Here is a 492,500-nt window from a genome sequence, read left to right on the forward strand (position 1 = left end):
TTGTTGGCTTTTTTTTCCTCCTTGTGCTTGTGTAGTTTTTCTCTGGGTCCTCCGGTTCCAATTAGCTAAACCTACCAGCTCATGCCAATTTCCTTGTTTAGCACTCTCAAATTATTCCTTTTTTTCTTGTATTAGACGTTTGCTCCCAGTGCCCACGGGCCATATTCCTCAGTTTGTTCTATGTTATTTGTCCATGTTAAATGTACTGGATGTTATGTGTATATACCACATGTTTTACCTTGTGGGCATGCTCTTGATGCAAACCATCACTTCATCTTGTGTTTTCCTTTTCAAATGTATTTTAAACTGCATTTCCTATGGATTGGATTTGGATTGGATATGCCTTTATTAGTCTCACAGTGGAGAAATTTACATTTCACAGCAGCAAAGTTATGAAAGAAATGAAAGTAGAAAAGCAAAACATAGGAGCTGCTGGAAAGGCAGCCACTCCCGCGGCGCCGTCTTGAAGTCAAAAGAACCAAAAAAAACTAAATAACAAATAACATGACAACACAAAGACACAGAGAGACATTCATTCTTAAGCACTTTCCGTTCCCTCTTTGTTACATAAAGCAGTTCCAGATGAAAGAGGAGAGGATCAAAGCGTCTCTTCACCAGTGGATCAGGGACATCATGGTGGAATGTGCACGTCGACTACAAGCTAAATGTTTAAAGCAAACGCAGCTGTAGCATCCATTGACGAAAAGAGAGCGGCTCACATCTCCTGTGTATATTGGATTGGATATTGGATTGGATATGCCTTTATTAGTCTCACAGTGGAGAAATTTACATTTCACAGCAGCAAAGTGATGAAAGGAATGAAAGTAGAAAAGCAAAATACACAAACGACTGCACCTCAACGCACCCAGCTGTCAAATTCATAAAGTTCGCAGACGACACCACGGTCATCGGTCTCATCAAAGACGGCGACGATTCTGCGTACCGACAACAAGTGGAGCAGCTGGAGCTCTGGTGCAGCCGTCACAACCTGGAGCTGAACACGCTCAAGACAGTTGAGATGATCGTGGACTTCAGGAAACATCCATCACCACAGCTACCCCTCACACTATCCAACTCCCTGGTGTCAACCGTTGAGACCTTCAAGTTCCTGGGAATCACAGTCTCCCAGGACATGAAGTGGGAGGTCAACACCAACTCTATCCTGAAAAAGGCCCAACAGATAATGTACTTCCTGAGGCTGCTAAAGAAGCATGGCCTGCCACAGGAGGTGCTGCAACATTTCTACATGGCTGTCATCGAATCCATCCTGTGTTCTTCCATCACCGTTTGGTTCGGGGCCGCCACAAAAATGGACAAAATCCGACTTCAACGGACAGTTAGGACGGCGGAAAAAATCATTGGCACCGCCCTACCCACTCTCGAGGACTTGCATACTGCAAGAATCCAAACTAGGGCGCGGAAAATCCTACTGGACCCTCCGCACCCTGCCCACTACCTTTTCCAGCTACTCCCCTCAGGCAGGCGCTACCGATCCATGCGCACCAAATCCAGCAGACATTTAAACAGCTTCTTCCCCCAAGCCATTAACTCTTTGAACTCTTTCAACAGTAGCCAAAATGGAACTGTATAGTGCCACTTAGCAGTTTTTTTTGACAACGATACTAGTGCAGCGTGTTCTACCGGAAACAAATTCCTTGTGTGTTCTACATACTTGGCAATAAAGATGATTCTGATTCTGATTCTGATTCTGATGAGCTGCTGGAAAGGCAGCCACTCTCGCGGCGCCGTCTTGAAATCAAAAGAACAACAAAAAAAACCCTAAATAACAAATAATATGACAGCATAGAGACAATATGACAAAACAAAGACACAGAGAGACATTCATTCTTCAGGACTTGCTGTACCCTCTTTGTGATGACATGAAGCAGTTCTAGATGAAAGAGGAGAGGATCAAAGCGTCTTTCCACCAGTGGATCAGGGACATCATAGTGGAATGTGCACGTCGACTACAAGCTAAATGTTAAAAGCAAACACGCAGCTGTAGCATCCATTGACAAAAAGAGATTGTCTCACATCTCCTGTTCCACATAAATCTGCTTCAATTCCAAGCCGCAACAGTTCCACATACGCATCGGAGCTCTGCGCTGACGCTCCTATCTTCTTATCGCGGGTTCCTCAAGCCATGCATCCATCCAGCCGCAGACTGTCCAACAGCACTGACCTTTCCGCTAAACAAAGCGGGGCTGTGAAGATGCTGCCCATTACAGGCGCAAAAAAAAGCACAATGGCCCCTTTGGTGTCCAGCGATGGCAGTCGAATTGCTCCGACATTCCTCCCATTCCAAAACAGTACTGGCATATTCATGCTGCCGAAAAGGCACAACCGCTCAGCACAGTCTCGTCTTTGATGAATGTCGTGGTCAAAAATGCTGAAAAACAATCTGTATCCGTTCCACACGATGCACAACAACACAAAGTGACAAAAGAAAACACAAAACAAGACAAAAACAACCAAAAAAAGCAAGGCTCATGAGAGCACTTGCTGAGGCTGCCTACTCGGGCGCCATCTTGGACTTCTTTTTTTTTTATGGGTGAACGTTTTTAGAAAAACACAGAATTGCATTTATTTTCTTCGAGATATTGTGATTTTGATTCGCTTCACCAGTTTATCCAAATCAATCTCAAGTGCAATATTCACGCTGCACAATCATATCAACGTAGACTTTGAAGTCCTGTTTGTGATGTAATATAGGGAAAGAGATGCCCATTTCATGGTAAGATCAGAGCATTGTCATCAAATGGTGAGTATAGTTTTGCTTTTTTGATTGTTGCTGTGCTGATGACCATTTTGTGTTTGGGAGCCTTTTACTGAGCGAATTGCTTGTTCTGTAGCCACAAAGGGACATAAGTCTTCTTGTGCCGGTCCCAAGCCCGGATATATACAGAAGGTTGTGTCAGGAAGGGCATCCGACGTAAAAGCTGGACCAAAACAAACATGCGTATCATACCTCTGAAGATGGAGGTTACTGATTCGCTGTGGCGACCCCTTGAAGGGAAAAGCCGAAAGGAAAAGAAAATTTATTTATGTATTTATTTTTTATTTACTTATTTTAGTACCTATGCTTGTCTGTGACTGTAAAGTGTCCTTGAGAGCTTTGAAAGGCGCTTAAAATAAAATCTATGACTACTCATTCATCGGGAAGAGCTGCACACCGCCAACCACATCCACTTTGTTGCCAGCGGGCATCTTGTTCAGCATTCCGTCAGTATCGATGAAGCTGCCCATCTCAACACCGGCGCTGGGGGAGGTATAAACAGACGTATTCATGATGATTGAATGCACAATGAATTATACTGACCTGCACTGAATATTGGAAATTCACCTCCCTCCAGCAATGGGTCAAACATGCCGTATGCCCGCAGCCAGCATTAACGTGCTCCTGGAACATCAAGAAAAACAGGACGTCGGTCATCAGGTTTGGATATTCCCTGGTTTCAGGGGTTTGCAGATTAAGAGTTCGGTGGCGTTACTCAATCATCAGGAAGAGCTCCACACCACCAACCACGTCCACTTTCTGTCGCCGGTGGGCATATTGTTTAGCATTCCGTCGGTCTTGATGAAGCTGTCCATCTGACCACCGTCGCTGGAGGAGGCATAAACGTCAGTCATGTCAACATTCATTTAATAAACTACGGGGGTTAACATTGTAGATATTTATTTTGATTTCTAGGGGTTATACAGACCTGTGCCTAATGTAGGTATGTCATCTCAGCAGGAGTGGTGCTCAGCTCTTTCTGATGAATGCGAGTAGAGCTCAAGACCTCTACGTACATGAAACTGACAGATCCATCGGTGTTCTTAATTTCCATGCTGCGTACCACAGCAACCGAGCTGCCTAACAGTCAAACCGGTTAACCGGCTTCCTAATCAAACCTCGAACCCCTTAACTTTACCCAATCATGATATTATTGTTGTATAAAAGCACAGTGGCCAATGAGGGGCAAGCTTTGACATGCCCTGGTTTCTGGGGTTCGCGGATTCCGAGATAGGTGGCCTAACTACCCACCTATTTAAAATTGAATTTTCTGTGTAGCTCTCTTGTTACAATTTATACTTTTATTTATTATCACGTCGCTCGAGGCTAAAAGGCAGGACTCGAGTGACGGGTGGGGGGGGGGGGGGTTGGGGGGGCAAGAAGGTAGGATCCGAAATACACGGCGAGACAGGTGTTGAGGAGCAACAGTCTTTACTGAGACATGTGATCAAAAAATAAACGGGGGATGGCGAGTGAAGACAAAATAATGGCAGACCTGACAGCAAGGTAATGGCGTGGGTAACTTCCAGAATACTCAGACGGAGACGGTAGTGTGCGATCGGCAAATATAGTCAGAAGGCACAATCAAAGGAATGACAAACAGCTGTGGGAACCCAGGTGAGTGATGATAGGAGGGGCCGTCTCCAGGGAGCAGCGGAGGAGGTGACAGGAGGAGAAGGGCGCGCCCAGGACGGCGACGAGATGTGACAGTGCCCCCCCTCAACGGACGCCTCTTGGCGGCCCACCAGGTTTGGATGGGTGAGCCGCATGGAACGCCCGGATGAGAGACGGGTCGAGGATCCAGGCATGTGGGACCCACTGTCGTTCCTCCGGTCCATTGCCCTCCCAGTCGACCAGGTACTGCACTCCCCTGCCCATGCGCCTGGAGTCCAGTATCTCCTGCACGGTGTAGACCGGTCCGTCGGCCAACATCCGGGGGTTGGGGGTGGGCGTGGGGGCTAAGGAGCTGGTTTCCACTGGCTTGAGGAGGGAAACGTGGAATACGGGGTGGATCCGCATGGTGGGTCGCAGCCGGAGCCTCACCGAGACCGGGCTGAGGATGGCCTCGATGGGGAAGGGACCCGTGAAGCGTGGGCCCAGTTTGGCTGAAGTCCCTGCTAGCCGAAGGTCCCTCGTGGACAGGCAAACCTCCTGCCCGACCTGGTAGCTGGGTGCTTGTCGCCGATGACGGTCTGCCACCCACCGGTTCCGGGATGCGGTGCATGACAGGGCGTCCCTGGTCTCCTTCCAGACTCTGTGGGCTCGTCTGAGGTGATGATCGATAGACGGGACCTCCACCTGGCCCTCCTGGGTGGGAAACACGGGCGGCTGATAGCCACAGACGGACATGAATGGGGACCGACATGTGGCTGCGGAGACCAGGGAGTTGTGGGCGTACTCCACCCAGGGAAGGTGTAGGGCCCACGACGCCGGGTTGTGGTGGCACACGCACCGGAGGGCCGCCTCCAGGTCCTGGTTCTTCCTCTCCGTCTGTCTGTTGGTCTGGGGATGGTATCCAGACGACAGGTTCGCCGACGCCCCTAGGGACCGACAGAAACGCTTCCATACCATGGACACAAACTGCGGTCCCCGGTCCGACACGATGTTTGTCGAAATCCCGTGGAGACGGACGATGTGGTTAACCAGGAGTTGAGCTGTCTCGATGGCGGACGGAAACCTGGTTAACGGGACGAAGTGGGCCGACTTGGAGAATCGATCCACTACGGTGAGGACGACCGTCTTGCCACGGATGGGGGGGAGGCCTGTCACGAAGTCGACGGAGATGTGGGACCAGGGTCTGGACGGTACCGGTAGGGCTGGGGGAGTCCTGCCGGGGGCTGGTGGGAGGCTTTCCCACGGCCGCAGGTCGGGCAGGCCTTCACAAAAAGGGTGATGTCCCTACTGAACCCCGGCCACCAGAACCGTTGAGCGATGAGTTGAATCGTCCTGTTGACCCCCGGGTGACACACTATCTTGGAGGTGTGCCCCCAGGTGAGCACCTCCGAGCGTAGAGGGGGGGGGATGAACAGGCGATCCGTGGGACAGCCCCTGGGGATGGGGGTCATCCCCTGGGCTTGCTGAACTTTCCTCTCAACCTCCCACCTCAGGGCACCCAGGATACGCTGGGCCGGCAAGAAGTTGGTGGTGGTCTCCTCCCTTTCTGCCAGCTCATGGATGCGGGATAGGGCATCGGGCTCGGTGTTCTGTGACCCTGGGCAGTAGGTGAGAGAAAAGTTAAAAGGGGTGAGGAAGAGTGACCATCGGGCCTGTCGTGAGTTAAGTCTCTTGGCAGACTGGATGGCCGTCAGGTTCTTATGATCCGTGTAAACGGTGAAGGGGTGTTTCGCTCCCTCAAGCCAGTGTCTCCATTCCTGCAGAGCCAGGACGACCGCCAGCAGTTCCCGGTTGCCGACGTCATAGTTAGCCTCGGCGGGGCTGAGCCGCCGGGAGAAGGCGCATGGGCGTAGCTTCTGTTCAGTGGGAGAGAGCTGGGACAGGACGGCCCCTACTCCGGACTCTGATGCGTCAACCTCGACCGTGAACGGGAGGTCCGGGTCGGGATGACGCAGGACAGGGGGATTGTTGAAGGCCAGACGGAGGCGGTTGAATGCCCCCTCAGCGTCGGGCGTCCACCTGAAGGGAATTTTGGTGGACGTGAGTTTAGTGAGGGGGAGTGCCTTCTGACTATAGCCGCGAATGAAGCAGCGGTAGAGGTTGGCAAACCCCAAAAACCGCTGGAGCTGCTTACACGTCTTCGGTATCGGCCATTCTACCACCGCTTTAGTTTTGGCGGGGTCGGTCCTGAGCTGCCCCTGCTCATACGACGAACCCTAGAAAAGACAGAGAGCGGACATGGAACTCGCACTTCTCTGCCTTCACGTAGAGCCGATTTTGCAGGAGCCGTGCCAGGACCCGATGGACCTGTTGCCGGTGTTCTTCTGCAGAATGAGAAAAAATGAAAATGTCATCTAGGTAAACGAAAACAAAAACATTGAGGAAGTCCCTGAGCACGTCATTGATCAGATTTTGAGAGACTGCGGGCGCGTTCGTGAGTCCGAACGGCATCACCAGATACTCAAAATGCCCTAATGGCGTCTTGAATGCTGTTTTCCATTCATCCCCCTCACGGATACGGACCAGATGGTAAGCGCTACGGAGGTCCAATTTTGAAAAAATGGTAGCTGACTGGAGGGGCGCGAAGGCTGAGTCCATGAGGGGGAGAGGGTATTTATTGCGGATGGTGATGTCTTTCAGACTCCGGTAGTCGACACACGGGCGCAGGGATCCGTCCTTCTTATCAATAAAAAAGAACCCTGCGCCCAGCGGAGAACGTGACGGGCGAATGAGTCCCGCTGCAAGGGAGGAGTCTATATAGGTGCTCAGGGCTTCCCGTTCAGTTTGTGAAATATGAAAAAGTCTGTAGTCCGGTAATGGAGCCCCTGGCTGCAGTTCAATCGCAGTCATACGGTCGGTGGGGCGGCAGGGATTGGGCGTTGTCCTTGCTGAACACCTCCCGCAGGTCGTGGTAACACTGTGGCACATCGTTGAGGCAGATGGCCTCGGGCGGGCCACCGCGGGAGGGGTCTCGCCCTGCCGTTGCCGACCGCAGGCAGTTGGCGCAGCAGTAGGGGCTCCAGCCCTGAATGGTGGGGCCCTCCCAGGAAATGGACGGGTCGTGGGTATTGAGCCAGGGGAGACCCTATACCAACGGCGTGTTCCGGGAGGGCATAAATAAGAATTGGCGGTGCTCAACGTGATTGCCCGCCACCCTGGGTTTAAGCGGGGCCGTGAGGTGGGTGACTCGGGCTAACAGTCGACCGTCCAGATCGACGATCTGCTTGGGGGGAAGGAAATCGATGAATTGGCAGCCCAATGAGTCAGCCAGATGGGGGTCGATGATGCACCCGTCGGCCCCCGAGTCAACTAGTGCCCGCACGGTTTGGGAGTGGGAGGGGCCAATTAGTTCGCTGTCCAGCTCCAACCGCATAACCGGGGTCGTGGACTTGGAATCCATAGGTTTCTGCTTGGCCGGGGACTTACAGGGTCCGGAGGTCCTTGGCTGGGGGCCTCGGGCGAGACGAGCCCCGGGGTTGGTGTGGTCGTTCCCCCCCCCCCGATCAGCATGGGTTCGGGGGATCCCTCCAGGCGCCGCACGCGCTCGCTGCCGGGTGTGGTCATCCTAGGCCGACTCCGGGAATCCTCGGGCCGTCGGTCGCTCTGCTCCTTCTGCCGCTCCCGAAGACGGTGATCCAGGCCAATGACTATCTTGACCAGGTCGTCGAAGGTGGTGCCAGCGTCACGGGTAGCCAATTCGTCCTTGAGATCGGCGTTCAAGCCGCGACGAAACACCCCCCTCAATGCTCGGTCGCCGTAGCCACCGCCAGCGGCCTGGATCCGGAAAGCGACGGAGTATTCCGCGGCCGAACGGGCCCCTTGGACGCAGTCAAGGATTCTCCCCTTCGCTTCGACCTCCGTCACCGGACGATGAAAAACCTGGCGTAGCTCGGCCATGAAGTCCTGGTACGAGGCGCACAGCTCCGGTCGTGACTCCCGGACGGCCAGCACCCAGGTCTCGGCTTCTCCCGTGAGCAGGCTGGTGATGAAGGCTACCTTCGCCTCCTCGCTCACGTAGGCGTACGGTTTTTGCTCAAACACGAGCGCGCATTGCATTAGAAACTGCGCGCAATGCCCGGTTTCACCTGTGTAGCGTGAGGGATGAGGTAGCTGACGATCGCGCCTACCCACGGGCGGGGAGGAAGGGGCTGTGAGGGTGGCGATGCATGTCTCCAACTCCTTAAGCCGTTGAGCAAGGAAGTAACCTGGCGGACTTCCTCGATAGCTTGGGCCAGCTGGCTCGAATGCTCCGCCTCTTGGACAAGGGCGGCGAGGTACCTGTCTTCGCCGGCGGGATCCATGGGTCCGTCGGAGTATTATATCACGTCGCTCGAGGCTAAAAGGCAGGACTCGAGTGACAGGGGGGAAAGGCGAGAAGGTAGGATCCGAAATACACGGCGAGACAGGTGTTGAGGAGCAAGAGTCTTTACTGAGACATGTGATCAAAAAATAACAAACGGGGGATGGCGAGTGAAGACAAAATAATGGCAGACCTGAGGGCAAGGTAATGGCGTGGGTAACTTGGCGCGCCATTACTTGGCGTAATGGCGTGGGTAACCAGAATACTCTGACGGAGACGGTAGTGTGCGATCGGCAAATATAGTCAGAAGGCACAATCAAAGGAATGACAAACAGCTGTGGGAACCCAGGTGAGTGATGATGGGAGGGGCCGTCTCCAGGGAGCAGCGGAGGAGGTGACAGGAGGGGCGGGGCGCACCCAGGACGGCAACAAGATGTGACATTTATTGAGTTATTTATTGAGTTATTCATTTATTGAGTTATTTATTGAGTTATTTATTGAATGTAGCCACAAGGGGGCACAAGCCAGTGTCTTATTGTGCCGGTCCCAAGCCCGGATAAATACAGAGGCTTGTGTCAGGAAGGGCATCCGGCGTAAAACATTTTTGCCAAAACAAATATGCGAATCAAATCTCTGAATCCCATACCGGATCGGTCGAGGCCCGGGTTAACAACGGCCGCCATTGGTACTGTTGACCTTCAGGGTACCAGTGGAAAATGGACTACTGTTGGTTGAAGAAGGAGAGGAGGGAGGTGTGCCCGGAGGAAAAGAGAGAAATGGAACGCCAAGAGTATAGAACTAAGAGTATGAACTTTGAATGTAGGAACAATGACAGGTAAAGGTCGAGAGCTGGTTGACATGATGCAGAGAAGGAAGGTAGACATACGGTGTGTACAGGAGACCAGGTGGAAAGGGAGCAAGGCTAGAAGCTTAGGGTCAGGGTTTAAGTTGTTCTATCAAGGTGAAGACAGAAAGAGAAATGGAGTTGGGGTTATCTTAAAAGAGGACTTTGTTAGGAATGTCATAGAAGTAAAAAGACTATCAGATAGAATGATGAGTCTGAAGCTAGAAATTGAAGGCATGATGTTCAATGTTGTTTGTGGGTATGCCCCACAAGTAGGATGTGAGCTGGCGGAGAAGGAGACATTTTGGTTGTTCTTTGATGAAGTCATACAGAACATCCCGAGAAGTGAGAGGGTTGTAATTGGTGGAGACTTCAATGGATATGTTGGCGCAACGGCGCATCTAAAGGAAATCAGTGACTGCAAAGTAGTGGTTGGTTAGAGTGTAGCCAGACAGCATAGGTTGGTGGTGTGTAAGATGACGCTGGCAGAGAGGAAGATGAAGAAACCAAAGGCTGAAGTGAGAACAAAATGGTAGAAGTTGAAAAAGGAAGGGTGTTGCATGACATTTAGGAAGGAGGTAAGACAAGCACTGGGTGGGCAAGAGGTCCTTCCAGATGACTGGCAAACTACAGCGAACATAATCAGAGACAATGGTCGGAAAGTGCTTTGTGTATCGAGTGGAATAAAGGTAGATAAGGAGACTTGGTGGTGGAATGGGGAGGTGCAGGAGTGTATACAGAGAAAGAGGTTAGCAAAGAAGAAGTGGGACACTGAGAGGACGGGCGAGAGTAGACAGCAGTACAAGGAGATGCGGCGCACGGTTAAAGTAAAGGTGGCAAAGGCCAAACAACAGGCCTATGATGACTTGTATGCTCGTCTGGACAGCAAAGAAGGAGAGACTGATCTTTACAGGCTGGCGAGACAGAGAGACAAAGATGGTAAGGACCTGCAGCAGGTTCGGGTTATTAAGGATAGAGATGACAATGTATTAACAGGTGCCAGTAATGTGATGGCAAGATGGAAAGAGTACTTTGAAGAATTGATGAATGAGGAAAATGAGAAGGAACAAAGAGTAGAAGACGTGACTGTTGTGGACCAAGACGTAGCAAGCATTAGCAAGGATGAAGTGAGCAGGGCGCTGAAGAGGATGAAGGGGGGAAAGGCACTCGGGCCTGATGATTTACCAATCGAGGTATGGAAGTGTCTTGGAGAGGTGGCGGTGGTGTTCCTGACTGGGTTATTCAACAAGATCTTAGATGGTGAACAGATGCCTGAAGATAGGAGACAAAGTGTACTCGTGCCCATTTTTAAGAACAAAGATGTGCTGAGTTGTACTAATTACAGAGGAATAAAGTTGATGAGCCATACAATGAAACTCTGGGAAAGCGTAGTTGAAGCTAGACTAAGAGCAAAAGTCAACATTTGTGAGCAGCAGTATGGCTTCATGTCAAAAAAAGAGTACGACAGATGCAGTGTTTGCTTTAAGAATGCTGATACAGGGTGCCCAGAGAAGAGCTGTGGCATTGCATGAGGAAGTCTGGAGTGACGGAAAAGTATGTCAGAGCGGTGCAAGACATGTATCATGACTGTGAGACAGTTGTGAGGTGTGCTGTCGGTGTGACGGAGGAATTCAAGGTGGAGGTGGGACTCCACCAGGGGTCAGCTCTGAGCCCCTTCTTGTTTGCTATGGTGATGGACAGGCTGACAGACGATATTAGACAAGAATCTCCTTGGACCGTGATGTTTGCAGATGACATTGTGATCTGTAGCGAGAACAGGGAACAGGTGGCGGAGAAACTAGAGATGTGGAGATGTGCCCTGGAAAGGAGAGGAATGAAGATCAGTCGCAGCAAGACGGAATATGTGTGTGAATGAGAGGGATCCAAGTGCAAGCGTGATGCTACAGGGGGAAGAGATAAAGAAGGTGGATGATTTTAAATACTTGGGGTCAACTGTCCAGAGCAATGGAGAGTGTGGAAAAGAGGTGAAGAAGCGTGTCCAGGCAGGCTGGAGCGGCTGGAGAAAAATGTCAGGTGTGATGTGTGATAGAAGGGTTTCAGCTAGGATGAAAGGAAAAGTGTATAAAACCGTGGTCAGACCAGCCATGATGTTTGGACTGGAGACGGTGCCACTGAAGAAATGACAGGAAGCAGAGCTGGAGGTAGCAGAACTGAAGATGTTGAGGTTTTTCTTTAGGAGTGACCAGGTTGGATAGGATCAGGAATGAGTACATTAGAGGGACAACTCATGTTAGAGACTTTGCAGAGAAAGTCAGAGAGGCCAGACTGAGATGGTTTGGACATGTCCAGAGGAGAAAGAGTGACTATATAGGGACAAGGATGCTGAGCCTTGAACTGCCAGGCAGGAGACCGAGAGGAAGACCGAAGATGAGGTTTATGGATGTGGTCAAAGAGGACATGAAGGTAGCTGGTGTGAGAGAAGAGGATGCACAAAACCGGGATAGATGGAGGAAACTGATTCGCTGTAGCGACCCCTGAGGGGAAAAGCCGAAAGGAAAAGAAGAAGATAAGTGTATACTTGATTGAATACCAGGGAATATATACTCGCTATACAGCAGGGGTCTCAACTTCACGGCCCCCCGAAATAATATTTTGCGGCCCGCCTTGATATGAAAGATGAATGTTAGTGCGGCCCGCATGATTGATACGAATGAAACTTGTGTGTGAAGTTGAACAAGTCGGCAAGAGAAGCCATGTTTAGGACACTTCATGTTCAATATTTTCTTTATGTTTAGAAAGCTAAAGGTTTAAGAAATGTTAATACAGACATTTGAAACTTTATTAAAATAATTAGTTTTCCTGTGTTTTTTTTTTTTCAGTCGTCTGTATCTGCTTTATAATCATTATCATTATTTTATTGTATTTATTTATTTTGTATTCATTTTTCCATTTATTCATTTAATTCATTTTTTGTGTGTTAAAAATAAATATTTTAGAACATTGTAATGTTCTATCTGTGCTTTTCTTGTGGAAATCATGATGCGGCCCAGCCTCACCCAGACTCTGCCTCCAGCGACCCCCGGGTCAATTCAGTTTGAGACCCCTGCTATAGATGGCGCCGACAGGTCACCTTGCCGTGTCTGTTTCACTCAGATTGACTGTGGCCATCTGCGCTTTGACTGTGGGCTTATTGTTTAGTTTGTCAACTAAGCACGTCACTTTTAAACATGACAACTTCTTATTCTTTATCACTCACAGTCACAAAAGTGATTTTCGACAGATTAAGCCTCATTTTGAATGTTGATTTAGCTTGAAACAATATGAATTTCTGTGTGATATTATTTTATTGCTGTTCTATTTATGTCTGTAGCCCATCCATATTTGTTTTCTCTTTTTACAAAGCGATTGTTCGCATTTTGTACATTTTTTGTTGTTTTATGTTAAACTCTCCCAAGTTTTTCACTCACTAATCTTCTGTAGGCTTCATCATAACTTGCTGAAACTTCCTTATCCTCTTCCTCCCTCCACCTCTGTATGCCCCCCCCCCTTGCCCGTCTCAGCACGATGGGGGACAGGGCTTTCAGCTGCTCTGCCCCCAAACTCTGGAAATCACTTCCTCCCAACATTTGTAACATCGATTCTCTTCCCACCTTCAAATCCCATCTCAAAACCCACCTATTTAAAATGGCATTTTCTGTGTAGCTCTTTCTCTTGTTTCTATTTATAACTGTATTTTATTTATTGCATTCTATTTGTGATTGCATTTTATTTATTATAGTACCTATCCTTGTCTGTGACTGTCAAGTGTCAACTGTCAAGCTCTGAAAGGCGCTCAAGATGAAATGTATTATTATTATTATTATTATTATTATTATTATTATTATTATTGTCATCAAATGGTGAGTATAGTTTTTGCTTTTTTGAATGTTGACCATTTTGTGTTTAGGAGCCTTTTACTGAGCGAGTTGCTTGTTCTGTAGCCACAAAGGGATATATGTCTTCTTGTGCCGGTCCCAAGCCCTGATAAATACAGAGGGTTGTGTCAAGAAGGGCATCCGACGTAAAAACTTGGCCAAAACAAACATGCGGATCAAACCTCTAACGATGGAGGACACTGATTTGCTGTGGCGACCCCTTGAAGGGAAAAGCCCAAAGGAAAAGAAGAAGAGGTACAGATTGCTCAGAGGGAGACCCATGACTTGCTGATGACTGTTGTGATCACAGTACTGCGTGTGAGAGAGAAAGGGAGATGCATCATTTTTCTTTTTTTGTATAGAAATCAACAATGACTGACAAGACCTGTGGAGGCCAAAAACCAAAAATTGGGTATGTGTGTGAGAGAAAATGACCATGAAAATGCACAGCTGTGGATACAATACCGGTAGTTACAGAGGGTTTCCACGGATCCTTAAAAATCCTTCAAGATCACCCCTCCCCCATTTAGAGCTGATGTGTTTTCAAAGTGTTCCCCTAATTTTTTAGAGCAGTGTATTTTGTTGAATTAATCTGTTCGGCTGTTATCGTGGACATAAACGATGCAGCTAGTTGCAGAGTCGCCAGGCGAATTGGACGGTGTTGGCTATCACTGTGCGGCAGGTTTCACGGTGGGGGCGGGGCGCCCCAGGGATGGTGGCGACCCATCAGGAGCTCGGCTTGAGGGGTCTTGCTGTGAAGATGCCGGTTTCATGGGCGGCTGGGAAATATTGCCCTTTGCATTTGGAGAGTTGATTGGGCTGAGAAGAGACAAAATCCTCCTGGCTGGCTCGCGACAACAAATGTATTTCAATTGACAGTGCACTTGTAATTGTTTTTGATGTTTGGAAGAGAATGATTTGTGTTGTATTTGATGTTAAATATGAGCAAGGATCAACTTCATTTTACTTCAATAAATGTTCAAAAAAGAACCAAAACACCATGTTTGCCTCATGATAAATACATTTTGCATTAATTTGTGTGACCAGTAGTACTAACTGCTCCTAATTAAGTCATAATTTCATTATAGTGAGCGAGTAGAAATGACAGACTGTTGGGTAAATAGAGTAGTCTTACATGTCACTGGTTAAAAAATTTTCTGTACTACTTTGTGAGTTTTTGTGAAATTTTAGAGAATACCCACTTCTAAAGGGACAATTACACCACTGCTTAGCGGCCGCAAGAGGGAGCCAGGGGACGGGGGCCTATCCTCCGCGTTTGGTATTTTCTGAGGTTATCCAAATACCGGCTGGAGTCAATCAACAGTACCCACGATCGGTTTATTTGCCGAATATTCCGCACACCAATGATTCAGACAGTGGCTGTTTGACATACATTTATTTGATCATAAAGGCGGTAGGTACCAAGACTATGGTGCAACATCAAGGCTTCAGTCTCCCAAAACAATGCTTAGCTTTGATCAATCTGTTTCCACAAAAATATCCGTATCAAGGCTAACAGGTAACTTCAGCATCTAGGACGCACTTGGTTGACTCAAAATTCTACTATATATAAGATACAAGACAGAGTAAATATGGCATCAGACACACTTCATTGCATGATTAATATTTAGAAACATGGTTTACTAAAAATTCTACTGTATATCAGATAGATTATACAAGAGACTAAATATAGCATTAGACACACTTCACTGCTTGATTAATATTGAGAAAAATCAAAAGACCGTGGCCGAGACTTCACCAGGTCAAAAATAAGGAGTAATAATACGGCAGAAGATACACTTAATTGCGTGATTTACATAAACTAATTTGAGAAAAACCAAAAGAACGTGGCCGAGGCTTCACCAGGTCAAATCATAATTCAATAAGTCTTCAGTTATTCTTGCCATCTGTCCCTCCCAGTTGTGGACCAGTCTTTTGTCCGAGGAGCGTTGACGACATATGAGCTGAAAATGAAATCGAGATTGTAGCTACATGTATGTGCAACGATGGGAATGTCGCATTTTACCTCTTTGCTTGCAGATGTACCCTCTCTTGTTAGCACAGTTATCGTTAGTCCAGTAGCCGTTAGTCGCGATGGAAAGACAGTTGTCTTGCTTGTGGCCATTTGGGTTCCCTGTAAGGAAATAAAGATCTTTAAGCGCTGCGTTTTGTAACATTGTCACCTAAAAATATGACAGCATGTTGAAATGCACCTGCTCTCCAGTGTTTGTATTCAAAAGTGGAGCCGTCAGTCCACGCCCAATCCTCTCCACGGCGGCCACCCGTCCACAAGGAGATCCCGGTTGGGCTCGACTTAATCACATCTAACAGGGGAATGTCATTTAGGATTCCGCCGGGATACAAAAACATGCAAACTGGGCACCAGAAAGCAAGACAGTTGAGAATTGAACCCAGAACTTTCTAGCCGAGATGCTAAACACTTGTTGTACCTTGTATGAAAGCCTGTGTGTAGGGCTCTGTGATGCTGACTAAGTCTCCACCATGTTTGAGGCAGTCGACTCGCGCATCATCCCAGGGACTCGCCAGCAGGTAACGGATCAGGTAGCAAAAGTCATCAAAGGGATCCTCCATCCACCAGCCGCATTTTTGATTCCAGCCTGCAACAAAAAGGCTTCTTGACAACCAATTGCTTTGTGGAAGGACGAGCAGTGTTTGCGAAATCCACCTGGTCCTGATGTTGGCAGCTGCATAAGCTGCCCGTGAGCCTTGGCTGCAAGAATGGGTGAATTGTGAAATCTCAGAGAGCTTATTACAAGACAAGCAAAGAAAGGGTGAAGACATTTTGGACCTTTTTTACAGATGAAACCATATCTGGCTGTGCAGTTGTCGGAACCGATTTGACCCGAAGCCTTCATGACACCGCAGTTCCCGGTCCTTTCGACATTTTCCCACTGGATAAAACCCTGTGCATCGCAGTTGCAATGTCGTTTACTTTTAATTGTATGATTATTTGATGATGATTATGAGTTTTCTGAAATTCTTTCAACAAAACTAATTGTAGGCGTTTCACTTACTTGAGATGTTCTGTCACTGAACCCATATGTGTTCTTCCCAATGTCATTGAGTCCCACCCACAGAGGTGACGCGTCGCTTACTTTGGCTTCAGAATGAAAAAAAGGATGTTACATTTTGTTCTCTGACTTTTTCTTCCTTTCACAACTTTGCTGCTGTGAATTGTGAATTTCTGCACTGCGAGACGAAGGTTGCTCTCATGTAATCTCATCTAATCCAATGATGTACGTTGCAACAAATCCCTGAGTGACAGTCTCGATGCTCACCCTTCAAGAAGTCCACCTCGTTCTGCGTGCGAAAGCTGACGAGGTGACCTTGATCTGCCACGCAATAAGCCTCTGCATCCTTCCATGATTGTGTCCAACCATCTTGGAATTGGTAGCAAAAATCGCCATTCGGAAGATAGTCGGGGTCGCAGTAGGAAGCTAAGTGGAGAAATATTGATCAGAAAATCTTGAAGCTATCAAGATTGTTGTGGGAGGAGCATCTGTGAGACTCACTTGGCGCCAGAGTCTGTTTGGGCTTTTGACTTCCTGTCTTCTCACAAATGTAACCGTGCTTCCAGGTGCAGGCCATAGTTTCCCATTTTCCTTCATCGTTTCCTTTTGGCGTCAACAACAGAGACGTTTTGGCTTTTGTCATTGAATTTGGTCAGCATTTGGTTAACGCGAACGTTACCTGTGAAGATGAATCCGCAGTTCACTTTATTTGCAGTGTTTTTGTGCCATCCGGTTCTGTAGTTTGTGTAGTCAACGGGGGTTTTGTCCACCCACTGGATTGTCGCATCTTGGCCCCCATCTGGAACACCAATGATGGTGAAATGTTTAGTATACGTGATTCATTGGCAAAGCCAATGCATCCAAATTTTTAAAGCACTATTTGTTCCAAAAACTGAAAGGAGCCCATTTTGCTGGGCGTTTGCAATCTATTATCCAAAAATGGACAGATGGAGAAAAGTAAATCCTGTACCTGATAAACCAATCCACATCTCCAAGACATTATTTTGTCGAAAGTCACGAAGTTTGCCATTAATGAAGGATTGTTCAGATTGGCTGCAGGAAAACAAATGGACAGCTTAAAATCAGAACAAATGAGGAACCTCAACGTTCTTTCATTCATTCATTCATTTTCCAGACCGAGAGCCACAGGGGATGCAAAGGCCAATTCCAGCAGTCTCTGGGCACTAGGCGGGGGACACCCTGAATAGGTCGCCAGCCAATTGCAGGGCACACAGACAAATGACCACTCGCTCTCACACTCGCACCCGGGAATCATTTTCAGCGTTCAATCAGCCTGCCGTGCATGTTTTTCAAATGTGGGTGGAAACCCTGGTGGGCCCGGGGGGGAATGGAGTGGGATGTTAACTCACGGCGTCACACTGTGAAGTGGCTAACGGCTAACCCCTCGACGACCGGGCCGTCCACATTCAAAGTTGTCGAGGTTAAAGGATGACTGTCGGAAGTCTACACCCGACCCGACACCCACTAAGTATTATTGTTGCATACCAAGAGTATGAACAACAACATTTGTTCCGTTCGAAGACCTTGCATACTTTGGAGCGAGGAAGCTTAAGAGGATGAAGCCATCCTACCCCCAAGGTGCCCAGAGTGTACCTGTTGATGACGAGCAGGTGAGCCCCCTCTTTGGAGCATCTGGCGGAGGCATCGGACCAGCTTAGGAGCTGGTCGGTGTTGCTTCCCAGCAAGTAGCAGCTTCCGGAAAATCCCAGCCATCCGTCAGGGCAGACTGAGGCGGGACGTGATGAGTGCGCATTTCTGGGTTTCTAAAGTGCGGATAAATAGCGGCGTCGCTTACTGTTCAGTGGCCGTTTGCATATATACGGACGCTTGGAACGGCATGACTGTGACCTCCACTTGCCATACATATCGGACAGACTGTTGACGACTGTTGTGCAGGAGCCCACTTTGCCCGTGCTGTTCGGAGAAAGAGGAAAGCGGCTCGGACGTATTCGGCTAAGCAGGCATGAGGCAACAATAAGATCTTACATTGAGGGTTCACCTTGTACCCAGTTGGTGTAGGTGAGCGACAGGGCGTCAGACCAGTTCGTGTCGTTCCCCTCTCGGAGCTGACACGAGGTCTGATGGCATTCCTGCGGAAAAACCATCCTGCTCTCCATCCACTACCTTGTACAACTGCCACGGTTGCTAGCGAGCCATTGTGTCTTACCAGATTGGAGAGTCCGATCCAGGTGTCGATCTGGAGAGGAGTCAACATTTTAGTCACGTACCAATCCTCCCAATCAGAGGCGATGGAGACGAGGTCACCGCCCTCTAGGATGCAGTCATCACGGGCAGTGGACCAGCTCTTTGGGGTTTCCCACTTCAGCTTGTAGCAGTGGGAGCTGTACTGGTTCCATCCATTGTTCAGATCACACCGTTGCGCCACCGGATTGGCTGAGGGAAAACATTGTGAGTTGTGTGCGGCTAAGCGGTGGCGGTTCAGTAATCAAAAAAGGCCTTTTGATGCCACTCAATAAACGACAAAAAGCACCGGGCTACTTTTACAGCCATCATTTTTAAATGTGTTCTTGAAAATCAGTCATGCTAATCAAAGGAAGGTTTCGCAGGCCCGCCCTCAGAGTAGTCGCTGATTATTGTCACGCCGCAGATGGATTGCAACAAAATGCAAAAAAACCAATGCCGTATGTACTCACGGTTTCGTTGCTCGCAGATGTAGTAGTGCTTATTGATACAGAAGTCATCATACAAGCCGTCCTTTGACACATAACCACAATTCTCATTGGGCCGGTTGTTAGGCTGAGCTTCCCCCCATTTCCTGGTGAAAAAGAAAACAATTCTCAAATCTGATTGTATTTTTCATTCACTGTTGGAATAGTCTGCTGTGGAGAACTGCTTTGCAGCCTATCGCCTCATGGCACATGCTACCCAATCACTGGTCCAACAGACTTCCCCAATTTTGGACTGTTGCGGGTCGTCCCGGTCCCCATGAGCCGCGGAAAACAAGGGAGGATTGTTGTATTGCTCCACTCAAGCACCCAAGCAGACATGGCAAGCTTGCAATGATGTTACGGAAGGAAATAACATACATTCTTTCTGAGTTTAAAGGACTGCCGTGCAGCCAAATCCACGCGCCCTCGTTGATTGCATCTGTCAGACCAAGCCAGTAGAAGTTTCCGCCGGATTGCGTCTTCAGCCACTCCTACAAGATATGGTACATGAACATAATTACATAACATATGATTGAGCGGCAGATGTGATGAAGCCACGCGCTATTTGTTAACTTGTGCTCGATAAAATCAAAGTATTTGGCGGAAAAAAAGCTGGTGAAATGACGAGACAATGCATCTGTGTCAGCTCTCAGTCGTACGGAAATGGTCCATCGAATACAAGGTTTCTTTGGCATTCAACTGTGCTTTGAAGGTTGGAGGAGCAGCGGATTACTCCCTGAAGCTAATCTGATGATTGCCCCCCTGAAAGGGGGCTTCCACTGCCACCCCCACCTTGGAGCAGGGACCTATCAGAGCAGTGTGCAAAATGTGAAATTCTGCATTGGTGATGACCCAATACCAATGCTGTCTGAGGAACCGGTCAAAAGCCTGGGCAGGTGGTACAATGCCTCAGAGACAAAGATCAAGTGCAGCAACTAAAGCAGGACATCACCAATAGTCTGGAAAACATCAACAAGACTCAGCTGCCAGGAAAGCTCAAGCTCTGGTGTCTGCAGTTTGGACTTCTCCCTCGGGTAATGTGGCCACTCACAATCTATGAGGTCCCACTCTCAACTGTGGAGAAGATGGAGCGAGCCATCACTAGATATGTGAAACGCTGGCTTGGTGTTCCACGCTGTCTGTCCCACATCGGCCTTTATGGCAAAGGGGTCCTTGAGCTTCCAATCACAAGCCTCACCGAAGAGTACAAGTGCGCTAAAGTGAGACTTCAGATGACCCTCACAAATTCCAGAGACAGGAAGATCAGTCAAACTGCACCCCTCCTATCAACTGGACGGAAATGGACGCCATCCATTGCAGTGCATCAGGCCACAGCAGCCCGAAGGCACAGCGACATTGTGGGACACGTTCAGCTAGGAAGAGGGGGGTTTGGCCTTACAAACAAACCTTCTTGGCGATGACCAAGATGGCGCCCACCTGTGTGGCTGCCTCCACAGCAGCTCTTTCCTTTTCTTGTCTACTTTTTCATTTATTTACTTTTCCGTTTTTGCTTTGTCTAATTTCGTTCCCTAAACCTACGGAGAGGAGATGGGCATCTTCTCTTTTGCTCATCTCCGTTATTTTTTACTTTTTCACCGCTCATGTTAACGGGGAAACCACTCGCACTCGGAATCCCATTGTGTACAGTCAAGACCAGCTACTAGCATGGCGGGCTAATAGCGGACTAGAGGCCGCAGCACCGGACATCCCCGACGAATTGAAGAGGAGGAAACGAGGATGTCGGGCCGGGAAAGATTGCCGCAAAAGAACGAGGAAATATCGACACGTTCTCCCGTCCGTCATCATAGGGAATGTGAGATCGCTCCCGAATAAAATGGACGAGCTGGCGGCGCTAACGCGGCACCAGAGGGAGTACCGGGAAGCCAGCTTGCTACTCGTCATAGCGACATGGCTATCGGCAATCACTCCGGACGCCCACGCAGAGTTGGAGGGTTTCCAACTCGTACGAGCGGACAGAAATGAAGGCAGCGGTAAGCAGAAAGGAGGATTGCTGTATTTGTGAATGACAAATGGTGCAACCCTGGGCACATCACGGTCAAGGAAAAACTCGCGACATCGAGCTGCTAGCCGTTAGCCTCCGGCCGCATTACCTGCCGGGGGAATTCTCACACGACATAGCCGTGATGGCGTACATTCCCCCTACGGCAAATGGCGGCGCTGCCTCTGATGCCCTCATGACTGTTATAAACAAGGTGCAAACCCAGTCCCCCAACGCCTTGTTCATCATCTCAGGGGATTTCAATCACATTTCCCTGGAATCCAACCTCCCAACATTCACACAGTATGTAACTTGTGCCACCAGAGACAATAACATATTGGACCTATTTTATTCAAACGCCAAGGATGCATACAAACCCTCCCCCCTCCCCCCTTTCGTTAGAGCAGACCACAATATGGTTTATCTCCAGCCTGTGTACAATCCCCTTGTCCAGAGGCAACCAGCTGTGACCCGCACGGTCAGAAGATGGTCCACAGAAGCTGAAGAAGCTCTGCGGGACTGTTTTGAGTCAACCAGGTGGGAGCTCTTCACTGAGATCCATGGGGAGGACATTGATTCACTCACCGACACCATCACAGACTACATAAACTTTTGTGAACAAAACACCGTACCCACCAGGACTGTGCCGTGTTTTTCCAACAACAAACCATGGATTAAGCCCGACATAAAAGCCCTCCTGAAGGAAAAGAAAAGGGCTTTTGTATCGGGCAACAGAGAGGAACTGTAGGCCGTGCAGATCCAACTGAGGAGGAAGATCAGAGAGGGAAAGAAGGCCTACAGGATGAAAATGGAGGAGCAGCTGCAAGCCAGCAATGTCACTGGCGTCTGGAAGGGCTTGAAAAACATCTCAGGCCACAAAAGCCCAGTGACATTGAACGAAAAAGACAAGGACTGGGCAGATGAACTCAACCGCTTTTTCAATCGGTTTGACAAGACGCCTATCGACCCCGGCCCACCGTCAACTTCACGTGTAGCTGCTCCTGCACCAACTCTCACTGTGGCCTTACCTTCCCTGCCTCTTCTCACGACCAGCTTCCCGCAACCAACAACTGCCCTCCCAACCGTTGCCACACCCTCAGCCGCCACTCTGCCTCCCGGTTCCTACCTGTCTGTCACATCTGCGCAGGTGAGGAACCAACTGAGGAGGATGGAAGTGAGGAAGGCAGCAGGTCCGGATGACATCAGTTCCCGACTCCTTAAGACCTGCTCCGACCCGCTGTGTGTCATTGTCCAGCACTTGTTCGACCTGAGTCTGAAGCTGGGCAGAGTTCCAAAGCTGTGGAAAATGTCATGCCTGGTCCCAGTGCCGAAGATTGCCAACCCAAAGGAGCTCAACAGCTCAACAGACGTCTCACCTGATGAAGACGCTGGAGCGACTCGTCCTCGCCCACCTGCGACCGCTGGCAAGCTCATCGCTGGACCCGCTACAGTTTGCCTACCAGCCCAGCATCGGTCTGGAGGATGCCATCATCTACCTCCTCCATACGGCGTTGCTGCACCTGGAGAATGCTGGGAGCACGGTGAGGATCACGTTCTTCGATTTCTCCAGTGCCTTCAACACCATCCAGCCAAATCTACTGGGGGACAAGATGCAGCATGCCGGAGTCGACCAGCACCTCACATCCTGGATTACAGATTACCTCACAAACAGGCCAGAGTACGTGAGGGTAAAGAACTGTGAGTCGGACAGGCTTCTCTGCAGCACAGGCGCGCCGCAGGGGACAATCCTGGCTCCATTCCTGTTCACCCTCTACACCTCGGACTTCAACTACAACACTCCAACGTGCCACCTTCAGAAGTTCTCTGACGACTCAGCTATTGTCGGCCTCATTACAGAGGGAGACGATAGGGAGTACAGGGGACTGACAAAGGACTTTGTGGACTGGTGCCAGCAGAATCACCTCCAGATCAACACCGGGAAAACCAAGGAGCTGGTGGTGGACTTCTGCAGGAAACAATCCTCACCTGCACCGTTGAACATCCAGGGTCGGACATTGAGAGGGTGACCTCCTACAAGTACCTGGGTTTTACTCTCAACAAAAAACTGGACTGGTCTACAAACACGGATGCTCTAATCAAAAAGGGACAGAGTCGCCTCTTCCTACTCAGGAAACTGAGGTCTTTTGGAGTTCAGGCGTTACTCCTTAAGACTTTCTATGACTGTGTGGTGGCTTCAGCCATCCACTAAGGAATTGTCTGCTGGTCAGGCAGCATCACCACCCGGGACAGGCAAAGGCTATGATGGACAGCCCCTCTCACGCCATACTGCCCACCCTGACAGCACTGGGTAGCTCCTTCAGCCAGAGACTATTACACCCGCGCTGCAAGAAGGAGAGGTACCGCCGCTCGTTCCTACCGACTGCTGTCAGGCTTTGCAACTCTCAATGATCACGTGATTTTAAAAAAATGGACACTTGTAAATATGGGTTGATGCAATATATCAAAATGCATCTTATTCCTGCACTATGTACAGTTTTTATGGAACGGTTTTGCACATTTACATTTGCACAGTATACAGTTGACATTCTTATTTTGTTATGCTAAGAATATCTTGTTTTCTATCCTTTCACCCCCACCCCAACCCTATCCCTTTTCAATTGCTGCTGTGGACTGCAAATTTCCCCATTGTGGGACGAATAAAGGTTTTCTGATTCGGATTCTGAAAATGGTGATGGCAGAGGTGCGCCGCCAAGAGGAAGCTGAAAGAACTGCACAGGCTCTCTTGCCAAGCAGGGACAATGGATGAGGTGGGAAGGCCTGGAGAAGAGAAAGCTCAGCTGGAGGGATCTCTGGGAAATGGCAGCAAGCAACATCAGCTTCATCATCAGAGCTATCAATGATGTGCTCCCATCTCCAAAAAACCTCCACCAATGGCATGGCGAAGATCCAACCTGTGACCAGTCGAACCGACAGCGCCCCCCCGTTGGTCGCCAACCAGATCATGACACACACTACTGACGATGTGTCCCAAATTCACAACCTCCCATCCCTAAGGCACAGCTCCCACACCACTCTCAACATCAAGGCTAATCTCACGTGAGGACCATCCATTGGCACAAATGGACAGAGTAACATCACGTCCAGTTTCATGATTCTCTTCTCTCTATCCCTCTCTATATCTCTCTCTCTATCAGTGACGTGCGGTGAGGTTCATGACTGATGAGGCACTGACGTCATCATAGTCAGATTTACAAACATATGAACTCTACAGAGTAGCTTATTCACCATTTGATTGGCAACAGTTAACTTGTTTTGTTTAAAATGTCATGTCAGCATTCTTATATATATACAAACTGTAGCATCAAAAAAAAAAAAATAAAAAAACTTTATTATCGTGTTACCTTTACTTGTAAATGAAGTCCATGCGCCGCTCCTTCTGAAGAAAGGCATCAATAACATCTTTGTAGAAGCCTTCCTTATCTTTCTTCAGTTTTAAAAGTCTCTCTGTCTCAATAGAGATCACTGCCAGTGAAGAAAGTCGTCCTTGACCAGTCCTCTTGCGACTGTATGTTTCAGTCTTTTCAGTGCTGAGAATGACAATCTCATCTACTTCTACAGCAACAAATGGGGCTGCACCGATCTCTTTTTTAATGTCAATTCTAATGACATCACCAACTGCTTCAATTAAATCGTTCTGTATTCTGTTTGACAGGCCAGAAAATACAGTGGATGTCTCCAAATGTCTCGCTAGCCTTACTTTCATCATTTCCACGAAATGCCAGCTGTTGTTTGGCAAGGAAGCAGGTGGCATTGATGAGATATTTTAAAATCTCCCGGTTCTCCTTTACCTTAGCATTGTGGATGCTGATGTTGAGTCTTCGCTGTTCATCCAAAGCCAACCTGGACATCCCGAATGTTTTTAGGCGATTTGACTTTGAATGTGCGCTCATGTTTGATGAGGCTCCGTTTTAAAAATTTTAGGTTGCAATATCCCATTTGAGTCCGGACATCGTCATAAGTTGAGAACAGAAGGCAGGAGAAGCAGAAAAGGCGGTTTCTTGCTCGACATCACACAGCCAGCCTTTTCGTGTGTACCGGTCCGTCTGAAAAGAGCGAGTATTCTGTCCCGTTGTCTGAAGCAAACCTTTTAGCTCCGGTGTTGGTCTTCCTTTAATTATTACCTCCTGCTTCGATTGAAAGTCCAGTTTATAAAATTCTTTCAATTTATATATGTAATCCTCCATTCTGAAAATGAGGCCAAGCAACACGAAAAAATGACTGGAGAGTTGCACTTTACTTGCTAACTGTTTACTGTAGCTTTCTGTCTCTAATTCGATTATTCTGCAGCCATGGAGTTGCAAGTATCTCTGGAATCACAAGCGCCCCCTGTCATGAGGCGGGAGAACTGTGTGCCTCACCTACGCAATGTTGCTGTGCCCATGAGCATTTTGGGTTTGGGAGCCTTTTATTGAGCGAGTTGCTTGTTCTGTAGCCCCAAAGGGACATAAGTCTTCTTGTGCCGGTCCTAAGCCCGGATAAATACAGAGGGTTGTGTCAGGAAGAGCATCCGACGTAAAAGCCTGGCCAAAACAAACATGCGGATCAAACCTCTAAAGATGGAGGACACTGATTTGCTGTGGCGACCCCGTCGAGGGAAAAGCCGAAAGGAAAAGAAGAAACACTGTAGTACAGTGTTTATAATGTACGGTGACTGTACATTATATACACCAGCTAAACTGTAGAAATTTAGTTCATATACTAAACATGTTTGAACGCTTTAACAGCGATATGCAGAGGGACAGCAATGTGGTCTCACTGCAGAGCAAGCCAGCAGTTAGCATAGTGATTGCGCAATCCATGGTAAGGCTCAGCCGGCTGCTGCCTCACCGCTCGTCTCTACTTAGTATTTGAACGGTAAATGTGAAAATTCAGCGATTTTGAAAAAAATCCAAAAACGGTGAAGTTAAATGGACAAGAACTTTAAAGTACAAATCACTAAATACATATAACAGTTTAATTTATTTTTTCATTTGATGTTTCCATGACAGGTTTCCATGATGACAGGTGAGGCACTGCCTCACCTGCCTCCCTTGACTGCACGTCACTGCTCTCTCTTTCTCTCTCTCTCTATATATATATATCCCTCTCTCTCTCTCTCTCTCTCTCTCTCTCTCTCTCTCTCTCTCTCTCTCTCTCTCTCTCTCTCTCTCTCTCTCTCTCTCTCTCTCTCTCTCTCTCTCTCTCTCTCTCTCTCTCTCTCTCTCTCTCTCTCTCTCTATATATATATATATATATATATATATATCCTACTTCTCTACCTCCCTCTCTACCTACCTCTCTATCTCTCTACCTCTCTCTCTACCTTTCTCATCTCAATCTCTATCTCTCTCTATATCTCTCTCACTACTGACGATGGCACACTACTGACGATGTGTCCCAAATTCACAACCTCCCATCCCTGAGGCACAGCTCCCACACCACTCTCAACATCAAGGCTAATCTCATGTGAGGACCATCCATTGGCACAAATGGACAGAATAACATCACGTCCAATGTTTCATGATTCTTCTGGCACTGCCACCTGTCCATTAAGGATATATATATATATATATATATATATATATATAAAGGGCCAGAGTGACCAGCACAACTTTAGTTCACTGACGAAGCTTTTCGGATGACAGGCCAAACGTCCGTCACCTTCAAATAAGTACAGATGGCGGAATATATATTTTTTTCATCGAGAAGACAATACAGTAACAAAATGGTTGACAGATTTAGTTGGCTTTTATGGCGCCTCACCCCTTCATGGATGTTGTCAATGGTCACCAAGTTGCTTTTCATCGATAAACAGAAGGTGTGAGCATCGTTCCATGACAGTTGGTCTTGAGAGAAGTAGTAACATCTGTACATGTACAATCGCCAGCCTGTTTGGCACGGAGATTGTGCTGGAAAAACACAGATCCACAAAATGTGTTTAGACAACCAACTTTAATATGGGACGCTTGCTCTCAACACGTACAATACTTAGAACTCCAGAACCTGCGAAATGCAAAGTGCATCAAGTACAAAATACTCATTTTAGCTTTGAACCTTTCCATTTTAAAAGCCTCCACCAAAGAGATCAAACACAAGAAAGCAGAAACCTGCTCATCAGATACTGTCAACTGGAAGGATAGAATGAACGATATAAACTGACTTTTGTGTCGTGTTCTGGTTCAGTTTGAGTGTCTTTCAGCAACACAAAACACAGGTCGCCTGACTCCGAATTGACAATATTTTGAAAAGGCAATGTTTCACTGAGGCAATTGAACCGATCATAAAACAAGCATAAGATTGATTGAAGTGCAAATCCTGTCACACTCTTGGATGTTGGCCTGAAACAGACAAAAGGTGATCCTTCATTACTGCCCTAACACATATAAGTACCAGTAACTTTGTTTGTTGTCGTGTCCTCATCGCTGGCTGCGTGAATACTTCTATCCTCTACAAACACATTCCTTATCTGCGTGGAACATTTGGTGCTTTTGAGATCACATGAACCATTCATCGCACAATTGACAAACACCAAACAAAACAACTGTGGCTGAAGAATTTCTACAGTCCCAACACCGATTTTGTTCTTCAGTCTAAGCTAAGAACTTTGGGGGGGAAGCTTTTCCCCATCCATTGCCACGAGAACCAAAACTAATGAAAGATGTGATATTTTGGTTATTTATAGCACGTATGGGGTCATTTGAATGGTCCTTGACAGCTACCGAGAACCTTCATGGCCCACAATGTGAAATGAGTTTGACAACAGCTGTTAATGAAAAAAGTAAATTGCACAGTTGATCACAAAACAAACGGTTGTGTCAAAGAAATGCTCATTCAATGTCATCGTTTCCTAATGTTTTGTGCTTCTTTACACCAACACTAATGAAAGACGTGATGTTTTTGGTTATTTATAGCACATTTGGGATCATTTGAATGGTTCTTGACATCTACCGAGCACGTACGCGGCCCACGATGTGAAATGAGTTTGACACCCCTGATTTACACGACTCGAAAACAAAGATGACATCAAGAAAGCATTCGAGTGAACCAAAGGTCTATTTTTTTGAGGTTCAACGTGATCAGCAAATACTTGAGTTTATGGTGCGAGGCTGCCCGCCTCTGGTGCTTGCAAGGCGACTTGAGACCTGAGTAAACGGTCGCTCTCACTTACGGGGGCGTAGCATTTTTTTTTACAATATAACTCTTTAATGTAGTATAAATTATGTATCTTAGAAAACTGTATTTACAGGCAATATGGGTTCACCTGAATTTAGTAGGAAATCACAGGAAAGTATTTACGGAAGAGGATTAGGGCCACTGAAGAAAACAAAATATGGTTGGCAAGATTCTGACTTCAAAGTCAGAACTCTGACTTTAGTCTCAGAATTCTGACCCCAATGTCAGAACTCTGACCCCATCCTCAGAACTCTGAGTTGTATTTTTTTTATTTAAATGGCATGTAAACAACGTAAAAGAAACAAACACTGCAAACAAAACCACTGGTTTTAAATAGCTCGTGGAGCTTCTAGAAGTAAATAAATAAAAGTGTGTCTCAATAAATCTTTCTGCAACGTTAACATTTTGTAAACAGTTGGCAACATACATTAGGTGGCATCAGAGACAATACCTGATCGCACAGGAAACAAGAGTTCCTGACAGATAATCATTATACAAAAAGGAAAAAGAGGAGAAAAGTCGGGGGGGAGTGCCAGGGGTTTTATCAACATTTGATTGAATCTGGACAACATACTGAAGTTGACAAGGAGGAGGGAGGGGAACACCAGATGATTCGTCCTAGGGCCTAAGACAGGGGTGGGCAATTAATTTTTATCAGGGGCCGCATGAGAAACCTGAATTGTGTCAGAGGGTCACCAACTTTCTTTCATTGTATATTCTCAAATTAAATATTTTGAATAGCTGGTATTGATAATCAGAAGAATAAATCACTCTGTAAATATTTATATTAGGTGATGTGAAATTGTGGTGTATTGTTTAAATAAGAAAAACAATTATTGAACCAGTGCAATTTATTTTTAAACTTGTTAATCTCCATAAACAATAACTTGTAATGTTTTCCACCTCATGTTAACTCTTCAGTGAGAATAATCCAGTCTGTTCTGGGCTTGAACAAGGGCATTGAAATCTGAAGTCCAGCAGTGAGACTGACTTGACTGAAGTGATCTGCCAGAAGTGTGTCAGACTTCAGATCAATGAGTTCCATCTGAACTTCACTTGGTGCATCATCCACACTGCAGTTGAAGGGAGAAGAAACCATGTGCATTTCACTATCAAGAGTTTTGAAATCTTGAAATCGCTTTGAAAACTCTGCATGCAATGCTTCTAACGTGGTTGAGTGAGTACTTTTGGAGGTGATCACCTGATCTTTTGGCTTCCTTAAGTGTTGGCAAGTGGGTCAGAATGTTGACCTTCACTTGGCTTGAGAGAGGCTGCAGTTTTCTCATGAAAGCCTTCACTGCACTGTACATCTCATGCACAAAAAGGTACTTGCTTTGCATTTTGACATTTACAGTAAAGTCTCGTCATATCGATATCGGATATATCGATAGTCCCGGTTATATCGATACTATTTCTATGCACGCACGGAGAAAATTACATGCAAACAGGGTCGGATATATCTATAGTCCCGGTTATATCGATATTTTTTCGGACTCCCTTGAATATCGATATAACGAGACTTTACTGTAGTTCGTTCATTAGTGCAGTCACATCCACAGCGAATCCGAGGTCTGCCAACCAGTCGTTATCTGAAAGTTCTGGGACGTCATGACCTTTCTGAATACAGAACTCCTGAATCTGGTCTCTCAGGTCCCAGACACTTTTCAGAACCTTGCCCAGGCTGAGCCACCTAACAGTGCAGTGATAGCTTATGTCACCATGTTAAGCCTCATTTTCCTCCAAAGCAACAAACTGTCTGTGATTTAAAGCTCTCGCTCTGATGAAATTAACTATTTTAGTGACAGCATCAACGACATGTTTCATTTTTAACACTGTCTTACACAACACTTCCTGGTGTATGATACAATGCAAAAATGTCAATTTCTGATCAGGGTTCATTTCTGTCACTTTATCCTGCATTCTCTTTAAAAGTCCAACATTTTTCCCGGTTAGATTTGGACAACCATCTGTTGTCACACCTGCAAGCTTGTCCCATTTCAGTCCTAACATGGCCATACATGCATTTACCTCTCTGACCAAGTCATTACCAGTGGTTGTCCCTTTATTGACTGCATGGCTGCCAACTCCTCCGTGATTTGAAAGTCTGCGGTTATCCCACGTAAGAAGATGAGCAGCTGGGCGGTGTCACGTACATCGCAGCTCTCATCCAAAGCCAGAGAAAAAAAGTCAAAGTCGGCCGCTCTGTTCTTCAGCTGAAGCTCTAAATTTCCCGCGATGTCCTCAATCCGCCTCGTTACAGTGCGTCGGGAGAGTGAAACGTTCTCAAACGCGCCCTTTTTCTCTGGGCACATCAGCGCAGCAGAGTCCAATAAACACTCCTTAATAAACTCTCCGTAGGAAAATGCCCGACTTTTTCTGGCGATTTTGTGAGAAATGACACAACTTGTCCTGACGGCTGCATCTCTGGGAGTGTGAAGTTTAGTGAAACATCCTTGTTGGGTTTGTAGTTTTGCAAGCAATGCATCAGACACTCTTGCACGCTCTTCACCAGACATATTTCTGTATTTATCTTCATGCTTGGTCGTGTAGTGGTGATTCAAATTATATTCTTTAAACACAGCAACCTGTGTACCACAGACTAAGCACACTGCTTTACCTTTAATTTCTGTAAAGAAATATTTGGCAGTCCATGTCTTGTTGAAAATACGGCATTCGTTATCAACTTTTCTTTTCTTGGGGTCTGCCGACATCTTGAGCCTCGAGGGTAACCTGGCGAACAGAATCGCCTTCACTCACTTCCGTATACACACGTAAGACGTAGACGCTACGTCGTGCATACGTAATGACCTAAAGATTTTCAAAATAAAAGTTAAATCATTTTTTTGTTTAATTTATGGCGTTGGCCTCACGCGGGCCGGACAGGGACGTAAAAAGGCTGGATGTGGCCCGCGGGCCGTAATTTGCCCAGGTATGGCCTAGGATGATGTGCTTGCCGAATCATCTGGACCTATGCCATATTTCATCAACAAATCATGTGTTTTGATAGTGTTTGGGTCGGCAGATGGCTGAATTGTTTTCTGATGTAGTTTCATTTCATTTTGAAATATGGTATTACAAATCGGGGGTTTCCTCCCACAAAATTTAGATGGATGAATATGTTTGGCAAGAAAAAACGAATACATGAATCATAAAATATGTATCGTTGGTCTTGTTGTAATATCCAAACAGCATGATTTTGTAGTGAAAGATGAACGGAGAAGTGATTTTACATTGAACCTATTTGACAAAGAGTTTCCAGAAGAGAGTAGTTTCGGGGCAAGCCCTGAAGAGGTGAGTTGCAGTTTCAGGCTCAGCTTCACAAAATGTACAAGAGATATCCTGGACGGACCGTATCTTATGTTGAACAGGATAGCAACGCTGCAAAAGTTTGTAGGTTATTTCTCTTTGTTTGTTTGTGATGAAAAATTTATATGAGAGGGTCCAAACCTTTTCCCATGGGATATTTGGGACATACGTTCTCCAATGATTAACAACGTAGGGAACCGTCACAAAAGATTTTTGAAACAAATGTCTAATTGCAAGGTTCCGATTTCGAGCAATTGATGACAAACAGAGTTTCCCCAGGGCACTATCTGTCACTGGAATTGGCGGTGGTCTGTCAGGAATTACGGGGGCGTAGCTAAGCCCCAAGGGTATCCCACCGTGACGCAGCAACCTGGGCGGCGTTGGGGTCCTGTCGCCCCCCCCCCCCCCCCCCCCCCTGCCGGAGCTCAAACACTGGGAAATATTCATAAAAAAGAGGCCGAGATCCAACCGGGGCTGCCCGCATTCGGTGCTTGAAAGCAGCTACTGTACTGTGAGGGGGGTTTCACTTTAGTTCCATATCTACTCATTATGCCAAAAACTGAAAATGTTGGCCGAATCGAGAAAAAAAATTTCGGCTGGCGAAGTCATTTTGAGAGATTACCCAAATGAAAGGCGGTGCACCTTATAATCAGGATAATACGGTAAACTGATTTCTCACCTTTATCTCGACAATATACCCATTTTCTATCGTCGTCGTAGCTTGCCGTGGTGGCGCACCACAGTCTGCCGTCCTGGCGCCCGTCGCGGGTGCACGCGGCGTATTGCTGACGCCGGTAGGTGAAGGGAAAGTGGCATGGCTCCTCCTCGGTGTACTGTCCGTGCAGCGCTGTATCTGCTCGGGTGCAGGCAAAAACATCATTCAGAAGCGACGGGCAGAGTGAAGCTTTGCCAAACAGGGAGACGTTTTTTGCTTGTGTATATGATCAGCTTCTCGTCTCTAAATGATGAATGAAATGAAAGTTGATGAGTTTTATAAGGGATTAGTTCCAAATGTGATGTAATGTAGGGAAAGAGATGCCCATTTTACGGTAAGATCAGAGCATTGTCATCAAATGGTGAGTATAGTTTTTGCTTTTTTGAATGTTGCTGTGCCGATGACCATTTGGTGTTTGGGAGCCTTTTACGAACGAGTTGCTTGTTCTGTAGCCACAAAGGGACATAAGTCTTCCTGTGCTGGTCCCAAGCCCGGATAAAAACAGAGGGTTGTGTCAGGAAGGGAATTCGACGTAAAAGCTTGGCCAAAACAAACATGCGGATCAAACCTCTAAAGATGGAGGACACTGATTTGGCTGTGGCGACCACGTGAAGGGAAAAGCCGAAAGGAAAAGAAGATCAGACAGCGGTTCATTCATTTTAACTCTCTCATGCCCCCTGCTGTACAGTGAGGGTTTTTTTTTACTTTAGTTCCATTTCTATTCATTGTGCCAAAAACTGAAAATGTGGGCCGAATCGAGAAAAAAAATTTCGGCTGGCGAAGTCATTTTGAGAGATTACCCAAATGAAAGGCGGTGCACCTTAAAATCAGGATAATAAGGTAAACTTTGATTTCTCACCCTTATCTCGACAATATACCCATTTGTTATCGTCGTCGTAGCTTGCCGTGGTGGCGCACCACAGCCTGCCGTCCTGGCGGCCGTCGGGGGTGCACGCGGCGTATTGCCGACGCCGGTAGGTGAAGGGAAAGTGGCATGGCTCCCCCTCGGTGTACTCTATGTCCAGAGCCGTATCTGCTCGGGTGCAGGCAAAAACATCATTCAGAAACGACGGGCAGAGTGAAGCTTTGCCAAACAGGGAGACATTTTTTGCTTGTGTATCAGACAGCGGTTCATTCATTTTAACTCTCTCATGCCCCCTGCTGTACAGTGAGGTTTTTTTCATTTTAGTTCCATTTCTATTCATTGTGCCAAAAACTGAAAATGTTGGACGAATCGAGAAAAAAAATTCGGCTGGCGAAGTCATTTTGAGAGATTACCCAAATAAAAGGCGGTGCAGCTTATAATCAGGATAATACGGTAAACTTTGATTTCTCACCGTTATCTCGACAATATACCCATTTTTGATCGTCGTCGTAGCTTGCCGTGGTGGCGCACCACAGCCTGCCGTCCTGGCGCCCGTCGCGGGTGCACGCGGCGTGTTGCTGATGCCGGTAGGTGAAGGGAAAGTGACATGGCTCCCCCTCGGTGTACTGTCCGTGCAGCTCCGTTTCTGCTCGGGTGCAGGCAAAAACATCATTCAGAAGCGACGGGCAGAGTGAAGCTTTGCCAAACAGGGAGACATTTTTTGCTTGTGTATCAGACAGCGGTTCATTCATTTTAACTCTCTCATGCCCCCTGCTGTACAGTGAGGTTTTTTTCACGTTAGTTCCATTTCTATTCATTGTGCCAAAAACTGAAAATGTGGGCCGAATCGAGAAAAAAAATTTCGGCTGGCGAAGTCATTTTGAGAGATTACCCAAATGAAAGGCGGTGCACCTTATAATCAGGATAATAAGGTAAACTTTGATTTCTCACCGTTATCTCGACAATATACCCATTTTTGATCGTCGTCGTAGCTTGCCGTGGTGGCGCACCACAGCCTGCCGTCCTGGCGCCCGTCGCGGGTGCACGCGGTGTATTGCTGATGCCGGTAGGTGAAGGGAAAGTGGCATGGCTCCCCCTCGGTGTACTGTCCGTGCAGCGCCGTATCTGCTCGGGTGCAGGCAAAAACATCATTCAGAAGCGACGGGCAGAGTGAAGCTTTGCCAAACAGGGAGACATTTTTTGCTTGTGTATCAGACAGCGGTTCATTCTGATAGAGTGTTTATGCACATTAGTAAACATATTACGTTATTTCATGTTTAGATTAAGTAAACATATGTTTTTTCATGTTTAGCTTAGTATATATTATGAATTGTGCACGTTTAATTTCAGTCTAATTTAGTTAAATAAAACTATCAGTCTTATTAGTTCAATAGCCGTTGGAAGGAAAAGGCAGCGGCTCCAACTTCAATCTGAGACCCGCCCAACACTGAGTTGTTCGTAACCGATTGGACGGGAAAGGTCGACTTGTTCGCAACTGATTGGACAACAGATCGCCACTCTGTATGTTTAAAAACTTGTCAGAGCGGGAGCTCGGTCTTTTTTGCTCTTTTGCTCTTTCTCTTTGTTTTTCTGTGCTCATGTCTTCGTCCCACCGAGACGAGAAGTGCCTTTTCTGTCTCATTAGAATAAAGTAGTTTTTTGTTCACCATCTATTGTACTTGCTGATATTTTTATCAAGTGAACTCCAGACAATGCGCGAACCAGGAAAGACAAACGAAGTTTTAACCGGACACATTCATTTTAACTCTCTCATGCCCCCTGCTGTACAGTGAGGTTTTTTTCACTTTAGTTCCATTTCTATTCATTGTGCCAAAAACTGTGGGCGACCCAATCAAGGCGAGACGGGAACTAAAGAAGCTCCTGGTGGTTGACCCGTTTTATAATTTTGACGGGAGAGGCACTTAGAGAGGCGCGTCGAACCTGCTCCTTGGCTGCGACCTACGGAAGAAACGAAGATTTTTTTCGTTCTTCACTGAAGCCTGCTCGTGCAATCCTCCACGCGAGAGACGGAAAGAATCACAACTTTCTGGTGGCATTGTGGCTCCTCGCGTTCTGGCTGAACGACTACACGGCAGTACTCAAAAGTTCACTAAGTAAGTAGCGCGCTAGCTAGCAGCCATTGTTTGAATGCATTGTGAGACCTCTCCCGGCCAGAGACGGTCCTATTCCACTTGACTCACGTACGAACCGGTGTGAAGCGATTTTCGTTAGGCAAGGTGGCCAAATGAGAATACGTATGCCAGTGGAGGAGTGCATATTAATGTGCACGAAATATCCACACGCCGAATTGTGAATCGGAAGTTTTCCAGCGAAAGAATATTGTTCACAAGGTGGTGATAGCTGGGATTCAGTTTGTGTGGTGGACCGCTTTTATTCTGAAGAGCGGAAGTGTTTTAGGGCAGCTGCTATAGTACTGAGTCGAGAGGAAAGAAATAAGATCAAAAAATACATTCTTAACTTGGTTTGTCTATGCTAGCATAGTGGCACAGAGAAAGTTCTTTGTCTCGGAGAGAAAAAAGGGTGGGGGCGAAGTCATTTGAGCCGTTGGTGTGTGTGTGTGTGCGTGTGTGCGTAAGAGCATTCCTTGTGTGTGTGCGTGAACGCGCATCCTGGCTGAGGATTGGCGCGAATCACGCCCTTTGTTCTTGGGTTTGAATCAACATCGCGAGGTGTGCTTCCTTTCTGGTGATAGTTAAAGAAGGAATTTGTTGTTGCAATCGTGAAAATGGGTGCTATTTTTTCTAAAAAGACCCCAATTCATAGGGACGTAGAGTTTATGTCCAAAAAGTTCCCAGGTAGCGAACTTTATTGCAAGAAGTGGATGGACTGTAGTACGTTCTCTGGTGCGTTGCAACTACAACCTTTGAAGGAAATCATGTTTCGATTGAAACTTCAGGAAGCATCCGCGATGAAAAAATCTCTTGGAAAGATACGTGCCGAGATAATTGCCTGCGAAGCTTGGATTGCGCAAGCAAAAATCAGGGAAAGGGAAATGGAAGCCAAACGAATGAAAAAAGAGGAGAAAGCGATAGTTGCAATGTCTTCCAAAGTGGGCTCTGACGATGAGACTGTGGCTTCGTCTGTTGCACGTCCCAATGAAAAGTTGGTGGAAAATGGAAAGCAGCCATTGTTTCAATCCCCAGAGCTCCCCCACGGGAGGCGAGGAAAAGAGGCGGGGGGCTGCGCCGCCGGGCAGGCGCCACAACCTCCCTCCTACCACTCCTTCTCTTCCCCCTCCTCCTTCTACCCCTCCTCCGCGGGGCTGAAGAAAGGGGAGGACGCCATTTGTTCAACCCCTGTGGGGCGGGTGGGCCCCCCTGGGTGGGCCCCCCCGGTGGTGACTCCAAATGTCTGTTGGGCAGACCAGCAGAATGGAGCGCTTATGCCCCCTACTGGAGGAATACGAGGATTGCAACCTGATATTAAAAATCAGATTGCTGCTGATTGTGTCTCTTCGCGTACGAGGAGCAAAGCAAATTGTTCTGGACAATTGTATCCGTTTGAAGAGTTGAATGGAATTGAAATGAATAATGGAAGCGACTGTGACGTTTTGCCACTCATTCAGGTAGCAAATCCTAATTCTTCAAGCATACATGATCAAACTATCTTGGTTTATCGGCCATGGGGCGACAGTGATGTTGCAGAGGCGTGTAAAGGACTAGGTAATGTTGTTGAAAATGCAGAAAGTTGGACTGAGAATTTTGAGGAATTATGTGCTTCTTATCAGTTGAATGGACAAGAAACACTTAAGGTTCTCAGGAGATGCTTGGGACACCATTGGAATCGGGTGAAAGGTGACTTTACTGGGAAAACATCGATGGGAACGACCATGACGTATGAGGAAGCGACAACCCAACGAAGATTGATTTGTGAAAACATCCGAACATTATGGAAGAAAACACCAAACTTTGGCTTGATTCAGAATTGTAGACAGTTACGTGGGGAAGATATTAACATTTTTCGGGGACGCTTGGAAAATGTTTTTCGAAACCATTGCTGTATTCCTGAATCTGCTGATGAGAATTCCATATATGTCAACCAATTCAAGCAAACATTTTTGCAGAATTTGACGCCGGAAATTGGAGATTTCATTCGCAAACATTATGTCCAACACCGGACTGGAAGGTTGGTTGATCTCATGGAGTGGGCAATACACGCCCAAGAAGTGGTGAGAAAAAAGTGGGGAAATGGTGCAGATTCGCCGATGGAACATGTGATGGCATCTACCATGGGTAACATAATGGAGAAAGTGTTATACCAGGATCGGATGAAGAGACGGATGCCGCACAATGATCGATGCTACAGTTGTGGCAGTGTAGGGCATATTGCTCGCCACTGCAAAAAGAAACCTATACCGAAAAGGAAACATGGGAAATCTTACAGACCTCCACCATATAATACGCGATATGGTGAAGGACAGAAAACAAAACATTCAGATTGACGCGAGGAACCCCATTTCAACACTGATGACAACAATCACAACAGTGAGAAATGGGAATCAATAAAACCAGTTGAAATCTTGGATTTGACTAATGTGTTTGCCTTAACCTTACCGGAAAACGAAAAACCTTATTATTGGCTAAAAATCGGGAAAAAGGATGTCAAATTTCTTTGCGATAGTGGTGCATGCAGATCAGTGTTAAGAGACACCATTCCAGGTGTCACTCCGAGTCGACAACAAATTTCTGTGGTATCTGCAGATGGGAAAGTGACATTGTTACCGATTTCCAAACCAATAAAAATTTTAGATGAGGGACTAAGTCCATACAAGGTCACTATGGTCTTGAGTGGAGAGTGTCCTATAAATTTGTTGGGGAGAGACCTGTTACAAAAATTGCAAATAGCTTTAATACCAACAGAAGAAGGGTATAAACCCAAAAAAGTGAATTTTCTGGAGTCCTTCGTAGTTGACGCTATGGGGGACCCAGTAAAGGTCGATTCACTAGAATTATGACTGATGGCCACTTTAGGGGCGGAGGACTTTCCAGACGTCCCTGCCACCCTTTGGTCATCGGGAAAAGCTGATGTGGGCTTACTTAAAACAGCGAAACCAGTTGAAGTATTGCCTAAAACGACTTATCGACCAAGACTTAAACAATATCCATTAAAACAGAACGCTATTATTGGCATCACCCCTGTAATACGGGATATGGTGAAAGCTGGTATTTTGATTGAAGACCCAACTTGTGAATGTAATACACCGATATTTCCTGTTAAAAAAGTGGAATCTGGAGTTTGGAGAATGGTGCATGATTTACGACAGGTAAATAAATCCATACAATCACGTGCTCCGTGTGTGCCAGACCCGCACACATTATTGAACAGTTTAAAACCTGACAAAAAATGGTTTACAGTGATTGATTTGAGCAATGCCTTTTTCTCCATTCCGTTACACAAAAATTCACGTCATTGGTTCCGATTTACATTTAATGGGAAAAAATATACATATACAAGATTACCACAAGGGTTTACAGATAGTCCTACAATTTTTTCACAGGAAATGTCTTCGTGTATTGCTGATTTTAAACATCCTGAATCTTCTCAGATTCTTTTGTATGTTGACGACATCTTAATTGCTTCACCGACTGAAGATGAGAACAAGACTGTATCAATAGCTTTGTTCCAATATTTAGCGAATACAGGTAACAAAGCTTCTTTGGATAAATTGCAGTTCTGTCAAGAAGAAGTAGTTTTCTTAGGACATCTTTTGTCAAGAAAGGGAAGAGAGTTGACAACTAAGAGAAAACAGACAATTTTGCAGGTTCCTCGACCTAAGACGAAAAAACAGATGATGACGTTTTTGGGACTGTGCAATTATTGCAGAACTTGGATTCCGCATTATGCACAAGTTACCCAACCATTATTGACACTTATATACCAAGACGAAATGGCACTGAAAGACTCTATTCAGTGGACCGAAGAGGGCAGTAAAGCATTTACAGAATTAAAAAATTTGATAGCAAACACTAGCGTCTTAGCTTTACCTGACTATGACAAACCTTTTGTTCAAACAGTTGACTGCAAAGACAAATACATGACTTCAGTCCTGTTACAAAAGCATGGACAAAAGCTGAGACCAGTTGCATTTTATTCTAAAAGACTGGATCCAGTAGCTGCAGCTCTTCCAGCATGTGTTAGAGCAGTGTGTGCCGCAGCGTTGGCAGTTCAGTCGTCAGCTGAACTAGTACTTTTTCATCCCACAACGCTGATGGTACCACACTCAGTTGACTTATTGATTACAGGCACAAAAATGACCTTCTTGTCACCAGCACGACATTTGTCTATCATGACAACCCTGCTGGAACAACCACATATAACTGTTGAGAGGTGCAATAGCATTAACCCAGCGACACTTATACCTCTACCTGTGGACGGAGAACCACATTCATGCGTTGACAGAATAAATGAGAACTGCAAACCACGACCAGACTTAAAAGACATACCTTTACCTGACAGCATCTACCTGTACGTTGATGGCTCTGCGTCTAGGTCAGACGCAGGGGCTAACAGGGTAGGCTATGCTGTTGTGACCGATGTTGAAATTGTTGCTGATGGCTCATTACCAAACACGTATTCAGCACAAGCAGCAGAAATTGTTGCATTGACTGAAGCGTGTAAATGGGCGGAAGGGAGAACGGTGACGATTTTTACGGACAGTCAATATGCGTTTTCCACACTTCACTGCTTTGCAGCTCAGTGGAACCGCAGAGGAATGACTACATCGAACGGAAAATCTGTCGAACATGCAGATTTATTGAGAGGCTTATTGAAAGCTATCCTCCTTCCAAAAAGTGTAGCTGTATGCAAATGTGCAGCGCACACGAGAGCTAAAGACAGAATTAGCTCAGGCAATGCGAGAGCGGACACAGCAGCCAAGAACGCCGCTCAGACTACTTTCAATTTGGTCAATCAAGAAATGCGTGAATTAGTGCCTACACAAGTTTTAAAGGACATGCAAGCGTTAGCTACAAAGTCCGAAAAAGATTTGTGGCTTGCCGATGGTGCTAAGCTCGTTGATGAGTTGTATAAAATAGACAACAAACCATGTTTACCGAGAAACATGTTCCCTATGGTGGCTCGATTGAGCCATGGTAGTTCACATATATCAACAGGGGGCATGGTGTTTATAGCAGGGAAAGTATTCCATTTAAGCAGAGGTTTCAATTCGTATGCAAAAAACTTTTGTCGGAGTTGTTTGATTTGCTGTAAACACAATCCACAAGGTAACATGCGACCAAAAAGAGGAACATTTCCACAAGGGTCACACCCCTTTGAAGTGGTCCACATGGATTTCATTGAACTAAGCACAAGTAATTCTTATAAATACTGTTTGGTGTTAATTGATTTATTCACCAAATGGGTGGAAATTGTGCCTTCAAAGAAATCCGATGCATTATCCGTTGCAAAAGCATTATGCAAACATATTATTCCAGAACATGGCATACCAAGAATAATTTGGAGTGATAATGGACCACATTTTGTTAATGACGTAATCACCAAAATTTCTGAACATTTAGGTATTAAATTAAAAAACCACTGTGCATATCATCCACAGAGTGCAGGATTGGTTGAAAGAACGAATGGCACAATAAAAAATCGACTCAGAAAAACCATGGAGGCAACAGGCAAACCTTGGCCTGAATGTCTGTTTTTGGTTAAATTATATATGAGAATAACACCCACTAATAATGGCTTAACGCCTTTTGAGATCTTGCATGGCAGACCTTTCATCCTCCCATTATGGGAAGGTGTGCCCTGGCAAGAAAATGAATCAGATCCAGGCGCTTTGTTGGCAAAATGGTTGTGTGAAATGTTTACAACAAAAGAGGTTCAGTCAGCCTGTGTACTGCCGCAGTCTGCCCTGTTGTCTCCACAGGAGCAGAAGCTGCTTCGCCCCGGAGACCACGTGCTGATCAGAGCAATTAAACGGAAGTCCTGGTCGGCGCCAAAGTGGGAGGGGCCATTCACCGTGCTGATAACAACGCCAACTGCCATCAAAATCGCCGAGAGGTCCACCTGGGTGCATCAAAGCCACTGCAAAATCGTTCACCAACCAGATCCGGAGCAGGTGGAAGAGAGACGGAGCCAAACCACTCAATAGCCATGGGTTTGGTCCACATCATCTTGCTGTATGAATTAGTGGAGGCAATCCAGATGACGCACGTAAAGCCTCCCATTCCATCAGCCTGCCAAACTCCACCATTGCAACCAACGATGACAGAAAAGTGCCCTAGCATGGCACATCCTGTAGCCTGCTTGCCACTACAAGATGCAGGAATCATCTCATTTCCTCTTAACATCCTCAGGAACGAAGCACGACAAACGGGAAGTGATTACCCTCATGGTTCTTGGTACGCTCGTATCAAGTCAGGGAAGACTTGGACCACTGGTTGGGACTCCGTTGTGGTCCATTCTGAGCCCAAAACAAAATGGGTTCAAAATAGCTGTGCCCAAGAAGCAAAACGAATTGTCAGAAAGATAACTCGAGGGAACTGGTTAGGAACTGGAACTGGCACAATGACAGATATCCAACTCGTTATCGTAACCCACAAGGTTGCAGGATGCATGGACTTGAGACTCTGTCCTGATTTTCGTGAACATCACACTGGTTTTCCTGTAACTATATGCATGATGTCATCTTTGACAACACCAGTCGTGACATCGCCTTTCCAGCGCAAACCACACATCAAACCGACAGCCTGGATGGAAACACCTGACAAAAAAGCCCAAAATTCAGATGTCATGGATGCATTATATCAACCATTTGCAGGAGAAACACATGACTGGAATCCGTTGTTATCAAACACGTGGTATCGTTATGCTACAGTCATTGCTAAACAAAATAGGAAAAGTAATTGCTTTGTTTGTTCTTTTATGCCACATTCTGTAACGCAACAAAGAGTGCATTCAAAGGTATTTGGAGATAAAATGGCTCGAGCTGCGTATATGTTAATATCTTCGCATAAACCTGATCAACATTTTCCAGTTCTTCGCAATGCTTCGAGAGGAGAGATTGTTCCAAGTTTGGATACCATTTTGGAAACTGAAAATCAGGTTATGACCGAGAGCGGATTGCGATTACCAGTATGCGTTGCAATGTACGGTACAGGTCAAAATCTAGGTTTTATAGATGAGAATAGATGTTTATACGTGCTACCGTTAAACACCAATGTCACCATTTTACCTGTATCTTCACATCTTTGGTGGTTATGTGGTTGGAAAGTGTATTCTTTTATTCCTCCGAAAGCCTACGGTATGTGCGCACCTGTTACTGTAACTGACAATACTTTCATCGTTACCAGTCGTCCAGCACACCATCATGTGAAAAGAAGAGTGTCGTTTAAGCCCCACGATTCGATCTGGGGAACTGATGTTCCAGAACAATTCAAACACCATAGCACGGGAAGTAAGGTAATGTTAGCTCTTTTTCCACAAATTGGAGTAGCTAAAAACATGCTACGAATTGAAACAATTGACTACAGGTTTCAAGTGTTTGTAAACGCCAGTTTGGAAGTAGATGAAATGCAAAACACTGAAATTGCAGCAATTAGACAAATGGTGCTGCAAAATAGAATGGTTTTGGACCTTTTGACAGCGCCACAAGGGGGCGTCTGTGCTATGGTGGGTGATACTTGTTGTACGTACATACCCGAAGAAGCGAATTCCATAAACATGACTGATGCTCTGTCTGTTGTCAGGGATCTCAGAGATGCCATGGCCAAAGATCACCGGCCTGATCAACCGTGGATCTTTGACGGGCTCTTTGGGGGCTCTTGGTATAAGACTTTGCTCAGAATGTTTATCCCATTCGCAATTGTGATTGTACTTATTTTCTTAGTCATTGGTTGTATTATTCCATGCTTAAGAACAATGCTAATGAAAATGATAACTAATTCCCAGGTGAATTACGCAAAGGTTTTGTATCAACAAATGCGTGAAGGGGACCCAGTGTTGTAGCTAGGGATAGTACACCATGGCCAGAGAGTGGTTGCTCCAAAGAACAAAAGCAAAAAAAGAAAACGGAGAGCCGAGAAGGAGTTTTCCTCATTAAAAACCCTCAAAGATGGAGAGGTTATATATCACAGCAGCAAAATTGTGATAGAGGTTTTTCGCCTTCTCCATGGTAAGTTAAATAATATTAGACGTTGGATAGATGAGATTAGAATGGTTCCCTGTGCAATTAGTATGACGTGCATGCATGAAATCTTTTGGAAATGTATGAACTGATGTTTAAATGTACAACAGGAGGGAATGATAGAGTGTTTATGCACATTAGTAAACATATTACGTTATTTCATGTTTAGATTAAGTAAACATATGTTTTTTCATGTTTAGCTTAGTATATATTATGAATTGTGCACGTTTAATTTCAGTCTAATTTAGTTAAATAAAACTATCAGTCTTATTAGTTCAATAGCCGTTGGAAGGAAAAGGCAGCGGCTCCAACTTCAATCTGAGACCCGCCCAACACTGAGTTGTTCGTAACCGATTGGACGGGAAAGGTCGACTTGTTCGCAACTGATTGGACAACAGATCGCCACTCTGTATGTTTAAAAACTTGTCAGAGCGGGAGCTCGGTCTTTTTTGCTCTTTTGCTCTTTCTCTTTGTTTTTCTGTGCTCATGTCTTCGTCCCACCGAGACGAGAAGTGCCTTTTCTGTCTCATTAGAATAAAGTAGTTTTTTGTTCACCATCTATTGTACTTGCTGATATTTTTATCAAGTGAACTCCAGACAATGCGCGAACCAGGAAAGACAAACGAAGTTTTAACCGGACACATTCATTTTAACTCTCTCATGCCCCCTGCTGGACAGTGAGGTTTTTTTCACTTTAGTTCCATTTCTATTCATTGTGCCAAAAACTGAAAATGTGGGCCGAATTGAGAAAAAAAATTTCGACTGGCGAAGTCATTTTGAGAGATTACCCAAATGAAAGGCGGTGCACCTTATAATCAGGATAATAAGGTAAACTTTGATTTCTCACCCTTATCTCGACAATATACCCATTTTTCATCGTCGTCGAAGCTTGCCGTGGTGGCGCACCACAGCCTGCCGCTTGGGATCCCGTCGCGGGTGCACGCGGCGTATTGCTGACGCTTGAAGGTGAAGGGAAAGTGGCATGTCCCCTCCTCGACGTACTTTCCGAACACCGCCGCATCTGCTCGGGTGCAGGCAAAAACATTGGTCAGAAGAGACGGCAGAGTGAAGCTTTGCCAAACAGGGAGACATTTTTTGCTTGTGTATCAGACAGCGGTTCATTCATTTTGACTCTCTCGTGCCCCCTGCTGCACAGTGAGGGGGTTTTCACTCTAGCTACAAATCAATGAATCCGACCTGACTGACAAATGGACTCAATTAAAGAACGAATTGCGGATTCAAACAGATTTCAACCGCCCTCCCCGTCCACATGACAATAACCAGTGTCTGAAATGGCTCTGCCCGAATGCCCGGGGCGTGCAACTTTTCCGTCGGGCGTACAACTTACAAAACGTCTCAGCCCTAGTGGCCGACTTCAAGGAAAATAACACATAAAAAAATGTCTGAATTTCGGTTTGTTTGGCAATTTGCATACTCGGCACGACAGCCAATCAGAAGCCTGCTAAGTGCTTCCGTCTTTCCCGAGAAGTTATAAGGGGCATTTGGATCTCATTTTCCAAAGTAGACGGACAGAACCTCAGCCCCAGAAGATTCAAAAGAAGGTAATAAATAAAATTAAATTATAAATAGAAACAAGAGATAAAGTTACACAGAAAATGACACCCTTCACATTGCTTAAAAAAAGAAAAAAAAGATTGACCCAAAAAAGAATATTCATATAATGCAAAACCAAAAACATGATTGCAATTTTTAGGAAAACACATTCCGTTTCTAGGCAAAGCAGCGGCGGCGGCGGTGGCGGGCAAGATTTGCCAAGAAGGCAGGCAACATTTGCCGGTCTGGTGTGTCGTTCGCGCACGAAGTGGCTTGTTGAGGTGATCGACTGGAGACGGCTCCTATTTGGGAGCCGCCCAGAGCAGCCGACTGCTCCCTTTCACTTGAAGTCGCACCTCAAAATCCGTAGTCGAAATCACGCACGCATGCAATAAGCCACGTCAATTGAAAAATACATACATTATATAATGTCAGGGTTAAACCCAAAACATTATCACCAATTGTGAAAGAAGACACAAAGACATGAGATATAACTTGCAAGGAGAGTGTTCAGAGATAGTTCAGTAACATCCATCCGACCCACTCTGAAAACAGTCTCTGGCCTCCTTGCTTTTATTGAAAGTTTGGGAATGTCTGATTACAAAAATCTCAACCGTCTAAAGGGAAGGGGAGCAGTTTATACCGGTTGAGACTGGTGCAAACACAAGCATATCTTGAGAAAAGCAGAAACAGACTGTTCAAGGAGACATTCTGTTATTGAATGTCTTAAGAGAAAGTCATAACAAAAATACATGAGCTATGTGCGAGTGTTAGTAACTTGGATAATACAAAGCAAACTAGTTTACGAATATAATGTGACTACATGATATGCAGTTTTATTCCAACATATAATAATAATAATAATAATAATAAGAAGAAGAAGAAGAAGAAGAAGAAGAAGAAGAAGAAGAAGAAGAAGAAGAAGAAGAAGAAGAAGAAGAAGAAAAAGAAGAATCAGAATTATAAAAATCTTTATTCGTCCCACAATGGGGAAATTTGCAATAATAATAATAATAATAATAATAATAATAATAATAATAATAATAATAATAATAATAATAATATAATAATAATACATTCCATTTATAAGCGCCTTTCAAAACTATAATTATTATGTTTTTGCATTTGTAAGTGGTTGTAGACTGTACAATCATTATTTTTGGTAGTAAATTAATTTGGATCGGATACTCTTATTTTTTTCAGCAACAAGTTAGTTTTTGCTTGTTTTTCATCTTTCACTCCACATTTCAAATTTGGATCGGATTGGATACTCTTCTTATTTTTTTTCAGCAACAAGTTAGTTTTTGCTTGTTTTTCATCTTTCACTTCGTATTTCAAATTGCTGTCAAATTCTGACAAATGACCCCATTGTGGGAGTATTAAAGGCTTTCTGATTCTGATTCTTCAAAAAAATACATCCAAAAAAGGGAGGAATCTCACCGATTGTAAGCAGGGGAGCAACACCACAGAGTATCAGCACAAGCCATCGGAGGGCTTTGTCCTTCTTCATCTTTGACCTCGAGGAAAAAAAGACTTCTTGTCTCAAATGAGACAACAAGCAACTACTCAGGAGTTGCGCTGCATGGTATTTATATGCCCACAAGGGGAGGTGCGAGACCTCTGTCATCCAATTTACTTTGTCAGAGAGGGCGTGGCTTTATGATGACCCCCGGCGCGTCATGACGACTCATACTCGCTACTCCGTGAGAGAGAGAAAAAAATATATATCATAAAGCCCCACGTGGAGTCTTGAATTGTAAAGATCACAGCCACCCTATAGTCATAACAGTTGTGTAAGTAAATCACGTCTGCTTGCTTCTCTGTACGGCCCTACATACTCATCGTCCTCTTTTCAGTGAAACAGTGTGGTTGTTTTATCTCGCTCTCTACATTCTTGTTCCTGTTTTCCATCTCTTTCCTGTTGCTGCCTCTCCTGTTCCTCTTTTTCTATTTTCGCTTGCCTTGCTCTTTTGTTCACCTGCCTCTCTCTATCCTGCTATTTTCATCCATACGTAAGTATGCTGAATACCTTCTTTGTTCATTTGTTTTTCCTTACAGTTCGTTTTGTTTCTGATTTTTTTGCTGTAAGTCTTTTGTTCCCGCCGTCGAAAGTTTGCCGTTAAAATCATACTTTTTTTATCCAATACGGTAACAGTTTTAGTGCTTCTGGATCTTATTTTTCTACCACTGTCCAATCTTTACATTCTAGGTTGTCTATTTCTTTTTTACGTTGTTTACTTTGCCCTTTTCCTATTTTGGCAATTTGGTCCCAACTATGGTGAGTGCTCCTAGGGAGTCCTAATAGTTGGGGATGTTGTTAGTGAGGTGGTGATCAATGCCTTATTGTGGTAATTGTCAAGCTTCTACCCTGGTGAGGGCGGACAATTCTTCCCTCTTCATCCACAACAAGTCACCACTTACAATCTCACTGTTTGGTATGGAGTTCCAAACCGAGTGGTAATCTTACTCCCATTCACACACACATGTTCACACACCTTTAACGTGTTTTCTTATTTTGCCAGAGGACACCGCCGCCCCTTGCAGAATTTAACTGTATCCTTTTCAACAGGCGAGTCTGCCCTCGCGCTAACTTTAACTGGTCTTTACTTTTACCTGATAGAGTCTAGAATTGTCAGGGTTTTACACTTCGTCGCCTAACTCGTCTCCCCCTGAATACCGGTATTTTTATTTCACTTGTCACACATCATCGAGGAAAAGTTGTCACTCATAATCGCCTGGATCTGGGAAAAGATCAAAAATGTTAAAAGATATTTCATTGTCATAGTCAACATCATCTTTATTAACATTAACACTGTTTTCGTCGTCGTCATGTTGTGGGATCGCTGACCGCTTTTGGTATTGAAGTGAAACCATGTGTCAGTGAGCTGAGCTGTTTCCTAAATCTGAATCACGCTTCCTTCGTAACAGCAGGGGGTACACCCCATTCACTTTAAACGTCGTGGGCGCAACAGTAGTAACAAATTGGACAAGCAGAACTTGGATACAGGGAATGCAGCAACCCCCACACAATGTCCAGAGAGCTGAAAAATAAAATGTAAGCGAAATTAAGACAGACACTAAATTTGTACGTGACAAAGGTATTCCTCCACAATTCTGATGACAAGGGCGGGTTCACGCTGGAATGATCCATCCAGTTCAGTGTGCGGAGCCTTCCGGGCGAGGTTGAACGTCACTGTTCACCAAACATCGCACACGCTCCATTGGCCTCAACCAAGAGCACATCGACCGCCAATCAGTCCCAGAACGCCATCAGAGATGTGACTGTCACTCGTTTTGCTTCCAATAACCCAATAGGTCAGTGCCGTTGGACGGTCTGCGGCTGGATGGATGCATGGCTTGAGGAACCCGCAATAAGAAGAAAGGAGCGTCAGCGCAGAGCGCCGATGCGTATGTGGAACTGTTGCGGCTTGGAATTGAAGCAGATTTATGTGGAACAGGAGATGTGAGACAATCTCTTTTCGTCAATGGATGCTACAGCTGCGTGTTTGCTTTCAACATTTAGCTTGTAGTTGACATGCACATTCCACCATGATGTCCCTCATCCACTGGTGGAAAGACGCTTTGATCCTCTCCTCTTTCAGAACTGTTTCATCATTCTGTGTCATCACAAAGAGGGTACAGCAAGTCCTGAAGAATGAATGTCTCTCTGTGTCTTTGTTTTGTCATATTGTCTCTATGCTGTCATATTATTTGTTATTTAGTTTTTTTTTGTTCTTTTGACTTCAAGACGGCGCCGCGAGAGTGGCTGCCTTTCCAGCAGCTCATGTATTTCGTTTTTCTACTTTCATTCCTTTCATCACTTTGCTGCTGTGAAATGTAAATTTCTCCACTGTGAGACTAATAAAGGCATATCCAATCCAATCCAATCCAATCCAATAGGCTCCTTCCGTATAATTTGCATGCTCGTGGACACTGTAGTGGAGATGGTGGATCCCGGCAACACGTGTCATTCATTTCCATCTGATTCCAAATAAAAATGGATCACTAACGTGCAGCAATATGGTTAACCAATTCATACTCATCTGGTACGCCACGAGGAACTCCAAATGCACCAATGTTAGTGAAATCTCAAACTCACAGGGACGTGCCACGTCGGAAACGGAGAAGCCCTTTTTCCGTCATCGACAATAGCGCATGTGTATCCTCTGCTGCGAACGGAAGCATAGTCATTGGAAAGCTCTCAATTATTTTCTATATCATTCTAACTCTTATTACATGATAACTCCCCATTTAATAATTAAAATAATACCACAATAAACTCCTTATCTGCCAATAAAATTGTCAAAAATAAACTTGCACATGACACATCACATCAAAACTTGATTAACACTAAAAAATAAAAGAAATAAAAAATAATAAACAGTCTAACTTATGGTGACTGAAACACAATAACCTGTGGTATTGAATGGTAACTTATCATAAATGGCATTTTTACCACACCACCACCATATGTCACTACGTGATAAGGGTGTAAAACGTTCATCAACAGTTTCAATTTCAAAACACTGAGAAACATTCAATGAACCCAATATTGTACCAGTTCCAATCCTGTTGATACACGTGAAATTTCCCATTGCAACTTTGTTAGAAAACAGTGGTTTCTTCTTCTGTGGACCTGTAAGGGGGAATGCTTTATCTAATATGGCACAACTTCTCGTGGGGTTAGTCTTGGTCATAACCTGTAAAAGACAACTTTTATTCAAAACAGAAGGAACTATTTGCAGTAGTGGTCATGGTCCCACGGAGACCACACAGTCTTGATCAGTGGTGTTTTCAGCCTGTTCCGCCATGAGGAGCCAGTTGTTGTTTTGGCCAGAGACGCCAGTAAAAACTTGGAACCAATCGTCAGTAGTTTGAAGCACTGTTGCTTTAACTCCTGCTCTAATTGTTGCCTTAGTTAATTCTGGTTTCTTTAATTGTACTGAGTAAGTCTGGCACAACCGGATTGGGTAACATGTGTCATATCCTGTCCTCCATTGGCACAACAGAAATTCCCAACAGGTGCATCCTAGCCACATTCACGAAGTAGTTTGGGGCATTTCTGGGTTTAAGAGCTGTCCTGACTTCAGATCTACGGTTAAAATTAAGGTTCTGCCATTGTTTTTCTCTATCAGTGATATGAGTGGCCTTTGATGTTTAGCATATTTGGTTGTAGTATATGTTGACCAATCATAACCCTGAGGATCTGCCACTAGTGTTTCCCAACCCCCTTTTCTATCGTTAATCATGTACCAAAAACTCCTATCTGTTGTGACGTATACTCCCTTGTGTCGTAACTGAGTAACTGTTAGGGTGATTACTGTGGTTTTATTTTGTGGAATGCATACTCTGAGTAGACTAAAATGTTGGTGTTGGCCACAGGCAGGATCTGTGATGTTTTGTTTTATGTTCAAATCAGAGTACCGTTTGTCAGGTTGTTGTAACTGTACCTGTGCATGAAATAGTAAACTTGTTCCTGTGATAATCAGTCCAATTGCGGTTATTATTATTATTATCGTTACTCCTGATTTCATTTTAATTTGAGCCATGTTTTCAAGTATCCCCTGGTTCCCTCTAAAGTCTCACAAGGCTGTGGACAATCTTCACCGGGTTTGAGATGACTACACACTAAAAGTGCAGCCCCCTTTGTAGTCGGACTTTACCTTGCAAGACGGTAGGAAACCCGAGAACCCTTCCAACAAGCCCTTTTATTAATGTTAAGCAGATTCCTTACTTACAGACAGTGTATTGTAGGTGTTCAAATACCTGACATGTTTCGGCGACTACTTCCGCCTTCGTCAGAGTGTCACGGATGTTGCTGTGACGCGCCATTTTCAGCTGGTGTTGCTATGAGGGCGTGTGGATGTGGCTATGAATTGAAGTAGATGGGTTCTGTCTTGTGCTGTAAGATTTGTGCGTTTTTTGAGTGTCCTGTCTGTTTTGAGTCTGTCCTGTACTATCTGAATGGTGGCTTTGGTGGGTGTTTTTGTGAAAAGTGAGGTGACGTCATGTGATATGAACATTTCGTCTTTCTGTAATTTTATGGTGGCGAGTTCTGTGGCGAGTTGCTTTGAGTTCTCGCAGTGTTGGTCCGTGTGTCCCAGTAGCGGTTTTATTATTTCCGATGGTGCTTTAGAGAGGTTGTATGTGACTGATCCAATGCTGTCTACTATGGGGCGGAGGGGTGTATCGGGTTTATGTATTTTTGGCGTGCCGTAAATCCTGGGGATGATGTTTGCTGTAGGTACTAGGTGGTTGTACGACTCTTTGTTTATTTTATTTTCGTTTAATAGGGGTTTGAGAAGTGCTTTAAGTTTGTTTTTCTTTTCTTCTGTTGGGTCTTTCTTTAATATTTCATAGGCGTCGTCCTGTAATAATTGCTGCATCTGTTTTTCGTATTTTTCTGTGTCCATAATAACTGTTGTTCTGCCTTTGTCTGCGGGGGGTATTGTGATGTCTTTGTTTTTTGATAGTGTTATCATGGCTCTTGCTTCCTCTTTGGTAATATTGCTGGGTGGTGGTTTGGCCGTTTTTAAAATGCCTGCTATTTCATTGCGTAGTGCTGCTTTTTGTCCTGGGTTCTGTATTTTTTCACACGCTAATTCCGTTGCGAGAATGAAATCGTCGTATGGTATTTTTTTGGGGTGACTGCGTAGTTGAGACCTTTTGATAATATGCTGCGTTCTGCTTGTGTGAGGTTGTGGCGTGACATGTTATGTATCCATTTGTCGTTTGTCTGAAATGTGTTTGATTCGGCCTTTTTCTGTTGCGTGATGAGTTTGTCTAATTTCCGGATGTGTCGGTTTTTGGTCGCGGTGAATTCCTGTTCGTGTATGTTGTGAAGTTGTCCGTGTAGCGTTGTTTTTGTGTTATTGTCCATGGGGAACCGGAGTTCGAATTGCTCCGTTTGCCGCTGTAGATCACTGCTAATGTTATTGAGTTTGTTTGCTGTGCATCGTATTCGTTCTTTTATCAGAGTCATCCGCACCTTTTTGATGATTCTTTCCGCGTTCCTGGTTGGGATCGGGTTTTTAATCCTCAGACTGGCCTGTTAGTTCTGACAGGTAGGTCACGCCCTCATAGCAACACCAGCTGAAAATGGCGCGTCACAGCAACATCCGTGACACTCTGACGAAGGCGGAAGTAGTCGCTGAAACATGTCAGGTATTTGAACACCTACAATACACTGTCTGTAAGTAAGGAATCTGCTTAACATTAGTTATCAAGTAGACAGGATGAAATTAGTACAACGAAGCCCTTTTATTTATTGTCTTTTATCTCTATTACAATAAATACCACAATGCTATGGTAATGACGCACATAAAAACTACTACACTGAAAATCACGATAAAAGCAGTTAATTTAATCATATTTTAAAATCTTTTTGCAATGAATTAAATGAATCCAAGTGTTTCATTCTGCTATTTTTAAGGCTGTCGGTGTAGTCAACAGTACTTGGTAAAGACCTTCCCACTTTGGTGAATACCAATGCTTCTTCTTGATGCTTTTAATCAGCACCCAATCTCCTGGTTCTATCAGTTGGTCTTTTTGTGGAGAAATGGATGATGTTTGCTCATCATTATTTGGGTTGTCTAATTTGTTGATATTTTGCAACATCTTTGTCATGTAATCTGCTAAATTACTATCTTCATTTGTTTCCCATTCATTTTTAAAATATGGTAATTGGTATGGTCGCCCAAACATAATTTATAATAATAATAATAATAAGGTGTTAACCCGTTAGTACTAGTTATGTTAATGTGTAATTTAAACAAGTCTAGGCATTGAGTCCATTGTCTGCCTGTTTCTTCCATGCATTTCTTTAATCTGTTTTTTATTGTTCCATTCATTCTTTCTACTAGTCCTGCGCTCTGTGGGAGATAACCACAATGTCGTTTTAAATCAATATGAAATGCTCTGCCTATGTTGTCTATTATCTGGTTACCAAAATGTGAACCATTATCACTGTATATCTTTTCTGGAATACCATATCTTGGTATAATGTCTTTACATAACGCTTTTGCTACGGTAAGTGCTTCTGGATGTTTGGTTGGAAATAATTCAATCCATTTTAGAAAATGAATCTATGATTACCAAACAATTTTTTTTACCTTCACTTTGATTCAATTCAATGAAATCCATGTGTATACATGTATGTATCAGTAAGCGCGCGTGAGTAACAGGTTTACCAACGGACATAACCATACCTTTATTATTCCAATATTGAGCAAATGTGTGTGTAATTGCAAACGCATATTGACTATCTGTATAGATGGTAACACTTTGACCCGTCATCAATTTATAAGCTTCAATAAACGCAGTAATTTCAGCTGCTTGTGCAAAATAATGTTGGGGTAAAGCATCAGCTTTTAAAATTTGATCATACGTAACTACAGCATAACCAGTTCTTGTCTTTCCCAGATCATCCTTTCGTGATGAACCATCCACAAACAAAGTATAGCCTTCAGTTAAAGGCGTGTCCTGTAAGTCTGGCCTACTCTTAGCAGTTAATTTGGTAATAATAATAGTCTAATTTGGTTGAATAATATACTACGGTACGTAAGTTACTACCATGCATTTGGGTTAGGACAAATGTCCTAAAATGTCCTTTGCAATCGACCATTTGGTAAAAGGTTTTATTATAGTCAGGCAGAGCTAGTGTAGAAGTGCTGACCAATGCTCGTTTGAGATCACAAAAGGCCTTTTCTGCCTCAGGAGTCATTTTTTTTTTCCATTTCTAAATTATCTCGCGTGCCTGATCCAACCTACTTGGGGGCCGATTCTGGCCCGCGCGCCGTATGTTTGACATACCTGGTCTATATCGACCAATGTTTTTTTTTTTTTTTTTTTTCACAAATTAAACCCTCAATCTTCTGATGTTGACATTTATCACACATTCCAATGGTAGTTTTCACAACATCAATTTTCAAATGCAACAAATTAATTCAAATTTCAAAACATCATTATTTTTACACTTTATTTTTTGTCTCTCTCTTTCCTGATATAAAATGTAAATTTTAACTCACGTTACCCTCTGAAATCTAAAAATTGATACTTTGGGACTTTTCCGGACCCAACCCGCATTTCCCTCTGTTTGAAAATGCGGTTTGTGTCAAATAATGTTGGCAATTTTCTTGCCTTCCGGCACTTCCCTTGCTTACAACCACACGGCCATAATATGCTAAATTTGCCCTTTGCCCAATCGTTATATTTTAATAACGTTTTAATTCAGCCAACATCTCTTTCAGAATAAGGTTATTCACCTCTTTTAATCAACGTCACTTCGGCACCTCAGATCGAAGGCAGTTTGATTTTGAATGTCCGAGTAGGACTGACCACATTCCAACACTTCGTCCATCAGAAACAAGTGTGTTGTCAACTTTTATACATTCGGGACGCCCCTAAATACTGCCTGAGAGCTATGGCTCGAAACGCGCATCGCGCTACCTTTTTTCCCCCTTTTATTGCTTCTATGAATTTGGTCCAGTTCTTCAACGCACAGGGCGGACTCTGTAACTGGGTTCGTTCAGTAGGACAGCAATTCAAATTTACATTTGTGGTTTCTCCTTCTTCAACCCCCAATCGGGGGAGGAGAACTTGCATATTGCATCCACAAAAGTCTGCTGTTTGAATCCCACTGTATATTACATGAATTACGACACGTTATCGCAATTCCAATCACACTCAGACGCACTCACGGCCGAAACAGCTGGCGCTTCACTCACAGACAGTCAAGCTCACACAGGTGCACAAAGGCACCGACACACAGACCCACAGACACAAGGGTGATCAGTCCTTGTGTATTTTCACTTCATCGCCCCTGAGATTTTCCTCTTTTGGTGGCTTTCTGTCTAACATTTCTCTTGCTTCTCTGTACGGCCCTACATACTCATCCTCCTCTTTTCTGTGAAACAACATAGTTGTTTTATCTCACTCCCTACATTCTTGTTCCTGTTTTCTATCTCTTTCCTGTTGCTGCCTCTCCTGTTCCTCTTTTTCTATGTTAACTTGCCTTGCTCTTTTTTCACCTGCCTCTCTGTCCTTCCATTTCTTTTTTTTACGTTGTGTTACTTTGCCCTTTTCCCATTTTGGCAATTTGGTCCCAACTATGATGAGTGCTCCTAGGGAGTCCTAATAGTTGGGGATGTTCTTAGTGAGGTGGTGATCAATGCCTTATTGTGGTAATTGTCAAGCTTCTACCCCGGTGAGGGCGGACAATTCTTGCCTCTGCATCCACAATAAGTCACCACTTACAATCTCACTGTTTAATATGGAGTTTGAAACCTAGTGGTAATCTTACTCCCATTCACACACACACACATGTTCACACACTTAACGCGTTTTCACTTCGCCTAACTCTCTCCCAAAATGCGTCGCCTAACTCTCTCCCTGAATACCGGTATTTTTATTTCACTTCGCCTAACTCGCTCCCAAAATGCCGGTATTTTTATTTCGCCTAACTCTCTCCCAAAATGCATCGCCTAACTCTCTCCCTGAATACCGGTATTTTTATTTCACTTCGCCTAACTCTCTCCCAAAATGCCTGTATTTTTATGTCGCCTAACTCTCTCCCAAAATGCCAGAGGATGCCGCCGCCCTTGCAGAATTTAACTGTATCAACAGGCGAGTCTGCCCTCGCGCGGACTTTAACTGGTCTTTACTTTACCTGATAGAGTCTAGAATTGTCAGGGTTTTACACTTCGTCGCCTAACTCTCTCCCTGAATACCGGTATTTTTATTTCGCCTAACTGACTCCCAAAATGCAGATTTTTTTTATTACTAGTATTTTTATTTCACTTGTCACACATTCATTCTTTAAGTGAAATATTTTACTCACGTCTCCGTGTGCCTGGGTCTCCGTCAACCTTCGGATCCCAGCCCGAGAGGGAGGAACCAGTCCCGAAAAGGGTATTAGTTGCTGTGGCCAGAGACTTGCCTGGATGTCTCTCCCATGCTGGGATCGTCAGGTTTGTTGGAATCCGGCTCGAAGGACAAATTCAATGTTAGGGTTAAACCCAAACCTTTTCACCAATTGTGAAAGAAAAACACAAAGACGTGAGAACTGGACTTGCAAGGAGAGTGTTCAGAGACTGTTCCGTAACATTCATCCGACCCACTCTGAAAACAATCTCTGGTCCCCTTGCTTTTATTGAAAGTTTGGGAGTGCCTGGTTACAAGGTCTCAACCGTCTATAGGGAGGGGGAGCACACCGGTTGAGACTGGTGCAAAACACAAGCATATTTTGAGATAAGCAGGACACTGTTCAAGGAGACATTCTGTTATTGTGTCTGTGTAGGGGGTTAGAAACTACCTCTGTTATTGTATGTTAGTCGATTAGACTACCAAGTCAGGAGAGGGCGCTACGCGCCTGTGAATGGAACAGAGGAAGGCGATGTAGGCTCAGCTCACGCATGCCCATTTGTCATAAATGCCGTTGTGTGAATCTGATTAACACGGTTGTCTCGTGTCGTCTTTCCTCGTTGTTCACAGGTATTCAAAATAATAAGTGTTAGACATTCTCAAGATGTTAAAGTAATTGGGGACTTATTGGGCGATGCAATATATGAAACCTTGTTTTGTGGCTTTGCTGAATATTTTGTGGCTTTGATGAATTTGGATTTTTGGATGTCAATTGTAGTTCCCAGTACAACACACACGAGCGGGCAGACGTGCATAAGCATGTGCGAATGTGGAGGATATATACAATGTATAGATGTTGAATGTATAGATCTACACATGAATGTATTCTGATATTGAAATTGCTGAATTAATGTTTTGATGAGTAAATGGTGATAAATGCCGTTGTGTGAAGCTGATTAACACGCTTGTCTCGTGTCGTCTTTCCTCGTCGTTCACAGTGCTACCTGCCTGTGACGCATTTGGACCGACCCTGGTATCCCCTAGGCCTGAGGCCAGTTACAATTGGGGGCTCGTCCGGGATACGTGCCGCTAGTGGGCAGAGTGGGAGGTGCTGCGAAGAGAACCTGTGCCTAAAGCTTCAGGGAAGACTGTAGTGCTGTCCGTTCTCCAGAGAGTAGAGGCTTCAGGGACTAACGATGGCTCCCACAACTCCACGACGGGTATTGATTTTCAAGATCCAAAAGAGACTATTAGCTTTGAATGTCAATCAGCTACTAACTGTTGCCGGCGCAGTGGATGAGAGTGATACTGAGGACCTTGCGGCCCTTAGTGAACCAGAACTGTTTGATGTGATTATTGACTATGTCAGAGGTGACAAATTAAGACACATAGAAGATGAAGGCATGTCTCAACTCCTTCACCTCGATGACATGATCAGCGAGCTCCTAGATGCCCCGGAGGAACCTACTGGGGAAGGAGCTGACCTGAGAGGAGAAGTTGAGGTTCCATATCTTCCACTGAGAGACATCCACACACCGGGCAGGAACGTCACCACTCCATCGCCATTCAGGATCATCGCCAACAGTTCAGGTGGTGCTCCTCCTGAACATGCCGGCTTATCCTCCGGTATGGGGGAGAAGGTGGTGAAGTACACAGATGTAGCTGCTCTGTTTCCACGGAGGGAGTTCAAAATTTATGGTGGTCAGATTTCTGACACCGGGTCTGAACTGTCATACCGTAGCCTGTGTAGACAAATGGATGAGGGACTACAAGAAGGGTTTAGCGAGTCTGAGGTTATCCGCACTGTGTCGAAGATAACTAAACCTGGAACATTCCGAGACATGCTAAGTGATACAGAGGGTCTTACAATGTCACAGTTAAAAACAATTTTACGATCACATATCAGAGATAAGAGCAGCTCTGAGCTCTTCAACGAACTCAGTACCGCTCAGCAGCGAGTCCCCACAGCAATTTTTATATAGACTAATGGGTTTGAAGCAAAGAATTATGTTTGAGTCACAACAACCAGGTGCAGATTTTGGTTACGATCAAAAACTTGTCCAAGGTACATTTCTGCACACACTCTATCAAGGGCTAAATGAGAAGAATTATCATGTCAGATGTGATCTCAAACCATTCCTTACCGATTTACAGGTTCGTGATGATGTCCTGTTAGAACAACTTACCAAGTCCACAAGTGAAGAGGCTGAGAGGGTGAAACGTCTCAGTACTGTGACTAAAAATCGATCTGTGAATGTCCATGCTGCTCAAACTAATCAAACTGACCAGATTAACCAGACCAAAGTTGACTCTGAATTACAGGCTAACCGTGCTGCCATTCTCGAGCTGACTGCACAAGTGACCGCACTAACCAAACACTTTGCCCAAGTTGTTAAACCTACAGAATCGGCGCCTCAGGTAGATCCAGGTCCGTCTCTGACTCGATCCTCGACGCGCGACCCCAGACACCAACGAATGAGACTAGGGGCAGGTGTCAGGCCTGTGTGCGGAAGAACATTAAGAGCTGCCCTCACTGTTTCATTTGTGGTCAGGAAGGACATAGAGCTGTGGGCTGTCTGCGAAGAAAGGCACTGGGAAACGGGGAAAGATCACTGGAGTGAGGCTTCCAGTGATCAATGCCAATGATAACCCTCCAGTACAAATCAACTTGGTTGAACCAGTAGCATCCATAAGTCTGACGACGCAGTGTCAGTCAACATCAAAAAAACATGTAGCACAACTAATTGGCAAGCAATGTATGGTCTCATGTGCACTCAATGGGGTCCCACTCCAAATGCTGCTTGACTCAGGGTCTCAAGTGACCGTGGTGAGTAGGGCGTGGGTAGAGGAAGCACTGCCCAACGTAACCATTCAGCCACTTTCATCCCTATTTCCGGACCAACCGTTTGAGGTATCTGCAGCGAATGGCACAGCGGTTCCCTTTGATGGGTGGGTAAATGTGGGGTTGCAGATACGGAGTTGAAGCCATGGACATGCTGACATACAAGTGCCCATACTAATCAGTACGAGTTGTGTGAACTGTCCTCTCTTAGGAAGCAATGTGATTGCAGAAATGATCAAAGAGAATAATGAACAGGTGGACATTGGAGCCATACTGAAAGAAGCCATGAGTGTCAGTGAACGCACAGTAGAGACCTTGATTTCTGTGCTTCAGAAATTGGGCCCTGATCAGACATTCCTCCAGTACCCTGTGTGTGTTGGGAAGAAGGGACTCATTATTCCTGCGGGCAAGGTATGGGAGGTGAAGTGCAGAGTCAGAGCATGGGCCAAGGGGGGAACAATGCTATTTGAGCCCAGGATAGGGAACAGCTGCCCTGAGGGGCTAGAGCCGTTCTCCTCGTTAGTACATGTACCCAGTGGGCCGACAAAAATGGTAAAAATTCCCATTCAGAATGTTAGTAAACATGACATTCATCTTCCACAGAGAACTGTTCTCGGCTCAATTGAGGAAGTTACTGGGGTCATGCCCTTTAAGGAGTGCTCCGACAATCCAAAGCCGCTAAACAGTCCCACCGTTCAAATCTGCTCGGCTCTGACCACAGACAAGTGGCATCCTCCGGTTGACTTGTCACATCTTAAAGAGGAAGAACAGGGGATTGCCAGGGACATGTTGTATGAAGAGTCAGATGTCTTTGCAAGAGGTGATGCTGATATAGGTTGCATTCCAAACCTGCAACTCAAGATCCAACTCACTGACAACACGCCGGTGCAAAAGCGTTACAATGCCATTCCAAAACCCCTTTATCAGGAGGTGAAAGACTATGTGCAAAACCTACTTCACCATGGTTGGATAAGAAAATCCACTTCAGCATACTCATCTCCTGTCGTCTGTGTTAGAAAAAAAGATAAAAGCTTGCGCCTGTGCGTTGACTTTAGGGAACTAAATCGCAAAACTGTCCCTGATCGTCATCCACTCCCACGCATTCAAGATCTGCTAGATAACCTGGGGGGCTACTCTTGGTTCTCAATACTTGACCAAGGCAGCGCTTACCACCAGGGCTTTGTTGATGACAGTTCCAGGCATCTAACGGCTTTCAGCACCCCTTGGGGGCTGTACGAGTGGCTCCGCCTCCCATTTGGCCTAACTAATGCGCCAGCAGCCTTTCAAAGATGTATGGAGGACGTTCTTGATGGCCTGAGGGACGAATGCTGCTCTCCTTATCTGGATGACGTGCTCTGCTTTTCAAAATCATTTCACGAACACATAGAGGACCTGAGGAAAGTGCTTAACCGGCTGCGGGAGCATGGCATAAAGCTACGTCCGAATAAATGTGAACTGTTCAGACGACAAGTGAGGTACTTGGGTCGTCTCGTGTCAAGTGATGGTGTCCGCATAGACCCTAAAGACCTGGAAGCCGTTTTGCAGTTAAAAGAGAGACAACCACGCAATGTAGGGGAAGTCAGAGCTCTATTGGGGTTCTTGGGCTACTATAGATCCTTCGTACAGGACTTTGCCAGGATTGCACGGCCGCTGTTTAAACTGGTAGAGGGGGCCACTCAGCCTGACCAGAGGCCAGTTCACAACACCGCTGCACGCCAAAGGAAAGTCACCAAGTTAGGCCAGCTTCCCTCTGGTAACCCTGTTCAGTGGGGCCCCGAACACAGTGCTGTGGTCTCCCGCCTGGTAGATGTATTGACTGGTCCACCTATTTTAGCCTACCCAGACTTTAATCTGCCCTTTGTGTTAAATACGGACGCATCCAATGAAGGTCTGGGGGCTGTGCTTTATCAGCAGCAGGGAGGATTTCCACTTCACAATAAAGTACAGGCCAGGCAAGGCGAATGCTGATGCCGACACACTGTCGCGTTATCCAGTTAAGCTGGAGGGACACACAGAGGAGTACACTGAAACTTTGCCCCCAGACGTGGTTTCCACCATATGGCAGGGGGACAAGGCTGTGGCTGTGGAGGATGTGCCATGGATGGCGGTGTTGCAACTCACCTCTGATGGTGAGGATTTTCTTCCGGTGACAGTCCCCGTTATCACTCCAGATGATATCAGAGCTGCTCAGGAAGAGGATGCGTCAATCTCTGAGGTAATGACACTGAAGAGGAGGGGATGGAACCCCAATGACAAAGATAAAAGACAAATGGGACCAGAGGCAAGGAGACTAGTACACGAATGGAATAGACTGAAACTGGACAAGGGGATTTTATACAGACAGGCCGGGAAATGGAAACAGCTCGTTCTCCCTAGTAAGCTGAAGTCGACGGTGCTTAAACACCTGCATGATGACATGGGTCATGTTGGAGCTGACAAGGTGATCAACCTTGCAAGGCAGAGGTTCTATTGGCCATTCATGCAGCACGAAATAGAAAACTACATCATTCGCCAGTGTTCCTGCATTAAACAGAAACGACCCACCATTCCGGAAAAAGCACCCATGGGCAACATCACTACTAGTGCCCCATTTGAGCTCATTTCTATTGATTATCTCCATCTGGAGCCAAGTAAAGGAGGCCATGAGTATATTCTAGTCCTGGTAGACCACTTTACTCGTTTTGCACAAGCCTACCCGACTAAGAATAAGTCAGGCAAGGTTGCTGCTGAGAAAATCTTTACTGATTTTATTCCACGGTTCGCTTATCCAGAGACTACATCATGATCAAGGTCGGGAGTTTGAAAACAGTCTATTCCAGTGGCTTCAACAGTTGTCTGGCATTGCGCATTCCCGAACCACCCCATACCATCCGCAGAGCAACCCTGTAGAACGTATGAATAGAACATTGTTGCAGATGCTACGCACTCTCCAAGAAGAAAGGAAAGCTGAGTGGAAAGACTATTTGCCTCATGTAGTTCATGCGTACAACTGTACAAGACATGAGTCCACTGGCTATTCACCGTTCTTCCTCCTCTATGGAAGGTCTCCCCGGTTGCCCATCGACTTAGATCTTGGTCTGACAGCGGACGAAGAAGTAAAAAGCCGACAGGAATATGCACGTAAGTGGGCCTGTCGAATGCAAGATGCTTACAGAATTGCCTCCGAGAACAGTCAAAAGAGCGCTAAAAAAAGGAAGAAATACTATGACCGTGGTGTTAAAGGCATTGCACTCCAGCCAGGGGATCGTGTACTTGTCAGGAACCTATCTGAGAGGGGTGGACCTGGCAAGCTCCGGGCTTACTGGGAGGAAAAAGTCCACAGGGTCACTGAAAGAATGGGAGATGGGCCAGTGTACAAGGTACAGGCAGAAAACGGAGACAAAACTACCTATGTGTTGCACCGTAATCTCTGAATGTCTGTCAATGATTTGCCAGTTGAACAGCCAAATAAAAAGAAAAAACAGCTAGACAGACGGGCAAATAAACAGAAAAAACAGCTAGACAGACAGGCTTATAGCAGGGAAGCAGTTGGGCAGGAGTCTGGATATTCAGATGAAGAGGAGGGATGTTCATACAATCTCCGACGGTTACCTGTGTATACAAGGAAGACAGGCAGTCATCAGGTGTCTCAACCTGAACCGCACAATTTAAGAGCTGTGGCATCAGAATTCCACCCCCAGGCACAAACTACGGAACCAGAGGATGGGCAGCAGCTAGAGGAAGCGTTTCCATTGGTCGTACCAGCATCATTACCAAAACCAACACCAGCTGACAGCCTGCCTGCTGAGGGAAGCCCGGAACAACTTGTAATGGATGATAATGAGGGTGATGCAGGAGCGCCGGCGGAGTTGGTGGAATCGGACAACGCGTCACAAAGTGGAATGGAATCGCTGCCACGAAGGTCTACTCGTACTCTAAGACCCAGAGAGATATTCACATATGAACAATTGGGTCATCCATCATACCAGGCCTGGAGACCTGGGGCAAATGTGTTGTTTACTTCAGAATCAGAATACCTTTATTCGTCCCGCAATGGGGAAATTTGCAGTCCACAGCAGCAATTGAAGAGGGATGGGGTTGGGGTGGGAGTGAAAGGATAGAAAACAAGATATTCTAAGCATAACAAAATAAAAATGTCAACTGTATACTGTGCAAATGTAGATGTGCAAAAACCGTTCTATAAACAAGACTGTACATAGTGCAGAATCAAGAAATGCATTTAGATATATTGCAACAACCCATAAGTGTCCAGTTTTTTTTTTTTTTTTTTCACATGTGATCATTGTATATCTTTCACTCCCACCCCAACCCCATCCCTCTTCAATTGCTGCTGTGGACTGTAAATTTCCCCATTGCGGGACGAATAAAGGTATTCTGATTCTGATTCTGATTGGGAATTGTGAAGCCTGACAGCAGTCGGTAGGAACGAGCGGCGGTACCTCTCCTTCTTGCAGCGCGGGTGTAATAGTCTCTGGCTAAAGGAGCTACCCAGAGCTGTCAGGATGGGCAGGAGGGGGTGGGAGGGGCTGTCCGTCATAGCTTTTAGTTTAGCTAGCGTCCGTCTGTTGCCCACCTCCTCTAGAGAGTCCAGCGAGCAGCCCACGACAGAACTGGCCCGCTTGACAAAGCGCTCCAGTCTTTTTCTGTCCCGGGTGGTGATGCTGCCTGACCAGCAGACAATGCCATAGTGGATGGCTGATGCCACCACAGAGTCATAGAAGGTCTTTAGGAGTGACCCCTGAACTCCAAAAGACCTCAGTTTCCTGAGGAGGAAGAGGCGACTCTGTCCCTTTTTGATTAGGGCATCCGTGTTTGTTGTCCAGTCCAGTTTATTGTTGAGAGTAACACCCAGGTACTTGTAGGAGGTCACCCTCTCAATGTCCGAACCCTGGATGTTCAATGGTGCAGGTGACGATTGTTTCCTGCAGAAGTCCATCACCAGCTCCTTGGTTTTGCCGGTGTTGATCTGGAGGTGATTCTGCTGGCACCAGTCCACAAAGTCCTTTGTCAGTCCCCTGTACTCCCTATCATCTCCCTCTGTAATGAGGCCGACAATAGCTGAATCGTCAGAGAACTTCTGAAGGTGGCAGGTTGGGGTGTTGTAATTGAAGTCCGAGGTGTAGAGGGTGAAGAGGAATGGAGCCAGGACTGTTCCCTGCGGCGCTCCGGTGCTGCAGAGAAGCCTGCCCGACTCACAGTTCTTTACTCTCACGTACTGTGGCCTGTTTGTGAGGTAATCTGTAATCCAGGATGTGAGGTGATGGTCGACTCCGGCATGCCGCAGCTTGTCCCCCAGTAGACTTGGCTGGATGGTGTTGAAGGCACTGGAGAAATCGAAGAATGTGATCCTCACCGTGCTCCCAGCATTCTCCAGGTGCAGCAATGGAGGAGGTAGATGATGGCATCCTCCACACCGATGCTGGGCTGGTAGGCAAACTGTAGCGGGTCCAGCGATGAGCTTGCCAGCGGCCGCAGGTGGGCGAGGACGAGTCTCTCCAGCGTCTTCATCAGGTGAGACGTCAGCGCCACCGGTCTGTAGCTGTTGAGCTCTTTGGGGTTGGCAATCTTGGGCACTGGGACCAGGCATGACGTTTTCCACAGCTGTGGAACTCTGCCCAGCTTCAGGCTCAGGTTGAACAAGTGCTGGACAATGACACACAGCTGGTCGGAGCAGGTCTTGAGGAGTCGGGAACTGAAATCATCCGGACCTGCTGCCTTCCTCACCTGCATCCTCCTCAGTTGGTTCCTCACCTGCGCAGTTGTGACAGACAGGCAGGAACCAGGAGGCAGAGTGGCGGCTGAGGGTGTGGCAACGGTTGGGAGCGCAGATGTTGGTTGTGGAAAGCTGGTCGTGAGAGGGGGCAGGGAGGGTAAGGCCACAGTGAGAGTTGGTGCAGGTGCAGCTACAGGTGAAGTTGACGGTGGGCCGGGGGCGGCTGGCGTCTTGTCAAACCGATTGAAAAAGCGGTTGAGTTCATCTGCCCAGTCCTTGTCTTTTTCGTTCAATGTCACTGGGCTTTTGTGGCCTGAGATGTTTTTCAGGCCCTTCCAGACACCAGCGACATTGCTGGCTTGCAGCTGCTCCTCCATTTTCATCCTGTAGCCCTTCTTCCCCTCTCTGATCTTCCTCCTCAGTTGGATCTGCACGGCCTTCAGTTCCTCTCTGTTGCCCGACACAAAAGCCCTTTTCTTCTCCTTCAGGAGGACTTTTATGTCGGGATTAATCCATGGTTTGTTGTTGGCAAAACACCGCACAGTCCTGGTGGGTACGGTGTTTTGTTCACAAAAGTTAATGTAGTCTGTGATGGTGTTGGTGAGTGAGTCAATGTCCTCCCCATGAATCTCAGTAAAGAGCTCCCACCTGGTTGAATCAAAACAGTCCCGCAGAGCTTCTTCAGCTTCTGTGGACCATCTTTTGATCGTGCGGGTCACAGCAGGTTGCCTCTGCACAAGGGGTTTGTACACAGGCTGGAGATAAACCATATTGTGGTCTGCTCTTCCGAGAGGGGGGGGGGGGGAGGGTTTGTATGCATCCTTGGCGTTTGAATAAAATAGGTCCAATATGTTATTGTCTCTGGTGGCACAAGTTACATACTGTGTGAATGTTGGGAGGGAGAATTTCAGGGAAATGTGATTGAAGTCCCCTGAGATGATAAACAAGGCGTTGGGGGACTGGGTTTGCAGCTTATTTACAACAGATATGAGGGCATCGGAGGCAGCGCCGCCATTTGCCGTAGGGGGAATGTACGTCGTCACGGCTATGACGTGTGAGAATTCCCGTGGCAGGTAATGCGGCCGGAGGCTAACGGCTAGCAGCTCGATGTCCCGAGTGCAAATTTTTTCCTTCACCGTGATGTGCCCAGGATTGCACCATTTGTCATTCACAAATACAGCAATCCCTTACTTGCATGCCTTACCCCACGACTCATTATCTAGTGCGACCTGAACACTATTGCTACCCTACCCCGACGGTATGGACTTGAATGTAGTTGCATTTGAATGTGATTGACACCACCCGAGGGAGACCAGACGGATGACTGTGCTTCTACTGGTACTGGACTACTTGTTGGTATAGTCAAGATGTCGGGGGACATCTTTTGAAACAGGGGAGAGTGTAGGGGGTTAGAAACGACCTCTGTTATTGTATGTTAGTCGATTAGACTACCAAGTCAGGAGAGGGCGCTACGCGCCTGTGAATGGAACAGAGGAAGGCGATGTAGGCTCAGCTCACGCATGCGCAGTTGTCATAAATGCCGTTGTGTGAAGCTGATTAACACGGTTGTCTCGTGTCGTCTTTCCTCGTCGTTCACAGGTATTCAAAATAATAAGTGTTAGACATTCTCAAGATGTTAAAGTAATTGGGGACTTATTGGGCGATGCTATATATGAAACCTTGTTTTGTGGCTTTGATGAATATTTTGTGGCTTTGATGAATTTGGATTTTTGGATGTCAATTGTAGTTCCCAGTACAACACACACGAGCGGGCAGACGTGCATAAGCATGTGCGAATGTGGAGGATATATACAATGTATAGATGTTGAATGTATAGATCTACACATGAATGTATTCTGATATTGAAATTGCTGAATTGATGTTTTGATGAGTAAATGGTGATAAATGCCGTTGTGTGAAGCTGATTAACACGGTTGTCTCGTGTCGTCTTTCCTCGTCGTTCACAGTGCTACCTGCCTGTGACGCATTTGGACCGACCCAGGTATCCCCTAGGCCTGAGGCCGGTTACATCTGCACATTCTGTTATTGAGAGTCAACATGGCTAGAGATAAAGATAAAAAGCTATGTGCATGTGCAAGTAACTTGGATAATACTAAGCAAACTAATTTACGAATATAATGTGACTACATGATATACAATTTTACTCCAACACTGTGACCTTTACAATTCAAGAGATTCGACATGTTTAGTTTGATCAATGATCAATCGGGAGATTTTCATCGTTGCATGATTTTCGTCATTGCGCGGCTCCGCGGTGCGTGCTCCAATTACGGGAGCGTTACAAAAGTGTCATTTAGAAGTCAATAAAAGACACGTCCTATACTTTCAAATACCGCCTCAAAAGACATCTGTGTAAAATGGCAATCAGGTTTCTAGTTGAATCGGCTATTTTATTGATTTCTCATTTTATTGTTGGTTTTATGGCTCTGTGTATTGTTCTTTAATGGTAAAGTGCCATGTTAAATGTATCCTGATTAAACGTGCTTTCATTCTTGATACCTTGAATGAGTCAAAAAAGAAAAGTCTTTTATTTTGTCTTTCCACATGTTCTTTAGTTTCAGCTTCCAAATGAAGTGTCTGCATTTGGGTCAACAGTCGCTCCAAATCGGGAGTCTCCCGACACAAATGGTCAGACGTCACGTGTTCTTGACGACTTGGATGAGTACCAGGATGTCCAGGATACGCTTGGCCGTCGTCGCTGGAACGTGCTCTACCTTCAACTCTTTGTACTTGCATGAAAAATACCGCCATCGTCATCATGATGCGTGAAATACTCTCATCGTCATCATCGCAATACCTGTCAAAACTCTCCAGCACACTTTCAGTCAAGGGACACGGGTTTTCTTTCCTCAAATAATAATACATTTCATTTCAAGCGCCTTTCAAAACACCCAAGGACACTTTACAATAAAAACAATAAAACAAAGCACATAACAATAAAACCATAAGTAAAATGATACATAATAAAATAGCGGATAGAACTAGACATTAAAGCAATTTTAAACAAGTGGGTTTTGAGGTGAGCCTTGAAATTAGGGAGGGAGTCAATATTACGGATGTTGGGTGGAAGTGAATTCCAGAGTTTGGGAGCAGAGCGGCTGAAAGCTCTGCATCCCATCGTGGTGAGACGGGCAGAGGGCACATAGAGGTGAAGGGAGGATGAGGATCTGAGGGACCGAGAGGGAACAGAGATATGAAGCAGGTCAGAAAGTTAGGGAGGGGTAAAGGTTATGGATGGCTTTGAATGTAAACAGAAGTATTTTGAATTCGATACGATGTTTAACAGGTAGCCAGTGGAGTTGCTGGAGGACAGGGGTGATGTGGTGAAAGGAGGGGGTTCTAGTGATGATCCGGGCTGAAGAATTTTGGACGAGTTGGAGTTTATGGAGAAATTTCTGATTGATACCGAAGAGAAGTGCGTTGCAATAATCGATGCGGGAGGTGACGAGACTGTGGATAAGGATAGCAGTGGTGTGAGGGGTGAGCGAGGGACGGAGACGGTTAATATTACGGAGGTGGAAATAAGCAGACCGAGTTATGTTATTTATATGGGACTGAAAAGATAGTGAGCTATCGAGGATGACACCCAGGCTCTTGACCTGAGGGGAGGGGGACACGGTTGAACTGTCAATGGTGAGAGAGAAACTGTTTTGTGGAGGGTGAATTTGGTACCGACAAGGAGAAGTTCGGTTTTTTCACTGTTAAGCTTGAGAAAGTTATGGGAAAGCCAGGATTTAATTTCTGAGAGGCAAAGTGAGAGGGATGAAGGTGGAAGAGAGGCGTCGGGTTTGCTGGAGAGGTAGAGTTGGGTGTCATCCGCGAAGCAGTGAAAGTGAATGCCAAACTTACGGAAAATATTGCCAAGAGGAAGTAGGTAGATAATAAAAAGAAGTGGCCGCAGGACAGACCCTTGAGGCACACCAGAGGACACAGGAGAGGACCGTGAGGTGAACGAGTTGATTTGGATGAATTGTGAGCGATCAGAGAGATAGGAATGAAACCAGCGGAGTGGGGTATGTGTGATGCCTAGGGTGGAAAGTCTGTCGAGCAGGATAGGGTGGGAAATGGTGTCAAAAGCTGAGGTCAGGTCGAGAAGGATGAGGATGGAGAGTGAACCGGGATCGGCTGCCATAAAAAGATCATTCGTGATTTTTATGAGAGCCGATTCAGTACTGTGGCGGGGGCGGAAACCAGACTGGAATTGTTCGTACAGGTTGTTGTGAGTGAGGTGTGAGTGAAGCTGGGACACAACTGTCTTTTCAAGAATTTTGGCGATGAATGGGAGATGGGAAATTGGACGTAACTTATTGAAATCATTTGGGTCTGAGCCAGGTTTTTTCAGGATTGGAGTGACAGCTGCGGTTTTGAGTGGGATAGGAACAATTCCAGTTGATAATGAGGAGTGAATAATGGTAGAAATAAATGGGAGAAGAGAGGGTAGGCAGGACTTTATAAGGATAGTAGGGAGGGGGTCGAGTTGACAGGAGGAGTTCTTGGATTTGGTGATAATGTCTGAGATTATAGAGGAATGGGGGAGTTCAAAGGCAGAAAGTCGTTGGGAAGGAGTAGAAAGGATGGGAGAGGGGGGGGGACAGAGGACCCGAGGTGCTGATGGATTTTGTTGATCTTTTCACAAAAAAAACATAAGCAGAGTGTTGCAAGTCTCAGAGGAATAGAAGTGTGAGGGGAGAGAGATAGGAGGTTGTGTGATTTTGTTATAGAGGGAAAAAGTCAAAGTCAGCTTTATTGTCAAATATGCTAATATGCATGACATACAGCACAGATGAAATTACTGTCCTCTCAGACCCAACATGCAAGGCACTTATAATTAAAAAAGAGGGGCCGTGAGTTTCCAGGATTAGAGTCAATGAGTCCAGAGTAATATTGCGATTTTGCACAAGTGATAGAGTCCTTGTAATGGGTAAGGTGAGTTGCGTACATGTCCTTGTAAGTAGTGAGCCCAGACTTCCTGTAAAGTCTTTCAAGAGATTTTGCCTTGATGGAGCGGAGATGGGCGGTGAACCAGGGTTCAGACCGGGTGAATTGGACCGACCGGGACTTTACAGGAGCCAGGGCGTTGAGGGTGTTCGTGAGGTCCGCGTTGTACTGGGAAACAAGTTCATCAGGGTATGAGTTGCAGTCCGGAGTCAGGGTGGCGATCATCTCAGCGAGGGTGGCAACGTTGATGTCCTTGATGTTGCGATATGTGATGACATGGGGGGGTTTGGGGAGAGAGAGGGGGATGGAAACAGTGAAAGAAACCAGGAAATGGTCTGTTATGGGGAGTTCATTAGCTGTGCAATTCTTAGGGATAAGGCCAGACATGCAAATGAGGTCCAGGGTGTGGCCTTTTATGTGGGTGGGAAAGTCCGAGAATTGTTGCAGACCAAAGCTGTTGAGTGAGGAGGTGAAGTCTTTAGTAAGGGGAAGAGTGGAATTGTCCATGTGGATGTTGAAGTCCCCGAGAATAATTACATTTGGTGACAGGGTGGAGAGGTGTGTGAGGACATCAGAGAATTCTTTTAGAAAGTCACAATGTGGTTTTGGTGCACGGTATACAGTGGCTATGATGGTGGGTGAGGGTCCAGAAATTTTACAAGCAAGGCATTCAAACGATAGGGTTTCCTGGAGTGAAACTTGAAGGACTTTCCAGTTCTTGCGGTAAATTATCGCGAGACCACCTCCGCGGCCTGAGAACCGGGGCTTAGAAATGTAAACAAAGCCTGGCGGAGTAGCGCCATTGAGCTCGGAGAAGTCTCCCGCCATTTGCCAAGTCTCATTTATACAAAAAAAGTCAAGCTTACGGTCAATTACAATGTCTTGGATAAGACACCCCTTTCCCGTAAGCGAGCGGACGTTGAGGAGGCCGAAGTTGACGCTGGTGGCGTCCCCACTACGATGCGCATTAGCCGACCTAACATACGGTGATCGACCGAGCGGCTGCTCCTTCTGCGCGGCTGGCGGACGGATGACCACAGGGAGGTGATATCCTTGGAGCCATCGAGGTGAAAGCCTCGACGTGATCCGCGGTGGATATACCTCCGGGAAGGGCGACAAGCGTTTTCCGGGAACCGGAGAATCGCCGGTGGCACGCTCGTCCATCCGGAGCGGAACTTCAGCAGCTCCGCCGCAGAGTACTGTAGCCGTCCAAGAGGTCGATGGAGAAGCGACATGATATTCGCCAGCAACACCGAGAGAGAGGCAGCGGCCAGGTTAGCCCTCGACAGCGGGAACAGGTGGGTGGAGATGATAACGCGGCTTCGTCTGTGATCCGGATAAGCGACCGGGATCAAGAGATGGATCGATAACCAACGTTCGTAGGTGATTGTCTGGTATTTCCAGAGGCTCATGAACCATAAAAAAAGCTAAAAAGAGGTTAAAAGGCTAAAAGAAGGTAAAAACATTTCGCGGGAAAGCAGCGGCAGCGAAAGTGCGCCAGCGTCCGCTCGTCCCGGAAGCGGAGTGGAAATATGTAGAAGAGCCCAAATTGACTCCACCCCTTGAGTGTAGCCTCAAAAATGTCAAAATGTCAAAACGCGGGACTAAATCCGCTGGCGAGCCGTCGTTGACGGCAACGGCCGCACCTGACACATCCGGTCGATGTTCTCCTCCGACAGCATCACAAAGTAGATGGCCGACACGTCGGGGATGGGGTCTCGATCCAAGTGGAGCAACCTGAACGCAAGCCAGGGATGACAATGACAAATGAGAAATAAGGCGGGGGGCACATGCATATAATAATAAGAATTCATTTCATTTCCAAGCGCCTTTCAAACCTCTCAAGGTCACTTTAGTCACGGGATAAAGTTTTTCTGTGGGTGAGCAGCGGCAGCCACATGCTCCAGCGTTCACTTAACCCCAAACTGTATATCAAGGCTAGCCATGGATGGTTCCAGAACTTTAAGCCTCGTACAGGGATTCATAGTGTCATTCGTCATGGTGAGCCGGCCAGTTCTGCCAATAAAGCTGCCGAAGCTTACAAGGAATCATGTCTCAAGATGGTAGAAGAACAAGGTTACGTTCCTCATCAAGTGTTTCATGCTGCTGAAAGCGGACACTCCATTCCATCAAGCCATCAACGGCCATGGCAAAAATAAAACCACTTTATTATACAGTGTAGTGTATTTCTTTTATTACAATACAATAGCACATTTATTATACATAAAATAAGCTATTTAAAATTGCATTTTCTGTGTCGCTCTCTCTCTTGTTTCTATTTATAATTGTATTTTATTTATGGCATTGTATTTGTGATTATATTTTATTTATTCTAGTACCTATGCTTGTCTGTGACTGTAAAGTGTTCTTGAGAACTTTGAAAGGTTTAAAATAAAATGTATTACAGTAAAGTCTCGTTATATCGATATTCTCGGGAGTTCGAAAAAATGTCGATCTAACCGTACTGTCGATATATCCGTCCTGCGCCGAACTGCATTAACAAAAGCCGCCAAAAGAGGGCATCCAAGCGCCATATAAGAAACAGAGCTGGCCATGAGCTTGCCATTTTGTGCCTTTTTTTGGGTGAGAGATGTTCCCCCAATGTTGCCTCAAAATGGCACATTCTTTATTCGATTGCAAACATGTATGCTTTCCTCTTCAGAACTACAGTGTATTTGAATCATATTCATAACTGGATGTGTAACAAGAAAGCATATTCTCCAAATCTGAAGCCATTGTTTGGATTCACAAGCAATGCAAGACGTCTTGGCGTTAAGTCATTTTATTGGTGTTTTGCATTTGAATAAAAAGTGACATCGGTTGTCCTTTAATACACAGTATGGAATGTATGGTAATTTTCAAAATCATCACGCTTCAGCAGACAAAACAAGAAACATTGTTGCAAAAAACGATTGCGTTCATATACAGTACAGCAGTCATGTTACATAACACAACAGTGAAACTGCAACACTTACATCTTACTGTATTATGGATGCAATTTAAAAAAGTCATCAATCTTCTTCTGCTTCCCATTTTTACCTTTTAACACAAACACTTCAATCTCGTCTGCTACACACGAGCTAGCGTCTGAAAATGGAAATGGCTCTGCTACATGGGAGCTGGTCACGTAACAAACTCACGTTGTCATGATCTGGTTGGCGACCAACGGGGGGCGCTGTCGGCACCGCCTGCACCTGCACAGGTGCTGGTCGTCCCGATCAAATTGGCGACCAACGGGTAGCGACGCCAGCCCTGCCGGCAGCCTCGCAGGTGCTGGTCGTTATCACTGTCACTTAAAAGGACACCCGGCACGACCATCCGTTGTCGGTTCATTGTTTGTCTGCTGCTCGTTTGCTGCATGCATTGTGTATGTGTTTGTTTAACCTTGGCGGACTTTTACTTTTGGTCTTCTTTTGCTACTTTGTATTTTTTCCATTCAGATGATTTTGATGTTTTACATTTTGTTCCTGCTGACTTTATTTTAATACAATTTGTCAAACAACCTCCTGCTCCCTCCTGCCTGCTTTTTGGGATCCGCACCCGCCATCACCACCTTGCAAAACGTGACACACGTGACCAAGTCGACCAATGGCGCGACCGATTGCGTGTATCGATCTAAACATCGCGAAATGGCCGGCGGGAGATGAAAAAGAGCACCGTAGTAACCGGATTATCGTAATAACCATGAATCGTACTAAACGGAACTAATTATACATAAAAAGACTAGAAATGTGCACGGGAAATGAAAATAGTGTTGTAATAAGCATTATTATCAATATAAACGATATCGATATAACGAGACTTTACTGTATTATTGTTCTTTAGTAGAAAATCATGTTTTATGGGGACGTGGGAACAGATTATTCTCATTCTAATGGTTTCCTATGGGAAATTATTTTTGGGGATACACACTTTTCTCATTACACACTCAAACTAATTAAGTCCGTAAGCCAAGGTATCACTGTATATATATATAACTAAATACAGTATGTGATTTCAACCAAATGTCCGAATGTATTACAAAGAACTTTGGGACAATACTCCGCATGAATATGAATGGTTTTCTGTTCCTCATGGTTGGTAAGAATCCAGCCAAACTATGGGAATAAAAGTCAACTTGCCGGGTACATATGCAAGGTTACCGCTAGCTAGCCTGCACACAGCTCATTAGCTTGCACGCTTCTGCTGCCTCTCACAGAAGTATATTGATGCTAACATTAACATGGGACTTGTCATAGCCACTGACAATCGACTGTTTCATCCATGCTATTGTTTCATTGCAAATTAGAATTGATGAAATGAGAAGCTGTTCTCTCCACAAAGGCCAATCAACTCGATTGTTTTTTTACTCGCTTTTTCAAAACGGTACGTTTACCTGTTTCGACATCAACGGCCCCTAAATCAAGATCATCCAATCAAAACGGCGCTTTCCACCAACTGGCGTCAGTATCATCCAATCAAAATGGCACACAAGTCCAAACAGAAAATGAACAGCGAAAAAGCCAGAATCCATATTTAGTTCGATCTGTTCATTTCGGTCTGAAAAAGTGGGAAATTTGCGGATCGGCGGAAAATTCTCATCCCTGACGCAAGCACATTTGGTCAAACTAGTTATTGACGAATTTGGGGTGTGCTCTACCCTGGAATATGTGGAGGGGATTGGACATTCTAATAGCTTCCCCAAATTCAGAACGGCCCATGAGAGGAAACCACGACTACAATGTGGCCCGCGGCAAAAAAATACTTTGACACCCCTGCCTTCGACTCTCTTTCATCAGAAAAATAGTTAATTCCTAAATGATATGGCTCTAGAGTTATATGAGCTTGAAATGAGGGCAACTGTCCAAAATACAATCAATACGTACATATTGATGAGGGACATCATGGTGGAATGTGCACGTCGACTACAAGCTAAATGTTGTAAGCAAACACGCAGCTGTAGCATCCATTGACGAAAAGAGATCGTCTCACATCTCCTGTCCCCCATAAATCAGCTTCAATTCCATCCCGCAACAGTTCCACATACGCATCGGCGCTCTGCGCTGACGCTCCTTCCTTCTTATCGCGGGCTCCTCAAGCCATGCATCCATCCAGCCGCAGACTGTCCAACAGCACCGACCTTTGTGAAGATGCTGCCCATTACAGGCGCAGAAAAGCACAATGGTGCCAGCGATGGCAGTCGAATGGCTCCGACATTCCTCCCATTCAAAAACAGTACTGGCATATCCTTGCTGCCGAAAAGGCGCAACCACTCAGCACAGTCTCCTCCTTGATGAATGTCGTGGTCAAAAATGCTGAAAAACAATCCGTATCCGTTCGCACAACAACACAAAGTGACAAAAGAAAACACAAAAACAAGACAAAAACAAGCAAAAAAAGCAAGGCTCATCAGAGCACTTGCTGACGGCTGCCTACTCGCGCGCCATCTTGGACTTCCATATTTGGATGACATTTGATTTCTTGTGTCATTGTTGACCGACTTGAATGACTTATCGAGTCGTCCGTTAAACTGAAAAGAAGAAGTAAGAGACTCACACAGGCAGACTTGAGATTCTAAACATAAAACCTTCCATTTTGATACAAATATAAAATCATAGAAACCTATCCTAGTTCAAATAAGGGTGACTTCCGGGGGGAGTGAACGCTGGTGCGTGTGGCTGCCGCTGCTCACCCGCAGAAAAAAATATCCAGTGACTTTAAAGTGTCCTTGAAACTTTTGAAAGGCGCTTCAAAATCAAATGCATTATTATTATTATTATTATTATGATGATTATTATAATACATGCGCTGAACCCGCCCAGCGTGATGCCCATGTCTCGGAGCTCTTTGACGGAACAGCAGAGGCGAGATGAGGTCCTGGCCCAAGCGGCTGTAGATAAACACCTACGACAAACACAAACTCAAGAAAGAACGACCAATGGGAAACACTTTGCCTTGAATATTCTGAGGAAGGTGACAAAGTCAAGCCCGCCACCTCATTTTATCTGATAGCTATCTAGCCGGCCATTTAGCTGTCTGGTTATCTAGCTAGCTATCTATTAACTTGCTAGCTTTCTATGTACAGTAAAGTCTCGTTATATCGATATTCAAGGGAGTCCAAAAAAATATCGATATAACCGGGACTATCGATATATCCGATCCTGCGCCGAACTGCATTAAACAAAAGCCGCCAAAAGAGGGCAGCCAAGCGCCATATAAGAAACGGAGCTGGCCATTACTTTTTTTTTTCGGTGAGAGATGTTCCCCCAATGTTGCCTCAAAATGGCACATATAATTCTTTAATGATTGTAAACCTGTATGCTTTAATCTTCAGAACTACAGTGTATTTGAAACATATTCATAACTGGATGTGTAACAAGAAAGCATATTATCCGAATCTGAAGCCATTGTTTGGATTCACAAGCAATGCAAGACGTCTTGCCGTGAAGTCATTTTTATTTGCATTTGAATAAAAAGTGACATCGGCTGTCCTTTAATACACAGTATGGAATGTTAATAATTTTCAAAATCATCGCGCTTCAGCAGACAAAACAAGAAACATTGTTGCAAAAAACAATTGCATTCATATACAGTACAGTGGGCATGTACATAAGACAACAGGGAAACTGCAACGCTTACATCTTACTGTATTATGTATACAATTTAAAAAAGTCATCAATCTTCTTCTGCTTCCCATTTTTACCTTTTAACACAAACACTTCAATCTCGTCTGCTACACACGAGCTAGCGTCTGAAAATGAAAATGGCTCTGCTACACGGGTGCTGGGCACGTAACCAAGTCACGTGACCAAGTCGACCAATGGCGCGACTGATGGCGGGACACGTAACCAAGACACGTGACCAAGTTGACCAACGGCGCGATCGATGGCGTGTCACGTGACAAAGTCACACGGCCAAGTCGACCAATAGCGCGACCGATGGCGGCTCATGTAACCAAGTCGACCAATGGCGCGACCGATGGCGGCTCACGTAACAAGACACGTGACCAAGTTGACCAATGGCGCGACGGATATATCGATATAAACAACAAAAATGGCCGGCGGGGGATGAAAAGGAGCACCGTAATAACCGGATTATCGTAATAACCGGGTATCGTACTAAACGGTACTAAGTATACATAAAAAGACTAGAAATGTGCAAGGGAAATCAAAATAGTATCGTAATAAGCGGTACTATCGATATAACCGATATCGATATAACGAGACTTTACTGTATTTAGGTTACTTCCGGGTTGAGTGAACACTGGCTCGTATTGCTACCTATGAGCTATCTAGCTCGCTAACTTTCTATCTATTTGGGTTACTTCCAGGTTGAGTGAACGCTGGCACGTGTGGCGACCACTGCTCACCCACAGAAAAACTTGGGACTGTAAAGTGACCTTTTAAAAGGTGCATAGAAATGAATTTTATTATTATACATACATACAAACCCTCCCCCCTCCCCCCTCTCGGAAGAGCAGACCACAATATGGTTTATCTCCAGCCTGTGTACAAACCCCTTGTCCAGAGGCAACCAGCTGTGACCCGCACAATCAAAAGATGGTCCACAGAAGCTGAAGAAGCTCTGCGGGACTGTTTTGATTCAACCAGGTGGGAGCTCTTTACTGAGATTCATGGGGAAGACATTGACTCACTCACCAACACCATCACAGACTACATTAACTTTTGTGAACAAAACACCGTACCCACCAGGACTGTGCGGTGTTTTGCCAACAACAAACCATGGATTAATCCCGACATAAAAGTCCTCCTGAAGGAGAAGAAAAGGGCTTTTGTGTCGGGCAACAGAGAGGAACTGAAGGCCGTGCAGATCCAACTGAGGAGGAAGATCAGAGAGGGGAAGAAGGCCTACAGGATGAAAATGGAGGAGCAGCTGCAAGCCAGCAATGTCGCTGGTGTCTGGAAGGGCCTGAAAAACATCTCAGGCCACAAAAGCCCAGTGACATTGAACGAAAAAGACAAGGACTGGGCAGATGAACTCAACCGCTTTTTCAATCGGTTTGACAAGACGCCAGCCGCCCCCGGCCCACCGTCAACTTCACCTGTAGCTGCACCTGCACCAACTCTCACTGTGGCCTTACCCTCCCTGCCCCCTCTCACGACCAGCTTTCCACAACCAACATCTGCCCTCCCAACCGTTGCCACACCCTCAGCCGCCACTCTGCCTCCTGGTTCCTGCCTGTCTGTCACAACTGCGCAGGTGAGGAACCAACTGAGGAGGATGCAGGTGAGGAAGGCAGCAGGTCCGGATGACATCAGTTCCCGACTCCTCAAGACCTGCTCCGACCAGCTGTGTGACATTGTCCAGCACTTGTTCAACCTGAGCCTGAAGCTGGGCAGAGTTCCACAGCTGTGGAAAACGTCATGCCTGGTCCCAGTGCCCAAGATTGCCAACCCCAAAGAGCTCAACAGCTACAGACCGGTGGCGCTGACGTCTCACCTGATGAAGACGCTGGAGAGACTCGTCCTCGCCCACCTGCGACCGCTGGCAAGCTCATCGCTGGACCCGCTGCAGTTTGCCTACCAGCCCAGCATCGGTGTGGAGGATGCCATCATCTACCTCCTCCATACGGCGTTGCTGCACCTGGAGAATGCTGGGAGCACGGTGAGGATCACATTCTTCGATTTCTCCAGTGCCTTCAACACCATCCAGCCAAGTCTACTGGGGGACAAGCTGCAGCATGCCGGAGTCGACCATCACCTCACATCCTGGATTACAGACTACCTCACAAACAGGCCACAGTACGTGAGGGTAAAGAACTGTGAGTCGGACAGGCTTCTCTGCAGCACCGGAGCGCCGCAGGGAACAGTCCTGGCTCCATTCCTCTTCACCCTCTACACCTCGGACTTCAACTACAACACCCCAACCTGCCACCTTCAGAAGTTCTCTGACGACTCAGCTATTGTCGGCCTCATTACAGAGGGAGACGATAGGGAGTACAGGGGACTGACAAAGGACTTTGTGGACTGGTGCCAGCAGAATCACCTCCAGATCAACACCGGCAAAACCAAGGAGCTGGTGGTGGACTTCTGCAGGAAACAATCCTCTCCTGCACCATTGAACATCCAGGGTTCGGACATTGAGAGGGTGACCTCCTACAAGTACCTGGGTGTTACTCTCAACAATAAACTGGACTGGACAACAAACACGGATGCCCTAATCAAAAAGGGACAGAGTCGCCTCTTCCTCCTCAGGAAACTGAGGTCTTTTGGAGTTCAGGGGTCACTCCTAAAGACTTTCTATGACTCTGTGGTGGCATCAGCCATCCACTATGGCATTGTCTGCTGGTCAGGCAGCATCACCACCCGGGACAGAAAAAGACTGGAGCGCTTTGTCAAGCGGGCCAGTTCTGTCGTGGGCTGCTCGCTGGACTCTCTAGAGGAGGTGGGCAACAGACGGACGCTAGCTAAACTAAAAGCTATGACGGACAGCCCCTCCCACCCCCTCCTGCCCATCCTGACAGCTCTGGGTAGCTCCTTTAGCCAGAGACTATTACACCCGCGCTGCAAGAAGGAGAGGTACCGCCGCTCGTTCCTACCGACTGCTGTCAGGCTTCACAATTCCCAATGATCACATGTGAAAAAAAAAAAAAAAAAAAAAAAAAAAACTGGACACTTGTAAATATGGGTTGTTGCAATATATCTAAATGCATTTCTTGATTCTGCACTATGTACAGTCTTGTTTATAGAACGGTTTTTGCACATCTACATTTGCACAGTATACAGTTGACATTTTTATTTTGTTATGCTTAGAATATCTTGTTTTCTATCCTTTCACTCCCACCCCAACCCCATCCCTCTTCAATTGCTGCTGTGGACTGCAAATTTCCCCATTGCGGGACGAATAAAGGTATTCTGATTCTGATTCTGATTCTGATTATTATTCGTAACAATGGGGGGCGTGTTTACCTTCCATACTTCACAGGAATGTTCACCCCTATTATGCCACGGAGTACTAGAGAGCTGGTTAATCGACACTTCTGTTTGATAGCACAGTGAGATGGAAACAAGAAGACCCAATGAGCCCTGATGTGTATAATTAAAACGGAATATATGAAAACAGTTCCAGTCTGTGAACTGTTGATTGTTATAATGTAAATAGAATGTATGACAAGAGTTCCAGTCTGTAAACTGTTCATTATTATAGTTCATATTTGGATGCAGTTCATAATACCGTGCGTAATTGTTTTGGGCATGTCGTCCGGCGCATTTATGTATTTACTAGTACATATGTTGGAGACAACATCTATTTTGAGGGGGAGTATGTGACTGGTTGTAAAGTATCTTATTTCATATTTTGGTTACATTCGCGTAGTTCTATTGGTTTACAAATGATATATATCGAAAATGTTTATTTAAACAAGGAACGCCTGCTTCGGTTAGTGTTTCGTGTCGGACCGATTTAGATCTAGAAATTGTTGTGCGCATACGTTTGCATTACATCTGGGCATTCGAAGTAAACCACTGTTGAGTCAAGACGTTTGCTTGTCTGCTTGTCTTGTGGTTTTTTTCTGGATTCCACAACACCGTATCTCCCTTACCATAGTGGAGAGCGCAACACCGCCTTTTTTCTCCCCTCTATTCCCTGCCCCCAGTCCTCAGTTAAAGCTACACATGATTGGTCAAGATCCATTGTAGAGGAGGGAGGGGACACACGCAGCAGTGAGCGGGGGAGGAGTTACAGTTACAGAAACACACACACACACACACACACACACACACACACACACACACACACACACACGGAAAAGGGAGACGAGAGCTTGAAACAAAAAAAAAAAAAAAAGTGAAATGTTGAGAAAATGGAGAGAAAACAGTGAAATGTGGACTCGTTTCAACTTCATTGATAATTCAAAGGCGGAGTGTAGAATGCAAAGTTAAAATATCCCATCAATCAGGCTCCACAAATAACCCGCACAAGACATCTGTACAATTTGAAGAGAACATACAAGCAAGGGAACCAGCTATTAATGAAGTTTCTAGTGTCTGCCTGCATCTGTTCCTGTTGCAATATCACAACTTCTAAGATGTACAACCCAGAGCTCCTGGAGACACTTTATGCAAAAAGAGTCCATCAAGCCATCAACGACCATCACAAAGGTCAATAAAACGACTTGATTGTACAGTACTTTGAACATGCAGTACCGGGATTAGCCAGTAGGGAACGGACATAATAAAATGAATCTTCTTTTCCTTTGGGCTTTTCCCTTCAAGGGGTCGCCACAGTGAATCAGTGTCCTCCATCTTCAGGGGTTTAATCCGCATGTTTGTTATAGCCAAGCTTTTACGTCGAATGTCCTTCCTGACACAACCCTCTGTATTTATCCGGGCTTGGGACCAGCACAAGAAGACTTATGTCCCTTTGTGGCTACAGAACAAGCAACTCACACAGTAAAATCAGAATCAGAATCAGAATCATCTTTATTGCCAAGTATGTAGAACACACAAGGAATTTGTTTCCGGTAGAACACGCTGCACTAGTATCGTCGTCAAAGAAACTGCTAAGTGGCACTATACAGTTCCATTTTGGCTCCTAAAAGGCTCCCAAACACAAAATGGTCATCAGCACAGCAACATTCAAAAAAAGCAAAAACTTGACATAATAATAAGAAGAATACATTGAATTTCTAAGCGCCTTTCAAAACTCTCTAGGTCACTTGACTGTCACAGGATAAAGTTGTTCTGTGTGTGACCAGCGGCAGCCACACACGCCAGCATACACTTAGGAACCGACTCTCTTTGTTCACTTCAGAACCGGCTCATTCGCGAACGACACATCACTCATTGTGGCGCTGCGTGTGGTTCCCGAAAAATAGTTCGTATGCCAAGATTATACAGTGGGGCCTCAGTTTACGAACACCTTGCCTTACGAACTTTTCGGTTTACAAACGTTAAATTTATGAAAATTAAACCTTGGATTTGTCACGTTCCGGCGGCGACAGTGGCAGCTGACGAGGGGGAACGTTAGGGATTGGTGGTGGATCGCTAAGCAGGGCAGAGGCGTTGGCACAGGCAGTAGATTTATTAACAGAAAGCGCGGGTCCGAAAAGACGCGGACCCGGTAAAAAGTTTGTAGAACAAAAAGAATGACTAAATAACAATGCTAGTGGGTGAGCGGCGGCAATCCACCCAACCACACTAACTAACAAAACAAAGAGGGACACAGGGGTGCAAAACAGCCTACTGTAAAACAAACGCGATCGTGGCTAGATCCACTCCTCAGGCGAAGCAACTCACGTACTGACTACACGATCAAAGGGCGCGAGGCGAAGTATCTTCCGACCGTGGGTGAGTGCCAGCGTCGGGTTTAAATGTCCAACAGTCAGTGATGAGGAAATTGACAGCAGCTGGCGGACGGCGGGAGCGGAGGCCCCGCCCAGCTGTCAACTGGCTCATGACAGGATTAAGCACTACTTTTCGCGATACACACCCTCCACCACGGCTGGCGGAGTAATCTTCAGCGGAAGAATACCAAAGCACACGACCGAACAGCGCCGCGGCCGGCCTACCTTTCCACACCCCCTTTGTATGAGTGCACACGTCGATCGTCTTCAACGATACTTTTGCTGTTATGGGACCGAAAAAGACCCCACCACGGGCTCGTGTTCAGCCGAAGAAGACACAAAACAAAATTACAGTCGAGGACAAGAAGGAGATCATTGAGAAACACGAACGAGGTGTGCGTTTGTGACGTCACAGGTGCGCACCGCGGCTTTCATGTGAATCTCAGTCTGACACATTTCCCACGCTGTGTGTCACTTCCCTGATAGTAACTTTCTACGACCATTCTACAAATAAAGAGCCCGGTACCGATATGCTCAGTCCACCATTACTACACAAAGGAAATGCTTTCACGTGACTAATGACACGGAACTTGTCACCACGTGGGAGTTGACAGCTGGGGCAGGGTCGGCGCTCCTGACCTCCGCCAGCTGCAGTCAATCCCCTGATCACCGATATTGGGACATTTCAATGAGTCGCTGTCACCTCACCAGTGACATGATTACGACGCCTCGCGCCTCGCCAGTGTCTTGGACTTGCCCGGACAAGAGTTTGCTTCGCCCGAGGTGATTGTTAGCCGTGATCACATACGTTTGTTGCTTTCCGGGATCGCGGGTTTTTGCACCCCCGCGTGGCATTTTATTTTGCCTAGCTTGATAGGCTGGACGGATCGCCCCCACCCGCCTCTTTTGTCGCGACATTCCAGGTCCGTGGAATCATCGGACTCACGCCTTTTGTTGTAATAAAATCTCAGCCAGCACCTACGTCTCTGCCGCCTGCTTAGGGATCCAATCCTTTTGATTAACGTTCCGACGAGTCAGCTATCCCTAACGTTACAGTATCATTGTGTTCCGCTGATAGAAAAGGCTTGGCATGTTACCCTTTGATCCTTGAAAGCAGCATGGAAGAATTTGTGATGTGCAGGCTTTTATTGAACACTTCCACCCAGAAAAGACTATGAGAACCATCAACATGATGAATGATAATGTGATACCTCAGTTTTGTAAGACCTTACAAGTCAGAAAGCAACAGGTGTCAATTAAGAGCCATCAACGACCATCACAAATGTAAATAAAGTGACTTGATTATATAGTGCAGTGTATTTCTTTCATTACAATACAATAGCACATTTATGATACATAGAATGCGGTATGTTGTGTGTAGTTTTAAGGCTTATTTAGTAGAAACTATTTTTTGGAGACCAGGGAATGGATTATTATTGCAAATTTCCCCATTGTGGGACGAATAAAGGTATTCTGATTCTCATTTTAATGGTTTCCTATGGGAAATTCATTTTTGGGATACACACTTTTCGCCTTACACACGCTGTCTGGGAACCAATTAAGTTTGTAAGCCAAGGCCCCACTGTATTCTCTCGAATTTAACGTTCGTAAGGCGAAAAGTTCTTTACCTAAAGCGTTTGTAATTTATTGAAGCAACAAAATAACTGAGGAGCCATTTGGCTCTCCCAAGAGTCGCAATTCCCATCACCATTTTGTTTGTGTGGCGGCGACGGCGACGACGACGACGACAGCGGCGACAACGCGTACCTCTCGGGGATGTAGATCCCCATGCGGAGCATCTCCTGCTGATACTGCTCCTTATTGTTGCATAACGTGCATTTGAAGAAGAAGAGGCCGGTGCTGTGCGCTTGCCGCTAACACGTAGCAGGCGGAGAGCGTGAGAAGGGGTCCGGACGGGGGCGCGATAGTTTGATGGGCGCAAATTGTTACCAGCGTGCAATCCCTGTGGAACCAGCTGCTGCGGCAGGACGGACACTTGAGGACGGCGTAGGACAGGTCGCCGTCGATGGCGTCCAAGCAGACGGAGCACAAATGGGGCAGGCTCAGGTCGCCGCTGACCTACGCAGACTGAAAGGGGCTGTGCTCGGGACAGTAAGACCTGCGCACCACAAAAACATCACCAGGGCTCAAATCATAAGAAGAATCCATTTAATTTCTAAGCGCCTTTCAAAACTCAGTTTTTCCTGTGGGTGAGCAGCAGCAGCCACACGCGCCAGCGTTCACTCACCCCGGAAGTAACTCAAATAAATAGAAAGCTAGGGACCTAATATATACCTAGATAGCTAATAGCTACCAAATAATTTTTCGAACTCAAATAGCTGGCTAGCTCGCTAAATAGCTAATAGGATCGGTCTTTCTTAGTGGGGATGATTAGCCGCTAAGCTAAATTTAGGTTCCATTTCCTCCCTTCTTTTTTTTAATTGCTTTCCTGTTGAGGTTTTATCCTTCAATAATAATAAAAAAATAATAATAATCTATTTAGCTAAAAAGCCAGCCAGCGAGCCAGCTATATAGCGAGCTAGGCAGCTAATAAATAGCTAATGGTTAGCTTGACAACTAGAAAGCCAGCCAGCTATATAGTGAATATACAGGTAGATAGCTTGCTAGCCAGCTAGAAAGCCAACCAGAGAGCCAGCTATATAGCTAGCTAGCCAGCTAATAAATAGCAAATAGCTAGCTAACTTTTAGTCTTTTTCAACCAAACATCAAGTAGACCCTCTTATGATCTTATTTCATCTCATCATTGGAGGACAATTCCCCCACCTCCTGATATCGGCGTTAAATACAGTGAGACCTTGGCTCACGAACTTAATTGGTTCCCAGACAGAATACATACATCATTTACATCCGTCACTACCTCACTTTCCAGACGACACTACCTCACTTTACATTCAGAAATTACATGTATTGTCTGTTGTCAATTGTATGTCTTTTTAGCCACATTATACGTGCCTTGCATGCCTTGCACGCTGGGTCCGAGAGGACATTAATTTCATCTGTGCTGTATGTCATGCATATTAGCATATTTGACAATAAAGCTGACCTTGACTTGAGTGTGTAAGGCGAAAAAGTAATTTCCCATAGGAAACCATTAAAATGAGAATAATCCGTTCCCAGGTCTCCATAAAATATAATTTTCAACTAAGCCTTAAAACTACACACAACATACCTTATTCTACGTATCATAAATGTGCTATTGTATTGTAATGAACGAAAAACAGCTTCTGCTTGTCCTCTTGAAGGCAAATCAAATCCTCTGTGTTGAGGACCTCATTATGGTCAGCAACAAGCTCCTCGATGTCATCTGCATCCACTTCAAGTCCCGTAGGTGCTGGCAGAGCTTTTATTACAACAAAGGCGCGAGTCCGATGATTCCACGGACGCGGAATAAAACGCAAGAAAAGAAGGTGGGCTGGGCGATCCGTCCAGCCTGTCAAGCTAGGCAAAATAAAATGGCACACTCGCGATCCCGGAAAGCAACAAACTTAGGCGATCGCGGCTAACAATTATCTCGGGCGAAGCAAACTCTGGGACTTGCCAGCACAAGACACAGCGAGGCACGGCGTCGTAATCATGTCACTAGTGAGGTGACTGCGACTCGTTGGAATGTCCCACTATCGGTGATTAGGGGATCAACACGCACACCTCGTTCGTGTTTAATAGTAGTAGGACCCTTTCCAGTCACAGGATATTTTCTTGTGCGGGTGAGCAGCGGCAGCCACACGCGCCAACGTTCACTCCTCCCGGAAAGAGATGCATGGCCATTTCATGGTAAGATGAAAGCATTGTCATCAAAGGGTGAGAATAGTTTTGCTTTGTTTGAATGTTGCAGTGCCGATGTCCATTTTGTGTTTGGGCGCCTTTTAGCTTCACGTTCATCGACTTAAAAATTAGTCCGCTAGTCATTATGGCACTCCGAGTGTTTCCCGAAAAGTAGTTTGTATGCCAAGGTGATATTCTCACGAATGTAACGTTCGTAAGGCGAAAAGTTGGTTAGCTAAAGCGTTGCTAAGCCGAGGTATCACTGGATGTCCAATCCAAAAGTCACTAAAAAACAAAACAAAACAAAAGTCCACTGGGATACTTTGCGCTTTCTTGCCTGTGGCCATACTCACGTTGGCGCAGAGCGCTTCTTGCGAGCGCCTGATTTTCTTCTTCATGCTGCTCTACTCGGAGGACCTGGAGGTCACACATTGGTTGGAAAAACACAAGCCTGATACTGGAGACCAAAAACAACCAAACCACATTCAGACAAGAAGAATCCATTTCATTTATAAGCCCCTTTCAAAAATCTCAAGGTCACAGGAGATGTTTTTTTTTTAATGTGAGTAGCGGCAGCCACACGCGCCAGCGTTCACTCAACCCAGAAGTAACTCAAAGAGATAGAAAGCTTGCTAGCTAATAGATAGCCAGCTATACAGCTAGCTATATAACTAATAGATAGCCAGCCAGTTAGCTAATAGATCGCAAATAGATAGCTAATAGATAGCCAATAGATAGCGAGCTAGACAGCTACTAGCTGAGCTACACAACTAGCTAAATAACTAATAGATAGCCAGTCAGATAGCTAGCTAGCCGGCCAGTTAGCTATTAGATAGAAAATAGATAGCACATAGATAGCTAGTAGAAAGCTAATAGATAGCCAGCTATACAGCGAGCTATATAACTAATAGATAGCCAGCCAGGTAGCTAATAGATCGCAAATACATAGCTAATAGAAAGCTAATGGATAGCGAGCTAGACAACTACTAGCTGAGCTACACAACTAGCTACATAACTAATAGATAGCCAGTCAGATAGCTAGCTAGCCGGCCAGTTAGCTAATAGATAGCAAATAGATAGCTAGTAGAAAGCTAATAGATAGCCAGCTATACAGATAGCTATATAAATAATAGATAGCCAGCCAGTTAGCTAATAGATCGCAAATAGATAGCTAATAGAAAGCTAATAGACAGCCAATAGATAGCGAGCGAGACAGCTACTAGCTGTGCTACACAACTAGTTACGTAACTAATAGATAGCCAGTCAGATAGCTAGCTAGCCGCCCAGTTAGCTAATAGATAGCTAATAGATAGCCAATTGATAGCCAGCTAGAAAGCTAGCTATATAACTAATGGATAACCAGCCAGTTAGCTAATAGATAGCAAATAGGTAGCGAATAGATAGCTAATAGATAGCAAAGAGATCGCAAATAGAAAGCTAATAGGTAGCCAATAGAAAGAGAGCTAGACAGCTACTAGCTGAGCTACACAACTAGCTACATAACTAATAGATAGCCAGCCAGATAGCTAGCTAGCCGGCCAGTTAGCTAATAGATAGCTAATAGATAGCCAATAGATAACCAGCTAGACCGCCAGAAAGCTAGCTATATAACTAATGGATAACCAGCCAGTTAGCTAAGAGATAGCAAATAGGTAGCTGATAGACAGCTAATAGATAGCAAAGAGATAGCAAATAGATAGCCAGCTAAATGAACTATATACAGTAAAGTCTCGTTACATCGATATCGGTTATATCGATAGTACTGCTTATTACAATACTATTTCTATGAACGCAAGGAGAAAATTTACATGCCGCAGGATCGGATATATCGATAGTCCGGTTATATCGATATTTTTTCCGACTCCCGAGAATATCGATATAACGAGACTTTACTGTATATGAATATATGAAAAAAAAACGTATAAATAGGAGGCACAACAACAACAATAAATAATAATAAATAATAATAATAATAATAATAATAGGGGCGGCCCGGTAGTCGAGTGGTTAGTACACCGGCTTCACAACGCAGGTCGCCGGTTCGTGTCCCGGTACGGCCTCCCTGTGTGGAGTTTGCATGCTCTCCCCGGACCCGCGTGGGTTTTCTCCGGGTCCTCCGGTTTCCTCCCACACTCCAAAAACATGCATGGCAGGCAGATTGACCACTCCAAATTGTCCCTAGGTGTGATTGTGAGAGTGACTGTTGTATGTCTTTGTGTGCCCTGCGATTGGCTGGCAACCAATTCAGGGTGTCTCCCGCCTCGAGCCCGAAGACAACTGAGATAGGCTGCAGCAAAACCCCGCGAAATAATAGATGCAGGAGGGAGACAGACGAACATGGCGGCACAATCAAGAGCTTCTGCTCTCATTCCTCCGACACAACAAGACCACTCCTTCAAACTAACTCAGTGCAAAGCGCCGACAAAAGTCAAGAACGAACGTGGAATATTCATTTGTAAAAACAACAACAAGACAACATGCACCATTGGAGACGAAAACGCGACTTGGGAGCGCGAAACATGCCAAACAAATCAAAGTAGTCACTGTCACGGCATCCAACGTTCCTTCGAACGGGAGTAAAGGTGCAAAAGTCGCAGTCTCCGAAAGCGAGATCAAAGCGTCCGTCCGCGGAACAATTGCAAGTGGACTTACTTGAAAGCTCAGGGCGCTTGTTGCAAGTTTGGAGAGCCGACTCGTTTAAATTGGCGCTCTATCAAGATAAGAACCTGTCATTTCCGCTTCCGCAGCTTTGCCTTGTGGCGTTATTTCTAGTACAGTACTTCGCGAGCGCCACATCTTCCTGTTAAATATATTGGCCATATTTCCAGTAAAAGTACACATTACTTGACAAATAATCTCTTCATCTGGCCACTAGGGTTCACGCGACATTTTTTCACGTTTGACGTATTTTATTGTGAAACGAATAAAATAGGAAATACATTTCAACTTCCTCTCTGAGGAAAATGGACCATAACAAATAATTGAACGACTTATAATACGTCACTTGGCAATGTTTGCAGGACAGCAAAAAAAAAAAAAAAACATTTTGGAACTTTCCGATGGTAAATAATTTCAATGATCTGAAAACGAGTACGTGTCGCGTTGTCGCGAAAGTTCACCACCGGATGACGCCATAGCGTCTCAAATAAATGACGTCGATTCACAGCCACCAAAGCATCGGGGTGATTGATGAGAAAAAACGATGTGATCAACCAATCGATCTAATTGAAGTGCAGGATGCAATTAAGCAGCTCAAGATGAATAAATCTCCTAGAAACGATGGGCTTACTTCAGAATTGTATCAAACCTTTTCTGACCCTTTGGCTCCTTTCCTGCTCAATTTTTTTTCTGAAAGCATCTCAAAAGGCTCCCTCCCCTGTTCACTCTCTCAAGGTCTTATATCTCTCATTCCAAAACCAAAAAAAGACACATCATCTCTTGAAAATTAAATACAGACTATATAATTTTAGCCTCCATCCTTGCAAACCGAATTAGAAAATCCTTAGCGCATATAATTAGTGAAACACAGTCAGGCTTCTTGAGTAAAAGTCACATTGCTAATAATGTTCGTCTTGTATTGGATATTCTTGATTATCAGGAACTTATTAACCACAATAGTTTTGTTTTATTTTATTTCTCGATGATTTTTACAAAGCTTTTGACACTTTGGAACACCATTTTATTTTTCAATCACTTAATAAGTTTGGTTTTGGAAACTACTTTACTCGGGCTGTTAAGACACTGTACACCAACTGCAACTCCTCAATACTGCTTAAATATGGTACGTCCCCTCGCTTCAACGTCTCCCGTGGCATCCGTCAAGGTTGTCCTATTTCTCCCTATTTATTCTTACTTTCAGCACAAATCTTATCACTGTTGGTCACTGAAAGCGAGGTCCAAGGTATTGAAGTAGCGGGCAGGCAGGTTGTGATTAGCCAGTTGGCAGATGACGCCACACTCTTCCTGAAAAATCCTGAGCAAATTCCAAAGGCCATAGCTCTGGTTAAAGAGTTTTCCAAAGTGTCAGGTCTCTCGCTAAATATAAATAAATGTGAGTTGTTAGCTGTGAAGTCATGTAATGAGTCTATGCTATACAATACACCTGTAAAGAATCAAGTGACGTACCTAGGTGTTGTTATTACCAAAGAAGACGAAGAGCGTTGTCATCTGAACCTCGATCCAATAATTGATAAAACCAAGAAGCGCTTTAATCACTGGTTACAAAGGGATCTATCACTAAACGGAAGAATACTGCTAGCAAAAAGTGAGGGAATCGCTCGGTTTGTATATCCTACAATGGCTTTAAATGTGGATCCAAGCACATGTAAGACAATGGACAAAATAATGTATAACTTTGTATGGAAAAATAAAACTCATTATATAAGGAACTCAGTCATATCCAGGACGTTAAAGGAGGGAGGCCGACATTTTTTGGACTTTACTTCTTTAAACTATACGTTTAAGATTAACTGGCTGCGTAATTATCTGTGTAGCCCTGATGCAATCTGGAATTTCATTCCAAAATCCATGTTTTCCCGACTTTCTTGCTGAAATGTAATTATAAGGTTGAAAAATTGCCTGTTAACTTATCAAAATTCCATCAACAAGTTTTATTAGCCTGGTGCCTAATATATAAGCATTCTTTCTCTCCGCATTCATGTATGATCTGGAATAACTGTCATATTTTGTACAAAAACAAATCACTGTTTTTGTAGAGATGGATTGACTTGGGTATCATTTATGTCAAGCAACTTTTTAACACAAACAATGATTTAATGAACTATGCTGAGTTTCTCAATACGCATTAAATCCCTGTGACCCCTAAGGACTTTGCCATCGTTATGGATGCCATCCCAAGTGGTATCATAAGCCTGTTCAAGGGTCACTCCGTTACTCCCGACAGACCACCGCCAATTCCAAATTCCAGTGACAGAAAGCGCCCTGGGGAAACTCTGTTTCTCATCAATTGCTCGAAATCGGAACCGTTCAATTAGATATTTGTTTCAAAAATCCTTTGTGACGGTTCCCTACATTGTTCATCACTGGAGAACGTATGTCCCAAATATCCCATGGGAAAAGGTTTGGACCCTCTCATATAAATTTTTCATCACAAACAAACAAAGATAAATAACCTACAAACTCTTGCAGCGTTGCTATCCTGTTCAACATAAGATACGGTCCTTCCAGGATATCTCTTGTACATTTTGAAACTGCAACTCACCTCTTCTGGGCTTGTCCCGAAACTACTCGCTTCTGGAAACACTTTGTCAAATATGTTCAATGTAAAATAACTTCTCCGTTCATATTTCATTACAAAGACATGCTGTTTGGATATTACAACAAGACCAACGATAAATATTTTATTATTAATTTATTAGTTTTTCTTGCCAAACATCATATTCATAAATCTAAATTTTGTGGGAGGGAACCCCTATTTGTAATATTTCAAAATGAAATGAAACTCTATCAGAAAACAATTCAACCATCTGCCGACCCAAACGCTATCAAAACACATGATTTGTTGATGAAATATGGCATAGGATGACGTGCTTGCCGAATCATCTGGTGTTCCCCCCTTCTTTTTTGTCAATTTCACTATGTTGTGCAGACTCAATGAAATATTAAGACCCCTGGCACCCCCCGTCCCCCGCTCTTTCTCTCTCTCTTCTTTCTTCCATTTTTTACTTCTCTCCTCTTTTTCCTTTTTGTATAATGATTATCTGTCAGGAACTCTTATTTCTTGTGCGATCAGCTACTGTCTCTTACGCGATTATGTCACCTAATGTATGTTGCCAACTGTTTACAAAATGTTAAGTATGCAGAAAGATTTGTTGAGACACACCTCTGATGTACTTCTAGAACAGGGATGGGCAAACTACGGCCCGCGGGCCGTATGTGGCCCGTTAGGCTTTTTAATCCGGCCCGCCGAATTTGTCCAAATTATAGTAAAAACAGTGTCTGAAACTCGTGACAAAAAGGTAGCGGACAAAAGGGCAGACAACTCTGAAAAGTTGCCTGCCCCGTTTTTCACAACTAGAAACACAATGAGACAAGAAATCACAAAAAAAAAACATCATGACAAAGTATTAAGTTTATTTTATATAAATTAAGGCTGTACCTACCACAAATATTACCTTGCTTAATGTACGGTAAATGTCCAAGGCTGCAGATTGCGCTGCAGTAGTCATTTGTCACCATGGGGCACAATGCAATGTTTGCATTGCTAGCCAAAGGCCACTAAGCCCCTGTCATAACTCTCACGTACACTTTACAGTCACGGTTTGATATAAATTTACGTTTTTTAGCGTCACATATGTTGTTAGCTTCTTTTGAATCTTTCTTCTGGGCTGAGGTTCTGTGCATTTTCTATTTTCGAAAATGATATGCAAATAACCTTATAACGCTTGCGAAAGTCCGGAGGAAAGAAGCAGGCTTCTGATTGGCTGCCGTGCCGAGTATGCAAATTTCAACTGCAGGTAGCCTATGTCTGTGTGCTTGGCAATGGTACACGTGTACTGTTTGCGCGTGATGGCGAGGGCGTCCGTGGAGAGTTTGTAGAGCGCGCGGTCAGGACAATCCATCCATGATTTAGCGGAGGTTAACACAAGTAGGTATTATTGAGCTTGAATATTTCGTTGTGGAATGTTTTGAATGTTGAAAGTGATTCAATTTTTCAATAAATGTTGATTTCTTAACTTTGCACCGTCGACTGAAACTTATTAAAAACAGACCCAATCTTGATAAATCACAGTGCATATGTTATTTTAATCTATTTCCATTTCCCCCTCCCAGTATCTGCGAAATAGTCTGTAAATGCCATATCTTGCATATTCCTTGAGACAAATTTATTAATTGATCAGGGATATGTTGCACATTTGAAAGACAGTTAATAAATTGGGTTGTAGTGTTTTTACTGTGCTATGAGGTTTGTACACACTACATTTAAAGGACAACCGGCAACATTTTTTTTTGTTTCCTACTGACATCAGAAAAACATTTTATAGCACCTAAAATACCCAAAACACGCAGGCTGATATTTTTAGTTAAATGAAAAACACCAATAAGAATGACTACAAAATGAATCCGGAAATGGCGCGTTTCAGAAGGTCCCACCCCCTTCTTCGTGACGTCACGCCAAGACGTCTTGCCTTGCTCGAGAATCAAAACAATGGCTTCAGATTCAGAGAAGATGCTTTCTTGTTACTCATCCAGTTATGAATATGATTCAAATAGTTCTGAAGAGGAAAGTATAAATGTTTGCAATCGATTAAAGAAGTCTTTCCGGATCTACTCGAGCTGTCAATGACAACAATGTAGCATCCAGAAAATGCACAAGATGGCGCCCAAGCTCTGTTGGAAATGGGCTGATTTGTCAGCTGGGAATTTGTGTCAGCGAATATCAAATAGTTGTCTTGGTGCAACACACCATGGCGATTCACCATGGCGTTATTTATGTGTTTTCCTTCTAATTTCGCCATCAACACGGATCAACACAAAGTTTTCAGACCAAACAAAGTACCGCAAAATGCATTGTGTGACGCTTTCTCGGTCAGGGGCGGTCCAAACGTGACGTCACATGGGGATCGTCATCAACTCGAAAAAAAGACTTCATGAATAATCAGCGCGAGTCTTAAAACGTAAACTGTAGCTTTATGCTGAGGACTCTTTGTAAAATACGCTCAGTCGAAGTCATTTGAAGTGATTTTATAAATTATGACATAACTTGTTCGGAGGCGTCGGTTGTCCTTTAATTCTTTAGGTTTAGTATTTCCGTCCCAAACACTCCCTCCAAATGCTCCTGGCCTGGCCCCTCTATCAAATTTTAGAACCCATTGCGGCCCGCTAGTCAAAAAGTTTGCCCACCCCTGTTCTAGAAGCTCCACGAGCTATTCAAAACCAGTGGTTTGGTTTACTTTTGTTTGCAGTGGTGTTTGCAGTGGTGTTTGTTTGTTTCTATTACTTTGTTTGTTGTAGAGCCTGAGAGAGAGCATGCATGACTGCGCGTGAGTTGTGGCGTAACAACAACTCCGGTATGATTGTGCTAACTCAGGGGTCGGGAACCTATGGCTCGCGAGCCATATATGGCTCTTTTGATGATTGCATATGGCTCGCCGATAAAACTAAAATATGTATTTACTTTTTTGTTTCGTCGTTTTTTTTCGCCGTTCATTTCCCGTTGGGGCTGCAGTTGGCCGAAAGCGCCATGTTGATTGGATGATATTGGCCGTCATGTTGAAACAGGTAAACGCCCCTTTAACTGAGCCCAACGAGTGCACTTCAGCGTGAATGCACCGGTGTGTGTGCGGGGAACCGCATCGGGTGGGAGTGAGCTGGGGGGTGACGCAGCCTCCCTGGAAGTGTGACAGCGGGCGTCTGCGGAGGTCTTCAAGCCGGCTTTCGATCACCGAATGCGGGCGTGCACAGGGGAATCTTAGCCTGTTCCTTTTTAAATATTTTCAAAGTGTTTGAGCTCCAGCAAGACGGCGAGGAGAGAAAATGTTCTGATTCTAATTTGCAATGAAACAATACCATCGATGAAACAGTCGAATGTCAGTGACATTTTAACAAGCCCCATGTTAACGTTAGCATCGACATACTTCTGCGAGAAGTAGATTGCAGATAGCAAGTGTGGAAGCTTATGAGCCGTGTGCAGACTAGCTAGCAGTAACTTCGCCTCTGGACCGGCAAATTGAATTTCATTCCGATCGTTTTCCTGGAATTTTACCAAACACGAGAAACGGAAAACCATTCATGTTAACGGTGAGTACTATCACAAAGTTATTTTAAATAATGCATTCTGATATTTTCTTGAAAAGTGTCCGCGCGTGCGCGCGTGCGCGTTTGTATGTGCGCGCGCGCGTGCGTGCGGCTCTCGCTGAAAAACATTTCTAAATATTTTACTTTTATGGCTCTCTTAGTCAAAAAGGTTCCCGACCCCTGTGCTAACTGCTACGTTTGCTTAATAAAAGCCCGAGCAGCTGTGCCAGCGACTGTGCGCATCCTTTATCACGCCGAGGGGCATTACAGTACATTAAAGTTCACGTGATAATCTGAATATTAACAGCAATCTGAGAGTGAAATGATGTGATCATTGGTAGTCTTTTTGGCGTTTTGCCAAAGTGATAAAATAACCACTTATTTTGTATGCGTCGGTGAGCGTTGTTTTTTGGCGGATGCCTTGACGTTTGATGTACAAGATCATTTTTAAATTGTGTTTTATTTGCCGATTTATAAAACGGCATATAGTACTGTACAGATCATTTTGGGCTATTTTCTAATAGGTTCGTGGAGTTATTGTTACTCTTTGGACTTTTCAATTGCCAATAGAGAATTTGCTTGATTATTGTCATCGTTGGCGTAATTTGTTCATATTGGAAAATAGAAACTCCGAGTCAATATCAGACGTTGAACGCCTCAAACCGGCACACAAACTGATACCGAATCTACCCAATCAACGATTCAAATACTCTCCTAATCCACCAATAATGCTATGTTAAAGGCGGGCTCGCGATGACCTCATGATTGTTGCTCGGTCTCCAAGAGTCGTTTGCTGTCGTCCCATTGGCGCAGGTGATCCGTCTCGCGATGAGGGAGCAGAGTGGCGGCGAGGGCAACAGAGGGGAATGCTCTGATGGGGAAGTGTCCAGGGCTAGGTTTGAATAAAAAAAGGACAGCGGCCACTTTCAGCATCCACGACAACGCTCGGCGATGTGAGCTTCGCCGAAAGGGGCACTTTGTGATGTGATCAGCTTTATTTCCGGCAGGGAATAGTACTATGATTTGGTATGTGGCCACTTTGATAGCAAGTGTATTCAGCACCCGAGGAACGGCAGCTCAAGGTGAGTCGAAGCAATTCCATTTTAAGTACCGGCCACTTCTGCCCAAAGTTTAACCCTCGAATTGCTTTTAGGTTATAACAGATTTATTTGACAATGTCTGGAATACACATTGTGTTTACTTTACAAAGCAAATTTGCTTCATTGCTGTAGTTGTGTTGAGAGGACCCATTCACATTAGCGATGCATCGTAAAAGATGCTCCTCAAGCTGTGTAATGCGAAAAAGCTTTTTGCTGACGACAATTTACAAGTGAGCTACGCTAATCGCTGTATGATGGAGTTGGTCGGGTTGAGGTGGAGCATTTCGCATTTTGGGGGGCGGTTGCAGCACGCACCTACGTTCGTCGTCTTCCGCTGGAACACAATTGCTTGTTGGGTTGCCCCAAGTCTTACCACTTTTGGCCGCCAGAGAGAGCACTGCCTGTGTGAGTGTGTGCGGATGTACGAATATTGGGCTTGACGTCATACACCCACTCCTTGCCCCCATTTCCTTCTACGTGGCTTCTGCTTAAGTTTGGGATGGATCACTTGATCTTATGTTGTCTATTTTAATGTGAAAGCTAAATAATAACCACGCTGGTTCTGGTAATGGTGCAATGAAATGGTTGAAGGACCTTTCAATCAAGCGGTTAGCCTTGACCTCTGACCTTGCGTTTACACTGTGATTGACAAAAACAATCTGCTTAAGATGAGCTGTTTAAATGAAAGTAACACAAGTGTGGCTTGTCATTGTCACTCAGAAGCACCGGTAAGTAATATTTATCTAGCACATTTATGGGATGTCAATCAATTTATAAATCTGGCCAGAACAGACACCAGCTGTCAAAATTCAAAATGCAATCCAGCCAGTCTGCACCAGACACCACATGTTTTCTTGTGCCACTGCACAACAGACTCCTACTTGGGGATTAACATTGTAAAAACGTAGTGTGAATTAAATTGTAATTTATTTTAATGAAGTTTATTAGTAGCACCAATGCCAAGGAACTATTGGTCTTAATATGCCATCTACTATCCACCCTTCCACCCATCCAGATCTTCAAGAGCGCTTACCCTCACTGAGTTGGTGATTGTATGACCTTAACATCTTAAACTGGTTGCCATCCATTTTTAGGCATATACAGTAAAGTCTCGTTATACCGATATTCAAGGGAGTCCGAAAAAATATCGATATAACCGGGACTATCGATATATCCGACCCTGTTTGCATGTAATTTTCTCCGTGCGTGCATAGAAATAGTATCGATATAACCGGGACTATCGATATATCCGATATCGATATAACGAGACTTTACTGTATATTTTTTTTTTGGTTGAAAATGTTGGACTTTTTATAATAATAGTAATAATAATACATTTTATTTCAAGTGCCTTTCAAAGCTCTCAAGGAAACTTTACAGTCACAGACAAGCATAGATATAATAATAAATAAAATACAATTATCAATAGAATACAATAAATAAAATAACAACAACAGACAGAGCTACATAGAAAATTCTATTTTAAATAGATGGGTTTTGAGATGGGATTTGAAGGTGGGAAGAGAATCGATGTTACAAATGTTGGGAGGAAGTGAGTTCCAGAGTTTGGGGGCAGAGCAGCTGAAAGCTCTGTCCCCTGTTGTGCTGAGATGGGCAGGGGGGGGCACACAGAGGTGGAGGGAGGAAGAGGATCTGAGGGAACGAGAGGGAATAGAAATTTGAAGAAGGTCAGATAGGTATGGTGGGGCAAGGTTATGGATAGCTTTAAATGTATAAAGGAAAATTTTGAAGTATTCTATATTTGACCGGGAGCCTGTGGCGCTCTTGTACGACGGACGGGGGTGATGTGGTGAAAGGATGAGGTTTTGGTGATGATACGGGCTGAAGAATTCTGGACTAGTTGAAGTTTGTGGAGACGTTTCTGAGGGACACAATGGAGAAGTGAATTGCAATAGTCAATCCGGGAGGTGACAAGACTATGAACAAGGATAGCAGTGGTGTGAGGAGTGAGAGACGGGCGAAGACGATTGATATTGCGTAGGTGGAAGTACGCAGATCAGGTTAAGTTATTTATATGGGAGTGGAACGATAGTGTGCTGTCAAGGATGACACCAAGGCTTTTGACCTGATGGGAGGCAGAAACGGTCGAATTGTCAAGAGTGAGAAAGAAACTGTTAGCTTTGCTTAAGGTGGATTTTTTTTAGAAGACCATTCACCAGAGTTTCAGCTTTTTCTATCAATTTTTAGGCTTTCCCAAGATGTGTTCCAAATGTCCACCATTTCGTTGCAAGCACACCTGTACTCGTTTTACAAAGTTGTCAATCACTACTAATTACACACTCCGCTTTCGTGAAGGTGACCCAAAAAGATGCGTCCGACTGAGTCCCTCACTGCAGTAATGTTTTCTCTCGAAAGAGAACTGTGTAAAAGTGACTGGTCTTCCATAAACTGAATAATGTGTGGTTGCAATTTGAAATAAATAGCTTTTTAATCAAAGCCACAATTGAAATTTTTATGGGTACGCATCTTGTTGGGTCACCCTGTATGAACCAATTTTCTCTGTCTTTCTGTATAGCAATCAAGCTCTCTGTCTGTCTGTCTGTCTCTCTCTCTCTCTCTCTCTCTCTCTCTCTCTCTCTCTCTCTCTCTCTCTCTCTCTCTCTCTCTCTCTCTCTCTCTCTCTCTCTCTCTCTCTCTCTCTCTCTCTCTCTCTCTCTCTCTCTCTCTCTGTCTCTCTGTCTCTTTCGCCAAGTCTCTTTCAGTGTAATAATAATATTAATAGTGTATTGGTGATATACCCTAGCTGTTAGCTCAGACACAGTTGTGAAATTCGAGTTTTCAGTCAATCCGAACTGTCTTCAAATAGTTTGCGGTGTGCTTCCACCAATAATTGAAAAAAAGCATGTTCAGTAAATTGAATAATTAAAATTGGTATCTAGAAATCTAGAAAACTGGTATCTAGAAATCGTACATAAGCACGGACACTTACTTTATTGCATGCATTTTGTGTAGCAGTTGCATACAGTAGTGCCCAGCTACGTCTCTCTCTCTGTCATCATCTGATTGGCGACCAACGGGTGTCGCTGTCGGCTCCGCCTGCACCTGCACAGGTGCTGGTCTGAGCCTTGGCGGACTGCCACGTTCGGATTGGCGACCAATGGGTAGTGCTGTCAGCCCTGCCTGCTGCCTCGCAGGTGCTGGTCGTTACAATCAGTGACACTCAAAAAGACTCCCGGCACGACCATTCACTGTCGGGTCATTGTTGAATGCAATTGAATGCAATTGAATGCAATTGTATGTTGTATGCTTTGTATTCAATTGTATCCATTGTATGCTGTGCATGTGTTTGTTTAACCTTGGCAGACTTTTACTCTTTCTTTTGATACTTTGTATTTTCCCGTTCAAATGGTTTTAACGTTTTAGATTTTTTTCCTGTTGACTTTATTTTAATACAATTTCTCAAACACAACCTGCTGCTCCCTCCTGCCTGCTTTTTGGGATCCACATCTGCCATCACCACCTTGCAAACAGTGACACTCTCCCACAATATTTGATATTCTCCAGAGTGGCAAGCGGATTGAAGGAATACATACATAAATAATTCAATGAATACATCAATAAACAAATGAATTAATGTTTAAATGCATGAAATACATTTATGCACTCGCTGAGTGGCACGCATAAAAAGACCCAAGTGCCATGAAAAGCCTTCCGTTGATGGAAGTGGATGACAAATTTAATCGACATTTAAAGTGACACAGCACATACCCCTTACACCGGGTCTTTGGTTTTCAGTGGTACTGTGTTTTTTGAATTATTATTCACTCCGAAATAAAAATACAAATTTTTGAGGTATATTTATTTCACAAAAACCGAGTCCAATAATGATATTGGTGAGATTTGAACCTAAAATCACAGTTCCTAATCGTGGGTTCAGTTACAAGATCAGAACATATACTCACCATTAGGGAAGTGGGAACCTTGTTCAAATGTGCCGTTCTATTATTGAAAGTACCCCTACGAAGGGGTGCCCGATCCCAATGCATCATTCAGCACAGATGGAAACAAGTGCGAACTGCTGATTGGTTTTTAACATTGGCCGTTTTCTGCAATTGATGAGAGAGGAGTGCATTTTCACATTCACATCCACATAAAAACACATGCGGCCCAGTAGTTGAGTGGTGAGCACAGTGCAGAGGTCGTGAAACTCGAGCTACATTGTAGTTATGGTTTCCTCTCGAGGGCTGTTATGAATTTGGGGAATCCATTACAATGTTTCATCCCCTCCACATATTAAATACAGAGCACACAGAAATTTGATGAATGACCAGTTTTCAAATCTGAATTTAAGAAATATTCCTGTTATTGTGGTTTACATATTACAGTTTGAAAATTTGTATCGAACTTTAGCAAGCATCATGGAACGGCATAGATACACACACACACACACATATATATATATATATATATATATATATATATATATATATATATATGTGTGTATGTGTGTATGTATGTATGTATGTATGTAAAAATAATCAATGTAAAAAGTCGATGTAAAAATAATTTCTCAATTTGTTGCATGCAACTGAGCTTGACAGGCTACACTGCAAATGTTTTACAATGCCTTCCCTGAAGAGGATAGAGTTGAATATCGTTTGCCAAAAAAAGACTTAAGAAGTCATTCATAAGCGGCTTCCCTCATCTTCACATCTTCCATGTGTTAGGAAACTGAAAGTAAGACATAATCTCAACATGTCAGCGGGTTTATTTTGCAGTGATAGAGCCTCAGGCCTTCCCACTGGTTTTGCATTTTGTCATGGGCCTGATCATGTAAATGGTGCCCTCAGGTTGACTCAGCTTCATTGAATGCGCTCATAGACACGGCTGCGGCATCCCTCTGTCACGCTTTTGCGAGGTGGTGATGGCGGGTGCGGATCCCAAAAAGCAGGCAGGAGGGAGCAGGACGTTGTTTGACGAATTGTATTAAAATAAAGGTCAGCAGGAACAAAATGTAAAACATCAAAATCATCTGAACAAAAAAAAGTATCAAAAGAAAACCAAGTGTAAAAGTCCGCCAGGGTTAAACAAACGCATGCACAGCATACAATGCATGCAATTGCAGACAAAGCATGCAACAAATAATGAACCGACACCGGATGGTCGTGCCGGGAGTCCTTTTAAGTGTCACTGATTAAAACGACCAGCACCTGCGAGGCTGCAGGCAGGGCTGACGTCGCTACCCGTTGGTTGCCAATCCGAACGTGGCAGTGCGCCACTGATCGGGACGACCAGCACCTGTGCAGGTGCAGGCGGGGCCGACAGCGCCACCCGTTGGTCGCCAATCAGATCATGACACCCTCAAGCTGATGTCTGATGTCCCGAGTTGGCAGCTGGCAAATCCAACTGCATTTGCCCGTGATAACCCTGGACTGCAGCCCGATTGCCCCCCGCCTTGCAAACAGATCTGACTCAGCCTCTCCTTCACTGACTGTAGACTGAGGTAAACTCACTCATAGTCAGTGATCAAGTGGCCACACAGTCATCGCCATGCGAAGCAGTGTTTATGTGATCAGGATGTTGCCATAGACCGCCTGACCCTGAAACACAGTAACAAAGAGTGTGGTGAAAGTCACACAAGGTGGCCCAACATGTCACTCTTAGGGTGCTGCTACACTCCATTTGTTCATTTTTAAAGGAATGCAGAATTGCTTTCCAACTGGTTGTGGCTTTATAAGTGTGAAGATGTCAGCAAAAATTGGATTTTTAGCACTTAAAATTATTCAATTTATCCAAAACCGACAGTGCCCCCGAAAATCAGACACTATTTACATACGATGTTAGAAGTGACATGCAGTCAGGTGAGGCAGTGCCTCACCTGTCATCATGGAAATATCGAATGACAAAATAAATTAAACAGTTATATTTATTTAGTGATTTGTACTTTAACATTCTTTTCCATTTAACTTCACCATTTTTTGGATTTTTTTTTCTCAAAATCGGTGAATATTCACATTTACTGTTCAAATCCTAAGTGGAGGCGAGTGGTGAGGCAGCAGTCGGCTGAGCCTCACCATGGATTGCGCAATCACTATGCTAACTATGCTGGCTTGCTCTGCACTGAGACTGCATTTATGTCCCTCTGCATATCGCTATTAAAGTGTTCAAAAGCTTTGAGTATATGAACTAAATTTCTACAGTTTAGCTGGTGCGTCTGTGTAAGCTCTCAGTCGTACAGGAGTGGTCCATCGATGAGAAGGTTTCTTCAGCCGTCATCTGTACTTTTTGAAGGTGTCGGACGTTTCGCCTCCTATCCAAGAGGCTTCGTCAGCGAACTAAAGTCTGACTGGTCGTATCGGCCCTATTTATATATCCCTAATGTCCAGACATGGCGGCGCCGAACACAGCTATGATAGGGCCTTACTCTCAGGTTGGGGGGAGCAGAGGACCACTCCGTGTGGCCCCACTGATTGTTCCTACATTCCTGACTAACAACTGGCCTATTTGCCCCACTCCCACCGGGATCACCTCATCAGCATTATGAATGTTGCCTAACCTGTGTTGCTTAAGCAGGCTATTGTATGAACGATCCAAATTGAACCTCACCCCACCAGACCGGTTAAATTTAACAAATCCTGATTTTGTTGTTTTAGGAGAATGGCTTCTTTTACCCCCTTTCAAACCATCTATGTTATTTCGCTAAGATTTTAACCTCATTGTCGTCAAATGAGTGGTTGCTAGCTCGTGCTCACTGTTCTAGCTACTACAGCATCAGTGGAGCGCTCATTCTCAGCACTGAAAAGACTGAAAACATACAGTCGGAACAGGACTGATCAAGGACGACTCTTCACTGGCAGTGATCTCCATTGAGACAGAGAGACTTGGACTTCATTTACAAGGAAAGGTAACACGAAAATAACATTTTTTTTAAATTATTTTATTGTATGCTACGGTTTGTATACAGTATATAAAGAATGCTAACATGATATTTTAAGCGAAAGACATTAACTCTTCAGAAAATCAGACCTTTATTCGTCCCACAATGGGGAAATTTGCAACTGTTGCCAATCAAATGGTGAATAAGCTACTCTGCGGAGTTCATATGTTTGTAAATCTGACTGTGATGACGTCAGTGTCTCACCAGCCATGAACCTCACCGCACGCCACTGGGTGTTACACTGTACGTACACGCCGGTACGACGCGTGAGTGCGAATGCGAGAGTGGGATGCTGAGCGGCGTACGGGTGTATCGCCCACTTTGTGACCAACTGTTGTCGCTTGCGGACGTGCTGCATTCTGCTCTGGCATTTTAATGTAGGGGTACGAAGAGTTTTAGCCCCTAATCATGCCTCCAAAGAAAGTAAGTGCTGCTACAAGTAAAAAAAGAAAAGTAGTGCGTACAACTATTGCATTTAAGAAAGAAATAATAGCAAAATATGAAGGAGGAGGAGGAAGTGTCTGATCTGGCTAGGGCAGTGGTGCTCACACTTTTTTCAGCAAGGGAGCTACTTTTGAAATGACCAAGTCAAAATGATCTACTCATTATATTTATTGAGAAATATAGTGAAGATTATTGCAATTTATGTTGATGTATATCGGCATATGTTGCACAACACAACATAATTATGTCAATTGTTTGCCATTACCTGAGTTCACTCTGATAACTGGCAGACGAGACAACCGCACTTGAAAATGTCATCGTGAAAAAAAGTCATCCTCTCATTCCGTATGAAAGTGATACGTTTTTTCTTCGTACTTGGTCCAGCTCTTCCACTTTTTTTATACTCTATCTTATGTTTAAGGGGAAAAACCGAGTGAAAAATTAAGATGTAACTAACAACATCCTTGTTCACTTTGCAACAAATGGGCGTTGTTTGAGCTCGCAGTGAGTCTCTCAATGAGATTTCATTTGATTGGTTCTCCGGTGTATCAATCAAATAAAAGGATGGCTGATTGGCTGACGTCGAGTTTTTCAAGCATTTCAATGTACAATTTCATGCATAAAATAATGTATAAAATACTGTACTAAAAAAGGTAAACATTCAGGGTGTTGGAACGGATTAAAACGATTTACATTATTTGTAATGGGAAAAATGGTTTCGGTTTTCGAACAAATCGCTTTTCGAACAGGGTTCTGGAACGGATTATTGTCGAGAACCGAGGTACCACTGCATATTCCCCACTGAGTTGCATCCCTGTTGGTGTTCCTATACAATCTAATGGTGATTATTATTAGCAGGAAGCAATCGTAACCGCAAAGGATTCTAATTGACATGTGCATTCCCAGACACATTGTCAGACAACGACTGTACCTTGTGAGCTTTCTGCAGCCATAATAAAATAAGGATAATCCCAAAAATCCACAAAAATGGACAAAATCCGACTTCAACGGACAGTTAGGACGGCGGAAAAAATCATTGGCACCGCCCTACCCACTCTCGAGGACTTGCACACTGCAAGAATCCAAACTAGGGCGCGGAAAATCCTACTGGACCCTCCGCACCCTGCCCACCACCTTTTCCAGCTACTCCCCTCAGACAGGCGCTACCGATCCATGCGCACCAAATCCAGCAGACATTTAAACAGCTTCTTCCCCCAAGCCATTAACTCTTTGAACTCTTTCAACAGTAGCCAAAATGGAACTGTATAGTGCCACTTAGCAGTTTTTTTGACGACGATACTAGTGCAGCGTGTTCTACCAGAAACAAATTCCTTGTGTGTTCTCCATACTTGGCAATAAAGATGATTCTGATTCTGAAATGCAGAGTTAACAATGGATGAAGGAGACAAGCCCGACTTCTATGGATACCGAGCACTTTGTCTATGTGAGCCCACAAGGTTTGTGTATCTATTGAAGATAATCTTCATACATTTTGTTTCTTTCATATATTGTTTTGTAATACCATTTGTATTTATATGTTTCTGCCTATTGTCTATTCCCTTGGAAGGAGCGGCTCTTAGATTGTAAATGAACAAAATTCTATTTGGAATGGTGAAGGGGCGGGACAGAAAAATTCACCCTGGTTTACGTCTCGATTCTCTGCCCCCACCCCACCCCCTCTGCGCTTTCACCATCAACGGTGAAGTCATAGCACTAAAGGCTGGTGTGCAATCTAAAATGATGTCACCAGCAGCCAATCAACACATTGTAAAGCTTGAAATAGTCAGTGTGTGTCCTCCCTCTACTACTGGGAATAGCAGGGGCACATTTATTATCTGGTTCTGCTGGTGAGCATGAGAACCGTTCTATTCGTGAAAATGAGTGTTTCTTTTTCAAGTGAAAATGGTTCTGTCTGTCTGTCTCTCTCTCTCTCTCTCTCCCCCTCTCTCTCTCTCTCTCTCTCTCCCCCCTCTCTCTCTCTCTCTCTCTCTCTCTCTCTCTCTCTCACACACACACACACACTTTCTCACTCTCTCCCCCCCCCCCTCTCTCTCTCACACACACACACACTTTCTCACCCCCCCCCCTCTCTCTCTCTCTCCCCCCCTCTCTCTCTCTCTCTCTCTCTCACACACTTTCTCACTCTCTCCCCCCCCCCTCTCTCTCTCATACACACTTTCTCACCCCCCCCCCCTCTCTCTCTCTTCAGAATCAGAATCATCTTTTTTTGGCCAAGTGTGTTGAATACAAAATAAATTTGTCTCTGGTAGAACACGCTGCTCCAGTATCATAAAAAAGGTCTGTCTGTCTGTCTGTCTGTCTGTCTGTCTGTCTGTCTGTCTGTCTGTCTGTCTGTCTGTCTGTCTGTCTCTCTCTCTCTCTCTCTCTCTCTCTCTCTCTCTCTCTCTCTCTCTCTCTCTCTCTCTCTCTCTCTCTCTCTCTCTCTCTCTCTCTCTTTCTCTCCAGCATCAGAATCATCTTTTTTGGCGCGTGTGTGTTGAATACAAAAGCAATTTGTCTCCTGTAGAACATGCTGCTCCATTATCATCATATTGTGCAAATAATATGACAAGTAAGTATGGAAGGGTATTCCTAAATGTAAGTGGTACTACACAGTAACAACTGTGAGACAATATGCAAGGTATCAAGCAGAGATAAAGTGATCAGTGGTAGAATAAAAAACAACAATTGTACAGTTGGTGCAGAAAATCCTGAGCATTCTCATCTTTATTAATTTCTTGTTCTGTTGCCACAAGGGGACACAAGCCAGTGTCTTATTGTGCCGGTCCCAAGCCTGGATAAATACAGAGGGTTGTGTTAGGAAGGGCATCTGACGTAAAAGCTTGGCCAAAACAAACATGCGAATCAAACCTCTGAAGATGGAAGACACTGATTCGCTGTGGCGACCCATTAAAGGGAACAGCCGGAAGGGGAGGAAGGAAGAAGAAGTTGGTGCAGAAAATCAGTGAACAATTTTGAAGTGATCAGTCGCTGTATTTGTAGTACAAGTGTGCAATTATGCAGATGTCTTTGAGTCCCTTAAAGTGGCTGGTGCTGGAGATTATATAGTTCAGTTACAGTGGTTCAAGTGAGTACAGAGCTAGAGCTAAAATAATGCTGTTCCACATGTGTGTGCACAATTGTAAAGAGTCATTATACAGTTATATTAGCGTTACTGTTTTGAAAGTTCGTGACGAGGGGGAAGAAGCTGTTTAAATGTCTGCTGGAGCACATGGATCGGTAGCGCCTCCCTTAAAGGAGTAGCTGGAAAAGGTGGTGGGCCGGGTGCGGTGGGTCTAGTGGGATTTTCCGTCCCGTTGTCTTGGTTCTTGCAGTGTGCAAGTCCTCAAGAGTGTCACGATCTGGTTGGCGACCAACGGGTGGCGCTGTCGGCCCCGCCTGCACCTGCACAGGTGTTGGTCGTTCCAGTCAATGGCAGACTGTCACGTTCTGGTTGCCGAACAACGGATAGCGCTGCCGCCCCCGCCTGCAGCTGCACATGTGTTGGTCGTTCCAATCAGTGGCAGTTAAAAGGGCTCCCGGCACGACCATGCCGTGTCGGGTCATTGTATGTGTTGTGATGTCATGAGAGGCTAGCTCTAAGCGGGACAGGACAAGGAGCGCAATGGGCGAAAGGTTTGAATGCAAACAAAGGTTTTAATAAAGGGTTTCAGGGGGAATTCACAAACAACAAAGCCAAGAGTGGCGTCTCTTCCAATACTTATAATATATAATAATATAATAAAGTCTCTTCTGAGGTGAAACTGAAGACGGAGTTCTTTTCCATGTGTTTCTAGGCCTCACCCCTCTTGATGTCCTTCCTAGGTAGCCTAGCCACCTTTAGCAAGGTCCAAATCCAGTGTTCTGTCGTATGGTCCCAACTGGTGATGACTTTCATGCAGCAATCTGTTTCTCCACAGAGCACAGCAATGGAGATTGGATTGGATTGGATTGGATTGGATTGGATTGGATATGCCTTTATTAGTCTCACAGTGGAGAAATTTACATTTCACAGCAGCAAAGTGATGAAAGGAATGAAAGTAGAAAAACGAAATACATGAGCTACTGGAAAGGCAGCCACTCTCGCGGCGCCGTCTTGAAGTCAAAAGAACAAAAAAAAACTAAATAACAAATAATATGACAGCATAGAGACAATATGAGAAAAGAAAGACACAGAGAGACATTCATTCTTCCCCCGGCCTCCACACTCAGAGGCTCTCTGCCTTAAAAGCCTTGCTTGCCAATCAAGCCGTGATCAGCCACAGGTGTGGGGTTTGAATTTCCGCCTTCCACCAGATGGGGCCGAAACTCTCTCTGGGTGAAGCCATCTTAGGGGAATGTATTTGCCCGCCAGGACCCAGCCTCTCGTGACATCACAGTGTTTGCTTCACCCTGTCAGGTTTGTTTCATTTCATCAGATTTTTACTCATGGTTTTCTTTGATACTTTGTACTTTTCTGTTCGCAGGACTTTGATGTTTTAGATTTTGTTCCTGCTGAATTTATTTTAATACAATTTGTCAAATACAACCTGCTGCTCCTTCCCGCTTGCTTATTTGGGATCCACAACCATCACCACCTCGCAAACCGTGACAGAGAGTGGGTAGGACGGCACCGATGATTTTTTCCGCCATCCTAACTGTCCATTGAAGTCGTATTTTGTTCATTTTTGTGGCGGCCCCGAACCAAATCATGATGGAAGAACACATGATTTATTCGATAACTGCCGTGTAGAACTGTCGTAGCACCTCCTGTGGCAGGCCATGCTTCTTCAGCAGCCCCAGGAAGTAAATCCTCTGTTGGGCCTTTCTCAGGATGGAGTTGGTGTTGACCTCCCACTTCATGTCCCGGGAGACTGTGATTCCCAGGAACTTGAAGGTCTCGACTGTTGACACGGGGCAGGTGGATAGTGTGAGGGGCAGCTGTGGTGATGAATGTTTCCTCTTTACCTTTCCTAAACTGCCCAAGTTTAGGGTGACTCATGGCTTGTTATTGTTGAAGGAGAGGAAGGACTTTGTTGGTTCACACATGTTCTCCCAGAAACTAATGTATGATGGGTCAGTGTCTGTGTATTCATCCAGTGTGCCCGTTGAAGGTTCAAATACACCTCAATCGGTGCAGTCCAAGCATTCTTGTTGCGCTAACTTTGCTTCATCTGTCCATTTCTTTACAGTCTTTAACAACCACTTTTACACATTTGAGTTTTGGTCTGTATGTAGGAATTAAGCGTATTTGATAGTGGTCAGAAAGACTCAATGCGGCATGTGCAACCGATCAGTCTGCTCTTTTGATTGTTGTGTAGTAATTATCTAGAATATTGCCTCCGCTGGTGAAACAGTCAATGTTGGGAAGTTCTCGTTTAATAGGATTGGATTAGCCTTTATTAGTCCCGCAGTGGAAAAATTTACATTTCACAGCGGCAAAGTGATGAAAGTAAAAGGAAAGGAAAAGTAAAAAAAAAAAGACTTTCTGTAAGGGCAGCCACTCTCGCGGCACCATCTTGAAGTAACAAATAATGTGACACAGCACAAAACACATCCACAGTCATTCAATCTCAAGCACTTTCTACACCCTTTTTGTTGTATGAAGCAGTTCTAGATGAAAGAGGAGAGAATCAAAGTGTTCTTTTCACCAGTGGATCTGGTACAACATGGTGAAATGTTCACCTCTTCTCCAAGCTAAAGGTTGAAGCAAACACAAAGCAGTAGCATCCATTGACAAAAAGAGATTGTCTGACATCTCCTGTCCCACGTAAATCCGCTTCAATTCGAAGTCGCGACAGTTCCACATACGCATTGGTGCTCTGCGCTGACGCTCTTTTCTTCTCATCGTGGGCTCCTCAAGCCATACATTTATCCAGCTGCAGACTGTCTAACAGCATTGGGAGAAATGTCAGTGCCATTTGACTGTCATCGCTGGACAGCTCTGGGGACATTGTGCTTTTTTGCACCTGTAATGGGCAGCATCTTCACAGCCCCGCTTTGTTCAGCGGAAAGGTCAGTGCCGTTGGACGGTCTGCGGCTGGATGGATGCATGGCTTGAGGAACCCGCGATAAGAAGAAAGGAGCGTCAGCGCAGAGCGCCGATGCGTATGTGGAACTGTCGCGGCTTGGAATTGAAGCAGATTTATGGGGGACAGGAGATGTGAGACAATCTCTTTTCGTCAATGGATGCTACAGCTGCGAGTTTGCTTTCAACATTTAGCTTGTAGTCGACGTGCACATTCCACCATGATGTCCCTGATCCACTGGTGGAAAGACGCTTTGATCCTCTTCCTCTTTCATCTAGAACTGCTTCATGTCATCACAAAGAGGGTAAGGCAAGTCCTGAAGAATGAATGTCTCTCTGTGTCTTTGTGTTGTCATGTTTTTTTTTGTTCTTTTGACTTCAAGACGGCGCCGCGAGAGTGGCTGCCTTTCCAGCAGCTCATGTATTTTGTTTTTCCACTTTCATTCCTTTCATCACTTTGCTGCTGTGTAATGTAAATTTCTCCACTGTGAGAATAATAAAGGCAAATCCAATCCAATCCAATACTTGGGAGCGCGTAACCAAGGCTGCCACTCATGTTGGCGCCATCTTGGAATCATCTTTCTTTCTTGCAAATGTATACCTTGGTTAGACTGCAGAGGTGTCTCTCTCTCCATGTCTCTCTCTCTCTCTCTCTCTCTCTCTCTCTCTCTCTCTCTCTCTCTCTCTCTCTCTCTCTCTCTCTCTCTCTCTTTCTTCTTTCTTCTTTCTTTCTTCTCTGTCTTTATTTTTCAAGACTAGTTTTCTCTTCAACATCTGTTTTTTCTAAGTCACAGGTGTCAAACATAAGACCAGATCTGGCCTTATGTGGATCGCCAAAGCAAAGTATTTGCATCCACTTCGTGTTTCTTCTTAAAATACCAACAGATTTTGAGTTGTTGTTCGCACTTTTGTTCACAATCCCACTTAAAAAATAACAGCACAAAATATTAAAAAAAAATGTTTTTATTGTCCTCTGAATTGAAAACCATGTATTGGCGAATTTGTTGTGTACCCCACATGTAATATGAGATGGATCTACAATAATTTGGGTTGATAGTTATAATGGTTTTGATGTGGCCTGTGACAAAAATTACCTTTTCGACCTTTTCTTGCTGTGTCGATTGTGCATGGTGTCTCACTCGCTCCAGTGGGAACTTTGACCTGCATGGGTGTGATTGGGAGGTGGCCAAAAATTGTGCCGAAAAAAAACAAGACTCAAGTAAGAGGAACATGTAGTCCTCCAAATAATTGAGTATAGAGTATTATAGTATAGAGTATTGTAGGTCATACTCATGCATTGAGTGTCCATTCAGGAACTTCTGATGAATATGTTTTTTCTTCAGAGTAAAAAAATAAAAACTAAATGCAACTGTAACATCAACACAATGTGTTTTTCAGACACACACGATCTACTGATCATTTGTACTGACAGCTAAAATTTTAGCACATCAGGCACATGCCTTCCAACACAAGCTACCACCATTCGGTGTGAACGTCCACTGCACACCCAATTTGCAGTGGATGTGTTGAAGCGGTTCTGTTCAACAAGGACAACATATCCTTCAGTACAAAGCACTTTCTTTTCTCATCACCTCGTATCATCATATTTCCTACTTTCCAAGATTAAAACAAACGGATAAAGGCAAGACAAGATGAAAATATTCTGTTGTGATAGATCACATTCAAGTGTTGTAATCTTTCTGCCCTCAGGCATTCAGCTTGGCTCTTTATTTTATCACTACAAAGCCTATCCTGACTGATGGAATTGAAAAAATATGTTTTTTTTGAGCAGGTATAAATAATCTCCCAAAAACCACAACTTTCAATATCCCAATCCTCTCCTGCCTATTGATACTGCTTATAGTTGATAAACTTGAATGATTTGTCAGACCCTTGTACTACTTTTATATTCATTTTGGTGGTTGGATTAGATTTTTCAAAAGCAGACAACTAATAGAACCTCAAACTAGGGACACACAAAAAAAACAAAAAAAAAACATTAGATTTGGAACATGAAAACATATTTTTCCTGAATCAAACCAAAATCCAATCATTTCATTTTAGAATACCCTCCTTGAATTGTATTGTGCCCCATATATCGAGATAAACACATCAGGAAAATTATTGGTTGGATGTTGCTGATAGCAGGCCAATGATTCATTGGTTAGCGCGCTGGCCTGACAGTGCAGACATGCCGTTGAATTCCATCTCCAGTCTCCCTTTGTGGAGTTGGCATGTTCTCCCCGGGTCCGAGTGGGTCTTCTCCGGGTACTCCTGTTTCCTGCCACAGTCCAAAAACATGCATGGCAGATTGAACACTCAAAGTTGTCCTTTGGTATGAATGCGAGAGTGGATGGTTTTTCATCTCTAATCTACAATTAGCTGGAGACCAGTTCAAGGTGTCCCCTGCCAACTGCCCTTGAGATACAGTAACTGCGTACGATGTGCACCTCCTTGTGATGAGAAGCGGTTTGGAAAATGGATGGGTGGGTGTTGCTGATGATTTCTTCCTTTTATTGTGATTTGTTGTCACAGTACAGCCCTGAGTTTTGATGTTTACTTTTGAGAACTGCACAGTAAATATTCTAAATTTACTGGACAGATTTAATTACCTAATAAAGCCCATCTTTTTATGTTATATATTTTTTTAATAAATATGTTTTATCTCTCTTATTTAATTGATACCTACCTTTGTGCAATGATGCATGAAGATATGTATAATGAATTGTCTTTAATTAGAGAGCTGCACAACTTTACCTTCATCCTAATAACATCCATCAAACACACACTGAAATTACTGTGAGTAGAGCCAGGCATGCTGTACGGTTACTTGTGGGAATTGTGTGCAATAAATATGAATTTGACTTGGTTTGCTTGTTGGATAGTATATCATCATTTAACCCTTCCACAGACAGCAGTTACTACTTGTCATGTAATCAGGTATCAGGGTGCATCTCTTCTTTTTCATCTTTTCCTTTGGTCTTTTCCCTTTAAGGGGTCGCCACAAAATGCATGAAAAAGTTAAATGTCAGCTTTGAATAAAAGTACATTTATATTGCCTTTTTTTGTACGCCAGTGACCTCTCCATTCTGTTACTGCAGGTGCCCACGGACTGCGAGAGGAGCCCCAGTTTCTGACGGCACGTGCAGGAGAAAACATCATCCTGGGGTGCGATGTGTCCCAGCCTCTGAACGGCCAACCATACGTAGTGGAGTGGTTCAAATATGGAATGCCAATCCCTTTCTTCATCAACTTTCGCTTTTATCCTCCTCACGTGGACCCAGAGTATGCTGGTAAGATGTGTTCATTTTATGATTTTAAGGTTGAAGCAATCCAAAACATATTCCATGGTTAAATTTTAAGAGATACCTTTAGTAAAAAAGGGTAGAATAATCTTGTTTCTCTGTCAATTCTCCATAAGGCTTTGCTTGAAAGAACACTCTGAAAACAGCTTCCGTAATGATAGAAGTCCACTCAAACACACACCACGTCCGCACTCAAAGAAAAGGGGTGACAAACTGGGACGCCGTGAGCGAGCGCCAGCTTCTCGTGGCCGCCACCGTGGCGCTGTTCGACTGCGTGGTTTGGTTTGTCTGCCGAAAAGTAGTTCGTCAGCAGAGACTGGATGCTCGCAAATTTAATGTTCTTTAGGCAAAAAGTTTGTGAGCTGAAGCCTTCGTCAGCGGAGGTTTTACTGTATTAGTTTAGATGAGCCTTTATTAATCTGCATTGACAGCAGCAATGTTATGAAATGAAGAGCAAAGGCAAGGAAGAAGAAAAAACAAAAGACAGGAGCTGCTGTAAAAGCAGCCTCTCTCCCGTCACCACCTAGAAGTCAAAACAACAACCAAAAAAAACAAAACAAATAAATGTGACACAGCACTAATCAAAGCGTCTTTTTCACCAGCGGATCAGGGACGTCATGGTGAAATGTGCATGTCTGCTACAGACAAGTTAGGAAACAAACACGAAGCTGCAGCATCCATTGACGAAAACAGATTCCTCACATCACCGGTCCCATGTAATCCGCTTGAATTCCAACTCATACGCGACAGTTACTCATACGCATCGGTGCTCTGCGCTGACAAAATTATGGCTCCTCTAGCCATGCATGCGTTAGCCGCAGACTGTCCAACAGCACCGACCTTTCCGCTGAACAAAGCGGGCTGTGAAAATGCTCCCCATTATGTCCCAGAGCTGTGACAGTCAAATGGCGATGACAGTCAAATGGCACAGCAATTCCTCCCAATCGAAAACAGTGTTGGCCTATTCATGATGCTGAAAAGGCGCAAACGCTCAGCACAGTCATATCCTTGATGAATATCGTGGCTAAAAATGCTGAAAACTAATCAGCGCATCACACCTTGTGTTTTATCCGTACACTTCATTTTTTTGCTCAAGCTTGTCAAGCTTTGACATCTGAGGTCCTACGATACTATATTATGTTTAAATTGACAATATAATGATGTATACATATTGAAGAATGAAAATTCATTCACAAGTGTGGCAAATGAGGAAACTCTTACATAAACTTTACAAGGGAACAAATGTAATATTTGAAGCATGGCCAAATGTGAAGCTGATGTGACAATTTTGCCATACTGGCAGCCCACCAAACAAGGGACTTTATTTTCACAAATACAGTTGAATTTCAGTGATGAAATAAATGGTTGTGTGCTTATTAAATTGCTAAAATCGCTGAGCTTCCGGGGGCATCGCCCCTTGGGCCCCCAACGGGTCCTTGCCCCTGCAACCCTTCAAGTCCCCGCCTTTTTTTGCAGACTTTTTTCTCATTTGTCATTCTCATTCCTGGTGCCTGATATTGCCTGTAAATTAACTAGCTTTCCCCAGCCTCACCTGCTTTTTCCCGCCTGTCAGGAAAATGTGTATCCACTGGCAGATGGTAGGAGAGCTGCTGAGAAGGGGAAGCTTATTGGAGGGGAGTTCAGTGAGGAGAATGTTGAACACAAATTTCGACACCACTCCAGCAAGCATGAGCGAATATAAACCATTAATCAAACCATATATTATGCAAGAAACCAATTCATCGTTATTTTGAAGCTGTTATGCTAAACAAACTGTATATACATGTCCACCTCCTCACACTTGTACCGTTTTTCCGCTGTATAAGGCACACCCCAAGGCCTTCATTTTATTGTCAAGATGATCCTGCGCCTTATATGTGAAGTAATATTGAGCCACAACAGGTCTCACAATTACTGTCAGCTGCCACAATCCATTTCACCCTGTAGAAGAAGTCGCGCACGGTCCATGTTGGGATATATAAAACCTAACCCCAGCCTCTACTGTAGCACATTACAATATCAGTGTATGAATATATGTATATATATATGTATGTATATCAGTGTCTGAAACTCATGACAAAAAGTTAGCGGACACCCGGGAAGACAACCCATTTTTCACAACTTGAAACACAATAAGACGACTAATCGCAAAAACAAACAAACATTGTTGCAAACTATAAAAGATTTTTTGAAGTTAAGGAAGTACCGACCACAAATGCTCCCTTGCTTAATTTATGGTAAATATCCCTTGCTGAAGATTTTGCTCCAGTTGTCATTTGTCATCATGGTGCACAATGCAATGTTTGCGTCACGTTGTCTACTCAAAGCCACGTGGCCTCCTCTTTCTAAGCGGCTTTGAAAACTTTTAAGCACATTTGCATACTGGCAATTTGCACACTCGGCACGGCAGCCAATCAGAAGCCTGTTTTGTGCTTCGGACTATACCGTGACTGAAAAGTGTACTTGAGAGTTTTAAGAGCCGCTTAGAAAGAGGTGGATTGTAGCGGTTTGCTTGTAGCTTTTGCTTCATTGAATAAAAAAAAAAAAAAACGTTTGATTTGAAAAAAAAAATGTTTTTTTTTTTTCATGAAGAAGTTGTCGGCCACCTGGGCCGAGATGTTTTGAAAGTTGTACGCCCGACGTAAAAGTTGTACGCACCGGGCCTCCGGGCAGACATTATTTCAAACACTGCTTATATATGGAAACGTTTTCAAACATGTCATTCATTGAGGGTGCGTCTTATAGTCCGGTGCGCCAAATATATGGACAAAGTTTGAAAATACACCGTTAATTGGGGTGCGCCTTATAGTCCGGTGCGCCTAATACACTGGAAACAACAGTATATACATGTGAAGTGAATTTCACTGCTAATTTAACATCAATATACTTTCATCCATCCATCCATCTTCTGCCGCTTATCCGGGGTCGGGTCGCGGGGGCAGCAGCTTCAGTAGGGAAGCCCAGACTTCCCTCTCCCCAGCCACTTCTTCCAGCTCGTCCTGGCGGATCCCGAGGCGTTCCCATGCCAGCTGGGAGACATAGTCTCTCCAGCGTGTTCTGGGTCGTCCCTGGGGTCTCCTGCCAGTGGGGCATGCCCGGAACACCTCACGAGGGAGACGTCCCGGGGGCATCCTAATCAGATGCCCGAGCCACCTCATCTGACTCCTCTCGATGTGGAGGAGAAGCGGCTCGACTTTGAGCCCCTCCCGGATGACCGAGCTTCTCACCTTATCTCTAAGGGAGAGCCCGGACACCCGACGGAGAAAGCTCATTTCGGCCGCTTGCATCCGGGATCTCGTTCTTTCGGACACAACCCATAGCTCGTGACCATAGATGAGGGTTGGGACGTAGATCGACCGGTAGATTGAGAGCTTGGCTTTTTGGCTCAGCTCCTTCTTCACCACGACAGATCGGTACAAAGTCCGCATCACGGCAGACGCCGCACCGATCCGCCTGTCGACCTCTCGATCCCTTTCACCCTCACTCGTGAACAAGACACCCAGATACTTAAACTCCTCTACTTGAGGCAAAATCTCCTCCCCGACCCGGAGAGGGCACTCCACCCTTTTCCGACTGAGAACCATTGTCTCAGATTTGGAGGTGCTGATTCTCATCCCAGCCGCTTCACATTCGGCTGCGAAACGCTCCAGCGAGAGTTGGAGAGCTCCATTTGAAGGCCCCAACAGTACAACATCATCTGCAAAAAGCAGAGATGCTATACTGAGGCTACCAAAACGGAAACCTTCAACGCTTCGGCTGCGCCTAGAAATTCTGTCCATAAAGGTTATGAACAGAATCGGTGACAAAGGGCAGCCTTGGCGGAGCCCAACCCTCACTGGAAACGGTTCCGACTTACTGCCGGCAATGCGAACCAGACTCTGACATCGGTCATATAGGGACCGAACGGCCCGTATCAGCCGCTCCTGTACCCCATACTCCCGAAGTACCCTCCACAGAACTCCACGAGGGACACAGTCAAACGCTTTCTCCAAGTCTACAAAACACATGTAGAGTGGTTGGGCGAATTCCCATGCGCCCTCGAGGACCCTGCTAAGGGTGTAGAGCTGGTCCACTGTTCCGCGGCTGGGACGAAAACCACACTGTTCCTCCTCAATCTGAGGCTCGACTTTCCGACGGACCCGCCTCTCTAGGACCCCTGAATAGACCTTTCCAGGGAGGCTGAGGAGTGTGATCCCTCTGTAGTTGGAACACACCCTCCGGTCCCCCTTTTTAAAAAGGGGGACCACCACCCCGGTCTGCCAATCCAGAGGCACTCTCCCCGATGACCACGCAATGTTGCAGAGGCGTGTCAGCCAGGACAGCCCCACAACATCCAGAGCCTTTAGGAACTCCGGTCGGATCTCATCCACCCCCGGGGCCTTGCCACCGAGGACCTTTTTAACCACCTCGGTGACTTCAGTCACAAGGATCGGAGGGCCCACCTCGGGGTCCCCAGACACTGCTTCCTCCAAGGAAGGCGTGTTGGTGGAGTTGAGGAGGTCTTCGAAGTACTCTGCCCACCGGTTCACGACGTCTCGAGTCGAAGTCAGCAGCGCCCCACCCTCACTGTACACAGTGTTAGTGGTGCACTGCTTTCCCCTCCCGAGACGCCGGATGGTGGACCAGAATTTCCTCGAAGCGGTCCGGAAGTCGGCTTCCATGGCCTCACCGAACTCTTCCCATGCCCGTGTTTTTGCCTCGGCGACCACCGAGGCTGCATTCCGCTTGGCTCAGGAGTCTCACAGGCCATATAGGCCCGATAGGACTCCTTCTTCAGCTTTACGGCATCCCTTGCTACTGGTGTCCACCAGCGAGTACGGGGGTTGCCGCCACGACAGGCACCAACCACCTTACGGCCACAACTCCGATTTGCCGCCTCAGCAAGGGAGGTACGGAACATGGTCCATTCGGACTCAATGGCCCCCACCTCCCCCCGGACATGTGTAAAGTTCTGCCGGAGGTGGGAGTTGAAACTCCTTCTGACAGGGGATTCAGCCAGACGTTCCCAACAAACCCTCACAACACGTTTGGGTCTTCCAGGTCGGACTGGCATCTTCCCATACTTTCAAAAACTGGCAAATAGCTATATCTATCTTCAATCAGCAGTCTTCCATGCGATACACTTGATTTACTCTGTGTTCTTCACAGGAGATTTAGAAAGCTATCCAAAATTAGTCGGAAATATTCACTAATTCGAAAAGATAGAGGAGGGCAATGGGGATTATTGCGGGCTAGATTTGCTTTGATAATGCGGATGTTTTAGAGCTGGCATACATACCCAGAAATCCTTTGTTGAACCCTTATTGCCCAAAGACCATCTGCTGTGATCTACTTACTAACTGACTTTGAGCCGATGCCATTTCCGCTAACTCTGCCTTCGTCTGGCTCGAATTGATATCTGCTGGTTCAGAATATCTTGCAACACGGAGTGCTGTCAGTTGCCATTTATTGGCTATTTGCCACTCATGATGGGGATGTTCAGTCCTGCCCTTGCTACAATGCATCTTCAACACTGTGCCGTGCTCATGATGAGAACATCCCAAACCCACCGAGGCTGACACTTTGTATTTATGTCTCATGTCAGTTTTGCACTTTGAAGTTGTGTTTGCATTGCGTTGTTGTTGAGAAAAAGGTGACACACACTGATGCTGCACATCCACCCGCAGTGCACATACTTGAATCCTCGACTATTTATATCGGAGCTATTTGACGTTTGAGTCGCTTCTTCATATTCACTTGCCATCTTGTATCCTTCTATTTTTTTTAGTTGGTACAATTCTCTCCCTGACTTTCCACGTGACATGACACACCTGTCCCGCTGATCTCATTTCTTTCCCCCCCTCTCTAGGCCGGGCCAGTCTATATGGCAAGTCCTCCCTGCGGATAGAAAATGTTCGTTCAGATGACCAAGGCTGGTATGAGTGCAAGGTGCTGATGCTGGAGCAGCAGTATGATACTTTCTACAATGGCAGTTGGGTGCATCTAACTGTCAATGGTGAGAGAAATATGTGCTATCGATTGAGAAACGTGGCGAACTCAATCCTTTATCTAATTAAATCGTTTGGATGAAAAAAAAAAGAATGCATGTTGTGTTTTAATCATGGATTTGAGACTGGCAAAGAAAAGACAATGTACAATAATATACACTAATATAAAAAGACTACTAAATGCTCTGTGCCAAGGCAAAATGATTGAGTCGGCCCCATGTTTTGGCAAAAATCTCGAAGCAGGATAGATTTTGGTAATGGTAAAGCTGCACCTTTCTTGTCATCTCCATTTTTTAAAATCCAAAATGTCATAACCCAAATTGTACTTTGCGATGGGAGTGGCACTACGTTTCATCGCATGTGAGTGCTTGATTCCAAAATGTACGTCTTGTAAGTGGCTTGCTTCCTGAAGTTGTTTTATTTACCTATCCACCTTTAATGAAACCAATAAAGTTAATGATCCCATTGGTGGTGATGGGGTGGGGATAGTTAAAATCTTCTTCTCGCTCCGCCATGGTGACGATGAGATGCTCCAACGTCCAGCCAAGAGTTAGGCATTCAGAATCAGAATCATCTTTATTGTCCAAGTATGTAGAACACAAAGGAAATTTTAAAGGACAACCAACACCATTTTTTTGTTTCCTAACTGACATCAGAAAAACGTATAATAGCATCTAAAATACCCAAAACACACACAGGCTGATATTTTTAGTCAAATGCAAAACACCAATAAAAATGACTTAAAGTGTCCCAAAACTGCCACAAATGAGCTCAAAACTCCCGCCCTCTTGTTCGTGACATCACTATGGGTCACACACTGCCTTGCTCCAGAATCAAAACAATGGCTTCAGAGAGATCAGATTCTGAGAAAATGCTTTCTTGTTACTCATACAGTTAGGAATATGATTCAAATAGTTCTGAAGATGAAAGCATAAATGTTTGCAATCGATTAAAGAAGTCCTTCCGTATCAATTCGAGTCGTCTGCAAGCGATGAAACCGGTGAAGATCTGGACTCTAATGTAGCGCCCAGAAACTGCACAAGATGGCGCACAAGCTGCGTTTCGTCCAGGATATGAAATGGGCTGATTTGTCCACTTGGAATTCATGTCAACGTACACCTTCTTTATGCATGTTACCGCAATTGGCTGTGACACACAACGATTCACCATCGCGTTATTTCTGTAGTTTTCCTTCTGATTCCGCGATCAACACTGTGTTTTCAGTGAAAAAAAGTACCCAAAATGCATTGTGTGTCGCTTTCTCAGTCGGGGCATTCAGAATGTGACGTCACTTCCGGCATGGTCATCAACTCGAAAAAAAGACTTTATGAATATTCAGCGCGAGTGTTAAAATGTACAATATAGCTATATGCGGTGGAATCTTAGAAACATGCGCTCAGTAGAAGTCATTTGAAGTGATTTTACAAATTATGGATTCAACTTGTCCGGAGGTGTTGGTTGCCCATTTCCAGGGAGCTTTGTCACCATCTCCTGCATTTTTTGGGTGCTACATTTCTGTCCAGATGCCTCAAAATGAAACAGAATAATTTCTTTAATCGATTGCAAATGTGTATGCTTTCCTCTTCAGAACTATTTGAATCATATTCATAACTGGATGAGTAACAAGAAAGCATCTTCTCCGAATCTGAAGCCATTGTTTTGATTCTCGAGCAAGGCAAGACGTCTTGGCGTGACGTCACGAACAAGGGGGTGGGACCTTCTGAAACTGGCCACTTCTGGGTTCAAATTGAAGTAGTTTTTAGACCATTTAAGTCATTTTTATTGGTGTTTTGCATTTGACTAAAAAGATCATCCTGCATGTTTTGGGTATTTTAGATGCTATTAAATGTTTTTCTGATGTCAGTTAGGAAACAAAAAACTGGTGTCGGTTGTCCTTTAAAGTCATCTTATTACTGGAGTTGAACATTGCATTGAGCACACAATTTTTCTTACATAGGTTCTCCATGCTCGATGCTTTTTACATGGAGATCGCTCCATGTTCAAAGAGTTGAACAAAACCATGTAGAACAAACACCATGGCGTAATTTAGTTTAAATTGATTGTCCAGATTACTTTCAGGGCTCAATATTTATTGATGCACTGGCAGCATCAGTGCGGTAAACTTTTTTAGGTGGTCGGTCCCTTTCCATAATGCCTAGGCTATAAGAAATCCTGAGTGTGCAACATTGAACACATAATCTGGTCCTATACAATGTTAGAACAATGCAAGAATCAATTTCATAAGATGAAGCGCTGCAAAGAGGGTGCTTTGTCAGAGTTGGGTCCCCCTCTTTGGTTGGTCGATGAAGAAATAATCCGAGCAGCTCCTTTCGTCATGCAGTGACATCCGATTCAATTATCATGACCATGATCAAACCCACGCAGGACGGCCGGAGCTTGGATTGAACCCACAACCCGAGCACTGTGAGGTCGAGACATGAATCACTGGACCACCAGGCCTCCCTGCTATGATATTGCAAATTCAATTAATTATCTCTGTGAAGCTGATTAACACGGTTGTCTCGTGTGGTCTTTTCCTCGTCGTTCACAGGTATCAAAATAATAAGTGTTAGACATCCTCAAGATGTTAAATGAATTGGGGACTTGTTGGGCGATGCTATATATGAAACCTTGTGTTGTGGCTTTGATGAATGTTTTGTGGCTTTGATGAATTTAGATTTTTGGACCACATGACTGAAACCACAGAGACGCTCTAGACTGGGATGGGATATACTGGCTAATGCAAATCCACTCGTCACATTATGTCTTAAATTAAGGGAGTGTTTTGCAATCTTAATGGATAATTAACCTGTGAAGATAGTTCAAAATATATGGGCGTATTATTGTATTGGAGCAATCGAAACTATCCCGAACAAACATGTGGGCAAATGTCACATTCGTCTTAATTTTGGATGTAAAAATGTGTATAACAGCACCAAATTTACAACGAAAATAAGTACTAAACAATGGAGTTTCGGAGTAAAACACTGTGTCAAATGTAACAACAAAAAAGAAAAATAAGATGACATAATGTTCGAAAATAGGTTCCAAAGCCAAATAAATCTTAAACCGCCACTGTTTTCTTGTTCCACCGACCAAATAAAATCTTAAATTTGTTCTGTATCCACAAGGGGACATAAGTCTTCTTATGCCGGTCCCAAGCCCGGATAAATACAGAGGGTTGTGTCAGGAAGGGCATCCGACGTAAAAGCTTGGCCAAAACAACAATGCGGATCAAACCTCTAAAGATGGCGGACACTGATTTCGCTGTGGCGACCCCTTGAAGGGAAAAGCCCAAAGGAAAAGAAGATTCAGACCTATTAATGACTTGTAATTACTTAAGCGACTGAACTTTCTCTCTGCATTGAAGACATGCAGGATCTTTCCGTCAATTGTTGTCAAACAGCCCCGCTTTGTTTAGCGAAAGGTCAGTGCTGTTGAACAGTCTGCGGCTGGATGGATGCATGGCTTGAGGAACCCGCGATAAGAAGAAAGGAGCGTCAGCGCAAAGCGCCGATGCGTATGTGGAGCTGTTGCGGCTTGGAATTGAAGCAGATTTATGTGGAACAGGAGATGTGAGACAATCTCTTTTCATCAATGGATGCTACAGCTGCGTGTTTGCTTTCAACATTTAGCTTGTAGTTGACGTGCACATTCCACCATGATGTCCCTGATCCACTGGTGGAAAGACGCTTTGATCCCTCCTCTTTCATCTAGAACTGCTTCATGTCATCAAAAAGAGGGTACAGCAAGTCCTGAAGAATGAATGTCTCTCTGTGTCTTTGTTTTGTCATAGTGTCTCTATGCTGTCATATTATTTGTTATTTAGTTTTTTTTTTGTTATTTTGACTTCAAGACGGCGCCGCGAGAGTGGCTGCCTTTCCAGCAGCTCATGTATTTCGTTTTTCTACTTTCATTCCTTTCATCACTTTGCTGCTGTGAAATGTAAATTTCTCCACTGTGAGACTAATAAAGGCATATCCAATCCAAATCCAATCCAATTCAAAATTAGATTTTACCGAAAGCTGTCATGAGCTACACCAGTTGGTAGGCTCTACGTGGCACACGCACGCACACACGCACACACACACACACACACACACACACACACACACACACACACACACACACACACACACACACACACACACAGATACACACATTCACACAAAGCCTCCAGGACAACAATACGGCTGATGTCATATTGGATTGGATTGGATTGGATTTGCCTTTATTAGTCTATAGATGACACCAAAGTTAAATTTATACTACACACTAACATTAAACTGAGATGTCACTTAGCATGCTGCAATATATCATGCTGACGGTCAGCCAGTTTGAGACCATCAATCAACATGAGATTTTATGGTAAGGCAAAAAAGGTCTTATAGGTATGTAGGTTATGTGAGCGAGGAAAAAAGACTGAACTAGATGCATTGAGGATTGGGTCAGCAATAAAGTTCCTGAAGTTTGTTGCAGGATTTATGTCCTCGAGTCAGTTATGTCTCCTGAGAAGCACACAAAGCAGTAAAAAAATAATCATAAAAAAATCCTGGTTTGCAATTGACTTCCGAATTGACTACAGGATTACACACGTAAGCAGATACGATTCAGTAATAAAGTGATTAAAATTAGGATTTTAAAATATATATTTGAAATATTATTTATCTCCTATTGATCTCTATATTCTGGATTGAACCTGTGACAGTGATATTGTAATTTGTATATCTAAATGGGGATTGTCCTCGGTGGCTTTGGGTGTCATCCAACACAGTGTTTTTATGTTACATTTGTTTTGAAAAGAGGACGGCATACTATTTGATGCTCATCCCTCCACAAAATGTAGTTCAGATCAAAATAACAGACGTTTTCAGTTTGGTCATGTAAAAATACAGGCCACCCCACATAATGTACACTTTGACAAGCATGGCACCTTCTAGAAGTCTTCTTTTATTGTTAAAGGAAAGATTTACGGTTAAGATCTGAAATGAATCAACTCTCAACTCAACTCAACTGTATTTATAGAGAACTTTCAAACAGCCAACGCTGCATACAAAGTGCCGTACATGGAATAACGGGTGTTTTTATTTTGGTGTGGCACCTGAAAACAGCTTAAAATGGAGCCAAATTATCGCAGCTCAGGGAGGTGTCTTAAAAATGGACTCACGAGTAAATGCTCGTTTGCGCAGCAGCACCAATGTGAAACGGGCCATGTGAACGCAACAAGGAGAGATCCGCTTGCTTCGCTACAGAGGTAGACTCACTTGCTACGCATGAATAAAGTTGATTATGTACAGGTGAATGCATTGCGTTCGTAATCTGTTGTACTTCCTTTTAGAGGAGACTGGACTGTCTTGGAGGTATCTGTGGGGTGTGTTCACCCCCCATACAATTAATTTCGTGATTTCCTCTCTTCTGTTTGCCGTATTATGTTTGCCTTTATGCGTGTCATTGAAGTCATTATTGATTTACATTGACATTATTTATTTATTTTTATAGTCACTGCTGGAGTTAGCAGTGACGAAATCTCAAATATTTCCTTCCTCTGTCTCTCGTCCTTTTCCTCATTGTCAATTAACTGTGCGTAACTGCTCAATCCTCCCCTCTCTGCTCTCAGCTGAGTCTGAAGAAATAAAAAGTAGCTAGTCTTTCATTATTAAGTTCAAAGATATAATGTTCTGATGGTCTTCCACTGCCAATTGTCATGTTTTCATCTTCATCTCTCATCTTCATCATGGCAATTGTAGCATGATGTGCGATCCTTAACTCATTCCTCCCGGCAAACGACTACAGTCGTTGTGTTTTTACTTCCGCGTATCCCGAGTCACGCCTCCAGTCGGGCTGAAGCGATAACAAATAATGCCGGATGCTGACTACAGGCGGGCCGTGAATAGATATTAACCCTTTACGGACGATTGTGCTTCTAAGTTGAGAAAATGAAAGGTAGCAGTTCAAGTGCCGATTGAAACTGATGCGGCACAAGTTACAAGTCCCTTTAAAACAGGTTATATGCAGCTTTGCCTTTAGAGCGTCAGTGACATTAAAGAGTTTGATGGTTCTCTTTATTTGTAAGTAGGTTCGTTGTCAGATCTCCCAGGCAGACCTTGATCGTGGCGTGGAGTTGAGCAAGTCGTGCCGTGATGTCCGTCCGACGCCCGGCGTGAGTCTGAGATGATTCTGCCCCGTGGTTCGCCCGATCTCTCTGTCCCGCGACAGCTCCTTTTATACAATTTGCAAGCGTGTGCTATGCGTCAGGGTGATACGCACATCAAGGAGATCAAGGAATTGAAAGACATGAAAGTGTTGAAAGGCGCACTTCAAAATCATACACGCGTGTGACGCAACAACATCATCTCCTTCATGCGCTACACAACTTGCTCTACTCCATCTTCAAAGCGCCTTCTATTTTTCATCATGGATGAAATACCACGTATATGTTGTACTATCTTATTAGCTATTCAGAAGAGGTTTACCTTGATACTGAAATACGTCTGTGTAAGCTCTCAGTCGTACAGGAGTGGTCCATCGATGAGAAGGTTTCTTCAGCTGTCATCTGTACAAAAGTGAAGGTTTCGGACGTTTCACCTCCTATCCAAGAGGCTTCGTCAGCGAACTAAAGTCTGACTGGTCGTATCGGCCCCATTTATATATCCCTAATGTCCAGACATGGTGGCTATGATAGGTCCCTACTCTCAGGTTGGGGGGGCAGGGGACCCCTCCCTGTGGCCCCACTGATTGTTCCTACATTCCTGACTAACGACTGGCCTATTACCCCCACTACCCCCGGTATCACCTCATCAGCATAACGACCCTCATCAGCATTGCGAAAGTTGCCTAACCTGTTTTGCCTAAGCAGGCTATTGTATGAACGATCCAAATTGAACCTCACCCCACCAGACCGGTTTAATGAAGGATTTTGTTGTTTTATAAGAATCGCTCCTTTTACCCCCCTTTCAAACCATCTATGTTCTTTCGCTAAGATTTCAACCTCATTGTCGTCAAATGAGTGGTTGCTAGCTTTTAGGTGCAAATGTACTGCCGATTGAGGTCCACTAGTATTATCCCTGCGATGTTGATAAAGTCTTTTTTTGAGAATTTGTTGAGTCTCCCCAATGTACTGCTCTTTACAATTTTCATTCTTACAATGTATGGAATAAACTACATTACTTTGTTTTTCATTTGGTAGCCTATCTTTTGGATGCACTAATTTTTGCCTTAACGTGTTTATCGGTTTGAAATAAGGAGGAATTTTATGTTGCCAAAGGACTCTTTGTAATTTTTCAGAAACTCCTGCAATGTACGGTACTGCTACTCCTCTCCTTTTAGAATGTTGAGAATTATTGGTTTCGTTCGCTATTCTTTCTTTCTGACATTTGTTGAATGACCACTGAGGGTACCCACAGTTAGTGAGTGCTCTCCTGATATGTTTTGACTCCTTTTCTCTACCTTCAGTGCTAGTTGGTTTAGTTAGTTTAGCCCTATGCTGGAGGGTTCTGATAACTCCTAGTTTGTGTTGTAAAGGGTGGTTAGAGTCAAAAAGTAAGTATTGGTCAGTGTGCGTAGCCTTCCTAAAGACTTCTGTTTTTAGCACTCTGTCCTCTTTTATAATTACTTTACAATCCAAGAAGGCTAGTTGGTTCTCTTTAATGTCCTCACGAGTAAATTTAATGTTGAAGTCTACAGAGTTGAGGTGATCTGTGAAGGATTGAATTTCTTGTTTCTTAATTATGACAAAAGTGTCGTCCACATATCTAAACTAGTGTCTAGGTTTTGTCCCCGGGAAGGATGTGAGGGCCTGTTTCTCCATCTCTTCCATGTAAAAATTAGCCACTATGGGTGAAACTGGTGAGCCCATAGCACAACCATGAATTTGTTTATAAAATTTTTCCCTAAATTGAAAATACGTAGTATTAAGGCAGATTTCTAATAATTGGCAGATACTTGATACTGAAATGCATAAACTAACGCTAACTTGTTTATTTACCGAGAAATATAAAAAATAAGGAGTGTCCCGAATTGTGAACATTCTAACGCTAACGCTATTTTCATGATGATATTGTTGATCCTGACTTGGTACCCGATGCGAATAATTGTAAGTGAATGGTGCGTTTTCCACTTTGCATTCTCAATATGATTATTGAAACGGAGGTCCATATGTTTTTTTTTTCTAAAATACCCATGTACTGTATATCTTTCCAGATCCTGATGAGAATGAAATAGATGAGCGAGCATGTTGGTGAAGACATTTTGGCATCAGACACAGTCGTGACTGTTGCATTGATGAACTTCTATCACCATTCAAATACTTTCGGGCTGATCAACCACGTGCTTCATACGCTATCTCCAGGAAATCACTCAAATGGTGGAAATACCTGTTCTGGTTTCTAGTGGATATTTGTATTTGCAATGGATTTATACTGATGAAACTTTCTCCAAACCATCAAGTGAAAACCAGAAAAGGTCGCCTCCGAAAAAGGACTCAGTTAGAATTCAGGACAAACTTAGCTCATCAGTTTTTTGGCAATTACAGAAGGAAAAGAAAAGGAGAATGCATGAAGGAGAATGACACTGCTGCCCTCCTTCATTGGCCAGTAGAATTGGATAAAAAGAGAACATGTTAAGAGTGTGCCAAGAAGAAAATTTGTCGCGAGCCAAGAACAGGTTGTGAGCAATGCAAGGTGAACCTATGCATTCCATGTTTTAAACCATACTACAAATAAAAACATCCTGAATTATTTTAAATGCATTCTATGTTTATTTCATGCATATATGGCTTTTTGTGAATGCATTTTGTTGTAATTTGCAGGTTTTGGAAAAAAAATCTTCATTAACATTGCAATAATTATCTAAAACTTCAATCAAGTTCACAAAAAAAACTTTATCTTATTCTATTATCTTATTCTATTATATGTTATGAAAGTGTACTGAAAGTTTCAGAAAGATTGAACAACAAATAAATAAGTTATAACAGTTTATTTGAACACACATGTTAGTTATGAATTTCCTGCTGAAGCCACTCAGGGAGCACACTACAAAGCTAGGCTGCAGGCTCTGTCGGCTGTGGGGGAAGAAATGCAACATGCCGGCTAGGGTTCAAAGAGTTAAAAGAAAAAAAAACGGTATTTACCAGTTATTCAAATATGTTTTTTTAAAACAGGGCTAAACCCACAAATAATAATAATAATCATACATTTAATTTCAAGCGCCTTTCAAAACACCCAAGGACACTTTATAATAAAAACAATAAAACAAAGCACATAACAATAAAACCACAAGTAAAATGATAAATAATAAAATAGCAGATTGAACTAGACATTGAAAGCAATTTTAAACAGATGGGTTTTGAGGTCGGACTTGAAAATAGGGAGGGAGTCAATATTACGGATGTTGGGTGGAAGTGAATTCCAGAGTTTGGGGCAGAGCGGCTGAAAGCTCTGCATCCCATCGTGGTGAGACTGGCAGAGGGCACATAGAGGTGAAGGGAGGATGAGGATCTGAGGGACCGAGGGGGAATGGAGATTTGAAGCATGTCAGAAAGATAGGGAGGGGGAAGGTTATGGATGGATTTGAATGTAAACAGAAGTATTTTGAATTCGATTTGATGTTTAACAGGGAGCCAGTGGAGTTGCTGGAGGACAGGGGTGATGTGGTGAAAGGAGGGGAGGGGGTTCTAGTGATGATCCGGGCTGGAGAATTTTGGACGAGTTGGAGTTTATGGAGAAATTTCTGATTGACACCGAAGAGAAGTGAGTAACAATAATCGATGCGGAAGGTGACGAGGATAGCAGCGGAGTGAGGGATCAGCGAGGGACGGAGACGGTAATTATTACGGAGGTGGAAATAAGCAGACCGAGTTATGTTATTTATATGGGACTGAAAAGATAGTGAGCTATCGAGGATGACACCCAGGCTCTTGACCTGAAGGGAGTGGGACACGGTTGAACTGTCAACGGTGAGAGAAAGCAAAACAGTTACAAGGCCCATTCTCACTCTGGACTCCAATTTTTCCATAGATGTGAATGTTTTTTTTCTGTAGGTGCCCTACAGCAACTTAACTTTCAAGTAAGCCTCATTGGAACCTTAATGCTGAAACGTGTAGAAAAAAAGATCACTGGAAGAATTAGGGTTTTGTTTGATGAACTTGGATTTTCTGCAAGCATTTTAACATTTGCTGTTAATGTTGGCAATCAGTTTTAAGATCCACTGTTTGAACTCATGTGCACGGAAATCCTAATTCTTTATACTGTCCTCAATTTACAGAGCACACTTAGGCAATGACAATGGTGCATTTAATATTCAGGATTTTCAGAACGTTTAAAAAAATATTTTTACATTCTCTTCTCTTTTATCCTCCCAACTCCCAAGCCCCTCCCTCATTCACAGATACACCACCTCAGTATGTTGAGGCCAAGGAGGGAGGAAGCATCATTATGACCTGCATTGCCTTCGGCAACCCCAAACCCTCAGTTAGCTGGTTGCGGGACGGTAACCTTATGGTCACCAATGCCAAGTATAAGGTATAAATATTGAATTTACCCACTCGAGTGGAAGTAATCCCAAAAGTCATTGCACTTTGCGTAGCGTTTTGCTCAATACCACGCGAACTGTTTGCCACAAAACAATTGGTAGCTCAGTGTTCCGACATCTACAAACGGCAATTGCTATAATGAACAATGGAGTTTCCACGGTGAAGGGCCTCAGAGATTGACAGCCACACCCCAATGAATGCAAATGCTGATATTAGAAGGCCAGCCCCAATGAATTGAGTGAGGCAGCAATTTACCTGGGAGATATGATCATAGCCACAGTTAAGGCTGTGCAACCGAGAAACCGATTACAACGGCTATGTGAAATACCACCTGAAAGCCTCATGGAAACTGTGAATGGAACACTGAAGGTGATCCCTACCGTAACAATCATGGACCCAAAAAAGCTGATATACGCTTCAGCATCATTGATCCTAGAGATGCTTGGCTACCAGAGCAACCATGGCAGCCATGAGATCCGTTACCCACCTTGAAAAAGACTGTTGGAGGCTAAGATCAGAAAGATGGGAATCAATTCATGGAGGCCCAGAGAAGTGTGATGAAAAGCCAGATGCCCAAGAGGTACATCCAGATGCCCATACCTGAAGCACTCAAAACTACCAAACAAAAGCTGCAAGCCTTGTCCAGTCGCCTAAAAGGTTGCACAAACGATAATGAGGTCAGACGAATAAACACGCTGTTCGCAACACAACCTGTGAAAGTGTACGCTCAGTGGCAGGGTGCGAAAGCAGAGCAGACCCTCCAAGACTGGAAACTGAAATGTACTGGAAAGGCATATGGGAGGAGTTCGCACATGACAGCAGTGCACAATTGCTTGTGACTCGAAAAGAGGAGCACAGCGACCTTCCTGAACCCAGTGACCATAACAATGGCAAGAAAAACTGGTCCACACCTCCTGGCTAAATCAACTTACAGCACTTTATGAGCACTTATCAGCAAAAATGAACCAGTTGTTGAGGTACGGGACTCACCCAGGATGGCTAACTGAACAACAAACAATCCTGATCATGAAGGATCCCTAAAAGAGTGCAGTCCCATCCAACTATCAACCAATAACCTGTGTCTCCACAACATGCTCATGTCAGGCATCATTGCGGCTAAGGTAAGTGGACACATGGACCAATGCATGAGCGAAGCAAAAAAGGGCATTGGTCAAGATACCAGAGGAGCCAAACATCAACTACTGGTTGGCAAAACAGTCAGCAGTACAAGACTGCAGGTCTCGACATACCAACCTGTGATTGTGTGTCCCAGCCTGGATTGATTACATAAAGTCAAAGTCAGCTTTATTGTCAAATATGCTAATATGCATGACATACAGCACAGATGAAATTAATGTCCTCTCGGACCCAGCGTGCAAGACATGCAAGGCACTTATAACGTGGCTAAAAAAGACATACAATTGACAACAGACAATACATGTAATTTCTGTACGTAAAGTGAGGTATCGATGAGAAGGTTTCTTCAGCCGTCATCTGTACAAAAGTGAAGGTTTCGGACGTTTCGCCTCCTATCCAAGAGGCTTCGTCAGCGAACTAAAGTCTGACTGGTCGTATCGGCCCCATTTATATATCCCTAATGTCCAGACCTGGTGGCGCCGGACACAGCTATGATAGGTCCCTACTCTCAGGTTGGGGGGGGCGCGGGACCCCCCCCTGTGGCCCCACTGATTGTTCCTACATTCCTGACTAACGATTGGCCTATTACATACATAAAATTCCTACTTATTTCAAACCGATAAACACGTTAAGGCAAAAATTAGTGCATCCAAAAGATAGGCTACCAAATGAAAAACAAAGTAATGTAGTTTATTCCATACATTGTAAGAATGAAAATTGTAAAGAGCAGTACATTGGGGAGACTCAACAAATTCTAAAAAAAAAAGACTTTATCAACATCGCAGGGATAATACTAGTGGGCCTCAATCGGCAGTACATTTGCACCTAAAAGCTAGCAACCACTCATTTGACGACAATGAGGTTAAAATCTTAGCGAAAGACCATAGATGGTTTGAAAGGGGGGTAAAAGAGGCGATTCTTATAAAACAACAAAATCCTTCATTAAACCGGTCTGGTGGTGTGAGGTTCAATTTGGATCGTTCATACAATAGCCTGCTCAGGCAAAACAGGTTAGGCAACTTTCGCAATGCTGATGAGGGTCGTTATGCTGATGAGGTGATACCGGGGGGAGTGGGTGTAATAGGCCAATCGAGTGGGGCCACAGGGGGGGGGTCCCGCGCCCCCCCCAACCTGAGAGTAGGGACCTATCATAGCTGTGTCCGGCGCCACCAGGTCTGGACATTAGGGATATATAAATAGGGCCGATACGACCAGTCAGACTTTAGTTCGCTGACGAAGCCTCTTGGATAGGAGGCGAAACGTCCGAAACCTTCACTTTTGTACAGATGACGGCTGAAGAAACCTTCTCATCGATGGACCACTCCTGTACGACTGAGAGCTTACACAGACGTAAAGTGAGGTAGTGTCGTATGGAAAGTGAGGCAGTGACGTATGTAAAGTGAGGTAGTGACATATGTAAAGTGAGGAAGTGACGTATATAAAGTGACGTAATGTAGTAATGCAAAAACGAACAACAAGAAAGGGTTGAAGTGAGGTCTTGCAGAAAAAAATGAGAAAGAAGAAAAAAATAGAGTTCAGGGTGATCGTACAGCATGTAGCGTGTACTCAGAGTTCGGTGAGTGTGGCAGTGGGAAGGGGCAGGCTGGGCAGGGCTGGGAGGGAGTTGAGTCTCCGGACTGCCTGGTGGCAGAAACTGTCCTTGAGCCTGCTGGTCTTGGCTCGGAGACTCCGCAGTCTCCGACCCGATGGCAGCAGGCTGAAGAGGCTGTGGGAGGGGTGGGTGGGTGGGATCACCAGCGATCCGGATGGCTCTGCGGGTGAGGCGGGTGTTGTAGATGTCCTGAAGGGGGGGGGGGGGAGAGACACCGATGATCTTCTTCGCTGTCCTCACAATGCGCTGCAGAGTCTTACGGCAGGACACGGTGCAGGCGCCGTACCACACGGTGATACAGCTGGTCAGGATGCTCTCTATGGTACCGCGGTAGAAGGAGGTCGTGATGGGGTCGAAAAGAGGAGCACAGCGACCTTCCTGAACCCAGTGACCATAACAATGGCAAGAAAAACTGGTCCACACCTCCTGGCTAAATCAACTTACAGCACTTTATGAGCACTTATCAGCAAAAATGAACCAGTTGTTGAGGTACGGGACTCACCCAGGATGGCTAACTGAACAACAAACAATCCTGATCATGAAGGATCCCTAAAAGAGTGCAGTCCCATCCAACTATCAACCAATAACCTGTGTCTCCACAACATGCTCATGTCAGGCATCATTGCGGCTAAGGTAAGTGGACACATGGACCAATGCATGAGCGAAGCAAAAAAGGGCATTGGTCAAGATACCAGAGGAGCCAAACATCAACTACTGGTTGGCAAAACAGTCAGCAGTACAAGACTGCAGGTCTCGACATACCAACCTGTGATTGTGTGTACCAGCCTGGATTGATTACATAAAGTCAAAGTCAGCTTTATTGTCAAATATGCTAATATGCATGACATACAGCACAGATGAAATTAATGTCCTCTCGGACCCAGCGTGCAAGAACGTGGCTAAAAAAGACATACAATTGACAACAGACAATACATGTAATTTCTGTATGTAAAGTGAGGTAGTGTCGTATGGAAAGTGAGGCAGTGACGTATGTAAAGTGAGGTAGTGACATATGTAAAGTGAGGAAGTGACGTATATAAAGTGACGTAATGTAGTAATGCAAAAACGAACAACAAGAAAGGGTTGAAGTGAGGTCTTGCAGAAAAAAATGAGAAAGAAGAAAAAAATAGAGTTCAGGGTGATCGTACAGCATGTAGCGTGTACTCAGAGTTCGGTGAGTGTGGCAGTGGGAAGGGGCAGGCTGGGCAGGGCTGGGAGGGAGTTGAGTCTCCGGACTGCCTGGTGGCAGAAACTGTCCTTGAGCCTGCTGGTCTTGGCTCGGAGACTCCGCAGTCTCCGACCCGATGGCAGCAGGCTGAAGAGGCTGTGGGAGGGGTGGGTGGGTGGGATCACCAGCGATCCGGATGGCTCTGCGGGTGAGGCGGGTGTTGTAGATGTCCTGAAGGGGGGGGGGGGGAGAGACACCGATGATCTTCTTCGCTGTCCTCACAATGCGCTGCAGAGTCTTACGGCAGGACACGGTGCAGGCGCCGTACCACACGGTGATACAGCTGGTCAGGATGCTCTCTATGGTACCGCGGTAGAAGGAGGTCGTGATGGGGGTCGGGGCTCCAACTCTTTTGAGCTTGCGGAGGAAGTACAGGCGCTGGTGGGATCTCTTGGCCATTGATGCCGTGTTGTGGCTCCAGGACAGGTCTTCGGATATGTGCACTCCCAGGAACTTGGTGCTGCTCACTCTCTCCACTGCAGCACCGTCGATGGTTAGTGGAGCATGCTGGGGGCACACTCTCCTGAAGTCCACAACAATCTCCTTCGTCTTCTCCACATTCAGACGAAGATTGTTGTCCTTGCACCACGTGGCCAGGCGGCTGACCTCGTCCCTGTAGGCTGTCTCCTCGTCGTTGTTGATGATGGCCCACCACAGTTGTGTCATCCGCAAACTTTATGAAGAGGTTGGAGCTGGGTGATGATGGTGAGCAGTCGTGTGAGCAGAGTGAAGAGGAGGGGGCTCAGCACACACCCCTGGGGGGCCCCTGTGTTCAGCGTGATGGTGCTGGAAGTGTTGTCGCCAACTCTGACTGCCTGTGGTCTCCCCGTCAGGAAGTCCAGCAGCCAGTTGCACAGGGAGGTGCTGATCCCCAGTTTGCTCAGTTTATCGGTGAGTTGTTGGGGGATGATTGTGTTGAATGCTGAGCTGAAGTCGATGAACAGCATTCTGACGAAGGAGTCTCTGGTCTCCAGGTGGGTGTGCGCTGTGTGGAGAGCAGTGGAGATGGCATCATCGGTCGAGCGGTTGGGCCGATATGCAAATTGGAAGGGGTCATGGTTGGGGGGGAGGGCAGCCTTGATGTGGTTCATAACTAGCCGCTCGAAGCACTTAATGAGGATGGGAGTGAGTGCGACCGGGCGGTAGTCATTGTGGCAGGTGGGGGACGACTTCTTCGGGACCGGGATAATGGTGGTGGCTTTGAGGCACGTGGGCACAACAGCCTGGCTCAGACAGGTGTTGAAGATGTCCGTGAAGACATCTGTGAGCTCCACAGCGCAGTCTCTCAGAACACGGCCAGGAATGCCGTCGAGACCCGGGGCTTTTCGTGCGTTGGTCCCTCTGAGGGATCGCCTCACGCTGTCCTGGGACAGTGTCAGCACCTGTTCGCCGGGAGGTGGTGGGGTCTTCTGTGCTGGAGTGCTGTTGTCTGCCTCGAAGCGGGCGAAGAAGTCGTTCAGCAGAGTGGTGGAGTTCTCGCAGGTCTGTGGAGTGGGCTTGTAGTCTGTGATGGTCTGTATCCCACGCCACAGGTTCCTGGTGTCTCTGCTGTCTTTGAAGTGGTTGGCGATCCTCCTGGAGTGCTGTCTCTTGGCCATCCTGATGCCACGTGACAGGTTGGCCCTGGCTGTCCTCAGGCCCAGCTCATCGCCAGCTTTGTAGGCAGCGTTCCGAGCCCTGAGGAGCCTGTGGACTTCACCCGTCAGCCATGGCTTCTGGTTGGCCAGGATGGTGACAGATCTGGTGACAGTCACGTCATCCATGCACTTCCTCATGTTGGAGGTAACAGAGTCTGTGTACTCTTGGAGGTCGGTGTTATTGTTGTAGGTGGCCGCTTGTCTGAACATGTTCCAGTCAGTGTTGGAGAAGCAGTCTTTGAGTGCCTCTGACGACCCATCAGGCCACACCCTTATCTGCTTCTTGACTGGTTTTTTTTGTCGACAAAAGCCTACAAGTCAATGCCACATACATGGATCAATGAATGTTTGGAATTGTATAAGGTGAACAAATCCCTAAGAGCATTTGTTGTGAACTCGGGAGGATATTGACAAACACAATTGAAGCCAATGGCAATCCACTTAACCAGGTGTCCATCCAATGTGGCATTTACCAAGGTGATGCACTCTTCCCACTGCTAATCTACATAGGACTGAACCCTATCAGCCAAGTAATCGCCAAGACAGGCTATTTGAATACCGCCTCAGAAATTGAGCTACAATTAGTCACCTCCTCGACATGGATGACATCAAGCTGTATGCTAAGAGCGAAAGGGACATAGACTTCCTGGTCTACACAAACAGGTGCTCAATGTCATTCGGCTGGTGACTAAGCGAGGCAAAGTAGTCCAGACTGAATGTGTCTTCCTCCCTGAAGGAACATTAGTATACATTGAGAATAGCTACAAGTGCCTCAGTTTCCCACAAGTGAATGGCATCTTAATACTGGCAACTAGAAAAGCAGCCATGTCCCAATATCTCCAGTGTTTGAGGCAAGTCCTCAGAAGCCATCTTAATGGCAAGAACAAGACCCGAGCAATAAACAACTATGTGCTGCCAGTGATCAGTTACCGTGCAGGACTAAGGTGGCCAAAGGAAGAGTTTCAAACAACAGATGTTAAGACACGAACGCTCCAAATACTGCATGGGTGGTTCCATCCCAAATCCAGCATCCTGAGACTCTGTGCAAGCTTTTAGGAAGGAGGCAACACATAACTGCTGGGTGTAAAATGGTGGCAGGGAAAGCCCACCAGAAGCCCCATAACCAGGTGGCTGGCATAGTCTACCAAAAAATCGTTGAGGAGTATGGACTGGAAATCCCAAGGTCAAAAATGTGAAACAGGTCCAAAGGTGGTGGAGAATGACAGAGCGAAGATCCTGTAGGACTTTCAGATACAGACTGACAAGATGGTAATGGCGAACCTACCATATATTGTGATCATAGGGCAGAAGAAAGCAATTGTAGTGGTTGGAGCATTCCCAATTGATGGAAACATCATCATGAAAGAATGTGCGAAACTAGAGAAATACCAATGGATCAGGGAGGAGCTGGAGAGAGCCTGAAAGGTAAAGACGACATTTGGGCCTTTAGTGGTCGGATCACTTGGGGCTGTAATCCCCAAAGTAGAAGAGTGGTTGCAACAAATCCCGGGAACAACATCGGATCTCTCAGTCCATAAAAGTGCAGTTTATTTTCAAATTAACTTAATATTTTTTTCAATAATATTTATCTTAGAGAAATTTATATATACTGCTATTCTGTTGAAAGTGAATCCAAATTCTGTATGCTGACACAAAAATACACAAACATTGGTCCATAAGGGCCCCTGTCCTGTCTGATTTCCAGCTCTCCGAGGAGCAACACAGCTGATTCAAATAATCAAGATCGTTACAATGTTACTTCAGAGCTGATTGATGAGCTCATCACCTGAATCAGGTGTATTACAGCCAGGAAAGATGGAAAACAGACAGGATAATAGTCCTCCAGGCTTGGAGTTGGACATACTTGTCTAAAGTTACCAACCATTTAGAATTTCCACTCGCCAATGTTATTATTTTTAAACTTTTGCCATTATTTTATCACCCTCATTATCTGGGCAAGTTCCAGTCCTTTTCGATAATCCACTAAGCTTTCCTTAGATCATAACTCGTGTTCCTTCTTTCTGATGTTTCCATAACTCGGGACCACTACATCCACGACAACGGCTTTCCCCTGCCCTTTATCTGTGATCACGATACCATTACCACCTTGTCAGTCTATATCTGGAAGTCACAAAGGATCTTTGCTCAGTCATTCTCTACGACCTTTGGAGATGTTTCCCATTTTAACCTTGGGGTTTCGAGTCCATACTCCGCACAAATGTTTCAGTAGACTATGCCAGACATCTGGTTATGACGCTCCATGTAGGCTTTCCCTGCCAGCATCTTACACCCCACATTTATGTGAAGGATGGTTTCAGATGCCTCTTTGCACAACCTACACATTGGGACTTGTCTAGTGGGGTATATTTGAGCATTTACGGCTCTGGTGCTCAGGGCCTGTTCTTAAGCAGCCAGAATGAGTGCATCTGTGCAGTCCTTTAGACCACCTCTCTCTCGCCACTGATAGGCCTTCTTGAGATCAGCCACTACAGTTATGGTTCGGTGGTACGGTGGTAAGGCTTTCTTCCCACGATGATCCCTCTTCTAACACCTCATCCTGTGTTCCTAATTGTCTGAGACATTCTCTGAGTACATCACCCGTTGTAGCCTTCTCTCTGATGTATTCATGGAGCTTGGATGTTTCATCGTGGACAATTGCTCTCACAATCAGTAGTTCCCGGCCTCCTTCCTTACGGCTTGTGTCCTGTCTCAGGGTGCTGGATTTGGGGTGGTATCCAAATCCACACTTAACAACTGGTGGTGTGGCTTTTATGTTCTGTTTTCTTCTGTTGTTTGTGGGTTGATAAAATCTACCACAAAAGAAATGTATAAATAAATAAAACTGAGGGGTATAAAAATACATCTCTGTGCTTGTGAATCATGTGGTTCTTCCCCAGAATCAACTTCTCCCATTTTGAACATTGGATGGACCGGCAAAATCGGGTAAAGTGCCCATCTGTCAAAAACCGACACGAACAAACTGCAATAACTTAATGGAAGGAGTCGAAAGGAAACATATTTGAAATTGACACCAATAACATGTTAAATTAAAAAAAATCAGACACTCTAAATCAGGCAACTAAATTCAGTAGGACAACCTTAAGTGCTACAAGTGGTTTTAATGGTGACCCCTTTGTATGTTCAGGTATTTGATGGAAGTTTGACAGTGCTATCCATCACCCGGGAGGATCGTGGTGCCTATTCATGTCGAGCCTTTAGCCCCCAAGGAGAGGCCATTCACACAACACAGCTGCTCGTTCAAGGTGCGTGGTTCCTTTATTTTCACTCTTTCATGCTCATGATAGCATTCATTTATTTCCAAGGGGATGAGACTGCTTGTTTTTTTTCAAACAGGATTATTTCACCCTAAGTAAAAGAACCAAAATGAGTCAGGTGGCTGCATTTTTATAATCAATCAGAATCAGAATCATCTTTATTGCCAATTATGTAGAACACACAAGGAATTTGTTTCCGGTCGAACACGCTGCACTGGTCCAGTATGATTTTCCGCACCCTAGTTTGGAGTCTTGCAGTGTGCAAGTCCTCGAGAGTGGGTAGGGCGGTGCCAATAATTTTTTCCGCCGTCATAACTGACCGTTGAAGTCGGATTTTGTCCATTTTTGTGGCGGCCCCGAACCAAACAGTGATGGAAGAACACAGGATGGATTCGATGACAGCCGTGTAGAAATGTTGCAGCACCTGCTGTGGCCGGCCATGCTTCTTTAGCAGCCTCAGGAAGTACATTCTCTGTTGGGCCTTTTTAGGATAGAGTTGGTGTTGACCTCCCACTTCATGTCCTGGGAGACTGTGATTCCCAGGAACTTAAAGGTCTCAACGGTTGACACCAGGCAGTTGGATAGTGTGAGGGGTAGCTGTGGTGATGGATCTTTCCTGAAGTCCACGATAATCTCTACTGTCTTGAGCGTGTTCAGCTCCAGGTTGTGAGGGCTGCACCAGAGCTCCAGCTGCTCCACTTGTTGTCGGTACGCAGACTCGTCGCCGTCTTTGATGAGACCGATGACTGTGGTGTCGTCTGCGAACTTTATGAATTTGACAGCTGAGTTGAGGTGCAGTCGTTCGTGTGTAGAGAGAGAAGAGCAATGGAGAGAGGACGCATCCCTGCGGGGCTCCAGTGCTCGTGGTTCGTGTTGAGGATGATATTTTCTCCAGTCTGACCTGTTGTGTCCGTCCTGTCAGGAAGCTGAGGACCCACTGGCAGATCGTAGGGGACACTCCAAGCTGGAGAAGTTTGGGGATTAGGAGTTCTGGGCTGATGGTATTGAACGCAGAGCTGTAGTCCACAAACAGGATCTTTGCGTAGGTTCCTGTGTTGTCGAGGTGGTCGAGGATGTGGTGCAGTCCGATGTTGACTGATAAGTGATGATGCGGGGTGGCTTGGGGAGAGAGAGTGTGATGGGAACGTTAAATGCATTCAAACAAAGTCCATCTTTCCTTATTGACCATTCTTGATGTGGAGCCATCCATTCCCAAAACTACGAATCCCTCAACTGACACTTGTACCTTCTTTCGCAGATGTCAGTTGGCTTCAACACAATCATACTATTTTAGACGTACAGACATACTATTTTAGAAGGTATTATTAATTTGCTCTGATTATATATATTCATATTCCTTTTGCTTTAATGATATGTATTCATTATATTCATTGCTTTAGTACAAGAGTGATGCTACAGAGAGAAGAGATAAAGAAGGTGGAGAATTTTAAGTACTTGGGGTCAACTGTCCAGAGCAATGGAGAGTGTGGAAAAGAGGTGAAGAAGCGTGTCCAGGCAGGCCGGAGCGGCTGGAGAAAAATATCAGGTGTGATGTGTGATAGAATGATTTCAGCTCGGATGAAAGGAAAAGTGTATAAAACGGTGGTGAGACCACCCATGATGTTTGGACTGGAAAAAGACAGGAAGCAGAGCTGGATGTTGAGGTTTTCTTTTGGAGGTAACAGAGATGATGTTGAGGTTTTCTTTTGGAGGTAACAGAGATGATGTTGAGGTTTTCTTTTGGAGTGACCAGGTTGGATTGGATCAGGAATGAACATCTCAAAGGGACAACTCATATTAGAGGCTTTGGAGAGAAAGTCAGACAGGCCAGACTGAGATGGTTTGGACATGTCCAGAGGAGAGAGAGCAACTATATCTAGCTAGCTATCTAGCTATTTGCTATCTAGCTGGCTACTTGGCTATCTATCTATTTGCTATCTATTAGCTGTCTAGCTGGCTATATATTAGCTATCTAGCTAGCTATTAGCTATCTATCTGGCTAGCTATTAGCTATATATTAGCTAGCTTTCTATCTATTTGAGTTACTTCCGGGTTGAGTGAACGTCGGCGCGTGTGGATGTCGCTGCTCATCCACAGAAAAACTTATCCTGTGACCGTGAAGTGACTGAGAGTCTTGAAAGGCGCTTATTAATGAAATGAATTATTATTATATCGGGAGAAGGATGCTGAGCCTTGAGGCAGGAGACAGAGAAGAAGACCAAAGAGGAGGTTTGTGAATGTTGTTAAAGAGGACATAAAGTTAGCTGGTGTGAGAGAAGACGATGGACAAAACCGGGTTACGTGGAGGACACTGATTCGCTGTGGCGACCCTTGAAGGGAAAAGCCGAAAGGAAAAGAATAAGATATTCATTGCTTTAGCAATATGTATTCAATATTTCTTTGCTATGAGAACATATATTCAATATACTGTATTCTTGTTGTGATGATTGACTGCCTGCTCTGCTCCAGACTAACAAGCGTGCACAAGAATTAGTCTGTGCGTGTGCGTTTTGAATAGAAATCCTCATAGGTCCGTGATGTTAAATAAGTCTGTGTGAAGACAAAAAATGTGAAACGGAATTTAATGGTGGTTCAATACTGGCTGGCGATAAATGACAGGACGACCTCTATTATTCCATCATTGCTATAAACTACACAGCTGGTCATCTGAACCCAGTAGCTTTTCTTCGGCTTTGCCGTCCTAGTCCGAAAAGAAAATGTATCTTCAGGGTCACGAATATTAGTTCGACATACATGATTCAATGTTTGCAGGGATGAAATCATCACACTGATTTGGCTTGTGAAAACGATTGTAATTCGCAAAGTTTCCAGATTTTTATATATATATATATATATATATATATATATATATACAGTAAAGTCTCGTTATATCGATATCGGATATATCGATAGTCCCGGTTATATCGATACTATTTCTATGCACGCACGGAGAAAATTACATGCAAACAGGGTCGGATATATCGATAGTCCCGGTTATATCGATATTTTTTCGGACTCCCTTGAATATCGATATAACGAGACTTTACTGTATATATATATATATATATATATATATATATATATATATATATATATATATATATATATATATATATATATATATGTGTGTGTGTGTGTGTGTGTGTGTGTGTGTGTGTGTGTGTGTGTGTGTATATATATATATATATATATATATGTGTGTGTGTGTGTGTGTGTATGTGTGCAAATATTGAATCATGTATGTCGAAACAATATTCGTCACCCTGAAGATACATTTGCTTTTCGGACTAGGAAGGCACAGCCGAAGAAAAGCTACTATGTTCAGATGACCAGCTGTGTAGTTTATAGCAGTGATGGATTAATGGAGGTCCTCCTGGAAAGCCACTGAGCTGCAGATCAACTAAGAGTGTACAGTGCCAGCAAATCTCCAGCTCTCAGCTGGTTCCAAATAGGGCAGGTTGGCACACAGACACACTCAAACGCACACAGACACACTCAAACACGCACGCACTCGCACACACGCACGCATGCACACACACAGCTTGTCTGGCTCAGGGGTGGCAGATGGAAATACTCTTTCTGTTAAAGGATCAGAATGTGGACCACAGATCAAACCTAACATATAGGACCAGGACTCTGTGTGTGTGTGTGTGTGTGTGTGAGTGTGTTCTCGTTTGCGAGCCCCGGTGGGGACATCAACCTGGCTTCACGCAGCCCGGTGGGGACTCATGTACCCGTGGGGACCTAAAATGAGCTCCCCAGGGGCAAATTGCTCTGAGAGACTTCAAAATGAGGTCCCCACGGGAAATTGCTCTGAGAGACTTCAAACCATGTTTTAAAGACATTTCATGGCATCTCCTAAAGTGTCCCCACGGGGGCATTCCAGACCAAAAAACTGTGTGAGTGTATGCGACCCTAATATCCTGTTCAACACCTTCCTCCTGTGTGTGACACTGTTGCTCCATGAGAGGATCGAGAAGAACAGTGGGGTTACCATAGATTTCCGGCTTGATGGAAATCTATTCAACATCAGGAGGCTCCAGGCAGTCACGAAAGTAAGATCAGAGCAAGTAATCGAACTCCAATATGCAGGTGACTGTGCAGTAGTGGTCCACACACCAGAAGCACTACAAGCTACTCTCTCAGATGCTGCAGATGCCTATGGAAGACTGGGCCTCTCTGTCAATGTGGAAAAGACTGAGGTAATCTGTCAGTGGGCATCCATTCCTCCAGTTCATCCACCAACATTCACCATCTCCAATAAGCCACTAGCAATAGTGGACTCTTTCAAATAGAAAACAAAAAACTAAGATCTCAAACTCCACACCAAGACTGCAGTTTATCGGGCTGTTGTTTTGTCAACCCTCCTCGACAGCTGCGAAGCATGGACCCTGTACAGTCGCCACCTCAGGATGCTTGAGGATGCACACATCAAGTGCCTACAATGCATCCTTGGGCATTCCTGGAGAGACAGAGTCCCTCACACTGAAATATCAACTGCACCAGTGTGGAAGCTACAGTCACCCAGCACCAACTTCGCTGGCTAGGCCATGTGATCAGGATGCCAGAAGAGCGCTTGCCACGTAAGGTGCTTTATGGCCAGCTCCATCTCGGCCGTCGCCTGGCAGGAGGCCCCAAAAAATGCTATGAAGACCAGGTGAAGACTGCCATGAAAAAATGCAGCCTGAACCCGACCGACCCAGCTGGACGACATTGCAGCTCAACGCTCCATCTGGCGGCAGCTCCTCCAACAAGGCATACAGAAACTTAAGGAAGACTGAGGTGACCGACGGACCAGGAAACGTCAAAGACGACATCATGCCAGTGCCATACCCACAACCCCAGCAATGCCTTCACCTGCTTTGCCTGTGGCAAGCAGTGTGGATCACGGATTGGGCTATACAGTCACATGAAATGGTCCCACAAGAAGAAGTAGAGCTGGACTGTCATCATCGGACACGATGGACAACCTTAAGCAAGTAAGACATTTTAGCAGTAGAGGAATGAGCATGCCCGCCACAACATATTTATATGTGAAAATACGTAGAAGTAACACGAGGCCTACAATTGGTGCTTTGCATGTAGCATTCGATGTCACGGTCTTATGCCAACAACGTGGCACACTAGCATCGAGAGCATCCAGCATATTTCGTTCGGATAATGATGAAACTACGGTGACATAGATTGGTCTCATAAATCCTATTTTCGAGACTGTTGTCACCACCTTCACCATGGTTCATGGCCCAGTGCAGCCAGCATTACTCGATGATTTTTTTTTTTTAATTGATACATACAGCTAATACTGCAGCCCCAATTCTATTGTAAACACAAAAACACACGTGCAGCGATGCATTTGGGCCGTCCCATTTACGCAATTTGACAGCCGCTGGAGCAACTTTGTAACTCCACTGCGCCAGCACCGGCGCACGTCTATCACGATTGGCCCATATCACATACGTGATCTGCGCCTCATATGACATACTTCTTTTAAAATAGTTAAAGAAAGAAATTTAGTTAAACAGCAATTGAAAACTGTTTGTTTTGCTTGAGAGGTTTTAACTGTCGTCGTGATTCACTGGAAACTGCTGAGATAATATAATTGAATAATCATTTACCCATGATCCATTGCAGTATTTACATCGAACAACATCGACATAAAGGGTTGCATTATGGAGCGAGAGAACAGGAGTAAAACCCTAAAAGATATTAAACACAAACATATTGTCATTTTTTTAAGAAGCAACGGAGTGACAATTCGTTTCAGCAAACTGCTGTTAACGATTCGAATTTAGCGGATAAGGGACATTATTTCACAGCTGTGGCAGCACATTGGAAATCTTCCAAGCAAAGAAATTTAAGTAGACACTAATGAGAAATATTGTGCTAAGTCGGTTTTCTTTGTCATCTCTGTACCATAGCATATCAAAATAGCACAGCATGTATTGTGTAGTAACTTAAGAAAATAGAAATAGTTTGTTTATTTTATGTATGTTTATAATAATTATAATTCTTATTTTCCTTTCGGCTTTTCCCTACAAGGGGTCGCCACAGCAAATCAGTGTCCTCCATCTTTAGAGGTTTATTTTGGCCAAGCTTTTACGTCGGATGCCCTTCCTGACAAAACCCTCTGTATTTATCCGGGCTTGGGACTGGCACAAGAAGACTTATGTCCCTTTGTGGCTACAGAACAAGCAACTCGCTCAGTAAAAGGCTCCTAAACACCAAATGGTCATTGGCACAGCAACATTCAAAAAAGCAAAAACTATACTCACCATTTGATGACAATGCTCCAATCTAATTTTTTTCCAGTTCTGTAACGTTGTTAAAACAATTCTGGTGTCATCAAGACGGGTCCAGGAAATTCTAGCCTAATCTTTCAAATGTTACAGAAACATTTGTAAGTAAGTAATAATAATAATTGTTTGTATATTAGAAATAGATTTTAGACAAATGATGTTTTTTATTTGCAATTTAGAAATATCATGCTCCAATGAATGTATTTTGGTTTATTCCAATCAATTTTGTATACTTGGGCAATCTAGTTAAGTCTGGCCCATCCATTTTAGACTTTGGCCCCCTTTTCATACACAACCCTTTTTTAATTTCCCAGATGAATCCTTGCATGTGTTCAAAATATACAGATTGATCCAAACAGCCAGAGACAGGAATAAAAGTGGCTATTTATTGGAATTCTTGTCAGAAATAAGGACAGTGATCATTTGGTTCTTTGCATTGAATAGAGCAGATCAAGCCATTAACCAATATTGGCGGTTATGGCAAAAACAAAAACATGCAACAGTATTTCCAAAAGTGCCACAAATGACAATCAATAAATAAAAAGAAACAACATGATTAACATCTCATAATGTAATTTTTGATTTTGCAGGCTCAAAGTCGTTGGATGAGATATGAGATGGAGAGATCTGACAAGACTGAACCACAATTGTCAACCAAGGTATAAGGACCGAATTTGACTGAATGCAACTTTCGCTGAACTATAGTCTGCCACAAATGAAATGAAGTTAAACTTAACTTTATCGACACTGTTTTAAAAAAACTTGCGACTTCAGTTACAGTGTCAAATCCTCAGACTTCAGCCACCTGCATTTTGTAATATAATATTTTTTTATAAAAAAAAGAGAGTAACCCATTTATGCTGTAACCAGACATTCTTTCATTGGCAGTTGATTTGATTTTTTTTTTTTCAGATAAATCACAAAGAGAGCTCCAATTATGACAACAGCCATGACCACACTTCTAGTGACGTTGGTATCTATATATATATATATATATATATATATATATATATATACACAGTACTATCGATATAACCGATATCGATATAACGAGACTTTACTGTGTGTGTGTGTGTGTGTGTATATATATATATATATATATATATATATATATATATATATATTATATTATATATATATATATATATATAAAAATCCTCGTCTCACCCACCATGGGTGGTGTCTGTCCCCATTTCAGCTCGGGTCCTCTACCAGAGGCCAGGAAGCTTGAGGGTTCTGCGCAGTATCCGTGCTGTTCCCAGCACTGCGCTTTTCTGGACCGAGATATCCGATGTTGTTCCCGGGATCTGTTGCAACCACTCGTCGAGTTTGGGGGGTCACTGCCCCAAGTGCTCCGACCACCACAGGCACGACTGTCACCTTTACCTTCCAGGCTCTCTCCAGCTCCTCTCTGAGCCCTTGGTATTTCTCGATTTTCTCATGTTCCTTCTTTCTGATGTTCCCATCACTCGGGACCGCTACATCCACGACAACGGCTTTCCTTTCCCCTTTATCTATGACCACGATATCTGGTTGGTTGGCCATTACCATCTTGTCAGTCTGTATCTGGAAGTCCCACAGGATTTTTGCTCGGTCATTCTCCACCACCTTGGGAGGTGTTTCCCATTTTGACCTTGGGGTTTCCAGTCCATACTCCGCACAGATGTTTCGGTAGACTATGCCAGCCACCTGGTTATGGCGCTCCATGTAGGCTTTCCCTGCCAGCATCTTACACCCTGCAGTTACGTGTTGGATTGTCTCAGGTGCCTCTTTGCACAACCTACACCTTGGGTCTTGTCTGGTGTGGTATATCCCTGCCTCTATGGCTCTGGTGTTCAGGGCCTGCTCTTGGGCAGCCAGGATGAGTGCCTCTGTGCTGTCCTTTAGGCCAGCCCTCTCTAGCCACTGATAGGACTTCTTCAGATCAGCGACTTCTGCTATGGTTCGGTGGTACATCCCGTGTAGGGGCTTTTCCTCCCATGATTGTCCCTCTTCCAGCACCTCATCCTCTGTTCCCCATTGACTGAGACATTCTCTGAGTACATCATCCGTTGGAGCCTTCTCTTTGATGTATTCATGGAGCTTGGATGTTTCATCCTGGACAGTGGCTCTCACACTCACTAGTCCCCGGCCTCCTTCCTTACGGCTTGTGTACAGTCTCAGGGTGCTGGACTTGGGATGGAACCCTCCGTGCATGGTGAGGAGTTTTCGGGTCTTAACATCCGTGGTCTGAATCTCTTCCTTTGGCCACCTTATTATTCCTGCAGGGTATCTGATCACTGGCAGGGCATAGCTGTTTATTGCCCGGGTCTTGTTCTTGCCATTGAGCTGGCTTCTGAGGACTTGCCTCACCCGCTGGAGGTATTTGGTCGTAGCCGCTTTCCTTGTTGCTAATTCGAGGTTGCCATTGGCCTGTGGTATACCGAGGTACTTGTAGCTGTTTTCAATGTCTGCTATTGTTCCTTCAGGGAGTGAGACCCCTTCAGTGTGAACTACCTTGCCCCTCTTAGTCACCATCCGACTACATTTCTCCAGCCCGAATGACATTCCGATATCACTGCTGTAGATCCTGGTTGTGTGGATCAGGGAGTCTATGTCCCTTTCGCTCTTAGCATACAGCTTGATGTCATCCATGTAGAGGAGGTGACTGATCGTAGCTCCATTTCTGAGGCGGTATCCATAGCCTGTCTTGGCGATTATCTGGCTGAGGGGGTTCAGTCCTATGCAGAACAGCAGTGGGGAGAGTGCATCACCTTGGTATATGCCACATTTGATGGACACTTGCGTTAGTGGCTTGCCATTGGCTTCAAGTGTGGTTTTCCACATCCTCATCGAGTTTGCAACGAAGGCTCTCAGGGTCTTTTTCCAGTTCTGTAACGTTGTTAAAACAATTCTGGTGTCATCAAGACGGGTCCAGGAAATTCTAGCCTAATCTTTCAAATGTTACAGAAAAATTTGTAAGTAAGTAATAATAATAATTGTTTGTATATTAGAAATAGATTTTAGACAAATGATGTGTTTTTTATTTGCAATTTAGAAATATCATGTTCCAATGAATGTATTTTGGTTTATTCCAATCAATTTTGTATACTTGGGCAATCTAGTTAAGTCTGGCCCATCCATTTTAGACTTTGGCCCCCTTTTCATACACAACCCTTTTTTAATTTCCCAGATGAATCCTTGCATGTGTTCAAAATATACCGATTGATCCAAACAGCCAGAGACAGGAATAAAAGTGGCTATTTATTGGAATTCTCGTCAGAAATAAAGACAGTGATCATTTGGTTCTTTGCATTGAATAGAGCAGATCAAGCCATTAACCAATATTGGCGGTTATGGCAAAAACAAAAACATGCAACAGTATTTCCAAAAGTGCCACAAATGACAATCAATAAATAAAAAGAAACAACATGATTAACATCTCATAATGTAATTTTTGATTTTGCAGGCTCAAAGTCGTTGGATGAGATATGAGATGGAGAGATCTGACAAGACTGAACCACAATTGTCAACCAAGGTATAAGGACCGAATTTGACTGAATGCAACTTTCGCTGAACTATAGTCTGCCACAAATGAAATGAAGTTAAACTTAACTTTATCGACACTGTTTTAAAAAAACTTGCGACTTCAGTTACAGTGTCAAATCCTCAGACTTCAGCCACCTGCATTTTGTAATATAATACCTGAAGAGAGTAACCCATTTATGCTGTAACCAGACATTCTTTATATATATATATATATATATATATATATATATATATATATATATATATATATATATATATATATATATATACACACATACACATATATATATATATATATATATATATATATATATATATATATATATATATATATATATATATATATATATACACACACACACACAGTGTGGGGGGCACAAATTATGTTCAGGATTTTACGGTTCAGGATTTTACGGTTAGTAATCTCTCTCTGTCTCCCTCTTTCAGCTTAACATGAAAATGATTGAACAAACCATGGACGATTCTCTGTCGAGTTCTGACAATACTGATGATGAATATGTTCCCAAACCTGGTGAACAAACAAGTGACAGCTCGGTAGAAGAAACAGAGCAGCAGAAGAACAAGAGGACAAAGAGAAAGAAAGTGCCTTCGACCACTCCACGGAAAGTACATATAACTTCACCTAAAAAAGACATGTGACACCTTATTCTACCCTGGACACGGATAAACCTCATGAATCAAAAAGTTTACACCTGGCCAATTCCTCTAAGCCACAGACACAAAGATGCGTGACTTGTGCCGACTCATCTGACTCAGAACACCAGCAAACAGCTTCATCCAGTGGTTCTGGTATTAAGGTCATGACTTTTAAAAGGAAAACAGATGGTGGCAGGCTCTACAACAAATCTCACTTCTGTGTGTTTTGCTCCAAGCCTTACAGAAAAATGGCACGCCATTTGATAACACAACACAAAGGTACCCCTGTAGTGGCAAATGGGCTTCAATTTCCAACGGGCTCCAAAGAAATAAAGGGAATCGTGCCCATAACAATGACGTTCTTCATGAAGGTCAAGGAATATTGATACCTCGCCAGCAATCCAGAAAAAAACGTGGAGGCCAAAGATTACATGCATTGTGTGAATTGTCATGGCTACTTTATGAGGAGAGCAATGTGCAGGCACACGCAGAGGTGTCACTTAAACATGCATGTGCAAAATTTGAAACGAGGAAAGACTAGGGTTCAGGCCTTGTGTGAATATGCTCAGCCAGTTCCAGTTTTGGAAATGGTGCTTGCTATGCATCTAGATGCAATCACAAATGCTGTGCGTAACGAAAAGGTGATTCTGAAATTTGGGGAACACCTTTTCAATAAGCATGGGCATGCTGTCTCAAAACATGACTACATCAGACAGAAGATGCGTGAGACAGGACGACTGCTTCTATAGGGGAAGAAAAATGGAAAGCTTAAAGACATGGTGGATTTCTTCATCCCAGTAAATTTCCCTCGTGTGATCGAAGCAGTGAGGAAGGTGGCTGGCTTAAAAGAGCAATTAAATGCTTTCGAAATACCATCCTTCGCACTCAAGTTAGGCCACAACCTCAGGAAAATTGCAAATATTATTGAATGTGAAGGATTAATCTCAGGTGATCACGATTCCATTAATAATGCACAGGTGTTCAAACAAATCTGTGACACCAGATGAAGTGAATGCGTGTCCTCGAAGGCCCTCAGACACCTGCGTGAGACAAAATGGAATGTTGCACAACTGCTGCCTTTGACCGAAGATGTGAAAAAAGATGCATGAGTATCTTGAGGTCCAAAGACAGATGTACCAAACAAAACTCAAAGAAGACACAAGTAGGAAACATTGAGGAGAACTTGCAAAAGTTACACTTTGCAAAATTATCATTTTCAACCGGAGAAGAGAAGGGGAAGTTTCTAAGATGCCACTTACTGCGTTTACTTTGAGAGATACATCGTCGACACATGTAGATGTGGAGCTGGCTTTGTCTGACCTTGAGCGGAAACTGTCGGCACTTCCAAAGAATTGAAATACAAGGTAAACGAGGGCGAAAGGTTCCCATTCTCCTTACACCTGAAGTGCAGACATCCATGATGTTACTTGCCAATACTCGTCATGAATGTGGGATACTGGATGAAAACACATTCTTTTTTGCAAGACCACAAGCTCCCAGTCACTTCAGAGGATCTGATGTAATTCGTCAGATAGCCCTACACTGCGGGGCAAAAAATCTGGAAGCATTGTCTTCCACAAAATTGAGAAAGCACATGGCCACAATGTCCAAAGTTCTCAATTTAAAAGACAATGAAATGGACGAGCTGGCAGACCTTGGCCATGATATCAGAGTGCACCGTCAATATTATCGGCTGCCGGAGGGGACATTGCAGCTTCCAAAATGAGCAAGGTTCTCATCGCTCTGTAAACGGGAAGTTTGTCCCAGTTTAAGGGCAAGAATTTTGATGAATTCAACATTGATCCCCATGGTAAGAACACATCTGCATATTTTAGGAAATAATTGCACCCATTTTTTTCTCTGCCAGCTAAAGTTTTATCTGTGTTTCCTCTGTTCCTCAGAAAAACTATGTGTTGACACTGATATGTCAGGCACTGATGATAAGGACGATAAAGACGTCAACATAATCGATACTCCTACTTCAACATAATCGCCACATTCATCTGGTATGTTTCTGACTTTATTTTATTTTTTTAGGTCAAAACATGTTTTGTTCAATGCCTTCCCGAAAATGTAGACCATTGGTGTCATACATGTCAGTATACATTTATGTTGACACTGAAAATAATTGTAAATTCAGAACAATACTTGTGAATTTCTCCAATGTGAGTCTAATAAAGGGTAATGTAATGTAATGTGATCTAATCTAATCTTGCACAAGGAGAGTGGGAGGAGGGACAAGCAGTCACTGATGCTGAGACAGCAACGTACCCATCCAAAAAAATCCAGTGATGTGTTTGCTGTCGGGTATATTACAGACGGTACACATATGTTGTGTTTTATTTGTATTTACAATAATAATAATAATAATGATGATGATGATAGTAATACATTACATTCTAAGCACCTTTCAATTTACAGTCACAGACAAGCATAGGTACTGTAATAAATAAAATACAATCACAAATAGAATTAAATAAATAAAATACAATTATAAATAGAAACAAGAGACCTGATTTTTTGTGCAGGTAGATCAGATGGGAAGATGCTGCTCGTCAAGAAGGTGCCCGTTCCACCACAGCAAACAAAAGGTAAACTGTTTTCTCTTGGTTGGTGACTGAGTTATCATCTGACAAGCAACAGTGGTAGGGGTCTATATACTGTATGGGTAGGGGAAATATGATACATTATTGTTGTTTTTGATTACCATAATGTATTTTTATCCTAAAAATGCTCTGTCTCTTCCTCCTCATAACATTCTATGGGATATTTAGTATTGAACAACTTCAAGTTAACGTCGAGGGTGTATAGAAATTGGAATGGAATCTTTAAAATCATGTTTTCTCAGTGGTAAATAGATACGCATTTATTCATGTAATGTGAAGCCTTACAAAATAAATTGATCCCACCCAAAAAAATCTGAATTGCATTTAGACCTGCACCGTGAACATAGCACTGAAGTACATATTCCTGATTTTGTAGAACTCAATATATTTATTCTGTGTTTACGACTAATATGTAAATTGGATGGTAGGGCGGAGCTGGTGAAGATCTATGAAGGTAAACTGTTATCTAGTGGCTTGTGAATGTGTTATCATTTGATGTATAAAAACTACAAAACTGTTACAAAACAGACCAATGCTGACTTTAGACAGCACTGGCCTGTGTCTTAACTTTTGGAGGACTATTAATTTACTGTCCCATTTTATATAGGGAAGGAAGAAGTAAAAATGAAAGTAAAAAAAATGGACAGAAGAAGAAATCCACGCTGTGGAGAAAACCTTGATGGACTCCATCAGGTCTCTCGAGGTTCCAGGCAAAGACGAATGCATGAACTGCATTAAGGCGTCATCAGAAGAATTGAAAGGGAGAACTTGGAACGGAGTTAAATATTTCGTGAAAACCCGCGTTGATAAATTCATGAGAATGTCCGCAAAACGCAGGTAAGGTTAGGTTCGAAACTAAGGGAAGGTTTGGTTTGGCAGCAGGAACAATGCATTGTTTTTATGTATGTTTTATGTGTCATGTGCACTTGTTTCTGGCACATTTCAATACAACACAGAGACAATAGCTTTTATTTCAACATATTGAGTTCAAAAAGTACAGATGACGGCTGAAGAAACCTCATGGTGTAAATTTCTCCACTGTGAGACTAATAAAGGCAAATCCAATCCAATTTGTATTTATTTTCTTACCACAATGTCTCGAATGTTTGAAATTTCAGGTTGATGTATTTCAATTATTAAAAAGATCAGAGGCTGCCATTGAAATTGGTACGTGACCAGTGTTAGTTTACTTGATTCTCTTCAATCTATTTTATAATTGTCACGTTATTTGTTATTGACTTTTTTTGTTCTTTTGACTTCAAGACGGCCTTTGCAGCAGCTTCTGTATTTTACTTTTCTACTGTCATTTCTTTCATAACTTTGCTGCTGTGAAATGTAATTGTCTCCACTGCGAGACTAATAAAGGTAAATCCAATCCAATAAATATGCAAGAAAAAGTATGTTTGTTCGAGCAACTTAGATTGAAAATTGAGAAAATTAAAACATTGTCATTTAGGTCCGATCTGCACAGGTTGTTAGTCAATATGTAATTAAAAGACAAGAGACATTTTCCATAGATTAAACATACAAATCTAAAAACTACACAAAGAGCACACCAAGTGTTGGAACTCAGCACATTTATGAAACAAAATTTTGCTGACAGCACCAATGGGATGTAATTCACAGATAAGTAATAAAGAATAGCACATTGAAAAGTCCAATACTGGATGCATTCAAACTTTTGGTTGTGACCTACATCTGGTGCTTGATTATTCCGTCGGATATCGTGTCAGAAAATGGGACGGGGCTTGGACCCAGTTGTGCATGTGAAGAAAATACTTCACAATTTAGTCAAAGTCAGCTTTATTGTCAAATATGCTAATATGTATGACATACAGCACAGATGAAATTACTGTCCTCTCGGACCCAGCATGCAAGGCATTTATGTGTTCAAAATTTAGAATTGTCAAAAAATATACGATCATGGCTCCTGCAAAACACAATTGCTGACCTTACAGGCTCTAAATATTTTCTCTTGAAAAAAATAATCGCCACCTGCTCATAGTTTTGGTTTGACATGATTCATTAAGTCCCCACGGAGTTGCGAAAAACCTGGAAAAATTAAATCAAGAATTATGCCATTTTAATGTGAGTTTTTAAGTGAGCACAGGCAAAAAAAAATTGGGTCCTAAAATCAAATTTTTATGAGTTTCATAAATGTTTTTTTCCTGTTTGAAATTGGGTTCCCACGGCTCAAACCTTTGCACACCATGTCCCCACCACGTATCAAAAATGTGTGTGTGTGTGTGTGTGTGTGTGTGTGTGTGTGTGTGTGTGTGTGTGTGTGTGTGTGTGTGTGTGTGTGTGTGTGTGTGTGTGTGTGTGTGTGTGTGTGTGTGTGTGTGTGGAGCATGGCATTCTGCATTAATATTACTAAATTAATTCAATAATCCAGTGATTGCAAGTTGATTTGATGAAATAAAGTTTAAAAAAATGTTTAAAGTCACACCATCAAGTTACTTTTCCTACCAAGACACTTAAAAATTCTGTACAAGGAGGTTCATCCATCTGGCAGAGCAAGGATCACTTGATAAATTTTCATAATCCTTTTTTTAGTGCAGAATAATTGTGACGACACTGAAGTGAAACGTGCATGTGATTGTGTTAATCTCTTTATGGCCAAAAAAGATTGGGAAAATGTCTATTCTGCTGTTGTATTACTTTATCGTACCACCTATTATAAGTATGGACATAATTTTAATGTCAAAGCTAGGTCATTAAAAATTTTTCCAATCATAAATCCCTCCGGAGTATAGCTCGCACCCGCCATAAAATGCTAATAGAATAATAATAAATAATAATGAAAAAGAAATGAGCACATATAAGTTGAAATGAAATGTATGTAGCTTGCTTTTTGGACGGAAATGTATTTGATAAAAACCAGCACCAAGAACAGACTTCAAAGTCAAATAAAAATAGACACTGAATAAATGTACGATGTGCTTATGTTACATGGTGCATAAACAATGAACGGAGAACTTGTGCTTTATACACTTAAGACATTAACTCATTCACTGCCAGATGTGCAAGAATATGTCCTACTCCAGTGCGAGGGGTTTTTCGTCATAGTCACTCGAAACTACATAAACATTCAACAGTGTTCGAAACCTTAGACCCTCTTCTTTCATCAGAAAGAAAGTTCATTTCTAGCTAATTTAAAATCAGGTGGTTTCAGGCCAAATGCCCGATTTTTCCCAAAAAGCCAAGAAGAAGAGCTTTTTGTGCAGAGAAGCGAATTCAAGCAGAAATATGATCAAGGATCATATTTTTAACTTGGGGTGACACCTCAAACATCTGGACAGTTGTTTACTTCTATGAAACAACAAGAGAAAAAAGACTTGATGACAAAACTACATTTATTTAGATCTATAACATCAGATTCAGTCCCAGAAACACAGAACAAAAATAATCTACAGGGTAACCCTAAACAATGCGTACCCATGAACATTTCAATTGTGGCTTTGATTAAAAAGCTATTTCTTTCAAATTACAACCACATATTATTTAGTTTATGAAAGACCAATCACCAGCGTTTCGGCTATTTCCGTCAATTTTTAATCAATTTATGGCTTTCCCAAGATGTGTTCCAAATGTGCACCATTTCGATGCAAGCAAACCTTTACTCGTCTGACAAAGTTGTCAATGACTTTTACACACTCCTCTTTCGGGAGAAAACATTGCTGCAGTGAGGGACTCAGTAGGACGTATCTTTTTCGGTCACCCTCCCGAAATAGGAGCGTGTAAAAGTGATTGACAACCTTGTCAAACGAATCCAGGTTTGAATGACGGAATGGTGCACATTTGGAACAGATCTTGGGAAAGCCATAAATTGACTAAAAAGTGACAGAAATAGCTGAAACTCTGGTGAATTGTCTTCCATAAACTGAATAATGTGTGGTTGTAATTTGAAATGCGTAGCTTTTTAATCAAAGCCACAATTGAAATTTTCATGGGTACACATCTTTTTGGGTCACCCTGTATTTACAGATGTATGCATGTGTTTGCACTAATTTCAGGTGTGTGCGTCAGCTATATGCATGTGCTCCCCTGCGTCTGTGTATGTGTGTGTGCGTGTGTATGTGTGTGTGCGTGTGTGCGCCAGGAATAGTGTTCTACTGCAGATTTTCCCAAGTAAATTCAAGAATGGCAGCGAACGACTTGAGAGTTATTCAGAGGACTTAGGCAGAACGAACCTTACCAAACCATCTGTTTCACTCCAATTGACAAAATCCAATGAAATATTTATCCTATGTCAGTCACTTTTAAAGCCAACTCCGGAGGTAGAAAATGCAGATGAGAGATAGAGAGAGAGGGGGAGGGGCCTAGAGCGCCCTCTTGCGGTTTGGGGTGAAAATTGTGTGAAATGATACATTAATATGCTCATAATTTCACACAGAAATTGACCCAGAGCATCAATCGACAGCCCAGTCAAACGATGAACAACTGTGACTTATACAGTAAAGTCTCGTTATATCGATATTCAAGGGAGTCCGAAAAAATATCGATATAACCGGGACTATCGATATATCCGACCCTGTTTGCATGTAATTTTCTCCGTGCGTGCATAGAAATAGTATCGATATAACCGGGACTATCGATATATCCGATATCGATATAACGAGACTTTACTGTAGTTCCGAAAATACGGAACTGTACTAGGTTATGGGGCTGGGCAATTCAGTTTGAGTGAGACAGTGCTGCATATTCCATTATTGTTTCTTATGTGTTTTCTACAACAGGCCCTCCATTCATTGTCTCACCGCCAGACAACATTATAGTCAACATTTCGCAGGACGCCTTCTTCACCTGCCAGGCGGAGGCCTACCCTCGGAACTTGACCTACTCCTGGTTCTGGGAGGAAGACAATGTCTTTTTCAAGAAGTAAAGTCCTGATTAATTTATTGTTGCTCATCGTGTAACACTCAAGCGTGCACCTTCTTTTTGACCTCCTTTTCTTGTGCCCCCGTGTTTTTTTCCCTTTTACAGTTTAAAAGACGATGTGCGCATTGTTATAGTACGATTCCTGTAAAGTTGATCCGTCTGCACAATGTTTTTCTATTTGGGAGCATTCATTCCAAATTCTTTCTTACAAAAGTCTTCTTGTACACCCTCAGATATAATCATAGCAACCCTCCTTCCAACTAGGGCAGTTAGAGAATAGTACAAAGAAAAAAATAAAAAAAAGAGTCAATTGTGCACTACTCTGTCTATATTTAATTATTTAGAAAATTGTATTTCCGTTTCTATCAGATAATGCATACAGCATCATATTCGGTAGTGATGAGCGTAAATGAACTTTATGTTCTTTGGAAGTCAGACATTTAAAGCAAAACATGCAAAAATAAAAGTTAAAAGGAGAGTGCAATGTTTTTTCTTATGGAAAGTAAAAATCACTATCATCACAATTAATATTATTTGATTTTTCTTGTCTGACTTTGTTTGGTTACGAAAAGAGACATTTCAACATGAAAATGCCTTGGCGCAATTTGGATAGTTTTGGCAAATCTTTTCCAGTCCACAACTTGTTTTTGTGTCAATACAGAAGAGTAGGTTGAGTTCCTTGTCTAATTTCATGCATGTCTCCCATATATTTTTTTGCGAAAATGAACGCTGCCCAGCCCCGTTTTGGGATGCGTAGACATGGTAGACAAGTCCAATTATTCCAATATACTCCGCTCAGTAAAATACCACTGTCAAAACGCTCCAAAATGACACAGTTGTCGAAAGTATAAAGTTAACTAACCTGTTGTAAACAGAACCTGTGAATTTCGGCACACATACACTTACATTATTATACATGAAACATCATCCTAAATAATCTGAGATTACATGAAAAGTAATGCATAAAACAAAAGAGATTTTCGCCAAATAGGTTAGTGACATTATGCAATTTACTGTAAAATGAGAGGTGATACTTTTTTTTTTTATTTTACAGTGACCTAAAGCGGAGAGTCAGTGTTCTGATTGACGGTTCCCTGATCATTGTCCAAGTCAAACCAGAGGATGCTGGGAAATACACTTGTGCTCCGAGCAACAGCCTTGGCCTACCACCGACTGCCTCTGCTTACCTGACTGTGCAATGTGAGTGATCTACTCGGCAAAGGTGGTCTCTATCTTCTCATAGATTCCTAAATTTGTGTGACCTCCATTTCCTGATAAACTCATAGCGCGCACACACACACACACACACACACACACACACACACACACACAAGCAGCCACACACCACACACACACACACACACACACACACACACACACACACACACAAGCAGCCACGCCCGCACACACACACACATAGAGTATATATATTTAAAAAATCCTCGTCTCACCCACCATGGGTGGTGTCTGTCCCCCATTTTAGCTCGGGTCCTCTACCAGAGGCCAGGAAGTTTGAGGGTTCTGCGCAGTATCTGTGCTGTTCCCAGCACTGCACTTTTCTGGACCGAGATATCTGATGTTGTTCCCGGGATCTGTTGTAACCACTCATCTAGTTAGGGGCTCACTGTCCCGAGTGCTCCAACCACCACAGGCACGACTGTCACCTTTACCTTCCAGGCCCTCTTCAGCTCCTCTCTGAGCCCTTGGTATTTCTCGATTTTCTCATGTTCTTTCTTCATCTCTTTCTGATGTTTCCATCACTCGGGACCGCTACATCCACGAGAACAGCTTTCCTTTGTCTCTTATCTAGGACCACGATATCTGGTTGGTTGGCCATTACCATCTTGTCAGTCTGTATCTGGAAGTCCCACAGGATCTTGCTCGGTTATTCTCTACTACCTTGGGAGGTGTTTCCCATTTTGACCTTGGGGTTTCCAGTCCATACTCCGCACAGATGTTTCGGTAGACTCTGCCAGCCACCTGGTTATGGCGCTCCATGTAGGCTTTCCTTGCCAGCATCTTTTTTTTTATTTATTATTATTATTGTTATTATTATCGGGCAGAGTGAATGCTGGCGCGAATGGCTGCCGCTGCTCACCTGCACACAAGAAAATATCCCGTGACTGTAAAGTGTCCTTGAGAGTTTTGAAAGGCGCTTAGAAATGAAATGGATTATTATTATTATTATCTTACACCCTGCAGTGATGTGTTGGATTGTCTCATGTGCCTCTTTGCACAACCTACACCTTGGGTCTTGGCTGGTGTGTTATATCCGTGCCTGTATGGCTCTGGTGTTCAGGGCCTGCTCTTGAGCAGCCAGGATGAGTGCCTCTGTGCTGTCCTTTAGGCCAGCCCTCTCTAGCCACTGATAGGACTTGATGAGCTCAGCCACTTCAGTTATGGTTCGGTGGTGATTCGGTGGTGTAGGGGCTTTTCCTCCCATGATTGTCCCTCTTCCAGCACCTCATCCTCTGTTCCCCATTGTCTGAGACATTCTCTGAGTACATCATCCGTTGGAGCCTTCTCTTTGATGTATTCATTGAGCTTGGATGTTTCGTCCTGGACAGTGACTCTCACACTCACTAGTCCCCGGCCTCCATCCTTACGGCTTGTGTACAGTCTCAGGGTGCTGGACTTGTGATGGAACCCTCCGTCCATGGTGAGGAGTTTTTGGGTCTTAACATCCGTGGTCTGAATCTCTTCCTTTGGCCACCTTATTATTCCTGCAGGGTATCTGATCACTGGCAGGGCATAGCTGTTTATTGCCCGGGTCTTGTTCTTGCCATTGAGCTGGCTTCTCAGGACTTGCCTCACCGGCTGGAGATATTTGGTCGTCGCCGCTTTCCTTGTTGCCAGTTCGAGGTTACCATTCGCTTGTGGTATACCGAGGTATTTGTAGCTGTTTTCAATGTCTGCTATTGTTCCTGCAGGCAGTAAGACCCCTTCTGTGTGGACTACCTTGCCAATCTTAGTCACCATCCGAATACATTTCTCCAACCCGAATGGCATCCTGATGTCACTGCTGTGGATCGTGGTTGTGTGGATCAGGGAGTCTATGTCCCTTTCACTCTGAGCATACAGCTGTATGTCGTCCATGAAGAGGAGGTGACTGATCGTAGCTCCATTTCTGAGGTGGTATCCATAGCCTCTCTTGGCGATTATTTGGCTGAGGGGGTTCAATCCTATGCAGAACAGCAGTGGAGCGAGTGCATCACCTTGGTATATGCCACATCTAATGGACACTTGCGTTAGTGTCTTGCTATTGGCTTCAAGTGTGGTTTTCCACATCCTCATCAAGTTTGCAACAAAGGCTCTTTGGGTCCTATTGAGCTGATACAACTCCAAGCATTCAATGATCCATGTGTGTGGCATCGAGTCATAGGCTTTCTTGTACTCAATCCAATCAATGTGCACAGGTTTGTATACTGCGACCCAATGTTCCCTCAAAATTTTCATGTGTCTGAGCAGACACACAGGCTTGCTGAGCACACTGAGGACCACTGTGAGCAACATCAGATGTGTACGCTGTGGCCACATACTAGTATCACGCCAGTATGGGCAGGGCACATTTGTGCCGTTCTGATCTGATTGGCTGCGTAGCGTACGTGAACTGTACGGCATTATTGGCTGGACACCTGTCATTCATTCAGTTACATTGCAAAATGTGCGCTGCATAGATGTTCTTGTGCGCTGAGTATGTGCAAACACAGGGAACATTGCTGGGACCTGCAGTCTTATGCAACTGTTCTGTCAACCACCAGCTGATGTTTGGTGCCTCTGCTATCTCTATCAATGCCTTTCTGTGCTTCGCTCATGTATTTATCCATGTGTCCACTTATCTTAGCCGCAGTGATGCCTGACATGAGCTTCCATGTTGTGGAGAGACAGGTTATTGGCCGATAGTTGGAAGGAACTGCACCCTTTGAGGAATCCTTCATGATCAGGATTGTTCGCCCTTCGGTTAGCCATCCTGGGTGAGTCCCATCCATCAGCAACTGGTTCATTTGTGCTGCTAGGCGCTCGTGGAGTGCTGTGAGTTTCTTTAGCCAGCAGGTGTGGACCATAGCCGGGCCAGTGTGAGTGCAGATGGTTGTTTGTTTCTGTGTGTCTTGTAATTGGCTGGCAAACGGTTCCGGGAGTCCCCCGCCTCCTGCCCGACAACAGCTGGGATAGTTTCCAACAACATCTGCGACTCCTCTGCGAACAAGCGGTTCAGAAAACAGATGGATGTATGTTTTTATTTGGTCCTTGAAATTATGTTCCCATCCATCTATCAAAAGTGGTGTTCACAAGGTACACATTTGCATCAGTGCTGCAATCTCACACTGGTGTAAATTTTGTGAAATGTCTAACCGTCTAAAGGTGCTTACTAAAGAGAAACAAGCACATTAACCCAGATGCAGCGCTGCTTGCATTCACACAGCAGTTTCTGTGGCCGTGCAATACGATACTTGGTGCGCTGTTAACGGAAGTTTTATAGACCATATCGTTGATATAAACTATGATTTTTCGATTTGTCACAAACAATGTGAGAAAAAGGAAGTACACTTTCCATATTATGACAATCATATTGCATGGCCGCAGAAACATTAGTAAGCATGTGAACGCTCCCCTTATTTACTGCAGGTATGAAAATTAATGAATTGTGTGTTTTCTATGGTTTGGCAGGGCTGGTACATCAGTGTATGTTTGCCCCAGTAAAGACTAGTCACCATGGCAACAATTCTAAAGATTCCACATTGAAACAGTGAAACATTACGATAATTTTCCAGTATTTAAAAGCGGTATTACCTCCCAGGCTTTTGAAAGCATGCAAATTAATTGCCAACCAAGCTACATTTGAAGAGTCAGGCACTTCTGTTGAATGAAAATGAAATTGTCCAATTCAAGGAAACTCCAGCGCCACCCAATCATTCGTCTGAAATGTGTAGACCAGACCACCTAAATATATCCCTCTCCATGTTCACCCCACTTAACACACTCCCAGTGACCTATCACTCATTGCTGCAAGTACCTACGAGAACACATTTCCAGGGTTTGGACAGTTGGATGTGGAGCAGAATGGAAATACTGACACTGGCAGTAGTCAAGGCAACAGATGTTTTGCATTCCCTCACTGGCTCGCCTCTTCACATTATTCAACATTAACCTGCGCTGTATGTGACAAACAGAAGCAGGCAACACCAGTCATGAGGAAAGAGGGAGGGAGGGTGAGAGATGAGATGACATCATTGCTGTTAAAGCAGGTGTGTGCCACGCTTCTCTCTCTCTCTTCTCTCTCTCTCTCTCTCTCTCTCTCTCTCGCTCTCGCTGTCTCTTTCTCTCGCTCTCTCTCTCCCCATAGTGGGCGCACAAACACACACTCCCTTCCTCACGATAGTACAAGTGTCCACTATTTTTGCCCATTTCATCTCCTCTGCGGCCTACACTGTAGTCTAATGCTATACAGGTACCTGAATTCCACATTCACTTTGAATTATTATTTAGATTAAAAAAAATCAAACTGTTTCAAACATTGGTGCCACAATTTTCTAGCACGCCAATGGCAGCCTCTCTCCCGAGGTACTTTCCAGCAACTAACTGCCTCTTACAGTGGGAACCACCGTGTCATGAGCGATGGCGCTGTCTGCAAGCAATGGCTGTCTGTGAGCTATTTTTAGAAACTTGGCTGATATTCTTGTCTGTGGTAGTGGTACCAACTCTCTGTGCTCTTTATGCCAGAGCGCCTTCAACACTCCTACCTCCACTGTTGGTTTCTCTCTACCTTACATCATCTCTCTCTCTCTCTCTCTCTCTCTCTCTCTCTCTCTCTCTCTCTCTCTCTCTCTCTCTCTCTCTCTCTCTCTCTCTCTCTCTCTCTCTCACACACACACACTATGCCTCGCTGGCCAATTATTTTCACTCAAACTCTTCTTTAACTACAATTTATTATTCTGATGATATCCAATTTAGGTTGCATAATTGGCTTTGGTACTAATCGCATATCGTTTTCTTTATCTTGTAATTTTACCACCATCTACCGATCCATGCGCACCAAATCCAGCAGACATTTAAACAGCTTCTTCCCCCAAGCCATTAACTCTTTGAACTCTTTCAACAGTAGCCAAAATGGAACTGTATAGTGCCACTTAGCAGTTTTTTTTTTTACAACGATACTAGTGCAGCGTGTTCTACCGGAAACAAATTCCTTGTGTGTTCTACATACTTGGCAATAAAGATGATTCTGATTCTGATCTTCTTGTTCTATGAGGGGCAAACACAATTTCTGTTTCAGGACCATGTAGACCTTTTTATGGATAAACAGCTCCATTAAGGTCACCGCGAAAGCTAAATTATAATCTATTAGTACAGTATTAATATAAAATGTCATTGCTTTGCGGATGACACCCAGCTCTATCTCTCGAGCAAACCGACGCCTCTCTTCCACCTTCTTCCCTTTCACGCTGCCTCTCTGAAATTAAATCCTGGTTTACCCGTAACTTCCTCAAACTTAACGGCAAAAAAAAAAAGGAAATTCTCCTCGTTGGTACCAAATCCACCTTCAGCAAAGCTAACAGTTTCTCTCTTACTATGTCACGTTCCGGTGGCGACAGTGGCAGCTGACGAGTTGGAACGTTAATTAGTTGGGGAGGATCGCTAAGCAGGCGACAGAGACGCTGGTGCTGGCAGGTGATTTATTAACAAAAGGCGCGGGTCCGAGATAACGTGGACCCGGAAAAAACTTGAAAAAAGTGACAAAACAGCAAAGCGAGTAGGTGAACGGGGGCAATCCGTCCAACCCCACTCACTCGGGGAAAAATAAAAAAAGGCACAAGCTGCGGGACCTGACAGGGTGCCCCCCTCCTGCCTGAAAGTCTGTGCTGACCAGCTGGCTCCGGTCTTCACACGAATCTTCAACAGATCCCTGGAGCAGTGTGAAGTCCCATCCTGCTTCAAACAGTCTACTATCGTCCCAGTTCCAAAGAAACCAGCACCCTCGGGATTGAACGACTATAGACCTGTTGCTCTGACGTCTGTGGTCATGAAGTCCTTTGAACGCCTCGTGCTGAACCACCTAAAGAACATCACCGGGCCTCTGCTAGATCCTCTTCAGTTTGCCTACCGGGCAAACAGCTCCGTGGAGGATGCAGTCAACATCGGACTGCACCACATCCTCGACCACCTCGACAACACAGTAACCTACGCAAGGATCCTGTTTGTGGCCTACAGCTCTGCGTTCAATACCATCATCCCAGAACTCCTCATCCCCAAACTTCTCCAGCTTGGTGTGTCCCCTACAATCTGCCAGTGGACCCTCAGCTTCCTGACAGGACGGACACAACAGGTCAGACTGGGAAATATATCATCCTCAACACGAACCACGAGCACTGGAGCCCCGCAGGGATGCGTCCTCTCTCCATTGCTCTTCTCTCTCTACACGAACGACTGCACCTCAACGCAGCTGTCAAATTCATAAAGTTCGCAGACGACACCACGGTCATCGGTCTCATCAAAGACGGCGACGAGTCTGCGTACAGACAACAAGTGGAGCTCTGGTGCAGCCGTCACAACCTAGAGCTGAACACGCTCAAGACAGTAGAGATGATCGTGGACTTCAGGAAACATCCATCACCACAGCTACCCCTCACACTATCCAGCTGCCTTGTGGGAATCACAGTCTCCCAGGACATGAAGTGGGAGGTCAACACCAACTCTGTCTTGAGAAAGGCCCAACAGAGAATGCACTTCCTGAGGCTGCTAAAGAAGCATGGCCTGCCCCAGGAGGTGCTGCAACATTTCTACACGGCTGTCATCGAATCCATCCTGTGTTCTTCCATCACTGTTTGGTTCGGGGCCGCCACAAAAATGGACAAAATCCAACTTCAATGGACAGTTAGGATGGCGGAAAAAAATCATTGGCACCGCCCACACTGCAAGAATCCAAACTAGGGCGCGGAAAATCCTACTGGACCCTCCGCACCCTGCCCACAACCTTTTCCAGCTACTCCCCTCAGGCAGGCGCTACCGATCCATGCGCACCAAATCCAGCCGCCATTTAAACAGCTTCTTCCCCCAAGCCATTAACTCTTTGAACTCCTTGAACTCTTTCAACAGTAGCCCAAATGGAACTGTATAGTGCCACTTAGCAATTTTTTGATGATGATACTAGTGCAGCGTGTTCTACCGGAAACAAATTCCTTGTGTGTTCTACATACTTGGCAATAAAGATGATTCTGATTCTGATTCTGATGATGGTGCAAAACAGCATACGATCCCGAGAGTACGAACTGACGTTATCATGGCTAATAAATACCTCGGGCGAAGCAACTCTCGTATCGATAGCAGTTCAAGGCACGGGCGAGGCGCGAGGTGTAGTATCTTCCGAGGCTGGGTGAGTGCCAGCGTCTGGTTTAAAAGTCTGTGATGAGGGAATTGACAGCAGCTGGCGATCGTCGGGAGCGGAGGCCCCACCCAGTTGTCAACTCCCTCGTGACACACTATTGACAATTCAACCGTTTCTCCCTCCCATCAGGTGAAACGTCTAGGTGTCATTCTTGACAGCACACTATCTTTCCACTCCCATATAAATAACTTAACCCGTTCTGTGTACTTCCACCTACGCGATATAAATCGTCTTCGCCTGTCTCTCACTCCTCACACCACTGCTATCCTCGTTCAAGTCATTCATTCTCCAAGTCCTGAAGAATGAATGTCTCTGTGTGTCTTTGTTTTGTCATATTGTCTCTATGCTGTCATATTATTTGTTATTTAGGGTTTTTTTTTTGTTCTTTTGACTTCAAGACGGCGCCGCGAGAGTGGCTGCCTTTCCAGCAGCTCATGTATTTCGTTTTTCTACTTTCATTCCTTTCATCACTTTGCTGCTGTGAAATGTAAATTTCTCCACTGTGAGACTAATAAAGGCATATCCAATCCAATCCATAGTCTTGTCACCTCCCGGAATAACTATTGCAATTCACTTCTCTTTGGTGTCCCTCAGAAACTTCTCCTCAACTCGTCCAGAATTCTTCAGCCCAGATCATCACCAGAACCTCATCCTTTCACCACATCACCCCCGTCCTCCAAGAGCTCCACTGGCTCCCGGTCAAATACAGAATCAACTTAAAATTCTTCTTCATACATTTAAAGCTATCCATAACCTTGCCCCGCCATACCTATCTGACCTTCTTCAAATTTCCATTCCCTCTCGGTCCCTGAGATCCTCTACCTCCCTCCGCCTATGTGTGCCCCCCCCCCCTGCCTCTCTCATCACGATGGGTGACAGAGGCTTCAGCTGCTCTGCCCCCAAACTTTGGAACTCACTTCCTCCCAACATTCGTAACATCGATTCTCTTCCCACCTTCAAGTCCCATCTCAAAACCCACCTATTTAAAATTGCATTTTCTGTGTAGCTCTCTCTCTTATTTCTATTCATAATCGTATTTTATTTATTGCATTCTATTTGTGATTCTATTTGTGATTGTATTTTATTTATTATAGTACATATGCTTGTCTGTGACTGTAAAGTGTCCTTGAGAGCTTTAAAAGGCGCTTAAAATGTAATTTATTATTATTATTATTAATAATACGGAGTTTGCAGTTGCCCTTTTTAAAAACTTCTCAGTGAATGTCACCATGACCTCATGTGCATCATTAAGTCTCTCGGAATAACGAGGCAATCAAACTACGTGTTGCCACACGAACGGATATACGGATGCTCTCCCAGTCTTTACAGCACGGACACCGGACAGTGACATATTTGCAGAAAATGAAAACTAAATGCTTTATACATCGATCCATCAATTTTCCATTCCGATTCATCCTTATTAGGGACTTAGGGGGTGCTGGAGCCTATCCCAGACGTCTGGGCCCTTGTGTCGACTACCGGAGTCTGAACGACATCACCACAAAACCCACTCAAGTCCGGGGAGAACATGCAAACTCCACACAGGGAGGCCGGACCGGATCTTGAACTCACGACCTCTGCACTGTGAAGCTGGCGGGCTAATCACTCAATCACCGGGCCGCCTTGTTTTATATAATTTTAAATAAAAAAGTGACATTGGATAACCTGACACACCTGACGATCTCTCACGGCATACTAATATGACTCCACAATTACTTCACTTTTGACCTTTAACTCATTCACTGCCATCCCCAAATTTATTTGGGAATTGAAATTATGACGTGGAGCGTCATTCCCATATTAGTTTGGGTTTTAGTTTTTATATGGTGGCAGTATTTGCATTCTGTACAGCTCCAGACCCATATAACCTCAGAATGAACTTTTTTCTGACGACGGAAGAGTCTAAGGAATATTTATGTAGTCCTAAAAAAAAAACAAAAAAAACTGGACACTTGTAAATATGGGTTGTTGCAATATATCTAAATGCATTTCTTGATTGTGCACTATGTACAGTCTTGTTTATAGAACGGTTTTTGCACATCTACATTTGCACAGTATACAGTTGACATTTTTATTTTGTTATGCTTAGAATATCTTGTTTTCTATCCTTTCACTCCCACCCCAACCCCATCCCTCTTCAATTGCCGCTGTCGACTGCAAATTTCCCCATTGCGGGACGAATAAAGGTATTCTGATTCTGATTCTGAACTCAATATTCTGTGGGTCCTGGAATTTGAGTGACAATGACAAAAACCCACTGGCACCGGAGTGGACACATTTTTGCACATGTCTGGCAGTAAATGAGTTAAGCATCGCTTCATCCAATCTCGCTACATGAATCAACATACTCATATTATTTTGGGGGACTTCAACATACATATGGACAATTCCGCCGTTCCTCTCACCATGGACTTCACCTCCTCACTCGACAGTTTTGGCTTACATCAATTCTCTGACTTACTCACACACATTAAAGGACACACCCTTGATCTGATTTGCCCCTCTGGTCTTACCCCTCCAATTGTACAGCTAATGAACTTCCTATAACGGACCATTTTCTTGTTTCATTTAATGTTTCCATCACTCTCTTTCTCCAAACCACCCCGTATCATCGCTTTTCGAAAGATTTAAGACATCAACACTCTCACCCTCGCTGCAATGATTGCCACCCTGAATCTGGACTCCAACTCCCCTCCTGACGAACTGGTTTCCCGTTACAACGCGGACCTCTCTTACACTCTTAACACGCTTGCTCTAGTAAAGTCCCAGTCTGTCCAATTCACTTGGTCTGCCCCCTGGTTCATTCTTCATCTCTGTTCCATCAAATCTAAAACTCAGCAGCAACTTGAAAGACTTTTCAGGATAACTGGTCTCACTGCTCACAAGGACTTTTACACTGCTCAACTCACCGATTACAAGGACTCCTTCTCGTGCGTGAAATCACAATACTTCACTATACTCAGGCCCACTTTTCTCTGTATAACAAATTCACTTTTATTCTTTAGACACCTGCAATACGCTGCTTCTATTTTTTACAGAAAAGATCAACAAAATCCACCAGCACATAGGCTCCTCTGTAGCCTTCCCCTCCCCCAACCTTCCTACTCCTTGTCAACTGTTATCCTATTTTGAACTCCCCCATCCCTGAGTAATTTCAGACTTCGTCACCAAATCCAAAAATTCTTCCTGTCTGCTCGACTCTAAAATTCTTGAAAAAAATGTTGCCCCCCAGCTACACTCTCACAATGTCACGTCACTTGAGGCTCGAGGGCAGGGCTCGAGTGACGAAGGAAAGCGGGGCGGTATACACGGCGAGACCGATACTCAGGAACAAAAGTCTTTACTGAGACACGCATGCAACGATTACAGCAGGATGAGGTAAGTGACTTTGATAGATAAAGGCAGACCTGACGGCAAGGCAGTAGCAAGGCTGGCTTTCAGAATACTCCGACGGAGACGGAAGTGTGCGATCGGCAAATATAGTCAGAAGGCACAATCAAAGACTGACAAACAGCTGTGGGAACCCAGGTGAGTGATGATGGGAGGGGCCGTCTCCAGGGAGCAGCGGAGGAGGTGACGTGGGGGGCGCTCAGGACGGCGACAAGATGTGACAGTGCCCCCCCTCTCAACGGACGCCTCTTGGCGGCCCACCAGGTTTGGATGGGTGAGCCGCATGGAACGCCCGGATGAGAGACGGGTCGAGGATCCAGGCACGTGGGACCCACTGTCGTTCCTCCGGTCCATAGCCCTCCCAGTCGACCAGGTACTGCACTCCCCTGCCCATGCGCCTGGAGTCCAGTATCTTCCGCACGGTGTAGACCGGTCCGTCGTCCAATATCCGGGGGGGAGGTGGGGGGGGGGGGGGGGTGGGCGTGGGGGCGAAGGAGCTGTTTTCCACTGGCTTGAGGAGGGAAACGTGGAATACATGGTGGCAGTCGGAGCCTCACCGAGACCGGGCTGAGGATGGCCTCGATGGGGAAGGGACCCGTGACCCGTGTGGAGACGGACGACGTGGTTAACCAGGAGTTGGGCCGTCTCCACAGCGGCAGGCAACCTGGTTAACGGGACGAAGTGGGCCGACTTGGAGAATCGGTCCACTACGGTGAGGACGACCGTCTTGACACTGGAGGGGGGGAGGCCTGTCACGAAGTCGACGGAGATGTGGGACCAGGGTCTGGGCGGTACCAGTAGGGGCTGGAGGAGTCCTGCCGGGGCCTGGTGGGAGGCTTTCCCACGGGCGCAGGTCGGGCAGGCCTTCACGAAAAGGTTGATGTCCCTCCTGAACCCCGGCCACCAGAACCGTTGAGCGATTAGTTGAATCGTCCTGTTGACCCCCGGGTGACAGGCTATCTTGGAGGTGTGCCCCCAAGAGAGCACCTCCGAGCGTAGAGGGGGGGGGGGGGTGAACAGGCGATCCGCAGGATAGCCCCTGGGGATGGTGGCCGTCCCCTGGGCTTGCTGAACTTTCAACCTCCCACCTCAGGGCACCCAGGATACGCTGGGCCGGCAGGATGTTGGTGGTGGTCTCTTCCCTTTCTGCCGGCTCATGGATGCGGGATAGGGCATCGGGCTTGGTGTTGTGTGACCCTGGGCAGTAGGTGAGAGAAAAGGTTTTTATGCCAGGTTTTTATGGTACGTGTAGACGGTGAAGGGGTGTTTCGCTCCCTCAAGCCAGTGTCTTCATTCCTGCAGAGCCAGGACGACCGCCAGCAGTTCCCGGTTGCCGACGTCATAGTTACCCTCGGCAGGGCTGAGCCGGCGGGAGAAGAAGGCGCATGGGCGTAGCTTCTGGTCAGTGGGAGAGCGCTGGGACAGGACGGCCCCTACTCCGGACTCATATGCGTCAACCTCGACCGTGAACGGGAGGTCCGGGTCGGGATGACGCATGACAGGGGGATTGGTGAAGGCTAGACGGAGGCGGTTGAACGCCCCCTCAGCGTCGGGCGTCCACCTGAAGGGAATTTTGGTGGACGTGAGGTTAGTGAGGGGGAGTGCCTTCTGATTATAGCCGCGAATGAAGCGGCGGTAGAAGTTGGCAAACCCCAAAAACCGCTGGAGCTGCTTACACGTCTTCGGGATCGGCCATTCTACCACCGCTTTAGTTTTGGCGGGGTCGGCCCTGAGCTGCCCCTGCTCCACAACGAACCCTAGAAAAGACAGAGAGCGGACATGGAACTCGCACTTCTCTGCCTTCACGTAGAGCCGGTTTTGCAGGAGCCGCGCCAGGACCCGTCAGACGTGTTGCCGGTGCTCTTCTGCAGAATGAGAAAAAATGAGAATGTCATCTAAGTAAACAAAAACATTGAGGAAGTCCCTGAGCACGTCATTGATCAGATTTTGAAAAACGGCGGGCGCGTTCGTGAGTCCGAACGTCATCACCAGATACTCAAAATGCCCTAATGGCGTCTTGAATGCTGTCTTCCATTCATCCCCCTCACGGATACGGACCAGATGGTAGGCGCTACGGAGGTCCAATTTTGAAAAAATGGTAGCGGACTGGAAGGGCGTGAAGGCTGAGTCCATGAGGGGGAGAGGGTATTTATTGCGGATGGTGATGTCGTTCAGACTCCAGTAGTCGACACAAGGGTGCAGGGATCCGTCCTTCTTATCAATAAAAAAAGAACCCTACGCCCAGCGGAGAACGTGACGGGCGAATGAGTCCCGCCACTAGGGAGGAGTCTATATAGGTGCTCAGGGCTTCCCGTTCAGGTTGTGAAATATGAAAAAGTCTGGAGTCCGGTAATGGAGCCCCTGGCTGCAGATCAATCGCACAGTCATACGGTCGGTGGGGCGGCAGGGATTGGGCGTTGTCCTTGCTGAACACCTCCCGCAGGTCGTGGTAACACTGTGGCACACCCTTGAGGCCTGCCTCAAGGCCGTGAGGTGGGTGACTCGGGCCAACAGTCGACCGTCCAGATCAACAATCTCCTTGGGGGGAAGGAGATCGATGAGTTGGCAGCCCAACGAGTCAGCCAGCTGGGGGTCGATGATGCACCCGTCGGCTCCCGAGTCAACTAGTGCCCGCACGGTTCGGGAGCTGGAGGGGCCAAGTAGTTCGCTGTCTAGCTCCAACCACGTAACGGGGGCCGTGGGTTTGACCTCCAGAGGTCGCCGTTTCGACGGGGACTTGCGGGGGCCGAAGGTCTTAGGCTGGGGGCCTTGGGTGCAACGAGCCCCGGGGTTGGTGCGGTCGTTCCCTCCCCCTATCGGCATGGGTTCGGGGGCTTCCTCCAGGCGCCGCACGCGCTCGCTGCCGGGTGTGGTAGACCTGGACCGGCTTCCGGGCTCGTCGAGCCGCCGGCCGCGCTGCTCCCTCTGCCGCTATCGAAGACGGTGATCCAGGCCGATGACTATGGCGACCAGGTCGTCGAAGGTGGTGCCAGCGTCGCGGGTAGACAACTTGTTCTTCAGATCGGCGTTCAAACCGCGACGAAACACCCCCCTCAACGCTGGGTCGCTGTAGCCGCTGCCAGCGGCCTGGATGCGGAAGGCGACGGAGTATTCCGCGGCCGAACGGGCCCCTTGGACGCAGTCGAGTAGTCTCCCCTCAGCTTCGACCTCCGTCACCGGGTGATGGAAGACCCGGCGTATCTCGGCGACGAAATCTGGGTACGAGGCGCGCAGCTCCGGTCGGGACTCCCGGATGGCCAGCACCCAGGTCTCTGCTTCTCCCGTGAGCAGGCTGGTGATGAAGGCTACCTTCACCTCATCGCTAACGCAGGTGTATGGATGTTGCTCAAACACGAGCGTGCACTGCATTAAAAACTGAGCGCAGCGCCTGGTTTCGCCTGCGTAGCGTGAGGGGAGAGGTAGTTGTAGAGCGTGCCTACTCACGGGTGGGGAAGACTGGGCTGTAAGGGCGGCAATGCGTGTCTCAGCCGCCTCGAAGCGTTGAGCCAGCGTGGTGGTAATTTGGCCACGATGGCTCGAGCCAACTGGCTCGAACGCTCCCCTTGTATGGTAAGGGCGGCGAGGAATCTGTCTTCGCCGGCGGGATCCATGAGTTGGTCGGAGTATTATGTCACGTCACTTGAGGCTCGAGGGCAGGGCTCGAGTGACGAAGGAAAGCGGGGCGGTAGGATCCAAAATACACGGCGAGACCGATACTCAGGAACAAAAGTTTTTACTGAGACACGCATGCAAAGATTACAGCAGGATGAGGTAAGTGACTTTGATAGATAAAGGCAGACCTGACGGCAAGGCAGTAGCAAGGGTGGCTTTCAGAATACTCCGACGGAGACGGAGAAGTGTGCGATCGGCAAATATAGTCAGAAGTCACAATCAAAGGAATGACAAACAGCTGTGGGAACCCAGGTGAGTGATGATGGGAGGGGCCGTTTCCAGGGAGCAGCGGAGGAGGTGACAGGAGGGGCGGAGCGCGCCCAGGACAGCGACGAGATTTGACACAAAATAACCTCTACGAACATTTCCAGTATGGTTTCCGTCCCCGCCACAAACAGAATCGGCCATCATAAAAATCACTAATGATCTTATGTCAGCAGACTCCGCTTTCCTCTCTATTCTCATCCTCCACTGCCTGACCCCAGCCTTTGACACTATTTCTCACCCCATCCTGCTCAACAGACTTTCCACTTTAGGCATCACTCACACTCCACTTCGCTGGTTTCACTCCTATCTCAATGGCCGCTCACATTTCATCCAAATTAACGCCTTCACTTGACGGTCCTCTCCTGTGTCTTCTGGTGCGGCCAAGGGTTTGTCCTGGGATCCCTTCTCTTTATTATCTACCTTCTTCCCTTTGGCAATATTTTACGTAATTTTGGCATTCACTTTCACTGCTTCACGGATGACACCCAACTCTATCTCTCCAGCAAACCCGACGCCTCTCTTCCACCTTCATCTTTTTCACACTTTCTCTCAGAAATTAAATCCTAGTTTCCCCATAACTTACTCAAACTTAACAGCGAAAAAAAACGGAACTGCTGCTTGTCGGTACTAAATCCACTCTACACAAAGCCAACAGTTTTTACCTCACTATTGACAGTTTAACTGTGGCACCCTCCCTTCAGGTCAAGGGCCTGGGTGTCATGCTTCATAGCTCACTATCTTTCCACTCCCACACCACTGCTATACTTGTCCATAGTCTCATCACCTCCCGTATCGACTATTGCAACTCACTTATTTTTGGTGTCCATCAAAAATTTCTCCATAAACTCCAATTAGTCCAGAATTCCTCAGCCTAAATCATCACAAAACCCCCTCCTTTCACGAGATCACCCCTGTCCCCCAGCAGCTCCACTGGCTCCCAGTCAAACTAAGAATCATATTCAAAGTACAGTAAAGTTTCGTGATATCGATATCGGTTATATTGATAATACTGCTTATTACGATACTATGTTCATTTCCCGTGCACATCTCTAGTCTTTTTATGTATAATTAGTTCCGTTTAGTACGATTCATGGTTATTACGATAATCCGGTTACTACAGTGCTCTTTTTCATCTCCTGCCGGCCATTTTGCTATGTTTATATCGATACAAAAGATACTTAAGGTGAATCGATATTTGCTTAGGGATTTCTACACAGTACCACCATTATCGAAATCGGTATCGGCTGCGCCATTGGTTGACTTGGTCACGTGACTTGGTCACATGACTTGGTTACATGACCAGCTCCCGTGTCTTGCAGTGTAGCAGACACCATTTTCTACCGTCTTCAACCATAGCAAAACAAAAGAATTGTGACCTCGAACGAAATACAAGGCAATCGTGGCTGTTGCGGAGAATCCAACACGAAATCAAAGCCAAGTACGCCCCATAAGATTCCCATAATGACGAGGATGATGAGGATGAAGAAACAACTGAATACACACCTATTGCAACAAAATACAAGCGTTGCAAGGTGCTACGGACGTACGATCGTACTTAGAATCCAAAGAAAATGAATCAGGTTTTTTAGAAATGTTAAACAATATTGAATCGTTTGTGTTAAAAGGTGAAAATGGGAAGCATAAGAAGATTGAATATATGTAAGCGTTGCAGTTTCCCTGTTGCAGTGTTATGTACATGTACACTGTACTGTACATGAATGCAATCATTTTTTGCAACAATGTTTATTGTTTTGTCTGCTGAAGCGTGATGATTTTGAAAATTACTGTACATGCCATACTGTATGAAAGATCCCACAGTCACGTAATCGTCACGTAATCGGCTTCCGTGTTTTGACTTGTCATACGCGAGCACTATAAAAACAATTAGTCGCAGAGCTCACGCCTTTCATTACTGCTGCAATAGCATCTGAAACATACTGTAAAGCCCTTCAGCATGGCAAATGTTGCGCACAGTCGCTGCTATAGTGGGTCGGTCTTTTTAATAACAAACGTAGCAGTTATCACATACAGATACAAACAGGAGCTGTTGTTACGCCACAGCTCAGTCATTCTATTCAAGCATTCTCTCGAACCCCGTTTTCGGGTCCTCCCAAGCCCTAGTCCCCGTGACCAGCTTCCGTGTTTTGACCTGTCTTACCAAGCACAATAAAAAAAGCGTAGCAGAGCTTATATACAGTACTGTTGTTTGGCACCAATTTCAACCATGGGGAAACGTAAGAATTGTGATCTCGGAACGAAGTACAAGGCAATAGTGGCTGTCGAGGAGAATCCAACAAGGAGCAAATCCTCCATCGCTTAAGAGTTTGACGTGCCGCAGAATACTTCATCAACGTAAGTCATGTAAACGTTGCAGTTTTCCATACATGTATGTATTTAATTGTGTTGTATTCCGATATCTTTATCGCTTGCAACATTCACTGCTTTTCATATGTTTGTAAATGCTAGCGTTCGTGGTTTCGTGTGTGTATAGAACAACGTGAGGATTTTGCATTGGTTGCATTTTTGAAAGGAAATAGTCATTAAAAAAGTGTAAAGACGTTTTTATTTTATGCATAAGTTTATTTTTCACTTCACTACTGTACAAAAAGCATGCTAGATACGCAATCCATGAACCCAATGATAAAATTACATGCCAAAGATCCCCCATTTACTTATTGCCCCCCCCACACCCTTTTTAATGCAGTTCGGCGCAGGACGTATATATCGACTCTGGAGATTATCGATATAGCGAGACTTTACTGCACTTCTACTTTTCATTTTAAGCCACCCATAACCCCTATCTGTCTGACCTTCAAATTTCCATTCCCTCCCGGTCCCTCAGATCCGCATCCTCCCTCCACCTCTGTGTGCCCTCGGCACATCTCACCACAATGGGTTGCAGAGCTTTCATCCCCTCTGCTTCCAAACTGGAATTCACTTCCACCCAACATCCGAAATATTGACTCTCTTCCCACTTCCAAATCCCACCTCAAAAGCCATCTGTTTAAAATTGCGTTTACAGTCTAGTTTAATCAGCTTGTATTTTACATCATTTTATTTATGGTTTTATTGTTCTGGTGTTTATTGTTCTTTTAATTCTAAAGTGTCCTTGGGTGCTTTGAAAGATGCTTGTACATTAAATGCATTATTATTATTATATGTATTATTATTAGAACAACACCACCGCTGTCCTTTTTTGTGATGTCTTTTTGAGTAGATCCTGCTCGGGTTGTAAACATGCCATCTGTACTCTATGTGGCCATTGGTCTGCTGGGATTTATCCGATGTCCTGTAGATGCCAATCCGCCTGTAACATTAGTTAAGTGGAAGAAAGATGGTCTCCCTCTTCGGATAGAGAAGGTAAGAAGAAGCACAAATGCATTTTCTTTGTTTTACACACCAGAGTGTAAATGTGTCATCACACACACACACACACACACACACACACACACACACACACACACACACACACACACACACACACACACACACACACACACGTATATATCTATATATAACGAAATGACTTTATTAGAGTACAGTTTATTTCTTTAATTACAATACCATAGCACATTTATTATACATACAATAAAATAAATAATCTTTTTTCGGGAAACACACGTAGCGCCACAATGAGTGATTTGTCGTTCGTGAATGAGCCGGTTCTTGGAGCTGTATCTCTGAAGTGAACGAAGCTGAAAATGGTAGCCGGCTTTTTTTCCCCTCTATTCCCTGCCCACTGTCTTCGGTTAAAGCCGCACGTGATTTTCAAGATCCGTGGTCGAGGAGGGAGGGAAAACACGTAGCAGGACACACGCATCTATGAGCGGGAGAGGAGTTACAGAAACACGCGCACACCAAACGGAGACGACAGAGCTTGAAACAAAAAAAACAAAAGTGAACAAAAACAAAAGTGAAATGGTGAGAAAATGGATAGAAAACAGTGCCATTTGGACTCGTTTCAGCTTTACTGATAGTTCAAAGGCAGAGTGTAGACTCAAGGTTAAAATATCCCATCAATCAGGCTCCACAAATAACCCGCACAAGCCATCTATCTGTACAATTTGAAGAGAACATACAAGCAAGGGAACCAGCTATTAATGAAGTTTCTAATGTGTCTGCCTGCATCTGTTGCTGTGGCAAGATCACAACTTCAAAGATGTACAAACCAGATCTCCTTGAGACACTTTATGCAAAAATCTATCAATTCCATCAAGCCATCAATGACCATCACAATGGTAAATAAAAATGACTTTATTATACTGTACATTTTATTTCTTTAATTAAAATACCATAGCACATTTATTATACATAAAATCAGGTCTATTGTGTGTAGTTTTAAGGCTTATTTAGTTGAAAATTATGTTTTATGGGGACCTGGGAATGGATTATTATCATTTTAATGGTTTCCTATAGGAAATTAATGTTTGGAATACACACGTTTCACCTTACACACACTTTCTGGGAATCAATTAAGTTCATAAGCCAAGCTATCACTGTATATAGCGATCACCAGCTACTTCACGTTCATATAAAATGATGGACGTAAATCCATTAAAAATTGGGAATTACTTAAAGGACAACCGACATCTCTGGACAAGTTGTGTCTATAAGTTGTAAAATGGCTTCAAATGACTTCTACTGAGCGTATTTTAATAAGATTCCACCGCATATCGCTATACAGTAAAGTCTCGTTATATCGATATCGGTTATATCGATAGTACCGCTTATTACGATACTATTTTCATTTCCCTTGCACATTTCTAGTCTTTTTATGTATAATTAGTACCGTTTAGTACGATACCCGGTTATTACGATGATCCGGTTATTACGGTGCTCCTTTTCATCCCCCGCCGGCCATTTTTGTTGTTTATATCGATATATCGGTCACGCCATTGGTCGACTTGGTCACCTGTCTTGGTTACGTGAGCAGCTCTCCCGAGCAGACGCCATTTTCAGACGGCAGCTCGTGTGTATCAGACGGCTGCTCGTGTGTCTTCAACAATGGACTGTTTTGGATGCCATCAGAGCAATTTCCAAAGCGTGGAGCACAGTGTCCGAAAACACCATCAAGAACTGCTTCCGTCACTGCAAATTTGAAAATCCAGGGTGCAGTGAGGAAACATCTGCAGCTAACGAAGAGGATGACGACAACATTCCTCTTGCAGTGTTGGCTGAAAAGCTAAAAGTCGCCGACATTGCATCGTATGTCGCAGTCGACAAAGACATTGCGACATTCCCAAGCTCATCAGATGCGGATATCGCAGCGGAGGTCAAAGCCAAGTATGCCACAGGAGATTCCCGTGATGATGATGATGCTGATGACGATGAAGAAGAAGCGACCTTTTGCAACTTCGACAAAAGCGTTGCAAGGGGTTGCGGACACGCGATCTTTCTTTGAATCCGTAGAAAATGCATCCGTTTTTTTAGAAACGTTAAACAAGATGGAAGTGTTCATATTAAAATATAAAAATGGGAAGCAGAAGAAGATTGATGACTTTTTTAAATAGCTTACATACATACTAATTGCAGTGTTATGTACATGTACTGTTACATGAATGCAAGCGTTTTTTGCAACAATGTTTGTTGTGTTGTCTGCTGAAGCGTCATGATTTTGAAAATGACTGTACATTCCATACTGTGCATTAAAGGGCAACCAACATCACTTTTTGTGTTTCTTGAGTCAGTCAAAAAGCTGTCGTAACGTCACAGCTGCGCGCCGGCATTCTATTCAGGCACTCTCGAACGTCACGTAAGTTATGTAAACGTTGCAGTTTTGGTTTTTCATCCATGTACAGTATTTAATTGTGTTGCATCCAGATATCTTTATTGTTTGCAACAATCACTGTTTTTCATATGATTGTACATGCTGGCGTTCGTGGCTTCGTGTGAATAGAACTTGACGATTTAGCATTGGTTGGTTGCATTTTTGAAAGGAAATAGTCATTAAAAAGTGTCAAGACGTTTTTATTTTATGCACAACTTTATTTTTCACTTCACTACTGTACAAAAAACATGTTAGATACGCAATCCATGAACCCAATGATGAAATGACATGCCATAACAAAGATGCCGCATTTACGCACCCCCCCCCCCCCACAGGATCGGATATATCGATAGTCCCGGTTATATCGATATTTTTCGGATTCCCTTGCGTATCGATATAACGAGACTTTACTGTATTTTACGTTTTAAGACTCACACTGAATATTCAGGAAGTGTTGTTTTCGAGTTGGTGATGAGTCCGTACGTGACGTCACGAAAGGAACGCCCCTGACCGCAAAAAAGACGCATTGTAGCGGTCCTTCCATCACGTCAATGTATTTTGCTGTATTTGTTTGGTCTGGGGACCTCGTGTTGCACCCAAAAGCCGCCAGAAGAAGGCATCCAAGCTCCATATAAGGAATTTATCAGCGTGTGGAAACGGAGGTGGCCACAGGAGGTCGCCATTTTGTGCCTCTTTTTCGTTGCCTCATAATGGCACGGAATAAATTCTTTAATCGATTGCAAACATGTATGCTTTCCTCTTCAGGACTATTTGAATCATATTCATAACTGGATGTGTAACAAGAAGGCATATTCTCCGAATGTGAAGCCATTGTTTGGATTCTGCAGCAATGCAAGACGTCTTGGCGTGACGTCACGAACTGGGGGCGGGACTTTCTGAAAATGCCCAATTCGCAGATCATTTTTTTTGCAGATTTTGGACACTCTAAGTCATTTTTATAGATGTTTTGCATGTGAATAAAAAGATCATACCGCGTGTTTTGGGTATTTTAGATGCTATAAAACGTTTTTCTGATGTCAGTTAAGAAACAAACAAGTGACGTCGGTTGTCCTTTAACTCTCCAGTATCCTGGTTGGAGCCAAATGGATGATGGGAGCATTCGTGTGGCAGAGGTGACAGAGGACTCTCTTGGCACGTATACTTGCATGCCTTACAATACCCTGGGCTCTATGGGATGGTCACCTCCTGCTCCCCTGGTGCTAAAGGTACATTTGCGTTTTCAAGATGATCAGATTATTCTTATGTAGCATTGGAAATCCGAAGTTTGTTTATTGTCATTTTGACCAGAAATATTTGTTTAAGATTACATCTTCCAAAATGTCATGGGCATGCAAAATTGTATTTAGATTGACGGACACAAAGGTTCTGGCCAATGTTGGTTTTTATGACATTTTAATGTCGATTTGCTTGTTTTTGTTCTTTCTTTCTTTCTTACTTTGACTTTGACTTTGTACCTGTACAGGACCCTCCCAATTTCTCAGTGGTCCCTGGAGGCGAGTATAGACAGGAGGCTGGGAGAGAACTGGTTATTCCATGCGAGGCAGAGGGAGACCCCTTTCCCAATATTACATGGAGGCAGGTATGTACTGTCCCCATTCACACTTCCGCTACCATATCTTGTGATCATATTGGGGTTGACTTTCCGTTTTGATTAAGGTTAAATTGATGGGTTTTTTTTTTTGTTTTGCTTAAATGACACGTAACCCCTTCCCCAACTGTTTTTTTGTGAACAACGTTCCTTTTTCAGACTTTTTTGTGTTCTATATGGTATCATTGATGCTGGTTATGAAACAGTTTGTAAATCCTGCCCAGTTTGTTCAGCAAACCATTTAGTCTCTTCCAGTACAGAGTCAATAATCCTTTTATGAATAAAAATACTTTCCTTTCGGCTTTTCCCTTCAGGGCTTGCCATAGCGAATCAGTGTCCTCCATCTTACCCGGTTTTGTGCATCCTCTTCTCTCACACCAGCGGAGGAAAGATTCGTGTCCTCTTTGACAACATCGATAAAACTCCTCTTTGGTCTTCCTCTCGGTCTCCTGCCTGGCAGTTCAAGGCTCCACATCCTTCTCGCGATAGAGTCACTCTCTCACCTCTGGACATGCCCAAACCATCTCAGTCTGGCCTCTCTGACTTTCTTTCCAAAGCCTCTAATATGAGTTGTCCCTCTAATGTACTCATTCCTGATCCTATCCAGCCTGGTCACTCCCAAAGAAAACCTCAACATATTCATCTCTGCTACTGAAGAATTCAAATAGACTCAATTCTCCTGGGGTTTTATCAATCGTTATTCCATGATTTCCTGTGAAGGAATACACTCCTCTGACAAGTCAAGGCTTCTCCAAGCTCTCTTCTCACCCCCCTCGTCCACCTCGCCACTTACAGAGAAATAGTCATTGTCCGATGAATGGGCAGAAGTATTCCAGCTTGGAAGGTTCATATTCACTATCATACATTGAACTAGACATATGTGGTGCAGCACTTAAAAATGCTACTAAAAAACGAATGCAAATGTGGATGCGAACAACACCGTTATGACAACGGCTGTCGATCTCGTAACGACGCCCTTGAAATCTCACAGCTCTCCCCCATCGCGGGAATACTCGTTTCACACATACAATGGCCCACAAAGGCTTAAAATTGACGAATAAATACAAACGTAGCTGTTTTTTGAAGGTTTGCTTATAGATGAGTAGTATACTCGTTGACGACTGAAAAAAAGAACCATCATCAAAAACATCTATACTCGTTTCTGCCGAGGAAAGGGTTAAATGGCATACAAACAAATTAGATATAAATACATAAAACCACATTTTTAAGAACCAGTATTAATCAAACGCATTACTCTATTCCTTCTCATGAATGTTGTCACTGGAATGACGTCAGCATTTACAATATATTTTGGACTGAGTATCTTTATTTATTTTTTTTATTAAAGTTTGTGTTTAATATTGCCCTGGTCAAATTATTGCAAGTGTACATGTATACAACTGTGGGTGAGAATGAACATTTTCCGATATGTTCTGCAGGTTGGAAAGTCCAGTAAAGGCAAGCACAATGTTCTGCCTCGTGGCAGCTTACAGTTCAAGTCACTTACAAAGGATGACCATGGGGAATGGGAGTGTGTTGCCACCAATGTTGCTACAACCATCACTGCCAGCACGCATGTCCAAGTCTCAGGTAATGCATGTACAGCGCATTGCACATACTTAAACAGAAAACAGCAGTCACTCGTGGCAACAATACGATTGAATTAAGTTTATATGGTTCTACACCCATTTTGTCTTTAGCTTATGGATTTGTTTAACAAAGCAAGTTGCAAAATACAGAGACCAATAAAAAACAGTCAAACCTCTTTTTAACATACCCTTTTCCATTATCACCTTGATAAATTTCACATTTCAAAGTCTTAATTTCACATAATTTATTTTCTAATTGATGATTTTACCTACAACCTACACCACGCATATTAAACTCATTTTTGTTATGGGCCTGATTTTAGTGACAGTTTCCCTTCGAAGGCCATTACGACTCAAACCTAAATAAGTGAAAAGTAATGGTTTACTCACCCATTGTTTAAGTGACCGTAATGAGGGGTGTGCTCATAAGAACATGCTTTCAGTATCACTCTTATTTATGGCAAATGAGAATTTGAACTATTGGTTGAGATTTTAACAAGCTTAATGAAAGTTGACATCTTCGATTTACTTTCGCAGGCCACATAAAATCGTATGGCAGGCCAGATATGGCCCCTAGGCCTTGAATTTTATATCCAAGACTTACACTCTATAACAGAGATGTCCAGCTCCTGGCCCGGAGGGCCACTGTCCTGCCTGTTTTCCATCTCACCCGGCTGCAACACACCTAATTGAGATGATCAGATCATCAGCATGAAACAGCATCAAAACGGTCCTCGTAATTTGAATCAGGTGCGTTGCTCCTCGGAGAGCTGGAAAACAGGCAGGACGGCGGCCCTTGAGGACCGACTTTGGACACCCCTGCTCTGTAAAATAAATCTCATTATAACGACTATATTTTTTCCTCAAATTAGTTAAAACGAGGGTGGCACGGTAGTCGAGTGGTAAGCACAGTGCAGAGGTTGTGATTTCAAGACCCGGTCCAGTCTTCCTGCATGTAGTTTGCATGTTCTCACCGGACCCGCGTGGATTTCCTCCCGGTCCTCCGGTTTCCCCCTGTAACCGGCCTCAGTCCTAGGGGATACCTGGGTCGGTCCAAAAGCGTTACAGGCAGGTAGCACTGTGAAGGACGAGGAAGAGTACTGACTGCACATGTACGTGAGCTGAACCTACATTGTCTTCCTACATTGTCTTCCACTGTTCCATTCACAGGCGCGTAGCACCCTCTACTGACTTGGTAGTCTAATCGAATAACCATACAATAATGGAGGTCGTTTCTAGACCCCTACACTCCCACATTCCAAAAACATGCATGGCAGGCTGATTGAACCCTCCAAATTGATCCTAGGTGTGAGTGTGCGTGTAGATGATTGTTTGTCTCTATGTGCCCTGCGATTGGCTGTGCCCCACCTTGTGCCCAAAGATGGCTGGGATAGGCTTCGACCCTAATGAGGATGGAACCGTCTGGAAAATAGATCGATGGTTAAAGCGAACCATGGGAAGCAAACTGCCACTGCGACCTTCCTTATTAATAAAGTGTGAGATTACCCTCCGTTACTCACCATCTCTGCTGATCGACTTTGTTATACTTCTGGAGGCACGGCACCCTCCTGGGCACATAGTCCGAAAACATGTTTGGTAAACAGAAGCCAAACTCTCTGTCAATTAAGGGTGAAATTGTCTCTCACTTTCAAAAGAGAGTCTCACAGACAAAGCTCAGCCGAGACTATGAATTGGAAAACTATTTCGGAAATGATCCATAATAGCAACAAAATCAGGTCAGCTTTGGTGGCCAATAGATTGACAGATGATCGTACACAGCTTTGGAGTGCGGCACACCCTGTTTTCATTTCCTGACTGAATGTTTTCAAACAGGAGTTAGTAACACTATTTGATTCGTGTCTTGTTGAATAATTTTTTATCATTTTTTTAGTTAACGTTTTCCTCTCAGGCACTCTTATGAATTTGGGGAGGCCATTAGAATGTCTAATCTCCTCACAACAAATTGATGAAAAACTATTTTTCAAATTTGAAGTAAAAAGTAATGACTGTTATTGTGGTTTTAGATGGGACAATTGGAAATTTGCGTTGGGACTTGAGCAAGCATCATGGAATTTCACATGTTTGATTTGCTTTCCCGGGCCGAATAAAATAATGTGGGCCGTCCAAATTTAGCCCCCGGGCCTTGACTTTGACACCTGTGTTCTACACACACTTTTATACGTGCAGTAGGCCGGTATTTTAAGTCTGTGAAATTCATCCATGAAGTTGGTCGATTGGGACAAATACACATGATCAGAACATTTTGTGTGTTCCACAACAGTGACACTTTTACTATTCTTAACTATGTAATATATATTACTAACCAAACTATTCTGGATTTTTTTTTCAGTCTTGGTGAGAAAACAAGCAACTCATATCTTCTTTTTGAACACACAACGACAACAAAAACCAAAGTTTGTTTTGAGCACTTAAAGAGACTTTATTGTGACAGTGGTTTATTATGTTGTATGCTGTCAACCTAACACTGGAGTTGATGATTCACATGCAGTTTTAGCTTGTCCTACTTACAGGCACCAGCCCACACGCACCCACCAGCGTCCACGCAGTGGCATCCTCCACCTGGGCCAATGTGTCATGGGAGGTTGGCTACGACGGAGGCTTTCAGCAGACATTCTCAGTCTGGTATGGCCATGTGTGAGTCATCCCAGCCTGCTTCGCTTCCTGCTTTTCCTTCTCATAGTATTTATTTCTAAAAATATTTTCTTCTGGAGTATCTTTCGATTATTTTTTTCAATTAAAATATGAAATGCAGATTAAAGTTGGTATTTCTCATGAATTTATTAATGATCTCATTTCGCTCTGCTGCTGCTGTTGCTGCCTTGCTCGCCTTAACTAATTCATATGCTCATGTATTTGACAACCCGGCAATGTTAAGCATTTCTCTCACTGTATAGTTTCTGTCATCATAAATAAATAAATAAAGAAAGAAAGAACTGAGAAAATTAATTCTCAACAAACTATTAACATTGTACTGATGACAATGTCAAAATGAATAGAGTGTGCCTTTTAAGTATCCCGGTAGGCCGGGATACTATTTTTGAACAAGATTTGTAAAGATTGTTTTGACAAGATTATTGCATGGCCATCTTTTGATAATCATCTGATTTTATGGCTTGGGCAAATGATAAAAATGCAAAGCTAACTGCAGCATGGGCTTCCCATCAAGTGTGCAGTCAGTGTAATTGCTGATGTCATCAGTTTATATTGTGGGTAACTGTTGTAAAGGGAGATTAGGTCATTTTGTATCAAGGTTGGTTGAATGTTGTATATACAAGTACACTACATGACAACCATTTCATGTGTAATGGTACATTTTAAAGAATGTTGGCTTGGATATTCTATGCTGTATATAAAAATAATAACAACATTGCATGAGCATTGAATTATATACAGTAAAGTCTCGTTATATCGATATTCAAGGGAGTCCGAAAAAATATCGATATAACCGGGACTATCGATATATCCGACCCTGTTTGCATGTAATTTTCTCCGTGCGTGCATAGAAATAGTATCGATATAACCGGGACTATCGATATATCCGATATCGATATAACCAGACTTTACTGTACTACCAAGTCAGATGAAAAATCTATATACATTCACCAGGCTCTCTCTGCCTGCCCAGTTCACTTCTCATCCTGACTCATGTGCAGGCTAAAAAGGGAGCGTTTAGGTCCCCACGACTGGCTCTCTGTACCCGTGCCAGGCGGCCAAGAGTGGATGGTGGTGCCTGGTTTGGAGCCTGAGACATCATACCAGTGCAGCGTCCTAGCCCAAAACAAGCTTGGCACAGGACCCTTCAGCGAGGTTGTCACTGTGAACACGTTAGGTGAGCATATTTGGTGCTTCTTGTCGAGGACAAAGGTATATGATGTTACAAACGTTTGTGCATTGCTTTCACTATGACACCTCTGCTTTTTCTGACTGCATTTGTGTGATTTGGTTCTCTGTGTGGTGTGCACCCAGCGAATGAATACAACTTACTTGGTTCCTTCATTATTTTGGTCATTAGTAAGCTATGCTTTTCCAATTATCATCATAGCTGCGAAAAGCTCCGAAAGTTGTTGACTGTTTGAGTGTGTATTGGCGAATGCACATGTCAATTTGTGTAGGGCAGAAGCCTTTTAGGTTACAATTGCTTCCGAATAATAATCATCACTAGATGACATATGAACATGAACAGGGAAACAACTCAACGGGGAGTATAAAGAGATTGTATAATGTATAAAGTACATCGGATAATCGGACACAATGTTGGCTTTTGGGAAAATGTAGTGCTTTTAGGTGTCGTTTATCATGCAGAAAATATGGAAAATACTTTGGATGAAATCACTGTATAATAGCCAAATGTTGCGTTCGTGCAATGGTGTTCATAGTATGACCGAAGTCAGATGATGGCAATGGTTTCTGACGATATCCATGTCAAATAAAACTTTTATTGCGCAGAGTCACTCTCATAGTTTGTTGTCATAGCTGCCATATCTAAAGAGGAACTAGTATATGATTTACTAATGTAATGCTGCTGCAACTTCTCACATCGGATTTCTTTCATGTTTTAACCATGGAATTTCAAATGTATTCTTTCAGTATTTCCGATAAGTACCCCTGAACCATTGGTGCTGCTTACCCCACCACGGTGCCTCACAGCCAATCGCACGCAGCAGGGAGTCCTTCTTACCTGGATCCCGCCCGCCAATCACACAGCACCGATCCAGCATTACATTATGGAGTTTCGTTTAGGGGAGCGATGGGACGTTCTGGATGACGGCATCCCCTCAGGCGAGACAGAGATGCTTGCTCGTGACCTCATCCAGGTAAATACAGAGGACTGAGCTTCATTGCTTCACGATGCATTTAACCCTCTTCCAAAGCTAAAGGTTTGTTGGTAATGTGCTCTCACACGACATTATTTGACACGGTAACAGTTTGCAAATAACACAGAGGTAAAGTTCTGTCATCTAAGGATTGTGATTTTCCCTCCGGCCAAAAGAATCCACAACAGACGATTCCATTCAGACTATTTAGTTGTTTTCTTTGTTCTTTTGACTTCAAGATGGCACCGCAAGAGTGGCTGCCTTTCCAGCAGCTCCTATATTTTCTTTCATTCCTTTCATAACATTGCTTCTGTGAAATGTAAATGTATCCACTGCGAGACTAATAAAGACAAATCCAATCCAACAGACACACTTATTTCAGGGAAGTGAAGTAAAATTAACCTATACAAATAATTAATACAATTTCCATCCATTTTCAGTACAGTTTATTCATCATTAGGGCCACGGGGGATTCTGGAGCCTATCCTAGCCGTCTTCGGGAACCAGGCGGGGGACACCCTGAATTGGTTGCCAGCCAATCGCAGGGCACACAGAGACAAACAACCATCCACGCTCACACTCACACCCGGGACAATTTGGAGTGTTCAATCATGCATGTTTTTGGAATCTGGGAGAAAACCGGATGACCTGGAGAAAACCCACGCGGGCCCAGGGAGAACATGCAAACTCCACACAGGGAGCCCGGACCGGGTCTTGAACTCCTGACTTCTGCATTGTGAAGCCGGCGTGCTAACCACTCGACTATATGTGTGAGGAAAATAAAATCACCATATTTCCACATTTAGGGACTGTTATAGGCTTTCTGATTCTGATTAGTGAGGAAGAATTTTTGACACTCTTCACATCACTTCGATTTCTTTTTAATTGCTTGCAAAACTGATTCTTCTGAATACACATTAGAGCTTATTTCTGACTCTATTATCTCTCCTTGTACAGGTAACATCCAACTTACAACCGGGTTCTGTTCCGACCAAGCGGTCGGAAATCAAAATTTCTAAGTCAAAAGTCCAAAATGTTGAACAGACTTGGTGCTAAATGACTTGCGAACGACCTGATTCGGACGCCACGGCGGCAGGCGGACATGGGTCTGGGTCGCCGGTGTTCTACCGGTTGCCCTCTCCCCGGTCTTACCCCACTCTCCGCGCCCGACGCGCAGCCAGACCCCGTGGCCGTCTGTGGCGACTACGCGCCCGCCTCTCCACTTTGTCCCGAAGCAGAGTGAACTGTCTCAAAGAGGCGCCCGATGCAGCGTTCTCGTTGCGGCGGTCTCACGCGCCCGATCGCCAACGCCCGACCCGCCTCACCTCGAGTCCTGGCCGACCCACGGCCGGCGTCGGGGGAACCTGCGCCCGTTCTCATCGCGGCGGTCCTGCGCCCCCCAGTGCCGATGCCCACCCGCCTCAGCTCTGGTCCTGGCCCCTGGCACCGGCGGGGGGAGGAAATTTACAGTGTACTACACAAGATGTTGCCGAGACGGTATCTGTTTAGCTACTGAGTGTAGTTATGCAGTAGATTGCTGTGCGAGAGTGAGATGCTGGCTGGCTGGCCGAAATTGTCGTACATGTTCCCGGGCTCGTAAGTCGGATGGGACCTGTATATAACTAAAAACACCCACACTCACGTGACGCACACATACTTGAATACATTTTTTTCATGACGATGCCTTAAAATGTCAAGTTATGATCCTACACATCGTGTTAACATGTTAAGGTGTAAACGAGAAGTCCAAGATGGCCCCAGACTAGGGAGCCGTCAGCAAGGGCTCTCATGAACCTTTCTTCTTTTTGTTGTTTTTGTGTTTTCATTTGTCACTTTGTGTTGTTGTGTCGTGTGGAACGGATATGCATTGTTTTTCAGCATTTTTGGCCACAATATTCATCGAGGAGACTGTGCTGAGCGGTTGCGCCTTTTTGGCAGCACGAATATGCCAACCAGTACTGTTTTTGGGAGGAATGTCAGTGCCATTTGAGTGTCATCTCTGGAAAGCTCTGGGGAGATTGTGCTTTTTTGCGACGTAAAGGTCGATGCTGTTGGACAGTCTGCGGCTAGATGGGTGCAGGGCTTGAGGAGCCCCCGATGAGAAGGAAAATCAGCGCAGAGCGCCGATGTGTATGTGGAACTGCCGCGGCTAGGAATTGAAGCGGATTTACATGGGATAGGAAATGTGACACAATCTCTTTTTGTCAATGGATCCTACAGCTTCGTGTTTGCTTTCAACATTTAGCTTGTAGTAGACGTGCACATTCCACCATAACGTCCGTGATCCACTGGTGGAAAGGACACTTTGATCAGCTCCTCTTTAATCTAGAACTACTTCAAGTAACAAACGGGGTACAGAAAGTGTGACTTAATGAAGAATTAACGACTCTGTCTTTGTGTTGCTGCCTTCCCAGCAGCTCCTGTATTTTGTTTATCTACTTCTTTCTTTCCTTTCATAACTTTGCTGCTCTGAAATGTAAGTTTATCCACTGCAAAACTAGTAAAGGTCAATCCAATCCAACCTGATTCAATCCAACATCATTACTACTTGTGCTGAACCACCAAAGAACATCACGGAACCCCTGCTGACCCTCTTCAGTTTGCCTACCGGGTAAAGAGGTCTGTGGAGGATGCAGTCAACAAAGGGATGCACTACATCCTCAAGCACAACGACAGCACAGGGATCTATGCAAGTATCCTGTTTGTGGATTTCAGCTCTGCATTTAACACCATCATCCCTAACTCCTCGCGCCCAAACTTCTTCAGCTTGGTGTCCTACCTACAATCTCCCAGTGGATCCTCAGCTTCCTGACGAACACAACAGGTGAGACTGGGAAGAACAACATCACCACACACCATGACCACTGGAGTCCCACGTGGATGTGTCCTTTCTCTCCTGCTCTTCTTCATCGACATGAACAATTGCACCTCAACACATCTAGTTGTCAAACTCATTAAGTTCGCAGATGACACGAACGTCATCTGTCTCATCAAATACAGCGATGAGTCTGCATACCGAAAACAAGTGCTGCAGTTTGAGCTCCGGTGCAGCCGACAGTCTAGAGCTGAACGTGCTCAGGGTGGTAGAGATGATTGATCATGGACTTCAAGAAACACTATCCAACTGCCCTGAATCAACCGTCGAGACCTTCAAATACCTGGGAATCACAGTCTCCCAGGACATGAAGTGGGAGGTCAACACCAACTCCATCCTTAGAAAGGCCCAACAGAGGATGTACCTCCTGTGGCTCCTGAGGAAGCAAACCCTGCTACAATGTCAGTCATCAAATCAATGCTGTGTTCTTCTATCACTGTTTGGTTTGGTTAGGTTTGGGGCCACCACAAAAAAAGACAAAAATCCAACTTCAACTGACAGTTAGGCTGGTGAAAGAAAAAAAAATCATTGGCACCGCGCTACCCACTCTCATGGACTTGCACACTGCAAGAACCAAGACAAGGACACAGAAATCCTAGTGGACCTTCTGCACCCTGCCTACCACCTTTTCTAGTTACAATTTGCTCAATTCATTTTTTTCTTTCACAAATGTATACTATTAGGCAGTCTCTACGTCTGGGTGTTGTTTTCAACTTACTGACTATTCTAAAGTGTTGAAATTGGCTTTCTTTTATATTTTGGGGTCTCCTGAAAAGTGATGATTTTGGAGGTAAAACCAAATATTTGCATTTAATGATGGTTGAACCTTGACATTCTTGTTCTTCTCTTAGGAAGCCTGGTATGAGTTCCGTGTCATGGCTGTTATGGATGACACGATCAGTGAGCCAAGCAACATTGTCGGTGTGTCCAGTACAGGTAAGACGTTCTCCTGTGAAATGCTCATTTAGAAACTTAAAGACAAAACAGTCCTGACTGAAATGCAACTTTCAGTGCACATGCTGTGTTACAACACAAGCAACAATGTTCTATACCAGGGGTGGGCAAACTTTTTGACTCGCATTGGGTTCTAAAATTTGACAGAGGGGCCGGGCCAGGAGCATTTGGAGGGAGTGTTTGGGCCGAAAATACTAAACCTAAAGCATTAAAGGACAACCGACGCCACCGGACAAGTTATGTCCATAATTTATAAAATCACTTCAAATGACTTCGACTGAGCATATTTTACAAAGATTCCACCGCATATATCTACAGTTTACGTTTTAAGACTTGCGCTGAATATTCATGAAGTCTTGTTTTCGAGTTGATGACGATCCCCATGTGACGTCACGTTTGGACCGACCCTGACCGAGAAAGCGACACACAATGCATTTTGGGTACTTTGTTTGGTCTGAAAACTTGGTGTTGATCCGTGTTGATGGCGAAATTAGAAGGAAAACACATAAATAACGCCACGGTGAATCGTTGTGTGTTGCACCAAGACAACTATTTGATATTCACTGACACAAATTCCCAGCTGACAAATCAGCCCATTTCCAACGGAGCTTGGCCGCCATCTTGTGCATTTTCTGGGTGCTAAATTGCTGTCATTGACGGCTCGAATTGATATGGGAGGACTCCTTGAATCAATTGCAAACATTTATGCTTTCGTCTTCATAACTATTTGAATCATATTCATAATTGGGTGAGTAAAGAGAAAGCATCTTCTCCGAATCTGAAGCCATTGTTTTGATTCTCGAGCAAATCAAGACGTCTTGGCGTGACGTCACGAACAAGGGGGTGGGACCTTCTGAAACTGGCCATTTCCGGATTCATTTTGAAGTCATTTTTATTGGTGTTTTTCACTTAACTAAAAATATCAGCCTGCCTGATTTGGGTATTTTAGATGCTATAAAACGTTTTTCTGATGTCAGTGGGAAACACAAAAAATGGTGCCGGTTGTCCTTTAAATGTAGTGTGTACAAACCTCATAGCACAGTAAGAACCCAATTTATTAACTGTCTTTCAAATGTGAAAAATATCCCTGATCAGTTAATAAATTTGTCTCAAGGAATATGGCGTTTACAGACTATTTCGCAGATACTTGGAGGGGGAAATGGAAATAGATTAAAATAACATATGCACTGTGATTTATCAAGATTGCGTCTGTTTTCATTGAAGGGGCAACGTTAAAGAAATCAATATCTATTGAAAAATGGAATCACTTTCAACATTCAAAACATATTATTACACAACGAAATATTCAAGCTCAATAATACCCACTTGTGTTAAATTCCGCCAAATCATAGATGGTTTGTCCTGACCGCGCGCTCAACAAACTCCTCACTGACGCCTTCGCCTTCACGCGCAAACAATACACGTGTACCGTCGCCGAGCACACAGACATAGGCTACCTGCAGTTGAAATTTGCATACTCGGCACGGCAGCCAATCAGAAGCCTGCTTCTTTCTTCCGGACTTTCGCAAGCATTATAAAGTTGTGCAATTGCATATCAATTTCCAAAATAGATGCACAGAACCTCAGACCAGAAGAAAGATTCAAAAGAAGCTAACAACATATGTGACGCTACAAAACGTAAATTTACATTAAACCGTAACTGTGAAGTGTACGTGAGACTTATGAAAGGGGCTTAGCGGCTCGTAGGAAGCAATGCAATCGTTGCATTGTGCACCATGATGACAAATGACTACTACGGCAAAATCTACAGCCATGGACATATACTGTAAATTAAGCAAGGTAGCATTTGTGGTAGGTACATCCTTAATTAAAAAAAAAACTTTGTACTTTGTGACAATGTTTTTTTAATGTGATTTCTTGTCTCATTGTGCTTCAAGTTGTGAAAAATGGGGCAGGCAACTTTTCAGTTATCTGCCCTGTCGTCCGCTAACTTTTTGTCATGAGTTTCAGACACTGTTTTTACTATACTTTGGGCAAGTTCGGCGGGCCGGATTAAAAAGCCTAACGGGCCGTATGTGGCCCGCGGGCCGTAGTTTGCCCATGTCTGTTCTATACTGTCCAAAAATTGCAGCATAGCATAGAGTACAGTTGTATAATGTAAAATAATATATGAAATATAACAGAGTTAAGACTCTTTGCTACAAAATGAGATGAGCTAAAGTTTTGGTGGTTTTCTTTCCACTCCCAACTTTAGATCTCCGCAATTATCACACATGACAGCATTGCTCAGCTGATGTCATGCACTAACTTTTGAAGCCAGCTCGCCTCCTCTCTTAATTTGCGGTCCAGGTTTTTAACTTGATCACAGCCAAACCATTCCAAGAAACATCTAATTACTGGAGTGTCCGTTCAGTCGCAAACGATTCACTTTGAGCATGGATATTGCCAGAATCAGACTGAGCAAGTATTGCTTCCTTGTTTTTCAAAATATTATTCAACAAATGTCAGAAAGAAAGAATAGCGAACGAAACCAATAATTCTCAAGATTCAAAAAGGAGAGGAGTAGCAGTACCGTACATTGCAGGAGTTTCTGAAAAATTACAAAGAGTCCTTTGGCAACATAAAATTCCCACTTATTTCAAACCGATAAACACATTAAGGCAAAAATTAGTGCATCCAAAAGATAGGCTACCAAATGAAAAACAAAGTAATGTAGTTTATTCCATACATTGTAAGAATGAAAATTGTAAAGAGCAGTACATTGGGGAGACTCAACAAATTCTCAAAAAAAGACTTTATCAACATCGCAGGGATAATACAAGTGGACCTCAATCGGCAGTACATTTGCACCTAAAAGCTAGCAACCACTCATTTGACGACAATGAGGTTAAAATCTTAGCGAAAGAACATAGATGGTTTGAAAGGGGGGTAAAAGGAGCGATTCTTATAAAACAACAAAATCCTTCATTAAACCGGTCTGGTGGGGTGAGGTTCAATTTGGATCGTTCATACAATAGTCTGCTTAGGCAAAACAGGTTAGGCAACTTTCGCAATGCTGATGAGGGTCGTTATGCTGATGAGGTGATACCGGGGGGAGTGGGGGTAATAGGCCAGTCGTTAGTCAGGAATGTAGGAACAATCAGTGGGGCCACAGGGAGGGGTTCCCCTGCCCCCCCAACCTGAGAGTAGGGACCTATCATAGCTGTGTCCGGCGCCACCATGTCTGGACATTAGGGATATATAAGGGGGCCGATACGACCAGTCAGACTTTAGTTCGCTGACGAAGCCTCTTGGATAGGAGGCGAAACGTCCGAAACCTTCACTTTTGTACAGATGACGGCTGAAGAAACCTTCTCATCGATGGACCACTCCTGTACGACTGAGAGCTTACACAGACATTTTTCAAAATATTGTAGATTTGAGTTTTTCTGACTCCAAGTGTCTCCTGAACGTTTCGTACTTTGTAGCCCGCTTCATTTAATCAGATACATTTCACTTTCTCTTCTGCGTAGGTACTGTTCCTCGTTTGGATACCACGATCGACATGATGTAAATGTAAATTAATGAAATTCAAAGCATTCGCAATTCCAATAAAATTCACTGCATTCAAGAGTCTCTTGCATGTCACCGTTTTGGATTCAATGATACGAAATAGCAGGGCCGGCACATTTCTCCCGTCATAATGAGAGGTCGTTTCTTCCGTGGTTGCTACTGCGGGCTTCCGTATGGCATCCAGAACTTTTGTTGTTATTAACCAATCGTTAATGTAAGGTAGTAGTTGAAAAGTAGTTGCATATACATATATTTTTTGAAACCTTGTTCGGAAATTCGGACGACATAGACGGACGGGTAAATAACATTACTTGCTCAATCTTTCTCCCTCTCCTCTTCCTCCACTCCCTCCCCGTGCTCTGCAACTTAAAGTAACTCCGCCACCTGGTGTTGAAATGCTTGTCATTACAAGTCCAAATGAAATAAATGTCATTCACATTGAATCTTAGTTGTGTACTAACAAACCTTTGGCAGGCCTGATTAAAAAGACCAGATACGGCCCGTGGACCGTAATTTGCCCACCACTAATATAGACCTTTCAAAACCGCCGCAACTATAACAAAGCACTTTGCACAACAAATTCTTCATCCAAAAAGTCAGAAAATGTATCCATATATGTAAAATTTTCCACTGCGAGACTAATGAAGGCTAATCCAATCCAATCTAATCAAATATATGTTACTTTTAGGTGCGCTTTACAGTGCGGAAAATACATCACATTGTCAGCTGGTTATCTCCATCCATTAATCATCTCAAATAATCCTTGCTCAAAAATCATTACATTCTTCCAAATTGATGTGCATCCTTGGATTAATTGAGCAAATACAGTAAAGTCTCGTTATATCGATATTCAAGGGAGTCCGAAAAAATATTGATATAACCGGGACTATCGATATATCCGACCCTGTTTGCATGTAATTTTCTCCGTGCGTGCGTAGAAATAGTATTCGATATAACTGTGACTATCGATATATCCGATATCGATATAACGAGACTTTACTGTATAGCAAACCTGTCACTGTAACATTTTCTGATAAATGCATGTGTGATACAAACGAGTGAAATTAATACAATAATAAATAATTCAATGATTCAAACTTTTATTGACTTGAATGCCTCTGAGGAAATGAGAGGGGCAAAGTGATGCGACAGAAGTGGCAAAAAGACTTAATATTGTATGATTTAAATGCATTTGCAGAAAAGAAGGGTAAAATCAGTGAAAACAACAAAATTAACCATTAACAAATCCCGAGACACCCCCTTGTTCAAACCAGTAGACCTTGCCTGACCAGTAGACAATTCCACAGTGGAAGGCTGAAGCGACCACAGAGTCATAGAAAGTCTTTCGGAGTGACCCCTGAACCCCAAAAGACCTCAGTTTCCTGAGTAGGAAGAGGCGACTGTTCCTTTTTGATTAAGGCATCCATGTTTGTAGTCCAGTCCAGTTTATTGTTGAGAGTAACACCCAGGTACTTGTAGGAGGTCACCCTCTCTTTGTCCGTACCCTGGATATTCAACAGTGCAGGTGAGGATTGTTTCCTCCAGAAATCCACAAACAACTCCTTGGTTTTCCCGGTGTTGATCTGGAGGTGATTCTGCTGGCACCAGTCCACGAAGTCCTTGGTCCATCCCCTGTACTCTCGATTATCTGCCTCTGTAATTAGGCCGACAACAGATGAGTCATCAGAGAACTTCTGAAAGTGGCAGGTTGGAGTGTTGTAATTGAAGTCTGAGGTGTACACGGTGAACAGGAATGGAGCCAGGACTGTCCCCTGGGGCGCTGCAGTGCTGCAGAGAAGCCTGTCCAACTCACAGTTATTTGCCTTCACGTACTGTGGGCGGTTTGTGAGGTAATCTGAAATCCAAATTGTGAGGTGTTGGCCCACTCCGGCAAACCGCAGTTTGTCCCCCAGTAGATTAGGCTGGATGGTGTTGAAGGCACTGGTGAAATCGAACAACGTGATCCTCACCGTTCTCCCAGTTTTCTCCAGGTGCAGCAACGCTGAGTGGAGGAGGTAGTTGATGGTGTCCTCCACACAATGCTGGGCTGATCCAGTGATAACCTCGCCAGCGGTCGCAGGTGGGCCAGGACGAGTCTCTCTAGCGTCTTCATCAGGTGAGACGTCACCGGTCTGTAGCTGTTGAGCTCCTTCGGGTGGCTGATCTTTGGCACTGGGATGACGTTTTCCATAGCTGTGGAACTCTGCCCAGCTTCAGGCTCAGGTTGAACATGTGCTGGACAATGACGCGCAGCAGGTCCGAGCAGGTCCTGACGAGTCGGGAACTGATGTCCGTCTGTGCCTGCTGCATTCCTCACTTTCAACCTCCTCAGTTGGTTCCTCACCTGTGTGGTTGTGAGAGATAGGCAGAGTGGCGTTTGAGGGTATGGCAAAGGTTGAGAGGGCAGTTGTTTGTTGCGGGAAGCTGGTCGTGAGAGAGGGCAGGGAGGGAAAGTCCACAGTGAGAATGGGTGCAGGTGCAGCTAGAGGTTGAGTTGACGGTGGGGCGGGGGTGACGTCTTGTCAAATCTATTGAAAAGGTGGTTTCGTTCATCTGCCTTCTCGTTCAATGTCACTGGGCTTTTGTGGCCTTAGATATAAGCCCTTCCAGACACCAGCGACATTGCTGGCTCACAGCGACTCCTCCATTTTCACCCTGTAGGCCTTTTCCCCTCTCTGATCTTTCTCCTCAGTTGGATCTGCACGTCCTTCACTTCCTCTCTGTTCCCCGACACAAAATCTCTTTTCTTTTTCTTTACTTCAGGAGGGCTTTTATGTTGGGATTAATCCACGGTTTGTTGTTGGAAAAACACAGCACAGTTCTGGTGGGTAAGGTGTTTTTTTTCACAAAGGTTTATGTCGTCCGGGATGGTGTCGGTGAGTGTAACTGTTGGGTTATTTTGATCGTTCGCCCTTGGTTCATTGCTTCGACGGGTGTTGATGGAAGAGGATGGTTAAATCAGCAGGGAGCCAGGTGTAGAACAGAAAGTTCATTTAATCTTGGAGGCATCCCGGTGTCGGCGTAAGGAGAGAGCATGGCGATAGAGAGAGCGAGACGAACAAGAAGGGAGAGCATTTTATACGGCGCGCAGTGTGTGACGCGAAAGGATGTGACGTAATGTAAATGCGACATCATGTAAAGGAAGGCCGGATATGACGTATCATGAAGCCCAAAATGTAAACAAAGATTAGCAAGCGATGTTTGTATGGCGAATTACCCCAACATCTGAAACAATGGCCTCCCCGTGAATCTCAGTGAAGAGCTCCCACTTGGTTGAGTCAAAGCAGTCGCGGAGAGTCTCTTCAGCCTCTGTGGACCATCTACTGACCGTGTGGGTCTCAGCTGGTTGCCTGTGCCCGAGGGATTTGTACACAGGTTGGAGATGCACCATATTGTAGTCTGCTCTTCCAAGAGGGGGCAGGGGGTAGGGTCTGTACCCATCCTTAGCATTTGAATAGAATAACTCCAAGATGTTATTGTCTCTAGTAGCACAGGTTACATATTGTGTGAATGTTGGGAGGCAGGATTACAGGAAGACATGGTTGAAGTCCCCAGAGATTATGTTGGGGGATTGGGTTTGCAGCCTGTTTACAACAGTCATGAGGGCCTCAGAGGCTGCCCGCCCTTTGCTGTTGGGGGAATGTACGCCGTCACAGCTTTGACATGTGAGAATTCCAATGACAGGTAATGCAGCCACAGGCTAACAGCTAGCAACTCAATATTTCCAGTGCAGAGTTTTTCTTTAACCGTGATGTGCCCATGATTGCACCATTTGTCATTCACTAACACATCAATCGTCCCTCCTTTCTGTTTCCCGCTGCCTGCATTCCTGTCCGCTCATACTAGTTGGAAGCCCTCCAACTCAGCGTGTGTATCCGGAGTGATTGATGATAGCCATGTATCAGTGACGGGTAGCACGCTGGTTTCCCGGTACTCCCGCCAGTGTTGCATTAGCGCCGCTAGCTCGTCCATCTTGTTCGGGAGCAAGCTACCATTCGCCATAATGACGGACGGGAGAACACGTCGGTACTTTCCTCTCCTTCTGCGGCGATCTTTCCCAGCTCGACATTCCCGTTTTGTCCTCCTCAGCTCGACGGGGATGTCCGGTGTGGCGGTCGCTAGCCTCACTTTAACAACAGCTGAATCTGTAACAAATGTTGCACTGGCTGACTTTGCAAACTCTTGCCCATGAAATCATCCTACAACTTCAATAAGTAGCCCCAGGGTTGCTTCCTAAAAGCATATCAGTGGTCCCATAACTGTTAGTCACTGTAAGCCTCTTCTTACTGCACTCAGCACACCGTAGTGCTCTTACATCCAAACCATGGCGTAACAGAGTAGCCCCACCTGCTGTGAAAATGTGTTGTATGATTGGGACAGCTTGTGTTTCCATGGCAACAATACATCGTCGGTCTTTAACTGGGTCACTCGGTTCACTTCCCGTGTTCACTTTTGTTATAGGAGCAGATAGCATTTTGATGACAGTGAAATTTGGCAATCAAAACAAAAATGGACTGAACATGTGCCATTCATTTACCCTCTAATTGGCACAAGACCTTTTTGTGCTGAGACAACAAGTATAACAAGATTCCCATTTGATGCGAAGAGTGATTATTTAATCTTATTTAACATGTGTTACTTTTGGAATTCCTGAGGTATGTAATAGCTCACTTTGGGATAGCAAAACCTATTTTCTCCTTTCCTTTTTTTGTGATCTTAAAGAAGAAACATTCTCTGAGGCCAATTTGCATTCATGAGAGTAAACCGTGTTTTGTTATCCTAAGCAATTTGTTTTACTGAATATATAGTTTGATTTTAAATTGTGTATCCCAGCTTTAGACCAACCATGGTTGTATGCTTATCGTCAAAATCCAATTCAATACATTCTGCAACCAGTTATAGGTAACATCCGATTTCCGACCGGGTTCTGTTCTGACCCAACTGTCGTAAGTCAAAATGGTCATCAGTTGAAATCCATTTAAAATGTTGAAGAGAGACTCAGTGAAACAGTGAAAAAAACTGAACTTCTCCTTGTCTGTACCAAATCCACCCTCCACAAAACTAACAGTTTCTCTCTCACCGTTGACAGTTCAAGCGTGTCCCCCTCCCCTCAGGTCAAGAGCCTGGGTGTCATCCTCGATAGCTCACTATCTTTTCAGTCCCATATAAATAACATAACTCGGTCTGCTTATTTCCACCTCCGTAATAATTACCATCTCCGTCCCTCGCTGATCCCTCACTCCGCTGCTATCCTTATTCACAGTCTCGTCACCTCCCGCATCGATTATTGTTACTCACTTCTCTTCTATGTCAATCAGAAATTTCTCCATAAACTCCAACTCGTCCTAAATTCTTCAGCCCGGATCATCACTCCTTTCACCACATCACCCCTGTCCTCCAGCAACTCCACTGGCTACCTGGTAAACATCGTATTGAATTCAAAATACTTCTGTTTACATTCAAATCCATCCATAACCTTGCCCCTCCCTATCTTTCTGACCAGCTTCAAATCTCCGTTCCCTCTCGGTCCCTCAGATCCTCATCCTTCCTTCACCTCTATGTGCCCTCTGCCCGTCTCACCACGATGGGATGCAGAGCTTTCAGCCGCTCTGCTCCCAAACTCTGGAATTCACTTCCACCCAACATCCGTAATATTGACTCCCTCCCTATTTTCAAGTCCGACCTCAAAACCCACTTGTTTAAAATTGCTTTCAATGTCTAGTTCAATCTGCTATTTTATTATTTATCATTTTACTTATGGTTTTATTGTTATGTGCTTTGTTTTATTGTTTTTATTGTAAAGTGTCCTTTGGTGTTTTGAAAAGCGCTTGAAATTAAATGTATTATTATTATTATTCAGTACAGATGACGGCTGAAGAAACCTTCTCATCGATGGACCACTCCTGTACGACTGAGAGCTTACACAGACGTATTCAGTACTAAATTACCTGATTCGGACGCCACAAGGGCGGGCAGGCGTGGGTTTGGGTCGCCGGTGTTCTACTGGTTGCCTTCTCCGCGGCCGTACCTCGCACTCCGTGCCGACGCGCGGCCCAACCTCGCGGCCGTGTGCTGCGCCGACGCGCCCGACCCGCCCCCTCGCCTCGAAACAGAACAAACTGTCTCAAAAAGGCAGAGGCGGCGGCACCGGCCGTGTGCCCGACATGGTGTTCTCGTCGCGGCGAACCCGAGCGCGGACTCCCGACCCGCCCCGGCTGTAGTTCTGGCCGCACCGCGGCCGGCGTCCGTGAATGGATACTACCCCTACGCGGTCGATTGCTGTGCGATAGTGATGCTGGCTGGCTGGCTGGCTGACCAAAATTGTAGTACGTGTTGCCGGGCTGCTAGTGCGTTGCGGTGCCAGGCGGAGAATTAGGTCTGGCGGTCGTGGTTGTAAGTACGGGTGGTCTTAAGTCGTGCCAGTCCTAAATCGGATGCTATCTGTATAGTTGCAGGTTGCCAGCTTTCATCTAAAATTAAACTTCTCAATTGCAAAGTCTTTCTGACTGGCTGAAAAACTCTTAAGTTTGCTGCTTTTGCCAACCTTTAGATCATATAATTCTTTGCTTGGTAGCTACACATAGTGTCATTTTCTGACTTTGCTGACTGGGGCCGAAGAGCTGAATCAGTCATAGTACTGACCCATAGTGAAACCATTTCAAGGTCGTGTTCTTCGGCACCCATAGGAGCCAACCACATCCCATACAAACACATGGATGACATAACTACCAGCACTTGTTGAACTAACGATCATCATCATACACTTGTTTTTGCTTATGCATTTGTCTTTTTCTTACTATTTATGACACAATCGTTGGCAGACTTCTTTCCACCTCCAGAGCTTGTTGAGGAATCAGGGTTGGCGCGACCTGTTGTGGCTGGCATCGTGGCCACCATCTGTTTCTTGGCTGCAGCCACCCTTTTCAGTACAATGGCAGCCTGCTTTCTCAATAAACAGCGGCGGCGGAAGCTAAAAAGGAAAAAAGGTAAAGGGGAAGGTTTCCGATATTTTTGTACCAAATACTGTGGAACGTTTACGCAGGGTCCACCAAACCTTTTTTTAAAATCGAGAGCTACTTCTTGGGCTTTGAAAATTGCAATTTGAGTGAATGTATTTGTTACCTGAAAAAAATAGTATTCCTAATTCATGTTCTTCAATGGGAAGACACTGATCATGTTAATAATTTCTCAAAAATGTCCAAGAAATACAATAAAATTCATCCTGAATTATCGAGTGTATTTTTGCTAGTTCTTAGTCTGAATTTTACATTATTACTGAAGTCTATATAAATGTCAATATTTGGAGAGTGATTTAATATCGAATGGCTGCCGCTTATGAATGAAATGTATTATTATTATTATTATTATTATTATTATTATTATTATTATCTCTTTTTGCTTTGAAGGTTTGTGCGTGTGCATGAAGGTAACAAATGTTGATTTTTCTTCTGGGTTTTTTTCAAGCACACAGACACTTGCCCTGCATTCACAAAATGTTATTGGTTCCAAAAGTTTTCTCGTCGCCAGGGTTTCTTCTTCGATTATTGCTCTGTTTAAGTCATGACATTGAAATTTGCCCTTTTTTTCTTCCAGATCCGCCTCTTTCTATTACCCACTTAAGAAAAAGTATAGCCACGCCGTAAGTACACAGCAACTCAATTGAAACAATAATTGACTACCCTAATCGGGATAATTTTTAAAGCATCACTTTATTCCTTAAATTGGAATCAATGTGAAATAAAGTGCCATTAAGTAACTAAATTTGATCATCTTTCACTAACTAATATTTGAATAGTAAGGTAAAATCCTTTATTTTTGCTGGAGACTGAAAACTCTGGAGGCGGTTCGGTGTTCATCAGATTAGGGCATTGACTGGTCACAGTGAAGAGGTACTGGGTTCAGTTCCAGTCTTTCTGTGTTTAGTTTGCATGTTCTCCCTTTTCCAGCATGGTTTTTTTTAGGATACTCCAGTTTCCTCCAACATTCCAAATACATGCATGGTAGGATAAGATTAAATGCTCTTAAATGGTCCCGAGGTGTGAGTGTGATCACAGATTGTTGTACATCTCTGTGTGCCCTGACTTTGTGTGGCAACCGGTTCAGGGTGTCCCTCGCCCATTCCCTGAAGACAGCTGGGATGGGCTCCAGCACCCCTGTGCCTCTTATGAGGATTAAGTGGATTGGAAAATGAATGGATGGATCGACTGAAAACCGGGTTGGATTGGACACATAACTTGGAAAACAGAATCCAGGGCTCGGCTGGGGCCTGAAATCAGACCCTCATGATATGCTTGGATGTGCCCTTTAGTAGATCACAACAAATAAGTAAAAATATCTGTCGCCCATATGAAATTATATTACGACCATACCAAACTCAAATGGTTTGTAATCGTAGGGCGTCTCTTTGCACATGTTCCGACAGCCATTCTAATTTTGGTTTGGGAGTCAACACATCACATTCATGGCCGCGGTCGTTTCTCCATGATTAGGGATTAGCATTAGCATCTCGTATCGCGACTATATTTTCCAACCTAATTGGACGGATGACAGCACTACACCCGCCGCACTATTATTGTTATGGAGCAGAGAACATGCGCATATACTGTCAATTCCGTGATTGGGTGAAGTGAGTCATTGCATCGCATTGTGTGATTGGCTGTACTCCTGTCACTCACTGAAGGGCACAGCAAATTATTACACGGCACAGGCATACATTTTGGATAATTTCCCACGGCACAATGACAAAATGATCAAGTGCAGCCTTGGTAGGGTCAAGCCCTCACTGGAAATGATTTTAACCTATTGCCAGCAATACAGTTCAAACACTGACATAAATACGCCACTTTATATGCCATATAAAGTGCGTTTCTCCTGACCTTGGTTTTACCAGTTGGACAATTGTGTATTTTTGGGGCTGGTTATATATTTTTCAACCAAGGTCAGGAGAATACGCCACTTTATATGGCATATAAAGTGCGTTTCTCCTGACCTTGGTTTTACCAGTTGGACAATTGTGTATTTTTGGGTCTGGTTATATATTTTTCAACCTAATTAGACAGATGACTGCTCTGCATTTTCACATGTACGTATTATATTCTTATTCACAGGCAATCTTTGGGAAAGGTGAGTCCAGAAAGCATTCGATCAAAGAGATCCCTATCCGAATCATCTGAGGATAGCCATGACCAACATGGGAAGAACCCACCCCAATGTCCAGGAAAGAAGGAGGAGTTGTCTCTGTATATGAAGACCAAAAGAGCAATAACAAGCAAGAGATACACCCCCTCTAAACAAGAGACCGAAGCAACAACACCTATTGAACTTATCTGCCGAGGCCCGGATGGGCGCTTTGTCATTGATCCCACGGATGCAGAGTTTTCTGTCAAGCTCCGCCGGATTGAGGGTTTTCCTTTTGTGGAAGAATCGGATCTTTATCCCGAATTTCGACAGTCAGATGAAGAGAATGACGATCTTAGACCACTTCCACCGATTATGGCTCCCCTTCGGCCTCACCAGATTTCACCCATCTCCAGTCATGAATCCTACCTCCAGCCTCCAGCCTACAGTCCCCGTTACCAGAAGCCTTTTGAAGGTATGACTATCATGGAGAGGAGTCAACTCCAGGCCACAGGGCAAATTCGAGGCTCTCTCCATCACAGGGCTTTCTATGGCTACTTGAGCTCGCATGGGGATCATGATCCCCCTCCTCCTTTTTACATGACCAATACAAGTCCGCTGAGCTCTGTCATGTCTTCCCCTCCATACCTGACTGAAAGTCCCTTTGGTTATTCCATGATTCCAGAAGAAATTGGGGAGGGGGATTTCACACAATATGCTGTCTCTGGCTTCCCTTATCCACTGACACTTAGTTCTTCCTCCCATTCACCAGAATTTTGGCGGGGAATGGATTTTACATTTTCAACCGTGGAGCGACCCCCATTCATTTTTCCTCCTCACCACTCTTTGCATCTCTGTCATGATTCTCCCTATCCACCCCCACCGCCTATTCTTCCCCTCAGTGCTTTCCAGACCTCCTCCCTGCCAATGCCCACCTATCCATCTGTATTGCCACTAGAAGCACCACAGAGCTACTCGGGCAAGTCACCCAGCAAAGCTGGGCCTCACGGCTCTCCCGCCAGGCATTTTGCTATGCAAGAGGCTCAAATTGGGCACATAAGACATACAGGCCACAGTATGGGTGTCCCAGTTATGCCTTACACTGATTCAATGGCCCATATCAGACCTAGCACCCTCAGTAGCCTGGATACCCGATGGTTTGAATCTAACCCCCATTTCAGTCCAAGACAGGCTCGAAGAATAGATTCTGGTGTGCATCAGGTAATTCTCCAGCCCTCTCGACTCTCCCCTCTCACTCAAAGTCCCTTTAGTTCTCATGAGGGATCCCCTGAGATTGTTGTACGTCCCCGGCCACGTCCTAACCTTATTCAAACTACAGTACCCCCAGAGATGTCTGAGATTACCCTCCTACCTCCTTCCACAGTCACATTCTCAAGGACATCTTCCCCTTCTTCCTCACCTGCACGAGGCCAGGGTAGCAGAAGATGCAGTCCTAGTTATCGTTCCCACATGGCCTTTGCTTCATCTGCAACCAGCTATCCAGCTTCTCAGTCCCCGTCGCCAACCATGGGAAGCAGCAACATATTTGGGCTGGTGCCATCTCATAAGCGGACTGAGGAGGAGATCCTTCCATCTGAGCCTTCTCCATCCCACTTGTCAGCTTCAGGGTAGGTGCATCAGCCATGTAGGTAGGGATTGAGTCATCCACCCAACTCATAAGCTTTTAATGTGACTTCATTTAAATATTATGCTGAAATATTTTGCTTTCTTATGTAGTGTGTAATATCTGTGAATTTGAAAACAAGAAAAAAAATCTTAGAACATTACCTACCTTTTCTATATACACCATGTACATACACTAGATATACAATGTATGTATACTATGTATATTTTTCTCCAACTTGGAAACTTCTTGCTATTAACGCTGTCGTTGAATCCAAATATTTTGTTACAGCAGTATTGAGGAACTGTCAAAATGCGCAATCCATTGAATCTTGAAGTGAAAGTAATTTAAAATGATCAACTATACATTTGGTCCACAGTTTACATCCTACCATAATGAACTTCAATCTATCATTGATGGCAAGCGATTTGTTTTTTCCTGCTAAATACGTGATCGGCAGACTTCAGCTCAGGGTCCTTATCTCCATTCAGATCATACATAATCTTGCTTCGACCTAACAGGAGGAATTCCATTGTATTCATCAAATTGATTCCCCAGACAAATATCCATTGCTATGTCTAGATCCAAGCGTTCGAGGATGCCTATGTCATGCAGAAGGATGCTTAACGAAGAGTTCATCTTGGCAGGCCCTACGGCCCATCCTCGGCCTGAGTAACCTGTTTTCATTAACAATACTCCCCCTCCACCTTTTCAGATCCTTTCCCTATCTACCTTTCCCTTCTGCTTTCACTCACCCTTTTCTCAATGACCCCTTTAATTGTCTCACAAGAAACTCATTCCCAAAGGGGGGGGGGGGGGGGGGGGTTGGGCCTGTCCGCTTCTCATGTTCCGCAATGTTTTCATCATTATGAATTAGGGACAGTATGGTAAGTTGGTTTTAATAGATCCTGGAGTCTTACGTGCTTTGTTTTTGATTGATCTCAGCTATCTGGGCAGCGTTGTTGTGACCAAGTCCTCTACATCGCAATAGGTAAGGGTTGGATCCATGTCTGAAAGGGGAGGGGTTAGCAGGTGGGGCTTTTTTTGATCACCTCGTCCTTTAAAGGGGAATATAATATATGTGTCATCATATACAATACAATACATATTGATTTATATAAAGCCAAATAATAAACACAAAACGTAACATTGCTAAAATGTTGCTTGCCTCGGTCAAAAAAATACAAAGTATCAAATGAAAACCAAGATTAAAAGTCCGCCAAGGTTAAACAAACACATGCACTGCACACAATGCGTACAATTGCATACAACAGCATACAATGTGTTCAACATCATACAACAGTGCATCAAACAACAATGACATTCAACAATTACCCGACACCGAATGGTCGTGCCGGGGGTCCTTTTGAGTGTCACTGACTGGAAACGACCAGCACCTGTGCAGGTGCAGGCGGGGCCGACAGCGCCACTCATTGGTCGCCAACCAGATCATGACAAATACAAATGTATCGCAACATAAACCACTGGGCTATGTAATAGCCCAGTGGATTAGCCAACTGACATCATTCTTACCTCTCAGTGTAACAATAGCTACAATAAAGCAAACCTTTATTGTCATTTACTGACTGCCTTCGCACGCTGGGGAGAAAGAAATTAGGCAACTTGATACCATGACTGACTGAGCCTTCTGCTTAAATCTTGACAGGTCCAAATCTAACTGAATACTGTTTTGGATCCCTACGCAACAAGCTGTGTAATGCTCATGGTGTTTGCAAAACCAATTTTCCTTCCACAAAAAGGACAGTTTTAACAGTTCAGACCGAAAGGGAAGACACGCAAAACAATAGCAACCCGTTGTTATGGTCAGAAAATAACAATAGAGTGAATCCGCAATCATTGAACCACAAAACAGGGATCGGGTGGTGGGGTCAAGATCTTTACCGGGAATCTGACCCTTCCTTTTCTCGAGACACTTAATCTATTTCTTCCCCCATCCCCTTTCAAATTGCTGCTGTGGACTGCAAATTTCCCCATTGTGGGACAAATTAAGGTTTTCTGATCTGGTCTCTGATCTGAATCCTAAATCGTTACCAAGAGCCTCCACATAGTGGCACGTGTCTGGCACATCTCACCAGGGAGCCACCCAGGAGGCATTCCAATAACAAAGCAAACTGATCAACAAGTACATTACAAATATAACACTTTTCAAATGTTGTATTTTTAATAATCCCATTTGCGTACATTGCCCGAAAACTTGTAAAGCATCTGTATAGAGAATGAAAGGTTTTGAATGTATTCCCCTTTAAAGTTCTGTTCCATGTGCAAACTGCCATGCATGCCATTGCTAAATCCTCCGTCCTCCCCCCAAAAAAAGACAACAACAATAAACAAACAATTCTAGTAATTAATTCTTGTTACATTTCTTGTCCTAGTGCTTCGCTTTTCTTTGGCTTATTTTTCATGATGTGACTGTTCCCGCGTAGTCATTTCCTCTCCAGCCATCTCTCCCCCTGTCAGCATGGTGAAGCCCATTGTAGACAGTTTCCATGTCTATGAATACATATCGACAATGCTTTGTTGCTCAGCTGTGGTTTTCCTTCCTGTTCTAATGACACTCGGTTTCTCTCTGCAGCCACTGTGGAAAGATGCCCACACACAGACGCCCCCGAACACACACACACACACACACACACACACACACACACACACACACACACACACACACACACACACACACACACACACACACACACACACACACACACACACACACACACACACACACACTACTAGCGTGCCTTGACTGGGTTCACCACCTTATCGTGGTGAGGCACTTTGTGCGTCGCCATGACCCCGAGAGCTATGTCGAACAGAGTCAGAGTCACCTAAGCCGAACAGGTCGAAGGGTAGAGGCCAGACAAAGAGTGATCCCAAACCCACACCCGGGGGTAGGCATAGGCGGAGTCCAACGAATCGGACTACCGGCAGCCCTCTGCAACTCCTGCTAGAAAATGGTCATCATGCCACCAGAAACTCACCTGGTAAGAGTGAAGGTGTTGAGAGTGTGGACTGTGCACCCAAACCCTCACCTTAATCTCTACCTTTTGATGGCTCTGAGCTCCTTAAGGACCGCCATAAGATCCTTGCTCACTGGGAAACCATTTTGAGACTCTTCTCAACACCATCAACGCTGTCAACTCACACATTCTGGACTATCTTCCAGACCTCCCGCCGATCATGAGCCTCGACACCCCACCATCATTTACTGAGACCCGGCAAGCCATCATGACCCTTAAGAACAACAAAAGTCTGGACCTGTAGGCCTCACTGCGGAAGTTTACAAACACGGAGGTTATCTCCTCACGCGCCATCTGTACCTCCTTATACATAACATATGGGAACATGGGAAGCTGCCTCGGGACTAGAAGGACACCAACACCATTGTAGTCTACAAAAAGAAGGGGGACATAACAGCCCGTGGGAATAGCCGAGGAATCTCTCTCCTCTCCACCGCAGGGAAAATTTTGGTCTAAATCATGCTCAGCAGGCTAGTCAAGCATGTCTCAGAGTCTGTGCAGAAATGCAGTGTGGCTTCTGGAAGACAAGATCCCCCACAGATATGATTTTTGTATTAAGGCAGCTTATGGAGAAGAGCATAGAACATTGCCTGGACCTCTACATAGCCTTCATAGATCTCACCAAAGGCTTTGATACCGTCAATCGTGAGTTGTTATGGAAACACCTGTCCAAACTTGGGGCACCACCCAAGTTTCTCTGCATCCTCCAGTAGCTGCATGACGGGATGCAAGCCAGAGTACTCATCGGGGAGCTCAAGTCAGAGCTCTTCGGGGTGAACGCTGGCATGAAGCAGGGCTGTGTCTTGGCTCCGGTGCTCTTTAACATCTATCTTCCTCTCTGCCGTCACATGCCTATTTCACAAAGGCATCGGACATGAAGATGGCATCCGTGTGGAGTAGCGCCTCGATGGAAAACCTCTTCAACATCAGACGGCTCCAGGCCCACACAAAGAAAAATATCTGCCACATCTCTGAACTTCAGTATGCTGATGACTGTGCTGTACTAGCTCACAGCTCAGAATCTATGCAGCATGCTCTCAACACAATTTCTAACTTGTACCAGTCTTTTGGTCTCCAGAGCAACATAAAAAAAACAGAGCTCATGTTCCAACCTGTGACTCCAACTCCCACACCACCCAACCTTCACATCAATGGCATTTCACTAAATATACCTTGGCTCCACTGTCTTCCAATTGCTCCCTTGACATTGAAGTACAGAGACATATAAATAAAGCCTTGTCATCCTTTGGTTGGCTACGCAGCAGAGTGTTTGCAAACCGAAACCTTAGAATTGGAACCAAGATTGCCGTATACAACGCAGTATGGCTCCACTCTCCTCTATGGGGCAGAAACACGGACCACATACTGCCGGCACATTACTACCCTTGAGGCCTTCCACATCCACAGCCTGCAGAAGATCCTTGGCCTGTCCTGGGAAGATCCCCACTCAGACATCCTTCAGTGCACAAACTCCATCTGCATGGAATCGGCAGTTGCAAAGAAACATCTTCGGTGGATTGGACACACCATCCGCATGCCCGATCACCGCCTGCCCCGCCAAGTCCTCCATGGACATCTGAAGGACGCAAAGCACTCTGCGGGGAGGCAAAAGCGACGCCTCAAGGACTACACCAGGGACCTCATCAAACGAGCCAACATCAATACCACGCAGCTCGAAACCAAACGACAATTCTGGCAGACCACTTGTGCCAGGGTAGTCTCTGAAATACATTGAATCAATCAAGACAGACAATTAGAGAGACGCACTTAACGGCACCAGCGGGTGGATGGCACCTCCCTGGCATCCGGTCTCCCATGTTCCATCTGCGGATGTGTCTGCGGCTCAAGGATTGGGCTCTATGCCCATGAGAAATGGCATCAGCGACAGCGTCGCTAACCCTCACCCCTTCACAACCCCCCCTACCCCCAACATTCCCTCGCTTGGAGCAAGCGCTATCATCACCTATGATGGACAGCTAGTACGCACGCACACACACGCACACACACACATACACAGTAAATTCTATTTTTTTCATGGTGATTCAAAACGGAGATAGGTCGCTGGTGTGTGATTGGCAGAAATCTCTGGGCGACCAAGTCCAACGTCCCTTTACAAAATGAACACAATCAGTTTTATATGGAGAATTCAATAGATGAAATCATCCCAATATGTATTTACCAAATGAGTCTATATTTTATTCCCCAAAGATGTTTAAGACTATTAAACATTTCTTAAATAAAGAGACGCATGGAATAAAAAAATGTTTTGGAAGACAGCGCCCTGAAGTGTCCCATGGTGATCCTTGAACATTGTGTTACATCTGCTGCATGGATCAAGAAGGACTGACTTAGAGTTAGTAACCAATTTTATTCCCTTGAAAATATTTGGCATGGAGTTACCCCTTTTCCCTCTTATCTCTCCTTATTTAGAAAACGGCGAGGTGCACCGAGTGTTCGTTCGGGGTCTGAGAGGATTGATGCTCTGAGATACCAACGTATTAGAAAGGCTAAGAAGATGACTCTGAATAACAACAATTCCAAAACAAGGAGGAAAGCAGGTATGTTGGCAACATATTTTGTTTATCATTTGTTACCCTTCAAAATCAAGCACATACAGTGGACCTTCAGAGGATAAAATGTGTTGCTGAAATGTCAATTTACAGAGAACAGACAAATTGCAAACAAAGAGTGAGGAAAACACGACATATTTATTGTTCTCAACTTACTATGTATCAATCACAGCACCTACCATTACAACCGTTTATTCCTTTTCTACACAGTGCGGTAAGGTTCCGGAAAATCTGTCAATTTAATTAATCCACATACCACAACAAATCTCAACCATGTGCAATTCCCTCAAATTCATCACCCCTTCTTTTGTTTCCGTTTTTCTCTTTATTTTATCTTTTTTTTTTTTTTGGGGGGGGGGGACATTATATCTGCCCCATCAAACAACACCAGCTGTTTTTCAGATTGACGCAACACAGCTCACGATCAAACCCCACCTACACATTTTCATGCACATGAATGCAGCGCTGCGATTTCTCTCAACTCTTAACTCACACAACTCCTGAACATACAAGGCGTTATCAGCGAGCCATTTAGTGCTCTCCCGGTTTGTTATAGCCCCAGGCACAAACCTAAACAGGCAAAGATCGTTGACCAAGCCCTTTTGGTGGAAACCCCAATGCGTATTCCCAACTGATTAGCCTCATTTGCCCCCTGTTTGAATACACAATATGATGCGCCAAACGGCTTTCCTGGCCACGCAAAGGCTACCAAAGGCCGCTAAACCTCTGGTACGTATTTCCGAAACTCGAATCGTGTTAAGTGAGTCTGTGTAAGCTTTCAGTCGTACAGGAGTGGTCCATCGATGAAAAGGTTTCTTCAGCCGTCATCTGTACTTCTTTGAAGGTGTCGGTCGTTTCGCTTCTTATCCAAGAAACTTCGTCAGCAAACTAAAGTCTTACTGGTAGTTTAGGCCATAAAAAAAATCCTCGTCTCACCCACCATGGGTGGTGTCTGTCCCCCATTTCAGCTTGGGTCCTCTACCAGAGGCCAGGAAGCTTGAGGGTTCTGCGCAGTATCCGTGCTGTTCCCAGCACTGCGCTTTTCTAGACCGAGATATCCGATGTTGTTCCCGGGATCTGTTGCAACCACTCGTCGAGTTTGGGGGTCACTGCCCCGAGTGCTCCGACCACCACAGGCACGACTGTCACCTTTACCTTCCAGGCTCTCTCCAGCTCCTCTCTGAGCCCTTGGTATTTCTCCATTTTCTCATGTTCCTTCTTTCTGATGTTCCCATCACTCGGGACCGCTACATCCACGACAACGGCTTTCCTTTCACCTTTATCTATGGCCACGATATCTGGTTGGTTGGCCATTACCATCTTGTCGGTCTGTATCTGGAAGTCCCACAGGATTTTTGCTCGGTCATTCTCCACCACCTTGGGAGGTGTTTCCCATTTTGACCTTGGGGTTTCCAGTCCATACTCCGCACAGATGTTTCGGTAGACTATGCCAGCCACCTGGTTATGGCGCTCCATGTAGGCTTTCCCTGCCAGCATCTTACACCCTGCAGTTATGTGTTGGATTGTCTCAGGTGTCTCTTTGCGCAACCTACACCTTGGGTCTTGTCTGGTGTGGTATATCCCTGCCTCTATGGCTCTGGTGTTCAGGGCCTGCTCTTGGGCAGCCAGGATGAGTGCCTCTGTGCTGTCCTTTAGGCCAGCCCTCTCTAGCCACTGATAGGACTTATTGAGATTAGCCACTTCTGCTATGGTTCGGTGGTACATCCCGTGTAGGGGCTTTTCCTCCCATGATTGTCCCTCATCCAGCACCTCAACCTCTGTTCCCCATTGTCCGAGACATTCTCAGAGTACATCATCCCTTGGAGCCTTCTCTTTGATGTATTCATGGAGCTTGGATGTTTCATCCTGGACAGTGGCTCTCACACTCACTAGTCCCCGGCCTCCTTCCTTATGGCTTGTGTACAGTCTCAGGGTGCTGGACTTGGGATGGAACCCTCCGTGCATGGTGAGGAGTTTTCGGGTCTTAACATCCGTGGTCTAAATCTCTTCCTTTGGCCACCTTATTATTCCTGCAGGGTATCTGATCACTGGCAGGGCATAGCTGTTTATTGCCCGGGTCTTGTTCTTGCCAATGAGCTGGCTTCTGAGGACTTGCCTCACCCGCTGGAGGTATTTGGTCGTAGACGCTTTCCTTGTTGCTAGTTCGAGGTTGCCATTGGCCTGTGGTATGCCGAGGTACTTTTAGCTGTTTTCAATGTCTGCTATTGTTCCTTCAGGGAGTGAGACCCCTTCAGTGTGAACAACCTTGCCCCTCTTAGTCACTATCCGACTACATTTCTCCAGCCCGAATGACATTCCGATATCACTGCTGTCGATCCTGGTTGTGTGGATCAGGCAGTCTATGTCCCTTTCACTCTTAGCATACAGCTTTATGTCATCCATGTAGAGGAGGTGACTGATCGTAGCTCCATTTCTGAGGCGGTATCCATAGCCTGTCTTGGCGATTATCTGGCTGAGGGGGTTCAGTCCTATGCAGAACATCAGTGGGGAGAGTGCATCACCTTGATATATGCCACATTTGATGGACACTTGCGTTAGTGGCTTGCCATTGGCTTCAAGTGTGGTTTTCCACATCCTCATCGAGTTTGCAACGAAGGCTCTCAGGGTCCTGTTGACCTTATACAACTCCAAGCATTCAGTGATCCATGTGTGTGGCATCGAGTCATATGCTTTCTTGTAATCAATCCAGGCTGTGCACAGGTTGGTATGTCGGGACCTGCAGTCTTGAGCGACGGTTCTGTCAACCAGCAGCTGATTTTTGGCACTCTAGTATATCTACTAATGCCTTTCTGTGCTTTGCTCATGTATTGATCCATGTGACCACTTATCTTAGCCGCAATGATGCCTGACATGAGCTTCCATGTTGTGGAGAGACAGGTTATTGGCCGATAGTTGGAAGGAACTGCACCCTTTGAGGAATCCTTCATGATCAGGATTGTTCGCCCTTCAGTTAGCCATCCTGGGTGAGTCCCATCCATCAGCAACTGGTTCATTTGTGCTGCTAGGCGCTCGTGGAGAGCTGTGAGTTTCTTTAGCCAGTAGGTGTGGACCATATCCGGGCCTGGTGCCGTCCAGTTTTTCATACCTGAGACTCTTCCTTGTATATCTGCCGCTGTGATGGTAACTGGGTTCTGTTCAGGGAGGTTGCTGTGCTCCTCTTTCAGAGTCACCAGCCATTGTGCACTGCTGTTATGTGCGACCTCCTTCTCCCATATGCCTTTCCAGTATCTTTCAGTTTCCAGCCTTGGAGGGTCTGCTCTGCTGTTAGAACCCTGCCACTGAGCGTACACTTTCGCAGGTTGTGTTGCGAACAGCCTGTTTATTCTTCTGGCCTCATTCTCTTTCGTGTACCTCTTTAGGCGACTGGACAAGGCCTGGAGCCTTTGTTTGGCAGTTTCGAGTGCTTCAGGTATGCTTATCTGCATGTATCTCTTGGGTATTGGCCTTTTATTCACACCTCTCTGGATCTCCGTCAGTTGACTCACATCTTTCCGAGCCGCCTTGATCTTGGCCTCCAACCGTCTTTTCCATGGTGGGTAATGAATCTCGTGGCTCTCATGGTTGCTCTTGTAGCCAAGCATGTCTAGGATCACTGATGCTGAGGTGTATATCAGCTCATTGGTTTCTGTGATCGTTCCGGTCGGGATCGTTCTCAGTGCTGCATTCACAGTTTCCATGAGACTTTCAGGTGGTACTTCACATAGCCGTTGTAATCGGTTTCTTCGTTGCCCAGTTTTCATTCTTGCCATGATCTTATCTCTCAGGTCAGTTGCTGCCTCGCTCAGCATGTCATTCATTCTCTGGTTGAACCTCTTCCTCTGATGTGGCAGCCTGGGGCCCTTCACCTCGGAATTTGTGTTGTACCTCATCAATCTCAAGTTGTGATAGCAATTGCCGTTTGTGGATATTGGAACACTGAGCTACTAGTTGTTTCGTGGTCAACCGTGACTGTGGGTTTCGAAGTAACCATTCAGCCCCCATTCTCCGCATGTAACCCCTCTGACTAGGGTTGCTTGAGTCGTAGCATTCCAACAGAGCCATGTTATCGCATCTCGTCTGTTCGGTTTTAATTCTTGTTTCTTTCCTGGTTCGGTGTTCAAAGAAGTTCAGTGATAAAAATATCAGTAACGACGATAGATGGTGAACAAAAACTACTTTATTCTAGTGAGACAGAAAAAGCACTCTCTCATCTATGTAGGAGCGAAGACATGATCACATGGACAAAGATAGGAACAAAGAGAGCGAGCTCCCGCTCTGACAAGTTTTTGAATGTCCACAGCAGCGATCTGTTGTCCAATCAGCTACGGACAACTCAGTGTTGGGAGGGTCTTAGATTGAAGTTGGAGCCGTTGCTTCTTTGCAATGACTATTAAACTAATAAGATTGATAATGCTATTAGACTGAAATTAAACGTGCAATAATCATAATGTGTACTAAGCTAAACATGAAATAACATAATATGTTTACTAATGTGCATAAAACACTATCATCGTCCATCTCCGCTTTGTTCTAGTAGCCCATTTTTCATCAGGGTGCTCTGGTTCCCCAGCACCTGACGCATACCTTGTTTGGCCGGGCGACGTCTGAGCCGGCATGTCATTCCATTTATTGTCTCTCATCATTGTGTATATATATATATACATATATATATATATATCCCTACTGTCCAGACATGAGCAGAGGACCACTCCCTGCAGCTGCTCCACTGATAGTTCCTATTGTTCTGACTAATGACTGGCCTGATTGCCCCACTTCGACCGATATCACCTCATCAGTATTACTAATCCTATGTTGCCTAAGCAGGCTATTGTATGAACGATCCAAATTGAACCTCACCCCACCAAACCGGTTTAATGAAGGATTTAGTTGTTTTATGAAAATCGCTTCTTTTACTCCCCTTTCAAACCATTTATGTGCTTTCGCTAATATTTTAACCTCATTGTCATCAAATGAATGGTTGTACTGCCGATTGAGGCCCACGAGTATTATCCCTGCGATGTTGATAGTCTTTTTTTTAGAATTTGTTGAGTCTCCCCAATGTACTGCTCTTTACAATTTTCATTCTTACAATGTATTGAATAAACTACATTACTTTGTTGTTCATTTGGCAGCCTATCTTTTTTTGCCTTAACATGTTTATCGGTTTGAAATAAGTAGGAATGTTGTGTTGCCAAAGGACTCTTTGTAGTTTTTCAGAAACTCCTGCAATGTAAGGTACTGCTACTCCTCTCCTTTTTGTATCTTGAGAATTTTTGGTTTCATTCCCTATTCGTTCTTTCTGACATTTGTTGAATGACCACTGAGGGTACCCACAGTTTGCCAGTGCTCTCCTGATATGTTTTGACTCCTTTTCCCTACCTTCAACGCTTGTTGGTATAAGTATAGCCCTATGCTGGAGGGTTCTGATAACTCATCGTTTGTGTTGTAAAGGGTGGTTAGAATCGAAAAGTAAGTTTTGGTCAGTAACGCCTTCTAACGAAGGCGGAAGTAGACGCCGAAACATGTCAGGTATTTGAACACCTACACTGTCTTTAAGTAAAGAATCTGCTTTAAATTAAATATCAAGTAGACAGGATGAACTTAGTACAACGTATTGGTCAGTGTGCGTAGCCTTCCTAAAGACTTCTGTTTTTAGCGCCCTGTCCTCTTTTATAATTACTTTACAATCCAAGAAGGCTAGTTGGTTCTCTTTAATGTCCTCACAAGTAAATTTCATGTTGATGTCTACTGAGTTGAGGTGATCTGTGAAGGATTGAATTTCTTGTTTTTTAATTATGACAAAAGTATCGTCCACATATCTAAATCAGTGTCTAGGTTTTGTCCCCGGGAAGGATGTGAGGGCCTGTTTCTCCATCTCTTCCATGTACAGATTAGCCACTATGGGTGAAACTGGGGAGCCCATAGCACAACCATGAATTTGTTTGTAAAATTTCTCCCTAAATTGAAAATACGTAGTATTAAGGCAGATTTCCAGTAATTGGCAGATGTGGTCCGGTTTAAGTTTGGTTATTTCATGCAGAGAAACGTCCGCCAGCAGTCTCGTCCTCACCACTGAGACTGCTGCTGGGGTTGGGACAGATGTAAAGAGAGAAGTCACATCGTATGATGCCAAAGTTTCCTCAGGTTCCAATATGAGGTCTTTGATCCTCTCTACAAACCCTGTGGTGTTCTCTACGTGATATTCTGTGTTACCAACCTGAGAGCAGGGACCTATCATAGCAGAGTCCGGCACCGCAATGTCTGGACTGTAGGGATATATACAGTAAAGTCTCGTTATATCGATATCGGTTATATCGATAGTACCGCTTATTACGATACTATTTCTATGAACGCAAGGAGAAAATTAGATGCGCGCAGGGTCGGATATATCGATAGTCCCGGTTATATCGATATTTTTTCGGACTCCCGAGAATATCGATATAACGAGACTTTACTGTATATAGGGCCTAAACTACCAGTAAGACTTTAGTTTGCTGACAAAGTTTCTTAGATAAGAAGCCAAACATCCGACACCTTCAAAGAAGTACAGATGACGGCTGAAGAAACCATTTCATCGTGTTCAATGAGGTACCTTATTTTTGGCCTGCTCCAACACCTGCCCTGGTTTGACGTCGATATTCGGCAAGTCTTCTTCCAGACTTTCTGTGTTGCATTCAGGCAAAACTGGAAAGTGGAGTTGCGGTAGTTGAGACTCCTGGGTTTCACAGCACCAAATGTTAGGGCCATTATTAATGAAGCAGGAATCAAAAGTAAGAACAAAAAGAGTATTCAATCTATGGGACGCAACACAATGGAACTGCCTGCACCCAGTGGATCGCGCCTGCACCCAGTGGATCGCGCGGATAGCTAGAGGCGCGATGGGATAAGAAATAGAGAGTAAGGGAGCTGTTTCGGAGAGCTTTTGTAAATGAGCGGCAGGATGTGTAAAGACAGAAGTCTGAGAAAATAAAACATTAAGAAAATAAAACGATTTTTAAAATGTGTTTGTGTAGCGAATTGCCTTAACACTTGCATCCGAAGTTGTGGGTGTAAACCATTGAATATGTTTTCTCTCCCAGGTGTGTCCACCTCTCAGACCCAGCAGGCCCATAACACTCAGGTACTTCAGCCTGAAGAAGCGCTCTACCTCCACAGGAAAAAGAAACGGCTCATCCTCCATGATCCCTACACTCGCTTCTCTGCTCTGCTGTACCGCCGGCCCCTTCGAGAAGACCAGAAGGCTATTTTAGCTTGTATGGACAACGTAGAACTAGACCATGCCACTTTCATATGAAAAAAAATCCACTCAAATGAAAGCCAAAATAGAATGTATGTCAACACGTTTTCAAACAATAATTGCTTGCATTATCCACTGAGATGGGGAGAACCGCATTTCAGTATTTTGATGTGGTGCACCCTGGGCAATTCAACCATTTATGATGGTTTTCTACATTTTCTTATGACGATGAATGAATATCGAACGCTTCACTCCCATCAATATTAATTTCAGTCTCCACGGCAATCCATCCAGCATCCGAAAATTACGTATGTCTAATTGTTGGCCTCTGGAATGAATGTGCTAATCACCGTGTTTCCTGCAATTTCCCATTTAGTTTTCCTCAACGTGTTTGCATTTACAGCAAGTCAAATCACAGTGATACCTGCCGTAGGTTGACAATGTTTTTATCCCGTGCAAATATTAATGTGAAATCCAAGTTTTCCCTTATACTGTGTTCACCAATTGAAATGCATACCGCCCCTGCATTTCTTTCCGTTTTAAGACCCCGTCTCTGCTTCTTCTACTATATGTAGTAAAGAGGGCTCAAAATCTTACTCGAAATAAATTACATAGGCAAAAACTATATAGCTGAGGAAAAAAAAACCTCCATACAGGGTTTTGTGCCATAGTACTGTACTGGGTTTGAAACAGATAAATTAGAACTGAAATGAAGGTTTGCTTGGTGGCCTGCCTTTTGCATTTATCCACTTACTTTCATCTGGTTAACTCTCATATTATGTTAAGGGGTCAAGTTTACCCTTTTCAATTTTTTGTGTTGACGAAAGTACTGGATATCCTTTCCTTTTCCTTTATTCAAAACAGTTCTAAAATATCCCAATGGGATAGAAAATGTGTTTTCTCTATATTCAAGTATGTTTATAACATCTCAGAAACAGTTGTTGCTGATGTCAGATATTATTTGACTTGTGTGGATTTTTACATTTGGGTAAAAATGACCCACAACATAATCAACATGATTTTTGTTTCTCAACATAATATGAGGGTTAAGGGAACTGGAGCCTATACAAGAGCTCAACTTTGGGAGAAAGGCAGACTAGGCCTATAACTGGTTACCAGTCATTCACAGGACACATATTAAGACTGACAACCGTTGATACCCACATTTACACCACCACTTAAGGTAAACGAACCCCACGCTCCCTGCGCTGAAGTTAGCCAAGTGACCATCAATGACCTGTTGCTTGCTTTACTTCACTTTAAACCCAAACGTAATTTCAACTGAGCCATTTTGGTTCACAGTATGAATGTAATGTTCCAATTTGTTTGACTTTGTAAACAGTCTCGTAGTGTGAGTGAAACTAAAAGTAGTCACCTATTAAACAATAGGATTGGCAATTAGAGGCAGCGAGCTACCATGTAAAGCAGCACTTTTTTGTATATTAAATTTGGAAGTTTTACAGTTGAAATCTGTTCTTTGAAAAAGACCAAATAGTTAACACTATTGAGATCAAACGAAGAACAGGAGTTGTCTCAGTTTGGAGGTGCTGATTCTCATCCCAGCCGCTTTACATTCGGCTGCGAAACGCTCAAGAGAGAGTTGGAGAGCTCCACTTGAAGGCCCCAACAGTACAACATCATCTGCAAAAAGCAGAGATGCTATACTGAGGCCACCAAAACGGAAACCTTCAACGCTGCGGCTGCGCCTAGAAATTCTGTCCATAAAGGTTAAGAACAGAATCTGTGACGAAGGGCAGCCTTGGCGGCGCCCAACACTCACTGGAAACGATTCCGACTTATTGCCGGCAATGCGAACCAGACTCTGACATCGGTCGTAGAGGGACCGAACGGCCCGTATCAGGCGTTCCTGTCCCCCATACCCCCGAAGCACCCTCCACAGAACTCCACGAAGGACACCGTCAAACGCTTTCTCCAAGTCCACAAAGCACATGTAGACTGGTTGGGCGAATTCCCATGCGCCCTCGAGGACCCTGCTAAGGGTGTAGAGCTGGTCCACTGTTCCGCGGCCGGGACCAAAACCACACTGTTCCTCCTCAATCTGAGGCTCGACTTTCCGACGGACCTGCCCCTGAATAGACCTTTCCAGGGAGGCTGAGGAGTGTGATCCCTCTGTAGTTGGAACACACCCTCCTTTTTAAAAAGGCTGCCACCACCACCCCAGTCTGCCAATCCAGAGGCACTCTCCCTGATGACCACGCAATGTTGCAGAGGCATGTCAGCCAGGACAGCCCCAAAACATCCAGAGCCTTTAGGAACTCCGGTCGGATCTCATCCACCCCCGGGGCCTTGCCACCGAGGAGCTTTTTAACCAACTCGGTGACTTCAGTCACAAGGATCGGAGAGCCCACCTCGTAGTCCACAGACACTGCTTCCTCCAAGGAAGGTGTGTTGGTGGAGTTGAGGAGGTCTTCGAAGTACAGAAGTCCAATAACAAAACACCACTCCTGTTCTGATCGGAGGGGCAGTTCCTCCCAATAACGCCCCTCCAGGTTTCACTGTCATTGCCCACATGAGCATTGAAATCGCCCAGCAGAACAAGGGAGTCCCCAGGGGGAGTGCTCTCCAGCACACCCCCAAAGATCTACAAAAAGGATGAGTACACTGAACTGATGTTTGGTGCATATGCACAGACAACAGTCATAACCCGTCCCCCCACCCGAAGGCGGAGGGAAGCAACCTTTTTGTCTACCGGGTTGAATCCCAACGTACAGGCGGCGAGCCGGGGCGCAATAAGTATGCCGACACCTGCTCTACGCCTCTCACCGTGAGCAACTCCAGAGTGGAAGAGAGTCCAACCCCTCTCGAGAGGGCTGGTACCAGAACCCAGGCTGTGTGTGGAGTCTAGCTCAACTATGTCTCGTCGGAACTTTTCGACCTCGTGCACCAGCTCGGGCTCCTTCCCTGTAAGAGAGGTGACAACAAGAGATAGAGCTACACAGAAAATGCCATTTTAAATAGGTGGGTTTTGAGATGGGATTTGCAGGGGGGAAGAGAATCGATGTTACAAATGGTGGGAGGAAGTGCATTCCAGAGTTTGGCAGGGGGGCATCCAGAGGTGGAGGGAGGAAGATGATCTGAGGGAATGAGAGGGAATAGAAATTTGAAGGTCAGATAGGTATGGGGGGGCAAGTAAAACTAGACATTGAATCACTGTGAAGTGATGAGAATACACAATTTACATATAAATCACATTTTTTTAGCTTTTTGATCCTCAACAACTTAAAAAGACAACTTTTGAAAGGTGTGGCTTTTCTATGTCTGTCTGTTCGACTACTTTCTGCTTCTATTTCAATCACACAACTTCAAAATAATCTCGGTACTGTATCGCTTGCGAATTTATCTGAGGTGGTGTGAAGGGACTGCCTTGAGTTTCATCTTACTCTGGCATTTCACCTGAATCGAGTCTCGACAAACTTTCAAGGTCACTTTTTGTCAACAACCTGGTCCTAAATCACGCTACACAAGTAAAAAAAAAATCTCTTACATACACATTTATGTCATGTTATAAACAGCATTTTCTCTTGAATCGAAGTACACTACCTAGGAATACAATGCAATGCCATTGCCGGTATGTTCGTACCTTTTATCAAGCTTCTTCCAGCAGAAGCGGGGGAGAGGAAGAGGTTATGACTACTTCCATGAACAGCAGATATTATCGGAAAATGCTCCAGACTTTGGCGACAAACAGATATCTGAATCTTACCTTGGCTGAAATAATGCAGACTCACAAGAGGGAAAAGTATTGATAAGACGAAGTATCACATTTTGTTTCAATGTACAGAGATGGGGAAAAAAATCCCCACCTACTTGAACAGATTGTAATTTATGTGTTGAATAAGCATAGCTTGTCTAATTTATTAGGTAGAAGAGTTTTATAATGCACATGTTGAGGACTTGAGTGGGGATCGGAGTAGTATAGACCAACATGAAAATAAGAGTAAAATATATCCTCCAAGAATAGAAATTAGGTGATTTGTAATAGAACCAGGAATTATCACGAATCTCGCTAGAAATATAATATACCCATGTATGTGTGGGGCCCAGAATGGTCAGTCTCTAATATATCTCATTTGAGGACATTTAACTGTTAAAAAGAATGTAGAAGTCTATATTTATTTTTATATTCATCTGTGCTTATATTGTAGCGGTGCAATTGGAAAAAGACAAATATTTCACAGAATGGTGCATTCGAAGGGATTTCACTGTATACAAACACAGCAACCTATTTTTTATAGAAATGTTTGCTTGCCATTGAATAGCGAATATCAATTTGACTGTGGGCCATAATATTTAATCATTTGGAGCTATGAGTTTATTGTATTCGCATTTGAAGCTTACAAGAATGGCGGCACTCTTACCTTAACCGCTGCCTTGCATCGCTTCATTGAGTTCAAACGGGAAATTGTTTGACATGCATGTGTTCACCATATGACACATATTTGATTTGCAATGGCTGCTTTATCAACCAACTTTCGGAATTCCAAATGTGTTTTTTTTTTCTGTTGAAGCACAAGCAGTTTGGTCGTTTCATGCTTGCTTAACTCACTTTGGTTCGAGCATTTCGGCGGCAAGCACACTTTATGATTCAAGTCAGTGCTGCACATTGCCAAAAAAACACACACAAACACACCATATACATATATATATGTACTTGGACATTCTGAAAACTGGTGCTATTTCCAAACAGCTGTGGTGCTTTTCCCCCCCCCAATGTCATTGTATTTGCTTGCCTCAGACCAAATGTAGCGAAACACAATTCATAAACTATCAGAGTTTTCCGAGTGTGGTGTCTCCTGTTGTTTCTGTGACCTGACAAAAGTTACAGTTCGAGAAAGTCCAAGTTTTGTTTTGAATGCATCCCCATAACTATTTGCCTTTGGAATTTATTTGTGTTATTGTTCATTTTCTTGTCAACGCGGTGCTTTGATTGTATGTGATTTATTCAGAAATTCGGATATGCTCCTCATAACGTTGATCACCCATATTTGATCAGGTCAATGAAAACGAATGTTATCTGAATCGCAGCATCCTCAACACTTACCACCAGATAGAGACAGATGTAGATTAAAAGTAAGGCAGTGTTCACTAAATCGCCCGAAAAAAAATATTTAGGTACCATTACACCAGTGACATGCGGTGAGGTTCATGGCTGGTGAGGCACTGACATCATCACAGCCAGATTTACAAACTCTACAGAGTAGCTTATTCACCATTTGATTGGCAACAGTCAGCATTCTTTATATATACAAACTGTAGCATAGAAAAAAGAATTTAAAAAACGTTATTATCGTGTTACTTTTACTTATAAATGAAGTCCATGCACCGCTCCTTCTGAAGAAAGGCATCAATACCTTCTTTGTAGAAGTCTTCCTTCACCTTCTTCAGTTTTGAAAGTCTTTCTATTTCTTGCAACTTAGATATGTAATCCTCATTTTTTCTGTAATTCTGAAAATAAGGCCAAGCAACATGAAAAAATGACTGGATGGTTACACTTAACTTGCTAACTGTTTACTGTAGCGTGCTCTCACTAATTCTATTATTCAGCAGCCGAGGAGGCACAAGAAGAATCTCTCATCACCAGCGCCCCCTCTCATGAGGCAGGAGAACTGTGTGCCTCACCTATGCTCACCGTTTTGATCAAAATAAAATAAACACTGTCGTCCAGTGTTTATAATTTACAGTGACTATACATTATAGACACCAGCTAAACTGTAGAAATTTAGTTCATATACTAAAAGTGTTTGAACACTTTGATCGCGATATGCAGAGGGACAGCAATGTGGTCTCACTGCAGAGCAAGCCAGCACAGTTAGCATAATGATTGCGAAATCCATGGTGTGGCTCAGCCGGCTGCTGCCTCACCGCTCGTCTCTACTTAGTATCTCACCGGTAAATGTGAAAATTCAGCGATTAAAAAAAAAATGGTGTTAAATGGAAAAGAACTTTAAAGTACAAATCACTAAATGCATATAACTTTATTTTTTCATTTGATATTTCCATGACAGCACGTCACTGCATGACACAGTTGTCTCGGTAATTTGTAATATACTGTTGAAATGTACTTGGGTCACATTTAAAACTTTATTATATCGTCATTAAAACAAAAATATTTCCCACAATATTCTAATTTATCTAAATGTACGTCTCCTTACTGTACATACCTGCTTCTTCTTCTTTTCCTTTGGGCTTTTCCCTTGACGGGGTCGCCACAGCAAATCAGTGTCCTCCATCTTGAGAGGTTCGATCCGCATGTTTGTTTTGGCCAAGCTTTTACATCGGATGCCCTTCCTGACACAACCCTCTGTATTTATCCGGGCTTGGGACCGGCACAAGAAGACAATGCTATGAAATGATGCTGCATTACACCGCGGTATTTGCGCCACAGTGACAGAAAAAGTATCAAATGTATTTTAAAATTCTGAAAACAGAGATTTTATTAGATGTTTAAATTCGAAAATAAGCGAGTCTGGATCCCGTTATATGTTTTTTTTCTCAAAAAGTTGTTTTTATTCTCAGTGCATCCTTGCTTTCGCAATTTACAGCTTTGGTTATGGAGCTTACATAAATGCATGCACTGTACACTGGTGTTGTTGGACAGTATGCTGCATACTGTATATCCAAAAGTTTAAAAATAATTGTAATGAAGCTGATTTATTTACTCCGGAAACCCAATGCAATATCGTTGGAGAAGGACAAACTGGACTCACCACCATAGTTTGGGCACTGTAAAATTGTGACGACGCTCGAGTGCAAAAAGGCAGGACTCGAGCGACGGGGTTTGGCGAAAGGGAAGGACCCGAAATACACGACGTGACAGGCTTGGAAGGAGCAAGAGTCTTTACTGAAACATGCATCAAAATAACAAACAGGGAAGAGTGGAGGAACTAAACAATGGCAGACCTGGTAACACGGTAGTGGTGACGGCAACATCCAAAAATACTCCGACGGAGACGGTAGTGAGCGATAGGCAGATATAGACAGAAGGCACAATCAGTGAATGACAATCAGCTGTGGGAACCCAGGTGAGTGATGATTGGAGGGGTCGTCTCCCAGGATGGCAACGAGATGTGACAAAAATGTTTTGAGCTTGCTCACGTTAACTCAACAACTCAGTACCTCAAAATGTCTCTCTGAGCAAAAGTTTTCATCCAGGAATCTAACAGTCTTCTCCAGCCGGTTCACTGGCTGTGAGAAATTGTTTCATGTTCTTTTTTTTTTCCTAAATCATTGATTTTTTTTTTTTTTTTTTTTTTGCTGCAGACACACAAAATATATTACTTATAATAACTGTTCACCCCAAACACTGAAACACTGGAGAATTCAACACAAATAATGTATCACTTGTTTGTATTTAAAAAATTCTTGGTATGCTTGTACTGTAGTTGTACATTCATAATGGTGTATAGTACATCAGTTTTTAATTAAAAATGTTTCGACTTTCCAAGACGTCTGTTACTGTAACCTCATATCAAAATGTGAATCTTGAGTATTATGTCTTTTGACAATTTAACGAGTTAGTCAGAAGAGGGGGACATGACAGGTCAGTCCCAATTCTATTGAAACAAGAAACCCCAATTAAAACGGCTAAGGTGATTGTCCTCCCGGAGCGCTACTAGATCTTTTGTACTTAGAATTTGTAAGTTTAACCGTCAAATATCACAATTGGGCTCAAATATTTTGATCTTTGCAAGAGTAAGAGTTTAGATAGATTGACAGACAAAATCGAATGTCAGGGCAACCATATCGATATTAAAAGGGGGAAAATGCCATTCTTTAGAAGAAGAAAAAAGGTCAGAATATCTCCCATTACGTCACAGGCTCTTATTTTTGGTCATACTTATAAGAAGCACACATGACGTGACGCATCACATTCGGTATTAACAGGCATGCAGACTTACGTCACGCCACACCAATGATATACATTTCTTCATCACAATTCCATTTGTCTTCGGCTAACTATTTCTATATCCAGATATGTTCTAACTGCAACATCGGATGTTTTATAACGAAAGCTCAGTTTGTTTTTCGTCTCCAGAGAATCCGCTAATTGCTTTGCCAATTGGTACTGTACAGCCTACATATACGATCTCTGTCCTGCAAAGTGCACACGCAAGAGTGGAGGATTTGGCCGAAGAGCAGACGCAACGGAGGGACGTCAGCCATTTGAAACGTGAGTGACGTCACTATCACTTCCTGGTCGCCAGCGAAACCCACTTTCTATCGCGATACTAGCCGTTGTCTGGCAACCGACACCAACGGCCTGACAAAACACGCTGCTATTTTCGCCACTTCTACCAAAAAGACAGGTAGGTCTTCGAGAGTTTACATAATTTAACTGACAATTATCACATTAGAAGCATTTTGAAACATATTATTCTAATTTGTCAAATGGAATAAGGGAAAGCAAAATGTGTCTGAACGTGTTTTATTCACTTTTAATATCTGTTTACATTAAGGAACATATTGAAAAGCCATATCTGAGTATTCTTTGATGTAAATGTTTTTTTTTTGTTATTCACAGGTGAAAAAAGCTCCAACAACAGAAGACATGGCCGAATCATTGGAGGAGTTCCAAATGGTCCTCAGTGAACTCACTGAGGACCAAGAGGAGCCAAACATGAGCAAGATCCGTGAAGAATATGAAAAACTCCTCAATGCACTGACTAAGTCCTACAATAATGAGAAAAGGCTCATGACCAAATGCAAGGAACTTAGTGCAGAGATGGCGGCAGCCTCAAGCAAATTTGAAGCTGCCCGCAAGATGTCTCAAGATGATGACGCAACAATGACTTCCCTAAAGACGGTATATATTACACAGAGTTTCAAGCACATAAAGATGACATATATGCAAATGCGCTGAGGAGCGTGAAATTGGCTGACCCAAATAATTTACGCAGGAATTAGATAAAGCTTGGAAAATGGTTGATGTTGCCTACAATAAAGAGCAAGCCAATATGGAGACAATCAAGAATTTACAAGAGGAGGTTGCCACTCTGACACAGTTAGCGGAACAACAAAGTATGGCCTCTGCTAACCAAGATCAGAGGTGAGTTTGGACATGCTCGCAAATGCTACTGTATCTGTAGTGTGTTTACTATGTAATTTGCTAAGTACGCTGAGTCCAAATGTGTTTTTAGTGATTTGCTGAAAATGATTGAAGATTTGACGAACGAGCGTGATAAACTCCTGACGACAGTGGAGAGTCTCAGAGAACAGCTCAGCATTGCCAGTGCAAGCAAGCAGAAAGCAGAGACACAAAGGGAGGACGCCTTGAACAATATTTCTCAGGTACATGGGGGGGAAAAGTGTTCATGATAAACCGTTCTGCCTCGTAACTCTATTCTCATATGAAGTGTCAAGTTTCCCTGCCAAATTGTTGGTCTTTCACACAACACAGCTGCAAAATGAGATTCAGTCACAACAAAATGAGATTTCCCGTGAGCAGAGGTTAAAAGAAAAACTGGAAAAAGAGTTGAGTGAAATGGCCAGTGACTTGGAAACAAAGGTTCGAGAGATCCAAACGGTGAAGAAGGATTTCCAAGCCTCCAAAGATGAGCAGATGAGATTAGCACAACAACTGAAATCACTCAAGGTATTATGATCCGCCTTTTCTCTGATATCTGTGGCTTGAACACCTCCGAGTTGGAATTTTCCGGGCCTCTCCCAGCGGCGGGAAAACCCGGGGATGAACCGGGACATGCCGCAGAGAAGATGTCTCCCGATTTGATTTCAATAATAGCATAATCAATCAAATGCCGTTTTCCTTTCTAACAGATTGGCTTTGAGAAAATCACCAAGGATCTGGAGCTTTTGCAAAATAAAACCAACAAGCTGCAGCGGGACCGCGATCAACTCGTTTCCCTCAGGGAACATCATTTTTGGGAGAATCAGAAGAATTTAAATGAGATTAAGGTGCAGAGTGTCAAAATCACACACATATTATTTTTTTTACTGTATCTGATGCCAATAAGTCAAAAAAAGTTGAGAAATTTGATTCAAATATAAGCCAAAGGTCTCATAATTACCCAAAATAATATATACAGTGAAACCTCGGTTTACGAACCCCTTGGCTTACGAACTTTTCGGTTTACGAACGTTACATTTATGACAATTTTACCTTGGCATACAAACTTTTTTTCGGGATACACACGGAGCTGCCACAATGAATAATGTGTCGTTCGCGAACGAGCCCGTTATCCTAACAAGAAAATGGTGGCCACTGTTTTTGTCCTCTATTCCCCACCCCCAGTCTTCGGTTAAAGCCACGTGATTGGTCAAGAACCCAGCAGTGGGGGGGGGGGGGGGTTAAACATTAAAGAGACAGGCAGACAGAGAGAGAGTGAGAAAACACACACACGAAAGGCAGATGACATAAAACAAACAAAAGTGAAATAGTGAAAAAATGGATAGAAAACAGTGAAATTTGGACCCATTTCAACTTTGATAATGATGTTCAAAAGCAGAGTGTAGACTGGAAGGTTAAAATATCCCTTCAATCAGGCTCCACGTTTAACCTACACAAGTCATCTGTACACTTGATGCAAATAGCTATCAACCCAGCTAAACAGATCACAATTGATGAAGAACTAGATACAATTATCACAGAGAACGCACCTACAAGGGTTCATTCCTCAAGATGGTGAAAGAAGCCTACGTCCCCCGTCAAGTGTTTAATGCTGAGGAAACCGGACACTCCATTCCATCAAGCCATTAACGACCATCACAAAGGTCAATAAAATGACTTTATGTACAGTACAGTTTATTTCTTGAATCATAATACTATAGCACATTTATTATACATACAATAAGGTATATTTTGTGTAGTTGTAAGGCTTAGAAAATTAGAAAGTAGAAAATCATGTTTTATGGGGACCTGGGAACGGATTAGTCTCATTTTAATGGTTTCCTATGGGGAATTAATTTTTGGGTTACACACGTCGCCTTACACACTGTCTGGGAAGCAATTAAGTTCGTAAGCCAAGGTAGCACTTTACATGTTTTTGTCACAACAAAAGCTAATTCATTTCGGCCTGTTTGTGACTCTTGATAAAATTTGCACCCCTGCCACATTTGTCAGCTGAAAGAAGAGGCGGTGAATCAGATGCGTCATGAGATTTCCAAAGAAAGAAAGATAAAAGAGGGCATCCAAAAAAAGTTCCGTTTAATGGAGGAACAGAAAGCCGATGTGGAAGTACAGAGAGGTATTCTCAAAGCTCGGATCACCGGTCTCGAGAAAGGTATGCAAGCTCCTCTTGTGCATGGAAAACACAAAGATAGACTTTGAGACTGATGGAAAATGTATGATGGTGGTGTTCCCTGTTGGCCTCATGCATTGAGTTAAGTTTTTCATTATGCTCATTGGCAATCACTTCAACTGAAACATAAAATATTATAACTTGAACTGAAACATGAAATACAATCTCCAACCCTTTCTGAAATGCTGGCTTTGTTATATTTCATCAAACTGTGAAAATGATGAAAAACATTGTCGCTTAGCCAACTTGTCCATCGACAGAGTTTGAAGGTGCGAAAAAGCAAGTTGAAGCCGACAAGAAAGTCATCTCTGACCTAACCAGGGAACGAGACCTCTTGACAAAGGTAATTCTCGCTTCACAATCTTCATGTTTACACTTAATCATGCCCTTTTCTCACATGCTTCTGTGATGCCAATCAAAAGACGGTGGCCAAAGCCACAGAGTCAGTGGAGGTACAGCAATGTCTTGCGATGGATCTTGAGAATGACAAAAGGGTACTCCAGCAAGAGATTACTGGCTATTGTGTGGAGGGACAGAAGCTGCGCAAATTCATCCAGGATGTGGAAAAGGACCGCGATCGCTACATCAATGAGAACAACAACCTTTTGCAAAAGGTCGGTCGTGTATAACGATGGTTATCTGTAAGAGGCTGTTATCGGCGGTATCCGTGCCCATGAACAAAATACTGTAAGGAGTGGATCAATGAATGAATTGACTTTTGAAAATAGGCCCAGGTACTTAAAGGACAACCGACGCTTCCGGACAAGTTGTGTCCATCATTTGTAAAATCACTTCAAATGACTTCTACTGAGAGTATTTTACAAAGATTCCACGGTATATAGCTATATTTGACCTTTTAAGACTCGCGCTGAATATTCAGGAAGTCTTGTTTTCGAGTTGATGACAATGCCTGACGTGACGTCACGTCTGGAACTCCCCTGTCCGAGAAAGCGACACACAGGGCATTTTGCGGTACTTTGTTTGGTCTGAAAACTTCGTGTTGATGGCCAAATTAGAAGGAAAAAAACATACATAACGCAATGGTGAATCATTGTGTGTTGCACCAAGACTACTATTTGATACTAGTTGGCACAAATTCCCAGCAGACAAATCAGCCCATTTCCAACGGAGCTTGGGCGCCATCCCTTGCATTTTCTGGGACGCTACATTGGAGTCCTGACGCCTCAAAATGACCCGGAAGGACTTCTTTAATCGATTGCAAACATTGATGCTTTCCTCTTCAGAACTATTTGAATGCTATTCATAACTGGATGAGTAACAAGAAAGCATCTTCTCCCAATCTGAAGCCATTGATTTGATTCTCGAGCAGGGCAAGACGTCCTAGCGTGATGTCACAAACAAGTGGGCGGGACCTTCTCAAAATGAAACTTTCTGAAGTAGTTTTGGGACGCTTTAAGTTATTTTTATTGGTGTTTTGCATTTGACTAAAAATATCAGCCATCAGTTTTGGGTATTTTAGATGCCATAAAACGTTTTTCTGATGTCAGTTAGGAAACAAAACAATTGTGTCGGTTGTCCTTTAAATTACCACTGAATTTTCCAGACTACAGTGAAACCTCGGTTTACTAACCCCTTGGTTTACGAACTTTTCGGTTTACGAACGTTACATTTATGAAAAATTTACCTTGGCATACAAACTATTTTTCGGGATACACACGGAACTGCCACAATGAGTGTTGTGTCGCTCACGAACGAGCCCGTTCTCCTCACAAGAAAATGGTGGCCACCGTGTTTGTCCTCTATTCCCCGCCCCCAGTCTTCGGTTAAAGCCACGTGATTGGTCAAGAACGCAGCCGTGGGGGATGGGGTTACAGACAGACAGAGAGCAAACAAAATGGCGTCTTTGGTTAAAGCCATGTGATTGGTCAAGAACCCAGCAGTGGGGGAGGAGGCAATTCACCGGACTCGAACCCGATTGAGAATTTATAGTCAATAATCAAGATTGGTCTGTGTGACAATGATTGCACAAAAAAGACCTAATTTGTGCTATAATTAAGACCTGGTACAGGGACCCTTACATCAACAACTGTCAAATCTGGTCGATTCCATGCCAAAACGCATCGCTGACGTGATAAAGAACAAGGGAGGACACACTTCTGACTAAATTATACATTTTCGTCATTTGAGTTGTTTTCACATTTTCACAAGGGTGTACATGTCAAGTTTATATTGCTCTGTTTTGATTCCTTATAAAGGGATGTTAAAAGAGCTGTTCGTCTGTGTAAGCTCTTAGTCGTACAGGAGTGGTCCATCGATGAAAAGGTTTCTTCAGCCGTCATCTGTACTTTTTGAAGGTGTCGGACGTTTCACTTCTCATCCAAGATGCTTCGTCAGCGAACTAAAGTCTTACTGGTAGTATCGGCCCTATATATATCCCTATATATAGGGATATATATAGGGCCCTATATCCCTATATGTCCCTATATATATAGGAATATATATATATATATATATATATATATATATATATATATATATATATATATATATATATATATATATATATATATATATATATATATATATATATATATATATATATATATATATATATATATATATATATTGAAATCAAAGGATTTGATACCTCATTATGTATGTATTACAATAAAGTCATTCATATATATATATATATATATATATATATATATATATATATATATATATATATAGGGCCGATACTACCAGTAAGACTTTAGTTCGCTGAAGAAGCATCTTGGATGAGAAGCGAAACGTCCGACACCTTCAAAAAGTACAGATGACGGCTCAAGAAACCTTTTCATCCATAAAAGAGATGTTGTGTGAAAAATATTTTTTCACAGTGATTGGTGGACAGTTGTGCAGTGTGAAAAACTTCTACAGGTGAAAAAAACCTGTTCTTTAAAATTAATTCATTTATTTAATTCATTAATTTTACGAACCGCTTTATCCTCGTTGGGGTCGCGGCATTCTTTAAGATTGAAAATCAAAATTGTTGTTTACGTAAATGTTTATATTTAGCACATCAAACACAGATCACGATAATCTGCGAGACTAATAAAGGCAAATCCAATAATGAGAGCATTAAAATAGAACAAAAGGGAAAGAATAGGACAAAAAGAAACCGAAGGAAAATTAGAATAGATAAGAATCTTTGATTAATTATGATTAATAACTATGAATTTATAAATTTGATCATAGTTAAATATTTCTCCGGGTTGTACCATATGTTCGACATACATTTAGCAATGAAATATTTTAAAGGGAAACTCAAAAATTTGAAATCAAATCGGATTTGATACCTCATTATGTATGTATTACAATAAAGTCATTCATTCCTTTGTGTGGATCGCACAGTTTTCAAAGATACTTTTCTATTTTAATGTTGTGTTAACTTTGAAAGGACTTGATAATGCTGTTTTGTATGTTTACTTATTTCTGCATGTATTTATATATTGCTTATAAGATGCAACAAAAAATAAATGAACTTGAAACAAGTGAGATGGCAGTCCATAACTGGAGAAAGCGAGTCACGGAAGAAGAATGCAAACTGGAAAGGAAAGAGGAGCTATTGGATTCTGTGATATCTGAAAGGAACCACTACAGCAAAAACCTTGTTGACGCTCAGGTATCAATGGAGTTGACTAAGATCCACTTGCTTCAATGCTAAGTACATTCTTTGTTGTTATTCCTCCTGTATTTTCATCTAAAAGATCGTTCTACCCTACCCAGGATGGCATTGCAAAGTTGAAGATCAAGATGAGGGCGTTGAACACCCAAAATACTCAGTTGAAAGATGAAATAGAAGCAAAGGAATCAACCATTCACAAAGAACAGCAGCACCACAAGCGCTTGGTGCGAGATAATGACAATCTCAAGGTACTGCAGCTCAACCTGTTCTTCATTGTTTGTAAATCGGGGCTTCCCGAATGCCAGCCAATAATGCTAATTTTGGTAGCTCATATATATACATATATACATACATATATATATACATATATATATGTTTGCTATGCTCCCATTCTATTGAATTCTATTGAATTCCAGGGACAGCTGAAGTTGGTAACTCAGCAACTGGAGGAAGAGATTCAACGTGTTGAGCAACAGAAAACAGAACAAGAAAGACTTCAGAAAATTATTACTGACAGAGAAGCTGAACTCATGCTGCTGAAAAAGCAACTGGATCAAGTAAGGAATAGATTATATGTACTTGTACTGGCTCCACACCACCCATCCGACGAGTGCAGCAAATAACGAGAGCAATTTTAATGTGAAACTGTCTATAGTTCAAATTACTAGAACTGACATGAGCTGCCATTTCGCTTATATTACAGTCAATTCAGGCATCAGATAGGCTGAGTGACATGGAAGTGTAGCAGCTTCCAAGTGACGTTCTGAACAAAATTACATTTCAAGGAGAATAGTTTATTTTTTGACTGAAAGATCAGCAGCCAGGTTGTCCAGTCATCCTTCTCAAAGCCTCATTTAGCCATTATTATCCTTCAAAGGAGGAAGAGGATCTGAGGGAACGAGAGGGAATAGAAATTTGAATAAGGTCAGATAGGTATTGGGGGACAAGGTTATGGATAGCTTTAAATGGAATAAGATAATTGATAAAGAAGAATTTTAAAGTTGATTCTGTATTTGACCAGGAGCCAGTGGAGCTCTTGGAAAACGGGGGTGATGTGGTGAAAAGATGAGGTTCTGGTGATAATCCGGACAGAAGAATTATGGACGAGTTGAAGTTTGTGGAGAAATTTCTGAGGGACACCAAGGAGAAGTGAATTACAATAGTCAATCCGGGAAGTGACACGTCTATGAACAAGGATAGCAGTGTTGTGAGGGGTGAGAGATGGTCGAAGACGATTGATATTGCGGAGGTGGAAGTACGCAGATCGGGTTAAGTTATTTATATGGGGGAGTGAGTATGGGACAGCCATACTACCCTGAGAACGCCCGTGTGATCTTGGAAGCTAATCAGGGTCGGGCCTGGTTAGTACTTGGATGTGAGACCGCCTGGGAATACCAGGTGCTGTACATTGGCAGTGGGTAGGTCCTATAGACCTACACGGACGGGTGTAAAGACGACCCCGCCATCCACGAGTCTCCGGAGCCTCTAAGGAGGTCTGGTGGCGAGATCCGCCACCTTTCCGGCAGCTCCTATGGGAGTAAACCCGAAATCAATCCGGTAATGGCGCACCTAAGGCGGTCTGGTGGCGAACTCCGCTACCTTTCCGGCAGCTCCTGCGACCATTCTGACCCCAAAATTGTATCAGCTCAGCTGTTCCTTTGGTCCAGTCAGCGTAGTGGAGAGGTGGAGCAAGCTGCATCGGCGACAACCTGCTCTCCATAATACACACCGCCCAGGCACACTGTCCACCGGGACAGTCATCCATGGTCAGCCATGACCGATGGAGGCCGACGATGGACGATGGGAGTGGAAAGATAGTGTGCTTTCAAGGATGACAGAGTAAACACAATTTATGTGTAATTCAATCACAAAAGTCTAAAACTTCATTTCCATGAATGTAAAATATCGAGAGAAAAAAAGCGTATTTGCCCACGGACCATTAAATTTCCCCAAAATAAATTCAATGGACATCTCTCCGCGTCAAACAATGCCGTATGTAGTAAGATCAGGTTATGATGTGATTTTTTTTTTGTCCTAAAAGAATTCTAATACCACAATCCATTAGAAAATGCAGTCAACTCAACTTCCTTTGTTGGTGTAATTTCAAGGTGACCAGAGAACGGGACAACTTGGGCAAGCAGCTGCTACGACGCAATGAAGAACGAGTTCTGTTGTATGAGAAAGTCAAGATCCAGCAATCCATCATATGTAAGAGGGACTTTCACCACAACCAGAGGATGGAAGACATCCGCCTTCTCAAATTAGAAATTAAGAGGATCAGGCGTGAAAAGAATATCTTGGACAAGGCTGTGCCCAACACAGATGATTTAAAGTAAGTAACTCAAAAGTAATTGTGAGAATATGCAAAAGAGGAACCAACACTGTACATCTTTGTGGGTCTGGTGTTAAAAACCCAATATCAATCAATAAGTTGGGACGTTGTGTTCAACATGAATAAAAAATGGAATAAAATGATTTGCTAAATCATATTAAACCGACATTTAATTTAAGCGTTGATATCTCCTCTTTCATCTATAACTGCAACAAAGAGGATGCAAAAAAGTGGTTACGATTTAATGTCTGTGATTTATGTGTTGCTGCTGTTTGTTTGTTTTTTGACTTCAAGATGGTGCCTTCATGGCAGCTCCTGTATTTTGTTCACCTATTTCTTCCGTTCATAACTTTGCTGTTGTGAATTGGCAATGTCTCCATTGAGACTAATAAAAGTTTTCTTCTATTATCTTAAAAAGACGGACGGGATATTTAACAATTTCATGCACCCTGTAAGCTGCAGTCAAAGGGTTCATGCTCAAACAGATGATTGTCAAAAAATGAACATTTCATAGAGTCATAGTTACGTTAAAAGCAAAGAAAAAACATGTTAAATGTTCAAACCGACAATATGTTTTTCTTTGTTTGCTTGCAATGTAACTGTGCAAAATGTTAGAATGCCATATCTTGAAATAAACTGAAATCCATTGTGCCATATGTGATTCAAAATGAAATGTATAATGTGCTGATTAAAATTGTAAAAAACGAATAGCAAATCTGAAAATAACAGATAAACCCCCTTCCACACACAACACAAACTGGCCGGCTAGCTATCTGGTCGGCTATTATTAATATAGCTACAGTAATTGTCTAGCTGGCTATCTATTGGCTAATGATAATGAATGCGGCAAGAAACATGAATGCATTTGAAAAATAATGTATCTACATATAGCTATACAACTAATAGATCGTCAGCAGACAGCTACCTAGCCGGACAGTTATCTAATAGATAGCAAATCGATAGCTAATAGATTGCCAATAGATAGCCAGCTAGCTATATAACTAATAGACATAGCTAGCTTTCTATCTATTCACTTCCGGGTTGAGTGAACAATGGCGCGTGTATCTGCCGCTGCTCACCCACATAAAATCTTCTGGGACTGAAAAGTGACCTTGAGAGTTTTGAAAGGCGCTTAGAAGTAAAATGTATGATTATTATGACAACACCATCCAATAATTGAACCATTGAGACAATCCAAAAGAGCTTTTCTGGGCTGGATTCACGAAAGTCCCATCCCACGTCCCAAGTTAGTTAGCAAAGTGCTTTAGCAGGGTAGCCTGCGCAGCTAAAAACGTAGAAGCGACACACTTTGTTTAACTCAGGAATCAAGAAATGATGATGACGAAATACAGAGAAGTAATGGTAGTTGGTCAACTATGATAGGAAACGGGATAGGGCTAGAGCATTTTCAAAAAACATTTTGCAATTTAGCCACATTTGTGTCACAGTACCAACACGATTCCCCATTCACACGACTAGTAAAGGTTATCTGTTTCATGTGTTGTAGACGAGAACTTTTTACCCTGCAGAGGGAACTGGCTCGGGAAAGGACGAGGAACGGTGTTCTTGAGGAACAGTTAAACCCCATAAATATTCACAGATGGCGGCGACTGGAGGTCAGTGTACTGTATCTATCTTGTGAATTACATGGTCCCCCAGGGTTGGGGGGTAAGGGGGGAATTCCCCTTTTTCAACATTCCTTATCTTTCACAGATGAGTTAATTTTTAAATATGATTATTATTGTTTTTTTTTCCCCTTTCAGCGGAGGAAGGTCAGGGAATGCTGTTACTATTTATCAACTGTGGGCATGTGAAACTCTTGGATTGTATTAGCTTTGATTAATCCAATCCAGGGTGGCCCGGTAGTCGAGTGGTTAGCACGCCGGCTTCATAGTGCAGAGGTCGACGGTTCGCGTCCCGCTCCAGCCTCCCTGTGTGGAGTTTGCATGTTCTCCCCAGGCCAGCCTGGGTTTTCTTCGGGTCCTCAGGTTTCCATCACCCCCTGCCACCCTAATGCGGAATAAGCAGGACGGAAAACGGATGGATAATCCAATCCAAGTGCTTTACATGACCATAGTTGATAAATAGAAACATCATTCCTCTTTTAGAACTTTCTGTGATATCGAAGTATATTGTATAAGAAAATTTGACTTGGCATACACTGAAAATTATTCGTCATCACTGGTTTCCAAATTAGTTCGAATGTCAGAGGTTCCACTGTATTGTTTTCGTGACACATGTTAACGTTATCACTTGATCTTAAAACTTCAACAGACTATTAGACATTTGAAATGGTTGTCAATGGCAGGGCAGCGACCCCTGCAAGTATGAGCTGATCCAGAAGGTTCACACTTTACAGAGAAGACTCATCAACAAGACTGAAGATTTTGAAGAACAAGAATTTTTATTACAGGTGACCTGTTTTTGTTTAGTTTCACTGGAGTGCTTGAAAACCTTATCAACCTTATCCATATCCTTGTTTTCTTCAGATTACATGTATCTGTATTTTTGAAAATTCAACTGAAAATGTTTTTTCTTTCGTCTTTGGCAAAATAGGAAAAGGAGAAGCTGTATGTTGAGCTGCAGCAAATTTTGGCTCGGCAGCCTGGTGCAGAGGCACTTGAGCAGCTTCAGCATTGCCAAAGGACATTGAGGGAAAGGACCAAAAAGCTCATGGTATCCAAGAGTAATAATACCTGCCTGTCCTCACCTGCACCTGTATCACGTACTGCAATTTGTGGTGTCCGATAAAATATGTCCGCGGTTTTGACAAATGTGTTTTGATTCCACAGGCACTGACTGCAGAGGTGAGAGTGCTTGACTCTAAGATGAATGAGTACAAAAGCGAGAATCAAAAGTTGATCACTGAGCTGGCAGACCTCAAGAAGAAGTATTTTTCTCAGAAAAAGTCACAAAGGTAGGCTCTGTTAAATCAGAAGAATAAAAGTGGAATTTAAAAGGCAGTACAAACAGTGCAGTGCGTGCGTCCTTGGCTTATGATCTCGACATTCAACGTTTCGAGCCCAGGACAGAACTGGCCCTCTTGACCAGGCGCTCCAGTCCCAGATGGTGATGCTGCCTGATCAGCAGATAATTCCATAATGCATAAAAAAGTAATTTACCAAATTGAATACTTACTTTACTGATTACTTGCCTCTAAAAGTAACTTGGTTAAATTACTGTAAACTTGATTTCACCAATAAGCAACCGAGATTAAAAGTTACTAAATTGGTTACATTCAATAAATGGTGACAATACCCTGAGCCTAAAATTGCGAACCAGTTTTTCCAATACTTTCCTGGAAGTATTTACAAATGATTTTTTTGCACGGCCCTTCCTGTGCCATCTAGTGGTGCTAATTAGCATGAACCAATTGTAACGTAAAATGTTTCTACCCGACACTAATTGATGTGCATTTGCCAGCACACACTCAACAGACAACTACTTTATAAAGATAATACCAAAAGCTGATTAATCTTCTGATTAAACGAAGGAAGAAAGCAAAAGTGACTTCAAGGGGAAATTTGGCCCAATGTGGATGTGAGCCCACAAAGTTTCCGTTCCTTTTTATTAAATCATTTGTCTTGTCTCTTGTCACTTGGAGTCGGGGGAGGAGATCCTGCCTCAAGTTGGAGGAGTTTAAGTATCTGGGGGTCTTGTTCACGAATGAGGGTACGAGGGAGCGACAGATCGACAGGCGGATCGGTGCGGCATCTGCTGTGATGCGGACTTTGTTACTAATCTGTCGTTGTGAAGAAGGAGCTGAGCCAAAAAGCGAAGCTCTTAATTTATCTATGGTCACAAGCTATGGGTCGTGACCGAAAGAACAAGATCCCGGATACAAGCGGCAGAAAATGAGCTTTCTCCGTAGGGTGTCCGGGCTCTCCCTTAGAGGTAAGGTGAGAAGCTCGGTCATCCGGGAGGGGCTCAAAGTCGAGCCGCTCTTCCTCCACATCGAGAGGAGCCAGATGAGGTGGCTCGGGCATCTGATTAGGATGCCCCCAGGACGCCTCCCTGGTGAGGTGTTCCGAGCATGCCCCACTGGCAGGAAACCCCGGGGACGACTCAGGACACGCTGGAGAGACTATGTCTCCCAGCTGGCCTGGGAACGCCTCGTGATCCGCCAGGACGAGCTGGAAGAAGTGGCTGGAGAGAGGGAAGCCTGGGCCTCCCTACTGAAGCCGCTGCCCCCGGAACCCGACTCCGGATACGCGGCAGAAGATGGATGGATAATAAGATCTTTATCACGGTTTGCAAGGTGGTGATGGTGGTGGATACCAAAAAAGCAGGCAGGACGGAGCAGCAGGGTGTAATTGACAAATTGTATTCAATAAAGTTAGCAGTGACAAAATCTAAAACATCAAAGTCATCAGAAGTATCAGAGAAAACCATGAGTAAAAATCTGCCAAGATGAAACAAACCTGACAGGGTGAAACAAACGCATACAATGACCTGACGGAAGTCCTTTTAACTGCCACTGATTGGTACGACCAACACCTGTGCATGTGCAGACACTTCATGGAGGATTGGCTGACTCCAAAGTAAAGTGCAGTAATCAAGCCGAGATGCGATAAAGGCATGAATTACTGTTTCAAGGTGCTCATGAGAAAGGAGATATTTTATTTTAGCCATCTTCCTAAAATGAAAGAAGCGGGATTTAATAACAGCACCAATTTATCGGTTAAGTATAAAGTCACTGTCCAGTTTAAGACCCAAGTTTAACCCTGTTGACTTCAGATAAGGAGCCAGGAGGCCCAAGTAGACAGGATGAGATGTACATGGGCCACTGGGACCAAACATTATCACTTCTGTCTTCTTTTCAAGTTCAAGACGTTTTGTGCCATCCAGGTTTACATTTCCTCCAGGCAGGATAAAAGTGACCTTAACGAGCAAGTGTCTTTTTTTGCTCAGTGGGACATAGATCTGGCAGTCATCTGCATAGCAGTGGAAATACATATCATTTTTCCTTAGGATGGAACCCAATGAGAGCAAGTCTCTGTATTAATAAATCTGTATTGTATTGCATTACCTGTAGCCATTCCGCATCTTGTGTATGCCGAGTACAACCACAGCCACAATTGTAGCTTCTTGTTTATACCTCTGATAATGCAGTGTGCCCTACATAGTCATACCTCTGATTTCGAACATTTCTGTTCCCGATATTTTTTTTTTTACATCTCGACTTCTTCTTTTCCTTTCGGCTTTTCCCTTCAGGGGTCGCCACAGTGAATCAATGTCCTCCATCTATCCCGGTTTTGTGCATCCTCTTCTCTAACACCAGCTACCTTCATGTCCTCTGACCACATCCATAAACCTCCTCTTCGGTGTTCCTCTCGGTCTCCTGCCTGGCAGTTCAAGGCTCAGCATCCTTCTCCCGATATAGTCGTTCTCTCTCTCCTCTGGACATGTCCAAACCATCTCAGTCTGGCCTCTCTGACTTTCTCTCCAAAGCCTCTAATATGAGTTGTCCCTCTAATGTACTCATTCCTGATCCTATCCAACCTGCTCACTCCCAAAGAAAACCTCAACATCTTCAGCTCTGCTACCCACAGCTCTGTTTCCTGTCTTTTCTTCAGTGGCACTGTCTCCAGTCCAAACATCATGGCTGGTCTCACCGCTGTTTTATAAACTTGTCCTTTCATCCTAGCTGAAACCCTTCTATCACACATCACACCTGACATTTTTCGCCAGCCGCTCCAGCCTGCCTGGACACGCTTCTTCACCTCTTCTCCACACTCTCCATTACTCTGGACAGTTGACCCCAAGTACTTAAAATCCTCCACCTTCTTTATCTCTTCCCCCTGTAGCATCACTCTTGCACTTGGATCCCTCTCATTCACACACATATATTCCATCTTGCTGCGACTGATCTTCATTCCTCTCCTTTCTAGGGCATATCTCCACATATGTAGTTTCTCCGCCACCTGTTCCCCATTCTCGCTACAGATCACAATGTCATCTGCAAACATTATAGTCCAAGGAGATTCTTGTCTAACGTCGTCTGTCAGCCTGTCCAACACCATAGCAAACAAGAAGGGGCTCAGAGCTGACCCCTGGTGGCGTCCCACCTTCACCTTGAATTCCTCCATCACACCGACAGTACACCTCACAACTGTCTTACAGTCATGATACATGTCTTGCACCGCTCTGACCTACTTTTCTGTCACTCCAGACTTCCTCATGCAATACCACAGCTCTTCTCTGGGCACCCTGTCATACGCTTTCTCCAGATCTACAAAGACACAATGCAATTCCGTCTGACCTTCTCTGTACTTCTGTACTATCAGCATTCTTAAAGCAACCACTGCATCTGTCGTACTCTTTTCGGCATGAAGCCATCCTGCTGCTCACAAATGTTCACTTCTGCTCTTAGTCTAGCTTCAACTACTCTTTCCCAGAGTTTCGTTATTCCTCTGTAATTAGTACAACTCTGCACATCTCCTTTGTTCTTAAATATGACTTTGTCTCCATTCTTCAGGCATCTGTTCACCATCTAAGATCTTGTTGAATAACCCAGTCAGGAACACCACCGCCACCTCTCCAAGACACTTCCATACCTCGATTGGCGAATCATCAGGCCCGAGTGCCTTTCCCCCCTTCATCCTCTTCAGCGCCCTCCTCACTTCATCCTTGCTAATGTTTGCTACGTCATGGTCCACAACAGTCACATCTTCTACTCGTTGTTCCTTCTCATTTTCCTCATTCATCAATTCTTCAAAGTACTCTTTCCATCTTGCCTTTTCGCATATTTGTTTTGGCAAAATGTTTTACGTCGGATGCCCTTCCTGACACAACCCTCTGTATTTATCCGGGCTTGGGACCGGCACAATAAGACACTGGCTTGTGCCCCCTTGTGGCTACATTTTTTACATCTTGACTTATAACTGACAATATATATAAGCATTAGCAACCAGATTTTAAAGAAGCTCTCGTACATTCAGAGAATTGTCGTTAAAATGGGACAAATGTTCTCTGAAAAGACAAACCTGAAAAAAATGAAAGCTTGTCTTGTATTTGCCGATGCTTTGTTACTTGATTAGAAGCCAGAGTGCCAGAAGAAAGGTTCTCACCAACAACCATTTTTCTTTTTAAGCTATTACAGTTTGAATTTTTATCTAGTTGATAGTATCTCAGGTAGAGTGCCTCCCTTGTGCTGGTCAATATGTGTAAAGTGAACTGCATATTTCATATATTTGTGGGACAAATAAAAAGTTATTGTTTATTTTTAAGACTTTTTGACCTGTCAAAATGAAACAATGCATTGGTACAATTCCCAACATACCCAAAATACCACCTACTTTGATGTGAAGACTTGTATTTTAAAAGATCAATACTGATGGGGAAAAATAAGGGACCTTTCCAGATTGCTATCTGGACTAACAAAACTGACATCATTTTGTTCAAACGTCCAAACCTCAATGCCTTGACCAACCAAGCAAACTTTAATCTTTGTGTTTGGTGTGTATTCTCGTGACAATCAGCAATCTTCCATTGAATACCTGAGAAGAGAAGAAAGAAGACCATTGCAGAACCTGGTGGAAAAGAGTTGACAAAGATGTAATTGAAATGAACCTGGTCTATACCAAGGGTGTCAAACTCATTGCCGCGGGCCACATTGTAGTTTAGGGAAGCCATTATAATGTTTAATCCCCTCCACATATGACATATAGTACGCACAACAAATGAATGAATAACCAGTTTTCAAATTTGAAGTAAAACATTATGACTGTTTACATGAGATAATTAGAAATTTTGGTTCAGACTTTATTTAAGCATCATGGAATTTCACAAGTTTTATTTGCTTTTGCTGTCCTAATGAAATGATAAAGTGGGTCAGATATGGCCCCCAGGCCTTGACTTTGACACCTGTGGTCTACAAGCACGCCTTAAGTTAAATGTCCATGCATGTAATTCAATGTATTTGCTTCTGTCTCATCTCAGCGACAAGTCCAAAACCAAAGGGGAACACTTGGTGCTACCTCAGATCCTCAACAAGCCACATTACGCTGGCGGAGGCTTCAAGTTTGATGAACTTTTCCGATGATGAATGAACATTTTTCAAAACACGCTGTGATAATTTAACCTTTGTATGCACCCTGTGACCGGATAACATGGTAAGTTGTCCACTGGACTGACCGCTGTCCCTAGAAGGCTTCATGTAGTGGAATGTCAGTTCCAATTCCCCCCAAAAACAGAACTTTACACCCGATCCTTAGATGCCCTCAAACAGAATGTTACATCCGGAAAACCTTGAATGTGTGAAAATACGTGACAAATTTATGTATCCCTATTATGCTGGAACACACACATGCCGTAGGCACAGTGGAATGGAAGTCTTGCTGCATTCATTCATTCATTCATTCATCTTCCGAACCACTCACAAGGTTGGCAGGGACATTGGAGCCTATCGCAGGTGTCTTTGGGCAGTTGGCGGAGGACACCCTGAATCGGTTGCCCTCCAATCACAGGACACACAGAAACGAACAACCAATTGCGCTCACACTCACACCGAGGGACAATTTATAATGTTCAATCAGCCTGCAATGCATGTTTTTGGAATGTAAGAAAATGTGAAGTAGCTCTTGCTCAACTCAATTGTCCAGTTACACACTTTCCCTGAATCGGTTGCCCGCCAATCACAGGACACACAAATTAATAACCATTTGCGGTCACACTCACACCAAGGGACAATTTAGAATGTTCAATCAGCCTGCCATGCGTGTTTATGGAATGTAGGAAAATATTAAGTTACTCTTGCTCAACTCAATTGTCCAGTTACGCACTCTCACTCTCGCACAGCAATCGACCATGTGATGGCACTGGAGGGCGGAAGTGCCCACTGACGCCGGCCGCAGTGTGGCCAGGACTAGAGCCGAGGATGGAGGGCGTTGGCGCTGGGGCGCACGGGACCGCGGTGACAAGAACGGGGTGGGGTCACCCGACGGCGGTCGCAGTCCGGCCAGGAATTGAGCCGAGGCTGGTCTAGCGTCGGCCCTCGGGCGCGCGGGATCGGCGCGACAAGTGCGCCGCGTCACGCCCACAGCCGCCGCCTCTTTGAGACAGTTCGTTCTGCTTTGCGGCGAGGTAGCGGGTCAGGGAGGTCGGCGCCGCTGATGGTCGCGGGGTCGGGCCGCGAGGTACCGCCAAGGAGACGGCAACCGGTAGAACACCGGCAACCCAGACCCACGCCCGCCTGCCCCGTGGTGTCCGAATCAGATCGTTTGCAAGTCATTCAGCAGAGAGGCTCTTTTCAACATTTTGAATGGATTTCGACTTGCGACCATTTTGACTTATGACCGTTTGGTCGGAACGGAACCCGGTCGTCAGTGGGATGTCACCTGTACTGTATTTTCCGGTGAATAAGGCGCACCCAAAAGCCTTGATTTTGTTCAAAACATAACCTGGCACCTTGTACTCAAGTGCCCCTTATAAATGAAATGTTGACCCACAACAGGTCTCACACTACTGTCAGCTGTCACCGACTCAATTTCCCCCCTGTAGAAGAAGTGGCGAGTAACCCCAGCCTCTACTGTAACGCCATCAACACCAAGTTATCAGACCAAAGCAATGTGCCTTATACTGTATTTGGATTTTTTTAGGATATTCATATATTATATTTTAATATTTTTTTTCGTGCATTGAAGGTGCACCTTGTCTTTTAAAGTTATTACATATGTAAAAGGTTTGAAAATAGAGCATTTATTGAGGATGCGCCTTTTCTCCAGTTCACCTTATACACTGGAAAATACAGGACTGAAATCAGGTAACCAATGTTAAACAATTAAGTAAACCTTAAAGAACAACCAACACCATTTTTTTTTTCTTTTCCTAACTGACATCAGAAAAACGTTTTATGGCAACTAAAATACCCAAAACACGCAGGCTGATATTTTTAGTCAAACGCAAAACACCAATAAAAATGACTTAAAGGACAACCGACGTCTCCGGACAAGTTGTGTCTATAATTTGTAAAATGACTTCTACTGGGGGTATTTTAATAAGATTCCACCGCGTATAGCTATATTTTACGTTTTAAGACTCGCGCTGAACATTCAGGAAGTCTTGTTTTTGAGTTGGTGACGAGTCCTCACGTGACGTCAGAAAAGGACCGTCTCCTGGCGTAAAAAAAGACGCATTGTAGCATCTTTCCATCACGTCAATGTATTTTGCTGTACTGTTTTTTTTTTTTTTTTTTTTTTTTTTTTTGAAAACCGTGTGTTACATCCAAAAGCCGCCAGCAGAGGGAGTCCAAGCTCCATTGAAATAATTTATCAGCCTGTGGAACGGGCAGATTCATTCCTCACAGATCGGTGGCCATTTTATTGCCTCTTTTTGGGTGAGACATTCCCCCCCCCGCCCATTTGCCTCAAAATGACACAGAATAAATTCTTTAATCGATTGCAAACATGTATGCTTTCCTCTTCAGAACTATTTGAATCATATTCATAACTGGATGGGTAACAAGAAAGCATCTTCTACGAATGTGAAGCCATTGTTTTTGATTCTCGAGCAATGCAAGACGTCTTGGCGTGACGTCACGAACTGGGGGTGGGACTTTCTGAAAATGCCCAATTCGCAGCTCAATTTTTCGCAGATTTTGGACACTTTAAGTCATTTTTATTGGTGTTTTGCATTTGACTAAAAATGTCATACTGCGTGTTTTGGGTATTTTAGATGCTATAAAACGTTTTTCTGATGTCAGTTAAAAAACAAAAACGTGACGTCGGTTGCCCTTTAAAGTGTGCTAAAACTGCAACAAATCGAGCTGCGGATTGTGGATTTTCAAAAGTCTCGTCCCCAGTTCGTGACGTCACGCCAAGACGTCTTGCATTGCTGAAAAATCAAAACAATGGCTTCAGATTCGGAGAACATGTTTTCTTGTTACTCATCCAGTTATGAATGTGATCCAAATAGTTCTGAATAGGAAAGCATACATGTTTGCAATCGATTAAAGAAGTCCTTCCGGGTCATTTTGAGGCGTCAATGGCATCTGGACTGAAATGTAGTGTCCTGGAAAATGCAAAAGATGGCGGCCAAGCTCTGTTGGAAATGAGCTGATTTTTCTGCGGGGAATTTGTGTCAGTGAATATCAAATAGCTGTCTTGGTGCAACACACAAGGATTCACCATCACGTTATTTTTTTTTTTCAAAGTCAGCTTTATTGTCAAATATGCTAATATGTTTGACATACAGCACAGATGAAATTAATGTCCTCTCGGACCCAGCTTGCAAGGCACTTATTACTAATTACTTTAACAAACATAATAAACATGAAAACGGCAATTTGCCGGGAGAGGGGAGCCACTGCGTGTTCACGCGCCGCCATCTTGGGGGAAAACAAAAAAAAATAACAAATATGACAACACAAAGACACAGAGTCATTCATTCTTCAGGACTTGCTGTACCCTCTTTGTGATGACATGAAGCAGTTCTCGTTGAAAGAGGAGAGGATCAAAGCATCCATGTCAGCAGTGGATCAGGGACGTCATAGTGGAATTTGTACGTCTACTACAAGCTAAATGTTGAAAGCAAACACGAAGCTGTAGCATCCATTGACGAAAAGACATTGTCTCACATCTCCTGTCCCACATAAATCCGCCTCAATTCCAAGCCGCGACAGTTCCACATACGCATCGGCGCTCTGCGCTGACGCTGCTTTCTTCTTATCGCGGGCTCCTCATGTTTTCTTTCTAATTTCGCCATCAACACTAAGTTTTCAGACCAAACAAAGTACCGCAAAATGCATTGTTGGTCGCCTCCTCGGTCAGGGGCGTTTCAAACGTGACGTCACGTGGGGATGGTCATCAACTCAAAAACAAGACTACCTGAATATTCAGTGCGAGTCTTAAAACGTAAAAATATAGCTATATGCGGTGGAATCTTTGTAAAATACGCTCAGTCGAAGTCATTTGAAGTGATTTTACAAATTATGGACACAACTTGTCCGGAGGCGTTGGTTGTCCTTTAAGTAAAAACATGATTAAAGTACCTCCAGTAGTCAAGTAACCATTGTGAAAAAAATAAACATTTCATAAATAATAAGGTAATTGTTGTAATCAGTTAACAAATTTTAAATAAGTAAAGCTCAAATATATATTAGTTGCTTCTGTGCTTAGGTTCTGACAGCAATCTGGCCCCATACAAACATCTTCAGCCCAGTATAAACATCTTCAGTGTTATACTATCAAATGATTTTTTTATCTTAAATCACAGGTGTCAAACTCGGGTCTTGGAGGGCTGCTGTCCTGCATAATTTCAAAATCTTCCTGTTGCAACACACCTGATTTTGAAACCGGTCGTAAATTCGAACAAAATGTTAATATTTATTCTAGTAATGTTCAAACCATTTTGTTCATTTTAAAACACTCAGGAACCAAAATGTGCACAACCTAACGTGAAAATCACTTATGACATTCGGGTAGAAGGCAGTGGAACATCAGCCACCTGGTTGAAACATTTCAAAATAAATCACAGGTCAGGGATTGGGTTACTGTCTGTGTGATGTTACTTCAATAACAACTTCACCCTAAGATTGTGAAATTTAGGTGAGAGCGTCACTCTGTTCAGTTCTAGCAAAGGTTTCTGAAATGTCTAATATGTGTAGCCAAAGATGAAAAATCCGGGGGGGGGGGGGGGGGGGTCTCTCTTTCACCCCATACAGTTTTGTGTGAATGTGATTAATGACATGTAATATTGATTAGAAATTTTGAAAAAAAATGATGCAAGTCGTGTACTACACTCACCAAAAGAAATTTTTGACACACACCAAGAAACCTGAAAAGAAGAGAAAATTATATTAAAACAATGGTGTGTGTTTCAGTGGGGTGGGGAGGATTATGCTAAGGTCTATGAATGCTGTTTTGCACCTACCTAAAGAATGACTTGGGTGCACAGATCAAAACTTGCCAAAGAAAAATGGGTCGTATTAAACAACATAGCTAATAATCATGTTTGCTAACATCTTATATGAGGCTCTTTTTTGAACTATCATTAGTCATCAAAACACGTGCCCATCAATACAGACGGAAGATCCATCGGTACTGACAAATTTTCCATATCGGGTTAAATATATAAACAGCTTTGTGGTGAGAGCATCAATCCATCCATGCAAACGCTTCATTTATTAGGGCACAGGTACAGTATGACATGACATCATCTCTCCTAAACATGTTCATTAAATAAGGTCATAGCCAATTGTCTCATACTCAAAAATAGTTCTACACTACACTGGTGATATGAGATGTAGTTTATTATTATTATTTTTTTAAGGTGAACATTTGGTCATCAGCAGCTGGAGTGTCAACGTGGCCACAGATTAGTTTTTGGGATCACCTGCAAATTGGGACGATGAAACTTTGGCAGTGCAGAACTTTGTTTTTGCTATAATGTCATATTTTGCAGCACTGATCAATTACATCATTGAGCGATTGCTTGAATCATGATATTACAGTCGATCAGTTATATTCCACAATTACATCGGTGAGAAGTCGAGTGAGAATAATCTGCTTTTGCAGGATTCCCGTCATTCCCGTTCACTCATGTAATTGAATAATGATTAGAAACAGAACGCCTGTCGTGGGGAAATTTGTCTGATGATATTTGCTGGTGTAGGTATGATCATATTGTTTTCTTTTTTTTTATGCGGAGAAAAGTGGGCAAGTGGCGTTTAAATATAAGACATGTTATGAGAGAAACGGACAAGAAATATAGATTCGAAAAAATTGAAAAATGCTGCAAAATTCAAGTTGCTTTAATACTGTATTTTTAATCATCTTGTCCATGCATAATATCGTGCTACACTAACACAGACTGGTTCAGAACAAAAGATCAAGGCAAGTAACATCATCAAACAGTAAAAATGTCTGTATTTTTGTCTGTAAAGGACAACCGACACCCCCGGACAACTTGACAACAAATCACTTCAAATGACTTCTACTGAGCGCATTTTACATAGATTCCAGCGCGTAGAGCTATATTTTACCTTTTAAGACTCGTGCTGAATATTCAGGAAGTCTTGTTTTCCAGTTGATGACGAATCCTGAAGTGACGTCACATTAGGAACGCCTGTAACCGATAAAGCGACCCACAATGCATTTTGGGCACTTTTCTTCGTCTGAAAACGTGTTGATCACACCATTAAGAAGTTGTAATTCCCCGCAGACAAATCAGCCCATTTCCAACGGAGCTCGTGCGCCATCATGTGCATTTTCTGGGACGCTGCATTGGAGTCCAGATGGCTCGAATTGATACGGAAGGACTTCTTTAATCGATTGCAAACATGTATGCTTTCCTCTTCAGAACTATTTGAATCATATTTATAACTGGATGAGTAACAAGAAAGCCTCTTCTCGGAATCCGAACTCTCTGAAGCCATTGTTTCGATTCTAGGCATTTTGTGGAGGAGTATCCTGGCGTGACGTCACGAACTAGGGGGCGGGACTTTCTGAATCTTGCCATTTAACTCATTCATGCACCTGTCAACCTTATCAAATGATAACTATAGTAACTACAGTCCCCGAAAGGGTTAAACGACACAAGGGTGTGGAAAACCCTACTGGACCCTGCACACCCTGCCCACCGCCTTTTCCAGCTATTCGCTTCAGGCAGGCGCCGCAGATCCACGCGCACCAAATCAAGCAGATATTTAAGCAGCTTCTTCCCCCAAAGTCATTAACTCTCTCAACAGTAACCCAAATATAACTGGATAGTGCCTCTTTGTAAAAATGTTATGATGATACTAGTGCAGCGTGTTCTATTGGAGACAAATTCATTGTGTCCTTGCCAATAAAGATGATTGCGATTCCGTTAAGGTTGACAGTTGGATAGCGTGTTCCCTTAGCATGCAGAAACATCCCCTCCCCCCAAGCCGTCCTCATTAATATTTGGGCACCAAAGGTTGCGTTGAGGACGTGACAAAGGGAGGGAGATGCAGGGAAGGGGCTGAGCTAATGTCGTCAGAGGCTCTTTGGTGCGCAGGCGCTGGGTGAGCTGGGCCCGACCGCCTATTGATGGAAAAACAAGGAACTGTGGGAGGACAGATAAGGGCAGCTGTGGGCAAACGTGTGAGGGAAGGGATCCAGACAGAGCTTCAAGACATCTCCATTGCCTTCATTCTTTTGAGGATTGCTTCTTATTCACTCTGGTTTTGAATGTAGCATTTGCTCCTCGGTGAGATTTGCAACAGCAAGGCTGAGACACCCCCAGTCCTATTCTGCGAAGGTCTTGCCACCAAACAGGAACATCACATCCTCCACTGCAGGTATTTATCCGTCTGCTATTCATTTCACCGTCAGCCGGCCATGATGACCGATGTGATTGTTGTTCAACATCACCATCGCAGACATCATTCCCTCCATCTTGTATTCCTCTTTTCTTGCCCCCCACCCTTTCCTTGTTTTCTCTCCCTGATGAGCTCATGACATACACTTGCGTGTCATCCATTACTCCCTCCAAGTGACACCTACATCCAAACACTGATTCAAAGCGGAATCCATCTTAGATGCTAGCAGAAATGTACTGTATATAAACACCAGAATATATTTAGCAACATACCCAGTGAAATATTTTGCAAACAAAGAGCTTTAAGGTATGGCTTTGAATGAGAATAGTCCACCATTGTAATGATTCTTTAAGCAAAACAGGATCTGTTTTTTTTTTTAAATCCAGACACTCTGTAAAAGCGATGGCAAAGTCCTTTTCATTGGAAATGGGATTGGTGCTTTTCCACGTCTGCATCACTGGATCTGATCCGCTTCTCTATTTGTAAAGGCTTGATAGAAATCTGCTGGCACTCCTTCTCATCACACACTTGGATGTGCATCTCACACATGTATCATTTGCTTAATTTTAACTAGGTATGTACTGCACGTGTCACTGATGTCAATTGATGGACCAACAGGTCTGTAACCAAAAATCTGCATTCATCCAACTTTTGTTGCATTTCTACCCTGCACTTTAGTTCCGCACATGCTCATTGCTTACGTACTGTAATAATGGAAAACGATTAAGGCTACGCCCCCTGAAAGCACTCTGTACTCCTCCGTTACAAAGACTGAAGAACAACCATCTGCATTCGCACTCACACCTCGGGATAATTTAGAGCATATGTATGTCATATGTAAACCACAGTAAGTATATGTCTTTGCAGTGTCCTCATCATTCACGCCTTTAGCCATGAGGTTTTCCAATAGTTTCACTTAAATGTGAATTATGAAATGGTTTTTCACAGTATACAGTTGACAATTGTATTTTGTCATGCTTAGAATATCTTGTTTTCTATCCTTTCACCCCCACCCCCCACCCCATCCCCTTTCAAGTTGCTGCTGTGGACTGCAAATGTCCCCATTGTGGGACGAATAAAGGTTTTCTGATTCTGATTCTGATCCTCAGGAAAAAAGTGATCGCAATTCCGTCTTTCTCTCACTCTACTGATGTTTGTCTTGGACATTTTCGAAGGATTGTTAAAAGCCGACAAAAACAGACATCCTTTGTTTAGTTATTAACAAAACTCCAGGATTCAAAAAACAAAACACTTCTTAGAAAGAACATGAAAAGAGGAGGGGAGATTAGGATGTAGTTAAAAGTTAAGAAGAACATCATTTTTATTCTTGAGTCTTAGTTTTTTACAATAGGCAAAACCCACATTTGTTGTGTAATTTGTAACATGTATTAGTTCCACGTTTTGATGCATTTGTATGCTTTAGAAAACATTTATGCCTGAATTTTGGGGGGGCTTGGAACAGATTAAGGAATTTACATGGAACATGCGTCTCTACTAACTACATTTTCTTGTTAAAAAATGATTCCTTCATTTTGTATATGTTGTTGTGCTACATCATCTCAAAGCTGCCTGCAGCTGCCAAGCAGTGAAGATTTTGCCCGTTCATCTGATACAGAACATGCTGCTGGCATAATGTCCTTTCATGTGGGAAACTGCACAATTATCTCCGTAAAAATTGCTCCTCGAGTAAAATTAAACGCTTGAATGGGAAAGTGGAATGTTGGGCAAGGAAGAAGGGAGATCATTGTATCCATTCGCTATCTATTAGAGAGCTAGCTGGTTGGCTATCTGTTGGCTGGCTAGCTGGTTAGCTGACTATCAATTGGCTATTTATTAGCCAGCTAGCTGGCTGGCTATCTATTAGCTATCTGATGGTGCTTACAAGTGAAATGTATTATTATTATTATTTACCTCCATACATTTAGAACAACACTGTACCATGTACCAGTACTATTGAATGTAAATCGATGAATACCCTTTTATTGAAGATGTATTTTGACAAATATCATGTTCATGTTTCAGAAACGCATTGGTGAAAATTTCAGTGTAGGTACTTCATTATTTCTGGTCGAGCACAAAAGCCACGTGATTGCAACTCCCTTTGGGACAAGGTCCCCTCCTGGTAGATCCACTTCCATTGCTTCTTTGTCTCGACAAAAGCACAGTCATGCCATTCCTCATTCGGTTGGGAAAGACATCATTTAGGAGACGTCTGCTAAATCAGTCAGTTGAGCAGATGGGGACTGTTTTGGCACATCAAAGTAAAATTTAATACCCTTAGACAAAAGAGAAGAGCAAACAAATGGTTGCATTCTACTTTGAACGCCATTCTGTCCACCTTCGTGTATGATGTACATCCTGGACAATGACGGACCCTCGCACCTAATGTATTTTGCAGTAAAAATTGTTATTAAAACGGTTAATCTAGTGCTGCTCTGAGACATTTGTACACTTGTCTATGTCCTGCAGGTCTCAAAAACTGACCCAACAAGGGATACCATGGAAGCCCCTCTTGTGTGTTTGGATGAGGAGTTTGAGGACCTCCGGCCTTGCCGTTTAGAGGAGTTTGACCACCTGGCACTCAATCCCCCCTCATACACCACCAGCACCGTCCCATTGGTCTCCATCACCCGAGAGGATTTCTCTGAGCTGGAGAACTTTTCTGAGATGATGAGCTTCAAGTCGATGGAAGACCTGGTCAACGAATTTGATGAGAAGCTCAACGTCTGCTTCCACAATTACAACACCAAGACCGAGAACCTGGCACCGATACGCAACCAGTCACAAAATCAAGAGGATGAGGAGCGGCTGCAGGATGAAGAGTAAGTGTGATATACAAACTTTGTACTATTTTGTTTAGTTTGGTCGTCAAGAGCTCCATGGTAAATTTTTCAGTTTCATCACTAGTATGCTGACACCGTTCAGGTTTCCAAAAAAGACAGCAGTGCAAAATGATTGCTGTTTTTTATTTATTTATTTTTATTTTAGAATGGAATTACTTGGAAATAGTGTTTTCATTGCGCATGATATACGTCGAGTTATGAAATTCATTTTATAGTTGTCAACATGTCCCAAAATATCATGAAAAACATAATCGCAAAATCAGGGAGACAGCAATGGGCATTTGAGTCGGTAGACACCATCCTGATTTCTTCGAGAAAATGTGAAACACACACAGAGTGAGATGGGCTGGGGTACAACTCCAAAATTATTCTCCCATGGGGGAGGTGCAACGTATCTGGAGAAAAGCACCTCAGTAGTGACAAAAAAACTCTGAAAGACTTGCATCTCTGAAAGACTTGCAATTTGGAATGTTGCATTTGATGGTGCTGAATTTTGGGCATCCATAGACGTTTAGGCTCAATGGTGGAATTTCATGTTTTTTGGGCAGGTTGGTTCGAACGTTCCAACTAACAAAAATTCATTCAATCTCTTTGTGAAGTGGATCACCAGCCAACCATTGATGAGGAACCATTGGAAAAGAACAATCTTCCATTATTTACTTTACCTGCAGTATACAATATGTCACGTCACTTGAGGCTCGAGGGCTGGGCTCGAGTGACGAAAGGAAAGCGGGGGGTGTGGATCCGAAATACACGGCGAGACAGATACTCGTATACAAAAGTCTTTACTGAGGCACGCATAAAAAAGGACAGCAGGATGAGGTGAGTGAGGGAGATCGGTGACAGCTGATCTGACGGCACGGAAGTCCAGGATGGCTTTCAGAATACTCCGACGGCGCCAGAATGGCGCGATCGGTAGATATAGTCAGAAGGCACAATCAAGGGAATGACAGTCAGCTGTGGGGACCCAGGTGCGTGATGATGGGAGGGGCCGTCTCCCGGGAGCAGCGGAGGAGGTGACAGGAGGGGCGGGGCGCGCCCAGGACGGCGACGAGATGTGACAGTGCCCCCCCCTCAACGGACGCCTCTTGGCGGCCCACCAGGTTTGGAGGGGTGAGCCGCATGGAACGCCCGGATGAGAGATGGGTCGAGGATCCAGGCACGTGGGACCCACTGTCGTTCCTCCGGTCCATAGCCCTCCCAGTCGACCAGGTACTGCACTCCTCTGCCCATGCGCCTGGAGTCAATTATCTCCCGCACGGTGTAGACCGGTCCGTCGGCCAACATCCGGGGGGGAGGTGGGGGGGTGGGCGTGGGGGCTAAGGAGCAGGTTTCCACTGGCTTGAGGAGGGAAACATGGAAAATGGGGTGGATCCTCATGGTGGGTGGCAGCCGGAGCCTCACCGAGACCGGGCTGAGGATGGCCTCGATGGGGAAGGGACCCGTGAAGCGTGGGCCCAGCTTGGCTGAAGACCCTGCCAGCCGAAGGTCCCTCGTCGACAGCCACACCTCCTGCCCGACCTGGTAGTTGGGTGCCTGTCTCCGGTGACGGTCCGCCACCCGCTGGTTCCGGGATGCGGTGCGTGTCAGGGCGTCCCTGGTTTCCTTCCAGACTCGGTGGGCCCGTCTGAGGTGATGTTCAATAGACGGGACCTCCACCTGGCCCTCCTGAGTGGGAAACAAGGGCGGCTGATAGCCACAGGCGGACATAAATGGGGACCGACCTGTGGCTGCGGAGACCAGGGAGTTGTGGGCGTACTCCCCCCAGGGTAGGTGCAGGGCCCACGACGCCGGGTTGTGGAGGCACACGCACCGGAGGGCCGCCTCCAGGTCCTGGTTCTTCCTCTCCGTCTGTCCGTTGGTCTGGGGATGGTATCCAGACGACAGGCTCGCCGACGCCCCTAGGGACCGACAGAAACGTTTCCATACCTTGGACACGAACTGCGGTCCCCGGTCCGACACGATGTCCGTCGGAATCCCGTGGAGACGGACGACGTGGTTAACCAGGAGTTGAGCCGTCTCGATGGCGGACGGCAACCTGGTTAACGGGACGAAGTGGGCCGACTTGGAGAATCGGTCCACAACGGTAAGGACGACCGTCTTGCCACGGGAGGGGGGGAGGCCTGTCACGAAGTCAACGGAGATGTGGGACCAGGGTCTGGACGGTACCGGTAGCGGCCGGAGGAGTCCTGCCGGGGGCTGATGGGAGGCTTTCCCACAGGCACAGGTCGGGCAGGCCTTCACGAAGAGGGTGATGTCCCTCCGGAACCCCGGCCACCAGAACCGTTGGGCGATGAGTTGGATCGTCCTGTTGACCCCCGGGTGACAAGCTATCTTGGAGGTGTGCCCCCAGACGAGCACCTCCGTGCGAAGAGGGGGGGGGGACGAACAGGCGATCCTTAGGACAGCCCCTGGGGATGGGGGTCGTCCCCTGGGCTTGCTGTACTTTTCTCTCAACCTCCCACCTCAGGGCACCCAGGATGCGTTGGGCCGGCAGGATGTTGGTGGTGGTCTCCTCCCTTTCTGCCGGCTCATGGATGCGGGATAGGGCATCGGGCTTGGTGTTCTGTGACCCTGGGCAGTAGGTGAGAGAAAAGTTAAACCGGGTGAGGAAGAGTGACCATCGGGCCTGTCTTGAGTTTAGTCTCTTGGCCGACCGGATGGCCGCCAGGTTTTTATGGTCCGTGAAGACTGTGAAGGGGTGTTTCGCTCCCTCAAGCCAGTGTCTCCATTCCTGAAGGGCCAGGACGACCGCCAGCAGTTCCCGGTTGCCGACGTCATAGTTGGCCTCGGCGGGGCTGAGCCGGCGGGAGAAGAAGGCGCATGGGCGTAGCTTCTGGTCCATGGGAGAGCGCTGGGATAGGACGGCCCCTACTCCGGATTCGGATGCGTCAACCTCGACCGTGAACGGGAGATCCGGGTCGGGATGACGCAGAACTGGGGGGTTAGTGAAGGCAAGACGGAGGCGGTTGAATGCCCCCTCTGCGTCGGGCGTCCACCTGAAGGGGATCTTAGAGGACGTGAGGTTAGTGAGGGGGAGTGCCTTCTGACTATACCCGCGGATGAAGCGGCGGTAGAAGTTGGCAAACCCCAAAAACCGCTGAAGCTGTTTGCGCGTCTTCGGGATCGGCCATTCCACCACCGCTTTAGTCTTAGTAGGGTCGGCCCTGAGCTGCCCCCGCTCCACGACAAACCCTAGGAAGGACAGAGAGCGGACATGGAACTCGCACTTCTCTGCCTTCACGTAGAGCCGGTTTTGCAGGAGCCGCGCCAGGACCCGTCGGACGTGTTGCCGGTGCTCCTCTGCAGAACGAGAGAAAATAAGAATGTCATCCAGATAAACGAAAACAAAAACATTGAGGAAGTCCCTGAGCACATCGTTGATCAGATTTTGGAATACGGCGGGAGCGTTCGTGAGTCCGAACGGCATCACCAGATATTCAAAATGTCCTAATGGTGTTTTAAATGCAGTTTTCCATTCGTCCCCCTCCCGGATGCGGACCAAGTGGTACGCACTGCGGAGGTCTAATTTAGAAAAAATGGTTGCGGACTGAAGGGGCGTGAAGGCTGAGTCCATGAGGGGGAGGGGGTATTTGTTACGGATGGTGATGTCGTTCAGACTCCGATAATCGACACATGGACGCAGGGTTCCGTCCTTCTTGTCAATAAAGAAGAACCCTGCGCCCAGCGGAGACCGAGACGGCCTAATGAGTCCCGCCGCGAGGGAGGAGTCTATGTAAGTGCTCAGGGCTTCCCGTTCCGGTTGTGAGATGTGGAAAAGTCTGGAGTCCGGTAATGGAGCCCCTGGCTGCAAGTCAATAGCACAGTCATACGGTCGGTGGGGCAGCAGGGATTGGGCGTTGTCCTTGCTGAACACCTCCCGCAGGTCGTGGTAGCAGTGTGGCACGCCCTTGAGGCAGATGGCCTCCGGCGGTCCACCGCGGGAGGCGTCTCGCCCTGCCGTAGCCGACCGTAGGCAGTTGGCGTAGCAGTAGGGGCTCCAGCCCTGAATGGTGGGGCCCTCCCAGGAGATTGACGGGTCGTGGGTATTGAGCCAGGGGAGACCCAATACCAACGGCGCATTCCGGGAGGGCATAACTAAAAATTGGCGGTGCTCGACGTGGTTCCCCGCCACCCGGAGTTTGAGCGGGGCCGTGAGGTGGGTGACTCGGGCCAACAGTCTGCCGTCCAGGTCGACCATCTCCTTAGGGGGGTGGAGATTGATCAGCTGGCAGCCCAACGAGTCCGCCAGCTGGGGGTCAATGATGCACCCGTCGGCCCCAGAGTCCACTAGGGCCCGCACGGTTTGGGAGCTGGACGGGCCGATTAATTCGCTGTCCAGCTCCAACCGTGTAACGGGGGTAGTGGATTTGACCTCCAGAGGTCGCTGTGGTCGCCGTCTTGCCGGGGACTTGCGTGGACCTGAGGTCTTCGCCTGGGGGCCTTGGGTGCGACGAGCCCCGGGGGTGGTGTGGTCGTACCCCCCCCCTACGATCATGGGTTCGGGGGATTCCTCCAGGCGCCGCACACGCTCGCTGCCGGGTGTGGGAGATCTGGACCGGCTGCGTGGCTGTCTGGGCCGTCGGCCGCGCTGCTCCCTCTGTCGCTCCCGAAGGCGGTGATCCAGGCCGATGACGATGGCGACCAGGTCGTCGAAGGTGGTGCCCGCGTCGCGGGTAGCCAACTCGTCCTTGAGGTCGGTGTTCAATCCGCGACGAAACACCCCCCTCAACGCTCGGTCGCCGTAGCCGCTGCCAGCGGCCCGGATGCGGAAGTCGACGGAGTATTCCGCGGCTGAACGGGCCCCTTGGACGCAGTCCAGTAATCTCCCCTCCGCTTCGGACTCCGTCACCGGGTGATGGAAAACCCGGCGTAACTCGGCGATGAAGTCCGGATACGAGGTGCGCAGCTCCGTTCGGGATTCTCGGATGGCCAGCACCCACGTCTCGGCTTCTCCCGTGAGCAGGCTGGTGATGAAGGCTACCTTCGCCTCATCGCTAACGCAGGCGTATGGATGTTGCTCAAACACGAGCGTGCACTGCATTAAAAACTGAGCGCAACGCCCGGTCTCGCCTGCGTAGCGGGAGGGAAGGGGAAATTGAGGAGCGTGCCTACTCACGGGCGGGGAAGACTTGATCGTGAGAGCGGAAATGCGTGCCTCAGCCGCCTCGAAGCGTTGAGCCAGCCTGGTGGTAATTTGGCTGATTTCCGCGATGGCTCGGGCCAGCTGGCTTGAACGCTCCGCTTGCTCGGTGAGGGCGGCGAGATATCTGTCTTCGCCGGCGGGATCCATGGTTGGTCGGAGTATTATGTCACGTCACTTGAGGCTCGAGGGCTGGGCTCGAGTGACGAAAGGAAAGCGGGGGGTGTGGATCCGAAATACACGGCGAGACAGATACTCGTATACAAAAGTCTTTACTGAGGCACGCATAAAAAAGGACAGCAGGATGAGGTGAGTGAGGGAGATCGGTGACAGCTGATCTGACGGCACGGAAGTCCAGGATGGCTTTCAGAATACTCCGACGGCGCCAGAATGGCGCGATCGGTAGATATAGTCAGAAGGCACAATCAAGGGAATGACAGTCAGCTGTGGGGACCCAGGTGCGTGATGATGGGAGGGGCCGTCTCCCGGGAGCAGCGGAGGAGGTGACAGGAGGGGCGGGGCGCGCCCAGGACGGCGACGAGATGTGACACAATATACAGTCCCACTCAAGCACTTCAGGCACACTTACTCATGCAAAAAAGGAGAAAATGAAGTGTCTACCTGAACTGATATTTTATCTCCTAACCTGGAGCTTCAGTGTTGCTCTAACATGCAAATGGGAAAATTGATAAGCTCCACATATCGATCATTTGACGGTCAGGTCCTCGGCTAAGCTTTGACTTTGAACCCGTTTTGGATTTCATTTTTACAATGACAGTCAAACTATGACAAAAAATCAGCTAATACCCAATAAAACCTTTTAAAAATTCGGTCAAAAAATCAGTCAGAAGTGGCAACCCCACTCTGCACTTCCCCCTGCGGACTCCATGTTGAAATATTCACTGCACTGTTGTGTGCTTTCCTTTTCTGGAACACGATCTGTCTGCCCATGTCACATCATCCCGCATTGCTGCGAGCTTGCATCGTCACACTCTGTGGAGTGACTGCGAAAATCAGGTTAAAAATAGCCTTGTTGTGGGCACAAAGAAAAAGAAAAATGTGCTGTGATATTTTTAAATACAAGTCACTTATTATTGGTCTATCAACGAGAATGCAGATGAGATCTGGGCATTCCTATTCAGTTTATGGTCAAAACTGAATGTGAATCCTTTGAATGTGAATTTCCTTTCGGATTTTGCCTTCAAGAGTCACCACAGCAAATCAGTGTCCTCCATTAAATCCTGTTTTCTGCATCCTCTTCTCTCTCACTAGCTACCTTTATGTCCTCTTTGACAACATCCATAAACCTCCACTTCTGCCTTATTTCCTGTCTCCTGCCAGCAATTCAAGTCTCAGCATCCTTCTCCCAATATATACACCATCTCTCTTCTGAACATCCATCCATCCATTTTCTGTACAGCTGTATCCTTATTAGGGTCGCAGGAGGTTCTGGAGCCTATCCCAGCTGTCTTCGGGCACGAGGTGGGGGACACCTTGAATTAGTTGCCAGCCAATCGCAGGGCACATCTTCTGAACATGCCCAAACCATCTCAGTCTGGCCTCTCTGACTTTCTGTCCAAAACCTCTAACATGAGAATCATCCGTCTGATATACTCATTCCTGATCCTATCCAACCCAGTCACTCCCAAAGAAAACCTCAAGATAATGATGGAGAATAAGAAGTGAGCACATTTAAAAGTTTCATGTTGTTATATGCTTAGTGAACATGTATGACTCGAATACACAATTGAAGCACAGACAACCTGGGGTCAGTCTGAGGTCAACAGACACAGCTTGTTAAACTGTCATCTTCATTTAGGAGATCTGGCCTTGGACATAATTTAGGACTTTGGAAATGTCTTTATCACCGGAGTAATTTACGACTTGAAACTCCTTCACAGGAAGAGCTAATTAGCCAGGTTACGAATTTATCATTTCATGGAAAAGACAATGTTTGATTGCTTATAGCTGTTTGTGCTTAAAACTCAAGAGGTGTGGTATTCTGATCAAGAAAACTGTTTTACTAATGTATCACTTTAATTTGCATATAAAGTGGGGCCTCGGTTTACGAACACCTTGCCTTACGAACTTTTCGGTTTACGAACGTTACATTTTTGAAAATTAATATGCACTATTTTCGCGATACACACACCCGACCACGGCTGGCGGAGTAATCTTTGGCGGAAGAAGACAAAAGCACACGACCGAACAGCGTCCCAGCTGGCCTACGTTTCCACACCCCCTTTCTATGAGAGCACACGTCGATCGTCTTCAACGATACTTTTGCCGTTATGTGAACGAAAAAGATGTCACCACAGGCTCGTGTTCAGCCGAAGAAGACACAAAACAAAATAACAGTAGAGGAGAAGGAGATTATTGTGAAACACGAACAAGGTGTGCGTTTGTGGCGTCATATGTGCACACCGCGGCTGTCATGTGAATCTCAGCCTGACACATCTCCCACGCTATGTGTCACTACCCTGAGAGGAACTTTCTACGACCATTCTACAAATAAGGAGCCCGGTACCGTCCACAATTGCTAACATCCTTTGCAAAAAGCTTGACACAAAGGTGTTATTTAGTCAATGCTTTCACGTGACTAATGACACCGAAATTGTCACGTGCGAGTTGACAGCCACTTTTCGCCTTACACACTCTGTCTGGGAACCAATTAAGTTCGTAAGCCAAGGTCTCACTGTACTCTCAATAAATAGCTTGGCAGAGGGCTGCAGAATTCAGGCGTCTGTCATGAATGGCTGCGTCTCCTGCCGGCATGAAAAGACAATCTTTCTGTGTTCGAGCCTTAGTCCACACTGTCCGATCGAACATCTCTGACACATATTCATCTCTGCTGCCCTAGCTCTGCTTCCTGTGTATGTATGTATGTATGTATGTATGTATGTATGTATGTATGTATGTATGTATGTATGTATGTATGTATGTATGTATGTATGTATGTATGTATGTATGTATGTATGTATGTATAGTGTATATACAGTAAAGTCTCGTTATATCGATATCGGTTATATCGATAGTACCGCTTATTACGATACTATTTTCATTTCCCTTGCATATTTCTAGTCTTTTTATGTATAATTAGTACCGTTTAGTACGATACCCGGTTATTACGAAAATCTGGTTATTACGGTGCTCCTTTTCATCCCCGCCGGCCATTTTTGTTGTTTATATCGATATATCCGTCGCGCCATTGGTCAACTTGGTCACGTGTCTTGTTACGTGAGCCGCCATCGGTCGCGCCATTGGTCGACTTGGTCACATGAGCCGCCATCGGTCGCGCTATTGGTCGACTTGGCCGTGTGACTTTGTCACGTGTCACGCCATCAGTCGCGCCATTGGTCGACTTGGTCAGGTGACTTGGTTACGTGCCCAGCACCCGTGTAGCAGAGCCATTTTCATTTTCAGACGCTAGCTCGTGTGTAGCAGACGAGATTGAAGTGTTTGTGTTAAAAGGTAAAAATGGGAAGCAGAAGAAGATTGATGACTTTTTTAAATTGTATACATAATACAGTAAGATGTAAGCGTTGCAGTTTCCCTGTTGTCTTATGTACATGCCCACTGTACTGTATATGAATGCAATCGTTTTTTGCAACAATGTTTCTTGTTTTGTCTGCTGAAGCGCGATGATTTTGAAAATTATTAACATTCCATACTGTGTATTAAAGGACAGCCGATGTCACTTTTTATTCAAATGCAAATAAAAATGACTTCACGCCAAGACGTCTTGCATTGCTTGTGAATCCAAACAATGGCTTCAGATTCGGATAATATGCTTTCTTGTTACACATCCAGTTATGAATCTGTTTCAAATACACTGTAGTTCTGAAGATTAAAGCATACATGTTTACAATCATTAAAGAATGATATGTGCCATTTTGAGGTAACATTGGGGGAACATCTCTCACCCAAAAAAAAAGGGAGCTAATGGCCAGCTCCGTTTCTTATATGGCGCTTGGCTGCCCTCTTTTGGCAGCTTTTGTTTAATGCAGTTCGGCGCAGGATCGGATATATCGATAGTCCCGGTTATATCGATATTTTTTCGGACTCCCTTGAATATCGATATAACGAGACTTTACTGTATATCAGAATATGGGGAACACAGGATGAGGTACTGGAAGAGGGACCACCATGGGAGGAAAAGCCCCTACACGGGATGTACCACCGAACGACAACTGAAGTGGCTGATCTCTAGAAGTCTTATCAGTGACTAGACAGAGCTGGCCTAAAGGACAGCACATATGCACTCATCCTGGCTGCTCAAGAGCAGACCCTGAGCACCAGAGCCATAGAGGTACGGATATACCACACCAGGCAAAGAGGCACCTGAGGCAATCCAACACATAACTTCAGGGTGTAAGATGTTGGCAGGGAAAGCCTACATCAGGGGTGTCAAAGTCATTTTTTGCCGCGGGCCACATTGTAGTTATGGTTTCCTCTCGAGGGCCGTTATGAATTTGGGGAACCCATTAGAATGTTGAAATCCCTTCAAATATTACATATAGAGCACACAGCAAATTAATGAATAACTCGTTTTCAAATCTGAAGTCAAGAATAATGACTTTTATTGTGGTTGACATCCAAAAATATGAAATTTTGGCTCAGATTTTAGCAATCATCATGGAATTTAACAAGTTTGATTTGCTTTCACGGGCCGAAAAAAATGATGTGGCGGACCGGATTTGGCTCGCGGGCCTTGACTTTGACACCTGTGGCCTACATGGAGCGCCATAACCAGGTGGCTGGCATAGTCTACCGAAACATCTGTGCAGAGTATGGACTGGAAACCCCAAGGTCAAAATGGGAAACACCTCCCAAGGTGGTGGAGAATGACCGAGCAAAGATCCTGTGGGACTTCCAGATACAGACTGACAAGATGGTAATGGCCAACCAACCAGATATTGTGGTCATAGATAAAGGGCAGAGGAAAGCCGTTGTCGTGGACGAGCGGTCCCGAGTGATGGAAACATCAGAAAGAAGGAACATGAGAAACTCGAGAAATACCAAGGGTTCAGGGAGGAGCTGGAGAGAGTCTGGAAGGTATAGGTGAAGATGACAGTGGTGCCTGTGGTGGTCGGAGCGCTCGGGGCAGTGACCCCCAAACTCGACGAGTGGTTGCAACAGATCCCGGGAACATCGGATATCTTGGTCCAGAAAAGTGCAGTGCTGGGAACAGCACGGATACTGCGCAGAACCCTCAAGCTTCCTTGACCCGAGCTAAAAAATAGGGGACGGACACCACCCAATGGGGGTGAGTCGAGATTATTTTTTTTATTTTTTTTTATTTTTGTATAAACAACTTCAGATGTTGTTAAAGCGCTGTATAAATCAATATTTATTCTATTGAAAGTTACCATTAAACAACACAAATACACCTTTTATGTTTAAAACAACCAATCAACTTTATTTTGTGAAGGCCCTCCTATCCTAATGCTAACAGATCATGGGAAACACTATTAATGTGCCAACATTGAGTTTCGAGAGCTTCAGGGTTTTAAAACTTTAATGCTACTAACATTTGAACAAAACAGTGATGCCACGCATGTAAACAGATAATATCACAATACTCAGGCATCCTGCATTTTCTATTCTCTGCAAAAAGCCAGTAATATTACAGGACGCTTACTAAGCCACAGTGGTCAACACATACATCCTAAGCACAATGAATTGAATAGAACAATAAAATCGCAATTTAAACACATATTATTGAATTTTGTACTATAACCTCCCCCATTACATGAATTAAATACTACAATATGTAAAATCCACACTATAGAAGTACTAGAATAAAACATTCTCCCTTGGCATGTTTTCAGAACTTGAGTTTTCTAAGATTTGCAAACTCAGTATTTTAGTCATGCAAACACATATCAAAAATTATGATATTTAGAAAGATCCTCATAGCTAAAAAATATTGTACAAGTCAAAGTCAAAGTCAAGTCAAAGTCAGCTTTGTCAAATATGCTAATATGCATGACATACAGCACAGATGACTTTAACAAACATAATAAACAGGAAAACGGCAATTTGCCGGGAGAGGGGAGCCGCTGCGTGTTCACGCGCCGCCATCTTGCGAAAAAATAATTGAAAAAATATAACAACACAAAGATACAGAGTCATTCATTCTTCAGGACTTGCTGTACCCTCTTTGTGATGACATGAATCAGTTCTAGATGAAAGAGGAGAGGATCAAAGCATCCATGTCAGCAGTGGATCAGGGACGTCATGGTGGAATTTGCACGTCTACTACAAGCTAAATGTTGTTTCTTTGGGAGTGACCAGGTTGGATAGGATCAGGAATGAGTATATCAGACGGATGATTCTCATGTTAGAGGTTTTGGAGAGAAAGTCAGAGAGGCCAGACTGAGTTGGTTTGGACATGTCCTGAGAAGAGAGAGCGACTATATCGGGAAAAGGATGCTGAGCCTTGAACTGCCAGGAAGGAGACCGAGAGGAAGACCGAAGAGGAGGTTTATGGATGTGGTCAAAGAGGACATGAAGGTAGCTGGTGTGAGAGAAGAGGATGCACAAAACCGGGATAGATGGAGGACATTGATTCACTGTGGCGACCCCTGAGGGGAAAAGGCGAAAGGAAAAAAGAAGAAGACTACAAGCTAAATGTTGAACGCAAACACGAAGCTGTAGCATCCATTGACGAAAAGACATTCATGTAACATTGTACTGATCCCAAAATGTTTTAAACTTAACTCATTCACTGCCATTCACAAATGTATTCGGAAATTGAATACATTGTATGACGTAGAGCGCCACTCCCAAATTTGTTGGGGTTTTGTTTTTTCATGCTTGCGGCCAATAAAGCGCTGGCCTTGGCCTCTGGCAATGTGTTTTTCTTTTCCACAAGGGGGCAGAATTTCCCTTTCCATGTTTGTGCTTTGTTCCAGGTTCAGCTGTTGTTAAAGCGCTATACAAACCAATATGTACGTATGTATTGGATTGTATTTTGGAATTTAGGAATTAACTCTTTTCTTACTAATGAAACAAAAGAGTAAGGTTTCTGACACTGTATTGAATGTTTATGTCGTCGTAAAACTCAATATTCTGTGGGTCCTGGAATTCAAGTGACAATGACAAAAACCCTGGCACTGGAGTGGACACATTTTTGCACATATATGGCAGTGAATGAGTTAACTTGTCATCTCATAATCTGCATCAATAATCATACCCAAAGATGTATTTCACAAAATAGACTTAACCAACATCCATCTTTTTATTTGGATGTGAAAAGTAGTGTTACATTGGAAATAAATGTATAGTAATAGCAATAGTAATACATGTAACATCCGACTTACGACCGGGTTCCGTTCTGACAAAACGGTCGTAAATCGAAAAGCATTCAAAATGGCTGACGCAAGGTTTATACGACAGGATAGTAGACGATGTTATTCTCCCTCCGCCGGGTGGCATCGGCCGGCGCCTAGCAGCTGACTTAGAACTGGTGCGAACCAGGGGAATCCGACTGTTTAATTAAAACAAAGCATCGCGAAGGCCCGAGGCGGGTGTTGACGCGATGTGATTTCTGCCCAGTGCTCTGAATGTCAAAGTGAAGAAATTTAACGAAGCGCGGGTAAACGGCGGGAGTAACTAGGACGAGGACCAGGCAGTACGACGAGGGGGGAGGAAGACCCCGGCAAGCACTAACAGATACGAAGGTAGCCCCCCAGAGTGAAAACAATGCGAGACAGTGGGGCCCCCGGGATGGTAATACGGGCCTTACCCCGCACGGGGGCCGCTCGCAGTACCCGGGGGACAGGTTCGCTGTCAGCCAGGGGCACCTAACCCCGAAGTGGTACACAAGGTCGCTAGAGATGGGATGACACCAAAGAACACGACGCCCCGACTCAGCATCACTGAGAGGATTTTGACTGAACGCCTCTAAGTCAGAATCTGCCAGTACGACAGTAGGTACAGGCATTTAGCGCATGCGGCCGGTAGAGGAAGCCCCCATCTGCGGGATTATGACTGAACGCCTCTAAATCAGGATCCCGCCTAGACGCGCCGATACTGTGGCGCCGGGGAGGTCACGCGGAACGGCGCTCGACACTGGGCCGGGGTGCTCCCGGATGATGGGGGCACCCTCTCCAGTTACCTACACCGCATGCCTATCAAAGACTCGGTGCTAAATGACCTGTAAACGACCTGATTCTGGGTCAGGGTGTCGTAAGTAGCAGAGCAGCTCGATCGCTGAGATCTATTTAAGCAATGTTTTCTATTGAATACTATTATATACCAAAATGTTGACAGTTCATTTATAAATATTATAACTTTTAGTGTCATTTTAATAATCTCCAATCATTCTGCTGACCCAAATACGCACGGTTTACCACGCATGTGAGCTTTCCAAAAATCGATTTCCTTGCCAACGGAGAAGTCACCCAACACATGCTCTGACTCAGGCGGATGCCGAAGCAAAAAAGTTTTACCGGTTACCCTCTCCCGGCCGTACCCCGCGCTGATGTGCGGCCCGACCCAGGGGTCACGGTCTGCGCCTTTTTGAGACAGCAGAACAGGCGCAGACCGTGAGCCCGACGCAGCGTTTGCGTCGCGGCGATCCCACCCGCTCGAGCGCCGACACTCAACGATGCCTCGGCGTCGGTGGACACCCCCCCCACATTTATATTTGATTATTCCCCTGGTCCTCTATTTGGGACCAGTGCTTTGTATTGTCCCTTGATAAATCATCCTGCACGGACTTCTGTCTCTGTCGCTTACTTGGGTATCCAGACATTCAATTTTGCGCTAACAAGTCGGCTGCTCTCTGCCACGTTCGGAACGTGACAGATCTAAACAAGAAGGACCATCTCGAGTCTTTTATTCTACCAAATTAGTTCAACAGCGTTGCAGGCTGTAGCGGTGGCAGCCATAAATTTTTTTAAAAAGGTATGGCGGTCGTAGTCGTAAGTACGGGTGGTCGACTCTTAACTCACGCCGGTCGGAAGTTGGATGTCACCTGTATAGTAAACTTAAATAAACAACTAACTAACTAACTAACTAACTAACTAACTGCATAAGTAAATGAATGCATAAATACATAAATGCATAAAACTAATCATTTCAAGGCACAATGCACCATGCGAAAAAGAAACAATGTAATTTTTTTTTATGAGTTGGATGGTGCCTACATACTGTCGTGAGTTGAATCACATTCACTGTGTGTCCGAGCTGAGCGTGGGCAGCACCAAGCAGGTCTTGAGACAGCCTCTCAGTGGAGGATGGGGAGGGGGACAAAAACCGGATAGCTCTGAAACAAAGGCTGTTTCTCTCCCAGTTGATGTCATTCCTTCTCAAACAGACGCTTTACACTGCTGCTGCAGCAACCACCGACAGTGTTTATTGGGTCCATTTCTCCTCCGTATTTAATCTCTAACACTTTTGCAATGTTCATGTTTTAAATCACTGCTTTGTTCATTTGCAGCCCACAGCTCTGATGAAATGCAAATGCCAATGTGAATATGTTAAATGTTTACCAGTGAGTGAGCGTGCGGCAATGTACCGAGCAGTAAGCAACATGCTCAACTCTGGTCTACTCCTGTCACGCAACGCTCCAGTTTAATCACATGTTGAAAAAACAGCTTGAAATAGCTTGAGTTCAAGCTTGACGCAAGTTGTCTGTTGCCTAAAAAGAGCTTTTTCACGTGAACATTTCTGTTTCCGTTGCAGTGTATGGTACGCTCTAACTGACAATTACATAGCTGCGTGGGACGATCCCGACTCAGTGGGATTCAACGGAAATCTTCCCGACAAAGAGGTAGGTGCATGTGACTGATTATCACCTTTACAATGAGTGGTCACTGAACCCATTTACATGTTCTTTCCTGGATTGAGTCGAGTGACTGATTATTTTCTGCTCGTTTCATTGACTTTTACAATAAGGCATACTGTATTGGCCGTATTTTCAACATTATAAGGGGCACCTAAAATCATAAAATATTCTCAAAATAGCCGAAAATCCACCTTACAATCTGATATATATCTTAGATATGGTTCAATATTTGGATTTCTTGGATGTATTGTTTTAAATGCTCTGACCATCGCTTTGTAACAGCATGAAAGCATCATCGATTGTGTTGTTTTTGTTTTTGTGTGTAGTTTCATCTAGTGCAGGGGTGTCAAACTCATTTCACATCGTGCGCCACATAGGGCCTCAGTAGATGTCAAGTGGGCCGGACCATTAAAACTTTACCATACATGCTATAAATAACGAAAATATTATTGATATCTTTCGTTAGTTTTGGTGTAAAGAAGCACAAGAACATTAGAAAAATGATGACATTTATGAGTATTTCGTATGGATGAACAAATGTACAATTTACTTGTGTCATTCACACATATGCATTGCAAATGATCCCGATGATTCTACAACGGCACAAAACATGAACAATAAATTGGTATCTAAAAATATAATAATGCACTTTAAGATGAAATGAGATTTATAAAGAAAGGAATTTTTAAACCATTGTTTTTGTTCCTGATACTTCGCATCTTTTGGCCTGTACAAGCGCATCAATAATAGCAGGCGCCATGTCCTGACCAGCCGACACGTTCACAATGTCATTTAAGTGCTTGTTCGTGAGCTTTGAACGCATTTTTTTTTGTTTTATTGACATTGGATTGGATTTGCCTTTATTAGTCTCGCAGTGGCGAAATTTCACAGCAGCAAAGTTAGGAAAGGAATGAATAGAGGAGCTGCTGGAAAGGCAGCCACTGTCGCGGCGCCGTCTTAAAGTCAAAAGAACAAAAAAATAAAAAAAACAACTAAATAACAAATAACATGACAACACAAAGACACAGAGAGTCATTCAGCCAGAGCTGTTAATCAGGGGTACCCTGGTAGTATATATTGAGAAAAATGGTCCAGACCGCCGGAGGCAAATTTGCCCTTCAAATCTGCATCACATTGCAAATCAATTATTTCTAGCTGGATTTCGACCGGTCGAACAGAAGCTTTAACAGTGAAATGTGAGCAAAAAACTGAAAATTCTGTCTCAAATTCACCAAATACACGAAAAAGTTTCTCCCACAGTAATCCTGCAATCTTGTCTTGGTACCGCCTCACTTCCGCATTAGGTCTGGTCACACACACACATCTCTCAGACAGGGGAAATGAGCGGGGTTGCCACTTGCCAGTTGCGTGTTGAAACCGCGGTTGAAAAAAAATGACTGGGTTGAAAAAAAATAGTTTTCTTCTACGTTGATCGAAACAGCAACACTCTGCCCTTTAGTGGACAATACGTGAATTGCACCTCATTAAAAATGTGAATTGCATGTCGTTTGTGCATGTTTCCACTTTGTGCGGGCCTGATTAAACCTCCTTGGGGGCCGGTTCCGGGCCGCGGGCCGTATGTTTGACACCGCTGATCTAGTGGATGCGCAATGAAACCACAGCTACTGTCGTTGTCACGTCCGCTCGAGGAGTGGTGACGGGACTCGGGGGACGACGGGAGGTGGTTAAGGTTGGATCCAAAATACACGGTGGAGACAGTGATTCCAAAAAAGAGTCTTTACTGAGACACATATGGCATGAACAGAAAAATAGGCAAGGTAGAGGGCAACGACAAAAAACAGACCTGCGTGCGGAGGGGTGACGGGGAACTTCCTGGAATACACCGACAACAACTGAACGGTAAGGGTGGCTTTTATAGCCAGAAAGCACAATGAAGGAAATGGGGAACAGGTGCGTGAGTCAGGAGAGCCAGGAAGGGAGGGGCTCGCTCCAAGGAGCAGCGGAGGAAGAGACGGGAGGGGAGGGGCACGCTCCTGGCGTCGACGAGGATGTGACAGTTGTACACATCCATAAACCTCCTCTTCGGTCTTCCTCTCGGTCTCCTGCCTGGCAGTTCAAGGCTCAGCATCCTTCTCCCGATATAGTCACTCTCTCTCCTCTGTCGATGAGAAGGTTTCTTCAGCCGTCATCTGTACAAAAGTGAAGGTTTCGGACGTTTCGCCTCCTATCCAAGAGGCTTCGTCAGCGAACTAAAGTCTGACTGGTCGTAACGGCCCTATTTATATATCCCTAATGTCCAGACCTGGTGGCGCCGGACACAGCTATGATAGATCCCTACTCTCAGGTTAGGGGGGCAGAGGACCCCTCCCTGTGGCCCCACTGATTGTTCCTACATTCCTGACTAACGACTGTCCTATTACCCCCACTCCCCCCGGTATCACCTCATCAGCATAACGACCCTCATCAGCATTACGAAAGTTGCCTAACGTGTTTTGCCTAAGCAGGCTATCGTATGAGCGATCCAAATTGAACCTCACCCCACCAGACCGGTTTAATGAAGGATTTTGTTGTTTTATAAGAATCGCTCCTTTTACCCCCCTTTCAAACCATCTATGTTCTTTCGCTAAGATTTTAACCTCATTGTCGTCAAATGAGTGGTTGCTAGCTTTTAGGTGCAAATGTACTGCCGATTGAGGTCCACTAGTATTATCCCTGCGATGTTGATAAAGTCTTTTTTTGAGAATTTGTTGAGTCTCCCCAATGTACTGCTCTTTACAATTTTCATTCTTACAATGTATGGAATAAACTACATTACTTTGTTTTTCATTTGGTAGCCTATCTTTTGGATGCACTAATTTTTGCCTTAACGTGTTTATCGGTTTGAAATAAGTGGGAATTTTATGTTGCCAAAGGACTCTTTGTAATTTTTCAGAAACTCCTGCAATGTACGGTACTGCTACTCCTCTCCTTTTTGTATCTTGAGAATTATTGGTTTCATTCCCTATTCTTTCTTTCTGACATTTGTTGAATGACCACTGAGGGTACCCACTGTTTGTGAGTGCTCTCCTGATATGTTTTGACTCCTTTTCTCTACCTTCAGTGCTAGTTGGTATTAGTTTAGCCCTATGCTGGAGGGTTCTGATAACTCCTAGTTTGTGTTGTAAAGGGTGGTTAGAGTCAAAAAGTAAGTATTGGTCAGTGTGCGTAGCCTTCCTAAAGACTTCTGTTTTTAGCGCTCTGTCCTCTTTTAAAATCACTTTACAATCCAAGAAGGCTAGTTGGTTCTCTTGAATGTCCTCACGAGTAAATTTAATGTTGAAGTCTACAGAGTCAACTCTGTATGGTGAGGTTCAACTCTGGTGGGGTGAGGTTCAATTTGGATCGCTCATACAATAGCCTGCTACCCACAGCTCTGTTTCCTGTCTTTTCTTCAGTGGCACTGTCTCCAGTCCAAACATCATGGCTGGTCTCACCACTGTTTTATACACTTTTCGTTTCATCCTAGCTGAAACCCTTCTATCACACATCACACCTGACATTTTTCTTCAGTCGCTGCAGCCTGCCTGGACACACTTCTTCACCTCTTTTCCTCACTCTCCATTGCTCTGGACAGTTGACCCCAAGTACTTAAAATCCTCCACCTTCTTTATCTCTTCCCCCTCTTGCACTTGGATCCCTCTCATTCACACACATATATTCCGTCTTGCTGCGACTGATCTTCATTCCTCTCCTTTCCAGGGCATATCTCCACATCTCTAGTTTCTCCACCACCTGTTCCCCGTTCTCGCTACAGATCACAATGTCATCTGCAAACATCATGGTCCAAGGAGATTCTTGTCTAACATCGTCTGTCAGCCTGTCCATCACCATAGCAAACAAGAAGGGGCTCAGATCTGACCCCTGGTGGAGTCCCACCTCCACCTTGAATTCCTCCGTCACACCGACAGCACACCTCACAACTGTCTCACAGTCATGATACATGTCTTGCACCGCTCTGACATACTTTTCCGTCACTCCAGACTTCCTCATGCAATGCCACAGTTCTTCTCTGGGCACCCTGTCATACGCTTTCTCCAGATCTACAAAGACACAATGCAATTCCTTCTGACCTTCTCTGTACTTCTCTATCAGCATTCTTAAAGCAAGCACTGCATCTGTCCTACTCTTTTTTTTTTGCATGAAGCCACACTGCTGCTCACAAATGTTCATTTCTGCTCTTAGTCTAGCTTCAACTACTCTTTCCCAGGGTTTCGTTGTATGGCTCATCAACTTTATTCCTCTGTAATTAATACAACTCTGCACATCTCCTTTGTTCTTAAAAATGGGCACGAGTACACTTCGTCTCCATTCTTCAGGCATCTGTTCACCATCTAAGATGTTGTTGAATAACCCAGTAAGGAACACCACTGCCACCTCTCCAAGACATTTCCATACCCCGATTGGTAAATCATTAGGCCCGAGTGCCTTTCCCCCCCTTCATCCTCTTCAGCGCCCTCCCCACTTCATCCTTGCTAATGTTTGCTACGTCTTGGTCCACAACAGTCATGTCTTCTACTCTTTGTTCCTTCTCATTTTCCTCATTCATCAATTCTTCAAAGTATTCTTTCCATCTTGCCATCACACTATCGGCACCTGTTAATACATTGCCATCTCTATCCTTAATCACCCGAACCTGCTGCAGGTCCTTACCATCTTTGTCTCTCTGTCTCGCCAGCCTGTAAAGATCAGTCTCTCCTTCTTTGCTGTCCAGACGAGCATACAAGTCATCATAGGCCTCTTGTTTGGCCTTTGCCACCTTTACTTTAACCGTGCGCCGCATCTCCTTGTACTGCTGTCTACTCTCGTCCGTCCTCTCAGTGTCCCACTTCTTCTTTGCTAACCTCTTTCTCTGTATACACTCCTGCACCTCCCCATTCCACCACCAAGTCTCCTTATCTACCTTTCTTCCACTCGATACACCAAGTACTTTCCGACCTGTGTCTCTGATTATGTTCGCTGTAGTTTGCCAGTCATCTGGAAGGACCTCTTGCCCACCCAGTGCTTGTCTTACCTCCTTCCTAAATGTCACGCAACACTCTTCCTTTTTCAACTTCCACCATTTTGTCCTCACTTCAGCCTTTGGTTCCTTCACCTTCCTCACTGCCAGCGTCATCCTACACACCACCAACCTATGCTGTCTGGCTACACTCTCACCAACCACTACTTTGCAGTCACTGATTTCCTTTAGATGGCGCCGTTGACACAAAATGTAGTCTACCTGTGTACTTCTGCCTCCACTCTTATAGGTCACCCTATGTTCCTGTCTCTTCTGAAAGAATGTATTCACAATAGCCATTTCCATTCTCTTAGCAAAGTCAACCACCATCTGTCCTTCAGCGTTCCTCATCTGGATTCCAAACCTGCCCATTACCTCCTCATCATCTTTGTTTTCTGCGCCAACATGTCCATTTAAGTCTCCACCAATTACAACCCTCTCACTTCTCGGGATGTTTTGTATGACTTCATCAAAGTCCAACCTTCTCCGCCAGCTCACATCCTACTTGTGGGGCATACCCACAAACAACATTGAACATCACGCCTTCAATTTCTAGCTTCAGACTCATCATTCTATCTGAGACTCTTTTTACTTCTAAGACATTCCTAACAAAGTCCTCTTTTAAGATAACCCCAACTCCTTTTCTCTTTCTGTCTTCACCATGATAGAACAACTTAAATCCTGACCCTAAACTTCTAGCCTTGCTCCCTTCCACTTGGTCTCTATGTCAACCTTCCTTCTCTGCATCATGTCAACCAGCTCTCGACCTTTACCTGTCATTGTTCCTACATTCAAAGTTCCTACTCTTAGTTGTATATTCTTGGCGTTCCATTTGTCTCATTTCCTCCGGGCACACCTCCCTCCTCTCCTTCTTCGACCAACAGTAGTCCATTTTCCACTGGCACCCTGAAGGTCAACAGTACCAATGGCGGCCGTTGTTAACCCGGGCCTCGACCGATCCGGTATGGGATTCATAGGTTTGATTCGCATATTTGTTTTGGCAATTTTTTTTACGTCGGATGCCCTTCCTGACACAACCCTCTGTATTTATCCGGGCTTGGGACCGGCACAATAAGACACTGGCTTGTGCTCCCTTGTGGCTACATTAATAATAATAATAATAATAATAATACTTATTATTATTATTATTATTATTATTATTATTATTATTATTGCTACTACTACTAATAATAATAATTTCATGTCAGGGTGAGATCCATTGCTGGCTGGTCCATTCTTTTGAAATGCACAGAATGATGCTGACACAACTTGCACAACCAATCAGTCGACAATTCATCTGAAAACCTCCTCCTACCTCAATAGAATGTTGCCTAGATTTAGGGATGGATGATTTGATTGATGCAGTTTCAGACAGCTTGTTGGAAAGAATTTTCAGCTTTGAAAAAATAAATATGAAAGGAAGTACAGTAAAGTCTCGTTATATCAATATTCAGGGAGTTCGAAAAAATATCGATATAACCGGGACTATCGATATATCCGACCCTGTTTGCAAATTTTCTCCGTGCGTGCATAGAAATAGTATCGATATAACCGGGACTATCGATATATCCGATATCGATATAACGAGACTTTACTGTATATGCACCAAACAGTTTTGGATTGGATTGGATTTGCCTTTATTAATCTCACAGTGGATAAATTTACATTTCACAGCAGCAAAGTGATGAATTTTGGTACTGAGCAGAAAATGAATAATAATTAAAAAAACAATCAGTATAAAAATAATTAATCTGATCTCATATTTTATATATTTCCTGTTCGATAATTTCAATTTTTAATTATCTCATGAAATAATCGGTTGTCTAGATACACATATTTTATAATGCATAAATATTATTATATTATATTAATAATTATTTATTGTCTTTACCAAGTATGTTTTTTCTTTATATTATATATAAAATACTATATATTAAATATTTAGCAAAATAAAACATTTTACATTCTAAGATGCATTTATTAATTTTTAGATGCATTGCCAAGTTACAATGAGACTAATTACTCATGTAATTCTAACTAAAATAGTGAACAATTGTACACCATTTAAAATGGGAAAGAGTTCCCATTTTATTTACTAAACAGACCACACAATGTCATGTTTGACTTTTTAAAGCTAAAACAGAGCTCATGCCACTCAGTTCATTCTATCCGCAAAGCTCTCTTTTATTTTGTCTCTCCAGATCCATGAAAAGGAGGAGGAGGAAATGAATGAAAAGAACGACAATGCCAACTGTCTGAATGAAGAGCCTCTCATCACAGCAGATCAGGTGCGTGTTTACGTTGGCTGCCTTCAATTTATCTTAGTAAAAAAATATAATAAGCGACACACAGAGGTCCGTCCCGACTCAAGGTGGTCACAGTAATAACATACCTGCCAACTACTCCGGTTTTGCCAGAAAAACGACGATTTTCATAAGGCCATTCCGGGTTATGGGTTAATAATGAAAATTATGGTTTCCAATAAAAACAATAAATCAGAAATTGTCAAAAACATAAGTAGTCAACATTCATTCAAAACACGAGAACATGCGATTGGCACAGTGCCAGCTTCCCTTCAATGAATTGCGCGTGCACGTGGTTCCTGCAATCGAGACTGAAGGGTTAGCATCGTTTTTAGCATTATCGTGTAATGGCGTCTGCTGGAGAAAAATCAACAAAAAGTGTGAAAAGTAAAAGAAAACTACTGTCGTTTTGTGAGGAAAACTCCCGAGCATTTCCAGGAGTTATACTTCTATTTTTAAGAAAATGTGAAAATTACTTGAGTTTGAGTTAACCTCAAGCATCCGATTTACGACCAAACAGTCATAAGTCAAAATGGCCGTAAGTCGAAATCCATTCAAAATGTTGAATAGAGACTCGGTGCTAAATGACTTGCACACAATCTGATTCGGACGGCACGGGGGCGGGTGGGCGTTGGTCTGCGTCGCCGGTGTTCGGTCTTCTCCCCGGCCTTACCCCGCTGTCCGCACCGACGCGCGGCCCGACCCCGCAGTTGTCTGCGGCGCCGACGCACTCGACCCGCCACCTTGCCCCGAAGCAGAACGAACTGTCTCAAGGAGGCGGCGAACTGTCATCGCGTCTGCAGCGAACTGTCATCGTGTCGGCGGCAATGCAGCAGCGGCAGTTGGCCCACCTCCGCGTACACGCCGCCGCGTTCTCGCCGCCGCAATCTCGCCGCCGCAATCTCGCCGCCGCGTTCTCTCCGCCTCCTTCCCGCCGCCGCGTTCTCGCCGCTGCGTTTTCGCCGCCGCGATGCCGCCGTGTTCTCGCCGCCGCAATCCCACCGACTCCATGCTACCAACGCGATGCCGCCGATGCATCCTGCGAGCGCCGACGCCCACTCGCCTCGGCGCCCACTCGCCTCGGCTTTCGCCTTGGACGGTGGACACCCTCCTCCGGTGCCATTACACGGTCGATTGCTGTGTGAGAGTGAGATGCTGGCTGGCCAAAATTGTTGTTTGCGTATATCTTTGACATTGTTCAACATTTGTATGGTGTTTTAGCCTCATTTTAAGTAGCTGTCATGTTAAAAATCATGTGGCTTCAGGGGTGCTTTACCCCCCACCCCCCTGCACCGACCAGGGCCAGTGGCCTCAGGACCCCTGCATATCACTAGGCTTTTCTGGTTTCAAAGGTTGGCAGGTATGTGATAACATGAATCTGCCAAAAGTAATGATGTCAATACATATTTTTCTAAGGGGAGTCGTTAGCATCATCTGAGCGAAACGAATAATAATCCATCCCATTTTACTATCCACTTTGTCGCTGGCTAAGGACGTGGGGGGGGGGCTGGAGCCTATCCCAGCCGTCTCAGTCGGCATGTTTTTGGAATATAGGAAGAAACCAAAGCACCCAGACCCGCAGGCACGGGAACATACAAACTCGATACAAGAAGGTCCGAGCTGGAATTGAACCTGGTGCCTCTGCACCGAGGTCAACTACTCGATCACGAGGCCGCCCATGATTTATAATGAATGAAGTCATCAGTAAAATAACTCTGTCACCCTTGCAACAGCCATAGACTGCAGCTAGATGACTCAAGTATCCTCTCATTTCATCCAGTCTTTGTCTTGCTTTTTCTTTCTTTCTACAAGGTCATTGAAGAGCTAGCAGAGATGATGGAAAACTCCCCAGACCCTTGTGAAACCGAAGAAGAGGATGAGGAGGAGGGCAGCCATTGCTCCCCCAGGACTCGCTTGTCCCTGCTGGATGAGATCCGTCAACTATCCCAGGCCTCCAACAACAACTGCTCTTATGAAGGTGGAACCAACATTTACATTAATTATATATGCAACAGTGCTTCAAGGGTGTAATAGTTTAGGATTTTTCATCATAGTTACTTTTCTGATGTAATTTTAGTCATTTTCAATTACTTTTTCGTGCAGGTTTGGTATTTTCACCATTTTTCTTTTTAACTAATCGCTAGTTTTCAGATTATTATTTTTTTCATTATTCATTCATTCATCTTCTGGACCGCTTTATTTACACGAGGGCTGCGTAGGATGCTGGAGCCTATCCCAGTAGTCTTCGGGAACAAAGTGGGGACACTACCAATTCAGGACACACACTGAATTGGTAGCCAGCCAATCGCAGGACACACAGAGACAAACAACCATTTGCACCTAGGGACGATTTTGAGTGTTACATCGGCCTGCCATGCGTGTTTTCGGAATGTGGGAAGAAACCGCAAAAACAGGCAGGCGAACAGGCAAACTCCACACAGGGAGGCGAAAGCGGGATTTGAACTCACAACCTCTGTACTGTGAAGTCAGCGTGCTCGCCACTCGACTACTGGGCTGCCTTTTTCCATCTCCATTTTCCGTGCCGCTTATTCCTCATTAGGGTCGCAGGGGTTGCTGGAGCCTATCCCAGCTGGCTTCGGATACGAGGCGGGGGACACCCTGAATTGGTTGCCTGCCAATCGCAGGGCACACAAAGACGTACAAGAGTCACTCTCACACTCACACCTAGGGACAATTTGGAGTGGTCAATCTGCCTGCCATGCATGTTTTTGGAGTGTGGGAGGTCACCGGAGGACGGGGAGAACATGCGCACTCCACACAGGGAGGCCGGACCGGGACGCAAACAAGGCCGCTACACCTGGAGGCACAACCAGGTCCTGAAGAGTTTGGCAGTTGTTCCTGAGAGCAAGCGGAATACCATCAACTCCTTGCCCATGGCCACCACTTCCAGCACAGCAGCATTGACTTTTATCCGAGAGGGAGAGAAAAAGCCCAACCATCCTCCTGCAAAACTAGAGGTTGGACAACTATACAGGGCCCGGCCGGGATTGGAAGATGCGGGTTGACATTGGCCAGCAATTGGTTTTCCCAGCGGAGATTGCAGCCCCCATCCTAAAACCAGACTTGGTGCTCTGGTCCCCTTCACTCAAGGCTGTCTACATCACAGAACTCACAGTCCCGTGGGAAAACTCAGTTGAAGAGGCCTATGAGCGCAAGAAGCTGCGCTACGCAGAACTCGCAGTGGATGCGCAACAGTGAGGATGGAAAGCCAAGGTCTATCCCATTGAAGTTGGATGTAGAGGGTTTGTGGCTTCCTCCACCATCAAACTGCTAAAAGACCTGAGCATCCATGGACAGGCTTCGTGGCACACAGTTAGATCACTCCCCGAAGCGGCAGAAAGAAGCAACCACTGGATCTGGATGAAAGGAAGGACCCTTGTTGGGCTCATAGATCAGCAACCTAAGACCCCCCCCCTCCTCCCCACCAGCTTCTCAACATCTGATTGGGCATGGGACACAAGCGCGGGCGTGATCAATCTGTCGCTGGCCACCATCGATGAGGGTGTCTAGTGATGAAAGGTTGAAACACCAAATGATTCTTTGGAGCACTACTGATGATGTGTCCCAAATTCACAACCTTTCCATCCCTGAGGCACAGCTCCCACATCACTCTCAACATCAAGGCTAAATCTCATGCGCGGACCATCCATTGACTAATAACTAATAAAGGCAAATCCAATCCAATCCAATCCAATCCATTGGCACAAACGGACAGAATAACATCATGTCCAGTGTTTCATGATTCTGATTCTCTCAAGGCGGCGGCGAACTGTCATCGCGTTGGCGGCGAACTGTCATCGCGTCCGATACACCAAGTACTTTCCGACCTGTGTCTCTGATTATGTTCGCTGTAGTTTGCCAGTCATCTGGAAGGACCTCTTGCCCACCCAGTGCTTGTCTTACCTCCTTCCTAAATGTCACGCAACACTCTTCCTTTTTCAACTTCCACCATTTTGTCCTCACTTCAGCCTTTGGTTCCTTCATCTTCCTCACTGCCAGCGTCATCCTACACACCACCAACCTATGCTGTCTGGCTACACTCTCACCAACCACTACTTTGCAGTCACTGATTTCCTTTAGATGGCGCCGTTGACACAAAATGTAGTCTACCTGTGTACTTCTGCCTCCACTCTTATAGGTCACCCTATGTTCCTGTCTCTTCTGAAAGAATGTATTCACAATAGCCATTTCCATTCTCTTAGCAAAGTCAACCACCATCTGTCCTTCAGCGTTCCTCATCTGGATTCCAAACCTGCCCATTACCTCCTCATCATCTTTGTTTTCTGCGCCAACATGTCCATTTAAGTCTCCACCAATTACAACCCTCTCACTTCTCGGGATGTTTTGTATGACTTCATCAAAGTCCAACCTTCTCCGCCAGCTCACATCCTACTTGTGGGGCATACCCACAAACAACATTGAACATCACGCCTTCAATTTCTAGCTTCAGACTCATCATTCTATCTGATACTCTTTTTACTTCTAAGACATTCCTAACAAAGTCCTCTTTTAAGATAACCCCAACTCCTTTTCTCTTTCTGTCTTCACCATGATAGAACAACTTAAATCCTGACCCTAAGCTTCTAGCCTTGCTCCCTTCCACTTGGTCTCTATGTCAACCTTCCTTCTCTGCATCATGTCAACCAGCTCTCGACCTTTACCTGTCATTGTTCCTACATTCAAAGTTCCTACTCTTAGTTGTATACTCTTGGCGTTCCATTTCTCTCTTTTCCTCGGGGCACACCTCCCTCCTCTCCTTCTTCAACCAACAGTAGTCCATTTTCTACCGGCACCCTGAAGGTCAACAGTACCAATGGCGGCCGTTGTTAACCCGGGCCTCGACCGATCCGGTATGGGATTCATAGGTTTGATTCGCATATTTGTTTTGGCAATTTTTTTTACGTCGGATGCCCTTCCTGACACAACCCTCTGTATTTATCCGGGCTTGGGACCGGCACAATAAGACACTGGCTTGTGCTCCCTTGTGGCTACATTAATAATAATAATAATACTTATTATTATTATTATTATTATTATTATTATTGCTACTACTAATAATAATAATAATTTCATGTCAGGGTGAGATCCATTGCTGGCTGGTCCATTCTTTTGAAATGCACAGAATGATGCTGACACAACTTGCACAACCAATCAGTCGACAATTCATCTGAAAACCTCCTCCTACCTCAATAGAATGTTGCCTAGATTTAGGGATGGATGATTTGATTGATGCAGTTTCAGACAGCTTGTTGGAAAGAATTTTCAAGCTTTGAAAAAATAAATATGAAAGGAAGTACAGTAAAGTCTCGTTATATCAATATTCAAGGGAGTTCGAAAAAATATCGATATAACCGGGACTATCGATATATCCGACCCTGTTTGCATGTAATTTTCTCCGTGCGTGCATAGAAATAGTATCGATATAACCGGGACTATCGATATATCCGATATCGATATAACGAGACTTTACTGTATATGCACCAAACAGTTTTGGATTGGATTGGATTTGCCTTTATTAATCTCACAGTGGATAAATTTACATTTCACAGCAGCAAAGTGATGAATTTTGGTACTGAGCAGAAAATGAATAATAATTAAAAAAACAATCAGTATAAAAATAATTAATCTGATCTCATATTTTATATATTTCCTGTTCGATAATTTCAATTTTTAATTATCTCATGAAATAATCGGTTGTCTAGATACACATATTTTATAATGCATAAATATTATTATATTATATTAATAATTATTTATTGTCTTTACCAAGTATGTTTTTTCTTTATATTATATATAAAATACTATATATTAAATATTTAGCAAAATAAAACATTTTACATTCTAAGATGCATTTATTAATTTTTAGATGCATTGCCAAGTTACAATGAGACTAATTACTCATGTAATTCTAACTAAAATAGTGAACAATTGTACACCATTTAAAATGGGAAAGAGTTCCCATTTTATTTACTAAACAGACCACACAATGTCATGTTTGACTTTTTAAAGCTAAAACAGAGCTCATGCCACTCAGTTCATTCTATCCGCAAAGCTCTCTTTTATTTTGTCTCTCCAGATCCATGAAAAGGAGGAGGAGGAAATGAATGAAAAGAACGACAATGCCAACTGTCTGAATGAAGAGCCTCTCATCACAGCAGATCAGGTGCGTGTTTACGTTGGCTGCCTTCAATTTATCTTAGTAAAAAAATATAATAAGCGACACACAGAGGTCCGTCCCGACTCAAGGTGGTCACAGTAATAACATACCTGCCAACTACTCCGGTTTTGCCAGAAAAACGACGATTTTCATAAGGCCATTCCGGGTTATGGGTTAATAATGAAAATTATGGTTTCCAATAAAAACAATAAATCAGAAATTGTCAAAAACATAAGTAGTCAACATTCATTCAAAACACGAGAACAGGCGATTGGCACAGTGCCAGCTTCCCTTCAATGAATTGCGCGTGCACGTGGTTCCTGCAATCGAGACTGAAGGGTTAGCATCGTTTTTAGCATTATCGTGTAATGGCGTCTGCTGGAGAAAAATCAACAAAAAGTGTGAAAAGTAAAAGAAAACTACTGTCGTTTTGTGAGGAAAACTCCCGAGCATTTCCAGGAGTTATACTTCTATTTTTAAGAAAATGTGAAAATTACTTGAGTTTGAGTTAACCTCAAGCATCCGATTTACGACCAAACAGTCATAAGTCAAAATGGCCGTAAGTCGAAATCCATTCAAAATGTTGAATAGAGACTCGGTGCTAAATGACTTGCACACAATCTGACGGCACGGGGGCGGGTGGGCGTTGGTCTGCGTCGCCGGTGTTCGGTCTTCTCCCCGGCCTTACCCCGCTGTCCGCACCGACGCGCGGCCCGACCCCGCAGTTGTCTGCGGCGCCGACGCACTCGACCCGCCACCTTGCCCCGAAGCAGAACGAACTGTCTCAAGGAGGCGGCGAACTGTCATCGCGTCTGCAGCGAACTGTCATCGTGTCGGCGGCAATGCAGCAGCGGCAGTTGGCCCACCTCCGCGTACACGCCGCCGCGTTCTCGCCGCCGCAATCTCGCCGCCGCGTTCTCTCCGCCTCCTTCCCGCCGCCGCGTTCTCGCCGCTGCGTTTTCGCCGCCGCGATGCCGCCGTGTTCTCGCCGCCGCAATCCCACCGACTCCATGCTACCAACGCGATGCCGCCGATGCATCCTGCGAGCGCCGACGCCCACTCGCCTCGGCTTTCGCCTTGGACGGTGGACACCCTCCTCCGGTGCCATTACACGGTCGATTGCTGTGTGAGAGTGAGATGCTGGCTGGCCAAAATTGTTGTTTGCGTATATCTTTGACATTGTTCAACATTTGTATGGTGTTTTAGCCTCATTTTAAGTAGCTGTCATGTTAAAAATCATGTGGCTTCAGGGGTGCTTTACCCCCCACCCCCCTGCACCGACCAGGGCCAGTGGCCTCAGGACCCCTGCATATCACTAGGCTTTTCTGGTTTCAAAGGTTGGCAGGTATGTGATAACATGAATCTGCCAAAAGTAATGATGTCAATACATATTTTTCTAAGGGGAGTCGTTAGCATCATCTGAGCGAAACGAATAATAATCCATCCCATTTTACTATCCACTTTGTCGCTGGCTAAGGACGTGGGGGGGGGGGGGGGGCTGGAGCCTATCCCAGCCGTCTCAGTCGGCATGTTTTTGGAATATAGGAAGAAACCAAAGCACCCAGACCCGCAGGCACGGGAACATACAAACTCGATACAAGAAGGTCCGAGCTGGAATTGAACCTGGTGCCTCTGCACCGAGGTCAACTACTCGATCACGAGGCCGCCCATGATTTATAATGAATGAAGTCATCAGTAAAATAACTCTGTCACCCTTGCAACAGCCATAGACTGCAGCTAGATGACTCAAGTATCCTCTCATTTCATCCAGTCTTTGTCTTGCTTTTTCTTTCTTTCTACAAGGTCATTGAAGAGCTAGCAGAGATGATGGAAAACTCCCCAGACCCTTGTGAAACCGAAGAAGAGGATGAGGAGGAGGGCAGCCATTGCTCCCCCAGGACTCGCTTGTCCCTGCTGGATGAGATCCGTCAACTATCCCAGGCCTCCAACAACAACTGCTCTTATGAAGGTGGAACCAACATTTACATTAATTATATATGCAACAGTGCTTCAAGGGTGTAATAGTTTAGGATTTTTCATCATAGTTACTTTTCTGATGTAATTTTAGTCATTTTCAATTACTTTTTCGTGCAGGTTTGATATTTTCACCATTTTTCTTTTTAACTAATCGCTAGTTTTCAGATTATTATTTTTTTCATTATTCATTCATTCATCTTCTGGACCGCTTTATTTACACGAGGGCTGCGTAGGATGCTGGAGCCTATCCCAGCAGTCTTCGGGAACAAAGTGGGGACACTACCAATTCAGGACACACACTGAATTGGTAGCCAGCCAATCGCAGGACACACAGAGACAAACAACCATTTGCACCTAGGGACGATTTTGAGTGTTACATCGGCCTGCCATGCGTGTTTTCAGAATGTGGGAAGAAACCGCAAAAACAGGCAGGCGAACAGGCAAACTCCACACTGGGAGGCGAAAGCGGGATTTGAACTCACAACCTCTGTACTGTGAAGTCAGCGTGCTCGCCACTCGACTACTGGGCTGCCTTTTTCCATCTCCATTTTCCGTGCCGCTTATTCCTCATTAGGGTCGCGGGGGTTGCTGGAGCCTATCCCAGCTGGCTTCGGATACGAGGCGGGGGACACCCTGAATTGGTTGCCTGCCAATCGCAGGGCACACAAAGACGTACAAGAGTCACTCTCACACTCACACCTAGGGACAATTTGGAGTGGTCAATCTGCCTGCCATTCATGTTTTTGGAGTGTGGGAGGTCACCGGAGGACGGGGAGAACATGCGCACTCCACACAGGGAGGCCGGACCGGGACGCAAACAAGGCCGCTACACCTGGAGGCACAACCAGGTCCTGAAGAGTTTGGCAGTTGTTCCTGAGAGCAAGCGGAATACCATCAACTCCTTGCCCATGGCCACCACTTCCAGCACAGCAGCATTGACTTTTATCCGAGAGGGAGAGAAAAAGCCCAACCATCCTCCTGCAAAACTAGAGGTTGGACAACTATACAGGCCCCGGCCGGGATTGGAAGATGCGGGTTGACATTGGCCAGCAATTGGTTTTCCCAGCGGAGATTGCAGCCCCCATCCTAAAACCAGACTTGGTGCTCTGGTCCCCTTCACTCAAGGCTGTCTACATCACAGAACTCACAGTCCCGTGGGAAAACTCAGTTGAAGAGGCCTATGAGCGCAAGAAGCTGCGCTACGCAGAACTCGCAGTGGATGCGCAACAGTGAGGATGGAAAGCCAAGGTCTATCCCATTGAAGTTGGATGTAGAGGGTTTGTGGCTTCCTCCACCATCAAACTGCTAAAAGACCTGAGCATCCATGGACAGGCTTCGTGGCACACAGTTAGATCACTCCCCGAAGCGGCAGAAAGAAGCAACCACTGGATCTGGATGAAAGGAAGGACCCTTGTTGGGCTCATAGATCAGCAACCTAAGACCCCCCCCCTCCTCCCCACCAGCTTCTCAACATCTGATTAGGCATGGGACACAAGCGCGGGCGTGATCAATCTGTCGCTGGCCACCATCGATGAGGGTGTCTAGTGATGAAAGGTTGAAACACCAAATGATTCTTTGGAGCACTACTGATGATGTGTCCCAAATTCACAACTTTTCCATCCCTGAGGCACAGCTCCCACATCACTCTCAACATCAAGGCTAAATCTCATGCGCGGACCATCCATTGACTAATAACTAATAAAGGCAAATCCAATCCAATCCAATCCAATCCATTGGCACAAACGGACAGAATAACATCATGTCCAGTGTTTCATGATTCTGATTCTCTCAAGGCGGCGGCGAACTGTCATCGCGTTGGCGGCGAACTGTCATCGCGTCATTGTGTCATCACGTCATCAGAATCATAATCATAATCATCTTTATTGCCAAGTATGTAGAACACACAAGGAATTTGTTTCCGGTCGAACACGCTGCACTAGTATCATCATATATATATATCATCAGTGATCCTTGAGATGCTAGAGATGCTTGGCTACAAGAGCAACCGTCAGAGCCACAAGATTCGTTACCCACCATGGAAAAAACGGTTGTAGGCTATGATCAAGGCGGCTCGGAAAGATGTGAGTCAATTGATGGAGATCCAGAGAGGTGTGAATAAAAGGCCAATACCCAAGAGGTACATGCAGATAACCATACCTGAAGCACTTGAAACTGCCAAACAAAAGCTCCAGGCCTTGTCCAGTCGCCTAAAGAGGTACACGAAAGAGAATGAGGCCAGAAGAATAAACAGGCTATTCGCGACACAACCTGCGAAAGTGTATGCTCAGTGGCAGGGTTCTAACAGCAGAGCAGACCCTCCAAGGTTGGAAACTGAAAGATACTGGAAAGGCATATGGGAGAAGGAGGTCGCACATAACAGCAGTGCACAATTGCTGGTGACTCTGAAAGAGGAGCACAGCAACCTCCCTGAACAGAACCCAGTTACCATCACAGCGGCAGACATACAAGAAAGAGTCTCAGGTATGAAAAACTGGACGGCACCAGGCCCGGATATGGTCCACACCTACTGGCTAAAGTAACTCACAGCACTCCACGAGCGCCTAGAAGCACAAATGAACCAGTTGCTGATGGATGGGACTCACCCAGGATGGCTAACCGAAGGGCGAACAATCCTGATCATGAAGGATTCCTCAAAGGGTGCAGTTCCTTCCAACTATCGGCCAATACCCTGTCTCTCCACAACATGGAAGCTCATGTCAGGCATCATCGTGGCTAAGATAAGTGGACACATGGATCAATACATGAGCAAAGCACAGAAAGGCATTGGTAGAGATACTGGAGGTGCCAAACATCAGCTGCTGGTTGACAGAACAGTCGCACAAGACTGCAGGTCCCGACATACCAACCTGTGCACAGCCTGGATTGATTACAAGAAAGCATATGACTCGATGCCACACACATGGATCAATGAATGCTTGGAGTTGTATAAGGTCAACAGGACCCTGAGAGCCTTCGTTGCAAACTCGATGAGGATGTGGAAAACCACACTTGAAGCCAATGTCAAGCCACTAACGCAAGTCTCCATCAAATGTGGCATACACCAAGGTGATGCACTCTCCCCACTGCTGTTCTGCATAGGACTGAACCCCCTCAGCCAAATAATCGCCAAGACAGGCTATGGATACCGGCTCAGAAATGGAGCTACAATCAGTCACCTCCTATACATGGATGACATAAAGCTGTATGCTAAGAGCGGAAGGGACATAGACTCCCTGATCCACACAACCAGGATCTACAGCAGCGGCATCGGGATGTCATTCGGGCTGGAGAAATGTACTCGGATGGTGACTAAGAGGGGCAAGGTAGTCCACACTGAAGGGGTCTCACTCCCTGAAGGAACAATAGCAGCCATTGAAAACAGCTACAAGTACCTTGGTATACCACAGGCCAATGGCAACCTCGAACTAGCAACAAGGAAAGCGGCTACAACCAAATACCTGCAGCGGGTGAGGCATGTCCTCAGAAGCCAGCTCAATGGCAAGAACAAGACCCGGGCAATAAACAGCCATGCCCTGCCAGTGATCAGATACCCTGCAAGAATAATAAGGTGGCCAAAGGAAGAGATTCAGACCACGGATGTTAAAACCCGAAAAGTCCTCACAATGCATGGAGGGTTCCATCCCAAATCCATAACCCTGAGACTGTACACAAGCCGTAAGGAAGGAAGAGGAGGAGGAGGCTGATCTCATCAAGTCCTATCAGTGGCTAGAGAGGGCTGTCCTAAAGGACAGCACAGAGGCACTCATCCTGGCTGCTCAAGAGCAGGCCCTGAACACACCACACCAGGCAAGACCCAAGGTGTAGGTTGTGCAAAGAGGCACCTGAGACAACCCAACACATAACTGCAGGGTGTAAGATGCTGGCAGGGAAAGCCTACATGAAGCGCCATAACCAGGTGGCTGGCATACTCTACCGAAACATCTGTGCGGAGTATGGACTGGAAACCCCAAGGTCAAAATGGGAAACACCTCCCAAGGTGGTGGAGAATGACCGAGCAAAGATCCTGTGGGACTTCCAGATACAGACTGACTAGATGGTAATGGACCAGATATCGTGGTCATAGATAAAGGGCAAAGGATATACAGTAAAGTCTCGTAATATCGATATTCTCGGGAGGCCGAAAAATATCGATATAACCAGCACTATCGATATATCCGACCCTGCGCGCATGTAATTTTCTCCTTGCGTTCATAGAAATAGTATCGTAATAAGCGGTACTATCGATATAACCGATATCGATATAACGAGACTTTACTGTATATATATATATTCTAGCGCCCCAGGCGGCCATTAGAAAAAGTACATAAATTGGCCGCATCACTGAATAAGCCGCAGGGTTGAAAGTTTGGGAAAAAAGTAGCGGCTTATAGTCGGGAATTTACGGTAATTATGTAACTTCAATTCATGCATCCAAAAATGGAGACTCACCTCCACAGGTAACATTTGATGACTTCCGCAGCCAATGTGAATTGGCCTTGACAGCAGAAGCAGAATTGACGAAACAAACGCATACGTCGAAAGCAAAGACATGAACAGGAAGTTGTGATCAATACCCCAATGTAAAGGATAAACAAAAAACACAAACAATGAATGCCACAATTGTTGTTGTTTTGGGGGAATATGTAAACTTTTGATTCTTAGGTGTTACCCTTACTGCTATGGTCAGGCAGGAAAACACAAGTGCAGAGTCATAAACTATCCCACATGATCAATTTTTCTTTGCCCAAAGCAGTTTTATAATGAAAAACAATCCTCCTTTCCTTCCACATCTCCCATTCCATTCTGCAGGCCTAACTTTGATGCCCAGTTCCGCACTGGTTGACCTGTTGCGCCGCGTAGAAGCCGCGATCCGAGAGTACTCAGAAGAACTGGTCAGTCAGCTGGCCAGACGTGACGAGCTGGAGTTTGAAAAAGAGGTGAAGAACACGTTCATCACCGCACTGATCGAAGTGCAGAACAGGCAGAAGGAGCAGCGAGACAGTAGCAAACGCCGACGCCGGGATAAAGCTTTGAGCCTGCAGGGGGGAGTGGGTGCGGTGTCTGTGATCGCCAGCAATACCGGCACTGCCCCTCGTGTGGAAAAGACGGCAAGCATGCCTGTCAAGGTAAAATGAAGAATATATACTTGTTTTTTTTAGAAATTGCAAATGTCTAGTTTCCGTAAAATGTGCGATCATGTTTCTTTCTTTCCCTTGCGTGAGTGTTAATATGAAACAAAATATTCAGATTGCATGCTTAGATTAGAGAAAGGTGAAAGCCGACTGCTTGCGAGTTCCGGTCTTATAATGGATCTCAGGCCCATTAGCCTTGAAAGGATCTTCCTGGAATAATCTTTACAAGTGGGAGACATTTCTGAAGCCAGTAACAACTCAGTACAGTCGACTCTTGTAGACAGATAGAGGGAAAACAAGCTAATGGGTTTTCCTGCTGTGCAAAGCAAAATGTCTCGGTTAAAATGACTGCACGCGCTTTCTTGGATATCGTTATGGAAGTCTTCAAAGTATCAATGGCTTCCACAAAAATGCTGGAATTTACAGTGTGGATCAGATTGTACTCCAAGTCACTCGCCCCCAGATTGTCCGAAGAATTAAAATACAGCTACTATTTTGTCGACAGTTTAGTATCTATACCCCTGTAATAGTCTGATTTGTGTGCATTGGTTTCGGCATGCAGCGTTTCAGTATGGAGGGACTATCGAACATCCTGCAGACGGGCATCAGGCAGACTTTTGGAAGTACAGGGAATGAGAAACAGGTAGTGTGTCCACCGTGCATATATTAACAGTCTTTTCAACTCACATTGTTAATAGAGTGAAACTAAACGTTACATAAATACAGTAAAGTCTCGTTATATCGATATCGGATATATCGATAGTCCCGGTTATATCGATACTATTTATATGCACGCGCGGAGAAAATTACACGCAAACAGGGTCGGATATATCGATAATCCCGGTTATATCGATATTTTTCGGACTCCCTTGAATATCGATATAACGATACTTTACTGTACGTCTGTGTAAACTCTCAGTCGTACAGGAGTGGTCCATCGATGAGAAGGTTTCTTCAGCCGTCATCTGTACAAATTTGAAGGTTTCGGACCAAACTTAAAGCGGATCACATCTGCAAATGATTGGAAATCTGCCTTAATACTACGTATTTTCAATTTAGGGAGAAATTTTACAAACAAATTCATGGTTGTGCTATGGGCTCACCAGTTTCACCCAGAGTGGCTAATCTGTACATGGAAGAGATGGAGAAACAGGCCCTCACATCCTTCCCGGGGACAAAACCTAGACACTAGTTTAGATATGTGATCGATACTTTTGTCATAATTAAAAAACAAGAAATTCAATCCTTCACAGATCTCCTCGACTCTGTAGACATCAACATTAAATTTACTCGTGAGGACATTAAAGAGAACCAACTAGCCTTCTTGGATTGTAAAGTAATTATAAAAGAGGACAGAGTGCTCAAAACAGAAGTCTTTAGGAAGGCTATGCACACTGACCAATACTTACTGTTTGACTCTAACCACCCTTTACATTAGTTATCAGAGTTATCAGAACCCTCCAGCATAGGGCTAAACTAATACCAACAAGCATTGAAGGTAGAGAAAAGGTGTCAAAACATATCAGGAGAGCACTCACTAACTGTGGGTACCCTCAGTGGTCATTCAACAAATGTCAGAAAGAAAGAATAGCGAATGAAACCAAAAATTCTCAAGATACAAAAAGGAGTGGAGTAGCAGTACCTTGCATTGCAGGAGTTTCTGAAAAACTACAAAGAGTCCTTTGGCAACACAAAATTCCTACTTATTTCAAACCGATAAACACGTTAAGGCAAAAATTAGTGCATCCAAAAGATAGGCTACCAAATGAAAAACAAAGTAATGTAGTTTATTCCATACATTGTAAGAATGAAAATTGTAAAAAGCAGTACATTGGGGAGACTCAACAAATTCTCAAAAAAAGACTTTAACAACATCGCAGGGATAATACAAGTGGGCCTCAATCGGCAGTACATTTGCACCTAAAAGCTAGCAACCACTCATTTGACGACAATGAGGTTAAAATCTTAGCGAAAGAACATAGATGGTTTGAAAGGGGGGTAAAAGAAGCGATTCTTATAAAACAACAAAATCCTTCTTTAAACCGGTCTGGTGGGGTGAGGTTCAATTTGGATCGTTCATACAATAGCCTACTTAGGCAACGTTCGTAATGCTGATGAGGTGATACCGTTGGGAGTGGGGGAAACGGGCCAGCCATTAGTCAGGAATGTAGGAACAATCAGTGGGGCCACAGGGAGTGGTCCTCTGCTCCCCCCAACCTGAGAGTAGGGACCAATCATAGCTGTGTCCGGCGCCGCCATGGCTGGACATTAGGGATATATAAATAGGGCCGATACGACCAGTCAGACTTTAGTTCGCTGACGAAGCCTCTTGGATAGGAGGCGAAACGTCCGAAACCTTCACTTTTGTACAGATGACGGCTCAAGAAACCTTCTCATCGATTAAACATTACATACCACTAACTACTTGTTGAGCAGCAGACTAGCGGAAATGCTATCTACTTACCTCGTTACCTACCTCTCTCTGTCTATCTATCTATCTGTCTGTCTGTCTGTCCGTCTGTCTGTCTGTCTCTCTTTCTCGTTCACGCGTTCTCTTTCCATCCATCCATCCATCCATCCAATATCTATCTTATATCTATACATATAGTCTTTAAAAATCATCATTTTATAATTTTGATGATACAGTAAAGTCTCGTTATATCAATATTCAAGGGAGTCCGAAAAAATATCGATATAACCGGGACTATCGATATATCCGACCCTGTTTGCATGTAATTTTCTCCTTGCGTGCATAGAAATAGTATCGATATAACCGGGACTATCGATATATCCGATATCGATATAACGAGACTTTACTGTATTATATAATTCTGTATTTTCCGCACTATGAAGCGCACTTAAAAGCATCCGATTTTCTCAACAACCCACAGTGCGCCTTATAGGATGACAATCATTATTTTTGGATAAAAGCGTATTTCTCGTAGTGTTTTAAATGTTTTATTTTATTATATTGCATTTCATTCAGTGTGCCACCACCTAATGGAGGCATAAGGCACTGTCAGCTTCTATTGTATGTCCCTTCTATTCCGAAGCGCCTCATAGTGCGGGAAATATGGTATTTGAAATTGAAAGTGACTTATAGATCAAATTTTTCAAAATGTTCTTTTTCACACTTGTTTCTAGTATCTGAACACTGTCATTCCTTATGAGAAGAAAGGCAGCCCACCATCTGTTGACGACCTGCAGATGTTCACAAAAAGTATGTTTCCAGCCAAGTGATAATTGTGGTCGGAATGGACTTAAACTATGGAGTAACAGGTTTTGTCATGCAGTTCTTTTAGCCATAAAAGAAGACAGCGAGAAGGTGCCGACCCTGCTAACTGACTACATATTAAAAGGTAAAGATAACCAGCCCTGGCGACCAGTCAACTCCCTTCAGGATAAGCTTTTTTCAAAATGGATGGATATGTTTAATGGCTTACATCATTGGTGTAAGCAATCCTTGGTGACTAAATATCATAAACCAATATCCAGTGTCTGAAATAACGCCTGGGGCGTCCAACTTTTACAAACATTGCATTGTGCAACATGTGTATGGACAAACGACAACTGGAGCAAAATCATCAGTGAGGGAGATTTACCATCAATTAGCAAGGGAGCATTTGTGCTAGGTCCATTTGAAAGTGTTGTTCTGTTCTATATTCAGATTATCAATCCTTAATACTTTGCAACAATGTGTTTTTTTTAGATTAGGCTTATTATTGTGTTTCAAGTTGGGGAAAATGGGGCAGGCAACTTTATGGCTGGGCAGGCAACTTTTTTGACTTTTCACCAGGGCAGGCGACTCTGAAAAGTTGCCTGCCCTGGTGTCCGCTAACTTTTTGTCATGACTTCCAGACACTGCAATATCCCTTGCTTTGTTTCTCCAGTCTTGTGTCCGACCTAAAGGCATCATCCCAGGCAGGATTGTGGGAAGGAGCACAGTGGGAAAGAGACTTCTCCTTTTGGCCGCCGGCATGACCCGTGATCCCCTCCTCCGCAGCATCCACATCATTGTATTCATTCACCTCACATATGACGACTGCCTCTCGCTGAGCTCATCCTTCTCCTTCCTTGCACTTAGCCGTGATTTAGCCAGCCACTGAATGATTCAAAGTGGGACAGCCAGACCCCTCTTTCAAAGGACCTTACACCTGGAGCATGACGCACTCTAAGCAATCTTGACGCCAGTAATGTGGCGTTGCTGTATATCATTCCTCTGTTTTCATTCATATTATTCTTGAGTGTCATGAGAGAAACGTTGCATTCACACACGACAACCTTCCTCATATCGGTTTAATGAAAATGAATTTATTGGAATACACAGGCCAAGCACTGTTTTCTGACCAACGGTCGCGCAGTGAGAGAACAACAATTCAGGTGCAGTGCATTATTCTTGTTTCATGATTTCTTTTTTTATTTATTAATCTGTGAAATAGCAGTATTTTATAATCTCTTTTAATTTGTATCTAACCTTTGATAGAAACACATTTTTCTACTTTCATTTAATGTCACCAGAGTGACAGGCTTCTGTGTATTCCGTATGAATCCGTTGAACTCGGATGTGGACTCATCTGGGGAAAGGTGCAAAAATTCAAGTATGTGTAAATGAATTAAACATTGCTTCAGTGCAAATTCTAATAAACATGCTAATAAACATGCAACTCAATGATGCGGTGTTGTTTTTATGCTAGGTTCATTATTTAAAGTTGCTCACCTTGAATTCATGGTATCGATGAGCATTTGGGAACCTCGTCAACATCCACACGTCAAGCAAATTTTCCTCAACAAAGGGACAACGCACAAGTGAGTTTGCGTTTATAGGTTTTATATTTTTTTAATCATTCATTTATTTTCCGAACGAGTGTCCTGGAAGTGCTGGAGTCTATCCCAGCCGACTTCGAGCAATCAGCGGGGGACAAACATGGTGCCAACCAGACACAGAAACGAACCATTCACACTCACACTTATGGACAATTTGGGGTGTTCCTGTCATGTATTTTTTTGGAATGTGAAAGGAAATCGGAGTGTCTGGCGAAAATATGCAAAGAAAACACTGGGAGGTTGGAGCAGGGTTGGAACTTGCAAAAAAAAAAATCCCATAGGAAACCATTAAAATGGGAATAAAATAAAATACCTTTTTCTATGTATAATAAATGTGCTATTGTATTGCAATGAAAGAAATACACTGCATTGTATCATAAAGTCACTTTATTTACGTTTGTGATGGCCATTTATGGCTTGATGGAATGGCGTTAGAGGTCGAAGGTCAAATTGCATGAGGACTGTAATTAAAGAAATAAACTGTGCTGTAAAATGAAGTTGTTACCTTTTTGATGGTCGTTGATGGCTTATGGAAGGAGAGTCACTATCCTTATTATCCATAAGGACTGTTGGTGCTGTTCGGTCGTGTGCTTTCGCCGAAGATCACTCCGCCAGCCGTGGTGGGTGTGTATTATGAAAATAGTGCTTATTATAAGGTTTAATTTTCATAAATTTGACGTTTGTAAGACAAAGTTTGTAAGTTAAGGTGTTTGTAAGTTGAGGTCTCACTGTATATATATATATATTATATATATATATATATATATATATATATATATATATATATATATATATTATATAATATATATATAATATAAGAAGAAGAGTAGTATATAGAGAGAGAGAAGAGAGAGAGAGAGAGAGTAGAAGGAGACAGTAGCCGTGTAGTCGGAGATGGAGAGACCCCAATCGAGAGTGAGTTGAAAGACCCGGGAGAAACACGAGAATCGGTCAGAAAGCGCAGGTGGAAAGCCGGATACTGGAAACCGTAAGCTTCTGCCTCTGGTAAGGTCCGAGCAATGGGGCAGTGACCCACTCGATGAGTGGTTGCAACAGGATCGGGATTTTTTTTTTTACAAATTATATTCGATCTAATTTAAAGCGCCTTCTGGAACACCAAGGACACTTTCAACAAGAAACACACAAAACATAAATCATGGCTAAACAAATGGTAAAAACACCGAGTGAAATTGACATGAAACAGTGGGTAAACAGGTGGGATTTTCGGTGAATTTGAATAGTAGGATAGGGATCGATATTTAATTGCGGTCGACCTAAGTCTGCCTCGTTCTGAGACGTCAAGGGCATTAAGTGGAGGCAGAAAGACGAACCAAAGGAACGGAGATTGAAAGGTCATGACAAAGGGACAAGGTAGAATGCTTTAAAGTAACAGCAGAATAATTGACATTAAACGCAAGTTTAACAGAGCAGTGGAGTTTCAGGACCGAGATGTGGTGAAATAGGAAGGGTAGTCGATATCTACAGATGTTGGCGGTGCGGAGCGGCTGAAAGCTCTGCACCCCATCGTTGTGAGACGGTCAGAGGGCATGTAGAGGTGGAGGGAGGAAGAGGTAGTGTGTCCACCGTGCATATATTAACAGTCTTTTCAACTCACATTGTTAATAGAGTGAAACTAAACGTTACATAAATACAGTAAAGTCTCGTTATATCGATATCGGATATATCGATAGTCCCGGTTATATCGATACTATTTATATGCACGCGCGGAGAAAATTACACGCAAACAGGGTCGGATATATCGATAATCCCGGTTATATCGATATTTTTCGGACTCCCTTGAATATCGATATAACGATACTTTACTGTACGTCTGTGTAAACTCTCAGTCGTACAGGAGTGGTCCATCGATGAGAAGGTTTCTTCAGCCGTCATCTGTACAAATTTGAAGGTTTCGGACCAAACTTAAAGCGGATCACATCTGCAAATGATTGGAAATCTGCCTTAATACTACGTATTTTCAATTTAGGGAGAAATTTTACAAACAAATTCATGGTTGTGCTATGGGCTCACCAGTTTCACCCAGAGTGGCTAATCTGTACATGGAAGAGATGGAGAAACAGGCCCTCACATCCTTCCCGGGGACAAAACCTAGACACTAGTTTAGATATGTGATCGATACTTTTGTCATAATTAAAAAACAAGAAATTCAATCCTTCACAGATCTCCTCGACTCTGTAGACATCAACATTAAATTTACTCGTGAGGACATTAAAGAGAACCAACTAGCCTTCTTGGATTGTAAAGTAATTATAAAAGAGGACAGAGTGCTCAAAACAGAAGTCTTTAGGAAGGCTATGCACACTGACCAATACTTACTGTTTGACTCTAACCACCCTTTACATTAGTTATCAGAGTTATCAGAACCCTCCAGCATAGGGCTAAACTAATACCAACAAGCATTGAAGGTAGAGAAAAGGTGTCAAAACATATCAGGAGAGCACTCACTAACTGTGGGTACCCTCAGTGGTCATTCAACAAATGTCAGAAAGAAAGAATAGCGAATGAAACCAAAAATTCTCAAGATACAAAAAGGAGTGGAGTAGCAGTACCTTGCATTGCAGGAGTTTCTGAAAAACTACAAAGAGTCCTTTGGCAACACAAAATTCCTACTTATTTCAAACCGATAAACACGTTAAGGCAAAAATTAGTGCATCCAAAAGATAGGCTACCAAATGAAAAACAAAGTAATGTAGTTTATTCCATACATTGTAAGAATGAAAATTGTAAAAAGCAGTACATTGGGGAGACTCAACAAATTCTCAAAAAAAGACTTTAACAACATCGCAGGGATAATACAAGTGGGCCTCAATCGGCAGTACATTTGCACCTAAAAGCTAGCAACCACTCATTTGACGACAATGAGGTTAAAATCTTAGCGAAAGAACATAGATGGTTTGAAAGGGGGGTAAAAGAAGCGATTCTTATAAAACAACAAAATCCTTCTTTAAACCGGTCTGGTGGGGTGAGGTTCAATTTGGATCGTTCATACAATAGCCTACTTAGGCAACGTTCGTAATGCTGATGAGGTGATACCGTTGGGAGTGGGGGAAACGGGCCAGCCATTAGTCAGGAATGTAGGAACAATCAGTGGGGCCACAGGGAGTGGTCCTCTGCTCCCCCCAACCTGAGAGTAGGGACCAATCATAGCTGTGTCCGGCGCCGCCATGGCTGGACATTAGGGATATATAAATAGGGCCGATACGACCAGTCAGACTTTAGTTCGCTGACGAAGCCTCTTGGATAGGAGGCGAAACGTCCGAAACCTTCACTTTTGTACAGATGACGGCTCAAGAAACCTTCTCATCGATTAAACATTACATACCACTAACTACTTGTTGAGCAGCAGACTAGCGGAAATGCTATCTACTTACCTCGTTACCTACCTCTCTCTGTCTATCTATCTATCTGTCTGTCTGTCTGTCTGTCCGTCTGTCTGTCTGTCTGTCTGTCTGTCTGTCTCTCTTTCTCGTTCACGCGTTCTCTTTCCATCCATCCATCCATCCATCCAATATCTATCTTATATCTATACATATAGTCTTTAAAAATCATCATTTTATCATTTTGATGATACAGTAAAGTCTCGTTATATCAATATTCAAGGGAGTCCGAAAAAATATCGATATAAAAAAAAAAAAAAAAAAAAAAAAAAAAAAAAAAAAAAAAAAACATGTATTTTTTTGGAATGTGAAAGGAAATCGGAGTGTCTGGCGAAAATATGCAAAGAAAACACTGGGAGGTTGGAGCAGGGTTGGAACTTGCAAAAAAAAAAATCCCATAGGAAACCATTAAAATGGGAATAAAATAAAATACCTTTTTCTATGTATAATAAATGTGCTATTGTATTGCAATGAAAGAAATACACTGCATTGTATCATAAAGTCAGTTTATTTACGTTTGTGATGGCCATTTATGGCTTGATGGAATGGCGTTGGAGGTCGAAGGTCAAATTGCATGAGGACTGTAATTAAAGAAATAAACTGCTGTAAAATGAAGTTTTATTTACCTTTTTGATGGTCGTTGATGGCTTATGGAAGGAGAGTCACCTTCCATAAGGACTGTTGGTGCTGTTCGGTCGTGTGCTTTCGCCGAAGATCACTCCGCCAGCCGTGGTGGGTGTGTATTATGAAAATAGTGCTTATTATAAGGTTTCATTTTCATAAATTTGACGTTTGTAAGACAAAGTTTGTAAGTTAAGGTGTTTGTAAGTTGAGGTCTCACTGTATATATATATATATATATATATATATATATATATATATATATATATATATATATATATATATATATATATATATATATAGAGAGAGAGAGATAGAGAGAGATAGAGAGAGAGAGAGAGAGAGAGAGAGAGAGAGCCTGGAAGGTAAAGGTGACAGTCGTGCCTGTGGTGGTCGGAGCACTTGGGGCAGTGACCCCCAAACTCGACGAGTGGTTGCAACAGATCCCGGGAACAACATCGGATATCTCGGTCCAGAAAAGCGCAGTGCTGGGAACAGCACGGATACTGCGCAGAACCCTCAAGCTTCCTGGCCTCTGGTAGAGGACCCGAGCTGAAATGGGGACAGACACCACCCATGGTGGGTGAGACGAGGATGGGATTTTTTTTTTTATATATATATATATATATATTTAATTTACAAGCGCCTTTCTGAACACTCAAGGACACTTTACAACAAAGACAACACACAAAACAGTAAAATCATGCATAAAACAAGAAATGATAAAAACAGCAGAATAAATTAGACCATGAAAGCAAGTTTAAACAGGTGGGTTTTCAGGTGAGATTTGAAAGTAGGAAGGGAGTCGATATTACAGATGTTGGCGGTGCGGAGCGGCTGAAAGCTCTGCACCCCATCGTTGTGAGACGGTCAGAGGGCATGTAGAGGTGGAGGGAGGAAGAGGATCTGAGGGCCCGAGAAGGAACGGAGATTTGAATTAGGTCAGACAGATATGGGGGGGAGGGCAAGGTTATGGATGGCTTTAAATGTAAACAGAAGTATCTTGAATTCAATACGGAGTTTAACAGGGAGCCAGTGGAGCTGTTGGAGGACACGAGTGATGTGGTGAAAAGAAGGGGTTCTAGTGATGATCCGGGCTGAGGAATTTTGGACTAGTTGGAGTTTATGGAGAAATTTCTGATTGATACCGAAGAGAAGTGAGTTACAATAATCGATGCGGGAGGTGACGAGACTGTGGATAAGGATAGCAGCGGAGTGAGAGGTGAGCGAGGGACGGAGAGGTTAATATTACGGAGGTGAAAATATGCAGACCGGGTTATGTTATTTATGTGGGAGTGAAAAGATAGTGAGCTATCGAGGATGACACCCAGGCTCTTAACCTGAAGGCCGGGGGACACGGTAGAATTGTCAATGATGAGAGAGAAACTGTTTGCTTTGTGTAGGGTGGATTTTGTACCGACAAGGAGAAGTAAAGTTTTTTCGCTGTTTACTTTGAGAAAGTTATGAGAAAACCAGGATTTAATTTCTGAGAGGCAAAGTGAGAGGGATGCAGGTGGAAGAGAGGCGTCGGGTTTACTGGAGAGGTAGAGCTGGGTGTCATCCGCGAAGCAGTGAAAATTAATGCAAAAATTACGGAAGATATCACCAAGGGGAAGAAGGTATGTGATGAAGAGACGGGGCCCCAGAACAGACTCTTGGGGCACACCAGAAGACACAGGGGAGGACCGTGAAGTGAATGAGGTAATTTGGATAAACTGTGAGCGGCCAGTGAGGTAGGAGTGAAACCATCGAAGTGGGGTGTGTGTCACGCCTAGAGTGGAGAGTCGGTTGAGCAGGATGGGGTGAGAAATGGTGTCAAAGGGCGCAGATAGATCAAGAAGGATGAGAATGGAGACGGAGCCGGTATCTGCTGCTATGAGAAGGTCATTCGTGATTTTTATGAGGGCTGATTCAGTGCTGTGGCGGGGACGGAAACCAGACTGGAATTGTTCGTAAAGGTTATTGTGAGTGAGGTGAGAGTGGAGTTGACAGGCGACAGTTTTTATATATATATATATATATATATATATATATATAGAGAGAGAGAGAGAGAGAGAGAGAGAGAGAGAGAGAGAGAGAGAGAGAGAGAGAGAGAGAGAGAGAGAGAGAGAGAGAGAGAGAGAGAGAGAGAGAGAGAGAGAGATGTATCGACATACAATAATTGTTTGATACAGGGTGACCCAAAAAGATGAGTACCCATGAAAAGTTTCAATTGTGGCTTTGATTTCAAAAGCTATTTATTTCAAATTACAGCCACACATTATTCAGCGTGGAAGACCATTCACCAGAGTTTCAGCTATTTCTATCAATTTTTAGTCAATTTATGGCCTTCCCAAGATGTGTTCCAAATGTGCACCATTTCGATGCAAGCAAACTTCTACTCGTCTGACAAAGTTGTCAATCACTTTTACACACTTCGCTTTCGGGAGGGTGAACCAAAAAGATGTGAGTCCCTCACTGCAGCAATGTTTTCTCCCGAAAGAGGACCGTGTAAAGTGATTGACAACATTACCAGGCGAGTACAGGTTTGCTTGCAACGAAACGGTGGACATTTGGAACACATCTTTGAAAGCCATAAATGTCATGATCTGGTTGGCGACCAACGGGTGGCGCTGTCGGCCCCACCTGCAACTGCACAGGTGCTGGTCGTCCCGATCAGTGGCAGATTGCTACGTTCTGATTGGCGACCAACAGGTAGCGCTGTCGGCCGTGCCTGCAGCCGCGCAGGTGTTGGTCGTTCCAATCAGTGGCAGTCAAAAGGACTCCCGGCACGACCATTCGGGGTCGGGTCATTGCATTGTGCAGTGCATTCATTGCATTGTATGCTGTGCACGTGTTTGTTTCATCTTGGCAGACAAAATTTTACTCTTGGTTATTCTTTGATCTTTGTATTTTTTCTGTTCAGATGATTTTGATGTTTTAGATTTTGTTCCAGTTGTCTTTATTTTAATACAATTTCTCAAATACAACCTGCTGATCCCTCCTGTCTGCTTTTTGGGATCCACAGCCGCCATCACCACCTTGCTAACCGTGACAATAAATGGACTAAACATTGACAGAAATAGCTGAAACTCTGGTGAATTGACTTCCATAAACTGAATAATGTGTGGTTGTAATTTGAGATAAATAGCTTTTTAATCGAAGCCACAATTTTCATCTTTGTACAGACACGCACGCGCACACTCACTTTTGAGTCATTTGAGGGATTTGAGTCTCCTGACTGCCTGGTGGAATGAACTGTTCTTGAGCCTGCTGGTTATAGCACAGAGATAGTGCAGTCTCCTCCCCGACAACCAAGAGGATGTGAGGTGGACGGCGCTGCGGTCACCTGCGATCTGGATGGCTTGTTCGGTCAGACAAACGTCCACGAGTGGGGGAAGAAAAACACGAAGGATCTCCGCTGATCTCACAATCACTGCAGATTTGTTTGGCAGGACATGGTGCAAGCGCCATACCGCACGGAGATGCAGCTGGTCAAGATGCTCTCAACGGTGAATCTATAACCAAGATTGCGGGACTATGAAATGCTGATTCTATAGAATGCCTGTGTGATGGCAGGGGTCAGCATTCTTGCTCTCTTCAGTTTGCAGAAAAACTTCAGGCGCTGGTGGGCTTTTTTTGGCCATTGATGTGGTATTATTGCTTCAGGACAGCTCTTGAGATATGTGAAGGGTGTTGTCGAATGGAAAAAATCAAGAAAAGCAGCCAGGAGTCGGAGGTCAGTTGGAAAAAAAAAACTGATAGGCTGCAAGGTCATCAAGTAAATACACTGACGCCCCTCGTATCATTTTTAATTGAAAATAAGATACAAAGCATTTATATAAACATTGATTATAGAGGATACATATGCACATCTGTCGGACACAGGGACCACCCGTAGAAAGAAACGCATTTGGCCACTTTTTTGTTGTCCCTCTTAGTTCATAGCACTTCGAAAAATAAAACAAATAGTATATAAAAAGTGTTCGTTCATATGTGCTGCACATTATAATGAATTCTATCTGGAAAAAATACCTTCAGAGATATTTGAAATTAATTCTATTCATAATTCAACATTTCAAACACCGACCTTGATTGTAAGCGGTATAAACTATGTCTTCTTTTCATTTTTCACAGATTTGAGATCCAACGTTTCACTTTTGGAAGGCTTTGTCAAATGCCCCTTTCAGTTCATGTGATGGCTTTTCTTGATCTTCAATCAGACAGTAGCAGAACAATTATGATTTTCCAGTGTGATGACGATACAGCATCTCAGATTGATTTACATCATACTGTCTGTACATGTTGAATTATTATTATTTTTTTCTAAAGTCAAAATTCCATTCTTTTATACCAATCTGAACAAGCCCAAAGACTGAAAAGTATGCAGACTGTTTTTCTTTGGTTGAGTATCCAGTGTTCAAGGCAGAAATAACTTAACACATAATCTAAGTGTATATCTGCAAAGTATTGCAGATATCACACCATTCTCACACTAAAAACAAAAAAATATAATAAATACATACCAAATTTAAATGTATTGTGCTGCTTGCAACTTCAATCAGTTCAACTTAATGTTGTGTAGTATTTTAACTACAATATTTTTGAAATTATATTGCGGGTGATCAGATTTTGTTTTTACAATTTTGCTGCAATGCAAAATAAGCATTTTAATGCCAAAAGCTTTTGTCGGTACTGATTTTTCTTTTTTTTTTAATGAAGTTGCTTCTTTAGGTTCTGACTATATCTTTTTTCCATGAACAAATGCACATCTACAGCACAAATGTGCCTTATTAGGAAAGTAACACTCCACAATTTCCACCGTGATGTCCCTGATCCACTGGTGAAACGATGCTTTGATCCTCTCCTCTTTCATCTAGAACTGCTTCATGTCACAAAGAGGGTACAGAAAGTGCTAAAGAATGAATGCCTCTCTGTCTTTGTGTTGTCATATTGTCTTTGTTGTTCTTTTGACTTCAAGACGGCGCCGCGAGAGTGGCTGCCTTTCCAGCAGCTCATGTATTTTGTTTTTCTACTTTCATTCCTTTTATTGCTTTGCTGCTGTGAAATGTAAATTTCTCCACTGCAAGACTAATAAAGGCAAATCCAATCCAATTGCAGGTGACACAGCCGGAGCTAAAAAGTGACGGAAAAACAAAGTTGACCAAGCGTCAAGTTACATTGACCCTAAATAGTGCTGTTTATGAATGTGCTAAGTCGGAAAGTGTTTTATTTATGATAAAGGATAAAAAAATTAATAAATAAGATGGCCAATGAAAGCGCAAACGCTAAAAAAAGCTGTTAAGATTGAATGACATAAAAAAAGCAAAAAATGTAAGGTAGAAAAGATTAAACACTGAAGTGAAAAGTGAAAAGTTTAACGAATTGAATTCTCCTGGAGAACCCTCCCAGGAGCATAAAGGGGAGCTCTTTTCCCCTCCCCACAGTTAACAGCATAGCTTAGCATGTCATGGCTCTATTGCTAGACAAGAGATCCAGCCTGGGCCTGCGCAGGCACCATAATAGGCACCCCGCCCACGCGGGCGATATTGGAGGCGGGAAGTGGCGGCGGAGGCGGCGTGGCCTGAATCTGTAACTGAGGATGACTATAGGTCTGTGGGAGCATCTGGGCCCGAGGCAGCTGGGTATACCGCTCCGGTCTTGGTTGAGAGCCTCCGTTGGCATCGGGTTCCGAAGAGGAGAGCTGGTCACGCGGGAGGCTGTTTGTAGTGTTGAAGGTGAAGTGCGTTGGGGTGGTTGTTCCTTGATGGCGCGATGGACGGTAACCGGCTGCGCTACCGGTGGCTGTGACGATTGAGGCCGTGTCGGATGGAGCGCGCCGAGGGTACTGCTGCAAGTGGTGGTTTTGTTGGTGTGCGGGCTCTCTGTGTTGCGGGCTGGAAGCGATGGAGGACAAGGTGCCGTTTTTGGAGATGATGTCCGAAGCCATTCCACTTTTAGCCCAGGACACACGTTTGGGAGCCTGAGCGTCTTCTCTGAATTGTGGAACGAGACATTGGTGTGTCAATGAAAGTTTGCTTGACTCTACCAGTTCTGTTGTCTCAGGAACTTAGATTTATTCACACATTCCAAACGGACGCTATCACAGACTCACGCGCGCTTCATTTTAAAGTGCAGCAACGTGATTTTTTTTGGCTGCTTCAATATCAAGTGCAAGACTTTGATTGTTTGTGTTTGGATGGGAATCCAATTCAAGACTGGTTTCAGGCAAACTAACGGACACGGGTTCAAGATTTGCTCATTTTGTTTGTTTGTCTGAGACGTAGAATGAGCCAACTTACTTGATTTCATTTGCCATGTCGTCTTCGTGATCCCGTTGTCTCTTCTTGAGGAAAAACACGCAGATGAGTGTCAGGCAGAGGACGCCAACCACCGTGCCAACCGTGGCGCCGACAATCACCCCAACTTTATTGGCTGCCGAGAAAGTTATAGCACGCAACAACACCAAACATTTCAAATGCATGTCTTGGGTGTGTGTAATACACACAAAGAAATCATGGCGCTTGAAAGAACCCATTAGAAGGGTTTTGGCATTTACTATACTACTTTAGAATAATGTGCTCTCTGTTGGATTGGGGGGTCGGTTGGACAGACGGCTGAGGCCACTGCAACTGTAAAAAAATTGCTTTAGATAACATTTCAATACTATGTCAAAGAAATCAAAGTATTGATCCATATAGACAGCGCATTGGATCAGAAGGCACACGTCTTTGAATTATTTAGTGTGGATGAAAAATGGAAGAATTCAAGTCTCTTTAATCATCCACTGCCAGATGATGTGCAAAAATGTGTCCACTCCAGTGCCAGGGTTTTTGTCATTTTCACTGACTCCAATTCCAGGACCCACAGAATATAATATCCATTTTAGGACTACATAAACATTCAATGCAGCGTCAGAAACTTTAGACTCTCTTCTTTCATCAGAAGAAAAGAGCTCATTCCTCAGTTATATGGCTCTGGAGTTATCTGACATTGAAATTGGGGCAGCTGGACAAAGCTGGGCAAACACGTTGCCCGCTGTTGGGAGGGAAAAACATTGCCAGACGTCCGACCGGCCCTTTATCGGCACCCCCTCCCCGCAAGAAAAACCACAACCCTAACCAAATTGGGAATGGCGCTCCACGTCAGGCTTTTCGATTCTTCAATTAATACGGGAATAGCAGCGAATGAGTTAACACAGGAGTGAAAAGCAACTAGCAGTCATTTATTTTTCTCTCTGATCTCATGATGATGATGATGATGATGATGATGATGAGGGTCAGCGTTGTGTTGTTTGTACATACAGGCAGAAACTTCCAGGTTGATGAAACAGCTTTCAGATCCGGCTGTATTGCTGGCAGTGCACACGTACTTCCCTGACATGTTACTGCTCAAGTTACTCAGCTTCAGAGTGCCTGTCTTCTCATCTAAAATGTCATTTATCAAGAAAGAATGAATGTACACTTATACATCATACCAAAATGCTAATTGCTCAAGCTACCATAAAAATATGGAACTGAATGTCATTGAGCTGTTTTTTTTAAAAGAAAGAATAACAATGAGAAGGTTGAAATCTGAAGAGCAGTTAACAACAGTCAAACCGCGTTTTTCGACCATCATCCATTCCAGACACCTGTTGGAAAACCGATTTGGTCAAAACATTTCCCATTATAATCAATCAACGTCCGCTTTTTTATTTTATTGTGATTGAACAACACAAACACGGCTGCTCACAATGGAACGTTACACGAGGATATTGCGTCGATCATAATGAGATGCGACACGAGGAAGCGGAGTGGAGTCGAGTAATGCGCTCAGTTTGGTCGAGAACCGATTTTCGGTAGTAAACCCAGGCATGAAAAAATGTTGGGTCGAAAAGCGAATTAGTCGAGAAGCAAGACATTTGAAACCCGAGGTTTGACTGTATTCTGACTGATGGGAGATTTCTATATCCAGGGTGGTATGAAACAAATGTCATAGTAGATATGTCAATAAACCACACACTGCTTTTGTTTTGAATTAGTTTTCCGATCTAAATCATGTCGGAGAGTTGACGTGGGATGCACTCACTGAGCATGGGTGAGAAGAAGAACTCAGAGGACGGACTGGCTCGCCTCCACTTATACAATGGAATCGGCTTCCCACTGCTGGACTTGCAGCTCAGAGTCACATTTCCTTTCGGCACCGGTTTCCCTGATAAAGTGCACTTAGGAACGGATGGGGGCACTGAGAGGAGAAGGGCAGAGATCTTTCAATTGTTGATTTCGTACAACTACAAAACACTTCTTACCTCTGACATCCAGGCTGAGCTCGGCAGTGAGGCCGGGGTTGTCCGGGATGATGACTTGGCAGAGGTAACGTCCAGAATCGGACTCCTGGGTCTTGTTGATGTACAGTGACACGTCACTAGAGGGCATGCTAGAGGTGAACCCAACTCTGCCCATAAACTGGGAACTCCCCACACTGATGGAGCCTTTCGTGTAAGAGATTATCTAAAGAAGAAAGGAGAGAGATGATAGATGACTATTTCTCAATGATTTGGTCAAAGTCAGGAACATTCTCTGATGTCATCCAAACGTGTGTTGTGAAGTATTTCGCCAACTCTGCCACATAATCAAGCAGGCTGATTAGAGCAAGTGTAAAATACCCATTCGTCCATTTTCTGTACCGCTTAATCTTCATTATTGTTTTTTTCTTCGCAAATGATCAAGTACATAGTTGGTTATTATTTTTCTTTCTTTTTAATGAAAAGGTAAAAACTGCTAAATATTTTTTCATTATTGCGAGTACAGTGATACCTTGGTTTACGAAGCTATCCCATCCTCCTTCGGGCACGAGGCGGGGAACACCATGAATTGGTTGCCCCCAATCACAGGGCATGTAAAAAAAAAAACAACCATTCACTCCCACACTCATACCTCGGAACAATTTCAATGTTCAATTAGCCTGCCATGTATGTTTTTGGAATGTGGGAGGAAACCGGAGGACCCGGATTAAACCTATGCGAGATCCGGGAGAATATGCAAACTGCACATTGGGAGGTCAGACCGGGGGGGTCTTGAACTCATGACCTCTGCACTGCGACGCCGGCGTGTGAACCACTTGACGACCAGGCCGCCCCATATTGAATTTACTCCGTTTATTTATACACGCAGGCCGGGGAGAACATGCAAACTGCACACATGATTTGAACTCGAACAATGCCGGGAGACAATTTAGAATGACTGCCATGTATGTTTTCAGAATGTGGGAGGAAACCGGAATACATTTGCAAAAACAGAGACAGATCTCATTTTCAACAGAAATACTGCAATGATGAATATACAGTGATACCTTGGCTTACGAACGCTTTAGCTAACAAACCTTTCGCCTGAGAACGTTCAATTCGCGAGAATATAATCTTGGCATACAAACTATTTTTCGGGAAACACACGGAGCGCCACAATGAGTGATGTGTCGTTCACGAACGAGTCGGTTCTTGGAGCTGGATCAATGAAGTGAACGAAGAGAGCCAGCTGCTAACAAAGAGCTGGAAATGGCAGCCGACTTTTTTTTAAAGCCGCACGTGATTGGTCAAGATCCGTGGTAGAGGGGGGAGGGGGCACATGCAGCAGGACACACGCAGCAGTGAGGAGTAGGAGGAGTGAAGAGGAGGAGGGGAGAGCACGTGAACAAAAAAAAGTGAAAAGGTGAGAAAGTGGATAGAAAACAGTGACATTTGGACTTGTTTCAACTTTCTTGATAGGCAGAGTGTAGACTGCAAGGTTACAATATCTCACCAATCAGGCTCCACAAATAACCCGCACAAGCCATCTGTACAATTTGAAGAGAAAAGACAAGCAAGGGAACCAGCTATTAATGATGTTTCGGGTGTGTGTGCCTGCATCTGTTGCTGTTGCAAGATCACAACTTCCAAGATGTACAACCCAGAGCTCCTTGAGACACGTTCTGTAAAAATCTAGGAATCCATCTAAAGAGAATACAATTGATGAGGAACACTCATCAATTGCAGATTGAACACTTCGAATTGAGTGTGAGAGTGACTGATTGTTTGTCATTGTGTTCCCTGCGATTGGCTGACAACTAATTCAACTAATGGCAACTAATGCCCCCAGCCTTATGCCCAAAGACGGCTGGGATAGGCTCCAGCAACCCCCGCGCCCCTAATGAGGAATAAGCGGTACGGAAAATGGATGGATGGATGTATACACTTTTATTTTGGTAATACGGGATGATGTTATCATGCTCATCCTCTGCTCTGTCATCGGCAACTTTGGCAAATGATAATCTATTTTTGGACGTGAATAAATATTTGTTTTGTCCATAGTATGTGACATTGGATAAATTCCCACGACACGTCACAACACACTGGTTGATAATCATTGCCTTATACGTTGTACTATATTTCAACGTGGAAAACATTTTAATTCCCATCAAACTATGAATAAGCTGCTATCAAAACCAAATTCCCATAATGTCCTGTTTATCTTGAATGGCAATTCCTGCATTTCACATTAAAACATGTCTCTTTAACGGTTCAAAGCATGAAGTGAACACAATTATGACCTTAAATAGCAATCCGATCAGGAACTGCTCTTAATGAAAAGTTAACCCTTTACAGGGACTGCGGTCATGTTGTCATGCAGCGGGTTATCATTATTGGTATTGTATGAAAGGGTCAAATAATTTGAGTCCAAAACTGTAATAAATACATTTGGAGTCATCTGAAAAATACTAAAGTGTTAATATATTTATGGTCCAAATTCATGACCAGTTGATGTCTTACCAGCTGGGTGTTGTTCGATACAAGGTTCCAGAGGATAGTGTGTGTGCTCAGGTCACTCCCAGGCACTGTATTATACGAAGCCTTCAAGATCACCATCTGTCCCTTCAGCACATCCAAATGTGGTTGGGGCATCAGGATCTCTGCCCAAATGCCTACATGCAAAGGGATGGAAGATTATGAGATTATAATTAAATAAAAAGCTACATTAAATAAGTACAGTGAGACCTTGGCTTACGAACTTAATTTGTTCCCAGACAGAGTGTGTAAGGTGAAAAGTGTGTATCCCATTTTCTTGCCATAGGAAACCATTAAAATGAGAATAATCTGTTCCCAGGTCTCCATAAAATATAATTTTCAACAAAATAAGCTACACACAACATACCTTATTCTGTGTAGAATAAATGTGCTATTGTATTGTAATGAAAGAAATACACTACACTTTATAATAAAGTCACTTTATTTACATTTGTGATGGTCATTGATGGCTCTTAACCCTTTACAGACGATGGGGTCATATTAGGTACACTAAAGATAAGTGCTTATAGATCGAAAAAATTAAAGGTAGCAGTTCAAGTTTCGATTGGAACTGATGCAGTACAAGTTACATGTCCCTTTAACACAGGTTATGTGCAGCTATGCCTTTAAGAGCGTCAGTGACATCGTCTCCTTCTTGCGCAACACAACGTGCGTGCGCTCCTGCATCTTCAAAGCTCCTTCTACTTCTCGTCACGGATCAAATATCACGTAAGTATATGTTGTGAAGATTTTATGAGCTCAGAAGAGGTTTACCTTGATACTGAAATGCATAAACTAACGCTAACTTATTTATTTACCAAGAAATATTAAAAATAAGTGGTGTCTAAAAGATGGAACATTCGGCGTGCTAACGCTAGTTTCATGATGATATTGTTGATCCTGACTGGGTACCCGATGCGAATAATTAGAAGTGAATGGTGCGTTTTACACTAATAGCTGTACCTCGTAGCTTTGCATTCTCAATATAATTATTGAAACGGAGGTCCATATGTTTTTTTTTTGTTATATCCTAAACAGAAATTAGAAAACTTAAAACATTTTCATCATAATGTCTGGTACAAATTTAACACTGTATTAAAAAAATACAGGAAAAGCTAAAAGTCTATATTTTATTTGGGGCAAATCAAAGACAGCAAAATTACTTCTGAAGGCCTTGAGGACATTAGATTGGCATGTCAAGTAAAATCATCTGAGAGAAAGAATTTGTAATCAGAAAATGTAGAAATGATTGTTTTGAAGAACGTAATAGGTTGCATTTCCACTTGTGTTATGTAAGGTTTTGTTGCCACCTAGTGGACAAAATAGTACATTTCACAATCTCAAATACAGTAATTTGACTTGATTCTGTTTGTGATGTAATGTAAGGAAAGAGACGCCCATTTCACGGTAAGATCAGAGCATTGAGATCAAATGGTTAGTTTGGTATAGTTTTTGCTTTTTTGAATGTTGCTGTGCCCATATGTTTTTTTTTCTTCTAAAATACCCATGTACTGTATATATTTCCAGATCCTGATGAGAATGAAATAGATGACCATGTTGATGAAGACATTTTGGCATCGGACACAGTCGTGACTGTTGCATTGATGAACTTCTATCACTATTCAAATATTTTCAAAGGATTTTCGATGAAAAAATGGATATTATTGTTGAACAGTTGAAATTCTATGCAATGCAAAATAACATCAATAAGCCCCTGTGTCTCGCCAAAGAAGAGCTTGAGAAGTGGCTGGGATTGATATATTGTTTCTCAATCTCAAAATGACCAAACACTCGGGTGCTTTGGGCTTGAAAGCTATCTCCACTAACTGATTATGCTGCAGAATGTACTGTATGTCAAGGGATCGCTTCGAAATTATAAAAAAGAACTTGCATATAGCAGACAACACAAAACAAGGAACTCGGGGAAGCCCAAATTATGATCCCTTGCACAAAGTAAGGCCAATGATAAAAGTTTCAAGAATTACCCAAGTCACAGCGTTTGTCAATTGATGAACAAATTGTACTCTATGAAGGTAGATTTACACTCAAGCAGTATCTACCAAATAAACCAATGAACTGGGGGTTCAAGTTGTTTGTGCTGGCAGGTTATGATGGCTACACGTATGCATTCCATATACAGGAACGATAGATCCAGTCAGTGACTCCAAGGTTCCCGATCTGAAAGTGACCTCAAATGTTGTGCTCCATTTGGCTCAAAACATCCAACCAGGAAAGAATCATCGATTGTATTTTGATAATTGGTTTACATCTATCCCCTTACTCCAACATTTGGCAACAAGAAAAATCTGGTGTTGTGGCACAGTGAGGCTCAGTCGATTGTTCAGCTGAACCACAGCTAAAAGACATTGAGGTTCTTTTCCCGCTGATGATACAGTATTCGGTTTGACAACATAGCTCATGTTCCATATATTGCAAAGAACTGCAACTGGTGCAAGCATGGCACATGCTCGGTGAAAACTAATATTTACAGCAAAAAAATGCAATGTAAATCTTTGTTTGAATCATCACAAGAACTGCTTTGCATTATTCCATGGTTATTAGCTAGTTTTCTTTATCTGTAAAGGAACTATGTATTTTTATGTAAACATTTTATGTCAATATTTTATGTAAATATTTTATGTATTTCATTTTATGTCTTCAGTCATCATCTATACTTTTTTGAAGGTGTCGGACGTTTCGCATCCTATCCAAGAGGCTTCGTCAGCGAACTAAAGTCTTACTGGTCGTATCGGCTCTATTTATATATCCCTAATGTCCAGACATGGCGGCGCCGGACACAGCCCCCAACCTACTCTCGGGTTGGGGGGAGCAGAGGACCACTCCCTGTGGCCCCACTGATTGTTCCTACATTCCTGTAGTGCTAAACTACCTCCGTCCAACATAACATTAGAAGAGAGAAAGGCGTTAACTACTCTACAAAAAGACAAAAATATTACTATTTTGCCAGCAGACAAGGGCAGATGCACAGTGCTTCTCAACACATTGGATTATGAAGACAAAATAAATCAGTGATTCTAACACTTATGAGCAACTAAAAAGGGACCCTTCCAATAGATACAAGAAAGAAATGATTGAGTGTCTCATAAAGTTAGAGAAAGGTAAACATATAGACAAACAGATGTATTTTAGATTATACCCGGGAGATGCCACGACATGTATCTATGGCCTGCCAAAAATACATAAAGAAGTGTTCCCCCTCAGTCCATTGTTTGTAGCATTGGCTCCTCTACATACAATGTAGCCAAATATTTAAAAACTATCTTGGCTCTGTTGGTTGGTAACACAGAATATCACGTAGAGAACACCACAGGGTTTGTAGAGAGGATCAAAGACCTCATATTGGAACCTGAGGAAACATTGGCATCTTACGATGTGACTTCTCTTTACATCTGTCCCAACCCCAGCAGCAGTCTCAGTGGTGAGGACGAGACTGCTGTCAGACATTTCTCTGCATGAAAGAACCAAACTTAAACCGGACCACATCTGCCAATTGTTGGAAATCTGCCTTAATACTACGTATTTTCAATTTAGGGAGAGATTTGACAAACAAATTCATGGTTGTGCTATGGGCTCACCAGTTTCACCCGTAGTGGCTAATCTGTACATGGAAGAGATGGAGAAACAGGCCCTCACATCCTTCCCGGGGACAAAACCTAGACACTGGTTTAGATATGTGGACGATACTTTTGTCATAACTTAACAAAGTAATGTAGTTTATTCGATACATTGTAAGAATGAAAATTGTAAGGAGCAGTACGTTGGGGAGACTCAACAAATTCTAAAAAAAAGACTTTATCAACATTGCAGGAATAATACTAGTGGGCCTCAATTGGCAGTACATTTGCACCTAAAAGCACAAGACACAGCAAGGGGTCGCAATCACGTCACTAGTGAGGTGACAGCGACTCGTTGAAATGAAATGAAATTGAAGTGTCTTCTGCGGCTGGCGGAGGTCGCGAGCGGCGGCCCCGCCCCAGCTGTCAACTCGCACGTGACAATTTCGGTGTCATTAGTCATGTGAAAGCATCGACTAAATAACGCCTTTGTGTAAAGCTTTTAGGCGAAGGATGGTAGCAATGGTGAACGGTACCGGGCTCTTTATTTGTAGAATGGTCGTAGAAAGTTACTCTCAGGAAAGTGACACACAGCGTGAGAGATGTGTCAGGCTGAGATTCACATGACAGCCGCGGTGTATATGTGACGCCACAAACGCACACCTCGTTCGTGTTTCTCAATGATCTCCTTCTTGTACTCGACGGTGATTATTCGGGGATCATCTTGCATTCATTTCCTAATCGTAAAATTATCTGCAAAAAACTCCTCGGAGGCGATCGACGTATGAATTCAGAGAGAGGGGGTGTGGAAAGGTACGCCGGCTGGAGCCCTGTTCGGTCGTGTGCTTCTGCCAAAGATCACTGCGCCAGATCGGAAAATCACTACGCCAGCCGTGGTGGGTGTGTATCGCGAAAATTAGTGCTTATTTCAAGGTTTAATTTTCATAAAGTTGACGTTTGTAAACCGAAAAGTTTGTAAGGTAAGGTGTTCGTAAGCTGAGGTCTCACTGTATTACATTGACATGCTGGCAAAATGAGTTGCAATCAATGACTTTCATTTGGCAGAATATTCATGAGTATTGGGTGCCTCAGGAAATACATGTCTGTCAAAAAAACAATCCATTAACTCGTTTTTCATATCACATTTGTTGCGAGTCATTGGGGGCTGGCTGAGATGACACCCTGGATTGGTCTCCAATCATTTGCAAAGCACTAGCAAGCATTCACACAGATGTACCAGACATATTTGAGGACAGTTTTCAGTCTTTGATAAACTTGAGAAAATTGGGAGGCTGGGAAGACACATGGGTACCCCCTAGAAAATCCATCACAAGGTCGTTTGACCCAATTCAAGTGTTCATGCACCAGGTTGTACTGTAAAGCGAGGGACAGAGAGGGGCAGCAAAGAGCTTCAATACAGTTGGTCCTCACTCAACTGAAGGTCAGTAATAACTGCAAGAATAGAAATCTGAAATGCACAATCACATTTTTGCATTTGCCAATCATGCACTAGCACAGACCTTAACCTTTTGAAGGACAGTGGTTGATTAGTGGACAGTTTATCATATTAGTTTACGGGGTGCATGACAGGGTTTTCATGTAGATTTTGCCATCAATGTCCCTCCCTCTTCATGGATTTTGATTGTGGTTGGTTATCAGCTCATTGACAATGTAGCCTTTCCATCACCTCTATATGAATCTATTTTAGCTGTAAGAAAAATAAAACAAAGTGCAAGCGTATGCTTTGGAGAAGATACAAGACAGCACCACAGTAATCATGGTAATGAGGGCCTCAGTGTCCATAGGTGGGAGTTGTCATGCATTTATCAGTATGACTGACAAGGTGCGGCTACTTATGCAACATTCACCATCCTACACTGCTCTGCAAAAAATAGTAAAACGTGATCATCTTCATGCATCAGCATGCATCATGCATATATTATTCGCCTGGATCGATGCAATGGAAGAGGCAAAAGTGCTGATGTTTTTTGATGCTTGCAAATCTTCTGCAATTGTCAATTTTTTTAGTACAGCTCCCATAAGTATCTAAAAAAACGTGATTCTGTGACACGATCAAATCATCAGTAACTTGAAAAGTTGCAACTGATGAAGCCACCGTCTCATACAAAAACCAGACAGACCCATATGGTTGAGATTATTAAAATCATAATTGTTGTGAGTAATGAAGGGAAACTGTGTGTCATGAATATCTCAGTCACTTTCTAAGTCTGGGGGCTTGATGAAGGCCAATTGAATAGAACTGCAGCAATGCCCCATGGAAAGAGGTCTTGAGTGAGTAGGTGTAGTTATAAGTTTCCTTGCCACTCTGGAGATAAATGAAGCAGATCAGTGTCAGCGGAGAGTTAATTTGTAGGCTTAACTCCAGAGAGAATTGCATTAATTAAGTGCTATGCTTCTTTTGACTGTTGTTTTTGTCTAGGTTTTGTTTCGTCTTTCTCTTTTTGTCCCCACCTGTTTTCAACATCATTGTCCCTTGTGTTTAACTATCTACCTTTTGTGTCAGATGTTTGTCGTCTCATCACTTTGCTTGTACAGTGGAACCTCAGTTTTCGAACGACTCATAGTTCGAGCAAATCGGAGTCCGAACAAAATATTCGAGAAATTCTTGCTTCGTAGTTCGAACAACAATCGGATTTCGAACGCCGGTACGACGCGTGAGTGCGTACGCGAGGGTGGGATGCTGAGTGGCGTACGGGTGTATCGTTCTCTTCGTGACCAACTGTTGTCGCTTGCGGACGTGCTGCATTCTGCTCTGGCATTTTAATGTAGGGGTACGAAGAGTTTTAGCCCCTAATCATGCCTCCAAAGAAAGTAAGTGCTGCTACAAGTGAAAAAAAAAAGTAGTGCGTACAACTATTGCATTTAAGAAAGAAATAATAGCAAAATATGAAGGAGGAGGAGGAAGTGTCTGATCTGGCTAGGGCAGGGGTGCTCACACTTTTTTCAGCAAGGGAGCTAATTTTGAAATGACCAAGTCAAAATGATCTACTCATTATATTTATTGAGAAATATAGTGAAGATTCTTGCAACCTACGTTGATGTATATCGGCATATGTTGCACAACACAACATAATTATGTCAATTGTTTGCCATTACCTGAGTTCACTCTGATAACTGGCAGACGAGACAACCGCACTTGAAAATGTCATCGTGAAAAAAAGTCATCCTCTCATTCCGTATGAAAGTGATACGTTTTTTCTTCGTACTTGGTCCAGCTCTTCCACTTTTTTTATACTCTATCTTATGTTTTAGGGGAAAAAACGAGCGAAAAATTAGGATGTAACTAACAACATCCTTGTTCACTTTGCAACAAATGGGCGTTGTTTGAGCTCGCAGTGAGTCTCTCAATGAAATGTCATTTGATTGGTTCTCCGGTGTATCAATCAAATAAAGGGATGGCTGATCGGCTAGCGTCGAGTTTTTTTCAAAAGAACTCCACTTGATTTGTTAAGCGTCAGTTCCTGACAATGTCACATCACCTTGTCTTGCGATCTACCAATAGTACCATGGAGATCGATTGGTCGATCACGATCAACGTATTGAGCACCCCTGGTAGGGAATACAGCATGGCAAAATCTACGATCAGTACGATATTAAAGAATAAGGAGAATGTGAAATCTAGTGATGTGGCTATGGGAGTGAGAGCAAGTGTCATTGGATAGAGATTTTAAGAGAAAAGAACATCCTGGAAAAGAACAGCCGAGTCATCCATAGCAAAGGGATTTGAACGTGTGAACACCCCTCAGACAGAAGAGCTCCCCGAAGTTTTTATGGAAGGGGACTCTCCTTCCAAACAACAAATTTCCTTTCATCCATCCACCTGCGCCTTCTGCTGACCACCACAAAGCTAAAAAAAATCCTATTCATAATTATTTTCTTTACGAACGTACAATTAGCCTGGGTTACATTTATGTTTATGTTATTCGTGCCTTTGCCATTTTGCTTAACATTTTCTGAGATATACATTGCTTTTTATGTGTGGGTCAGCATTTTAATGTGCAATTTCATGCATAAAAATGTATAAAATACTGTACTAAAAAGGTAAACAGTCAGAGTGTTGGAACAGATTAAAACGATTTACATTATTTGTAATAGGGAAAATTGTTATGGCCTTCGAACAAATCGCTTTTCAGGGTTCTGGAACGGATTATGGTTGAGAACCGAGGTATCACTGTATTTGTATCTATCAGTAAGTCTTTGTTATGTCATTTTCTGTCACAGGTTTCTTTGGTTACTTTGGCTTCCATTTGATATCCAGGCATTCATTTGAGTACTTCTAATTGGTGTTTTGTCAGTGTATTTTTTTTTCATTCATCTTCCGGACTGCTTAATCCTCACGAGGGTCGCGAATGGGGCGCTGGAGACTATCCTCGCCGTCATTGGGCACTAAGCAGGGTTACCAGCTAATCGCTGGGCTCCTAAAGACAAACAACCATTCGCTCTCACACATGTACACCTCGAAACAATTTAGAGTGATCAATCAGCCTACCAAGCATGTTTTTGGAATGTGGGAGGAAACCGAATGGCCAAGAGAAAGCCCACGTGAGCAACACAGGGAGGTCGGAGCAAGGTTTGAACTCACAACCTCTGCACTGTGAAGTCGGTGTGCTAACCATTCGACAATTGGGGCACCTGGTACGTATTTTTATTATATAAATTATGGTCACTTCACCCTGGTTTTCCTTGCCTCTTTGCTGCTTTTTGGAGTCCTCAAACTACTCCACCATAATGCATAAGATGACAGAGGGCGCACCCAGATATTCACATGCTGCACACAATGACCCAACAAATACAGACAAAACTCAGGGAACTAAATAGAAGAAAAGAGATGAAACAAGGAGAAACACCTGGACAAGAAACAAAGGGTTGAGGAAACTGACTGGATAAACGCAAGGGACACTGATGACAAGAAAAGGTGGTGACAAAAAGGGCATGAGAAAACAACACCAAACGTAACCAGACAGTACGTCTGTGTAAGCTCTCAGTCGTACAGGAGTGGTCCATCGATGAGAAGGTTTCTTCAGCTGTCATCTGTACAAAAGTGAAGGTTTCGGACGTTTCGCCTCCTATCCAAGAGGCTTCGTCAGCGAACTAAAGTCTGACTGGTCGTATCGGCCCCAAATTTATATAGGCAACTAATGTCAAGACATGGTAAGGGTCGTTATGCTGATGAGGTGATACCGGGGGTTGTGGGGGAGATAGGCCAGTCCTTAGTCACTGATTGTTAGGAACAATCAGTGACCAACGAGGGGCCTATGCCCCCCCACTCCCCTGAGAGTATCACCTCATCAGCTGTAACGACCCCACCATGTATTGCGACATTTGGGATATATGTTTTGGGGCCGATACGACCAGTCAGACTTTCTTCGCTGACGAAGCCTCTTGGATAGGAGGCGAAAACTTCCGAAACCTTCACTTTTGTACAGATGACGGCTGAAAAAACCTTCTCATCGTAACCAGACAGAAAAAAAAACTCATTTGTGTAGTTATTGTTTCCCTTGGAAAGTTGTTCTAACAAAAATCAAGAAGATTTACTCCCCTTTTTGTTGAATTTAATGTCATGATGATGATTTACAGTAGTTTAACATTCCAATTCACAGATGCTTATGAACATTCGAAGTATGGTACGGTATGGCACGTTACGGTACATAACCAACATTTTTGTGGGTAAAAATGGTTGGACAGAGATGCTGTAAGTAAGGTTTTGTGTTGCGCGCCTTTTTCCAGCCGAGCTCGCTTGCGATTGGCTGCGTGCCGTGGTTCACGCACACGCACGCACACAGACACATTGGAGGTTTCAAGGGCTGAATGTTTACGTGACAAACACAAGCATATGTATTAATTTCATGAAATATTGCCTGGTGACAAGTCCAACGTGAAGCCCTCCATGCCACCAAATTTAGCTGGGATAGGTTTAAGTTATCTGACTGTAATGAGGACAAATGGTACCAGCGAGATGTTTTGCAGGGAATTATGCTAAAACAGAACAGAGGCATTGGAAAAGAATGATTCATGTGGTGGCTGCTATTTAGATTCTTGGCAGATTTGCTGAAGAAATGACCTCGCTGATGAATTACGCAGACAAAGTTTGAGGTTTGAACTCATGGAAATATAAAGCTGACAAAAAAGAGGCTTAATCATAAATAGCATGTGTGTCAGTGCGCTAGCAGTGAGATTGAAAATAACTTCCCAGGAGGCCTACTATATGTTGCCCCAAGTGAGAGTGGATGCTTGAATGATGAAGTGACATGCAGGATAAGCACCCACTCACAAACATTACACCAAAAGATGTAACGAATCAATGTAAACAGAATAGTAATAACCTATTCAGGGACAACGGTTACTTTAGTGGACAGCTTATTATTATAGGGTGCATGGAAGGGTTAAAGACGACGTTAATCAAAAATGTGAAGCGTCGTGTTAACAACGCCACTAAATTTTAATGGACGAAAAGAACTCTCTAGAATATAATATGAGGCTTTAAAATAGTGAAAAACGAAATCATTGTCACTGTCTAACGCTGTCCTTTCCATATACTCTAAAATGCTGTCCTTTCCATATACTAAAGTTCTACTGTAAGAAACCACCGCAGTAAGCAGAAGTCGGTATGCAATCTATGAAAATGGTGCTATATTACTATTAATAAAGTCACATTGGTTCACAGCGGTTGACTGATTAGCACCTCTGCCTCACAAGGCAGAGGTGCAGGGTTGAGGAAGTAATTACCTAGAGTGTATCCAAAATGGGATTATTCTGATGATTAAATGTACAAGGTTGATTAAATCAGAGAAAGATATGTCAGATTATTTAAGCAGTCAAAAAAGTGAAATATGAATGGATTAGTGAAGTAATTGCTGTCTTCATAAACAAAGATAATGTGAGTTGCTAGAACTACTTCACTGATGAAGGCAATGTCTTAAAATCCACATTTAACCAATTTTTTTAAGGCGGGAGGTACACACACACGCACACGCATGCTCACACACACGCACACACATGCTCACACACACGCACACTCAGCAATGCAGAACACGTCAAATATGGTAAAAGGATGATAAAAGTAGTTCCAGTATTTGTGGAGAGAGATCCTTGCCAAATCTGCATTAGTTGGCTTTAACAAGTGATGCTTGTTAAAGCCAAGTAATTACTAGTTATTACATGGAACTTTTTAAATTTATTGTCACATCACACAAAATTTGTCATATAATAAAGACATGTTTTTGTCAAAATATTTAAGCATTTCGGACTATGACTTTTTGGCGACTCTAATAAGTCTGTGTGTAAGTAAGTGTGTGTAAGTCTGTGTGTAAGGATATGTATGTATGTATGTATGTATGTATGTATGTATGTATGTATGTATGTATGTATGTATGTATGTATGTATGTATGTATGTATGTATGTATGTATGTATGTAGGTATGTAGGTATGTATGTATGTATGTTTTATTTGTCCGTCTGTCCATCTACCTATCTATCTATCTATCTATCTATCTATCTATCTATCTATCTATCTATCTATCTATCTATCTATCTATCTATCTATCTATCTATCTATCTATCTATCTATCTATCTATCTATCTATCTATCTATCTATCTATCTATCTATCTATCTATTCATTTATGTATTCATGTTTCAATGTTTTTTTAACTGGTCACATTATAGGGTGACTTATGAAATTTTACTCATATCCAGTGAGAACATCTGGTTTGAGAATCTGTTGGACACAAACATTGTTGCCACCTGAAAAGAATACATACAAAGTAAATTGCAAGCACTGACACAGACATGAGATGGACTGTTTTTGGTGTAATGCAATAAATTATAACTGACAACGGTTGTTTCACAGCGGGAGGTGGAGTACGGAAGCATTAAAAAGTCATCAGCTCAAATTAAATCACTTCTTTGAACATTCAGGAAATATAGAATGACTTTTAAAACCTCTCTTGAAAAACAGTTTAATTTTCATATTTTATATTAATTACGTCTCTACTTGAGACGTCACCTTATTGTGGTGAAGGGGTTTTGTTTTTTCAGTGATCTGGGGATTGTATACCGTATGTTCACATGTGCAGGGTTAAGACACATGTATTCTGTTGATTTATTTGTCTGTCAATTTCTTTTTTTCAAAATTGTATAAAACCAACAACAACAATAACAACAGATGTGAGTCTCAAATGAACAAGTGCAATGTTGGGAATTTGAATGCTGCTGTACTTTTTGACTTGGTAATGGGGACAGTCCAGTTTATGGGAAAGGACACAAAGTGGCACATCAGAGCTGAGAATGGGATTAAAATGTCATCGCATTGCTCTGTTGAGTGAATTAACGTCACAGTCAAGTGTGGACTGTGCACGAGTTGCCCTGTGCTAAAGTGCAGCAATGGAGGCACAACATCAAGTTGTATTTCCCTTGATGAAAGTATTTCCTGGGTGTGCACATGTGTTGATGGGTAAATCTCATGATTACAACAACCTTTTTCCGATTGAGCCTGTTTACTTTTTCAAAGACCTTCTTGAAGATAAGGCATTTTTTGAAGCGTTTTGATGGTACCAATTTCTGGGAAGCTTTTGTGGGTGGAGTGGGTTGGACACTTCCTCTTCTTCGTCTTATCAACCACTTTGTAGTCAAAAGTTGAACAGTGATTCGGCTTTTATGATATACAAGGTTCGCATGAGGACTCACCAAAAAGTACAATTTGGTTTTGTCAACGGAATTAAATGCAATGTATTTTAAGTTAATGTCCGCCAAAGATGTAATAGGGTAAACCTGCATGGGTCCAGCCCAAATAGGAAAAAATGACCATACCATAATATAAAAAAGTATACAATATACAGTAGCTTAAAAAAACCTTAAACAAATACGATTTTTATTATAGTTATACTATTTTAAAATAGTATAATTATAAATAAAATGCATTATGAAATCTTTATTCTTATTAAATTAAATGCTCAATTAGGGTCATGAGCGAGGAGCCTATCAGGTTACTCTGGCGAAGAGGTGTGTTACACCAGAGACTGGTCGGCAACCTGTTGAAAAGAGTTGGAGTAGGGAAAACAGGGGCAGTTGTAAAGGTGTACCAGTTAGAGCACGTTGAATGCGGATTCCCCTTGCACATCCTTATTTTGATGTTTAAAAAAAGTAGCGTGAAAAAAGTGATGGTATAAACACAAATCTGAGTTAAGATGTTTTTTTAATTGTCTACTCTATTGTAAAACTCATGAAATTAATTTGGATATGTTTCATTGAGGACGGCTTGATGTGTGACTGGTTAGTACATCGATCTCCCAATCGAGAGTTGCAAGGTTTGACCGGAGCTTTCCAGTGTTTGAACGTTCGTTTGAACGTTCTCCCTGTGCGGGTCTCCTCCCGTATACCCAAAACATGCCTTACAGGTGAAGTGAACACTCAAAATGTTCTCATAGTTGGCCCTGCGATTGTATGTACCCGGCCTTCACTCTTCAGCCTTCATCCCGAAATCAGCTGGGATAGGTTGCAGCATGCATGCAACCCTTGTGAGAATATGCGGATTCGAAGATGGATGGATTGCTGTTTAACTGACATAATTTATGCAAATGTTTTAACTAGTTTATTGAAGCCACGCTAGCTTATTGCTTATGCATTTAAGTACTGTTTTAACAAGATACTCTGACGACAAACTGCACCGGTTTTGAATGAAGCCAAAAAGCCAGTCTCTGCTCCTGAAACTCCGATCCGGGGGGATTTTAGCCTTGTTTGACCCATTCCAAAACCAGACAAGAGAAACTCTTTCTCAATAGGAATCCAAAATAAATGGCAATAACAGAAACACCAGGGAAGTGAACATAAGAAGTCAAGCAGAAGACTAATTCATATAAGGTGAATTGAATAATAAGCTTGCCAGTTCCATTTATTTTAGAATGTTTCATTTCACCCAAGCTGACTGGTCATAGAGGCGGCCCATCGCTCCAGCGGTTAGCGGGAAGTCAGCACAGTGCAGAGGTCATGGGATTGATGGTCTTTCCGGTTTTCTGCGGGTACTCTGGTTTCGTCCCACGTTCCAAAAATATTCATGCCAGGTTGACTGCCCTGCAATTAGCTGACAACTGTTTCAGGTGTTCCCCACCGACTGACCGAAGCAAAATGAAGACTCCCTGAAAGGAAGAAGGTTTATTAAATTCTAATTGATAATAAATCATCATTATTGACCAAATGGCGGCCCGGTAGTCGAGTGGTTAGCACACCGGCTTCACAGTGCAGAGGTCACCGGTTCGCGTCCCGCTCCGGCCTCCCCTTTGTGGAGTTTGCATGTTCTCCCGGACCCGCGTGGGTTTTCTCCGGGTCCTTCGGTTTCCTTCCACACTCCAGAAACATGCATAGCAGGCAGATTGACCACTCCAAATTGTCCCTAGGTGTGAGTGTGACAGTGACTGTTGTATATCTTTGTGTACCCTGCAATTGGCTGGCAAGCAATTCAGGGTATCCCCCCCGCCTCGTGCCCGGAGGCAGCTGGGATAGGCTCCAGCAAACCCGGCGACCCTAATGAGGAATAAGCGGTACGGAAAATGGATGGATGGATATTGAACAAATGTCATTCTATCGGCAAGCATTCAAATTACAAAATGCTATCGTGCTGTGTCTGTCTGTCCTGACTTGAAGCTGCTCAGTTCTTAAGAAACAACACATTTCACATCGTAAGAACAAAGGTATTTCATCATAAGGCACCACTGGAGGGTGTTAAGCAATCCAGTCCCAATTGTATTTTACATCATGCGAAGGAGCTGGCAGCGATTCAGCTTTTAGAACTAATATAACGCGTTGAGTATTTTAATTAAAATCAGGCCATTTTCTAGATCTTTCCACTGGAGCCCCTTGGAGGGAAAAAGAGCACGGCCCCTTGTTTGTGACCAAACGGGTCCAAACAATCACACTGCTGTTCCCTCACATCCAGCGGCATGATGCAAAATTCATCTCATTATAATAACTGTGATCACTTCAGATGGTTTTCCACATTGTATTATTGTTTTGTTGGGCGTCGCGACCGATGCGAGGACTGTACATTAAAGGGGAGACAGAGCAGCGGTGCATTGAGGGAGAGGGGTGAGGGGACTGATAAAATGGCTTCACTAAGATAGTAGACGCTCGAGTGGTGCAGGTGTGGGGAATTAATTTGATTAGTGTGTGTGTGTGTGTGTGTGCGTGCGTGTGTGTGTGTGTGTGTGTGCGTGCATGTGTATGTGCATGCGTGCATGTGTACGTGTGTGGCTGTGTGTGTGTGTGTGTGTGTGTGTGTGTGTGTGTGTGGGTGGGTGCTTGTGGTTTTACATGCTGATAAGTTTTGGATAATGTGTTTATGTTTATGCATACGCTCTTTCGTTTACCTGGTGATACATATCACTGGTGGAATGTTTAAACATGCTGCTCCCCCGGCTGGATTTGGAGATTCAGATTTATGCCGCACGATCTACATTCACTCTGCACACTGACTTTAAATGCAAAGTAAAATATTGATTTTTACAGTTCTTTTGTCCTTGTACATTGTGTGGTAGTATCTTGATTCTATCCACATACATTGACATCCAGGACTTAAAGGACAGGTTGTGTCCATAATTTGTAAAATGGCTTCAAATTCCGCCGCAGATAGCTATATTGTTAGTTTTAAGGCTCGCGCTGAATATTCCGGAAATCTTGTTTTTGAGTTGGAGACGAGTCCTCACGTTACGTCACTGAAGGAACGCCCCTGACCGAAAAAAGGACACATTGTAGAAGTCCTTCCATCACGTCAATGCATTTTGCTGGACTTGTTTGGACTGAAAACTTTGTGTTGCACCAAAAAGAGGCAGAAGAGGGCGACAAAGCTCAGTGTAAGGAATTAATCAGCCTGTGGAAACGGGCTGATTAATTCCTGGACATTGCAGTCCAGATACCTCAAAATTACACGGAAGGACTTCTTTAATCAATTGCAAACACGTATGCTTTCCTCTTCAGAACAATTTGAATCATATTCATAACTGGATGCGTAACAGGAAAGCATATTCTCCCAATCTGAACCCATTGTTTTGATTCTCCAGCAAGGCAAGACGTCTTGGGATGACACCACGAACAAGGGGGCGGGACCTTCTGAAACTGGCCACTTCCGGTTTCATTTTTTTTGGACACTTCATCATTTTTATTGATGTTTTGCATTTGACTAAAAATATCATTCTGCGTGTTTTGGGTATTTTAGATGCTATAAAACGTTTTTCCGATGTCAGTTAGGAAACAAAAAAGTGATGTTGGTTGTCCTTTAAAGTGTGGATGAGTAATGTACATCTAATGCGATGAAACACGTATTTGCAAATAAAATGTCTTTACAATCAAAGGAGTTGTGTTAAAATCATTTGAGTTTTGAAGTTATACAAATGGAAATAAACTGAAGTTGTTTATGTATGTATTATTCTGCATTTTTTGGGATGTTCGAAGGCATGTGTGAAACTACAAGCCTGTCATCGATGAGAAGGTTTCTTCAGCCGTCATCTGTACAAAAGTGAAGGTTTCGGACGTTTCGCCTCCTATCCAAGAGGCTTCGTCAGCGAACTGAACGTCCGAAACCTTCACTTTTGTACAGATGACGGTTGAAGAAACCTTCTCATCGATGGACCACTCCTGTACGACTGAGAGCTTACACAGACGTACAAGCCTGTCATGTCATTTTATATGGCCCGTGAAGGTAAATCATGTGTGTCAACTTTCATAAGCCTTGCTAAAATCTAGGCAGATATGTCAAATTGTTATTTGTCATAAACTACATTGAGATTTATAAAAAAATAACAATCACTTGAAGAATATAACAATACAAAGTGGACCGCAACAAGAATGACTATGACCTCTCTGTTCTAAGGTGTTGCCATCAATGTTATATCAGTGTCAAGATACTTTCCTCTAGTCTGTTATTGAAAGCAAAATCTTGATTGTCTGACAACAGAACTGCACCAACTATGTACAGAACAAAGTGGACAATAACACCGTATTCCTGGCAAAGCTACCATCCGGCCCATTAAGTGATAAATATGAAACCTTGGCCTGACCCGTCGCTTGCATTGCTCCAGGGGTTAAACTGCACCATTTTGAAAAAGGCACAACCATGCGGCATCTCAGCATTGATTTTAAATCAGCTAATTTTTGTCATCCTTACACATACACATGTACATGTTAAAATCTTAATATACTGTACACGTGAGTTTGTGGATGTCTAGGTGAGAAAGAGAGAGAGAGAGAGAGAGAGAGAGAGAGAGAGAGAGAGAGAGAGAGAGAGAGAGAGAGAGAGAGAGAGAGAGAGAGAGAGAGAGAGAGAGATGCTGGAAGAGGGCCCATCACCGAAGGACAACCCCTTATACGAGATGCACGGTTATTTATTCTGGCTTCTCAGGACCATGCCCTGATCACCAAAGCCGAAGAGGGACATATATACTGCACTAGACAAGACGTCTGGTGTAGGTTTTGCAAAGAGGCACCTGGATAACTGCCAGGTCTTAGATGCTGGCAGGGAAAGTCAACATGGAGCACCAAAATCAGGTGGCTGGCATAGCCTACAGAAAGATCTGTGTAGGGTATGGACTGGAAACCTAGAGGTCAAAATGGGAAACACCTCCAAAGGTTCTTCTGTGGGACTTACAGACAGAATGACAAAATGGTAATGGCAAACCAACCAGATATTGTGGTCATGGATAAAGGGCAGAGGAAAGCTGTTGTTGTGGATGTAGTGGTCCCAAGTCTTGGAAACATCAGAAAGAAGGAACACGGGAAACTTGAGAAATATCAAATGCTCATAGAGAGCTGGAGAGAGCCTGGAAGGTAAAGGTGACTTGTGTGACTGTGGTGGTCGGTGCACTGGGGGCAGTGACGAGATGAATGGTTGCAACAGATCCCCAGAGCAACAATGGAAATTTCAGTTGAGAAAACTGGGAACAGCACAGAACTCGCAAGCTTCCTGGCCTCTGGTAAAGGACCTAAGCTGAATGGGGGATGGAAACCAGATGAGCATTGTTTTAATGATTTGAACTGACTTACCTGGTTTGTTGACCGTTCTAAAGTACATTTCTTAAATCAAAGACCAGTTGAACGTGTTCCTACCACTGGCGTCGTCTTCTTTTCCTTTCGGCTTTTCCCTTCAAGGGGTCCCCACAGCGAATCAGTGTCCTCCTTCTTCAGAGGTTTGATTGGCATTTCAACAGTAGCCAAAATGGAACTGTATAGTGCCACTTAGCAGTTTTTTTTTTTTTTTGACGACGATACTAGTGCAGCGTGTTCTACCGGAAACAAATTCCTTGTGTGTTCTACATACTTGGCAATAAAGATGATTCTGATTCTGATGTTTGTTTTGGCCAAGCTTTTGCGTCGGATGCCCTTCCTGACACAACCCTCTGTATTTATCCGTGCTTGGGACCGGCACAATAAGACACTGGCTTATGTCCCCTTGTGGCTACAGAACAAGCAACTCTATGAACTTAATAAAGATGAAGATGTTCAGTAAACACAAAATTCCAAACACTGACGTCTATTGCACAGTATGGCAGCTTGCCTGTCTACCTGTCTCTGCTTCTGATAGCAAAACAACAAACTCAAGTCTGTGCTCTTTCAATAACTGGATTAATTTTAGGCAATTTTCCTCAATTCTATGGAGGAATTTTCATGAAGATTTGAAAAGCTGTAATTCTGGGAAATGTGGGAGGACTTTCATCAGAGATCCATCAAACATGTTTTTTTTTCCTTTGACGATAATAGCGGCAAAAACACTGAAAACATCACGTCCTCGTCATCTCCTCATTGTGGGACGAATGAAGGTTTTCGTCATCATGAAACACAACAAACATCACAACTTCTTTTCCTTTCGGCTTCAGGGGTTACCACAACGAATCGGTGTCCTCCATCTCCTTCTGTCCATCTTTGTGAATCATCTTCTCTCACACCAGCTCCCTTCATGTTCTCTTTGACGACATCCATAAACCCCCTCTTGGGTCTTCCTCTCGGTCTCCTGCCTGGCAGTTCAAGGCTCAGCATCCTTCTCCCGATATAGTCATTCTCTCTCCTCTGGACATTTCCAAACCATCTCAGTCTGGCCTCTCTTTCCTTTTATCCTAGCTGAAACCCTTCAGAATCAGAATCAGAAAACCTTCATTCGTCCCACAATGAGGAAATTTGCATCTATCACACATCACACCTGACATTTTTCTCCAGCCGCTCCAGCCTGCCTGGACACGCTTCTTCACCTCTTTTCCACACTCTCCATTGCTCTGCACAGTTAACCCCAAGTAGTTAAAATCGTCCACCATCTTTATCTCTTCTCCTTCTAGCATAACTATTGTACTTGGATCCCTCTCATTCACACACATATATTCCGTCTTGCTGCGACTGACAACAAACATCACAACAATATACAGTGAGACCTCAGCTTACGAACACCTTATCTTACGAACTTTTCGTCTTACGAACGTCAAATTTATGAAAATTAAACCATTGACACACTATTTTCATGATACACACCCACCACGGCTGGTGGAGTAATATTCGGCGGAAGAACACCAAAGCACACGACCTTCGGATCTGGCGGAGTGATCTTCTGCGGAAGCACACAACCGAATAGCGCTCCAGCCGGCCTACTTTCCACAACCCCTCTCATTGAATGCACACGTCGATCGCCTCCTTGGAGCTTTTTGCTGATAATTTTACTATTATGGGACCGAAAAAAAACCACCACAGGCTCGTGTTCAGTCCAAGACGACACAAAATAAAATCACCGTCGCTGAGAAGAAGGACATAATTGGAAAACACGAACGAGGTGTGCGGTTGTGTGATTTAGTGGCCGAGCACGGCTATGCTAAGTCAACCATTGCTACCATTCTCCGGAACAGAGAAGCCATCAAAGGTGCGTCTGTTGCAAAAGGTGTTTCCGTGCTCTCAAAGCGACGGTCTCGGGCAATCGAAGAAGTTCAAAAACTTCTGTTAATTTGGATTAAGGAAAATCAGCTATCGGGTGACAGCGTGAGTAAAGCTATTTTATGTGAGAAAGCACGGCTAATTCACGCCGATATCGCCATGCGAAAACCTGGAAGTTTGGTGCTTATTGAGAATTTTAAAGCCAGCAACGGAACAACTCAAGGGCGAGGAGGGGGAGATGGCTGCCGCACCAAGTGAGCTCATTAAGGCAATGTTGGCAAAGTGGAATGATGTGCAGGCTTTTACCGAACAGGGAGTGGTCCTCTGCTCCCCCCAACCTGAGAGTAGGCACCTATCATAGCTGTGTCCGGCGCCGCCATGTCCAGACATTAGGGATATATAAATAGGGCCGATACGACCAGTCAGACTTTAGTTCGCTGACGAAGCCTCTTGGATATTTTGTAGCCTCTTGTATATTTTATGGAAACCCGGGAACGGATTGTTCCCATTTTAATGGTTTCCTATGGGAAAATGTTTTTTGTGATACACACTTTTTGTCTTACACACTCTGTCTGGGAACCAATTAAGTTCGTAAGCTGAGGTCTCACTATACTAAAAACAAATGACAAAAAGAAAAAGCAGTGCTCTTGAAAAACTCAATCGGCTGCTACCGATTCATCTTGACATGTGACACATATGTCTTGATGGAACGTCTCGAAATGCTCGTTTCATGTTGCCTCAAAATCCACACTATCCAAAGAGAACATTTATTTCTTTTCAGTTGTGTCGCTCTGTTGAACTTAGCTCTCGTTTAGGATGTAATAAAGTCACATTCTCACAGCAAATGAGACACAATGGGTTTCAGCTGGCATCTGGAAGGATAGTACTGTTCAGTCCATTCATTTTTCATAACTTTCCAAAAAGTCCAAAAGTCCAAGATGGCGCCCGAGTAGGCAGCCTCAGCAAGTGCTCTCATGAGCCTTGCTTTTTTTTGCTTGTTTTTGTCTTGTTTTGTGTTTTCTTTTGTCACTTTGTGTTGTTGTGCATCGTGTGCCAACGGATACAGATTGTTTTTCAGCATTTGTGACCACGACATTCATCAAGTAGGAGACTGTGCTGAGCGCTTGCGCCTTTTTGGCAGCATGAATATGTCAGTAATGTTTTTGAATGGGAGGAATGTCGGAGCCATTCGACTGTCATCGCTGGACAACAAAGGGGCCATTGTGCTTTTTTGCACCTGTCATGGGCAGCATCTTCACAGCCCCGCTTTGTTCAGCGGAATGGTCAGTGCTGTTGGACAGTCTGCGGCTGGATGGATGCATGGCTTGAGGAACCCGCGATAAGAAGGAAGGACCGTCAGCGCAGAGCTCCGATGCGTATGTGGAACTGTTGCGGCTTGGAATTGAAGCAGATTTATGTGGAACAGGAGATGTGAGACAATCTCTTTTCGTCAATGGATGCTACAGCTGCGTGTTTGCTTTCAACATTTAGCTTGTAGTCGACGTGCACATTCCACCATGATGTCCCTGATCCACTGGTGGAAAGACGCTTTGATCCTCTCCTCTTTCATCTAGAACTGCTTCATGTCATCACAAAGAGGGTACAGCAAGTCCTGAAGAATGAATGTCTCTCTGTGTCTTTGTTTTGTCATATTGTCTCTATGCTGTCATATTATTTGTTATTTATTTTTTTTTTTGTTCTTTTGACTTCAAGACGGCGCCGCGAGAGTGGCTGCCTTTCCAGCAGCTCATGTATTTTGTTTTTCTACTTTCATTCCTTTCATCAATTTGCTGCTGTGAAATGTAAATTTCTCCACTGTGAGACTAATAAAGGCAAATCCAATCCAATCCAAACTTTCTTTTCTAAATCAAGTTTACAAACTTTGGAACAGCCGTCAAAGTGGCGCATGAGAGGGGAAAAAAAATCCACCCATGACTATTCCTATTCTGCCATTTTAAGATTGTGTATGTCTGGGTGAGAGATTCAAAGATTCCACCCAATACCACCAATATGCACTTAATCGAGAATGCCATAATAAGTCAGATAGCAGCTTGCATTCACTTGAAAAGATCAAGTATTGTCGTAGTAGCAGTAACCGTTGGGTGAATAATACACTTTCTTCAAACAAATGTAATAGAATTAAACTCACTTAGGAGCAGTAAGCATCAGAAAGGAACACACACGAATGATACAGAAGAAGACCTAGATTTTGTACCTCGTTTGGCAATGAAGGATTTGACCAATCTATAATGACACGCAGTGGCCCTCCCACTGAGCAATGCACATCTTGAATAAGGGCCACCTCTTTTTTGCAAAGAAGCTGCAGGAACAGATGCTGCTGTTTTGATAGCTGCATCTGTGTTACTGTGACTAGTAAAAGGCAAAGGGAGTAATATAATGTTCATGAAAATTATACTGTCTTGATTAGATTTTCATTCAAGTTAAATCATGGCCCTCAAAACAACATTTTTTATATACTCAGTGATTTTATGATTTTATTTCGGATTTTTTTTTTTTTAATGATTTTCTTAAGTGTGGTCATGTCCACGGTCTCAAAAGAAATAAATGAAGCGGAGGAGTAAGGCGATTGTGGCCGTACGGTCATCCAAGTCTCGGTTCCATCTCGCGTTGTCTATCGTAACCCAGCAGTATCAATGGTGGCAGTGAATTCAGCGGAAAGAGAATGCAAGCGAGTGGATAGCAATGCACACGTGAGAAAAAAAAGGATAAACTTCCACACTCTGCGTTCCTGATTTATGTGATCTTTGAATATGTACCGCATGCAAACCTGTGAATATATCAGACCAATATCACACAGAGCCAAGCCAAGGAAATTAAAAAATGCAGTTTGGAAGTGCCAATGACTGTAACTTTATGAAGGCACAAACGACTACAAAAATCACCAAATACATACATTTTAACCATGTGTGAAAAACACCAACAACAAACCTGGTTTGACCATCAATTACTCCAGTGACAGGAGCTCATTTTTCCTGTGGACACAGTATGATAAACATGAAATGAGCTTCAAATAGATACACTGAGAGAGTGAGGGGTTGGACATGATAAAATTAGACTAATATGAAGCAGACATTCTTCTTTCTTATACGATCGAATTAGATGCTGCAAAATTTGGACTGCAGCTGGAGGAACCATAACACACAGTTACTAAAAATGGAGTAATAACTGATGCTCAAAATGATTATGGGGGAATTTTGGGGTATAAACACTAACTCATTGTGATTTGATTTATGGAGTAGTACAGTCAAGGTCAACATGCAAAGTATTTATAAACGCGAACTGAAAGCATTATCGAGACTTGGTTATTTCACCTGTTCCCATGAGAGAGACGGCTATGGCTGTAGCTGTGACGATATCTAGGTCTCTATCTCCGTCCGTCTATCTATCCGTCTATCTAGCTAGCTATCCAGCCAGCTAGCCTGCTATCTAGCCAGCTCGCTATCTAGTGAGCTCGCGATCTAGCTAGCCCACTATCTAGCAATCCAGCTAGCTCGCTATCTCTCGATCTCTCCATCTCTATCTGGGGAAATGATAGATTATTGGATATTATGATTAAAACGTGTTTGTATCAATAAAGACTGGTCTGCGCCTTAAAAGCTGCCTGCTACTCTTTTCAGTTGGGTAAATGCTCTCTCCCATTGAAGATAAGCACTTTCCCAAGGAAAATAGGGGAAAAAGCACTACAAGAGAGTCATTCTTTCCATCGAGTCATTCCAATTGCTCAATGCAAAATAAAAGTCCAAACAGTCCATCAGTAATCACTTAAAAATAAATTGAAAACAAGTCCTGGTCATCCTGAAGACAGGAGAGAAGCCAAAAAGAACAATGTTCGAACAAAAGAATGGCTGCCGCTGCTCACCCGCAGAAAAAAAAGTTATCCCGTGACTGTAAAGTGTCCTTGAGAGTTTTGAAAGGTGCTTAGAAATAACATGTATTATTATTATTAAAAGGTTAGAATCAGAATCATCTTTATTGCCAAGTATGTAGAACACAAAAGGAATTGGTTTCCGGTAGAACACGTTGCACTACTATCATCACAATAAAAATTGCAAAGAGGCACTAGACAGTTGTATTTGGGTTTTCAGTATCAGAAAGCCTTAAATAGTCCCACAAAATTTGCAGTGAAAATTTGCAGTCCACAGCAGCAATTTGAAGGGGGGGGGGGGGGGATGGTGAAAACATAAAAAACAAAGTATTCTCAGATAATAGAAATGTCAGAGGACTGGGGTGTATACTAAAACTGTGCAAAAATGTCAAGAGTGTGTAATATTGCTTGTTCTGTAGCCACAAACGGACATACGTCTTCTTGTGCCGCTCCCAAGCCCGGATAAATACAGAGGGTTGTGTCAGGAAGGGCATCCGACGTAAAAGCTTGGCCAAAACAAAATGCGGATCAAACCTCTAAAGATGGCAGACACTGATTTGCTGTGGCGACCCCTTGAAGGGAAAAGCCCAAAGGACAAGAAGAAGATACTTTCTATGATTTTGAACAGTTGGTGTGACTATAAGACAGAGTTGGTGTGAGTGTAAGACTTGACCCTCGGCTCTCGATTGGTGTGAAAACAGGATGATCTTAAAAGCAGGAATGACTGAGGAACTGTTTACACATTAGACAAATTACTTTTAAGAAACGTTTATACGTCACAAATATGATATGATAATAGAGTATTTAACAGACGTTTTCATCAGGAGGACAAGGCTGGTGCATCCTTATCAGACGGGATCATTTTGGCAATGATGGCACATGTATGCGAACTGTCAACTATATAATATGAAATGAAATATATCAGGCAGGAAGGGACAAGAAAAGGTCAGTGTCACCGCAGTAAAAAGTTTGGTGTCTCATGACAAGCTGCCAAGGGGTCACGAGTGGGGTCGATTCATCAAAGCGACATCCATCACTGATAACAACAACTATCTCATTCAGGAATTGTTTATGGAGAGCAGATTTGGGCAGTATAAGCTCTCTGCTGGCAGAAGGACGGGAAAGGCCTCTTGGTAAAAAAACAGCAGCAGAATGTAGATGTTTGATTGAAAGAATCACCACGTAAAATTCAGAGTGGATGATTATTTATCCGACCTATTTCACTTCAATGTGAAAGTCTCACCAAAAAACAGTTTTTTTTTAATTATGCTGGGTGCTTCAAAATGAAGAGTGAAACTGTTTTAATTTAGAAGTGATTTTGAATTTGTGCATATTTTTCTCCCGTCGATCCCGCAAAATAATTTTTTGGATTGGATTGGATATGCCTTTATTAGTCTCACAGTGGAGAAATTTACATTTCACAGCAGCAAAGTGATGAAAGTGATTTTCAGTTATTATGTGAAATAAAGTAAACAAATGATGTTATTCTGCTAATGACGAAAGTGTGGACTTAATTTAGTGCCTTGTGATAAGAAACCCATGGTAATCTTATTATATCTATTTGTTGACAAACGCTTCAAAAAAAAATGCAGCAGTAAAAAAAGGCACAGATGGTCAGGAGGCAAATACTACATACAGTACAATACAGTATCATTGAGGTGTCCACTCTTGTAGATATCTTTCTTGTAATTATTTTTAATTTACATTTTTTGATTTAGTTAATACTTAAACTGCTGGCTATTCTGTCGAGTTAAAGTTAATGTTGAATTTTGGTAGGTGAATACAAGTTTTGAAATCAACGAATAGTTGTCTTTCTTAACCCTCCCAGGGACAGCGGTCACTACAGTGGACAGTTTAGCGGGTTAGCAAGCGGCATGTTACATGACAGGGTGACCCATTGTATCAGCATCACACAGAATAATATTTCCCCCACCGACACTCACCCAACCCTACAATGCAATGCCTGGATTACAACGGTCAAGGCTATGGAAATACCAGTGACATAGGACCATAAAGTATATGATGGTGCTCACAGGTCATAAAACATCAATAATAATAGTAACAATCGTGTAATTACGTGGGTCTATGTTGCTGCGACAACATACAGTTATGGACTGGTGGGGGATCAGGTTCAGCTATTATGAGCTCCATTGCAGAATGAACCCTCACCCCGGGGAAACAAAGCAACACGGCAATTACTGTTATTGGGACTCTCATTATCTTACTGCAGCCTCCATTGCTGGAAAAAGGAAGACTATTGCAGCACAAATGACTTTGTGGACTTTAATCACATGGATGATGGGATAGCCTTAATTTTTATATTCTCTGAATATTCAGTTTTCTATGGAACCGCGGACTTCGAGGTCCACTGTCCTGCATGTTTTATTGGAGACATGTATGGCCTCCAAAACACTTAACTGTGATGATCAGGATTGTTATCATCAATGTTTTGCAGAGGTTGCTGATGAGGCTGATCATTTCAATCAGGTGTGTTGGTGGAGGTAAACATACAGGGACCAGAGTTGGTTCCCTGCTGTTGGGTCCACAACGAGTGCATCTATTCCTGTAGAATTCCCTAAAAAAATCATTACCCATTATCATACCTGCCAACTTGTATGGTTTCCCCATATTTTTAACATTGTTTTATCATTTCAAATAATGTACAGCGTACTATAACGTTTATACAGGATTGTATTTTTTTTTAAATTGTGAACCGATCTGACAAAGATCATTTTGGCTCAAAACCTGTTTGTCTCAACTGCTGGTAGCCAACGACAATACTGCCACCGATCGCTACAATTGTCACGGCAAACTAAAAAAGTAATCCTCAATCGTATGTACAATATATTTTTCAGCTGTCTGCATTTCAAATAATGTATGGCGTACGACAACTTTTATACGGGAATTGTAATCATTTAGGGCAGCTATTAGCCAAGGTTGACAGCCATGCTTTATACAGTGCAAAATAAGCGTGAAATAGATCATGTATACAGTAATATGTAGAGTGTGTGGTGTGTGCACCCAACCATGTCACTTTAGGAGTGGTGTTTAGAAGTAAATAAACCACATTACCTTTTTATTCACACAACAGGGCACACTTCAAATCGTTACATTTCCTCAAAAGCTGGTAGTGCACCTTAAAATACGATGCATAATTTAAGTGGATCAATATTTTTATATCTTGGACGTAGTTTTTTAATCCATGTCAATAAATTTGTTTGACCATTATTGTAGCTTCTATTCAACGAATCTTATAATGCAATGTGCCCTACATATGATGCATTGGTCACGTAAAGACATACAATTAAAAACTACCAGTAGCTGAATACATGAAGAAAATAAAAGGTCTACAATGAAGCAAAATGTGAAAGAACGTTCGAAATAGTGGATTTTGTTTAGAGTTCTTGTGTTTTCCTCTATAATAAACAAAGACTATCAATGTTTTCATCATATGAAACCAAATACCAAGTCTTTTTTTGTGCGTGCGTGTGTATCAAGATGTTGAGGTGAAAAACTGGTAAAATGGACACATTTGGTACAGACGTACTGTATAGACAAAGATCCATTCCGAATCAGAGCAGTTGGCAACGTGTACTCGCTTGAACTGTTTGTGAGGCACCAGTTATTGAACCAGGAGAAAACACACACAGTGTGAGAAATGAGGAGAACGCGCAAACGTGAGAAGGCAAGATTCAAATAGGTAACCTTGAAGTGTTGAGTGGGGGCTGACTCCATCCTCATCAAGATGTGAGTGGTAAGTAAAGCAGCCGAAATGGTGCACTATATTAATGAATGCAGTAACGCTCTTATGCAATTCAATTTAAAGCATTAAAATGATATTCCTCAAAAATGATATCAAGGGCTTTACTTAGCTCAGGAAGCATTTTCGAGTTAAACATATTCATTTAGGGTGGGTACCAAACTAATGGAGGACTGTATTATTTTCCCCAATGTTGAAAATTAAATGTTTTCAGCGCAATTATGATCATAAACACATAAAAACAGTGATCTGCGTTTTCCATGCAACTAATGAATCTTTAAGGCAAACGCAGCAAACTGCTTTTCCTTTGGGCTTTTCCCACAGCAAATTAGTGTCCTCCATCTTCAGAGGTTTAATTCGCATGCTTGTTTTGGCCAAGTTTTTACGTCGGATGCCCTTCCTGACACAATCCTCTGTATTTATCCGGGCTTGGGAACGGCACGATAAGACAGTGGCTTGTGTCGCGACAGGAAAAGCAACTGGATAAACAATTGATGGCAAATGCAGCAATAAACAACCTGAATTAGAATTGATAATGTATATTCATTGTCCAGTATAATAAAAATATGCTTTTTATGTCTGTATTGTTCAGAGAATCATGTGCAAGCACACAAATCTTACTTGATATGAGTATTCTACATAATACGATAGTGTGTTGGCATGGCAGCTTTAAATTGCACTCAGACTTGATTGGGTCGGAGGGCGAAGCTGCGAGGGCTCTGCCATAAGCCCCGACGCTACTAATCCTATCATTGCTTGATGGAAGTGTTGAAGATATGGCTCCCCAAGGAAACAATCACATCTGCTGTTGGGGAGGAGCAATATACAACCAGATGGATGGGGAATCATATCTGACAAGTTGACTTTTTCACACACAAGTGATGTAAATCCGGTTCCAGAAGTAAAAGTAACAGATTCAGTGAGAAATACCAATAAATGAAAACCAGCACAGTGATACATTGGCTTCACGAACTTAATTGGTTCCCAGACGGTGAAAAGTGTATCCCAAAGATTAATTTGACAAAGGAAACCATTAAAATGAGAATAATCCGTTCCGAGGTCCCCATAAAACATAATTTTCTACTTTCTAATTGTCTAAGCCATAAAACTACACAAAATATACCTTATTTTAGGTAGAATAAATGTGCTATGGTATTGGAATTAAATACCTAAACTACATAAACTCATTTTATTTACCATTGTGATGGTTGTTGATGGAATGGAGTGGCCGGTTTAATCAGCATTAAACACTTGAAGTCAAAGAAGTACGGATGACGGCTGAAGAAACCTTTTCATCGATGGACCACTCCTGTACGACTGAGAGCTTACACAGATGTATCGCTGCCAACTTTGGGAGAGACATCCTTCTGCTGGTACGTAACTTAGAAAAGGCCACTTTTAAATTAGCTGACTTAAAGAACCACCTCAGATTCAATCTTAGATGTAGACGGAGCCGGTTAATTCTAAATGCTTGAAGCAAGCAACCTTGGAACCTGGATATTTGCAACAAAAATGCAACAAGATTACAAAGAAGTACAGATGACGGCTGAAGAAACCTTTTCATTGCTTAAACACTTGATGAGGAACGTAGCGTTCTTCTTCCACCATCTTGAGGAATGATTCATTGTAAGCTTCGGCAGCTTTATCGTCAGAAGTGGCTGCCTCACCGTGACGAATGACACTATGAATCCCTGTACGACGCTTAAATTTCTCGAACCATCCGTGGCTATCCTTGAAATCATGAATGGATGATGAACTTCCAGGTTGCCTCCTGACGATATCTGAGTGAAGTTGCCGTGCTTTCTCTGCGATAATTTTACCTAGTTCCTCATCAATTGTGTTCTGTTTAGCTTGGTCGATAGCTTTTTGCATCAAGTATCAACAAAGTTGAAACAAGTCAACTTTCTCACTCTCTCTCTGTCGTCTGCCTATCTATTTTTATTTGCAGCTGTGTTTCTGTCCCTCCCCTCCCCCGCTGCCTTCTTGACCAATCACGTGTGGCTTTAACCAAAGACTGGGGGCGGGGAATAGAGGACAAACAAACGTCGGCTGCCAGTTCCTTGTTAGGAGAACGGGCTCGTTCGCGAAAGACACATCACTCATTGTGGCGCTACGTGCGGATCCCAAAAAATAGTTTGTATGCCAAGATTACATTTCCGGGAATTTAACATTGGTACACCGAAAAGTTCGTTAGCCAAGGCCTTCGTAAGCCAAAGTATCACTGTACTTGCAAATATAATAGAGATATAGAAACCCTCATCTTATCATGTTGCAGCGTGCACCAAAGGCTTCTTAACGCAGGGACATTAAGTCATGGTTTGAGTAGACATAAGGTCCTATTTGCATGCCAAGTGCAAATCAAACTGTGCAAGCACAACTAAACACATCCGTCCCCTATCTTGTAAAAGAGTGATCCAATGGATGATTGAAAAGGCCAGCATAAGAGAAGTCTACAATTACTTTGTTTTACAGCCTCCCCACGTTTTCAAAATCAAGTCACTGTATACTGTTTACCTGACTACCTGAATCCCTGTAGACACTTCAACAATGCAGCCAGAGTACTATTACAAAGCTAAGTGATCCTAAAGAGGGCAAGAAACAGGAGACAAGCTCCAAGTCACAATCACTCTCTTTAGGAGTTTAGACGCCCCTCTGTCTTATCAACAGAAAGTATACTGTGGGGATCTAGTTGCAGGAAGGATGGGCGGGCTTAGGGCTACATTCACGCATCAATTGAGGATCACAAACAGTCATTTTCAATCAAGCTTACAGTAACGTTATCACACTTTTCTTAGCCCACCTGCAGAAAGTGTCAAAATATTGACCTGTCCTTGCTGACCAGGTCAAAATAGCCATTTCAAAATGATACGCACTACAGTCATTAGTCATTACCCATTCAACGTTCGCTTCTTGGCACTTTTTTTCTGTTATGATGAAGCTCGGGATTCAAACATTGCCTTGACATTGAGATATACACAGAGCGCAATGCCTTTATTTTGTTTAAAAACAGTTATTGTGGGGATTGAGTGCCTTTTGTGTGGCATGGAGGCGAGAGAATCAAAAGAAGGAATGTTCTGGAAGGCCTTATCTGAGCCCACCAGGCTGCTGTGATGGGAAGTGCAATGTCAGGAGTGAGAAGGAAGTAGGCTGGGACGTTGCACACAATCACACACAAAGGCTAGCATGCATGAACAGACCCATCTGAGAAAGTACACAACATGTCCTACCTTTCTGCAATATTACAGTTACAGATCATCTTTACCTCCCGTCTTAAGTCATTTTACTTTTTTCCAGTCCCCATCTCTGATTTTCAGGACATTCATTTCAATCATCAAGTTTTACACCCAAAGGATAGGTGACAAGAATGAAATTGATGCTTTACCCGGCGGCCAAGTCTCCGGAGAATAACAAACGCGAAAGCTATTTTGTTGAAAGCATTGGCTAGCGCGTTATGCTAATGTATAGTATATAAGCCCTCATTTATAAAAGTATTTCACTTTGCTGCAGTACCCAGAGAAACCCCACCAGGCACAGGGAGAAAATGCAAAATAAATAAATAATGTCTTTGGGTACTCATGTTTTCTCCCACATTCCAAAAACATGCATGGCAAGTGAGTGGAACACTCTTTTAAGTTGTCCCGTGGTGTGAGTGCGAATGTAACCGGATGTTTGTTGAAATGTGCCCTACGATTGGCTGTTCAGGGTATGTTAGATTTTTTCATCTTTTGGACGGCACAAAATGTAACTGCCTACCCTAGGGGCAGGCAGGGAGAAGAGTGAATGGAAGGGGAGGAGCTGTTTGGGAGAGCTTTGGTAAATACGGGCAGGATGTGACGTCATGACAGGAAGTCCGAGAAAATAAAACAATGTGTAAGGAAATAGAAAAGACGTTTAAAATGTGTTCGCATAGCGGATTGCCCTAACAGGGTGTACTCAGCCAACAGCTAGAAAACACCCGGGACAGGTTCCAGCATGCCCACGGTCGATGTGATGAGCAGGTTAGAAAATGGGATGGATACACACGTAAACACATACACACACACACACACACACGCACGCACGCACACACACACACACGCACACACACACACACACACACACACACACACACACACACACACACACACACACACACACACACACACACGCAAATGCAAGCAAGCATACACAATGCGAAGCATGGCTAAATAAGACAACACGGTACCTCGTTTTGGAAAACCTGCTTTTTTCATCCAGATGTGACCTCAAAGCACTTAACTTATTTTGAATGGCTTTATTAATTTTTGTCTGTGCATATGTGTGTCATTTGGCTGCAAAAGAGACCAAACGCTTTGTGTTTTCCCAACACTGTGGCATAGTCGAAAACCACAACCACAAACATCCACCTTGCAGACACACCAGCGTCCGTTGGCATTTATGTCTGTGTGCTGACCTGTCACACGTATTGTGAAATAATGCATGGACTCCTGAGTAGGGCCACTTTGTCACTCTCATTTTCTTGAGTGGACTGACTAATGGTAAGCGGCACAAGAAGCAGCACAATTTCAAGTCACCATCTGAAATGCATTTCTATTACTTTGGGGACTCTTTCATCTAATGGAATCCACTGGTTCTTCACAGTCCATTTCTAGGGGAATAAAGCATAGATAGGATGGGGCGGCTTTAGTGTCAGTAGACGGAATAATGTTAGAGTAGACACTGAAACAGCAATCTGTGAACACGTGGCAATATATGCTGACAGGACAGGAAGTACAAATGACGCCTGAGCTCCCCTGTGATGAAAATAACAACCACCATCCATAATGCAGGACACTCTCCTTCCACTGAACTTGGCAATTTGGTCCTCCGAAGACATGACTGTCCCTCCTTTCCCAATAGTGGTTTTACTGTTTGCTTCTAGCCCCCTCAGACTTGTCAGTGGCCAATAGCATATCCCTTGAGAGAGTTGTGTGAGCAAACATATGAGGGCCAATGATGACATTGATATACTGTTCTAGTCTCAGGGCGTTCTTGCACTTGATCTGCCCCGTGATCCGGAGCGATACGATAAATTACCCTGTTAAATTGAAGATGAAGAGATTTAAAATCACAGGCAGGAGAGAGAACCCGATGTGGAATTTAACTTGTCACACAATAAAATAATGGAAGTAATTTAACAATTCACATTTGTGAACATTTTTTTTCAATTAGTTCGCTTTGGTTTTCTAAATTTATGGCTGAACAAACAACCATTGATTTCCTCTATTGTCTTGACTTTTATCTACCTATCTACCTACCTACCTCAATGTTTTTTTCTACTATGTTAAAGGACAACCGACACCATTTTGTTTGTTTCCTAACTGACATAATAAAAATGTTTTATAGCATCTAAAATACCCAAAACGAGCAGGCTGATATTTTTAGTCAAATGAAAAACACCAATCAAAATGACTGAAAGTGTCCAAAAACTACTTCAAAATGAAACCGGAAATGGCCAGTTTCAGAAGGTCCCGCCCCTTTGTTCGTGACGTCACGCCAAACGCCAAGACGTCTCGCCTTTCTCGAGAATCAAAACAATGGCTTCAGATGCGGAGAAGATGCTTTCTTGTTACTCATCCAGTTCTGAATATGATTCAAATAGTTCTGAAGAGGAAAGCATAAATGTTTGCAATCGATTAAAGAAGTCATTCCGTGTCATTTTGAGGCATCTGGAGAGAAATGTAGCATCCCAGAAAATGCATAAGATGGCGCCCAAGCTCCGTTGGAAATGGGCTGATTTGTCTGCTGGGAATTTGTGTCAGCTCGTATCAAATAATAGTCTTTGTGCAACACACAACGATTCACCGTTATTTATCGCGTTATTTTGTTTTCCTTCTGATTTCGCCATCAACTCAAAGTTTTCAGACCAAACAAAGTACCCAAAATGCATTGTCTATCGCTTTCTCTGTCAGTGACGTCACGGTAGGTATCGTCACCAACTCAATATTCAGCGCGAGTCTTAACACGTAAATCATAGCTATAAGCGAGGGAATCTTTGTAAAATGCGCTCAGTAGAGGTCATTTGAGGTGATTTTACAAATTATGGACACAACTTGTCCGGAGGCGTCGCTTGTCCTTTAAAGGGCTTTTTCAGAAAAAGCCACACTCGTAGAATGTAGATTTTGTCTTGACAAGCTTTTAACTGATTGCCCGAATACTTGGTCAGAGGTCACAGGAACCATTCATCCAAATGTGAATCATATCACTTGGGTATGATATTTCCATTATCCTGGCATTATACTGTTCAAATCTTCTTTTCCTTTCGGCTTTTCCCCTCAGGGGTCGCCACAGCGAATCAATGTCCTCCATCTATCCCGGTTTTGTGCATCCTCTTCTCTCACACCAGCTACCTTCATGTCCTCTTTGACCACATCCATAAACCTCCTCTTCGGTCTTCCTCTCTGTCTCCTGCCTGGCAGTTCAAGGCTCAGCATCCTTCTCCTGATATAGTCACTCTCTCTCCTCTGGACATGTCCAAACCATCTCAGTCTGACTTTGTCTCCAAAGCCTCTAATATGAGATGTCCCTCTAATGTACTCATTCCTGATCCTATCCAACCTGGTCACTCCCAAAGAAAACCTCAACATCTTCAACTCTGCTACCTTATACATACATATAATATATAATATACATAATACATAATAATATACTGTTCAAATGCTACATCTAAATGATCTGGGAAAAAAAACATGTTGATCAATGGCCACAACTCCCTCGGGGACACAGTCAATTAGACATAAGGTGAAATGATGGGGATGAAAAACACCTTGCCATTTGGTCGTGCTAATTCAATTATAATACGTAGTTTCAAAAGGACTACATCAAGAGTGACCAAACTCTTTTGACCAAAGATGAATAGTTCTTTTCAACCAACCAACCTCCCACGATTAACACGTTACCACACACTCACACATACATATGCACTTACACACGAATGCCCGATGGCACGATCACCATAATGTCCCCTCAGATGAGCAAAACAGAAAAATGAAGTTGACACAAAAGTTTCTAGGTTTGTGAAAACCAAATCACTGACTACCTTTATTGAGACTCACATGTGCAGTGCGTTAACAATTATAGCTCACTTCCACAGGTTAAGAATACTTGGCTCGGCATTCCAGATGTTCATGCTTTTGCTGTGCCCTCAGTGAATTGTACATGAAACAAACTCTGAATGACAATAATTCTAAAAATAAAAGATATAGCTCAACAGATCTGCTCGCGCATTGCTATTACAGAAGTCATGCGCCACCATCAGTTCAAGGTGACCTCTGGCTAGCCATTGATCTTCCAATCCGCTTTATACTCACAAGGGTTGCTAAAACCTATCCCAGCTTTCTTCAGGCAGTAGGCGGGGGATACCCAGAAATGGTGCCATGCCAATCGCATGGCACACGGAGACAAACATCCATCCACACTAACTTTGGAGACATTTTTGGGTGTTGAATCAGCCTGCCATGCATGTTTTTGGAACGTGAGAGTAAACCGGAGTCCCCAGAGAAAACCAGAGGAGAACATGCAAGCTGCACACAGCTTGAACGTTGCTAATGGTGCAGTGTGCACCAACACAACAATGTAATTATGATATTAATACGTACACAACATGTTTTCCCTTTTTTGACACTAAACTGACCTTCTGTAAATGCACTGTTCATATAACACCTTGGTTTTGACTACTGTGGAAAAGTGGATGGCGAAGAATGCAAAGAAATACAGCCTTATATTTTGACAAGCTCTTTTAGTCATTGCATTTCTTGTCCTTGTTGGCTTCTTCTTTTCCTTTGGGCTTTTCCCCTCAGGGGTCGCCACAGCGAATCAATGTCCTCCATCTAACCCAGTTTTGTGCATCCTCTTCTCTCACACCAGCTACCTTCATGTCCTCTTTGACCACATCCATAAACCTCCTCTTCAGTCTTCCCCTCTGTCTCCCGCCTGGCAGTTCAAGACTCAGAATCCTTCTGCCGATATAGTCACTCTCTCTCCTCTGGACATGTCCAAACCATCTCAGTCTGACTTTCTCTCCCAAGCCTCTAATATGAGTTGTCCCTCTAATGTACTCATTCCTGATCCTATCCAACCTGCTCACTCCCAAAGAAAACCTCAACATCTTCAGCTCTGCTACCCACAGCTCTGCTTCCTGTCTTTTCTTCAGTGGCACTGTCTCCAGTCCAAACATCATGGCTGGTCTGACCACGGTTTTATACACTTTTCCTTTCATCCTAGCTGAAATCCTTCTATCACACATCATACCTGACATTTTTCTCCAGTCGCTCCAGCCTGCCTGGACACGCTTCTTCACCTCTTTTCCACACTCTCCATTGCTCTGGACAGGTGACCCCAAGTATTTAAAATCATCCACCTTCTTTATCTCTTCCCCCTGTAGCATCACTCTTGCACTTGGATCCCTCTCATTCACACACACATATATTCCATCTTGCTGCGACTGATCTTCATTCCTCTCCTTTCTAGGGCATATCTCCACATATGTAGTTTCTCCGCCACCTGTTCCCCATTCTCGCTACAGATCACAATGTCATCTGCAAACATCATGGTCCAAGGAGATTCTTGTCTAACATCGTAGCAAACAAGAAGGGGCTCAGAGCTGACCCCTGGTGGAGTCCCACCTCCACCTCAAATTCCTCAGTCATACCGACAGCACACCTCACAACTGTCTTACAGTCATGATACATGTCTTGCACCGCTCTGACATACTTTTCCGTCACTTCAGACTTCCTCCAATTCCAAAAACATGCATGGCAGGCAGATTGACAACTCCAAATTGTCCCTAGGTGTGAGAGTGACTGCTGTTTGTCTTTGTGTGCCCTGCGATTGGCTGGCAACCAATTCAGGGTGTCCCCCGCCTCATGCCCGAAGACAGCTGAGATAGGCTCCGGCACCCCCCGCGTCCCTACTGAGGAATAAGCGGTATGGAAAATGGATGGATGAATGGAAAGGCAGCCCTTTCAGGGTAGCTGTCGTCACAGTCATAACGTTGGATCTTCAACCCAAAGGACATGAAAAAAATAAGCTGTGATATTTTTGCAACTTTACCAAACTTTCTTTTTCTATCCTTTAGCTCAAAACACACACTGAAAAATGGGGGAGAGGAGCAACAAATAAACAATCTTGTGGGTCTAGTAGTGGATAATAATTCACACCGGCACAGCTCTGACAAACACGATCCTTTTGGTGATGTGTGTGTGTGTTGGACCGCGTGTTAATATGAGAGGATGTCACCCTTCTGTTGGTGAGGCCTGCTGAGCGCTGAGGTAAGAAGCGTGATTTTTGTGTGCGTCCCGTGATTCAAGGGGACACAGCGCGACTTGAGGGCCTGTGAGTGAATCGACTTAAAGCAACGCAGCGGGATAAAAGTCCACATTGCCACAACTGGCAGGAAATGAGCTCTTATATAAGCAACCTGTCTTTTATGATAACCATCCCCCATCGCCATACCAACCCACAAGCACACAATGATAACACAACGCTAACACACTGATCCACACGTTGGAGACATTAATAAGGCATAACTGGCGATAACAAAGTGCCCAGTCAGTCAGAGAAAAGCTTCCCAACTTTTCACCACCAGTAAAGCGGCTCTAATTGACTGATTGTGTGAACGTGCGTATGTGAAAATAAAACATGAACTGGTGTTGACGGTAAACGTCAGGTGTAACTATGTAAGCGAAAGCACACGCGTGTGTGCTATGTCATTGTTGGTTACGGTACGTAAAGGGAGGCAGGAAAGCTTCATGTTTTAACAATTGCCTGACCTACCAACTCTGATCGTGTTTCATTTGGGCCGTACCACTCACAAGACTGCAAGAACTCATTCCTTTTAAGGTCTTTATGAAATGGTAATTCTTGTTCTCCAAAGATATTTTCCAATTTGTAACAAACTTTGTAAGACATATTTTAGGAGTGTGTTTGAAAGGAACAGTGACTACAAAATGCAGCTTCAAAGTAACATGCTTCCAAAGACCGACAATTTGCCAAAATATGCCCTATATGCCACGAGAGGCAATGAAAGGCCTTATTTTTTGTGGCCTGCACAAGTCTATTGCAAAGTACAGCTTGGGTAGTACTCAACTTTGGAAAATATTGATTTCCGAGAGGCAGTTTAGTTTGTACATCAAGACATTAAAAATTTCCCCCAATTTGATTAAAAATAGAAGATATGAGGGAGGCCTCGGTGGAGTGGCCAGGGTGTCGCCCTCACGGAGCAGAGGTACTCAGTTCAATTCCAGCTCCGGCTTTCCTTTGTAGAGTTTGCATGCTCTTCACGTGCTTGCGTGGATTTTCTCCGCGTACTCCGTTTTCCTCCCCCATTCCACAAACATGCATGGCATGTGAATGGAACACTCTCAATTGTCCCTCTGTGTGAGTGTGAGCGTGAATGATGGTTTGTCGACGTGTTCCCTATGATTGCCACGCAACCAGTTCAAGGTATGCCCCGCCTCTGCCCTAAGAAAGCTGGGATAGGCTACAGCACACCGCGCAAAATTGATCAGAAAATCAATACAAAGTAGGAATTCAACCCGCTGGCCCGCGTCTTTGATAGGGCGTCTTTGATAAACAACATTGTGTACGGTGAACCCTCGTTTATTGCGAAGTACAATGCAATAAAAAAAATATCTATGTTTTTTTTTAACAATACAAAACTGTACATACTGCAGAATGAAACAAAAAATAAAACCTCTTTTTTAATCGTTTAAAGAACGGTTGTAAAACAATATTTTGCTGCTGTTCCTATTCGTCCTGACTCCGCTGCGCTGTAGCGTCTTTTTCTACTGAAGGAGTCTTTCTCCGAGAGAAGAAAATTGTTATTTTGTCTTTCTTTTTTTTGAGAATAGAGAACAGCTCTGTCAAAGCCAGTGCGTTTGATTTTATTCTGCTTTGTTTGCAGTGTTGTTTCTTTTACTTAAAAAAAATCTGCGGTGCACTGAAGCCGCAGACAAGCGAACCGCGAAGTAGCGAGGGATCACTGTTAAGTGTAATTTTAATCAAAACACTGTTGTATATTTGCACAATAAAAAAAAATAGAGAGAGGATGACTTCTGCAAAATATTTCCCATTTTGATACACATACTTTGAGGAAAACATACATTAATAAGAAAATATGGTGCATCAATTTCCCTGACCCATGAACTCAAATTAAGTAATAAAATCCATTTATCACAAGACTCAAAGGATATATAAAAAAATTAACTCCATCTCATTACATTAGTGTAACAACACACTGATGCGTATATACACGACAAACGCATACGTTCCTGTCTGGTCAAGTATTTAGATTTTTCCATCTTTCAGATTAAAATTACTTGGCTAATTTGCTACAATATTACAAATCCTTCTAATCCTGCTCTAATCCTCACCAACTCGATTAAACAGTCGAATCGCCACTTCAGTATCTGATGCAATATCCATTTCACTTTCTTCACATCCTCCTTTTCTCTCATCCACATGACTCTCACAGCAAACATTGTCTCTGCATAAATTATTTGCTTTGTCTTTATTCCTTCCTTTCATTTGCGGAGTTGCTCTTATTTTTCAATCTCATTTCTTTTGATTGTTCTTGCACATTGGAAAACAGTGGGCATCATTTTCCAAAGTACATTACATTTCTTGTTAATATAAATGTCAAATGTTTCTCTGTGTCACCACATTTAACAGTCACATTTACTTGTGGTACTTAGCCTGTGAATAGTGGCGCATATTTGAACACTGTTGTGGTTTGTTGTATTATGAAGTTTTTTTTATGAATGTATTTTTCTGGATACTGTACATCTTAGTATCAATGTTGCATGAGCAAATGTAAGTGGCAAATAGCAATTGACACACTGGCCAATGAGACTGCATCTCTAGATGGTTATATTTGTTGGTCGGGTTTGTTTTGTATTGTCGCTCCAGAAACTACAGAGAGACGACAAAACCAGGCGAGCCATTATAAAACTCTACAAGAAATGATCAAGGGCAAGCCCAAAACTGTTACCTGACAACTACTGGAACTCAAGTTCCAAACAATACGAGCCTTCGTTGATTCTGATGCGGTTTAGGAACAGAATTGCATGACGTATACCCTTGTTTCAAAGAAGTAAGAAAACGATTCAAACTGATTTTCATTGACATTCTGTCCAAGATGAGCATTGAGTTTATCAGGGATGTGAAAATATTTTCTCTTCATGTCTTATTAAAGGTGATGGGCGAATTGCAAAGAATCATTGAGCCAGGTGATGCCAAATACTGCATATAAATGAAATTAAGGCCAGGTGGAGCAGTTTTTACAACAGCGTTCAATTAGATGGGCCATCGAATACTTTGGACATGGGATTATATTGCAGTGGACATTAGTGTGTACATTTTGTTTCTCATTGCCAAAATATATTATTTGTTGTGGTGGGAGAAGTTGTTAACGACTTTTTTTTTAAATAATAATGAACAAATTGTTATTCTGTCAAGTGTGGTTAGGATTGTGCTACTTTTGATGTTAATCTCATCACAACGTTCTCACTCATATATTTTTTTAGCCCGCAGAAGACCTCACTGAACATGTCGGCAAACCCTCCCTCAACTCTGGCCCCATTCTTTTTGATCACGAGAACTACACGGTCATCATTGGGACCCCCACACCGACGGTCACGCCAGTGACTGTCTGTGTTTAATGCTTTGTTTGGAAATGTGGACAGTGATGCTGTAATTGTCTCTTAGGACCAAACAATCATTGTGTTTACATATTTACTGATGTGGGGACAGTTGTGGGGTCTCATAACAAATTAATCAGAGCAGATTTAAAGCTAACACAGCAGGGGTTAAAAGACATGTTGAAATAATGTTGACATTTTATGTAAATAAAGAGCAAGTGAGAGTAATTGCAGTTGGCTTCATTCATTAGTAAATGTATCTAATTTATGACAGTTTGTTTTAAGCACTATACAATTTTTGGCAAAAATATCTTACCATATTTTCTTTTTTCAATATATTTTCAGTAACATTAAGTGCTAGGTTTCAGTAGATGATTCTCATTTTGTGAGTGCTGAACAGGACTTGTTTGTGCATGACAGCACATTACTGCTACTTAAAAAAAGGTTAGTTTTTTTATTTGACATTCGAGCAATGATGTTATAAATAACAATACATCTTGATTTATATATCACAATGCAATATATGTATATCATTATATATATATATATATATATATATATATATATATATATATATATATATATATATATATATATATATATATATATATATATATATATATATATATATATATATATATATATATATCATTAAAAGGAGTCCAAGGTGGCGCCCGAGTAGAATGTAATAATGAATGAGCATTCATGAAAATGAATCTGAATTTGTTATTTTCCTGATGCATGAGTGATTATGGATCAGACAAGGCTTGCCTTTCATCCTCTCCCAGGGGGGGATCTGTGAGAAAAGGATGGTAAGGGCCAATGTGTGGGATTGATTGTGCACGAAGTAGAGGATACATAAGCATACATGAATCTGACATGACTAAAGTGTTCGCCGAGAAAATTGGCAGGAATATGATGGAAACAGTAAGGGACAATGTAACGCAGAGTAAGGGACAATTAAGTGATTGCAGTGCAGGGCCTCAAACACAAACAAAAAATACATTGCATTGAAATGAGGATTTTCATTTCATATGACAGCGTGATCGAGATACTTAATGGGGCTTTTGTGCTCACGTGTGTACTGTATGTACTGTACATACAGTGTGTACTGTATGTGAATAAGCAAGTACTCAAGTACTTGCCAATGACAGCCACCTCGTGGTTTTCCAATTTGATGCTTTTCTTCATCTGAGTCACATCTGCTAGATGCTTCAGCAATTTGTAATGAGGATGTCCACACAGTACAGGAAGAGAGGGGACTAAATAGTCAATTCCTTGGCAAATGTAGTGCCAAGTGCCTTCAGAGATCCAAGCATAGTGTACATTTAATAAACAATCGACAGCGTAGCAATAATGGTTTTCAAAAGCAATCCACAATGTCGAAATAATGGCACAACAATGGAGCACTAATCAAATTTAGCATTTGAAGTTAATGGATGGAACGTTTAAAAAAATCTGTTAATGAAATGACCTATCACTAATGAATGTTAAAAAGATCAATGTTGCTGTTGGACTGAGGGGGAAAAATGGTCCCTCGTTTGGCCAACATCATTCCACTCAAAATAAATGTTCCAAAACATTTCCTAATTAAATTTCAATTTCTTTTTCGTACACAATTCGGTTTGTAACTGTTTGAAAGCAGTGGTGGTTTATGATATCTATCCATCCATATCTATCCATCCATTCATTTATCCTCACAGAGATCGTGAGCAGTGCTGCAGCCAAACAAGTAGCATGGTTACACCCTAAACCGGGTTCAAGCCAATCATGGGGCATACGTGAACAACAAAAAACCCTCACAATCAAACTTTTGGATACTTTAAAGCAGGAGTGGCGAACCAATAGTTCAGCATACAATGTAGTCCACACAGAAGGGGTCTCACTCCCTGAAGGAAATATAGCAGACATTGAAAACAGCGACAAGTACCTCGGTATACCACAGGCAATGGCAACCTCGAACTAGCAACAAGGAAAGCGGCTATAAATACCTCCAGCGGGTGAGGCAAGTCCTCAGAAGCCAGCTCAATGGCAAGAACAAGACCCAGTCAACCAAAAGCCATGCCCTGCCAGTGATCAAATACCCTGCAGCAATAATAAGGTGGCCAAAGGAAGAGATTCAGACCAGGGATGTTAAGACCCGAAAGAGCTCCTCACTATGCATGGAAGGTTCCATGCCAAATCCACACCCTGAGACTGTACATAAGCTGTAAGGAAGGAGGTCGGGGACTAGTGAGTGCGAGAGCCACTGTCCAGGACGAAACATCCAAGCTCCATGAATACATTAAAGAAAAGGCTCCAATGGATGATGTACCATGATAATGTCTCTGACTATAGGGAACAGGTGATGAGGCGCTAGAAGAGGGACCATCATGGGAGGAAAAGCCCTTACACAGGATGTGCCACGGAACCAGAACTGAAATCGGTGATCTCAAGAAGTCCTATCAGTGGCGAGAGAGGGCTGGCCTAAAGGACAGCACAGAGGCACTCATCTTGGCTGCTCAAGAGCAGGCCGTGAGTACGAGAGCCGTCGAAGCCCAGATATAGCCGAGGCACCCTAGACCAGGGGTGCTCCCACTTTTTCAACACGGGAGCTACTTTTGAAATGACCAAGTCAAAATGATCTACCCATTATATTTATTAATAAATATATTGCCGATTCTTGCAACCTACGTTGATGTATAACCGCATATGTAGCACAACATAATTCTGTACATGTTTTGCCATTACCTGAGTTCACGCCGATAACTGGCAGACGAGACAAACGCATTTGGAAAATGTCATGGTGGAAAAAAAAGTCCCACTCCCATTACATATGAAAGTGAAGCTTTTTTTTCTTCTGACTTGGACTAGCTACCTTTATTCGTCCCCACTCGTTTTGAAAGGATTATTCTAAGCCTATCTTACGTTTAAGAGGATAAGAATCAAGAGATGCGAGCGAAAATTAGGATGTAACTAACGACTAGCTTGTTAACTTTGCGTTGTTTAAGCATGCACAGTGTACCTAATAATGAGATGTCATATGATTGGTTGTCCGGTGTGCCAATCAAGCAAAGGGATGGCTGATTGGCTAACGTCGAGTTTTTTCCCCCCAAAACAACTCAACTTATTTGTATAGCGTCAGTTCATGACAAATGTCACGCGAGTACCTTGGAGATCGATTGGTCGATCGCGATCGGCGTATTGAGCACCTCTGCCCTAGACAATCCAACATATAACTACAGGGTGTAAGAAGCTGGCAAGGAATGCTTACATGGAGCGCCATAACCAAGTGGCTGGCATGGTCTATGGAAACATCTGTGCGGAGTATGGACTGGATATCCCAAGGTCAAAATGGGAACACTTCAAAAGGTAGTAAATGAGCGAGCAAAGATCCTGTGGGACTTCCAGATACAGACATCGTGGTCATAAATAAAGGGAAGAGGAAAGCTGATGTAGTGGACGTAGCGGTCCCAAGAAATGGAAACATCATAAAGAAGGAACACTTGAAACTAGAGAAATACCAAGGGCTCAGAGAGGAGCTGAACAGAGTCTTGAAGGTACGGTCGTGCCTGTGGTGGTCGTAGCACTCGGGGCAGAGAGCCCCAAACTAGACGAGTGGTTGCAACAGATTCCGGGAACAACATTGGATATTTTGGTCCAGAAAAGCGCAGTGCTGGGAACAGCACGGATACTGCGCCGAACCCTCAAGCTTCCTGGCCTCTGGTACAGGACCGAGCTAAAAAATGGGAGACAGACACAACTCAAGGGGGGTGAAACGAAGATAATATAGAGTGGGGCCATGGCTTACAAACTTAATTGGTTCCCAGACAGAGTGTGTAAGGTGAAAAGTGTGTATCCCAAAAAGTCATTTCCCATAGGAAACCATTAACATGAGAATAATCCGTTCCCAGATCTCCATAAAATATAAGTTTCAACTAAAGCCTTAAAACTACACACAACATACCTTATTCTATGTATAATAAATGGGTTATTGTATTGTAATGAAAGAAATACACTGCACTATATAATAAAGTCACTTTATTTACATTTGTGATGGTCGTTGATGGCTCTTAATTGACACCTGTTACATTCTGACTTGTAAGGTCTTACAAAATTGAGGCATCACATTATCATTCATCATGTTGGTGATTCACATAGCCAGTCTTTTCTGGATGGAACTGTTCACATATCACAAATTCTTCCATGCTGCTTTCACGGATCGAAGGGTAACATCATGCCAAGCCTTTTCTATCAGCTGAACACAATGATACTGTCACGTTCCGAATGTGAAAGGGATAGCTGACTCGTCGGAACATTAATAAAAGAGGTTGGATCCCGAAGCAGGCGGCAGAGATGTAGGTGCTGGCAGAGATTTGATTACAACAAAAGGCGCGAGTCCGATGATTCCACCTATCCGGAATGACGCGACAAAAGAAAGCGGGTGGGGGCGATCCGTCCAGCCTATCAAGCTATGCAAAATAAAATGACACGCGGGGGCTTGTCGAAATGTCCCAGTATCGGTGATCAGGGGATTGACAACAGCTGGCGGAGGTCAAAGTCAGTCAAAGTCAGCTTTATTGTCAAATATGCTAATATGCATGACATACAGCACAGATGAAATTAATGTCCTCTCGGACCCAGCGTGCATGGCATGCAAGGCACTTATAACGTGGCTAAAAAGACATACAATTGACAACAGACAATACATGTAATTTCTGAATGTAGTGACGTATGTAAAGTGAGGAAGTGATGTATACAAAGTGATGTAATGTAGTAATGCAAAAACAAACAAGAAAGAGTTGAAGTGAGGTCTTGCAGAAAAAAATGAGAAAGAACAAAAAATAGAGTTCAGGATGATAGTACAGCATGTAGCGTGTACTCAGAGTTCGGTGAGTGTGGCAGTGGGAATGGGCAGGCTGGGCATGGCTGGGAGGGAGTTGAGTCTCCGGACTGCCTGGTGGCAGAAACTGTCCTTGAGCCTGCTGGTCTTGGCTCGGAGACTCCACAGTCTCTTACCCGATGGCAGCAGGCTGAAGAGGCTGTGGGAGGGGTGGGTGGGATTGCCAGCGATCCTGATGGCTCTGCGGGTGAGGCGGGTGTTGTAAATGTCCTGAAGGGGGGAAGAGAGACACCTATGATCTTCTCAGCTGTCCTCACGATGCGCTGCAGAGTCTTACGGCAGGACACGGTGCAGGCTCCGTACCACACGGTGATACAGCTGGTCAGGATACTCTCTGTGGTACCGCGGTAGAAGGAGGTCGTGATGGGGGTCGGGGCTCCAAGTCTTTTGAGCTTGCGGTGGAAGTACAGGGGCTGGTGGGATCTCTCGGCCATTGATGCCGTGTTGTGGTTCCAGGACAGGTCTTCGGAAATGTACACTCCCAGGAACTTGGTGCTGCTCACTCTCACCACTGCAGCACCGTCGATGATGAGTGGAGCATGCTGGGGGTGCACTCTCCTGTAGTCCACAACAATCTCCTTCGTCTTCTCCACATTCAGACGGAGATTGTTGTCCTTGCACCACGTGGCCAGGCGGCTGACCTCGTCCCTGTAGGCTGTCTCCTCATTGTTGTTGATGAGGCCCAAGACAGTTGTGTCATCCGCAAACTTTATGAAGAGGTTGGAGCTGGGTGATGATGGTGAGCAGTCGTGCGTGAGCAGAGTGAAGAGGAGGGGGCTCAGCTCACACCCCTGGGGGGCCCCTGTGTTCAGCGCGATGGTGCTGGAAGTGTTGTTTCCAACTCTGCCTGTGGTCTCCTCGTCAGGAAGTCCAGCAGCCAGTTGCACAGGGAGTTGCTGATTTCCAGTTTGCTCAGTTTGTCGGTGAACTGTTGGGGGATGATGGTGATAAATGCTGAGCTGAAGTCGATGAACAGCATTCTGACGTAGGAGTCTCTGGTCTCCAGGTGGGTGAGCGCTGTGTGGAGAGCAGTGGAGATGGCATCATCGGTCGAGCGGTTGGGCCGATATGCAAACTGGAAAGGGTCATGGTTGGGGGGGAGGACAGCCTTGATGTGGTTCATAACTAGCTGCTCATGAGGATGGGAGTGAGTGCGACCGGGCGGTAGTCATTGTGGCAGGTGGGGCACGACTTCTTAGGGACCGGGATGATGGTGGTGGCTTTGAGGCACGTGGGCACAACAGCCTGGCTCAGAGAGGTGTTGAAAATGTCCGTGAAGACATCTGTGAGCTCCTCAGCGCAGCCTCTCAGAACACGGCCAGGAATGCCGTCGGGACCTGGGGCTTTGCGTGCGTTGGTCCCTCTGAGGGATCGCCTCACGCCGGGAGGTGGTGGGGTCTTCTGTGTTGGAGTGCTGTTGTCTGCCTCTAAGCGGGCAAAGAAGTCATTCAGCTGGTTCAGCAGAGCCGTCGGGAGCGGCGACCCCGCTCCAGCTGTCAACTCGCACATGACAAGTTCGGTGTCATAAGTCACATGAAAGCATCGAGTAAATAACGCATCTGTGTAGCAATGGTGGACTTAGCATATCGGTACCAGGCACTTGTAGAAAGTTACTCTCAGGGAAGTGACAGTGGGAAATGTGTCAGGCTGAGATTCACATGAAAGCCGCAGTGCGCACCTGTGACGCATCAAACGCTCACCTTGTTCGTGTTTCTCAATGACCTTCTTCTTCTCCTCGGCTGTAATTTGGTTTTGTGTCTTCTTCGGCTGAACACGAGCCTTTTGTGGGGTCTTTTTCGGTCCCATAAAAGCAAAAGTATGGTTGAAGACGATCGACGTGTGCACTCATAGAAAGGGGGTGGGGGTGTGGAAAGGTAGGCCGGCTGGGGCGCTGTTCGGTCGTGTGCTTTGGTGTTCTTACGCCGAAGATTACTCCGCCAGCTGTGGTGGGGGGTGTGTATCGTAAAAAGTAGTGCATAATCCAAGGTGCAAAACGAAAAGTTCGTAAGTCAAGGTGTTCGTAAACTGAGGCCCCACTGTATGTATATTATTAAGTCAGTATGGCTATATGATTTATCCTTTTGAAAGCCAGTCTGTTAGTGTCACGGGTGAGGCTCTATTGTTTGACTCGTGTCTTACAACATTAAATAATTCTGACAAAAGAGTGGTTCCCCAAAATGAGCATGCCGATCCATTCAGTTGTTACTCTTTACAAATCTTGACAAACAGAGAGAAGCATTTGTCATAAATATGAATCAATACTATTTGCTTAGACTTCAACAATTACTTAATTGAAAAAATATCAAATTCACCTGCATAGAAACACACCAAATTGCTTCATGTATCAATCTCTCGAAATTTATGGAGGTTCAACAATGGTAGTGAGGAAAACAAAACACTACTTGCAATGTGTTCCTTCAAAATGTGAAATATACTGGACCTGTAATCATAAAATTGTATATTCACCAAGGAAATGTGAGATCTGCTTGAAACACCTTCAAACATTTCACTTCTAAATGTTATTGTCAGAGTCTCACCAGCAATACAACTTCACTACTGTCATTTATGTACAGTAGAAAGTGTCTGTTACTGCAAAAGCAGACAATTTTCTCTGCCAGTAGAGCTTCCAGAAACGCTGACGAAATCTGTGATTTTGAGCTTCAGGTGTAAAGCTTTATTCCAAATTCCAAAATCTGTAACAGTCAGCAAGCCGCACAAGTTCGAACTGAAATGTAATCCTGATAGAGCCTGTTTCGCATTCAGTAGAGAGACTTCCATCTCTTCAAACACGTATAAGAAAAAGATTTTTATGCCTATGTACTTCACAGTAAAAGCATTCATACACAAGAGTGAAGCAGGAGAGCTACAGTTGTTTGTTGTTTTTTTCCTGTTGAATTTAGAACAGTAGAGGTGACGTCAGCACAGGATAAACATCTATTCTGGTCATTATTTCCTGTGTTTGAGGCTTTCCTGGCTTGCAGTTACAAGTACAATTGTTATGGACACATTTTAAAATGTACAGTAGTTGAGAGATTCACAGATTCAGGGGAACTGATTTCATTGTTGGGCAGGTAACACCATTATTTGTTTCCTCATATACAGTACCTGAATAAAAGAAACTGTATACCTTGTGAATGAATTTAACTCAATGTGACGTCTGTCCCTACTTTGTTATATATTGGTGCGAGATGAAGGACGGCCACAAGGGAATTTGGGTGTCGAAAGAAAATCTAACGATGGGCCCCTCGTTTCATTGCCGCAAATTGAAAAACAATTTTTAATGTGGGTGGTGTCCTGGAATTGTAAAAAGCACCACTCAACCCACCCCCACTCCAGAATGGTGACTTGTGTGTAATCACACACGTGAACATTGTTTTTGCAAAAGGTGTGGTCACTTGGACCGAGGAAACTCAATTCCACTTAGAACTAAAAATGATCATAATAGGACATTGCAACATGCGGCACTGTGTGTGTATGTGTGTGTGTGTGTGTGTGTGTGTGTGTGTGTGTGTGTGTGCGTGTGTGTGTGTGTGTGTGTGTGTGTGTGTGTGTGTGTGTGTGTGTGTGTGTGTGTGTGTGTGTCTGAGATAGATAGATAGACCGATAGATCGATAGATAGACCGATCGATAGAGATCGATAGATAGATAGAGATAGATAGATAGATAGATAGATAGATAGATAGATAGATAGATAGATAGATAGATAGATAGATAGATAGATAGATAGATAGATAGATAGATAGATAGATAGATAGATAGATAGATAGATAGATAGATAGATAGATAGATAGATAGATAGATAGATAGATAGATAGATAGATAGATAGATAGATAGATAGATAGATAGATAGATAGATAGATAGATAGATAGATAGATAGATAGATAGATAGATAGATAGATAGATAGGAGAGCGAGGAGCGGTAGTGGGGTATTTTTAATAAACAGCATTTTTATTGAATGACCATGATTGATGATAATGACATCAACAACTGAGCTCTCTCCTCAGAGTGCAATTGTGTGTGACTTAAAAATATCTAAGAGCTTCTAATTACATAATGTACGCCACACAGTGATTGGACCATTGAAAAGAGGAATGTAGGAGGGGGTAAGTGGAGGTTAACTGAAAATAATAACAGGTAAAAACAGAGTAATCTCAGTGCCCAAATAAAAATATTGCATGTGTCCACACACACTAGCACTCATCACAACATATTTCCAATACAATACATTTACAGAAGATTACAGAAAGAGATGCTCATTGGAAAGTGGAAAAAATAGACAAATAAAAACACTGTGACGCTAGTGCACCAAAGAGCCTCGTGTTCTAGCCCTCACGGCTGACCTGAGACATTGATGCTGATGAGATGCTGGAGCTGCAGCCCTCGGGAGAGATTGGATAGAGATGAGCACGAGGTGGAGAAGCTGCCAAGAAAAAAAGGGAAAGAGCAGCACACGGAGAGACAGAAGGGGAAGAAGGTAATCATACTGATAAAAAGACAAAGAAACGGTGTGTGTGTGTGTGTGTGTGTGTGCGTGTGTGTGTGTGTGTGCGTGTGTGTGTGTGTGTGTGTGTGTGTGCGTGTGTGTGTGTGTGTGTGTGCGTGTGTGTGTCTGTGTGTGTACATGTGTGTCCGTATGTGTGTGTGCCTGTGTGTGTGTGTCTGCATGTGTGTACGTGTGTGTGCGTGTTTGCATGTGTGCACAAGTGTGTGTGTGTGCTGAGTGTGAGAGTGTGTGTGTGTGTGTGCACATGCGTGTGTAGAAATATAAAAGATGGGTGGCGAGGAGTAATCAGAATCAGAATCATCTTTATTGAGTATGTAGAACACACAAGGAATTTGTTTCCGGTAGAACACGCTGCACTAGTATCGTCAAAAAAACTGCTAAGGGGCACTATACAGTTCCATTTTGGCTACTGTTGAAAGAGTTCAAAGAGTTAATGGCTTGGGGGAAGAAGCTGTTTAAATGTCTGACGAATAAGACATCGGACCGTCGAGGCCTGCAAAGCCTTCTCTGCTGGCCTAAATATATCTGAATCACGGACTGTTAATTATATTGTAGCCATAAATTCTTATTAAATAATTCAAAATTTTCTTTCAGTTTACTTCCATTGCTTTTCCCCTGTTGCGTTGCTTCCTGACGTGTGTTTTCATATTTAAAGGACAACCGACGTCACTTTTTTGTTTCTGAACTGACATCAGAAAAACGTTTTATAGCATCTAAAATACACAAAACACGCAGTATGATATTTTTATTCAAATGCAAAACACCAATAAAAATGACTTCAAGTGTCCAAAATCTGCAAAAAATTGAGCTGCGAATTGGGCATTTTCAGAAAGTCCCGCCCCCAGTTCATGACATCACGCCAAGATGTCTTGCATTGCTGAAAAATCAAAACAATAGCTTCAGATTTGGAGAATATGATTTCTTGTTACACATCCAGTTATGAATATGATTCAAATAGTTCTGAAGGGGAAAGCATACAAGTTTGCAATCGATTAAATAATTTTTGTCATTTTGAGGCAAACGGACGGGGGGGAATGTCGCACCCAAAAATGGTGACCAGCTCCCGTGAGGAATGAATCAGCCTTATCACAGGCTGATAAATTCCTTACATGGAGCTTGGACGCCCTCCTCTGGCGGCTTTTGGGTGCAACATCAAAGTTTTCAGACAAACAGTACAGCAAAATACATTGTCGTGATGAAGGACTGCTACAACGTGTTTTTTTGTCGGTCAGGGGTCCTTTCATGACGTCACGTGAGGACTCGTCACCAACTCAAAAACAAGAGTTCCTGAATATTCAGCGCAAGTCTTAAAAAGTAAAATATAGCTATATGTGGTGGAATCTTTGTAAAATACGCTCCGTAGAAGTTATTTGAAGCCATTTTACAAATTATGGACACGACTTGTCCGGACACGTCGGTTGTCCTTTAAGCATTTAACCAATCGCATTTCAGCCAACATGTTACCAGGGTCCGAAATCTACCGATACATTGGTACCTCGGTTCTCGAACGCCTCACAGTTCGAACAAATCGGTGTTCGAACAAAATATTCAAGATATTCTTGCTTCGGCGTTCGAACATCAATCGGTGTTCGAACGCCAATGCGACGCGTGAGTGCGTACGCGAGGGTGGGGAGCGGAGCAGCGCACGGGCATATCGCTCTCTCCGTGACCAACTGTTGTCGCGGGCGGGCGGGCAACGTTTGCCTTGTGTTGCCTGCTTAACACTACGAGAACTCCACTTTCTCAGCGGCTTTCAAAATTCTCAAGTACACTTTTGAGTCAGGGTGTAGTCCGAAGCAGGCTTCTGATTGGCCGCCGGTGCCGAGTCTGCAAATTGCCAAACGAACGTTCGAAGATGCGAAAAATTATGACATATAATGTTTGTTAAATCCTCTCGCAAATTGCCAAACGAACGTTCGTTTGACAATTTGCATACTCGGCACCGGCAGCCAATCGGAAGCATGCTTCGGACTACACCCTGACTCAAAAGTGTACTTCAGAGTTTTGAAACCCACTGAGAAAGTGGAGTCAACGTGGCTCGTAGCGATTTGGTACCCGCTTACTACGTCAAAAAGCAAATGGCACACGAGGGTGCAAAATGACGCAATCCTGGAAGATGACCTAAATTTACGGGATGCAGGGAAAATACCTCGGACCGGATATCCTCACGCATTGAAGGAAGAGTCCAGGTACGGTGGCGAGTTGAGTCAATCGTCCGGCATTGGCGAGGTGATCGCGAACCGTATAAATGCGCCGTGTCCGTGATTAGAGAATTGACAGAAGGTGGAGAACGGCCGGGAGAGGCAGCCCCGCCCCCGCCCCCCCGCTGTCAACTCGCAAGTGACAGGAGCAAAGAGGTGGTTTCGGTGTTCGAAAAAAAAATCGCTTTTCGAACAGGGTCCTGGAACGAATTATGGTCGAGGACCGAGGTGCCACTGTGTATGTATATATGAATCATCCACCGAACTCACCATGACCACAACCAAGGGAATCATCCGCATGGTAGCTGGCGTGGTTGACTATCTCCCTGTCCCCCTCCTGATTGGACGCGACTGCCCGGCCTTTCACCCACTGTGGAGAGACTGGCCCGACTACCTCGGAAGGAGAGAGTTAAGACGCGTGTCGTGAATGCTCAAGCCTACCCCCCTGATTCACTCTCCACGAGCCTGTGCTCTCCTAGGGACAGCAAATGCACCACCGGAGACAGAGTCTAGCCCAGAGACAGCCTAGGAGACTCCAGCCCCAGAAAATCTCCCGGCTTCCAGAACCCAGGGACCCAGAAGCTGCCTCCTCTAACAGGCCGGTATGGTACAGCCCAGTTACAGGACCCTACCCTTGCTAACGCCATGAAAAATGTGCAGGTTTTAGAGGGTGAAGAACTGGGGGAAAGGACAAGTCCCACATACCCTCATTTTGCCATTGACCGGGGGCTAATATACCAGGGAACGAAGCAAAATGATGAAGTACGTGAACAACTTCTCGTGCCACAGCCACACCGAGCTACAGTCCTGGACTTGGCACACACACACCTGCTAGGGCACAGGTGTCAAAGTCAAGGCCCGCGGGCCAAATCCGGCCTGCCACATCATTTTTTTTTCGGCCCGCGAAAGCAAATCAAACTTGTTAAATTCCATGATGATTGCTAAAATCTGAGCAAAAATTTAATATTTTTGGATGTCAACCACAATAAAAGTCATTATTCTTGACTTCAGATTTGAAAACGAGTTATTCATTAATTTGCTGTGTGCTCTATATGTAATATTTGAAGGGATTTAAACATTCTAATGGGTTCCCCAAATTCATAACGGCCCTCGAGAGGAAACCATAACTACAATGTGGCCCGCAGCAAAAAATGACTTTGACACCCCTGTGCTAGGGGGACACCTAGGGGTAGAAAAGAGAATCTCGCAACGGTTCTTCTGGACAGGGGTGCACAAGGATGTGGAGAACTATTGTCGTTCTTGCCCCGAGTGCCAACAGGTGGCACCAAAGCCCACATACAGAAACCCGCTCATTCCCTTATCCATCATTGAGACCCCTTTTCAGAGGCTTGGGCTGGATATAGTTGGACCTCTACCAAAAAGTGCTAGGGGACCAGCAGTACATTTTAGACATGGTCGATTACGCCACTCGGTTTCCAGAGGCTGTTCCCCTCAGAAAGGCTACCACTAGGCAGATTGCAAAGGAACTATTTGCTCTCACCAGCCGGGTGGGAATCCCAAAGGAGATACTGACAGACCAAGGAAGCCCCTTTATGTCCAAGGTCATGAAGGACCTATGTGCCCTGCTCAAGGTCAAGTAACTGAGAACTTCCATGTACCACCCACAGACGGATGGGTTGGTAGAACGGTTCAACAAGACACTCAAGGCTATGATGAGGAAAGTCATTAAAGAAGATGGCCGAAACTGGGATCAACTGCTGCCGTACCTGTTGTTTGCTGTGAGGGAAGTACCACAGTCTGCTACTGGTTTTTCACCCTTTGAGCTGTTGTACTCTTACAGACCCCGGGGACTGCTGGATATCGCCAAAGAGGCTTGGGAAGAGCAGCCGTGCCGACAGCGTACCCACATCAAGCCTCTGAGTCTGGGCCCCGGGGGAGACAAGCTCTGTTGCTGTGCTCTGCGGAGAAACTGATCGCTGCGTGGAACTCATTGCCAGTTGGGACCGTACGACAGGACACTGAATTCGGACCCTTGCTAAAGGTTGCTAGGCTACGTGAGGAGGAGATTAAGAGGGGTGAGGCCTAGAAACTCATGGAAAAGAACTTCGTCTTCAGTTTCACCTCAGAAGAGACTTTATTATGATTTAAGTATTGGAAGAGACACTATTCTTTGCTTGTGAATTCCCCCTGAAACCATTTATTAAAACCTTTGTTTTAAGATAAAATGAATACATCAATTAAAAAAATACAAAAGTACACTAATTTGCCATCATTCCTTGATGAAAAGGTTTCTTCAGCCGTCATCTGTACAAATTTGAAGGTTTCGGACGTTTCGCCTCCTATCCACGAGGCTTCGTCAGCGAACTAAAGTCTGACTGGTCGTATCGGCCCTATATATATATCCCTACTGTCCAGACATAGCGGCGCCGGACACTGCTACGATAGGTCCCTACTCTCAGGTTGGGGGGAGCAGAGGACCACTCTCTGCGGCCCCACCGATTGTTCCTACATTCCTGATTAACGACTGGCCTGATTGCCCCACTCCCTCATCAGCCTTACGGATGTTGCCTAAGCAGGCTATTGTATGAACGATCCAAATTGAACCTCACCCCACCAGACCGGTTTAATGAAGGATTTAGTTGTTTTATGAACATCGCTTATTTTACTCCCCGTTCAAACCATCTATGTTCTTTCGCTAAGATTTTAACCTCATTGTCGTCAAATGAGTGGTTGCTAGCTTTTAGGCGCATATGTACTGTCGATTGAGGCCCACTGTACGACTGAGAGCTTACACAGACGTATTGCTGCCAACTTTGGGAGAGACATCCTTCTGCTGGTACGTAACTTAGAAAAGGCCACTTTTAAATTAGTTGACTTAAACAAACCACCTCAGATTCAATCTTAGATGTAGATAGAGCTGGTTAATTCCTAAATGCTTGAAGCAAGCACCGCTGGAACCCGGATACTTAGCCGATAAAATGCAACAAAATTATACTAGGAAAATACTAAATTTGCGAATTAGGAGACTTAACATAGAGATAAAAAACAGTCAGAAATGTAAACTTATTGTCAGCAATTACAAACTAAACTTAGCCACGAAATCTATCAGGAAGTGTGTGAATTTAATTCACAGACAGACAGACAGACCAAGACGGATGGATGGATGGGTGGATAGATGAATGGATGGGTGGATGGACGGCCGGAAAGGTGGTATATAAAATATTCAGCTGTGCAATGACTAATTATATTGCACGTTATTTTTCTCATTCAAGGCCAATGTGTTTGACGTTGAAATTCTCTGGGGGAAGAACAAGGCAGTCCCTGTCAAGGGAACATGGATGTCCTTGTGCAACATGGGCTTAAGAGATTCATTCCCAAATCTGAGAGCTTCTCCATATAAATAAATTACAATACAATGTTCGTGCTTTATATTTAATGAAGACTTGTATCTGCTGCCTCAACACTCAATTATAATTTATAGTACACCCTGTGAAGGTAAATGCTCACATTCTGTGTAAATTCGCTGAGGGTATTGCTTTCGACACAGTATTCATGTTTTCATGTTGGGGAATGAAGTTTGTCTCATATTACAATTGGTCTGATTGAATCATTTGTTTGCACACTTTAAGCATTTATTTATTTATTTATTCATTTATCAATGGAAAATCCAGGAAAGAGAAGAGCCAAATATTCTCAATCTTGTTGCGTTAAATGGTTGCATGAATTAGCATTATTAAAAGTACACAATACTTTGACTTAAAAACTATAGAAATTCAGATGATTCTATTCTGATGAATCCAAATGAGACTATAAAATCGAGAAACTTCACCCACCATTTCTTTCAGTGTATTGCGTGAGAAAATTATATTGAGTATCGATAAAATTCAGTATTTCTTCCTCTTTCGACAAATATATGGTACTACCACATTGACATTAAAATGATAAGCTGTCCACTGTTGTCCCGGTCAATGTGGAAAATGTTGGGGTAATTCGCTATAGAAACGTCTTTAAACCTCTTTTTGCATCGTTTATTTTTGTTTTGGACTTCCTGATACGTCTGCCTTTACATGATGTCACCTATTACGTCACATACTTTCACATCAAATCCTGTCCATCTTACATAAATGCTCTCCCAGTGCGTCAATCTCTCTCTTCCGCTTTGCCTCTCCTCAACCGACCTCACAATGTCCCTGCGGTCTATAAGATTAAAATAACTTATTCTGTTCAACACCTGGCTTCCTGCTGATTTCACCATCCCACATCTAACACCCTGAAGAGTGATGAAACAGGAACGAACGATCACTTTTAACCCATCAGAAAACATGTAAACTCCACACAGGAAGGCCTTAGATCGAAGCCATAAACTCTGCACCGGGAGGTCGATGTGCTGACCACAAGACTAAGGAGTATGATGCCATTGTCTCAAGACTATTTATTTAAGTTACTTCCGGGTTGAGTGAACGCTGGCGCGTGTGGCTGACGCTGCTCACCTACAGAAAAACTTATCCTGTGACTGTAAAGTGACCTTGAGAGTTTTGAAAGGCGCTTATAAATGAAATGAATTATTATTATTATTATTATTATTATTATTATTATTATTATTATTACTCTTATACTTTTTAATTACTATTTCGCATTACTATGCAACAACATATCCAAATCAATTAAACGTGAAGAGAGACACAGAATGAAAACTTAGAAAATGCTCTGAAAAATGTTAAGGATCATTTCAGATCAGTATGCTGCCATTGTCTCCAGGCTATCATTAAATTCTTTGTATCTTATACTTTTAAAAAGCAAGGAAGCATGTTTGGTATCTTAAACTTACGTTGACATTTGCACAAGAGTAGACACTGACACCTCCCTGAAGTGGAGTAAAACTCTGATTTATCCTTTCCAAAGACCAAATAAAGCTAAATATTAGTCAATATTTTTGGCAAAGTTGACAGTTGGGCAATCGTGTCACCTATACCGTTTTTGGACTGTTTTTTGGAAGGCCCATGCAGGTCCGGGTGAACATGCAAACTCCACACAGGGAGGTCGCAGCTGGAATTGACCTCTACATAGTGAAGTCGAGGTGCAAACCACTGCACTACCAAGCCAAACATTACCTATATATTTACATTACAATGTTATTATCCAAAATCATCTGAGTTTAATGAAATTGAGATCAATTTGAAACCAGATGAAGTTGTTTTAATAGAACTTGGTTTTACAAACCTCACATACAGATAGTCTTTGATTAAATCAAACCTTGTTGGTGCAACATAGGTAGCCTGAAATTTACTTTCCAACAGTAAAAATCATTTCATATTTATTTTTTTGTTATGTGCAAGAACACCAATTCCACAAGTGTTGTTTTCTTAGTTTATGGTTGTTGTAATGTATTAATGGTGTGACTTGCTTATCACAATTATTTTAAATAGAACAATATTATCACATCATTGGGTATTGTGTGACTCCCACCCCTCATTCACAAAATGCTTATTCGTGTTGTTATCCAACTCAGAAAGTCATTTTGGAGTCGGAATTCAGGATTATGTCAATGTGCCGGATTTCATAAATGCATCAGGCTCTCAGCCCCATCCCCCAAATAAATACATCAAGTAACAGTAATTGAACAGAGCCTATCTTGTCTCAGCGTTTGTCCTAAATTCCCGTCTGCCATGGGCTTTATTTATGGGCAGGTCGAAGGGATGTGAGGTGGCAGTTGTTGTTGACTCGTGGTTGGAACAAGGCACAGGTATCTTGGATCATTTGCTCACTCAACCAATTCTATATCATGTCTTATTTAATAATGTTCTATACTATTAAAGGGAAATACAGTAAAGTCTCGTTATATCGATATTGGATATATCGATAGTCCCGGTTATATCGATACTATTTCTATGCACGCACGGAGAAAATTACATGCAAACAGGGTCGGATATATCGATAGTCCCGGTTATATCGATATTTTTTCGGACTCCCTTGAATATCGATATAACGAGACTTTACTGTAGTCACATGCATTTTAGCATTTGCCGTTTTGGATTCAGTTGGGCAAAAAACATTCTGGTTTCCAAGCTAGCTAACAACATAGCTTTCATTTTTTGAACTAACCTTCTTGCTGAACACATGCAAAGTATTAATAATGAGTATATATCTGGCATATGGCAGGTCTTGAACCTCACGCTTCACTTGAATTAAATCCCACGTGAGCATTCACTCGGCATCAGAGGACTGTGAAAAAGAAATTCCTTAAGGAGCTAACCTGTTGAGATCTGAAGAGGCTCCAGGCCCTATTTTCATCTTCCGTGCAGGTCTAACGTAAAACAACCCAACTATGTACATAGGTAGATATTTTGCTCTTTTGATATTTGATATTGTAGACACACGCAGGTTGAAAAAGGCGCTTGCACATTTTGTGCTGCTGTGGTATCTGGAATGCTACGTGTTTCCAGCCAACTGAAGCAGCTGCCGACTTTCCCATTAAAAACAATGTGGTCCAAGTGCCACCGCTCGTCTCTACTTAGTATTTGGTAAATGTAAATGTGAAAATTCAGCAGTAAATGTGAAAATTCAGCGATTTTGAAAGAAAATACAAACATGGTGAAGTTAAATGGAAAATAAGGTTAAAGTACAAATCACAACTATAATAAATATAACTATTTAATTTATTTTGTCATTTAATATTGTCATTCGATATTTCCATGATGACAGGCAGGTTGTCATCACAGGTTAAGCAGCACTTTAAATTGTCTTGAGGTGATTGCAAATGGTTGTTCTTCTACATATGTCCTGCGATTGGCTGCCAATTGGTTCAGGGTGTACCCTGACTACTGCCCAAAGTCAGATGGGATAGGCTCCAGCATGCCAACTACAAACGGATAAGATAATTGCTGGATGAATGGATTGGGCCTGTGTGTCTATACAGAGTGCTCCCTTTGCAGATTGTGTAATTGGCTGCACAATTGGAGACAGTCTCCCACCCACTATCACATGTTTATGAGGCAAGACATCGGTCCCAATGGTCACTCTGTCAGAGCGCCAGCGTTCCTCTAAGGAGAGAGGAGAAACTTCCAGAAGGACAACCATCTGTGCAGCAATCCACCAATCAGGCCTGTATGGAAGAGTGGCTAGGTGGAAGCCACTTCTTAGGAAAAGGCACATGGCAGCCCAACGAGAGTTTGCAAAAAGGCACCTGAAATGCTCTCAGATTAAGAAACACAATCCTCTGGTCTGATGAGACACAGATTGAACTGTACTGTACATGGTCATCAGGCACCGTTCATCAGATGAAGAACAGCATCCCTACAGTGAAGTATGGTGGTGGCAGCATCATGATGTAGGGTTGTTTTTCAGCGGCATGAAATGAGAAACAATGTGCACAGACATCCTGGATGTTCCAGAGCGCTGTTTACCTCAGGCTGGCAAGGTGTTTCATCTTTCAGCAGGACAACGATTCAAAGCACACAGCCAAAATATCAAAGGAGTGGCTTCAGAACAACCATGTCAATGTCATTGAGTGGCCGAGCCAGAGCCCAGACTTGAATCCCATTGAACATCTCTGGAAAGATCTGAAAATGGCTGTGCACTAATCCTCCCCATCCAACCAAATGGGAAAAAAACTGCCAAAAATATGTGTGCCAAAATTCTAGCAACTTATTCAAAAAGACTTGAGGCTGTAACTGCTGCCAAAGTGCTTCTACAAAGCGTTAAGAAAACGTTCTGAATACAGTACTTATGCACAGGTGATTTTTGTATATTGTAATTTGTTATAAATTTACAAAAATGTTACCAAAACTTCTGTCATGTTGTCATCGTAGGGTATTTTGTGTAGGATTCCGAGGAAAAACATAGATTTATTCATTTTTTCAAGAGGGCTGTAACATAAGAAAATGCGAGAAAAGTGAAGCGTTCTGAATACTTTCCGAACTGACTGTAAATGCACGCCATAATGGGCAACAGCCTGACACGAAGGCGTGCAATGCACGTTTGCAACTTGTTAACTATCGTAGCTCACATATACAGGTCCCCTAGATTCATATTCTTTGCCCATGTCCTCATTGAATTGTGCGTGAAACAAACTGAATGAGAATAATGATAACGATAAAAGATGCCGCAACAGCTATGGTCACAAGCTGGAGACTGCCGAGCACTCACAACTTCCGCTGATGGACACGTGCCAGCGTAGTATTATGATTAACCACTTTTATTGTATATTCGTCTGTGTAAGCTCTCAGTCGTACAGGAGTGGTCCATCGATGAGAAGGTTTCTTCAGCCGTCATCTGTACAATTTATGAAGCATAGCTGTGTCCGGCGCCGCCAGGCCTGGACATTAGGGATATATAAATAGGGCCGATACGACCAGTCAGACTTTAGTTCGCTGACGAAGCCTCTTGGATAGGAGGCGAAACGTCCGAAACCTTCAAAATTTTATTGTATATTGTTAATGTTTTTTTTTGTGAAAATGAGACTCATAGGATGATGAGGGTGCTAACACAAAAATATATTGATTCTTCATTGTTGGGTTAGTGGCTGAATTGTTTTATTTGAAGCAATACTGGCATATTTTACAAGTGGATGCTGTATGTGGATGCAATGTGACCCTTTCCTGCAAGGTTGACTTTGGGTGAGGAGAGGAGATAAGTAGAGGGTCACAGTGGGCACTTGGTGCTCTCCCTGTAATTAATGGAACATCTCTAACGTTTTGCCATTAACATAGAAGACTCCTGATTTGCTGTGGGGACAAGCCGAAAGGAAAAGAAGAAGAAGACTCCTGTTTTTCTCGTGGAATGGAACATATTTCCATGCTCTGCTGACCTCAACTCTGGATACCTGAATTGCCAGTGGAGAGGAATGATTAAAAAGGTTTGAGGGAGGACTGGAGGGTTGGTAGTGGCAAAGTTATGTACTAGCCAGTCCTGAATGATAGCAACTCTCAAACATATGGTGTTAATTACTTTTGAACAAATGTCACAAATACAAAAATTATGGATATTGATGGGGAAAATGCATAAGATCGGGCTTTTTTTTCAAAGATCCTTCAGTCAAACATAAGTGGGAGCAATATATTTAAAAATGAACACTTCATCACTAGTTGAGCAAAGTTCAGAATCAGAAAGCCTTTAATACCCCAGAATGGGGAAATTTGCAATTTGTTCACAGTTAACTCTTTTTGGCCGCCAACAAAACAAAAACAGATATCGGGTGTTCACTGAAATATCTCTGCCATTGTCCAAGTCTTGAATTTGGCTTCGTAATCTGTGACGCATATGCACCTTTATGTCAAGATTTTTTTAATACATCTCAAAAATATTTAAATTCTACAAGTGATGAATTTTTATGTGTAAAATGATTTTTGGGTAAAAAAATGTAAATATTTTTCAATCTCACTTTATTACATGGAGGCAGGCTGGAACGGCTGGAGAAAAATGTCAGGTGTGATGTATGACAGAAGAGTTTCAGCTACGATAAAAGGAGAGGTGTATAATGTGGTGAGACCAGCCATGATATTTGGACTGGAGACAGTGCCACTGATGAAAAGCAGGAAGCAGAGCTGGAGGTGGCAGAGATGAAGATGTTGAGGTGTTCTTTGGGAGTGATCAGGTTGGATAGGATCAGGAATGGGTAAATCTTTGTATAGCTTTGTATAGCTTTGGATAAGAAGTCAGAGAGGCCAGTGTGAGAAGGTTCGGACATGTCCGCAGGAGACAGAGTGACTATATCGGGAGAAGGATGCTGAGCTTGAACTGCCAGGCAGGAGACAGAGAGGAAGACCAAAGAGGAGGTTCATGGATGTTGTCAAAGGGGACATGAACGTAGCTGGATATAGGAGAGAGAGTGAATATATTGGGAGAAGGATGCTGAGCCTTGAACTGCCAGGCAGGAGACCGATAGGAAGTCCAAAGATTAAGGATGTTTTCAAAGAGCACATAGCTGGTGTGAGAGAAGAGGATGCGCAAAACAAGGTTAAATGGAAGACACTGATTCACTGTGGCGACCCCTGAAGGGAAAAGCCGAAAGGAAAAGCAGAATGCTTTATTATAAGGACAAGTAAATATTTACTCAAAATCAGGCTTTTGTGGCCTGTTACGCCACAGTCATTTCACAGGCTGACGGGATAGGTTTTGTGAAAGCAGCCTGGCAATCTGACTGAGTTTTCTTATGCAGTAAATATTTATTAACCAGTACAGTAAAAGTACTGCCACACTGTGTATTTGGCTAATTTTACACTTCACACTCAATTGTAATTTTCAGCCCATATACAACTGACTTTTGATTTCACTGTTTATTTCATGCTTTGTGCTGCTCACAATTACCATTTTTTTCAAAGCCAAACAAGGCCTTTTTCAAATGTGTATCCAAATCAGGTATGAATGCCGCATGTCCACAGTATAACTACTCTTCCAAACATATCTGACATATGTATCAGTCAAAAAGGTTTTGTGCAGGTTGAAAAAAGGGCTCAGCTCATGAGAAGACACTGGCAAACATCTGTGAATCTGCAGTTGTTTTGAATAGCTTTGTTGTCTTAATATTGGATTTTAATATTGGATTTCAATTTAACACAACTTGAAACATGAATCATAAAGTTTACACGCAGCGGCTCCCCCCTCCCGGCAAATTGGCGTTTTCATGTTTATGTTTGTTAAGTAATTATAAGTAACTTGCATGCTGGGTCCGAAAGGACAGTAATTTCATCTGTGCTGTATGTCATGCATATTAGCATATTTGACAATAAAGCTGACTTTGACTTTTGACTTTGACTTTACATATTGGTGAGGGTCAGCAATTCAGACTACTTCATTTATTCTGCACGGCAATGGTGTGATCTTTCGTAGATGTCTCCACGATATGAGACCAGCATTGCCTTATTATGCCCAAATATTCTCACCAGGCCTCACTATTTTGGCAATATGGGATGATAAATAGATGATCCCTTTTACAAGGGACCATATTAACATTTGTAAACAATGTGCCAGGCAACGTAATCTTTTTAGCCATGTTTGTCAATTCCGTGCTTTCTGCGCAGACGTGTCACATCACGGGTGCCTTTCATATAAGATGTTGCAATACTTTTATTAGAATGAAAAGATTGGATTCAACAAAATGTTCAACGCGGGCACCACACCATACAATGTGAATGTAGCCTTAGTCTAGTATGTGTATGCAATTCAACTGCAGATCAGTATTAAAACATAGGCTAAATATGTATTTTCTGTAAAATGGTGTAAATTGCATTTATTTTGGATTGCTACTGAACTATTACTTGTCAAATAAGAAATGACAACGCTGTGGTGGAAACCATTCAACTCAAGAAAGAAAAACATATTTCTGCTGATCTTTTCCTTGGGCTTTTCCCTTCAGGGGTCGCGTCACCAGTGTCAGTGTCCTCCATATCATTCTGTTTTGTGCATGCTCTTCTCTCACACCAGCTCCCGTCATGTCCGCTTTGACAACATCCTTAAACCTCCTCTTAGGCATTCCTTTCGGTCTCCTGCCAGGCAGTTCAAAGCTCAGCATCCTTCTCCCAATATATTCACTCTTTCTCCTCTGGACATGTTCAAACCATCTCAGTCTAGCCTCTCTGACATTCTCTCCGAAACCTCTAATACGAGTTGTTCCTCTGATATACTAATTCCTGATCCTATCCAACATGGTCACTTCCAAAGAAATCCTCAACATCTTCAACTCTACCACCTCCAGCTCTGCTTCCTGTCTTTTCTTCAGTGGCACTGTCTCCAGTCCAAACGTCATGGCTGGTCTCACCACAGTTTTATATATCTTTCCTTTCATCCTAGCTGAAACTATTCGATCACACATCCCATTTCTGCTGATACCACAGACAGAGGAAATTAAAAGAAAAGTGTGTATGTGCCTTTAAGAGCGTGCCGATGCCAGAGCCGAGTGATGGGAAAGTCAAGCAATAACTTTCTCATGACCCCAAAGAGGACGACATTTTCCTTCTGGCTCAATGGATGGAGATGTGATGTCCCAGCCAAGGGACAGTTATCAACAACTCCCCCATTCCATTCAACACACACAGACACACATAGACACACACACACACACACACACACACACACACACACACATAGACACACACACACACACACACACACACACACACACACACACACACACACACACACACACACACAAACACCATGCTTTTATCCTGGTTAATAATAATAATAATACATTTAATTTACAAGCGCCTTTCTGAACACTCAAGGACACTTTACCACAAAGACAACACACAAAACAGTAAAATCATGCATAAAACAAGAAATAATAAAACAGCAGAATAAATTAGACCATGAAAGCAAGTTTAAACAGGTGGGTTTTACTGGTTGTGTGGCAATCAGTGACGTTCGGTGAGGTTCATGGCTGGTGAGGCACTGACGTCATCACAGTCAGATTTACAAACATGAACTCCACAGAGCAGCTTATTCACCATTTGATTGGCAATAGTTAACGTGTTTTGTTTGAAATGTCATGTCAGCATTCTTTATATACTGTATACAAACAGTAGCATAGAAAAAAAGAATTAAAACAAATGTTATTATCGTGTTACCTTTACTTATAAATGAAGTCCAAGTCTCGCAGTCTCAATGGAGATCACTGCCAGTGAAGAGTCGTCCTTGATCAGTCGTGTTCCGACTGTATGTTTTCAGTCTTTTCAGTGCTGAGAATGAGCGCTCCACTGATGCTGTAGTAGCTGGAACAGTGAGAACGAGCTGGAGCAACTTTGTCACTTCAGGAATAGTTTCAATGAGATGCTACTTGGCCAAAACGCTGAGAAGCTGTCCAGGAGATTTACATTCATCCCTCACCGTTTGTGAGCTATACAGTCCGGTGTTGTTCTTCCTTTAATTATTATCTCCCGCTTCGATTGAAAGTCCAGTTTAGAAAATTCTTTCAATTTAGATACATAATCCTGCATTCAGAAAATAAGGCCAAGCAACGCGAAAGCTTGCTGTCATTAATTCTATTATTCTGCAGCCGAGGAGTCGCAATAAAAATCTGTAATCACCAGCACCCCCTGTCATGAGGCAGGAGAACTCATCTATGCACGCAGTTTTGATAAAAAGATAAAAATAAAATAAACACTGTAGTACAGTGTTTAGAATGGACATTATATACACCAGTGAAAGTGTAGAAATTTAGTTTATATACTAAAATCTTTTGAACACTTTAATAGCGATATGCAGAGGGACAGCAATGCGGTATCACTGCAGAGCAAGCCAGCAGTTAGCATAGTGATTGCGCAATCCATGGTGAGGCTCAGCCGGCTGGTGCCTCACCGCTCGTCTCTACTTAGTATCTGAACGGTAAATGTGAAAATTTAGCGATTTTGAGAAAAAAGTCCAAAAATGGTGAAGTTAAATGGAAAAGAATGTTGAAGTACGAATCACTAAATAATAATAATCTTCTTCTTCTTCTTTGTCATTTGATATTTCCATGATGACAGGTTTGTCAGAGCCTCACCTGCCTCCCCTGACTGCACGTCACTGGTGGAAATGCCTTCCTAACTGTAGACAGGGTAGCATTGCAAGAAAATAATAATAAAATTTGTTTAGGGAAGAAGGAAGATGATTGTGCTAAGAGTAGTTATTCAATAGTATAGGGTGGTCGACTGGTTAGCGCCTCTACCTCAAAGTGCAGAGGTACCTGGTTCAATTCCAGATCCGGCTTTCCTGAGTGGATATTGCATCCCTGTGTTTGTGTGGGTTTCCTCCAGATACTCCGGTTTTCTCTCGCATTTCAAAAACATGCATGACAGGCTGGTTGAACACTCTAAAATGTCCCTAGGTGGCTGGCAGCCGTTCAGGGTGTACCGCGCCTCCTGACAGAATACAGTTAAGATAGGCTCCAGAACCCACTGGGACCTATGTGAGTATGAATGAATATATAGTTTCAATGTCGTAATGGCCCTCCAAGGCAAGCCCTAACGCCAAAGTGGACCGCAACAAAAATGAGTTTGACACTACTGGTATAGATAGTTCTCAGTCAGTTTGACCACTCAGAAACAAGCTGGTGATCAATATACTCCATGTCAATCTAGATATTGAGCTTACTGGTAAAGCCTCATTTCTCAGAGTTGAAAACTGTTTGTTCTTGAAATTCAAATAACCATTTGTTCGGTAAGAAAATATACATTTTCATCACAAATATACACAGTATTTGTTGTATCATCTCCGTAGATATAATTGTTTCACTTATAGAAATTCAATTAATAGTTTCTCTGGTTTCATTTGATCTGTTAATTGTTGTTGTGCTAGCTTTGAAGCTCAATTCTACAACAGGGGTCCCCAAACGTTGTCCTGTGAGGGCCACATAACTTTTCCCTTCTGTGATGGGGGGCCGGTGTCAGTTTGTAACAGAAAAAAATGTGACAATCGTAGGGGAGCTTAAAAAAATGTTTTCCAGAAAGCCACACATAACCAAATAACCCTTTCCAGGTTCTTTACAAAAAAGTCAGGAAACAAATAATAACACTATTAATGAAATAAATAATAACTAAATAACCCTCTCTGAGTTCTTCACAGAAAAAAACAGGAAATAAATAACACTATTTATGAAATAAATAATAACTAAATAATTCTCTGGGTTCTTCATAAAAAAACAGTAAATAAATAACACTATTTATGAAATAAATAATAACTCTGTGTTCTTCATAGAAAAAAGAAGCCATGGAACATTAACTTTCTGTTGTGCCGTGCACAATCTTAACAGATAAAAGTTCAGCTCAGTTGTCAGAGCAGAATCTCTCTGACACATATGAGCAGTCTCTTCAAGTTGTTGTGTTCCTTCCTTATAATCCTTTTGTAGGTTCCAGTAGGCTTGTCGACACCGCTGTTTGCAGCTTTCTCTCATCAACTTCCCTGTGAAAACCACAAAGGAAGCAGGTTGAGAAAGTCAACTAAGTGATACAGCACCTAAACAGCACAATACATTTGACTACCAGTATGGCTGTAAAGATGGATTTTATCCCAGTAGATTCTATTATGATTATATTTGTTTATGCTCAGAATGACTCAATCAAGTCCGAAAAGTGAGCTTACCTATGTATGTTCACCAGTGTGAAGTGCGGGTCTGCATCTGGCTGGTGAGAAGTTGAATATCAGGTTCCATTCTAGTTCCAGACAGTCTCAAGCTCTGATGCAAATGTTCTTCTGTCAATCTTGATCTCATCGGAGATTTCAGCAGTTTCATGCGAGAAAAGCTTTTCTCGCAGATATACGTGCTGCCAAAAACTGTGGACATTTTCATTGCGTGTTTTTTGATGTTTGGATATGTGTCGTTTGGGAGGGCGGCATAGAAGTCAATGAGACTGTTGGGCTTGAATGCATGCATCTTTCAGACCATCACAGTTCTGTAACTCAGGTCCAACTTCTCCATGGTTTGGTACACTTGGTCAAAAATATCCTCTCCCGTCGTAGTCCCTTTGAGACTTTGGAGGGCTGCCAGATCCTCGCATATCTCAAAGTTTGCGCTAACTCCATGAATAAAAATCAGCAGTTGCGCTGTGTCTTGCACGTCCGTGCTCTCATCCAATGCTAATGACCGTCCGTGAAAGGCTTACTGCTGCTTGCTATCAGCTTAGCAACCCGAAAGCTGACCCAAACGGATGCCTTCTTCAGCTGAACTTGGCGTACAAATGTATTCTGCTGAGATTGTAGTCCACTTTTCGCTCTGAGAGTGTGTCTGCTTGTATTTGGCCTTGCAAGCTATCGTACTTGTCTTTGTGACGGGATTCATGGAGTCGGCGAGGATTGTATGCTTTGAATATATTTCTTTAAAAATAATCGTTTGTCCACTGCAGGTTAAATACCCTGCATTCTGAATACATTTTTCTCTTACCTAACCGTTTCGCCATTATTCCGTTCTCTATTTGACAGATAGGTTTTCAAGAGAAAATGGGTCTGGGACCAAATACAGCGCCAAACTGAGCGCACCTGAATGTCCCTCCGAACTCCCCTCCACTTCCTCATACGTCACTTTCTTGTGTCGCGTCGCATTGAGACCGACTCCTTTAGCGTTCTATTGTGAGCAGGCGTGTTTGTATTGTTCAATCACGATTATAAACAACATACATTGATTACATTGATTAGAATAGGAACAGATAAAAACCGACCTTTGACTTGTAAAATGATTTTTTATTTTCCTGGAGGCCAAATAGGAACAAAATCTCATTGCATCTCTGGTATTGTTCAGGGGGCCGGGCCAAATGTGTTGACGGGCTGGATACGGTCCGCGGGCCGTAGTTTGGTGACTGCTGTTCTACAACAACAACAAAAAGACTAGCTTTTCGCTGACTGGCATAGTGCATGTTTGTCATTTTTATCAAAAAGTGATAAGTTGAAGACTTGATAATACTGTGATACAATTGGATAACTCGCGGCCAACAGAAGTGTGGATCAGAGGTCGAAATAATACGTTTTATGCCAATGCAAGAACCAAGAAATCATATAAAATTTGTATTTTGTCTTTAGCGGTTTGCTTAGGAAGTGATTTTGCCAGTGATACTACCATCCCTGGTCTCGCCAGCAAATAACATAAAACAAAAATTCCTCATCATAATTAACCCGTCAACATCTCCAGTCAAAATACACTACAGCGCAACAGCCACAACTATACAGAGAGATGAGCCTCTTTTGTACCGTCTGAGAGCAAGGGAAGGCCAATAGTCTTTTTATGGACAGTTCTGCTGAAGCAAAGACCTACAGTGTTTTTCATACTTGATTTAACCGTTGAACTGACAAATGTTTTTTTTGTTCAGTTAAAAACAAAGAAAACCGTATATGGGTGCTTTCTGCTAATACCGCCATGTTCCACATTTATTCTAATGACATCTTAAGCCAGTAAATGGGACTTTAATTGGGGTGATGAACGTACACTAAGGTGTTTAAGACAAAAATAATTGCAATAAAACACAATGGTATCAAAAGGATTTCGAAAGAATGAGAGAAGAATGTGAATGCGAGGATGAAGATGCGCTAACGTCCCTGCTGGTCCTTGTTCTCCTTGGCCTTATCCAGTGCCGATGAGTATAAATACAAAATATTACAAAGCTGCTGGCAGGTGAATTTGTTTCTCAACATTGAACGGACCCGCAGGGGGTGGGAAAAGTGCACTGTTGTCTTTCCGTGTCATTACGTATGTAACAATAAATCCCCACAATCCTTTCTCAAATCAAAATTGCACCAGTTGCTGGGTACACACATGAGGACTGCGGGCTTCAAACAGCCATAATCCCGTCTCAAAGCGGGAATGGGCTTTGTTACATATCCATTTAGTAATATTCTAAGAAATAGGCAATTAGTGACAAGGTCAACAATGTAAGTTGGAACCATTCTATTCCACGGCCTTTCCTGTTTCAGCCACAGAATAGATTTGAAGGATCCAGAAAAAAATGAGACCGGAAGTTTTAAACCTGTCACAACATATGAAAGCATGACAAGTAGGTGTTTTTAAGTTAGAATTGGTAAAGCATCAGTGTCCTACAAGTGTGTTGAGAAGCATACATAAAAGCTAAAAATAACTTGCAACCCCCTCACTCTTAATACTAAATCACTGAGGGTTTTCACAGAAAACCTGCAGTGGAAATAGAGCTTTGCCCTCCTCATCCCAATGAAACCATTGAAGCTTGTGTGGATTGACCTTGTTAAATAAGTAAAATCCATTGTGACAGCCAACGGGGAAAAAAATATGATCACTTCCCTGTTTGTGTGTCTACAATAGAATCAGAATTGCACAATAGTTGATCAGAAGTTAAGTCATGGATTATATATGAAAGAATCAGCTGTCTCGCTGTAACCTTTGGTGCAGGGGTGCCCAAGTCCAGTCCTCAAGAGCATCCATGTAGCCTGTTTTGGATGTCTCCCTTCTCCAATCATTAGCAGACTTCTCAGAGTTTGGTGATGAGCTGATGATTTGAAATGCTTACGTTGAAGGACATCCAAAAAGGGGAGATAGGTGCCATTGACGTCCCCTGCTCTAAATGAGGGGTGGCCAAGCAGTCAGAGACAAAGAGACATTCTTTTTTACTGTTACTGCAAAGACCCCACACATACAAACACACACGTACGCTCCAGCAATCCGTTTTCTGGTCAGAGGAGTAAGTAAATATGTCACATACATTAATTAGATGTATTTGAGGTTATCAGTCTGTAAAGCACAATGACCGCTGCATAGAAAGACAGAAAGGTGTGTGAGTGTATGATTGTGAGCTTGCGCCAACTGTGTGAGGGGGCCCTTAATTGTCATCCGGTCGGCTTCTTTTCGGCCATTTGTTTTCACGTTTATTCAAATAAACAGATTGTGATACTGTGAGTACGTTGAAAGTGGTTTTGTTTTTTTTCTTATCGAATCGTCTGTGTAAGCTCTCTTATCGAATGAAAAATTAACCTGGTTGGAAGGAATGGTCATACGTATATTTCATATTTATAGACGAAGAGGAAAACCGCAATTTCTCGACTCTAGGCCGTGACTTTTCTCACAAGCTTTCAACCCTGCGGTTTATGCAACAATGCGGCCAATTTTTGCATTTTTTTTTTCTAACAGCCGCCAGTGGCGCTTGGGGTGGCTGAATATATGTGCTGAGGAAGACGTAAGTTTACTGTAACTTTGCATATGAACCGTGCATTTAATGTGTCCCTGCAAGTTCAATGGGAGGTTTGGATGACCAGCGGCGAGAAATCCTTTCCCAAAACTGGCCGTATGTGAAGAGCAACTGTTGCACAAGTCTGCCAGTGGGTCCTGACGGCGTGGAGCAGTGTGAACAAAAAACGACCATCACCAAACGGTTTCGATCTGTTGCGCACAAGCTCGAGAGTGACTTAACCTGAGGATGAAAGTGACACTTCCAGCGGCAACGAAAGAGAGAATGAGAGCGTGTGTGGCGAGGAATATCTGACGTTATTCCAATCCGATATGCTGGAGTAAGACTTCCATGGTTTCAGTGCAGGAGGAAGATGAGGCCAGTTCTCAGCGACTTATGTTTTTGGAACCAGCCCTGTTAGAGAGTGCTACAATGTTTCTTTCGTGGCTCAGTGACTAGGTATGTTTTTGTACCCAGACCTGTTAGCGAGTGCTAATGTGTTTCTGCTGTGTTACTGCTGTGTCTGACTGACTTTTACCGGCGTGCTTTTTTAACCAGCCCTGTGATTGCTGTGTTACTACCGTAATACTTGTTGCGTTGCTGTCACGTAACAGCCACTGTTTTGAAAGAAAAGTTAAGGTATATTATTAAAACTTTCAAAACTTTTCTGTGCACTGTCTTCAATTATGAACATGAGGCTTATAGACAGGTGCGGTTTATGTATGTACAAAATGGGTTTCCCTTGAAAAATGTACTGGGTGAGGGTAATAATCAGGTGCGCTCTATAGACCGGAAATGATGGTCCTATTGTGCATCTTCTAATCATCATCTAAATTGGAACGGTCTGAGAAGTGAACCTTCGGGGCAGAAACAGAGTCCCACCCAGGCCTTGACAACAAAATTAATTATAACAGCTTTACAAAATGAATGGGTGCATAGATGAATTAATTGATGAATTGTGACATTCCACAATATTTTACAGACTCCAATTTTTAACTATAAACTCGAACAACCACAGATGGTACCAGCAAAAGAAATGAAGATAGAAATGATCGCCACGTAATAACAGCATTGTGACAAAATGCTACAAATTGTATCTTAAAAAAACACCGGGCTTTGGAACTACTAAACGTGGTGCTAATAAATACAGCAGTTGTTGAACAGATGTTAGTCTGCATTCTGGCTACTGTTGAGGTGCCCTTGAGCAAGGCACTGGATGCCCCGAAAACTAAATGAGTCCCGATTTGTGTGCCCCATTACTTTGACATCATTTGTTTGACTTAAGATGAATGCACTGTCTGTCTGTGGTTTGAAACAAAAATCTTTAGCTGCGTGTAAAGTCAATTTGTTCATGGAAAATCGCAACCACAAAGAAAACAAAAGAAAAAATGTCAAAGAAAACACATGGAAAGCAACTTTGCTTTGTGTATTCGAAAGAAATGTTGCAGTCTTTTGTATCCACCATGCCTTTGTGGGTTTCCTGGAGTTTTTATAAGGACAACAGTTTCAGCATGAACTTGTCATTATTCTCCATGTATTTTTTAAATTAAAATGAAAAAAATGGAAGGAAAAAAAGCAATATTCCACATACGTAACTCTAGTAATGTCTTGCAAGTGTGAGAAAGAGGCCAAAAATAGAAGTCGTGTCCAATATTGTGTCGTAATCATCATTTACCAGCATAACAACTTTGAGAATTCTGACAGAAGCACAGATTGATGTCTTATCTCGTATGTTGCAGGGCGTTCGCTCACTTCCTGCTATAATGCACACGTCAACACCAAGGACTTGAGGAGCAGCGACTCTTCCTGTGACTAAAGGCCGCTATTCATTACCATTTCCTCCATGGATCCTGGCCAGCGACTGTGTTCAGGACACACCTGGAGGGCAACTAATTGTCAATGTCAGCAACTGTGACTCCAATGTCCTGTTGTGCTACGACACTAAATTACAACCTGCTGGTAAATAACCATCATTAATCCCCCTCACTAAATTGTACCTGCAAACAGCCCAGAGGTGATTTATCTAATCGAATCATGATATTCCTAATAGTTGTCAGGTAGCATTTTCAGGTGATATGCTTCCGTCCATCGAGGAGGGAGAGGCAAACCAGCCTGAGATTGTCAATGTCAGCTTGTGAGATTGTTTTGGCAACAGTGTGTAAATGGACTTAGTGGCTTCAGGCAGCTGAAAGAAAATTCAAGGAAAATGTGATGTGCTCTATAACTTTCATGTCTCGCAAGCAACATGAGAGCCGCCAGCTTGTCTCTTGAAAGTTGAAACTAATACGCTCAAGCTCCAATGTCCTAGTTATCCCACATGAGAATCGGATGGTTTTGTCAGACAAGTTTATTCAAAAAAACATTCAGAAATGATGTAACCGATAGCCCACAAAAAGAGACACAACTATGTGATTATGAGCTCAAACCAGCACCCTGCATGGGATTTTTAGTGTCGCAGTAGGGTCTTTCTTTGAAATGACCTTGAATGCAGTCTTGATAAAAACTAAACAGTTATAATTCCGCAGTCACTGAAATTCCCTCGAGAAAGAAAAAAAAAGGAAAAAAAGGAACAAATGTCAGTGAGGCCTCATGACAAATGATTTCCTACATGGTGTAAAAGCTCATTTTCTCAGACAGCGCTTTTCAGATTTTGACCAAAATTAATAATTAATGGCTGGTCGTTCCATAAAACATTTGAAAACAGCTCATGCATTTGTACCAGGTCCCATTTTTTTTCGGAATTCTAAGGATGACAGCGGAAAAGTAGGCTACGTGTACAGTGTAGTTATTAGGGAAAGTAGGAGTTTTAATACGTTGCTCGAGAGTGGCGGATGAGCCAACGTTGCAGAAGCTATAAAGGGATTATTCTTCCCTGGAAGACATAATCATGTAGAACATGTTTTTTTCCGGAATCCAAGAAATAAAAACAGGTGTTGTTTTCTAAAATACGCTTTCCAATCCCAGCAACATTACACCTCCTACATGTTATTTATGTTTTTGCTGCTTTTTTTATTCAGACTATAATGAATGCCTTTATTTGAATATTACGTGCAGCATAAAGAAATAAGAATGAATAAACATGTCTTCATTTGAGTAAAATCATCTCTTTTTTTCCTCAGCGCTGTATGGGATGATTTGAAACGACCATGATATATTGGTATAATGGAGTATAGTACTGTTAAAAGTGACACTAATTATGTTGCTTACCTGACAACCCCCACAGGCAGGTAAATGACAGCACAGTCAATTTCCACGAAGTACCATCGACCTCCATGTTTCAGCAGGTACCGATGCTTTCAACTTGTGAGTGTGACTGCGGTCTCTCTCGGTCTTCCTTTTTAAACGTCCCTGCTTAGCATTCCGGGTGATGTTCTCCGTCTCCCGGCACAGGTGTTGGCTGCTTTCAGGTCAATGGACAGACACTTCGGGTGACGAAATATGGAAGCCGCCTGGGCCACCGCAGCCCGGGAATTATTGTCCCCGACTGGAAGATCAAGTAGAAGAGTTGAGTCAAAAAAAGTCGAGAAGCACCTTCACCGCACAAATGTCACTGGCTGTGTTGTGCGCGATACCCGCTCACTAAAGTAGGCACTGAAAAATTATCTTCTTGTACTCGTGTTTTTTACAACCAGAGAGAGGGAGCGCGAGAGAGGGAGAGAGAGAGAGGAGGGAGAGAGAGAGAGAGAGGAGAGAGAGAGAGAGAGAGAGAGAGAGAGAGAGAGAGAGAGAGAGAGAGAGAGAGAGAGAGAGAGAGAGAGAGAGAGAGAGAGAGAGAGAGAGAGAGAGAGAGAGAGAGAGAGAGAGAGAGAGAAACGCTCAACGATCCTCTCAACAAGTGTTAAGTATGTGCAACAACATTTCGTATCAATTCCGTTTACAGAATAAATCATTGCTTTTAATGTAATCGATGGTAAGAATTTAATTTTGGAATTAAACTATTTTTGACCGCGCGAGCGTGTGTGCGTCATAGAAATAGATAGGTAGTAGAAGTGGCGTCGAGACGAGGTTGATGGCAAACCGGGAAGTGACGTCACGAGTTGTAGCGTCCATAGTAACGTGGCTTGGTTTGGCATAGAAACAGGATAGTTTTGAGCGTATTTAGGTCTATTTAACGTATGGATGCTGTAAAAAGGAACAACAGTTGGGGGCCGCAATGTTTCGCTTACGGATGCTTCAACTACAAGCTGAAAAACAAACTGTCTTCAATTATGAACATGAGGCTTATAGACAGGTGCGGTTTATGTATGTACAAAATGGGTTTCCCTTGAAAAATGTACTGGGTGAGGGTAATAATCAGGTGCGCTCTATAGACCGGAAATGATGGTCCTATTGTGCATCTTGTGCAATCATCATCTAAATTGGAACGGTCTGAGAAGTGAACCTTCGGGGCAGAAACAGAGTCCCACCCAGGCCTTGACAACAAAATTAATTATAACAGCTTTACAAAATGAATGGGTGCATAGATGAATTAATTGATGAATTGTGACATTCCACAATATTTTACAGACTCCAATTTTTAACTATAAACTCTAACAACCACAGATGGTACCAGCAAAAGAAATGAAGATAGAAATGATCGCCACGTAATAACAGCATTGTGACAAAATGCTACAAATTGTATCTTAAAAAAACACCGGGCTTTGGAACTACTTAACGTGGTGCTAATAAATACAGCAGTTGTTGAACAGATGTTAGTCTGCATTCTGGCTACTGTTGAGGTGCCCTTGAGCAAGGCACTGGATGCCCCGAAAACTAAATGAGTCCCGATTTGTGTGCCCCATTACTTTGACATCATTTGTTTGACTTAAGATGAATGCACTGTCTGTCTGTGGTGTGAAACAAAAATCTTTAGCTGCGTGTAAAGTCAATTTGTTCATGGAAAATCGCAACCACAAAGAAAACAAAATGTCAAAGAAAACACATGGAAAGCAACTTTGCTTTGTGTATTCGAAAGAAATGTTGCAGTCTTTTGTATCCACCATGCCTTTGTGGGTTTCCTGGAGTTTTTATAAGGACAACAGTTTCAGCATAAACTTGTCATTATTCTCCATGTATTTTTTAAATTAAAATGAAAAAAATGGAAGGAAAAAAAGCAATATTCCACATACGTAACTCTAGTAATGTCTTGCAAGTGTGAGAAAGAGGCCAAAAATAGAAGTCGTGTCCAATATTGTGTCGTAATCATCATTTACCAGCATAACAACTTTGAGAATTCTGACAGAAGCACAGATTGATGTCTTATCTCGTATGTTGCAGGGCGTTCGCTCACTTCCTGCTATAATGCACACGTCAACACCAAGGACTTGAGGAGCAGCGACTCTTCCTGTGACTAAAGGCCGCTATTCATTACCATTTCCTCCATGGATCCTGGCCACCGACTGTGTTCAGGACACACCTGGAGGGCAACTAATTGTCAATGTCAGCAACTGTGACTCCAATGTCCTGTTGTGCTACGACACTAAATTACAACCTGCTGGTAAATAACCATCATTAATCCCCCTCACTAAATTGTACCTGCAAACAGCCCAGAGGTGATTTATCTAATCGAATCATGATATTCCTAATAGTTGTCAGGTAGCATTTTCAGGTGATATGCTTCCGTCCATCGAGGAGGGAGAGGCAAACCAGCCTGAGATTGTCAATGTCAGCTTGTGAGATTGTTTTGGCAACAGTGTGTAAATGGACTTAGTGGCTTCAGGCAGCTGAAAGAAAATTCAAGGAAAATGTGATGTGCTCTATAACTTTCATGTCTCGCAAGCAACATGAGAGCCGCCAGCTTGTCTCTTGAAAGTTGAAACTAATACGCTCAAGCTCCAATGTCCTAGTTATCCCACATGAGAATCGGATGGTTTTGTCAGACAAGTTTATTCAAAAAACATTCAGAAATGATGTAACCGATAGCCCACAAAAAGAGACACAACTATGTGATTATGAGCTCAAACCAGCACCCTGCATTGGATTTTTAGTGTCGCAGTAGGGTCTTTCTTTGAAATGACCTTGAATGCAGTCTTGATAAAAACTTGTACAGTTATAATTCCGCAGTCACTGAAATTCCCTCGAGAAAGAAAAAAAAAAGGAAAAAAAGGAACAAATGTCAGTGAGGCCTCATGACAAATGATTTCCTACATGGTGTAAAAGCTCATTTTCTCAGACAGCGCTTTTCAGATTTTGACCAAAATTAATAATTAATGGCTGGTCGTTCCATAAAACATTTGAAAACAGCTCATGCATTTGTACCAGGTCCCATTTTTTTCGGAATTCTAAGGATGACAGCGGACAAGTAGGCTACGTGTACAGTGTAGTTATTAGGGAAAGTAGGAGTTTTAATACGTTGCTCGAGAGTGGCGGATGAGCCAACGTTGCAGAAGCTATAAAGGGATTATTCTTCCCTGGAAGACATAATCATGTAGAACACGTTTTTTTCCGGAATCCAAGAAATAAAAACAGGTGTTGTTTTCTAAAATACGCTTTCCAATCCCAGCAACATTACACCTCCTACATGTTCTTTATGTTTTAGCTGCTTTTTATTCAGACTATAATGAATGCCTTTATTTGAATATTACGTGCAGCATAAAGAAATAAGAATGAATAAACATGTCTTCATTTGAGTAAAATCATCTCTTTTTTTCCTCAGCGCTGTATGGGATGATTTGAAACGACCATGATATATTGGTATAATGGAGTATAGTACTGTTAAAAGTGACACTAATTATGTTGCTTACCTGACAACCCCCACAGGCAGGTAAATGACAGCACAGTCAATTTCCACGAAGTACCATCGACCTCCATGTTTCAGCAGGTACCGATGCTTTCAACTTGTGAGTGTGACTGCGGTCTCTCTCGGTCTTCCTTTTTAAAGGTCCCTGCTTAGCATTCCGGGTGATGTTCTCCGTCTCCCGGCACAGGTGTTGGCTGCTTTCAGGTCAATGGACAGACACTTCGGGTGACGAAATATGGAAGCCGCCTGGGCCACCGCAGCCCGGGAATTATTGTCCCCGACTGGAAGATCAAGTAGAAGAGTTGAGTCAAAAAAAGTCGAGAAGCACCTTCACCGCACAAATGTCACTGGCTGTGTTGTGCGCGATACCCGCTCACTAAAGTAGGCACTGAAAAATTATCTTCTTGTACTCGTGTTTTTTACAACCAGAGAGAGGGAGCGCGAGAGAGGGAGAGAGAGAGAGGGAGAGAGAGAGAGAGGGAGACAGAGAGAGAGAGAGAGAGAGAGAGAGAGAGAGAGAGAGAGAGAGAGAGAGAGAGAGAGAGAGAGAGAGAGAGAGAGAGAGAGAGAGAGAGAGAGAGAGAGAGAGAGAGAGAGAGAGAGAGAGAGAGAGAGAAACGCTCAACGATCCTCTCAACAAGTGTTAAGTATGTGCAACAACATTTCGTATCAATTCCGTTTACAGAATAAATCATTGCTTTTAATGTAATCGATGGTAAGAATTTAATTTTGGAATTAAACTATTTTTGACCGCGCGAGCGTGTGTGCGTCATAGAAATAGATAGGTAGTAGAAGTGGCGTCGAGACGAGGTTGATGGCAAACCGGGAAGTGACGTCACGAGTTGTAGCGTCCATAGTAACGTGGCTTGGTTTGGCATAGAAACAGGATAGTTTTGAGCGTATTTAGGTCTATTTAACGTATGGATGCTGTAAAAAGGAACAACAGTTGGGGGCCGCAATGTTTCGCTTACGGATGCTTCAACTACAAGCTGAAAAACAAAGGAATTTCGTTCTTCAAGTGAGTGAAAATGAAATTTCTATAAAAAGAAAAAAAAAATTGGTTTTACGATGTTTTAGCGACTAATTTTCGTCCTGTTTTCGATCTTCGACCGTGTATAAGTACGTTCTAGCTGTTCTTCATTCAAGAATTATATGTGCCATGTTGTTCAAGATTGCCACTCGTGTTGTTGCTGCAGTTGGCCATCTCGCCCTTTTCGATTTGGAACACGAGATCATAACCCGAGATGGTATTGAGAACCATACCATAGACCTCATCAGAACCATCACTAATATCTTCCTACCATATCACTCGCCTACAGAATGATGACTTGATGAAGAGTTTTCTTCGATCAAAACTGAATCGCAGTGTAATATTTGCAGGTCAATGAGGTTAGAAGTTTCAAAAAGTTTCATCTCATTCAAGTCATCATATGGTTGACTAATTAATCAGCTTTCATTGTTTTACTGGCTGTGACAATTGCACACTCAATCTTGCTGTAAAGGTAGTGGAATATCTTGTTCAAATTTCTGTGGTTGTATATTAACTGAAAAATTAGTTTAACAACGCCCCCAAAAAAGGACATTTTAAATGATGAGAGTGATGAAGACAATTTAAATTTGGCATTATTATTGAAAAATAATTATTAATATAAAAGTGTTGGACTATACACGGTGTTACCTAATCCTCTACAATTTCTGATTTAGTCCAATTCCGATCACCAATTAAGTATGATCATTCTTTATGAATGTTATTTTTTTCACGTTTGAAGATTGGTTACAATCACACTCAAAAGATAATTATACTATGTATTTGAATTTTCAATCTTAAAGAGCTGTCATTTCTATTATTCATAACATTTTTAGACTCTGAATAAATATACATCAATAGTGGTGTATTTAATTGCAATTGTATGTTTTGGATTATAAAAAAATTATAATCCAAAGCATATCTGATCTTGAAAGTTGAGGTTTTTGGACTTGTCCGACTTCACATAGCGCCGAAAGACGACGTGAGAGTGAAGTAGTTGTCTTCTAAAACATATTTAGCCACAAAGTATTAGAATTTCGTCGAATACCGGAAGAAAATCAACGAAAAACGAGCAAAAATTATTCATATGGTACGGAACTGTGTCAGAGGCTACAACTCGTGGCGTCATCAGTGACGTCACGACCTGGTGACCGCGGGGCGCAATGCTATTGGCTCCTTTGGGCACTTCTAAACCTATCTATTTCTATGGTGTGCGTGCATGCATGCGTGTGAGCGTGTGTCTGCGTGTGCTTGTGCACACGCACTTGAATACATGTAACATAACCCTGAACACATGTAAGATACATGTTAAGTTTCACAACTTGGTCGAGACTCCCACTTTTATCTCTCATCTCATCTCATTTTCCGTAGCGCTTATCAGAATCAGAATCAGAATCAGAATCATCTTTATTGCCAAGTATGTAGAACACACAAGGAATTTGTTTCCGGTAGAACACGCTGCAGTATCGTCGTCAAAAAAACTGCTAACTGCCACTATGCAGTTCCATTTTGGCTACTGTTGAAAAAGTTCAAAGAGTTAATGGCTTGGGGGAAGAAGCTGTTTAAATGTCTGCTGGATTTGGTGCGCACGGATCGGTAGCGCCTGCCTGAGGGGAGTAGCTGGAAAAGGTGGTGGGCAGGGTGCGGAGGGTCCAGTAGGATTTTCCGCGCCCTAGTTTGGATTCTTGCAGTGTGCAAGTCCTCGAGAGTGGGTAGGGCGGTACCAATGATTTTTTCCGCCGTCCTAACTGTCCGTTGAAGTCGGATTTTGTCCATTTTTGTGGTGGCCCCGAACCAAACGGTGATGGAAGAACACAGGATGGATTCGATGACAGCCATGTAGAAATGTTGCAGCACCTCCTGTGGTAGGCCATGCTTCTTTAGCAGCCTCAGGAAGTACATTCTCTGTTGGGCCTTTCTCAAGACAGAGTTGGTGTTGACCTCCCACTTCCAGGTACCGATGCTTTCAACTTGTGAGTGTGACTGCGGTCTCTCTCGGTCTTCCTTTTTAAACGTCCCTGCTTAGCATTCCGGGTGATGTTCTCCGTCTCCCGGCACAGGTGTTGGCTGCTTTCAGGTCAATGGACAGACACTTCGGGTGACGAAATATGGAAGCCGCCTGGGCCACCGCAGCCCGGGAATTATTGTCCCCGACTGGAAGATCAAGTAGAAGAGTTGAGTCAAAAAAAGTCGAGAAGCACCTTCACCGCACAAATGTCACTGGCTGTGTTGTGCGCGATACCCGCTCACTAAAGTAGGCACTGAAAAATTATCTTCTTGTACTCGTGTTTTTTACAACCAGAGAGAGGGAGCGCGAGAGAGGGAGAGAGAGAGAGGGAGAGAGAGAGAGAGGGAGAGAGAGAGAGAGAGAGAGAGAGAGAGAGAGAGAGAGAGAGAGAGAGAGAGAGAGAGAGAGAGAGAGAGAGAGAGAGAGAGAGAGAGAGAGAGAGAGAGAGAGAGAGAGAGAAACGCTCAACGATCCTCTCAACAAGTGTTAAGTATGTGCAACAACATTTCGTATCAATTCCGTTTACAGAATAAATCATTGCTTTTAATGTAATCGATGGTAAGAATTTAATTTTGGAATTAAACTATTTTTGACCGCGCGAGCGTGTGTGCGTCATAGAAATAGATAGGTAGTAGAAGTGGCGTAGAGACGAGGTTGATGGCAAACCGGGAAGTGACGTCACGAGTTGTAGCGTCCATAGTAACGTGGCTTGGTTTGGCATAGAAACAGGATAGTTTTGAGCGTATTTACGTCTATTTAACGTATGGATGCTGTAAAAAGGAACAACAGTTGGGGGCCGCAATGTTTCGCTTACGGATGCTTCAACTACAAGCTGAAAAACAAAGGAATTTCGTTCTTCAAGTGAGTGAAAATGAAATTTCTATAAAAAGAAAAAAAAAATTGGTTTTACGATGTTTTAGCGACTAATTTTCGTCCTGTTTTCGATCTTCGACCGTGTATAAGTACGTTCTAGCTGTTCTTCATTCAAGAATTATATGTGCCATGTTCTTCAAGATTGCCACTCGTGTTGTTGCTGCAGTTGGCCATCTCGCCCTTTTCGATTTGGAACACGAGATCATAACCCGAGATGGTATTGAGAACCATACCATAGACCTCATCAGAACCATCACTAATATCTTCCTACCATATCACTCGCCTACAGAATGATGACTTGATGAAGAGTTTTCTTCGATCAAAACTGAATCGCAGTGTAATTTTTGCAGGTCAATGAGGTTCGAAGTTTCAAAAAGTTTCATCTCATTCAAGTCATCATATGGTTGACTAATTAATCAGCTTTCATTGTTTTACTGGCTGTGACAATTGCACACTCAATGTTGCTGTAAAAGTAGTGGAATATCTTGTTCAAATTTCTGTGGTTGTATATTAACTGAAAAATTAGTTTAACAACGCCCCCAAAAAAGGAAATTTTAAATGATGAGAGTGATGAAGACAATTTAAATTTGGCATTATTATTGAAAAATAATTATTAATATAAAAGTGTTGGACTATACACGGTGTTACCTAATCCTCTACAATTTCTGATTTAGTCCAATTCCGATCACCAATTAAGTATGATAATTCTTTATGAATGTTATTTTTTTCACGTTTGAAGATTGGTTACAATCACAATCAAAAGATAATTATACTATGTATTTGAATTTTCAATCTTAAAGAGCTGTCATTTCGATTATTCATAACATTTTTAGACTCTGAATAAATATACATCAAATATACATGTATGACATAAACAATGTATTTGCAAGATGTCAGAAATAAACACACAGCTGAATGACAATTACTTACAGCACTGAATATTGTTTCATTTACAAATTGCATATGGCCCTAAGTTGCTCGGTTCATATTATGAATGGAGGAATGCACATTTCTTGACTGACAAATATTAGACTCAAACACCATGTGTCATGTTTCTGCCTGTGACCAACGCGTTGCACAGTAGGGCTCCGCTTGCAACTACACACCTGTTGGTCGTTGTTATGACACTTACAATGACTCCTGCCCAACCATTCAGTGTCAGGTTTGTTTGTGTCTGCTTTGCTTTCGATGAAAAGGTTTCATCAGCCGTCATCTGTACTTCTTTGAAGGTGTCGGACGTTTTGCTTCTTATCCAAGAAACTTCGTCAGCAAACTAAAGTCTTACTGGTAGTTTAGGCCCTATATATATATATATATATATATATATATATATATATATATATATATATATATATATATATATATATATATATATATATATATATATATATATATATATTGTGATGTCACGAGAGGCTGGGTTCTGGAGGGCAAATACATCCCCCCAAGATGGCTTCACACAGAGGGAGTTTTGGCCCCATCTGGTGGAAGGCAGCAATTCCAACACCACACCTGCGGCTGATCACGGCTTGATTGGCAGGCAAGGCTTTTAAGGCGGAGAGCCTCTGAGTCTGGGCCCCGGGGAAGACAAGCTCTGTTGCTGTGCTCTGTGGAGAAACTGATTGCTGTGTGGAACTCATTGCCAGTTGGGACCATACGGCAGAACACTGGATTTGGACCGTTGCTAAAGGTGGCTAGGCTACCTGAGAAGGACATCAAGAGGGGTGAGGCCTAGAACCACATGGAAAAGAACTGTTTCACCTCAGAAGAGACTTTATTATGATTTAAATATTGAAAGAGACACTATTCTTGCCTTTGTTACTTGTGAATACCCCCTGAAACCCTTTATTGAAACCTTTGTTTGCATTCAAACCTGTCGCCCATTGCGCTCCTTGTCCTGTCCCGCTGAGAGCTAGCCTCTCATGACATTACATATGGTGGAGGATGCGGGCACTGGACAAGCGTTAATAAGCGCATGGACATAGATGGTTTGTGTTATGTTTTTCTAAATTGAAAATATCTTCAATTACAAAAAAAAATAGGATAAAAATGGAAGACATCTTGAAAACCCTTCTCGCAAGTCAGGAAGCCCAATATCGGGCCAATTTGGCTCTCCTAGAGGAGCAAAAGAGAGCAAATGAACTGAAGGCAGAGGAATTGCTCTTGCAAAAACAAATGGCCGCCAAGAAGATGCCCCGGGTGAAGGCGGGTGATTTTTTAACCAAGATGGGGGCGACGGATGATATTGAGGCATACCTGCATACATTTGAAGCAACCGCCACTCGAGAAAAGTGGCCCAAGCAGCAGTGGGTGGGATTGCTTGCACCCTTCCTGACAGGGGAATCGCTAAATACTGTCCTGGACTTGACCGCAGACAGAGCAGAAGACTACGACCATTTAAAAGCTGAAAATCTCAGCAGACATGGGCTCACCAAGTTCAGGATGGCACAGCGCTTCCACACCTGGACTTTCCAGCCAGACCAACCTCCACGGGCACAGATGCACGAATTGGCCCGCATCGCCCGGAAGTGGCTGGAACCGGAAAGGAGCATGGCAGCTGAGGTGGTCGAGGCCATTGTCGTGGATCGCTACTTACGAGCCCTGCCCTATGAGGCAAAAAGGATAATCAGTCAGCAGTCGCTGACTACTGCGTGTCAAACAGTGGCAGCGGTGGAACAGTACCAGGCCACAGCGGAGAGGCTGCGAACGACCAAGAGGGAAACCGGCAACACACCCCCATCCCGGACTGAAATGGCCCGCCCAAAGTTGCCCAAGCCCGCCAAGATTGCTCCAGGTAGGGTCAGAAGTCCACACAGGCAGGGGTGGACGCCCAGTGGCACAGAAACCAGACGATGCCACAGATGCGGAGAGACGGGACACATCTCTTGGCAGTGTGGAAAACCAGCGGAAGAGTCCATGCCGACCGCTGACTCTTCTAGTGCCCACCCTGCTCACTATGCCTCCCTCCTGCGGGGTAGTGAAAGCGCACTAACAAGACCCCCCACCTGTCCAGTGACGGTGAATCAACAGGATGTTGAAGCCCTGCTGGACTCCGGAAGCCTGGTCACCTTGGTGCGCCAAACGCTGGTCGATCCAACCAGGTTATCTCCGGAGAAAACCCTTCCAGTCTCCTGCGTCCACGGAGACACCAGAGAGTACCACACTACGGAACTCACCATGACCACAACCAAGGGAATCATCCGCACGGTAGCTGGTGTGGTTGACTCTCTCCCTGTCCCCCTCCTGATTGGACGCGACTGCCCGGCCTTTCACCCCCTGTGGAGAGAAACACAGGAAAGACTGGCCCGACTGCCTAGGAAGGGGAGAGGTAAGACGCGTGTAGTGAATACCCAAGCCTACCCCTCTGATTCACTCTCCCCAGCCTGTGCCCTCCTAGGGACAGCAAATGCACCACCGGAGACGGAGTCTGGCCCAGAGACCGCCGAGGAAACTCCAGCGCCAGAAAATCTCCCGGCGTCCAGTGGTGATGAGAACCCAGGGACCCAGAAGCTGCTTCCTCTAACAGGCCGGTATGGTACAGCCCAATTACAGGATCCTACCCTTGCCAACGCCATGAAGAATGTGCAGGTTTTAGAGGGGGTAGTACTGGGGGAAAGGACAAGCCCCACAGACCCCCATTTTGCGGTTGATCGGGGGCTATTATACCAGGTTACGAAGCAAAATGATGAAGTACGTGAGCTACTTCTTGTACCACAACCACACCGAGCTACAGTACTGGACTTGTCACACACACCTGCTAGGGGGACACCTAGGGGTGGAAAAGACAAAAGAGAGAATCTTGCAACGGTTCTTCTGGCAGGGGTACACAAGGATGTCGAGAACTATTGTCGTTCTTGTCCCGAGTGCCAACAGGTGGCGCCCAAGCCCACATACAGAAACCCGCTAATTTCCTTACCCATCATTGAGACCCCTTTTCAGAGGCTTGGGCTGGACATAGTCGGACCCCTACCAAAAAGTGTGAGGGGACACCAGTATATTTTAGTAATGATGGATTATGCCACCCGGTTCCCAGAAGCTGTCCCCCTCAGAAAGGCTACCACAAAGCAGATCGCAAAGGAACTGTTTGCTCTCGCCAGCCGGGTAGGGATCCCAAAGGAAATACTGACCGACCAGGGAACCCCCTTTATGTCCAAGGTCATGAAAGACCTATGTGCCCTGCTCAAGGTCAAGCAGCTGAGAACCTCCATCTACCACCCACAGACAGATGGATTGGTAGAGCGATTCAACAAAACACTCAAGGCCATGATGAGGAAAGTTATCAAAGAAGATGGCCGAAACTGGGATCAACTGCTCCCATACTTGCTGTTTGCCGTGAGGGAGGTACCACAGTCTTCTACCGGTTTCTCACCCTTTGAGTTGTTGTACTCTTACAGGCCCCGGGGACTGCTGGATATCGCCAAAGAGGCTTGGGAAGAGCAGCCGTGCCGACAACGTACCCTCATCGAGCATGTGGGGGACATGCGGGAAAGGATGAAGGCCATTTACCCCATAGTGCGAGAACACATGGAAGCGGCCCAACGACAGCAGCAAGCCTCCTACAATAGACCTGCCCAGCCTCGAGAGTTCAAGCCAGGGGACCGAGTGCTGGTCTTGGTACCAACCGTGGAGTGCAAGTTCCTGGCATCCTGGCAGGGGCCCTTTGAGGTCATCGAACACGTGGGGGAGGTGAACTACAAGGTGAGGCAACCTGGTAAGAGGAAACCTGAGCAGATTTATCACGTTAACCTCCTAAAGAAATGGCATGCCATAGAGGCGCTGTTTAGTTGCCTACCCCCCAGCGAGGCGAAGGAACCGGCCAGAGAAGACGTCCAGACGGGTCCAAATTTGTCCCCACACCAACGCCAAATGACCCTCGAATTGGTTGAGCGTAACCAAGACGTCTTCTCCTCCATACCTGGACACACGGACGTGGTGCAACACGACATACGCACCACACCTGGAAAAACGGTCCACCAACGTCCATACCGGGTGCCGGAGGCCCGTAAGGCAGCTATTCAAGAGGAGATACGGAAGATGCTGGAACTTGGAATAATTGAGGAGTCCCGAAGTGCCTGGGCAAGTCCGATCGTGTTGGTTCCCAAGCCAGACGGGTCAATACGATTCTGCAATGACTATCGGAAGTTGAATGAGGTGTCTGAATTTGATGCGTACCCGATGCCTCGTGTTGATGACCTTATTGACTCCCTGGGACAGGCACGCTTCATCACCACTCTCGACCTCACAAAGGGTTATTGGCAGGTGCCCCTGACCCCGGCATCAAAGGAGAAGACAGCCTTCGCCACACCTGAGGGGCTCTACCAATACACCAGGCTCCCGTTTGGTCTCCATGGAGCACCCGCCAAGTTGCAGCGCCTAATGGATCGGATTCTCACCCCCCACAAGAGGTACGTGGCAGCATACTTGGATGATGTTGTCATACAGAGTCCCGACTGGGAGAGTCACTTACCCCGAGTACAAGCTGTGATTGACTCCCTCAGAAAAGCAGGTCTCACAGCAAACCCGAAAAAGTGCAGGTTGGCATTTGGCGAGAGCAACTACCTGGGATACACTGGTGAAGCCTCAAGAAGCAAAACTACGGGCTATACAAGATTGGCCCCAACCCCTTACCAAGAAGCAGGTGAGGTCGTTCTTAGGCATGGCTGGCTACTATAGACGCTTTATCGCTGACTTTGCTGCTATAGCAGCCCCCCATGACAGAATTGACGACCAAAAAACACTCCCGATTGGTGAAATGGAGCCCAGAGGCCGAAATGGCCTTCGTCAATCTAAAACAGGCGCCGTGTTCCAGTCCGATCCTGGTGGCACCAGACTTCAGCAAGGACTTCATTGTTCAAGCGGATGCATCAGAAGTTGGTCTGGGGGCTGTACTTTCACAAGTACATGGAGGAGAGGAACATCCCATCCTTTACCTTAGCAGAAAGCTGTTGCCCAGAGAAAATAACTATTCCACAGTGGTGAAGGAGTGTCTTGCCATTACATGGGCGCTGGAGTCATTGCGCTTCTATGTCCTGGGTAGACGTTTCACGGTGGTCTCTGATCATGCTCCTCTACAATGGATGGCCAGAAACAGGGAGACCAACAGCAGAGTAACCAGATGGTTTTTGAACCTGCAGGCCTTTAACTTTTCTGTGGTCCACAGGGCTGGCAAGCGCCAAGGCAATGCGGATGCCCTCTCCCGAAGGGAGGCCTTCCTTGCCTGTTTCGCATCCTTCACCCCGCCGAGGACGTCGGTCTCAAGGGGGGGTGTGATGTCACGAGAGGCTGGGTTCTGGAGGTGGTCAAATACGTCCCCCTAAGATGGCTTCACCCAGAGAGAGTTTTGGCCCCATCTGGTGGAAGGCAGCAATTCAAACACCACACCTGCGGCTGATCACGGCTTGATTGGCAGGCAAGGCTTTTAAGGCGGAGAGTCTCTGAGTGTGGGCAGGGGGAGACAAGCTGTGTTGCTGTGCTCTGTGGAGAAATTGATTGCCGCATGGAACTCATTGCCAGTTGGGACCACACGACAGGACACAGGATTCGGACCTTGCTAAAGGTGGCTAGGCTACATGAGGACGACGTCCAGAGGGGTGAGGCCTAGAAACTCATGGAAAAGAACTCCATAAATATAAGACCAACCATTCACGCTTGCACTGATATCAATGGATAATTTAGTGTTCAATCAGCCTGCCATGCATGTTTTTGGAATGTGGGAGGAAACCGGAGAACCTGGAGAAAACCCACGCAGGCCCAGAAAGTAGGCGACTCTGCTGAGCGATTGCATAAATAGAACTTTTTTGGAATGGGTAGAATGTCGCTGCCATTTGACCATCATCGCTGGACAGCTCTAGGGCGATTGTGCTTTTTTGCCGATAATGGGCAGCATTTTCACAGCCCCTGCACCCTGGATGGGTGCATGGCTTGAGGAGCCCGCGATGAGAAAAAAAGGAGCATCGGCGCAGAGTGGCGATGCGTATGTGGAACTGTCGCGGCTTGGAAGTGAAGCGGACTTACGTGGCACAGGAGATGTGAGACAATCTCTTTCCGTCAATGGATGCTACAGCTGCGTGTTTGCTTTCAACATTTAGCTTGTAGAAGAGGTCAACATTGCACCTTTGTGTTGTCATGTTATTTGCTATTTAGTTTTTGGTGTGTTTTTTTAATTCAAAATGGTGCCGCAAGAGCCTTTCCAGCAGCTCCTGTATTTTGTTTTCTACTACTTTCTTTCCTTTCCTTTCATAACTTTGCTGCTGTGAAATGTAAATGTCTCCACTGCGAGGCAAATTAAGGTACATCCAATCCAATCCAGCTTCGTGTTTGCTTTCATCATTTAGCTTGTAGTAGATGTGTACATTCCACCATGACATCCATGATCCACTGGTGCAAACGATGCTTTGATCCTCTCCTCTTTCATCTAGAACTGCTTCATTTAACAAAGAGGGTACAGAAAGTGCTTAATGAATGACTCAGTGTCTTTGTGCTGTCATTATCTTTGGATTAGATTGGATTTGCCTTTATTAGTCTCACAGTGGAGAAATTTACATTTCACAGCAGCAAAGTGATCAAAGGAATGAAAGTAGAAAAACAAAATACATGAGCTACTGGAAAGACAGCCACTCTCGCGGCGCCATCTTAAAGTCAAAAGAACAAAAAAAAATAAACAAATATGACAGCACAAAGACAATATAAATAAAGCAAAAACACAGAGAGTCATTCATTCTTCAGGACTTGCTGCACCCTCTTTGTGATGACATGAAGCAGTTCTAGATGAAAGAGGAAGAGGATCAAAGCGTCTTTCCACCAGTGGATCAGGGACATCATGGTGGAATGTGCACGTCGACTACAAGCTAAATGTTGAAAGCAAACGCACAGCTGTAGCATCCATTGACGAAAAGAGATTGTCTCACATCTCCTGTCCCACATAAATCTGCTTCAATTCCAAGCCGCGACAGTCACACATACGCATCGGTGCTCTGCGCTGACGCTCTTTTCCTCTTATCACGGGCTCTTCAAGCCATGCATCCATTCAGCCGCATACTGTCCAACAGCACCGACCTTTCCGCTGAACAAAGCGGGGCTGTGAAGATGCTGCCCATTACAGGCGCAAAAAAACACAATGGCCCCTTTGGTGTCCAGCGATGGCAGTCGAATTGCTCCGACATTCCTCCCATTCCAAAACAGTACTGGCATATTCATGCTGCCGAAAAGGCACAACCGCTCAGCACAGTCTCCTCCTTGATGAATGTCGTGGTCAAAAATGCTGAAAAACAATTAGTATCCATTCCATACGACGCACAACAACACAAAGTGACAAAAGAAAACACAAAACAAGACAAAAACCAGCAAAAAAAAGCAAGGCTCATGAGAGGACTTGCTGACGGCTGCCTACTCGGGAGCCATCTTGGACTTCATTTTTGTGTTGTCATAGTATTATTTGTTGCTTAGTTTTTTGGGTTTTTTTTTCAAGATGACGTCGCGAGAGTGGCTTCCTTTCCAGTATTTTGTTTTTCTAGTTCTTTCATTCCCTTCATCTTCCTTTCATAACTTTGCTGCTATGAAATGTAAATTTCTCCACTGTGAATAAAGGCAAATCTAATCCAATCCAACACATGATTGAAACCAAAGCAACACATACATACTGTATATAAAAATGGGTTTCAAATTATATCCAACAAATATCTTAATTAAAATATTTAAGTGTGTTTGGAGGCCCTATTGCTATTTATAGGTTCAAAACAAATTTTATATGAGCTACAAACAGACTGATCTATTCACAAAAATAACCTTTCTTCACCTTTTATAATTGAGCAATCCTCCTGCATTAGCGTCTCCTCTGTTGCCAAGGCAACTGGGTAACCTTTGAAAAATGAAATAAAAGCAATCTGACCACTTCTGCGACTATGGGTCTGCTCATATTTTTCATTGACTCCGGGGTAGGGGGCTCACCTGGGAATTATTTAAGAAGAGTTTATAGATGTATTAAGATAATGATTGTGACATGATCATTACACTTGTTTCGACCTGACAATTGTCGTCTCCCTGAAGTCAAAGAACAGATGATTTGATTCATATATAAAATACGTATTAGATAAGGTTGAGTTGCAAAATTTGATGACTAAACATTTTTCACTATGCTTTTCATGCAGATGATGTGAACCGCAACAATTCACAGACAGAGCTGGGACGGTGGTTGAGAAATTGTTCACTTTGCAGGACGACTTGATGAACTGTGAGATGCACAAGCCATTTGCATCCACCCATCCTGTGAATTTATAGGAGCAGACACTGCTGAATCACAGTTGCAGCATTTTGATTCTGCATTTTGATTCTTGATGTTTTTGGAAACAAAATTTAATCCCTATTTCAATTGTCATAGGAGATCCAACAAGAGAAGCCGCAACGGCTGGTGTAATTCACTTGCACATCTAGAGTTTGGCACACCGAACTGATGATTTGGGATCGATGACAAAGCCCCTATTGATAATAGTTTTGATTTCCATAAGTATAGTTTTTGGCACTTATTGAAATGCATGACAATTTTTATTTTGCACATATTTCTAATCCGACCATCTAGCGAGCGACAAATTGTTACAATTAGGCTTGATCGTATGAAAAATATTCAACGTTGGAGATGCGATGACGGAAATCCAACGTTTATTAAGAGGGCCGCAAATGCTAATTTATCTTCTGGCTGCCTTTGCGTACAGTGATGACATTTGTCAGTTCAAAAGTAGTTTATGGTTACGACTAAAAAGGCAGGGTAACCTGTCGAGATTGATTTGATTACGAGGGTTATAGGATTTCCACGCTAAGCAGCTTCTTTCAGAATTGGGAGAAGGAGATTCTTCAGAAGGGAAGAAATCCTGGTGCATCCGTGCCAGGGTGACCGGAGATGAAGCTGGGTTGCGCGAATGGATGCCCGATGCAGAAGCGAAAATGACTGTCAAGTGGTGCTCTCACTGAATGACAATAGGCGAGTATGATGACCATTTACGCAGATTGCCATAATGTTGGTGACCATGTCAACTTGTGCTAAAGAATTATGGAAGGCTGTCCTCCACCCAAGCAATGTGGCGACATGCTAAAAATTTAGCCTCTAAAATTTTGAAAGGCTGTCCTCCACCCAAGCAATGTGGCGACATGCTAAAAAGTTAGCCTCCAAAATTTTGAAAGGCTGTCCTCCACCCAAGCCATGTGGCGACATGCTAAAAAGTTAGCCTCCAAAATTTTGAAAGGCTGTCCTCCACCCAAGCCATGTGGCGACATGCTAAAAATTTAGCCTCCAAAATTTTGAAAGGCTGTCCTCCACCCAAGCCATGTGGCGACATGCTAAAAATTTAGCCTCCAAAATTTGGAAAGGCTGTCCTCCACCCAGCAATGTGGCGACATGCCAAAATTTGGCCTCCAAAATTTTGGAACAATGATTGACAAATGGTTTTATACAAAGTGATAATCTGTGCAATGTCAATGATGGATCGTGTTCCACGCAAACACGTTCCCAGTTGGCAAATTGAGACTTTTTATGTTTCAACAGGGGGGAGTGACGATAGCTCAGATCATCATTGCCAAAATTTTTACTTTTGGTAATGAGTGATGTTGGCTGCAACATAATTCCCCAAGAAAGTGGTGCCCTCCAGAAATGCACACTCACTAACCACTAACATATACTAACCAACTAACATCTAACAATGTCTGCCATTTCTGTGAGAGAATGCGTTGCAGAGCCTAAACGATGTGACAGACTTTGATAGGGAAAGAAACGTCAAAAAAGTGTGATGTGTAGAATGAAACCATCCTTTGGACATGTGACCTGGCACAAGTCTTCTTTTGTTCTCCACAGGACAGAGCTGCGGTCTGAAGGGAATGACGTGGACCACACCAACGTGGATGGACCGGTTGCAGAGCTGGTAGCCGTCTTAGCAGCCACAAGCTTCATCTGGATTCGCGAGGACATCGTTCGTCAAGAAGATTCCCGATGCACGTCACTGGAGCCGCGTCGACAGATCACACACCTTTTCCCAGTCACCAGCTCATCTGTATCACACCCTGGGGCCTGCCTGCGACAAATGCCACAAACAATTTCGTTCCTCCTCGTCGTCCTGGTGATCACCATGCAGGATGCCATGAAGATTTGACTGTTGTAGCGAATGACATGACTTTAATTTGAGATTGTTTCCATTGTGATTGTTCTATTTTGTGATTTTCTTTTCTTCTTTCTTTCTTCTTTCTGTTCACCTCCACCGATGTTAGATATGTTTGTCAGGGGTTCGTTGGGGTAATTCGCTATACAAACATCTTTACTAATCTTTGTTTACGTTTTGGACTTCCTGATACATCATATCCTGCCCTCCTTTACATGATGTCGCATTACGTCACATCCTATCGTGCCACACACTGTGCGCCGTATAAATGCTCTCCCATTGCAGTTCGTCTCTCTCTCCTCTCCGTGCCTCCTCCTTGGCCGACACCACGATGTCTCCGCTCTCTTCAAGATTAAACCAACTTTCTGTTCAACACCTGGCTTCCTGATGATTTAACCATCCTCTGCCATCAACGCCCGTAGAAGCAATGAATCAGGGACGGACGATCAAAATAAACCCATTAAAGGCTATAGTCTATCAGACACCGTCAAAGGATAAGAGCAAGAGAAAACAAAAGTTGGCGGAAGTACAACAGAGCAAGGAATATTGTATGTAATCAACTCTTCTAATGCGAGTCTACTCCTGTAGCGTTCACACAACCGCTCTTGTATCGGTGTTGCCCCGAAAACAAGTGTATATTCTGGAGGAAAAAAAAATTAAACTACCCCCTGAACAGGATTAAATTTGAACCAGTTTAAGTAATTTTCAGGGGCTACACGGGTTCTGTAGCCACAAAGGGACATAAGTCTTCTTGTGCCGGTCCCAAGCCCGGATAAATACAGAGGGTTGTGTCAGGAAGGGCATCCGACGTAAAAGCTTGGCCAAACCAAACATGCGGATCAAACCTCTAAAGATGGAGGACACTGATTTGCTGTGGCGGCCCCTTGATGGGAAAAGCCGAAAGGAAAAGAAGAAGACACGGGTATAACTTTGTACATGTGAAGCCCCGGTGCCACACTGGAGTAAAAGTTGCTGTGGGAACATGTGTGCCATTCGACTGGCGAGCAATCAGTACAGGACATATCTCGCCTACTCCCTGAAGACAGCTGGGATAGGCTCCAGCCTCCCTGCAACCCTCGTGAGGACAGGCGAATTAGATAATGGATTGATGGCTGGATCCATGGATGCATAGATGGATTCTATTATTGCAATGCTTTTGGAAATTACTCTTGGACGTGGTGAATGTGCCCCTTGCTTCAGCCAATAGCAAAAACTATACAGCAGGGGTGCAAAACCATTTTTACTCAAGACCAATAGGTACTTTTCAAGCAGCCAACCTCCCGTGATGGACCCATTATCTTGCAAAAACGCAGATATGCACACACAAAAGTTTTTGTCCAACTTTTAAAATTTTGTTTTGGTCAGAGCAGATATTGTCGAGTGCATTACGTGCAGTAATTTGGTTAAGTGTAGGTGTTTGTTATATTCGTGCAATATTATTAAAATGTAGATTTTTTTACATACTGAAAAAAAATCTGCAGTATAAGAGTATAGTGTGTGCACCTTTTGATTTGTTGGGTGTTGTTTTGATTAAAAATGATAAATAGCATGAGCATGTGTACTGATGGTTTAGTCTGTGTTGAAAAATGAGTTGTACGTCTCGATTAGGGTTATTTGTCTGGCTTCCTGGGCCTCTGAGTAGGTAAAGGTGGCCTTGGGGAGAAAGGGTGTCTCCATCTTGCAGAAGAAAAAGTGGCAAGCTCATTTCATTTTGGTGTGTGTGTGTGTTTGTGTGCGTGTGTGTGTGTGTGTGTGTGTGTGTCTGTGTGTGTGTGTGTGTGTGTGTGTGTGTGTGCGTGTGTGTGTGTGTGTGTGTGTGTGGGGGGGGGGGGGGGGGGGTTGTGGAGTTTGTGTGTGTATAGGACAAATGGGGCTTGCTGGCTTGATACGGTGACATATCCGTGCCCTTGACGTTACATTGGACATGTAAGTGTAAAATACAATAAACTGGAACGAATGAATTAAGTTTGCACAATATGATGTCCAACATTTGATTTTTGATTTTTCACAAAATTCATCCATCCATTTTACATGCCGCATATTCGTCATTAAGGGTCGCGGGGGGCGCTGGAGCCTATCCTTGCCGTCTCCGGGCACCAGGCGGGGGACACCCTTGAATCAGCCAATCGCAGGGCACACAGAGACAAACATCCAGTCACTCACACTTACACCTAGGGACAACGTGAAGTGTTCAATCAGCCAGCCATGCATGTTTTTGGAATGTGGGAGGAAACAGGAGGCCTCAGAGAAAACCCACGCGGGCCCGGGGAGAACATGGAAACTCCACACAGGGAAGTTTTGAACTTACAACCGCTGCACTATGAAGCCAGCGTGCTAACCACTCGACTACCAGGCCGTCTTGTCATCATTTCATTTAATATGTAATATTAACATTTGGGCAGAATAATAACAATATTAACTGATCAGTACTTTCATTTCTTTTCATTAGAAAATGAATCACTCTGAAACATAAGTGGCAGGATTGCCGTTATTTACTGATCTTTATTGAGGCCAGACTAGTTCAAGTCATGTGCATGAATAACATGAATGCATCTCAGGGTGACTGAAGTTATTTTAAATTGTAAACTGATTTAGAATTGGGTTTATGTCTCCCACCCATACTTAAATTTTGCATATTGATCCTAATCAGTTTTTAGGCAAAAATCCTTTATCAGTAATGTTGGGGTAATTCGGCATACAAACATCGCTCTGTAATCTTTGTTTACATTTTGAACTTCCTCATACGTCATATCCTGCCTTCCTTTACATGATGTCGCATTTTCATTGCGTCACATCCTGTTGCGTCATATACTATGCGCCGTATAAGTACTCCTGCAGCCCGTTTTTTCTCTCTCTCTCTCCATGCTCCCTCCACGGCCGACACCGCGATGTCTCCGCGCTCTCCCAAATTAAATCAACTTTCTGTTCAAGACCTGGCTCCCTGATGATTCAACCATCCATCTCCATCAACACCCGTAGAAGCAATGAACCAAGTGCAATTGATAAAAATAACCCAAGTAACATGATCAGTATCTCCAAACAATGTAAAGACTATTGTCAAATGTTTGTTTCAAATAAAGGTAACATTAATCGTTTTCACTTTTTCAGAAATGTGCATCAATCTGTGAACCTTTTGGAATAGTACAGAAGAAATTGCCTTTGGTTAAAATACAGTTTTTTTTATACAATACAGTACTATGTATGTTTCTCACATATTGAATGTTGACAGTAAAAGCTATCTACTCACCTATCAAAAATGTTTGGAAGTGATACATGCACTGTTGTTGACAAGTCCGAGTACTTCCAGCACTGTCGTCTGTTAATGTGGAGCATGTAAGAGCTTTATGACAAAGCAACGAAGATTAAAGTAACACTGACACATGACAACCATGCATGCAACATAGCAACACTGTAGAAACACTTGAGAGAACACCTTAACATCCTCATTTATGTTGAACATATAACGCATTCTTGTTCTGTAGCCACAAAGGGACATATGTCTTCTTGTGCCGGTCCCAAGCCCGGATAAATACAGAGGGTTGTGTCAGGAAGGGCATCCGACGTAAAAGCTTGGCCAAAACAAACATGCGGATCAAACCTCTAAAGATGGAGGACACTGATTTGCTGTGGCGACCCCTTGAAGGGAAAAGCCCAAAGGACAAGACGAAGAAGATATAACACATTCTGATATAAACAACTGTTTATTGAGCTTGTGAAAAAAAATACACCTTTCTTTTTCTCCAAACCTGAACTTTGTAAATATACAAATAGAACGTTTTGTTGAAACTTTTGCCGCCATGTGCAGTGCCTGGTAATCAAGTGGTGAGCATGACGGCTTCACAGTGCACAGGTCGCCGGTTCCCATCCCGCTCCGGCCTCCCTGTGTGGAGTTTGAATGTTTTACCTGTGCCCGTGTGTTTTCTCCGGGCCCTCCGGTTTCCTCCCACATTCAAAAAACATGCATGGCAGGAAGATTGAACTCTCCAAATTGTCCCGGGGTATGAATGTGAGAGCATATATGGCTGTTTGTTTCTATGGCTGGCAACCAATTCCCCTGTGACCCTAATGACGAATAAGCAGTACTCATAATGAATGGATGGACATCATATATATATATATATATATATATGGTGTTTCACATTGTGCGTTAGCATTTTGCTAAAAGCGGTTTGTAAGTTACATGGCGTACTGTCTGAATCTGTAAAAACAAATATTTTTTTACATTGAAATAAAATTATAACATATTGGAAAATAGATCATCTGCGAGACTAATAAAGGCAAATCCAATCCAATCAATCAATCAATCAATCAATCAATCATATGTGTCAAAAATTTGCATTGTACTTTCTGAACTGTTTGGGAGGAGCCTTTTACTGAGCGAGTTGCTTGTTCTGTAGCCACAAAGGGACATATGTCTTCTTGTGCCGGTCCCAAGCCCGGACAAATACAGAGGGTTGTGTCACGAAGAACATCCGACATAAAAGCTTGGCCAAAACAAACATGCGGATCAAACCTCTAAACCTCCATCTTCTTTGATTTGCTGTGGCGACCCCTTGAAGGGAAAAGACGAAAGGAAAAGAAGATATATATATATATATATATATATATATATACAAAACGGAGATGGACGAGATACAATAACATGGCTCTTTTGGAATGCTACTACTCAAGCAACCCTAGTCAGAGGGGTTACATGCGGAGAATGGGGGCTGAATGGTTACTTCGAAACCCACAGTCACGGTTGACCACGAAACAACTAGTAGCTCAGTGTTCCAATATCCACAAACGGCAATTGCTATCACAACTTGAGATTGATGAGGTACAACAATAATTCCGAGGTGAAGGGCCCCAGGCTGCCACATCAGAGGAAGAGGTTCACACAGAGATTGGGAGGCAAGCCCCAATGAATGAAATGCTGAGCGAGGCAGCAACTGACCTGAGAGATAAGATCATGGCAAGAATGAAAACTGGGCAACCAAGAAACCGATTACAACGGCTATGTGAAGTACCACCTGAAAGTCTCATGGAAACTGTGAATGCAGCACTGAGAACAATCCCGACCTCAGCATCAGTGATCCTTGAGATGCTCGGCTACAAGAGCAACCATGAGAGCCACGAGATTCATTACCCACCATGGAAAAGATGGTTGGAGGCCAAGATCAAGGCGGCTCGGAAAGATGTGAGTCAATTGACGGAGATCCAGAGAGGTGGGAATAAAAGGCCAATACCCAAGAGGTACATGCAGATAACCATACCTGAAGCACTCGAAACTGCCAAACAAAGGCTCCAGGCCTTGTCCAGTCGCCTAAAGAGGTACACGAAAGAGAATGAGGCCAGAAGAATAAACAGGCTGTTCGCAACACAACCTGCGAAAGTGTACGCTCAGTGGTATTGTAGTGGTTCTAACAGCAGAGCAGACCCTCCAAGGCTGGAAACTGAAAGATACTGGAAAGGCATATGGGAGAAGGAGGTCGCACATAGCAGCAGTGCACAATGGCTGGTGACTCTGAAAGAGGAGCACAGCAACCTCCCTGAACAGAACCCAGTTACCATCACAGCGGCATCGATGAGAAGGTTTCTTCAGCCGTCATCTGTACAAAAGTGAAGGTTTCGGACGTTTCGCCCCCTATCCAAGAGGCTTCGTCAGCGAACTAAAGTCTGACTGGTCGTATCGGCCCCCACGACCAGTGCGCCGAACTTCCAGGTTGGCGCATGGCGATATTGGCGTGAGTTAGCCGTGCTTTCGCACATAAAATAGCTTTACTCACGCTGTCGCTGAATAGCTGCTTTTCGTTAATCCAAATTAACAGAAGTTTTTCAACTTCTTCGATTGCCCGAGACTCTCGCTTTGAGAGCACGGAAACACCTTTTGCAACAGACGCACCTTTGATGGCTTCAACTTAGCATAGCCGTGCTCGGCCACGAAATCACACAAACGCTCCTTTCGTTCGTGTTTTTCAATTATCTCCTTCTTCTCAGCGATGGTGATTTTATTTTGTCTTCTTGGGATGCACACGAGCCTGTGGTGTTTTTTTTTTTTCGGTCCCATCATAGTAAAATTATCAGCAAAAAGCTCCAAGGAGGCGATCGACGTGTGCATTCAATGAGAGGGAGTGTGGAAAGTAGCGCCGGCTGGAGCGCTATTCGGTCGTGTGCTTCCGCCGAAGATCACTCCGCCAGATCCGAAGGTCGTGTGCTTTGGTGTTCTTCCGCCGAAGATTACGCCGAAATAGTACATAGTTTAGGTTTAATTTTGTTTAATTTTAGGTTAAGTTTGACGTTCGTAAGACGAAAAGTTCCTAAGTTCCTAAGTTCTCACTATATATATATATATATATATATATATATATATATATATATATATATATATATATATATATATATATATATATATATATATATATATATATATATATATATATATATAATCCGCGTCTGGGTGGTGTCTGTCCCCCATTTTAGCTCGGGTCCTCGGGTCCATGGAAGCTTGAGGGTTCTGCGCAGTATCCGTGCTGTTCCCAGCACTGCGCTTTTCTGGACCGAGATATCCGATGTTGTTCCCGGGATCTGTTGCAACCACTCGTCGAGTTTGGGGGTCACTGCCCCGAGTGCTCCGACCACCACAGGCACGACTGTCACCTTTACCTTCCAGGCTCTCTCCAGCTCCTCTCTGAGCCCTTGGTATTTCTCCATTTTCTCATGTTCCTTCTTTCTGATGTTCCCATCACTCGGGACCGCTACATCCACGACAACGGCTTTCCTTTCACCTTTATCTATGGCCACGATATCTGGTTCGTTGGCCATTACCATCTTGTCAATCTGTATGTGGAAGTCCCACAGGATCTTTGCTCGGTCATTCTCCACCACCTTGGGAGGTGTTTCCCATTTTGACCTTGGGGTTTCCAGTCCATACTCCGCACAGATGTTTCGGTAGACTATGCCAGCCACCTGGTTATGGCGCTCCATGTAGGCCTTCCCTGCCAGCATCTTACACCCTGCAGTTATGTGTTGGATTGTCTCAGGTGCCTCTTTGCACAACCTACACCTTGGGTCTTGTCTGGTGTGGTATATCCCTGCCTCGATGGCTCTGGTGTTCAGGGCCTGCTCTTGGGCAGCCAGGATGAGTGCCTCTGTGCTGTCCTTTAGGCCAGCCCTCTCTAGCCACTGATAGGACTTCTTGAGATCAGCCACTTCTGCTATGGTTCGGTGGTACATTCCGTGTAGGGGCTTTTCCTCCCATGATTGTCCCTCTTCCTGCACCTCAACCTCTGTTCCCTATTGTCTGAGACATTCTCTGAGTACATCATCCGTTGGAGCCTTCTCTTTGATGTATTCATTGAGCTTGGATGTTTCATCCTGGACAGTGGCTCTCCCACTCACTAGTCCCCGGCCTCCTTCCTTACGGCTTGTGTACTCTCTCAGGGTGCTGGACTTGGGATGGAACCCTCCATGCATTGTGTGTCCGGATCTTAACATCCGTGGTCTGGATCTCTTCCTTTGGCCACCTTATTATTCCTGCAGGGTATCTGATCACTGGCAGGGCATAGCTGTTTATTGCCCGGGTCTTGTTCTTGCCATTGAGCTGGCTTCTGAGGACTTGCCTCACCCGCTGGAGGTATTTGGTCATAGCCGCTTTCCTTGTTGCTAGTTCGAGGTTGCCATTGGCCTGTGGTATACCAAGGTACTTGTAGCTGTTTTCAATGTCTGCTATTGTTCCTTCAGGGAGTGAGACCCCTTCAGTGTGGACTACCTTGCCCCTCTTAGTCACCATCCGACTACATTTCTCCAGCCCGAATTACATTCCGATATCACTGCTGTAGATACTGGTTGTGTGGATCAGGGAGTCTATGTCCCTTTCGCTCTTAGCATACAGCTTTATGTCATCCATGTAGAGGAGGTGACTGATCGTAGCTCCATTTCTGAGGCGGTATCCATAGCCTGTCTTGGCGATTATCTGGCTGAGGGGGTTCAGTCCTATGCAGAACAGCAGCGGGGAGAGTGCATCACCTTGGTATATGCCACATTTGATGGACACTTGCGTTAGTGGCTTGCCATTGGCTTCAAGTGTGGTTTTCCACATCCTCATCGAGTTTGCAACGAAGGCTCTCAGGGTCCTGTTGACCTTATACAACTCCAAGCATTCAGTGATCCATGTGTGTGGCATCGAGTCATATGCTTTCTTGTAATCAATCCAGGCTGTGCACACGTTGGTATGTCGGGACCTGCAGTCTTGTGCGACTGTTCTGTCAACAAGCAGCTGATGTTTGGCACCTCTAGTATCTCTACTAATGCCTTTCTGTGCTTTGGTCTTGTATTGATCCATGTGTGCACTTATCTTAGCCGCAATGATGCCTGACATGAGCTTCCATGTTGTGGAGAGACAGGTTATTGGCCGATAGTTGGAAGGAACTGCACCCTTTGAGGAATCCTTCATGATCAGGATTGTTCGCCCTTCGGTTAGCCATCCTGGGTGAGTCCCATCCATCAGCAACTGGTTCATTTGTGATGCTAGGAGCTCGTGGAGAGCTGTGAGTTTCTTTAGCCAGTAGGTGTGGACCATATCCGGGCCTGGTGCCGTCCAGTTTTTCATACCTGAGACTCTTTCTTGTATGTCTGCCGCTGTGATGGTAACTGGGTTCTGTTCAGGGAGGTTGCTGTGCTCCTCTTTCAGAGTCACCAGCCATTGTGCAATGCTGTGTGTGTGTATATATATATATATATTCTGAATGAAGCGGCGGTAGAAGTTGGCAAACCCCAAAAATCGCTGGAGTTGTTTGCGTGTCTTCGGGGTTGGCCACTCTACCACCGCTTTGGTCTGGGCGGGATCGCCCCGCAGTTGCCCCTGCTCCACGATGAACCTCAGAAAAGACAGATAGCGGAGGTAGAACTGGCACTTCTCTGCCTTCACAGAGAGCCGGTTTTGCAGGAGCCGCGCCAGGACCCGTCAGACATGCTGCCGGTGTTCTTCTGCGGATTTAGAAAATATAAGGATGTCGTCCAAATACACGAAGACAAACACGTTGAGGAAATCCCTGAGCACATCATTGATGAGATTTTGAAATACGGCGGGAGCGTTGTTGAGTCCGAACGGCATCACCAGGTATTCAAAATGACCCAAGGGTGTTTTGAATGCAGTCTTCCACTCGTCCCCCTCTCTGATGCGAACCAGATGGTATGCGCTCCGCAAATCCAACTTAGTGAATATGGTGGCCGATTGGAGGGGCGCGAAGGCTGACTCCATGAGGGAGAGAGGGTATTTGTTGCGAATGGTGATGTCGTTCAGACCCCGATATTCAACACACGGACGCAGGGACCGATTTTTCTTTTCAATAAAGAAGAACCCTGCGCCGAGCGGAGAACGCGAGGGTCGGATAAGGCTCGCCGCAAGGGAAGAGTCGATGTATGTGCAGGGCTTCTTGTTCCGGTTGTGAAATATGGTAAAGTCGGGAGTCCGATAGTGGAGGCCCCGGCTGCAGTTCGATGGTGCAGTCATACGGTCGGTGGGGTGGCAGGGATTGCGCACTGTCCTTACTGAATGCCTCCCGCAGATCATGATAACAATGTGCCACGCCCTCGAGACAGATCTATTTGGGCGGGCCGCCACGGGAGGGGTCTCGCCCTGCCGTAGCCAACCGTAGACAGTTAGCGTAGCAGTAGGGGCTCCAAACCTGTATGGTTGGGCCCTCCCACGATATGGAAGGGTCCTGGGTGCTGAGCCAAGGGAGGCCCAGCACGAGTGGCACGTTGCGGGAGGGCATGAGCAGGAATCGGCGGTGTTCGACATGGTTACCCGACAGCCGGAGTTTGGATTGGATTGGATTGGATTTGCCTTTATTAGTCTCACAGTGGAGAAATTTACATTTCACAGCAGCAAAGTGATGAAAGGAATGAAAGTAGAAAAACAAAATACATGAGCTGCTGGAAAGGCAGCCACTCTCGGGGCGCCGTCTTGAAGTCAAAAGAACAAAAAAAAACTAAATAACAAATAATATGACAACATAGAGACAATATGACAAAACAAAGACACAGAGGCTTGCTGTACCCTCTTTGTGATGACATGAAGCAGTTCTAGATGAAAGAGGAGAGGATCAAAGCGTCTTTCCACCAGTGGATCAGGGACATCATGGTGGAATGTGCACGTCGACTACAAGCTAAATGTTGAAAGCAAACACGCAGCTGTAGCATCCATTGACGAAAAGAGATTGTCTCACATCTCCTGTCCCACATAAATCTGCTTCAATTCCAAGCCGCAACAGTTCCACATACGCATTGGCGCTCTGCGCTGACGCTCCTTTCTTCTTATTGTGGGTTCCTCAAGCCATGCATCCATCCAGCCGCAGACCAACAGCACTGACCTTTCCGCTAAACAAAGCGGGGCTGTGAAGATGCTGCCCATGACAGGCGCAAAAAAGCGCAATGGCCCCTTTGGTGTCCAGCGATGGCAGTCGAATGGCTCCGACATTCCTCCCATTCAAAAACAGTGCTGGCATATTCATGCTGCCGAAAAGGCGCAACCGCTCAGCACAGTCTCCTCCTTGATGAATGTCGTGGTCAAAAATGCTGAATACCAATCCGTATCCGTTCCACACGACGCACAACAACACAAAGTGACAAAAGAAAACACAAAACAACCAAAACAAGCAAGGCTCATGAGAGCACTTGCTGAGGCTGCCTACTCGGGCGCTTCAAGAGGCTTTTTAAGAGGTGCGGTGATGCGAGTAACCCTGGCTAACAGTAGTCAAGGTCAAGAATCTCTTTAGAGATTTGAGGTTCTCGATGTCACAGCCCAATGTCACTGCCAGTTGGGGGTCGATGAAGCACCCATCCGCCCCCGAATCCATGAGCACCCGTATCGCCTGGGAGTTGGACGGGCCAATTAATTTGCCGTCCAACTTCAACCGCGTAACGGGCGGCATGCTCGCCGCCTCCAATGGTCGCAGCGGTCGCCGTTTTGACGGGGACTTACAAGTGCTGGAGGTCTTCGGCGGAGGGCCTTGAGTGCGACGAACCCCGGGGTTGGCACGATCACTCCCGCTCCCCATCTGCATCGGCTCGGGGGACCCCTCCTGGCGTCGCGACCGCTCGTTGCCGCTGGGTGTGGTCGTCCCCTGCTTGCTTCGGGTTCGCTGGGCCGCTGGGTACCTTGCTCCCGCTGCATCTCCCGGAGGCGATGGTCCAGGCAGATGACTACATCGATCATCTCGCTGAGGGTGGTGCCAGCGTCTACTCGTCTTTGAGAGCGGCGCTCAGTCCATGACGAAACACTCCTCTCAGCGCTCGATCGTTGTAGCCACTCTGGGCAGCCAGGATGCGGAAGGCGATGGAGTATTCAGCTGCCGAACACGTTACTTGCACGCAGTCGTGGAGGAGTCCCTCCGCATCGCACTCTGTGACCAGGTGGTGGAAAACTTGGCGCAGCTCGGCCACAAAATCCGGGTAGGAGAAGCATAGTTCAGGCTGGGACTCCCGGACGGCCAACACCCAGGAGTCGGCCTGGCCCGTGAGCAGGCTGGTTATGAAGGCTACCTTGGCCTCATCGCCAACGTAGGAGGAGGGTTGTTGTTCGAAAACCAGCGAGCACTGCATCAGGAACTGAGCACAGCGCCCGGGTTCACCTGCGAAGCGTGAGGGGTGCGGTAGGGGAAGCTCACGCCTACTCACGGGAGGAAGGAAGGGGCCGTAAGGGTGGCGAGGCGTGTCTCAACCTCCTGTAGGTGTTGAGCCAGCGTGGACACGGTATGGCGGACCTCCGCGACCAATTGCGCCAGCTGGCTCGAACGCTCCGCCTGATGGGCTAAGGCGGATATGAACTTGTCTCCACCGGCGAGATCCATGGTTGGCCGGTTTATTATGTCACGTCCTGCTCGACGAGTGGTGACAGTACTCGAGAGACGAAGAAAAATAGTAAGGGGTTGGATCCGAAATACACGGTGGAGACGGTAAGTTGAAGAAAAGGTTTTTACTGAGACATGCAGGGCAAAACAGGGAGTAAGACAACCGAGTGGACAAACGGGACCAATCTGCGTACTGCTGGGAGACAGGGTAACAACAGAGAATACACCGGCGCGGACCGAGCAGGAACGGGTGGCTTTTATAGCCAGAAGGCACAATCAAGGAAATGAGCCACAGGTGAGTGAGTCCGGAGAGCAGGGAGGGGAGGAGTGCGCTACTAGCCTTAAGGAGGATGTGACACATGGAAGGAATTTACCAGCCTGTGGAAACGGGCTGATTCATTCCTTACAGAAGCTGGTCGCCATTTTTCGGCCTCTTTTCTGGGACGCTTACTTTGCAGTCCAGATGCCTCAAAATGACACGGAAGGACTTCTTTAATCGATATAGTGACAATGATGGCGCCGCGGATGGCAGCCTCGGTCACACGCTCCCGAGTATTGTTCCTGGTTTTGTCATTTTCATTTGTTTTTTGCGATCCTACGCGACTCAGTGACACGAGGGAAGAGTTACTGAGCGTTGGGGAATCCAATATATATATATATATATATATATATATATATATATATATATATATATATATATATATATATAAATCCTCGTCTCCCCATTTCAGCTCGGGTCCTCTACCGGAGGCCAGGAAGCTTGAGGGTTCTGCGCAGTATCCGTGCTGTTCCCAGCACTGCGCTTTTCTGGACCGAGATATCCGATGTTGTTCCCGGGATCTGTTGCAACCACTCGTCGAGTTTGGGGGTCACTGCCCCGAGTGCTCCGACCACCACAGGCACGACTGTCACCTTTACCTTCCAGGCTCTCTCCAGCTCCTCTCTGAGCCCTTGGTATTTCTCCATTTTCTCATGTTCCTTCTTTCTGATGTTCCCATCACTCGGGACCGCTACATCCACGACAACGGCTTTCCTTTCACCTTTATCTATGGCCACGATATCTGGTTCGTTGGCCATTACCATCTTGTCAATCTGTATCTGGAAGTCCCACAGGATCTTTGCTCGGTCATTCTCCACCACCTTGGGAGGTGTTTCCCATTTTGACCTTGGGGTTTCCAGTCCATACTCCGCACAGATGTTTCGGTAGACTATGCCAGCCACCTGGTTATGGCGCTCCATGTAGGCTTTCCCTGCCAGCATCTTACACCCTGCAGTTATGTGTTGGATTGTCTCAGGTGCCTCTTTGCACAACCTACACCTTGGGTCTTGTCTGGTGTGGTATATCCCTGCCTCGATGGCTCTGGTGTTCAGGGCCTGCTCTTGGGCAGCCAGGATGAGTGCCTCTGTGCTGTCCTTTAGGCCAGCCCTCTCTAGCCACTGATAGGACTTCTTGAGATCAGCCACTTCTGCTATGGTTCGGTGGTACATTCCGTGTAGGGGCTTTTCCTCCCATGATTGTCCCTCTTCCTGCACCTCAACCTCTGTTCCCTATTGTCTGAGACATTCTCTGAGTACATCATCCGTTGGAGCCTTCTCTTTGATGTATTCATTGAGCTTGGATGTTTCATCCTGGACAGTGGCTCTCCCACTCACTAGTCCCCGGCCTCCTTCCTTACGGCTTGTGTACACTCTCAGGGTGCTGGACTTGGGATGGAACCCTCCATGCATTGTGTGTCCGGATCTTAACATCCGTGGTCTGGATCTCTTCCTTTGGCCACCTTATTATTCCTGCAGGGTATCTGATCACTGGCAGGGCATAGCTGTTTATTGCCCGGGTCTTGTTCTTGCCATTGAGCTGGCTTCTGAGGACTTGCCTCACCCGCTGGAGGTATTTGGTCATAGCCGCTTTCCTTGTTGCTAGTTCGAGGTTGCCATTGGCCTGTGGTATACCGAGGTACTTGTAGCTGTTTTCAATGTCTGCTATTGTTCCTTCAGGGAGTGAGACCCCTTCAGTGTGGACTACCTTGCCCCTCTTAGTCACCATCCGACTACATTTCTCCAGCCCGAATTACATTCCGATATCACTGCTGTAGATACTGGTTGTGTGGATCAGGGAGTCTATGTCCCTTTCGCTCTTAGCATACAGCTTTATGTCATCCATGTAGAGGAGGTGACTGATCGTAGCTCCATTTCTGAGGCGGTATCCATAGCCTGTCTTGGCGATTATCTGGCTGAGGGGGTTCAGTCCTATGCAGAACAGCAGCGGGGAGAGTGCATCACCTTGGTATATGCCACATTTGATGGACACTTGCGTTAGTGGCTTGCCATTGGCTTCAAGTGTGGTTTTCCACATCCTCATCGAGTTTGCAACGAAGGCTCTCAGGGTCCTGTTGACCTTATACAACTCCAAGTATTCAGTGATCCATGTGTGTGGCATCGAGTCATATGCTTTCTTGTAATCAATCCAGGCTGTGCACACGTTGGTATGTCGGGACCTGCAGTCTTGTGCGACTGTTCTGTCAACAAGCAGCTGATGTTTGGCACCTCTAGTATCTCTACTAATGCCTTTCTGTGCTTTGGTCTTGTATTGATCCATGTGTGCACTTATCTTAGCCGCAATGATGCCTGACATGAGCTTCCATGTTGTGGAGAGACAGGTTATTGGCCGATAGTTGGAAGGAACTGCACCCTTTGAGGAATCCTTCATGATCAGGATTGTTCGCCCTTCGGTTAGCCATCCTGGGTGAGTCCCATCCATCAGCAACTGGTTCATTTGTGCTGCTAGGAGCTCGTGGAGAGCTGTGAGTTTCTTTAGCCAGTATGTGTGGACCATATCCGGGCCTGGTGCCGTCCAGTTTTTCATACCTGAGACTCTTTCTTGTATGTCTGCCGCTGTGATGGTAACTGGGTTCTGTTCAGGGAGGTTGCTGTGCTCCTCTTTCAGAGTCACCAGCCATTGTGCAATGCTGTGTGTGTGTGTATATATATATATATATATATATATATATATATATATATATATATATATATATATATTCTGAATGAAGCGGCGGTAGAAGTTGGCAAACCCCAAAAATCGCTGGAGTTGTTTGCGTGTCTTCGGGGTTGGCCACTCTACCACCGCTTTGGTCTGGGCGGGATCGCCCCGCAGTTGCCCCTGCTCCACGATGAACCTCGGAAAAGACAGATAGCGGAGGTAGAACTGGCACTTCTCTGCCTTCACGGAGAGCCGGTTTTGCAGGAGCCGCGCCAGGACCCGTCAGACATGCTGCCGGTGTTCTTCTGCGGATTTAGAAAATATAAGGATGTCGTCCAAATACACGAAGACAAACACGTTGAGGAAATCCCTGAGCACATCATTGATGAGATTTTGAAATACGGCGGGAGCGTTGTTGAGTCCGAACGGCATCACCAGGTATTCAAAATGACCCAAGGGCGTTTTGAATGCAGTCTTCCACTCGTCCCCCTCTCTGATGCGAACCAGATGGTATGCGCTCCGCAAATCCAACTTAGTGAATATGGTGGCCGATTGGAGGGGCGCGAAGGCTGACTCCATGAGGGAGAGAGGGTATTTGTTGCGAATGGTGATGTCGTTCAGACCCCGATATTCAACACACGGACGCAGGGACCGATTTTTCTTTTCAATAAAGAAGAACCCTGCGCCGAGCGGAGAACGCGAGGGTCGGATAAGGCTCGCCGCAAGGGAAGAGTCGATGTATGTGCAGGGCTTCTTGTTCCGGTTGTGAAATATGGTAAAGTCGGGAGTCCGATAGTGGAGGCCCCGGCTGCAGTTCGATGGTGCAGTCATACGGTCGGTGGGGTGGCAGGGATTGCGCACTGTCCTTACTGAATGCCTCCCGCAGATCATGATAACAATGCGCCACGCCCTCGAGACAGATCTATTTGGGCGGGCCGCCACGGGAGGGGTCTCGCCCTGCCGTAGCCAACCGTAGACAGTTAGCGTAGCAGTAGGGGCTCCAAACCTGTATGGTTGGGCCCTCCCACGATATGGAAGGGTCCTGGGTGCTGAGCCAAGGGAGGCCCAGCACGAGTGGCACGTTGCGGGAGGGCATGAGCAGGAATCGGCGGTGTTCGACATGGTTACCCGACAGCCGGAGTTTGGATTGGATTGGATTGGATTTGCCTTTATTAGTCTCACAGTGGAGAAATTTACATTTCACAGCAGCAAAGTGATGAAAGGAATGAAAGTAGAAAAACAAAATACATGAGCTGCTGGAAAGGCAGCCACTCTCGGGGCGCCGTCTTGAAGTCAAAAGAACAAAAAAAAACTAAATAACAAATAATATGACAACATAGAGACAATATGACAAAACAAAGACACAGAGGCTTGCTGTACCCTCTTTGTGATGACATGAAGCAGTTCTAGATGAAAGAGGAGAGGATCAAAGCGTCTTTCCACCAGTGGATCAGGGACATCATGGTGGAATGTGCACGTCGACTACAAGCTAAATGTTGAAAGCAAACACGCAGCTGTAGCATCCATTGACGAAAAGAGATTGTCTCACATCTCCTGTCCCACATAAATCTGCTTCAATTCCAAGCCGCAACAGTTCCACATACGCATTGGCGCTCTGCGCTGACGCTCCTTTCTTCTTATTGCGGGTTCCTCAAGCCATGCATCCATCCAGCCGCAGACCAACAGCACTGACCTTTCCGCTAAACAAAGCGGGGCTGTGAAGATGCTGCCCATGACAGGCGCAAAAAAGCGCAATGGCCCCTTTGGTGTCCAGCGATGGCAGTCGAATGGCTCCGACATTCCTCCCATTCAAAAACAGTGCTGGCATATTCATGCTGCCGAAAAGGCGCAACCGCTCAGCACAGTCTCCTCCTTGATGAATGTCGTGGTCAAAAATGCTGAAAAACAATCCGTATCCGTTCCACACGACGCACAACAACACAAAGTGACAAAAGAAAACACAAAACAACCAAAACAAGCAAGGCTCATGAGAGCACTTGCTGAGGGTGCCTACTCGGGCGCTTCAAGAGGCTTTTTAAGAGGTGCGGTGATGCGAGTAACCCTGGCTAACAGTAGGCCGTCAAGGTCAAGAATCTCTTTAGAGATTTGAGGTTCTCGATGTCACAGCCCAATGTCACTGCCAGTTGGGGGTCGATGAAGCACCCATCCGCCCCCGAATCCATGAGCACCCGTATCGCCTGGGAGTTGGACGGGCCAATTAATTTGCCGTCCAACTTCAACCGCATAACGGGCGGCATGCTCGCCGCCTCCAATGGTCGCAGCGGTCGCCGTTTTGACGGGGACTTACAAGTGCTGGAGGTCTTCGGCGGAGGGCCTTGAGTGCGACGAACCCCGGGGTTGGCACGATCGCTCCCGCTCCCCATCTGCATCGGCTCGGGGGACCCCTCCTGGCGTCGCGACCGCTCGTTGCCGCCGGGTGTGGTCGTCCCCTGCTTGCTTCGGGTTCGCTGGGCCGCTGGGTACCTTGCTCCCGCTGCATCTCCCGGAGGCGATGGTCCAGGCAGATGACTACATCGATCATCTCGCTGAGGGTGGTGCCAGCGGGTTCACCTGCGAAGCGTGAGGGGTGCGGTAGGGGAAGCTCACGCCTACTCACGGGAGGAAGGAAGGGGCCGTCAGGGTGGCGAGGCGTGTCTCAACCTCCTGTAGGTGTTGAGCCAGCGTGGACACGGTATGGCGGACCTCCGCGACCAATTGCGCCAGCTGGCTCGAACGCTCCGCCTGATGGGCTAAGGCGGATATGAACTTGTCTCCACCGGCGAGATCCATGGTTGGCCGGTTTATTATGTCACGTCCTGCTCGACGAGTGGTGACAGTACTCGAGAGACGAAGAAAAATAGTAAGGGGTTGGATCCGAAATACACGGTGGAGACGGTAAGTTGAAGAAAAGGTTTTTACTGAGACATGCAGGGCAAGACAGGGAGTAAGACAACCGCGTGGACAAACGGGACCAATCTGCGTACTGCTGGGAGACAGGGTAACAACAGAGAATACACCGGCGCGGAACGAGCGGGAACGGGTGGCTTTTATAGCCAGAAGGCACAATCAAGGAAATGAGCAACAGGTGAGTGAGTCCGGAGAGCAGGGAGGGGAGGAGTGCGCTACTAGCCTTAAGGAGGATGTGACACATGGAAGGAATTTACCAGCCTGTGGAAACGGGCTGATTCATTCCTTACAGAAGCTGGTCGCCATTTTTCGGCCTCTTTTCTGGGACGCTTACTTTGCAGTCCAGATGCCTCAAAATGACACGGAAGGACTTCTTTAATCGATATAGTGACAATGATGGCGCCGCGGATGGCAGCCTCGGTCACACGCTCCCTAGTATTGTTCCTGGTTTTGTCATTTTCATTTGTTTTTTTGCGATCCTACGCGACTCAGTTACACGAGGGAAGAGTTACTGAGCATTGGGGAATCCACACTTGGACTATTTTCACCGACACACCAAAATCTACAAGGTTTTTCGGGGCTGCTCGCGAGCGGCATAGCAGCTCTGTACGGAGCTTTGAGACGCCGGCGTAGGAGGGGGAAGCGAGCCGGCGTGCTCGTCAAGCTACGGCAGCGTGGATTTCGAACGCCGCTCCCATCGATCCACCTCGCTCATCTACGCTCACTACCAAACAAGATGGACAAACTTCTGCTTCTCACAAAGACCAATAAAACGTTTGCCCGCTCTGCTGCGCTGTGCTTCACTGAGACTTGGCTTAGTGACCGCCACCCGGATTCCGCGCTACACCTACCCGGATTCCGTCTCCTTCGGGCCGACCGTGATACGGAGCAATCGGGGAAATCCAAAGGCGGTGGACTATGCTTCTACATCAACGAAGAATGGTGCACCGATGTCACGATGCTCGACGCACACTGCAGCCCTGGTTTGGAATCGCTGTCTCTCAACTGCAAGCCATTCTACTCGCCACGTGAGTTCGCTTCCTTTATTCTCGTTGCCGTGTACATCGCGCCACAAGCTAATGCTAACGCGTGTATACAAACGCTAGCGGACCATGTAAACCATCTCGAACTAAAATATCCAGAGTCACCCCTGATCATTTTGGGCGATTTTAATCAAACACGTTTAAACCGTGAACTTCCCAAATATAAGCAGCATATTGACTGTTTCACCAGAGGAGAAAACATTCTAGATCATTGTTACACAGCACTCAAAGGCGCATACCGGTCTGTTGCGCATGCAGCATTGGGTCTTTCTGACCACTATTTAATCCACTTAATTCCCACATACAAACAGAAACTCAAATGTGTAAAACCGGTAGTCAAAACAGTTAAAACATGGACAGATGAAGCAACGTTATCGCGTCAACCAGACCATGACAGTACCCCCCCTTCAAGGGACTGCTTCCAGAAGTCCCAACAGTCTCCCAAAAGGTCCAACTCGCCAGGGAACAATGGTGGAGACGGCAACCGTTCCATCTCCAGCATACGATGGGCGGCGGCCTGATGGGAACGAGACTCGGCCTGAAGTAGACGGGGATGCGGCACGGATCGTCGTGGGCGTGAATGCGATCCATCATGGCTCAACGCGGACGTTGAACTGCCAGGCGCAGAGTGGCACCTCGGACGGCCGTATGGGAACGGGTCTCGATTGGATGTTGGCGTGGACGTTACGGCTCGTCGAGTGGGATCCGATGGTTGGATCGAGTCGCATCCACAACAGAAATAGCTGAAATTCTGGTAATGGTCTTCTATAAACTGAATAATATGTGGTTATAATTTGAAATAAATAGCTTTTTAATCAAAGCCACAATTGGGTCACCCTGTATATCACACCATGTATATCACATACAAACATCATTTGTTGAAAGCTGAACACAGTGCCACCCCTCCACTCTCTTTACTTTGTCCTATTTGAGCCTGCATTTTAGAACCCCTAACACAGGGGTGCTCACACTTTTTCAGCATACGAGCTACTTATAAAAACAACCAAGTCAAAATGATCTACCCACGACAAAAATGCAACACAGAATTATTTTCAAATGTTTTAAGGATTCTTTGGATGTACAATACGTCTGTGGTGGTTCTTAATTTGGTTCTCAAATTTGTACAGATGACGGCTGAAGAAACCTTCTCATCGTTGTATGTACAATGTATGTTGATGTACCTTGCATAACTGAATAAGCCAATATTCCACAACACACATAATAACTACATATACATAACATAATAAATAACTATTAACATTTTTTTTAATTACCTGAGTTTACTTTGATGACTTCCACTGAATTGAATCAGCCAGGGATGCATAGTCCGGACAGTAGCTGCTGACAGCCAGACTCAAGCACATTTCCAAATAAATGTTCATCATTCATGGTGGAACGCTATTTGGACTTCATGATCTTCATGTAGGAAAAGGCTGACTCACATAAATCAGTGGAGCCGAATAATGCAGTCAAGGAGGTAGCACATTTCCTCATGTTGGGGTACTTTTCTGTGTGAGTAAGTTACAGAACTGCCCATGAGCCCTGGTCTTCAGCAGTGAGAACACTCACAATCTCCGATGTCTTTCCACATTTGCTGGGTTAAATCCTTAGCCGTGGCTTCACAGCGCCGTGTAACTGTATGTCTTGACAGCTGCAGAGCTTTGATTGAAGATAATATCTCTGCCTTATTTTTAAAGTCTCTGAACAAGGAGTCAGCTGCTTCAACGAATGCTTCTTTTACCATCTCTCCGTCTTGGAAGGTCTTATTGTTTTTAACGATGGCGTGACTCACCCGGAACAATGCTTCGGTGGCGGCTTTCGCTTTTGAAGTATGTTGAGTGAAAAATGACTCCTGTCCGGACAACTGGGATTTTAGTTCGTCCACCGTTCTCTTTCTCAGCTGGCTTTGCGGCGGGAAGTCAATGTCGTATTTTCCATGAACAGTCCGAAAATGCTGCTCCACATTTTCCCATTCCGTATGAAAGTAATATGTTTATATATATATATATTTACCCCCTTACTTTATCCAGGTTTCTCACTCATTTTGATCACCATATGTTTTAGCAAGGGCTTAAAATCTGAGGTAATTCGCTGACTAGCTTGTAAATTTTGCTGCGTTTAGCGCCGTTGTTTACGCATGCACAGCGACCTAAAGGTAAAAATTCAGTTGAGTGCCCTAACAGAAAGAGTTATGAGTCAAAGACGTTTATCCCTTTTTTCTTTCTTTGTTTTCATTTGACTATATTAAGAAAACATGGTTATACAGTTATATTATTGAATGCCTTACTAGTCCTTACATGTTCTGTATTACTCACATAGTTTTGCTTATTTTAAAATGGAACTATTCCAGCGTAATAGCAGATGTAGAAGTGAGCCATATGCTTTGTTCTTTTCATTGACTGTATGAACCTGTGAAACCATCATGAACTGTGAATTGAAAAAAAGAATGTTTAAAGGACAACCGACGTCGCTTTTTTGTTTTGTAACTGACATCTAAAATACCCAAAACATGCAGTATGATATTTTTAGTCAAATGCAAAACACCAATAAAAATGACTTAAAGTGTCCAAAATCTGCGAAAAATTGAGCTGCGAATTGGGCATTTTCAGAAAATCCCTCCCCCAGTTCGTGACGTCACGCCAAGACGTCTTGCATTGCTCGAGAATCAAAACAATGGCTTCAGAGTTGTAGAAGATGCTTTCTTGTTACCCATCCAGTTATGAATATGATTCAAATAGTTCTGAAGAGGAAAGCATACATGTTTGCAATCGATTAAAGAATTCATTTGTGCCATTTTGAGGCCACCTCCATTTCCACAGGCTGATAAATTCCTTATATGGCACTTGGACGCCCTCTTCTGGCCTTCTGGCGGCTTTTGGGTGCAACACGAGGTCCCCAGACCAAACAAGTACAGCAAAATACATTGACGTGATGGAAGGACCGCTACAATGCGTCTTTTTTACGGTATTTTAGAGACGTCACGTACAGACTCGTCACCAACTCAAAAACAAGACTTCCTGAATCTTCTGCGCGAGTCTTAAAACGTAACAATATAGCTATATGCGGTGGAATCTTTGTAAAATACGCTCAGCAGAAGTCATTTGAAGCAATTTTACAAATTATGGACACAACTTGTCCGGATACGTCGGTTGTCCTTTAATACCCTTCACATATTACATATAGTGCGCACAACAAATTAATGAATAACTAGTTTTCAAATCTGAAGTCAAAAATAATGACTGTTATTGTGATTAACATGGGAAAATATTACATTTCGGTTCGGACTTTAACAACCATCAACTGAACTCAACTTAGCACTTTCAAAAAGACAACCAACATACAAAGTGCTGTACATGCACAAGTATCATATACAGGCAATAAAGCAGTCACAAAGATAGTAGAAAGCACCAGAGAGTAAAACAAATATTCTGAATCATGCTGAGTCAAATGCCAAAGAGTTTTGAGGTGGGTTTTAGAGATGGGCAGCGAGGGAGCTTGCCAAATGTTCAGTGGCAGGTCATCGTGGAATTTCACAAGTTTGAGTTGCTTTCTCGTAGACCGTAATCAGTCAGGCCCGCCACTTGATGTGTCGGGCCAGATATGAGGCCTTTGCATTACAGACTCATACTTGTTTGCAGAAAGCTTAATTAAGGCTCTCTGACATGGGCCAACTGTGGCATATGTCCTTGAACATGTCCCAAAATGTCAAAAGGCTAAGCTATTCATACAACGATGAAGGTTATTTATTTTTTGTTTATTGATTTATTAAATCGCAAATGTGTCATTGAAACTTAAAATGTGATTTTAATCCATAACCAAAATATCACTACACGTTCCCCCCTCCAATAAAAAAAGGTAGTAATTTGAAGTCAAGCAATAGCTATCTGGCCGGCTGACTAGCTATCTAGCTGGCTAGATATTAGCTATCTATTGGCCTGCTAGCTAGCTTTCTATTTGCCTTACTATTCTATTTTAGTTACTTCCAGGTTGAGTGAACTCTGGCGCGTGTGGCTGCCGCTGCTCGCCCACAGAAAACATTTCTCCTGTGACTGTAAAGTGACCTTATAAATGAAATGTGTTATTATTATTCAATTAATAACAGTAAATGTAAAGTTTTGGATTGGATTGGATTGGATATGCCTTTATTAGTCTCACAGTGACTAATAAACAGTCGAAGTGACAGTGAGAGTTTTGAGTTCATCGTATAAAGAACACATACGTCTATGACAAAATATTTTCATTAAAGACAATGTAATTACTTTTCTAGCGTGGGAACATGAAAGTTGCTAATAGCCAAGAACCTCGCAGTGGGACAAATGGTAACAATTCAACACTTACCGTAATTACATCTTTGGTAAGACTGTGTCGAAAGTCGTTGATCTATCCATGGAGGTACATATTTCTGGGCGCAGTGTTTTTTCAACAATAGCTCTTTTCTACCACTTTGTGGTCGTACGAGTAAACTACAACCGCAACGAGGTTGAGGAAATTCAATTGCCTTCGAGCAGGAGCCCCCAACCTTTTTGCGCCACGGACCGGTTAAATGTCATTTGGCGGGCACTAGGACCGGCCATGTCACCCAGCCGGTGCACAGGAGGGGGCGGCTTTATGTATAAATACAATAAATACAACAAAATAAAATGATACGACAGGCATGGAAACGGGGTTTTCTTTCTTTTAAATATAATAATAAACGTGAATCCATTGTGTATTTATATACAACTTTATTAGCAGAGTCCTGGTAACATCGCGCCAACAACAAATTATGTAACGTTGTCTCTTAACGCTCTATGGTCACCGTGGTAATGTTTAAACATGCCTTTAAAATAAGATACACCACAAAAAAAAAAACAAGTACAAAGCGCATGAAAAATCCAACTCACTACAACTGAATCGGTGGGACCCCTCAGCTTGTTTCTCTGCAACGAGACGGTCCCATCTAGGAATAATGGGAGACAATGACACCCGAAGAGTCTTGCTTATGTCCAGTCTACTCTGTTGTTTTGTTTTGGTTGCTGTCACTGCAGAAAACCCCGCTTCACATAAATAAGATGTCGGAAACTGCAACAGGGTTTTCAGTGCTGTTGTGGCGATCTCGGGGTATTCTGCCATCACTTGAATCCAAAACACCGGCAGAGTTGTCGTCTCAAACACACTTTTAAGTCCGCCATCATTTGCTAACTCCAGCAGTTGTTCTTCCTCTAGCACAGGCATGCTGGAATCACCTGGTTTGTTGACAAATGGGTTGCGGATCCATTCCTTGGCAGTTCGTCAATGAAGGCTCGGGCTCAGTCTTTTCCAAAAACTCTGCCAATGTTTGAAACATGTCAAATACTCTGCTATTCACGCGCCGTCCTCACAAATCCAGTTTGGCTTTAAATGCAGCTACTTTATCAGCCAACTTGAAGACAGTTGTCATTTTCCCCTAAAGTGACAGATCGATTGGTTGTCAAATCTCCCAGGGAAGTGCCACGCAGATGTCTCGCAGAGCTTGATCGTGGCGTGGAGTCGAGCAAGTCGTGCTGCGAAACTCTGTCTGGGAGTTGCGTGTGTCTCTGCGTCTGAGATATTCTCTGCTGCTGTCCCGCGACGGCTGCCCTTTTATACTGTCCAATCGTGGGAAATGCGTCCGGCTGAGATTGACCTCAAAGCCGCGTGCGCTCCTGTGCCGCCACAAGACCACCTTGAATTGATGACGTCTTTTTGCACTGCTCGACGATGGCGCTCCGAGTTACATTCATTGGTTCATTGTCCGATCTGCGTAACCTCACAAGGTCGCGGGGTGTGTGCTGGATCAATTTCACTGAGGGAAGGATCTGAGGGAACTAGACCTCTGCGTCCCATGTGTTTCATCCATCCATTCATTTTCCCTACCGCTTATTGATCATTAAGGTTGCGGGGGGTCCTGGAGCCTATCCCAGCCGTCTTTGGCCACCAGGCGGGGGACACCCTGAATTGGTTGCCGGCCAATCGCAGGGCACACAGAGACAAACAACCATCCGCGCTCACACTCACACCTGGGGACACTTTGGTGTGTTCAATCAGACTGCCATGCATGTGTTTGTTTATATGGGAGGAAAGCAGAGGTCCCGGAGAAAACCCACCCATCTGTTTCATGCCTTAGAAAATATACTATAGCTTTTTCGTCATACATTTAATTTCAATCATGTAATTTGATGCAATGTTGGGAAGAATTACAACTGCAATAGGTCAACTTTTTGTGTATAATCAAGTTCATCGTAATGGCAGGTGTGTGTGTACCTCCTACTATTTGCCATGAATTTGACATTTGGTCAATAACCTAAATAAATAATGATCAATATTAAGAGCCTTTTCACAAGGCTTTGCTGTTGCTTTGGCAGAAATTCAGTAGGATGCCAGAAGCCTTGCACACTTACCTTTCACAGTTTTACGCATTCGTTTGTACAGCACATCAGGTGGGATCGGCAGCAACGATGCACCACCACTTTCCAATCTCTTCAGAAAATTGCATTCAGGTCTGTGCTGCGTCTGGGCTATCAAAGAAAAATTCCAAATTGTCCTTAAGTCGCTCCTCATATATCTCAGATATATGAGGAGTCTCAAATGTTTATTGAGTGTCCGTCTGTGTAAACTCTCAGTCGGACAGGAGTGGTCCATGGATGAAAAGGTTTCTTCAGCCGTCATCTGTACAAATTTGAAGGTGTCGGACGTTTCGCTTCTCATCCAAGAGGCCTCGCCAGGGAATGAAAATTTTGCTGGTAGATCTGGCCCTATATGTCTACTGTCCAGGGGTGGCGGTGCCAGACCTCTGCTCTAATAGGTCCCTGCTCTAAGGTTGGGGGAAGCGGAGGACTATTTCCTGAGGCTACACTGATTACTTCTATTGTCTTGACTCATTGCTTCTACTGTCCTGACTGACTGATTACGGTCTACGACTGGCCTGATTGCCCCATTTGCTCTGGTATCACCTCATCAGCAAAACTAAGCCTATGCGGTAACAATCTCAGCAGTGTGTTGTGTGCACAAACAGTTGGAAACTGGAACCTGCCCAAACATTTTTGGAACTAGTTGCAGCCATAAAATTCTAATCGAATGGTCGACTATTTGGTATGTCTTTCAGTTGTAACGGGAAATATCTTGTCTTTGTAATGTATTTATTTAAATGAAGCAACAGTGTGTTGACCTTTCTAATGTTTACATTCTTTCATGCAAAACAACAATTAATTAGACGTCATTACAGGTGATCTACTTTGGGTTTACTAGGTGCACACTGTACGTTATTTATTTGCTTATTTACTGTATGTCTTGTCGAACATATTGCAATAATGGCGATTGTTGTTTTAAATATCTTTTAGTATTCACGGTGTTCCACAATCGTTTGTTTTTTGGACATCTGTACGAGGCGTCATCCTTGACCGGGGAAGATACAGTATAGGTTTAAGTTGGAACTGAGTTGGCGTGGGAATTGTTTAGTACGCTAAAGGGAGCACTTGTGCCTCGTTTCCCTGTGTCGCTCCTCATAGGTGGGGATTCATTGATTCGTCAGATGTACTCTATTGCAAAAGTTTGTACTGGTTATTTGATTCCAACGTTTTGCTGGGGCATTTAGACAAAATAAAAACAATTCATTTGATTCATCTGAAAATGTTGACGAGGTGGAATTGTTCCCTTTGGGTTTAATAGGGATTTATTCATTATTTCTCTTTATGTGACTGGAAGATAAAACATCTGAAAGGACTTTGATGTTCTGTTTGTGATGTGATGAGGGAAAGAGATTCCCATTTCACGGTAAGATCAGAGCATTGTCATCAAATAGTGAGTCTAGTTTTTGCTTTTTTGAATGTTGCTGTGCCGATGACCATTACTGAGCGAGTTGCTAGTTCTGTAGCCACAAAGGGACACACGCCTTCTTGTGCCGGTCCCAAGCCCGGATAAATACAGAGGCTTGTGTCAGGAAGGGCATCCGACGTAAAAGCTTGGCCAAAAAAAAACATGCGGATCAAACCTCTCAAGATGGAGGACACGGATTTGCTGTGGCGACCCCTTGGAGAGGAAAGCCGAAAGGAAAAGAAGAAGAAATCATGTGACTTGGGACGGGCCTCATCCTTACAGCATGTGTTAACTTCGTCACTTGAGGGGAATACTATAAATTGTTCACGTTGACATTTGGATTATACCTCTGCTGAAAACAATTGGTGGTAGAAGTGAGAAATCTGGTCTCTCAGAAGTGTACTGACGGTACCCTTAAAACAGGTTGAACTTGATTTGCAGATCATTGTACTCCATTCTGTTTTTATTTATGTTTAACCCAACCGGACAACTTCATTGGAATTGGCTTTCTATGACAGGTGAAGTCATTTTAAACATTTCAAGGTTACTGTTTTCACAATTATGCACATTGTATATCAAATGCCAGCATCACATTGATTGTTTTTAACAATGACAGTGACCTCCACATGGCAACAATAAAGAACAAGGCATTAGCCTAAAAAATTAAATACATTGATGACTCATACATTACACCAAAACAGTTTTCAAACCTGGAGTGCATATATTCTGAATATATATTCATATTTATTTCAATAAATTATTTTCAATATCAGGTAGATTTAATATGCATACTATATATACATTTTATTTGTACACAGATAAAGCAAAGACAAAATACATATTCCCCCCCCCTTTCTTTGAATCTATTCTGCACAGACATTTGCTGGCACATTGCACATAAATTCAGGAATTATTCTAGTCAGGGCTAAATGACCTAAATTTGAATTTTCAGTTTTTGCAGTGATGCTTGAAAACCACTGCCCGAATCCCGAACATTTTAGGTTTCTCTGATTGACAAATAGCCCAGGGCACAGGTGTCAAAGTCTAGGCCTAGGGGTCAGTTCTATACTGCCACATCATTTTATGTACGTCTGTGTAAGCTCTCAGTCGTACAGGAGTGGTCCATCGATGAGAAGGTTTCTTCAGCCGTCATCTGTACAAATTTGAAGGTTTCGGATGTTTCGCCTCCTATCCAAGAGCTGTGTCGGCGCCGCCATGGCTGGACATTAGGGATATATAAATAGAGCCGATACGACCAATCAGACTTTAGTTCGCTGACGAAGCCTCTTGGATAGGAGGCGAAACGTCCGAAACCTTCACTTTTGTACAGATGACGGCTGAAGAAACCTTCTCATCGATCATTTTATGTAGCCAGCAAAAGCCAGCAAAAGCAAATGAAGTTTCATGATGCTCACAAAAGTCTGAAGCAAAACTTCAAAATGACATATATAATCCACTTCTGCAGTCATTATTCTTGATTTCTGTGATGTCAATTTGTTGTTGTAAGCTGTGTATATAATATGTGGAAGTAATTAAACATTTACTGTACAGTGGACCTCGGTTTACGAACCCCTTGGCTTACGAACTTTTCGGTTTACGAACGTTACATTTATGAAAATTTTACCTTGGCATACAAACTATTTTCAGGATACACACGGAGCTGCCACAATGAGTGATGTGTCGTTCGTGAACGAGCCCGTTCTCCAAACAAGGAAATGGCAGCGGACTTTTTTTTGTCCTCTATTCCCCGCCCCCAGTCGTCGGTTAAAGCCTCGTGATTCGTCAAGAACGCAGCAGTGGGGGATGGGGTTACAGACAGAGAGAGAGTGAGCCCGTTCTCCAAAAAACAAAATGACGTCTTCGATTAAAGCCACGTGATTGGTCAAGAACCCAGCAGTGTGGCAGGGTGGGGGGGGTGAACATTAAAGAGACAGGCAGACAGAGAGAGTGAGAAAACACACACACACACGAAAGGGAGAGGACAGAACTTGAAACAAAAAAAGTGAAATAAAAAACTAGTAAAATGGTGAGAAAATGGATAGAAAACAGTGACATTTGGACCCATTTAAACTCTGATAGTTCAAAAGCAGAGTAGACTGGAAGGTTAAATATCCCATCAATCAGGCCCCATAAATAACCCGCACAAGTCATCTTGATGCAAAAAGCTATCAACCCAGCTAAACAGATCACAATTGATGAAGAACTGGTCGTCCAGTCAGACTTTAGTTCGCTGACGAAGCCTCTTGGATAGGAGGCGAAACGTCCGAAACCTTCACTTTTGTACAGATGACGGCTGAAGAAACCTTATCATCGATGGACCACTCCTGTACGACTGAGAGCTTACACAGACGTTTAATCATAATACTATAGCACATTTATTACACATAAAATAAGGTATAGTTTGTGTAGTTTTAAGGCTTAGAGAATTAGAAAGTCGAAAATTATGTTTTATGGGGACCTGGGAACGGATTATTCTCATTTTAATGGTTTCCTATGGGGAATTAATTTTTGGGATACACACTTGTCGCCTTACACACTCTGTCTGGGAACCAATTAAGTTTGTAAGGCAAGGTATCTCTGTATATGGTTTTCCAAAATTCATAATGGCCATCCGAGAAAAACTGAAACTACAATGTAGCTTGCAACAAAAATGAGTGACATCCCTGACCGAGGGCCAACGCGTTTCATCAGTCACTTTCACAGTAAACAAATTAACCACTGTTCACACACACAGACACAAAGTTGGGGATATTTGGCTTTTAGGTGAAACTTGTGAACGAAATGCATTCAAGCCTTCGCAGGTGAACGTATTTTACCTTCTCTGAACTTTTGAATGCACGCCCAACTCTTGAATGTTTTTGTACACGTTGTTTTCTCTAACGAAGAGCTTAATGGCAAAATTCCCAACAGGCGGTTGATTCTTGGGCAAATTGGAGTTTTCATGTTTGTTAAGTCATTATAAGTGCCTTGCATGCTGGGTCCGAGAGGACAGTCATTTCATCTGTGCTGTATGTCATGCATATTAGCATATTTGACAAGAAAGCTGACTTTGACTTTTTTTGAATCAACCAAGAATACGAGCTGGTGTTGAAACAGGCATCCTTGTTATGCTGCGAAGAATTTGACATGATGAGACCAACACGACATATAAATGATCAAAGAGAAGTGCTTTGCCATTGTAATTCTTCAAACAGCACACTCTACAATCTGAATAACCTTTTGATCCAGTGATTGTTCCCTTCCACCACAGGTGTCAAAGTCAAGGCCCGGTGGCCAGATCGAGCCCACTACATCATTTTATTGGGCCCGCGAAAGCAAATCAAGCATGTAAAGTTCCATGATGCTTGCTAATGTCTGAACCAAAAATTTTAATTGTCCCATGTAAACCACAATAAGAGTAAATATTCTTGACTTTCGATTTTTCATTAATTTGTTTGTAATACGTGGAGGAGATGAAACATACTAATGGTTTTCTCAAATTAATAACGGTTCTCGAGAGGAAACCATTACAATGTGGCCCGCGGGAAAAAATGAGTTTGACACCCTTACCCTACACGAACAGCACGGGCCTAATTTCATCTACAGGACATGAGCCGCAATGCTCCAGTTCGTTGAGATGATATCATCAGGGAACGGATGTTATCGACTGGCGTTGTGGCTCAAAACTCTGCTCCCAGGAGCCTCAATGACCCGAGGGCTGCCCTTCAAGAGTGGGATGCCGTGGTTCAGTAGGCAATAAATCCACTTACTAACTGCATGTGCCGTTACTGTCAAGCTGTAATTGATATTAAACGGTGTCTGAAACTCATGACAACACGTTAGCAGACACCAGGGCAGACAACTCTGAAAAGTTGCCTGCCCGGCCATAAAGTTTCCTGCCCCATTTTTCACAACTTCAAATCCAATAAGACGACTCATCGCAAAAAAAAAAAAAAAAAAAGCATTGTTGCGAAGTATAAAGGTTTTTTTTTTTTTTTTTTAACTAAGGAAGTACCTAGCACAAATGCTCCCTTTCTTAAATTATGGTAAATATCCCTTGCTGAAGATTTTGCTCCAGTTGCCATTTGTCGTCATGGTGCGCAATGCAATGTTTGTGTTGCGTTGTCTGCTAAAAGCCACGTGGCCTCCTCTTTCTAAGCAGCTTTCAAAACTTTCAAGTACACTTTACGGTATAGTCCGAAGTACAAAACAGTCTTCTGATTGGCCGCCGTTGCGAGTATGCAAATTGTTCGTTTGGCAATTTGTGTACTTGGGAGTTTTGAAAGCCGCTTAGAAAGAGGAGACCACATGGCTTGTAGCAATTTGCTTGTAGTTTTGCTTTATTGAATAAAACAAACGTTTGATATGAAAAAAACATCTTTTTTTTTTTCTTGCAGAAGTTGTCGGCCACCTGGGCCGAGGTGTTTTGAAAGTTGTACGGCAAACGTAAACGTCGTACGCCCCGGGCCTCTGGGCAGACGTTATTTCAAACACCGATACTCAACGGTAAGTTATTGAGACATTAATGTGATTGTATTTTTTTTGTTTTGTGTACCCGTCAATATTGTTAACTTTGGTTGTACTAAGTTCATCCTGTCTACTTGATATCTAATTTTAAGCAGATTCTTTACTTACAGACAGTGTAGGTGTTCAAATACCTGACATGTTTCGGCGTCTACTTCCGCCTCTGTCAGAGTGTAAAAAAAAAAATGTTAACTTTGGTTTAAAAGAATTGAAAGAGTTGTTAAAAGAATGAGGAACCAATCAGTGCATCATTCTACTTCAATGCCCTACTTTCCTGAAATGATATCACTGTAGCATTACCTTTTTACGTTTATCATACATTTCACCTGAAAGCCAAATATCCCTAATAAATTCATGAATTAATTATGCTGAGTGGACTGTTATCTACTGAACACTGAACGTTACTGCCTGCATCCAAGTTGTGGTATAAATATGCTTTTAATTTAATGTTAAAAAAAGGCCTCATCATTCATTAGTCCATTTTAAGGTAGTTTTAGCAATAGTCATCTGTTGTGGACCCCTTTTTATCTCACAACTATTTCTTCTGAGGTAGACTGATTCAAACTTAAGGAGCCATCTTAACCTTCCTCCCCACACATTCATCGTGACACAGCAAGGAACACACCCTCTGAAAAAGACCAAAAAAAAAAAAGAGTTTCAGATTTTTAAACGTTAAATTTTCAAGACGAAACATTTAAAGGACAACCGACACCTTTGGACAAGTTGCGTCCATAATTTGTAAAATCACTTCAAATGACTTCAACTGAACACATTTTACAAAGATTTTAATGGTGTTTTGCGTTAGACTAAAAATATCAGCCTGCATTTTTTGGGTATTTTAGATGCTTTAAAACATTTTTCTGATGTTAGTTAGGAAAAATGGTGTTGGTTGCCCTTTAAAGGACAACCGTCACCATTTTTTTTGTTTCCTAGGCTAATATTTTTAGTCAAATGAAAATCACCAATAAAATGATTTAGTCTCCAAAAACGACTTCAAAATGAAACCAGAAATGGCCAGTTTCAGAAGGTCCCGCCCCTTTGTTCGTGATGTCACGCCAAGACGTCTTCCCTTGCTCGAGAATCAAAACAATGTCTTCAGATTCGGAGAAGATGCTTTCTTGTCACTCATCCAGTTATGAATAGGATTCAAATAGTTCTGAAGAGGAAAGCATACATGTTTGCAATCGATTAAAGGAGTCCTCCCATATCAATTTGAGCCGTCAATGGCATTTGGACTGTAATGTAGTGTCACAGAAAATGCAAAAGATGACGCCCAAGCTCCGTTGGAAATGAGCTGATTTGTCTGCTGGGAATTTATGTTAGCGAATAGCAAATCGTAGTCTTGGTGCAACACACAACAATCACCATCGCGTCATTTATGTGTTTTCCTTCTAATTTCTTCTAAATCCATCAACACGGATCAACACGATGTTTTCAGTCCAAACAAAGTACCGCAAAAAGCATTGTGTGTCGCTTTCTCGGTCAGAGGGGTTCCAAACGTGACGTCACGTGGGGATCGTCATCAACTTGAAAACAAGACTTCCTGAATATTCAGTGCGAGTCTTAAAACGTAAAATTTAACTATATACGCTGGAATCATTGTAAAATACGCTCAGTAGAAGTCATTTGAAGTGATTTTACAAATTATGGGCACAACTTGTCCAGAGGCGTCGGTTCTCCTTTAAGGCCCAATCACAACAGAACGAGTCACCTTTACTTGGTGCAGCATCCAATAATTTCTCAACAAATGCGTCCAAAACGTGGCAGATTAAAATGGTCCGTTGTTGTTGTACTTCAAAGAGTAACCAATCGCAGTCTCCAGGCACTCCACTAAGGAACCGGCAGAAAGGAAGTCCAGATCCACCTCTATAAATTTGATGTAAATGGGTAAACACCTAGCTAAGCCTCGACCGCCCACATTATCGTTTAAGACGCAGATGCGGCAGTTCTCTTGCAAAAAATGAGTCACCGGGGAGGGCTCACTATGGAAATAGTGTTTTGCGGGAATCTGAAAATGTTGTAAAAGACACTGTTGAATTGTCCTATCGTCAGCAATACCAAGGTAGCAGTAAGTGACTTTAGTCCCGGTGATGTCACTATTCCCTGCCCCTTCTCCATCAATCTCACCTGGTGCCCAATTCTCTGACTCACATTGAGCAAAGCTGCAGTTCTGAATATCACTTTGGGGAGACATCCGACCTGATGGCACCGCCTCATAACCAATAGCGTAGAGTCCGTAAGTCTTGGGGATATCTCCAGGTAAGAGATAGTGGGATGCGGACATGCTCGACTCTGCTTCCCTTAACAGAGACACTGGGAGCCAGTCCACCTCCATGTGCAGCTCGAAGCAGCGCGCCTCACTGATGGTAATGTCGAGAAACTTGTAGTAGACATTTTTCCAGTTCATCTTCTGAACTTTGGTCAGAATGGTCCTGCCCTCAGGCTTCTCTGGATTGAAGAATTCACGAAGCCTCTTTCCCAGTGGTAACTGTGAACTTATCTCGGCATAATGGTAACGCACATCCTGTCGCCAACGAGTGTCATAGCCGATGCCGAAGATGGCGAGCTTGTTTGAAAGGTGCAGACGTGAAAACTCGGTCCAAGTCTGAAAGTTTTCCCATTTGAGATGCACAGACTCTAAGATACGGATCAGTGTCTGCATCATGTCCTTTTTTCTGCAAAAAAAAGAACATTAAAAAATAAAAAACAAGCGTGGACCTGTGGCCATTGTCATTTCCATGTTTGTCTATATAATCACCAGATGGTCTGTCGCTGTAAATATTGTATATTTATTTGTAATTTCATACTGAAGTCTCGTTATGAGATTTTTACGTTTTCTTTTTCTTTTTGTTTGGTGTATGTATACAGTGATACCTCGGTTTACAAATGTTTTGGTTTACAAACGTTAAATTTATGGAAATTTTACCTTGGCATCCAAACTTTTTTTCGGGATACATCCAGAGCTACCTCAATGAGTGATGTGTCCTTTGCGAACGAGCCCGTTCTTCTAACAACAAAATGGCAGCCGACTGTTTTATTCCTATATTCCTCGACCCCAGTCTTTGGTTAAAGCCACGTGATTGGTCAAGAATGCAGCAGTGAGGGGAGGTGGTTTAAACATTAAAGAGACAGGCAGACGACAGTGAGAGTTTCAACTTTGATAGTTCAAAGGCAGAGTGTAAACTGCAAGGTTAAAATATCCCATCAATCAGGCTCCACAAACACCCCGCGCAAGTCATCTGTACACTTGATGCAAAAAGCTATCAACCCAGTTAAACAGAACACAATTGATGAGGAACTAGATAAGATTATTACAGAGAAGGCACCTACAAGATGGTGAAACAAGGTTACGTTCCTCATCAAGTGTTTAATGCTGAGGAAACCGGACACTCCATTCCATCAAGTCATTAGCGACCATCACAAATGTAAATAAAATGACTTTATCATACAGTACACTTTATTTCTTTATTCATAATACCATAGCACATTTATTATACATAAAGTAAGGTATATGTGTAGTTATAAGGCTTAGAAAATTAGAAAGTAGAACATTATGTTTTATGGGGACCTAGAAACGGATTATTCTCATTTTAATGGTTTCCTATGGGAAATTAATGTTTGGGATACACACTTTTCGCCTTACACAATCTGTCTGGGAACCAATTAAGTTCGTAAGCCAAGTGGCACTGTACTTTTTTTGCATCTCGCCGGTTTTAAAATAACTAACTAACTAAATAAAGGGGAGCATCATTACTCAAGTTTTACTTTTTTTGGTGGCTCCATTTTATCCACACCTTTTACATCCAGACCTCAAGGTTTTGTACAGCATGTTTTCATGTTAATATGATAGTACAGGGATACCTTGGCTTACGAACTTAATTGGTTCCCAGAAAGTGTGTGTCAGGCGAAAAGTGTGTATTCCAAACATAATTGTCCATAGGAAACCATTAAAATGAGAATAATCCGTTCCTAGGTCCCTGTAAAACATAATTTAAAACTAAATAAGCCTTATAACTACACACAATATACCTTATTTTATGTATAATAAATGTGCTATGCTATTGTAATTAAATAAATAAACTGAATTGTATAATAAAGTTGTTTTATTTACCTTTGTGATGGTCGTTGATGGCTTATGGAATGGATAGCTTTTTGCATAAAGTGTCTCAAGGAGCTCTGGGTTGTACATCTTCGAAGTTGTGACATTGCAGCAGCAACAGATGCAGGCAGACACACTCGAAACATCATTAAAAGCTGGTTCCCTTGCTTGTCTTTTCTCTTCAAATTGTACAGATGGCTTGTGCGGGTTATTGTGGAGCCTGATTGATGGGATATTTTAACCTTGCAGTCTACACTCTGCCTTTGAACTATCAAAGTTGAAACAAGTACAAATTTCACTGTTTTCTATCCATTTTCTCACCATTTCACTTTTGTTTTTTTTTTGTTTCAAGCTCTGTCGTCTCCCTTTCGTGTGTGTTTCTGTTTCTGTAACCCCTCCCCCAGCTCATTGCTGCGTGTGTCCCTTCCCTCCTCTACCACGGATCTTGACCAACCACGTGCGGCTTTAACCGAAGTCTGGGGCCCGGGAATAGAGGGGAAAAAAAAGCCGGCTACCATTTCAAGACCTCCAAGAACAGGCTCGTTTGCGACACATCACTCATTGTGGCGCTCCGTGTGATTCCCGAAAAATAGTTCGTATGCCAAGATTATATTCTCGCGAATTTAATGTTTGTAAGGAAAAAAGTTTGTTAGCTAAAGTGTTCGTAAGCCAAGGTATCACTGTACGTTGTTCACATAGTCATGTATTCCGTACAACAACAATAAAACTCCTTTTTTCATGTATTCCAAAATGTTGTGTATGTTTGTGGTTTTTAGGCCCATTGTCTAAATTCATTCTTATAATAACAAATAGGGAAGTCAAAAATTAGATATTGCTTTGGATCAACAGAATTATATATTTTTTTAAATCACACAACAGGCTTGGACAAAACTGTTGGGACCCTACGAAAAGATTTCAAATACAGTAAAGTCTCGTTATATCGATATCGGTTATATTGATAGTACCGCTTATTACGATACTATTTTCATTTCCCTTGCACATTTCTAGTCTTTTTATGTATAATTAGTACCGTTTAGTACGATACCCGGTTATTACGATAATCCGGTTATTACGGTGCTCCTTTTCATCCCCCGCCGGCCATTTTTGTTGTTTATATCGATATATCCGTCGCGCCATTGGTCAACTTGGTCACGTGTCTTGTTACGTGAGCCGCCATCGGTCGCGTCATTGGTCGACTTGGTCACATGAGCCGCCATCGGTCGCACTATTGGTCGACTTGGCCGTGTGACTTTGTCACGTGACACGCCATCGGTCGCGCCATTGGTCAACTTGGTCACGTGTCTTGGTTACGTGTCACGCCATCAGTCGCGCCATTGGTCGACTTGGTCAGGTGACTTGGTTACGTGCCCAGCACCCGTGTAGCTGAGCCATTTTCATTTTCAGACGCTAGCTCGTGTGTAGCAGACGAGATTGAAGTGTTTGTGTTAAAAGGTAAAAATGGGAAGCAGAAGATTGATGACTTTTTTAAATTGTATACATAATACAGTAAGATGTAAGCGTTGCAGTTTCCCTGTTGTGTTATGTACATGCCCACTGTACTGTATATGAATGCAATCATTTTTTGCAACAATGTTTCTTGTTTTGTCTGCTGAAGCGCGATGATTTTGAAAATTATTAACATTCCATACTGTGTATTAAAGGACAGCCGATGTCACTTTTTATTCAAATGCAAATAAAAATGACTTCACGCCAAGACGTCTTGCATTGCTTGTGAATCCAAACAATGGCTTCAGATTCGGATAATATGCTTTCTTGTTACACATCCAGTTATGAATATGTTTCAAATACACTGTAGTTCTGAAGATTAAAGCATACATGTTTACAATCATTAAAGAATTATATGTGCCATTTTGAGGCAACATTGGGGGAACATCTCTCACCCAAAAAAAAAGGGAGCTAATGGCCAGCTCCGTTTCTTATATGGCGCTTGGCTGCCCTCTTTTGGCGGCTTTTGTTTAATGCAGTTCGGCGCAGGATCGGATATATCGATAGTCCCGGTTATATCGATATTTTTTCGGACTCCCTTGAATATCGATATAACGAGACTTTACTGTAATTGCATTAAGTGGGTGTGTTTGAGTTAGCATCACAAGTGTTTTCAAAAGTGTGTCACACTAAACAGGGACCAAGGAGTTTGAAGAGAGTTTTCTCAGAAGAGTAGAAAGAAAGGTTGTAAGTAAGGCCATGTTCAAGCAGGTTAATGTTCCTGTGACTACATTTCACTTATCATTCAGCAATTCGAGATCCACAGGACTTTAATCAACCTCCCTTGATGTGGCTGCAGGAGGAAAATTGAAGACAAATTGAAGAGAAATTAAAGGTCAACTTTTAGGTCAACGTACATCAGTGTCACATAACACCATCTGTCATTATTTGAGCCAAATCAAACTTTTTGGAAGATGGCCAAGGGGGACCACATTTGGATTGGATTGGATTTGCTTGTATTAGTCTCACAGTGGAGAAATTTACATTTCACAGCAGCAAAGTGATGAAAGGAATGAAAGTAGAAAAACAAAATACATGAGCTGCTGGAAAGGCAGCCAAATAAATAAATCCTGAAAGAAATTGTGATGTGTGAACTGCACGTTCATTAGGCGTAGAGCTTCTGCGAAATGTTCAAAGTACGGTTGAGACGACACCTGAACTTTTCGGGAATACATCTCTGTTATAACTGAGATAAAATTGAAGTGCTGCAAGAAAAAAAACACTGTTCCTTCGATGAAACATGGTGGAGGCTCCGTTATGCTCTGGAGATGCTTTGTTGCAGTTGCCACAGGGTGTCTCTCTCTGTACAGCAGTCAATGAGTTTTCAACATTATCAAGGTATTAGAGAGAAATGTGCCATGTTGTGTCATGACACAAAGTACAGCCAGAAACACTTAGAATGGCAAAGGTCAAAGCAAGGATGGCCCTTAGATTAACCCTGATCTAAATCCTATTAAACTGAACTATCATGGAGAATGATCTGAAATATCTACTGACACAGAAGGCTTCTAGAACATTCTAAACATTGCTTTGAAGCAGTATATGCCTCAGAACATTATGATAAAATATACTGAGTGAAGGGTATACGTCAATTTGGTCTTCCTCTTTTTTAGAAATACAGTGAGACCTTGGCTTACGAATTTAATTGGGTCCCAGACAGAGTGTGTAAGGCGAAAAGTGTGTATCCCATTTTTTCCCCATAGGAAACCATTAAAATGAGAATAATCCATTCCCAGGTCGCCATAAAATATAATTTTCAACTAAATAAGCCTTAAAACTACACACAACATACCTTATTCTATGTATAATAAATGTGCTATTGTATTGTAATGAAAGAAATACACTGCATTGTATCATAAAGTCACTTTATTTACATTTGTGATGGTCGTTGATGGCTCCTAACTCATTCCTCCCGGCAAACGACTACAGTCGTGTTTTTACTTCCGTGTATCCCGAGTAACGCCTCCAGTCGGGCTGAAGCGATAGCAAATAATGCCGGATGCCGACTACAGGCGGGCCGTGAAGAGATGTTAACCCTTTGCGGACGATTGTGCTTCTAGATCGAGAAAATGAGAGGGAGCAGTTCAAGTGCCGATTGATTGGCACACGTTACATGTCCCTTTAAAACAGATTAGATGCAGCTTTGCCTTTAATAGCGTCAGCGACATCATATCCTTCATTGGATTGGATTGGATTGGATTGGATATGCCTTTATTAGTCTCACAGTGGAGAAATTTACATTTCACAGCAGCAAAGTGATGAAAGGAATGAAAGTAGAAAAACAAAAATACATGAGCTGCTGGAAAGGCAGCCACTCTCGCGGCGCCGTCTTGAAGTCAAAAGAACAAAAAAAAACTAAATAACAAATAATATGACAGCATAGAGACAATATGACAAAACAAAGACACAGAGAGACATTCATTCTTCAGGACTTGCTGTACCCTCTTTGTGATGACATGAAACAGTTCTAGATGAAAGAGGAGAGGATCAAAGCGCATGCGCAACGCAATGTGCTCTCCTCCATCTTCAAAGCGCCTTCTATTTTTCGTCATGGATGAAATACCATGTAAGTATATGTTGTAACTATTTTATGAGCTATTCAGAAGAGGTTTACCTTGATACTGAAATGCAAAAACTAACTCTAACTTGTTTATTTACAGAGAAATATTAAAAATAAGGAGGATCCCGAATTGTGAACATTCTAACGCTAACGCTATTTTCATGATGATATTGTTGATGCGAATAATTGTAAGTGAATGGTGCGTTTTCCACTAATAGCTGTACCTCATAGCATTGCATTCTCAATATGATTATTGAAACGGAGGTCCATATGTTTTTTTTTTTTTTCCTAAAATACCCATGTACTGTATATCTTTCCAGATCCTGATGAGAATGAAATAGATGAGCATGTTGATGAAGATTTTTTGGCATCTGACACATTCGTGACTGTTGCATTGATGAACTTCTATCACCATTCAAATACTTTCGGGCTGATCAACCACGTGCTTCATACGCTATCTCCAGGAAATCACTCAAATGGTGGAAATACCTGTTCTGGTTTCTAGTGGATATTTGTATTTGCAATGGATTTATACTGATGAAACTTTCTCCAAACCATCAAGTGAAAACCAGAACAGGTCGCCTCCGAAAAAGGACTCAGTTAGAATTCAGGACAAACTTAGCTCATCAGTTTTTTGGCAATTACAGAAGGAAAAGAAAAGGAGAATGCATGAAGGAGAATGACACTGCTGCCCTCCTTCATTGGCCAGTAGAATTGGATAAAAAGAGAACATGTAAAGAGTGTGCCAAGAAGAAAATTTGTCGCGAGCCAAGAACAGGTTGTGAGCAATGCAAGGTGAACCTATGCATTCCATGTTTTAAACCATACCACAAATAAAAACATCCTGAATTGTTTTAAATGCATTCTAGGTTTATTTCATGCATATGTGACTTGTTGTGAATGCATTTTGTTGTAATTTGCAGGTTTTGGAAAAAAAATCTTCATTAACATTGCAATAATTTTCTAAAACTTCAATCAATTTCACAAAAACTATGTTATCTTATTCTATTATATGTTATGAAAGTGTACTGAAAGTTTCAGAAAGATTGAACAACAAATAAAGACGTTATAACAGTTGAACACACATGTTAGTTATGATTTTCCTGCTGAAGCCACTCAGGGACCACACTACAAAGCTTGGCTGCAGGCTCTGGAGGCTGTGGGGGAAGAAATGCAAAATGCCTGCTAGGGAGGAAAGAGTTAATTGACACCTGTTGCTTTCTGACTTGTAAGATCTTACGAAACTGAGGCATCCATGATCATTCATCATGTTGTTGATTCTCATAGCCTTTTCTGGATGGAACTGTTCAATAAAAGCCTGCACATCAACTCCTGGATGGCCTGCTTCTGCTTGTCCTCTTGAAGGCAAATCAAATCCTCTGTGTTGAGGACCTCATTATGGTCAGCAACAAGCTCCTCAATGTCATCTGCATCCACTTCGAGTCCCGTAGGTGCTGGCAGAGATTTTATTACAACAAAAGGCGCGAGTTTCCGATGATTCCACAGACGCGGAATAAAACGCGACAAAAGAAGGCGGCCAGGGCGATCCGTCCAGCACATTTGCGATCCCGGAAAGCATCAAACTTACGCCATAGCTGCTAACAATCACCTTGGCGAGGCAAACTCTTGAACTTGCGAGCACAAAACACAGTGAGGCGTCGTAGTCATGTCACTAGTGAGGTGACAGCGACTCCTTGAAATGTCCCAGTATCGGTGATGAGGGGATCAACACGCACATTTGCGATCCCGGAAAACACCAAACTTACGCGATCGCGGCTAACTTGCCAGCACAAGACGCAGCGAGGCATCGTAATCATGTCACTGGTGAGGTGACAGCGACTCGTTGAAATGAAATGAAATTGAAGTGTTTCTTCAGCTGGCGGAGGTCGCGAGTAGCGGCCCCGCCCCGGCTGTCAACTCGCACGTGGCAAATTTCGGTGTCATTAGTCACGTGAAAGCATCGACTAAATAAAGCCGAAGATCACTCAGCCATATCCCAAGATCACTCCGCCAGCCATGGTGGGTGTGTATGGCGAAAAGTAGTGCGTATTTAAAGGTTTAATTTTCATCAATTTGACGTTAGTAAACTGAAAAGTTCATAAGGTAAGGTGTTCGTAAGCTGAGGCCTCACTGTACTCATAAACCACAATCAAAACCAATGTATGAATTCCAAATTTTAATTTTCATTAAATGTTTATTATCACTATTATTATCATTTAATCTGTATGATTCTCTTATTTTATTGATATGATTTTTTATTTAATTAACAGAGAGGGACAAACTATTCCATTTGTGCATTATTTTCTCTGCTTGCTAATTTACATCTTGAGGCAACCAGCTGAAGGTCTGTTTCTGCAAGTTTGACTTTTTTTACACTTCCTTCATTGTGAAAATTTCGCGCAAACTTTGAGATATGCGAGGATCTGGCAGCCCTCCAAAGTCTCAAAGGGACTACGACGGGAGAAGATATTTTTGACCAAGTGTACCAAACCATGGAGAAGTTGGACCTGAGTTACAGAACTGTGATGGTCTGAAAGATGCATGCATTCAAGCCCAACAGTCTCATTGACTTCTATGCCGCCCTCCCAAACGACACATATCCAACCATCAAAAAACACGCAATGAAAATGTCCACAGTTTTTGGCAGCACGTATATCTGCGAGAAAAGCTTTTCTCGCATGAAACTGCTGAAATCTCCGATGAGATCAAGATTGACAGAAGAACATTTGCATCAGAGCTTGAGACTGTCTGGAACTAGATTGTAACCTGATATTCAACTTTTCACCAGCCAGATGCAGACCCGCACTTCACACTGGTGAGCATACATAGGTAAGCTCACTTTTCGGACTTGATTGAGTCATTCTGAGCATAAACAAATATAATCATAATAGAATCTACTGGGATAAAATCCATCTTTACAGCCATACTGGTAGTCAAATGTATTGTGCTGTTTAGGTGCCGTATCACTTTGTTGACTTTCTCAACCTGCTTCCTTTGTGGTTTTCACAGGGAAGTTGACGAGAGAAAGCTGCAAACAGCGGTGTCTACAAGCCTACTGGAACCTACACAAGGATTATAAGGAAGGAACACAAGAACTTGAAGAGACTGCTCATATGTGTCAGAGAGAGATTCTGCTCGACAACTGAGTTGAACTTTTATCTGTTAAGATTGTGCATGGCACAACAGACAGTTAATGTTCCGTGGCTTTTTTTATATGACGAACACACGGAGAGATATTATTATTTCATAGTGTTATTTATTTCCAGTTTTTTTTTCTACGAAGAACTCAGAGAGAGTTATTTAGTTATTATTTATTTCATAAATAGTGTTATTTATTTCCTGATTTTTTTTCTGTGAAGACCTCAGAGAGGGTTATTTAGTTATTATTTATTATTGTTATTATTTGTTAGCTGACTTTTTTTCTGTAAAGAACCTGGAAAGGGTTATTTGGTTATGTGTGGCTTTCTGGAAAACATTTTTTTAAGCTCCCCTACGATCGTCACACTTTTTCTGTTACAAACTGACACCGGCCCCCCATCACAGAAGGGAAAAGTCATGTGGCCCTAACAGGAAAAAGTTTGGGGACCCCTGTTCTAGACAGTTGACCCTAAGTACTTAAAATTCTCCACCTTCCTTATCACTTCTCCCTGCAACCTCATTCTGGTATTTGGGTCCCTCTCATTCACACACATATATTCCGTCTTGCTGCGACTGACCTTCATTCCACTCCTTTCCAGGGCAAACCTTCACACCGGCGCTAAGTGGTAAATGCTGAGATAGTCAGTGAATTACCTATGTTTTTAAGGCAGGGGTGTCCAATACGTCGATCACAATCGACCAAGAGCCAACAGACTGGTTCGAAGGCGACTGCGAGCGGTGGGGGGGAAATGGGGGTGAAATGATTTGTGTGTTTTAGATTTTAGGTTTCATTTATGTTCAGGCGTTCCGGCTGTTGCTTGTTGTGCATGCCATGTGCGTGTGTGTGCATGGTCATGTGTGCGTGTGCTTGCGTGTGTGTGTGTCTGCGTGGAAGTGTGTTTGTCTGTCGTGTGTGTGTGTGTGTGTGTGTGTGTGTGTGTGTGTGTGTGTGTGTGTGTGTGTGTGTGTGTGTGTGTGTGTGTGTGTGCGTGCGTGCGTATGTGCGTCTGTCTTTCTGTCTGGGTCCCTCTCATTCACACACATACAGTATATTCCGTATTGCTGTGACTGACCTTCATTCCTCTCCTTTTCAGGGCAAACCTCCAACTCTCTAGTTTCTCCCCCCCCCCCATGTTCTCTGCTTTCATTACACATCACAATGTCATCTGCAAACATCATCTTCCAAGGAGATTCCTGTCTAACATGAATATTCAATTATCTCTTTCGGCAGTTTCCTGCGGATCATGGAAAAGCCTGAGATATCCTCTGACAAGACTTTATTTAGAACGCACCAAAAAATGCCTGATGATTATGGCTATAGATCGGTAAGGCAATTTGGCAGACGACGCAAGTTAAAACATCGGAAGGAAAACGAACTGTTTTTAATTACTGTTTAACTACATTTCTTTCTTTCGCTATTTTAACAGAAGTATATCCTATTTGGCACAGATCATGCAGCAATATGTGGCAATTGTAATCGACTGCCGCCAGTGCTGGCGCAGTGGAGTTACAAAGTTGCATACAGATCTCGGTTTTGATTGAATGAGCTCATTTAACTTTGGTACATTACTCGTGCTTCACATAGGTTGAGCACAATAATCTTGCACTTCTCTCTTTGTCGTTTGTTTTTATCAGCAGTCACCCATCCACTAGTGTAGTTTTGCTTCTAGCCTTTATGCGTGTATGTAGTATGATGTCAAATGAAAAAAAATGTACTAGAACGACAGTCCTAGGTCAGAGATTGGCAACCGTGATACTCAAAGAGCCATTTAGACTGTCTCCCATAGAAATAAATGCACTTTGGACCACCAAACACTTTTGACATCAATTGTTAAAAGTGAAACTGGTTGCGAGTCAATTGCAGAACACAGAAAGACAAATGGCCATCTGCGCTCACACACACCAAGGGACAAGTTACAGTACTGCATCAGCCAACATGCATGTTTTTTGGAATGTGGGAGGAAACTGAAGCACCCAAAGACAAGCCACACAAGCACAAGAAGAACACACAAACTCCACAAAGGAAGGCTGGAGCTTGGAATTAAACATCTGCATTATGATGCGAGCATTCTATCCCGTCAAGTACCGCACTGTCCATTGAACATCTTATTTTAAAGAAATGTTTGCCCTGACTTTCCCTCTCAATAGCCACCATTTATTTTTCAAAGTCGCAGAGAACACTGCCGAAGGATCACAGACATGGCTCTGAAGCTGCGTGCTGCCTATCTCTGTCCTACGTCCTGTATAGCTACAAAACACGGATATAATCAATTTGCCTTACTGGATTTGCTCTGACAGTTCTGCTTGAATCTGAAGAGCTCTGCTTTTCGTCATGTGTATTTCTTCTGCAGAAAAAACAAAATGCACCAAAATTTAAATTCACTATAATTCTACTCTCATGTCCATACCTGGCCAAATACATACCAGCATCCATGTCCCCCTCTTGGAAGGCTGAATCAAGTACCTGGTTGCACCAGTCCTCCTGTGAGAAGTCTTCCAAGGTACTCCCATCAGACTCCATCTCCTGGTAAAGTCCACTGCTGTTGATCAGCACTGGTGCACAAGTCTGGGAGTCCCAACCTCCCTGACCAAACACCTTCTCCAATTGTTCTATCGTGTAGCTGCTCTTTCTCTTGCCAATGCCATGCTCCTTCACACGACTGTAGCAACGGCGCAGCGTCTGTATAATGTGGTAGAAAGATTTTAGTTAGTATTAGGAAATGTACAAAACTTTCATAGCCATTTGGTGGCATCCACGGGCTCATGGATGCATGGATGGGTGGGTCTGGTAGGACGGATAGATGGATAGAGAGAGAGACACAGACAGACAGAGAGACAGACACACAGAGAGAGAGAGATAGAGACGCTCAACGATCCTCTCAACTAGTGTTAAGTGTGTGCGACAAAATTTCATATCACTTCCGTTTACAACATAAATCATTGCTCTGCATGTAATCTTTGGTAAGAATTTAATTTTGGAAGTACATTTGGAAGTACACTACATTGTTCATTGTATTCGATATGTTTGTTTGAAACAAACTTTGCATTGTTTTCTGTTCAATATGTTTGCAGGGATGAGAATGATAAATGGGGAAAAAAGGCGGGGGTCTGGGGGCCGCAGGTGCAGGGGCAACGCCCCGCTGGGGGCCCAGGGGAAAAAGCCCCCGGAAGCTTAGCAATTTAATAACCACAAAACCATTAATTTCATCACTGAAATTCAACTGCATTTGTGAAAATCAAGTCTTGTTTGGTGGGCTACCAGTGTGACAAAATTCTTATATCAGTTTCATTTTTGCCACGCTTCAAATATTGCATTAGTTTGTTGTAAAGTTTATGTAAGAGTTTCACCGTTTGCCACACTTGTGAATGAATTTTCATTCTTCAATATGTATACATCATTATATTGTCAATCTAAACATAATATGGTATCATAGGATCTAGGATGTCAACGCTTGAAAGAACAAAAAAATGAAGCAGAAAGTTTCAGAACCATAAAAATACCTTACCCATCTAAAACAGTTTTTGATCCTAGCACTCTTGTCAATTTCCCTCGCTCAATCTTCATCCTTCTTTTCTTACACATTCGCCATCGTACACAACGTCGCTTGGGAAGTTTGCGCTATCTACCTGTCTCATGCGCCATCACCACCAGCTAACACACCACTACGGCTTGTGAAAACCGATGGGGAGAGCATGGCAAGGGTGAAACTCCATTTACCGCTAATCCGATAGTGTCATTATACAGCAAAACTCAGTTGTACGATCGAGTCATCTGCCGCAAACACGTTTTAACGTTTGTGTCGCAAAATGCAAATACAGTAAAGTCTCGTTATATCGACAGTACTGCTTATTACGATACTATTTCTATGAACGCAAGGAGAAAATTTACATGCCGCAGGATCGGATATATCCATAGTCCGGCTGTATCGATATTTTTTTCCGACTCCCGAGAATATCGATATAACGAGACTTTATTGTATTTACGCTATGAGGAGCTCAACTACAGTCTATGATAGTCGCGCTTGTGCCAGCACTTAGATTCTAATGTGGAGTCCCCCCTCCCACGCACATGCCAACCGAGACTACGCGGGCGTAAAATTCTCATCCCTGTGTTTGTTTGAAACAAACTTTGCATTGTTTTCTGTTTTTATAGTTTGTCTGGAAATAGCTTGCATTTGGTGTTATATTACAGTAATAGACAGTTCGATAAAGCCTGGGACCATTTTAGATACGAAAAAGCCGAAGAAATCATGCATCATCCTTGGATGGTTGTTTCAACAACTATGCTGTATTATTTAGGTCCACGCTTCTATTACGTATTAAAAGTAAAATGTTATTGCGTTCAATAAACGTACACGGGTTTTTATGTCTACACATGAACATTGACAGTTAATATCCTTGCGTACAAAGCTGAATGGTTTCGTAATATTTTTCAAGTATTTTTCTTATTCAGCACATCGACGTCACAATGATGAGGTGCAGGGTTCCGACCTTCCTGTGTGGAGTCTCCAGCTACTTGGGATCCCCCAACATTCCAAAAACATGCCTGGCAGGTTAATGGAAGTCACCAAATTGGCCCTGTCATCGTGAGTGCAGACAGCCGTGCGTCTTTGCGCATTGCAATTGGCTCGCAACCAGTTCAGGGTGTTCCTCGCCTACTGCCCGACGACCGTTGGGATTGGCTACACAGCACACCCCGTGACCCCTATAAGAATAAGCGGATTAGAAAATGGAGGGATATGTTTTCTATCAATATTAGCAAAACACCCGCCATTTTTAATCTACTTACCCTGACATGCTGGAACCAGCACTTTGTTTTAAATAAAGGTGCTGAAGAAAAGCCAAGTTTGTGTACTTCCAGCCGGACACTAAAGTCAGAATTCTGACTTGAAGTAGGAATTCTGAAGTAAAGTGAGTATCTTGCCAAACTTGTTTTCTTTTCTTCGTTGGCCCTAATCCTCTTCCGTACAAAATACGACTACGGTTGAGAAGCCGAAAATAAACATTCAAGCCATTTGCTCCGTTTGTTTACTAGCGGCGCAACCCGGAAGTGCGTGTGACGTCAGTGCGAAACAGTCAACAGAGCTAATCAAATTGAAAAGAAGGACCCGGTCGTGTCTCATTACTATTTGTCATACCCTGTCACGATTTCAGGAGAACTGATTATTTAAACACAACGACTAGACAAAAGCACAGTGTGAATATTGATGGGTGAGTGTCTCAATTACGATGCGTACCTTCATCCTCTCCCGGCACTGAGACGGGGTCCTCTCGTAGCCCAACTCCGACAAGGCTTTGGACACCCGCTCGTACATGGCAGGGCCGGGGGGTTTACCGGTAAACATGGTGCCCGCGACTTCCAACTGCTGCATCTTGGCCTCCGTCAGCCTTTCGTTTCCCCACACCGCGATGAGTGCGTTCGTTTCGGAAGGGGTCCACGACATCCCCCTACAAGCAGTGTAGTTGTTGGAGGATGAGGCCGCCGTCCGTGCTGCGGCCCCGCAGCCCACGTTCAACGGCGAAAAGCGGTTTGGTGTGGAGGGACCGGAGTGGTACTGGTTACTGTCACTCAAATCCTCCGACTCTGGGGACGGCACCTCGGTTTTCGGTATCTTTAACGATCTCGATAGTTCTGGTGATTGTTCTGCGTTGCCAGACGCCGCCATGTTCACTCTGTTGCTAGGGTTGGTGGGAGGGACAGGAACGCTCAGGCACGGACAAAAATACGGTGCGGAATTCTCTGATGATGCTGACGTTGGGACAAAAACAATCGCACTGAAAACAATTTCATTTTGTATATCCTATGCGGATCAAATTCTTTCTTTGGTTTGATTTCAAATCATTCCAAGTTATTTTTAGTTTCTTAGGAATTTGAAACTTGACACGTTTCTTTACGTTTGAAGCATGTAAAATGTGGAATATCTTTAGAATGCGTTGAAATCTTCTGGTGGTATGTGGTTTCACACGGTGGCATAGAGTGGCAGCTACAACCTGAGCATAAGCTGTGACCCCTATTTCCCACCCAGGGCTATCTGGGTATTATTATTATTATTATTATTATTATTATTATTATTATTATTATTATTATTATTATTATTATTATTATTATTATTCAGAATCAGAATCAGAATCATCTTTATTGCCAAGTATGTAGAACACACAAGGAATTTGTTTCCGGTAGAACACGCTGCACTAGTATCGTCGTCAAAAAAAAAAAACTGCTAAGTGGCACTATACAGTTCCATTTTGGCTACTGTTGAAAGAGTTCAAAGAGTTCAAAGAGTTAATGGCTTGGGGGAAGAAGCTGTTTAAATGTCTGCTGGATTTGGTGCGCACGGATCGGTAGCGCCTGCCTGAGGGGAGTAGCTGGAAAAGGTGGTGGGCAGGGTGCGGAGGGTCCAGTAGGATTTTCCGCGCCCTAGTTTGGATTCTTGCAGTGTGCAAGTCCTCGAGAGTGGGTAGGGCGGTGCCAATGATTTTTTCCGCCGTCCTAACTGTCCGTTGAAGTCGGATTTTGTCCATTTTTGTCGCGGCCCCGAACCAAACGGTGATGGAAGAACACAGGATGGATTCGATGACTGCCGTGTAGAAATGTTGCAGCACCTCCTGTGGCAGGCCATGCTTCTTTAGCAGCCTCAGGAAGTACATTCTCTGTTGGGCCTTTTTCAGGATAGAGTTGGTGTTGACCTCCCACTTCATGTCCTGGGAGACTGTGATTCCCAGGAACTTGAAGGTCTCAACGGTTGACACAAGGCAGTCGGATAGTGTGAGGGGTAGCTGTGGTGACGGATGTTTCCTGAAGTCCACGATCATCTCAACTGTCTTGAGCGTGTTCAGCTCCAGGTTGTGACGGCTGCACCAGAGCTCCAGCTGCTCCACTTGTTGTCGGTCCGCAGACTCGTCGCCGTCTTTGATGAGACCGATGACCGTGGTGTCGTCTGCGAACTTTATGAATTTGACAGCTGGGTGCGTTGAGGTGCAGTCGTTCGTGTCGAGAGAGAAGAGCAATGGAGAGAGGACGCATCCCTGCGGGGCTCCAGTGCTCGTGGTTCGTGTTGTGGATGATATATTTCCCAGTCTGACCTGTTGTGTCCGTCCTGTCAGGAAGCTGAGGGTCCACTGGAAGATCGTGCGGGACACACCAAGCTGGAGAAGTTTGGGGATGAGGAGTTCTGGGATGATGGTATTGAACGCAGAGCTGTAGTCCACAAACAGGATCCTTGCGTAGGTTCCTGTGTTGTCAAGGTGGTCGAGGATGTGATGCAGTCCGATGTTGACTGCATCCTCCACAGACCTGTTTGCCCGGTAGGCAAACTGACGAGGATCTAGCAGAGGTCCGGTGATGTTCTTTAGGTGGTTCAGCACGAGGCGTTCAAAGGACTTCATGACCACAGACGTCAGAGCAACAGGTCTATAGTCGTTCAATCCCGAGGGTGCTGGATTCTTTGGAACTGGGACGATAGTAGACTGTTTGAAGCAGGATGGGACTTCACACTGCTCCAGGGATCTGTTGAAGATTTGTGTGAAGACCGGAGCCAGCTGGTCAGCGCAGACTCTCAGGCAGGAGGGGGACACTCTGTCAGGTCCTGCAGCTTTCTTGATCTTTTGCTGCTTGAAGAGCCGTCTAACGTCCAGTTCGTGGATCTGTAGGGCAGAGGGCGGAGATAAGGTAGTTTCTGGTAATGGTGGGCAGACCGGGGAAATGGGGGTGTCCTTTTCAAATCGGCAGAAGTATGTATTTAACTCATCAGCCATACCATTGTTGTACACTGCTTGGGGGGAAGGTAAACGATAATTTGTTATTGCTTTCAGGCCATTCCACACCGATGCAGAGTCGTTAGCGGAGAACTGTTTGTTAAGCCTCTCCGCATAACGTTTCTTTGCGATGTTAATTTCCTTCGTCAGCCTGTTTCAGGCGAGTTTGTAAACTGCTCGATCGCCGCTTTTAAATGCGGACTCTTTCTCTTTCTTAAGCTGCCTGAGTTTGGGAGTGAACCATGGCTTGTTGTTGTTGAATGAGCGGAAGGACTTTGTTGGTACTCACATGTCCTCACAAAAACTGATGTATGATGTTACAGTGTCTGTGTATTCATCCAATGTGCCCGTTGAAGTTTCAAAGACGCTCCAATCAGTGCAGTCTAAACATTCTTGTAGCGATGACTTTGCTTCATCTGTCCATGTTTTAACTGTCTTGACTACCGGTTTTACACATTTGAGTTTCTGTTTGTATGTGGGAATTAAGTGGATTAAATAGTGGTCAGAAAGACCCAATGCTGCATGCGCAACAGACCGGTATCCGCCTTTGAGTGCTGTGTAACAATGATCTCGAATGCATTGCTGTCATTGACGGCTCGAATTGATATGGGAGGACTCCTAGAATCAATTGCAAACATTTATGCTTTCCTCTTCAGAAGAACAAGAACAAGAAAACATCTTCTCCGAATCTGAAGCCATTGTTTTGATTCTCGAGCAACCTTCTGAAACTGGCCATTTCCGGATTCATTTTGAAGTCATTTTTATTGGTGTTTTTCATTTAACTAAAAATATCAGCCTGCCTGATTTGGGTATTTTAGATGCTATAAAACGTTTTTCTGATGTCAGTGGGAAACAAAAACAAAAAATGGTGCCGGTTGTCCTTTAAATGTAGTATGTACAAACCTCATAGCACAGTAAAAACACTACAACCCAATTTATTAACTGTCTTTCAAATGTGAAAAATATCCCTGATCAGTTAATAAATTTGTCTCAAGGAATATGCAAGATATGGCATTTACAAACTATTTCGCAGATACTTGGAGGAGGAAATGGAAATAGATTAAAATAACATATGCACTGTGATTTATCAAGATTGCGTCTGTTTTTAAGTTTCCATCGAAGGGGCAAAGAAATCAACATTTATTGAAAAATGGAATCACTTTCAACATTCAAAACATATTATTACACAACGAAATATTCAAGCTCAATAATACCTACTTGTGTTAAATTCCGCCAAATCATAGATGGTTTGTCCTGACCGCGCGCTCAACAAACTCCTCACTGACGCTCTCGCCTTCACGCGCTAACAAAACACGTGTACCGTCGCCGAGCACACAAACATAGACTACCTGCAGTTGAAATTTGCATACTCGGCTCGGCAGCCAATCAGAAGCCTGCTTCTTTCTTCCGGACTTTCGCAAGCGTTACAAAGTCGTGCAATTGCATGTCATTTTCCAAAATAGATGCACAGAACCTCAAACTAGAAGAAAGATTCAAAAGAAGCTAACAACATATGTGACGCTACAAAACGTAAATTTACATTAAACCGTGACTGTAAAGTGTACGTGAGACTTATGAAAGGGGCTTAGTGGCTCGTAGGAATCAATGCAAACGTTGCATTGTGCACCACAATGACAATCGACTACTGTAGCAAAATTTACAGCCATGCGCATTTGCCGTAAATTAAGCAAGGTAGCATTTGTAGTTGGTGCATTCTTGATTTAAAAAAAACCTTTATACTTTGTGACAATGTTTCTTAATGGGATTGGTCTCATTTTGCTTCAAGTTTCAAAGACGCTCCAATCAGTGCAGTCTAACTTTTCAGTTATCTGACCCTGTTGTTCGCTAGCTTTTTGTCATGAGTTTTAGACATTTGAGTTTGTACTTGTATTTGGGCAAGTTCGGTGGGCCGGATAGTGGTCAGAAAGACCTAATGCTGCATGCGTATGTGGCCCGTATCGGGCCGTGAGTGCTGTGTATGCCTGATCTAGAATGTTTTCTCCTCTGGTGAAACAGTCAATATGCTGCTTATATTTGGGAAGTTCACGGTTTAAACGGTGTTTGATTAAAATCGCCCAAAATGATCAGGGGTGATTCTGGATATTTTAGTTCGAGATGGTTTACATGGTCCGCTAGCGTTTGTATACACGCGTTAGCATTAGCTTGTGGCGCGATGTACACGGCAACGAGAATAAAGGAAGCGAACTCACGTGGCGAATAGAATGGCTTGCAGTTGAGAGACAGCGATTCCAAACCAGGGCTGCAGTGCTATGGGCTCACCAGTTTCACCCATAGTGGCTAATCTTTACATGGAAGAGATGGAGAAACAGGCCCTCACATCCTTCCCGGGGACAAAACCTAGACACTGATTTAGATATGTGGACGATACTTTTGTCATAATTAAGAAACAAGAAATTCAATCCTTCACAGATCACCTCAACTCTGTAGACTTCAACATTAAATTTACTCGTGAGGACATTCAAGAGAACCAACTAGCCTTCTTGGATTGTAAAGTAATTATAAAAGAGGACAGAGCGCTAAAAACAGAAGTCTTCAGGAAGGCTACGCACACTGACCAATACTTACTTTTTGACTCTAACCACCCTTTACAACATAAACTAGGAGCTATCAGAACCCTCCAGCATAGGGCTAAACTAATACCAACTAGCACTGAAGGTAGAGAAAAGGAGTCAAAACATATCAGGAGAGCACTCACTAACTGTGGGTACCCTCAGTGGTCATTCAACAAATGTCAGAAAGAAAGAATAGCGAACGAAACCAATAATTCTCAAGATTCAAAAAGGAGAGGAGTAGCAGTACCGTACATTGCAGGAGTTTCTGAAAAATTACAAAGAGTCCTTTGGCAACATAAAATTCCTACTTATTTCAAACCGATAAACACGTTAAGGCAAAAATTAGTGCATCCAAAAGATAGGCTACCAAATGAAAAACAAAGTAATGTAGTTTATTCCATACATTGTAAGAATGAAAATTGTAAAGAGCAGTACATTGGGGAGACTCAACAAATTCTCAAAAAAAGACTTTATCAACATCGCAGGGATAATACTAGTGGGCCTCAATCGGCAGTACATTTGCACCTAAAAGCTAACAACCACTCATTTGACGACAATGAGGTTAAAATCTTAGCGAAAGAACATAGATGGTTTGAAAGGGGCGTAAAAGAAGCGATTCTTATAAAACAAAAAAATCCTTCATTAAATCGGTCTGGTGGGGTGAGGTTCAATTTGGATCGTTCATACAATAGCCTGCTTACGCAAAACAGGTTAGGCAACTTTCGCAATACTGATGAGGGTCGTTATGCTGATGAGGTGATACCGGGGGCAGTGGGGGTAATAGGCCAATCGTTAGTCAGGAATGTAGGAACAATCAGTGGGGCCACAGGGAGGGGTCCCCCGCCCCTCCCAACCTGAGAGTAGGGACCTATCATAGCTGTGTCCGGTGCCACCATGTCTGGACATTAGGGATATATAAATGGGGCCGATACGACCAGTCAGACTTTAGTTCGCTGACGAAGCCTCTTGGATAGGAGGCGAAACGTCCGAAACCTTCACTTTTGTACAGATGACGGCTGAAGAAACCTTCTCATCGATGGACCACTCCTGTACGACTGAGAGCTTACACAGACATCTTGTTTGGTAGTGAGCGTAGATTAGCGAGGTGGATCGATGGGAGCGGCGTTCGAAATCAACGCTGCCGTAGCTTGACGAGCACGCCGGCTCGCTTCCCCTCCTACGCCGGCGTTTTTTATACACTTTTCCTTTCATCCTAGCTGAAACCCTTCTATCACACATCATACCTGACATTTTTCTCCAGTCGCTCCGGCCTGCCTGGACACGCTTCTTCTCTTTTCCTCACTCTCCATTGCTCTGCACAGTTGACCCCAAGTACTTAAAATCCTCCACCTTCTTTATTTCTTCTCCCTGTAGCATCATTCTTGTACTTGGATCCCTCTCATTCACACACATGTATTCCATCTTGCTGCGACTGATCTTCATTCCTCTCCTTTCCAGGGCATATCTCCACATCTCGAGTTTCTCCGCCACCTGTTCCCCGTTCTCGCTACAGATCACAATGTCATCTGCAAACATTATAGTCCAAGGAGATTCTTGTCTAACATCGTCTGTCAGCCTGTCCATCACCATAGCAAATAAGAAGGGGTTTGTTTGTTTGTTTGTACTGTTTGTTGTTGTTTGTTTTCCACGATATATGGTGTGAAAATGTATTCACTCTTTTGTCCTTTTTCTATGCCCTAAGTGAATGCTATTTGCATCCCTTGACATTGATAACAGTGGTATTAAATTCTCCCGCACATTCTCAAACAAAAGAATCCCCACAAGTGCACTGTCGACTTTGATCGCAAAACTGGTCTCTCATCAGAACTACCCCAATCAGCATTGAGCTCTTTAACTTCCCCCAGCTGGGTCCAGCCGCACCTCTGTCCCAGTGGATTCCCCTACCCTGAGCCAACCTCCCCCGAGCGACAAGGGGGACCAGGTGCCATCGCTGAACGGGATGTAGAGGTAATTTGGCTTGACGGACCCAAACACACGTCTTCCTTATACGAGGAGTAGACAGGGACCATGGACATTAAAAACTGTCTCATTAAATTTCTTTGCACAAGACGGGAAACCTAATGAGAAGCGTTGTAAAGACCGACAACATCTGATCTCCTCCAGATCGAAAACAAAACATCCAGGTAAGATCTCTGTGATAGGGCCAAAGTCATGTCATGCCTCAGTAACACTGATGGAAATATCAACAAGGGTGGGCATTCGGATGGCTGGAGTTCAAGTACTTACAAAGAGGAATGGGGGCTCCCACAACCCCCCGCTTTGTTTTGAATTGAATTGAAAATGTTTGCGAGTGACACAAGGATTAATTCATTTGTCATTTATTTTGAGTTTATCAACTGAAAAGTACATAATCTCGCGTAAAAATCTAATTGGTGGCACGGTTTTGGGAAAAAGGGAATGGGGAAGAAAGTTAAAATGTGCATGCAGTGGTGTTTTTATGTGACATGAAAAAGGCATCAGCTGGGTGCCATCACCCAATTTATTTAAATATCAGGCAGCTTTTTAATTTAGGGACATTTCTCAACCATTTCCATCTCATGCATATACAATTAAGGAAGATAATTAGCTGGTGATTACATAACTCATGATGCGGCTAAAAAGGGAAGTCATAAATCACGTGCTTTTATTTTCGTCGTTTACTTTATTGCCGAACATGTCTTTAAGTTGTTCGGGCAAAACTGTCATGGCAATAGAATTCACTTTTCAAGTTATGGACATTTTTTTTCTTATCCCATATTTTATTTTATTGTCAATGTGCCTTTTTAAATGAATAAAAAACAATAGTGAGACTCTCTGGCTTCTGCCATCAGAATGTCATGTTTCAAACTCACATGATTTTTGTCATTGTGCTGGTGGTGTTTGAAAGGCAGCAATGTCTAACACCACTCTAGCCCATCCTAAGAATATCGTACAATTTAACACATCCAGGAGTTTTGTATATCTTCTCCCGTCGGTCTGAAATACACGACTGGACAAAAACATTAACAGAGGCGAGGGGAAAAAATAAAGTGACACGATGGATAAGTTGCCATCCATCTTCACAAATGAAGTCTGTCACCCTTTTAGAAGAAAAGAAAAATCAATCATCTGAATTTGTTGATTACAATTACCATCAGTTAGAATATGTTTTTTTTTCCAAACAAACAAAAAAAGACAAATATGACAGCCCCCTTTTTGTTTTTGACAGTTTTGGAATGCTGATGGTTTGCAATTCAATCAAATATCCAGCAGCATCATTCTTGTGTCGGTCCTCGGTTCTCGGCTGAATGGCCCCCGCCCTTTGTTGTGTATGGTTGCCTTTCTCTTAAGTCGCTGTCTCCTCAATCATTACGCCTGTCTCACCTGCACACCTGCCAGTGGTCATCTCCACAGCTTCACTCTCCTCTGCAGCATCAATGCCAGGTATTTTAGATGCTCTAAAACATTTTTCTGATGTCAGTTAGGAAACAAGAAAAATGGTGTCGGTTGTCCTTTAAAACCAAAAAATGTAAATAAATAAATAAAATACAACAAATCTTGACCTTAAGTGTCATTGTCCATAGCGGGACGTGCTTGATTCTTAATGAGTGGAGTTGAGACGAGTCCTCTATCTGTCCATGATGACCGAGTACAAAGGTTTCACATCCCCACAGACTCCCAGCTCAGGCCTACCAAAGCTCAGGTGCGGAGCAGCTGAACAACACTAAAGGCCTCTAAACCATCACCCCCACCCGACCCCATCACCGCCACCGACCACATGTCCACAACTCAATACACCATTAGCCTCTTGCTTTAACAAGCACCATTATATTTAGAGGACAAAATATGTGACATGGACTCTATTGTATGATGATTTTTCTTGAGTATATATATATATATATATATATATATATATATATATATATATATATATATACAGTAAAGTCTCGTTATATCGATATCGGATATATCGATAGTCCCGGTTATATCGATACTATTTCTATGCACGCACGGAGAAAATTACATGCAAACAGGGTCGGATATATCGATAGTCCCGGTTATATCGATATTTTTTCGGACTCCCTTGAATATCGATATAACGAGACTTTACTGTATATATATATATATATATATATATATATATATATATATATATATATATATATATATATATATATATATATATATATATATATATATATATATATATATATTACTTCTTTCGGCTTTTCCCTACAAGGGCTCGCCACAGCAAATCAGTGCCCTCCGTCTTTAGAGGTTTGATCCGCATGTTTGTTTTGGCCAAGCTTTTACGTCGGATGCCCTTCCTGACACAACCCTCTGTATTTATCCGGGCTTGGGACCGGCACAAGAAGACTTATGACCCTTTGTGGCTACAGAACAAGCAACTTGCTCAGTAAAAGGCTCCACAGCAACATTCAAAAAAACAAAAACTATACCCACCATTTGATGCCAATGCTCTGATCATAATAATCATAATAATAATAAATGTTATACCGATTTTTAATTGAAAATTAGGGGTGCGCGTTATACTCTCATAAATACGGTAACAGTGATATATATATATATACAATAAAGTCTCATTATATCGATATTCTCGGGAGTCCGAAAAAATATCGATATAACCGGGACTATCGATATATCCGACCCTGCGCGCATGTAATTTTCTCCTTGCGTTCATAGAAATAGTATCGTAATAAGCGGTACTATCGATATAACGAGACTTATGTATGTATGTATGTATGTAAGTATGTATGTGTGTGTGTGTGTGTGTGTGTGTGTGTGTGTGTGTGTGTGTGTGTGTGTGTGTGTGTGTGTGTGTGTGTGTGTGTGTGTGTGTGTGTGTGTGTGTGTTTTATATGCTTTGCAGAAGGAAGCAGTACGCTGTTTCTGTGGAAGGGTTTTCCCAAAATTAACCTGAATGAAGAGCAAGAGAGTTTGAGTTTCCTCACCGTTCACAAGCAGGCTCTGGGAAAACAAGGACTAATCTTCAGCTCATTCGGGGATCATCTCCTTCCTCTTCTTCTTCTTCTTTTAATTACCGGTTGCAGCCCAAGATAGTACTATACTGAGGGGGCACAACCCTCAGTTTCAACTTGTAGCAAAATTATTGTTTTGCCCTATGATTGAAGGATTGTTTTAAAAGTTGTTATTTCAATGTTTTTGGCTAAAATTCCGCCATCCATCCATTGATTTCATTTTCACAAAGGCCGCAGGGTGTTCTGGAGTCTATCCCAGCCATTGTTGGGCAGTAGGCGGGGGTCACCCTGAGCCAGGTGCCAGCCAATCACAGGGCACACAGAGACGAACAACCAACCACACTCACACTCACATCGAGGGACAATTCAGTCTTAAATGAGCCTGCAATCCAAGGCTTTGGACTGTGGGAGGAAACCGGACTACCCGGAGTAAACCCACACAGGCTTGGGGGGAACATTTAAATTCCACACAAGAAGGCCAAAGCCGAGATCTCAACCTCGACCTCCGCACTGTGAGGTCAACGTGCTCAACACTGGTTGATCAGGCCACCTCGCCTCAAATTAACTTTTAAACTGTGCTCCATTTTTCTTTGGTTGATTTAAAACAGTTTGTGGTTCACAAAATCAACAAATAACTAACTAAATAAATAAATATTACATTTCATTTATAAGCACCTTTCAAAACTCTCAAGGACACTTTACAGTCACAGGATATTTTTTTCTGCCAAATACATAAATAAATAAATGAATGAATGAAGGAATGAACAAACAAATGCTTTTCCATGGATGTCAGTTTATTTATTTTCATCCATTTTTTTATATGTGGTGCAGGGGAAAAATGACATGAGAGTCACCTCAAAATTAGTATTCACTTTCTAGTTTATAGTGCTACATTGTCAATCATTTTTATTGAAACCTGAGAAGTTTTCCAAGTCTTTTGTTTTGGTGTTAGGGATGCCAGATGATGGCCAACCAAGGTTGTTCATCACCTTGTCACATGTCCAACCCCCCAACTATTGACAAACCCCCATCGCAGCATGTATATTCACTGGAACTGGTATCCTGGCTGTGAAAAACAATCACCCCACACAGTGTCTCTTTAATTAGGAAAGAAATGCAGCCACAATTGTCTCACAGTTTGCCCGTTTAGCGACGATTGCTTTAAAAGAAAAAAAGAGATGCAGACAGTCAGCAGGCGCCGTGGAATAGCATGCAACCATGATATTTTGTGATGTTGTATTTCAATCATCTTCAGCTGCGTCACTTTGTATTTGGTAGACCTGAGTCAATTTAAAAATGGGCAAAAAAAGGAGGGGCAAGATCCTTTCTTCGTAATGGTTCCTCAGAGAGACGTAGTTAATTAAAGGCCTGCCCTTTCCAATGAAGTGTAATCAGTCAAGGTTTAGCGAGGCCAAATATATGAGCTATGTATGAATGTATAAATATGAAAGCACTGTTGTTTCAAGAGATTAAAAGAATAATATATATATATATATATATATATATATATATATATATATATATATATATATATATATATATATATATATATATATATATATATATATATATATGTGATATACGATGAGAAGGTTTCTTCAGCCGTCATCTGTACTTTTTGAAGGTGTCGGACGTTTCGCCTCCTATCCAAGAGGCTTCATCAGCGAAATAAAGTATTACTGGTCGTATATATCCCTAATGTCCAGACATGGCAGCGCCGGACACAGCTATGATAGGTCCCTACTCTAGGTTGGGGGGAGCAGAGGACCACTCCCTGTGGCCCCACTGATTGTTCCTACATTCCTGACTAACGACTGGCCTATTTCCCCCACTCCCACCGGTATCACCTCATCAGCATTACGAATGTTGCCTAACCTGTTTTGCCTAAGCAGGCTATTGTATGAACGATCCAAATTGAACCTCACCCCACCAGACCGGTTTAATGAAGGATTTTGTTGTTTTATAAGAATCGCTTCTTTTACCCCCCTTTCAAACCATCTATGTTCTTTCGCTAAAATTTTAACCTCATTGTCATCAAATGAGTGGTTGCTAGCTTTTAGGTGCAAATGTACTGCCGATCTATACATATAGACAAACAGATGTATTTTAGATTATACCCGGGAGAGGCCACGCCAGTATCTATGGCCTGCCAAAAATACATAAAGAAGTGTTCCCCCTCAGACCCATTGTTTGTAGCATTGGCTCATCTACATACAATGTAGCCAAATATTTAAAAACTATTTTAGCTCCGTTGGTTGGTAACACAGAATACCACGTAGAGAACACCACAAGGTTTGTAGAGAGGATCAAAGACCTCATATTAGAACCTGAGGAAACTTTGGCATCTTACGATGTGACTTCTCTCTTTACATCTGTCCCAACCCCAGCAGCAGTCTCAGTGGTGAGGATGAGACTGACGGCGGACGTTTCTCTGCATGAAAGAACCAAACTTAAACCGGACCACATCTGCCAATTATTGGAAATCTGCCTTAATACTACGTATTTCCAATTTCGGGAGAAATTTTATAAACAAATTCATGGTTGTGCTATGGGCTCACCAGTTTCACCCATAGTGGCTAATCTGTACATGGAAGAGATGGAGAAACAGGCCCCCACATCCTTCCCGGGGACAAAACCTAGACACTGGTTTAGATATGTGGACGATACTTTTGTCATAATTAAGAAACAAGAAATTCAATCCTTCACAGATCACCTCAACTCTGTAGACTTCAACATTAAATTTACTCGTGAGGACATTCAAGAGAACGAACTAGCCTTCTTGGATTGTAAAGTAATTATAAAAGAGGACACAGCGCTAAAAACAGAAGTCTTTAGGAAGGCCACGCACACTGACCAATACTTACTTTTTGATTCTAACCACCCTTAACAAAACAAACTCGGAGTTATCAGAACCCTCCAGCATAGGGCTAAACTAATACCAACAAGTGTTTGAAGGGAGAGAAAAGGAGTCAAAACATACCAGGAGAGCACTCACTAACTGCGGGTACCCTCAGTGGTCATTTAACAAATGTCAGAAAGAAAGAATAGGGAATGAAACCAAAAATTCTCAAGATACAAAAAGGAGAGGAGTAGCAGTAACTTGCATTGCAGGAGTTTCTGGAAAATTACAAAGAGTCCTTTGGCAACACAAAATTCCTACTTATTTCAAACCGATAAACACTTTAAGGCAAAAATGAGTGCATCCAAAAGATAGGCTACCAAATGAAAAACAAAGTAATGTAGTTTATTCCATACATTGTAAGAATGAAAATTGTAAAGAGCAGTACATTGGGGAGACTCAACAAATTCTCAAAAAAAGACTTTATAAACATTGCAGGGATAATACAAGTGGGCCTCAATCGGCAGTACATTTGCACCTAAAAGCTAGCAACCACTCATTTGATGACAATGAGGTTAAAATCTTAGCGAAAGAACAGAGATGGTTTGAAATGGTTTTTCATAAAACAACAAAATCCTTCATTAAACCGGTCTGGTGGGGTGAGGTTCAATTTGGATCGTTCATACAATAGCCTGCTTAGGCAAAACAGGTTAGGCAACATTCGTAATGCTGATGAGGCGATACTGGTGGGAGTGGGAGAAATGGGCCAGTCGTTAGTCAGGAATGTAGGAACAATCAGTGGGGCCACAGGGAGTGGTCCTCTGCTCCCCCCAACCTGAGAGTAGGGACCTATCATAGCTATGTCCGGCGCTGCCATGCCTGGACATTAGGGATATATAAATAGGGCCGATACGACCAGTCAGACTTTAGTTCGCTGACGAAGCCTCTTGGATTGGAGGCGAAACGTTGTGGCGGCCCGGTAGTTGAGTGGTTAGCACAACGGCTTCACAGTGCAGAGGTCGCCGGTTCGCATCCCAGGCCGGCCTCCCTGTGTGGAGTTTGCATGTTCTGTATATATATATATATATATATATATATATATATATATATATATATATATATATATATATATATATATATATATATATATATATATATACGGAGTTTGCATGTTCTCCCCGGACCCGCGTGGGTTTTCTCCGGGTTCTCCGGTTTCCTCCCACACTCCAAAAACATGCATGGCAGGCAGATTGACCACTCCAAATTGTCCCTAGGTGTGAGTGTGAGAGTGACTGTTGTATGTCTTTGTGTGCCCTGCGATTGGCTAGCAACCAATTCAGGGTGTCTCCCGCCTCGTGCCCGAAGACAGCTGAGATAGGCTCCAGCAACCCCCGCGACCCTAATGAGGAATAAGCGCTACGGAAAATGGATGGATGGATGGATATAATTAGTGTTTCCATATTTTTGGAGGCAATAATCAAATATACTTCAAATGTGGTATATCTGACGCCATCACAGTCAGATATACAAACCAAGCAACAGGAAGAAATGATTGGATGGTTGCACTTAACTTGCTAACTGTTTACTGTAGCTTGCTGTCACTAATTCTATTATTCTCCAGCCGAGGAGTCGCAAGAAGAATCTCTGGAATCACCAGCGCCCCCTGTCGTGAGGCAGGAGAACTGTGTGCCTCACCTATGCACACAGTTTTGATAAGAATAAAATAAAACAAACACTGTTGTACACTGTGTATAATGTATAGTGACTGTACATTATATACACCAGCTAAAGTGTAGAAATTTACTTCATATACTAAAATCTTTTGAACACTTTAATAGCGATATGCAGAGGGACAGCAATGCGGTCTCACTGCAGAGCAAGCCAGCACAGTTAGCATAGTGATTGCGCAATCCATGATGAGGCACAGCCGGCTGCTGCCTCACCGCCCGTCTCCACTCCACTGAACGGTAAATGTGAAAATTCAGCGATTTTGAAAAACAATCCAAAAATGGTGAAGTTAAATGGACAAGAACGTTAAAGTACAAATCACTAAATATATATATATATATATATATATATATATATATATATATATATTGGAGGGCTTCCAACTCGTACGAGCGGACAGAAATGAAGGCAGCGGTAAGCAGAAAGGAGGGGGGATTGCTGTATTTGTGAATGACAAATGGTGCAATCCTGGGCACATCACGGTGAAGGAAAAACTTTGCACTCGGGACATCGAGCTGCTAGCCGTTAGCCTTCGGCCGCATTACCTGCCACGGGAATTCTCACACGTCATAGCCGTGACGACGTACATTCCCCCTACGGCAAATGGCGGCGCTGCCTCCGATGCCCTCATATCTGTTGTAAACAAGCTGCAAACCCAGTCCCCCAACGCCTTGTTTATCATCTCAGGGGACTTCAATCACATTTCCCTGAAATTCTCCCTCCCAACATTCACACAGTATGTAACTTGTGCCACCAGAGACAATAACATATTGGACCTATTTTATTCAAACGCCAAGGATGCATACAAACCCTCCCCCCTCCCCCCTCTCGGAAGAGCAGACCACAATATGGTTTATCTCCAGCCTGTGTACAAACCCCTTGTCCAGAGGCAACCAGCTGTGACCCGCACGATCAAAAGATGGTCCACAGAAGCTGAAGAAGCTCTGCGGGACTGTTTTGATTCAACCAGGTGGGAGCTCTTTACTGAGATTCATGGGGAAGACATTGACTCACTCACCAACACCATCACAGACTACATTAACTTTTGTGAACAAAACACCGTACCCACCAGGACTGTGCGGTGTTTTGCCAACAACAAACCATGGATTAATCCCGACATAAAAGTCCTCCTGAAGGAGAAGAAAAGGGCTTTTGTGTCGGGCAACAGAGAGGAACTGAAGGCCGTGCAGATCCAACTGAGGAGGAAGATCAGAGAGGGGAAGAAGGCCTACAGGATGAAAATGGAGGAGCAGCTGCAAGCCAGCAATGTCGCTGGTGTCTGGAAGGGCCTGAAAAACATCTCAGGCCACAAAAGCCCAGTGACATTGAACGAAAAAGACAAGGACTGGGCAGATGAACTCAACCGCTTTTTCAATCGGTTTGACAAGACGCCAGCCGCCCCCGGCCCACCGTCAACTTCACCTGTAGCTGCACCTGCACCAACTCTCACTGTGGCCTTACCCTCCCTGCCCCCTCTCACGACCAGCTTTCCACAACCAACAACTGCCCTCCCAACCGTTGCCACACCCTCAGCCGCCACTCTGCCTCCTGGTTCCTGCCTGTCTGTCACAACTGCGCAGGTGAGGAACCAACTGAGGAGGATGAAGGTGAGGAAGGCAGCAGGTCCGAATGACATCAGTTCCCGACTCCTCAAGACCTGCTCCGACCAGCTGTGTGACATTGTCCAGCACTTGTTCAACCTGAGCCTGAAGCTGGGCAGAGTTCCACAGCTGTGGAAAACGTCATGCCTGGTCCCAGTGCCCAAGATTGCCAACCCCAAAGAGCTCAACAGCTACAGACCGGTGGCGCTGACGTCTCACCTGATGAAGACGCTGGAGAGACTCGTCCTCGCCCACCTGCGACCGCTGGCAAGCTCATCGCTGGACCCGCTGCAGTTTGCCTACCAGCCCAGCATCGGTGTGGAGGATGCCATCATCTACCTCCTCCATACGGCGTTGCTGCACCTGGAGAATGCTGGGAGCACGGTGAGGATCACATTCTTCGATTTCTCCAGTGCTTTCAACACCATCCAGCCCAGTCTACTGGGGGACAAGCTGCAGCATGCCGGAGTCGACCATCACCTCACATCCTGGATTACAGACTAACTCACAAACAGGCCACAGTACGTGAGGGTAAAGAACTGTGAGTCGGACAGGCTTCTCTGCAGCACCGGAGCGCCGCAGGGAACAGTCCTGGCTCCATTCCTCTTCACCCTCTACACCTCGGACTTCAACTACAACACCCCAACCTGCCACCTTCAGAAGTTCTCTGACGACTCAGCTATTGTCGGCCTCATTACAGAGGGAGACGATAGGGAGTACAGGGGACTGACAAAGGACTTTGTGGACTGGTGCCAGCAGAATCACCTCCAGATCAAAACCGGCAAAACCAAGGAGTTGGTGGTGGATTTCTGCAGGAAACAATCGTCACCTGCACCGTTGAACATCCAGGGTTCGGACATTGAGAGGATGACCTCCTACAAGTACCTGGGTGTTACTCTCAACAATAAACTGGACTGGACAACAAACACGGATGCCCTAATCAAAAAGGGACAGAGTCGCCTCTTCCTCCTCAGGAAACTGAGGTCTTTTGGAGTTCAGGGGTCACTCCTAAAGACTTTCTATGACTCTGTGGTGGCATCAGCCATCCACTATGGCATTGTCTGCTGGTCAGGCAGCATCACCACCCGGGACAGAAAAAGACTGGAGCGCTTTGTCAAGCGGGCCAGTTCTGTCGTGGGCTGCTCGCTGGACTCTCTAGAGGAGGTGGGCAACAGACGGACGCTAGCTAAACTAAAAGCTATGACGGACAGCCCCTCCCACCCCCTCCTGCCCATCCTGACAGCTCTGGGTAGCTCCTTTAGCCAGAGACTATTACACCCGCGCTGCAAGAAGGAGAGGTACCGCCGCTCGTTCCTACCGACTGCTGTCAGGCTTCACAATTCCCAATGATCACATGTGAAAAAAAAAAAACTGGACACTTGTAAATATGGGTTGTTGCAATATATCTAAATGCATCTCTTGATTCTGCACTATGTACAGTCTTGTTTATAGAACGGTTTTTGCACAGCTACATTTGCACAGTATACAGTTGACATTTTTATTTTGTTATGCTTAGAATATCTTGTTTTCTATCCTTTCACTCCCACCCCAACCCCATCCCTCTTCAATTGCTGCTGTGGACTGCAAATTTCCCCATTGCGGGACGAATAAAGGTATTCTGATTCTGATTCTGATTCTGATATATATATATATATATATATATATATAGTGATATCATGAGAGGCTAGCTCTCAGCGGGACAGGACAAGAAGTGCAATGGACGACAGGTTTGGATACCAACAAAGGTTTTAATCAAGGGTTTCAGGGGGAATTCACAAGCAACAAAGGTTTGAATAGTGTCTCTTCCAATACTTAAATCAAAATAAAGTCTCTTCTGAGGTAAAACTGAAGACGGAGTTCTTTTCCAAGAGTCTCTAGGCCTCACCCCTCTTGACGTCCTCCTCATGTAGCCTAGCGAGGTCCAAATCCAGTGTCCTGTCGTGTGGTCCCAACTGGCAATGAGTTCCACGCAGCAATCAACTTCTTCACAGAGCACAGCAATCGAGCTTGTCTTCCCCCAAGCTCCACAATCAGAGGCTCTCTGCCTTAAGAGCCTTGCCTGCCAATCCCGCCCTGATCAGCTGCAGGTGTGTGGTTTTAATTGCTGCCTTCCACCAGATGGGGCCAAGACTCTCTCTGGGTGGAGCCATCTTAGGGGGATGTATTTGCCCTCCAGGACACAGCCTCTCGTGACATCACACTATATATATATATATATATATATATAAAACTATTTTTATCCCTATAAAACTCTTTTTTTTGTCATTTGATATTACCATGATGACAGGTGAGGCTGCCTCACCTGACTGCACGTCACTGGTCCACGGTATGTCATCAACCCAGAAGCTCAACATTATGAAACCTTCATGTGGTTAACCAATCAGCTACTGTGCTTTACATGACAGTATCTTGGTGTTGATCAGAGGTTAATGATGGTGCATTCTACACGGTATGATATTCTTGATTTTATCTTGATTTGGTTTTAACTATTAATTAAGGCTCCATCAGTTGTCTCAACAGTGTCCCAGCGGACTAGCATGCTCTGCACTTGTGCAGATTCAAACTATGAGAAAACAGATGGCCACTTTGCAGTGAATCCTCTCAAATTATAATTCATTAGCCACAAGTACTTGTGCAGTGTGCTGGCTCAATATCATGTGCTTGAGCCAATTTGTGTCAGTGTTGAAGACAAAGTTTAGGGACACCTAAATTGGTTTCAAATTTGCTGTTGCCCTGTGCGATCAATATTTTAAGAAACACGATAATGAAATATTTCATGATGTGTGAAGTGAATGTTTCTGAGGTATAATACACTACATCCTAACTTATATAGCGCATTCACAACAGCTGCAGCTGTAACAAAGTGCTTCACATAATGGTCAACACAAAGCAAACTAATAAAAAACATATAAAATTAATTCCTGATACATATTGTTTTTGCCAATACTCTACTTAATTAAGATGCACTTGTATGTGAATATGAGTTGAATCTAGTTAACTATCTATTGGTTATTAACTAGCTATCTATCAATTTGAGTTATTACGGGTTGAGTGAACGCTGGCGCATGTGGCTGCCGCTGCTCACCCACAGAAAAACTTATCATCTGACTGTAAAGTGACCGTGAGAGTTATGAAAGGCGCTTATAAATGAAATGTATTATTATTATTATTATTATTATTATTATTATTATTATTATTATGATTATTTCCAATAGTGAAGTAGGCCCAAGATAGATGGAAATTGTCATTTCCTGCAAGCATTGATAATGTCTTCTTTTCTCCTCGTTTCTTAATGACTGATGGGAGCAAGGATCCTCCAATGTGCATTTATGGATGGGACCTCAAATTTCAACCACACACACCATCCTGGACTGTGGTCGTACTTCAAATTATTGGTGCCAGAGCCCATCATGAACCCTTTATAAATTATACCCTTTATAAATTATAGGCGTAATGGCGTAACTGGTCGTATCGGCCCCATTTATATATATATATATGGGGCCGATACGACCAGTCAGACTTTAGTTGGCTGACGAAGCCTCTTGGATAGGAGGCGAAACGTCCGAAACCTTCACTTTTGTACAGATGACGGCTGAAGAAACCTTCTCATCCATTCTTCAGATGAGCTATTTAAGAGTGAAGTACCGGGATGTCATTAGAGAGCAGTATTTGGTAGGTCGAGGCACATATATCCAATGGCAACATCTAAAAACGTTGATCAAAAAGGTGCACGCACGTCTGTTTCCTTTCGGGCCTGAAGACATGCATTCATTACGATTTGTCTCTGATCAACCTTTTTAATGACAGCATTACCATGAGATCCGCTATCATTTCCTGACAAACAATTAGTATAATTGGCAGCGGCTCGCCTGGGCTAACAGTTTCTTTCAGTGCAGTCTAACAGTATCAGTGCCACTACAAGCAGGTGTAGTGGATGAGTGTCCGGGAAAGGGAGACATTGACGTCCCTTTCCTAATTGCTCTGAACAGCTCATTTATTTTGGTTTATTGAGAGGGACTGGAACCCTTTGAGGGGTTTGTTAAGAGGGCCTTGGTTTCTTTTGCTCTCGTCCCCTAAGGGCCGGAGGAGGTGGGCTGCTAAATGCGCACCATATGGAGGAAGGATAACAGAAAGGCAGGACAGGAAGAGAGGAAAGTGGTAAACATTTAGCACAGGGACAAACTATCGTTCGCGAAGCTGGTGGCTTACTGTTGGTTGCTTACGATTTCAAATGAACAAAATTAACCCCTTCAGGGACGGCGGTTACTACAGGGTACGGCCTATTATTTTATGAGGTTACAGGGTGCATTTAAGAATGAATGAGAAGGTGACTAGTTGATAAAATGACACAAAGAATTTTTGCTAAGTGCAAAACATACACATTGAAACCTGACACCATTTGGTTGCAATGTCAAGCAAATGAAACAAACGGACATGGATACCGCACCCGCTGAAGTTTCTGGAACCTATCCAGGTGAAGACATAGTTAACCAAGCAAGCCAGTCCATTTGTTTCACAGAGACAGCGGTGACAATAAATGGATGGGGACTAAATAAAGTGACACTGGCCGACAATAGGTGCGTATTGTTGTGTTGTCTGTTAATCATTTCCCAAACCCCTCTGGCTTCAATAAAAGAGAATAAAAGAATATAAAAGAACAGTTTGGCCAGCCTCAGCTGTGAATACGCAACCTATCACAGGACACAATAGCGCAGTCACGCTGCTGTAATTCAGCTTGTGATCACAGACACGCCCCTCTGCCGTGCAACGTCTTTGTTGATGTTGTCCGTCAAGCATATCATTTGCTTCTCATCGCGCATCCTTTGTGGCCAGATGGTTAAAATCCATAATTTACAACACCCCCTGACCAAAACAACATAAAAAGAGATGTGAAATTCGCACGCACTGGCTCATTATTTGCCAGTTGTGGCTCATCTCCTTGGTTAATTTAGCGCAGCCTTGTTGGTCCAATGTGTAATAGCTTAGATAGTTGTTCGACTTGCCATGCACCTGGGGTGTTTACCTGTTATAGTGCTTCGTCGATCACTGGCTCATCAATCCCATAGAGTGGGGAGACTTTTGAAGGGATAAAGGGGCCCCACATGCCCACTTTACAGACAGTATTTCAAAAGTGTTGCAGTCCTCATACTCCATCATATGTGCGTATGGAATGAATGAGCTTGAAAACATAATATATAAAATAGACAATCGGGTGACAAAAGTGAACAAATTCTGAATTTGAAATAAGTATTTTTTTATTGATTGCAGGTGATTTTTTTCCCCATTTTATTTTGTAAATTTACACAGACAAATGTTAATCATAAGTACAGTGATACCTTGGCTTACGCACTTAATTGGTTCCTAGACCAAGTGTGTAAGGCGAAAAGTGTGTATCCCCAACATTAATTTCCGCCAGGAAATTAATAGAATGAGAATAATCCGTTCCCAGGTCCCCATAAAACATGATTTTCTACAAAATAAGCCTTAAAACTACACAAAATATACCTTATTTTATGTATAATAAATGTGCCATTGTATTATAAAGAAAGAAATACACTATACAGTATACGTCTGTGTAAGCTCTCAGTCGTACAGGAGTGGTCCATCGATGAAAAGGTTTCTTCAACCGTCATCTGTACTTCTTTGAAGGTGTCGGACGTTTCACTTCTTATCCAAGAATCTTTGTCAGCAAACTAAAGTCTTACTGGTAGTTTAGGCCCTATATATATATCCTTACTGTCCAGACATGGCGGTGCCGGACTCTGCTATGATAGGTCCCTGCTCTCAGGTTGGGGGGAGCAGAGGACTACAGCTCCACTGATTGTTTCTATTGTACTGAATAACGACTGGCCTGATTGCCCCACTTCCACCGGTATCACCTCATCCGTATTACTAATCCTGTTTTGCCTAAGCAGGCTGTTGTACGAACGATCCAAATTGAACCTCACCCCACCATATCGGTTTCATGAAGGATATAGCAGTTTTATGAAAATCGCTTCTTTTACTCCTCTTTCAAACCTTTTGTGTTGTTGTGCATCGTGTGGAACGGATACGGATTGTTTTTCAGCATTTTTGACCACGACATTCATCAAGGAGGAGACTGTGCTGAGCGGTTGCGCCTTTTCGGCAGCATGGATATGCCAGTACTGTTTTTGAATGGGAGGAATGTCGGAGCCATTCGACTGCCATCGCTGGACACCAAAGGGGCCATTGTGCTTTTTTGCGCCTGTAATGGGCAGCATCTTCACAGCCCCGCTTTGTTTAGCGGAAAGGTCAGTGCTGTTGGACAGTCTGCGGTTGGATGGATGCATGGCTTGAGGAACCCGCGATAAGAAGAAAGGAGCGTCAGCGCAGAGCGCCGATGCGTATGTGGAACTGTTGCGGCTTGGAATTGAAGCAGATTTATGTGGAACAGGAGATGTGAGACAATCTCTTTTCGTCAATGGATGCTACAGCTGCGTGTTTGCTTTCAACATTTAGCTTGTAGTCGACGTGCACATTCCACCATGATGTCCCTGATCCACTGGTGGAAAGACGCTTTGATCCTCTCCTCTTTCATCTAGAACTGCTTCATGTCATCACAAAGAGGGTACAGCAAGTCCTGAAGAATGAATGTCTCTCTGTGTCTTTGTTTTGTCATATTGTCTCTATGCTGTCATATTATTTGTTATTTATTTTTTTTTTTTTTGTTCTTTTGACTTCAAGACGGCGCCGCGAGAGTGGCTGCCTTTCCAGCAGCTCATGTATTTTGTTTTTCTACTTTCATTCCTTTCATCACTTTGCTGCTGTGAAATGTAAATTTCTCCACTGTGAGACTAATAAAGGCATATCCAATCCAATCCAATCCAATCCAATCCAATCCAAACCATCTATGTTCTTTCGCTAAGATTTTAACCTCATTGTCGTCAAATGAGTGGTTGCTAGCTTTTAGGTGCATATGTACTGCCGATTGAGGCCCACTAGTATTATCCCTGCGATGTTGATAAAGTATTTTTTGAGAATTTGTTTAGTCTCCCCAATGTACTGCTCTTTACAATTATCATTCATACAATGTATTGAATAAACTACATTACTTTGTTTTTCATTTGGCAGCCTATCTTTTGGATGCACTCATTTTTGCCCTCAAGTGTTTATCGTTTTGAAATAAGTAGGAATTTTGTGTTGCCAAAGGACCCTTTGTAGTTTTTCAGAAACTCCTGCAATGTAAGGTACTTCTACTCCTCTCCTTTTTGTATCTTGAGAATTTTTGGTTTCATTCCCTATTCTTTCTTTCTGACATTTGTTAAATGACCACTGAGGGTACCCACAGTTTGTGAGTGCTCTCAAGAGAATCAATATTCTGGATGTTTGGTGAATGTAAGTTCAAGAGTTTGGGGGCAGAGCACTGAAAGTTCTGCACCCCATTGTGTTGAGATGTGCAGAGGGTACACAGACAAGGAGGGAGGATGAGGAACTGAGGGAATGCGAAGGAATGGCAATTTGAAGAAGGTCAGACAGATACAGAGGTGGGGGCGGCAAGGAAATGGATGGCTTTAAATGTGTACAGAAGTATTTTGTTGTGTATTCTATGTTTGACAGGATGCCAGTAGAGCTATGGGAGGATTGGTACGGGCTGACGACTTCTGGTCTAGTTGTAGTTTATGGAGAAATTTGTGATATCGATGAAAGGGTTTCTTCAGACGTCATCTGTACTTTTTTTGAAGGTGTCGGACGTTTCGCTTCTTATCCAAGAGGCTTCTTCAGCAAATTTGTGATATACACAAAAAAAGTGAAGTTCAATAATTGATGCGCGTGGCGACGAGGCTGTGAACAAGGATAGCAGTGGTGTGAGGGGTGAGAGAGGGATGAAGAGAATTGATATTACATGGGTGGAAATACACAGACCGGGATGTTATTTGTATAGGAGTGGAACAATAGTGAGCTATCGAGGATGTCACCAGGCTCGTGATCTGAAGGGAAGGGACAAAAGGGAACTATCAATAGTGAGGGAGAAACTGTTGACTTTGTGTAGGGTGGATTTGGTACCAACAAGGAGAAGTTCTGCTTTATTTGAGAAAGTTATGGGTAAACTAGGATTTCATTTCTCAGCGACAGTGTGAGAGGTAGGAAGGAGGAAGAGAGGTGTTAGGTTTGTTGGAGAGGTAGAGCTGGGTGTCAAGTACTAGGTATCATATATAAACACACACACACACACACACACACACACACACACACACACACACACACACACACACACACACACACACACACACACACACACACACACACACACACACGCACACACACACACACACGCACGCACACACACACACACACACACGCACGCACACACACACACACACACACACACACACATGTGCGCACACACACACGCACGCATGCACGCCCACTCACACAAAGCCACAAAACACAAATGAAAACAAAATACAGTACACAATTTGGTTGTTCAAAGTCGAATCATTTTTAGACAATCTAATTGCTGGTCTAAGGTGCGGTGCAGGTGGTGTCGTGTGGTTTTGGTAAATCTGATCTGGGGGTCATCATGTCCCATTTTCGGCTGAGCATCCATGATGCGGTAGCACACCTGCGGCCAATCAAAAATTACATCACCATGTATTTAAGGACCGACCGACAGGTTGTGGTGTGCCATAGTGTGCTGTGGCGCCGATGCGTGTGCCGAGTAAACCGGAAAAAAACAATCTTTGAAGCGCCTTTTGAGGCGTGTTGATTATGCTCGTCGCCATGCCCGTTCCCTCCCATCGGCCGTTGCTACGTCCGAAGCCTTGCAAGATGGGCTTTCTACGTCATCGGTAACTCATAGTTTCAGTCTAAAGAACTTTAGTACCAATATAGTTTCTTTCCCTTAGCAAAAATGAATTAAATGTGTGTTTTGGTTATGTGTCAATGACTAAAGTAAAGCAACTATTGTTTCAAGTAACGAGCACATTCATTGACATCACAACTCCGTGGCATCTTTATGGAAGAGGATTTGGGCCGACAAGAGAGAAAAAAGTTGGCAAGATTTTCACTTTTATTTCATAATTCTCACTTTATTCTCAGAATTCTGTCGTTAAAGTCAGAATAAAGTTAAAATTCTGACTTTACAGTGAGTACCACTGTCCACAATCTATTTACCCACTTCAGGTTAAAAGGACCGAAGACCTTTGGGGAGAGAACAGGTTATGCCATGATTCTAATTTATTCGGAAAAAATATCATTGATGAAACAGGCGAATGTGAGTGGCACTTTGACAAGCCCCATTCTAACGTTAGCATCAATATACTTCTGCGAGAGACACCAGAAAGCAAGCATGCAAGCTAATGAGCAGTGTACAGGTTGGCTAGCAGTAACTTTGACTTTCATTCCCATCATTTGACTGGATTGTCACCAATCATGAGGAATGGAAAACCATTCAGATTAATGGTGAGTATTATCACAGAGTTATTTTAAATAATACATTCGGACATTTTGTTGAAATCACACACACCCATTCATATGGGTGTGTGTGCGCGTGCATGCTTGTGCAAGTGCGTGTGCAAGTGTGTGGCTCTCACAGAAAGACAGTTCCAAATATCCACAGAGAAAAAATGCTTCAAGGAAATTATTATTATTATTATTATTATTATTATTATTATTATTATTATTATTATTATTATTATTATTATTATTATTATTATTATTATTAATAATAATATTACTACCCGGCTGGTTATCGAGCTAGCTACCTAGCTGGCTATCAATTTGCTATCTGTTAGCTATCTGACTGGCTCACCAGCTATCTAGCTGGCTATCTATTAGTTATGCGGCTATCTAGCTACATACCTAGCTAGCTGACTATCTATTTAATAGACCAAACTACACCAAACTGCGGCCCGCGAGCCGTATCCACCCATCAGCACATTTGGCCCGGCCCCCTGAACAATACCAGAGATGCTATCAGATTTTTTTCCTATTTAGCCTCCAGAAAAATACAAAATCCTTTTACAAGTCAAAATTGTTTCAGTCTAATATAATATTCATGATTGTATCTAGCAGATGATTTTCAAAATGACATCACTCCTGTTGTCTATATCTGCTGGAGACTCGTTCTCCCTCCCGCTCTTGCCTCTCTCTCTCTTTGGCTTTCTTCCCTGTCCCGTGAAGAGCATGTCTAGCTGCCTGATAAATAAATATTATTTTTTGTATATAACCTTGCTTCCTGCTGATTGAATATTTAGACCAGGGGTCACCAAACTACGGCCCGCGGGCCGTATCGACCCGTCAGCACATTTGGCCCGCCCCCCTGAACAATACCAGAAATGCTATCACATTTTTTTCCTATTTGGCCTTCAGAAAAATAAAACATCCTTTTACAAGTCAAAGGTCGGTCTTCGATCATTATCTGTTCTTATTTTCATCAATGTAATCAATGTATGTTAACAATACAAACATGCCTGCTCACAATAGAACGGGAAAGGAGTCGGTCACAATGCGACGCGACACAAGAAAGTGACGTAAGAGGGAGTGGAGGGGAGTCTGGTAGTACATTCAGGTGCACTCAGTTTTGGCGCTCTATTTGGTCTCAGACCCGTTCTTCAATGTAAAGAAAAGGCTGTTTGTCTCATCTGTAAAGTGGCGGTGGCGGTATTCAAAGAATACAATCTTCGCCGACACTATGAATCCCGTCACAAAGACAAGTACGAAAACTTGCAAGGCCAAATACGAGCAGACAAACTCTCAAAGCGAAAAGTGGACTACTATCTCAGCAGAATACGCCAAGCTCAGCTGAAGAAGGCATCCGTTCGGGCCAGCTTTTGGGTTGCTAAGCTGATAGCAAGCAGCAGTAAGCCTTTCACGGACGGAGCGTTTGTTAAGAAATGTATGGATGCTGTCGCGGAGGAGTTGTGCATATAAAGATGCATATAATGCCGTAAGTCTGTCGGCGAGTACAATCACCAGACGCGGTAAAGAAATCGGGATTAATGGATATGCCCAGCTGCAGCAGAAGACGAAAGAATGTGACTTTTTTCATTAGCACTGGATGAGAGCACGGACGTGCAAGACACAGCGCAACTGCTGATTTTTATTTTTGGAGTTCGCGCAAACTTTGAGATATGCGAGGATCTGGCAGCCCTCCAAAGTCTCAAAGGGACTACAACGGGAGTGGATATTTTTGACCAAGTGTACCAAACTATGGAGAAGGTGGACCTGAGTTACAGAACTGTGATGGTCTGAAAGATGCATGCATTCAAGCCCAACAGTAAACAAATATAAAATATATAAAATCCATCTTTACAGCCATACTGACTCCGGACTGCAACTCATCTCCTGATGAACTTGTTTCCCGGTACAACGCGGGCCTCACGAACACCCTCAACGCCCTGGGTCCTGTAAAGTCCCGGTCTGTCCAATTCACCCGGTCTGAACCCTGGTTCACCGCCCATCTCCGCTCCATCAAGGCAAAATCTCGCCAACTTGAAAGACTTTACAGGAAGTCTGGGCTCACTACTCACAAGGACATGTACGCAACTCACCTTACCCATTACAAGGACTCTATCACACGTGCAAAATCGCAATATTACTCTGGACTCATTGACTCTAATCCTGGAAACTCACGGGTCCTCTTTTCCCTCTATCACAAAATCACACAACCTCCTATCTCTCTCCCCTCACAATTCTATTCCTCTGAGACATGCAACACTCTGCTTATGTTTTTTAGTGAAAAGATCAACAAAATCCATCAGCTCCTCGGGTCCTCTGTCCCCCCCCCCCCTCTCTCCTAGCCTTTCTACTCCTTCCCAACTACTTTCTGCCTTTGAACTCCCCCATTCCTCTATAATCTCAGACATTATCACCAAATCCAAGAACTACTCCTGTCAACTCGACCCCCTCCCTACTATCCTTATAAAGTCCTGCCTACCCTCTCTTCTCCCATTTATTTCTACCATTATTCACTCCTCAGTATCAACTGGAATTGTTCCTATCCCACTCAAAACCGCAGCTGTCACTCCAATCCTGAAAAAACCTGGCTCAGACCCAAACGATTTCAATAACTTACGTCCAATTTCCCACCTCCCATTCATCGCCAAAATTCTTGAAAAGACAGTTGTGTCCCAGCTTCACTCACACCTCACTCACAATAACCCCTACGAACAATTCCAGTCTGGTTTCCGCCCCCGCCACAGTACTGAATCGGATCTCATAAAAATCACGAATGATCTTTTTATGGCAGCCGATGCCGGTTCACTCTCCATCCTCATCCTTCTCGACCTGACCTCAGCCTTTGACACCATTTCCCACCCTATCCTGCTCGACAGACTTTCCACCCTAGGCATCACCCACACCCCACTCCGCTGGTTTCCTTCCTATCTCTCTGATCGCTCACAATTCATCCAAATCAACTCGTTCACCTCACGGTCCTCTCCTGTGTCCTCTGGTGTGCCTCAAGGGTCTGTGCTGGGGCCACTTCTCTTTATTATCTACTGGCCTACTTCCTCTTGGCAATATTTTCCGCAAGTTTGGCATTCACTTTCACTGCTTCGCGGATGACACCCAACTCTACCTCTCCAGCAAACCCGACGCCTCTCTTCCACCTTCATACCTCTCACTTTGCCTCTCAGAAATTAAATCCTGGCTTTCCCATAACTTTCTCAAGCTTAACAGTGAAAAAAACGAACTTCTCCTTGTCTGTACCAAATCCACCCTCCACAAAACTAACAGTTTCTCTCTCACCATTGACAGTTCAACCGTGTCCCCCTCCCCTCAGGTCAAGAGCCTGGGTGTCATCCTCGATAGCTCACTATCTTTTCAGTCCCATATAAATAACATAACTCGGTCTGCTTATTTCCACCTCCGTAATATTAACCGTCTCCGTCCCTCGCTCACCTCTCACTCCGCTGCTATCCTTATCCACAGTCTCGTCACCTCCCGCATCGATTATTGCAACGCTCTTCTCTTCGGTATCAATCAGAAATTTCCCCATAAACTCCAACTCGTCCAAAATTCTTCAGCCCGGATCATCACTAGAACCCCCTCCCCTCCTTTCACCACATCACCCCTGTCCTCCAGCAACTCCACTGGCTACCTGTTGAACATTGTATTGAATTCAAAATACTCCTGTTTACATTCAAAGCCATCCATAACCTTGCCCCTCCCTATCTTTCTGACCTGCTTCAAATCTCTGTTCCCTCTCGGTCCCTCAGATCCTCATCCTCCCTTCACCTCTATGTGCCCTCTGCCCGTCTCACCACGATGGGATGCAGAGCTTTCAGCCGCTCTGCTCCCAAACTCTGGAATTATCTTCCACCCAACATCCGCAATATTGACTCCCTCCCTATTTTCAAGGCTCACCTCAAAACCCACTTGTTTAAAATTGCTTTCAATGGATAGTTCTATCTGCTATTTTACTATGTATCATTTTACTTATGGTTTTATTGTTATGTGCTTTGTTTTATTGTTTTTATTGTAAATTGTCCTTGGGTGTTTTGAAAGGCGCTTGAAATAAAATGTATTATTATTATTATTATACTGGTAGTGAAATGTATTGTGCTATGTAGGGGCTGGATCACTTTGTTGACTTTCTCAACCTGCTTCCTTTGTGGTTTTCACAGGGAAGTTGATGAGAGAAAGCTGCAAACAGCGGTGTCGACAAGCCTACTGGAACCTACAAAAGGATTATAAGGAAGGAACACAAGAACTTGAAGAGACTGCTCATATGTGTCAGAGAGATTCTGCTCTGACAACTGAGCTGAACTTTTATCTGTTAAGATTGTGCATGGCACAACAGAAAGTTAATGTTCCATGGCTTTTTTTTCTATGAAGAACACAGAGAGAGTTATTTATTTCATAAATAGTGTTATTTATTTCCTGTTTTATTCTATGAAGAACCCAGAGAGTGTTATTGAGTTATTATTTATTTCATAAATTGTGTAATTTATTTCCTGATTTTTTTGTGTGAAGAACTCAGAGAGGGTTATTTAGTTATTATTCATTTCATTAATAGTGTTATTTGTTTCCTGACTTTATTTCTGTAAAGAACCTGGAAAGGGTTATTTGGTTATGTGTGGCTTTCTGGAAAACAATTTTTTTAAGCTCCCCTACGATCGTCACAGTTTTTCTGTGACAAACTGACACCGGCCCCCCCCATCACAGAAGGGAAAAGTTATGTGGCCCTCACAGGAAAAAGTTTGGGGACCCCTGATCTATTAGCTTTATTATTCTATTGGCTATCTATTAGCCAGCTAGCTTTCTATCTATTTGAGTTAGCCCTTCCGGTTTGAGTGAACGCTGGCGCGTATGGGTGCTGCTGCTCACCCACAGAAAAACTTATCCTGTGACTGAAAAGTGACCTTGAGAGTTTTGAAGTTTGCCGTCTGCCCAGGGAAAGCAATCAAGCTCAAAAGTTTTCTTCACATTTGCGGGGTGACAAATTACTCATCTTTTTTCACGACCAATCAATATTGGTGGAGGCCTCTCACTGTTACATACAATTCAGTATCTGCTCGCTTCATCGCTGATTGGAATGAACCATTTTACGAAAGGCCACGACAAGTGGTTGTGAGGATGCAAACTAAACTTACCGTATTTTCACGACCATAAGGCGTATATAAACGTCTCAGATTTTTTGGAAAATGTGAGGTGCGCCCTGTAGTGCGGACGTACTAGAGACCACCATGAGGAGGATGTGGTAGGGAACATGAGGGGGGATGTGTGGGCGTGGTTTGTGTATAAACGAACAGGTATGTGCTTTATGCAGAACATTGCTGTTCGAACAACCCTGAAAATGGCAAAGAGACATGGTTATGAAGCTCAGTTTAAACTGGAGGCTATCAACTACGCCGAGGAACATGGGAATGGAGCCGCCCTGACATATTACGCGGACATAAGGCAAGGTGGCCGGAGTTGGAGGAAAGATTCGAGCAATGGATCGGCGAGCTAAGAGCGAGCGGAAGGAGCAAATTATTCTGGAAAGCTGGCAAAAAGGCTTCGTTTCCTGTTGTGCTTGGCTGCCATGCTAACGGAGAGAAACTCCCGCCGATGGTGTTTTTTTAAAAGAAAGACTTTGCCTAAAGAGACATTTCCAGAGGGCGTCATCATTAAGGCAAACGAACAGGGCTGGATGTTATGCCACAGTTTGCCAATGGATTGTGGATGCTTGGGCTAACGTGTCTGCTAGCACGGTGGTTCGAGCTTTCGGAAAAGTCGGTACCGGAAATGTGCTCTTTTTTACCATGTTGACGCCTATTGAGTGATGATTCCAAAATGTTCTTACTTTGTAATTAATAAATAAAGCACTACCAAACTCAGTTTTGCTCCCGATCTGTTTTTTTAAATACGCATACTTGTATGCCTGTGTGTTGTTTTGAGGTGGACGTACGTATGGCAGTAGAGGAGATGTACCGCTATATAAAACTTGCGCCCTATCAGCTCAATGTGTAAGTTAAATACAGAAATGGCACACGTAAATGAGACTGCGCCTTTTCACACGGTGCGCCCTTTGGTCGTGAAAATACGGTATAGATTTTTTTTTTCCTTGTCATGTGACATGTGAATGGCACATTTCTTTCAAAATTGAGGCGTCAAACCATGAGGAGGCAGACAAGGTCTCAGACATACCAAAATTGCTTTCTTGGATTTGGGGATTCTATTTATCGTACCGTTGCATATTGAAATGAGTATTTTGCATTTATCCGCATTTATCTGGAAATATAATGGTATGACAATAAGGGGAATATAAAGGAGATAATACATGTGTATGAAGGTGAATTCATGAGATGCAAATGTAGTTAGCATAAATGACAGATCCTTCTTTACCCACTAAATATCAAGACGGCCATGCTAATTGTGGTATTGTAGGGCAATTACACAGAGTTTGTTCAGGGTTTACAGAGTCTGGTCATGGGGGGGCACCCTGCTGCATTGTTTAACCTTCTCTCTTTGTTGCTCTGCATGGAACTTTGCCCTCATGAGGTCGGGTAATCCCTTGAACAGGACCAATTTCCTCTGTCAGTCAATCCTCACACATATATATATATATATATATATATATATATATATATATATATATATATATATATATATATATATATATATATATATATATATATATATATATATATATATATATATATATATATATATACAGTAAAGTCTCGTTATATCGATATTCTCGGAGTCCGAAAAAATATCGGGAGTCTGAAAAAATATCGATATAACCGGGACTAGCGATATATCCAACCCTGTGCGCTTGTAATTTTCTCCTTGCGTTCATAGAAATAGTATCGATATAACCGGGACTATCGATATATCCAATATCGATATAACGAGACTTTACTGTATATATCAGTGGCGGTCTGTGCATTTCACACCTAGGCCTTCAGTGAAGTTCTACTTAGTCCGACTTGAACAAATATCCCTCGTAATACCATAATTTATGACACAACGGCTGGAGATATCATTTACAAAAGCACACACACGCAGTACTTAATCGTCTACAACACAGGCTATTTTCCGGAGCAATTACACATCAATAAATCTGCATCAGCAATTAGAACTTGTCACTATACGTGATACTGCAAACTCTTAAAAATCAAAGGAAATTTAAAATCATTTGTCCACAAAGTTTTATGAAGTCCACCAAGAATATGCAATCTTTAACAAGATTTTATGCTAAATTACAAAATGTCCGTTTAATATAAGAAAAACAACAAGACGTTCACAAAACGAACTATTTGTTGAAAATAAAAGTAAACAAATCTTTTTCATTTGTTCTTGAGAATCTGCTTACCTACATGCGACAGCGAGTTGTCCTCTCCTTCAGCCATTGTGGGTTAAAAAAGCGGTTAGCTATACTTGGTTTTTCTGCTAAAGTTTCCGGGTCTGATCTGTTGTCAGCTTGGTTGATTTGCATAGCGCCGCCTCCGCTGAGGGCTGAGGTAAAGTGAGTATCCAATCACAGGACGCGTACGTCATGTTCAACGCGAGGCCCTCTAGCTGACCTTACTGTGCCAACTCGTGATCTGATTGGCTATCGCAACTGTATATCAACTACATGTGCCCGTTCATGTACAGCGCACAGACGCCCTCACTGTTGATTCTGAAGGCGCCGGTCAGATTTCATACAGCCTGGCGACACAAACTAGCTGAATTCTGATTGGATTAAAAACTCTGACCTAAAACTACAACACTGAAAGGAGCATAACCAAAAGGATATAATATAACATCAATAAAACAGTATGTAGAATAATTATATATATATTTAGAAAAAATACTTTTTTAATGAAATTGACTTTTATTATAATTATGATAATGATGTCTGATTATGTTAGGCCAGCAGAGAAGGCCTTGCTGGCCCTGACGGCCCGCCACTGATATATATATATATATATATATATATATATATATATATATATATATATATATATATATATATATATATATATATATATATATATATATATATATATATAACGGATGTCACAATAGTGACTGTCTTCATCTCCACGATGCTGCCGTCTTAATAAGACCAGACGCATGGATGTGTCTTTTTATTTCTGTTTTCTTTCTTTTTAATTTTCTTTTTAATTTTATACTTTGCAACAAAGTATGGCAGAAGGGATGGGTGAAGTCGCATGGGTTTCGTCTTGTGATTAACCTAAATAACTTCCAGATTGTAATGGATATGCAAAACATTGTAGTTAACAAAACAGAATGAACAATGTGTGATCGTATAGCGGTTATTTACAGAAAAAAGAGAATACAACACAGGTTAACTGTTATTTAGATGTTGTCCCTGAACGCATTATACTCGGCAGAACACGCGGTGCGCTTTCAAGGGCGCACAGTTCAACCCGCCACAAACATTCACGGGCAAATAAAACATGACACAAGAAACTAAATATTGTTCAATAAAAACGAAATGAAACAATTATTACCTGCAACACAGTATGGCAGAAGTCGCATGGGTTTCGTCTTGTGATTAACTGTGCAACAGAAAAGCACTATGAAGCCAATGTGCTTCAAAGTTCCACTTGACAAAACGTGAATTAAATAATGACACAAAAAGTAATCTGGACTCGAAATGAATAAGGGAACTAATTAGATAACACTAGACAGTACAAAAGGGGAAACAAAATAAGATATTGTCATGAAAATGCGCGTTAATCGAAATCGATATTGAATCGATATATATATATATGTAACGGAGTTGTGCACTTAGATTATTAAATTATGAAGGAAGTGACGCAACGGCGCACAGTGTGGCACCAAGTCCCGCCCATAGTTTCCAGATCTATCTGGAGGAGATTCATATATGTATATATATATATATATATATATATACAGTAAAGTCTCGTTATATCGATATCGGATATAGCGATAGTCCCGGTTATATCGATACTATTTCTATGCACGCACAGAGAAAATTACATGCAAACAGGTTCGGTTATATCGATAGTCCCGGTTATATCGATATTTTTTCGGACTCCCTTGAATATCGATATAACGAGACTTTACTGTATATATATATATATATATATATATGTTGCGTCACACGCGTGTATGATTTTGAAGTGCGCCTTTCAACACTTTCATGTCTTTCAATTCCTTTATCTCCTTGATGTGCGTATCACCCTGACGCATAGCACACGCTTGCAGATTGTATAAAAGGAGCTGTCGCGGGACAGAGAGATTGGGCGAACCACGGGGCAGAATCACATCAAACTCATCTCGGACTCACGCCCGGCTAACGCCGGGCGTCGGACGGACATCACGGCACGACTTGCTCAACTCCACGGCACGATCAAGCTCTGCGCGCCACCTGCCTGGGAGATCTGACAACGAACCTACTTACAAATAAAGAGAAATATTAAACTCTTTATATATATATATAGTAAAGTCTCGTTATATCGCTATCGGTTATATCGATAGTACCGCTTATTACGATACTATTTCTATGAACGCAAGGAGAAAATTACATGCGCATAGGATTGGATATATCGATAGTCCGGTTATATCGATATTTTTTCGGACTCCCGAGAATATCGATATTACGAGACTTTACTATATATATATATATATATATATATATATATATATATATTCCTTGTGTGTTCTACATACTTGGCAATAATGATGATTCTGATTCTGATTCTGATTCTGATATATATATATATATATATATATATATATATATATATATATATATATATATATATATATATATATATATATAAAATGTAGCCACAAGGGGGCACAAGCCAGTGTCTTATTGTGCCGGTCCCAAGCCCGAGATAAATACAGAGGGTTGTGTCAGGAAGGGCATCTGATGTAAAAAAAAATGCCAAAACTAATATGCGAATCAAACCTCTGAATCCCATACCGGATCGGTCGAGGCCCGGGTTAACAACGGCCGCCATTGGTACTGTTGACCTTCAGGGTGCCAGTGGAAAATGGACTACTGTTGGTCGAAGAAGGAGAGGAGGGAGGTGTGCCCAGAGGAAAAGAGAGAGATGGAACGCCAAGAGTATAGAACTAAGAGTAGGAACTTTGAATGTAGGAACAATGACAGGTAAAGGTCGAGAGCTGGTTGACATGATGCAGAGAAGGAAGGTTGACATACTGTGTGTCCAGGAGACCAGATGGAAAGGGAGGAAGGCTAGAAGCTTAGGGTCAAGGTTTAAGTTGTTCTATCAAGGTGAAGACAGAAAGAGAAATGGAGTTGGGGTTATCTTCAAAGAGGACTTTGTTAGGAATGTCTTAGAAGTAAAAAGAGTATCAGATAGAATGATGAGTCTGAAGCTAGAAATTGAAGGCGTGATGTTCAATGTTGTTTGTGGGTATGCCCCACAAGTAGGATGTTTGTTGGCGGAGAAGGAGACATTTTGGTTGGACTTTGATGAAGTCATACAGAACATTCCTAGAAGTCAGAAGGTTGTAATTGGTGGAGACTTCAATGGACATGTTGGCGCAGGAAACAAAGATGATGAGGAGGTGATGGGCAGGTTTGGACTCCAGATGAGGAACGCTGAAGGACAGATGGTGGTTGACTTTGCTCAGAGAATTGAAATGGCTGTTGTGAATACTTTCTTTCAGAAGAGACAGGAACATAGGGTGACCTATAAGAGTGGAGGCAGAAGTACACAGGTAGACTACATTTTGTGTCAACGGCGCCATCTAAAGGAAATCAGTGACTGCAAAGTAGTGGTTGGTGAGAGTGTAGCCAGACAGCATAGGTTGGTGGTGTGTAGGATGACGCTGGCAGTGAGGAAGATGAAGGAACCAAAGGCTGAAGTGAGGACAAAATGGTGGAAGTTGAAAAAGGAAGAGTGTTGCGTGACATTTAGGAAGGAGGTAAGACCAGCAATGGGTGGGCAAGAGGTCCTTCCAGATGACTGGCAAACTACAGCGAACATAATCAGAGACACAGGTCGGAAAGTACCTGGTGTATCAAGTGGACGAAAGGTAGATAAGGAGACTTGGTGGTGAGATGGGGAGGTGCAGGAGTGTATACAAAGAAAGAGGCTAGCAAAGAAGAAGTGGTACACTGAGAGGACGGGCGAGAGTAGACAGCAGTACAAGGAGATGCAGCGCACGGTTAAAGTAAAGGTGGCAAAGGCCAAACAACAGGCCTATGATGACTTGTATACTCGGCAGGACAGCAAGGAAGGTGAGACTGATCTTTACAGGCTGGCGAGACAGAGAGACAAAGATGGGAAGGACCTGCAGCAGGTTCGGGTGATGAAGGATAGAGATGGCAATGTATTAACAGGTGCCAGTAGTGTGATGGCAAGATGGAAAGAGTACTTTGAAGAATTGATGAATGAGGAAAATTAGAAGGAACAAAGAGTAGAAGACGTGACTGTTGTGGACCAAGACGTAGCAAGCATTAGCAAGGATGAAGTGGGAGGGCGCTGAACAGGATGAAGGGGGGAAAGGCACTCGGGCCTGATGATTTACCAATCGAGGTATGGAAGTGTCTTGGAGAGGTGGCGGTGGTGTTCCTGACTGTTATTCAACAAGATCTTAGATGGTGAACACATGCCTGAAGAATGGAGACGAAGTGTACTCGTGCCCATTTTTAAGAACAAAGGAGACGTGCAGAGTTGTATGAACTACAGAGGAATAATCAACACCAACTATATCCTGAAAAAGGCCCAACAGAGAATGTACTTCCTGAGGCTGCTAAAGAAGCATGGCCTACCACAGGAGGTGCTGCAACATTTCTACACGGCTGTCATCGAATCCATCCTGTGTTCTTCCATCACCGTTTGGTTCGAGGCAGCCACGAAAATGGACAAAATCCGACTTCAACGGACAGTTAGGACGGCGGAAAAAATTATTGGCACCACCCTACCCACTCTCGAGGACTTGCACACTGCAAGAATCCAAACTAGGGCGCGGAAAATCCTACTGGACCCTCCGCACCCTGCCCACCACCTTTTCCAGCTACTCCCCTCAGGCAGGCGCTACCGATCCATGCACACCAAATCCAGCAGACATTTAAACAGCTTCTTCCCCCAAGCCATTAACTCTTTGAACTCTTTCAACAGTAGCCAAAATGGAACTGTATAGTGCCACTTAGCAGTTTTTTTCTACGACGATACTAGTGTAGCGTGTTCGACCGGAAACAAATTCCTTGTGTGTTCTACATACTTGGCAATAAAGATGATTCTGATTCTGATTCTGATAAAGTTGATGAGCCATACAATGAAACTCTGTGTAAGAGTAGTTGAAGCAAGACTAAGAGCAGAAGTGAACATTTGTGAGCAGCAGTATGGCTTCATCCCAAAAAAGAGTACGACAGATGCAGTGTTTGCTTTAAGAATACTAATAGAGAAGTACAGAGAAGGTCAGACGGAATTGCATTATGTCTTTGTAGATCTGGAGAAAGCGTACGACAGGGTTTCCAGAGAAGAGCTGTGGTATTGCATGAGGAAGTCTGGAGTGACAGAAAAGTATGTCAGAGCGGTGCAAGACATGTATCATGACTGTAAGACACGTGTGAGGTGTGCTGTCGGTGTGACGGAGGAATTGAAGATGGAGGTGGGACTCCACCAGTGGTCAGCTCTGAGCCTCTTCTTATTTGCTATGGTGATGGACAGGCTGACAGACGATGTTAGACAAGAATCTCCTTGGACCATGATGTTTGCAGATGACATTGTGATCTGTAGCGAGAATGGGGAACAGGTGGTGGAGAAACTAGAGATGTGGAGATATGCCCTGGAAAGGAGAGGAATGAAGATCAGTCGCAGCAAGACGGAATACATGTGTGTGAATGAGAGGGATCCAAGTGTAAGTGATGCTACAGGGAGAAGAAATAAAGAGGTGGAGGATTTTAAGTACTTGGGGTCAACTGTCCAGAGCAATGGAGAGTGTGGAAAAGAGGTGAAGAAGCGTGTCCAGCAGACTGGAGAAAAATGTCAGGTGTGATGTGTGATAGAAGGATTTCAGCTAGGATGAAAGGAAAAGTTTATAAAACAGTGGTGAGACCAGCCATGATGTTTGGACTGGAGACAGTGCCACTGAAGAAAAGACATGAAGCAGGGCTGGAGGTAGCAGAGCTGACGATGTTGAGGTTTTCTTTGGGAGTGACCAGGTTGGATAGGATCACGAATGAGTACTGTATCTACCCCGGTCAAGGATGACGCTTCGTACTGATGTCACAACGTTTATTGTGAAAAACCTGAACACAGTGAAAACTATAAAGGACATTGAAAAACAACATTACAATAAGTTCGACAAAACATTCAGTCAATAAGGAAATTAATAACGTACCGTGTGCACCTTATTAACCGAAAGTAGATAAACGTTGACATACACTGTCGTTTTCTATCGAGCAGTTGCTCTCCTTGTGTCTCTCACTCGAGATTGTCGTTCTGTATCGAACAGTTGCTCTGCTTGTGTCTCTCTCTCTCGAGACTTTCATTCTCTATCTAGCAGTCGCTCTGCTTGTGTCTCTCTCTCGCATTAGTCTCGTCCCGTCTGTCTCGCCATACTCGCTTTTATCGAAAATACCTGACACGGAAGCGGAAGTGACAATGACAAACATTATAAATAAAGTATCGAAGACGATTTTAAGGAAAACACACACATACAGTTTCACATAGAAATGTTAAACACTTTTACAGAACAAGTTCACATAAATTATATTTTCGTTGTCATGGCAACCAATGACAAGATACCCGCTAGTTACAAGTACTTTAGAGGGACAACTCATATTAGAGCCTTTGGAGAGAAAGTCAGAGAGGCCAGACTGAGATGGTTTGGACATGTCCAGATGAGAGAGAGTGACTATATGGGGAGAAGGATGCTGAGCCTTGAACTGCCAGGCAGGAGACCGAGAGGAAGACCAAAGAGGAGGTTTATGGATGTTGTTAAAGAGGACATGAAGTTAGCTGGTGTGAGAGAAGAGGATGTACAAAACCGGGATAGATGGAGGACATTGATTCGCTGTGGCGACCCCTGAAGAGAAAAGCCGAAAGGAAAAGAAGAAGATATCTATCCTTGTCTCACCCCCTTGGGTGCTGTCCGTCGCCCATTTTAGCTCGGTCCTCTACCAGAGGCCAGGAAGCTTGAGGGTTCTGAGCAGTATCCGTGCTGTTCCCAGCACTGCGCTTTTCTGGACCGAGATATCCAATGTTCCCGGGATCTGTTGCAACCATCGTCTAGTTTGGGGGTCACTGCCCCGAGTGTTCCGACCACCACAGGCACGACTGTCACCTTTACCTTCCAGGCAGTCTCCAGCTCCTCTCCGAGCCCTTGGTATTTCTCGAGTTTCTCATGTTCCTTCTTTCTGATGTTTCCATCACTCGGGACTGCGACATCAACGGCAACGGCTTTCCTTTGCCCTTTATCTATGACCACGATATCTGGTTGGTTGGCCATGATCATCGTGTCAGTCTGTATCAGAATGTCCCACAGCATCTTTGCTTGGTCATTTTCTACCACCTTTGGAGGTGTTTCCCGTTTTGACCTTGGGGTTTCCAGTCCATACTCCGCACAGATGTTTCGGTAGACTATGCCAGCCACCTGGTTATGGCGCTCCATGTAGGCTTTCCCTGCCAGCATCTTACACCCTGCAGTTATGCGTTAGATTGTCTCAGGTGCCTCTTTGCACAACCTATAACTTGGGCTTGTCTGGTGTGGCATATCTGTGCCTCAACGGGGCTGAAGCTCAGGGCCTACTCTTGAGCAGCCAGGATGAGTGCCTCTGTGCTGTCCTTTAGGCCAGCCCTTTCTAGCCACTGATATGACTTTTTCAGATCAGCCGCTTCAGTTATTGTTTGGTGGTACATCCCGTGTAAGGGCTTTTCCTACCAAACTATCCGAACAATTAACTCATGATCCAAGGGGCGAATTACGAAGATGCTGCATTACGAGTCTGTCGATCTATCTAACTACCGTACATACATACAAACATGGACTCAAATAGTCAATCGGATGCCAGGATGATGCTTGACAATAACCAATGGCAGAGCACCTGTAAGTATGTTACGTTGAAGAAACTCAGAGCTGCGACTTTTTTACATTTCGACTCTTGAATTTTTTTTGGACAAGAGGCACTATTTTCCTGTTCAGATGTTTTATAATTTGAAATTTTCAGATGAAGAGACATTGCTAAGTCGAAGTACCACTGTAAACAAAGAAGCAAACTCAATTTGTATCTCATTGGTAGAGCTATTAGTTGTCTGTTGAACAAAACATTATATTTTCAAGAAGGGCATAATACATACAATTACAAGCAAACAAAACTGCCAACAGAACTCTGGAACCACCGCAAAGTAATAGATAACCAAATACATTGCTTGAGCTGAAAATAGGTGCTTGACAAAAGGAATAAATCATCAGCTTAAAAGTTAGGATTTATTGTGTGACCCATATGGTACAATCTTTAAATCTCATTCCACTCTGAACAGAATGAACCGCATGGGTATTTGGACATTCTGCAGTAGTTTGAATAAATGCCGTAAGTAATCGTGATCCAATATCAAAATGGTGACTGTAAATGCGCTATGAGCAGCAATAACGTGTATGAGACTGAAGTTTACATTCAGTGAGGGAGTTAGTTGACACAGAGCCCCAAAGGGAGACACGAGCCATTTTGCTCAGGGATTTGTCCATCTGGCCGGCACACTGAATGTATATGATGGAGGCAACAATTACGGCACTTTGGCATATGGGCATTGGCAGGTAACCAGCGCTAATGATGGAGCTTGCCAACTGTGTGGCAGTTCGGGTCAGTAACATATTTATTCCCCACCATCCCCCCAAAAAAAATCCCATGTGTCACTGCTGCAGCCAGAGACAAAAAGGGGGGTGTCTAACTGCCCAGTTGGGAGGCTGAGTCTGGCAGCTTGCCGGTGTTTAGCCGTCAAACGTCCAGCTGGGAAATTGGAGTTGGGGATACATCCGGTTGTATTTGCCCGAGCATGGATAATCCCAAGGGGCAGCAGCAAAAACCAGAAGTGCTCATAAGAAGACTTGGTCACAGATGTTCCAGTGTGGTACCTTGTGGTGTCTCATGGCATATCCATGTTCCTCTCTGATGCTCGTCTCACTGCGGGTGCTCGCTGCAATTATGTCTGACTGTTCAGGACTAGTCAGGTTATTAGGCGAACTTAATTTCTGCTGATACTTATCCAAGGAAAAGGATTTCCACTCTGCTATTATGCTGACAAATAAGTGGAAATGGGAATGAACTATGTATTGCTACAATAAGATCCCCTTTTAACACAATGGTCTATTTCCGATGCAATTATTTGTTTCTTGAACAATAGGTGAACTGGTGCTGATGTGATTTTTGCATTTAATACAGAACATATTCAGGCTGAAAACGAGTCATAAATAATGCACACAACATTTTTGTGCTAATGGGCCATATTGGAGCGTACACATTTAAAAATGCTCTTTCTGGTATTTTCAGAATGTTTTAATAAAAAATCTCATCTCATCTCATCTCATCTCATTTTCCGTACCGCTTATTCCTCATTAGGGTCGCGGGGGGTGCTGGAGCCTATCTCAGCTGTCTTCGGGCACAAGGCGGGGGACACCCTGAATTGGTTGCCAGCCAATCGCAGGGCACACAAAGACATACAACAGTCACTCTCACAATCACACCTAGGGACAATTTGGAGTGGTCAATCTGCCTGCCATGCATGTTTTTGGAGTGTGGGAGGAAACCGGAGGACCCGGAGAAAACCCACGCGGGTCCGGGGAGAACATGCAAACTCCACACAGAGAGGCCGGACCGGGACGCGAACCGGCGACCTCTGCACTGTGAAGCCGGTGTGCTAACCACTCGACTACCGGGCCGCCCCATATATATATATATATATATATATATATATATATATATATATATATATATATATATATATATATATATATATATACAGTAAAGTCTCGTTATATCGATATTCTCGGGAGTCCGAAAAATATCGATATAACAGGGACTATCGATATATCCGATCCTGCGGCATGTAAATTTTCTCCTTGCGTTCATAGAAATAGTATCGTAATAAGCAGTACTATCGATATAACCGATATCGATATAACGAGACTTTGCTGTATATATATATATATATATATATATATATATATATATATATATATATATATATATATATATATATATATATCAATAAATACTTACTTTTTAAGGCTTATTTTACTTTTGCAAAACACATCAGACTGACATCAGAATGATTACTAAGATATAGATTGGCTTAACAAAATGATGGTTGGACTTTTAAGGAAGGGATGTGTCTTGCTGCATTGTGTAAGTATAACAGCCCAAAACTGCCAGCAAATTTTAGTTCGCTGATGAATCATCTTAGATAAGAAGCGAAACGTCCAACACCTTCAAAAAAGTACAGATGACGGCTGAATAAACCTTCTCATCGATGGACCACTCCTGTACGACTGAGAGCGTACACAGACGTACAGTAATTATCCTTATCATTTGTCTTAAAATAGGTTGTTTGGAATTATATTAAGAACAAAAACATCAAGGCACCATTATGTAAGTGAATAACATCTGCACAACATATTGGGGGAAAACAACTTTGTGCCCATGATTGCCATACGTGCGGTTGAAACTGGCAAAGATTTCTCTTGAATTTAAGACTCTGAAATTAAGGCAAAAAAAACTCAGGAAAAGGGTGAGTGATGAGGGTTGTCACAGCAACTCTTAACGGGTCTGTTCCCCATTGTCACAGAACGGAGCAGGGGGATAGGTTTGGGGATGGCTGGCGTTATTTGGACTCACACTCAGGCTGTCAGCAGGGGGTTTCAGTCGCCACATGCGACCATGCTGCTTCCATCGCACGCATGTGTCAATGATGATTTGTTGACCTCGTATTGTAGTTACAGAGTGCTTGACTTCATGAGGGGGACATTTATCAATGTGCGACTCCACACACGAGACACACAAAGGTGTGATATTAAAATATAGGAGGACTACAATCAGAACGATTTATAATAATTGAAATTGAACCACCTAAAACGCCACTGTCTGTAATAAAAAAATCTGTTGTAAATGATATCTCCTTTATGATCCACTAGAGCTGCCATTTAATTTCTTGCATCCAACTTTTACATTGTTGACATACGTAGGTGATGATTTTGGTCTCAGAATAACTTTTGCAGTCATGCTGTCATACTTTACATGCTAATTCTTGTTGGAAAGTGACTATTTTTTATTTCATTTATCATTTTCATGTACCTTGGAATGTAATAACATTCGATGTCTACTGCTGTCCCTGAAAAGGTTAAATACGATGCAGGTTTTTATTTCCAAAAGTCGGGAGCGGGCATAGATGAAATGTGACTTTCGCAACGTCTAACTATCTCTTGAAGTCAATATCTAGAATGTAATTATTTTGGAATACTCAAACTTTGTTTTTTCAAACAAAAACAAACAAAGCAGGATTTAAATTTTTACCATAATCTCTTGTGTAATTTATCTGGAACTCATCTGCATGTCTTCATGGATTTATGTGTGTGTGTGTGTGTGTGTGTGTGTGTGTGTGTGTGTGTGTGTGTGTGTGTGTGTGTGCGTGTGTGTGTGTGTGTGTGTGTGCGTGTGCGTGTGCGTGTGTGCGTGTGTGCGTGTGTGTGTGTGTGTGGTTTACAGTACAGTGACAGTGACAATACGTCTATTTGCTCTTGTTCCTCCACCACCCTTATTCAAAGCCTCCTGGGAAGATTATTAATATAATAATTAAACATTCATTGCCCACAGCACCTGCGATCTTCCTCTCCTGCGGACCCCTGGGAGCCCCGCCCCGCCATTCGCATGGCAAAAGCAAGAGAGAGAGAAGAAATGGGAGGGAGGTAAGCAGGAGGAGCCAAAGGGAGGGGTTGGTGATAGGAGAGTGAAGAATCCAAAAGGGTCATCAACATATTGGCGGATTCTTTTACACCAGTCAGAGGTTTTTTCTCTTCTGTGTGTGACATGTGAAGTTATGTGATCACAGAACAAAAGAAGAGAGAGGAAGGAACCATCCAATCCTGGGAAGGACCTGGACTCAATCACCGCCTGATGCTGACGTCTATATTCTATTCATCAAATAACGTTCTCCTCAACATTCCGTTCAATGGAGACTTTTTGTTTCTTATAAGATCTCTTATTTGATGTAGGGTGAAAGGGACACTTTTAAAACTTTTCAAAACACAGAAAAGAGGCAACGGAGTTTTATAGCAGTCGCTTTTGACAGTGTCTGTGAAATAGAGAGCTTCAGGGACCGGAGCGGCCGGCAAGATGCTGCGGTATCTGCTCAAGACCCTCCTGCAGATGAACCTGTTCACCGACACTGTCCGAAACCCCAACAACGGCACCGATTCGTCCTTCAACAGCTCTCTGCTCGATTGGGGGAACTTCACCGCCTTCAATGGTAAGAGAGTCAAATTTGCCTTTTAAATCTGCTTTGGTTTTGTGTGTTGCCCTTTTCACAATTGACAGTAACATTGCAAAAGGACACATGGCTTTGATGGAGAAAAGGACACAAACACAAGGCTGTGTCGTTTGTGATGGATGAATTCCTAGTGCGCTCATGAGGGGAGTGAAAAGGAGATCAAGTCAAAGTGGTATGAGCTCAAAGTTAAAAATGAGATGGCATTCCCGTGAATTTAACCATTTACTAGAGTGGACGGCCATTCAAATGTTGTTTTCTCATACGAATTCATGCAGTTGCACAAAAATATCACAGTTATTAAATATATACAGTACATTGAACTTAATACTACTACTTTTCTCATCACTTCAACTCCAATGACTGTCCAAAAGTAGAACAAAGTATCACTTGAGCTGCCTTTGTGTCACTTCATCTGCAATGTTTCTCTCTCGCTCCGTTCGCTAAAGTTACCCATTGTCAGATGTGATGGAGTGGTTCTGTCACGTCTCCTTATCTCTCAGCTTGGCTTATCTCCACTTCTATTTAAAAGTCACGCTCAAACTCTCAAACCTGAAAGTGGCTTACAGAAGCTGCTGAGTTACATGGATGTCAATTTATGCATGTTTTTGTTTTTTCATGTAGTGACACACCACTGTGGGCACACACACACACACACACACGCACGCACACACGCACGCACGCACACACACACACACTCACACGCACACACACAGGCACGCACACATACACGCGCACACACACACACACGCACGCACACACACACGCAGGCACACGCACACACACACGTGCACACACACACGCACGCACACACACACACGCACACACACACGCACGCACACACACACACACGCACACACGCACGCACGCACGCACACACACGCAGGCACGCGCACATACACGCACACGCACGCACACATACACGCACACACACGCATACCCGCACACGCACACACGCACGCACGCACACACACGCAGGCACGCGCACATACACGCACACGCACGCACACATACACGCACACACACGCATACACGCACACGCACGCACACACGTGTATGCAGACACATTTTGATTCTGTTTTATGTCAGTTTCTTCAGCCCATCTCAGATGAACGTATTTTATAATAATAATAATAATAATAATAATATTTTGAATAGCGCCTTTAAAAGCTCTCAAAGGCACTTTACAGTCACAGACAAGCATAGGTACTATAATAAATAAAATACAATCACAAATAGAATGCAATAAATAAAATACAAATTATAAATAGAAACTAGAGAGAGAGCTCCACAGAAAATGCAATTTTGAATCGGTGGCTTTTGAGATGGCATTTGAAGGTGGGAAGAGAATCCATTGTTACGAATGTTGGGAGGAAGTGACTTCCAGAATTTGGGGGCAGAGCAGCTGAAAGCTCTGTCCCCCATCGTGCTGAGACGGACAGGAGGGGGGGGGGGTCACACAGAGGTGGAGGGGGGAAGAGGATCTGAGGGAATGAGGGCGAATAGAAATTTGAAGAAGGTCGGATAGGTATGGGGCGCATTTTGTCACAGAGGAAAGACAGCGGTACCTTTTTTGGGCAGTGACATTTGTAGAACTCCTCTCCCCTAGCCATACCTTAAAATGCATCAATATGTTGAATCTCAAGCTGTTGTTTGCCTTACGTGTTTCATTCCCATCCAAACCACAATGACTAATGGAGTGTAGATTGAAGTTACTGTTCTTTCTGTGAGTGACAAAACAAATTACTAACAGCAACGGGTTACTGGCTTCTAGACACACGTGCCTTGTGTGAGTCAGGCTTTATATTTTCCTACCTCTGTCTTCTGCAGACTATTGACAATATGGCGTTCAAAAAGCATTTGCTCGCTTCCGCATATATTAA

At 43.7% G+C, this 492,500-nt stretch overlaps 9 protein-coding genes, 1 long non-coding RNA gene and 2 pseudogenes across 26 annotated transcripts in view; 7 read left to right on the forward strand and 5 right to left on the reverse strand.

Annotated features, from left to right (window-relative positions):
* Positions 1–14,788: 14,788 nt before the first annotated feature.
* Positions 14,789–46,537, reverse strand: LOC148886019 (C-type mannose receptor 2-like). The gene is made up of 24 exons (XM_089017167.1): positions 46,340–46,537; positions 44,193–44,366; positions 34,141–34,314; positions 33,662–33,835; positions 33,184–33,357; positions 32,289–32,462; positions 26,894–27,039; positions 19,510–19,622; positions 19,117–19,238; positions 18,630–18,856; positions 18,449–18,552; positions 18,258–18,376; positions 18,056–18,188; positions 17,412–17,494; positions 17,121–17,240; positions 16,943–17,044; positions 16,709–16,867; positions 16,445–16,530; positions 16,219–16,333; positions 16,096–16,140; positions 15,860–16,027; positions 15,623–15,733; positions 15,436–15,543; positions 14,789–15,373 (listed from the first exon to the last, which is right to left on the reverse strand). Exons 1-24 carry the CDS (start codon positions 46,524–46,526, stop codon positions 15,300–15,302), a joined length of 3,192 nt encoding a protein of 1,063 aa, XP_088873293.1. The 5' UTR covers positions 46,527–46,537; the 3' UTR covers positions 14,789–15,299.
* A 162-nt stretch (positions 46,538–46,699) lies between these two features.
* LOC148886020 (uncharacterized) lies at positions 46,700–50,642 on the forward strand. Of its 2 annotated transcripts, none has more exons than XR_016117876.1 (3): positions 46,700–46,911; positions 47,109–47,177; positions 47,260–50,642. It is a non-coding gene; the product is annotated as an uncharacterized LOC148886020 (long non-coding RNA). The 2 variants fall into 2 exon arrangements; XR_016117877.1 differs by lacking the exon at positions 46,700–46,911 and having other exon boundaries at positions 46,922–47,177; positions 47,260–47,334; positions 47,422–50,642.
* A 19,830-nt stretch (positions 50,643–70,472) lies between these two features.
* Positions 70,473–88,042, reverse strand: LOC148886021 (sec1 family domain-containing protein 1-like). 4 transcript variants are annotated; one of them, XM_089017168.1, is made up of 5 exons: positions 87,992–88,042; positions 85,693–85,756; positions 75,056–75,156; positions 70,920–71,010; positions 70,473–70,599 (listed from the first exon to the last, which is right to left on the reverse strand). In XM_089017168.1, the coding sequence occupies exons 2-5, from the start codon at positions 85,735–85,737 to the stop codon at positions 70,549–70,551; spliced, it is 288 nt and encodes a 95-aa protein (XP_088873294.1). In that variant the 5' UTR covers positions 85,738–85,756; positions 87,992–88,042; the 3' UTR covers positions 70,473–70,548. The 4 variants fall into 4 exon arrangements, 1 of the variants encoding a protein (XP_088873294.1); XR_016117873.1 differs by lacking the exons at positions 70,473–70,599; positions 85,693–85,756; positions 87,992–88,042 and adding exons at positions 83,324–83,430; positions 83,507–85,679 and having other exon boundaries at positions 70,872–71,010; XR_016117874.1 differs by lacking the exons at positions 70,473–70,599; positions 75,056–75,156; positions 85,693–85,756; positions 87,992–88,042 and adding exons at positions 83,324–83,430; positions 83,507–85,679 and having other exon boundaries at positions 70,884–71,010.
* A 6,877-nt stretch (positions 88,043–94,919) lies between these two features.
* LOC148886022 (protein turtle homolog B-like) lies at positions 94,920–220,464 on the forward strand. 10 transcript variants are annotated; one of them, XM_089016369.1, is made up of 23 exons: positions 140,580–141,309; positions 141,401–141,456; positions 141,630–142,233; positions 144,141–144,209; positions 144,463–144,523; positions 147,526–149,545; positions 149,637–149,741; positions 150,264–150,326; positions 155,081–155,222; positions 156,277–156,422; positions 174,152–174,294; positions 177,787–177,927; positions 178,185–178,301; positions 179,750–179,900; positions 182,431–182,554; positions 183,574–183,749; positions 184,508–184,734; positions 188,461–188,545; positions 198,898–199,062; positions 199,670–199,715; positions 201,184–202,821; positions 208,286–208,413; positions 215,505–220,464. In XM_089016369.1, exons 8-23 carry the CDS (start codon positions 150,281–150,283, stop codon positions 215,717–215,719), a joined length of 3,690 nt encoding a protein of 1,229 aa, XP_088872495.1. In that variant the 5' UTR covers positions 140,580–141,309; positions 141,401–141,456; positions 141,630–142,233; positions 144,141–144,209; positions 144,463–144,523; positions 147,526–149,545; positions 149,637–149,741; positions 150,264–150,280; the 3' UTR covers positions 215,720–220,464. The 10 variants fall into 10 exon arrangements, with proteins under 10 accessions (XP_088872500.1, XP_088872490.1, XP_088872491.1 ...); XM_089016370.1 differs by having other exon boundaries at positions 144,463–144,519; XM_089016371.1 differs by lacking the exon at positions 144,463–144,523.
* Positions 128,504–129,465, forward strand: LOC148886023 (uncharacterized; annotated as a pseudogene).
* A 2,457-nt stretch (positions 220,465–222,921) lies between the features above and the next one.
* cfap58 (cilia and flagella associated protein 58) lies at positions 222,922–244,691 on the forward strand. Of its 3 annotated transcripts, none has more exons than XR_016117925.1 (19): positions 222,922–223,989; positions 224,205–224,486; positions 224,581–224,729; positions 224,821–224,971; positions 225,081–225,275; positions 225,458–225,595; positions 226,761–226,920; positions 227,199–227,281; positions 227,361–227,552; positions 230,405–230,566; positions 230,671–230,817; positions 230,986–231,126; positions 232,678–232,901; positions 234,409–234,517; positions 235,210–235,314; positions 235,458–235,577; positions 235,694–235,818; positions 240,383–240,458; positions 240,843–244,691. XR_016117925.1 is itself a non-coding variant. In XM_089017587.1 (18 exons), exons 2-18 carry the CDS (start codon positions 224,232–224,234, stop codon positions 240,943–240,945), a joined length of 2,559 nt encoding a protein of 852 aa, XP_088873713.1. In that variant the 5' UTR covers positions 222,922–223,989; positions 224,205–224,231; the 3' UTR covers positions 240,946–244,691. The 3 variants fall into 3 exon arrangements, 1 of the variants encoding a protein (XP_088873713.1); XR_016117924.1 differs by lacking the exon at positions 240,383–240,458 and having other exon boundaries at positions 240,843–241,015; positions 241,701–244,691; XM_089017587.1 differs by lacking the exon at positions 240,383–240,458.
* A 3,177-nt stretch (positions 244,692–247,868) lies between these two features.
* Positions 247,869–275,308, forward strand: LOC148886025 (fasciculation and elongation protein zeta-1-like). The gene is made up of 5 exons (XM_089016539.1): positions 247,869–248,160; positions 250,651–251,003; positions 265,861–265,948; positions 273,161–273,247; positions 275,075–275,308. Exons 2-5 carry the CDS (start codon positions 250,681–250,683, stop codon positions 275,291–275,293), a joined length of 717 nt encoding a protein of 238 aa, XP_088872665.1. The 5' UTR covers positions 247,869–248,160; positions 250,651–250,680; the 3' UTR covers positions 275,294–275,308.
* A 4,005-nt stretch (positions 275,309–279,313) lies between these two features.
* fez1 (fasciculation and elongation protein zeta 1 (zygin I)) lies at positions 279,314–291,218 on the forward strand. Its single transcript, XM_089016538.1, has 7 exons — positions 279,314–279,446; positions 281,244–281,409; positions 286,227–286,543; positions 287,112–287,192; positions 289,694–289,769; positions 289,843–289,908; positions 290,440–291,218. The coding sequence occupies exons 1-7, from the start codon at positions 279,384–279,386 to the stop codon at positions 290,454–290,456; spliced, it is 786 nt and encodes a 261-aa protein (XP_088872664.1). The 5' UTR covers positions 279,314–279,383; the 3' UTR covers positions 290,457–291,218.
* Positions 291,219–299,167: 7,949 nt separating this feature from the next.
* On the reverse strand, positions 299,168–379,700 carry esama (endothelial cell adhesion molecule a). Its single transcript, XM_089016537.1, has 7 exons — positions 379,315–379,700; positions 306,158–306,309; positions 303,662–303,863; positions 303,442–303,597; positions 302,676–302,798; positions 301,674–301,806; positions 299,168–301,367 (listed from the first exon to the last, which is right to left on the reverse strand). The coding sequence occupies exons 1-7, from the start codon at positions 379,379–379,381 to the stop codon at positions 300,854–300,856; spliced, it is 1,347 nt and encodes a 448-aa protein (XP_088872663.1). The 5' UTR covers positions 379,382–379,700; the 3' UTR covers positions 299,168–300,853.
* A 45,189-nt stretch (positions 379,701–424,889) lies between these two features.
* On the reverse strand, positions 424,890–446,226 carry LOC148886028 (myb/SANT-like DNA-binding domain-containing protein 2). Of its 2 annotated transcripts, XR_016117868.1 has the most exons (5): positions 445,491–446,226; positions 442,678–442,933; positions 442,535–442,598; positions 430,662–431,625; positions 424,890–429,578 (listed from the first exon to the last, which is right to left on the reverse strand). XR_016117868.1 is itself a non-coding variant. In XM_089017141.1 (4 exons), exons 1-4 carry the CDS (start codon positions 445,917–445,919, stop codon positions 430,719–430,721), a joined length of 1,656 nt encoding a protein of 551 aa, XP_088873267.1. In that variant the 5' UTR covers positions 445,920–446,226; the 3' UTR covers positions 424,890–430,718. The 2 variants fall into 2 exon arrangements, 1 of the variants encoding a protein (XP_088873267.1); XM_089017141.1 differs by having other exon boundaries at positions 424,890–431,625.
* Positions 446,227–485,258: 39,032 nt separating this feature from the next.
* Positions 485,259–486,000, reverse strand: LOC148886029 (uncharacterized; annotated as a pseudogene).
* A 4,171-nt stretch (positions 486,001–490,171) lies between these two features.
* The window catches only part of robo3 (roundabout, axon guidance receptor, homolog 3 (Drosophila)), a 213,948-nt gene continuing 211,619 nt past the window's right edge, over positions 490,172–492,500 (forward strand). Inside the window, exon 1 of the mRNA XM_089016718.1 lies at positions 490,172–490,599. Coding sequence (XP_088872844.1) covers positions 490,467–490,599 — 133 coding nt within the window. The 5' untranslated portion in view covers positions 490,172–490,466. The remainder of the gene's footprint in view (positions 490,600–492,500) is intronic.

This window comes from Hippocampus bargibanti, linkage group LG16 (genome assembly GCF_051943395.1).
Source record: "Hippocampus bargibanti isolate YZ-2025 linkage group LG16, ASM5194339v1, whole genome shotgun sequence".
Lineage (NCBI taxonomy): Eukaryota > Metazoa > Chordata > Actinopteri > Syngnathiformes > Syngnathidae > Hippocampus > Hippocampus bargibanti.

Bases quoted from the DNA above. Each gene is read 5' to 3' on its own strand.
- LOC148886019 (XM_089017167.1), bottom strand. From the start codon at position 46,526: ATGACAGAGGTCTCGCACCTCCCCTTGTGGGCATATAAATACCATGCA. The intron at 16,334-16,444 runs GTAAGTGAAACG...TGCGATGCACAG, and splicing joins TCAGTGACAGAACATCTCAA to GGTTTTATCCAGTGGGAAAA. The intron at 16,028-16,095 runs GTGGATTTCGCA...TTTTTGTTGCAG, and splicing joins GCTGCCAACATCAGGACCAG to GCTGGAATCAAAAATGCGGC.
- LOC148886021 (XM_089017168.1), bottom strand. From the start codon at position 85,737: ATGAAGAAGAAAATCAGGCGCTCGCAAGAAGCGCTCTGCGCCAAC. The intron at 71,011-75,055 runs GTATTATAATAA...GCTTGCGTTCAG, and splicing joins GCTGGGCGGGTTCAGCGCAT to GTTGCTCCACTTGGATCGAG. The intron at 70,600-70,919 runs GTGCGGCCGTTG...TCCGGATCACAG, and splicing joins ACATCGACCGGATGTGTCAG to ACGAAGCCGCGTTATCATCT.
- LOC148886022 (XM_089016364.1), top strand. From the start codon at position 95,115: ATGATTTGGTATGTGGCCACTTTGATAGCAAGTGTATTCAGCACCCGA. The intron at 95,179-111,646 runs GTGAGTCGAAGC...CTGTTACTGCAG, and splicing joins CCGAGGAACGGCAGCTCAAG to GTGCCCACGGACTGCGAGAG. The intron at 178,302-179,749 runs GTATGTACTGTC...TATGTTCTGCAG, and splicing joins CCAATATTACATGGAGGCAG to GTTGGAAAGTCCAGTAAAGG.
- cfap58 (XM_089017587.1), top strand. From the start codon at position 224,232: ATGGCCGAATCATTGGAGGAGTTCCAAATGGTCCTCAGTGAACTCACT. The intron at 227,553-230,404 runs GTCGGTCGTGTA...ATTGCTTATAAG, and splicing joins ACAACAACCTTTTGCAAAAG to ATGCAACAAAAAATAAATGA. The intron at 232,902-234,408 runs GTAAGTAACTCA...CATGTGTTGTAG, and splicing joins CCCAACACAGATGATTTAAA to ACGAGAACTTTTTACCCTGC.
- LOC148886025 (XM_089016539.1), top strand. From the start codon at position 250,681: ATGGAAGCCCCTCTTGTGTGTTTGGATGAGGAGTTTGAGGACCTCCGG. The intron at 251,004-265,860 runs GTAAGTGTGATA...TTTCCGTTGCAG, and splicing joins GAGCGGCTGCAGGATGAAGA to TGTATGGTACGCTCTAACTG. The intron at 273,248-275,074 runs GTGCGTGTTTAC...TCTTTCTACAAG, and splicing joins CTCTCATCACAGCAGATCAG to GTCATTGAAGAGCTAGCAGA.
- fez1 (XM_089016538.1), top strand. From the start codon at position 279,384: ATGAATGAAAAGAACGACAATGCCAACTGTCTGAATGAAGAGCCTCTC. The intron at 279,447-281,243 runs GTGCGTGTTTAC...TCTTTCTACAAG, and splicing joins CTCTCATCACAGCAGATCAG to GTCATTGAAGAGCTAGCAGA. The intron at 286,544-287,111 runs GTAAAATGAAGA...TTCGGCATGCAG, and splicing joins CGGCAAGCATGCCTGTCAAG to CGTTTCAGTATGGAGGGACT.
- esama (XM_089016537.1), bottom strand. From the start codon at position 379,381: ATGGAGGTCGATGGTACTTCGTGGAAATTGACTGTGCTGTCATTTACC. The intron at 306,310-379,314 runs GTAAGCAACATA...CTTTGCATGTAG, and splicing joins CTGCCTGTGGGGGTTGTCAG to GCATTTGGGCAGAGATCCTG. The intron at 303,598-303,661 runs GTAAGAAGTGTT...TTCTCCTCTCAG, and splicing joins GCTCAGCCTGGATGTCAGAG to TGCCCCCATCCGTTCCTAAG.
- LOC148886028 (XM_089017141.1), bottom strand. From the start codon at position 445,919: ATGGCGGCGTCTGGCAACGCAGAACAATCACCAGAACTATCGAGATCG. The intron at 442,599-442,677 runs GTATGTATTTGG...TTTTTTCTGCAG, and splicing joins AGAGGGGGACATGGATGCTG to AAGAAATACACATGACGAAA. The intron at 431,626-442,534 runs GTAAGGCAAATT...TTTTTTTTGCAG, and splicing joins GAACTGTCAGAGCAAATCCA to AAAAAAGGACATGATGCAGA.